General features: G+C 36.2%; 1 protein-coding gene and 1 non-coding gene across 2 annotated transcripts; one reads left to right on the plus strand and one right to left on the minus strand.

Moving 5' to 3' along the window:
• Window positions 1–86,957: 86,957 nt before the first annotated feature.
• On the minus strand, window positions 86,958–446,844 carry LOC150110289 (uncharacterized). The gene is made up of 13 exons (XM_090395274.1): window positions 446,807–446,844; window positions 422,725–422,917; window positions 384,723–385,031; window positions 375,908–376,255; window positions 327,255–327,362; window positions 284,057–284,968; window positions 225,217–225,483; window positions 209,911–210,123; window positions 196,870–197,119; window positions 181,155–181,301; window positions 147,230–147,412; window positions 129,061–129,209; window positions 86,958–87,122 (listed from the first exon to the last, which is right to left on the minus strand). The coding sequence occupies exons 3-13, from the start codon at window positions 385,014–385,016 to the stop codon at window positions 86,958–86,960; spliced, it is 3,036 nt and encodes a 1,011-aa protein (XP_090251400.1). The 5' UTR covers window positions 385,017–385,031; window positions 422,725–422,917; window positions 446,807–446,844.
• A 47,202-nt stretch (window positions 446,845–494,046) lies between these two features.
• On the plus strand, window positions 494,047–494,119 carry TRNAF-GAA (transfer RNA phenylalanine (anticodon GAA)). Its single transcript has one exon. It is a non-coding gene; the product is annotated as a tRNA-Phe (tRNA).
• The last annotated feature ends 52,954 nt before the right edge of the window (window positions 494,120–547,073 follow it).

Here is a 547,073-nt window from a genome sequence, read left to right on the forward strand (position 1 = left end):
CAGCAGTTCTTTACTCTGTGGTAAAGTGCAAAAGCCAGTAACTCATCACGTGAGTGCTAATTCTGCTCTAATCGTAGAACAGCTCTTTATGTCCATGTTGCTCCTGTGGAAATGTTTCGAGAAGCATATGCTGTTGCATTTGACATTTGTAAAACGTTTTTTATGCTATGGCTTAGAGGATTGCTCAGAAAACCACTATCTTATAGACTATCTTTCACTCTTTGTAATTGGATCATAGTTTTCTTCGTTTTGAGTTGTTCATTGAAATGGCAGACAGCGTCATTTCAGTTTTCTCTGATATGTCATTCACCATCTTCCTCATATAGATAAACGACCTTCTCTTGCTAACTACAAACCCTATTCATAGTTTTGCGATTGTCATTCTCCATTCTTGATACTCATGCGACAGTATAAACTCATACATTGCTGTGCTGAATTTCATTTTTTTTCTTTTCATAAAAAAGACCTTACATTTCTTCCCTTTCCTATCATAACATAACACTAAGCACTAGACCAGATCTAGCTTCTTGAACTGAGACAACTCTAATCCTTCCAGGTACAAAGTCATCATTTCTGTGTCATCTTCAGCCTCCAAAAAAAAAAAACTTATTTTTTTTGGAGGCTGTAAGAGTGTAATCCACTCTTACAGATTTCCTCCAGCTGCTATTTTACAGTCCTTCACTTTCTGCATTGCACCTTTTCTACAGATACTTCCATGAGCGCTGTTCAACAGAAATGGCTCCATCATTCCTGAGATTTCTGCTAAACCTACAACAACAACAGAAGCATGCGCTGCTTAAAATATCCTTTTACAATTATTCAAATTAAGTGGATATTGAATCCAACATTATTTCAAAGCCGAATAGAGAAACCAAGAGTTTCGTGCCGAATATAGAAGCTATAAAAGTTTCGGCGGATCCAGCGTAAGCAAACCTTTCATGACAGGGGCAACTCGTAGTAAAGGCGAGGCAAGCTCCGATCACTATCCTTAGTATTTCTCATAATGTAAAACACATCTCCTAGCGGACATGTATGGTGTTATATATTATGGGGGGGCACTACCCAGACCGGTTTCGACCTTTTTTGAGATCTCGTCAGTGGGAGCCAGACCAAGATGCATGTAAATACTCAGGTTGCAGCGATTCAGAGCTTACACTTTACATACTATCCTACCCCAATGACTTTAACAGGTCTTTCAGGCCCACAGTCTTCCAAGCATGCTTGGATTTCGTAACCGAAATACGAGGATATGATGGTCACCCCTATGCTTCTAAGTATTCATGACTGTATCCCTGTGTGTTCACGGGGCCAGTTTTGTCTGCTTGCGGGATGAACCTCCCCCCCCCCCCAGATAAACTGGCGGAAAAACCCTGCTGTCCACGCTTAAGACCGGCAAACTGACTGTGGATGAGGAAGAGCCTTAAGCTCCTCACGTCGTCGACAGGAATCGAACCTAGGACACTCTTTCCCCAGGCATATAGTTGCGAAGCGCAAAGCCACTAGGCTAACCGCGCGGACATACTTTACATACGAGTTGCCAAAAAAGGTGTCACGTCACAAAAGGCACCAAAAATCACTGAAAAAGAGAGCCAAAAGGCTTCACTTCGGCGACACAAAATTCAAATTAAGTGAATATTGAATCCAACATTATTTCAAAGCTGAATAGTAGGATAGTGATCGGAGCTTGCTCCGCCTTTACTACGAGTTTCCCTTGTCATGAAGCGTTTGCTTACGCTTGTATCCGCCGAAACTTTTATAGTTTCTATATTCGGCACGAAACTCTTGTAGTTTCTCTATTCGGCTTTGAAATAATGTTGGATTCAATATTCCCTTAATTTGAATATAATTGTGCATTGCCGAAGGGAAGCCTTTTGGCTCTTTATTTCAGTATCCATTTACAGTTCAACAGCTTACCCAGTAACCTGTTACTTCAGTTAATTTTTTCCATCTACATCTGTTCCTTTAGAACAGCCTTTTTCATGAAGTTCCCCAAAGAATACAACGTTCAACCACTTAAAAACGACATTAACAAGTTCTTTCTTTCTTTACTGTAGCGCACACCTGGCATCAACCTTCTACAGGTCGGCAACCCCTCTTGTTTGGGAGTAATATTAAACATAGCAGGTAACAAACATGCAGCTGCATTTTTCATTATAAATGCCATCTAAGAGTGGGTAGCCGATCCCACCACTAGTCCTCCGAAGAAAAGCACCTACCTAGTAGACGCTTGATATCACGGGTTGTCTGTCTGCTTTCTTGTCAGTCTTCCGGATGAAAGTGACTGCTAAATCTGAACCCTAGTGTGTTTAGATTAGGAAAAGAAATAAGCGAATTATTCGAAGATGTTGTCACATTAGTTTGTGTTTTATTCAAGCTTATTTTCAACTTTCTTGAACACCTTCTTTAGTATATCGTTCATACTTTAAATGAGAAATGAATGTTACAAATATCAGAGTAGACTATTATCTCTGAATAAATCCGTTTTCAGATAATTCTAGCTTTCTCTTCTTAATAAATGGCCATCATCACAAACTAACAAATTTGACTTGCAAATAGAGCAAGCTGTCACGAAGAACTGTTTGATTCACTGGTGGAAAGGATTTCATCCAGCATTATTAAGTCACTCTCTGAAAGAATAAATTGTGTACTGGTTTAAATTTTCAAAAGGTAATTCGTCAAATAAAGTATGAGATGCTGATTTGGAAATGCTGCTTCAACATCGCAGAAACCTGTTGTGGTAATTTTATAATTAAATAGGAAATGGCTGTTTTAATAGGTGTCGGATATAAGCTTAAACTTGGTTTAGCATTAACATTTCCTCCTATATTGTTGTTGTTTTACTAACCTAATGGCACAAAGAACTGTGTTCAATTCAAACTAAAGGTGGACAGTTTTTTCTTTAATTACCTGGTTCTAACTTATAAAGAACGAGTTGTTCCAGTCTTGCACTATAAAGATAATTCTCAAAATCTATCTTTCTCAAAAACTTTGAACTCGTGAACTAATCTTGATGAAACTTTGTAAAACATTACGAGAGGTCATCTCAGAAGAATTTTATAAATCTCGAACATGCAAGGGATGTTGTACATATGCTCTTTCCATTCTTAGCATTGAGAGTGCGACTGAGATCAGAATTCACAATGCACCATACTTCGTTTATTCAAGTTACAGCATGTTTCATGATGTCATGGGATTTTTCTTGAGGTACTTCCGAAGTGCAGTTGAAACGATAAGTGCTGTTCGGTTTTGAAAAGACTTGGGTTAGAGTTCCGTCAGGAACTATCATCTGATAGTGAGTTCTCAAAGCGTTTTTCTTACAGGAACTTCAGTTGTTGTTTTTTTTTAACTCACAAACCAACTGATCAAAGAATATACTCCGCTAACAGACACAATACACCATTGGAGCACCCAGGGAGGAGGTCAAGGGGCCCTGGCTCCCCAAACGAAAAAGGAGAAAAAGTCTAGAAAATTTTCCAAACATCTTTTTCTAATTAAAATTATTTTTTAATTTTTTTTTTATTTATGTTGTGTCGTGTCTTCTATTCTATACTACTTATGAATTAGCGGTCACTTAAGGTGGGAATACCCTCTGGCTCTCGTGAATCACGGCCGTTGTGAATGCAAGGCGAACGAAGTAGTGCTCGGGCGATACTTTGTTTGCCCGAGTCGGGCCAGAGATCACGGGTATCATCTATTGACGGTCACTGCAAATGCTCAGTCATAGGTCGTATGCAATGCGTAGTGTGCGTTCTTAAATCGTCTACTCAACTCGTGCCCCCAAGACTAAATCATGAGTGCTCGTCCCCCCCCCCCCCCCCAAAGTAAATTACATTAAGAAACAATCGCTAACATGTGCACATTTGTTATTTATTTTACTGAAATAAATCAATGAATACAATATAAAATATTCATTTAAAAAATTTTAAAAAATAAACTCTTAAAAGCTTTAGAATTTCGTTTACGAAGTACACTTTGCTTTCTTGTTTGTAATAATTATGAAACTGTTTTGAATAGAATGTAATAATCATCTAAGATAAAAACGAGTTTTCGAAATATTAAAAAAAAAAAGGAAAGAAAAAAACACATTTCCAGTTATCCATCGCTGACAAAGCCTGACTTTACTCTATGAAGGGGGCTCTGTGGGAGGTGTTCGATAAACATTCTACGGTGTAGTATGCAGGAAATACGTGCGAACGTCACTAAGGAAGTTAGTCTTTTATAAAAGGTATTTAGGTGGGCCCACAGCCAAGAGATAAGAATTCCGTTGTGCTTGCTCGTTATTATAAAATCGTTAAGCCGCAAGGAGACCTATATTTGCACTCACGCCAGGTAAGTAGATAACAGGCGAAAGACAGGAAAGAAAAGAAGCAGCGTCGACAATTACTGCACCATCCTCTTTCATTCCATTTGCCGCCTACGGGGGTCACCAATATGGGTGAAACGTTATCTCCATTATTTACTCAGTTTTAACAAGATTCCATTTCCCGTATCATCATTATTTAATATTTTTCTAAGGAAGCTACGAAGTTTAATTTTTTTATTTATTTTTTTTAATTTTTTTTTTAAGGGAATAAATTTATAGAGATAATGATGAAATTAGAGAAGTTAGTTTTGTTTTTATTTTAAATTCGGAAAGTAATACGTGAATTTCGAATTCAATTTTGCAAAAAGTAATTTTTAAATTTCCTCAATGTCTATCAAACGAATTCAGTTAAGAATACATGAAGCGAATTTTAATTCGTTAAACATCCCTTTCATTAAAGTTACATTGATTCTTCATTCATAAGAGCATTCTAGTTTCGATGTTCTTTCGGCATTCGAAGTAGAAATAATAAATGGAATTCTCCATTTTTTTTTCTTCTTATGACCCAACATACATCTCACACATACATCTTTGCAAAGAGAGTTCAAGGCTTTTGCTAACTTTTCTTTCTTTTCTAAAATAAAATCTGCGCCTTCAGCTAAACTTGGAGGTATCTAGTAGCTTTAGCAACCAGCAGGTGTCTTCACGTGTGCGTGACAGGAATTGCTTTTAGTTGAACGGTAAAGGAATACAAATAGTTGAAGTCTTTGCATTCGGAATTTTAAGTAATAAATATTTCGGACAAGAAGATTTTTTTTTCGTCTGCGTGAATCTTTATAAGAGAATCAAGTGAACTGCTACACATTTGGATATAATGAAGGATAATTTCGATGCAATGAAATATAAAATCTCTCCCTTCAAAGAATATATTATATGGATTCCAAAAATAACGTTCGGTAAAGAATAAAGGGCAAAATATAGGTTTTCTGAACAGTAGCCTACTCTTATTCAATTTTTAAAAAAAATATTAAAAAAAAGTAGATAATGGCGCAAATTTTTATAGGAGACTAAAAAAGAAAACAGGTTACCCTGAAATGTAGAAAAAAATATTATAAAACTTCTCAGAATCTTCAGAATTCTCAAGTAGGTGTTTTTCCATTTATAGATATTTCATGGATAACACATATGACGTATAGAATACATTTAAGCAATGTCATAAAAAAAACTGAAACGCTTCAAAACCACCAGGAATTTTTAAACGGTTTGAGACTTGGCTGCGATAACGTGAAAGGGAAAAAAGCATACGTATTCTCTCTCTCTCTCTCTCTCTCTCCTTCCCTTTCCTAAAAGCTTTGGTATACTGATAGTTTGAGCTCACTATCAGTTGAAGCAGAAGGCTGAAACATGGAGATTGGCTGCCAACCTATCTTCAAAAAGTTAGTTAGTGCTAGAGGAGCTTCATCGACTTCCTTTGGGAAATAAAAAACGTTTATTTTAATAGATATACGCCACGATCACTTAAGAATGAACAAAGTCATAAAAGTCGACTGTTCCTGTAAAATTAATGCGCGGTGTCGCCAATGTTTACAACAATCACACACACACATATGAAGAGTAGATAAAGATGAAATCCACAAATAAGTAGATACAAAAAGAAACCCTAAAGTTTCTTTTTGTATCTACTTATTTGTACAGCACTTGCAGCCATGTAGAGATATTAAAAGATTCCTAAACAACTTTGCAAAGCGAGTCGCTCGAATTTTTCTATCCGCCAAGATCTTTGATACAGTATTCATTGTTCACTGCGTCTTACTATCTTCTCCTCAAGGCAGGGGAATCGCAGATCATTTATCTTTCGGTCATCTAGACGGCTGTGTTCTTAAAAGGTTTAGTACATCTCGAGAAACTAATTCTCTTAATTCATTCTCTCAACAAACCTTTCATTCTCTTAGAGCGAACACGAGTTTCTTCCCTCCTTAATAATCTTGCACTAATACTTCTCACCGGTACCATCCTCTAGAGTAATGAATCTCCTTTCTCAGTCTGGAGATAATTATTTTCTCTCTAAAAGAAACCATTAACTATTAATTTAATGTACACTTCATCATTAACTTCATTGTCTTCTTTCTTTCCTTTTACTGTCATTTCCAAGGCTTCAATTTACAATTTTAATTACACTCCCTTAATTAATTATATCTTCTAATTTACCATTACATAGAAACAAAGATAAAAACAAGTTAATTCTCCGCCGAAGATAACACGTGAAAAGTGGTTGGAAATAATAATTGCAAAGAAATGAATGATTGATAGTTAAAAGTCCCAAGATTAAATTCTAGCACACGTATCCCGAAATGTTCGAATCATTGAATATTTGAACAACTCATCTCTTTATTTTAGACACTAATTAAAGCAGTTAAAGAAATCAAGGGCGAAGAGGTTGATTCTAGTTAATAAGTAACAAATAAATATTAAGAATAAATAAACATCGTTGGTTTGTTGTGTGAGGGAGGACAGTTGATTTTTTTTTTTTTTTTTTATGAAGTCAGGGATAGTATGACCGTGTAATAAACAGATCCATGTCTTAGAAAACATAATTTTGAAGTTTCAAACAGTAACAATAACAAACGAAAAGTGGTTCACTGGATTTTTTTGTACTAATTTGCAGTTATTTAGGTTCTTTTTTTAATATTTTTTAAATTGCCGTTTTTGGCTCATAAATATAAAAACTTTAGTCACTAAAATACTAAAAAAGTACGTCAAACATGAAATGTGAATTTGTCACAAAACGATCCAAAGCCAATTTTTGAAATAGCGAAATATTATTTCGACTTCGATTCAAAACTTATTATTATCAATGTAGGAAATTGAAAAAGATATGCTAGTATGAATAACACTACCAGAATAACAAAATAAATTAAAAAAAAAAGCAACGAGAAGTTCGAAATCACTTTAATTTCTCAAGTGCTCACAAATACAGTTTCATACTCAGAAATATGTGTTTTTTTTATTATATTTATCCAAGAAATATAATATCAGAGATTTCTATATAAAATTACAACAATCGACCAAATACTTCACTAATTCTCTGTTTAATAGACCTGATTGATCTGCTATTATCACAGCGGTTAATCCCGGAAGCTCGAGTTTTTAATCCCACAAATGAATAAAAAACGACGGTAAGACCTCATACGATTTCAAACAATAATGTATAGTTCCAGGATTACAGACGACCAAGAGATGGCAGCAATTGTCTGCCATACTCTCCTCCTCGGACGCCTATTAAAAATCCATTATAGCCTTTGGCCAGTTATCTGTAATTGGCTTCCATTCCAATCTTCATAGAGTAATGTCTAAATTTCCTCACTACTTTTCTTTGGGGATTGAGTGATTAGGATTTTAAACAAAAGAGCAACAAAATAACCTCGGGAATATAATTGAGAATATCCCAATCCAAAAGAACCGCACATTTTTGATAGAGATACCGTGCAGAAGTCTTAAGTCTCACGTTATTTGCATTTAAGCAGTTATAAATATCAGTCATAATTGAACTAAAAAATTACAGTTAAATTTGTAATTAACTTCATAATCCCAGTTTTTATTGTTATCTGGTTGGTACAACCAACAACAAGCTGTGAAACCGAATCCCGTGTCGTAGAATGTTTGTGGATGTTTATGATGCTCGCGGATGATTTTCGTTGTCTGAGTGCGTCTACAACAATCGTTAATTAATAAATTAATGAACTATTTTCGACCGGTGTAAGACCAATAGTCGATTAGAAGCTAGTAAGCTTGAAAAAATAAGTAATGTATTTAAATCTCTAGAGCAGGATTTCAGGACCGAACACGTTTGCAATCTCTTAAAGTTCAGAATACCTTTAGAATACAATCTTTCGAAGTATACAGCCTTCATTGGATGGAATTTACATAAAAATGCATAATTTCTGTTAACATAATTTGTTTTGAATTTACTCTGGAAATAAATGACGAACTTTGTCTTCATATTTCAGAATGTTTCGTATGAAGCTGATAATGAGATCTAACATGTTGAAACGTTTAAACATATTACATCTCATCATCGAGGCATATGACGCACGCTAATGTCGCTCTTTATCACAGTCAGTAAACTCGTGAAACAGAACGATAAATATCTTTCAAATTAATTTCACTTTTTCGAGAAAAAAAAATTCAAAACCAATACAAAAATTTTGCGTACCAACCTCAAGTGCGGTACATTGAAATGAAACCTTATTGCCAGATTTTTAAACGGATGACCATTCTTCAGTATCGTCCTTTTATTCCTTCAATGTTCAGCAACTGTAATAGATTGGTTAACTTTCTCATAGCATTTGGACTTAAATCTAACAAGCTGCATAGTTGTATTAGAAAATTAAATGCTGTTAGAAATTAGGCACACCAATATTGGGTGGAAAAGATGGGTGTCTAGTTTAGATTTTTTCAACATCTCTTCGGTATTGTCATTCATAGACATTTATGGAAATTCTGAGCTCTTCTAACTAAAGATTTGTCACTGATGCTGATCGCCTCGACTGAAATTTCTTTCATCTGCTTTAGAGCAATGTGATAAGTAGAATCTTCTAAAAAACTTCATAAAATTGGAAAAAAAATACGGTGACAGATATATGGAAAATAAGATAATCCGACCTGTCGTGTCCAAAACGCAAGAAATCTATTCTACATACAGTCGATTAAATGGTCATTGAGATTATCTAGGGGGTGGATAAATTCAATGAAGAAATTGGACATTTTCTCTTCAAAGTTAAGACCAATGCCTGTGAGAAAAACTGGAGAAATCCTCATATATTCACGGATACCAGTCAGCATTCGCAGTGTCTCCAAGGAAAATAGTATTGCGGACAAAGACTTTAGAAGAAAGAACAAAGACTCTCTCTCTCTCACTGTGTGCGTGAATGTCTACCTGTATGCGTGCGTTATGCACACCATCTTGCTGAATAGTGATCTCATGAAGTTACTAAGAACAGCATGATCGTCTGACGTCTCCTCGTCCATTTACAAGGCCCTTCAAATTTTTGACTGAAAAGTTCTGTCTAAGGGATTATTTAATAGTTTTTGCAATCTCATCACAGCTTTCTTGCGTGCTAAATCGCAAAAAATATCGTATAGTAATCTATAATTAGTTATTTATTTACTTATATTCAACTTTTTAGCTATCAACTGTTTATATATTAAAAGGACAAAATAGTTCTTTAATAGATATTTTAATACCTTGATAAACTGCGTCATGTTACTGAAATTTAATATCTGGAAAAAAGTTCGTTTTTCCTTGGAAAATTACTAAATGCACGACAGTAAATTACTTTTCCAAACAAGGCTAATATCCGCTGATGAGTGGATATTAACTTTATTTTTTATTTAACCAAAGTTAAATAAATGGAAGGAAATTAGATTTATAAACATTATACCTAATCTTTTCGAGTGACACTTTTTTGCGCCCTTAATAATACATTAAGAAAAGGGGGAAAAATTACACAACACTTGTTTTGATATTAATAAAAATCCACTTTTAACCACCAATTATTTCCTCGAAAATCGATTAATTAACTATTAATTACACCCGTGAAATGGCTTTAAAAGTTCCGAGATGAATTCTAGGATTATCTCATCCCCAGAACACATTAATGTATTATATGGTTGGCATTCACATTAAAAATGACTCAAGTATTATCTTATCTCGAAAAATATTATAAATATTAAACTGAATAGAAAAAAGTTCCGGGTTTTGAAAGGAAGACACAAGAAACGAATGCCATGTATATATTTGATAAAAAGACCAGCGAGCTAAGTAAGCTCGAATGTGTGATTCTTCAATATTGCAGACGTTGATAAAATGCACGTGCACTGCATTTTTAACACTTGTGTGCAAGCACCACACATACGAAAACATGGAATTATCACGTGGTATTTGCTTAATCGTTTTGTTTGTTTGTTTTTTACACTTAAATAACTAACGTTATTTTAAACAAACAATTTCAGCAACGTTTCAAACCATCAAAGGATTTTATATTTTACCACGATTCAGTTGAAAGGATTAGAAAATCAACGTAAATTGTAAATTTACTGAAAGAATTGTGTTCGAAAGGAATTATTTCCAGTCTTTTTGCTAAAAGAGAATATAATCGACAATGTACAGGGATGTAGCGGGGGATGGAATATAACATGATCGGAATACAGTTGAACTCCTGATTCCTGAAACAGTTCGAAAGATGCACCATGAAATTTAATGAAGTTTTCATCCAAGTCCATCGCATCCCACTTCTTCTTCAGAAGAAGAAGTGGGATGCGATGGACTTCTTACAATCCGAATAAACAAGTTCATGAAATACCAGTTCAGTTAACAAGCATTTCGCGTTAATTACAATTAAGTAACAAATAAATAACAAATAGTAATATCATTTCTGAGTAAATACAGGGTGATCAAAATTAAAGTATGTTTAAGGCCTTGTAGAGCGCCATCCAGAGACCCAAATGTTGCAAAACTTTGCATGAATACATTTTGCATCATGCGAAAGCGATATCGGAGAGGGGGGGGGGGGGAAGTAGTTCCAAATTCACCATCAGGCGCTATAAACACCAAATACATGGAACCTGCATATCACGCAACTCGGCAGGTGCCAGGAGAGTTTAAAAAGAGGGAAACATGATTTTCCCCTTCATTCTGGTTGTTAATTCCGTCCGCAGTTATGGCACTAACCTTGTCCCAAATATTTTACTCGTGAAGCGTTGCTGCACTCCGCGAATTTCGTCCCCTGAACAAATGTCGACGAGGTCCACTATCTCCACGTGCTCTGAGACGAGTGATTAGTCTGTTTGAAGAAACAGGATGGTTGGGAGATAGACCTGGCAGACGTCGCAAACCAATCAGTTCACAACAAGTGAATAAAGTTGTTACTGCCGTTGTGGAGCAGTGTACGTGCTGTATCAAGACACACAGACGTGCCTTACACAACTGTCTGCAAAATTCTACTGAAGATTCTGCATTCCTACCCATTCTAGATAACCCTGACACAGGAGTTGCGCCCGCAGGACTTTGAAATTCAACTGACATTCTCTTTGACATTTCTTGCTCGGGTGGAGTTGGTACGCAGCGTGATCGTGGGTGATTTTATGTTTATCATGAGGGATGAGGCTCACTTTCGCCTGAACGAAACAGTGAATACCCACAACTGCCGTGTATGGGTTATGCAAAACCTGCATGCCATCCAACAAATTCCTTTGCATTCACCCGAATTTACTGTCTGGTGCAGGATTATAACTTCGTTTATCATTGGACCATTCTTCTTCTTCTTTGAGGACATTCGCCAGTCGGGTCTTGTGACCTTTTCAGTTACTGTCAAGGAGGCATCGCGATATGATAAACAATTTTGTTGTGCACACCTTAGCGGCCTGTGAATGGATTCAGCATGGATTTTGATCCATGCAGGAGGCTCTTTGAGAACATTTTACAGAAGCCAGAATGATCAACTGTGTGTTTCTCACTGAATGGCTGCCTTGTTAACCTTATCTGAGCCCTTGTGACTTCTGGTTGTCGACAGGATTTATCGGGATCATCCCGATAACTTGCTAGAGCTGAAAGACGGCATAACACAGCATGTGCGCAACTGATGTTGCGCACATGCTGTTGTTGAACACACTGTGCAATGGATGAAATTTGTGACATATCGGGAAGGGCAACACATTGAACAGAACAGCCAGTGATTGCATAACGGAAGTGAATAAAAATGTGTTATTTATGCTTATGTCGCTTTTCTCTTTACGTAAGCAGAAAAATTACATCTACATTCGTACACCATAACAGCTCCATCTGGTGGTGAATTTTGGAACTACATTTTTTTCTCAGATATCGCTTCCGTATGACGCACAGTGTATTCCTACAAAAGTTCGCAGCATTTGGATTATTGGGTGGCGCTCCACAAGGCCTTGAACAGGAATACTTTAATTTTGATCACTCTGCATATGCAAAAACTCTGTTACCTTACATACTAAATAAATATAAAAAATTTACATTAGAATTAATTATATATTTTCTTATTTGCAATATTTTATCGCTTTACATTTCTGTTTGTCGTTCGATATTAAGGAATATTTTTGTGAACCCCTGTTTTTGTCTGTTTTCTGTATGTCGGTCACTACACGAAATGCATTTAACCAGAAATCAACAACAAAATCCAACAAGTAAACACAGCAATATCTAGTAACGTTTATTTAAACTGTGTGATTTTCCTCCTTTTTACATATTACCAAAGCATTAGACATCAGATATCCCGACTCTTGACCATAGCCTTCATTATAGCCTCTTGCTGATTAAAAAAGTCAGCCCATATCATATAATATGCAAATAGTATCTCTTACAGCACTCCTTAAGAACCACTAATTTTTTTCATAATTAGTTTCGTATATGTATCAAATGTCGACTGCACGATATTCTCTCTATAGGAACTTTAACCTTAAGGTGTGCTGCGTATAAATTGAACCTTTACTCCGTATAAACTTGTTTATTCTGTAATTTGAATGCAATTTGTCTTTAAAAATAGAAAACTTGCATGTATTTAGAAATTACATACGTATTTCGATTGTTATTTAAAAGCAAATTTAAGTGGGATTCATGTGAATCTCACCGCCATGATAGTTCCTTATCTAGATGGGATTTATGATAAAAGTAATTAGTAGTATGAAAAGTAACTGAAACATTATTTTTAAAAAAAAATGGAGTAATATAAATAAATGGGTTCCATTTAACTATTATCACGCAGAACGATGTTATTCCAGTAATTCCATTACAAAGACTTCGTAAACAAAAAATTTTCGACCTTAAATTCTCAACCCATTTTGAAAAGAGAAATGGAAGAACGTTTTGAGTGTAATATAGCCGCCCTGTTAAAATCCTCTGCTTAAACTCTGCAGGAAAAGGGGAGAAACCACTTTATCTTCCTGCTGGGTTTTATAAAAGCTCTGTCAAGAAAATTTTCTCCATATAAGACTCTCGAAACCGTAGATCCATCAGATTCATGAAAGGTATTTGGAGCATCTTAGTGATAGCATACTTTCTCCAGCCTACAGGATTGCAGCTTTGGCACGAGACCAACTTATCCGTTGCATCTCGTCCCCCTCCCTCCCTTCTATCTTCCCCCTTGCCCAAGTGTTTAGATTCACTCAAGGACAAAGACCCTGACCTCTTCTTTAAATAATGTCCGAACACGACCTTTCATACTACATTATTCTCGGGTTCTTTGGAGCATTGCGAACTTAAAGATGTCGACCAAGAAAATTACTTCTCGAACTTCCCCCCTCTTGAGTTATTGATGCGAAAGTTTCAAAAGTGTTTCCTTTGAAAACTAAGTACAAGGCGAGCAATGAAGATAAATGGAAGTTACTCCCCTCGTGCAGGAAAGAAACATTTATTTTAATTTTTTTTTTCCTGCTTTGTTTTGTTCATGAGCTATTGTAAAGGCCTTTTACTGCTTCTTAAGAGTAAACAAAGTCATTTTATATTTACTTTAGTCATTTTATAGAAATGGAAAATGCATTAGTAAGTGGGTGGGCAGATGCTAATAGTTGTAACTCTTCTACTTCTTTTTTTAAGTTGCATTATAAAGAATTCGAGACTAATGTAGCTGAACCGATTTAATTCTCTTTTTCACGACGAAATATTCCCCTCCTTCAATATCTGAAACTAACTAAACTCCAGTATTGGATCAGTTGGTCTCGAGTAAGGATAACTGAGCATGCTCACAAGTCATAATCGTTTCTCATTCCATCGAACAGCAAAAGTGATTTTGGGAGAAAACTATGAGGCTCATCTGCTTTTGTGCTAAAAATAATCAATTAAGGAAACATCGCTTTTAATTCTATTTGCAAAATAATGTTGGATTGGGTTGTTTTGAATAACGAGGCCAGTGTACTATGTTTATTTATTTGCATGTGCCTTTGGATGGAAACCCAGTCTTCAGAAGAAAGAGTTTACAGGCAAACTCGTCCTCAAAGTGTCGTATTCTTACGTGACACACACACACACACACACACACACACACACACACACACACACACACACACACACACACACACACACACACACACACACACACACACACACACACACACACACACACACACACACACACACACACACACACACACACACACACACACACCTTAACATCTCTAAGGGCAATACACATAGAGTGAAGAGCCAGAGATCCTTATAAATCATATACAACCAATCAAAGATTGATTTAATTATTCTGATTTTGAATATTATTTTTTTTCCTACTAAGTTGCCTTGACAATAACGTTCACTATATTTCTTATTTCACTGAGAACTAAAATAAAAAAAAATATTGCAATCACATCATGGAATTTTAAAATTTCTTCAAATCAAATATTTAATTTAATGTATAGACCTGTGGAAATGGCATTTGCTTCCGGTGCGCTCACTTGAAGAAACTAGAGGCCTTAAAAGTTAGCGCTAGTTCAGTTAATCGATCTTGGCACAGAGCAGTTCTCCGGGAAACTCATTTTTAATCCCATAACTCAAAAAAATCAAGTGTAGAACTTACCTTTTTTTAAACATTAATATAAGATGTTAGAGTTAGGGACAACGAGATGGAGGCAGTTGGCTACCGTACTCCCCTCTCCCAAATGCCTATAAAATTATTGATAGTCTTCGGTTAGCTGTCCACGCCAAGAGATTTTGATCCCTTATCTGAAAGACCATCGTCTTTTTGGAATTCTGGGAAGAAAAGTTAACAACTGGGAAAATAGATTAAAGCATTTTTTGTGGAAGAAATTAGATCTACAATACAGATTTTATTATTTGTTTCATTTTGTATTAAATATGACACGAAATGAAATCCTTAGAGTCAACTAGAAAGCAAACTTATTCTGTTTCCCCTTCATTCATCTCATCCTGACTCAAACAGATGTTGCCAAACGCATGACTGGAATTCGTCAATTATTAAATGATCTCTGATTAATCATCCATCGTGATTAGGGGTAAAATGAAACGAATAAAAAAGGATAGAAATAAGTAAAATGGAAAATAAAACCATAGTAAGCATTTGTTGGTTGGAAAAATTATATAGAAGCATGCATTTGAGTTTCTTAAAGAGCTAGTGCATAAAATGTATCGATGTAGCCACATATAAATATACTTTGCTTATATCCAGTGGTTCACTGTGATGTAGAGTCGCCATTTAACAAGCTATCTTTGGGCCATGAATGCTTTCATTCGATTTTCCTCTAAACATTCATGCACCCAAAGAAAGATTTCTCAAATGGAGCTAATTCATCAGAATCATTATGATGTGATCTCCCCCATTTGGCACAACATCATGGACTCGAAGCTACAACTTAACTTAGGCGCAAGTTTGTCACTGAGTGAAATTATTCTACAGCGAAATCTAGAATAATGAGAGTGTTTTTCATTACAATAAAGGAGAGGTAAATAAAACAAATCTACAAATAAGGGCATTTTTGTTGGAATATGATAGATCACTATCGCTAATACTGCTTATAATTCATTCTGAAGGTGTGCATCCTATTGGTCGGAGCTGAAAAACCGGTGCTTCTACGTCAGTCTGCTTTTCGAACCTGCCAGTGATTCACTGCATAAATCTCTGTTTAACTTGGCATTTGTATAGCAATGCTAGTTAAGTTGCGATGGCTGTTTTGAATTCTGATCGAAGTAATCATGACTGTAAGATCAAAACATTATGACTGCTAATTGCGTCTGTTCTTCGGGCCAGTTTGTCTTTCGAGATGAAAAACCTTGCTACTATAGAACTTATGAAATTAGCTAGACAGGATTAAAATAGAGTAAATAGAATTATTTACTTCTTCTTTATTGTAATTAAAAACACTCTTATTATTCTAGATTTCTCTGTAGAATAATTTCACTCAGTGACAAACTTGCGCCTAAGTTAAGTTGCAGCTTCGAGTCCATAAAAATAGGGAGACCACATCATAATGACTATATGTATTGGATTCATTCGACAAATCTTTCTTTGGGTGCATATTTTTTTTAATGGACAGAATCTACAGAACATATTTTTAATTTTTCGGTCCTCTTAAACTTGACAATGCTTAGATCCTCTAATTGCTTCAAACTAAAGAACCATATATCAATCGCATGATATGTACTCTCTCCTATTCTTTCTTATTTCCTATTAGTACACTTAAAATTTCACATTTACACAGTTAAGTTGAATGAAAATCAATTTTTAAACCAATCGGAGTTTTAATTAGTTACGAAACAACGGCTTACATTTCACTTCACCAAACATATATAATGAATCTAAACACGAGAAACTTCGGGTTTATAAATGAAAATGGAAAATCAGAACACTAAAATGCACCAATTTTCCTCACTCTGTTCGTCAGAGTGAGTCAAAAAAAGAAAATAGTCTAATGCAGCAATTGAAATAAATTACATGATCATGGGGCTATTTAACACTTATTCTTACTTATGCACAAAGATGTAAGCATGACGTCATTGCGCGTCACTTTTGCGTCAACAACGAAATGTAGAATTGAAGGGCTGCAGATTCTTAAATACCTATCAAGGTCGTTTAGCCTGAATTTGTAACATAGTTATCCTAACCGTTTTCATTTTGATAAAACTTAGCATTTAAGTGCATATAGCATTTAAATTTCGGTGTAAAAAATTCAAGTTTTATGCACTTCGAAAAATTAAGCCTAATGGCAAAATGACGGGCGGGGAAAAATTATAAATTTCATGTACAATCCTGGAAATGGATTCGAATGGCTTGTGGCATGCATGGTTGTGATATCGTTGGAAATATTTAGTGGTAAACGACTTATTTTTGTCGTCCGGTGCAAGTCTTCCGACTTGCTTAGTGAAGATTGGAAGTGGCTTGAAAAAGTAAAACTATATGCGTCGTCTCCAAAACAGGGAAAACGGTTAATGTAACAGTTGTCAGTCCATTAATAATGTGCGATAAGCTTTGCAGCCATTCAGCAGCTGGTGGACTTAATATAAAAATTGTTATTATTATTATTATTGTTATTATTATCGTCATCATCATCAGGCCTCCATGGAGTCAAGTGACTCATCTCAGGAAGTCCCATTATTACACACACACACACACACACACACACACACACACACACACACACACACACACACACACACACAGTTCATCATACCGTGCCTTAAATACATGGAGAATATGTAAGTGGATAATCGGAAGCGTTTTACGAAAGTTTCCAACGCAGAAAAGAATGAAGAAAGGTCGAGGTCCTGTCACTCCTGACAGAATGCAGTCCTGTCTCTAATACGACGTTGCGAGAAAACTGGAAATTTATCAGATCGCCCTCGAACATGCAGACCAGTGTTATCCAAAGCCCGTACCAGCATTGTGGTGTCGCAAATGAATGCCCTAGCGGCACAATCAACAAGCGGTGTAAGCAGTGCACGGGAAGCTGCAAGAATCACAGACATAGCGTAAATGTCACTATTCCGCATTCATCATGATACGTAATCATCAGACTTACTTTGGGGGTCTGATGAGTACGCATCATAAGAGATAGGGAATAGAACAAAGTTTTCTTTTCACAAAAACAATTCTGTTCACCTCTAATGACTGGGAATTTGCAAGCACCCATTACGAGCTGTCAACAGTACACCCTGCTGTTGTACTGTTATAGAACTTTTATAGAACTCTCATTTACACATATTTACAGATCATACATGTGGTACTCCGCCCTCTTTCGGTGAAAATTTGAAGTAATTTTTTTCTCCCCACCAAAAAAAAAAAAAATTCCCCCCTTCTTGCGATTCACTTTTTCGTGCAAACCGCACTCTAATCGTATCTCATTTTTTCTAATTTTTATGAATTATTGAAATATCTAGGAACTTATGAGACACCCTGTATATTCATCGTCTCCGTTTTCACAACACTCTTGGACAATGCATTCCAATCACAACCACTCTCTATTCAAAAAATCTGCTCCTCATCCCTTGCTCACGCTCTCCTTGTACAACCTCACGAATGACACGTTCTTCCATATTCTATATAAAACATCATTCACATTAATCTTGTAATCCCCCCTTAATAACATTTATGTCTCAATCATATTTCCCCTCATCTTCCTATCCACTAGACTCTTCAGTGTCTAAGGTGGTCTCTTCAGAAACCACCTAAGTCAATCGTCTCTTGACCTTTTCCAATATCTCCTCATCCTTTTGAAAGACAGATGACCAATCTGTGTACAATAGTCCATATGTGATCTAATGAAATCCTTGTATATATGGAACCATAACATCCTAAATTCCCCATGCCATTGTCCTACACATCGTAGCCATAATCCGTTCTACTGTCTCTTCACGATTCTAGCAATGTATCTCCGAAATTTTAGGTCATTATCCACACTCAATCCAAGATACCGCATTCTACCACTTCCTCTAAGATATTGCCACCAATTTAGCCATATATATTTCAAAAATTTAATTTTCATTTTTTCGTTTTCTTTTACTTGTTTTTACGAGGGTGGTCTAATAAGTTTTCGGCCATAGATGACAACAATATTGGCAAGATTTTTTTTCTAAGTTCGTACATCTGTCATAAGCATCCATGTGAAACTGCAAGTCATTCCATAAAGTAGTTTGTTTTATACAGCTGTCAGAAGCCAAAGTGTTGTCTGTATCCCTTGAAATGGATGAAATTGAGTATCGTGCGGTTATAAAATGCTTTGCAAAAGAAGGTTTAACGCCAAAAGAAATTCATTCGAAGTTCAATAAAAGTTTACGGGCATTCTTCTCCTTCGTTTTCGACAATTAAGAAATGGGCTGCCGAGTTTAACCGCTTCCGGACCAGCCTCTAAGATGATCCATATGAAGGACATCCAAAAAGTATAACAACACCCCAAATCATTGATCAAGTGCACGATATGGTATTGGATGACCGGCGAGTCAATATACGCATTTCAAAAGAATGTGTAGAATATATTTTTCATGAAGAATTGCAAATGAAAAAGCTTTGCGCGAGATGGGTGCAGCGCTTGCTCATAGCAGATCAAAAACGCACTCGAATGAAAAAGCTCTGAACAGTGGGAGCATTTTAACAAGAATAAAACAGATTTTATGCGTCGATTTATTACTATGGATGAGACTTGGATTCACGTTACACACCAGAATCCAAACGGCAGTCGAAACAGTGGACAGAAGCCGATTGTTCAACGCCAAAGAAGACAAAGTCGGTTCTATCAGCAGGAAAGGTCATGACATCGGTGTTTTGGGATGCTAAAGGCATTTTGTTTATTAATTATCTTGAAAAGAGTAAAACAATAACCGGGGAATATTATTTTGATCTTTTAACCAGGCTAGACGAAAAAATTCGTGAGGAAAGACCCGGTTTGCAGAAGAAAAAAAATCATCTTTCATCTGGACAATGCACCTGCCCACAAAGGTGTTTTGGCAATGGGAAAATTAAGGGATCTGCAATATGAATTGCTGGAACATGCATCTTATTCCCCAGATTTGGCTCCCTCTGACTTCTATCTCTTCCCAAAACTAAAACTCTTCCTCGCTGTCAGCGTTTTTCTTCGAATCAAGAGGTGATTGCAACTGTAGAGGAGTATTTTGCAGATCTTACTGAGAACCACTAGAAGGGCGGTATAATGACGCATCATACATTTATTCGTGGAGCATCGCTGGAATAAATGTATTAGTCTTAAGGAAGATTATGTTGAAAAATAGAAATAATTTTGAAATTATAAATTCGGTTTTTCATTTTTAAGCATTGCAGAAAATACACAAAATGAGTTTTGTTTTGTTATATATATAGGATTGCATCACGAACGCTATTTGACCATTGGTATCGTTTTTTTTTTAATCTTTAACTCCCAATTTCTTTGTCCTCTATTAAATATAGTAATACTCTGTTGAAATCGAATCAATGTAATGATTTTCGATTGTGTGTAACTTCTATACTTATTATTATTGTACCGCTGAAAGGAAAAAAAAAATCAAAATTCTGTTGTTTCATTCCAAACAGCGGACTTTTTCAAGATTTGTTCCGCAGCAATATTGGAATGTTTATCTCCGTCACGAGTTGTCAAAAATGAGCTATACTATTGCAAGAGCTATTAATCACAGCTACAAGTATGATGTGAAGAAGTTTTTCTGCTTGGATCATGAAAGGTAGTGCCATTAGAGCGGTTCTTACATCCGATGGAGACCAGTGGAGTGTGGGGGGAAAGGATTTCGTGTAATTCTTCCGTCTCTCAAGATCCCCCCACACAACTATTTGTTTTTAAATCGGTGGCCGATATTTTTTCATGTCCGAAATGATCAATAAATCAGTTGAAGATATTTTTGAAGACTGACTACAGCTAAGATATGAGGTCCTTTTGCTCTACAAGAACTCTTTTCATTTTCTCGACAATGTTGCAAAACCACAAGTACAGCGAGCGAACTCGACTTGAAACTCATCACATTACTGACAGACGGATATGAGATCACTTGATACCTTTAACCATGATCTCCCTTCGATAGATTACCGAGACTATATTCACCGTAATTTTGGATCACACTTCGTACTATTGAGTCGGATACCTCCGTCGATTGATAGGGTCGCCTTTTAACAGCACTGAGTGTCACTCAATTTACTAACAAATGCTAATATGAAAGTGGAGTGACTTTCATAAATAGTTTAAAATATAATATTTGAAATTTAAACGTGTCGTTTTTGGTATTTTTATACGAGTACAATCGATGTGGCAGATAAATAAATAACTAATTTTTTTCACTCAAAATTTACTAAATACATAATGAGGATTTATGGCTGTCTCAATGCAATAAAAAATGTTTCCCATTCACTGGTTGGTAATACAACACGAAAAAAATAAACGAATGAAATAAAATTTTGACAACACATACAATATATAGTACATTTTGCTTCTACGTGCTTACATTTAATAATATACAAGCATCTAATTCGAGTAGAATTTCTAATAACTTTGAATCATTCCAGTAAGCAGCGGGTTCCAAAGTTAGTTTAAGCATTCAAGTGCTGAATCAGTAAGAAAGTTCGCAGGGTAAGAAAGTTGCGTAATGTGACAATAAACACTCTTATGGTGAGATTATTCTGCTACTGACGCAGTCAAAATTGTATTTTGATCTTTCCATAAAGTGGTAGTTATTATTGTATGATTTTATCAAAAATTAAAACGGCCTGAGAATTTTTTACTCGAAGTCTTAAATATTCAGTTTTATTAAAATCAAAATAAAAATGACTTGGCAAAGCTATTCACGGATGCCGCTGACTTGTGAACGGGAGCTTAAAAAATCCACAACTGGATTAAAAAATAACTATAATATATATATTGCACTGTATTGCTGATCAATATAAGCCACACTTCTTCGTCTGTTTCACACCTTCAAGGAATGCAAGGAGGGCTATACTACTCCACTGCACACACGACTCACGGTCTCCGCTATTTACTTAATCCTCGAATTACACAAAGCGCCATCTATTGTACACCATGAATAGCAATTTTTTGTCTGTAAGCTGCGTATGTTCTCCTGGCCGATTTGCTTGCATGTGGGATGGAAACACACGAGTTTCCGAGGGAGAGAGAGAGAGAAAGAGAGAGACAGAGAGAGAGAGAGAGAGAGAGAAAACACCTAAACTTCGTATGAAATCAGCTAACTTCAATTGAAAAAAAGGCTAATATAAAGATTCTTCACGGAAAGAATCGAAATCAAGTCTTTTCCAGTCGAAAGATGCAAAATACATCTGTTCTTCCAATTACTGAGGAGTCACTATTTCAATATATGAAATAAATATATATATATATATATATATATATATATATCCGGTGGGGAGACTTCGTATGCCTCGGGCCGATACGGTAGCCGTGAAGGCTTACAGAGAACTTTGAGAAACATTTTCGCCAGAGACCCTTCACTAAAACGGCTCTGGCGAAGATGTTAGGACTACAATGACACCTGTCTCATCATTGGCGGAAGAACCTGAATACAGATCAACGGCTAGCAGTTTGAGCCAAGTTAGCTGTCTATTGCAGACGTGGAAGAGATCGGGGTCTCACCACGTTACCATCCTGTAGTCGACCATGGAGAAACGGAAATATCTTACAAGCATTTTCCAGAGCAGCAAAAGAAAGAAAAAAAGTTCGGGTTCCGTGACATGACTGCCAACCTCCTTCTAGGCGATGACACTTGAAGAAGAAGAAGAAGAAGATCAGCAGAGAAAGCAATACGAAATCTTAGAGAATTCTACAGTTATGTGATTGATTAGTAGTACGAATATTGAAGACTGACTTTAATTGCTAGAGATTGCAAACGGCTCACATCACTGAAATTATAGTGGAGATATTCAATAAACACCTTTTCGCAGCCTTATTAACATCAAGTGAGTTTGATATTGAGCCTCCGTAGCTCAGTCGGTATCGACGAAGCCCTTCGATCGGAAAGACCTGGTTCGATTCCCATCGATGACGTGAGGAACCTTTATCTAGTCTCTTTCGACGAAAGGTGAGTTAGCCGATCTCATACAGAGGTAAGGGGAGTGTTTTCAACCGGAAACTCGGGTTTTTCGTCCCCCAGAACAGGCAAACCGGTCCGTTAACATACTCATCTACAGACATAGGACACATCGGGAGGCATAGGGCTAACCAACTTATCCCCGAAGCGGTCGCGGTTTCAAATCGTAATAGGCCATGCCTAATACGAACGTAATGAGCCACTAGGCCTAAATACGGGAAAATACAATACAATACAAGCTTGGTATTAATAAGACTGAGGGAAGACATTAATATGACTTGGGACTAGATGTGATACTAAAGAGATATGCAAAGGAGCTGAGAATGTCCCAGTTTTACCAGTTGTTCAGCTAACTGACTGCAGGAATAGAAGTTGGAAAAATAGTGTCACGGTATAATCCATGACAGTAGTATCAAACTGTAGGCATCACCCTTCGTAGACATGCATTTTGTGTGTGTCTGGTGAAAATGACAGAGAAGCTGGTTTGAAGCGAATACCAACAAAAACAGGCATACTTTTAGAGAGCAACATTGGTTTGTAAAGGGCGGGTTCTTGTATCAGTAACTTAATTATATTTTATAATATGCTGACAAAGTGATTGAACAAGGAAACTAACTTATACGGTAATTTTTCTAGATTTTGAAAAGATGTTAGATGGAATATCAAACCTACTGTGTAAGCTGAATATGATGGGAATGGGTAGTTCAGTTGATGGTTTGGTGATTAATATGAGCTAGCTAGCTTGTGTGGGATGCACTCTCTCAAAATGGAAACGTGACTTAGGGGGTACCACAGCGTTCTGTTCTAGAATTGCTGTTGTTTAATCTATATATATCAATGATATGGTTAAGGGTTTGAGAGAAGATCATTCTTTTGGAAGAGCGATAACAGAAAGCTGTGATGCAGTGTTGCTACAAGAAATTTAAATAAGTTGGTAATTTGGTTGGATGAATTGGAATACTAGATGTATATTGCTAAGTCATGTACTTTGGGTACAGAAGCTGGAACGAGATATACTGTATTGGAACTTCGCTTCAGAATTTGCAAAAGGTGACTAATCTGAGAGTGTTGATGGATAGAGAGGTTAAGTTCAGGAGTGGCATTACTAAAAGTGTAAATATTACTTACAGAATTGCCTCCATAATGAGCAGGACATTGAGAAGAAGGGATGAGGAGATAATAATTCCACTTTGTAAGGTACTAATCTGGCCACATCCGAATTTCTATGCTCTCTTCCCATGGAGATCTGTGTGATAAGGAAATGTTACAGAGAAAGAGAGAGAGAGTGTGTGTGCAGACTCCAGATTAAGGGAATGTGTTTCGCATAGATTTGCAGACAGGAAGAGAAGAGGTGATATGATTGAGTTATAATGAGTAGGAACCTATCAGATAAATATAGGAGAGGTATTGCGTAGAGCAGAGTTCTCAAACTTTTCTTACGACGGAACACTTCACAAATCCAAAAATGTTCACGGAACACCTTGGTTATTTTGTAATGTATTAATTAATAATTAATTGTTAATTTAGCTAATTTTATTATTAATTAATAATCGATCATTGATGTTTAATTAATTAATAATTAATTAAACATCAATTAAACATAAACATCATTAAATTAATTTGTGTTGATTTTCATTGACATCCCATTCTGATCACCAAAAATTTATAATATTATTATAAGTACTCACGAATGAATACACAGACTTTTTTTCTCCTGTGTGCTGGTAGTTTTCCCCTCCTTTTGTACATCCTGAAGATCGCTTTGTAGGCTGGTGGTGGATGACTCATTATCTGTTGCGTCACAAACACCTTCAATATGAGATTTCTTAATACCAAAATTAAACAAAGTCCCTTGTCCCTTATTCATATTAAAATTTAAATCTGTAGGCCTATTACTTTTAAAAAATCACGGTACTACGGTTTCGAAACTTTCACCCTACAATACGAACTTGTGAAGAAAGTATTCAGTATTACTAGATTTGAGAACCGGATACAGACTACCCTTGATCTTCAATTTTAGTGGAAAAATTATTTTCTTTATACTTCCTTGATGATTGGTCACTAACATTTGCAACACAGGTGTTATTTCTTTCAGTTTTGAGAACAGAGGATACGCTGCCCGTTGTTGTATTCGACTTGCAGGCAATTTTTTAATCGGTCATAAACAGCGGTATTTTCTTTCCCGATTGTTGAAAGGTTTCGATGTATGAAAATTAACGATACACAGATGTTATTAGGCGTTCTGGGTCTAAGCTTTTCAACATATTCACGAATATTATTATCCTCAGAATATTTCCACAATAAAATATTTATTCATGAAAAATGCTTAGAAAATAAAAATGAAAAATTCCAGGAGAACTTCTCGCGGGACACGTATTCATCTTCCGCGGAACACAGTTTGGGAAACCCTGGCGTCGAGTAATAGATGGTGGAAGAATGAGAGGCATTTCTGGAAACTTCATAAGTCATATCAGTAAGAAAATGGAGAAAGGTGTTTTTGTTTTGTTTTGTTTTGTTTTTTTCGTGAAAAATGGTGAATACCAGGGTGAGCATTTAGTGCTCTTATTCCGAATGAGTCCAAAATGGAGAAAAATCGCTTGTGCCATGAACAAACGTTTCACTAGTAATTTATGACACGGATTTCAATAATAAAATAAATTACGATTATAGAATTTATTTAGATTTCTATCTTAGAATATTCTTGAATATATCAAAACAATATTATTGCTTTTAAATGCTCGGATTTGAAAAACATAAATCATATAATGCTTCACTCCGTACAACTTTCTCTAGTAAAAGCAACATTTCCAATCTTCAGGCTTTTACTTTAAACAGATACTCTTCAGATTACAAACAAAATATATATATAAATAAATAAATGTTTCAAAAAAAAAAAAGAAAAAAAAGCAGAATGTTCGAGAATTCTATGTGTGCGTGCTACAAATACAGCCCATTTCATTTCAGCAGATGCCATCTGGCGCAACTGTACCACTTTGCATAATGGAAGTCCAGCTACCAAGAGCTAGCCTTAGAAATATTACTGAAGAATTCGAGCGCAATTGTACTAGTAATAGTTTAAATGAAATACTTAAAATCGCAGAAAGTTATCTTTTTTTTTTAAATAATAATACTGTAGTTTTTTTTTTTTTTTGACTCTAAATCGTGGCTCTTGACAGTGAACAAGGTGATAATAATCAAAGTTTATCTAAAAGCTACATAAAATATTTCTTTCAAAGTAGGTCAAGGGAGAATTATAGTTGGCAGGATTTCAACATTGATCGATGAGCACAGATGTGTACGATGGTGCAGTTCATCACTTGAGACAAGAAGCTGACTTCTTTTTTTTTTTTTTTTTTTTGACGCCAAACGAAAGTAGCCAACTTTGCATTTGTATTTGTTATGCAGAAAGACGAAATGTGAAACATCATGCAATAGCAAAACAATTTTATTCTGGGGTTCTTTTAAAAAATGTATAAAACTTGACTTTTTTTTCAGAATTGGTTGATATCCTTCACTGTTATTTTTTAAAACATTTCAGCCAAAGGAATACTTCTGTATCCATGAGTAGAGTAAACAATTTTTAATAAAAAGAAGTAGGTGTTTTACAAGTTCTCTTGTAAAAGAGAAGACGGGTTGAGTCTTCTCTTGAGCAAGATCTTCCAGTCTTCTCTATTCCTTGATGTTCGAAAAAGGTCCTTACATGTTCTGCATCCCGAGATGTTCTTTAGAAATTTCAGCCAGGTAATTCTTGGTCTTCCGGGTCTTCTTTTTTCAGTTTGAAAAGTATTGATTAGGACGTTAGAAAGTCTCTCTGCATCCATGCGTACAGTGTGGCCAAACCATCTCAGTTGTTGTTTTCTAATTTTTTTTTCTATTATTGTCTTTTTATACAATAGTTCTTGTCTGACTGTGATGTTTGTTTTCTTTTCTATCCAACTTGTTCTATTTATTTTTCTTAAGCATTTCATTTCAAATGCCAGCAGTTTTTTCTCCTCTCTTTTTTAACTGTCCACGCTTCTGCTCCATAGATGACTGTTGGTATAATTATTGCTTCATATAATTTGATTTTGGCTTGCTTAGATATCTTGTTTGTTTTCCAGATTTTCTGTCATTTTCCCATGGTGGTCCATCCTATCGCTATTCTGTGTTTGATTGTTTTAGTTCATCTATTGTTTCTGTTAGTTTTGATCCACGATATATGAAGTTGTATACTTGTTCTATTTTTCTCCATTTAGGATGGCTGAGATGGTAGTTCCATTCCTCCCTATTTTCATCACTTTTGTCTTTTGTATATTTATTGTCATGTCATATGTTTTACAGGTTTCGTTTCTTGTTTATCAACCTTTGTAGTTCATTTGGGGTTCTTGCAATAAGGACGAGATCATGCGCATATTTGATATTATTTATGTTTAAACCTTTGAAATTGATTTCAGGCTCATTGTCTATTGCCTTCTTTACAACTTCGTCTAGATATATGTTGAATAGGCATGGGAATAATGGGCATCCTTGCATTCTCCTTTTTGGATCTCTATGGGTTTGGTTGTGAGTGTGTGTCCTTTTTAATTATTGCATTTGTCTTAGAGTAATATTTTATCATACACTGTGTTATATATTTGTCTATTGCTTTTTCTAGTAGAACTTTAAGAAGGATTTCTCTGTTGATGCTATCGAAAGCTTGTTTAAAGTCCACAAAACAACAATATAGTTCTTTATGGTCTTCCCAGCTGAGCTCTGCTAGTTGGTGCAATGTGAAAATTTGGTCTATTGTTGAATAGTTTCCTCGGAAACTAGCTTGTTCTATGCCTATCATTTCTTCATAGGCGTTTTTTTAATCTATTTTGTATAATTCTTATGAATATTTTATAGGATGTGGGAGAGTAAATTGATTGGTCTGTAATTTCTGCAGTCTCTTTTGTCTCCTTTCTTGTATATTGGGATGATCTTTCCAGTTCTCCAATCATCTGGGATCTCTCCTGTTTGTAGTATTTTATTGAATAGGGTTGTTAAATATTCTATTGATGTGCTGCCTCCATATGACCACAGTTCAGTAGGGATAGTATCAATGCCTGGTGCTTTATTGTTTTTCATCTGTTTTATTGTGTATCTAACTTCTTCTTGTAAAATTTTTGGGTGGTCGTTATTTTCTTCTGTTGTTGGAATTGTAATTTTGTTTCCTTGGTGAAAGACAGTCTTAAAATGGTTTGACCAGCTTTTTCTTATATCTTAAATATTCCCGGTTTCAGTCATCTTGTTGGTTATCATTGTTACTGCTTTTGCTGAGAATTCCTTTGTAATTTCTCTTATAGTATCATGGAAGACTTTTAGGTTGTTTTGTTGGAATGTTTCTTGGCATTTCTTAGCTTTTTCTTCTAACCATTTTTGTTTGACTTTTTTGCAGAGGTTATCAACTTTATTTTTCAGTACTCTGTATTTTTCTCTATTCTCTTCATTGTTTTGTTGGTTGACAAGTATCTTGGCCTCTCTTTTCTCATCTATTGTAGTTACGATTTCTTGGGTTATCTACTGTTTGTTTATTTTGGGTTTCGTACCTAGAGTGTCTTTTGGAATTGATAACACTGTTTCTTTTCTTTCTTCCCAGTATTTTCCGCTATTCTGAAAGATAGAGGGTTTTAATTTCAAGCACATCTGTTCTAAAAATCGACTTCTGCTTGAGTTGTCTTTTAGTTTTGATAGGTTGATGTTTTCTTCTTTTCTGATATTGTTTTCCTGTTGAATTTTAACCTCACTTTGACAGTTAATATTTCGTGGTCCGTGTCGAAATCAAAGCTTCTTAATGTTCGTACATTATTTACTGATCTTTTCCATTGTTTGTTTATGATGATATAGTCTATGCAGTTCTTTATATCACCATCTGAGGATGTCCATGAATATTTATTATTAGGGCGTTGCTAGAACAATGAGTTTGTAATCATTAGATCGTTTGCTTTACAGAAGTGGAGTAATTGTTCTCCTCTGTCATTAAGCTCTCCGTATCCAAATTTCCCCATCACATATTTTTTGTCTGCTGTGAACTATCCTATTTTAGCGTTAAAATCTCCCATCACTATCATGAGTTCTCTGATTTTGGAATTATCTATTTCCTGTTGTAGTTCTTCATAGAAATTTTCTATTTCTTCCACTGAATGGTTACTGTCTGGTGCATATATTTGGATTATTTTATTATTTGACCTTTTTCTTTTGCTTGAAGTTTGACTGTGATTAATCTAGGAGACATTGGTTTTATTTCATTTACTGAGTGTGTAAGTTTCTTCTCAATTAATAATGCAACTCCATCTCTGTGTATGTTATCTTTTCTTGCTGAGAAGTATTGTCTTCCTTCTGGTAAATCCATAAATCTATCTCCGTACCAATGTGTCTCTGATAAACCTAAAATACTCCATTTCAATCTTTTTAAATTTTCCTGGACTAATTGCAATTTCCCAGGTCGGTATAATGATCTTATGTTGAGGGTGGCTACATGTTTCACGTCCTTGGCTGACCACATTGCTGATTTCTCACCCTCTATGTGGTCTTCGACTAGACACATCGGCTGTCCCGTACGCAGTAGCACTATCTCGGTTTGTAGACTTTCTACGGCTTATGGAAGTTACTGGCATAATAATGTAGCCAGCTTGCCATGCCTCTGCTACATCCTTTGGTCCACGGCGCTTTATTCTTTATTCAGAGCAACCCATTTGGGTTCCCCATATCCTCCACCAGGGGAACGCGCCTGGTGAGTATGGTCTCCCCCAAGGTTTTACAAGTACGAAAACATTTTATGAAATGTATATATAAGCCATTTTATAATATACACTGAGTAGTCACTTTATTAGGAACACGTCCCCAATTTCTTAAATTGGCGACGTGTTCCTAATAATTTCTTAAATGTGACCGAAATTTTGTCTTAAATTTAGATCTAGCAGGATTGATTACAGTTTTTCAGATAAAATGACATTCTGCGTTTGTTGTTGGGTGTTAATGGAATCAGAAAACCTGATGCACATCATAGAATATATAGAATAATTAGAATTCTGAAATGTACTTTTCAAGAAAATTCAAAAAAAATTTGGACGCGATACGTGACTTGTGAATATCATCTTATAATGATGCTCTAGAATTCCATCAACAGGAATTTGCAAACGTTTATTATATGTTTTAATAACGAATAAATATGTATTACTCTAACTAACAATAATTTATAGGAATGTTATGCGACAATTCATTCGCTCTTCAAAACTGCAGTAATTATAATTATTATTATAATAATGCGTGTTGTTGCCTTGGCCTCAACTTTAATAAAGTCACTGTATTTAGTGTTTAATCCTGGGAAGCTAATAGAGGGAAAAAAGAACAAAGAAAAGAGACTATTATATCAAAGATGATGGATGATAACCCTAATAATGAAGAAAATGTGACTATTGATGTTGGATAACAAAAGAAACAGATAAAACGACTTGAGGTGAATGTTACCTTATTCTGAATGATAGATTCCTTGATATTTTTGCTGTCTTGAATTAGTGATATCTCCTGTATAAATAGCAAATTGGAGAGCTATGTTTTCACGGAATAACTGCTGCGATTATTTCCGAAAGGTCAGCTCTCAAAGGAACTCTTCCCTTTGCTTCTGAATACCAACGGAGAAGACTCTATAAACACTCGAGCGAATGTCATTAAAGTTTCCAATAGAGTTTAAAGTTTGTCGAGGAAAGAGTGAAATTTAATTTAATTTTAATTCAACTCCAAGCTGTCTCCTTTAATTGTGAATTTCAGTTAGATAAGGCATCATCTACGTTCGTGTGTTGCATTAATTTATCTCCCAGATGATTATGTAAATAACGTTATAACGCTCGAGGGGAATTAGAAGTCTTTTATTCTGTAGTTGCTTTGTTGAATTTGTTCATTTAACCTATCTTGTCGCTGCAAGAAATGAACATAAACTGGGTTGTATATTGGCAGAAGGATTTTAATAATTGATACTAAGTAAAAAAAAAAAAAAAAAAAACACCAACAAATTTCACCAACTTAGCTGTCTGGCTAAGTCAGGGTGTATAAAAGAAATACAAAACAACTTAAACTGTACGTGAAGGAATGAACCGAATACATTTGTATTTTGTTACAAATACAGAAGAACGCGCACATCAAGATCATTAAGCACGCCAGAGTTAAATTTCGCTGCTAATTACAGAACGTTCCTGCATAACAACGGTTGATATCATACACACTCCATGCGTTTGATGTACGTTCTTCTGTATTTGTAACAAAACACAATTGTATTCGTTCATTCCTTCACGAACAGTTTAAGTTTTGTATCTCTTTTATACACCCTGACTTAGCCAGACAGTTAAGTTGGCGAAACTTGTTGGTGTTTTTTTTTTTTTTTTTACTTTGTATAAATTATTAAAATCCTTCGGCCAATATACAACCCAGTTTATGTTCACTTCTTGCATTCATCAGATGATCGAAAATAATATAGAATCGCTATTTTGTCACTATTTTGTTGAACTGTCTACTGTATTTCACTTTTATCCCAAGTATTTAGAGAACGCCGAGTGTAACAGCCACACAGTAAAGCACAACGTGTCATCTTACATCTGCGTTATTGCCTTTCGTTTGGGTTTGCATGAAAAATGATGCAATCCCTTCCCCCCTCTCTCCACACACACACACACACACACACACACACACACACACACACACACACACACACACACACACACACACACACACACACACACACACACACACACACACACACACACACACACACACACACACACAGAAAAACGATTAGGTTTCGTGTAGAACCGAAACTTCATCGCTTTGTGTGTGTGTGTGTGTGTGTGTGTGTGTGTGTGTGTGTGTGTGTGTGTGTGTGTGTGTGTGTGTGTGTGTGTGTGTGTGTGTGTGTGTGTGTGAAGAAACTGCTAATAAATCAAGTGGTCAAGATCGCTGTATGCCACTGATCGCCTACAGCTAAAAATGAAACCTGCTTTGTTTTTCATGAGCGTGACGATGTATTAATGGAACTAACATTTTTTGTTTTGTTGCATGTTTGTTAATCGTATATTTTCTGGCCGCTTTGCCTATTTTCAGCTAGGGATAAAAACCGAGAGTTTCTAGGAGGAAATCCTTACTCCCATATGAGATCAGTTAACTCACTTTGAGTTGAAAAAAAAAAAAAAAGAAGTCAAGATTCGAACTTTATCATTTCCAACTGAAGGGAAACTGTCGAGATAATCTCGCTACTGTGCCATAAAGCTCTCACTAGTGAATAGCAGGCAATTATTGACTGAGATATTCACACAACTACAACCAAAAAATCAAACCCATACCAGAAGGAACGAACTCTAATAACTCCACCATCAAGCGTCAACGTTAAGATGCTGCAACTAGGTATAAATGTCCTTTCCAAATTTGTCAACAACGCTGATTGTGGTTCAGTGGCTGTGGTGTATCGGCACTTCCTATAAACATATTCTACAGTTCATTATGTAATGAATATTACTACCTAACCTGGATCCCCGTAAACTCTTGGAATTTCTGGTTTATGGGTTCCATATCGAACTACAAAGATTTACGTACCGCTCGTTGTTTCCTTAGTGTTAGTTTCCTGATTATTAAAATTTTATTTTATTATTATTTTTTATCAGTTTTTGCTGAGATGGCACTCTTATATTTCTATAGACTTGTAAATGGCGCTTACAACAGTTGCAGCGCAGCCTATTGCCAGTGTCACGAATGGGTAAGCCACTGGTCCTGCCTTCTCCATGTACCATTAGTAGTATGCTCGGCTCGAAGGCTCTGTTTGTTGCCTTTAGAATGCTACAGTCCACTTCTGTTGACAGGAATATTCATACGACCATAAGAATATTCATATGTTTCAATAAGGATCTGTTTCGATTATCAAGGCATCATTACACACACAAACACAGACTTGTTTCATTATTAATAGGACAGTCTAGGTTTGTGTAGTAAACTACAACGCACTAATCGACTGGGTTGTCTAATGAATCATGTATCGTTCACACTAGCGTTACAGCCAATTCTTAGGTGAGTTGCAAACCACCATGAATGTCGTGCAGCCTAAACATGTTGGAAATTCATTATTCAAAAATTATTTAGGACTCAATTATTATGCAGTATTTCATAATCATACTTGCATAATCATTTATTATGCAAGTATGATTTGACTGAAATTTTTTAATACGTTTGACTCGAATTGAGCATTTTAAGATTACAGTGCACAGGAGAAGAAACCGGAATGAAGAGAGTTTCTGAACTGGAAAAAAAAAAGTTTCTTTTATGTTTTTCTCATTTAAATCTTTCCGCACTCATTAAATCAAATACAAAACAGCATCTCTTCGTCAATGAATGCATTTTGAAATAAGATTGGTTTAGGTAAACATTTTTCAATACGTACATTTGAGATATAATTATTATGCTAATTGTATGACCACAATGAATACTGTTTGTAAATAATGGTTTTATTTATGCATCATTATCAACACTATTCTATTTCCGCATAGTCTCAGTTTAATTAAGAGAATACTCACACACACACACACACACACACACACACACACACACACACACACACACACACACACACACACACACACACATGTGTGTGTGTGTTCTCTGGCCAATTTGCTTATACATGGGATGAAAAACTTGACTTTTATGGGAGTAAAAACACTGCTATCCCCATATGAAAATGGTAAATTCTCCTTCAGTTTAAAAAGCCCAAGAAAGCATTCCTTTCGTTATGACAAGAATCGAACTCAGGTCTCCCATGTGAAGCATTTCATCATTCTATAGTTTCTATATTCTATAGTTTCTGTATTCGGCTTTGAAATAATGCTGGATTTAATATTCACTTAATTTCAATAAATTTGCATCGCCAAAGTGAAGCCTTTTGGCTTTTTATTTTAGTAAATACCCTTAAACACCGACCGAGAGTTCGCTTACGAAAAATACACCTCTCCGAGGTTTCAAGTTCCTTAGTACGGAATTGAGTGGAAGGCGAATTGGGAGGGATGAGAACGGACGTGTTACTTTAGACTGAGCCTGATTACATTGCATACAAGGTTTCTCAGTAATCTCACATTGAACTGGTGCTAGCACAGTGTGATTCCTACTGTCTCTCCCTCTGCACGAAAAGTGCAAGAGGTCAAATGGCCAGCAGGCCCCACCCGCAATGAGGACCAGTGGTGGTTTTATAGGGAGGTAGGTTTATAACTGTGGCCAAGTGAGATATTGATACTCCTTTTCCCAAACTAGTAGGTTCTAAGAAGACTTTGCTAGTAGACTAACTCAGTCTACAGGACATTTGCTGGCTGGCTTCAAGCCCTGAGGGATCATATATTGCTAGTAGTCCGTCTAGGTCTACAAGATACTTTGCTGGCAGGTCCCCGGCCCTGTGGGATTATTATACTGCTTTTAACTGATCTCTGCTGGCAGGAAATCGCCACTTTGAGATGGACAACATCAAAGATCACAACCAGTTCCTTAACAAGGAGCAGTCTCTAGAAGTGCTCAAACTTATAATAAGCAAATTAGAAACTGACTGGCCAGGATTCATAAAAGAGTACATTCACTCTAATGATGGAGAGGAGGAGGAGAATGAGATCTCACAAGAGGATCTCATTGCTGCTCTGTCACCAAAATCCCCCTGTCAAAACATCTCTCAAGGGGAGCACTCATACAAAAGAAGAAGAATCATAGAAGACCAGATGGATGAAGACACATGTACATTAGAAGTCCCAAAGAATACCGAAAAGGTTCCACCAGTAATACTAAGGGACAAGGACAAATGGACCACTGTCACAACAGCCCTTAGGGAACACAAAATTGCATATTCCTGGGCAACAAATCAAGATGAAGGAGTCAAAATCCAACCAGCCTCAGTCACTGACTACAGACAGCTGACAAGACTAATGGATAACAAAAGGCTCCCATATCATACTTTTGCTTTACCTAGTGAGAAAAATCTCAAGGTTGTGCTTCTCAGAGTGACCGAGGGTGTCACCTGTGAAGAAGTCACCACTGACCTTATGAGTCAGAACCTAACACCAGTGAAAGTGAGCAGGATGCTCAGGGCAGATAAAAGACCAACGCCACTGATACTCGTAGAAATTGATAAGACACAGAAAGAGATTTATGAATTAACAACGATATGTGGCCTCAAAATTTCTACTGAACCACTAAGGAAGAAGTTGATAGTTGGGCAGTGCCATAGGTGCCAAAGGTTTGGCCATGCCCAAAAACTCTGCAAGGCAAATTACAGATGTTTAAAATGTGGCGAGGGCCACCAGACAGTCATGTGTACAAAACCAAGATCCCCTCCAGCTAAATGCACAAATTGTGGAGGACCTCACCCTGCAAACTACAAGGGATGCATTACACACCCAAATAATCGAGGGTTACAAAAAACTACCCCTCCAACACAATTCAGCGATGCTCAAGTCAGCCGTGCTAATCACACCCCAGCCCAAACTATCAGTAGCCCAACAACTCAAGAAAGGAAACAAATGTCTAAAACTTATGCAGAGGCAGTACGAACAAAGGCTACTCCATCTCATGACCATATAGGCGCAAATCTAACATCAGTACTAACTGCCTCACTAGCTACCATGTTACAAGAATTCAGTATGACGAATCCTTCACCGTCCTCCACGAAAAGATTCCTACAAGGTACCCACTCAATTCTGACAGCCCTCAACAATGAATAGAAGAAAATTCCATCCCAACTCTCTCATGATCACGGCATGGAATGCCAACGGACTCAGCAATAAAACCCTAGAACTACAAGAGTTCTCTCACAGGCATAATCCTGACATAATACTGGTAAACGAAACACATCTCAGGCCAGCAAATAATCCCAAATTACGGAACTATACTATGTATAAAACAGATAGACTAGCCGGAAGTGGAGGAGGAACAGCTATATACATTAAAAACTATCTAAGCCACAATGTTCTGACCAATCCCCAAACCAAGAACCTAGAGATAACAGGCATTGAAGTTAATACCAACAACGCTGGCAATATCAAAATCAACACTGTATATAATCCACCCAGCATTCCATTGCTGGTATCCGATTTGGACCCCATTCTCGGCTTCTCCGACTCCATCATCGTGGGTGGTGACTTTAATGCCAAACATACAGCCTGGCATAGCTTCACAATCAATGACAAAGGTCGAATTCTAAACCATTACGCAACGCAAAATTCTATTGTTCTAACCGGACCCACAAAGCCCACCCATCATAGCTCAACTGGAATTTCAGATGTACTTGACATAGTTGTCCTCAAAAACATCAGATACCAATACCAGCTGGAAGCAATAAATGAACTTTCATCAGATCACAACCCTATTCTGCTTAAACTTGGTACACAAGAACAATTCTCCCCTCCCCACTCTTTCATATCTTGGGACAAACTCACCAGAATCTTACCTGATCACATTGGCCCAGTCCATACTATTCACACTAAAGAGGAGATAGAAATGGCTGCAAACAACTTTACCAATCAAATCAAAAATGCAATAAAGGCAGTTACCCAAACCACAGTTTTTCACCCTAGTGGACGGATCCCCGAGGAAATTATGGATTTAATTAGACTGAAAAACAAAGCCAGAAAGCGGTATCATAACACAAGAGCCCCTCGAGATAAAGTAAATTTGAACAAATTAAACAGACAAGTACGTGAAGCCCTCCAGACATCGAAACCAAGAGTGGGAATCTAAGCTAACAAAATTAAACCCTGAGGACAACTCCATATGGAAGTTTCTGAGAACCTTCGGCACCAAAAGGCAACTTTTACCCCCAATTCAAACCTCAAAAGGAATAGCTCACAATGATGGGGAAAAAGCAGAGGCTCTAGCCGACAGCTTGGAAAGTCATTGCAACCCCTCATATGAAAATTTGAAAATCAATCTTATCTACAAGATTCACCGCCGAGTTAGGCAGGCCATAACAGAACAAAAAGATGATCTAGAATCTCTCACACCCACTTCTCCAACAGAAGTTATAAACATTATAACCCACCTGAACAACAATAAAGCTCCAGGCCCAGATGGAATTACAAACAGAATAATTAAACTACTCCCCAGAAAAGCCATTGTACATCTAGTCAACATAATTAATGCCATCCTCAGATTCCAGTATTTCCCTTTAACATGGAAAATAGCAGATGTCACACCAATCAAAAAGACGGGAAAAAAACGCTCAACTCCCTGGAAACTACAGACCTATCAGTCTTCTGTCTAACCTTGGAAAGATTGCAGAAAAAGTAGTCCTTACTAGATTTCAATCACAAACGGACCAACTACATATAATCCCAAATGAGCAATTTGGATTCAGTAAAAACCACTCCACCGATCAGCAGATCCACAGGCTGATCGAATACATTTCCGAAGGCTTCAACCGGAATCTTTATACAGCTGCAGTCTTTTTAGATGCTGCAAAGGCTTTTGATAAGGTGTGGCATCAAGGTCTTCTCTACAAGCTCACTGCATTCAATATACCTATTAATCTAGTTAAAATAATTCACTCTTACCTCAGAGACAGATACATGCAAGTCAAAATAAATGAAATTGTATCAACCAGACGCAAGGTTCTGGAGGGAGTACCACAGGGCTCACTCTTGTCCCCCTTGCTGTTTTCTATCTATATTGCTGATATCCCTCAAAACCCAAGCTCAACAATCACTGCATTATATGCTGATGACATTGCATTATTAGCAAGCTCTCTCAGCCCGAAACTGGCTATTAAGAGACTCCAAAGCAGCATTCACACGCTGGAAAGATGGTTTATGGACTGGAGAATTCAAACCAATCCACAGAAGAGCTCAGCCATACTGTTCACTAGAAAAAAGCCTTAAATCAAGGAAGATATACATTTACTAGGTGTTAAAGTCCTATGGCAGAATACAGTCAAATATCTTGGAGTAATTCTGGATAAAAAACTACAATTCACCAACCATATAGAACACATAAGTTCCAAGACGTCTAAAGCAATAGCGCAGCTCTACCCCATGATCAACAGAAAAAGTAAATTAGATACTCAGAACAAACTGCTCATATACAAGATGGTAATACTCTCAGTCATAACTTATGCATCTCCTGCGTGGAGTCACACTTCGAAGACAAATATTCAGAAGCTGCAGAGAATAGAAAACAAATGTCTGAGAATGAGTTTAGATGCTCCATGGTTTATCAGAAACTCCCAAATTCACAGAGACGTCAGCATTCCCTACATCACAGCTCTTCTTCATGACCTAGCTGTAAAGTTCTTCAATAAGACAATTAATCATCCGAACCCACTGATTAAACAAGCTTCAGACTATAATGAAGCAGATTTCTGCAAATACAAGAGACCCAAGTCAATTCTATGCTCAGCTGAACAGAGTTAATCTCACTGCCCTTTCAGGGCGAGCTTAAAGCTCAATAATTCTCCACCCAAAGAACTTTCCTTTTCAGATGGAGGGGAATATGAAAAGCATTTATGCTTCACCCATCAAGTCAGTACCGTTATGCGTTATGCGTTCCTTAGTACTGAGTTTTGAACTGTTCATTCTGTATTGAAGACATGAAAAAAACGGCGCCTCGCATTGTAGTCTCGCATGATGGTTGTTGTTGCGAAGAATGTTTTTTGATTTAAGTGGTGATTAGTGAGTTTTAGATATTATGAATCTGCTTTGTTTGCGGAATACGAGGTAAGACTTTGACTTTTGATACAATTTTCTGGCCCTAGCCTGTTCTCTTCGCCATTGTAAATATTTTATACCTATTCAAGAATGGAGAATGTAAACGATATCAAAGACGCCATTCAACAGTTAAACAAAGATATGTCACTTGACATTCTCAAATTCCTCCTAAAGAAATTTGAAATAGATTATCCTGGTTGCTTGAATCTCTTCACTCAAGTAAATGACACTGAAGATGATGATTTGGACATTGAAGAGGACATTACACCTGTTCCACCTTCAAAGACTCCCCGACAGTTCGACTGTTCTCATGAAGAACATTCTAATAAAAGACGCAGAACATCGGAAGGTGGATTGGAAGTCGATGTAATAACTCGACAAAATCAGACCACCCAAGATAGAAAAGAAAAGGTCCCTTCAGTCATCCTTCGAGATAAAGACAAATGGACCTCAGTCTCAAGATCCCTAGGAGAACAAAATATCAATTTTTCCTGGACAAGAAATACTGAAGAGGGTGTAAAGATTCACCCTACCATTGTCACTGATTATCGCTTGATGATGAAAATGCTTGACAACTCTAAATTACCCTTCCACACATTTGCGCTAGCTAGCGAGAAGAACTTAAAAGTAGTTCTAAGAGGAGTGGCTGAGGGTATTACAACTGATGAGATCACAGCTGACCTCATCAATCAAGGATTGACTCCAACCAAAGTGAGTAGAATGTTGAGGTCAGATAAAACACCAATGCCACTGGTGTTGGTCGAAATCTCCAACACACACACAAAAAAGCATCTATGAAGTTACGGACATTTGTAATCTTAAAATTACAACCGAACCTCTCTAAGGAAGAAGGCATCGGCAGGGCAGTGCCACAGATGCCAGCAGTTCGGGCATGCCCAAAAATTGTGCAGAGCTGCATATAGATGCCTAAAATGTGGTGAGGGTCACCAAACTAACTCCTGCACCAAACCCAGATCCACACCTGCTTGTTGTGCCAACTGTAGAGGGCCACATCCCTCTAATTACAAGGGTTGTCTTTTCCATCCAAAAAACCGTTGATCAACAAGAACTAACCACGTTCCTACAAGCAATGACACAACACACAACCAAGCAGTTCGCCCTCCAGATCATAATACCTCACATTCGACAACACAGGAAGGCACTCGACCCTCATCCATGTCCAAATCATATGCGGAAGCGGTAAGAACCCAGACTTTTTCATCACAAGAGCGAACAAGCTCTAATCTCACATCAGCTTTAACCTCGTCACTTGCAACAATGCTGCATGAATTCAGCAAAGCAAGTACCTCACCATCCTCCAGAAAAAGATTCTACCTAGAAACCCAATCCATATTAACAGCTCTCTATAATGTTTAAAAAATTTAAACCAAATTCTCTCATGATAACAGCATGGAATGCCAATGGCTTAACACTAAAATTCTCGAGCTGCAAGAATTTGCAAAAAGATACAATCCAGACATAATCTTGATCAGTGAATCCCACTTCAGACCATCAAACAATCCAAAACTAAGAGGCTATATTTTATACAGGACAGACAGACTTAACTCTAGTGCAGGAGGCACAGCTATTTTTATCAAAAATTATTTAAGCCACAACGCACTGACTAACTCCCATACTCTAAACCTTGAGGTGGCGGGTGTGGAGGTGCACACTAATAACGCAAGCAAACTCAAAATCTATGCAGCGTACAACCCTCCTAGTATTCTCCTTTGACAGCAGACTTAGACTCCATCCTCGGCTCCAGGGATTCCATAGTTATAGCAGGAGACCTAAACTCCAAACACACAGCCTGGTTCAGTTCGTCAATCAACTCCAAAGGCCGTACCTTATTCAACTATACGTTACTCAACTCATCAATAGTAGCTGGACCCACTGAGCCCACACACTACAGCCCATCAGGAAGTTCTGATGTATTAGACATAGTTATCCTCAGAAACATCAAATATCAATACCAGCTGGAGACAGTAGAAGAGCTTAACTCAGATCATAATCCCATCCTACTCAGGTTAGGACTTCAAGATCAGCTCTCTCCCCATCCTTCTTTCATACCATGGGACAAGCTCTCTAATGTTCTCCTGGTCCACGTCGGTCCGCCCCCTGTCATTCATAAAAAAGAAGAAATAGATCAAGCTGTAAACAATTTAACTAGGCAAATCAACTCAGCAATAACATCGGTCACTCAAACCACTGTCTCCCATGCTCCTAACTGGATCCCAGAAGAGATAATGGACCTGATCAGGGCCAAAAATAAGGCCAGAAAGCGATATCACAATACTAGAGCCCCGCAGGACAAAGCAACCTTAAACACTTTGAACAGACAGGTGCGAGAAGCCCTCCAGATCCACAGGAACTCCAAATGAGAAACCAAACTCAAAGAAATCAACCCAGAAGATAACTCCATGTGGAAGTTTGTAAAATCTCTTCGTACCAAAAGACAACCACTTCCCCCTTTAAAGACCAATCTTGGAATTGCACACACAGATGAAGAAAAAGTAGAAACCCTAATTGACAATCTGGAAAATCAATGCAGCCCATCTTATGCAAATTTAAATGTCAATCTTATTCACAAAGTTCATCGTAAAGTTAGAAATGCACTAAGTCAGCCTAAGGATGATTCAGAAACCATTACCCCCACATCACCAACAGAAATAATAAATATCATTTCCCATCTGGAGAATAAAAAGGCCCCCGGCCCTGACGGCATTACCAATAGAATAATAAAGCTACTCCCACGGAAAGCCATAATTCATCTAGTTAATATTACCAGTTCCATTTTAAGATTCCAGTACTTTCCCACAGATTGGAAAATCGTGGACATTATACCTCTGAAAAAGCCTGGCAATAACCCACAACTTCCCCAAAGCTACAGGCCCATCAGTCTTCTTTCCTGTCTTGGCAAAGTAACAGAAAAGGTCATCCTATCAAGACTACAATCAGCAGTGGACCAACAGAAAATAATCCCAAATGAGCAATTTGGGTTTCGCAAAGCTCACAACACGGTGCAACAAATTCACCGACTAACAGAACATATTACTCATGGTTTTAACTAGCACCTTCACACTGCTGCTGTGTTTTTGGATGTTGCCAAGGCCTTTGATAAGGTCTGGCATCAAGGCCTTATCTTCAAACTAATTGAAAACAATATCCCAATTAAACTAGTGAAACTCATATATTCATATATCAATGAAAGATACATGCAAGTAAAACTCAACGGAATTGTTTCTTTAAAGTGCAAAATTCTGGCGGGAGTACCTCAAGGTTCTCTTCTGGCCCCAATACTTTTCACAACTTACATGGCAGATATTCCTCTCAATCCAAGAACAACTACTACGGTCCTTTATGCCGACGACACTGCTATTCTAGCTAGATCACTCAGCCCTCGCCTAGCAATCACTAGACTCCAAGGAAGTATCAGTGAGCTAGCAAACTGGTTCACCAACTGGAGGATTCAAGTGAATCCCCTCAAAAGCTCAGCCATAATGTTTTCAAGAAGAAAAATCTGCAACAAAGAAGACATCCTGCTCTCTGGTCAAATGATCCCATGGCAATCAGAGACCAAATATCTTGGGGTATTAATGGATAACAAACTCCTTTTCAACAAACACATCAATCTCATTTGCTCCAAATCTTCCAAAGTCATAGCTCAGCTCTACCCATTGATCAACCGTAAGAACAAATTGAACCTATATAATAAATTGCTTCTTTACCGGATGGTAATACGTCCAGTCATTACCTACGCCTCACCAGCATGGAGTCACACTTCAAGATCAAACATTTCAAAATTACAGAGAATCCAAAATAAATGCCTTAGGATGATCCTGGATGCACCACGGTTCGTCAGAAATTCACAGATTCACCGAGAAACCGGCACTCCATACATCTCCTTCCTTCTTCGTGATCTTGCAGAAAAATTCTTCGTGAAGTCAAGTTCACATTCAAACCCACTAATAGTACAAGGTGTCAATTACAACGAGACTGATTACTACAAACACAAAAGACCGAAGGCTATTCTTCTCTGAACCGATCACAGCTAACACAACTGCCCTCAGAGGGCGAGCTTAATTGCTCACAAATCTACCATTCCCAAACAACTCTCATTACAGATAAAGGGGAATGTGAAAAGCACTTGTGCTTCACCCATCCTGTCAGTAATGTTATTGGTATTGGTGGTTCCTGAGTACTAGATTTCGTTAATGGCGGCTCGCGTATTAGTGGCGCGTTTTAATCAGTGCGATAGTTTTGAATGATATGTATATATAGAGGTAAGCGTTCTTCATTTTCTGAAGTTCATATGCTATTGCTTTGCGCATTTAGCTAATCGCTCGATATTGCTGGCAATCCTTTTCATCTGCAATATCCTCTACAAAATTTCTACTGGCAGGTCTCAAGACCTGGGATTTCTAATTGCGATCATAAGCAATTCCCCAATCACCACCTACTAGATATAACAACGAATAAAACAGACATGAATAACATTAATGATCTTCTAGAGCATCTAAACATCAAGCACTAAAACTTTAAATTATTGCTTAAAAAATTCGATACGGAATGGCCAGGTTTCCTAAACCTGTACACACAACCAGAAGAATCCGAAGATATAGAGGACGAAGTAGAAGAAATCAACAACACGACCATCTCCCTACCCGAGAACCACAGTCAGACAGCCTTCACAGAAGAACAAACGAATAAAAGACGCAGAATCGAGGATGATTATATAGAAAACGAAACACCCTCACAAACAGTGCCGGAAAAAAAGGGAAAAGGTCCCCCTGTAATTCTCCGTGAAAAGGAAAAATGGACCACAGTTGCAAGAAATCTGAAAGAACATAAAATTGAATACTCCTTGACCAGAAACACCGACGAAGGAGTAAAAATTCAACCAACAACAGCCACAGAGACTACAGAGGGATAACAAAAATGATGGATAACAACAAACTACAGTACCACACCTTCGCACTAAGCAGCGAAAGAACTCTAAAGGTTGTACTGCGAGGTGTCACCGAAGGCATTACCTCTGAGGAGATCGCGGCAGACCTTACCCAGCAGGGCCTAACACCAATCAAAGTCAGCCGGATGTTCAGGTCCGATAAACAACCGATGCCATTAGTATTGATTGAGATCCAGAACACACAAAGACGAATTTGTGACATAACTGCGGTCTGTGGACTTAAGATAACAACAGAACCACTCAGGAAAAGGGCATCAGCAGGGCAATGCCATCGTTGCCAAAAGTTTGGCCATTCCCAAAGACTGTGTATAGCCGAGTTCAGATGCCTGAAGTGCTGTGAGAAACATCAAACCATTACATGCACAAAACCAAGAATTACACCAGCCAAATGTGCCAACTGTGGAGGTCCCCACTCAAAGCATCTCTGCTGCACGGTCATCAAACCAACAAAACCCTATCCATAAAAGTCAGGAAAGGGCTCAACCTTCCACCAAGACCTATGCAGAAGCAGCCTGCCCAAAGGACACGATGCAAAGCAATCAAATAGGCTCCAACATCACAGCAATACTGACTGCCTCGCTAGCCACTATGCTGCAGGAATTCAGCAGAACAAACCCAACTCCATCCTCCACAAAGAGATTCCTGCAAGGAACCCATTCCATACTGACAGCACTCAACTATGAATAAAACAAAAGTAAAACCCAATTCGCTTCTAATTGCAGCCTGGAATGACAATGGCCTCACCAACAAGACACTAGAACTACAGGAATTCGCACAAAGACAAAACCCGGACATAATGCTGATCAACGAGACCCACCTGAGACCTGCCAACAACCCAAAAGTGAGAGGATACACAATATACCGGACGGATAAACTCAGCACCAGAGGGGGAGGCACTGCCATCTACATCAAACCGTACCTCCACCACAATGCCATATCCAACCCACAGGTCCACACAAACAGTGCTGGAAGCCTCAAGATATTTGCTGCCTACAACTCACCAAGCAACCCTCTACTGACAGCAGACCTGGATGCAGTCCTTGGCACCACAGACCCCACCATCATAGTAGGAGACTTGAACGCCAAACACACAGCATGGTTCAGCACCACCAACAACAGAAGTGGACGCATGCTATTCAACACTTAACTCAGTTGTGGTAGCAGGACCCACTGAGCACACACATTACAGCCCTCATGGCAGATCAGATGTACTTGACATAGCTATCCTCAGAAACATCAGTTATCAATACAAACTAGAGATGATCAATGAACTATCATCTGACCACAACCCAATCCCGATCAAACTTGGCACGCAAGACTAGTTGGTCTTGCGTGCCAAGAGCACAGCTTCATATCAAGAGCCACCAGCACACCTTCATATCATGGGATAGGCTAGCTAAAATCATACCAGAATACATTGGTCCTGTACCCATCATCCATAAAAAAGAAGAAATAGATGAAGCAGTAAGCAATCTAACAAACCAAATTAAAAAAGCACTAGAAGCAGTCACCAAAACCACAACCAACCACCCAACCAGTCGGCTCCCAGAAAACATTATGAATCTCATCAGAACAAAAAACAAAGCCAGGAAAAGATACCACAACACAAGAGCCCCACAGGACAAGAAAACACTAAACAACTTGAACAACCAACTCAGAAAAGCACTTCAAATCCACAGAAATCAGGATTGGGACAATAAACTATCATCACTCAACCCAGAAGATCACACAATATGGAAATTTCTGAAGATACTGCGCACCAAACACGACCCCCTACCCCCCATGCAAACTGCTCATGGAATGGCGCGCACTGATAAAGAAAAAGCTAAAGCAATAGCAGAAAACCTAGAAAAACAATACAGCCCATCATATGACAATATACACATCACCAACATATATAAAGTCCACCAGCAGGTCAAACGTACCTTAAGACAGTCCAAAGACAAACCAGACAGCATCACCCCCACTACTCCAGTTGAAATAAAAACATCATAAAACATCTAAACAACAAAAAAGCTCCAGGTCCAGATGGAATTACTAACAGAATCATCAAATTACTTCCTAGAAAGGCTATTATACACCTGGTTAACATAACCAATGCAATACTGAGGATACAACACTTCCCCCACTGCATGGAAAACAGCTGACATCACACCAATAAAAAAGCCAGGAAACAATCCACAACTCCCGCAAAGCTACCGTCCAATAAGCCTGCTTTCCAACCTAGGAAAGATTGTTGAAAAAAGTATCCTTTCAAGACTACAAGAAAAATCAGACCAATTAGGAATAATTCCAAACGAACAATTTGGCTTCCGCCGTATGCACAGCACAGTGCAATAAATACACTGACTAGTGGAGCATATCACTCAAGGATACAACTGGAACCAGCTGCAGTTTTTCTGGATATTGCCAAGGCCTTTTATAAGGTATGGCATCAAGGATTACTGTACAAACTCATTCAGGCCAACATTCCAACAAACCTTACCCACCTAATAAAATCATACCTTACTGACAGATCCATGCAGATAAAAATAAATGCACCATCTCAACTAGGCACCAAATCCTGGCAGGCATACCACAGGGATCTCTATTGGCTCCTTTACTTTTCACAATCTACGTGGCTGACATGCCACAGAACCTGAGGACTACCATCACAGCCCTATATGCTGACGACACAGCCATAATGACAAGATTTCTCCGCCCATACCTGGCGATCAGTCGTCTCCAGGATACCATCACAAAGCTAGAGAAATGATTCTCCGACTGGAGGATACAAGTAAACCCCGTCAAAAGCTCAGCTATACTATTCACCAAATGCAAAGCCTTCATCCAAGATGATATTCAACTCCTCGGAAAAAAGATACCATGACAGACAGAAACTAAATACCTTGGAGTACAGCTAGACAAAAAGCTAAATTTCAACAGCCATATCAAGCTCATAGGCAGAAAGACATCCAGAACCATAGCCCAACTCCTCCCCTGATCAATCGCAACAGCAAATTGGATACACGCAACAAGCTGCTACTATTCAGATGGCAATACGACCAGTAATCACATATGCATCTCCGGCATGGAGTCACACATCCAAATCTAACATCCGGAAACTACAGAGGATACAAAACAAATGCCTGCGGATGATTTTGGACGCCCCATGGTTCGTCAGAAACACGCAGAATCACAGAGAAATCGGAACCCGTGACATCCATTCTCTCCTTTATGACCACGCGGAAAAGTTCTTCAGCAAGGCACACTCTCATCCCAACCCACTAATCAGACAAGCTTCCAGTTATAGTGAACATGACTATTGCAAACATAAAAGACCCAAGGCAATCCTGCTTTCAGCAGAACAGAGCTAACTCCATAGTACACAAAGTGCGAGCATAAGACTCACAACCCCCCCCCCCCCCATCAAGCTTCTCGACACAGATAAAGGGGAAAATAAAAAGCATTTTATATTCACCCAGCAAGCCAGTAACGTTGTTGTTGTTCCTAAGTACTCAATTGAAAAAATGGCGACAGTGAAGTACTCAGTGAATTCGAGATGCGATTTGATTGAATATAGAGGTAAGACTTTGATTTAGTTGCAATTTAGGAATTGTAGTGATTTCTGAAAAAGAAAATACGTCATTGGATTTTAACGGTAGCTATCGCAGAAAAGCTAACTTGTGGAAAACTTTTCCAGTTGCATTCGACATTCGATACAGAGGAGTGCATTTTGATTGAGATTGACTCAGCGAAAAGTAAGGTTTCGCTATTAATTCTCAGTTTTAGTAATTGACCAACCCCGAATCAAAACCTACTAGACGTAATTATGACTGACATAGACACCGACGCCCTGGTAGAAACACTAGACAAAGGTCTGGCGCTAAGCCTACTCAAAAAATTGCTAAAAAAATTTGAAGTGGAATAGCCAGGATACTTGAACCTGTACTCCACAACGAGAGATGATGAAGAAAGCGAGGATACTGCTAATATAGAGGAAAAATTGGATTTGGTGGTCTCAATCCCCCCCCCCCCCCCAGGATCAAGGAGAGATTCACGCGCGGAAAAAACACAAAACACAGACGACAGAACCACCCACAGATGAAGGTGTGGAGGAAGACGGACACAACTCTGACCCTCCTGCCTCCACTAAAGAGAAATTGCCTCCAATTATCTTAAGAGAAAAGAATAGGTGGACAGACCTAAGGGCCACAATGACTAGTCTACAGATAGCATACACTACAGCAAAGAATTTAGACGACGGTATCAAAATCCAACCTGCCACTTTAATGGACTACTGCAGACTCACAAAGGAGCTAGACAATGAAGGTGTGCAATACCACACCTTTACCCTTGACTCCGAGAGGAGCCTGAAGGTGGTTCTCCATGGAGTATCAGAGCACATACATACAGAAGATATAGCCGCCGATCTCTGCTACCAAGACCTACCACCCATCAAGGTCAGCAGAATGACCAGAGCAGACAAAAGTCCAATGCCACTCGTCTTAGTAGAGGTCCACCAGACATAAAAACATATATGACCTAACTTCAATTTGTGGGCTAAAAATCAGTGCAGAACCACTAAGAAAAAGAACCTCATCAGGACAGTGCCACAGGTGCCAAAAATATGGTCATGCCCAGAGATTATGTAAAGTAGAATACAAGTGCTTAAAATGCGGGGAAAGCCGCCACCCCACATATACCTGCACCAAGCCAAAATCCACCCCGGCTAAATGTGGGGACCCGCATCCAGAAAACTACAAAAGATGTATACAACACCCAAAAAACAGACTATCTGCTCACTCTACTAATCTACAAAAACCAGTAGCTGCAACTCCTCAACCCTCCAGAGGTCGACAAAACACGATACAAAACCAACTGCCGCAACCAGAAGCCCCGATCGAAGCAAACCACAATCAGCAGACAAAGTCCTATGCAGATGTAGTCCGCTCAACAAAGACCACTGAGGAGCAATACAACCCAAATTTAGCAGCCGTCATTACAAACTCTCTTGCAAATATGCTGCAAGACTTCAGCAAATCAAACCCCACATCGGACTCCAGAAAAAGATTTCTACAAGAAACCCAATCCATCCTTGCAGCTCTCATAAATGCATAAAAATAAAAGCACTCCAGTTTCCCTACAGATCATCGCTTGGAACGCAAACGGACTTAGAAACAAGGTTTGGAACTCTAAGAGTTTGCACAAAGATACAACCCAGACATCATCTTAATAAACGAATCCCACTTAAGACCAGCAGACAACCCCAAAGTTAGAGGATACCTCCTCCAAAGAAGTGACAGAATAAACTACAGAGGAGGAGGCACCGCCATTTTCATAAAAAACCACATCGATCACCACTCTGTAACCAGCCCCTCAACCAAAAATCTAGAGCTCACAGGAACAGTAGTACCCACTACCTCAGCTGGGAAACTAACACTTTATGCAGCTTACAAGCCTCCATCAAAGAATCTACTATATTCAGATCTAGATACCGTCCTAGGCAATAAAGATCAAGTCATCATTGCCAGTGATCTAAACGCGAAACACCCGACAGGAAACAGTAAAACCACAAACAAAAACGGCTACACACTCTTCCGCTACTCCAGTTCAAATTATGCAGTGGTGGCAAGCCCTGCAGAACCAACACATCATAGTACGTATGGCACAGCCAACATACTTGACATTGCTATATTACAAAATATTAAGTTACAGTATAGCCTAGTCTCTTTAAACGAGCTGACATCTGATCACAACCCAATCCTGCTCCAGCTGGGAAAGCAAGAACAACTGCTGCCTCCTCCCCACTCCTTTATCTCATGGAAAAAACTAACAGAAGTACTATCAGAACACATTGGACCTGTCCCTCACATCAGATCCATAAAAGAAATTGAAAATGCTGTCAAAATCAGATCACATCAGATCCATAAAAGAAATTGAAAATGCTGTCAAAAGCCTGACACAGAAAATCAACACAGCCATAAAGGTTGTCACCTCTACCAAAACCACTCTTAAGCCAAACCGACTACCAAAAGACATCATGGATTTAATTAGGAACATAAACAAAGCAAGGAAAAGGTACCACAACACCTGTGCACCTCAGGACAAAAAGATCCTCAATAAACTTAACAATGAAGTAAGAGAAGCACTTAAGGCTCACAGGAACGAAACATGGGAAGCCAAACTAGCCTCTGTATCACCCGGCGAACACTCCATCTGGAACATATTAAGAAGTCTCAGAAACAAAAACAAATCTCTTCCTCCACTCAAGTCAGACATGGGACCAGTACACACGGACGCAGAAAAAGCTGAAGAAATAGCAAAGAACCTAGAAAAACAGTGTAGCCCTACATACGACAACTTGGACTTCAAGCATGTCTATAAAATCCACCTCCATGTCAGACATGCACTGAAAGTCACCGATACCTGCAACAACATACCTCCAAACACCTCACCAGCAGAAATCTATGAAGTTCTAAAGAAGCTAATGAATAAAAAAAGCCCCTGGCCCAGATGGCATATCAAATAGAATAATTAAACTGCTGCCCCGAAGAGCTGTCGTATATCTCACCACCGTAATCAACGCCATGTTCCGATTTAACTATTTCCCCAGCTATTGAAAAGTCGCAGATGTGGTCCTAGTGCATAAACCAGGTAAAGATCCACACCTGCCTGAAAGCTATCGACCCATCAACCTAATCTCAAACTTAGACAAAATTGCAAAGAATCATTCTCTCTAAACTCCAAGCCTCAGTAAATGAGTTAAATATATTCTTAAGGAACAATTTGGCTTTAGACAACATCACAGTACTACTAAACAAATTCATAGGATAATTGAGTACATCACCACCGGTTACAATTGGCACCAGCACACTGGAGCAGTCTTCCTTGACATAGCGAAAGCTTTTGACAAGATATGGCACTTGGGATTACTACACAAACTCAATTCAACAGGCATACCATCAAGTATCGTCCACCTAATTAAATCTTACCTCCAGGACAGACACATACAAGTCAAAATAAATGGTACAGTTTCAAGTCAGCGACGGATCTCTGCGGGAGTTCCTCAAGGTTCCCTACTGGCACCGATCTTATTCTCGATATATATGGCAGCCATCCCACACAACCCAATGTCATCCATCTTAGCACTTTATGCGGATGACACAGCAGTACTTGCCAGATCTCTACGACCACATCTTGTCACTAAAAAACTGCAAGAAAACCTGCTACAACTAGAACAATGGTTCTCCAAATGAAGATTACAAGTGAATCCCCAAAAGAGTGTAGCGATACTTTTCACCAGAAGAATGGTAACTCCCATGGGGGACCTTTATCTCTTCAACACCAAAATCCCCTGGAAAACAGAAACAAAATATCTTGGAGTAATTCTGGACAAAAGATTAACGTTCAACCTACACATCAAACGAAGGCATCTAAAACCATTGCACACCTTTACCCTCTAATAAATAGAAAAAGCAAACTAAATACCAGAATCAAAGTGCTCCTCTACCTGCTGACAATCCGCCCCATGGTGAAATATGCATCTCCAGCCTGGAGCCACACATCCAACACCAACATCCTCAGGCTACAGAGAGTGCAAAATAGGTGTTTGCGCATGATATTGGATGCACCGTGGTTTGTAAGGAACGTACAACTGCATAGATATACAAACATCCCTTACATCTACTCCTTCCTAACTACAGCAGAAAAATTCTTCTCAAAGATCTCTACACACCCCAACGATCTAGTTACACAGGCAGCAAACTATAAACTGACCTCTTCAAATACAGAAGGCCAAAAGCCATCCTAAATACTTGCAACAATGACTAATCTCCGTGCCCCCCCCCCTCAGGGAGAGCTCTCAGCTCATAAATTTTTCCTTCAATTCATCCTCCCTATCAGACAATGGGAAATAAAAGCATCTTGCTTCACCCTTCTGGCCAATGATGTTATGTTATGTTCCTTAGTACTGAGAATTTTTGCTCTCTTAAGTTTCTTCTGAATCTGGTTCCCGGTGCGGGGGAGGGCGAGGTTGCCTGGAGACAACATTTTGAGTCTCCGAGGAGAGTGTTTTCAGCTGTGACCCGTGAGGGGTTTTGTCGGTGGATGCTTTTCCCTGGAATATGAGCTGTTCTACTCAGTGGTTGGGTGACCCTATCACTAAGTGGAACCAAACCAGAGTTGGACGATCTCTCGGTCACTCGTAGGGAGTGGGATATCGTCCTAATTTTTAGACAGGGACTTTACTAAAAAATTCGCTCCCAGTGAAGGGGGGAGGATTTGCCTGGGAAAGCAATTTGAGTCTCAGGAAAGAGTGCTTTCTTTCCGTCCGTGTCGGTGGGTAATTTTCCCTGGAATATGAGTGGTTCTGCTCAGTGGTGGGGTGAGCCTGTCACTTGGCAGAACCAATACTGAGTTGGACGGTCACTCGTAGGAAGTGGTCCGGGGGATCGCCCTAATTTTTAGAGAGGGGCTTTACTTAAAAATTAGCTTGGATTTTGGGGAAGTTTTGCCTTGAGAGAGAGCATTTTGAGTCTCTGAGGGAAGCGTTTTCCTGTGCAGCCCTTATGGAGCCGTGTCGGTGGGTGCTTTTCTCTGGAATGTGAGCAATTCTGTTCAGTGGTCGGGTGAGCCTGTAACTGGGTGGAACCAACACTGAGTTGGACGATCTTTCGGTCACTCGTAGAAAGTGGTCTGGGGTAACGCCCTAATTTTTAGAGAGGGGTTTTACTTAAAAATTAGCTCCCGGTGAAGGGGGAGGGGTTGGATTTTGGGGCTGTTTGCCTGGGAGAGAAATTTGAGAAGGAAAGAGAGTGCTTTCTTTCCACACTGGAAAGAGAGTGCTTTCTTTCCAGCGTGGTCCGTGTGAGGCCTTGTCGATGGGTGCTTTTCCCTGGAATATGAGCAGTTCTTCTCAGTGGTAGGGTGAGCCTGTCACTGAGTGGAACCAACGCTGAGTTGGACTATCCTTTGGTCACTCATTTTGAGTGGTCTGGGGATCTTGGATTATCGCCTAATTTTTTGAGAGGCCTTTACTTATACAGTGTCTTTCCCCACCGAGGGGGGCTTAACATTTCGGAGGATTTTGCCTTGAGAGAGCATTTTGAGTTTTTCCAGCATGGTCCTTGTTGATGGATGCTTTTCCCTGGAATATGAGTGGTTCTGCTCAGTGGTAGGGCGAGCCTGTCACTGAGTGGAACCAACGCTGAGTTGGACGATCTTTCGGTCACATGTAGGGAGAGATCTGTTGGATCGCCTAATTTTTAGAGAGGCCTTTACTTACACAGTGTCTCTGACGATAGCCAACCAGCTTGAATCAGCTGTCAGGCCAGTGAAACCTTTTAAAAATGGACCAATAGGAGAGGAGTATATGGACGTTTGGGCATAGCGGTCATCTCTCCTATAAGGTCCAGCTAGGGAAACTCGTAAATATCGGCGAGTATTCTCGTAAGCTCTCTAGTTCATATTTCATACGAAACGTTTATAGTTTCTATATTCGGCTTTGAAATAATGCTAGATTTAATATCCACTTAATTTTTATAAATTTGCATTGCCGAAGTGAAGCCCTTTTGGCTCTTTATTTTAGTAAATTCCATCATTTTTCTAATTGTGCTACAGAGAACATTCGAAGTTTATTACAATCTATCCACTGTTGGTCTTCTATCTCTGCAATATATACTTTCGTTTGTTTTGTTGCTACTTGATTGCTTAGATATTAGATTGTAGTTTATACATTTCTTTCTATAATTTGTGATTTTTTTATTCTTGTGTTTTTCCCTGTGGTTTTCTTTTTCTTTTCTTTTTTTTTTTTTTTTGGTACTGCTTTTTTATCTCTTATATTCTTTTTCATATTCTAATGTTCTAGAAGTCTTTGGACGCCTACAGAAAATTATTCTACATAATTTATTTCATATTTTCCAAAAATAAATAATTAGCTAATGCCTTTTCTTCCCTACAAGAAGTTGGCTGGGTTGTTTCAGCCCTATCTCACTTTTGGAGAGTGAGGGGAAAAGTTCAATCTCTATTGGGCAAACTATCTCTGGTAGCCAGAGATAGTTCGCCCAAGACTATTACTAATTATAAATAGCATCCGGTGAAGAGAAGCGGCTGACAAGGTTCGCTATTTCGCGTTCTCTAATCCGAACACTATGTTTACTCTTTGAAAATAGTGTGGGTTTTACTGTAGATTTTCTTGAGTTTACGAGACGAAAAACCAGAGCTTCTGGGAGAAAAAAAAAAAAAAAACACTTGCCCATGCCAGAGATTGATTAACTCGGGAACAGCTCATAAAAAGGCTTAATAAAAGTTCCTCTAATCAGCAACTACAATAAAACCTACGACGCTCTTTCTTCGGGCGGTTTAGCGCCATAGACAGTACACGCCACTTCCACTGAGCTACATAGATTTTCCATTCCTCTTTTGTTTATTTCCCTTCTACATTTACCGGCCAGTAAATTAGAAACCTTTATGCAAATGTACGTAAACGTCACTTATGCACGAGACCAGGTATGCAAAATACTTGGTCACTTGTGTCACTATATGTTCTAAGCAACCATTGAAGAATGCTGCTGGTCAGTAATCATCAACAGCGTTGATCACAATGGGAATAACGAAGGATCTTTCAGAGTTCAATAAAGGGCTTATTGAGTGCACGTCTGGCTGGAGCCACGATTTTGAAAACAGCAGAGTTGACTGGTTTCTCAAAAAGTGAGATATCCCAAATGTTTAATCAGTGGAAAAATAACGCCATTGCTCATCTAAGAGAAATAATTGTGGTCCTAGGAATCTGTCAGAAAAGTGATCGCTATCGTATGAAGCGGCTTGTACAGACAATCAGAACTTCCTGTGTGCGTGTGGCAATTGACCAAAGCATTTAATGGAGACTGTTCATGATCCACATCTCACCAAATTATGAGCAGGTAATTGAAGAGGATCGCTATTAGTCCATGCCTATACGTAAAATAAGTTTCTAATTTAGTGGCCGATATGTGTATTTCTTCTAAGTACTTATTTATGTTTTCTTGATATAAATTGGCTGTGTAGTTCAACATATATAAAGGTACCTGTGTAGCTCAGTTGAAGTGGCTTGCACTGTCTATGGCCTAGACCATCCAAAGAAAGAGCATTTTAAGTTCAATTCTAGTCTCCAACTAGAGGAACTTTTAGAAAGCCTTTTTTCGGCCGGTTTCTGAGGTAATCGATCTCTAGAACAGGCAAGTGGATTTTTTTCTCCCCGAAACTCTAGTTTTTTTTTGTCCCATCAACTCAAGAAAATTAACCATAGAACCCACACTATTTTCAGAGAGTAAACATAGTGTTAGGATTAGGAACTACACGATGGCAGTTCTTGTCAGCCACCTCTCTTCACCAGATGTCATGTACCAATTAGTGATAGTCTTGGGCCGGCTATCTCTGACTGGTTACCAGCAGAAATTAAACTTTCCCTTCAGTCTCCAAAGGTTAGATGGGGCTAAAACATCCTTGCCTAAAGGGAAACAAAAGGCTAACTGAATTTATTTCAGCAGATTTGTTTTAAGCAAATACTCATTGTCATTTTATAATTGACTCTCTTATCATAGTAAATTCATAGGGACCACAAAAATAGTTTGTTATTGTGGACAGCTTACTGTAGTGAACTTTCTTTATAATGTTCTGCCTATAGAACTCTTCAGTCACATTTCAGCAGTTCGTTATTGTGAAGGAATATGTTATAATGGTATTTGCTGTAGTAGTGAAAAATTGATAATGCATATCACAATCTGTTTTCCCTTGTCCGGCAGATAAGGCTTTTATTTTAGTGAATATTAGTACTGATTTTTGGTTCTGACTTATTTTAATACAAGATATCATTTATTATTATTATGTGACACCTCCAGGGAGTCCACAGACTCATCGAGGGAGTGTGCCAACAGCATCAAACGATTTATCCCTTCCAACTACTAACCATGCTCAAACTTGCTTAACATTTAGCTGAGCCATTAGTAGCAGAAGCTCTACCAATCGACCAACAGAGAGAGTTTTTATTCACTGCACTGTGCCTAAGAAAGGCAGCCAAGGCTTCCTTTGCTAACTAAGTCTATCATGAAGGATTTTGTACAACGTGTTGTATGTTCTATGTATTCATGTCAAAAGTGAATGGGTTACGGTACAAACGGGAGAATGGAGAGAGAGTTTGTCATAAATGTTTCGTATGCAGGTGCAAGAAATGCGAGTCATGTAGAAAGCAGGAAAATGAAATGATGAATATTAACGATGTAAGGAAAGATAGCATAGGGGTTATGGCGAATGTGGAAGTAGTGAATGATGTGTGGAATGACACCATTAAAGAAGTGACTGAAAGTATTGTATGTGATGAAGTGACAATGAGGAGTGAAATAATGCACTTACATGACATCCTTCACAGGACAAAATGGGAGCTAGACTGGAGAAATGATTGCCATGTAGTACAGTAAGCAGGAGAATGAAAGATAAAGTGAGGGGAGATGATTCATTTGATGCAGTCTGAGGTGATATAGAAGCCAACAGGACAAAATGTATCGTTGGTTGTTGCTATAGACCAGGGGGGGTCCACAGGACGATGTCTTCCTGTGGACCCCCCTCCACAGGAAGATATATATGTCATGCATCAGCAGATTAGCAAAATGAGTGCAAGCCAAGCAATTATTATGGAAGATTTTAACTATGGAGATATAGATGGAGGGAGGAAAGAGGGCATGGAAAGATGAAAATGAAACTTATAGTTCTATGAAATAATTACCTGAAACAACATATTATAAAGAGGACCAGGGGTCTGAGAGTGATGAATCTGATAATAGCATCAGAAGATATATCCATTAAAAAAAAAAAAAAGTATTCATTCTGCCTCCAGTTGGGGAAAGTGACCCCACCTCAAGTCATATCTATTTCTGGAAAATTGCAAACATTTGGAATTCTTTGTCAAGAAAGGGTTTATGTTGAACTATAAAGCTGGTATCCATACTAAAGCTTAATGGTATAATTAACACCAAGAGGAAAATATACATTTATTAAACTCACTAATATTTTGCTAATTTTCTACCCAGCATCATCAGAGCACAATGAAACTGTGACAGGTAACAGAACTAAACCAAGTAATGGTAGAAACAATTTAAATTGCAATTGTCACCTAATGTCCTTGCATGGTGCCTTCTATGGGTCAAATAACTACAAAGTTAATTTAGAGAAGTCTGGCTATAATGTCTTAAAATGATAATCTCCCAGATATTTGGTAAATTAATGCAAACCATACTTGTTGAGGTTGGGAGAGTGCTTCATAGCTGATTCTGATTCTAAGAATAGTCTCTCAGATAATGACTTCTACATAATAAAGATGTTTTAATCCATTTGATTCTATGTGAAGGAGTATCCTGGTCTGCCAATTCCAACTTGCCATACAGATGATCTCAGATGTAATTTATATGTTCTTCAAGGCATATGTTAACTGATCTACCAGTCTGTCCAAAGTAGACTAATTTGCAAGCACAAGGATTTATACACTCCCAGATGTTCAAGAGGATGTAGTCGATCCTTAGGAGAACGTATAAAATAAAAGTAACTGGTTGAATAAAAGGTTTGAAAGTGGTATGGAGATTATATTTGCAAAGAACTTTGGCTATTTTTTCTGATGTACCCTTAACAAATGGAATGGGAATGGTTTTGATGTGATCTTGAGTGACTAAGCTGGCAACAGGTCTGTCAGAGGGGGACATGACAGATCTGTCATGTCCCCTTTTTTCCTGCTTATAAAAACCCATAAAGGGGTTTTATAAAATTGATTTCAGTGACAAATCCATAGAAAGAACTGAAGAAATATTGATGAAGGATATGTCAGCCTTATGGCAGTGGAGATTAACACCAAATCCTGGTGAAATGGAGATTAACACCAAATCCTGATAAAAACTGAATGGTCTTGTTTTCACCTTAATAATAGCATTGCAAATCAAAAACTAGAGATATATGGTGATGGGACATTAATCTCGTTTTATCTGACACCTAAATACTTGGGGATGGATAGAACTCTGTCATATAAACAACATATGATTAATATTGCTGCTAAATCACGTACTAGAAATAATATAGTCCAGAAGCTGTGCAGTACTACATGGGGCCCAGGCACCACAACCCTACGGTGCACCGCTTTGGGACTGGTTTACAGTGCAGCAGAGTATGATGCCCCTTTTGGCTTAATAGCCACCATGTCAACAAATTAGATGTTCAACTTAATTTCACTATGTGCTTAATAATGGGCTGTATCAGATGCACACCCTTACAATGGCTCCCCATTCTGAGCCATATTTCTTCTCCAGAATTGCGACGAAAGAAAGCTTTTGCTTCGTGAATATAAAAAAATCTTAAATAACCGAAACCTCCCAATACATGAGTTTATTCCAGATGTTTTATCTGATAGATTAAAATCCAGAAGACCTGCCATTAGGGCTGCCTGTAATCTTCTCAAAATGTCAGTTGATGAATAAGTGGGATGCACTGTGGAGTTAAGCATTATCACCTGAGGTCTGTAGCTACATAAATATTCTTCAAAAACTATCTGGATTTGACCTGTCCAGGAATATATGGAAAACTGCTAATAGGATCTATACAGGTCACGGTGTATGCGGAGACATTGTCAAAGTGGGGGAGGATATCAGATCCCACTGCCCGTGTGGAGCCGAGACCCAAACCATCCATCATATAGCTCAGGAATGTGAGTTAACGGCATATCCAGGAGAACTAAAGGACATTTTTGAACCTATCCCCAGAGGCGATCAATTGGATTAAAAATCTATATGTAAAAATATGACTAAATTTTTGTTTGAAGCTTGTCATATATTTAATGCCTGGATTTTATTTGTTTGTCTATGTTTTACTTTATATCTATAATTTTATATATTTGTATCTTATCCATATTCATATGTATTTTATTTTATTTCTTTTTAACCATGTGTATAGCCATATGATAAATAAATAAAATTGATTTTATAAAATTTGTCTTATATTGAAATTTTTCAATATAAGACAAATAGTTAAAGAACTAGGGGTCATTCATGGAAGTTATGTGTGTGTGCAGACTAGATTTAATTCACTCTCCTAGTTTTTTTTGGAACTCTCATCTGTGGCCTCTAGTCTTTGACCAGAATTAGTTGAGTTCCCTGACAGTGAATGGATTTAAGGAGAGGTATGATAGGTTTTATGCGTAAAATATTTAGTTTGAGTTTCCCACAATGAGTCTCTGGACTTCATGGAGATATTGTCAGATCTTATATTTTCCTCTTCTGAGGCACTTCTAAATTCATCACTCCATCTAAATTGATTGGTGAGATGGATAGGAGGGTGGTTGACGGAGAGATATCAGAGAGTGGTTTATTCAGGAGTAGAGTCCAAAAGACGGCCTGTGACTAGTGGTGTGCCACAAGAATCTGTTCTTGGACCACTGTTGTTTAATTTGTTCATTAATGATATAGGAAAGGATCTGAGAGGAACAGTTCATTTGTTCGCAGATGATGCAAAGTTGGTTAGGGCAATAGTGAATGCAGATGATGTCAAAATTTTGTAGGATGATTTGGATAGATTGGAGGTCTGGGCTAAGGAGAATGGATGTCAATTTAATGTGGCAAAATGCAAGGTTATACATTTTGGGGTGAAAAGATTAGCAGCAGTTTACTACATTGGTGGAACTGTACTCCAGGAAATTGATTAGGCAAGAGATTTAGAAGTGTTGGTGGATAAGGAGTTGAAGTTTAGGGGGTACATTGCAAAAGTGGCCAAATCAGCTCATCAAATCACTTGGTTGCTGAGGAACACTTTGATGAGCAGAGACAAGTATCGAGCCTTGATAAGACCCCATCTCAACTACTGTGCCCAATGAACCTTATGAGAACAGGTTGAGGATTTGTGGATTGAAGAAATTGGTTGATAGGCAGAGGAGGGGAGATATGATTGAGACATTCAAACTACTGGAGGGTTTCTATAAGAATAATTCAGAAGATATTTTGAGAACAGGGCTGGTGGTGGGAGGACTAGGGGACATCCAAGGAAGCTGGGTAAGAGTGTGGTTAGTAAGGGTGTTATAGCTGGGTTCTTTACTTTTAGAGTGCTGAATGAGTGGAATAAGCTGCCAGAGTCTGTAGTGGGTGCTGTGACAGTGAATGAGTTTAAGGCGAGGTATGATAGATACTGTGTGAATGTCGAATAGTTATGATGAACAATTATTATTATTATGGGCAACTCCAGGGAATTAAGGACTCCCTGGAGTTGCCCATAATAATAATAATAATAATAATAATAAATCTAGGTCTTTTCTTGTCATCCATACATAAAACAACTGTTTTGCAAACCTTTCCCTTCATATTCTGTTTAAGTGGCCATGTTACTAGAGATTAGCTCTGCTCACACTCACACAGATTCTGAATGCTAACAGTATAAAGTTCCTTCTTAATACAGTCACTTTTAATATGATTCTGCCATTAATGTCATCAGTTCACTCTCCTAGTTTTTCTTGGAACTCTCATTTGTGGCCTTTCATCTTTGATTAACTATTTTATTTTATTATTATTATTACGTACACCTCCAAGGACTCATTGCAGGAGGGCACTCTACTCCACTCTGCAACACACGCACACATCTAATTGCCTCCCCTACTAAATTCTACTATGCACAACTACCATCAATGCCATCTACTACCCATCACCACTATCTGTAAATTAATTGTGTGTGTGCGTGCGTGTGTGTGTGTTCTGAAGGCTGATTTGCATGTATGTAGGATGAAAAACTCAAGTTTCCAGAAAGGAAAACACTGCTACCTCTGTATGAGATTTCTAACCAACTTTAAGCTCCATAAGATAAAACTGGACACAATTCTTGTTTAGGGTTTGAGTAATTTCTCCCTTATCCTAAATAAATTTATTCCATTGACTCCAACCATACCAGCTCTGCTTATTATAAATTAAAGATACCAAGAAATTATATAATTGGTTTAATCATTTTTTTTATCCAAGTGTAAGCAAACTTTGTTTGCTTACACTTGTGCCTGAAATATTTCCAGGACCTGGATAACTTGTATAATAAAGCTAAGACTTCACATCACTTGCCTTAGTATCCCACAATACAAAGTACATCTCCTTGCAGACAATTATAATGCTATGCATTGTGGGAAGGGTCACTACCCAGACTAGTACCTGGGCCACTACCAGACTCCTAAGGCAAGTGATGTGAAGTCTTAGCTTGCTTATATGAGTTGTCCCAGTCCTGAAAATACTTTAGGTGCAACCTTTATTTGCTTATACTTGGATAAAGGATTAAACCAAATGTATAATTTCTTAATATCTTTAATTTATAGTATAACCAAGTGAATAAAACTTCCAACAATCTTCTTATTATGTTGTCTATTTCCATATTTAATTTGCCATCATCACAAAAAATTGTGATTAATTAGTGAAATATTTCACTTTTTCTATCAGTTCTCTACTCAGGATGCAGTTGAAGTTTTCAATGTTACTGTCTATTTTCATAATCTTTTATCTTTTTTTATTGCCAATTTTCATGCCAAATTTGTTACAGCAGCAATTCAATTTATTTAAGAAATTCTGTAGACTTATACTAGATTTATTTAACAGTATAACATCATTTGCATAAAGTAAAGAGCTGAGTTGAATATCTCCAGTTTTGAAATTTGAGTGAATGCCATTTTCCTTCATAATTTGATCTATAGAGATGATGAATAACAGTGGAGATGATGTGCATCCTTTTCTTGCACCTGCTTTCACATCAAACCAGTACTTCCTTCAATTTCAACTGGTGACATACAAATGAAATATAGACTATAAACACCATATAATTACAGCATTTTGAACACCTTTTTTCTCTTGGCACCTTGCCATATTCATTCCCATGTTTTCTCAACTCTTTTTTAAAAAAAAAGAAAATCTGATCCTAACAACACCTATTTATCTGAATTCAGCTTGTTCTTCAAGTTTTTCTTCCACAATTTTTCTTAGTCTCTTCTCAAGTATTTTTGCATACATTTTGGATAACACTCAGTCTAGGGAAATTCAATTTCCCTAGACTGACAGCCTATTTAAATATTCAGCTGTTTGTTGATGATGCAGAATTAGGTAGAGTAATAGTAGTTAATCAAGGTGATGTGGAAAGCTTGCAGGATGATTTAAATAGACTGTCAGTATGAGCAAAAGATAACAGGTATCAATTTTAATCTGAAGAAATGTAAGGTATGTATTTTGGGATAAATAGATTACAAGTTGTATATCACATTGATGGCACTGTACTGCAGGAAAATTGCTGTAATTCTCACATTGTTTCTCTCTTTTTATATATAGGTGCTATGAGGGTCTACTCCAATCATCTGGAACTTGACTTACAGACAATGCCTTCCGAATTATGCAGTGCAGCGACGTGAAACTTTTATACTTTCATATTTGAACATTTCTGGCTCCAGGACAGAAGTTTCCAATTATAAACCGGTCTATATCTGCAGTTGTGGTCAAAATATTGAAGAGGCTGGTTAGGAGTAGAATTGGAGTAATGGACATAGGATTTTTTATGACAGTCAGGCATGGGTTTGTTCAAGATAAATCTTGTTTAAGCAATCTATTTCCAATTTATGATAATGTGATGAATATCTTCGATAAGTGGAACGTCATATACAGTGACACTCTTAAACTTTGCAAAGGAATAGACAATAGGCTGGTTAGATGGATTGGCCCTCTAAATGATACCAGCAAGTTGTACATGAAGAAGCAATGTCTCAAAAAAGGTAAATTAGAACAAATGGAGATGGATATGACACTGGTTATGTGGATAAGAGGGTGGCTACTGGACAGATATCAAAAACTGGTATATGGAGGGGCAGAATCAAGGCAAAAACAGATGACTAGTGGTGTGCCACAAGGTTCAGTGCTTGACCATTGCTGTTTAATTTGTACATAAATGATATAGGAAATAACCTGAAAGGAAATATTCAGCTGTTTGTTGATGATGCAGAATTAGGTAGAGTAATAGTAGTTAATCAAGGTGATGTAGAAAGCTTGCAGGATGATTTAAATAGGTTGTCAGTATGAGCAAAAGATAACAGGTATCAATTTTAATGTGAAGAAATGTAAAATTATGTATTTTGAGATAAATAGATTACAAGTCGTATATCACATTGATGGCACTGTACTGCAGGAAACAGATGAAGCTAGAGATTTAGAGAGTAGTGTTAGACAGAGAGTTAAAGTTTAGATGATATATTGCTAAGTTAGCCCATAAGATTACTTGGCTATTGATGAACACATTAACAAGTAGAGATAAGGAAGTTGTTATTCCTCTTTATAAGGCCTTGATAACATCTGGATTAATGTGCTCAAATCTGGTTCCCTGGGTTTCTTGGGGTTGAGGAAGTGGTGGAAAGGATTCAGAGGCAAGCGACCAATGTGGAATGTTCTCTGTAAAGATAGATTGAAGGTGTGCAGATGCAGAAGCTGGTTGATAGAAGAAAAAGAGGGGATATGATAGACATATTTAAGTTGCTTAAAGGGTTTTATAGGATAGATGCAGGGGAAATGTTTCAGCACTTGGCTAGAGGGACCAGAACAAGAGGTCATCCCTGGAAGTTGAATAAGGGTGTGGTTAGTAGGAGGGGGGGAGACTAGATTTTGTTTTTGCTTGGAGAGTTGTGAATGAGTGGAATGGGTTGCCAGAGTCAGTTGAGTGTTTTGTCTGTTAATGGGTTCAAGGAAAGGTATGATAGATTGTGTGGATAGATTGGGTCTCCAACGATGAGTCTTCCAGCTCCATGGAGGTGTCCATATAATAATAATAATAATAATAATAATAATAACACTTCGTGACACCAACTACAGCAAGAATGCATAGTGGTGAATCTTTCATCACGGCACTCTCAGAAGACGCTGTCAACACACTGAGTTTAGGACATACTTTCACCATCACTCCCACAAAAGCACCATATTTGCAAATAATGACTAGCATGGAATGCATCTATGATCTCTCACCTACACTGGCTAATAACATTCCTCTTGATGTGGCCAGTATTCTAACTCCAAACCTCTGAAGAATAACATTTCATCTAAAGAAATATCAGCACTTAAAAAGTTATACAGGAGAAGAAAAAAAAAAATATTATTATAGCTGTTATATAACTATTGATATTATAGCCCAAAGCTGACAAAGGCAATACTACTGATATCATTGACCAAACTTACATTACATAATAGAAAAATGAATCCTTAAGGACTTCTCTATTTATCAGAATATAGACTGGGATGCTAGCAAATCTCAAAAGAAAAAAAGTATCATCTTGGCTCAAAGAGATTGCCAACAAAAAAAAAAAAATAAATAAACAAACCTTTTCATGTCAAACCACCCAGGATATATGGGGTCCCTAAAATAAACCTAATAATCCACTTCATCCAATAGTTGACAGCATAGACAACTCCATCTACAAATTGGCCAAACATTTATCCAAATCATCCCCCCCCCACACACACCCCAACAGGCAACTCTCTTTTATAAAGAAATTCATTGCACTTTAAAACTGTAATAAAAAAATTTAACCTTGACAGATTCTGACATCGTGGTGAATCTTGACATTATTTTGATATTCATCAACGTACTTTTGACAGATATTATTGTCCTTATTAAGCCATACTTTCCCTCTGATATAACTGAATTATTCAAATTCACCATTTATTCTGATTACTTCATATGGAAAAAAAATATATATAAACAGCTGGATGGGTTTCCTCCTTTCTCCCCATTAGCCAACTTCTACATGGAATATTTTGAAAACCAGACACTCAATCAATTGTTTCTAATGTTTTAGAGTAATGCTTATTTGCTTGTCACAGTTATGATTTGTGCTCTGATGATGCTGAATAGAAAACCAGCAAAATATTAGTAAGTTCAAAAAATTAATTAACTTTTTCATCTCTTGATGTTGTTTATACTGTGAAGCATTAATATGAATGCTCAACAATACTAAGCCTTTTGATATGCAAATACTAATCAGTATGTCAGGAGTGGTGGTAAAAGTATTGGAAAATATGACTGAAGACAGAATTCAGCCACTGCTCCCAGTAGTGCCATTCCTAAACATACAAGTCACATGTCTTCCAAATGTTAATAATCTTCTTTATCTATAGAAAGCAATTGCATACTAGAAGATATCTGCACAATCACATCATCATCCAGTCCAGCAATGTGGTATATATACTAAAAACACTAACATGTAGAGCCAGGGCTATCCCTTCCAATGATACTGTTCTCACCACTGAACTCATATACCTTTGCCAAACCTTTTTAGATGAAAATAGAGAAACTGAGAAATCAGCTACATTCTAATTATTCTGCCAATTCTGCTTATTTTCATTAATACTATTTACACTGTCGGTGCCTATCTTGAATTCTGCTAATTTTGAGTTTTCCAGTAGCTAATTTTTATTTTAGCTACTGGAAAATGGTAAGGTTGTGTATAAAATTTGACAAATAAAAGTAGCTTTAATGAATGAATTTGTTAAAAGTGCATTTTCCTGAAACCAAATAAATTTGTTTTAGGAACTGGCCATATTTTATCATATGGTGCAAAAACACTTGAAAAGTGGTATTTATTTCTACTTTGTAATGAATGTTTTAGATAATCAGCTAGTGGATTAGATTGACAACTGGCTACCTGGCAGATATTAAGTAGTTGTGTAGGGAGGGAAAAAAACAAGATGAGTGACAAGCTGCATTTCAGAACACACTGGGAACCATTACTATTCAACTTTATATTAGTGACACTGTGAAGTGATCGTAGGGAGGTATGCAGTTGTTCATATGCAGATGATGTGAAGCCAATGAGTTTATTATTATTATATTTATCCCACTCATGAGAGGTACAAGAACCTATAGCACATCAGTTTCATGTGTGAGGTACAGATGAGGGTTGAGAAAGAAGAAACCTATTGACATTCTCCTTAAATAGCTGCAGGATGAAATTGTTGGGAAACACATCACGAGGAAGGCTGTTCCAGAGGTATGTGTAATAAATGAGGAAGTGGAGAAGCAGGTTTGATGAGTTTGCAGTTGTACTTTGGACAGCAGCTGCTTTTGTTTTAACAGGCCTAACAGCAATAAATTATATATTTAGTTTAATCCTTCATCCAAGTGTAAGCAAACAAACTTTGTGCTGGAGTATCTTCAGGATTGGAGCAACTTGTGGCAAAGGTGGACTAAATTCTCCTCACTTTCCTTAGTATCCCATAATGCAAAGCACATCTCCTTGCAGACATGGATAATGCTATGCATTATAGGAAGGGTCACTATCCAGACCGATTTCGCCCTTTATTGAGGTCTCTTCAGTGGATAATGCTATGCATCATGGGAAGGGTCACTATCCACACCGATTTCACCCTTTATTGAGGTCTCTTCAGTGGGAGCCATGGCCCAAAGGTGACACCTACGTTGAAGCAATGCTGAACTCATATTTCCATATGCCAGTTGTCAAAAGGTGTCCCCACCTTATTATTAAATTACTCTGGATTAGAGAAAGATGTTGGAAGTTTTTTCCCCACTTGGTTAGACTATAAATTATATATTTAGTTTAATCCTTTATCCAAGTGTAAGCAAACAAAGTTTGTGCCTGAAGTATCTTCAGGACTGGGACAACTCGTGGCAAGATGGACTAAGTTCTCATCACTTTCCTTTGTCTAACCAAGTGGGAACTTCCAACATCTTTCTCTAATCCAGAGTAATTTAATAATAAGGTGTAACACCTTTTGGCAACTGGCATATGAAAATATGAGTTCTGCATTGCTTCAACCTTGGTATCACCTCTGGGTATGGCTCCCACTGAAGAGACCTCAATAAAGGGCGAAACCGGTCTGGGTAGTGATTCCCATAATGCATAGCATTATACATGTCTGCAAGGAGATGTGCTCTGCATTATGGGATAATAAGGAAAGTGATGAGAACTTAGTCCACCTTTGCCATGAGTTGCTCTAACAGCAAGTAGAGGAATGGTGTTTGCCAATTCACAGAAAATTGTGATGATGGAAGTAACTGTAGAAGAGACACAGAGCTGAAACACTTCATCTGTGAGATAGAGGTTGAAATAAGTCTGTGAGAGAAGGATCATCTATGTGCCAAACTGCTCTCCTCTGGACAGCATGAAGAATTTTTAAGGTTTTAGTTGGTGTGATGCAGGTGCAATATTCTAAATTGGTCTATAAGAGGCAAGGGGTACAATTTGCATGTCCTGAAGTTAATGTTTATTGTTTCAAGTCAAATCATTGATACTTCACATTCTGTGAAAATGGACAAACCAAATCTTCAGTGTTTTTTCCATGGTGCATTAATGTTTCCATATCATGGACAAACTACTACGTTTTTGCTGACTCATGGTAAGTCTAAAGTGACATGAGAGTGCCAGTTGGCTAAACCTTCAGAAAATAGAGTGGATATGTCAAAACGTTTCCAGGAACAAGAAACTTCAGTCACTAAACAAAGAATTCCTTTAGTCATGAAAAACACTACCACTGAGTGCTCACTGCTGACAAACAAAATCAGTGGTTGTAATGAAAACCATTATTTCAGTTGGAAGATAGATAATTTATTGATACAATCATGTGTGCCACAGTAGAGAAATATATTTATTTTTACAAATATTTAGTCTTACATATCATAAGACATCAGTGCGATCAAAAAACAAAGTAAGGAATTTGAACAATAGAGTGCATGCACCAAATTTGAATCCTCCTATACGTGCTGTGCGTTAAAAACTGTTTGACTAAAATGATAATCAAGTTAAATTATTTATAATACAGGATGATTCTAAATTATTGTCAGGGTTTCTCCTGACCTATAATTTTCGAACCGGAAACAAAAAAATAAAACTGCTTATAGAATATGAAAGTGTAATTCAAAAAGTTGTATTACCTATAGAATCAATAATGCAGAATGCTAAACAACTTCAACATTTGTGCCATTTGCGCCTTGGACATCTTGCGCAGTAAGATGTCCAAGCAATAATCAATTTCCCTCCAAGTGTTATCCATCATTTGCAATGTAACTATTTCTATTGTAGCAACAATTCTGGTCTTCAGTTCATCGAGGGGATCTGGTAAACAATGTCCTTCATGTATCCCCCATAGGAAGCAATCAAGTGATGTAATATTGGGTGAACATGGAGGCCATGGAATTGATCCACCACACCTAACCCAATGCCCAAGAAAATGCATGTCAAGAAACTCTTGGACAATAAGAGCCCAATTTGGCGGTGCTCCATCTTGTTGGAACACCACATTTGGCTGATGATCTTCCAACTTGGGTAACAGATACAGCTGTAGCATGTCCAGATAGTTCAATGCTGTCACTGTTTTTTCTGCAAAGATAAAGGGCACCAAACTTCCAAACATGACAAACACACACCAGAGATTCACCTTTGGACTATCTCTTCTGAATACTCAAATGGTGTGAGGGCTTTCTGATCCCCATATTCTGCAGTTATGACGATTTACCCTTCTCCCATACTCAAAACATTGCTTCATCATTAAATATCCATCTCCTAAGGTAATTTTCACCAGCTTCACCTTTTGACAAAATGTTTTGGGCAGACTGGAAACAGCGGGGTTTATCATCTGTGTGTAAAGCCTGCACAATCTTCAGTATGTATGCACGGAGTTTAAGGCAGTTATGAACAATCCTCCAAACAGTCGTTTGTAGTATTTCTAACTGCAAAGAATCTCGTCTAGTTGATTTTTATGGGCTTTGATAAAATGCATCCCAGATTCTAGCAATATCTTCCTGCGAAGTGCTAAGTCTTTCCACTCATTTCTAGTGCTAACTACTACCAGTCTCTTGAAATTGCTTAAACCAATGTTGGATAGCATTATCTGAAGGTGGATGTTTTCCATACTGAGTTCTGTAATGACATTGCATTGTGATAATGGACTTTATTTTGAAAAATCAAAGTATGCACATTGCTTTCACTTTAACAGTTGCCATTTTGAAATATGTCGTACTATTTCCCAGACATCAGTACAGTGAGTAGCATTGCCAAATAAAACTTTTTGAGTTACATTCTCATATTCTTAAGCAGTTTTATTTTGTTGTTTCCGGTTTGAAAATTATAGGCCACGAAAACCTTGACAATAATTTAGAATCACCGTGTAAAACCTATTTAACATGAATGAGCTTAATAATTTTCCAAACTTTTGGGATAGTAAGGCAGTCATTATGATCAAAGCTTGGTTGAAGTAAGGCTGTAATACTTTCTTTGAATAGCCATTCACATCTGTACATAGATCTGTCCAATAATTTATGTTTTACCATTGGATCCTATAGTTTGTGTTTTCGATTCCATGCTGTGCCATGCCAGATTTGTGTGATTTGATACTGGATGTGGTCTTGATGTTCAGAAACAGGTTATTAATTGATCTTCCTGTTTACCTGTAGTGTGATAGCTTGCGTAAACATAGTACTTGGTATACTCCAAGTAGCATGAATGTTGAGAGTTTGTCTTTGCACCAACCCAAATGTGGAAACAGCATTCTAAGACTGGATGGATTTGAGTTTTGTAAAGTGTCAAGAGCTGAACAAAAAAGTACTAGTGGCTGAAGGGATAGAACTGATACTTATGCCAGGATAGACCAGATGTGAGAGTTAACCCAAGAAGAGAAAACTAATCCTTGTTGCAAGAAGAATATTGTTGAGAGAGATAGGCATGAACTTTCATTTTGGAAATGAGACAGGATTTTTTGGGTGGCATTAATTAAAATCCACCAGGCTGTCCTAACCATGCTTGAGAATTACAAGGAGAGCATAGGAGATACCACTGAGGCACTGATTCAAGATCTTAAAGCATAAATTACCAGTGCACTACAAGGTTTTGAAAATGAAAAGGAGTGGAGGGTACTGTCATCAACAAAGCTATCAATTGCTTGCAAAAATTCTTTCTGAATATATTGTCATTAGCAACTGGTGGACAAATAAATAAACAGTTGTTCTAATGCTCAAGAGTTTTCATATTATAATGATTCCTTTGTTAAAGCAATCTAAATGTTCAAAATAAGAAATAAAACATAAAATAATAAAGGAAAATATATCAAATTATTAATTTTTGAAGGTTTTTCTTTTTTTTTTTTTTGCTGCCCCTCCAAGCTTGCAGCCCCTTTGCCTTAGTTACTTAGTGGGTTACAGTGGCTTTGAATGTTTAGGAGGAAGAGTATAAGTAACAGCACTGAGCCTGGGGTGCACCAGCATTAGCTGAAAAACCGATGAAAGGAAACTATCTGCCATGATCTGCAATGAATGACCAGAGAAGAAGATGATGGCAATCCATTCACAAAAGGAAGGAAGAATAGCATAAGATGGTAACTTGGTAAGAAGGCCATGATGCCAGACTCAATCAAATGCCTTGGAAATATCAACAGCGACCACTTGAGTTTCTCCAAATTTTTCCATGGCCTGCATCAAAAGGTGGGTTGGCTAGGAGATTTACTGTGGAAAGAGCATGGTGGAATCCATATTGGTGATCACTAAGTAACTAATGAATCTTCAAGCAGTGAAGCAGTTGGCTGTTGATGATTTTTTCATTATTTTTGAGAGTAATGAAAGTTAGACCAATAGGGCAGTGGTTTTGATGGCTGACTTTTATCTCCCTTTCTAGGAACAGACTGGATAAAAGCATGCTTCTAAACAGTTGGATAGATGCCAGTTGAGTATGACAGCATGAAGAAATGCAAGATAGTGTAACTTCTAGAGTACAAGCTTTTAATATAACTTGAAGAATACTATCAGGACCAGGAGAGCTATTGGTATCAAGGCTACTGAATATTTTTCTCATGTCTTTCTGACAAAATTTCAGAGGAGGCATACTGTGGATAATTTGCAGAATGGTGAGAAAAGATCTGCCTTAGATATCTATATAAAAGTTGGAGGAAAAAAAAAACTAAAGTCTGAGGAAAAAAAAGTATCCTAAAAGTCTGCCTTATCTTTAGGAGATAATTAATACCATCAGGATGCAAGACAGGTGGAAATATGGAAGGACAGAAGTTGCATCTCACAGCCTTGGTTAGGGACCAGAAGGGACTTGATTGCCATCTTGACAGAAGAAAAACTAAGTGCACTTGGCCCTTTTAAAAAGATTGCTTTGGATTTTTTTTTTTTTTTCAGTTGTTAGTTAGTAGCTATAGCATAAGTTGGGCAGGAGGCTAGGGTTTCTGATTGCTGAGCTATTGAGCATATGCTGAATTTTTGGCTTGGACAGCTTTGGCCCAGTTACTGGAGAAACAGGATTTGAATAAGAGTTGATGATTTTATGTGGAGTGCAAAATAAAAAAAAAGACCCTCATCTTAGTGACAGTAATTTTTTATTAGATCAGAACAGGTGCTACGATCAGAATAGCAGAAGCAATAATCAGAACCATGAAAACCAATGTAATTCCTGTAAAATCATGTACTAGTTGTAGCCAGTATAAAAAATTCTCAGAAAGCCACTGATGTATCATCATCATCATCATCATCATCAGTTGCATCAGTCTTGGGACTGGTAGCTCAGCAGCAATTTCCTCCATTCCACTCTGTCGTTGGCTTTCTTCTTAACCTCCTGATAACTCCTCAAACCCGTGTTGTCTTTGACTTGGTCAAGAAAGCTTTTCCTTGGTCTGCCTCTTCTTCTTTTCCCCTCTATTTTGCCTTCAGTTATTCTTTTCACAAGTCCATCATGTCGAAGTATATGTCCAAACCACCTATCCCTTCTAATTTTGATCGATTTTATTAGAGTTCTTGTTTCGTTTATCTCTCTCAGGACTTGTTGGTTTGATTTTTTTCTGTCCATTTTATTTTGTTCATGTGTCACCAGCACCACATTTCAAAAACCTCCAATCTACTTACATCTTCTGTGCCTAGAATCTAGGTTTCACATTCATACAGTGCAATGCTCCATATCAATGTCGTTACTAATTTTTTTTCCAATTGTAGGTTGAGGTTTCCTGTTAAAATGCTCATGTATAACTACTGGGAAATGTGATCTGATATTAAATCAAATGTAAAGAATGGTAATACATTACCACCATTTTATAAGCTAAACACACCATCTTATTAAAGAAAGTGGTATCGGATGATATATTAAAGGGGACATTCAGTTCTTTATGCAGCAGTGTCATTATCTTAATCAACAAATTCTGCAAGCATCTAACGGCTGTGGGATTTGATAATATATCGCCACATATTCTGAAGGAATGTGCCAGGGAGTTGACGCTGGCCTTGACATATTTTTTTAATGAGTCTTGCACCTGGTCAAGTTCTTTTATGCAGTGGGCAAGATTGTGCCACTGCATAAAGGAGGTGATAGAACTCAAGCATCAAACTATAGGCCTATCTGTGTGTTGTAGTTAAGTTGTTGGAGAAGCTTGTGAGAACTAGGATCCAGAATTGGGTTGACAACAATAGTATTATCTTTGATGGACAGCATGGATTTGCTAAAGGGAGGTCATGTTTTAGTAATCTACTTATTAGAATAAGGTGACTGATTCCATGGACAGAGGAGAAGGATACAGTAATATACTTAGATTTTGCAAAAGCTTTTGATAGATTGCCGCATGATAAGTTGATAGTCAAACTGGATTGGATGGGGTTGGATATTAGATTGGTGCATTGGATTGGAGACTGGCTATCTGATAGGTACCAACAAGTTGTGTATGGGGAAGCGATATCCAGGAAAAGGAAAGTTACTAGTGGTGTGCCTTAAGGGTCTGTTTTAGGGCCATTGCTGTTTAACTTGTATATTAATGATATTGTGAAGATTTGGATGGAGATACTCAGTTGTTTGCAGATGATGCAAAGTTGGGATGAACCATGAAGAGTAGAGAGGATGTTGTGGCCTTACAAGAAGACTTGAAAAAAATTGAGTGACTGGACATGGGAATGGGGATGTGAATTCAATGTTGCAAAATGTAAAGTTTTAAAATTTGGAAAACAAAGATGGGATGCAGAATTTATGCTTGGTGAGGATATATTGTCAGAGGTGGAGGAAATAAGAGATCTGGGGGTGATATTTATCTGAAATTTAGGGGACACATAGCCAAAATTGTGAAGACAACACAAAGTTTTCTGGGAATGATGCATAGGACACTGACATGTAGAAGTAGGGAGATTCTTGTTCCATTGTATAAGGCTTTGATTAGGCCACACATGGACTATTGTGCCCAGATTTGGTCATCTGGTATTCAGAAGGATGAAGAGATGTTGGAGATGATCCTGAGGTGACTGACTAAGGTAGTTTCTGACCTCTGGAATGTCGAGCATGAGGAAAGATTGAGAAGATGCAACTTGCAGAGTCTGTTGGACAGGAGGAGGAAGGGAGATATGATAGAGACCTACAAGTTATTAAGGGATTGTTATAGGATCAATGCTGGAAAGGTTTTACAGAAAATAGTGGGGGATCAGGGGAGAACCAGAGGTCATCTCTGGAAGTTGTATAAGGAGGGTGTGAGTAGGGGAGTGAGAAGCAGGTTTTTTCATGCAGAGTTGTGAATGATTGGAATGCCATGCCTGAGAGTGTGGTGTCTGCAGAGAATTTGAATGTGTTCAAAGCATGGTATGATGAGCTGTGTGTTTGATAAAAGGATTTCCTAGATGAGTCTTTGACTCCATGGGGCCTTGGATAGTGATAATAATAATAATAATAATAATATTTGGTTTATAAAAGCAAGTTACTTGGCTATGAAAATGCTTCTAAGCTTAATACATTATGGAAAATAACTTATTGTTTTTTTATCAAATAAAAGAACTATGAACAGCTATGCTATCTTTTGTAAGTTGATGTTGGGCTTCTATTTTATTGATATTTAAGATTTCTTTAAATATGATTTTATACTATAAGAAAATATAAGATTTTGATAGTGATGAAACTTGCATTAAATTTGCACTTTTCTTGTACTTATCTTTCATAAGATCTTCAAAATTTTTATGACAGTTTTAGATGCAGCTTGCTGATGTATGACTATATGTAATTACAAGACAACTAAACAAGACTTGAAAACCGCATTCTGCACATTTATTATTTCTTGTGTAACAAGAAATGACACAACATAAAGTTTCTGAACTAAATATCTATAGGTTTAAATATCTACAATCAAATTAAAAAAAAAAGAGGATGTATGAAAACAAACAGTATTGCAAGTTTTACAATGTGCGTAACAAAATCATGACTATCAGAGCAAAACCACAATATGAACATCTGAAATAGCCACATCCAACATCAGCTATTAAATCACAGGGTCAGTAAACACAAAATATAATTCAATACAATTATTCAAGGCATAGTTATAAAAGTAAATATTCTGTTCAACTTTTATAAATGTTGAAACTTACAAGTGTCTATATATCTGTAGGTGGTGAATGTGTATTTATGCAATGAAGTGAAAGAGTTATGTGGCAAATAGTGGACATTGTTAAATAAAAAATTATTCATAAATAAATGAAAAATCCATCATCCATATAAACTATTCTGTAATGTAAAATATTCTGTATTTATTTAAATAAAGCAAAAGACTGACAAAAAATGTTACATCACTAGCAACTTAATTTATGATGTTACAATGATCACAGTTCACTATTACCAGAAGGTGAACATAAAATATTATAGCAATACCTTTATTAAACATTATATACATAATATGAAAAAAAAAAAAAGAAAAAAAGAGAGAAGTCCTTTAATACTGTAATTAAAGTGCAATTTTATTTTATATTATCATCATTCTAGAACCAAGATGACTAATCTTTAATAATAAATAACTAATATTCTCATTTCAGCAAATTTAATCATTTCTAACTGCAAGACAGATCACTCACTCACTCACTCACTCACACTCACACACACACACACACACCACTTCTTTTAAATATAAATTAATATAATGAAATTTAAAAAAATATTTACAATACACTACACACAATAAAGAAACTCAATCTATCTTCAAAAGACATTCTATAAATTCTAAGTACTCCCTTTTATTATAATTAGGCAATATATAAGGTTTATTTATAAAATCTTGAAGATACAATTAGAATAAATAACAATCACTAGCAAAATTATACAGTAATCATTTAGTAATGTAATTATCCAATTAAATCACATCGTATCACATGCATGTGTGTATATGTATAATTACAACATAATTTTAAAATATAGTAATATTTTTTTCAAAATTATGTTTTAAAATATACTAATATTTTAAAATTATAATTTAAAATCATTAATTTTTAATAAAGAAGTGTGCTTTTCATGTTACTCGTAAACTTGTCTTAGACAACTGGACGGGCTCTACATCTCACATGGAAAGATTCTATTTACATGAATTCTGCATAATATACATTTTATTGGAATATGACAACAGTGTTACTGAAGTGCTGCCAAAAATCACAATCCTAAAAGAAAAGTGCCTGTGTGCACATGTGCATATTTTCTAAAATTCTAGAAACATAGTATATGAGGCAGGATGTGGCTTTAAAAAGGTGCATGTTTAGTCTCTAGAACAGTATTTCTGGATTATAGTGATAGAATCTAACCAAAATATTAAATGTTTATAAAAAGCTATTTGAATATAACAGGCCATGGAGATAATAAATAAAGGAAGATTGGGTCTCCTGCAATGAGACTTCGGACTCCATGGAGGTGCCTGTATAATAATAATACAATAGGGTGGTTAATCCAGTTTACACAATCTGCATGTCTGTGAATTATCTGTTCTTTTGGCTGGTTTGTCTGTCTTGCCAGATGAAAAAACATGAGCTTCCAGGAGTGAAAAACCCTGCCACCTCCATATGATACTAACTAAGGGCATGGCCTTGCTATAAAATGAATGTAAGACTTATCAAAGCATCAGGTATATGAATAATGTTAATATATGTTTAATTTTTACTACTATCCACCCTGCTCATAACTAATACAATTATGCTTTTTATCAGATGAAAGCTAATTGCTGGAATATATATAATTTTGTTTTCTGTTTATAGTTATGGGACAGAGGAACAGCTACTGTAACACCCTACTTTTAAGCAGACCACTTACAAAGGTTGAACAGAAAGGCAATTATGGTTTGAAAACATTTTAAGACTCATTCAGTATGTTTTACTGATTCCAAATATAGAATCTGAAAGTTCTCTAATTAAAGGCAACTAAAGATAACTGTGTATGTTTTAGTATGTCTTAGTATGATAGTGACTGCGATGGTTTGGCCATGTGACCAGAATGGGAACAGAAAGATTACCATCTAAAGCCCTGAATACAACGATGGAAGGTAAAAGATCCAAAGGACGGCCCAGAATTAGATGGATAGACAAAATAAAAGAGGACCTGAAAACCAAATCACAACAAGCGACACCAAACTGGACAAAATTGTTCAGACTCTCCGTTCAGACTTTCCATTTCTGTCTGTTCGGGACAGACAGAAGTGGAAAGAGTTCATTTGGCCTCATCATCATCCACATAGATGACAGAAGAGAGAAGAAGAAGTATGATAGTGGGGAGGCGAAGAAGCAATGGTGATTATGAACAATATATGCTTACTAGAATCTGTATGAAAAGAGGGGTGGAAGTTGTGGGTAATTGAGGAGGGGGATTTGAAGGAAAAGGAAACTGTATGATAGAGATTTTTCTTGGATGAGAGAGAGAGAGAGAGAACATCATGAGTCAGGGAAATGGGAATCTGTAAATCAGTGCAAGCAGCTAGAATCTCAAGTAGGGAAATGAAGCATTTTGTTAAAGAAAAAAAGGGAAAGGAGGAGTTGATCTCAAAAGAACCAAAATCAGGAGACTAAATCAACATTGCTAATACTTCTGACATATAAATCTAGAGAAAAAGGGTTATTCATTTATTCATATTTTTATGAATACCAGAAGATTATGAATAATAGAGACAAGTTTGTGACATTGATAGAGCTGGATAGACCCAAGACTGTAGGCATAAATAAGATGTGGCTGGCAGAGGAGAAGAATGAGTTGACATGAATAGAATATGAAGGTTTAGCAATTTCAGGACATATAAAGGAGTAAAATAAATAAAAATAAAAAAAAACAGAGGGGAGATATTCTTAATGATAGTATATGAATTGTATCCTGTCAGAGTCATGATCCAAGAAGACAGCACTAACAATGGATTGAGGCTGTATGGTGTGAAATGAACAGGATACTGTATTAGATGGGTTGCTATTATAGGACAGTGGTGACATGGCTACTACAGTGACTGGAAAGAGCATATGGAATGTCTTCAACTTGCTTTATATAAGATGGTGTGTGTAATAGAGGCAACATGAGTTCTAGGCTTGGTAAGAATATATCATGATTTTAAATAAATGAAGTTTCCATGCTGTCTCCAATAGGTGACAGTGATCATGCAGTTTTGACATGGGAAATGATCAGGAAAGTGACTTCTTTAGTGAGGAGTGAGGATTTGTGGAATGCCAAAGCAGGTTATGACATATGAAAGCAATAAATCAAGGTAATTTAAAAGCAGCTATGCCAGACTTGTGCAATTTCTACAAGTACATGAATTTATTAAAAGGGCAGTCTTGTTTCAGTAATCTCTAACAAGGCCACCAGTTTCTGCACCTGCTTGACTTAGAATTTTGCAAAGACATTTGACAGAATACCAAAAATGACAAAACTGCATTCCTAAAGTTAGAAGATTTATAGTTACATGAAAAGTATAAAGAAAAGGTATGCTAAGTGACAGGTGTGGTAAGAAAAAGAAAAAAAAGAGAGAGAGAGAGAGAGAGAGAGAGAAAAGGGAATGTGAAAAGAAGAGAGTTGGTTGATTTGTTTTAATTATGGCCAAAGCAATTAAGACTATGACGCTGTTGTGTATTTTCTGTTGAATTGTCTGTATTGCAAAATGAAAATCCCTTCCACCTTGATATGAAAAAGACAAATGAGCATAAGTCAATTACAATTCATCCTAAGGAGTTCTTTTTTTTTTTTTTGTGACCCATGGTTACTAAATATGATGACACTAGCATCTGATGTGGAAATGTCCAATAAATGAATGAACGTATTTCAAGTTAGGATAAATGAAAAGCATTAAATATAATAGCAGGATAATAGTGAAGACATTGGAGAAGCTGGTTTGGATAAGAATACAGTTGACCTTGAACTACGTAGGGAGTTAGTGGCGCTGATCCACTACATTGTTCAAAAAACGTTTGACTCCCCAGAAACTACTACTAATAGCTTGCTGTTGACTGGAAGCCTTACCGATAACATAAATAGTTAATTAACACATATTTTGTATGGTATGTATGTATGTATTGTATACTATATTCTTACAATAAAGTAAGTTAGGGAAAAGAAAATGTTATAAGGAAGTGAAAATACATTTACAGTAAGGTACTGCATTGATATCGTAAGTTTATGTCTTCTGTTTACAAGATGAATCGAATGTCTGAAAGTACCTACATCAATATTGTCTTATATGATACTAAAACTGTAGATGTTATGCATATCTAACAGCAGCCATCAAAAATGAAAAGATAATGTGAAAAAGAAATTATTCCTATTATATATAGCTATAATGATTCATGCATTGATAATGAAGAAGCAGCAATATGATTGCTTTATGGTAGCCTAGCGCAATCGGTATGATTGCTTTGTGGTAGCCTGGCCTAGCCTATACACTAATGAATGAATTGTTATAAAATTTTTATTTTATGCTAATTAATTAACTAATTAATAACAGTTAATTTTATATGGTTATGATTTAATACTGTATCTTCATGTTTGTTTACATTTCTGTTGACTGCAAATGGCCATGTACGGTCTGTGAGTGTTTGTATGTGTAAGTTTTGATAAATTTTAACTTTTTATAATAGATTTGTGTAAATGATAAAACAGACTAACTAGTATCTGCATAAATTTTATGCATTCATGACATATGTAACTTTTTCTTAATTTTTCAATATTTCCAAGCTACGCAGTTTCGTCTGTGAGTTTTTTTTAATTGTCACAAATCTTCAAAAATTTTCCAATATATTTATTAAAAAAAAAAAAAAAGACGAGTATAAGTGGATCTGCAAAATTCAAACCTGTATTCTTCACAGGTCAAACTGTATAAGGCTGGACTGCAAGTGCAAGAAAAAGAAATCTCTACAGATACATGAATTTCTACAGAAACAGAAATTTCTACAAGTACATGAATTTATTAAAAGGGCAGTCTTGTTTCAGTAATCTCTAACAAGGCCACCAGTTTCTGCACCTGCTTGACTTAGAATTTTGCAAAGACATTTGACAGAATACCAAAAATGACAAACTGGTGTTGAAACTAGGTGAATGGATAGCAGAATGATGACTTGGATGAACAAATACCTGGCTGGCAGACATCAGCAAGTTGTGTATGGAGGAATGGTAGGTGTCTCAGAAGAGAAGGGTGACATGTAGTGTGCTACAAGGTTCGATTATATTCTATACAAGGTTCTATGGGTTTGCTTGTTGCTTCATTTGCATGTTGACAGTATAGTTGAAGATATGAAGGGAGATATTCAACTGTTTGCAGATGACACAAAGCTAAGGAGGTTCACAGATGAGAATTCTGATATCACTCCAGGAGGATTTCAACAGGCTGATTCAGAAGTCAGATGAGAAGTATCAATGTTATCAATATTACACTCCAGAGGAAATGGGATATAATGTATGATGCTATTGGAACTATACTTCAGGGGATAGAGGAGAGAGAGATTATGTTTGGGGAACACATTGCAACAGTCATGAACAACTCAGATGATTTCTGCCATATTGACTACTTACAGGGATCTGATTTCTTGCAAATGGAGGATAAAGAAATACTGGAGAGAATCCAGAAGTGAATAATTAAGAATCTAGTGACTATGGAATCATTAGGATAAGGGGAGAGTGAGGAAATGAGGTTTGCAGATCTTGGCAAAAAGGAGGAAGAGGGGAATATGAGTGAGATGCATAAGTTAGTAAGAGAAGCACAACAGATAGATCTGGAGTAGTTATTGCAGAAAACAGTGAGTAATTTGCAAACAAGCAATCACTATACTGAGTTTACTAGAACATTTTGAGGAATGAAGTAAAGAAGTAGATTCTTGGCAACAAGGATGGTGATAAGTAAAATGCACAGGCAACATGCACTATTAAGAAAATTCAAGGCAAGGTATGTCAGATATTGTGAATAGAATGAAAGGACTCCACAGGGACTTAGAAATAACAATAATAATGGAAGAAAGAGTACTGTAAAAAGAATCAGAGATGATAAAGGTGACATGAAAACTGAAGATAAGGATATCCTAGATGTCTGGAATAATTACTTTGAAAGACTGTTAAATGAGCCAAGCAGTGACAGAACTATACTAAAAAATTTTCAAGAGGAATGCAAAGAGGAGTATATCAATACTTGAGGTATTATATATATTTATATATCAATACTTGAAGTATCGATATATAAAAGCCACAAAAACTTGAAATGTGGAAAGGCAGCTGATGAATGGAGTAGATGATATTTGATCAGAAATGCTTAAGTATGGGGGTATAAAAGCAGTGGCGGCGGCCCGTGAAGCTTTAAGTGGGGGTACTGCCTATACAAAATAATTTTTAAAAAATTAATTTTTTTCTAATCAGTAACCAATTTATTAATAAATAAATCTACAGATTTATTTATTAATAAATTCGTTACTAATTAGGAAAAAAAGAATTTTTTAAAAATTATTTTGTATAGGCAGCACTCCCACTTAAAGCCTCATGGGCCACCACTGTATAAAAGCCTTCCCAAAGGAAATTTTATTCCCTTTTTCTTGGGAAGGCCAACATTCCCAAGAAAAAGGGAATAAAACTGAATATGAGAATTACAGAGGAATTTCTCTACTAAGTATTCCCAGGTAAGATTTATGCAAGCATACTTGAAAAGAGGTTGAGAAGGATTGTGGAAGAGAAACTTGGAAAAAATCTGATCTTGAGGTTGTCAAGATCAGATTTTCACTTTAAGACAAATAATTGAGAAATCATGGGAATATGACAAGAATCTGTATTTAAGATCTTAAGGTTTGGGGATCTGGAAAAGGCATATGACAAGGTGCCCAGAGAAAAGCTTTTCAAAACACTACAATTATATGGGGTGAATGGAATATTAAACAGGAAGATGGTTTGACATAAAATCAAGGGTAAGACAAGGTTATGCAATATCACCACTCTTATTCATCACCTATATCAGTGGTTCTTAACCAGTGTTCTGCGAGAAGTTCTGGAATTTGTAATTTTTAAATTAATTTGTCAGCACAAATTAATTTAATGATGGTTTAATTTATGTTTAATTAATTATTAATTTATACATTACAAAATAACCAAGGTGTTCCATGAAAATTTTCAGGATTTGTGAAGTGTTCCGTAACCGATTTATGAAAGAAAGTGGAATCAAGCCTGATATTCTAGAGATGTCAAACTTAGCTCTTTGCTTTATGCAAATGATGTCATACTCCTAAACACATGTAATGCAAATGTCAGCTGTAACAAATTTGCCATGAAAATCAGCAATAAAAAAGACCAAAACTATGAAAATAGGTAAGAGCATAGAAAATGTCAGCTGCAGTGTGAATGGAAATCCTACAGAACAAGTAAAATAATTCAGCTATTTAGGCATGGTTTTCAGTGAAGATGGCAGGTTAAATCTGGAAATAGACAACAGAATAAGCAAAGCTGGTATGGTGGATAGCCAGCTGAATAAATTTATATGGAATAAGAGAGAAATTAGCCAAAACACCAACTAGCAGTATACAAGACAGTGTTCAAACCAGTTTTAAGTTATGGATCTGAGACATGGGCTAGGAATAAAGCACTTGATCAAAGGCTAGTGACCACAGATATGAGGGTTTCGTCATTAGCATTCAAGAATGTGTAAGCAGAGCTAATCTAAGGTGGTATGGCCACTTAAATAGAATGGGTTAGGAGAGGTTAGCAAAATAGGTGATTAATTCCAAGATGGCAGAAAAGAGACCCAGATGAAGACCAAGGTCTAGGTGGATTGATTCGGTCAGAAGTGCCTTAGAAGCAGGAAATGTTAGATATGACAATATTGGATTATACTGGAATATTGTATATTGGAATTATATACAATATTCCAATTATATTGGAATATTGGATATGACAAGTAAGAATTTGATTTGGAGGAAAACTGTTGATAGGAAATTAATAATAATAATAATAAACTTAATCAAGTAGTGCTGTTATAGTAACCTGAACACCCCTTGGGAATACATATCAGGAAATTGATGATGACAATATTTGGTTAGAATATCCAATGTTATGGAAACCATTCAGTAATTATTCCTAATAATTTAATGTTTGCACAAAGAAAGGAGCTATGCAGGAAGAAAAGGCCAGAGAAAGAAATTATAATAGAGAGAAATTTTATTAATAACTCAGCTGCAATTCATGTGACTCGTATTTGTTTAGTCTATATTCCCACATTTTAAAAGTACGATTCTAAGTGAGAAAGTGATAATAATTTCACAGGCATTACATTATCCTAAATAAACTGTGGAAGAGAAATTTGGGAAGAAGAGGTGAGGCTGAGTTCAGGACATGAGGATTGTCAGGATCACATTTTTACTTTAAGACAAATATGCAAAAAATCATGCAACTATAACAAGAATCAGCAGTTGAGTTCTGAAGATCAGGAAAATGCATATTACTATTATTATGGGCAACTCCAAGGAGTCTTAAGACTCATCAAGGGAGGCCCTAAACATCAAGAACTATCCAACATTTTGCACAGTGCTTTAAACTTTATACTATGTTTTAAACTCACTCACGGTCATGGCAACCTATTCTACTCATTCACTACTTTCAATAAATAATGTTCAAAAAAAAAAACTGTTAATTACAATGCTGTAAATGGGACAGTATATAGAGTACTATATAGTCTATACTTAAGTTGTAAACAAAGCATTAATTGGAACTGAAGGAAGATGATTTTAAATAAAATCAGATGCAGGACAAGGGTTCATGTTATCTCCACTGGTATTCATCATTTGTATTAATCATAATGCAAAGGAAAATGGCAATAACATTGCAGATATTCAACTCAGCTCTTTTCTTTATGAAGAGGATGTTATTCTCTTTAACTAAATTGTATAACTGATATAATACCAATTCAATATGAAAATCAGCTGTAGAAGATGAAAGTATGAAAATAAGCTGGAACATGGAAAACATCAGTGCATCTCAATGGAGAACTACAGAACAAGTAAAACATTTCAGTTATTTAGGCACAATTTTTAGTGAAGATGGTAAATTAAATTTGGAAATAGATACTGCAATAGAATAAGCAATGCTGGTATGGTAGGGAACCAGATGAATAAATTAACATGGAATAAATTAGCCAAGACTAGCAGTATACAAGATAGTGTTCAAAACAAGTTTAACTTATGGGTTGGAAAGTTGGTTTAGAAATAAAACAAATAAGAAAGTTCTGAAGAAAAAAAACAAAAAAAAAAAAACGGGAGTACAAAAACTGCATCAATGTTAGAATCATATTAAAAATGAAGATATCAGAAAAGAACTTCATGCTGTTAACATTCAAGAATGTGAACAAAGGTGATTTAAGGTATGTGGTCATTTAAATACATTAGGAGAGGAAAGATTAGTGACACAATTGATAACAGGAAAAAGACCCAGATGAAGACTAACATCTAAGTATTCATTTCTACTTTTTATATACAATAAACAATAAATAATGGTAAAAGACATTTATTAACTTCTTTATGTTTTGCTGGATTTCAAACCAGTGAAACATAAGTAAAATAGTACCCTCTAATGAATAGAAGTTTTTTTTTTACAGTTGTTGGAGTTATCTTAAGATGACTGTCTTATAATTATGGAAAAATAATGCAGCCATACTTATTGGGATTAGCTGAGTGTTTCAGAGCTGTCACTAACTCTAAAAATAGTCTCTCTCTCTCTGACTTGTGATGATTTCTAATATAGCATACTGGTTTTCTTTCATATAATCCTATGTAAAAGGTGTTCAGAGCATAGTATGCCAGACCTGACTCGCCATAATGATTGTGGCAAGTATATTTCTCTGATGTACACATGTAATTTGGGTAATTTAGAAAGTTCTAAATTTGTGAGAATTGGCAGCACCCATGAAAAAGTGCAATATAATGGACTTTTCACATACAGTGAAACTCTGAATTGCAGAGATTTGAAATGCAGAATCCATGTATAATTGCACTATGGTTAATACATAATGCCATACTATATGCATTATACTAACTTAATAATGTGACTTACCATAAAAGTTTCCTAAGTTTGATGAACACTATGCTAAAGCAAGTTCTATATATAATGAAAAACACACTTAACATAATGTCTGAATTTAATTCATTTATAAAATAGTATCATTTAAATATATATATATATATTTGCTCAGCATTGAATTTATCGATAATATCAATACTACAACTTTAAAATATTTTTAAAATTTAGTGGCAGTATTTTAAGCAATTAACTGAATTGGTTCAACATTATTTCTTGTATTAGTTATGACCATATATCAGATAATACAAATGCATGTATTCTAATGATCTTTTTAATTATTACTGTATAAAACTGGATGTTAAAAAAAAAAGCTTTACAACAAGTTCAGCAAAACATTATATACCATAAAAACTCGAAAGAATTTTAATTAAGAAGACATGTAATTAAGATGTGCAATTATTCTAATGATTATTAGTAATAAGTATTGCAATTTCACTAGGAGTAAATCTAGAAGCAAAGTGAGATACCTAAAGAGGAGAAAAAATTATTCAAAAATTACAAATAAAATACTGATTTAAATAATTTAATTGCTCTAAATAATTTTTCTAGATTATAACTTCAGATTACAACTTCTTATTCAAAAAAAATAATTTGAATATCAAAGTTATATATCACATATTAAGTAAAGGGTATTATCTTATCATACACAAAATTATCATATTAGTATACATCTTAATGACCACAGGGAAGTAGGAAATTGCGTTCTTCAGCAATTAGACAAATAACCAATATTTTGGGGTGAGCCTCTCATGAAAAGTCTTTTGACTCCATGGAGATATCTTGTAATAATAATAATAATAATAGTACTACTACTAATAATAATCATTATTATTATTATTCCCTTGTCCCAGTTGAAGCTTATTGGTAAATGTATTAATACTAATACGAATAACAGTAATTAATTTAATGAAATGACTAGTTTTAACTCCAGCATGGAGTGAATTTAAGGTATCACATTTACTCATAGTATACTTCTGTTGAGCATGTGTAATATTAATAATCAGGTTCAAATCAAAGCAAACTTAACAAAGCATAACATTTGAAACAAAAACAATCATTTCCACACTTTTTTTTTTCGGAATCAAAATGTAAAATCATATTTTGTTTAAACATTTCTCATCAGTCAAGTAACAAAAACAAATAAAAATATTTTTAAAATTTAATATCCATGTGGATAATTAAAACTGAAATATATTGATTTTTAATTGACCAGTGTTTTTTAAACATACAATGCCAACAAGTTTCGCCAACGAAGCTGTTCGGCTTCTTCAGGGCTTATAACAGTAAGAGAAAATTCAAAGTGGCTGGTACAGAGAAAATGGAGTAACACTATTGTATAAATTAAAAAATTTAAACAGATGCATAACACTACATGCATGGAGCGGGTTGTATTAGTCACTGTTGTGAAAGCACATTCTGTAGTCATGAGCAAAATGAACAAACTGAGCGATCTTATTAAGGTTTTCCATATGTCAGCTATTATTATTCCCTGATTTCTGTTAAGATTTTCTCCAGAATGGAGGACTACTACGGCTTCCTTGAAGTTTCTACAACGGAAGTCTTCTTCTAGATAAGGCATGGAGCTCCTATCCCACTCAATGGTGTGGTTTGCCATCGCGAAATGATGGGCTAGACCTGAATTGTCTGTTCTGTTTGTAATCGTAACTGTTTGTTATTAACATCACCTATATGTTCTTTTTTTCGGATTTTAAGGCTTCTCAACATCTGTCATACATAGTTTAGGCATCAAGAGCATGAGATGTTGTACACTCCAGCATGTTTGAAGAAAGCATTGATGTCTTTTGGTGATCTTAAAACATGGCAGACAGTCTTTACAGGTTTGAACACAACTCTGATATTGCAAGGCCTAGGAAGGTTTGCGATCTTTTTTGACACTGTACCTGCATAAGGAATAACTATGGAAGATCTGTATTGAGTGGTGGTAGGTTGTTGTTGTTGTGGATTGCTATGAAGAATCCTATTGATTAAATTCTTTGGATAGCCATTGTTTATTAATGTCTCTGATATTTGAGTAAATTTGTCATAGAGTTCTTTTTCTTCTGAGATGATGTTGGTGGCTCTATTTTTGAGCATATGTATTATTCTTAGCTTCTGGGAAATATGGAGAGTTGATTTGAAATGAAGGTAGCATCCCGTGTGTGTTAGTTTGCGGTAGACTGTTAGTTTGATTTGTCCATCTGCTAGTTTCTTGATTAGGGTGTCCAGAAATGGTAGTTGATTATCTTTTACCAGTTCCAAAGTTAATTGTATTTTTTGATGGAAAGCATTAATTTTTGTTAAAAAGTTCAAAAGAACTGTTTTTGTGTTCTTCCAAATTATGAAGACATCATCTACATACCTCCACCATACTAAAGGTTTTGGGTCTAATTTTGAAAGGATGTCTGTTTCTAGCTTTTCCATGAACAGATCTGCATAGGGCAGTGAGAGAGGACTGATTTTCCAGTTCCAAAGTGAATTGTATTTTTTAATGGAAAGCATTGGTCAATTAAAAATCAATATATTTCAGTTTTAACTATCTAATTGAGTGACCAAATACAGTTTAACAATCCATGTGGATAACAAATCCAGTAAAATGAATATTGGTGATATGCACTACTTATGTAATGAGATAAAAGTCATCAGATGCATTTGAAGTAATATTCTGTTGGGAACTAGTTTTTCTGCATAAGGAAGAAATTTGAATCAGTTAATATACAGGAAGTACTAATGCAAAAATAAAGTACTGGAGAAAATTGGTATGAAATTTTCATTATCTATGTCTATTTTCCCACAACCCCAAAATTTACAGATATAAGAGAAAACTTTCTCACTGTCACACATGCCCTTCTCAGAGAAGTTAAGTACAGTAGTATATTGGTTACAGGATATGCAGTGATTACAATGATGAATACAAGATTAGGACAAGCAAGTGTATGAAAGACAGTGGTTACTAATATATATATATATATATATATATACACACATCGCTACTTTCTCAGTAGACAAATAATGATGCTATCTGTTAATCTTGGTTCTTTAAAGATATTAGAATATACAGTGACTGTAATTCTTCTGTAAGTACACATAGGCCATGGTCCAACTTATGTTAACTGCTGGGTATGAATACCACCATTCTGAATTGCCAAAAGGAGGGTTCCTGCTTTATGGAGATTATCATCATTGTTCACATCCAATGTTCCATGTACTACAGGATGAACTCCAGGTGCAGCTGGCATTGCCAAGATAGTCTCATCTTCTTCTTCATCCTTAAAGAGAAAATCATGAAATAAAAACTTTCAAAATTTATTAAATAAAAGTACTTTTAATAGATATGTACCTAAATAATTTTTGTAAAAATATGAAAAAAAAGGATAAAATTCAATGATCTAATAATACACCTCATAATATGATCTTGTATCTAGTAATAACCATTGTCTGATAGCTATTGATTGACGTTATCTAAAAAGAAAGGAACAATTAAAAGTTACATGCTATTCTTAAATATTTTATTAAATAACTGAACAGTTTATAAGAGTACCTTATTTTTAGTACAGTATAACAAATTTTCAGGGCGTCAACAGACTCATAATGGGAGATCTCAATCATCAAGATATCTATCGTATTGAACCTTAAATTCACTCGAACTCGAAGCATCCACAGCACTTTCCAATAATGCATTCCACTCACCAATCCACTACACTCCATGCAAAAAATTTATTGATCTCTTTCCTCTTCACTATACCTTTACACAACTTCCAGAAATAACCTCGTTCTCTTCCTCCTTTCACCTTCCATTTCATGTATGATTCCTTCTATCACTCCAGTAAAATCTTCTCGCTAATGTCTCTAGCATATTACTCTTTTCTGCCTTCCTGCTAAATTGTGATTTACAATACCTCAACCTCTCCCTATGACTAACATTCTGAAGTCTTGACATTGTCTTAGTTACTCATGTTCTTGGGTTTCCATCCTGCAGTGGTAGGTGACCAAATTTGAGCACAGTAGTCCATGTCAGATTTGGCCAATGCTTTATAGAGTAGTACGACTACCTCTTTATCCGGACTTGTCAATATATACTTCATATCATAGCAGCAATGAAAGGTGTAGTCTTCTACATTTGCAATATGTCCTCTGAGCTTTAGGTCCGTGTCAACCATCAACCTCAGATTTCAAACCTCATCCACCTCCTGAAACACTACCAATACAGTACATAACCTTAAACATTTGCACTCCAAATTTCAACATCTTGCACTTATTAACATTAAAACTGCAATCCCACTCATTCATCCTAGCTAACAATCTATTAAATTTTCTGAAGGGAGTTAACAGCAGCAAATGCAAACAACTGAAGATTTCCACTCACTCCATACAAAATAGCATTAATAAATAAGTTAAGTAGGGTACCCATACATATTCCAGTAGCACACCACAGGCTATTTTTCTTTTCTGGAGTACTGTTGCACTACACACAACTTATAGCATAGTTCAGAGAGCCAATCTTCAATCCATGCAACAAATCTATTATCCATTCCCATCTTGTACAACAACTAATCATCTCACTGATTGCTAAAGCAAGACCCTTCACAAATCCATGTTGACCATCATAGGGAATCCTATGCCCATCAATTGTGTAAATGTATTCTGTAATTACAACTGCATATATTTTTATAAATGAAACAATCTAGAGTCTTCACCAGAAGACTCCAGTGAGAAAAACTGATGCTTTTTTCTTATAAATTTACTTATTTTAAATTACAAAATTATATAATATTAACAGTAACTGGTAATTAGTTTACGGAATTAACAACGCATATAAAGTATATTAATTAAAGGTAACTTTAATAAATAACTTCTATATTTCGGCAACGTCACGTTGCCATCTTCAGGAACATAAAGATATGGTATGAGCACGCAGGCACTAACAAAAGCAAATGAGGAAGAAAGCAAGAAACTAATATTGTTCCTAAAGTCCTAATGGTGCCCTCTGGTGGGCTAATTTGGTTGACTTGGCAGTTGGGCTGAAGTTCTCAAAATGTAAGTCTCCCAAATTTGGGGTAGTTTCATGCACCCAAATTTGTTGAGGTTAGGAACGTTTTTTAGAGCTCCTGAAGATTCCTTGAATAATCTTTTGTATTTAAACTTGCTGCAGTGTATTATTTTTGTTTTCTTGCAACAAATTCTATGGTGGGTATCTAAGACATGGTCTGTCAGCCCAGAGCGGCTGTACTGGTGAAACCGGATGTAGTCTTTGTGTTCTGAAATCCTGATATTTGTTGTTCTGCCTGTTTGGCCAAAGTAGGACAGTTTGCAGCTGCAAGGGACCTGGTATACACCAGGTAGGTCTAGGGGAAGTGGTTGGTCTTTGGTAGAGCGGATAAGGGATGCCAACTTTTTATATGGTCTGTAACAAGAAGTAAGGTCATATTTACTGAGGATATTGGTTATTTTCTCAGAGGTGCCCTGGATGTAGGGGATGGTGATAGATTTGGTGTAATCTTTATTGTGGAGGGGGGGGGGTTGTGGTTTACTGGTTTGAGTATTTTTTGGATTTTTTTGGGGTTATAGCCATTGGCTAAGAAAGTGTTGTGGATGTGGTTTAGTTCAGTAGTTAGGGCCTTGTCATCTGAGCAGATTAATTTTGTCCTGTTATATAGTGTTTTTATAACCCCATATTGTTGTGAGGGGGGGGGGGAAATTGCTGGTGAATGTATCTGCCAGTATGAGTGGGTTTTCTGTAAACAGAAAAAACCAAAGATCCATCAAGCTGGCAGGTGATTAAAGTGTCTAGGAAGGGGAGGGTGTTGTTTTCCTCTTTTTCTAAGGTGAACTGGACTCTGGGGTGTTGGTTGTTTAAGTGTGTTAAGAAGGAGTGCAGTGAGTCTGAGCCATTTGGCCAAATAGCGAACACATCATCCACGTAACGAAGCCAAATAGTGGATTTTTGTGGGGCAGAGTTTAAGGCTTTCTCTTCAAAGGTCTCCATAAAGAAATTGGCCAAGGGTGGGGAAAGTGGTGAACCCATGGCCGTCCTCTCTATCTGTTTGTAGAACTTTTCTTGCCAAACGAAATAGCCTGAGTTCATTGTGAACTGAAATAGGGCTGAGATATCGGGAAGAAACTTGGCTTGGATGAGCTCTAGGGTTTCTTTGAGTGGGACATTAATGAATAGGGAGGAGACGTCAAAACTGACCATTATGTCAGTGTGTTAAAGAGAGAGGTTTTCTCTACTGGCCTTAAAGTGGGCTGAGTTTTTTATGTGTGATGGTGTGTTGCCAGTATAGTGTGTGAGCGTTTTGAAAAAATACGAAAACCTGATAAAGAATTCTAGTTCCTTACCACAGCCACCACTCAACACAGTAGTCAACCTCTCGTCTGTAATTTTAAAGCCTGAGGCACTCACCGCACTTGCACGTGGTCACAATTTCGCCCTAGCTCTTAAAAGAATACCTGCCGAAGAAATCATGGTCCAAATAGAACGTGGGATTCGCAACCTTCCTAACCATATCGCCAACAATGTCAGACTGAATGTAGTTGGTGTTCTCACTAAAGCCAAACCTCCAAAAACCAATTTATCCAAAGACGAATATGCAGCCCTACAAGAAATGAAGAATAACAAAAAAATAGTAATCACCAAAGCGGATAAGGGAAACGCCACTGTGGTGCTAAATCAAAAGGACTACAAAGGTAAGCTTAATGCTTTAGTACTAGACCGTACTACTTACCTCCCTATTGAATATAATCCTACCAGCTCTCATATTAGAACTCTCCACAGACTCCTTACGAAAGTCACTTCTTGGCTTGTGGAAGTCACTAACAAACTAAAACCTTATAACTCTAGACCTCCCCGATTATATGGACTCCCAAAAATACATAAACAAAATGTGCCATTACGTCCCATAGTGGATGGCATTGATTCCCCCACATATAAATTAGCCAAACATTTAGCCAAAACACTCGCACACTATACTGGCAACACACTATCACACATAAAAAACTCAGCCCACTTTAAAGCCAGTATAGAAAACCTCTCACTCCAACACACTGACATAATGGTCAGTTTTGACATCTCCTCCCTATTCACTAATGTCTCACTCAAAGAAACCCTAAAGCTCATCCAAGCCAAGTTTCCTCCCGATATCTCAGCCCTATTTCAGTTCACAATGAACTCAGGCTATTTCATTTGGCAAGGAAAGTTCTACAAACAGATAGAGGGGACAGCCATGGGTTCACCACTTTCCCCACCCTTGGCCAATTTCTCTATGGAGACCTTTGAAGAGAAAGCCTTAAGCTCCGCCCCACAAAAACCCACTATTTGGCTTCGATACGTGGATGATGTGTTTGCTATTTGGCCACATGGCTCAGACTCACTCTGCTCCTTCCTAACACACTTAAACAACCAACACCCCAGAGTCCAGTTCACCTTAGAAAAAGAGGAAAACAACACCCTCCCCTTCCTAGACACTTTAATCACCCACCAGCTTGATGGATCTTTGGTTTTCTCTGTTTACAGAAAACCCACCAATACTGCCAGATACATTCATCAGCAATTCCCCCCCCCCCTCACAACAATATGGGGTTATAAAAACACTATATAACAGGGCAAAATTAATCTGCTCAGATGACAAGGCCCTAACTACTGAACTAAACCACATCGACAACACTTTCTTAGCCAATGGCTATAACCCCCAAAAAATCCAAAAAATACTCAAACCAGTAAACCACAACCCCCCCCTCCACAATAAAGATTACACCAAATCTATCACCATCCCCTACATCCAGGGCACCTCTGAGAAAATAACCAATATCCTCAGAAAAACCTTACTTCTTGTTACAGACCATATAAAAAGTTGGCATCCCTTATCCACTCTACCAAAGACCAACCACTTCTCCTAGACCACCCTGGTGTATACCAGGTCCCTTGCAGCTGCAAACTGTCCTACTTTGGCCAAACAGGCAGAACAACAAATATCAGGATTTCAGAACACAAAGACTACATCCGGTTTCACTAGTACAGCCGCTCTAGGCTGGCAGACCATGCCTTAGATACCCACCATAGAATTTGTTGGAAGAAAACAAAAATAATACACCGCAGCAAGTTTAAATATGAAAGATTATTCAAGAAATCTTCAGCGGCTCTAAAAAATGTTCCTAACCTCAACAAATTAGGGTGCATGAAACTACCCCAAATTTGGGAGACTTACATTTTGAGAACTTCAGCCCAACTGCCAAGTTCAACCAAATTAGCCCACCAGAGGGCACCATTAGGACTTTAGGGACAATATTATTTTCATGCTTTCTTCTTCATTTGCTTTTGTTAGTGCCTGCGTGCACATACAATATCTTTATATTCCTGAAGATGGCAACGTGATGTTGCCGAAATATAGAAGTTATTTATTAAAGTTACCTTTAATTAATATACTTTATATGCGTTGTTAATTCCGTAAACTAATTACCAGTTATGTATGATCAACATATAAGCCTTGCTACTAGAAATATTAACAGTAATGGCTAAATTAAAGTGTATACCAAAGTGTGAATATCTAATACTGTAATGTAATGTTGCACTACATCAGAAAGAAATGTAGAAATTATTATTATTATTACCCCAAGATCTCATGGAGTCAAAGACTCATCTGGGAGGTCCTTTTATCACACACACAGCTCATCATACCATGCCTTGAACACATTCAAACTCCTTGCAAATGCTACACTCTCAGGCAAGGCATTCCAATCATTTACAACTCTGCATGAAAAAAAACCTGCCTCTCACTCCACTACTCACACCCTCTTTATACAGTTTCCAGGGATGACCTCTGGTTCTTCCCTGATCTCACACTATTTTCTGTAGAACTTCTCTAGCATTGATCCTATAACAACCCCTTAATAACTTGTAGGTCTCTATCATATCTCCCCTCTTCCTCCTGTCCACTAGACTCTGCAAATTACATCTTCTCAATCTTTCCTCATACTCGACATTCCTGAGGTCAGAAACTACCTTAGTCAGTCGCCTTTGGACCCTTTCCAACATCTCTTCATCCTTCTGAAAACTAGGTGAGCAAATCTGGGCACAATAGTCCATGTGTGGCCTAATCATAGCCTTATACAACGGAACAAGAATCTCCCTACTTCTGCATGTCAGTGTCCTAAGCATCATTCCCAGAAGCCTTTGTGTTGTCTTCATAATTTTGGCTATGTGTCCCCTAAATTTCAGATCCTTATCCACTATCATCCCCAGATCTCTTATTTTTTCCACCTCCAACAATATATCCTCACCAAGCATAAATTCTGCATCCCATCTTTGCTTTCCAAATTTTAAAACCTTACATTTTGCAACATTGAACTCACATCCCTATTTCCGTGCCCAATCACTTAATTTATTCAAGTCTTCTTGTAAGGCCACAATATCTTCACTACTCTTCATGGTTCAACTTTGCATCATCTGCAAACAACTGAATATCTCCATCCAAATCTTCACCAATATCATTAATATACAAGTTAAACAGTAATGGACCTAAAACAGACCCCTGAGGCACTCTACTAGCAACTTTCCTTTTCCTGGATATCGCTCCCCCCATACACAACTTGATACCTATCAGATACCCAGTCTCCAATCCAATGCACTAATCTAATATCCAACTCCATCTACTCTAGTTTGACTATCAATTTATCATGAGGTACTCTATCAAAAGCCTTTACGAAATCTAAGTATATTACTGTGTATCCTTCTCCTCTATCCAAGGAAGCAGTCACTTTATTGTAATAAGTAAGTAGATTACTAAAACATGACCTCCCCTTAGCAAATCCATGCTGTCCATCTAAGATAATACCATTGTTGTCAACCCAACTCTGGATCCGAGTTCTCACAAGCTTTTCCAACAACTTAACCACAACACCTGACACACAGATAGGCCTATAGTTTGAAGTTTGAGTTCGATCACCTCCTTTATGAAGTGGCACAATCTTGCCCTCCTTCGACTCCTTAGGAACTTGACTGAGTGCAAGACTCGTATTAAAAAAATATGTCAAGGCAGGTGTCAAGTCCCTGGCATATTCCTTCAGAATACGTGGTGATATATTATCAAGTCCCACAGCCTTATTTATTAACATCTAGTTTACTCAACTCCCCATGCGCCTCTTGCTCACTTACAGTCAGTCTCTCCTCCCCATCATCTACTGCTTTCAATCTCTCCATGAAGTCACATTCACAAGATTGAAATACCTTTATGAACCGCTCATTAAGTATCTCTACCACACATTCTGCAGCAGCTGTCTTTATACCATTTTCTCCTATCTATGTCATCCTTCCATTATCATTCTTTCTTTTGTTGGCTACATATCGAAATAACTCCTTAGGATTCTTTTTGGCTTCATTAGCTAACTGCTGTTCATACCTCTCTTTACCTACCCTCACCAACCAAGTCACCCTCCTTGCCTGGTCTTTGTAGACCTTATGGAATTGGTTATTTCCACTTCTCTTATGCTGCCTCCACAATGGCCTCTTTCTCTGTATCACATGCTTAATCTCTTTATTTATCCATCTCACACCTACCTTATTTAACCTTCTCACCCTTGGAATACATTTAGACATTGCATCTACTACATAGTTTTTGAAAATCCCCCAAGCTGCATTGATCTCTTTTCCAGTTAACTCCTCATTCCATGCTACACCCTCAAGCTGTCTCCTGAGCTCTTCATACCCCCCACCCCTTGTAGTTCCACATATACCCTTTTCTCACAGAGGTCCTCACAATGCTGGCAACCACCCAGGTAATCACCTCATGGTCACTCTCACCAATTGGTGGATGATTTGACACCTCATTTATAATTACATCCTCTGTAATTATAAATGAGGATATACTTCCAGTTGCTATCTCATCATTCCAGAAATGCAAATATCAACCATGAGAAGAGTTCAACTAGCATAAAGTTTCAAAGATCAAATAGATCTGAGGATGTCATACAAAGATATATTCTATACTAAACAATTTAAATGGTCAGGTTTAAACCTCTGCTGGACAAAATAGAACAAATATATCATTTCCAGTATGGTTTTACAAGGATAAATACACAAGCAATTTCTTGACTTTTTTTTGTTCAATCCAATCTCCAATCCAACACACTAATATATTATCCAACTCCATCTGTTCCAATTTAACTACTAGTTTGTTATGTTGCAATCTACCAAAAGGCTTTGCAAAATCTAAACATATATTACTGCATATACATCCCCTTGTCCAATATATTTGTCACCTGGTTATAATAATAAGTAAGCAGATTGCAAAAACATGATCTTCCCTTAGAAAACTCATGCTGTTCATTAAAGAGAATTCTGCTGCGATGAACCTGGTTCTGTATCCTTGTCCTCATTAGCTTCTCTAACACCTTGACCACAACTCTAGACAAGCTGATTGGACTATAATTTTTAAACCTTAGTCTTATCACCTCTTTATGAAGTGGAATAATTTTGCCATCTTTCCACTCCTTTGGAACTTAGGTTAATCTAAGACTCATGTTAAAAATGCAAGTTAAAGCAGTTGTCTCCCTGGAACATTCCTCAAGACATGGTGATATACAATCAAGTCCCATGGTCTTGTTGACCAAGTTCATCATATACCTCCTGCTCACTCACCATCATTGGTTCCTTCCCCATTCCCACTGCTCTTAAGTTATGTTATGATCTCATTATGTTACAATCACAAGGATGGAATACTTTAATGAACTGCTCACTAAACATCTCTACTATATCTTCCTCATTGTTTATCATTCTCCCATTATCACTGATCAACATCATCCTTTCATAATCATTTTTCCTTCTGCTGGTCACATATCGAAAAACCTCCTTAGGATTTCTTTTGCCTCATTTGCTAACTGCTACCCATACTGCACTTTTGCTACCCTTACCAAGCAAGCTACCTTCCCTGCTCTTTGTACTCCTCATGTAACTGATTATCGCCACTCATCTTGTGTCACCTTCACAAGGCTTTTTTCTTTCAGATTGTATGCTTCACCTCTTCAGTCATCCATTCTACACCTACCTTATTTCATCTCCTGATCTTTGGAATACTCTCAGTCACTGCCTCTGCCAGATACTTTCCTGAGTAGAGACCAAGCAGCACTGATTTCCTTCTCATCCAATTCCTTATTCCATGATATTGGTGCAAGCCACCTTCTGAGTTTGTCACAATCACTTGCCTTATAGTTCCACATATAACCCTTTCTCACAAATGTCCTGATATGGCTGGCCATCACCCAAGTGACCAATCCATGGTCACTTTCACCAACTGGAGGAAGATGTGACATTTCATTTAATGCAATATCTTCTGATGAGATAATAAAATCCAAGACCCTCGAACAACATGACCCACGATGAGTCTCTTTACTCCAGGGAGGTCTGAATAATAATAATCATAATAATAATAACAAGTGACCTCTGTTACATACTGCTTAAGGTAGTTGTCCTTCAACAACTCAAGAAATTAATTCTCTGTGGTTACTGATACTGTCTCTTCATTCCAATCTACTGTATATTACCATAATTGAAATACCATATTGTATATTGCCATTATGGGTGACCGTAATGATCACCCTTTTCTTATTAGCCAGACTAATATGTCTAAACATTTCCTTCCTTTTTGTTCCACATTACCAAGTCTATAGTAACACCTTACTAAACATTTCATCCTGTCAACTTCCACTTTATTTACATTATTTACAAGGAGCAAATAAATTAATATTAATTTATTTGCTCCTTGCATCTCACCCTAGATGGGTATAACTCCTCTGTCATTATCAATAGCACTCCACCTCTCTTTTTGCTTTGCTTTGTTTGTTTTCACAAAAGACTACATATCCCTCCATCTCTATTCCTGTCAGAATGTCAACCTCATTCAACCATATCTTACTTATACCAATAATATTTGGGTAAATGAACTCTATCAATGCTACAATTTCATTCCCCTTGTTTTGAATGCTTCTATCATTTGTAAACATAAATGCGTAAACATTTTTGTTTCTATAACAAGTCCCACTGACTCCATTTCTCTCGGATATGACTCAACCAAATTCCCCCTCCCATCAGTTCTTGTCTGTCAACAATGAAACTGCACCTCCCAGACCTAAATGTCACCCCACATCTTTGATAATCTTTATCCTTTCTTGCACACTCACACATCTACTCCTGAAACTGTCATCTACACTTCTCACATAGTGTCTCTCTGTCCACTCTGTGTTCCTTCTCTCTCTCATACTCTTCACTTGTGCCACTCACCTCTCCATTCGCATACTCACCTACCTCTCCTACTCTTCCACAACTCCTCTTGCTTCCTCCGGTTTTATATTCACTTCAGTCATTTTCTCTTGCAGCAACAGTTTCTCCAATTGACTCACACCAAATTATTCAAATATAGCCCATCTCTTTCATACAGCTTTATCTGCCCCTCCAATTTATCCTGCACATTCACAAAACGAACTTCTTTCTCCTCACACAACTCTTTTCTGGACCATTATCATGACCTTGCTATGCAAGACACTTTTCTATAAAAATTATGCTTTTTAATGAATTTTATCAAACAAAATTCACTAAAAAATATTATTTGAAAAATTACTTTCTCTCCCTCTCTCTCTCCCCGCCCCTCTCTCTCTTTCTTTTTGTGCAGAATTACAGTACATAGATAAATGTTTGCCATGATGCTTACAGTTTTAAATATGCTGCCATCCTGCTTTTAGGAACCACAGATTTTAGAAACTGCAAACAATTCAATGTGTAGGCTGTGCAGAAAGAATGTGGGAAGTGAGTTGGAGGAAAGAATGGGTATGTATTAGAGATAGCCTACACCAGAATGCATTTGGTATCAGGAGTCTGGAAAAATTATTAATTGGTATGAGACCTATCACAGAGAGTCAGAGAAAGAAGATTATAATGGGAGGAATGGTAAGAATCTGTGCAAAAGAGTGACAATGTTACCATGCTAATGACAGGAAAGATTGTGAGTTCATCTGGTTCAGGCTAATTAAGCAAGTGCAAGGATATCAGCATCAACAAGACATTAGATAAGAATACAGATCTGCAAGTTGTCCAACTACATCATATAGACTACAGAAATGAGTATATAAAAAAAAATATGCAGGTACCATATTATATCTGTACACAAATGCCAGAAGTAACACAAAAAAAGAAAGGAGTAGAGTTTGTTGCCTAGGTGAACATGTTGGAGCCTCAGACTGCAAGCATTAGTTTCTTCAAAGGGTACAGTACTTTCAGGCAGGATATGAGAGAATAGTGTGCTGCTAATGATACTGGATGATTTGAATCTACTAAGAGTATAGATCTATGACTGCAACACTAGTAACAGTTTTCCATGTGGGTAGAGAGTTTGAAGTCATCTGGTGAGAGATGGAGTCTAACAAGGTCAAATACATTGCGGTGTTGTTACAGATCTAGTGATCAAATTCTAGTGACAACAGAATGCATTACCAAATAATAAACATGATCAGTGTGAAATACGGAATCATCATTGGTGACTTTAATTATTCAAATATTGATTTTGTAGTAGTGAAATCTCATGAGAAGAATGAAATTGAATTTATCGAATTTTAAGACAACTTTCTCAAGCAGAATGTGACAGAAGGAACTTGAGGTTAAAGACCGTTAGATCAGATTATAGTATTAGAAAGGGTTTTAGTTAAAGATACGATTGTACTGTCTCCAGTTGGTAACAGTGATCATGCTGTACTGAATTGAGAAGTGACTAAGTTTATGGATGTTCCATTCATAAAAAGGTTACATGCTGAACTACAAAGCAGGAAATTATGACCACCTGAAGAATTATAGTAGGTTCTGTCCCATAGTATCATTTGCTATATGGAAAGGATATCGGCAGTGCATAGGAAGCATTTAAAAAAAATACTTCAATGATGCAATACTGGAATGTGTCCCTAAAGTTTGGAGAATAAATAGAGTAGGAGTGAAATGGGTGTGTAAAATCTTATTAGTCAAGAGATTTGTAATAAAAAGATGCTGTTGAAGTAATTCCATGTGCATAAAAATTATGTCAGTTATGAAAATAATAAGGATCAAGCCAGAAGATGTTGAAAGTTTATTTTTCACTTGGTTAGAATATAATAAATTTAGTTTAATCCTTGATCCAAGCGTGAGCAAACAAAGTTTGCACCTGAAAGTATCTTCAGGACTGGGGGTAAGGTGGTACAACACCAGAACAACTCCTTGCAAAGGTGGAGCAAGCTACCAAAATTCCTGTCTCAGTATCTCTCAAAATGCAAAACACATCTCCTTGCAGATATGTCTAATGTTATGCATTAAGGGAAGGGCCACTATCCAGATTAGTTTCGACCTTTATTGAGGTCTCTTCAGTGGGAGCCAGGCCCAAGTGGAGATACCAGCCAGAAGCATTAGCAGGTCATCTCTACCTATAGGAGTTGCCAATTGGTGTGCCACCTTTTTAATAAATTACTCTGGATTTAGAGAAATCCAGAGTAGCTTGTTCCACCTTTGCAAGGAGTCGTCCTGGTGTTGTACTACCTTACCCCCAGTCCTGAAGATACTTTCAGGCGCAAACTTTGTTTGCTCACACTTGGATCAGGGATTAAACTAAATTTATTATATTCTAACCAAGTGAAAAATAAACTTTCAACATCTTTCTCTAAATCCAGAGTAATTTATTAAAAAGGTGGCACACCAATTGGCAACTCCTATAGGTAGAGATGACCTGCTAATGCTTCTGGCTGGTATCTCCACTTGGGCCTGGCTCCCACTGAAGAGACCTCAATAAAGGTCGAAACTAGTCTGGGTAGTGGCCCTTCTCTTAATGCATAACATTAGACATCTGCAAGGAGATGTGTTTTGCATTTTGAGAGATACTGAGACAAGAGTGTTGGTAGCTTGCTCCACCTTTGCAAGGAGTTGTTCTGGTGTTGTACCACCTTACCCCCAGTCCTGAAGATACTTTCAGGCACAAACTTTGTTTGCTCACACTTGGATCAAGGATTAAACTAAATTTATTACAAGCGAGAAGAGTTACAACTGATGCACAGAAAGCTAACCCTGAATATGAAAAGAAATTAGCTCTGTGAGCTAAAGACAACTCAAAAGAATAACTATTGAATGTACATGGTATGTGTGTGACAGATGGAAAAGAGATTGTTCACAAACTTCTATGTGCTTTGAGCACATAGAGAACTGACTGAGAGGTTTTGACATTTTATCTCTATTCTAAGTCCACTTAAAGATATCTTGGAGCTTATCTAAACTGAGTTTCCTCCCAATATTTCAGCCTTCTTTAAGTTCATTCAGTATAAATTCAAGCTATTTTTCATCTGGCAAGGCAAATTCTACAAACAAATATAGGGAACAGCCATGGGATCTCTGCTTCCTCCCTCTCCTGGCTAACTACTTCAAGGAGACAATTGAAGAGAAAGCCCTACACTTCATCCCACATAGACCTACTGTTTGGCTATGCTATGTACATAATGTGTTCTCCATTTGGCCATACGACTTGGATGTGCTTAACACATCAATTCATTAACATCCCAGGATACAATTCATCATAAAAAAAGAAAACAATAGCAGTCTAGATACCTTGATCACACCGCCAACCTGATGGAATCTTGTCAGTTTACAGAATTCACAGTTCATTTTTAAAACCAAAATTGATTTTAAAAATATTAAAACCTCAAAACCACATTGCCCCATCCTTCCAAAACAGATTAAACTAAGACTATCATCATTTGATATATATCAAGAGCACATTTCAAAAAAAATAGCCAAAATCTTAAAAAAATACACTTACAGATCATATAAAAAATTGGCATCCCTTCTTCGCTCTCCCAAGTCTTTTCCCTGCAGTTGTAAGCTGTAAACTCAGAACTTGTGAAACATGCTTTGGAAACTCACCATGAAAAGTCTCATATAATACAAGTCATAGAATCTCCCACATCATTTAAATCTTAACAAATTTGGGTGCATTAAACTGCCTCTAATTTGAAAAGTGTTCATTCTCAGAACACTAGCCTAACAGCCAAAAACATCCCAGCACTAGGAGGCACTTTTTAGGAATTTAGGTCCAAAATGTTGTTTCCCTGCTCATTGTCACTGTCCTTATTGTTGTTGCCTTGCTTCACTACAAAATGTAGTGCCTGCATGTACATATCAGTTTGTACAATGTTCCCTGATGAGACAATCTGACTTTGCTAAAATATCCAAGTATTAATTAAATTATTCTAATTAATATATATGTAAACTGAATGTGAGAATTACAGAGGTATTTCCCTACTGAGTGTTCCTGGCAAGATCTATGCAAGTATACTTGAGAAACGGTTGAGAAGAATTGTGGAAGAAAAGCTTGGTGAAGAACAAGCTGGATTCAGGCCAAATAGAGGCTGTCAGGATCAGATCTTCACTTTACGACAAATAGTCGAGAAAGCATGGGAATATAACAAAGATCTGTATTTAAGTTTTGTCAATCTGGAAAAGGCATATGACAAGGTGCCAAGAGAGAAGCTATTCAATACGCTGCAGTTATATGGTGTCAATGGGGCATTATATCAAGCAATACTTAGTCTTTATTTGAGTTGTAAGTCAGCAGTTAGAATTGAAGGAAGTACAGGAAGATGGTTTAATGTTAAATCTGGTGTGAGACAAGGATGTACATTATCCCCTCTGTTATTCATTACCTATATGGATCACATTATGAAGGAAAGTGGTATTAAACATGATATCAAAATTGGAGATGTTAATTTCAGCTCTTTGCTTTATGCAGATGATGTTATACTTCTAAATAAATCCGCTACAAGTCTGCAAGATTCTCTGACTAAATTGAATAGCTGTTGTAATAGATATGGTATGAAGGTCAGCAATAAAAAGACAAAGACAATGAAAATAGGCAGAATCATTGAAAATGTCAACTGTGTTGTGAATGGAGAACCTGTGGAACAAGTAAAACATTTCAGCTATTTAGGCACGATTTTTAGTGAAGATGGTAAATTAAATATAGAAATAGACAACAGAATCAGCAAAGCTGGTATGGTGGGAAGTCAATTGAATAAATTCATATGGAATAACAGAGAAATTAGTCGGAACACTAAATTAGCTGTATACAAGTCAGTGTTCAAACCAGTTTTAACTTATGGATCTGAGAGCTGGGTCAGAAGTAAAACACTTGACCAAAGACTAGAGACCACAGATATGAGAGTCCTGAGAAAGATTATAGGCGTGAACAGATGCGATCAATGGCAGTATCATATTAAAAACGAGGATATTAGGAAAGAACTTGGCATTGTCAGCATCCAGGAATGCGTTAGCAGAGCTAATCTCAGGTGGTATGGTCACTTAAACAGAATGGGCGAGGAAAGATTAGCAAAACAAGTCTTCTCTGCCGGGTTGGCAGCAAAACGACCCAGAGGAAGACCAAGATATAGGTGGATTGATACGGTACAAAGTGCTTTAGACGATAGAAATATAAGATCTGATAATGTTGGAGTGTTGACAAGTAACAGGCTGATTTGGAGGAAAATTGTAGATAGGAAATTAATAATGATGTAATTTTTTTCATGTAGTACTATCATATCCTGTACACCCCTTGAGGGTACATGGCAGGAATTTGATGATGATGATGATGATATATATGTTAAAATATCCTAATTAGTATGTCTCATTAGTGTAGATTCAAATATAATTCATTACACATTTAGTAATTGTAATATAGCACTCAGATATAGAATTTCTCTCAATTATCAGTTACAGTAATCTAGTGTTTATCTGATCCTTCATTAATCAGACCAGCAAGTTTTGATAATTGAAGTTTTGATTGTACTTCAATTATCAAAGTTTCGAAGGCTGGATAAATGGTAAATTATTGTATTTATATAGTCTGAAACCAAAATGTTTTCCCCTTCTACATAGCTTTGGTTTCTCTAGAAAGCATCTGTAACAATTTGCCACATGATGTTCACTTGATATACAAACAGAAAGCATGAAATGACTTGTCCACAGTTGCCCACTCTAAAGGCAACTGTGACATGGTGCAATGCATTTAGTGCTCTGTGTGTTGTGAATGTGTTAAAATAAATGGTGATATAGCATCAAGTCTTAAAACCTTATTACGAGGGTGGTCTGAAAAGTTCTTGGCCTAACTATGAAAAAACAAATTTATAATTTCAAAATTATTTTTATTTTTCAACATAATCTCCCTTAAGACTAATACATTTATTCCAGTGGTTCTCAATAGGATCTGCAAAATACCCCTCTACAGCTGCAATCACCTCTTGATTCGAAGAAAAACGGTGACCAGCGAGGAAGAGTTTTAGTTTTGGGAAGAGATAGAAGTCAGAGAGAGCCAAATCTGGGGAATAGGGTGGATGTTCTAACAATTCATAGTGCAGATCCCTTAATTTTTCCATTGCCAAAACACCTTTGTGGGCAGGTGCATTGTCCTGATGAAAGATAATTTTTTTTCTTCTCCAAACCAGGTCTTTTCTCACGAATTTTTTCGTCTAGTCTGGCTAAAAGATCGGAATAATATTCCCCAGTTATTGTTTTACCCTTTTCAAGATAATTAATAAATAAAATGCCTTTAGCATCCCAAAACACCGATGTCATGACCTTTCCTGCTGATAGAACTGACTCTGTCTTCTTTGGCACTGAACACCCGGCTTCTGTCCACTGTTTCGGCTGCTGTTTGGATTCTGGTGTGTAATGGTGAATCCAAGTCTCATCCATAGTAATAAATCGATGCACAAAATCAGTTTTATTCTTGTTAAAACGTTCCAAGCACGGTTCAGAAATTTTCATGTGAGTGTGTTTTTGATCTGCTGTGAGCAAGTGTGGCACCCATCTTACGCAAAGCTTTTTCATTTGCAATTCTTCATGCAAAATATATTATTATTATTATTATTATTATGTGACACCTCCAATGAGTCCAGAGACTCATCGAGGGAGAGTGTACCAACAGCATCGAACGATTGATCCCTTCCAACACTACTAACCACGCTCAAACGTGCTTAACTTTTTTGCGAGCCATTAGTAGCAGAGACTCTACCAATTGACCAACCTATATCCTACACATTCTTTTGAAATGCCTATAGTCTCAGCAATTTCACACACTTTGACTAGCTGATCATCCAATACCATGCACTTGATGAATGATTTCTGGTGTTGTTACACTTTTTGGACGTCCTTCATGTGGATCATCTTCAAGGCTGGTATGGCTACGTTTAAACTCAGCAGACCATTTCTTAATTGTCGATAATGAAGGAGAAGAGTGCCCATAAACTTTTATGAACTTCGAATGAATTTCTTTTGGTATTATACCTTCTTTTACAAAGAATTTTATAACCACATGATACTCGATTTTATCCATTTCAAGAGATACAGACAACACTTTTGCTTCAGACAGCTGTATGAAACAAACTACTTGATAGAATGACTTGCAATTTCACATCGGTGCTTATGACAGATGTACCAACTTGGAAAAAAAAAATCTTGCTGACAGTGTTACCATCTATGGTTGAGACTGAGAACTTTTCAGACTACCCCTCATAATATCATATATACTTAATTCTGTATATACCGTCAGTTCCTCCTTCTCTATTCTCTCTTAATTGAAGCTCTGGATGATATCACACATACAAGAATGAAATATAGGTTGAAAAAATGTATTATATTATAACGCATTTAATGAATTGTTCATTACATGAATTGAATCAAAAAAGGGGAAGGAACAGAGAGAGAGAGAGAGAGAGATAGAGAGAAAGATGTGGAAAGCAGTGCATTTGAGACAATCTGCTGTGAGGCAGAAGCAAACAATAAAATATACAATCAGTTGCGAGTACAGGCCAGGAGTACAAGAAAGATGTAGACAATATGCTTTGATAAATTAGTACAATGAATGGCCGAAGTAGCTATTATGGAGGACTTCAGCTATGGAGATGCAGATTGGAAAGAGGAAATATAACGCTGCAAGAAAGAAATGCAATTTATACACAACTAAGAGAAAATTAATTAAAACAGCATGTAATTAATGTGGTCTATGGCATCACAAGATGTGTGAATAATGAAGTTAGCTAAATTGCCTCCAAATGGGGAGAAAAATCATGTAGTTTTGACTTAGGAGGCAGTCATGCATGTGAAATTTTCAGTTATGAAAGGATATATGCAGAAATATAAAGTGAAAATTATGACTAGGTAATACAAAGAAGTGCCATTGTGTAAAATCTGAAAGGAAAGGATGCTAGCAACACAGATAAATAATCAAAATAAAAAATCAAAAACAATATCAGACTGTATGCACAAGATCAGGAGGATAAATAGGATAGGAAAGGACAAGGATAAAATAGGATAGGATAAAATAGGACAAGGTGGAGGATAAGGAATTTTGCTTTCTTTTTTAAAGAAAGCAAAATCAGATTATGAGAAAAAAACAGCAAAGTCCAAAGTAAATCCCAAAGAGTACTTTTTACTATTTGTTAAGTAAAAGAAAGAATGACTGTGAAAGAATAACCTTAATTATTATTATTATTATTATGTGACATCCCAGGGAGTCCAAAGACTCATCGAGGGAGGGCACCTGCTCTACAACTCTCTGTCTCCATCACTCAATCCACCAACCACAATGAGCCGTAACTACCATCATCATCTACACCAATGCCATCTACTGCCCACCACCACCACTAGTATTTTTCACAAACAATCACAAACATCCATGCCCACGGCAGGCTTTGAATCCACAGCCTTTTGGCTGGAGAGCAGATAACCACTCAGCCAACCAGGCCTTAAACAAGTGTTGATGTCTGAGCAAGGTACTGATTATTTTGATAAGAAAAAAGATAGATGCCATTCTGCTTGGCTGAATGGTTAATGTACCTACTCACCAACCAAACCAACCAACAGGCTGCAGGTTTGAATCACGACACAAGCAAGGTTGTTTACGATTATCACTGAGTAGGCTTCTATGAAAAGAAGACATACTAGAAATGTTTCTATTTTATTTTATTTTATTTATTTATTTTTGCAGGTGTGATGATTGTTTTTAGGTAAGAAATAAATTTCTTTGCCCAGTATTTAGCCTGCTGACTGCCATGCTATTGGAAGCATGTAAAAGTTCCATATTTGGTCTCTAGAGCAGAATTTCTGGACTATGTAAAAAATAAATAAAAGGTAAATACAAATAAAATGATAAAAAAAAAAAAAACACCTTAGCCTGCCCATGATACTGATGAACAATAATGGTTTACCTTTCATGGATAGGAAATGCATAAGAGAAGAAATGAACTGAAGGTAGTTCAAAAGGATATCTTACTCCAACCAGATTCACTAGGCAGCAGATTACCTTCCTCCCCCATTGAAACACCACCCTGCTTATTGGAGATTATTGAACTCTCCATTATGGTTATGGAATTCCATTTTATGGAATATTATGGAATTATGGTTCTGACTACCTTGTTTAGCTCCTAAAGAAGGGGATCCAATTTCTGTTTCCCCCTCTTCACCATGCAGTGTAGATGATAACCTTCAAGGACTTGCCACACATGCTTAGAGACACAAATCTCCATATGAGGGTACAAATGTAAAAATTAACCACGTGCTGACTGCCAGATAGTATACAGGTCCAAAACTGTCAGTTATAAGGCAAGAGGCTTTCTGTTCAGTTAGCATATAATCCCAATGCTTCATTCTCTACTAGTTCATGCCAGAAAGGCGGGAGACAATATGGCAAGGAGATTATGTTATGGCCAAGAGTTATCATCTCACACTGCATTTCCTACTCTATAGTTTCATCAAGCCTGAATCATAAATGAACCATACAACAGTGTCACTGCAACATGAATATAACTCTATGCCAAAAACCAATATACTAAACTAAATATGTCAAAATGTTTCACTTTCACATCCACTTTACCAACATCTGTGGCATAAATACCAACAAATTGCAGCTACTCAACCACAATCCACCTTCATTGTCCAAATTACACACTTCAACGATTCATTTCACCTCAGGGGTGGCACCTATTTCTTTGTGAGCTTGTCTGCCAGAGAATGCCTAATTTAGAATCACTGGCTTTTGACCTCCTCTGGCTCAAAGTTTCCATGCCACATTCAGTGACATTCATTTGCTGTATTTATCACTCTCCAAATTCTAAAAACGACTCTTGATCGCTTGACATTCTTATCCATGAAACTCAATCATCTTCAATCCAGTTATCCAAATAGTGAAATCATCTTCCTAGGTGACTTTAATGTTCACAACTCCAAATGACCCTTTTCCAACACCACAGATCAAGCTGGACATGATATAGAAGTTTAAACCATACTTAATGAACTAATGCAAATCATACATTTACCTACTCAAATTCCAGATCACCTGCTCTACTCTCTCATACCTTTGAAGTTATTTTTTTAAACCAGTTCTTCTTGCTACACTGTAGAGGTTACCTCTCCTCTCAATAACTCAGATTACAATCTTGTGAAAGTCCACTTTTAAACAGAATGAGCTCCCTCTCTCCAATCAATTACTCTTGAACCTTGTGTCCTTTGGCATTACATTTACAAATGCACAAAGTAGAATAACCTCTGCAATGTCTGATCTTCCTATGGTCTGACTCAAACACCTGCTCTGAGAAAGTTACAGAAATTATCAAACAATGTCTTGATGGCCTTCATTCCCTATTCTACCTACAACTGCCATTCACTTTACAGCCATGTTTCAACAGAAGATGTGAAGATGTATGAAAGCAGTTGTAGAAAAAAAACTGCTCACTATGGGAGGCTTGCAGCAATAACCCCCCCTCCCCAATTTTATACTCAGCCTATGCTGAAGTACATAATACAAACAGCCATCAGCAAATCCAAATCTGACAAGACCACAAAAAACTCACCTTGTGTCCTCATGGAAGCTGTGCCATTTGGTCTCTTGCAAAATGCCATCAGATGCAACTTTTGCTCATCTCCAGAAGTTGCATCTGATGACTTTCTCTCTTTCATTCAGGTCCCACGATTGCTATAGCACCTAAAGATAAAGCTGACCACTAGCATCAATCATTTCCTCAAACTTCTACAAAGATAACTACAGCAAACTGGCTCTTACCATACCAGATACTGCATGCCATAGAGCCTGTGATCTTTTGGAAAAAAATATATCACAGGAATACTAAACTTGGACACTAAAAAGTCAGTTCAGAAGATGTTTCCACAATTGTACTCAAGTTCTGTGCTGCAGAGATAACGCACACACTTGTCCTTCATCATCTCTATGAACTTTTATATAGCAAACATTTACCTACTCAAATTCCAGATCACCTGCTCCACTCTCTCAATATCTTTGAAGTCTTTTTTTTTTAAACCAGTTCTTCTATTGTCCTACTTTGGCCAAACAGGCAGGACAGCAAATATCAGCATTTCAGAACACAAAGACTACATCCGGTTTCACCAGTACAGACACTCTGGGCTGGCAGACCATGCCTTAAATACCCGCCATAGAATTCGTTGGAAGAAAACTAAAATAATACACCGCAGCAAGTTTTCAAGTACGAAAGATTATTCAAGGAATCATCAACAGCTCTAAAAACGGTAAGTCTCCCAAATTTGGGTGCAATGAAATACCCCAAATTTGGGAGACTTACATTATGAGAACTTCAGCCCAACGGCCAAGACGACCCAATTAGCCTGCCAGAGGGCACCATTGGGACTTTAGGAACAATATTAGTTTCTTGCCTTCTTCCTCATTTGTTTTTGTTAGTGCCTGCATGCACATACCATATTTTTATGTTCCTGAAGATGGCAATGTGACGTTGCCGAAATATTGAAGTCCTTTAATTAATATCCTTTATATATGTTGTTAATTCCGTAAGCTAATTACCAGTTATGTATGACCAACGTATCAGCCTTGCTACTAGAATTACGATCATCCACGAAGATTCCATTGCACGAAAGGCCCGTCAATACAGCAAAATGAGGGTGAAGATATCGAGACAACTAAATCGTCTGACCTTCCTAAAACGCTGCCGGGATAACAAGGTAATCTCAAATTGTGTTAAATTTAAGCACTGTTTTACTTCACAGAAAGCTCTCCGTATTTATAATCGCACTAGCTTCGCCTTATTAAGAGAACAAATTGCTGTGACGCATGTTCTCCTTGCCGACGAAAACAAAACCTTACCAGTGCTAGAGGAAGAACTTTCAGATATGCTCGGCCACGATCTTTGGACGATTCTTTATGACGTCTCATGCGCTTCGGCAACAAAAGAATTCGAAAAAATACGTAGTCAGCACTTAAAAAAATACGAAAACTTGATAAAGAATTCTACTTCCTTACCACAGCCACCACTCAACACGGTAGTCAACCTACCTCTCGTCCGTAGTTTTAAAGCCTGAAGCACTCATCGCACTTTCATGTGGCCACAATTTCGCCCCAGCTCCTAAAACAATACCAGCCGAAGAAATCATGATCTAAATAGAACATGGGATTCGCAACCTTCCTAACCACATCGCCAACAATGTCAGACTGGATGTAGCCAGTGTTCTCACCAAAGCAAAACCTCAAAAAACCAACTTATCCAAAGATGAATATGCAGCTCTACTAGAAATGAAGAAAAACAAAAAAATAGTAATCACCAAAGCAGATAAGGGAAACGGCACTGTGGTGCTCAATCAAAAGGACTACAAAGGTAAGCTTTAGTATTAGACCATACGACCTACCTCCCTATTGAATATAATCTAACCAGCTCTCAGATTAGAACTCTCCACAGACTCCTTAAGAAAGTCACTTCTTGGCCTGTGGAAGTCACTAACAAACTAAAAACCTTATAACTCTAGATCCCCCCCCAATTATATGGACTCCCAAAAATACATTAAAAAAATGTATTTTTGGGAGTCCATTACATCCCATAGTGGATGGCATTGATTCCCCCACATATAAATTAGCCAAACATTTAGCCAAAACACTCACACACTATACTGGCAACACATCATCACACATAAAAAACTCAGCCCACTTTAAAGCCAGTATAGAAAACCTCTCACTCCAACACACTGACATAATGGTCAGTTTTGACGTCTCCTCCCTATTCACTAATGTCTCACTCAAAGAAATCCTAAAGCTCATCCAAGCCAAGTTTCCTCCCGATATCTCAGCCCTATTTCAGTTCACAATGAACTTAGGCTATTTCGTTTGGCAAGGAAAATTCTACAAAAAGATAGAAGACATCCATGGGTTCACCACTTTCCCACAATCTTGGCCAACTTCTTTATGGAGACCTTTTGAAGAGAAAGCCCTTAAACTCTGCCCCACAAAAACCCACTATCTGGCTTCGATACGTGGATGATGTGTTCGCTATTTGGCCACATGGCTCAGATACACTCCACTGCTTCCTAACACACTTAAACAACCAACACCCCAGAGTCCAGTTCACCTTAGAAAAAGAGGAAAACAACACCCTCCCCTTCCTAGACACTTTAATCACTCGCCAGCCTGATGTATCTTTGGTTTTCTCTGTTTACAGAAAACCCACCCATACAGGCAGATACATTCACCAGCAATTCCCTCCCCTCCCTCACAACAATATGGGGTTATAAAAACACTATATAACAGGGCAAAATTAATCTGCTCAGATGATGATGCCCTAACCACTGAACTAAACCACATCCACAACACTTTCTTAGCCAATGGCTATAACCCTAAAAAAATCCAAAAAATACTAAAACCATTAAACCACAACCCCCCCCCCTCCCCAGTAAAGATTACACTAAATCTATCACCATCACCTACATCCGGGGCACCTCTGAGAAAATAACCAATATCCTCAAAAAATATGACTTGACTTCTTGTTATAGACCATATAAAAAGTTGGCATCCCTTATCTGCTCTACCAAAGACCAACCACTTCCTCTAGACCTACCTGGTGTATACCAGGTCCCTTGCAGCTGTAAATTGTCCTACTTTGGCCAAACAGGCAGAACAACAAATATCAGGATTTCAGAACACAAAGCCTACATCCGGTTTCACCAGTACAGCCGCTCTGGGCTGGCAGACCATGTCTTAGATACCCGCCATAGAATTCATTATAAGAAAACTAAAATAATACACCGCAGCAAGTTCAAGTACGAAAGATTATTTAAGGCATCATCAGCAGCTCTAAAAAAAGTTCCGAACCTCAACAAATTAGGGTCCATGACAAATTTGGGAGACTTACATTATGAGAACTTCAGCCCAATGGCTAAGACAACCCAATTAGCTTGTCAGAGGGCACCATTAGGACTTTAGGAACAATATTAGTTTCTTGCCTTCTTCCTCATTTGCTTTTGTTAGTGCCTGCATGCACATACCATATTTTTATGTTCTTGAAGATGGCAACATGATGTTGCCAAAATATTGAAGTTATTCATTAAAGTTGCCTTTAATTAATATCCTTTATATATGTTGTTAATTCCGTAAGCTAATTTCCAGTTATGAACTTTTATATACTCAGTTGGCACTTATCCAAAGGACAGCAGCAGCAGCAAGCATTTATCCAACCTATACCAAAAATGGGAGATAAAAGTGCTGTCTAATCACTGACCCATTGCTATCACCTCAATCCATGCCAAAATAATGGAGAATGTTATCAGTCAACTTCTCCACTGCCCAAAGGCCCACCAATTACTGGTACGTATTTTACCAATCGAGATCCATGGCTGACCTATTAGCCTACATTGCCCACCACTGGACACATACTATGGAAAGGTTAGGGAGAAACATGCTATTGCTCTTGACATATCTAGGGCTTTTGATCATGTTTGGCATCAGGGCCTGCTAAGCAAACTGAATTCCTTCTGTCTACTTGTCATCTGTAATTAGGCAGTGAGCATATCTCTGATCATTCACTGCATTCATGTTGAGTGGCACCCTCTCTTCAAGCTTTGCCACCAATGTAAAAGTACCTCAAGGCTCTGTTCTTTACCTATCCTCTTTCTTCTATACATAAATGACTTACTGTCAATCACCAAGGAGGACAAAGTAGTTCTGTTATATAAAGAAGGCTCCAAGATTGAAGTAGCAAATTACACATCAATTAGTACCTCCACTACCTAGAGGCACTGTTTAATTACTGAAGAAGTTGGTCAAAGACAATATTCAGGAATGAATGAATAAGAATATGATACTCTATGGGGGTACAGCACTTTGCGAAGTGCTGTACCCCTATAGAGTTTTGTGAAGGTTAGATCTTGCCTTAGTAACTTACTCACTATTTATACAGAGTGACAGTTGAATCAGATAAAGGGAATGGCTGCATGATGATATTGCTGGATGTTGCAAAGGCATTTGATAAGAAAACACATGTAACTCAGTACATTAATCAGAATAAATGGAGATGGATACAAAGCAAGTGATATGGATATAAGTGTGGCAGATGGATATCAAGAGTATTATAAAGAATGAATAATTCAGGAGAAAAGGTGAAAAACAGTGTGCCACATGATTCTGTGCTATTTAATTTGCATACCAACAATAAAGGGAATTATTTGACAAAAATTATTCAGTTGTTTGCTGATGATGCAACATTGAGTGGTGTATTAATCAAGGTGATGTAGGGAGCTTGCAGAATGATTTAAATAGGCTGACAGTATGGGGAAAGGGATAATCGATTGCAGTTTAAGTGAAGGATTACAAGCTATGTTCTACATTGATGGAAATGAACTGCAGGAAATTAATGAAGCTAAGGATTTGGGAGTGTTGGTAGATATAGAGTTGAAATTCAGAGAGCATACTTCAAAAAGTGGCTAAAATAGCTCACAGGATTACTTGGTTATTGAAGAATACACTAAAAAGCTATCATTAATCTTTATAAAGCTTTTGATATGTCCACATTTGGATTACTGTGAACAGATTTGGTAATAACCTGGCTTTCTTGGGGGAATGAAGAAGTGGTGGAAAGTATCCAGAGCCCAGAATAACTGAGATTATGAGTGGATTGTGGAATGCTTCTTATGAGAACAGCAAGGACATCAGAAGTAAATTTTTTACTTGGAGAGTAGTGAATGAATAGAATGGGTTGCCAAAGTCTTTTCTGAGTGCTTTGTTGGCAAAGGTGAAAGTAATGGCATGATAAGTATTGTATGGATAGAGTTAGTGGGCTTCCCAAAATTAGTCTTCAGACTCCATGGAGATTCCCATGCAATAATAATAATAAATATTTTGACTATATCCTCTGCAGTGGTTAGCAATCTACTATTTTCATCAATTAATATAATTCTCCCAATAGGATTTCCAACAGATAAGATTGACTGTCCTATTGTAGCATTAATTTGGTTTCTGTGAAGCCAAATTACTTGATTGTGACAGGCTGGCAAGTCTTAAATATGCTGAAGAAGATTAAATTTAAACATCGGCATTCCATAATCATTCTTTCTTCTACATGTCCAGATACTAAAATTTCTGCTTTATTTGGATTCAGTTTTGGACTGCAATTTTGCTGTCCTTATCAAATGAGTCCCTTTCCTAGCTTGTACTTTGTACTTCTCCAGGCAATGTTGCCTCCATAATGCCTTCTTCAAGACTGAACCTTCTGACTACATTTGAACATTGCTACTATCAAATATTTCTTGATTAGGATCACTGATCGCCTTTCTTCCCAACCTCTCATCCCATACTACTGTTTCAAGCTGCCTCCTGAGCCTTTCATAATTAACAGGCCCACCATATTTCAGCATTTCAGGTTAAATATCATCTACTTAGCTGCCTTTTAATCTTCAGTTTATGGTGGCTTTTTATTATTATCATTCAGGCCTCCATGGAGTCAAAAGACTCATCATGGGAGGTCCTTTCTAAAAAACACAGTCTATCATACCACTCCTTAAATGCATTGACCATTCTCGCTCTCACCACTCCATCAGGTAATGCATTCCATGGTTCAACCACCCTCCATGCAAAGAAGCCACTCCTCACCCTTTTTCTCACAGTTTCCTTTCGTAATAGGGATGGCCCCTGGAAGTTATCTTTAGTATTGGTAAGTACACCTGAATACATTCTTCCTAATATTTTCTATTATCAACTTTGTGATCAATGATTCATTCTGTGATAATCTTTCCTCAATTTCTAAGCTTTCTGATTTAAGCTCTGAGGTTAAATATCATCTACTTAGATGCCTTTTAACCCACTTTGGGTTTATGGTGGCTTTTTATACCTTTAGTATTGATAAGTAATTCTCGTCGTTCTACCAATAGTGCCTCCATAGCACAATTGGAAGAACGACGGTACGTTGCACCCTTCAATTGGAAAAGGCCTAAGTTCGGCTCTCGTCATGACGGGAGGTATCTTTATATGGACCTTTTCAATTGATGGTGAGTTAGCCGATCTCATGCGGAGGTAGCAGGGTATTTTCTCCCTGGAAACTCGAGTTTTTCATCCTGCATACAGACAAATCGACCCTTCGGAACACACGCAATTTACAGGCAAAAAATACTAGCAGTGGTGATGGTGGTTGTGGGCAGTAGATGGCATTGATGTAGATGATTGGTAGCAGAGGTTCTGTGTGGTGGTGGAGTTAGGAGAGTTGTATAGTAGGTGTCCACCCGCGATGAGTATTCAGACTCCTTGGAGGTGTCATGAATAATAATAATAATATGTACTCCTGAATGCATTCTTCCTAATATTTTCTATGATCAACTTTGTGATCATTGATTCATCCTGTGATAATCTTTCCTTCATTTCTAAACTTTCTGAGTAACTTCCCAAATATTTTGAAAATTTCATGATGTTCCACTTTTATATTTTCCCCAAAAATCTTTCTATAACTTTTGTTTAGTTACTTTTACATAAGCTTTCCTACATTTTTCTCTATTCTTTATGAAAATAATGCTACCTTTTTTTAGCATAGAACTTTTCATATGATTTCTTCTTTTTATGGATTGCTTCTTAAACTTCCCATGGATTTCTTATCTTTCTATCTTTACAAACAAACTTCATTATATACTTCCTTGACTGAGTTAATCAATGTTTTCTTCCAATTTTACTACTGTCTTTCTAAAGCTTCTTGGTTTGAAACTTCAACAGTCCTCATCTGAGAGTTGATATATTTTTTTAATATATATTCTTTCTAAAACTTTAGTACACTTTGAAATGTGATACTCATTTTTATCATGCTGAATACAACACTAGGTGATGGTTACTTCTTACTTCAAATCCCCTATACACACTTTGTATCTTGGACCAAGCTGACAATATCAATATCAACAACAACTTACCAGACTTTTCTTATTTTCTGTCTGTGCTTTCTCCAAGTATGGATGTCAGTTTAAGGTAAGTTCTGTGCACCCTCTTAGTGGAGCTATACTAGCAATAGCAAAGGTTCTTCTTCTTCTTCTTCTTCTTATTATTATTATTATTTGACACCTCCAGGGAGTCCAAAGACTCATCGAGGGAGAGTATACCAACAGCATCGAATGACTGGACCCCTTCCAACTACTAACCGCGCTCAAACTTACTTAACTGAGCCATTAGTAGCAGAGGCTCTACCATTTGGTGTGATAGTGGATAGAAATTTGAAGTTCAGAGGATACTGCAAAGTAATGAAGTCAATCCACGGGAATTATGCAATACTGAAGAAGACATTGATTAGCAGAGATAAGAAGGTAGTAGCTCAATTGTGCAAGGAACTGATCAGATCAAAGGTGGATAACAGAAATGATAGATATAAGGGTGGTAGCTCCATTGTTTAAGGCACTGATCAGATCACACCAGACGTGGAACAGAAATGATAGCAAATGTTTGTTATAAAAAAAATACTGGTGCATGTAATCTTCAGGTGGTAGATTGAAGATGAAGAGGTGTTATGACAGACATTTCAGCTGTTAAGATGTATTTAGCAGACTGAAACTGGAGAGATTTTTCATATGGTAGAACAAGGAAAAGCAAAAAGGACAAGAGGCCTTTCTCCCTGGGAGTTGTGAAAGGAAATAATGAATATGAAGTAAATTTTTATTTTATTTTATTTATTTATTTATTATTATTATTATTTTTTTTTTGCATGAAGAGTGGTGGAAGCATGAATGTATTGCATAAAAAGATAACAAGAGTGTAGACAGTGAAAGAGTTGAAGGAGTGGTATGATAAAACTGTGTATTGTCTGAGGTGGTTTGTCCACAACAAATCTTATAATCTAGAGGTCCTGGATAATGATAATAATAATAATAAATCTAGTACTACCATTATTATAGGCTTTGCCGTTTACTCCATATTTTCACCACATCTGTATGTTCCACCTTCCTTTTTTGTGTTAGGCTCGATGGCTTGTCATAGTCCAGTAACTTGGCTTCTTTGGAACCTGATTACTGCTTATGATAGGGCAGTTAATTCTATCTGCATTGTCTTCTATTACTGTAAATTGCATCTGTTCTTCTGGTCAGTTTGCCAGTTTGAAAAACCTAAGTTCTTGATAAAAAACCTTGTCACTTCTGTATGAGACCAGCTAACTCACCTTCACATGAAACACCCTGATGAAGGTTCTTCATGTCCTAGGTAAGATTTGAAGCTGGTGTTTTCAACCTAAGGTCTTCTCTGATATCAAATGAACTAAGGAGATTCTATTTGTGTATGAATGGATGTTTTTTTTTTTTTCTAATTCTGTTTAATTCTTCAACAAGAAGCTTCCCCCTTTTTTAATATATATATATATATATATATATATATATTATCATTCATATTTACTCGGTAGATAATGTTATAAAAAATTAGTTTGAATGACTATACACCGAGAATGAAAAAGAATAAAGGTTTAGTGTTAAGATACTACTAGTTTCGTTGATTAAATCAAATTCTTCAGGTATCACAGGCAAAGAATTATATAAAATAACAGAGACATGATAAAATTACATCAACAGATCTAGTATAAAATGCAACAGTACATTTTAAAACAGGAATGAGTGCTGGAGTTCCAATTGAAATTGACTACGTGCATGAGCTTTCACGAGTGCGCCAATACTGAACAGTGGCAATGTGTGCGTCAGAACAATTGTAGCTAAGGCTGTTGTTAATATGGGATGAATCGAGGGAAATTTCTCTAGATTCGATAATCTTTCTTTCAAGTTCATCATAACACACATGGATATTAGAAGTTTGTGGCCAGTCTACGAGGTGTTGGCGGTCTTCATCCGAGTTGATAGAGAAGAGAACGTGGCTAGAGAGAGCGCTGGCCCTGGCACATTGTAAGATATGTCTCTTTGGTGTTCTTCCATACATAAAAGGATGGATTTAGCTGTCTGGCCGTAATATGGTTTGCCACATTCACACAAAATCTTGTAGACTCCTGGATACTGAATAGGAAGATGTCTCACTTTAGGTCTACTTAGCATGAAGCGAAGTTTTGGAAATGTAGTGAAGCAAGTTCTAATGTTGAATTTCTTAAGAATTTTTGCCAGTTTTGGGGTTGATAGAGAAGAGAACGTGGCTAGAGAGAGCGCTGGCCCTGGCACATTGTAGGATATGTCTCTTTGGTGTTCTTCCATACATAAAAGGATGGATTTAGCTGTCTGGCCGTAATATGGTTTGCCACATTCACACAAAATCTTGTAGACTCCTGGATACTGAATAGGAAGATGTCTCACTTTAGGTCTACTTAGCATGAAGCGAAGTTTTGGAAATGTAGTGAAGCAAGTTCTAATGTTGAATTTCTTAAGAATTTTTGCCAGTTTTGGGGAGAGAGAGCTGATGTATGGCAACGATATAAAAGCTCTTGGGGGAGAAAAATCTTCAATAGCAGTTGAGCGATGGAAAGAGAAAATTTTATCAATCTTTTTAAGAGAAGAAACCATTGTTGACATGCACAGAGTCAATTTTAATTGGAATTCCAGCATGCATTCCTGTTTTAAAATGTACTATTGTGTTTTATACTAGATCTGTTGATGTAATTGTATCATGTCTCTGTTATTTTATATAATTCTTTGCCTGTGATACACGAAGAAGTTGATTTATTCAACGAAACTAGTAGTATCTTAACATTAAACCTTTATTCTTTTTCATTCTCAGTGTATAGTCATTCAAACTAATTACATATATATATATATATATATGTATATATATTTATTTATATTTATATATTGATTACTTTCTCTAACAACTCAAAAAATGTATTTGCTTTTTCCCTACTAGAACATTCCACAGAAAAACAGGCAAAGATAATCTGATTATCCAATTTCCTTTCATGAAGTTGTCAGTTTCATTCTATTTGAAATTATTTGAAGAGCACCACAAAAGAGTGTAAAAATTCGATGCAGCCAGAAAAGAATTTTGCATAACAAGTACTTCAAGCTTTTACAGATAGGCAAAACCCAGAATACCTGTAAATAATCTTTTGCTTTAGTATTCAGTATTGTATGTAGCATGTGTACAGTCCAACGGGAATTAGCTATCTCTTTGAAAAACAAAAGATGTAAAATTGTCAAGGCTAAAGGAAACGCCCTACAGTCGGAAAGCCGTTTGAAATTTTGTTTACAAGTTCGACTCTAAGTAACCTCAAGGTCAATGCAGAAAGGGGGCAGCAAGATTCAAACGAATGTTCCGCTAGCTGACATAATTTGATTATAACATGAAGATGGAGAATGAAAGGGATCGGCAAAAGTTTCAGAACCAGGAATCACATGATAACTTAAGGGGTTCACATAAGTGCATGCAAGGAATGCACAGGATTGAAAAAAACTGAACCCAGGGTTTCGGAACCGAGACGGATATAAGAGGGTGAAAAGAAAGGAGCGAAGAAAAGAGAGGACATAGTATGAATCTAGAGTGAAGCCCTGACATGCCGAGGAGAAAGCCGAAGGTCTAAAGGGAGAAATGCCACATGCTATCATAGCCCAGAAGCGAACATGACCAGGGGATGTACAGCCAAGGAGCAGCCTAACTTGTCCGTGAAGGCCCCGACAAATCGTGACCCTTTGCTAGTGTGTTTAGTATGCCGATGAATAGTCACCCAAATCCCACGAGCTGACATGATGAGCTGCCGGTAATCCAAGGACCTAAGAGAAAAGAGTAAAGGGAAAAAGGAATCGTAGGAAGTCGCAGCCAGCGGAAATTGAAGGATGCGCCCTTATAGAAGACAGCCCACATGAGTTTGAATATTATCTTGTTAAGACTGAGCGACAATTCAATTAAGTGGGACATTAATAGCCTGAGTATACTTAAAGACTCGTTCTGTCGGAAACTTGTTGACGCATCAATGAATGAGTTTAGCTCATTCCTAGGGAAAGATTTATGTTATGGCTTAATCTAATGATTGTATATATTAATCTAATGATTGTATATATTCTTGTGTGGCTTCTCTTAGCTTATGATTGTGTTATGTTTTCAATACTGTTTTTCCACATATTGAGAAATTTTGTTAAAGATAATTCCTTGAGTTAAACAATTAACGTAATGTGTACTTTATTGAAGCAAGATACAGTCGATTCCGTTTAATTGGGCCACCGGTTAATTGGAGCAGCCGCTTTTTTGGGCCAAATCTCAAAGAACAGAAACCAAACCAACATATTAATATATAATTTAAATGCTTAACTGGAACAGTAGCGGAAAAGGAATTTGGCAATTTTTGATATATTTTATGGATTTTTCGAAAATATGGCAACACTACGTACACTAATATTTGGCAACACTAGCGTGATGTGAATCAGTTATCTTTCATCGTGCGTCTGGAAAGTAAGCGTATGCTTAAGAATCTACCCTTACTATATACTGTACCTAGCGATATCGATTTATTGTGTCAATTTTATTTAAAATTTTTAAATCTTTGCCAAGATGCCAAGAAATGATTTTACACTTTCAAGTAAAATTGCTTTGCTGGATAAAATTAAAAGCCAGCCATTAAATACAAGCCATCATAGACTTGCTGATATAACTGGTGTACCAAAATCTACCATAGCGCATCTCCTACAACAAGAAAATCAACTGCGTGAGGAGTGGACATTACAGAAAGAAATTCCAGGAACATCCAAAAGAAAGCGTGATGGAAAGGATCCAGAAGTCGAAGAAGCATTAGATCAATGGTTTTCTATAGTTAGCAAGTGAGGCGTGAATATCAGCAGCCCAGTGTTGAAGGTGCAGAGGAGATCGCTAAAAAGCTGGACCACAACAATTTTAAAGCAACTGCTGGTTAGTTGTGTCGATGGAAAGCGAGACACAATATCAAATTTAAAAAAGCGCATGGTGAAAAGGGCAGCGCCGACAATGTAAGCACTGAACAATGGCAAAATGCTAAAATCCTTACTTTTTTTGAGAATTTCTGTTCAGATGATATTTACAACGTTGATGAAACCGGCCTCTATTATCGAGCTATGCCAGATGTCTCCCTGTGTTATAAGCACATTGCACCGTCAGGGTATAAAAGGGCAATGGACTGCATTACTGTGTTATGCTGTGCAAATATGTTGGGTACGGACAAACGAAAACTACTAATCGTAGGAAAAAATGCTAAGCCTCGATGCTTTAAGGGGTTAAGAATAGAGAGTTTACCAGTAGAGTACCATGCCAATATTAATGCGTGGATGACTTCTGAAAATTTTCGGAATTGGCTTACAAGTTGGGAGGTAGAATTACAACGTAAGAAGAGGAAAATTTTGTTGCTTCTCGATAATTGTGCTGCACACCCTCATTTAGATAATCTAAAAAATATAAGGCTCGAATTTCTTCCTCCTAATACAACATCCTTAGTGCAACCAATGGACATGGGGATAATAAAAAATTTAAAGACGTTGTATCAAGGAAAATTGGTTAATTACATACTGGAATCCATTGATGAAAACCTATTAACAAGTTCATCAACAGCCAGAGAGAGAGAGATCAGTGCAAAAATTTCCATTTTGCAAGCAATACAGTTTGTCTCTGACAGTTGGTGAGCTATAAAAAGCAGCACAATACAAAACTGCTTTGCTGTTTGCGGTTTAAAACCTTTGGAGGTTCTTGAAATTTTGAATAGTGATGAAAATGAAGACATACTGCAAGCTCCTATCATGAATAATGAAGAATTTTCAACAATAGATGACAATTTACCATGTTACGATGAAAATGAAAACTTTGAAGATGCAATTGTTGAAGTCATTAAATCCAAACGTCAAAAATTCGATGAAGAATGTGATGATGAGGATGATGACCCACCTGTGCTTGTAACTAATTGTGAGGCCAAAAAATTTATAGTCGGGTTACAGCGTTATTTTATGCAGGAAGGTAATGAAGGAAGCCCTACATCTGCACTGAATATCTGTGCTGATTTTGTAGAACTGCAAAATTTCAAAAGCAAAAGACAGACTACACTTGATGCATTTTTGGAGAATTAAACTTTGAAATTGTAAAAGTTATCATGTATGCATTATTTTTTCTGCACAATTCATAGTACAAATATTTTCTGTATTTTGGTTTAATAAACCATTAAAATAGGTACCTAATTATTAATTTTTTTTACCTACTTATTCATTTACCTGCATATTACATATTTTATTTTAGAATTTATTATTAGTTCATTTAACTGGGGCAGCCGCTTAATTGGGCCAAAATGGATTAGTCCCAATTTCCCAATTCTGCTGAAAGATAAATCAGTTTCTTAAATTTAGTTAATAATAATAAATTAATTCACAGTTCTTAAATTAAAAAGCAAATGACACAAACAAATTAAAATTCATCAACTATAAAATAGAAGAAATTAAGGATTTTACATACTTGGGAGCAAATGTAAATACCGAAGGTGGAACTAACAGAAATATAATGCAAAGACTTACAAAAGCAAATACTGCTTAAAAAAATTACATAATATAAGAAAATCATCCAAATATCATAATAAAACTAAATAAAGATCGTTAAATAGCAATGTTAAGTCAGTATTATTAAGCACCTCCATAGCGCAATTGGAAGAATGATGGTACATTGTGCCCTTCGATTGGTTCCCTAAGTTGTGCTTGAAGTTTGATTCTCGTCATGAAGAGAGGATCTTTATATGGTAATTTTGCAACTAAAGGTTTGTTAGCTGATCATATATGGAAGTAGCAGGTTTGTTTTCTCCCAGAAACTAAGGTTTTTCATCTCACATATAGACAAAACACACACAATTTAGCCAAAAAATAAATAGTAAATAAATAAATATATATATACAGGTATCCCTTGTTAACATGGTTTTTCTTAACACAGCAAAATTAATTGCGGCAATCCCTTGATATACACGGCAAGAGTTTTGATTAATGCACCTTTAACCATGCAGAGCTTGCAGCTGATCTGAGAGATACATGCAAACTGTTTAATATAAATATCCTTACACAATTCAGTGTATAGTTGGAGGTCATGAGTAGCTGTGCATTCATATGTTACAAGTGATATTCTGCACTGTTTTTTGCTGTCAGTTTGGTTTAACATGTTATGTAAAGGTTTGTGACATTTGACAATAAATTGTATCTGAGAGATACCGCGACCTCCAATGTTAGTATAGTATGGCTTAGTTGTTGTTGTTGTGTTTTTTTTTCTTTGTTCAATAATTTCTAGATTGTAACTGAAAATAAATAAACCATCATGTATTACTGAAATAGAGAGCCAAAGGCTTATTTATCATACATGTCCTCTAGAAGATGTGTTTTACATTATGGAAAATACTAAGGAATATGATCTGGAGCTTACTCCACCTTTACTACAAGTTGCCCATAAGGTTGATTATGCTTGCATCTGCCGAAACTTTTAGTTTCTATATCTACGCTAACCACTCGACCAGCCAGCATGGCTGGTCGAGTGGTAAGCGTATCCGCTCTCTCCCGCTAAAAGGCTGTGGGTTCGAATCCTGCCGTGGGCATGGAAGATTGTGATTGTCTGTGGAAATACTAGTGGTGGTGATCGGCGGTAGATAGCTTTGGTGTAGTTGCAGTCGGTTGGTGGAGATAGAGTTGTAGAGCAGGTGCCCTCCCCTCAATGAGTCTATAGACTCTCTGGAGGTGTCAAATAATAATAATAATAATAAAATATATTCGGCACGAAACTCTTGTAGTTTCTATATTCGGCTATGAAATAATATTGGATTCAATATCCACTTAATTTGTACCATCATGTACTATATTTGCAGTGTTTTTTCTTTATGATTTATTGCATTTTAGCACATACTAGTAATGATGTATCTCTCAGATATGCATTGACCTACGCTGCAATTTTTACCGCCGCGAGCTCTGCAGGGTTACATTTACCACGCAAAAACATGCAAGCCTCGTGACGTGAGCATGATGACGTCATTCCTCCTAAGAATTATTAATACAGTAATCGATCATGGACGAATTGTAATTTTTACCATTGATTATTAGATTTGATTAATGTGATTTTGATGTACATGGTAACATCAGGAGATTAATTAACCACGTTAATCAAGGGATACCTGTATATATATATATATATATATATATACACACTAGTGGTGGTGGTAATCAGTAGATGGCTTTAGTGTAAATGATGATGGTGGTTCAGTATAGTTGGTGGATTAAGTGGAGGAAACGGAGAGTTGTTGAGTAGGTGCCCTTCCTTGATGAGCCTTTGGAATCATTGGAGGTGTCATGAAATAATAATAATAATATGGATCACAGAAGGAAATTGACCAAAAAAAAATCCACTAAATTAAACAGTTTACAAAACAAACTGCATAAAATATTAAAAATATTTTGGCCTCAACATATAACAAATGATGACTTATATAAACTGACTAAGCAAAAAAGCACTGCCAATGAAATTAAAAAAAAACACAGATAGAAATGGATTGGACATATACTAAAAATGGATGTTGGGAATGGCTTCTGTATAGATTTCAAAAGGAAAAACCTAAATGAACTTTGCAGAGAATAACATGAAGGAAAGAAAGAAAAATGGCTAGTTGAAAGAGTTGTATAGAAGCTGAATTAGTGGCACAAAGAAGATAATAAATAAGCAAGCAAGCAAGTAAAACTGGTCACAACATCTTTGTTAAAATACCTTGTACACTGCATGCTAAATATTTCTAAAAGCAACTTAAATGCTTATTCTTTCATTTACTAAACTGTCGGAAGTTTATTTTGTACTTGGTTAGACTATAATAAATTTAGTTTAATCCTTTATCCAAGTGTAAGCAAACAAAGTTTGTGCCTGAAAATATCTTCAGGACTGAGGTAAGGTGGTATATCCTTAGGCAACTCGCAGCAAAGGTGGAACAAGCTCTCATCACTCCTTGTCTCAGTATTTGCCATAATGCAAAGCACATCTCCTTGCAGACATGTATACTGCTATGCATTAAGGGAAGGGCCACTACCCAGACCAGTTTCGACCTTTATTGAGGTCTCATCAGCGGGAGCCAGGCCCAGAGTGGTGATACTAAGCCAGAAGCAAAGGAGAGGTCATATTTACCTATAGAAGTTGCCAACTGATGTACCACCTTATTATTAAATTACTCTAGAGTTAGAGAAAGATGTTGGAAGTTTATTTTGCACTTGGCTAGACTATAATAAATTTAGTTTAATCCTTTATCCAAGTGTAAGCAAACAAAGTTTGCGCTTGAAAATATCTTCAGGACTGAGGTAAGGTGGTGCAACTCGCAGCAAAGGTGGACCAAGCTCTCATCACTCCTTGTCTCAGTATCTCCCATAATGCAAAGCACATCTCCTTGCAAACATGTATACTGCTATGCATTAAGGGAATATATAATAAGGGATTCCCTTAATGCATAGCAGTATACATGTCTGCAAGGAGATGTGCTTTGCATTATGGGAGATACTGAGACAAGGAGTGATGAGAGCTTGGTCCACCTTTGCTGAAGTTGCCTAGGGATGTACCACCTTACCTCAATCCTGAAGATCTTTTCAGGCGCAAACTTCGTTTGCTTACACTTGGATAAAGGATTAAACTAAATGTATTATATTTACTAAACTGTATTTATATGCAGTTTATAAACAAATTGTCACAACTGTCCTACCACTCAAATTTAAACAAATTTGCAGTTCTTTTCTGCCTTAATTTAGACAGTGACATTTTGAGGATTTAATGCACTAAAACTGATAATGCAATATTTCTCATATTAGTGTTATTCTTTTCCTTTTTTGGCTAGCTATAACTTGTAAAATTTATGATTACTAAATCAATTCACTTAAATCTGTGTAGCTACAAAAATTCATTGCTATTTGCATGAGTTCAAGTGACTTTATTGTTTAGACAGTAGATACTCTATATCCATACTATTAATATAATCCAATATGACAACAAAATAGAAAACTGCATTCTGAATGGAGAGCCTATAGAACAAGTAAAATATTTCAGCTATTGAGGTGCAGTTTAGTTTCATGTAAAGATGGCAAGTTAAATCTGGAAACAGACAAGAGAATAAGCAAAGCTGGTATGGTGGGTAGCCAGCTGAATAAGTTTATATGGAATAATGGAGAAATTAGCCAAAACACTAAACTAGCAGTATACAATTTTTTAAAACAGTTTAAAAACTGATTTGAACTAGCAGTGTTCAAAGCAGTTTTTAGTTATGGATCTGAGCGTTAGGTTAGAAATAAAGCACTTGATCAAAGATTAGAGACCACAGATATAAGAGTTCTTAGAAAAAGGGCCTGAACACATGGCATCAATAGCTTCTAATCTAAGGACTAATCAGGACTAATCTAAGGTGGTATGGTCACTTAAATAGAATGGAAGAGGAAAGGTAAGCAAAACTGGTGTTTGATGCCAAGATGGCAGGAAAAAGACAAAGAGGAAGACCAAGGTCTATCTGGATCGATTCAGTTCAGAGGTGCCCTAGAAGAACAAAATGTTAGATACAACAATATCAGAGCTGAGAAGTAATAGACTAATTTGGAGGAAAATTGTTGATAGGAGGTTAATAATAATGTAAAGTTAATCATATAGTGCTGTCAGTAGGAATGTCATAGGAAACTGATGATGATGATGATGATGATGAGAATGACTAAGAGAAATTAATTTTTTTTTCAACTAGTTTCCTATGTGAATACAGCAGCACATTTCTTCAAGAATATGAAGTTAACAAAATCAATTATATATAAAAGCAAAATAAATCTTATCAAAAATATTAATAGAATCAATAAAAAAAAGCAATGCAATGGGCATCTGCTTACTGCAATTAATTAACACCAAAAAATAATGAATAGTAAAAACAAACGACTGTTCCATTTTCAAAGAAAAATGTGTATGTTAAAATAAACAGTTGACAATAAACCAGTCAAATTAGAATTTGATTAGAATTGGCAATCTGTTGTAAAACAAAACACGATCCCATCTATGAAATCAGAATTCATTAATTCAATGAAAAATAACAAGTGTGTGTGTGTGGGGGGGGTCAGTTTTAATGGATGAAATTCTTTGGTTATTTTTATTGTAGATGCTTAAGGATCAGAGTTTCCACTTATGTCTGGAAGAAGACTGCCAGGAATTCTCACTCTCCTGATGTTGTTACCAGTGTGTGTGACAAGCAGCAAAAAAATTTAGATGTCTGATGTGAACAGGTTCTTAACATTCTTCTAAATCAACAGGACTATAAGCCAAATGGGCTGATTGGGCCCTGCACTATGTGATGAAGCAAGAAATTGAAATCGATAAAATTTGGAAGTTTTTTACTGAACACACAACAAAAAAATTTCTTTAAAATTAGTTGTTGTTTTTTTTTTTTTTGTAAAAGTACAATCAGTGAATAAATATGTTAATTATTATTTGATATTTAATGTTGTTTAACAGCATATATTACTGATTCCTAAATATCCTAAATTAGGGGGCCCACCAAAATGATTCCAATTCTGTCCAGCATTTGATACAGCCAGGAATGTCAGTGAGAAGTGAATCACATTCTTCGAAAAAGAAAATAATAAATTTTCACCTATTTCAGTTTCAACATCCGACTTAGGATAAATGCATATGACTCAATATGAGAATCAATTCCTAAAAAATGCATTGTCATGGTCAGGATCATTTGATATGTGCCTCACCAACAATTTCCTTCAGATTTTGCATCAAGAGTACTTTTGTAGCCTCCATAATTAAGTTCTGACGTAGCTTCTTGATTGAAGTTAAGGATTTTTTCTTTACAGTGTCACCAGGATGAGAATGATCAAGTTCCTTCACATCTTCCAACAGTATCTTAAGGCTGAGATTTGCTCCAATATGTGCCACTTCGCTTTTTTTTTTTTTTTTTTTTTTTTTGTGATTTAGTCCAATGGCTTCAGAATTAAGCACAATTTGAGACTACAAATTTTTCATGCTGCTGACAAAGATGTTGGTTCATATTCTCACAGACTTTGCTGATATTACCTGTAGCATTTCTGATGTAACTCTTCCAGGATCCTTTTATTGACAGCCTGCATTTTCTATTGGTAACCATGAAGCACTGCTAAAATATGAGCTTATGGTATTTTCCTAAAGCTTGCGAAGACGTGCTGATCCATTGGATGTATCAGTGAGATGGTATTTGAGGGGAAATTTCACTTTTATGAATCTTTGGAAATACTCAAATGAACTAAGACATTATCAACAAATATGAGGGCCTTCTTTGCCAAGTTCATAGTCATTTTTATCTGAAGAGATCAGATAAAAATCATTGAGGTCAAGACTTAAACATATTTTTCAATGTTATCAAGTTCTTGGAATGATAGATAAGGAGTGGCACGATTTTGAAATCTGAGGCATTCATTCCTAACATTAATATTATATTATACAATCTTTCAAAGCCTTGTGTTATAATGGATATTCCTCCTGGCATTGTTTTTTAGAGGTGGCCAGTTTTGTCAAATTTGAACATTTATGAAGATGAATAACCTTGGACAAGTTCTGTAAAATTTCCCACAAATCTGTTAGCTGCAACAGTTTTATCTGCTGATGTTGGCACCTCATGCTTCATAGTGATTTGGTCTCAGTTCTGTGGGCTGCCAGCTAGTGTTGTGGACAATGAAGTCCCCCAGGAAGATGACTTCAATATTTGGAGAGTAGGATTGAAGAAGATTTAACATCTAAGAAAAGGTGACTGAAGAGTTCAGGCTGGTTGTTGGCATTAAGGGAGTGTTAGTTGGTTTGTTCACTGTCTTGCATAGTTAGTTTAGTATATTGACTGTTTACTCTCTTATTCCATATAATTTTTATAGTTAACTTCCTCTGTTTTGCTTATTCCATGTCTATTTCTGTATTTAATTTGCCATCTTCCCTAAAAATTGGGTCTAAATAGCTGAAATATTTAGCTTGTTCTATAGGTTACACACTCAGGATGCAGTTCTTGTTTTCAATGTTCTCATTTATTTTCATAGTTGCCTTTTTTATTGCTGTGCTTTAACAGATTACATATGAAGATCAGCAATAAAAAAGGCAACTATGAAAATAAATGAGAACATTGAAAACAAGAACTGCATCCTGAGTGTGTAACCTATAGATTTAGATTTATTAGATTTAGTTAAAGAATTCTGCAGATGTACTGGTTTTATTTAAGAGTATAACATCACCTGAATAAAGTAAAGTGGCAAGTTCATTATCTCCAGTTTTGGTACTGGGTTTAATGCTATTTTCTTTCAAAATTTCATCCATATAGGATGAATAATATCAGAGATAGTGTCAAACCCTGCTTTGAAAGTTCTGTGTCTGTAGTCATTCTCGATGTAAGGCATAGAACTGTTTTTCCAATCTACAACGTGATTTGATGTTGAGAAATGATGAGCTAAACCAGATGTGATAATTCTATTGTGATTGACATCCCCCACATGTTCCTTCTGTCTTATTTCAAAACTTCTAGAGGTCTGTCCAATGTAAGAAAGGCCACACGTGCATGGAATTTCATATACTCCAGGAAATTTGAAGAAAGGTACCTCATCTTTGGGTGATCTTAAAACTTGTTTGATCGTGGTAGTTGCAACTACCACGATCAACTATCTCTACTTCCTTTAAAGTTGTCCCACCAAGTGTATACTTTGCATCCCATTGTTGCTTACCAAATCTTAAAACCTTACACTTTGCAACATTGAACTGACAGTTCCACTTACCTGCCCATTCATGCAATCTATTCAAGTCCTCCTTTAAGGGCATAATATCTGCTTGACTTTGCATTGCTCTCCTCAATTTTGCATCATCTGCATATCACGATATTACTAATAAATATACTTTTATATACTTAATACTTTTCTACTATTTTGTACTTTTTTTTTCATCCATTTTTTCTTTCAAAACCAAACAATTAACTCATACTATACATTCTGAATCTTACATCATTGAACCCAAAGCACTCAGCCATATCTTTCTCTTTTTGTTCTAGCCTCCTTCGGACCATCTCTGCTTCCCTACGTGCAAGTTCTGCTGGATCCATCATTGGCATCTCTGGGTTTTCAGATGTATCTTCTTTACCATCTTCATCTACTAAACAAATAAGAACATATTATTCATCAGTGGTATATTTAACTTACAATTAAACACATAAATAAACAGTAAACAGATGAAGAGATATTGCATATAAGGAAGAAACAAAATTAGGATAAAAATCTACACATGGAACAACACATAGAGTCATTTGAGAAATGGTAAAAAAGTTGCATATGTAGCTTTAGAGCCTATAATTTAGTGTACAAAATTATACATTGCATCCATATTCTATATGGACACAGGATTGGAACTCTTTTTTTTTTTTTAAATGCAATGACTGGTATGATTGTGAAGTGGAAGCTATTGCATTTAAAAAAAAAAAAAGAAGAGTTCCAATCCTGTGTTGTCTTGAATTGTTTATAACCCATTAGGTTGAAAAACCAATATATTATTATTATTATGTGACACCTCCAGGGAGTTCAAAGACTCATCGAAGGAGGACACCTACTTTTCATCTCTCTGTCTCTATCACTCAATCTGCCAACTGCTACCAACCGCAACTTCACCAATGCAGTGGTGTAGCTTTTGCCGCCCGGGGCGGTCCCTGAGTTTGCTACCCCTCTCAATACACATCAAAAATACTACAAAAAGTCAAAACCACGTATAGGGAAATAAATTAAAACACAATGTTTATTTTTGAAGTAAAACTTTAATTTCAACATTCTAAAATGTTATTTTTCTTGCTTTTCTGTTAGCAAAATCGTCGATGACATTGGCAAAGTCTATTTCATAGTAATGCAAGTAATTCTTATTCAGTTTTATTTAGAAAAACTCCTCTCACAACTAGCAACGCTTACAGCAATTGTGAGGAAAATTTGCAGTAGTATTACAATATTTGGAACTGAGTTCTAGAGACTGTATTTTAGAATTAACTGTAAAAGTTCAAAAAGGTTCAAAGTGCCACCTGGGGTGGACCCCCCCCCCCAGCTACGCCACTGCACCAATGGCATCCACTGCCCACCACTTATACTTCCACACACAATCATTCTCACGGTAGGATTCAAACCCGCAGCCTTTTGGCTGGAGAGTGGATATGCTAACTGCTCGGCCAACCAGGCCGGCGATTCAAATATGAACGATATTCTGTATTCAGAAGACTTCCATGTGCTCTACTACTATGTAGAACAGTATTATAAGTAATAAAATCACACTTAGAAATAAAATAAACAAATAACTTTCATACATGCTCTTAAAATCATTCACACTGGATGTACTCACTACTTCAACAGGCAAACTGTTCCACTCACTCACTGCCCTGTGAGAGAAAATTCTAACTCTTGCCCTTTTCTTAACTACACACAAATTTAACTTCCATGGATGTCCCCCCCCTTGTCCTCTCCCCACCCTCCATATAACAAAAAAAATTACCAGTTGATAAACTATAATGCAGTTTCAGAAGTTTATAGATCCATATCATATCACATCACCCCTTTTTCCTCCTGTTAACTAGTTTCTATAGTCCACATACTCTCAATCAGTTCCCATAATGTGCATTCCATAATCTCAATATCATCTTTGTTACTCTTCTTCTTCTTCGGACCCTTTCCACAGCCTCTTTATTCTCTTCAAACCCAGGAGACCAAATCTGCACAAAATAATGCAGTTGCAGCTGTATCAAGGCCTTGTAAAGCGACAAAAATGACTTCCTTATTATTATTATTATTTGATAACCTCAATGAACTCAACAGACTCATCATGGTGGGCCCACTCAACCAGCAACATGTCTATCATAATGAGCTTTGAAGTTATTTACACTACCTGCATTCACAATGCACTCAGGCAATGCATTCCACTCACTAACAATTCTCCACATAAAAAATCTACTTCTCAAATCCTTCTTCACCACGTCTTTATACAACTTTCAGGGATGACCTCACATTCTTCCTATCTTAACATCCACTCTTTTTATAATTTCTTCTGTATTAATCTGATAAAATCCCTTAACTAACTTGAAGGTCTCTATCATATCCCCTCTTTTCCTCCTATCTACATTCTCTCAAACTAATAACCAAAGTGATATCAGGTTATTAGTTTTTGGACCTCTCTAGTGTTTCCACATACTTTTCACCTATGACAACTAGATGATCAAATCTGGGCAATAATTCATATATGGTCTAACCAATGCCTTATACAGAGAGACACGATCTCCTTATCCCTACATGTCAATGTACTTTTTATCATAGCAGCAACACATTGTGCACTCTTTGCAACACGTGTGATGTGCCTCCGGAACTTCAGAACACTGTCTGCCATCACTCCAAGATCCCGAATCTCATCCGCTTCATGAAGTACAGCTCCACTGATACAGTACATAGCCTTATATCTCTGTATTCCAAAGTGTAACACCTTTAATTTATTAATATTAAAACTGCAATCCCACTCACATGTCAAAGCTAAAAGCCTATTCAAATCCTGTTGAGAATTAACATCAGCACAACTCCTGATACTTTTACCTAACTTTGCACCATCAGCAAACATTTAAAGATCCCCAGTCAATACACATGAAATATCATTAATAAGTAACTTAAACAGTAGGGTCCAAGAACAGAATCCTGAGGTACACCACTGGTCACCTTCCTTTTCTGAGAAACTACTCCATCATACACAACTTGCTGGTATCATTCAGAGAGCCAATCTCCAATCCATCTAACCAATATACTATTTATTCCTACCCTCTGCAGCTTGTACATCAACTTATCATGTGGTAATCTATCAAATGCTTTTGCAAAGTCCAAGAATATCACATATATGATTCTCTCTTATCCAACACATTCATCACCTTATCATAAAACATAAGGAGATTTCTAAAACAAGACCTGATTGACATAGAGAATCTTATGTCAATCAGCCCAATTTTGTATTCTATTTCTAACCAATTTTTCCAAGACTTTGATCACAACTGCAGATATACAGACTGGTCTATAATTGGAAAAGTCTGTTCTCAAACCATGCTCATGGAGAGATATCATTTTGCTTTCTTTCTACTCCTTAGGAATATTCCCCATTACAAGACTTTCATTAAATAACCAGGACAAGGGCACGGCTAACTCTTTTGCACATTCATTAAAAATAAATGGTGATACGTCATCCTTTCCCACAGTCTTATTAACATCTGACTCGAGCAACACTTGGTACACCTCTGATTCTTTCACCTTCAATTTTCCTAATTCTTGCCTTCCTTTCTACATGTTGCACAGCATAAACCTGCCATGATTATTTTTCCTCACACTTTCCACATAGCAGAAAAATTTCCTTGGATTAGCTTTGACCTGACTGGCCAATCTCCACTCATATTCTACTTTTTCTTTTTTAACCATGCTTGTCACTTTTCTGGTCTGCACTTTATATTCTTCATGCATCTGTTCACTGCAAACTTTCTTGTACTTCCTCCAAAGCAACTTATTTTGTAACACTGCTTGTTTGATTTCACTGCTCATCCATCTCACTCCTACTGTATATATTCATTTAACTCTTGGATGCAGTTATGCATGGCTTGTGTTAGTACTGCCTTATCATTTCCCATTCACTGTCAACATTCTTTCTACACAACTCATCAACCCAGTGCACTGATGCTAGTTGATTAGGAAGCTTGTCATAATCACCCATCTTATGGTTCCACACATATTGATAACAAACTTCTTGATAACAACTATTTTCCTGTTTGACTACCTTCCAAACCAATACCTCATGCTCACTTCCATCAATAGGTGGCAGTGCTCATAGCTCATTCACAACCACATCCTGTGAGGATATCACAAAATCTAACACTAATAAACCTTGTGTTGCTTCCATCACATAATGCTTTAGATAGTCCTGCAGAAACTCAACAAATTTAATCTCCTTCTTAATGAACACCATCTCTTCTTTCCAATCTGCATTTCTAAGATTAAAATCTCTCATTAGGATCATCTTCCTTTTATTTTCCCAACTAATTTGTCTAACCATTTCACTATCAATACTCTCCACATTCCCTGGCCTATAACAGCATCCTATTAGACATACTATTCTACTGATCTCAACTTGACACCAAACAGCATCAAAATCTTCACACGTACTACTATTTTCCACTTCGACTCTTGAAGGACATGATTCCTCTGCTACCATTAAAAATACTCCTCATCCTCCTATCCTTTCAGAAAATTCTATATCCTACCATTTCAAGTCCAGACAGTATATCATCCTCAGTCAACCAAGTTTCACTTATACTGATTATAAATACTGATTCAATCAATGCTGCAAACTCTGCCCCCTTTTTGACAATCCATACATTGGTATACAAGCATAATAATTCTCCACTCTTTGAGGCCATCCCATCAACAATCACTTTTTACTCTCTCTCTCTCTCTCTGCTATAGTGCACTTCTTCCTTCATTCTGACCATCCCTGCTTCCCTGATCCTGACTCTGATTTTGTATATTCTTATTATCCCCATCATTTTGTACTGCATCACTTTGCTCTACTAAGTTCCTCACCTTCGTATCTATCCTTTTCCCATCCTTCCATAACCAGCTTCTCAACCTCTCTATGACTCTTAGTGGTACTAATTTCATATGAACCCCTGTGCACTCTTATTAAATAACAATCGCTCCAAATGACCAACACCAAACCCATTCAAATGCATCCCATCAGCTTTGAACCATTCTAACTTCCCTTTGAATTCATCCAATACATTCTCAAATTGAACACTCTCCACCTGACACAATTCAGCCATCTTATTATTCAGAATCATTGCTCTCCTCAGTTCACTACTGTCTTATCTGGGCAACAAACTAATCACTTTCCCAAGGACACTATTTTCCTTCACTTCCTGCAACAACTTCTTCAAATCCCTTTCCACATTCTTTGTCTCACTATTCAAGTCATTTGTGCCCACCACTAGTTCTGATATCCATTCCTTCCTTATATCAATGTTCATTTCAACATCACAATTGTCCTCTGAGTTGTATTTTTTGCAATGTGACATAAACCTACTAATATAATATGTCATTGGAAACTTGATCACACCAAAATTGCATAACATTACACTTACTAACATTGAATCAATAGCCATTATTATTTGCCAGGTGATCCAGATTATTTAAGTAATTCTGTAAGTGCTGTATATCAGTAGCATCCTTAACAGCCTGCCTATTTCAACATCATCAGCAAGCAATTGAACATCTCCTGTCAGGTTCTTCCCAATATAATTAATTTATAGACTGATAAACAATTGTCCAGGCCTGATCCCTAGGGTACATCACTGGTCATGTTAAATCTTGTCGAATCAAACCCACCATATACTACTTTCTTATAGCTGTCTGTCAACTATCCACTTATCCAAGTCAATACTTTATATTCCAGTCCCATGTTCTCCAGTTTATGCAACAGCCTTTCATATGGTATCCTTTCAAATGTCTTAGCAAAGGCTAACAGTATCAGAGTGTATCCATTTCCTTTATCCAACTTAGCTATAACATTCTTATAAAATATAAGCAAATTGCTAAAACATAAACTCCTTTTAGTAAACTCATGCTGTTCTTTGCAAAGTATAGTTTGTTTGTCTGTCAACCCATTTAGAGAAGTATGTAAGTTCTTACATACTTCTCTAAAATCTTCACCCCTCACCACCCCATAGTTAGGCACACTATCATACATTCTTTTCCTTCCTATGAGATTTTTATGAGCTGAGACTCAAGTTATGCAAACATGTCAAGGGTCAGGCCATTTCAGCTGAACATTACTTTAGCACACACACATACTAATATTTCATTTGGCTCTATTGATAAATTGATATCCAAGTTATGCAACAGCTCTTAAACCCTCATTCTTATGCACTCTAATCTCTTCATCCATGAAGAGATTAGAGTGGTAGCATTCTGCAACATGCTACATACACCTGTGCTTGTCCTAGTTGACAGATCATCTTAGCAAAGCAAGCATTCATTATTTGAACAATCTCATCTACTTTTGACACAATGGTAACATCTGCATTCACTACAGTTATTCTGTTGAATTTTTCTTGGTCCACACAGTTAGCTGAGTGGCTATACACTTTGCAACCATATGCCTGGGAAAGGAGAGTCCTGAGTTCAATTCCCGTCACCAATATGAGGAGCTTAAGAATCTTTCTCAGATATAGCCAAGTTAGCCGGTCTTGGACGTGGATAGCAGGGTTTTTCTCCCCAGTTTATCTGGGATTTTTCTGCCCACAAGCAGGCAAACTGGCCCCGTGAACACCCGCATCTACAGACATAGGACACTGGGAGGCATAGGGCTAGCCATCTTATCCTCAGGATGGATACGGCTTAGAAGAACTATTTGTTCTTCGAACTCTAGAGACTCATCTGTCTCATTTAAGCACCTTTTCAAATCTTCCCTTGCAATGCTGATATCCTTGCCATTTAGTAATTGACACCATTGGACTAAAGATAGTAATCTCCTGAGTTTGTCATAATTTTAGGCTTTGTAGTTCAGCATATAACCTAATTGGAATATCCATATAGTTAGCTACTTCCCAAGACAGCATGATCACAACTGCCAACTGGTGGCAAAACATTCATATTCTTAACTGAGATCCCTTTTGACACTGTGATCAAATCTAACACTCTTTGACCTCAAAGAACCTTTTCAAAGCTTTCCATGCAATGCTGATATCCTTGCCATTCAGTAACTGATACCATTGGACTAAAGGAACGAAGGAACTTCTTTCACAAGTTACTTGAGAAGGTTGTCTTGCAAGAGAACCATAAATTCTCCTTCATTTCTAACACGAGATTTCTCTTCTACCCAATCAATGTCTGAATAATTTATAAGTCACCCATAATGATTATTCACTTGATACCCATCAAGGTAATTTGCAATTCATTTCATCATCCCCAGCTGCTGAACCACTAGCAACACTCCACCATAGATTTCATCCTGTTAGCCTTGACTTTATGCCAGATAGCTTCACATCACTGCTGCATGCATGGGACATTATTACTATTATTGCTTGCAAGAGTTACTATTCTAAATGAACACAATTCACCTGATACAATACTTCCTCACTCCTTTTCTATCTCTACTGTCTTTCCTAAAAATTCTATATCCTTTTTCAGTTCCAGTTACAGCATCTAACTCTGATAGCCAGGCTTCACCAATGCCAATAATCTTAGGACAAAATATATTACCAAGGCAATGAACTCTACCCCTTTGTTTCTGATGCTCATGGCATATCTGTATAGATATAACAGATTACCTCCTGGCATTTTTGCATACTTACGTCTACATTCTGCTTGGTCCAGTTGGGCAACTCAACAGACATGCACAAAAAATCTGAACCCAAAGCAGAAATTTCAACCCCCTTCACCAGATTCATAACAATGCTTAATGACATTCATATCATTATCGTAGTTGAATAACACAGCTGAACGTATACACACACACATATTCTGTGACTCTCTGCACTAGATCACAACCCAATTAATAATTTCTCTAGGCTCCTGGTTTCAAGTTCTCTCATACAAATCTTTCTACCATCATACTCACTTCTACATCCAAAAACTTACATCCGTTTCTTCTACAATGCCTGCGCACTGAATCATTTTCTATCATATTGAAAGATTTTTTATCTTGGTTATAGTATAAATTAAAGATGCCAAGAAATTATATTCCTGGTTTCATCCTTTATCCAAGTGTAAGCAAACAAAGTTTGCACGTGAAGTAACTTCATAAATGGGCTACTTGTGCATAGAGGCTAATGACTTCATATCAGTTACATTAGTATCCATTAATACTAATGTTGGCCGAGTGGCTAGCGTATCCGCTCTCCAGCCAAAAGGCTGCGGGTTCGAATCCTGCTGTGGGCATGGATGTTTGTTTGTGAAAATACCAGTGGTAATAGTTGGCGGTAGATGGCGTTGGTGTAGATGGTGAAGTTAGTTGCGGCTGGTGGAGTTGTGGAGATGGAGAGTTGTAGAGTAGGTACCCTCCCTCGGTGAGTCTTTGGACTCCCTGGAGGTGTTTGGTAATAATAATAATAATAATAATAATAATAATAAAATACAACGCACATATCCATATGGACATGTATAATGCTATGCATTATGGAAAGGGACCCAGACCAGTTTTGACCTTTATTGAGGTCTCATCAGTGGGAGCAGGACCCAGAAGTGATACTAAGGTTGAAGTGATTTGACTACTTGTATATGAAAATATGACTTCTGCATTACTTCAATCTTGATATCACTCCTGGGTCTGGCTCCCATTGATGAGACCTCAATAAAGATCGAAACCACTTTGGGTCAAATTGACCCGAAAAATCACCCAGAACTGATCTTATCTTTGGACACATGATTAAAAACATGGGAAAAACAGTCAAAAACTGCCTTCTGAAGATACTTAACACCTCCTGGAATAAAGGTAAACTACCAAAATTCTGGAAAACATCAGTCATTATACCCTTACTAAAACCTAACAAAACCCTTGTGACTATAAAAGCTACAAACCAATAGCTTTGACTAGCACTCTCTGCAAACTAAATGAAAGGATAATACCTACCAGACTTATGAATTGGCTCTTAGAAAATAACGAGATCAACTTCTACCAAACTGCATACAGGTCTCGACACAGCACAAAAGATCAATTATTTTATCTTTGCCAATCCAGCATAAATGGCTTTCAAGAAAAACCACCAAAGAAGACAACAGCAATATTCTTGGATCTCACAGCTGCCTACGGCCACATCTAGAGACAAAAGTTAATAAAAATTGCATACGATACTGGAATAAAGGGGAATGCATTAATTTGGATTTCAGATTTCAGGAAAAGAAGAAAAATGAAAGTAAAAGTTAGTGGAATTTATTCCAACATGCATCAAACTTGGGCTGGAATCCCACAAGGTTCTGTTTTATGCCCACTCCTATTTCTCATCTATATGAACAATATCTATCCTCACATAATAAATTACACAAAAATAGCATGCTATGCAGATGATATAGAAATCTGGCACACAAGCAGTAATCCTCAACAATCTGAAAAAGTCCTAAATAATTCAATAAAAGGCTTAGAAAAATGGGCAAAGGAACTTAAACTACAGATAAACCCAGAAAAAACAAAACTGAGCATCTTCTCTACTGATACAAAAAATAGACACACTTACAACCCTCAAATCAAAATACCAAAATAGAAAAAACTTAGTCTCCAAAATACTTAGGCCTAATCCTAGATACTGAACTCAGATTTACAACTCATATTACAAATCTATCTAATAAAGCTCTTAAAAAGTTTAATATCATCAAAAGGCTTTGTGGAACAAAGTGGGGTGCAAAACCGAAGACACTCAAAACTACATATACAGCACTCAAACGACCCACTATGGAATATGCGTCATCAATCAGGGCTCTAGCTTCTACTAGCTCAAAAGAAAAACTTGACAGAGTACGATCAAGAGCAGCAAAAATTATCATAGGTGCAGTCTCATCCACAAATAATTTAAAAGCTCAACAAGAGTGTGGGCTTCACATACTAGAAGACAGAAGAAAACTCTCCACAGTTAAATTCACTAACATAATCAGGAGCTACCAACAGGATCACATCTCACTCAGGACTTTCGATGCCTGGACAAGAAAATCTAGACTAAAGAAATTATCTACATTATAATATGATCATGAAATTAGAAAACAGATTGACTTAGAGCACCTATCTATTGGAATAAGCAAAGAGCCATTCTTTTCCACTATTCTTCCAAAAAACACAATGATAAACTTAAACGGACTTGACACTATACATCACTTAAATAATTCAAACCATGTCATTGCCTACACTGATGGATCATCTGAGGAAGCACTTAACTTTCAGGAGGTTCAGGGGTTTTTCTAACTCTACCTGGAGGCGAGGAAATGCAAATCAAAACCACAGCTGGCAAAATAGCTTCAAACTTCACTTGTGAATTAACAGCCATACAAACAGCTCTCAAATCTAGTAATAAACATTACAGAAGGAATAACCATCTACTGACTCAAAATCTGCACGTGAGGCAATAAAAGAAAAAATAATAAAAAAATGGAAAAAGAAAACTAACACAGGAAATTCATGAACTATTAACAACTTTAAATTTGAAAAATAAGAACGACACACTGCAGTGGATATCAGCTGATGTAAATATTGAAGGCAATGAAAGAGCAGACAGACTAGCCAAAGAAGCAAGATACTTACTCAAAAATTACACACACTATCACTAACTGATGCTAACTCTGTCGCCAAAATAAGATTGGTAAAACAAACTATCAAGAAGAAGAACAAAATCAGTATAATTAATAAAAATAGAGAAATAACCATAATCATCACCAGACTAAGGATGGAACATTTTAAAGACATGAAAATTCATCTGGACAGTAGTAGGAGCTGTGAAACATGCAAAACCTGCCCAGGAGTTGAAATAACAGATGTCCATATTTATTCCTGTCCAGCAATTGCTGCTGCTCTACAGAAAATTGACAATAACCCTAGAGAAAAGCTCTACTCCATCAAAGTTCAACAGAGTGCCAAAGCAGTTCTACAGATCCAAGGTCATATCTAGAAGCTCTTCAATACTCGACGACAACCGCTCTGGGTAGTGGCCCTTCCCATAATGCATAGCATTATACATGTTCGTAAGAATATGTGCACCGTATTATGGAATACTAAGGCAATTGATACGAAGTCATTAACCTTTATACACAAGTAGCTCAGTTGTGAAGTTACTTCATGCACAAACTTTGTTTCCTTACATTTTGCTTACATTTGGATAAAGGATGAAACCAAGAATATAATTTCTTCCTTCTTAACTCAGTTATATATCATAATAAACTAACGATTTTTACTCTCTCACTTTTCTTTCTCACTTCTTCCAACAATCCTTGCATATCCTCTCTGATTCTACATTTATCCCTACTTCAATCATTAGTTCCATCTCCATTCCTTTTCTATTTCTCTCGTGATTGCTAACAGAGTAATTACTCCATCAGCAAGTGAAAATTTCATTATTAAATCACCAGTAACATGTTACTTCTTTTTTCTTATATTCTAACTGACTTACCTTAGTGTTATTATAATTATTCATTGTTACCTTACCTGCCTCAACATTTTCTTGCTTCAAGTTTTCTGTCTCCAGTAGCTTCATTAAATTGTGTCCTTATTGGGTTTTTTTTTTGCCATTTTTAAAACAACCTAAATTTAAAACTACATGTACAGTTATACAAGGGTGTGCTGAAAGTTGTGATATAATCACCATGAAGGAATTGAGGTGCTGTCATTAAAAATGTATTTATTTAATGAGTTATCTGTTTCTTTTATTTCTAGCACTATACTCACTTACACAATACACAAGTAAAGTAACTGAATAAAATTTATATTCATGAATCACACTGTTCATTTTTGGAAATTCGTTTTGTATGCCACTGGAAAATTAACAATACATGTTTAGTAGGTTTTTTTTTTTTTAAACGAATCCCACCCATGAAAGATTACAAATCCAAATCTATCACATGTTAGTACAGCGGACCAAGGATTAGAATATGTGTTTCACTGGAGGCAATGTCGAACTTTTTTGAGACATTTCAGACCTTTAATAAAAGGTGGTGCACTCACAACAAAGAATGAAATTCATCTACTCTAATGACATTCACAAAATTCATGCTCACAATGGAATTTTAACCCACAGCCTGTTGATTGAATTGTGAGCAGAAGAATTATCCACATGGCCAACATGCTAGCACATGTGATGATGTGCCTTTTTTACTTCCTGATGAATAATAAGAGATGATTAGCCCATATTCAACTCATTCCTAAGAAGGACAACAAATCCTCTCTCTCTCTCTCTCTCTCTCTCTTCAATTCCTTCTAAGTAATGGAGAAACCATTAACAATCAACTATTATAATACTCAAAAGTCACTAACAAGGAATCCTTGCATTGCTTAGGACACTGTGCCTGAGCGAGGGCACTGCTTGCTCAACCTATGCTATGATGCTGCTGCTGCTCCAATATGGTCAGTCTTCTGATTTCTGTAATTTGGTTGACAGTTCTCTTTCTTCTCTCTCTCTCTCTCTCTCTCTCTGGTCACACCCTATGTGAGATGGCAGGTGAAGCTTTGTCCTCACATTTTGCAAGTAAAGCTGGGTTTCTGCAAGGCTTCATTCTTTCATCTACTCTCTTCTTTCTGGATACTACTGAGCTTTTCCTATTAACTGCAAATCCTATTCACTGTTATCAACAAAACTTCCAGATAACAACATCTAAAACTTCAAACTGTGATCTCTAACCTATTCTTCAATGAAGTTCTGATAGTTTTGTTAAGAATATTATAAATATTGCCTCCTTGCCAAATCTAAGAAATTAGGCTTCCTCTTTTGCTCAAGGATTTATTTTACCTCTGAATAATCACCAATTCTATAGAAATCACAAATTCATCTAGATATTGAATATTGTACTCAAATTTCAGGTGATCTCCCTAACAGCCCCCTCAAAATACTTGACTTTGTACAGAAGAGAGTAATTAACTCGATTAATGACCCATCTCTCACTAATTCACTGCACTATCTTACACACAAATTTAGTTTCTCATGCATACATTTTTCACAAATATTTCAATAGTCAGTGTCTATCAGTATCACAGTGATGGACATTTCAATGTTAGAATGTTAAAATGTCATCAACATTGTTAGAATTAATAATGTCAGAACTTACATTGTTAATTCTACTGCTCTCCTCTAAATCTGTTAAAAAAAAGTGCAGCTGTTATTCATTACTCCTTCATAATTCAACTCCAAACTCACAGAACAAATTTTTCTTCTGTGAGTTTGGAGTTGAATTTGTTCATTCCTTCTGCTGCTACCTTTTGGAACAACCCTCCATCCTTTATGCATTTTCTAAAGCATATAATCTGCAAGCCTTCAAATTCCATGCTAACAAATTTTTTTTTCTTTCTTCTCATCTTTCTACTATACTAGTGTCCAAAAGCTAAGGACGAACTACATTTTACCTGTTTATGAAAAAATCATAACTATAGCCAAATGTGGACATAAATTTATTGCCAGCATACTAATAAATTATATTCCACAAAAATGTGTTATAAAAATTTCATACAAATTAAATTGCAATACAGCAAAAGCTACCAATTTCCTAAAATTAATGTACAGTGTTTACAGAAAATGATGTAGAAACATTTCAATATGGAATATGTCCATCCTGAACTGTGATACAGCTCTCACAATGTCATATCATGCTTAGCACCAAGTGATTCAGGAGTTTTTGAGGCAAAATGGCCTACTCCTCCTTCAGAGCAAGGATAAGGCCTTGTTTGTTTTCTGAAGAGGAATTTCAAGCAGCAATGCATCTCCCTATTGAATCCAAAACATGTTCTATGGGTTGAGATCTGGGAGCATGCTGGCCACTCGGCTTAATTAATATCCTTGATCTCCAGAAGTATCTCCACTGCTTGTGTACAATGTGGTGTAGCATTGTCATCCATAAAAATGAATTCTTCAACTACAGCACTACAAAACAATCAAACATGATGTCGAAGAATTTCATTGCAGCATCGTTCACCAGTCACAGTAACTTTTCCACCACTTGTAGCTTGATGCATCCATTAAGCATAATGCCACCCTCACACCATGATCACAATACCACCATATCTATCCCTTTCAAGAACATTCTCACGATAGTAATACTTTCATGCAAGATCAAGTGTTGTCTAAAATTGGAGGAAAGACTAAAATGACTCTCATCTGTAAGGAGTACATTAGCCTATTGGTGTTTTATCAAATTTTTATGGATACAATGCCACTGAAAATATGAGCTGTTTACAACTCTATAATGAGCTGTTTATAAAGTGATGCAGACTACAGGCGTTTGAGCATATGGGCTTACTTTTGCTTGATGTTTTGCCATAATTTGTCTGCATCCCTGTGCTTTAATGGAGCCAAATTTAAGCTGACCTGACATGGTGCATCAATTATGTTTTACTGCTATATAAACAAAAATCTGTCTTCATGCTCTGTAGTAGAGTAAGGGCGACCTTTTAGCAAAAACCTCTGGAACACATTCCATTGGTTTGAAACTCTTCCTAGAGCCTGGATACAATGCTATGTGAGATTCCAAACTCTCTGGCAATATCAGAACAACTTTATTCTTCCATGAAAAGAGCTTCCTTCAAAAACAATTTGCTTAGTTATACAAATTTCCACAAGCTGATTCATCTGAATTTGCAGTTGTAATCTTCAGAAATAGTGTTTGTACTTAGGTTTTGAACACTACTGTAGTTCCAATGTACTATACTTTAAACAACTAAGGTAAAAGAAGGGGAAAGTTTCATCAAGAGAAGTCTTAAAATTTGATAATGACTTTTAATTTTAAATCATGATTAGTATCAGTTTAATCATATGGCAGCAATTTTTACACTTTCTGTTCAAAAACTCACTATTTGGATTTGCACATAAAACTACAAATATTCTAAAAACTAAGAAGGAAATACACTTACACAGATGAATTCTTTATATTATGTCCAGGGTAAAAATGTCATTTACATAACATTTATATAAGTGTTACATGGAATAAATGTAATTGTAACACTAGCTTCATTTAAGACCACAGCAAAAAACCAGTTCCACATGCTGGCTGCTGAGAGCAGATGTGACTGAACTTGATAGTAATGTATCAGAAGGCTCTCGGAACAGCTACTGAATAATTCAGCCACCACCTACTCTGCAAGGTCATGCCTAAAGGTTATACATACAATGAACTAGAGACCGGGCACTTTCTCAGAGTGGGAGGCATAAACTGTGTAGCTTTTATCTGCAACTGCATGATGCTGTTCTTTAATTAACTCCTCAAAACAAATCAACTATGCAAGTCATCATAAATAATTTCAATAACATGACAATGAAAAAATCTCCCTCAAAAAATAATACCAAAAAAAATCAAATAAACAACAACAAAACTGTAATAAAAAAATCTAAATAAAACAATCCTACATATCCACACTTCATTATGATTTGTGGTGATGTAACTCTAGCACAAACAATGTGCACCACTCTTTTCTTCACTGTTACATGGCAATCAGCATTCACTGTGGCAAAAATTATGGTGTTCCTATCATATTGAAGCTAGAACTTTAATTTAAAATAAAATAATCAAATAACATTTTCCTGTGATTATTGCAGATGTGCATATAGAGTGGTATGCCAAAATTTGTATGGGGTTACACAATCAGTTCTATTGCAGTTTACTGGGTTCTATAAAACATGAAATACACATAGTAAGCTTTCTTCCACCTGATGAAATGGTCTTTTTTCCAAGGCATGTTGTGCTAGTCTGCTTTTAGGTTGCCATACTGATATGGATTCCACTATTCTTGATATTGCAGAAGATCTACTTAGTAACCTTGTCCTGTCCACCTTTGAACTCAGGACATGGAAAACTTTGGAGAAGCTCATGATCACTTGATATTTCCATGGTATTTGTTTGAGACTGGTATTGCAGCCTTTTTATCAAGCTGCCATCTTATGATCTCTCTCTCTCTCTCTCTCCTACACTTAGTAAGCAGATTGCCAGCTTCCACTCTGGTTGTTTATTATTATTATTATTCAGGTCTCCATGGAGTCAAGAGACTCATCGTGGGAGATCTTTCTTAGGAAACACAAAGTCCATTATACCACTTCTTGAACTCATTGACCGTTGTTGCTGTCACCACTCTCTCAGGCAATGCATTCTATGGTTCAACCAACCTCCACGCAAAGAAAACACTCCTCACCCTCTTGCTCGCAGCTTCCTTTCATAACTTCCAGGGATGGCCTCTTGTCATTGCTCCTTTCCGCTGTTCCACCAAGCAAAAGAACTCCCCAATGTTCACCCTGTAACTGTCTCTCAACAGTTTAAAAGTTTTGATCATATCGCCTCTCCTTCTCTATCCACCAAACTCTGCAGTCCACATTCCCTCAGCCGATCCTCATAACTGATATTGTACAGTCCTGAAACCATCTTTGTTATCTGCCTCTGTATCCTTTCCACAGTTAATTTATCCCCTTCAAATCCTGGGGATGAAATTTGAGAACAATAGTCCACTTGTGGTCTGATCAGGGTCTTATACAACGGAATGATAATTCTTTTATCTCGACAGGTCAGTGTCCTTCTCAGTATTGCAGCAATCCTCTGGGTTACCTTCACCACCTTTGCAATATGCTCCCTGAATTTCAGTTTTCTATCAATCATCACCCCCAGATCTCTTGTCTCTCTCTCTCTCTCTCTCTTACTTCCTCCAGTACAGCTCCTCCAATCAAGTATGCAGCCTCCCATCGATGGATCCCAAACTTCAAGACTACATTTTGCTGCATCAAACCGACACCCCCCATTCGTTTTCCCATCTGTCTAATTTATTCAAATCCTCTTGCAGGGCTGTCAAAATTGTATCGTGGTGGATGGTTTCCTCTCATCTGATTTTTCCATCAATGCTGGAGTATGTTAAGGCTGTACTTTCACCTAGACTCTTCCTCCTATATGTTAATGACCTACCCTCACGAGTGTTCATCCCCAATCATGGCATTGCTAATGACAGTACACGCCATTCCTTTTCTTCATTTACAAAGACTTGTAGCAATTAGATAACTCAGGCTTCAAGATCTTCCAATGCCTTAAACACTGATCTTCTTGCCATTCTCGAGTGGGGTAAAATTAATTTAGTGAATTTTACTATTACAAAACATAATCCTGCCATTTCCTAGAAGAAAGGCCATGCTCCTCCATCACTTCTGATAACATTCCACTTGCTAATCAAGATTAGTTTTATTCTTCTCAGGGTGACTTTCACATCTAAGCTTATTCTGGCATAAACATCATGTCTAAAGCCCATTCAGCCTCCAAAAAAGCTTAGTATTCTTTTTCATTTTGAACTATACTTCTCTTTTTCTCAACTCCTAACACTTTATAATTCCCAAGTCTTCCCAACTTTAGAATTCAGTCCTCGAATTTGGGGTGGCACACCAGAAACCTTCCTCAGAATGCTTGACTGTATCCAGAAGAGAGCTATTTGCTTAATAGGTGATGGTTCTTTCATTGACTCCTTCTAATTGCTTTTCCATGAGATGTTCTTATTCTGCATTATGTCTTTTCTATTGGTATTTCTATAGATGTTACTCCACTTTCCTCTAATTGTGCATGAGCATGAGCAGCTGCTGGTCAGAATCCATATATGCTTCAGCTCCAAACTCACTAAACCAATTTCTCATCCTTCCTTTATTCCATATCTCTCTGTCCTTTTGAAACAGTTATCCCCACACCATTTTTCCAAATGAATAGATTCCCCAACTCTTCAAGAAATATATTAAAAGGTTCCTTTCTTCTCTTTGATCACTTGCATACTTTCTTCTCTCTGATCACTTGCACACACATGGCACTGTCATGTTATAGGTTTTAAGACCTCTTACGTATGGAGTTGATTTAAAAAAAAAAAAAAACAGAATGGAATGCGAGATGGAGGATAGTAAGAGACCATTCCTGAGAGTTGCATAGATTGCCAAAAAAAAGGAGTGCAACACAGATATTCCAGGAATTTTGTATAAGAATGACACCGACAAGTAAAGATAAGGGTTTTGTTGTACCACCCCTGTAGAATAACCATGATTTCAGAACTAGACAAATTGTTCACAAATATAGCTAGCCCTCTCTAAGCTTTCCTCATCACAATGAAAACTGAGGACCATATTTGAGCACTAGGTGTGGTCTGATCTTATCTTTACTCGCCAGTGTCTTTCTTCTACAACTTCTAGTGAAGAATGCAATTATTATATACAGAGTGGCTGATGAGCAGAATATGTTGTGAATATGATGTGTGTACATGAATCGAAGACACAGTATGATGCTGATTGAATATGTTGCTAAATGAGTAGAACCTACCACATGAATGTATTCACTTCAAGGAGGTCTATTAATAATGATAAACTTAGTAATATATATTATTATTGGATGTTTAAAATCTAAAAAAACTACATGGAATGCTTAAGTTCAGTGAATAAGTTCATCTACCTTCATTTGACCTCTTTAACCGGCAGGATCTAAGAGGCCGTCCCTTTCTTGGTGCACCAACAGATGATTCAAGCATATTCTCTTCAACTGTCTCTTCTAAGTCTCGGCCTCTTCTCCTTCTTGAGTAACGACCTTCATGCACAACAGTCTGCTCATCAGTTTGTTTTACTGAATTTTCAGTTCCTGGAGAAATATTTATAGAATATATAATATATTTCTTCATTTAATTGTATCTTCTAATATTACTATGTGTTCTGATAAATATCAAAATATGTAATAAAAATGACATAACTTATAAAACAAAAAAAAAAAAGGAGTGCAACACAGATATTCCAGGAATTTACTATTCAACCTTTGATTTTAACCATAAAGTAATCAGTACTTTCAGAATAAATTATTCTCATGGATGATTTTTGCATGACTTTAATTACAATCAAAATATATGAACTTTGATGTCTCCACATTGTGACTCTATGATAATAATGATGATAATAATAATAATTATTATTAATGATTGAGTACAACATCCATAATAATAATAATAATAACAGTAATAATCATCATCATAGAGTTACAATGTGGAGTCAGAGACTCATCGAGGGAGACCACACACACTACATACACCAGCTGTCATATTTGTTCTTGAATTCATTAACACTGATTGCACACACAACATTCAATGGAAACCCATTTCAATCACGCACCACTCTATGACAGAAAAATCTAGATCTCCCACTTCTTGACAGCATTCATTCTCAGCTTCCAAGGATGCCCTCTTGTCCTTTTCCCCACCCTTCATAAAATGAAAAATTTCATCAACTGAAATCCTGTGTGACCCTTTCAGCAGTTTGTAACTCTCAATCATATCACTCCTCTTTCTCCTGTTTGCTAGTGTCTGCAGTCTACAAATTCTTAATCTGTCATCATAATTGGTATTACACAATCATGATATCATTTTTAACACACTCTCTCTCTCTACTGTATCAGAATCACCATGAAAACAGGGAGACCAGACCTACACACAATAGTCCAAGTGAGGTCTTATCAAGGCCTTGTAAAGAGGAAAAATGACATCCTTATCTTTACATATCAAAGTTAGTTTCCTCATTGCAATTATCTTTTGAGTTGTATATGCAATCTTTGCTATATGGCCCCTGAACTTCAACTTCCTATCTACTAACATTCCAGCATGATAAATTTGTTCTAGCATAATCCTACTAATATAATATGATGTTGTGGATATCTAATAATGCCAAAGTGCATAACTTTACATTTACTGACATCCATTTTTCCAGACATAATATAATAATGATATTAATATATTATATTAATAATATAATATAATATAATATAATATAATATAATATAATATAATATAATAATGATAATTTACTAATAATATAAACTTTTTATGGAGTGCTATTATAGTATTCTCAAACTCTTAATCAAAGTCGTCATCATCAAATTCCTGATATGAACTCCTTGAGGACACAAACCGAAAATCTCATTATGAAGAAAGATATGAGAGCTGAATTTTAACTGATCTTATATGCTTCTTATATTTTTGTCAGAAGACTATGGGTGACATGAAGGGAGCCATTCTTGGTGGACCGGAGGGAACTTTGCTCAGGTCATCATTGCAGGAATTCGAAGAAAAGACTGATGCCAGTAAGTTGACCCTGTTTTTAGGTAAAGTAACTATAGTACAATCCAGATGTGAGAGTAGTGGAAACCTGGGTGGACATTAGTTGCACCCAATAGTGCACATGTTTGTGAACAACTCTTTCTGCTTTTATGAACATGACATTATGTTAACTTGCATTACATTCTTATTTCAAGGTTAATATTAAAACACTCAATTAAATTCAGTAGCATTTCGAATGAACTCACATTTGAAAAACCAAGCCGATTATTCATTATAACTAATTAATAACTGAATCACTTACATTAATTTAAATATTTTTATTTATACTGTCTTCTTTTTTCCTTCACAGGCAGTGAAGGAAACTTCATGGAGTTTTAATTTTTCTATTCCTTGCAGACAATCTCACCACATACCTATCTGGCTAAATCAACCAATGTTTTCTTCAGGGCTTACCAGTGAATGTCCAAGGTTTGGTTCCTGTTCTCAAACTCTTTCATTTTTTTCTTGAACATTGTTTGTGTATTTTAGTCTACAATTTACATCTGAGAGCTTCTCAACTTTTATTTGCTTTAAAACTTTCTTACATGTTCTTCTTTTCAATATGAAGTTCAATTTTATCCTGCTCAAGACTAAATAGTGATCACTTCCAATTTCAAATCTGCTGTACACTGTAGTGTCCTGTACCAGTAAGAAAACATGACTATCAACAATAATATAGTCAATAAGACTTTTCTTATTCCTTGCCTCTTCTCTCTGTGTGAATTTGTGCACATTTTTATGTTGGAACCTTGTATTAGTAATAAGTAGTCCATATTCCTAGCAGAAATCCATAAGGTATTTGCCATTATTATTAGCTTTGCTCTTTTTTCCAAATTTTCCCAAAATATTTCTGTATGTCTGACAATCATTTCCTACTCTGCTATTTAGATCCCCAACAAGGACCAACTTTTCCTTTTTCATTGTGTCAGTTGCTTTTTCTAAAGTCTTAAAAAATTCCTCCACTTCTACCTTAGTAGAACCTTCTGTGGGACCATAGGCACAAATAAGTCTCATTGTCCAGTTCCCCATTCTGATATTTGCCCACATCACTCTACTTGATATTGCCTGCCATTCAAGAAGATTAGCATTGTATTTAGTTTTTTTTTTACCTTGGGTATAATGTACGTTAAAGATACCAAGCTATTTTAAATATAAACCTGGTTTTTAATCCAATTCCCAAGTAAGCAAACAGACAAGTAAGTCAAGTTTGTGCCTGCAAATAGTGCAAGTCTTAGGCAACTTGTGGTAAAGGTGGAAAAAGCTCTGATCACTATTCTTCGTATTTACCCTTAATGCAAAGCACATCTCCTTGAGGAGTCAAGCACCTTATGGTAACTTGTTTTGGTAAAATACTTATAAGCTCTGTATTACTAAAACCTTGGTATTTCTAAGCCTGGTTCCAACTGATGAGACCTCAATAAAGATCGAAACCGGTATGAGTAGTGGCCCATTGCCTTTAATGCATAGCATCATACATCTCCTCAAGGAGATGCTTTGCATTAAGGGTAAATACGAAGAATAGTGATCAGAGCTTATTCCACCTTTACCACGAGTTGCCTAAGACTTGCACTGCGTGCGGGGTCATCCAGACTTGCATTACTTGCAGACGCAAACTTGACTTACTTGTCTGTTTGCTAACTTGGGAAATGGATTAAAACCAGGTTTATATTTAAAACAGCTTGGTATCTTTAATGTTGTATTTAGTGTTGAATACTATAGTTACTCCTACTTTTCTCTGATTGTTATTGCCTAAATATAACACTTTGTATTTATTGATTAGAAAGATCTAACCAGTTTTGGTCTTTTTTGTTTCACTTATCCCTATTATGTAGATCTGGTACTTATCAAATTCTTCTTCTAGTTCCATTTCTTTGTCATTCAGGCTTTTTATGTTGATAGCATTGATTTTGAACACAATGAGTTGGGATGTTTCAGAATTTGATCCAGTAACTGACTTTTCATTGTTCACCCTGGTTCCCCAGCAAAAACAATGGGGTCCTTGTTTAACAGAGAGATGCCCCAGTCAGCGTGAAATTCTGTCATATTGTAGATTTTACATTGTAGTTTAAGCCAATAAGAATACAATTTGGTCCGCTAAATCCAAAGTTGCCAGCCCTTGTTCGTTCAGTATCCAGGTGGATACTTAACAGGGTGCATCGTAAGAAGGTGAGGATTGGACATTAGATCAGAAGCCCTGGTCAGTTCTCCACATTCTTTTAAAGACTATGTGGAGGTCTCCTTTCAGTCATACAGCTTTGACCCTTAAGCACCCCCTTTCTTTTCTAAACCCCTTATTTTTTAAATACCTTTCTTATCTCTCCTAAAGACAAATATCCCCCTCTTTCTTATCCTAGAATTTACATAATCCCTCTGCGCTCATATGGCTTATGTTATTATGGACTAGTTGTTCTGCACAAATTCGTCATGAAGAACATCTAGAATATATTTCACTTAAAGAACTGAATAAATCTTTTCAAGGCTAATTAATAATGCATGGTTTAGCAAACCACACATTATCTACAAATCACAGGATTCAGTGAAACAAAGCCAAAGTGTTACATAAAAGTTATTTTCTTCTGGAAATACAATATAAAGAAAGCTGTGAATCACATATTCACAATCTAAACCTTAACAAATGTGATTGCCTTAAACTTTCTCAATTTTGGGAAGTTATACTGACTTATACCTGCCATTCATGTGGTGCGTAAATTGTAATTAATTAACTTTTAACATTTAAAAATATTTTATTAACTAATTTATTTTATTGTAATTATTTTTAAATATCTATTAGTGCACATGGAGCCATTCTCCTGCAGCTGATAGTGTGCATATAATATCATATGCTTGCAACTGAATTGATGTTCTCTTTTTTTGAGAGTGTTTTCCTATAATCATATTGAAAATGGCAATGGAACAGCCAAAAATTCTACAAATAAAAATATTTAAATTAACATAAGTTCTTCCATTATTGACCCGATGTTAGTAAGATGGGGTGTCACAGTTATTTCTTTCTATATCTTTGGGGTCTTTGACACCCCACCTTACGAAAGCCGGGTTAATTAGTTATAATGAGTTCTTCCATTTATGTCTCGATTTTCAGATTAAAAGAGTTATTGTTATTACTATTGTTGTTATTTGTGAAATGTTCATTTCAATAATAATAATCCTGTTTCTTAACCATTATGAAGCAACCTTTCATGGGTGGGAGCAACATAAAAAAAAACAAATACATGATGAAATTATTTGAGACATGTCCTATACGGAATTGATTTAAATTTTATGTTCATTTTTAAAGTATTCCAATCATTCCCTCCCACTTCTGCTACAACTGTTCATAGTAACTGAATTATAAATATCTACTTTTTATAATTTCATATTTCATACTTTTCAGATGTATTTCACATTTCTGTATCCGAAATCTATAACTTCATTTTACCAGTTGGGAAATGAAATAATTATTCTCCTATCTATACCTATACCATTTCTTTGCACGTTGATTATTCCAATCATTACTTTCTATTCTTTCTTTCTGAGTCCCAGTATTCAATTGTTTAACTCTGCCTGAAGTTGGTTACTCTGAGTTGTGATCGCTTTAGCCAGTCCCAAGCCGGGATAAAGGAGGAGGTTTGTGCATTGGGCTAGTAACCCAATCACATAAAAAATTTTTATGCTACTTTTATGTTACTGATACAAACGAAACATTGGAATAGTACTCAATGGCAATTGACCTGTAACGGAAAAATGGATATGATTGGATTACAAAATAAGCAGAAAAATAAGAATAAAATAATAAGAAGAGATATCAAAATGGCAACATGGAATGTAAGGACAATGAAATAAATAGGAAAGATGAATGAAGTTGCTAATGAAATGCCAAAATATAAAACAGATCTAAACAAGAAGAAATTGATAAAGGTAAATTTTATGAGCAACTTGATTAAGTTTGCTGTAAGACACAAAGGTATGATATTCTATTAGTCATGGGAGACTTTAACGCTAAGGTTGGGAAAGATGAAAATCAAAAGCAAGTGGCAGGAATATTTACGTTACATGACAAAAATAATAAAAATGGTGATTTACTGATGCAATTTGCAATCAGAAACAAATTGTTCATAAGAAGCATATCGTTCGCACATAAAGCAATTCACCTGGGAACTTGTAGGGTACCAGGCATGAACAACGTAAACCAGATTGATCATGTTTTAGTCTCGAGATGTCACTTCTCCTCTGCCATTGATGTCAAGAACTGCAGAGGCCCTAATTGTGACAGTGATCATTATTTAGTGAAAACGATTATAAGAGAAAGATGATCAAATATGATAAAAACAACAAAAAAAAGAAGGCTGGATTATGGGACATAGATAAACTTAGTAATGATGTAAAGAAAGCTAAAAAATACCAAGATAACTTGAAAACCAAATTAACTGAAACTGAAAATAACATAGCTAATAGATTTAATAGTAATGATGGAAAATGGAATAGAGTAGAAAATATGATTAAAGAAGTGGCTGCCAAAATGATAAGTGAAAAGAAAAGAACTTGTAATGAAGAATGGTTTGATGAAGAATGTGATGCAGCTATAAAAGAGAAGAATAGAGCCAGAGCACAAATGATGCAGCTAAATACTAGAAGTAATTGGGAGAGATATAATGAACTTAGAAGAAAAGCAAATAATATACTAAAAAAAAGAAAGAAAATTACTAAAATAAAGAGCCAAAAGGCTTCAGTTTGGAGATGTAAAATTATATAAGTCAAGTGGATATTATCATGGAAAAGAAAATGATTATGAAACAAATAAAAGAAATAGAACAACTTAATAGTCAAAATGAAAGCAGAAAATTTTATGCTGCTGTTCAAAAAATGAAAAACGGATTTCAACCAAGAACTAGGGAATGTAAAGATAAGAAAGAAAATTTTTTAGGAGAGGAAAAGAAAATAGTAGAGAGATGGGCAGAATATTTTAAGGATTTATTAAATAGAGAGAAAAATGGGGAAAATATTCAATTAGAAACAAGAAAGGACATTGATGTAGAAGAGAATACCCCTATTAAACCACTAACAACTAGTGAAATTGAAGCTAAAATGCAAAAAAATGAGAAATAATAAAGCACTGGGAGAAGATAATATAGTTACAGAATTAGTGAAATGTTTAAGAGGAGATTCAATATGTTTAGTGCTACAGGATATATTTTCAACAGTCTGGTCCAAGGAAGAAATGACAGACTACTGGAATGTTGGCATAATCTGTCTTATTTATAAAAAAGGAGATAAATTTGAATGTAGTAACTATAGGGGTATTACGTTACTTAATGTAGTTTGTAAAATTTTTACATCCATAATAAATGACAGACTTAAAGAAATTACCAAAAAGAAAATAGGAGAATATCAATGTGGATTTAGATCAAACAGAAGTACCATTGATCAACTTTTCATTATCAGATAGATGATGGAAAAATGTTTTGAACAAGCAATAGATCTACATATGTTATTTATAGACTTTAAGAAACCATTTGATAGTCTAAACAGAGATAGTCTACAAAAGACTATGAAAGAATTAGAGATACCACCGAAATTAATCAGATTAATAATAATGACAATGAAAAAAACAAAAGCTAAAATAGATAATAAATTTAATGACACCTTCGAATTTAATAAAGATGTAAAATAAGGAAACGCACTATCAGCAACATTATTTATCATAGCATTATTGCATCATGCGATTAAAGATTTAGATCAAAGAAGGGACAATTTTTAATAAATAAAGTCAATTATGTGCTTATGCTGATGATATAATCATCATGTCAAGGACTAAGAAATGGTTAATTGAGGTGTCTAATGAACTGGAAAGAAAAACTAATGATATTAGATTAGAGATCAATGTAAATAAAACTAAATATATGGTGATGTCAACTTCAGAAATAAGGAGAAAATCACAGAATCTACAATCTATATTGTAGATTCTGTGAAACAGTTACTGAAAAGAAAATAGGAGAATATCAATGTGGATTTAGATCAAACAGAAGTACCATTGATCAACTTTGATGTGAGCTGGTGATAATGTCAGTGAGAATGACATTGAGCAATGGCTAGGCATCGACTACTAAATACTCAACCAGGAAGAAATTGCTGAAGATGTTCTATGGGCAATCAGGAGGTTGACAACGAGGAAGAAGAAGCGGTTCCAGCTGGTCCGAAACCATCAGTGGTTAGAGAACACATGGACAACATCATCTCGTTCATAGGTGCATCTTCAGATCCAGAGGTGATCGCTTATTATGAACATTTTCGAAAATTTCGATCAATAATTATTAAGAAACAGTATAAAAGTGGAAAGCAACTGAAACTTGATGTTTTTTACAAGCCCAATCCTCAGTAAAATGGTATTTACATAAAAATGTTCTCATTAAAATATATTAATACTGTACCACTGAAAGTGTTTTATTTTTCAATACTATACCTAAGATTCGTGATTTAACAGACTTTCGATTTTACGGACAACCCTTAGCCCCTTATTGGGTTCTTATTCTCCCTTTACCAGGTCTTTCCTCCATCATTCCTAGATCAAATTTTTAGTCCAGTCTGAGTCTTAATAGGTGTCCTGTTCTTTCTCCTAATGTATGTAGCATGTCTCTTTTTTCTTCTGCCTTTCTTAATACTACTTCATTTGTAACTCTTTCTGTCATGCAATCTTCAGCATTCAGCACCAAAACCATATTTCAAATGCTGAAAGTTTGGAGAGTCCATGATTTTGATCCATAGAGGGCCAAACTCCAGACAAAGCTTTTAATTAAGTGCTTCTCTGATCTCAGTGAAATATTCTTTGATGTTAATTTTTGTGCTATTCTTGTTCTAACATCTCTTCTACTTCTCCCATCTGATGCTATTGGGCTTGCAATAATCTTGTCCCATTTATTGTGGCATTTATTACTTACTCTCTATCCCTGGTACATATCATTACTCTAGTTTTTTTTTTTTTTTTTTTTTTTTTTTTGTTTTGTTTAGGAGTTTATTCATCTCTGCAACTGATTCTTGTAGTATTTTTCACTTGCTGCTAAGTCTTCTGCAAATCTTATTTATTATAAAGCCTGCCATTGATCTTTATTCTACTACTGTTTTTTCTTTAAATTCTTTCAGCACCAATGATGCAAATATTAAAAAAGTAGTGGCAAGGGTCCACACCCTTGTCTAATGCCCATTTTTAGTGCTTTGTAGTGTCTGAAAATTGCATATTCTAATAGTAATTGTTTAGAATTTTTCTTTCTTTTCAATTGGAAATGAAATCTGATAATAACAGTAATAGTTTAATCTTACTTTTATTTGTTCTTCTGGAGGGAATAATAATAGAATATTATATTATAAAGTATAATATAATAAGAATATTATATTATAAACTATTGTTTATAGAATGCAATTTACATTATGATAACACAATAAGTTTTCTGATATAAATTGATATGTACATGAAAAGAGTCCTTTTATCCCATTTTTAGTAAAATATTGCTATTACTACTACTTCTACTACTATTAATAACAACAACAACAATAATGCTATTTTCTGTATTATGTATTCTGAAGGTGGCCATATTTCTTGATTTTCTTTTCAAGTAATGTAAAACTTGTAATTTGGTGTGTGCTTCTAGAATGAGCAGTGGGAACTCTTCCAAGTATTACTTTTACATTTCCTAGTTGTGAAAACTTAGGATTTCACAACTTTTTCAAAAAACTTTGCTCTGTAAGCAACTGTGACCATGAGGTTTTTTTTATAAATACCATTTCTAGAAGAAGAGAAGAATTATTCCAATTTCATTTCTTTTTAGAAATTAGAGCTAATCCCCATGCAAAACAAACAAATCAGCTGGCAATGTTTCACATATATAAGATATGTGGTTAACAGTGTATGTTTCTAAAGCAGATGTGAGGAGAACGCAATGGTTTTCTCTGGTTAGAAAAATTTTGGTTCAAATCCTATCTAGTACTATCAGAACATTCATCAGGGCCTTTCAACTGAAAATAAGTTAGCCAGTCTAATACTGAGACAATAGTTTTTCCCTACCAGGAAGTCGCATATTTCATCAAACAAGCAAAGAAACTGGAAAATATCAGGCACACAATGCACTTGCTTCATAGCAGCTTCTGGAATAATTCCAATCAAAGCTAAATCATGGCCTTAGCCATCTCAATCATTGTCCTGAATGAGACAACTAAGCTTGGGTAGCCAACTGAATCACTACTATTTTACTAAGTGGCTGCAAATTAAACTCCCCATCCTAGCACAAATGCTTATGAAAATAGTTAGGTGGTAGATGAATTTGTTTCTGCAATAAAGCACAGTGCAAGGCCATCACTCAGTTTATTGGAGGCTTGAAAAAACATGTTTAGTCTTATTATTATTGTTAATTACTTTGCACATAGTATTAATGTATCATAGAGATCCAAACTAATGTATTTGTTGATATAAAAAAAAAAGAAAGACAAAGAAAAAAAAAGTGCTTGCACCTAGAAGGCATAAGCGTCCTGATGGTTCTCCCTATTTTTATTTTATTTTATAAGGGTCAAAGCTATATAACTGAGAGGAGACCTCCACATAGCCTTTAAAGGAATGCGGAGAACCGACCAGGGCTTCTGACCTAATGTCCAATCCTCACCTTCTCATGGTGCACCCTGTTGGGTATCTAGCTGGATACTGAATGAACGAGGATGGGCTGGCAATTTGGGATTTAGCCGACCAAATTGGCTTAAACCAATATAGAAAATGATGGTACAACATGACAAAATTTCAAGCCAGCAGGGGACATCGCCCAGTTAAACAAAGCCCCTGTTGTACCAGATCAACATAATAGGGGTAACTGAAACAAAAAAGACAAAAACTGGTGAGATCTTTCTGAACAATAAATACAAAATGTTATAATCAGGAAATGACAATCAAGGAAAAGAAGGGGTAGCCATAGTATTCAACACAAAATACAAGGCTAATCTTCTTGAATGGCAGTCAGTCTCAAGTAGAGTAATGTGGGCAAATATAAGAATGGGGAATTGGACAATGTGACTTATTTGTGCCTATGGTCCCACAGAAGGTTCTACTAAGGTAGAAGTAGAGGAATTTTTTAAGACTTTAGAAAAAGCAACTGACACAATGAAAAAGGAAAAGTTGGTCCTTGTTGGGGATCTAAATAGCAGAGTAGGAAATAATTGTGAGACATACAAAAATATTTTGGGAAAATTTGGAGAAAAGAGCAAAGCTAATAATAATGGCAAATGCCTGTTGGATTTCTGCTCAGGACATGGCCTGGTTATTACTAACACCATGTTCCAACATAAAAATGTGCACAAATTCACATGGAGAGAAGAGGCAATAAATAAGAAAAGTCTCATTGACTATGTTATTGTTGATAATGATGTTTTCTCCCTGGTGCAGGACACCAGAGTGTACAGAGGATTTGAAATTGGAAGTGATCACTATTCAGTCTTCAGCAGGATAAAATTGAACTTCATATTGAAAAGAATCACATGTAAGAAAGTTTTAAAGTGAATAAAAGTTGAGCAGCTCTCAGATGTGAACTGTAAACTAAAATACGCAAAGATGATTGAAGAAAAAAGGAAAGAGTTTGAGAACAGGAATCAAACCTTGGAGATTCAGTGGCAAGCCTTGAAGAAAACTCTGATTGGTTCAGCCAGAGAGGCATGTGATCAGGTTGTCTGCAAGGATAGAAAAATCAGAACTCCATGGTGGACACAGGAAGTTAAAGAGGCAGTGAAGGAAAAGAAGAAAGCATATGAAAAGTTCCTGGCAAATAAGTCAGCTTTTGCTCTTAGAGAATACAGAGACAAATGTAAGAAAGCTAAACATGTGTAAAACTAGCTAAACAAAAGTCATGGGAAGATTTTGGCAAGAACATAGAAAATAAATATCAAGAAGGTGGTAAGATATTCTGGAGGTTATTGAAGAAGCTTAGAAATGGAGGAAAGAGTGCTGTAGAGATGATAAAGGTGACATGAAAACAGGAGAAAAAGATATCCTTGAAGTATGGAGTAATTACTTCGAAAAATTGGTAAATGAAACAAGCAGCGATAGCACAGTGGTAAAAATACTCAACAGGCATACAGTCAGGAATACATATCCAATGTGTGGAATGAGTTTGATGGGCGAAAGCATTTATACAAGATGGATGGCCTGCATTTGAATGGATTTGGTGTGCGGAGACTGGAAAAAGTGTTGCTGAATGAAGTGAAAATGAACGTACAGAACCAGGGAAACTAGAACTACCAAGGAGGTGGGGGGGGGGAGTGGATATGCGGACATCAGTGAGACAGTAGTTAGAATAACGCATCAAGATAGGGGTGGGACAAAGGAACCACTGCATTTCATGTATACTAATGCCAGGAGTATTAGGAACAAGAAGGAAGAATTTATGGCCTTGATTGGCTCTTCCTGGCCACAGGTTATTGGCATTAATGAAACATGGCTGACGGAAGATGATATAATTAGTGGTATAGAATGTGTAGGTTATAGTGTGTTTAGGAGGGACACAGAGAATAAAATGGGGGGGGGGAAGAGTGTTATTGATGATAGCTCATGAACTGCAGCCAAGGAGAACTGAAGTTGTATCGCAGGATAGTGAAAAGAGCTCATTTGAGGCTATTTGGTGTGAGATTGAGACTGGCAGAACAAAATATACAGTTGGGTGCTGCTATAGACCAGGTGATGGAATAGATGGTGGAGATAGTATTCATAAACAAATTGATGAAATGAGTGGAAGGAGGGTAATTATTATGGGGGATTTCAACTATGGTAACATTGACTGGAAGGAGGAGAGGACACATGTGAGGAAGGAAATGGATTTTATTCAATTATTAAGGGATAACTATCTGAGACAGCAAGTAATTGAAAATACTAGGGGTGTGACAGTGCTTGACCTGGTAATAGCATCTGAGAATTTGACTGTAATGAATATGACCATGTTGTCACCTATTGGAGAGAGTGATCATAAGGTCACTCCTCTCCAAACCTGAGAGGAGGCTAAAGGTGTAGAATTTTTGATTAAGACAGGGTATATGTGGAATTACTGTGCTGGCAAGTATGACAAGCTTATGAGATTGCTTGCATCAGTGCCATGGCATGTACAACTGCAAGGGCTGGATGTCAATAGAGCATGGGAAGTGGTCAAGGAGCATTTACAGGAGCTTATGGCTGATTGTATACCTAGGGTCCGAATAGTAAAACAAGTAGGGGTTAAATGGATGAATAACACCATTAAGCTTGAGCTGCAAAAAAAAGAAACAACTGTGGAGGGAATTTAAAGAAAGGGGTGACCTGCAGGCACATGAACGGTATAAAGTGCAGGCCAGAAGGGTAACGATTGTGGTAAAAAAAGCTAAAGCGGATTATGAAAGGAAACTAGCTATGCAAGCTAAAGAGAATCCCAAACATTTCTTTCAATATGCTGCAAGCAAAAAAAAACTGTACACGGCAAAATGATTTTAAGGAATGATGATGGTAAGGAGGTCACTGAATCAGTCGATATAGTGGAATTACTGAGCGAGCACTTTGCAAGAGTATATCATCCAGGTGGTGACATTGAAAAAATGAAGGAACCATTAGTTTATATGGGTATTGTGATGAATGAAGTGGAGGTGAATAGTCTATTACAGAACCTTAATGTGGATACATCTGTGGGATTGGATGGTATACCGGCCCGGGTCTTACGTGAAGCGGCTAAAGAATTATCAGTGCCCTTGACCATGTTGTTTAATCTGAGTCTCGGGTCTGGTTTAGTCCCGAAGGTGTGGAAAGAGTGGAAAATAGTTCCACTGCATAAAGGAGGATCCAAGACTACGGTTGCAAATTACCGACTGATCAGGAGTCGTTGTCAAGGTCTTGGAGAAAGTAGTCAAGGGGAAAATACAGGAATGGATTGATGAAAATGAGATACTGTACAGGGGACAGCATGGCTTTGTGAAGGGTAGTTCATGCCTCAGTAACTTGCTCAAGTTTTATAACAACACAGTGACAGCTGAACTGGATAAGGGTAATGGGTTTACAGTGATACTGCTGGACCTGGCTAAGGCATTTGACAGGATACCACATGGAATTCTAATCTGTAAACTACAACATATGGGAATGGATATAAGGTTGGTGAGATGGATAGGTGGGTGGTTGATCGAGAGATATCAAAGAGAAGTTTATTCAGGAGTAGAGTCCAAAAGACGGCCTGTGACTAGTGGTGTGCCGCAGGGTTCTGTTCTGGGACCACTTCTGTTTAATTTGTTCATTAACGATATAAGGAAGGATCTAAGAGGAACAGTTCATTTGTTTGCTGATAATGCAAAGTTGGGCAGGGCAATAGTGAATGTAAAAGATGTCAAAATCTTGCAGGACGACTTGGATAGATTGGAGTTCTGGGCTAAGGAAAATGGATGTCAATTTAATGTGACAAAATGTAAGGTTATGCATTTGGGGTGAAAAGATTAGCAGCAGTATACCACATTGGTGGAACTGTACTCCAGGAGATTGATGAGGCCAGGGATTTGGGAGAGTTGGTGGATAGGAAGATGAAGTTTAAGGGGTACACTGCAAAAGTAGCTAAATCAGCTCATCAACTCACTTGGTTGTTGAAAAATACCTTGACGAGCAGAGACAAGCAAGTTATTGTACCTCTGTACTGAGCCTTGATAAGACCTCATCTCAACTACTGTCCCAGATTTGGTCACCTAGGTTCCTTCTTGATGGGGAGGAGGTGGAGAGGATCCAGAGGCGAGTGACTAAGATGATAACAGGTCTATGGAATGAACCATATGAGAGCAGGTTGAAGATTTGTGGGTTGCAGAAATTAGTTGATAGGTGGAAAAGGGGAGATATGATTGAGACATTCAAATTGCTAAAGGGTTTCTATAGGATTAATTCAGAGGATATTTTTGAGAACAGGACTGGTGGTGGGAGAACTAGTGGACACTTATGGAAGCTGGGCAAGAGTGTGGTTAGCAGTGGTGTTAGAGCTGGGTTCTTTACTTTTAGAGTGGTAAATGAGTGGAATAAGCTGCCAGAGTCTGTTGTGGGTGCTATGACAGTGAGTGAGTTCAAGGCAAGGTATGATAGATACTGTGAGAATGTCGTATAGTTGTGTGGACATGATGTTTAGGGCCTCCCTCAATGAGTCTAAGGATTCCCTGAATTCGCCCGTAATACTTGAAGTAGAAAAAGCCCACCAAAGGCTTGAAATGTGGAAAGGCAGCAGGAGTAGATGATATTCGACCAGAAATGCTGAAGTATGGTGGTATAAGTCTTACAGTGGCTGCACTGCATAGTTCAGAAAGCTTGGACAGAGGAACAAATTCCCGATGATTGGAGTAGAGCTCTAATAGTATTCATATATAAAAAGGGAAATAAAACTGAATGTGACAATTACAGAGGTATTTCCCTACTGAGTGTTCCTGGTAAGATATATGCAATTATACTTGAGAAACAGTTGAGAAGAATTGTGGAAGAAAAGCTTGGTGAAGTACAAGCTGGATTCAGGCCAAATAGAGGCTGTCAGGGTCAGATCTTCACTTTACCACAAATAGTTGAGAAAGCATGGGAATATAACAAAGATCTGTATTTAAGTTTTGTCGATCTGGAAAAGGCATATGACAAGGTGCCAAGAGAGAAGCTATTCGATACACTACAGGTATATGGTGTCAATGGGGCATTATATCAAGCAATACTTAATCTGTATTTGAGTTGGAAGTCAGCAGTTAGAATTGAAGGAAGTACAGGAAGATGGTTTGATGTTAAATCTGGTGTGAGACAAGGATGTACATTATTCCCACTGTTATTCATTATCTATATGGATCACATTATGAAGAAAAGTGGTATTAAACATGATATCAGAATTGGAGATGTTAATGTCAGCTCTTTGCTTTATGCAGACGATGTTATACTTCTAAATAAATCCACTACAAGTTTGCAAGATTCCCTGACTAAACTGAATAACTGTTGTAATAGATATGGTATGAAGGTCAGCATTAAAAAGACAAAGACAATGAAAATAGGTAGAATTGTTGAAAATGTGAACTGCATTGTGAACAGGGAACCTGTGGAACAAGTAAAACATTTCAGCTACTTAGGCATGATTTTTACTGAAGATGGTAAATTAAATATGGAAATAGACAACAGAATCAAACAAAGCTGGTATGGTAGGAAGTCAATTGAATAAATTCATATGGAATAAGAGAGAAATTAGCCAAAACACTAAATTAACTGTATACAAGATAGTGTTCACACCAGTTTTTAACTTATGGATCTGAGAGCTGGGTCAGAAGTAAAACTCTTGACCAAAGACTAGAGACCGCAAATATGAGAGTCCTGAGAAAGATTAGAAGCGTGAACAGATGGCATCAATGGCAATATCATATTAAAAATGAGGATATTAGGAAAGAACTTGACATTGTCGGCATCCAGGAATGCGTTAGCAGAGCTAAACTCAGGTGGTATGGTCACTTAAACAGAATGGGCGAGGAAAGATTAGCAAAATAAGTGTTCTCTGCCAGGCTGGCAGGAAAATGACCCAGAGGAAGACCAAGATATAGGTGGATTGATATGATACAATGTGCCTTAGACGATAGATATATAAGATCTGATAATGATAATATTGGAGTCTTGACAAGTAACAGACTGATTTGGAGGAAAATTGTACATAGGAAGTTAGTAATGATGTAAATTTTTCATGTAGTGCTATCACATCCTGTACACATTTTGAGGGTACATGTCAGGAATTTGATGATGATGATGATGATTATTCCCTCAAAAATGTACTATTAGCCACTTTGATCAGAACACATGCAATTTATAGACATAAAGTACTATTGGTGGTGGTGGTGGGCAGTAGCTCGTGTTGGTGTAGTTGATGGATGGAGTGGTAGAAACGGAGAATTGTAGAGTAGGTGTCCTCCCTTGATGAGTCTTCGAACTCCTTGGAGGTGTTGCAAAATAATAATAAATAATAATAATAATAACAACTTTAAAAAAATCCTCTTCAAGAGGAAATGGAATCAGTACAGTCAGGCATATCTCTCTCTCTATCACTATTTGTAGTCCTGAAAAGGATTGTTTTGATTGCTATCTCCTTTAAGATTTTTATTTTTTATTTTTTATTAGCTGTCTTTTCTGCTTGCTGAAGAAGGAGCATAAGATATGTTATGGTCGACATACACTTTTTCTTGTACAGGAGGAAACTGTTCCAAATAATAAAATCTAATGTATGTCCAAACACTTTTTTTGCAGTATTATTTATGTTATTTCCTCATTACAGAATGCTGCTTGCACTTGTCAACTTCACCCATAGTGTTGTTGTATGCACATATAGCAAAGAATTTGTGTTTCTTGAAACAATACTTGATGAATTCCATTGCTGGATTGTGCAGGAATGATAGCAGAAAAACATCTTTTTTTGTCCTTTCAATGTAGTGCAAAGACTTTCCCTTGCTGATAAGCTCACATTTCTCCCTTTGATAGCTTTCCTGATGTCAGATCTTTAGGCTCGTCTCGCATTTTTGCATTTACGATACTATAACTATCTGTATGATATGTAAAAGCAAATCCGCAAGTTAAGGACAAATAGTAGTTATCCATTGTAATACAGTAACCTTTCCCCAATAAAGGGTCTAGAAACTGAATCACTACATACATTAACAAGGGGAGATATGAATATTTATCATGCTCGACTACAGTCTTCTTTCCCATATAAAGTTTGAAATCCCAAAGATATCCACTTTGTGCTTCACAAAGCATAAAACATACTTCGCTTTCTTTTGGGGAATATAGAGCTTACATTTTATTTTGCTTTGGAATGGCATAAGGCTTTCATCGATACTCAAGTTGCTCTCAGGAATGTACAGTGATCTAAATTTCTGACATATTTTTATCATAAAATTATAAATTTTGTTCAGGATTGTGCAAGCATGTGTTGTCTGATCACATTCTTCATTATTCTGAAAATGCAAATACTTCACGATGAGACTAAATTGTTTTTACGTCATAACATCACGAAACATTGGTGTGTTCAGAATTCATTCTGCAAACCAATTCATGATATCTTGCTCAATCAAGAGTACTATAAATGTAAGTAGCATATTGATATATATTGGGCTCCATAGTTTACTGAAAGAATGCAAACTGTACTTAATTGGCTGATGTCTGTTCCACTATGAAGGAAAGAATATCATCATCTAGAAATAGACAGAAAAAGTCTAAAATGTTGCAGGAGTCAAAGTCTTCATTAATTTCTGGATTATCCATGAATGGAAACCATGGACAAGCTGATGTGTGTTCAGTGGCCATCTTCTGCATGAAGACATGTCTAAACTACAGGCAGAATTGATATCTTCAGAGCTAGAAAAATTTACCTCATCATCAGTAAAGCAAGAGTTACTTGAAAGGTGAAAGCTCCAACTTTTCTGCATCTCCCGACATTTTCTTTTTTTACCTTGCTACTGTCACTGTTATTTGCATCTCAAAAATAAGGTGTGTCTTGGATATACTAGCTAATATTTCTTTCTGCCTGAGTAACAGGCTGTAAGCTAAGGGAGATTACCGACCTCCAATTGAGAAACAGAAGAAAGAACATGTCCCAACAGGCAGCACATTAAAAAGTCCCAAGCAGTAGCTGAGTATCTTAAGTGCAACAATATCTTGTTTTGTTTTTCATCTTTCTGACTGATTAGCAGACATTCAAAACATTTTATTCTGCTATTGCTTTTGCAGGATGACACTGTTTTTTTTAAACGTTAATTTCTCTATATCACATAATTTTTTGATTTATCCATGGCATAATAATAATCATGAAATAATATAAATCAGAAAATATGCATAATTTGCTAATTTATAATAATCATAACTTGGTTTCTGGATCAAAAAATTAAAAGATATCTAGAACAATTACTTTGGAAAAATAACAAATTTTAAAAAAAGTGCAGCTATGTTACATAGCAGTGTGTATGTGTGTGTGTGTGTGTGTGTGAGAGAGAGAGAGAGAGAGAGATGTTGCAGGAGGGGGTGAAGGGAGTTTAACCTAAAGATGAAATAGAATTATAGCTCTATGGATGGTGAAAAATCTGGCCTGGTTGGTTGAGTGGCTAGCATATCCTCTCTCCAGTCAAAAGGCTGCAGGTTCGAATCCTGCTGTGGGCATGGATATTTGTGATTATCTTTCACTTTGATACATTCATTTATATAAGTGTATAAACACTCTCCCAAGATGGAATGGATCACCATAGGAGAAGTAGATCCAATGCTCCTGCAATGGGAGAGGCCTTTACCCAACAGTGGGAAATATATAGGCTGAGAAAATAAAAACAAAAGTGAAACATTTGGAAATGAAATTTCACTTTTCAACACACACACCTATATATATTTGGAATGATAAACTATAGCAAAAGTATTGCTTACTTTAAAATTGCTGCATAATATGTAGACTAATAGAAAATACATTATTATTATTACTATTGTACAGGTATCTCCATGGCATCCTAAGACTCATTATAGGAGACCAAAACTATCAGCATAATATTTGTTGTACCTCTCCTTAAAACCATTTTCAGACAAAGCAATCACAAGTGACTCAGGCAACCCATTCCATTCATCCACCACTCATCCATATGCAAAAAATCTAATCCTCATGCCCTTGGTAACCACACTCTTACCCAAATTCCAGAGCTGACCTCCTGTTCTGTCCCCACTAGCCAAGTGCAAAACCATTTCCCCTGCATCAATCCTATAAAATCCTTTTAATAACTTAAATGTTAACATATCATTCCCCCTTTTTTGCCTATCAACCATCTTTTGCAATCCATAAATAACTCCTCAATCTATCCTCATAGGGAGCATTCCACAAACCATTCACCATCTTGGTCACTTGTCTTTGGATCCTCTCCACAACTTTCTCATCTCCAAGAAACCTAGGTGACCAGACATGAACACAGTAATCCAGATATCTCCATATTAAAGCTTTATAAAGAGGAATAACAACTACCTTATTTCTGCTTGTTAGTGCGTGTTCTTCAATAACCAAGTAATCCTGTGAGTCACCCTGCCTACTTTAGCAATATACCCTCTAAACGCTACTACTACTACCCCCAAATTACTTGGCTTTGTCAGTTTTCTGAAGTACAGTTCCCTCAATGTGGCACACAGCTTGTAATCCATTTATCTCAAAATGCATAACTTTACCCTTTTCCACATTAAATCGACATCTACTATGTTTTGCCCGTATTCAGCCTATTCAAATCATCCTGCAAGCTCTGTACATCAACTTGATTAACCTATTCCCCTACCTAACTTTTGCTTGATATCATCATGTACTATGCAACATAGCATCATGGTAATGTGCTATGGAACTGACTGTGCTGTTAACTTGGCTGTTTAATAAAAGTCTTGCAATAGGTTCCTAGAAAGTGGAAGGAGGGTAGTGCTACTGCATAAGGATGGTGGTAGAATGGAGGTATCAAACTATAGGCCTGTTTGTATTTCCTCTGTAGTTGTTAAGGTTTGGGAGAAATTGGTAAGAATTTATATACAGCATTGGGCAGATAAGGTAATATTATTTATGCAGGCCAGCATAGATTTGTTAAAGGGTGCTCATATTTTAGTAATCTGATTAACTTTTACAACAGAGTAACAAGAGAAGTGAATGAAGGCAAGGCATACACTGTCATTTTTTTTTTTTTTTTTTAATTTTCCAAGGCATTTGACAGGGTGCCACATGACAAGTTGATTTTCAAGTTGCCTCATATGGGTTATCAAGTTAGCAAATCAGATTAGTAATTGGCTCTCTGATAGATATCAGAGAGTTCTACATGGAGGAGCAGTATTGAACAGCAGTGGGACCATTGCTATTCAATCCTTATGTCAATGATAATGTCACAAGACTACAGGAAGATGTTCAATTGCCTGCAGATGATGGGAAGTTTGGGAGGGTTATTAGTAATAACAGTGCTGATGTTTTGGCTCTTTAAGAGGAATGCAACTAAATGTAAGGTTTTAAAATTTGGGATCCACAGAAGAGATTACTTCATACTCACTTGGTGGAGTTATACTGGAAGAAGTAAGGAACCTTGAGGTGATTGTGGATAGAGATTTAAAGTTCTAGGACATATTGCAAAGGCTGTGAAAACATCTCAGAGAATTGGAGCAATGTTGTGGAGAACATTGACCAAGAGAGGTAAAAGTGTGCTGGCCCCATTATATAAAGCTTTGATAAGACCACATCTGTATTTCTATGTTCAAATCTGATCAATGGAATTTGATTTATATCATCTGTGTGCAGAGACGGATGCCAAAAATGATATCAGGACTGTACAATGTTCATTATGAGGATAGACTGAGAGCATGCGGATTGCTGGCAAATAAAATGCAAGGGGGAGGGTATGATCGAGACATTTAAGCCATTGAAGGATTATTATTATTGTATTAACACAGAGGAGATTTTTCATATGGTAGAATGAGAGAAAGGAACAAGGACAAGAGGTCATCATTGGAAGCTGCAAAAGGGGATGGTGAGTAAAAGGGTAAGTTTTTTGCATGGAAAGTGGTAGATGGAATGCATTGCCTGAGAGATATCCATGGTGAATCTATAGACTGTGGATGATTTTAAGTAGTGTTATGATAGAGTTCACTAGTGTTGACCTGCTGCAATGAGTCTTGTGATTCCACAGAGATCAGGAAAATAATAATAATAATAAACAGCAAACAACTGAATATCTGCCTTCAAATTATTTCCTATATCATTTGTGTACAAATTAAACAGCAGCAGTTCAAGCACAGAGTCCTGCAGCACCTCACTAGTCACTTGCCTTCTCCTGGATTCATCTTTTTGGTAATCTATCTATCAGTTACCCTTTTATCCATATCACCAGTTTCATATTCATCCCCATTTGTTCTAATTTGAGAAATAAATTCCAAAAAATTGCAAAATCCAGCAATATCATCATGTAGCCATTCACTTTATCTAACTCAACTGTCATCCTATTATAAAATGTTAATTGATTACTATGGCATGGCCTACCTTTCACAAAGCCATGCTGCCCCTCAAAGAGTATCATATTCTTATCCACCCATTCCTGAATTCCCTTTTTGATAAACTTTTCCAGTACTTTTACCACCACCACTCAAATATCGACTGGTCTATAATTTGCTACCACAGACTTAGATCCTTCTTTATGCAAAGGAATTATTTTTTCCTCCTTTCACTCTCTTGGGACTTTGTCAGAGCTGAGATTTAAATTAAACAGTCCGGCCAAAGGCATCACCAGTTCCCTGCACATTCTCTTTAAGTGTGAGCCAATGTCCCATCTAATCCCACAGCTGTATTTACATTCTGATTCTGCAATAGACTAAGTACCTCCAATTCATCAACCTTTGTTTTCACATCAGTCCCTGTCACCTCTGTCATAACAATATTTTCAGTTGGAAGATATAGCCTTGCAAATGATCACTCAATAACACAACAATTCCATTTGCACTCATCAAAACTTATCCTTCATAGTCATTTTTCCTCCTGCTTGCAATATAACAAAAAACTCGTTAGGATTTACTTTCGTCTGTTCAGCTAATTTCTTCTCATAATCTGATTTTGCCTTTCTTACCATGCTGATGACCTTTTTTACCTGATCCTTGTACTGTTCATGAGTTAGCCATGTTTTCCTTATATATCCTCCACAACATTTTCGTTTTTAGCAGTTCATGCTTAATAATACTACTTATCCACCTAACTCTATTCAATTTATCTTCCTGACCTTTGGTATACAGTATGATATTGCTTCCTCCATGCACTGTGAACATCTTTCCCTTGCAAATCTTTATGCCATGGTACTGCTTCAAGGTACCTCCTAAATGCATCATAATCACCTGCCTTATAGTTCCACATACACCCCATCTCAACTGGAATTTCCACATATTTTGCTACCTCCCAAGTCAAGACCACATGATCACTTAGTTATGGACAGTCTTCTGACTCTATAACAAGATCCAACACTCTCATATCCATTTATTTCAATTTGTAATGAGTGTTATGCTGGTAAACAAAATAGTTGAATTGCAAAGAACTGAAGATTACAATATAAAGAATATAAATTTAGTGATATTATTAAAGATTTTCATATTGTTCTATAAAACAAAATGCAAAATCATCATGTGAACCTTCACAAAATCTATGTAGTAATCTTCAAAATACAATTATGAATAGAAAAATAAACAAAACTTAACTTATTATTAAATGCTTAACTTAGCATTTAATAATAAGGTGTGACACCTTTTGGCAACTCATATATGAAAATATGACTTCGGAATTACTTCAACATTAGTATCACCTCTGGGTCTGGCTCCCACTGACAAGACCTCAATAAAGGTTGAAACCATAGTTACACAAGTCCTGATTATATTTCAGGCACAAACTTTGTTTGCTTACACTTGGATAAAGGATTAAACCAAGTATATAATTTCTTAGTCTCTTCAATTTATAGTATAACCAAGTGGAAAAACTTCCAATATTGCTTACACTTGGATAAAGGATTAAACCAAGTATATAATTTCTTGGTCTCTTTAATTTATAGTATAACCAAGTGGAAAAACTTCCAATATGGGGACCCTTTTTTTTTTTTTTTTTAATATTTCGATTTTCATTAATTTATAAAATAATTGTTTGATAAAATGATTATCTTGAATCAAGTTCTTCAAGAATAAATCAATGTCAACTAAGTGATTTACACAAAATTAGCACAAAAAAATTGATAATGACAGATTTTCCAAGGTGATAAATTTTTAAGTGAAGAAATTATGCAAGGATCTCTTATTTTCTTCTGGCATTTAAAAATTATATGATAAAAGAATCAGAAGAAAAAAAAATCTATATATATTTAGTCTATCCAATATAACTAAGATTCCAGTTAACCAGCACAGAGCAAGGAACTGCATTTCTTGCTTAATTGTAGCTATAACACAAAGACTAAAGTCCTAATTAGTCTTTGTGTTATAGTTACAATTGTTCTAACTAGTCCCATTGTTATACCAGATTATTGTTGTCTTGCACACCGTGACAAACTGTTTTTTTGTGTTCTGAAGACGCTGGTTAGAATACCAGCAAAATATCAGCAATAAGTCAATAAATTAATTATTTACTTATCAGTCTGTGTTCTAATATATACCATCAAAATTAATCAACATGTATGACGAACACATAAGCCTTTCTACATGCATGAATTAATCTGGTTAAGTGTCCTCTTCAGTGTGAAGGATTATCGCATCTTGTAATGGAGATGATGGTGGAGTTGCACTTCTTATCCATATTCTTTCAACAGATAACATGCATCATATCCATATTTTGCTGGATGTATTATATATATATATATATATCCTGACTTGTAGGGAGGTTTCAAGGTCTAAGAATGAAAAAGTTTGCAGGTCGATATGCAGGTTTTTCCCTATAAAACAGGAAACTTGCCAGAGAATGCAGACACATTACAGACAAAAATATGCTTGGAGTTAGGTGGATTACATACAGAGTAATAGAAGTAAAATGGCTTCCATGAGAGTCTTAACTCTCTAGAAGTGCAACGTAATAATAATAATAATATATATATATATATAAATATTTTGGTATTCCAATTTTGGAGTAGTCTTTTATGATGATAGCAGATTACATTAAAGAAAAAATCTTCTGAATTTGAATGCAGATACTCCTATATTGCTGGTGTGCAAGATATAACCAGCTGAAGTGATAAAACTGAATGTAATCCTTATTTTCAGCAATTCTGATATTGGCTATTCTGTTAGTCTGACCACAGTAAAAAATAATAAATAATAATAAAAAATTTTACAAAAGCATTTGGTAAACACATGAACAATTAAAAGTTGGAATTAAATGTTTAGGAAGGAGCAGTTATATAAGGGATACTAATTTTGTGTGTTGTCTAAAGGTGCAGTCAAATTTGCCTATAATAAACAAAATTAGAACAGTTACTTTGTGTAACAATCTATGGAATAAAGTTCCACCAAACTCTATAGGCAAAATGTACTACACTAATGGAAATTCACTATAGTAAACTGCTGTCGACACTCTTTCTTATAGTAAACTTATAGAAACTACAGGAACAGTTTATTATAATAGAGAGAGTTTGCTATAGTGAATTAATTTTAGTATAGCATTAATCTATGAAGCATTTGATCAGGACTTTTTTAGGAGTCTATCACAGAGTGAATTTGTATAACAGCATTTGCGATTATTGTAAAAGTCAACACTGTGGTAATGATAGGATTTTTTTTAGAACTTTTCACAAATTACATGGAAGTATGGAATGGTTATGGACTTCCTATACTAGCAGAGTATGAAGGATTATGCATGTCAGTTTGTTAATATTCTGTTGATCTCGTGGAAGATATAGCCACTGGCTAAGAGTATGACATGATTCAGATCAGTAATGAGGATATTAGTACCTGAGCAAATATTTGCTTTAATGCCATACTGTCATAAGGGATGGTGGTGTGACTATTGATGAATGTATCTGTAGATAGTAAAATCTAAGGATCAATTAGGATGACCTGTGATTAAGGTGTCTAAAAAGAGCTCATTGTTTTCTTTTTCTAATATAAAGTGAATCCCATGGAGAGTGACCATTGAGATGTGATACAAAAGGAGGGTTATCCACTCAGCTAATCAGGCGTTTGAATTTTCTGTACATGGTATATGATAATTTTAGAATACAATGCTATTTCCTTTTACTCCCTAAGAGTAGGGAGCAAAAGGAAAAATCAGTGATTTGAATAGTATAAAACACATCAGGATACTACAGAATAGCAGCATTTAAAAAAAAAAAATGAAAAAATACAACACTGGAATTTAAAAATAATAATAATAAATAAATAAGACCTAATACTCCTGGATATGTAGCTTTATTTATTACCTCCAGTGGCAGGACATTTCTTGATTATTCCAATCTCAACAGATTAAGTCAGACTGGACATGTTATATACAAGCTGGAAGAAGTTTCTGAAAGAAGGCCAGAAGGAAAAAGGAAAATTGGAAGATGAAATTGAGATGGGAGGATGGAGTGATCTAGGATAAGGCTTTGGTATTGAAAAACTGGAGATATTTAGAAATGAATAAAGAAGGCCAGAAGAGGTTTCTGAAAAAGAAAGGAACCATGCAGAGCTGTAGAGCCACTAATGAAGATGATGATGATCCCAGTTGGCATAACAAAAACAATATATCATAAACCATTTTTAAATTAGCATAATAGAAAGGATATTTTGCCGATTCATGTGTCAATTCCATGCTGTACTAAACCAGATTTCTCAGATGTTTTACTGCTGATATAAAATAGGTGTTCTTGTAATGTTTTTTCAACAGAGTACCCAGTTTGTCCACAGTAAAAGAGGTGGCAAATATAGGGAACTTGGTACACATGCCAGGAAGAGAAAGAGGAGATCATTTATCATTATAAGAAGCAGCCAGGAGAGGAGAGTTTACTGATACAAAAACACAGGTACTAAGTTGTATTTCTTCAGGATTTTTAAAATTAGTTTGAAGATACCTGAAATATAAGGAATGAGAACCCTCCATAATGGCTCTGAGTTGCAAGGTGTAGGCTTGTAGATGTCAAAAATTTGTATTTTTTATTGGAGGGGGGGGTGTTTTTGCATGACATGCTGAAGTTCTAGTTTGGGATCTCGGGGGGGGGGAGATTAGACCAGTTAACAAGCGTGATTTAGTAAAGTTTTTATGATGCTTATTTTTTTAGATATACAAAATCCTTCTATATGTAGAAGCTAGTGAAGGTTTGCAGTAAATGGAAGTAGTTGGTTCACCACCAGAAGGAAAAGAAGAGCAAGAAGTCTAACATGGACAATTTACAGTCATCTCTTCTTCTGTGGTGAAGTTCATAAAAACCTGTAGGATATTTCTATTCAAGAAATATCCTACAGCCAAATAGTGGAGACAAATAGTGAAGACACCATCCATGTAGCATACCCAAAATGATAGTTGTGATTGTAAGGAGGAAAGAGAGTTTCCTCTAAATGATCAGAGTAAAAGTTGTTAATGCTAGTGATAATGGGCTTCCCACTAAAGTACCTCTGATTTATTTGTAGAGTTTATTTTGACTAATAAAGGAGCCAGAGTGGGTGATGAAGTCAAATAATTACCAAAGTTGACAAAGGAAGATCCACTATTGTCATACCTCTGATTACAATAGAAAAATAGTCCTTCTTCTGTGTAACAGAACTACAAATCATGAAATTGACTACAATCCCACTAACAGCCAGATCAACAACCTAAACCCATTTGTTGATGAAATTATCAGCCTGAATAAAGATATTATCAAAAAACTAAAGACCATTTTGTTTAAACTCCATGTTTTCATGGCCTTCCAAAGATACACAAATAAGGCATTCTCCTTTATCCTATCATGACCTGCAATGATTCTCCTACTTACTGAATAGTAGAATTCTTATCACTCTTACAAATTTGGGATTTCTGTTCATTCATTAAAAACTCTTCAGATTTTCTGGCTAAAGTGAAAAATTTATTCCTTTACCTATCGATATCATTGATGTCAAATCCTTGTTTATTTATAAATGTATATCTTGATTATACTCTTTATTTGCAATTACAAGCCTTTCTGTCTGACAGTTAAATTATTCAACTCTATTATCAACTCCTGCTACTTTATCTGCCAAAATAAACTCTATGAATGAACAAATCAAATGAGAAACCCAGTTGTTGTGACGTTCTATTTTCATGTTATGTTCTAAATCCGCCATCTTGGTCCAAGTCACTCTTATCAATATAACAACTAATTGCAAATTGATCACCGATCCAAAAGTAGAGAAATTTATAATTATACTGCGCCACCCTATTTTTAGATTAGTCTATACAAAATAGTAGGATCAATTTTTAATTAAGTTAGCAGTCTCCTCATTTATTTAGGCCGAATTATTTACTATTCCACTTGGGGTTCCTGCAAGATTCGAATATTTATGAACGGTGCAATAAAAGGGAATTCAGGCAAACACAATATTTAGATTAACAAAGTAAAACATTTAATATATGATATATATAACAAATACAAGAATTCTGCTTTAAAATGAAACAATACAATCAACTTAATACATCTTGCTAAGTCACTCATTCCCATTCAATGTTCTAAACTTTCACATACAATTTACAGCTTCAAAATCACAAGCTTTCTTAACTCAAGTTAATAAAACGAAACTTCTTATTTAATCAGACTCCAAATATCTATCAGCTGTACTTAATGTTTAAATTCACAGGAAGCACTAATCAAGGTACACAATATTCCAAGCAATTTTATTTCGGACTTTGAACTTCGAAGATATGTTAATGTTAGAATAAACAAACAAGTATGACTACTCTTACCAGATACAATCTTCAATACATCAATTAATTGTGAGCACACTTATGAATTAACTTATTCACGTTAGCGGAACACATTAGTAAAACTTCTCCATCGATTTAACTGAACTACTGTTAATTGCGCTTCACTACTCTAAAAAAAAAGCACATCAATAAGGCATTGATAATTCTCCTTGTTTACTTTTCTCAAACTAGTTAATTTCAATATAATTCTTCTCAGGGCAACATAGAATCAAGACGTAATCCTAGACTAACTGGAACTAATCAGAATTTTCCATTGAATGTCCAATTCTTTATTTATCTGGTTACAGCATTAATTTTCCTTTACAACACAGCTGACTTCACTTGCAGCTAAGTATATGATTCATTATGTTTTGGCTCACTTCTAAACACTATTCTGATGAATTTCTGCCCTAGAGAACTTATAATTTTCTTCCACTTCCTTTGCTTGTGTCCTACCTTCCTTTCCGCTCCGCAAAAACTTCCTCTCTCCTCTAATTAAAAATTTTATCTTATATCTTTTTTCTCCTTTCAGTCCGAAGGTCACGCTCTCTTCGACTCGTGCTTGTTTATTTCATGCGTCTCCATGACAACAAACGAACGCAAACATTTCGCTAATGTAATAGAATGCTCTACTACTACATGAGTGATTACATAACGTTAAATTTTCACAAATAAGAATAAACAGAATATTTGAGCTACTTAATCAGTTTTTTCATTACGTATAGAATTAATTATAATAATACTTTTCGTTACATCTTATATATTTTAGTTATTATAAATTCTGCACATATTATTGCTTAATAAATTAATAGTAGGTTAAGTTTAGAATAAATATTTAAATAGTAATCCTAAATTAAGGAATAATAAATAATTTTTATACAAATCATGATTAATACATAATTAGCAACGTTAAATGTGAATGAAAAAAATAAATTACACAACGTAGTTTCATTCACAATTTAACACAGTATCATTGGCACTAGCTGATTTTTACCTTGAACATTTAAAGGAACTCTATTCTCTTCCACACACACCCCCAAACCATCATTTTGGATGCAGTATATAGATGATGTCTTTGAAATCTAGTCCAATCCCAAAGATACTCTACCAGCCTTTTCTAAAAAAATTAATAGTCCACACATCAACTTCACCATAGAAACAGAAAAGGACCATAAATTGGACTTCCTAGACATATGCCTCTCCTGCTCTCCTTCTGAGTGAACTAACTTCTTCCATTTACTATATTATTCCATTTCACTAGCCATTAGAGTCAATTAGGATTCTGCATATCCAGTGCCTCCTTATCCATTGAGCTATAGCCCACAGATGCCATTGATCCAAGGGCACTTAAGAACCAAGTATGTTGAAATGTTTTTAAAAGAAATAGAATTTTTTAAGCTTTTTTCTATTGTGTGTATTTTTATAAATTCAAATAAATTACCTTTATTATTTAAGTTAAGGGATATTACATCCCATATTGTTTCTTAGCCGAATAAGAAACTCAAAGAGTTTCATGCCGAATATAGAAACTATATAAAGTTCGGCGATTCCAAGCGTAAGCAAATACCTGGATAGTGCAGCACCTGACCCATTTGGTAGTGCAAACTGAGGCAACTCATAGTAAGAGTGGAAAAGCTCCAATCACTATTCTTGGTATTTACCCATAATGTGAACTTAGCTCCTAGGAACTGTATTACTGTTCTACATTATGAGAGAAGGTCACTACCCAGACTGGTTTCAACCTTTATTGAGGTCTCATCAGTGAGTAGGTAAACCTAGTTAATACCAAGTTTGTAGCGAACAGAATTTACATCCCTTCTATGAGAATTGCCAAGAAGGTGTCCTAATAAATTATTAATTATATTAAGAGCCAAAGGCTTCAATTCGGCAACAGGAACTTATTTAAGTTAAAGGATATTACATCCCATATTGTTTCTTAGCCGAATAAGAAACTGAAAGAGTTTCATGCCAAATATAGAAACTATATAAAGTTCGGCGATTCCAAGCATAAGCAAATACCTGGAGTTGCTCATAATTTATTAGGACACATTCCTTTGGCAATTCTCATAGAAGGGATGTAAGTTCTGTTCGCTACAAACTTGGTATTAACTAGGTCTACCTACTCACTGATGAGACCTCAATAAAGGCTGAAACCAGTCTGGGTAGTGACCTTCTCTCATAATGTAGAACAGTAATACAGCTCCAAGGAGCTAAGTTCACATTATGGGTAAATACCAAGAATAGTGATCAGAGCTTTCTCCACCCTTACTGTGAGTTGCCTCAGTTTGCACTACCAAATGGGTCAGGTGCTGCACTATCCAGGTATTTGCTTAAGCTTGGAATCGCTGAACTTTATATAGTTTCTATATTCAGCATGAAACTCTTTGAGTTTCTTATTCAGCTAAGAAATAATATGGAATGTAATATCTCTTAACTTAAATAAGTTCATGTCGCCGAATTGAAGCCTTTGGCTCTTCATATAATTAATAATTTATTAGGACACCTTCTTGGCAATTCTCATAGAAGGGATGTAAGTTCTGTTTGCTACAAACTTGGTATTAACTAGGTCTACCTACTCGTTGATGAGACCTAAATAAAGGTTGAAACCGGTCTGGGTAGTGACCTTCTCTCATAATGTAGAACAGTAATACAGTTCCAAGGAGCTAAGTTCACATTATAGGTAAATACCAAGAATAGTGGTTGGAGCTTTCTCCACCCTTACTACGAGTTGCCTCAGTTTGCACTACCAAATGGGTCAGGTGCTGCACTATACAGGTATTTGCTTATGCTTGGAATCGCCGAACTTTATATAGTTTCTATATTTGGCATGAAACTCTTCGAGTTTCTTATTCGGCTAAGAAACAATATGGGATGTAATATCCCTTAACTTAAATAAGTTCATGTCGCCGAATTGAAGCCTTTGACTCTTCATATAATTAATACCTTTATTATATTATAAACATGTTGAATTAAATAAAAATGTGCAATGTCAATATATTTTAAAATAAAATTTTTTGCAATGAAAGTTATTTGATTAATTATTATTATTATTCGTGACACCTCTAAGGAGTCCGAAGACTCATCGCGGGAGGACACCTACAACTGTCTCAACTACTATTATATTATAATAGTATATAATAATAATATAGTATATACTATAGTATATAGTATAGTATCTACTATATTATATATATATTATTAATTATATATATATATTTACTGCCTCAATCCAATGTAATTAAGGCACTAAATTTTTTAGCCCAGGGTGCTCAAACTTGTTAAGACAGTCCTGTGCATATCACTGATCTCAAAAAAAGAGGCATCATAAAAAACTTTAGTAAACTGAGCTCAGGATGTCTGCTCTAATCATCTCCCACTGAAAAATACAACAAATCTTTGATTCCAACAATCCTGCTCTTAGCAATCCAGAGCTTATTATAGGTTCCAATTTCTAATATTTCAGGATCCCCAAGCCAATTTCAAAAATATTCACAAAATACAATCTAGTACTTTCTTTTTTTCCTATAAATAAACCCTCCTCTTAGCTGCCTTCCTCTAAGGATAAACAATCTCTTCTTTCCCTTCTAGGTGTGTACCAAGTTTTCTGTGATGACTGCATCTTCTTAGGACAAATTGGATGCTCTCTGGAATAAAGATTACCAATCTTATATCACCTATAAGAATCTTAGCAATCTGGTTTAGCACAGTGTGGAATTGACAGTAAAACAGAATCTTCTGGTTGAGAACTTACCAACATCACCGATTCCACCTGAAATTCAAGCATTTGTTCAAGGCTTACTACATCATGTAGCCTTACAACATCACCCAAATTTAAATCAGAATGACTACCTCTACACTTTCCAAAAATATCAGACAGTGTCATCTTATTAGTCATCAATATTTTTTTTTGGTCAACCACAGATCATTTAACTATATCTTATTGCCTTTTATACCCCATTATGCTAGCACATGGCTCATGGAATTTTTAAAACCCATTGTTATTGTTGTTTTAATTGCCTTAACATTGAGTGTAATTTGTTAGTCTTAGATCGAATATCTCATTTTCTCTTTCGGGTTAGGCTAAATAGCCTTCTACAGCTAAGTACCTTGGTTTCTTAGCAACCTGATTCTGCTCATAATAGACAGCTAACCTTCTCTGCATTAAGCACTATGACTGCAAAAATTATGTGTCTAGCTAGCTAGCCTGTTTTGCAGAATGAAAAACCCAAGTTTCCCAGAGAAAAAACCCTGTCACCTTTGTAGAAAAGGCTAACTCACCTTCATCTGAAAAGTCCTGATAAAGATTCTTCATGTCCTTAGACAGGATTCAAATCCAGTTCTTTCCAACTAAAGGGCTCTGTCTGTACTGACTGAGCTACAGAGCTCCATGATCAAAATATTTGTCAAATAAGGATTTGTTAATTTTATACAGTTGACCCTTGAACAACGCAGAGTTAGGGGTGCCGATCCCCCATATTGTTCGAAAATTTGCATATAACTTTTGACTCCCCCAAAACTTAACTACTAATAGCATACTGTTGGCTGGAAGCCTTACCGATAACATAAACAATCGATTAACACATATTTTGTTTGTTATATGTATTATATACTGTATTCTTACAATAAAGTAAGCTAGAGAAAAGAAAATGTTATTACAGAAAATCATAAGGAAGTGAACATACATTTACAATGTACTGTATTTATTGATACCATAAGTTTACGTCGTCTATTTACAAGATGAATCATAGCTCTGTCAGTAACTACATTAACATTGTCTTATATGATACAAAACGCTGTAGATACTATAAGCATTACTAACACTAGACATCAAAAATGAAAAGATAATGTGAAAAAGAAATTATTCATATTTATTTAGGTATAATGAGGTATTTAAGGTAGCTTAGTGCAATCGATATGATTGCTTCACAGTAGCCTAGCCTATACATTAATAAAGGAATCGTTATAAAATTTTTATTTTATGCTAATTAATTAACTAATTAATAACAGCTAATTTTATGCAATTATGATCTAATATCGCATCTTTACTTTTGTTTGCATTTCTCTCGACTGCAAATGGCCATGTATGGTCTTTAAGCGTTTATATGCATAATATATTGATAAAATATTGATATTAACTTTTAACAACAGATTTGTGCATATTTTATGGTAGTAAATGATAAAATAGACTAGTATCTACATATATTCATTCATGACACACCTAACGTTTTCTTAATTTTTTCGATATTTCTAAGATATGCAGTTCGCCTGCGAGTTTTTTCAAATTGTCGCAAATCTCCAAAATATTTATTTAAAAAAAAACTGTGTATAAGTGGATCTGTACAGTTCATGCCCACATTGAAGTCAATTGTACATATTTTTGTGTCTGTATGTGTATTGTACGTCTGCACTTGGCAATGTGCCAAGAATAGTCAATTCATGCTGAAGGGGAGAAAGAAATAAAGGATATATGAATTGGTCACAACGAAATCACATGCTTTACATATAAAATTTCCAACTGTTGTACAAGCAAAATAGTTACCACTTTAAGAACTAGAATGTTCATAAAAGAAAAGCTAATTTTCTGACGTATAATAATAAATGTTCACCCTACGAAACACATTGATTACCCTAATATCGGAATGGATTCTCCTTCTTCTGACATGCACAGAAGTGTCAAGGGTGTCACATCTGTGGGTGTATAGTATTTACAGCCATGTGTGTGTGTCAACAGTATTCTCTGATACATTGAGGAATCTGAACATACAGACATTCTTGAACATTCTGTTTATTATGTTCTGAAACACATAATTCACTCAGGTAATCATAAAAGATATACTACCTGGTGTTAAGCCAGCTGGTGTTGGTGCTTCATTAGGAAGAGGATACTTTCTTGGTCTTCCTCTGCGACGTGGCGTTGGTGGTGGAGGTGGCGGCAGTGGAGGTGCTGGTTGTTGTGAAATAATAGCAGAAGTGTTGTGGGATATATCTATTACATAAACAAGCTCCAATATATTAAACTTGCAGATGATAAGGAAGAAATTTTTATACTGTTATTCAAACAGATAGCTCAATTCATTATTCATTCATTATAAATTCATATTTAATATATAAACGAACTTCACTGAGGAACCACTTTATACCACTAACCTTCATGTCATAGACCCACATTGGTAGCAATCACAATGTTCTAATTCAGAATGTGTTATGAAACTACAAGAGTAAAACAAAAATGGATTTGAATTTTCGATAGAAATTAAAGGACACCCTAAGGAAATGCAGGAAAATTAACTGGATGACAATGTTCCATGGATTAAATACAAATAATATCAGGAATGGGGTTTAAAGATGTTATATTTCACATTGTCATCAGCTTTATACTAGTTCAAAGTTATAATACTAGAAACAAGCCCAAAAGAATAATCTTAGTCAAAACTTAGGAGAAAAGTCCATTATTTTAGAAAAAATGAATTTAATTATTCAAAACCTATGTACCAAGGTTGAACCTATGATGACTGCACTAATTTAGGTAATGAGTGTTAAACAATATTAGATAAAAATATTTACTCTAAAGAAAAATACAAAAAATTATGACTGCACTTATAAAAACAAGAATAGTAATAATAACAGATTATGCTATGCCATACTCAAGAGAATATTTACACTATATATAATAGATAAATCACTGCAAATACATATTATGTAATCTATGTCAAGCCTTACATTGTCTAGCATCTAGGATAAAAAAAAAAAACATCAGCCGCCAACCAGCCATAGTGGATAAAATATATCAATACTTTTCAACTTTGTGCCCATTTTATTTCAATGGTATTTCAATCTCAGCATATGTTTTGCTAAGTAGAAAAATGTGTCATGGTAAGGGTAGTTAAATTTCTTAATAATGGAAACCAAAACTCAGCATAAATATAATAAAAGGGGAAAAAAGATGCCCCACATCATGTGTGATAAAGACAGAAAATTCAACTCTTTATATATTATATTAAGGCAAAATATCCAAATCGTCATTCCACAAAATTCTTATGATGGTTATATGATGACTGCACTAATTTAGGTGATGAGTGTTAAACAATATTAGATAAAAATATTTACTCTATAGAAAAATACAAAAAATTATGATGGCACTTGAAAAAACAAGAATAGTAATAGTGGATTATGCTATGTTGGAGTAATTACTGGGACACCATCTATTTTAGATGGAAACACACACACACACACACACACACACACACACACACACACACACACACACACACACACACACACACACACACACACACACAGGTAGATATAGATATATTTTCCTGCTGTGTCACATTACCTACGTTGCTATATTAGGCATATAAAGCATACAAAAATGCCTCAAGCAAGTGTACATCTCTACAATGTCAATGGCATTCAGAGAACTTATGGATTTCAAAAAGGTGTTATCACAGGATGCCAAATCAGTGACTTATCTGTTTGTGACGTTGGTAAAAGAATACAGCATCCACTTATTTGTAAGAAATTATCAAATAATGGAAATGTGAGAGTGCCACTTCAGAAAAGAAATGAAAACAGAATGCTAATGCTAAGCGATCTAAGGTGCTTGAAACAGTGAGACAAAAATCTTGACAGTCCAATGTGAAAACAAAGAGTACAAAGGTCTACAGGATTCAATTTGGTTGTAGCAGTTGCAGTAATGGCTAAAAGAGCTGCAATCTTGTTTCTGCAGAAGGTTTTTCTAAACATTAACTATGGAAATCAACAACAGAGATCATACCGGACTAAAGAATACCAAATATTGCAAGTGGTCTATAAAGTGTTTGAAGGACATGATATAGAATGAGTCCGTGCAGTTAGCCTAGTGGCTGTGCGCTTTGCAACCATATGCCTGGAGAAGGAGTGTCATAGGTTCGATTCTTGTCAGTGACATGAGGAACTGAAGGATCTTCCTCAGCCATAGCCAAGTTAGCTGGTCCCAGGCGTGGAGAGTAGGGTTTTTTCCCCAAGTTTATCCTGGGGTTTTTCATCCTGCAAAGCAGGCAAACTGGACTTGAGAACTCAACACTACAGACATAGGATACACTGGAGTGTAGGGCTGACCACCTTATCCTGTGAACGGCTTGAGGTCTGATGATTAATAAAAAAAAAAACCTCGACACCTCAAGGTAAATGAGAGAAAAAGGAAGATGAGATGAGATATAGAATGATAAATCATGCTAGATCCTTTCTGATTAGATGAGCAAGTGAGAGTGTAGTATAGTGAAATGCCTGTGAACACCATATAAGGATAAAGAAAGTAGCTGGAGAAAAAAAGAACAGACTTCAAGGAGATTTCCTTTAGCATGATTATCATAAAACAAATGTATAATGAAATTACCAAACATTAAACACTTGCTGGCAAAAACAGAATATGAAAAAATTTTAGTGAGGAGTGCCAAGGGGGAAAAAATAGGGAACTATGAATATATTTAATATCCAAAAGAAAGTTGTAACTCAGATGTCTCTTTCAGAGGACAAAAGAGGGAAGATTAATAACAAAGCAGGCAAAATGCCAAATGCATAAAAATAAATTTTTGAATATACAATGGCATGCTGAAAAGTTGTGATAATCACCATGAAGGAATTGAGGTAGAACTATGCAACTTACACGTTATTCTACATATTCCCCCACGAAGTATTATACACTTGTTACAAAACTGCTACATCATTTGCAATCCTCTGAGAAAAAAAAAAAAGTCTTTCTCTTGTTGCAAAACAAGTCCTCAGCTGCAGATATGATTTCATCATCTGTGGTAAATTTTGTCCCTTTCAAGAGTTTCTTAAAATTTGGGAACAGGAAAATAGTCATATGTGGGGCCAGGTCTGGTGAATAAGGGTAGGTGAGGCAGACAATGAAAGCCAAAGTGGTGTATTGTCTGTTGAGTGTCATGAGCAGTGTGAGCAGGTGTGTTGTCATGTAAAAGCAAAATGCCTCTGCTCAGTTTCCCACAGTGTTGTTCCTTCAAAACCTACTTCCTTTCCTTCAGAGTTGTTGAATTAACTACTGTTATGAGAGTTTCACCTTTTTTTTTGAGATACTTGGTAAGGATTAACCATCTATATCCCAAAAGATAACGGCAGGAACTTCCCTGCAGACTTTTGAGTTTGGATCTTGTTTAGCAGTAGACAACCTTTGTGTCTTCACTCTACTGATTGTTGTTTGGTTTCTGGGTCATAGTGATGAAGCCATATTTCATCAGCAGTGACAATATGAGCAAAAGATTTGCACCTAATTTCTACTAATTTCTTGAGATGACAGCACACATTCTCTCCTTTGGTCAGCATTCAAACATTTGGGGACCAACTTCTCTGAGCACTTCTGCATGTCCAGATGTGGCAGATAATGACCCCAACTCATTCCCAGAGTTTTTGCAATGTTTTTGGCTGGTATTTGTCTATCATCAAGGATCATGGCATGCACTGATTCAATGATTTCAGGTGTGATCGCAGTGGATGATCTTCCTGACCTGGGGGACATCTGTCGTCTCAGGATGCCCAGTTTTAAACTTGGCCATTTATCTGGCAACTGTTGGATATGCTGGAAAACAGTCCCCTAAAGTCTCTCACAAACTTTGGTGAATCTTAGTTGCAGGCTTTTCTTGCAGCATAAAAAATTTGATGATGGCCCATACCTCTGTATCTTCAAATTTCTTCAAAACCTCTGACATGTCTTCTTATATATCCTAAAAGAAAGAGAACAAATTATTACAATTTGATGAAACATACTGGTTAAAGGGTTTTAAGATATGTTCATTCTTGTGGTTATATCAGTTGCTTTAATATAGTTTTTTTTGTTCTATGTATTTATCAGAACTTTTCAGCCCCCTCCCCCACTTTGTAATATGTCCATGCAAGAATAAATGCTGGTTTTAAGTAAAGCTGGTAGTCTGCTTGACATAGTAGGTAAACTTCAAAGATATTTTAACTAGAAATAATCTTAACAAATACTTTGCCTTTATGAAATTTAATCCTACATTCAGGCAATGACAATCAAGGAAAAGAAGGAGTAGCTATAGTATTCAACACTAAATATGAGGCTAATCTTCTTGAATGGCAGGCAATATCAATGAAAAAACAGAATGGGGAATTGGACAATGAGACATTTGTGCATATGAAGAATTTTTTGATGCTTTAGAGAAAGGAACTGGCACAATGAAAAGTGAAAAGTTGTTCCTTGTTGAAGATCTAAATAGCAAAGAAGGAAATAATTGGGAGACGTACAAAAATATTTTGGGAAAATTTGGAGAAAAGAGCAAAGCTAATAATAATGGCAAATACCTGTTGATTTCTGCTCAGGACATGGACTGGTTATTACTAACATAATGTTCCAACATAAAAATGTGCACAAATTCACATGGAGAGAAGAGGCTAGGAATAAGAAAAGTCTCATTGACTATGTTATTGTTGATAGTGATGTTTTCTTCCTGGTACAGGACACCAGAGTGTATATAGAAGATTTGAAATTGGAAGTGGTCACCATTTAGTCTTGAGCAGAATAAATTGAATTTCATATTGAAAAGAAGAACATGTAAGAAAGTTATGCATGCAAGTGAATAAAAGTTGAGCATCTGTCAGATATGAACTGTAAGACAAACATTATTCAAGAAAAAATGAAAGAGTTTGAGAACAGGAACCAAACCTTGGAGATTCAGTGGCAAGCCCTGAAGTTGTCTGCAAGGATAGAAAAATCAGAACTCCATGGTGGACACAGGAAGTTAAAGAGGCAGTGAAGGAAAAGAAGAAAGCATATCGAAAGTTCCTAGCAAATAAGTCAGCTTGTGCTCTTAGAGAATACAGAGACAAATGTAAGAAAGCTAAACATTGCAAAACTAGCTAAATAAAAGTCATGGGAAGACTTTTGTAAGAACATAGAAAATAAATATCAAGAAGATGGCAAGATATTCTGGTGGTTGTTGAAGAAGCTCAGAAATGGAGGAAAGAGTGCTGTAAAAGAAAAAAAGAAATAAGAGATGATAAAAGTGACATGAAAACTGGAGAAAAAGATATCCTTGAAGTATGGACTTCAAAAAATTGCTAAATGAAACAATCAGTGACAGTACAGTATTAAAAAAACACTCAACAGGAATGCAGTCAGGATACATATCCATACTTGAAATAGAAAAAGCCATCAAAGGCCTGAAATGTGGAAAGGTAGCAGGAGTAGATGATATTCGACCAGAAATGCTCAAGTATAGAGGTATAAATCTCATAGTACCCATATATAAAAAGGGAAATAAAACTGAATGTGAGAATTCCAGGAGTATTTCTCTACTGAGTGTTCCTGGCAAGATTTACGCAAGTATACTTGAGAAACGGTTGAGAAAGACTGTGGATGTGTCAGGATTAGATCTTCACTTTACGACAAATAGTTGAGAAATCATGGGAATATAACAAAGATCTGTATTTAAGTTTTGTCGATCAGGAAAAGGCATATGACAAGGTGCCAAGAGAGAAGCTATTCAAAACGCTATACTTATATGGTGTCAATGGGGCATTATATCAAGCAATACTTAGTCTTTATTTGAGTTGAAAGTCAGCAGTTAGAATTGAAGGAAGTACAGGAAGATGGTTTAAGGTTAAAACTGGTGTCACACAAGGATGTAGGTTATCCATATTCATTATCTATATGGATTACATTATGAAGGAAAGTGGTATTAAACCTGATATCAAAATTGGAGATGTTAATCTCAGCTCTTTGCTTTATGTGGACAATGTTATACTTCTAAATAAATCCACTACAAGTCTGCAAGATTCCCTGACTAAATGGGATAACTGTTGTAATACGTATGGTATGAAGGTCAGCAATAACAAGACAAAGACAATGAAAATAGGAGAAACATTGAAAATATCAACTGCATTATGAATGGAGAACCTATAGAACAAGTGAAACATTTCAGCTACTTTTTAGTGCAGATGGTAAATTAAATATGGAAATAGACAACAGAATGGTATGATAGGAAGTCAACTGAATAAATGTATATAGAATAAGAGAGAAATTAGTCAAAACACTAAATTAGCTGTATACAAGACAGTGTTCAAACCAATTTTCACTTATGGATCTGAGAGCTGGGTCAGAAGTAAAACACTTGACCAAAGACTAGAGACCGCAGATATGAGAGTCCTGAGAAAGATTAGGGGCGTGAAGAGATGGCATCAATGGCAATATCATATTAAAAACAAGGATATTAGGATATAACTTGACATTGTCAGCACCCAGGAATGCATTAGAAAAGCTAATCTCAGGTGGTATGGTCACTTAAACAGAATGGGAGAGGAAAGATTAGCAAAACAAGTGTTCTCTGCCAGGTTGGCAGGAAAAAGGAAGACCAAGAATTGCATTGATATGGTAAAAAGTGCCTAAGAAGATAGAAATATAAGATCTGATAATGTTGGAGTCTTGACAGGTAACAGACTGATTTGGAGGAAAATTGTAGATAGGAAGTTAGTAATGATGTAAATTTTTCATGTAGTACTATCATGTACAATACAACTGGGACAAACTAAATAACTCACAAATTGCAGCATCTTTCCACAGCACATTAGAAGTCAATATGGAAAACATTCTTAAAGATCCAGTTAATGAAAGTATAAGGGTATCATTGAAACAATAAACATAACAACCAACAAAATTCTTGGAAACAGCAACAAAAAAGACTTGGAAAAATGGATTACCCCAAACTGAAAAATATATAGATGAAAGAAATAAAGCAAATAAAACTCTATCGCTTAAACAGGAATGAAATAAATAAAGATAAACTAAACATTTGAAATAACAAGGTCAATGAACTAATGATCAGAGACAAAGAAAATTAAATAAATAAATACTGTGAGGAACTTGAAAATTATAATAAAACTGGAGATACTAGAAACACTTTTCAAATGATAAATTATATCTGTCACCATAAAACAAAAAGAAGTAGGATTATTGTCACACATGACAAAAACGGTGGACAACTATCAGTAAATTTGAACTTGATGAAAGAATGGAGAAACTACTTTCAAGAATTACTGAATGTTGATAATCCCCAACATTCAAGTCAGCTAGCAGACCTGCATCTAATCACTGCTCTACCAATAAATTGTGAAGACTTCACTGAAAAGGAACTAAAAATAGCAATATATCAAACCAAAGCAGGAAAGTCCCAGGAATTGAAAGAATTAGAGCAGAAGCTTTCAAAAATGCTGCGTGTAATACATATTCCAATCTCCTTGCCATAATGAATCAAGCTTTAAACAGTACCTCAACAATGGAAACAAGGCCTTATTGTCCCTATACCCAAAAAAGGGCAGTCTTAATAGAATGGATAACTACAGAGGTATTGCTTTGCTCTATCAACCACATTTAAAATCTACAGGAGAATGATACTCAGTAGAATAGAACTTTACTTGACATCACTTTTAAAAAAAAACCAAGCTGGATTTCTAAAAAACAATATAGAATAAAACAGATACATTGCATCAGAAGAATCATAGAAGGTTCACTTGATAAAAACTTCCCACTCATTTTAACCTTTACAGATTTCAAAAAAGTCTTTGACTCCATTATTAGAAAAGCAATGTTTAAAATACTCAACTTCCATGGTCTACCCTCAAAACTCATACAAGCAATCTCAGCACCTAAAAGATTACAATGCTACAGTAATCTTTAAAACAGAAACATCTGAATCCTTTCCAGTGACAACAGGAGTCCTGCAAAGTGATGTACTAATACCTTATTTGTTTTTAGTATGCTTGGACTACATCTTCCAGATCATCAATGCAGAAGATCTTGGTTTTAACATTAAAACTTACACCCACACCATTCAAATAACTGATTTTAGCTTCACTGATGATGTTGTGCTTATTGATACAGAACCAACAAATGCACAAAAACATCTCAGTCTACTAGAGGCACAGGCTAAACTTACTGGTCTGCAGATCAACATCCAAAAGTCCAAAGTATTCTCAAAAGGTTGTGAAAATTTTATACTTGATGGTGGACAGTAGATGCCGTTGGTGTAGATGAGGCGGTTTGTGGATGAGGTTGAGTGGTAGAGATGGAGAGTTGTAGAGTAGGTGCCCTCCCTCGATGAGTCTTAGGACTCCCTGGAGGCATCAAATAATAATAATAATAATAAAAAACTTTATACTTCGTATCAACAATAAACTCTTAGAAAGAGTAAAGGCCTTTCAATACCTTGGATCATACATTAGCAATACAGAAAATTATATTAGGAAACATAAACAGCTGACTCTAGTCTTCCATAACAAACTCCGCCCCATCTGGAAATCATCATTAATATCATTAAAGACAAAATTAAAACTATACTATGCAGCTGGTAGAACCATCTTCTTGTATGGTTCTCACACCTGGACAATAAGCACCAAAAAAACCACAGATCTAATTAATTCCTTTGGAACTACATGTCTCAGACTGATCCTTGGAAACACCTGGATGGACCATGTCACTAACTCTGATGTGCTAAATCTGGCTAAGCAAGAACCACTTGTCAATATAGTCAAAAAACTACAACTCAGATAGGTTGGTTATCAACTCAGGCATCCTGAAGTCTTGCCCTTTTTGGAATCCCTCATCCTGTACAAATCAGAAGATGGCAAATGCAGTAGAGGAAGACCATGCAAACAATTTTGGCAATAAATATGTGAAACCATCAGTAGGCTGAACTGCAAAACTCCATCTGACATCTACCAGTTAGCTCAAGATAGAGAGACTTGGAAGACCATAATTTATAATATTTAATTTTTAATATAAATCTATAATAAATTTAGTTTAATCCTTTATCCAAGTGTGTGCAAACAAAGTTTGCACCTGAAAGTATCTTCAGGACTGGGGTAAAGTGGTACAACACCGGGCAACTCCTTGCAAAGGTGGAGCAAGCTACCAACACTGCTATCTCAGTATCTCCCATAATGCAAAACACATCTCCTTGGTGATATGTATAATGTTATGCATTAAGGGAAGGGCCACTACCCAGACTAGTTGCAACCTTTATTGAGGTCTCTTCAGTGGGAGCCAGGCCCAAGTGGAGATACCAGGCAAAAGAAGCATTAGCAAGGTCATCTCCTCCTATAGGAGATGCCAAACGGTGTGCCACCTTTTTATTAAATTACTCTGGATTTAGAGAAAGATGTTGTAAGTTTATTTTTCACTTGGTCAGACTATAATAAATTTAGTTTAATCCTTTATCCAAGTGTGTGCAAACAAAGTTTGCGCCTGAAAGTATCTTCAGGACTGGGGTAAAGTGGTACAACACCGGGCAACTCCCAGTCCTGAAGATACTTTCAGGCACAAACTTTGTTTGCACACACTTGGATAAAGGATTAAACTAAATTTATTATAGTCTGACCAAGTGAAAAATAAACTTACAACATCTTTCTCTAAATCCAGAGTAATTTAATAAAAAGGTGGCACACCGTTTGGCAGCTCCTATAGGAGGAGATGACCTTGCTAATGCTTCTGCCTGGTATCTCCACTTGGGCCTGGCTCCCACAGAAGAGACATCAATAAAGGTCGAAACTAGTCTGGGTAGTGGCCCTTCCCTTAATGCATAACATTATACATATCTGCAAGGAGATGTGTTTTGCATTATGGGAGATATTGAGATAGGAGTGTTGGTAGCTTGCTCCACCTTTGCAAGGAGTTGCCCAGTGTTGTACCACTTTACCCCAGTCCTGAAGATACTTTCAGGTGCAAACTTTGTTTGCACACACTTGGATAAAGGATTAAACTAAATTTATTATAGTCTGACCAAGTGAAAAATAAACTTACAACATAATATAAATCTCTTTTTCCTTTTCACATTGTAAAATATTGTGAATAAACTATGTGTGTATATACTATCATAACATGTATGTACACCCCTTGAGGGTACATAAAAAGAAGGTTGAAATCTTTAGTTTAAGGTTTAAGATTCCAACAGAAGTTTAATTGCGCAAAAGCTAAATGTATTTATATGCAGATAAGTGTATCACTAATTGATGAACTGATCAGTGGCACTCATGTCCAGTTGACAAAAATCAATATGTCATTACCACATTACAAGAAGAACTTTCAGAAATACTCAATCCAGAACTGTGGTCTATTCTAATCTCCAACTCAGAAATAGCTGCTAGTAAAGAATTCTAAAAAGTTAAGAATCATCATTACTGCTTTAGCATATGTGACAGACACTAATGTAGGAAAAGAGGTGGATGAGCTGGAGGTTCTTAGGATACTGCAGAATCTCGGTGTAAGTACAGCTGTGGGATTAAATGGGATAGCAACTTGGGTTGATGATAGGATTGATGCAGGGGAAATGATCCTTTGTTCTGGCCTCTCCAGCCAAGTGCTGAATACTTGGCTGGAGGGGGCCAGAACAAGGAGTCATCCTTGGAAGTTGAATAAAGGTGTGGTTAGTAGAAGTGTGAGGACTTGATTTTTTGCTTGGAGAGTTGAATGAGTGAAATCAGTTGCCAGAGTCAGTTGTGAGTGATTTGTCTGTTAATGGGTTCAAGGAGAGGTATTATAGATTGTGTGGATAGTTTGGGTCTGCCATGATGAGTCTTCAGACTCCATGGAGGTGCCTGTACAATAATAATAATAATAATGTGAAGAAATTTGCTACACTTCAACAGTGGAGCTGTTCCCGACTGCAGTGACAAGAACACATAGTTGTAAATCTATCTTCACAAACATTCTTAGAGGACACAATCGATGCACTTCGTCAATGGTCTAATTTTGCCATCGCAAACAAAAAAAGGTATCATTTTTGAAAATTATGAACCTATGTAGAACATGGTATCTATGAATTTGTACCAACTGTGGCTTGCCAGAATGGGTTGGATGTGGCTAGTATTCTAAGTAAATTCAAACCTTTCAAGAATAACATTCCACCAAAAGAAATATCAGTACTCAGAAAGCTATATAGGAATAAACACATTATTGTAACTAAAGTCGATATGAATGATGCCATTGTTGTTATGAACCAAGAAGAGTACAACAGAAATGAGTCAACTTCTTAAAGTCTCCTCCACTTATCAGATCATACACTGGAATCCTACAAAAATTCCAAAAGAAAAAAAGTGTACAAATTACTAAAAAAAGTTACAGGCTGGCCTAAAGAAATTACCAAGAAACTTTATGTTTTCAACCATCCCCAGATACATGGGGTCCCTAAAATTCACAAACCCAATACCCTCCTTCGTCTAAAAGTAAACAACATGGAGAGTCCCACCTACCAACTGGCTAAACATTTATCCAAATCACTTTTTAAGCACCTCACTTCCAAATCACTTTTCCTAGATGAGTCTTTGACTCCATGGGGTCTTAGGATAAAAATAGTACTTGCCTTTCTTACAGGTAACTCAGTAATGTACCTTTGATAGAAACCCTGGACATCATCAAGCCCCCCCCCCCCTCCGACATGCCTGAATTATTCAGAATCACCATACATGCAGGTTATTTCCTGTGAAAAAATATACAAGTAGCTCCCCCCCCCTTCCATCAACAAACTTCTATATGGAGTATTTTGAAAACCAAACTCTCAACACAACCACACAAAAACCAACAGTCTGGCTATGCTATATTAATGATGTGTTTGCTGTTTGGTCTCAGGGTCCAGACACATTAGATACATTTTTGGTACATCTTAACAACCAACATAAATAACCTAAAATAAACTAAAAACCTATAATAAACTTCACCATAGAAAAAGAAATAATAGACTCCTCGTTTTAGATACACTAGTGACACAACTTCCTAATGGCTCGTCATCCTTCTGTATCTATAGAACACCGCCGCCACCTTTCCAAGCAGTATGGCACCCTCAAAACTCCTACTCACTGAGCCAGGGCTATTTGTACAAATGACATAGTCATTGAATTTACAACACCTTTTTAGTCAATGGCTAAAGTTCATATCAAAAGATAAAATATTACATGCACCCCCCCCCCACCCCACACACATCCAACACACAGAATCACAACAAAACTATTCCCAGTCCATATGTAAAGGATACATCAGGAAAAAATAACCAGAGTTCTTTGCAAATATGATCTCCATACCACTTTCAAAACTTTTATTCAGCTAGCTACTTTTAGATATTCTGTTGAACCACATCCTGTTGAACATCCAGGAGCATTAAAATTCCTTGTGCCTGCAAGTTAGTCTACTTTATACAGACTGGTAGATCAGTTAACATGCACCTTGAAGAACATAAAAATTATAGATCATCTGTATGGAAATTTGGGACTGGCAGACTATGCTCTAGATACTCCTTCACATAGGATCAGATGGAGAAAAACACTTTTATTACAAAGAAGTCATTACAGGTCTAAGAGGCTATTCTTTGAATCAGTATGAGCCATGAAGCACTTCCCCAACTTCAACAAGTATGGTCAAATTAACTTTGTATTTATCTGACCCATTGAGAGCATCACATAAGACCATTATGTGGTGCCATCATTTGTTAACTTTTTTTTTGTTAACATTTGTTAACAAATGAGCTAACTCATTTGTTAGCTACAATTTAAATTGTTTGTACAATTACTTGGTTTAGTGCTTTATGCCTGTTCCAGTTTCATTGTGCTCTGATGATGATGCTGGGTAGAAAACCAGTAAAATATTAGTGAGTTTAATAAGTATATTTTTTTTAACTCTCTTGGTGGTAGTTATACCATCAAGCTTTATTATGGATAATGAGGGCAACTAAAGGAATGCCTGAGGAGTCTGTACTATGGCTACTACTCTTTAATTTGTATATTAATGATATAGGGAAAGATTTAAGGTGAGGATATTCATTTGTTTGCAGATTATGTAAAAATAATCTGATAGAGAAATAGTTGATAAAATTGATGTAGATATCTAGCAGGATGGTTTATATAAAATGCCATTATGGGCAATAAATAATAGTTGTTAATTTAATGTTGCAGAATGTAAGGTTACGCATGGGTTGAAACTGTTACATGTATCACACTGATGGTACTGGATTGCAAGAAATTTATGAGGCCAGGGAGATGGGGTTAATGGTGGACAGAGTGTTGAAGTTCAGAGAGTATATTACAAAAGTTAGTAAAATAGCTTAAAGGATTATTTGGATATTCAAAAACATGCTAACAAGTAAAGAACAGGAAGATTATTGCTCCTCTTTATAAGGCTATGATTCAGCTACATGTTTGCTATCATGCACAGATCTGGTCACCTGGGTTTCTTGAGCATCAGGAGGAAGATGGTAAAAGAGGATTAAGAGATGAGTGACCAAGCTGGTGGAATGTCGCCTATGAAGATAGCTGGAAAAGAGGGGACATGATAGAAACTTATAAGTTATTAAAGAGAGATTCTATAAGATTGACACAAAGGAAATTTTTATACATGACAAATAGAGAGAGAGAGAAAAAAAATTAAAGTTTTTTTCTCCTGGAAATTGTGTAAGAGTGTGGTCAGTAAGGGTGAGTGCCCTGACAGTGAATGAGTTTAAAGAGAGGTATGATAGGTTTTGTGTGCATAAAAGTTAGTGTGGGTTTCCCAGGATGAGTCTCTGAACACAATGGATATACCAGTAATAATAATAATAATAATAATAATAATAATTTGTTCCATTAAATTAATATCTTCAATTTGAATCTAGTTATTGGGTGAAATAGTCTTTTTCTTTTTTTTTTTTTTTTTACCCAAGTAAGCAAGATTGGACTGGATTTAGCCCCATAAAAAACATGAGTTTCTGGGAAGAAAAAATGCAACTATCATTCTTACTGATATTTATCAGCCCTTGAGAAATTTTGCAAATTGGCAAATGCATTAATATTCCTTTTAGATAGCTGAATGAAAATAACATATGAGGGCATGATGAAAAGTTGTGATAATCCCCATGAAGAAATTGAAATAGAACATCTCAATATCTAATCTACCTCATAGAGCTTTTCACTCTAGATTTGCAATCTAGAGTGAACTGTGTGAATGAATTGAGTTCATACCTAGAAGCACTACAGTCAACTCTGAATATTATAAAGGAGAACTGGAATGGTTGCAGAACAATGTATGTTGAAAAAAAACTGCAGAAATGGGTGAATAGTTTTCAAGTTCCATCATGACAATGCTCTGTGCCACATGTTATCTTATTCAACAGTTCTTCTTGAACATAAAAATTACTATATGCCCACATCTGTGATATTGTTCTGATTTAGCATCCTGGCTCTTTCCAAAGTTGAAATTGATGATGAAAGGAAAGCATTTTGTATTAATATAAGAAACTGAAGTGGCTAAGATGACTTAAAGAAAAATGGCTGGAACACTGGCACAAGTGCAAGGCAAGCCAAGGCAAGCCTAGGAGACTGCTTTGAAAGAGATTAATTTATATTTGTATTTAGATTAATAAACTTTCTTGAATTCTAACATTTGCCGTGCTTTTTGATCACACCTCCAGAGCCTTAATCACTGCTACCCTAATTACAGATCTCCAAAACACAACATTCATTAGTGAGGTTTGGATAAGTTTGTCTATTTCAATGGTAGAAAACTGCAGCTCTGTCGTATTTCTCACAAAAAATAATCCATCTCTTCCATTCTTACTTTTGACAACACCCAAATCCCTATGCATAATGAGATCTATCTTCTTGGGATAACACTAATCTTAAACTCTTGGCACAAACATATTACAAATATTGCTTCCTTTGCTTCCAAAAAATTAAGTTCTTTTTCACTTGAGACTGTACTTTAACTCCAGACAGTTTCTAACTTTAATCACAAATCCAGCTAACCAATGAATATTGTTCTCACATCTGGGGTGGGTCCCCTAAGAGTTTGCTAAAGATACAGGACTCTGTACAGAAAAGAGAAGTCAGACCAATTAATGACCCCTCTCTCACTAATACACTTCATTTACTTTCACAGAGGCATTCAGTTTCCACTGCTTACATCCTCTGCAAATACTTCTGAATCTACTTCATCTGAATTAGCCTCAATAATATCCGCACTCTTTGTCAAATCCGTTCAAATGCATGTAGCAACTAATCAACACTTCCTTAAAGTGCATCTCCAAAATCACAGAACAACTTTCTTCTCCTCTTTGTTAATCCCTTCCACAGCTGCCCTTTGGAATATTGTGCCATTTTATGTTTCCCAAGGAATACAATCCACAGCTATTTAAGGTAAATGTGAACAACTTCATTTTATTTTTAAAAAAAATTTTTTTCATAATTTGAAATGTTCATATTTTATCACTGAATAACTGCTACTTGTCATCAACCTAAAATTTACTGTCAGTTTTATACGTATTCCTCTTAACAAAATTACTAATTATTTTTCTATGATTCCTGTAACCTCATATGTCTGACAATTATGTTGCTCAAATCTGGATATGCTATAAATACACATACTGATATTTTTCTGTTCTTTATGCAACTCTTCTATCTACTCTAACTGATTACTTCTTAGTAAGATGTTACACAGTATTACATAACATGATAACAGCTTAAGAATGAATTAATTTGTAAGTCTTAAAAAATTATTTTCTTTCATGATAGTAAGAAAGATGTTTTACCTTCAAACCTACTAACATGAATGTCATCACCCAAAACATCAGGATCATCACCGTGCACTTGAGCAACTGCAGCTGCAACCACATCAGCTAAACTTTCTTCTATTACTGGTTGAAGAATTGTCAACCCAGATTCTCCATTTGCTGTTGTCACTGTCATTGTACTGTTACCATCTGCCATGGTTGCTATAGCTTGTTGTTGATCTGTAGATCCATCTGGAGCCTGTAACTGAATTACTTCAAATACTACAACCTGCAATAAAAGAAACAGGTAAAGTAGCAGTATTATAAAATAATTAATAAATAATAAAAATAAACAACAGAATAATATCATTTAAAGATGCCAGAAAATTATATTCTTGGTGTAATTCTTCATTTAAGTGTAAGCAAACAAAGATTGTGCATGAAGCATCTTCATGACTGGGATACTTGTATGTATAAGCTAATGACTTCAGATTAATTGCCTTAGTATTTCATAATGCAAAAGTACATCTCCCTTCAGACATGTATAATGCAATGCATTATGAGAAGGGCCACTACATAGACTGTTTCAATGTTTATTGAGGTACATTAATACAAGAATACCTCTCCAAAAAATCTTAGAGACCTACAAGATCGATCTGAATCAAGTTTAGTAGTGACCCTAAAGGTTCACTACTAAACTCATAACTCCAGAACAGGAAACTCGGCAGTGGCTCCATTCAGAGACAGGCAAAAACTTATATGGACAATTCATCGCAGGAAAATTAATCGCATGAAAATTCATCAGATATATGTGAAAAAAAAAAAATTCCCATACAAGAAATATTTTTTTAAAAATTTAAGAAATATTTTATATATTATTTAATATTTCGATTATATTTAGCATTTTTGAAAATTTTTATTCAGAATAAAGTTATTCATCACAGATATATGCAAAAAAAATTACTTTTTTTTTTTTAAATATTTAAAAAAAAATTTAAGAAATATTTTTTTAAAAATTTCAGACATATTTTAAAAAAATTTAAGAAATAGCCGGCCTGGTTGGCCAAGTGGATAGCATATCCGCTCTCCAGCCAAAAGGCTGCTGGTTCGAATCCTGCCATGGACATGGATGTTTGTGATTGTTTGTGGAAATATGAGTGGTGGTCAGTGGTAGATGGTGTAGCTGTTGTCAGATGGTGATTGAATGGTGAAGACAGAGTTGTAGAGCAGGTGCCCTCCCTCAATGAGTACTTGGACTCCCTGTAGGTGTCAAATAATAATAATAATAATATTTTGATTATATTTAGTTTACTTAAAAATTTTATTCCATATAAAATTATTCATATTCTTTCTTACTACAGGCTCTGTAGATGGAATATTAATTGTTAGAGAACTGGGATTGGATGGTTAGAGAGAAAGAACACCATATTTAAGAATATTTAGGGAGAACAGTTATATCGAACTAATATTTATGGTTAACTATTTATGTATTCCTATTAACTATTCTATTAATAGTTAGAATAATTATTAGGGAGAATACAATATTTAAGAATAGTTAAGGAGAAATGGCACAATATTGAAGAATGTTTATTCTTCTAACTGTTCACTATTTTTTTTGTTCTGTGCATTTAGATATCCATCCAGGTGTGATATATTTTTTATCTGAACTAATTCAGAGGGTGACTTTTTTTTTTCAGTAAAGAAGACTAAATATGAAATTTAAAATTTCTTGGTGTTATAAAATATGGAAGGAAAAAGTAATGACTAGTATTGAAGCCGCAGATGGCAATTTAAATTATGCTGATTTACATAATGATGATGCAATTTATGTAATTTTATTATTTCTTTCTTTAATATAATTACTCAAAAGTGCATCTATGATCTTAAACTAGCCCTGTAAATAACAAGAGCGTACAACATATCTTTCATATGCAGGAATAGTTGAGTCATTTTCAAAATACATGTATATTCAATAATTGAAACACCTCATCTTCTGAATTAGTTCAGATAATATATATATATATATCACATCTGGATGGATGTCTAAGTGTGCAGATATATAATGAACAGTTTGCAGAATAAATATTCTTAAATACGATGCCCTTTCTCCCTATACCTATTCCAGTTTTGTAAGTATTAATATTCCAACAGCAGAACCTGTAGTATTTAAGTAATAAAAAATATTTAAAACTTTTTAAGATGGAACAGAAATTAGGGAACTCACCGATCAATAAAATATTACTTTCATTGTATAAGAATAAAAATATTATGAAAATCTAATGAAAATCATCTAAACCACATATGGGCAACCCTCGGCCCGCGGGCTGGATTCGGCCCTCTACTTCTTTTGATCCAGCCCTAATCTATTTCAGCGAAGTTTGTCTGATTTAGTGGGAGAAAACATGGTGTTCTACTAACTCACATTAAGCTGACATTATATGACTTGCACAAAACACTATGTTTTCTCCAACCAAGGTCTCTTTCTCACTTTGACTAGTGGTGTGTGTGAACGTGTTACAACGTGTCAGTTCGGTACTTGCATTGATGTTATGTTCTGTTCGGTGCCTGCATTGATGTTGTGTTCTGTTCAGTGCCTGCGGTGTAGACAGTTTTATTTGATATTTCTGAATATTGCTTATAAATTTGGGACAATGTCAGCGGTTATTGCAAAAAAAAAAAAGTAGATGCAGAGAATCGTCAATTTCAACACAACTGGACGGAGGATTATTATTTTATTCTGAATAGGGTTTTGCCTGTATGTCTGCTGTGCAACGAATCGATATCCGTCAACAAAGAATACAACTTGAAGAGACACTTTACTTCGAGACATGCGGATCATCCAAAAATTGATGGACAACTGCGAAAAGATGAAATACAGAAGTTGAAGAAGAACTTGGATACCCAGCAGCAAATGTTCAACAAGAAAAGAACGCAGCACCACAGCATTGTCAAAGCAAGCTTTGTGGTAAGCGAAAAAATCGCTAAGCATTCTAAGTCATTTGGTGAAGGAGAATTTATCAAAGAATGTCTGCTGGATGTTGCAAGTATAATATGTCCTGAAAAGAAAAAAGACTTTGAGAATATTCGTTTGTCGAGACGTACTGTTGTCTGACGGATAGAAATTATGGCTGATGATATCAAAAAAAGTTTAAAAGAGAACACTGCTAGATTGGAAGCATTTTCAGTTGCTTTGGATGACAGTACCGATGCCTCCGATACAGCACAACAAGCAATATTTAACTGAGGAGTTGATGCGGATTTCAACATCACAGAAGAATTATTGGCGCTTCGGCCATTAAAAGGAACAACTACTGGTGAAGATATATTTGAAACAGTCAACACAGTCTTCAAGAGATTTGGACTTAAAATGGAGTTCACTATCTGGCATATGCACTGATGGAGCCCCTGCAATGGTTGGTGCACAGAAGGGATTTATTGGAATAGTTCATGAAAGAGCAATAGAACTACAGATCCATCTGGAAAATTTAACAAATTTTCACTGCATTATCCACCAACAAAATCTGTGTGCAAAATCGATTAAATTCACAAATGTTATGGAAGTTCTAGTAGCCAGTATTAACTTTATTAAGTCATGTGCTCTTAATCACAGCCAATTTAAGGAGTATTTGGTAGACCTATTTTCAGATTATGAAGATGTGTCTTATTATTGTGAAGTGAGGTGGTTGAGTAAAGGTAAAATGTTAAAACGATTTTATGATCTGAGACAAGACATTGCAGATTTTATGGACATAAAAGGAAACACAATTAACCAAGTAAAAGATGATTAGTGGGTGTGTGATTTAGCATTCCTTGAGGATGTCACCAGATACCTAAACGAACTGAATCTTAAATTGCAAAAACAAGGACAATTGGTTCATGAACTGCATGGACATGTCAAAGCTTTTTGTAATAAACTAAGACTGTTGGAAAGTCAGATAAGAGCTAAAAATTGTTATCATTTTCTTACTCTAGCAACTGATAAAAATATCCCTTATAATTGTTATGGAGATGAACTGAAGGCACTAATAGAGCAATTTGATACAAGATTTGCCGACTTCAAAAACAAAGACTCCACATTCGCTATATCTGCTCGTCCGATGGATGCTGATGTAAATAATGTGCCAGAAAACTTACAGATGGACTTATTGAGCTTCAGGCAAATTTAGTGCTAAAATCAGAATTTAACAACACTGCTTTGACGGATTTTTATAAATTTTATTTGGTGGAAGAAAAATATACAAATTTACACGCCTTTTCAAGAAAAATCATTTGTCTTTTCGGCAGCACATATATGTGTGAACAGTTTTTTTCGGGGATGAAATACAATAAATCAAAAATTCAGACAAGAATAATGTACGAAAACCTTGAGAATTCTATGCGATTATCCTTAAGTAATATTAACATCAATATTGATAGTCTCGTAGTTGAAGTAAAAGGCCAATCTTCACATTAAATTGTTATGTCGTTCATTATATTATAAAATTTATGTAGAGCTTTATACCAAAGCATTATATTATAAATAAATGAAATATGAAGTAGCAACTTGTTTTAATTCATTTAATATTAATTTATTTTATTTAATAATTTGGTCCAGCCCTTGACTCGGAGACAGAATGATAATTTGGCCCCCGAACTAGGAAAGGTTGCCCATGCCTGATCTAAACAAATAATACATAAATACATAAAAAAAACTATATTTTGTGAAATTTATCTTGCACTGCATTTACTTTTCATATATAGGTATCAATGCAATATCATTTCAATTTTCTAGCAAATAACGCTTTCAGAATTGTTTTCCACGATGAATTTTCCTGCCCGATGAATTCTCCTCTCAATAAATTTTCTTCTCGATGAATTTTCCCACAATGAATTGTCAGCGATGAACCAGCAAAAATCTACAACTGAGCAGAACGGTTTTATGACCACATTTTTATTAAAAAAGACTATTTTTTAAAACTAAACAAGTACTAAAAAACAAACCCGACAATTTTTTCTATTATTGAGTTTTTTAACGAACTTTTTTGATGTTCATAATACCAACAAATTAACTTGTTTTTTTTTGTAATTTCTTATAGTTTGTGCTTTAAACTGTTAGTTATCTTGACCCCTGAAGATGCTAGTCTGACGACTAACGAAACTTGGCGGGTTTGTTTTATAGTACTTGTTTAGTTTTAAAAAAAAAAACAGTATTTTTTAATAAAAACGTGGTCACAAAACCGAAATAATTCGACTGAACTTCTTAACCACAGAAACCTCTGCATGATTATAGAAACTCACTTTAGACCAATTAAACTCACCGTGAGTTTAATTGATCTAAAGTTTCACATTTTGAGAAATTACGCATTAAAAAGCAGAACTTTATAAACCGTTTGATATTTTTAATACGTTGCAGAGACAATGAAATTGTTCCCAAGTTCATAAAAATCAAAAGCGCATTCAAATCCAATAAGGCTAACAGAATATACAAAAGAACGGAATTAGCTATATTGAGAGAAAGAATTGCAGCTATTAGAGCAGAATTGTCCAAGATTAACCAGGATAAGTGTAATATACATAAGGAACTTGCCCCGTCACTTCCGTCTGAACTATGGAATAACATAGACACTATCACATACAATAAAGCTAAATGGTGTTCGAAAAGAAAAAACGCAGCCTAATTAAAAAATTCAATTCCCTTCTAAAAGAAAAAGAAAAGCAAAGGAAACATCTAGATTATAGCTTCCCAAAGTGGGTGGTACTGCCCCCAGTGGGTGCTGAAGCCTTCTAGGGGGGGAGGGGGGGGGGCTATAGTGGGATCAGAAGCATTTGGGGGCATTCAAGTGGTCTAGGGGTCGGTGGCTCTTTATCGAAGAAATTAATAATATATAGGTTTTAGTCTATCCAAGCAGCAGACGAGTCTTAACTAGTAGTATGTCAGTCAACTATTACGTAGGTAATTCACTCGATTCAACTTGTTTTGACAGGAATATGGGTGCTTGCAGTGACTAGTTCAAAGCACGAGTACAATGGTATCGCCAACAAGTCAATGCATGCAAGTCGATTCGGGCTAGATTTCAAATCTATAAATACCAGTGGTTTAGGAATAAGTTTCATTTTTTGTGTGCTTTGCCAACAATCATCAGTCGAAAGTGTGATAGATAAGTGGAGTCATAAAGTGTAAATTAAATCTTTTATTTTGTGAATATTTTTGCAAATTTTATTACTTCATTATGTCTGAATATAAGAAGAAATGTCAACAGTACAGTATTGAGTATTTGAAATATGGTTTTATTCAGTCTCCTATGAACCAATTATTACCCATGTGCTTGATTTGCCAAAAAGTGTTATCTTCAACCTGTTTCTCATGAACCTTATGAGATCAGGTTGAAGATTTGTGGGTTGCAGAAATTAATTGATAGGTAGAAAAGGGGAGATATGATTGAGACATTCAAATTGCTAAAGGGTTTCTATAGGATTAATTCAGAGGATATTTTTGAGATCAGGACTGGTGGTGGGAGAACTAGGGGACACCTATGGAAGCTGGGCAAGAGTGTGGTTAGCAGGGGTGTTAGAGCTGGGTTCTTTACTTTTAGAGTGGTAAATGAGTGGAATAAGCTGCCAGAGTCTGTTGTGGGTGCTATGATGGTGAGTGAGTTCAAGGCATGGTATGATAGATTCTGTGAGAATGTCGTATAGTTGTGTGGACATGATGTTTAGGGCCTCCCTCGATGAGTCTAAGGACTCCCTGGAGTCGCCCGTAATAATAATAATAATTATGTGACATCTCCACACAATTCACTGTCTATATACTACCCGAATCTTCCATCTACACATAATACCACTATCTATGCTCTACACCAGGGGTGGGGAAACCTTTCTTCTGCCAAGGGCCATTTGGATATTTATAACATCATTCGTGGGCTATACAAAATTATCAACTTAAAAATTAGCTTGCTATATTTGGTCAAACATTTAATTAACTCACCTCTAATGCGATGACTGGAACTGCTTCTCTTTGGTGAGGCGTGTGATGTTAGCTGGTATTGATGATGTTGCTACTCGCAACTGCTTTTCCAGGTTTGAGTCGGTCAGTCTGGAGCACAGTTGACTCTTTGCAATGATAAGTTTTGAAAAGAACTGCTCGCAGCAGTAAGTTGTTCTGAACTCAGATGCACATTTCAATGCATGTCTCCTCAAAGTGGGAAATTCATCATTGCTTATGTAATGTTTATAGAACTCAAGGAGTGGGAGATTGTTGTACCTAGCTTTCAGCTCATCATCACTTTGCAGCCGAATGATTTTGTGTTGTAGGTTATCAGGCACATCAGTTGGTTCCACATTGAACGGTGTAGCAAAGATGTTCAATTCCATATGTTTACTTTTCACATCCTCGAATCTTTCATTAAATGCCTCAATTAATTTCACACATTCACCAGCATATTCAAGTGTCATAGAAGGCTTTTGTCTTTCCAGAGTGGGGAAATGCACTGTGTTATTCCTTTCGAGTTGCACTTTCCACAGCCTTAATTTAGCTTCAAATGATTTCACATTTCAAAGCAGGGAGCTGAGAAGCTGGTTGGGGCCCTGCAGCTTGACGTTCAGCTCTGAGAGGTACTTGGTAATGTCCATCATGAACGCTAGATCACACAGCCACTTGCTATCATTGAGTTCCCTGAGAGGTTTTTTCTTCATCTCTATGAACTGGTTGGCTTCATCTTGCAGTTCGTGAAATCTCATGAGCATGTTCCTGCAACTCAGTCACCGCATTTCACAGTGATAAACAAGATCACTGTACTCAGACTCAAGATCATTCAGTAAATCCTTAAACTGGCGGCTATTAAATCCTCTGCTTATAACAAACTTTAGCCGCAACAACTGTGCACAGAGACTTTCTTGGTGTATGATGCAGTGGCATATAATTAAATCACTTGGATCAAGACTGAGATGATTCAGTTCTTTCTTGACAAATGCAATTAACCCTTTTTGCAAGCCAATCATGGCTGGAGCTCTATCTGTAGTAAGGCCAATTAACTTTTCAAATGTTAGCTCAAGTTTTTTCATTGATAAAACAAGTCTCTCAAACAATCCTCACCTCATGTAGTGCCATGCATGGCTTCCAGTGACAGAAGTTCCTCTTGTGTGTCAAACTCTGCAGTTATCCCACGAACAAAAATGGCCAGGTGAGCAGTATTTGTTATGTCCATTGCCTTGTCACAAGCCAGAGAGAGAAAAATTGGAAATCTCCTTCAGAATCCTTTGATGTTTTTTCAATATCTTGTGCTAAGTCAGTAATCCAATCTGAGATGGTTCTCCGAGACAAACTAACACTCTGAAACAATTTTACTTTGTCTGATGCTAACAACTCCGCAGCAGCCACCATGCACTCTTTCACAGACTCTCCCTTTACACGAGGCCTCAGCTTCTTTGTGATTAGCTCGCTCACTACATAACTCGTCTGAATAACATTGTCTCTGTCACAACAAGGCCTAGTGAAAGCAGCTTGTTATGATTCCAAACTCCACTGAAGAGCATTGATTTTATCCAAATGCATTTGGCCTCCCAATTTTCATTGAGTTTAGCATGCTTTGAGCTGTAATGACGTTCCAGATTGGCTTTTTTCATTACTGCTAATTCATCGTCACAAACTAGGCACACAGGTTTGCCTTTGACTTCAACAAAAAAATAATCATTTGTCCATTTCTCTTGGAAATCATGACACTCTGCATCAATTTTTTTTTCTTTGTAGTCGCCATTTGTAGGATGTCACACCACTTAAGTTTTAATAACTATCCAGTGTGTGTGTGTGTCGCCAGCGATGCGATTATTTTACTTTGATCGCTGTTCTAATCCTGTGTCTTGGTTTGGAACATATCCAATGTTTGTACCATCAACTTTCGAGGTCTTCTCGTTAGCTGCCGTGGCAGCTGACGAGAAGCATATGTGTCTGTCCTGTCATGTACTCGTATGTGTCCTGTCTATACCGTAATGGACGTTCCTTGCTTGTCCTTCAAAATTTATGTCATTATTATGATTCACTTAACATAGATTTATGTTGTTATGATAAAAGCTCCTAGATTTATTGAATTTCGAGTCCCGCCTGCAGTTGCCTTGGCAGTGCCAGACCAAATGATTTCATGGGCCTTATATGGCCCATGGGCTGGACGTTCCTCACCCCTGCTCTACACCATAATCCATCAACTACAATACAATGCCATCTACCATCACAAATAGTAGATTTTGCCTGTAAACTACGTGAACTATGGTTGATCTGCTTGTATGCATGATGAAAAAACCCACATTTTCAAGGGGGAAAAAAAACTACTACCTCTGTACAAAATTGACTAACTCACCTTCAACAGAAAAAGTCCATATAAACAATCCTGTCATGATGACAAGAATCAAATGAGGTCTTTTCCAATCAAGGAGCAATATTCCATTATTACGAAATGCATTACAGATGCACTTAAGCAATTAATATGAGAATAATAATAATAAACTGTCAATATGCTATCATCAATTCTTTTCTTCTTCTTCATCTTCTGCAGCTTCTCCCACTTAAGTGGGATCACTGTTGATAATGAGTCTCCTCCACACCTTCCTGTCTTGGGCTGTCACCACATCCAAGTTCTTCATCCTCCAGTCCTCTTCTACCAGATCCCTCCATCTCTTCTTTGGCCACCCATGCTTCCGCCTCCTTGCACATCCATCTGCATGACCCTTCTTCCCACATATTCGTCCTCCCTCCTTATCACATGACCAAACCATCTCAACCTTGCCTCCTGTTTTTTCGCTCTTTTTTTTACGAACAGTGAAAGTTCGTAACTTTCACTGTTCCCCTGATATAGTCATTTCTCAGACGATCCTTTCTGGTCACACCGCACATCCACCTAAGCATTCTCATCTCTGCTACTTCCATCCTGCTGATGTTATTTTTCCTCAGGGCCACAGTTTCTATAGCATGTCATAGCTGGCCTTACTACTGTCCTATAGATTTTGCCTTTCAGATTGATCGGCACCCTCTTATCGCATAACACTCCAGCCATCTCCCTCCAGTTCCTCCAACCCGCTTGTATCCTGCATCCCACTTCCTTCTCAGCTCCTCCATCTTCTTCCACTGTTGAACCTAAGTATCTAAAGTCTCTCACCTTCCTGATGACATTTCCTTCCAGATCTGACTCCTGTCCGTCGCCCACTGTGCAACACATATACTCTGTCTTACTTCTGCTCAGTCTCATACCTCTCTCTTCCAGTACTTTTCTCCATCTTTCCAGTTTAGTTCCCGCTTCTTCTCTTGAATCTGCACACAGCAAGATGTCATCTGCATACAACATTGTCCAAGGCGCATCTTCTCTCACCTCCATCACAATATTAAACAGAAACGGACTTAATGCTGACCCTTGATGCAAGCTAACTGTTACTTGAAAACTTTCTGTCTGTCCCAGACAGGTCCGAACACTTGTCTTCACATTTCTGTACATTTCCTGCACCAACCTGACATATTTCTCCAGAACCTTCTTCTCCCTCAGACACCTCCAGACTTCTTGCCTTGGCACTCTATCGTATGCTTTCTCCAGATCAATAAATGTCAGATGTAGCTCCTGTTGTTTCTCTCAAAACTTTTCCATCATCTGCCGTAACCCAAAGATAGCATCAGTTGTTGATCTACCGGGCATGAAGCCAAATTGTTCCTTTGCAATCTCCACCTTCTTCCTCAATCTACCATCAAGAAACCTTTCTAGGATTTTCATTGTGTGGGACATCAACTTTATTCCTCTGTAATTTTTACAATCTCGATGCATCCCCTTTACCCTTGTAGATGGGGACAAGAGTACTCTCCCTCCATTCCTTGGGTATATTTTCCTGTTGGCAAACTTTCATGAACAGGTCCCACAGCAGGTCAATTCCCTCTTCCCCCAGTGCCTTCCATGTCTCCACTGGAATTCTGTCGAGGTCCACCGATTTTCAATTCCTCATCCTCTTCATGGCCTCCATCACTTCCACTCTACTGATGTTCTGCACCATCCCCTCAGAAGGCTGCCCATTTTCCTCATTCAAAAGTCCCTCAAAGTATATTTTCCATCTGTTTCTTATGTCCACATCCCTCCATAATACTCTTCCTTCAGCATCTTTGATATGCTTCACATGTAAGATGTCATTTGCTGCTTTATTTCTACATTTTGCTAGTTGGTAAATTTTTCTCTGTCCTTCTTTTGCTTCTAATTGATCATACAGATCTTGATATGCCATGGCCTTCGCCTGTGTCACAACTCTCTTGGCTTCTTGCTTTCTCTCTGTACACCTCTCTGTTCTCTTCCACTCTTGACTCATCCCACTTCTGCTTTGCCTTCCTCTTAGCTGTCACTGCCACTTGTACATTATTATTCCACCACCAACCCTCCTTCTGCTCTCTAATCTTTCCAGATGTCTCATCAAGCACCTCAATTGCACAGCTCAGGATTACTTTTGAATTATGTTTCCACCAATCTTGTACACTTTCCAGTCCATCCGAAATCCTCTCTAACACCCTCTCCCTAAAATGATTCCTCACACTCTCCTCTTTTAAGCGAAATCACTTAATTGTCTTCATCCCATGGCATCCAGAGGTTCTTATCTTTGATCTTATTTTAAAGTCTGCGCACATCAGTCGGTGTTGCTGTGCTACTTGATCTGTTGGAATTACTTTACAATTTGTCACAACCTTAAGATGTTTTCTTCTAGTCAATTTGTGAACTGTTGTTACCACTCCTAAATGTTATCAAATGTTCTTCCCTCTTGTAGAAAAACGAGTTCACAATTGCCAGATCAAACGCTACTGCAAAGTCCACAACCCTCTCTCCTTCCTGGTTCATCATTTCCACTCCGTGGCCACCATGCACCCTTTCACAGTCTCTATTCTGTCTCCCTATGTGTCCGTTCAAGTCTCCTCCGACAATCACCATCTCATTTTCTTCCAGTTCCCCCATTTCTTCATCTAACACCTTCCAGAACTCATCTTTCTCCTCTGCTGCGCAACCAACTTGAGGGGCATATACACATAATACGACCACCTGCTCTTCTCCAAGACCCAATTTCATTCGCATGATCCTGTCGTTCCTTCTACCCACTTCCAGTACTATCATCAATTAGTAACAAAAATTTAATATAACTGAGAACACCAAATTGACAATGATATATGAATGAACTATTCATCATTTTAATCCAATGAATCTCCTACTGCATATACCACTTATACATCACTCTGTTTTTTTAAGTTAAACAGATATTGAAATACAAATTTTAGTCAGAAAATAAAGTGTTTCTATAGGTATTATTTCTGGGAAAATTCCCATGTTACTCCTCTTAAAAAACTATTATTTATATGGCTATTTTAGCCTGTTTCCGTTTAGGAGTGTCCCTTATTTTAAATACACTGGCTTTTTACTCAAGAATTTTTTAGGGCATTATAAGTGTATTTTAGAGGTAAATATATGCAGACTAACAGAGGAAGAAATTTTGCACATACCTTGTTTGGATGTTAGGATGTCTTCGTTCTCCATGCTTCTGCTGTTAGACTGTTAAAGGTGGGTGGAGGGTGTTTGAGGCAAAATGGGAAGATTAAATTAGAAAACCCGTTTTTTTTTAAAAATAATATATATACATATATATATATATTATTATATTTAAGGGCGCTTCTTTGGGAAAAAAGGAAGGGATTTATGGGAAACAGGGCTGGGGGGAGAGCATTAACAGGGTGCAAGCCATTTCGATCGTGTATCATCATCGGAACATTTCAGGAAAAGTGTAGGGCTATGTCATGTCGGCTTGGTGTATGGGACACTCCTAAATGGAAACAGGCTAAAATAGCTGTATAAATAATAGTGTTTCTATATTTTAATATCACTTAATATTCTATTTATGGCAAAAATCAGAAAAAAGTATGAATTTCTTGAAATTAAAACTATGTTAAAATCTAAAAACATATGGTTAGCTAACACACCTAAGACCCTTGATTACTTAACAGATCTAAAAACATCTGGTTATCAAATACTAAGAAACTGATGAACATTACTTATATAAATAAATACATTATGTTCCAAAATAAAGAGAGATTTCATATTTTACCTGCTGGCCATCATGAGTCTCTTGAACTGTTCCTTGTGTTGCAACCTGAAGTTCTTCCATTGTTTCCTGATCATCACCATCATCATCATAATAATCTTCTTCTCCATCAGACTGCTCTCCTGGTCCTTTAGGTTGACCAATACGCATTGCTTCTGCCCTCTCAGCAGCTGTTGCATCTGGGTCATGTATAGCCATATGTCTAATAAGGTTTCCCTATTCAATAATTTAAAAATAAATAAATAAATAAAAATTAAAATGAAATTTCACTCCCAGAAAATAGCATAAATGTCATAATATCCAAATATATATATATATATATGTTAAAGATACCAAGTTATTTTAAATATAAACCTGGTTTTATTTACTCAATTTCTCAAGTAAGCAAACAGACAAGTCAGTCAAGTTTGCGCCTGCAAGTGTTGCAAGTCTAGCTGATCTTGTACGTAGTGCAAGACCAAGGCAACTCGTAGTAAAGGTAGAATAAGCTCTGATCACTATTCTTAATATTTACCCTTAATGCAAAGCACATCTCCTGGAGAAGATGTATGATGCTATGTATTAAAGGCAGGGGGCCACTACCCAGACTGGTTTTGACCTTTATTGAGGTCTCATCAGTGTGAGCCAGGCTAAGAAATACTAAGTTTTAAGTAATACAGAGTTTATAAATATTTTACCAACACAAGGTGCTTTCTTTAACATATATTATACCCAAGGTAAAAAACTTTCTACATATATATATATATATATATATATATATTATAAAGAATTGAATGACTAGAACCGAGATTTAAGTAAAAAGGTTTTAATATAAAAACACGACTAGTATTGGCTTAACAGCCTTCATCAAGTGAGATTATAAAAGAAAGAAAAAACACTAAAACACTGAAGCTTAAATAAACTATGAACATCATAGAGAGTCTCTATACATAATTGACACTAAATCGTTGCAGTTGTATTTAAAGCTGTTCTTTCGTTAATTGTATTGTTGGGAAAGTGCGTGCTAGTAGCATCTCGTGAACGCCAGTACATGATTACAGCTGAATGACAATCTGGGAGGTTGTAGCTCAAGTTATTATTAGATGAACAGGATTGAAGATGATTTCTCCAGATTCCACTATTTTTCTCTCTAGTTCATCATTGCAACGGAAGATGTTAGTAGATTTTTCCCAGCAGACTTTGTGACTTTGGTTTTCATCATTAGGATTAGCCGAGAAAAGGATATGACTAGATAATGCACTGGCTCACTGTCTCTTGTAAGTAATGTACCTCATGTGTTCTTCCATACGCAATTCGACAGATTTGTCTGTCTGCCCAAAATAAGGAAATATCACAATCACACAATATTTTATATACACCAGGGTATTTGAGTTGATGATGACAAGGTTTTGGGTGGCTTATTAAGAAACAGATCTTTGGAAGTGGAGTGAACAAGGTTCTGATATTGTATTTTCTTAGAACTTTTGCTAATTTATGTGAAACTGTACTCATGCAAGGAATAGATATATTGCCTTTGAATCTATTTGTTTCTTCTGAGTGATGTCTAGGAGGATTAAGAAGGAATTTTTCAATGATTCTCTTGGAATATCCATTAACTTCGAAAGAAGTTTTCAGATGGTTTATTTCTGTAAGAAGTTCATTTGGGTCATCCAGAAGAGAACGGGCTCTATGTCATCATCAACTCAAATACCCTGGTGTTTATGTTCCTGAAGATGGCAATGTGACGTTGCCGAAATATAGAAGTTATTCATTAAAGTTACCTTTAATTAATATACTTTATATGCGTTGTTAATTCCGTAAACTAATTACCAGTGGTATCTTTGTAGTGCCAAAGGACATGAGGCTGGTCATGGTCAGGGAAGGAGCGTTCTGTGAGACCAGAAACTTGAACAAGATTGTGATCTGAACTGCAGAGAGCAAAGGTGACCTCCATGGTATAATTGGAAGGAGATTTCTTTAAAAAAATCAAAGGTATTGGGAAAGTGGAAGGGATTATCAGCAATGATCTAACACAAGTCATACATGTACCAGATCATTGCTTCATCATGTTCAGCATTATAGGCAGTGCTGGATAAGGGGAGCCAGCTATAGTTGTGGACAATAAGGTCACCTAGGAAGATGACTTCACTATTTGAATAGCTGGACTGAGCTTCATGAAGAGGAAGGTGAAGAGGTCTAAATGTCATTCAGAGTTAAGATACCAGTAAATTTAGCAGATGAATGTTAATAAATGGGACAAGGGATCCTTGAACCAGATAAGGTCAAAAAGCAAGGAATTCTATATTTGGCATTCTCTGACAAACAATGTCCGATCATACAAGGACACAAGTTCCACTATTGTGGCAAAATGAATCATGATGAGTATACATTAGTGCATTCGGGAGATTGGCTGTCTGATAGGTATCAGCAGGATGTGTATGGGGGTGTGATGTCCCAGAAGAGGAAAGTAACTAGTGGTGTGCCCCAGGAGTCTATTTTGGGATCATTGTTGTATGTTTAATTTGTACGTAAATAACATTGAAAAGAGCTTAAATGGTGATATATAGCTATATGCAGATGATGCAAAGTTGGGGAGAGTTTTATGAGAAGTAGAGCAAATGTAGCTTTGCATGAGGACCTAAAATGACTGTGTGAATGGGTGAGTGTGTGTGTGTGTGTGTCTGTGGGAATGTCAGTTTACTGTAACAAAGTGTAAGGTTTTAAAATCTGGGGAAGCAAATATGCAGAGTATGGGATTGGTAGGGATATTTTAGAGGAGGTGGAAGAGATGAAAAATCGGGGGGGGGGGGTGGATAGAAACTTGAAATTTTGTGGAGATCTTACTAAAACTGTAAGGAGACAACAGAAGATTATAGGAGTGATGCAGAGAATGCTGACATGTAAAAGTAAAGATGTTATGATTTCACTGTACAAGGCTTTGGTCAGGCAGCATATGGATTACTGTGAACAGATTTGGTCACCTGGTTTTCAAAAGGATGATGAGTTGCTGAAGAGGGTTTAGAGATGATTGACTTAAGTTAGTTTCTGGTCTCTGGAATGTGGAATAGGAAGACAGATTGAGAGAATGCAAATTACAGATCCTAGTGGATAGAAGGAAGAGGGGGAGATATGACTGGGACATATCAGTTGGTAAGGGATAATTACCAGATTAACATGGATGAGTTTTTTCGTAGAATATCTGGAGATGGGGTGGGAGGGAAACGAGAGGCCATCCTGTATAAAGCAGATATGAACAAGGGGGAGGAGTAGATTTTTGGATGGAGAGTGCTTTCACATGTATCAGTGATGATACATGTGAAATTCCATCATGTGTATCATCATTTTATTTTGGTTTAATCCAATAAGAATACAGCTGGTTGGTTAAATTTCAAATTGTCAATCCATCTACATTTGTTCAGCATCCAGGTAGATTCTACTAACTGAGTGCATCGAAAGAAGGTAAAGATTAGGTCAGAATCCTCCAATCGATTCTCCATATTCCTTAAAAGGCTACATTACGTGGAGGTCTTTTCCCAGTTACCAGCTTTGACTTTTAATCCACATTCATACCTTTATATCAGCATAAATATGTTAAAACATACTCATAAGATCTGTTACCCTCTAGTAATATCAGGTCAAGCTAATTGTAATGGAAAATTACTATTATTACAATGGTTAAGACTTACAAAGTATACTAAAGTAATATATCAATGTGTTAATTCATGTTTGCATGAAGTTTGAGTTCAAGTTATAACTTTTATTTTCAACTAATTCAACACAAGATAGTTTGCAAAAGTCAATCATGTCAGTGCTGGATGTAGATAAGTGATTAATTGAAAAAAATGAATCTATTGATGTATTTCTTGAACAACTGGAGGTTGTGGTTCATGGAAGGGAAGCGGGAGGATGACAGTTCCAGAGGACAAAGGTAAGGAAGAAAATAATGATAAGTTGATTTGAAAAGTTTGAAACCGGATTGTAAAAATTTGGAAAACTGCTGACAGTCTTTCATTTGATTTAAAAGTAAATGGAAACATTTACTTTTATTTATTTATTAGCATTTATTATTATTATAAAAACAAACAAAATAAGGTCATGTGAATTAATTTTATTTTAAATGTTTTTTAATCCTTTGCACTAGGTGCCCATGTGCAACTCTACAAGTCTAATGTCTGTAAGATGAAAGATTGGTACTGGCTGCTAGCTCGGCTGCATCTACATCGTGGCCTAGAGATTGAATGGCATCTCACAGCTGATGCATGCAAATTGCTCTGTAACACATAGACCATCGGTTCCCAACCGGTGATATGCATACCCCTGGTGGGTACGTGCTGGGCCATTCAGAAGTACACGAAAAATAATCAGAAATGGCAGAAAAACAAGTAAAGTAAACAAAATGTGAACAGAATGCAAAGTGAACAAAAGTATCAGTATTTAAAAACAGCTATTTTAAAAACAAGAGGGTACAATTTATAGAAATGGGTTTAAAAGGGGGTACACAAGTGGAAAAAGGTTGGGAACCACTGACATAGACCATCGGAGAAATGATGTTTCTTTTACAGTGGCACTAACTATTCAAGAGAGAATGATTCATACATCTGATACAAAAGAAAATGTTAAAAAAATATACAAAGACAGTTTTCCTTCTCTGAACAGTGGCCGAACCGATGGATATGCATAGTGGAGTGGCAAACCTGAGCTAAGCCACCATTGTCATCCCAGAGATTGAAATCCAGCTGTAGGACATGCCATTGTTCATAGACATGCGATCTTAGAGTATGCTTTGGATTGTCATTCCTACAATGCTGAATAAGCGCAAAGGGTTAAACAAAAATCTATATTTTTTTAAAAATAAGCTCACATAAATGAAAAAATAATGGAAAAAAACATATGTGATAGTTTAATTAAAACTTCACAAAAGTTGCTGGTCCGGTTGGCCAAGAAATAAAAAATAATTTAAATAAAACCATTATTTTTTCCATGTTTTTTTTATTTTATTTTGTAAAATATTAATCAAATGCATGAGTGACTGCACACTGCAAAGCCAAAAATGCAGCAGTGTTGTGGGGATAAGGGAGGGGGATAAGGAAAAAGAAGGAATCTGTCAATGTGTTTCTTGAATCTTAAGGTTGAAATATTTAGTTAAATGGCATAGGAAGGCTGTTCCAAAGAAACAAGGCAGTGATGGCAAAAAGGCAATGATGTAATCTAATTCAGTTTGAAATACTTATAGAAAAGCACAAGGTAGAAACAGAACATCCAATTATAATCCAATTAATTGTAATAAATATTTAATAATAATAATAATAAATTATAATCAATTAATTGGATTACAAATGAATATCCTGGATAGGCTAAAGAATTTTAAAGAAATTTTAATGACCACTCCACAATTTTTTTTTAAATTTATTCTTGTAAGTGAATCCCACCCATGAAAGGTTATAAATCTATCATACAGTAAGCTGAAAAAAAGTTAAGTTTGTTTATGGTCAAGAAAGGAGTAAAAGCTAGGTTTTTCTCTCACAGAGTAGTGAGTGAGTGGAATAGTTTACCTTTAAAGGCAGTGAGTGCATCTAGTGTAAATGAGTTTAAGGGAAGGTATGACAGCTGATTTGAGTGATGTATAGCTTCCCTTGATGAGTTGCTGATTTCCTGGAGGTCTCAGATAATAATAATAATAATAATAATAATAAGTATATGTTTTTTTGTTTTGTTATTTTCAGATTGGATATGAAATGAATATTATAACTAAAATCACATATTTGAAATTGTTATAATTCTTGACCACCAAAATTAATGAATGACTAACACTTAGAGGTATTGGTCAAGTGTTAATAAACTAATTAATAACCAACTAGTTTCACCGGCTACTGCTGTCGGCTTCTTCAGGATACAATAAGGTAGGCAAAGTAAATTACAAGCTAGACGTTCACTGACAATTCTAATTCAATAACAAAATAGTACTGAGCGTGAAACAATACACATGTCGCAGATACATGATTTACTTGTTGAGAAACATTTTGTAGTTGGCAATGAAGCTCATTTCATGTGTGTTTAGTGATCTAATTAAGGTCTTCTATATATATATATCAGGTAGGATTAAACCTTGGTTCCTGTTGAAGTTTTTTGTGGAACGGGCGACTGTAGCTGCTTCTTTGAAGATTCTGGAACAGTAGTTTTCTTCTATATAAGGCATATAACTTTTATTCCATTCAATAATGTGGTTGGTTGTAGAGAAGTGGGAAGAAAGACCAGATATATCATGTCTGTTGTTTCTTACATAACCGATGTGTTCCTTTTGTCTCATTTCGAAGCTTCTAGATGTCTGACCAATGTAACTAAGACCACAGGTACAAGGGATGTTGTAAACTCCAGCATGCTTGTAGAAAGGATGGAAGTCTTTCGGTGATCTTAGAAATTTCTGAATAGTTTCAACTGGCTTGAAGGTCACTCTAATATTGTGTGGTTCTAGGAGGAGAGCCAATTTTTTGGAAATGGTACCAACGAATGGAACAGTTATAGTGGTGATATCATGTTGTCTTTGTGGTATGTCAGAGAAGAGAATCTTGTTGATGAGTCTTCTAGGGTAGCCATTTAAGGAGAGGTGGTTGGACATTGTAGTCAGTTCTTCTTGTAGATCATTTTGGTCCGTAGTAAACTGTATAGCTCTTTTCTTTAGCATATGAATAATGCTAAGTTTTTGGGAGATGTGGTGTGATGAGCTGAAGTGTAGATAATAGGTTTTCTACAAACAACTACCATTCCTGGACATCATAATAAAGAAACAAGAAAATAACAGTGTTAACTTATCTGTTTATAGAAAACCTACAAATACTGGACGTTATCTACACTTCAGCTCATCACACCACATCTCCCAAAAACTTAGCATTATTCATATGCTAAAGAAAAGAGCTATACAGTTTACTATATAGCTTTACTATATATATTCCAACTGTTATACAAGTAAAATAGTTACACTTTAAAAACTACAATGTTTGTAAAAGAAAAGCTAAATTTTCTGACGTGTAATAATAAACAAACACATCCCAGAAGACAGATTGATTACCCTATTATTGGAATGGATTCTCCTTTTTCTGACATGCGCAGAAGTGTCGAAGGACCTCTAATCGGTGGGTGAAACTATACAAGCTATTTATCACATTGATGACACTGTGCTCCAGGAAATAGATGAAGTTAGAGATTTATGGGTGGTGGTAGACAGAGAGTTAAAGTTTAGAGGACATATTACTAAGGTAGCACATAAGATTACTTGGTTAGTGAAGAACACATTAACAAGTAGAGATAAGGAAGTTATAATTCCTCTTTATAATGCCTTTATACACCCACATCTGGATTACTGTGCTCGAGTTTGGTCCTCTGGGTTTCTTGGAGATGTGGAAGTGGTGGGAAGGATTCATAGGCGAGTGACCAAGATGATGAGTGGCCTGTGGAATGTGACCTATGAGGATAGTTTGAAGGTATGTGGATTGTAGAAGTTAGATGATAGGAGAAAAAGAGGGGATATGATAGAAACATCTAAGTTGCTTAAAGGATTTTATAGGAAAGATTAGGGGGAAATGTTTCAGCATTTGGATAGAGGGACCAGAACAAGGGATCATTCCTGGAAGTTGAATAAAGGTGTGGTCAGTAGGGGTGTGAAGACTAGATTTTTTTCTTGTAGAGTGGTGAATGAGTGGAATGGGAATGAGAGTCAGTTGTGAGTACTTTTTCTGTTAATGGGTTCAATGATAGATTGTGTGGATAGATTGGGTCTCCCACAATGAGTCTTCAGACTCCACAGAGATGCCCGTATAATAATAATAATAATTATTATTATTATTGATTAGGTGACCATTACTGCTGTATAATGTTGAATTAAAAGATGTTTTCTGACCATGTTTATACAATATAAGATATACCGTTGAAGTAGAGTTTTTTTTTTTTTTTTTTCACAAGAGGTCAGGCATAGAATAATGGTTGATAAATTATTGTCACATTGGCATACTGTCTGAACTATAATGTAGCTCTTTTTTTTGGGTTTTTTTTTTTTTTTTGTAAGAGTGCTTGCAAAATTTCAATCTTTGTTAATCTTATTGTGATAATGAGTTCTAAATGTAAGTGTTAGAATTAAAAACTAGCAAAGAAGCATGCAAGTAAAAAAAAAAAAAAAAAAAAAAAAAAAAAAAAAAAAAAAAAAGAAACCTGAATTATATTAATTGAATAAAATTACTCCAAATATTGATATCAGAAATGCCCCTGGTAATAGTACTATTACACAGGCCTGCAATGGAAAAGTTGTCTGAGAAGTAATAATTGATTCTTATAGATTTTTAGGTGCTGAGTTCAAAAATTCCATCACCCACCAATTTTAACCAATTTCTAATTTTATCATTTTTATTAGCAGTATTTGGATTTAAATTCAGTGCATTGGTATTTATTTGCATTCTCCTTTATTTACAGCTATTGTATAAGTGCTTTTTTTTTTTGAAGTGCCTTTTTATGGTAAATAAAGAAATTTCCACGAAACTTCTCATTCTTAAGATAGGAGAGGGAGGGAAGAATGCAGATAAAAGTGCAGGTGGCTACTCTGAATCTGATTCGCTAAGATAATGGGTGAATTTCCTGTTGTCACAGACACATTTTCTTGTATGATTCTTTAGTTGAACTTTAGTTGTTAACTACTACGGTTATCATAAAGGTGGCATATTTTCTAAGTTAGTGGGGAGATTTAATTTAATGTGTTTATGGTTTTTTCTGTTTTTAGCCTTCATTTTCAGCAAACTTAAGTACAATGATCATGGACGGACAGTTTGCGGTGATCTTAAAGTCATATCTATGATTTTGGAACAACAAAGAGGATACACCAAATACCAGTGCTTTTAGTGTAAGTTGGGACAGCCAAGATCAAGAGCAACATTGGATCAAGAAGGAATGGCCAGAAAGAGTCAAATTAGAACCTGGAAGTAAAAATGTGTTAACAAAACTTTGGTTGCTCAGGAAAAAATCCTTTTAACTCCACTTCACATAAAGCTGGGATTGATGAAACAATTTGTCAAGGCTTTGTCGAAAGAACAAGTGTGTTTTAAATATATCTGTGCAAAATTCCTGGGATTATCTATAGCAAAATTGAAAGAAGGTATTTTTATTGGTCCAGACATCAGGAAACTTATGAAGGATAAACTGTTTGAAGAAAAAATGGCAACTGTTGAAATAGAAGCATGAAAAGCTTTGAAAGAGGTGGTGACCAAATTTTTAGGAAATCACAAGGACCCCAACTATAAAATGATTGTGGAAGACATGCAATAGAAATTCAAGGATTTGGGATGTTCCATGAGCTTAAAAGTGCACTTTCTCAACTCTCATTTAGACCATTTTCCTGAGAATCTGGGAACTGGCAGCGAAGAGCAAGGAGAGTGATTCCACCAAGACATCAAGGAGACAGAAAGAAGGTATCAGGGCAGGTGGAATGTCAACATAATGGCAGACTATTGCTGGATGTTGCACAGAGACGACCTGGGAAAAGAATTTCACAGAAAAAGTTCAAAAGGAAGCTTTGAAGGGGGAAAAAAAAAAAGACACCACAACGAAATATAGCGTATGCACTAAAGATTAATCTTTAATTACTTTAATTTAAAAAAAAATTTTCCCCAATACTTTCATTCCAAAAATGTTTATGGAAAATTTTAAATACTTATTTTACTTAATATAATGTGTTTTAAAGCTATTTTACTGTAATATTAATATTGAGATCCATTTTGTGAAAAATCCTTATGTGATAGAGAAAAATCGAAGAGATATTTGAAATCAGCAGTCAAAAACAAATCAGAAACAGTTAATAGTTTCCAGACAACTTTTCATGACTCGAATTTTGCAGGCCTGTGTTATTATTATCATCATCACACTGCCAATACAGTCAAAAGATTTATAATGGGAAGCCCTCATTTATCATACACACTTTGAACTTATTAAATGCTTCTGCACTCACCATACTCTCAAGCAATGCAATCCACTCACTACAACCCACCAAGCAAAAAAAAACCTTTTCCTCACTCCTTTGCTCATGTACATTTTCTTCAATTTCCAGGGGGGGGGGGGGGAGTAGCTTCTTGATGAGCCCTGATTCTCCTCCACACTATGAAAAATCTCTTCTGCATTAATCTAGTATACCAATTTAAACATCTTATGAGGGTTGTTTGAAAAGTTTGGTAAATTTCCAATAGACGGCGACACAATTCATTCATTCATAACAGTGTCAGCATATATCATCTTTTTCATGACCCCTGGCAAAATTTTAGCCAAGGGGTCATGAAATGCATAGTTCTCGTTTGGCAAACATTTAAAATGTTTGTGTTCATATTTTTCATAAAAATGGAGAAAAACGAGTTTTATGCAGTGATAAAACACTTTTATTTGAAGAAGTGGACGGCCGCACAGATCAAAACCGAGTTAGATGCAGTTCATGGGCACTCTGCACCAGCATTAAAGACTATTTATTTTTGGATAAATGAGTTTAAATGTGGTCATAAGTCCATCGAAAATGAAGCATGCTCCAGATGCCCAACTGAGGTTACTATGAAGGAAATGATTTACAAAATTCATGGTATTGTTATGGAAGACCACCGAGTGAAAGTGCGTAAGATTGCTGAGATTGTAGGCACCTCAACTGAATGGGTGTATAATATCCTGCACGAAAATTTGAACATGAAAAAGCTGTGTGCACAATGGATGCCATGATTGTTGACTGTTGATCCAAAATATGTGAAAAGACATTTCAACACAGTGAATTTTAATTTAAACTTTGGTGATGTTTAATTACAATTCACAGGATTTTTTGCATTAATTTGTGACTGTAGTCAAAACTTGGATCCACCACTACATGCCTGAGTCCAAGCAGCAGTCAAAACAGTGGACAATGCCCAGTGAAAGAGCACCGAAAAAAAAGTGAAGACCGTTTTGTCAGCTGGGATGGTGATGGCCACTGTTTTTTTGGGATTCCCAAAGAATTATCATGATAGACTATTTGGAAAAGGGTAAGACAATAACAGGAGTCTATTATACGTCATTGTTAGACTGTTTAAAAGAAGAACTGAAGAAAACACGGCCAAGATTGGCGCTCTTTCATTGAGACAATGCACCGTCCCACACATCGGCCGGCACAATGCCAAAATTGCATGAATTGAGGTTCGAATTGGTTCCACATTCACCATATGCTAAGAACTTGGCCCCATGTAACTTCTTCTTGTTCCCAAACTTAAAAATTTTGATCGGCGGGAAAAACTTTTCTTCAAATAAGGATGTCATCAAGGCCATCAATGACTATTTTGCACAATTTGACAAATCCTACTTTATAGATGGGATGAAAAAAATTGGAAACTCGCTGGACCAAATGACTAGACCACGATGGAGACTATGTTGAGAAATAAAGGTGATTTTTTCCAAAAAAATGTGTAACTTATTTTTTTATCAAACTTTTCAAACAACCCTCGTACTTATATCACCCCATTTCTTCTTATTCACCAAGCTCAGCAAATGATATTCCCACCAAATGTTCTTTGTAACCAATGTTTCAAAGATCTGATGCTCTTTTCTCTGGTTGCAAAGTCATTTAGTTACACTTGCCTTCCAAACTCTCTTTACCTTCTCATAAACCATGTAACCAAATTTACTCACAGCAGTCCAAGTACAACTTCATCATGGTCTTATAGAGTGCAACAATAAACACTGTATCTGTACATGCTAATGTTGAAATAACGTTTATCTGTATGCACATCAATGTCAAAATCCACTGTGTGTCCTCATAAACTCCTAAAATGTAGCCCAAAAATGTTTGTCCTAGTCTACCATTACACTCAAGTCCCTTATTCTTCCACCTTCAATCAGTCAAAGAGCTTTACAAAATATATATGCATCTTTCCTTTTCCACACTTGTCCAATACATCAGCTGTTACCTGCCTGAAATATGTAAAACTGCTCAAACATAGCCATCCTTTAAGAAACCATGGTGAAGAGAATCCTAATATCCATTCAATCCTGCATCCTAACCAACACCAATCTCTTAAATATCTTCATGTCTATATATATATAGACAGGCCTGTAATTTAAAGCCTTAGTTTTGTTATCTCCTCAGATAGTGGAAAAATTTTGTCTCATCCACTTTTTTGAGAATATCCCTTTAGCAAGGACTTTAAACAAGCATTCAGAAAGTAAATAAACGAATCTTTAAATGAATGCTTTAAGCAAGAATTCATTTAAGGATGCTGTTAACTCTGTGGAAATGGCATTAATTTCCTTAAAATATGCATTGATATACAGTTAATCAGTTAGCGCAAATGAATGAAATGATACTATTTCTCGCTTTAAGTGAGTGATTAATCAGTTAACATGTTTTTTTACGTTATGCAAAATTTTTGTCACCAAGCTGCAGCGAGTGAAAAAGCTGGAAGTTGTTAAGAGATATGAAAGTGGTGCTAGTAATATAATGATTGTGTGAGACCTGGGATACAGCGAGTCTACAGTTTGGATTATATTAAATAAGTGCAAAGAATACAAAGAATAAGGAAAAGCTGCCGCTGCTTCTTTAAGCATGCAGATTACCCAAAATAGAAGCCATTTAATGATCAAGATGGTTTCTATCACTCTGGATTGAGGATTATGACCAAGAAAGAATACCTCTTAGTATAGGAAATATTCAGGCAAAAGTTCTCAATATTTATACCTCATTGAAAGAGACCAAATTTCAAGAGGAATGTGAAAGCTTTACTTAAAGTTTAGGATGGTTTGACCAATTTAAAAATCAAACTGGAATGATTAACGTAAGAATAACTGGGGAATCTGCTAGTGTTGATAAATATTCTGCAGCCAAGTTTCCTGAAGAATTGCAAAGGATAATTCAGGAGGGTGATTATGACAATTGCAAATATTCAATGTCGAGAAATTGGTCTCTTTTGGAAGCATATGACAACAAAAACTTTCCTAGCTAAAACTGAAGCATCTCAACCAAGTTACAAAGTATCCAAAGATCATTTTACGCTTTTATTAGGAGGCAATGCAGAAGGCGACTTTAAACTCAAGCCTATGTTAGTTTATTGTGTGCAAAATCCAAGATCTACCATTATTGAAGAAATCAGCACAATTGGAAAAGAACTTGGATTTAATGAACTGGATAAGAAGAAGTGAGAAACTTGTTCAATTCCCATTCAGAACAGTTAAGCGAGAATGATCTCCTTCAACTAGAAGAACAGTGTGCATATGAAAGAAGATAAGGAGTGCGAACAAGAAGAGAATGTTACGACTAAAGAATATGGAACGAAGCTTCAAAGCCTGCCAAAATCTTGATAAAGCGACTGCCAGCTATCGCAAATTGCATGACAAGATGAAAAAGTCGAGTACGATTCAAATATCTTTACTTAATTTTTTTGTAAAAAAGTAGTTCAATGTTTAGACATTAAATAAAAATTTAAGCAATTGATTTTTTATCCTCTAATATAACTTATACTGTAATTTTTTTCCAAATTTACAATAACTGATGGATGAATTATAATTATTCCTATTGTTTACTGTATTCGCTTAGCACGCATTAATTGATTGATGAATTAATCACTTTCAGTGTGGTATTATCATCTCCTGACTTATTAAATCAAGTTTATTTAGTTCCCAGTATACTTCCTGACAATCACAGTTCTCATCTCTCACCTCTTCCATTGTCACTCCCTCACCTGCATGAGATAACTCAATGAACTGTTAACATGTTCAATGCCACTCAATTATGACAGAATATCCACTGGCCATTCAGAATGACCTTCTAAATGACATTCAGAATGGCCTATACATGATTTGACTTCCCAAGACAGACTGAGTCATGGGAACAGAGAAAAACACGTGCAAGTCTTACAACACTTAGTAGAAGTGGCAGTAGCAGATATATGTAAATATCGGTTGAACTCTTTAAAGTGTCAGTGGCAATGAATGTTTTAATTCTCCTCTCCCCTTTAATTTTCTATTTTCTTACCTTCTTAGATAGCTGTTTATGCTGCAAATGATTATTATTGTCCACTTCACCAAATGCTTCCATCATGTCTTCTTCTTCTATTTCTTCTTCATCCAGACTGCCTGCTTATTTTTCACTATTCATCTAAGTACGTATTTCAAACAACTATTCTTATACTTGGCAATTTCATTAGAAACAATAGTAATTTTGGTCATTCATTTCATGTCATGATGGATTTCATTTCCTTTCATCAGATTTCTTTATCAATGTTGGAAAATGCCCCAGGGTTCTGTATTCTCATACATGCTCTTTCTCCTATACATCAATGACTTTCTGTCTAACTTAGACCCTATCCATCCATAGTTTTGCAGCTCCTCTTCATCATTTGAAAACTGAAATGAAGTAGTAGAAATGAAATGATTTAAGCATTAAAATCTTAAATAATTATTCAATGTCAAACTGATCTCACCACTGTAGGGTTCAGATTAATCTAGTGAATTTCCATGCTGTCAAAACATAGTCCTCTCTTATTATCCAGAAGAAAGAATCTATTTCATTCCCTCTAACTGTTGATAATGTTGTCATTTCCAGTAAAGATCAGATTTTCTCTTTTTGGGATGAAATTCACATCTAGCTTATTGCATAAACATATCACATCCATAGCCTCTTCAACCTCCAAAAAATTTTTTTCATTCAAAGCACTACTTTTCTCCTGCTCAAATCCTAACAGTATAAATTGCAAATCTGACCAGCCTTAGAATACTGTTCTCACATTTGGGATGGTGTGAACCCAAAACATCACCAAGTATTCTAACAAGTGATCACTCTCACACAGACTCCCTCCAGCTGCTTTGTCATATGTGATCTGTTTCTGTATTATGACTTTATTATAGGTACTTTCATGAGTGAAAGTACTGCACCAATACCATTCTTCTACTTTCCTCTAGTCATGTAACATGAGTAGCCAATGGTCAACATCCATACACAGTTTTGTTCCAAATCATATTGAGCCAACTTCTCATTCTCTTCCTTCATCCCATTTACCAGTGTTCTTTAGAACAGCCCTTCCCATACGTCTCAGTGAATACAGTCCCCAAGAAACTTATTAATAGACACTTTCTTTCTCTTTAACTACTTACCCATGCATCCATTATTGTGTTGTAATGGGTTATAGGTTTTTGTGACCGCTCGTGTGTGGAATCAATAGAAAAATAAATAAATAAATAAAATACATATAAAAATGCACAAACATGTTTTGATACTATGAATACAAAATGAAAGAAACTGATGGGAATTTTTTTTCTAATCAAAAAGAATAGGTAAAAAGTGCAAAAACTACTCACTTTGTGTCTGAAAGCTCTACCACACTCTGGACACTCATGGGTTTTTTCTCTTGGAAGAGGTGGTACATAATTTGGATCATGATAAAGATTTTTATGTCTCTTAAGAAGCTGTTTTTGACGAAAGGATTGATCACACTCATCACAGTGATATGGTTTCTGATCCGTGTGAATAAGCATATGAGATTCTAAGTGCCGTGAAGAAATAGATGCATAGGGACAAAGATCACACTTGAAACATTTTTCGCCTTCATGAGTTTTTGCATGCACCTATCAAGAAAGAAAGAAAGAAAGAATAAAGTCATACAAATAGGTTACTGTTTACTAGGCCCAAAGAAAGGAGGCTGGTTGAAATAGAAAGACTTAATATCCTTACAATAATATATATCTATACTTTGATAGCACACTTAAAATAAACTTTTTCTTTTTTAATTATTATTATTAATGACCATCATGGAATCAACAAATGTCTCACTCACAAACTGCATAGCTATCATACTGAACCTTAAACTCATTTACATTATTAGAATTTGTTACACATCCCAGCAAAACCTTCCACTTATCTGCTACTCTCTTCATAAAAAATCTATTCCTCTCTCCTTCCTTCACCATGCCTTTATTAGAAATGGCCTTTCATTCTTCTCTTCTTACCCTCCACTCTATGTATAATTCTTTCTATATTATCTTTAAGTCCCCTCACCAACTAAAATGCCTCTATCATATTGTCTCTTTTCTACCTATTCCACTAAACTCTGAAATTTACATTTCCTCAGACACTCTTCATTGGATCCTCTCAGGAGTTTTCACATCACAACTGAAACCAGGTGATCAAATTTGCACATGATAATCCAGGTGTGGACTGATGCATGCCTTATATAGTGGAATAACCACCTTTTTATTTGTGGTCATTGTGCTCCTTATTGTAGCAGTAATGCATTACTGCTATGATAAGGCACACACTGACCATAGCAGTAATGCATTATGAAGCCTTTGCAATACCTTGCAGCATGTTCCTGAACTTCAGCTTCTGTTGACCGTTATCCCCATATCCCAAATCTCATCCACTTCCTAGAGCTGTATGGGTCCCCCCAATATGGTACACAGCCCTACCTCTACACTCAAAAGTGCAACACCTTGCACTTATATTAACATCAAGATGACAACTCCACTCATTCATTCATTCATTCAAGCTAAAAGTCTACTGAAATCTTTCTGAAGGAAGTTAATATCTGCATTGCACCTCTTATAATTTTATCCAACTTTACATAATCAGCAAACAATTGAATATGCCCTATAAATATATAAATAATACATGATTCAGATTTCATGAATTACAAAATGAATAATGATAACAGTCAGTTAAGTACAACAAAAGTGCAAATTTAGCAAATTAGCAAATCAGAAATTAGCAAATTAGCATGAAAAAGCCTTGTGAGTATTTTTTTTTATTATTTTTTTTTAAATATGTGGCAGGTAGAAGGATAAATGATTATAATAAGATGCTGTTAATGGATGAACATGGTTGATTGATGACTGCAGACTAGGTGAGCAGCAGTTTTTCGACAGCCGAGTATGCTAGCCCTGTTTGGGAAAGATCACTGAGAAAAATTACTGAGAAGGTTCTTAATGAAACATGTTGACACATTACCGGCTCAACTAAACCATCTAAACTCACTGTCTGGTATTGCACCTCCTCACATCAGAAGGACTACACAGAGTAGATATGAGCGGAAACAACAACTAAATGATGAACAGCATCCTTTGTATGGACATGTTGCAGTACATAAGAGGCTAAGATCAAGGAACTCAGTGGAACTGTTGGTTGATTCCATAAAAGCTACAAGGTTAACAATAACAATATAGCAAGAACAATCTCCAGAGGCTCTAAACTTAAACGAATCACTTCCTTCCAGCTTACATCTTGACTGGCAAAGATGGAATATACTGAATAGACTTCGTTCCGGAATGCACAGATCAAAGCAGAATATGGCCAGGTGGGGCTACACAGACAATGACAGCTGCTCATGTGGCGAAACACAAACCATAGATAATCTTCTGCAATGCTGCTTAATAGACATTAATAATATATGTACCCGAGAAGATTTAATGCAGTGTAATGAAACAGCTTTAAAGTATATTAGTCACTGGATGACTGAAATTTGACATTTTATGTTTTTGCTTAATATTTCATGCAAGTGGCATTTTTGCTTTTAATGTATGATTTTAATCCCTATTCTTATAATTTCTATTTCTTTAAATGTATGATTTTAATCATTTATATGAATGCTCTTACATTTTCTACAGTTCACATATGATATAAATAAATAAATCCTCAGTGTGAAATTAGATGTTCAAGAGTACAGGATGAAATGAGAGTAGATTTAATGGTGTGATTAAAAACAGGTGGTACATGAGTAGTTAAACAAGCTAGATGTCAATAAGGCAATAGCACTTGATGGCATATCACTATGCGATTAAGGGAATTATTATTAACATTTAACCTCCATGGAGTCAGAGACTCATTGTGGGAGATACACACTATTGCATACAATGCTCATCCAACCAGTTCTTAAACTGATTCAATGTGTCTACATCCACAACACACTCAGACATTGCCACTCACCAACCACCCTCCATGCAAAGAACCTGCTCCTCACTTATGTTCTGAACCTGTTCACATTCATAGAATGGAAGAGGGAGAGCAGAACAAGATAACAACCCCTACCCAGCTTATATGTCTCAATCATATCCTCCCCCCCCCCTCTTCCTCCTATTCACAAGGCTCTGCAACTTACATTCTCTCAATCTGTCCTCATACTCCACATTCCAAAGACCACTGACTACCTTTGTGAATCTTCTCTGGATCCTTTCCAACATATCCTCATCACCATGAAAACCTGGTGACCAAATCTGCGCACAATAATCCATATGAGGCCTGATCAAGGCCTTATACAATGGAATCATAACCTCTCTATTTCTGCATGCCAGAGTCCTCTACAATGATGTGGAGGACTCTGCATGCCAGAGTCCTCCACATCATTGTCATTATCCGATGTGATGTCTTCACAACTTGTACAATGTGGCACCTGAATTTCAGGTTCTTGTCCACTATAACTCCTAGATCTCTCATCTCCTCTACTTCCGTTAAAGTTTTTCCCACCAAGTGTATACTTTGCATCCCATCGTTACTTACCAAATCTCAAAACCTTATACTTGGCAACACTGAACTGACAGTTCCACTTACCTGCCCATTCATGCAATCTATTCAAGTCCTCTTGTAAGGCATTAACATCCACTTGACCAGTAGCGCACTCAGGATTTAATCTTGGAGGGGGCCGAGCACTCAAGATTTAATGGGGGGGGCACTCATGATTTAATCTTGGGGGGGGGGGGTGCCGAGTTGAGTAGACGATTTGAGAATGCACACTGCATTGCATATGACCTATGACTGAGCATCTGCAGTGATTGCCAATACATGATACCCGTGATCCTCTGGCCTGACTTGGGCAAATGAAGTAGCGCTCCATCCGCAAGAGCACTACTTCGTTCGCCTTGCATTCACAGTGGCCAGGATTCCCGTGAGCTATAGGGTATTCCCATTTTATGTGACCACTAATTCATAAATAGTATAGAAATATAAGACATAATATAAATTAAAAAAAAAGAATTTTAATTAGGAAAAGATTTTTGGAAAATTTTCTAGTGTTTTTTTTTTCCTTTTTCTTTTTGGGGGAAGAGCCCCCCCCCCCCCCCCTGGGTGCATGGTGCACTTGACTGTGTGTTACTTTCCCCAGTTTTGCATCATCTGCAAACTGCTGGATATCACTAGTTATACCCAACCCAATATCATTAACATACAAATTGAACTTTCTTTTAAGGTTACACAGTGATCAGCATTCATATTTATAAATTTAGGGACACAAAAACACACGTGTTGAAAAGATTATTTTATTAATTATTAATAAAATACTATTTGACGTTTCGATCCCTGTATCGAGGTCATCATCAGAAGGATACATGAGTATAGGGAACAAGCTACATGCTATAGCCCTGTATACCGGTGAGCTAAATTTACACAGTTAATTAATCCTTTTTCCTAGCCTGACCTCTAGCAATAAAAAAAAAATAAAAATAATAAAAATAATAAAATAAAATAAAATAAAATAAAAAAGTAAAACACACACACACACACATATATATATAAAATAAATAAATTAATTAATTAAAAAAAATACAACTACAATAAACTGCTAAAGCCCTACTGTATTAATATTCTTCTGGATTTGTACCGTTCTGATTGTTATAATATGATTTCCTTCAGCATCTGTTGAATGTTACAAACACTTCACCAGGTTGTCTTCTTGTAGTGGATTTTTCTTTTTCTTCGGCTTGTTTAGGTTGTTAAACAGGTTGTAGATGGGTCCTCCACATTCTTGGAATGGTTAGGCCATCATTTTTGTTGAGATTTGGGTTATGTTTGAGCATTTCACATGACTTTCACATTTCACATCACAAAACTCAAACCAGGTTTTGGTGCAGTGTATGGACTTGGTATTTTTCCAGTCAATTCTATGGTATGTTTGGAGTGCGTAGTCAGAAAGCCCGGTTTTCCAAAATGGAGATATTTAATGTGTTGTTTATGTTCGTCTTGTCTAATTGGGATAATTCGCCCTGTTTCCCCTATGTATGGTATGTTACATGTGAATTGTATTTTGTATACCCCTGGGTGGGCTAGGTGTGGAAGAGGATCTTTAGAAGAACTGAGTAGGTGTCTTAATTTATTTGGGGGCTTAAAGGTGGTTTTAATGCTGTATTTGCATAGTGTTCTGTCTATTTTTTCAGAAATGCCTCTAACATAAGGAATGGTAATAGCATTCCTGAAATCTTTTTTGTTCTTACTGGTATCTTTGTGGAGGATCTTGTGAATACTTTTTTTACTGTATCCATTTTTTATAAATGTTTGGTTGATGATCTTGTATTCCTGGTTTAGAGCTTGTTCATTAGAACAAATAGTTTAAGCTCTGTGTTTAAGGGTGCTTATGACACCTAGTTTTTGTGTTGGGCGGTGGTAAGAATTTTGTGTTGTATTGGCCTGTGTGTATATAGGTTTGCGGTAGACTGAGAAGGAGAGACAGCCAGAGGGAAGATGTGTGATAAGTGTGTCTAGGAACGGAAGAGAGTTATTTTTTCCATTTCAATGGTGAATTGGATATGTTTGTGTTGTTTGTTTAGGTGGCTCAGGGATGTATTTAGTGCTTCGTGGCGTGGGGTTAAATCGCAAAAATATCGTCGACGTATCTGAGCCAAATTTTGGGCTTTAGACTTGCTGTCTCTAAAGCACGTTGCTCAAATTCTTCCATATAAAAGTTGGGGGGGGGGGGAGTGGTGAGCCCATGGCTGTACCTTCTTTTTGAAGGTAAAAATTGTTTTGCCACACAAAATATCCGGAGCGGAGTACATGGGCAAAGAGGGCCGTGATGTCTTGTGGAAATATGTTCTGTAAGAGCAAAGTAGTGTCATTGATTGGGACATTGGTGAAAAGAGAAGTTATGTCAAAGCTGACTAATAAATCTTGGTCATTGAGTGTAATGTTTTTAATTTTATTTAGGAAATGTTGTGTATTTTTTATGTAGGAAGGGGACTGACCTACCAATTCTTTGAGTGTGGTCGCTAATTTTTTGGCTAAGAGATAACTTGGGCTGCCAATTCCTTCAACAATCGGACATAATGGTGTGTCTGCTTTGTGTATTTTTGGCAGGCCAAAAAATTCTGGGCACGAGGGCATAATGAGGTATTAATTTTTTGTTGTTTCTTCTTGCCATGTGTGGATGGATTTGATTAATTCAGTTGTTTTCTTTTTGTTATGTTTTGTGGGGTTGTAGTTTAGTATTTGGTAGGTATTGTAGTCTGATATCAAATGGTTCATTCTTTCAATATATGTTGTATGGTCTAAAAGGAGAGTGGCATTATCTTTATCTGCTTTCGTAATTATAATGTCTTGGTTATTTTTTAAGGATTAAAGGGCTAGATTTTTGGTTTTGTTTAAGCTGCTGTTTAGTTTTTTGTTTGAATTCAGTATACACGATGTTTCCATGTGTATTTTATCAGCTAGATCTTTTATCATGTCGAGAGAGAGGTTTAAGATCCCTCCCCACCAATCTAGCTGACAAAATACGCATGGAGGCATCGTGTATACTGAATTCAAACAAAAAAACTAAGCAGCAACTTAAACCAAACTGAAAATCTAGCCCTTAAATCCTTAAAAAATAACCAAGACATTATAATCACGAAAGCAGATAAAGGAAACGCCACTCTTCTTTTAGACCGTACAACATATATTGAAAAAATGAACCATTTGATATCGGACCACAATACCTACCAAATGGTAAACTACAACCCCACAAGACATAACAAAAAGAAAACAACTGAATTAATCAAATCCATCCACACATGGTCAGAAGAAACAACAAAAAAATTAATACTTCATTATGCCCGCATGCATAGAATTTATGGCCTGCCAAAAATACACAAAGCAGACACACCAGTACATCCGATTGTTGAAGGAATTGACAGCCCAAATTATCTCTTAGCCAAAAAATTAGCGGCCATACTCAAGGAATTGGTAGGTCAATCCCCTTCCTACATAAAAAATACACATTTCACAAATGAAATTAAAAACATTACACTCAATGACCAAGATTTATTAGTCAGCTTTGACATAACTTCTCTTTTCACCAATGTCCCAATCAATGACACTACTTTGCTCTTACAGAACATATTTCCACAAGACATCACGGCCCTCTTTGCCCATGTACTCCGCTCCGGATATTTTGTGTGGCAAAACAATTTTTACCTTCAAAAAGAAGGTACAGCCATGGGCTCACCACTTCCCCCCCCCCAACTTTTATATGGAAGAATTTGAGCAACGTGCTTTAGAGACAGCAAGTCTAAAGCCCAAAATTTGGCTCAGATAGGTCAACGATATTTTTGTGATTTAGCCCCACGGCCACGAAGCACTAAATACATTCCTTAGCCACCTAAACAAACAACACAAACGTATCCAATTCACCACTGAAATGGAAAAAAACAACTCTCTTCCGTTCCTAGACACACTTATCACACATCTTCCCTCTGGCTGTCTCTCCTTCTCAGTCTACCACAAACCTACACACACAGGCCAATACAACACAAAAATTCTTACCACCGCCCAACACAAAAACTAGGTGTCATAAGCACCCTTAAACACAGAGCTCAAACTATTTGTTCTAATGAACAAGCTCTAAACCAGGAATACAAGATCATCAACCAAACATTTATAAAAAATGGATACAGTAAAAAAAGTATTCACAAGATCCTCCACAAAGATACCAGTAAGAACAAAAAAGATTTCAGGAATGCTATTACCATTCCTTATGTTAGAGGCATTTCTGAAAAAATAGACAGAACACTATGCAAATACAGCATTAAAACCACCTTTAAACCCCCAAATAAATTAAGACACCTACTCAGTTCTTCTAAAGATCCTCTTCCACACCTAGCCCACCCAGGGGTATACAAAATACAATGCACATGTAACATACCATACATAGGGGAAACAGGGCGAATTATCCCAATTAGACAAGACGAACACAAACAACACATTAAATATCTCCATTTTGGAAAACCGGGCTTTCTGACTACGCACTCCAAACATACCATAGAATTGACTGAAAAAATACCAAGTCCGTACACCGCACCAAAACCTGGTTTGAATTTTGTGATGTGAAATGTGAAAGTCATGTGAAATGCTCAAACATAACCCAAATCTCAACAAAAATGATGGCCTAACCATTCCAAGAATGTGGAGGACCCATCTACAACCTGTTTAACAACCTAAACAAGCCAAAGAAAAAGAAAAAATCCCACTACAAGAAGACAACCTGGTGAAGTGTTTGTAACATTCAACAGAAGCTGAAGGAAATCATATTATAACAATCAGAACTGTACGAATCCAGAAGAATATTAATACAGCAGGACTTTAGCAGTTTATTGTAGTTGTATTTTTTTTTATTTATATATATATATATATATATATATATATATATATATATTTTTTTTTTTTTTTTTTTTTTTTTATCGCTAGAGGTCAGGCTAGGAAAAAGGATTAATTAACTATGTAAATTTAGTTCACCAGTATACAGGGCTATAGCATGTAGCTTGTTCCTATACACATGTATCCTTCTGATGATGACATCGATACAAGGGTCAAAACGTCAAATAGTATTTTATTAATAATTAATAAAATAATCTTTACAACACATGTTTTTTGTGTCCCTAAATTTATAAATATGAATACAAATTGAACAACAATGGTTCCAAAATTGACCTCAGTCAATGCCACTGCTGATATCAGAAAGTCACACTGCTGGTGACTTTCTGATATCTATCCGACAACCAGTCACTGATCCAACACAGAAGTCTGTTATCCAATCCTATCTGTTTCAATTTCTTTAAGAGCTTGTGATGTAGCAGTCTATCAAAAGCTTTTGAAAAATCTAAGTACACCACTATATATGCATCTCCCCTGTCCAAGGTATTTGTCACCTTGTTATAGTACATAAATAAGTTAGTGAAACATGATCTCACCTTAACAAACCCATGCTGATAACCACAGAGAATACAGCTGTTATCAACCCATTTCTGTATCCCCACCAATCTCTCCAGGACCTTCACCGCAACTCCAGATACACAGACTGGCCTATAATTTGAAGCTATAGTCTTATCACCACCTTTATGCAGTGGAACAATTTTATCCTCATTCCACTCCCTTGGAACCTGTGCTATTGTAAGGCTTATTAAACAGGCATGCCAATGCTACTGCCAAATCCCTGGAACATTACCTTAAGATACGTGGTGATATGTTATCAAATCCTATCACCTTATTAACATCAAGGTTATTATTTCCTCAAATACCTCCTATTCACTCAAAATTAATCCATCCCCTCCTATATCCTCTACACTTCGGTTCCTCATGATTCCACCCTGATCAGGATGAAATCACTTATAAATTGATCACTGAATACCTCAACAATGTCTTCTGCAGCAGTTACATCCCTTAACTTCATCTTTCCATGCTCATTCTTCCTTCTACTTGCCACATATCTAAAAAACTCTCTAGGATTTTTCTTAGCCTGATTTGCCAATTTCTACTCATACTCTACTTTTGTTTTCCTTACTAACTGAGTCACTCTCCTGGCTTGTTCTTTATATTCTTCATGTGACTGATTACCATTATTCATCTTGTACTTCCTCCAAAGGACTTTCTTTTTCCAGATATCATGCTTAAGCTCCACATTCATCGATTTTACACCAACCTTATTCAGTCTTTTGGCCTTCGGAAAATATTTGTATATTGATGCTGTTATATATTTCTTTGTGAGTTCCCATGCAGCATTTATTTCCTTACCGCTCAACTCCTCGTTCCATGTTATAGCTCCAAGATGTCTCCTAAGCTTGTCATAATCACCAGCCTTATAATTCCACATATATCCTTTCCTCACAAAAGTCTGCATATGACTAGCCACAACACAGATGATTACTTCATGATCACTTTCACCAAATAGATGAAAATGTGAAACCCCTCTAACAATTGCATTTTCTGATGAAATGATGAGATCTAGAACTCTTGATCCTCATGTTCCCTTCTTTATGAATGTTCCAAAGTTCGTATCAGTCTTGGCCTATCTGTTTAACAAGATTCTTGCAACATCACAAGTTCCAAAGGAATGGAAGGAAGGCAAAATTGTTCCACTTCACAAAGGTGGTAATAAGGCTAAGGCATCAAATTATAGGCCTATCTGTATATCTGGAGTTGTAGTTAAGGTATTGGAGAGGTTCATGAGAGATAGGATACAAAAGTGGGTTGATAACAGTGGTACTGTTTGTGCTTATCAGCATAGGTTTGTTAAAGAGAAGTCATGTTTTACAAACTTGCTTATGTACTATAACGGTGAAAAATGTATTGGAGGGGGTGGGGGGAACCCAATCTATCCAGACAACCTATCGTACCTCTCCTTGAACCCATTAACAGACAAAACACACACAACTGACTTTGGCAACCCATTCCACTCATTCAAACCCTCCAAAAAAATAATCTAGTCCTCACACCCCTACTAACATTCAACTTCCAGGGATAGCATCTTGTTCTGGTCCCTCTAGCCAAGTGCTGAAACATTTCACCTGCATCTATCCTATAAAATTCCTTTAAGCAACTTAAATGTTTCTATCACATATCCCCTTTTTCTCCTATTAATCAACTTCTACAATCCTTCAATCTATCCTTATAGGGAACATCTCACAGGCTACTCACCATCTTGGTCACTCGCCTCTGAATTCTCTCCAATGCTTCCTCATCCCCAAGATATCCAGGGGACCAGACTTGACCACAATAAGCCAGATGTTTACATATCAAGGCCTTATGAAGAGGAATAACAACTTGCTTATCTCTACTTGTTAATGTGTTCTTCAATAGCAAGTAATCTTATGAACTAGCAACCTTAGCAATATGTCCTTTAAACTTTAACTCTCTCTCTCTACCAATCAACAACAACAATAACAACCATGGGTTCAATGCCTGTAGGTGTCAGATGTCTGATGAACGGACAATTCATCATGCGAAAATTCATCAAAAGGAAAAATCATCGTGGGGGAAAATTCATCGAGAAGAAAATTTATTGCAGGAAAAATCATCACATAAAACATTCACTGAAAGCGTTATTCACTAGAAAATTGAAGTCAGTTTGGTTTAACACGTGATATTTGATAATAAATTGTATCTGAGAGATACATCGAACTCCGATCAGTATAGTATTGGTTTAGTTTTTTTTTATTTGTTTCTTTTTTTTTCAATAATTTCTAGATTGTATCTGAAAATAAATAAACCATCATGTATTATATTTGTAGTGTTTTTTTTTTTTTTTTTAAGTTTTATCGCATTTCAGCACATACTAGTAATGAATATATCTCTCGGATACATGAGACCTAAGCTGCAATTTTCTCGATCACGACTTCCGCAGGGTTAAAGAAGGTACCAATGTACTTATCCTTAGTTGAAATACCATACTTACTCGAATATAACTCACCCTCGCATATAACTTGCACCACGCCTGATTTTACTTTCGAAAAAAGAAATTAAAAAGTTTCGCATATACCTCACACATGAAAAAAGGTTTAAACACGTGCACGTTGGAGCGATAGTAACTGCTCCCGCGGTAATCAACATGCCCTCCCCAATAGCCACTATATTGCAGAGTCAAGAAAAACAATTACTTTTATTATGTCAGTGAATAACGTATGAGCAGTCTGTGTAATATATTTCTCAACAAATAGTGTAATCAGAGACAATTGGATAAAAACGACACTAATGAATGAATCACATGTCCCCCTCATACAGAAACTATGCTGTATAGACTCAAGCAAAAATATATGCAAACACAATATCTAACTAAAAACTATTGTCATTAATTAGATGTGTGAGTTTGCAAAGCAGCAATGAAATTCAACCAAACATGTTAAAATTTGTAAACGTGTTAAAACTTAGAAATATATATATATAGTGAATGTTGTTATGGCAGTTTCACATATGGAATTCGGTTGAAGAGAGTTAGCATTTCAACTCAACTGGTGGCTTACTTTTATCTTTCGATCTTTTGTTAATACTGCACCAATCATATGCACTTCTTAATAACCTGTCATTGCTGTCTGTTCCGCGTTAGGCTTAATTACTGTAAAGGGAGAAAAGTCACAAAACAGAAAAATATTCCAGTTCAGGTGCATAAAAAAGTTCCGGGGCCGGAACCCGGAGAGCGCCAGCTGAATTTAACCACTGGTTCCCAGAGTATAAAAGCTGCTGTTTCACTACTATGTTGGAGCTGCTATTGTGAATTTGAAAGTGAAGTTCTGCACTGGAAATTTCAAATTAAACAGTTTTACGTCATGTGTTCTCAGAAGTCCGATCCCCGACATTTTTTTCTTTTGGTAAGTGTTCAAAAGTTCGAAGTTTAAGAACCAATTTATAAATTAATTACAATTATTGCATGATGCCTCTGGAATTTATTTTAAGCAAGAAGATGAAGCATAAATTGAGTGATAATGGTCATTCATTTATAAAAGACAAAGAAAATGAAGAAAAGATTTTTTGGAAATGTAATCAGTTTCAAAAAATGCATTTCCATGCACGTATTCATACAGCTGGTGACAACATTATCAAACGAATTAACCAACATAATCATGCTGGTAACATGGCATGGGTTAAAGCAGCAAAGCTACTTAATGAGATTAAAGATCGAGCCCGCACAACTAACAACAGGACTCATCAAATTATCACGAAAGCATACACAAAAATATCTCCTGCCGTCATCGGCCAAATGCCGAACAATGCCTCTGTAAAGAAGTCCATTCGAAGAACCCGAAATCAAGCAGTATAGGTACCACCAAGTCCAAATTTGTTAAGTAATTTAATTATTCCGCCTATATATAAAATCACCTAAGGAAATGAAGAGTTCCTTTTGCATGACAGCAAAGATGACTGCAACATGTTGTTTATTTTTTTACGGTATATACAGGGTGTTTGGGATAAATTTGACATATTTATAATTAATTATATTTTTCCGTAAGTTACATGTATTAACACACACTTCTCTTCATTTAAAAGTTTGGACCCTTCTTCATTCATATACAAGATGTCAGAAAGGATGGATAGCTGGAACCCACCTGAATCATGGAAGAGAATAACTTGTATCATGATGATTCGTGCCCGCCATCAAAATAAGGATATTACGACTGCTGCCCAATGCTCCCTGAATACAGTAAAAACAATCAGGCATGAACTAGAGACTTGCAATGGTGACTACGAGGATGTAGCAAGAAGAAAGATCCCTAGCAGACGATCTGATTGCGTTCGTACAGCAGAATTCCTCGCAAATCTGCAGGAACAGGTGTTGAAGAACCCTGGCATTGGAATTCGGGCTTTGTTCGTGGAGTTGCTAACTGTAGTCAAGCCCTGGATAACAAGGGTAGCCAATGGTAGGCCGTATGTATGGCAGCAGGATTCGGCCCCTTGCCACACCTCTGGGAAAAGTCAAAAATGGTTGTCTGAAAATTTCTACGACTTCACCAGTCCAAATGTTTGGCCTCCAAACTCCCCAGACCTTAACCCCATGGATTATTTTGTATGGGGCGCAGTTGAAAAAGACACCAATCGCACTTCCAGTAATACAAAAGCCCAGTTAATGGATAAAATTAAAACAGTTTTTGCGGCCCTTCCCAGGGAGACTGTAGCATCAGCTTGTTCGAGGTTCCGAAGCAGAATTGAAGCTGTGATCGATGCTAATGGTGGTTATTTTGAGTAAATCTTGTTGATAGTATTGTAATTAACTCTGCCTGTAATGTTTTTTTGTCAATTCATTAAATTTAATAGATACAAAGAAGATTTTCTTTTTCCTTACGAAACTGTCAAATTTATCCCGAACACCCTGTATATTAGAACACAGAAACTAAGTAAATAATTAATTTATTAACTTATTGCTGATATTTCGCTGGTGTTATAACCAGCATCTTCAGAGCACAAAAAACACAGTTTGTTACAATACGCGAGACTATGACAACATGATGTAATCAGCAGACTGGTTAAACAAACAGTAACAAACTGTGTTTTTGTGCTCTGAAGATGCTGGTTATAACACCAGCGAAATATCAGCAATAAGTTAATAAATTAATTATTTACTTAGTTTCTGTGTTCTAATATATACTGTAAAAAAATAAACAACATGTTCGACGAACACATAAGTCTGTCCACACGTTTAATGACTGCAACAGATTGCTGATATTTTCTACCAAACGAAATCTACAGTTATTGTTGCAATCGATGGTATGCAGATGGCACTTTTAAAACTACTCCATCTCTTTTTGAGCAGCTGTACACAATTCATGGCATTATAAACGATAATGTGATTCCTGCTGATTCCGAATTTGCAATAAAAATGAGCATGATATCGGCAATTGGTTTTCTGCCATCTACAAATGTCGTACGTGCTTTTGAAGTGTTATGTGAAAATAATGACTATCCTGCTGAAGCTCAGTCTGTTTTGCGCTACGTAGAAGACACCTGGATTGGCAAACCTGATCGTCGATCACTTCGTCGTCCACCTCATTTTCCCCATGCCTTATGGAATTTTTACCATGCTGCTCTGGAAGGGTTACCAAAGACAAACAACTCATGCGAAGGGTGGCATCGTGCATTCAGCGAACTAATTGGTGCTTCTTATCCGACAATATGGAAGTTTCTAAAATCTTTGAAGGATGAGCAACATTTCAATGACAATACATAGCTGGCGCCCAACCTCCTCCTGGTAAGAAATGCTATCAAGATACTGCAAAAAGACTTTAGCTCATCATTAGTGATTATGAAAATCATGAAACTCTTGATTACTTAAGAGGAGTTGCCCATAATTTTTTATTTTGAAAATTTTGTGGCTGTGCAATCACCTTTTTTGTTTCATATTTTTTCATACTGCTCAATTTTGAATAGTATGAAATAAAAAGTGTTCCTTTTCATGATCATCAAAACAGCCCTTTTCAGGACTACAAATATTGATAGAGAGATGCATGATTGTACTAATTCCAGTTCCTCTTGAAGATAAATTTTTAAGTTGTTTTAATAACAACAGAATAATAATTGCTCCTTCGAAGTGGCTAACAGTACAATTTTGAAGGAATAAAATAAAAACAGAACATCACGACATTCATGCCTTCTAGGTGCACAACACTTGTTTTAATGTGTTTTAGCGGATAACAAACAGTTCAAATAATTTTAATTTTCACTAATAGATTTCATGTTATCTTTTCATGTATAACATCATTTACGGTGTTCTTTTACCCTCTAAAAATAAGTCTCAATTATTACAACTGCTAATTGTTGTCAGATATCTGACAACAATCAGCAGTTAGTTGGATATAACTATTCTACCTAAATATTCTTAAATATGGTGCTCTTTCTCCCTATCCCAGTTCTGTAACAATTAATATTCCATCTACAGAGCCTGTAGTAAGAAAGAATATGAATAACTTCATACATAAATTTTTTTTTTTAAATATTTTTTTCCACATATATCTGCGATGAACTGTCCGGACATGGTCTGATGCCATCTTGATATGATTCTTCCATTGAATTTTATTTTGTGCAAGATGACTCAGTTTGTGTACAGAGTTTTCGCACCATTTGATGATGTGATCACCCCATTATCTGTTTGATCTTCCTCTTTTGTTCTTTCCTTCAATCATCCCAAAAAGCAGTGTTTTTAATTTCCTCTCATTGTTCATATATGGCAAAATAGATGTACGAGGATGGGCTGAAAGGTTCTCCGCCTAACAAAGAAAAAACGAATTTATAATTTCAAAATTATTTTTATTTTTCAACATAATCTCCCTTAAGACTAATACATTTATTCCAGCGATGCTCCAGCGCCATTATCCCGTTCCTGTAGCGGTTCTCAGTAAGATCTGCAAAATACCCCTCTACAGCTGCAATCACTTCTTGATTCAAAGAAAAACACTGACCAGCAAGGAAGAGTTTTAGTTTTGGGAAGAGATTAGAAATCAGAGGGAGCCAAATCTGGGGAGCACCATATTTAAGAATATTTAGGTAGAATAGTTATATCCAACTAACTGCTGATTGTTTTCAGATATCTGACAACAATTAGCAGTTGTAATAATCGAGACTTATTTTTAGAGGGTAAAAGAACACCGTAAATGATGTTATACATGAAAAGATAACATGAAATCTATTAGTGAAAATTAAAATTATTTGAACTGTTTGTTATCCGCTAAAACACATTAAAACGAGTGTTGTGCACCTAGAAGGCATGAATAGGGTGGATGTTCCAACAATTCATAGTGCAGATCCCTTAATTTTCACATTGCCAAAATACCTTTGTGGGCTGATGAAAGATGGTTTTTTTTTTCTTCTGCAAACCTAGTCTTATCTCATGAAAATTTTCGTCTAGTCTGGTTAAAAGATTGGAATAATATTCCCCGGTTATTGTTCTACACTTTTCAAGATAATTAATAAACAAAATGCCTTCAGCATCCCAAAACACAGATGCCATGACCTTTCCTGCTGATGGAACCGACTTTGTCTTCTTTGGTGCTGAACAACCAGCTTCTGTCCACTGTTTTGACTGCTGTTTGGATTCTGGTGTGTAATGGTGAATCTAAGTTTCATCCATAGTAATAAATCGACGCACAAAATCAGTTTTATTCTTGTTAAAAATGCTCCAAGCACTGTTCAGAGATTTTCATGCAAGTGCATTTTGATCTGCTGTGAACAAGTGCAGCACCCATCTTGCGCAAAGCTTTTTCATTTGCAATTCTTTATGCAAAATATATCCTACACATTCTTTTGAAATGCCTATAGTCTCAGCAATTTCATGCACTTTGACTGCCGGTCATCCAATATCATATTATTGAGCACTTGATCAATGATTTCTGGTGTTGTTACACTTTCATGTGGATCATCTTCAAGGCTGGTACAGCCATGTTTAAAGTCGGCAACCCATTTCTTAATTGTCAAAAATGAAGGAGAGTGCCCATAAACTTTTATGAACTTTAAATGAATTTTTTTTGACGTTAAACCTTCTTTTACAAAGAATTTTATAACCGCACAATACTCAAAGTTTATCCATTTTAAGAGATACAGACAACACTTTTGCTTCAGACAGCTGTATAAAACAAACTACTTGATAGAATGACTTGCAATTTCACATGGATGCTTATGACAGATGTACCAACTTAGAAAAAAAAAAAAAAACAATCTCGCTGATAGTATTGCAAACTATGGTCGAGGCCGAGAACTTTTCAGACCACCCTTGTAGTTTCCTTTTGATTATTTTCTGAATCAGATTTTCTTTTCATTGTATTTGCCTATTTATATTTCTGCATTGTTCACTTTCTGGATCCAGTCTTATTCTCAAGATATTTCCATAGCACTTTCTCTCCAATGCCAATATCCTCCTTTCAGATTCTCTGAGGCCTCACATCCATAAAGCATGCTGCTGAAGATACAGGTTTCCACAATACACAGTTTAGCTTGGCTCTTCATTGTCCATGGCTTTTAACATAGCTGTTGCTGTGGCTATTCTAATTTTCACCTCTTTTGTTGAATCCAAGTCATGCAACATGTGGCATCCAAGATATGTGAAGTGTTCCACATTTTCCAGTTGAATGCCTTCTACGATCACCGATCACTCTGTTCAGTAACTCTTGTTACTGAACAGAGTGATCGGTGTTATCATTGTTTTAGTTTTTTCAAATATCATTGTTTTAGTTTTTTAAAAATTGACATTTAGTCCATATCTTTTCCTTCTGTGAATAATCTTTGCAGTGTCCGTTCCAGCCTTGCTGGAACGGACACTGCAAACTCCATTTATTGAAATACCTCCACCTTCTTTAATCTTATCCAGTGTTCTTCCTAGATTTGTGATGGAGATGATTGGTCATATTGGATCCCCTCGTCTTGTGCCTTGACTAGTGGCAAACCAATCTCCAGTCACACCTGCAATCCTGACTGTTGCTTGTGCTTAGCTGTTTATATCTTTCCACAGGTGCATCAATATATTGTCCACACCACAGGATTCCAAGACTGCCAATGCTATATTTTGGTCAATATTATCAGAGGCTTTTTGGAAGTCCACAAAACAGCGGTATATCTTTTTGTTCTTTTTTCAAGCTCTGCAATTAGTCTTAGTGTGAGTATTGGTTGCACTCTACTTCGATCGTTTTGAAATCTGGCTTGCTCATCAGGAAGATGTGCCTCTATATGCCCTTTCAGATATTCTGTATTTTCATCAGCACTCTGCCAAATGACTCATTTGTGCAATAGCTCTGTAATTGATGCATTCTAAAGCACTGCCTTTCTTATGAAGAACAACCAAGACTGATTTTTTCCACTCTTCGGAGGCATACCTTGATCTCCATATTTCATTACATAGTTTATGCATTTCTTTTATAACGATTCTGTCCCATATTTTAGCATCTTGCCTATTATGTTATCATTTCCAGGACTGTTGTTGTTCTTTAGATGTTTTATAGCCTTACTCACCCAAGATGTCATTTTCAAAGATCTCTGCTGGTGGAGAGATTGCTTTTAGTTCTTTGACTCCTTCTGTTGCAGTATTATTTAGTTGATTTTTATACAGTTTGATGCAATATCTTGTTCAACTGTGTATGATTTTGGTCTTGTCTATCAGTACTTTAACATCTTCATTTTTGACTGCTACTGATCTTGTTTGCCACTTCCTACTGACATTTCTTATAAGTTTATAGACTTCTCTAGTTTTGTGTACTCCATAGTACTGTTCAATGTCTTTGCATTGGTCCTCCAGCCATTTGGCTTTATCAGATATTGCTGCTTCCCATACTTCATTGTATTTTTGATGGTATAACTCATCTGCTGTCTCTGAATTATCTCTTTTAAGTTTCAGTTCTCTTTTCTCTTGTACCAATTTCAGGGTTTCCTGAGTTATCCATTTCTTGTTGATCTTCTCTCTTTCAAGAATTACTTCGTCTACTGCTCTTTTTTAGTACTGTAGTCAGTCGTTCTGCTCTTGTATTTATATTTTGTTTTTCACTTGTGATCTTAAGCTTTGTTTCCAGTATGTTCTGCTATGCTATTCTTAACCTGTCTTTATTTAGTCTCTTGATATGTCTGTTTTTGGAACTTTCCTTTGTACTTCTGTTTCAGGTTTAGTCTTATATTAGTAATCATTAAGCTGTGGTCCAAACCAATATCAGCTCCCTGGAATCATCTGCGCTGTTGAACTGATGTTCTTCATTTCTGGTCTATTAATATCAGGTCAATCATATTCCTATGCCTGCCATGTCTATTTACGACAATCTTTTTAGTATAATTTGGTATTGCAAATCATCAGGTCATAACCTGATGATTTGCAATCAAATTCCAGAAGCATCTCTCCATATTCATTTCTTTCTCCATATCCAAAATTTCCCATAATCTTTTGCCATCGTGTGTTATTTCTGCCAATCTTTGCATTCCAGTCTCCTCCAATGATGAGTATATCCTGCTTCGGCATCTCATCCATTTCTAGTTGTAGATCTCTGTAAAATCTCTCAATGTCTTCATCTGCACTCTCTGCAGTGGGTGCACACACTTGAATGGTCGTGATATTAAATGGTTGGATACTGAATCTTGCAACGATTATCCTTTCACTAACTGGTTTGTATAATCTCGTTGCCTGACAAACTTGTTACTTAGCAGGAAGCCTATGCCTGCTTCATGCTTACTTTCATTTCCTGAACAGAGAACTCTTCCACCATTTGTTTCTCCTGACAGTATCCATCTCATTTCTGAAATACCCAAGAAGTCGCATCTGTATTTCTTCATTTCTTCTTGAAGCAACTGCAATTTTCCAGTTACCCATAGCTTGTAGACATTCCATACCTATTGATATTCCATCTATCACAGGCTTCAGTTCGATTTCTTTGTCTTTGTTTTCAGTAGCTGATTTTTCGATACAACCCTGATTGCACGTTTGGGGACGCGGAACTTGTTTGACCGGGCAATGTCCGAGCCGGCACGAGTCTTTTCTCTTGTTTTTTGGCATCAGATTTCAATCGTATTTTCTCTTTACTGTCAGCATATTGTCACCTATTTGACAAACCCTCAGTCTTCCTTGAAGAGCTTGGGAGAGAGAGAGATGTAACAAGAAGCATATAGGTTATGGTTAGGCTTAAGACAGCATAAGCTTGCCTTGATGCAGTACCATCATTGGACTTCTGTGGCATTTTATAGAGTTACTGGAGTAGTCCACTAATCCACCACCTCCTATTAGTATGCCGGTTCTTGTCTGGGACTGCTTATTGGTTATACACAGCTAGCCACCATCGGACATTGCCCGGTCAAACAAGTGGCCATTCCCCGATCCGCAACCTGGGGACCTATCCAGTGGCATGCAGCTTTGCCTCTGGGTTAAAGACCCCTGACTGGAGTCTCTCTGTTTCTGTCTACCACCACCCCTAAAACTCTAGCTGCATCTATTTCCTGTATTACAGTGCCATCAATGTGATAATCTTGCTTGTAATCTATTTATCTCAAAATGCATAACTTTACATTAAACTAATTTTCTGATTAAAAAACAGAATAAAACATATAAAATCGTGAATGCTAAATTACACGACCACTTGCAATATAACTGCAAACCAATGACTAGTGAATGGATAGGTGACTGGCTATCAGACAGGTAGCAGAAAGAGGAACCATTGGTCTATTTGTATATTAATGACATTGGTATATGTTTAACTGGTGATATACAAATGTTTGCAGATGATGGAAAACTGGGGAGAGCGATTAGGAATCAAGCAGATGTTGTGGCCTTGTAGGAGGACTTGAAAAGATTGTATGAGCGGGCAACAGTATGGGACTCTCAATTCAATATTGGCAAGTGTAAGGTTCTGAAATCTGAGAGTCAACAACAGGATGCAAAGTACACACGGCAGGAAAATTTTGGAAGAAGTTGAAGGGATGAGAGACCTTGACTGGTGGTGGTGGACAAGGATCTGAAGTTCAAAGGTGACATTACACAAGTTGTGAAGACATCACATCAGATTATGGCAATGATTTGGAGGATCTTAACTCATAGAAATAAAGAATCCTTTCTTTTAGTGTTGCATGGTGATCAGTATTCATTTTAAAAATTATGGACTTTACAACCATGTTATAAATAACTCTTTTAATTTCCCAACATTCGATCTTCATATTAACATCATCATCTGGAGTATATACAAATATACAAGGACAAGCTGAGTTACATTACACACAGTAAGTAAAGAAACAATGATTTGATCACCAGTTATTCTACTGGCATGCCCTCTAGTGAAAAAAAAAATTAGAAATTAATTAATTATTTATACACTACATCAACGCTAAATTCTATTTAAGATAACATGAGAAAAATATTCTTTCTTATAGATAGTCTTCTTTCAGTAACAATGATGTTCTATTTTTAACATTACAATTGTTATTTTAGATTTAGGATTCTGGATTATCTACAGTCCTGTTTATAGTTAACTCTTAGAGAGAAAGGTTGGGTAGAATATACGCCTTCCATATGCTTGGGAATTTTAGACCATCATTATTGTTCAGATTAGGGTGGTTGATAAGAATCTCACAGGCTTCCTTAAATTTGCGTTCATACCATGTTTTGGTGATGTTCAGAGCATGATCAGAAAGGCCAGCTTCACCATAGTTATTATATTTAATGTGTCATTTATGTTCCTTTTGTCTGATATGAATTGTGAGTCCTGTTTCCCCTATATATGCTATATTACAGGTGCAATGAATACGGTATACTCCAGGGTGGGCCAGCGGAGGGAGTGAGTCTTTGGATGAGTTGAGTAAGTTTTTTTACTTTGCAGGAGGTTTAAAGGTGGCTTTGAGGTTGTATTCTGTTTATTTTATCTGATGTCCCTTTAATGTAAGGAATGGGTTAATAGTAGACTTACCATAAATTTTTTTTTATCAAACCGGGACATTTTTGAGAGTTTGCTCAAAACAGAAAGTAATGCTTTCTACGCTAAGTACTTATGATTCAAAAGGCTAAATAACGGAGTGGTTAACAAAAAACAACATTTCATAGTAATAATTTTAAATTACTCTTAATTGAATATAACTTATTATTAAAAAGTTATTAATATTTATCACTAGCGTGAACTTCCTTTAAAAATTCTTCGTTATTTTTAATCGCGTCGAAAAATTCACTACAATTTACTTCACTATTAAGTTTGCAGCACAATACAGCTTTTACTTTTGATTCAGCCATTCTACCTCTTTCTTCAGACCATATGTTATTCATTATTGAGAATATCCTTTCAACAGGTGAAGATGTGCCTGGCAGATTGAAAATATATTCTATAATTGGCACAAGATTGGGCAATGAAATGTTCTTTTCTTTGAAATGACTGAATAGTTGTATTCATTTTTCTTCGCAACTTGTATTTTTCAAAATGTCATAGTCTGCCAACCAAAAAGCTTTTGCAATCACCACTTCATCAAACAGTTCATCCATGTTTATTGCATTATTTGCAAGAGTTTCATTAATTTTTTCACCTGAAGCTTCAATTTCCAACCAAGTTAATTCATTGTTGTTTATCCAAGTAAAAGATTCTGCTCCACCAAAACTGTTTACCCAAAGCTCAATGTAAGAAAGACATCAGTCATAAAATTTTGTAAACTCTTGTAGTATTGTATTAATATTAATACTTCCATTATTTTCCAGTATTCTAAAAAGCTTTTTTGCTTCTTGAGGTATAAATTTATTATCACGCCTTTCCTCTAGATTTCTTTTTAATTTTATAAGTTCAATGACAATATCTGTTGCACTCGCTTTTGTACTTTCCATAATCAAGATAGATTTGTTAAACAATTTGAGCTGCCCGTGCACAAACCACAAATACATTTCATCACAATCATTATCAAAGAACTGTTTTATTATCACCCGACAATGTTCTTGTGAAATAAAATATGATTTCAGTCCCTCATAAATTTCAAGTATTCTGTCAATAGCTGGAAGTAGCGAAATAAAACAGGTGTTGCCATGTTGAAGAACCTTTTTATACTCTACATCTACAAATTCACAGAACGCATTTAGTTGAGTGACTCGAACCATATAAATGTGGAAATATTTATAAATTTTGACTACTAAAGCTTCTATTTCAATAGGTAGAACATCAACTGCAGTTTGAAGACAGTGGTGAACAATGTGAGCACCGCAACTAATGCCCACAATATTTCTTCCTAGTTCCTTCTTCAATCGACTTTAAATAATGTTTTCTCCTCTCTGTTTTACACCCCCAAAATTGGTATTGCAGTTATCTCCACAAAATCCAATAATTTTTTGTTATATTATGAGTTTTCATAACTGACATTAAATGGTTTGTCAGTATTTCTGCAGTTTCACCAGGAACTGATTGAAAGGGCTAAAAGTTGAACTTTTACTCCACAATCTGGTGCAAAATATCGCACAACACATGGCACAGTTTTAATTTCTTTCCTGTTGGAAGAATCAATTGATATCGTCACAAAATTTGTTTTGTTTAAATCTTCACAAAGTTGCTGAAACAACAGTGGCTCAATCACATTAACAATGACAGCTTCACATTTTGTTCTACCCAGTCTAAACTTTGTTTCAAAAAGCTTTGATATCAGTTTCAAAAAGCTTTGATATCAATTTAGATGAACAATCGGCAGACTTAAAGATGAGATTGTGAATAGCAACAAGAAATGCAAAAGTTGCTTCCTTAGCAGCTATTAAAAATTCTTTGTCATTTGGATCGGCACCTTTAAAATATGACAATATCTTTGAGAAAGTTCCTGCCACTGCTAAACTACCCTTATATTTCGCACATGTCAAGTGATTTTTTATGTCCGAACGCCCGCCATGAGGCACAGAAAATTCTGAAGAGCACTGTTCACATTTCACTTTGTCAATATGACCACAAACTTTTTTTAAAAATGGATAATCCTTTTTTAATTCATCCATAAACACAGTTTCTTTTTAGCATTTTGAGGTTAAATTAATTTAATGAAGTAAAAAAATCACAAACAACATGCCGAAAAGAAACACTGACTCGCAATCTAAACTCAACTAAGATTGTGCATGCTCAACAATGACTTGCGATGCAGCGTACAGGCCAGAGTCAAAGTGGGATATTCATGCTGCCTAATCGCCATTTTCCGAGGCTGCATTTTTTGTACTGCGTGTATATTCTGCACTTTTAAATTTTTACCAAATAACCGGGACAAAATGACAAATTGGCCGGGACCATACCTTCAAACCGGGGACAGTCCTGGTCAAACCAGGATGTATGGTAAGCCTAGTTAATAGTGTTTTGGCTGTAACCATTTTTCAGAAAAGTATTGCTGATAACTTTAAATTTGTATTTCAGTGCATGTTCATTGGAGCAGATCTTTAAAACCCTGTTTTTTAGAGTATTAATGACACCTAGTTTTTGTGTTTGTAGTGGTAGGAATTTATGTGTATATATTGGCCAGTATGTGTTGGTTTCAGGTAAACAGTAAAGGAAAGACTGCCAGAAGGAAGACATGTGACAAGTGTATCTAGAAACAAAAGTATGTTCTGTTTTTCAATCTCAATTGTGAACTGTTTGCATTTGTGTTGTTTGTTTAGGTGCCTAAGGAAAGTGTCTAGTGGCCATGGGAACAGATCGTGAAAAACATCGTCAACATATCTAAGCCAGACTTTGGGTTTTAAAGGAGAGGAATCTAGAGCATGTTGCTCAAAATGTTCCATATAAAAGTTAGCAATGGGGGGTAGGGGGGGAATAATGGCGAGCCGATCGCTGCGCCTTCTTTTTGTAGGTAGAAAGCATTTTGCCATACAAAATAACCAGAACGTAATACATGCGCAAAGAGCGCTGTGATATCTGGAGGGAATTTGTTCTGTAAAAGGATTGTGTCATTGATTGGGACATTCGTAAAGTGGGCAGAGACATCAAAACTGACTATTAAATCATCTTTTTCTAATGTAATATCTTTGATTATGCTTATGAAGTATTGTGTGTGTTTCTGATATAGGAGAGGGAATGACCTATCAACTCCTTGAGTGTCCGCTATTTTCTTGGCTAGGTGATAATTCAGACTATCTATACCTTCGACTATCGGCTAGAGTGGTGTGTTTTGTTTGTGTATCTTTGGTTGGACATCATTGTTATTGAAAGAAGACTATCTATAAGAAAGAATGTTTTTCTCATTTTATCTTTGATATAGTTTCTAAATAATTAATTAATTCGTAATTTTTTTTTCTTTCACTAGAGGTCATGCCAGCAGAATAACCGGTGATCAAATCATTGTTTCTTTAGCTTGCTGCGTGTAATGTAACTCAGCTTGTCCTTGTATAATTGTATGCATTCCAGATGATGATCTTAATATGAAGATCGAAACGTCGGGAAATTAAAAGAGTTATTTATAACACGAAATAAAGAGTTTCTGGTTCTCTTGTATAAGAACTCGATCAGACCTCAAATGGATTATTGTGTATTGGTCCCCTGGTTTTCAGGGTGATGGGAATATGTTGGAAACAGTCTAGAGAAGACTGACTAAGGTTGTAGCTGGTCTTTGGAATGTGGGATAAGAGGACAGATTGACGGAATGCGGTTTGCAAAGCCTTATGAATACGAGACAGAGAGGGAATGTGATCGATACATTTTAGTTGGTAAAGGGGTTGTTACGAGGTTAATGTAGAAGACATTTTTTATAGAATGAGGGAAGGGGTAAAACAAGGGGACATGCCTGGAAGTTGTATAAGGAAGGTGTGAGTAGGGGTATAAGGAGTGGTTTCTTTGCATGGAGAGTGGTTGGACATAGATACATTTGAATATTTGAATACAGATACACTGAATGACTTTAAAGTATGGTTTGATGGGCTTTGTGTGTAACAGTGTTTGTCTCCAGGCCTCTATGGAGTCAAAAGACTCCATAGAGGTCTGGTGTTAATAATAATAATAATAATAATAATAATAATAATAATAAATAAATGAGGGGTGCTTAAGGGTCAAAGCTGTATAACTGAGAGGAGACCTCCACATAGCCTTTAAAGGAATGCGGAGAACCGACCAGGGCTTCTGACCTAATGTCCAATCCTCACCTTCTCGTGGTGCACCCTGTTGGGTATCTACTTTGATACTGAACGAACGAGGATGGGCTGGCAATTTGGGATTTAGCCGACCAAATTGTATTCTTATTAGTTAAACCAAAATAAAAAATGATGGTACAACATGACAAAATTTCATGCCGGCTGGGGCGTCGCCCGGTTAAACAAGGCCCCCGTTGTTTTCGCCAGGGAACCAGGGCGAACAGCGAAAAGTCAGCTACTGGAACAAATCTGAAAACAAACCCCAACTCAACATCACCAGAGTTAAAGATCGGTACTATCAATGTAAGAAGCCTGAATGGCAAAGAAATGGAGCTAGCTGAGGAATTAGATAAGTACCAGATCGACATAATAGGGGTGACTGAAACAAAAAAGACCAAAACTGGTGAGATCTTTCTGAGCAATAAATACAAAATGTTATATTCAGGCAATGACAATCAAGGAAAAGAAGGAGTAGCCATAGTATTCAACACAAAATACGAGGCTAATCTTCTTGAATGGCAGTCAGTCTCAAGTAGAGTAATGTGGGCAAATATGAGAATGGGGAACTGGACAATGAGACTTATTTGTGCCTATGGTCCCACAGAAGGTTCTACTAAGGTAGAAGTGGAGGAATTTTTTGAGGCTTTAGAAAAAGCAACTGACACAATGAAAAAGGAAAAGTTGGTCCTTGTTGGGGATCTAAATAGTAGAGTAGGAAATAATTGTGAGACATACAAAAATATTTTGGGAAAATTTGGAGAAAAGAGCAAAGCTAATAATAATGGCAAATATCTGTTGGATTTCTGCTCAGGACATGGACTGGTTATTACTAACACCATGTTCCAACATAAAAATGTGCACAAATTCACATGGAGAGAAGAGGCTAGGAATAAGAAAAGTCTCATTGACTATGTTATTGTTGATAATGATGTTTTCTCGCTGGTGCAGGACACCAGAGTGTACAGAGGATTTGAAATTGGAAGTGATCACTATTTAGTCTTGAGCAGGATAAAATTGAATTTCATATTGAAAAGAATAACATGTAAGAAAGTTTTAAAGCGAATAAAAGTTGAGCAGCTCTCAGATGTGAACTGTAGACTAAAATACAGAAATATTATTGAAAAGAAAATGAAAGAGTTTGAGAACAGGAATCAAACCTTGGAGATTCAGTGGCAAACTCTGAAGGAAACATTGATTGATTCTGCCAGAGAGGCATGTGGTGAGGTTGTGTGCAAGGATAAAAAAATCAGAACTCCCTGGTGGACACAGGAAGTTAAAGAGGCAGTGAAGGAAAAGAAGAAAGCATATCAAAAGTTCCTGGCAAATAAGTCAGCTTTTACTCTTACAGAATACAGAGACAAATGTAAGAAAGCTAAACAGTGTGTAAAACTAGCTAAACAAAAGTCATGGGAGGACTTTGGCAAGAATATACAAAATAAATATCAAGAAGGTGGCAAAATATTCTGGAGGTTGTTGAAGAAGCTTAGGAATGGAGGAAAGAGTGCTGTAAAAGGAATTAGAGATGATAAAGGTGAAATGAAAACAGGAGAAAAAGATATCCTTGAAGTATGGAGTAATTACTTTGAAAAACTGCTAAATGAAACAAGCAGTGATGACAGCACAGTGATAAAAAACACTGACCAGGCATGCAGTCAGGAATACATATCCATACTTGAAGTAGAAAAAGCCATCAAAGGCTTGAAATGTGGAAAGGCAGCAGGAGTAGATGATATTCGACCAGAAATGCTGAAGTATGGTGGTATAAGAGTCTTACAGTGGCTGCACTGCATAGTTCAGAAAGCCTGGACAGAGGGACGAATTCCCGATGATTGGAGTAGAGCTCTCATAGTACCCATATATAAAAAGGGAAATAAAACTGAATGTGAGAATTACAGAGGTATTTCCCTACTGAGTGTTCCTGGCAAGATCTATGCAAGTATACTTGAGAAACGGTTGAGAAGAATTGTGGAAGAAAAGCTTGGTGAAGAACAAGCTGGATTCAGGCCAAATAGAGGCTGTCAGGATCAGATCTTCACTTTACGACAAATAGTCGAGAAAGCATGGGAATATAACAAAGATCTGTATTTAAGTTTTGTCGATTTGGAAAAGGCATATGACAAGGTGCCAAGAGAGAAGCTATTCAATACGCTGCAGTTATATGGTGTCAATGGGGCATTATATCAAGCAATACTTAGTCTTTATTTGAGTTGTGAGTCAGCAGTTAGAATTGAAGGAAGTACAGGAAGATGGTTTAATGTTAAATCTGGTGTGAGACAAGGATGTACATTATCCCCTCTGTTATTCATTATCTATATGGATCACATTATGAAGGAATGTGGTATTAAACCTGATATCAAAATTGGAGATGTTAATGTCAGCTCTTTGCTTTATGCGGATGATGTTATACTTCTAAATAAATCCGCTACAAGTCTGCAAGATTCTCTGACTAAATTGAATAGCTGTTGTAATAGATATGGTATGAAGGTCAGCAATAAAAAGACAAAGACAATGAAAATAGGCAGAATCATTGAAAATGTCAACTGTGTTGTGAATGGAGAACCTGTGGAACAAGTAAAACATTTCAGCTACTTAGGCACAATTTTTACTGAAGATGGTAAACTAAATATAGAAATAGACAACAGAATCAGCAAAGCTGGTATCGTGGGAAGTCAATTGAATAAATTCATATGGAATAAGAAAGAAATTAGTCGGAACACTAAATTAGCTGTATACAAGACTGTGTTCAAACCAATTTTAACTTATGGATCTGAGAGCTGGGTCAGAAGTAAAACACTTGACCAAAGACTAGAGACTTCAGATATGAGAGTCCTGAGAAAGATTATAGGCGTGAACAGGTGGCATCAATGGCAGTATCATATTTAAAACGAGGATATTAGGAAAGAACTTGACATTGTCAGCATCCAGGAATGCGTTAGCAGAGCTAATCTCAGATGGTATGGTCACTTAAATAGAATGGGAGAGGAAAGATTAGCAAAACAAGTGTTCTCTGCCAGGTTGGCAGGAAAACGACCCAGAGGAAGACCAAGATATAGGTGGATTGATACGGTACAAAGTGCCTTAGAAGATAGAAATATAAGTTCTGATAATGTTGGAGTCTTGACAAGTAACAGACTGATTTGGAGGAAAATTGTAGATAGGAAGTTAGTAATGATGTAATATTTTCATGTAGTACTGTCATATCCTATACACCCCTTGAGGGTACATGGCAGGAATTTGATGATGATGATGATGATGATGATGATAAATGACATCTGCGCTACAATGTGGAAGCAGGGCCTTTTATGTTCAGGCCCTTCAAAAAAGGGATAATAAAAGCTAGCCCTCAAAATATCATTCCAAACCTTATATTTCAGTTACATAAAAATCATGGAGAACATCATAAACTCCTTCACTACCTGGAAATCGATAACTCACCACCCATCTCTGAACACAAGCCACAGATATGGAAAGGTTTAGAGAAACTTGTGGTAGCTTTGGAAATTTCCAGGGCACTTAACTTTATGTAGCATAAAGTCCTGCTTACCAAACTATCATCTTATGATCTGCCTTCTGATGTTTGATATTAGGTTAATAGACTGTTGACTATGAGTCTGTTTGTTCACTGGATATTATGATATTGTCCTCTCCTTGGATTTCCTCACCAATATTGGTGTGTCAGGAGATGTGCGCTTTCATCTACTCTCTTCCTCCATAAACAATGAACTTTCTCTTGCTGACTATAAATCTTATCCATAGCTTTGCTGATGAAGTACAATCCATTCCTCATTTTCTCATTTCACAAACTATGTAGTGCACTTTACTTGGCAAAGAATCATTAATAATTCTTTGCCAAGTAAAGACACAGCATTAGGAACCAGAAAAGATCGTATACACAATTTTGAATGATGGGAAGAAAATATAAAGTTGACATCTGAGAACACCACATAGTTATGAACATAAGGAACAATAAAACAATACTTACAAAAATTAATTTAGGAAATTACAGAAAAGTTAGGAAACCTTTTTCACATCATATTCTTTAGAATATGTGTGAAAAGGTAACGGAAATGTAGATAACACAAGGTGAAAAATCAAAGATATGTATTCAGAACAGAACATAAAATTTTACTTTGGTATCCAAAAACATACAAGCATGAAATAAAAGAAGGTAAAACAGAACTAGAAATAGAAGAACAGAAAACAGGAAAATGGAAAGCAGAAATATTACAAACAAATTAAGAAATGCTGATATGAAACTACTACTGTCTATGAAAGTAGATGGGTACAACTAAAAGCTAGAAAATTAGATCCAGCCACTGTAAAATCTCCACCTCCATATACCGCCAAAGAAAAATCAACAATTTTCCTCCAAATTAATCAAATAAATGCAAAGGAGAGGGGGGGAAAGCATCATCATCATCATCATCACATTCCTGATATATACATCCTCAGAGTGTGTACAGAATAATTATGATAATACTAAATGAAAAAGTTACACCATTACTAACTTCCGATCAACAATTTTCCTCCAAATTAATCTGTTATCTGTCAAGACTCCAACATTATTGGATGTTATATTTTTGTCTTTTAAGTCACCTTTTGTTGTATCAATCCACCTACAGTTTTCCTATGGGTCTTTTGCCTGCCAAGGTTATGACAAAGAACGCTTGTTATGCTAATTATTCCTTTCTATTAAGTGACCATCGGTACACAATAAATAACGGAAAAAACTCACGTAGAAAGATTATTTATTAGTATAATTTTCGCCTGTGTGTCACAGGCATCTTCAGTACATTAAGCTCAAAATTAAACACTAACTGACAATTCCAAAAAGTGCCACCTAAGTAGCTGGTGTAAGATAACTAAAAAGGTCAATAACTTTCCTAAAAAAAAAAAAAAAAATTAATACAATAAAAAGTTGGGAAAGATTAGCTGATTTGTAAAGTACTATCTCCCATAAAGGGGATAGACGTAAGCCGTCGGATCTGTTTAAGTTAGGAGAATGAAGCAGAGTTTCACATGTTTCTTTATAAAGGCATTCCATGAGAAACTGACTTTTGTGAAGAACTCTGTCTTTCTCCAATGAACTCTGTGTCTAGTGAAGATGGCATGTTCAGAAAGTCCAGACTTTTCAGGTTTAAAGTATTCAATATAAGATTGGTGTTCTTCTAGCCGAATAGAGGCAGATCTTCCCGTTTGTCCGAAATAAGATAATCCACAAGAGCACGGAATCTGGTAGACACCTGGATGATCCTTTCTATCTAATGGTTATAAGAATTGCTTCATTAAAAGAACTTTGAGTAGTTTTAATATATCTTCCTCTTCAAACACAGAGGAAATAACGCGCATTACTATCCCTTATGTACAAGGCATCAGTGAACGTATAGCAAAAGTTTTAAAACCACTGAATATTTTTGTTGCCTTTCGACCGTTTAGAAAAATCTCCACCTTTCTCACTTCTCCTAAGGACAAGCTTCCACATCTTAATCATCCAGGTGTCTACCAGATTCCGTGCTCTTGCAGATTATCTTATTTCAGACAAACAGGAAGATCTGCCTCTATTCGGCTAAAAGAACACCAATCTTATATTGAATACTTTAAACCTGAAAAGTCTGGACTTTCTGAACATGCCATCTTCACTAGACACAGAGTTCATTGGTGAAAGACAAGAGTTCTTCACAAAAGCCAGTTTCTCATGGAACGCCTTTATAAAGAAACATGTGAAACTCTACTTCATTCTCCTAACTTAAACAGATCCGACGGCTTACATCTATCCCATTTATGGGAGAGAGTACTTTACAAATCAGCTAATCTTTCCTAACTTTTTATTATTTTTTTATTTTTTTATTTATTTTTTTTTTTTAGGAAAGTTATTGACCTTTTTAGTTATCTTACACCATCTACTTAGGTGGCACTTTTTGGAATTGTCAGTTAGTGTTTAATTTTGAGCTTAATGTACTGAAGATGCCTGTGACACACAGGCGAAAATTATACTAATAAATAATCTTTCTATGTGAGTTTTTTCCATTATTTATTGTGTACCGATATGTCTACTCACGGTTTACCTCTTTTAAAACTTATTAAGTGACCATGTCACCTGAGATTAGTTCTACTAACACATTCCTGAATACAAAAAATGGCAATTTCTTTGCTAATATCAAATATCCTCATTATTAATATGATTCTGCCATTGATAACATCTGCTCACTCCACTAATCTTTCTCAGCCCTCTCATATCAGAGGTCTCTTGTCCTGGTTTTGATTTCTAACCCAACTATAAGATCCATAACTTAAAATTGGTCGAATGCTGTCTTGTATTACAGCTAATTTAATGTTTTGATTAATTTCTTTCTTATTCCACATAAATTTATTCAGCTAACTTCATATCATAAAGTTGTCTATTTCCATATTTAATTTACCATCTTCACTAAAAATTGTACCTAAATAGCTGAAATGTTTTACTTGTTGCATAGGTTTGCAATTCAGGATACAAGTTGATGTTTTCAATCATGCTATATATTTTTATTGTCTTTGTGTTTTTGTTGCTGATTTTCATACCAAATTTATTACAACAGTTATTCAATTTAGTCAGGGAATCTTGCAGACTTGTACTGGATTTATTCAGAAGTATATCATCTGCATAAAGTAAAGAGCAAAGATTAACATCGTCAATTTGAATATCAGATTTAATATCACTTTCCTTCATAATATGATCCATATAAATAATGAATAACAGTGTAGATAACATGCACCTCTGTTAGACACCTGATTTAACATCAAACCATCTAATGATTCAATTCTAACTGCTGACTTACAGCTTAAACAGAGACTATGTATTGCTCAATATAATGTCCCATTTACACCATATAACTGTAGCATTTTGAAGAGCATTCCTCCTGGCACCTTGTCATATTCCTTTCACAGACTACAAAACTTACAAATCCTTGTTATATTCCAAAGATTACTCAACTATTTGTCTTAAAGTGAAAATCTCATCCTGACTACCTCTGAACAGGCTTTCTAAATTATGCAGTGCAGCCACTGTAAAACATTTATACCTCCATATTTGACAATTTCGGATCGAATATCATCTACTCAGCTGCATTTCCACATTTCAGGTTTTTGAAAACTTTTTATACGTCAAGTATGGATATGTATTCCTCACTGCTGTTGTGAGTCTTCTAGCACCATGATGATACTGCTTGCTTTATTTAGCAATCTTTCAAAGTAATTACAATAGACATCTAGAATAGCTTTATCTTCAGTTTTCATGTCATCTTTATGCTCTGATTCCTTTTACAGTACTTTTTCCTCCATTTCTAAACTTTTTCAATAGCCTCCAGAATATTTTGCCATCTTCCATATTTATTTTCTATCATCTTACCAAAGTCTTCCTATGACTTTTGTTTAACTAGTTTTACACAGTACTTTGCTTTCTTACATTTTTCTCTGCATTCTCTAAGAGCACAAGCTGACTTACTTCTTGTGAGGTTTCAATGCACTTTCTTCTGATCTTTCACTGCCTCTTTAACTTCCTGAGTCCACCATAGAATTCTGATTTTTTTTATCCTTATAGAGAACCTCATCTCTCTGGCTCAATCAATCAATATCTTTTTCTGGGTTTGCCATTGAATTTCCATGATTTGGTTCTTGTTTTCAAACTCTTTCATTTTTTTTATTCAATGATGTTTGTGTATCTGAATCTAGAGTTCATCTCTGAAAACTGCTCAACTTTGATTCACTTTAAAACTTTCTCATACACTCTTCTTTTCAATATGAAATTCAATTTTACCCTGCTCAAAAGTAAATAGTGATCACTTCTATTTCAAATCCTTCATACTCTTGTGTCCTGAACAAGTGGAAAAATATCACTATCAACTATAAGATAGTCAATATGACTTTTCTTATTTCTTGCATCTTCTCTCCATGTGAATTTGTGCACATGTTTATGTTGGAACTTGAAGTTAGTAATAACTAATCCATGTCCTGAACAGAAATCCAGCAGGCACTTACCATTATTATTAGCTTTGCACTTTTCTCCAAATTTTCCCAAAACATTTCTATATTTACTAAAATAAAGAGTCAAAAGGTTTCAGTTCAGTGATGCAAAATTATATAGGTAAAGTGGATATTAGATCCAGCACTATTTCAAAGCTGAATGTAGAAACTATGAAAGTTTCGTAAACATAAGTTAACCAGAGAGCTTACGGGAATACACTCACCAGCATTCATGAGTTGCCTTAGCACAGACTACTCAGAAACATAAACGCTGCCAAGCAACTATATATTGGGTGGCGCTAGTGTCCTTGGTAAATGTGGCAGTCGTGTTTAGCTAGTCTAGAAAACGTGTTTTTAAATTTAAATATAGTGTGCCATTTTGTCTCAAATTGTGCTGCAGTTGTGCATCAGTTAGATACAAGTATCCTTCAGTGGTGTTATTGTTTGGAACTTTGTTGTATATATTGTGTTTTCACTGCCGTTTGTTTCACTATTTCAATGTGTAAAGATGGTGTCCAACAAGAAACGTACGTCAGAGGCACGCAGGACTTCTACACGAAAGGCTGGCTCAGCGTTAGATTTTTCACAATGGATGCATTGCAGAAACTGCTACATGTATGCGCCGAAGAATGTGAAGGATCTGTGGTCGGTCTGGCTAAATGAGAAGAATGAAAATGTCGACGTATGTGAAAAGTGTCGGGATAGGCTGGAGCGTTTAGGAATGGAAGCTGACATTGGGACCATAGCAGAAGAACTTCGGCGGGAGTTCATGAAAATGAAAAATGACCTTCATCTTCTTCATGAGGAAGTGGAAGTGCTCAATAAGGAGATACTGGAAGTTAAAGCTGAGTTTAATGTGTTAAACAGAGAAATTAGGACTATAGAGATTACTTTAGCTGAAGTTACTAGAACAGGATTACATATGGGTAAGTCTTTGGTGAATGATGCAGTAATAAATAGTATGGGAGTGATTGGGAGTCAACAAAATAAAACCACAAGTGGCCTAGAAGAAACGAGATGTCGTGAGAGTGGGGGGGGGGGTAAGTAATAGAGCGTTGAGTAATGAAGCTGGGAGAATCATGCTGAATGGCGTAGAGAATGAGTCCATGAGTGACGCTTGTGTGGACTTGAATGAAGTTAAGAGTGGTAAGATATATGGTGATTCCATGATTAAGGGTCTGGAGAGTGGTATGCATGAGGAGTGCTTGGCTGGTGGGACAATAGAAAGAGTGGCTTTAGCAATAAAGAGAGGGCATGAAGCAGACAAGATGATAGTTATGGTGGGTACGAATGACCTGAGAGGTGGTATAAATCAGGTAGGAAAAGATTTAAGAACATTGCTAGATATTGTGAAGAGGAAAAGTGTCAATGGGAGGATAGTGTGTGTGCTGCCTCGTTTTGACAATTACGAGTTAAGTAGACGAGTGATGATAATAAATGATATGATTGCAAGAATGTGCAAAAAAAGAGATCTGGAATTTTTTGATGTTTGGAGTGTGTTTGAAGGAAAAAGGCAGTTGTATGCTAGAGATGGACTGCATCTTAACATGGAAGGACATAAGCGATTGAAGAAGTTACTGTTTTCTGAACAAGTTGAAGTTATTGGGCAGGGAAACTAATATTGAAAAGGTTGAGTGTAAGAGAGAGAAACTTTAGCACTGATTGTATATTTATTGATCCTTATACACAGAATAAATTGCAGAAGAGAGGGGATAAAAATCGGCATGGGATTACGGAAGTTAGTGACTTATATATCAGTTCTAAAGCCGGTACAAGATCTAGAGGGAATCTGCAATTTTTGTATACCAACAAGAAGCATTTGAAATAAGAGAGAAGAATTTTTGGCATTAGTCAGTGCAATCTCACCAAAAGTTGTAGGCATTAGTGAAACTTGGCTGTCAGCAGAAGACGTGGTTACTGGAATTGAATGTGATGGGTACAGTATTTTCGGGGAGGATAGAGAAGATAGAACAGGGGGAGGAGTACTGCTGATGATAGCTGATGTGTTGCAGCCAAAGAAAGTAGTATATCAAGATGATAGACATGTGAATGAGAGTTCATTTCAGGTGGTCTGGTGCGAAATAGTGACCAATGCAACCAAATATACAGTTGGATGCTGCTACAGGCCAGGGAGTACAGGGGAAGATATTGAATTCATGCATCAGCAAATTAGTGCAATGAGTGTAGGCTTAGTGATTATTATGGGGGATTTTAATTACAGTGATATCAATTGGAAGGAGGAAATATCACATAGCAAAAAGGAAATGGAGTTCATACATCTTCTACGAGATAATTACTTGAAACAGCACATAACTGAAGGGACACGTGGTGTGAGAGTGTTGGATCTGGTTATTGGTTCAGAGGTTATATGCAAGTAAGGTGTCCTCGTTACCTCCAATTGGTGAAAGCAATCATGTGGTATTGACTTGGGAGGTTGCAAAATCTGTGGATTTTTCTGTTAAGAAGGGGTATATACGGAACTACAGGTTAGGCAATTATAACAAGCTTCGGAGTGAGCTTGCAGCCATCCCATGGTAGAACATATTGCAGGGGAAAGATGTTAGCAGTGCATGGGATAAAATCAGTGGGTATCTGAGGAAAGCAATATCAGATTGTGTCCCCATGGTCAGGAGGTCAAACAAGGCAGGCGTTAGATGGAGCAGTAGTATCAAGCTTGATCTGCAAAAAAAGAAAATGTTATGGAGAATTTACAAGGAGAAAGGCGATTAGTACACCCATGAGCAGTACAAGGCTCAAGCTAGGAAGGTTACCAGCATAGTAAGAAAAGCTAAATCAGATTATGAGAAGACCTTAGCCAAAGAGATCAAGGGTAATCCCAAAGAGTTCTTCCACTATGTAGCAAGTAAGAGGAAGAATGACTTTGGAAGGATAACTTTAGTGGGTGCTGATGGTATTGAGGTGACAAAATCAGATGTAATAGTCGAGTTACTGAGTGATCACTTTTCAAAAGTCTCTCACCCAAGTGAGGATATCTCTATACCTGTAGCAATACCTAATGTGAGAATTGAAGCTGCAAAATTTAAATGCAAACACTGCTGTAGGCTTACATGGAATATCAGCTCGGGTGTTGCGTGAATGTGCAAATGAATTGTCAACCCCTCTTACTTGGATATTTAATTTAAGTTTGAACTCTGGTATGGTCCCTAGGGAGTGGAAATTAGGCAAAGTGGTTCCTTTGCATAAGGGTGGCTCTAAAACTGCGATAGTTAATTACAGACCAATCACCATCTCAGGAGTAGTGGTAAAAGTATTGGAAAAGTTGGTTAAAGACAAAATTCAAGAATGGGTGGATCAGGATATGATACTCTATAGAGGCCAACATGGTTTTGTTAAAGGTAGATCCTGCCTTAGCAATCTATTAACTTTTCATAATAGAATGACATCTGAGTTGGACAAAGGAACTGGCTACACAGTGGTACTTCTGGATTTTGCTAAGGCTTTTGACAGGATACCCCATAGAACACTGTTACACAAATTGGAGCAGATGGGAATGGATACTAAATTGGTGATATGGATAGGAGAATGGCTCAGGGAGAGATACAATAAGGTGGTGTGTGGAGGAGCCAAGTCCAGAATGAGGCAGGTGACCAGTGGTGTGCCTCAGGGCTCTGTGCTTGGGCCAATGTTGTTTAATTTGTATATAAATGATATAGGAAATGGCTTAAAGGGAGATATTCAGTTGTTTGCTGATGATGGAAAGTTGGGTAGCACAATAAAAAATCAAGCTGATGTTGAAAGTTTGCAGGATGATTTAAATAAGCTGGTAAAATGGGCAAAAGATAATGGATATCAGTTCAATGTGGAAAAGTGTAAAATCATGCATTTTGGGATTAAAAGATTACCAGCTGTGTACTACATTGATGGAAAGGTACTCCTAAGTCCCTAGCCTCATCAATCTCTTGGAGTACCTTTCCATCAATGTAGTACACAGCTGGTAATCTTTTAATCCCAAAATGCATGATTTTACACTTTTCCACATTGAACTGACATCCATTATCTTTTGCCCATTTTACCAGCTTATTTAAATCATCCTGCAAACTTTCAACATCAGCTTGATTTTTTATTGTGCTACTCAACTTTCCATCATCAGCAAATAACTGAATATCTCCCTTTAAGCCATTTCCTATATCATTTATATACAAATTAAACAACAATGGCCCAAGCACAGAGCCACACCACTGGTCACCTGCCTCATTCTGGACTTGGCTCCTCATAGGATTACTTGGTTGTTGAGGAACACACTGACATCCAGAGATAAAGAGGTTATTATTCCCCTTTATAAAGCATTCATACTTCCACATTTGGATTACTGTGCTCAGGTCTGGTCACCTGGATTCCTTGGAGATGAGGAGGCTGTGGAGAGGGTTCAGAGAAGAGTGACCAAGTTGGTGAGTGATGTAAAAAATGCTCCCTACATTGATAGATTGTGAGCTTGTAGATTGCAGAGATTGGTTGCTAGGCAAAGAAGAGGGGATATGATAGAAACATTTAAATTACTGAAAGGTTTTTATAGGATTGATGCAGGGGAAATGTTTCAGCTGTGTGATAGTAATGGAAGAACAAGAGGTCATCCCTGGAAATTAAAGAAGAGTGTGGTTAACAAATGTGTCAGAACAAGGTTTTTTGCCTGGAGGGTGGTGAATGAGTGGAATTCATTGCCTGACTTGGTTGTGAGCTCTTCGTCTGTAGAATTCAAGAAGAGATATGACAGATATTGTTTTGCTAGTTTGGGTCTCCTGCGATGAGTTTATTGACTCCATGGAGATACCCGTAATAATAATAATAATAATAATAATAATAATTTGCTTTGATCCATTTTGATAAGGTTTCACTGGCCTGACAGCTGTTTCAAATATGTCTGGTAATCATTTCCTACTATGCTGTTTATATCTTTAACAAGGGACAACTTTTCCTTTTTCATTGTGCCATCTGCCTTCTCTAATGCCTCCACTTCTTCCTGGTAGAACATTCTGTGGAATCATAAGCACAAATATGTCTCATTGTCCAGTTCCCCATTCTGTTATTGGCCCATGTCACTCTACTTGATATTGCCTGTCATTCAAGAAGATTATCCTCATATTTAGTGATGAATACTATAGCTACTGCCTCTTTTCCCCAATTGTTATTGTCGGAATATAACATTTTGTATTTGATGCTTAGAAAGATCACACTTATTTGTGTCTTCTTTGTTTCAGTCATGCCTAATATGACAAGTTGGTGCTTATCTAATTGTTCTGCTAGTTCCATCTCTTTTTCACTGATGTTTCTTGCATAGATAGTATCAATTTTCAACTTTGCTGATTTTGAGTTGGAATATGCTCTTTGATTTGTTCTGGTAGCTGACAACAATGAGGGGGGGGGGGGGTCTTGTTTAACTGGGCGACGTCCCAGTTGGCATTCTGTCATGTTGTACCATCATTTTACATTGCAATTTAAGCCAATAAGAATACAATTTAGTCGCTAAATCCCAAATTGCAGGCCAATCTTCATTCGTTCAGTATCCAGATAGATATCTAACAGGGTGCACCACAAGAAGGTGAGATTGGACATTTGGTGAGAAGCTCTGGTCAGCTATCTGCATTGCTGAAAAGGTTACATATAGGTCTCCTCCCAGTTATATTGGTTATACACCCTTAAGCATACCCATAAGCAAAAAAACGTAGCTTTTAAATACAACCATATGGAGCTATCAAAGAAAGCCAAAAGATGCTTGGTAATTGAGAGAAACACTTAAATCAACTCAGAGACTCATTTAACAATAGTGTAAAATTCAAATACTGTAGCTATGTATCAAGATTCTGTGAATTGAAGCCATCTAACTGGAACCACTGAAGCCATACTTTTTAATTAATGTATTCCCTACTAGATTGCCAATAACAGAAAAGTAAGCAAAAAATACCAAACCCAACACTATGTCAGATAATTATACCTTTAAAATAATCAACTAACCAAACAAACAAACAAACAAACAAAAAAAAAATTAAGGCTAAGAACCTGTAGAAAGTATTTTACCTTGGGTATAATAAATGTTAAAGATACCAAGCTATTTTAAACCTGGTTTTACTCCATTTCCCAAGTAAAACACCTTATGGTAACTTGTTCTAGTAAAATACTTATAAGCTCTGTATTACTAAAATCTTGATATTTCTAGTCTGGCTCCCACTGATGAGACCTCAATAAAGGTCGAAACCGGTCTGGGTAGTGGTCCCTTGCCTTTAATACAAAGCATCATACATTTCCTCCAGGAGATGTGCTTTGCATTATGGGTAAATATTAAGATTAGTGATCAGAGCTTAATTCTACTTATACCATGAGTTATCTTGGTCTTGCACTACCTGCAGGGTCAGCTAGACTTGCATTACGTGCAGGTGCAAACTTGACTTATTTGTCTGTTTGCTTACTTGGGAAATGGAGTAAAACCAGGTTTAAAATAGCTGAGAACCTGTTTAATTACAGAGAGCATAAGTCACATTTAGAAATTAAGGAAGAAAGAAAAATTTTGAGAGATTAATAGCATCCTTCCCACACTTGACTAATTAATACAAGGATTTTATAAATTTGGAATTTAAAGGTTAAGTGAAAGAAACTTTTCAGAAAAGTAATACAACTCAAGTGAATCTATACCCTAAGAATCAGCCAATAATTCAGATAACAGTTTTGTTTCATATAAGCTAACATAAAAGTGACCAAAACTGAACATAGTAGGCCAACTCCGAGTCATGGTCCATGCATTCTTCTATCTCTCATAACAGTTCCACCCTACCTCAACCAACTCCATTCTCTCAGAGAAGACAAGTTATCAAAGAAAGAGGAATAGGGCAAAAGGAAGACACACAGAGAGAGAGAGAGAGAGAGAGAGAGAGAGAGAGAGTGAAAATTGATAAATCATCAGAGATTTAACAGTGGGTTTCCAGTTTCCTCTCTTCAGCTGTTATGGGTAACCCTGTCCCAGTTTAGAGAACCTGTGAAATTATCTCCCTGTGTCTCCAGGTGTCTTGACACCTTCCTGCTTATGAAACACTAAAAAAAAAAAAAAAAAAAGTGCTGAAACCAGTTCATTGTTAGACCTAAAGGCACTCTTACAAGAAGCATAAAGATATATGCATGATTGATGGTAAATTAGCCTATCCATGGTTCCATACAAATGCTTAATCTGTAGTTTTGCAGTTTAATTTACAATACTGTGTTAACAATATATCATCATCATCATTATCAGCCATTTTCGATCCACTGCTGGATGAAGGCCTTTCCAAGATTACTCCAGAACTGTCTGTCCATAGCTCTCCTTTTCCATGTCACTCTGGAAAATCTGATGACATCTTCAATCCACTGTGATTTAGGTCAGTGTCGTGGTTGTTTTTCCTCTCGTGGAATCCAATCCAGCTTCTTTTGTCCATCGTTGATCTTGTCTTCGAGCAATATGCCCAGCTCATTGCTGCATTAGATGTTTCACTCTTCCTATGATGTCAGTGACTTTGGTTTGGTTTCTTATTACGTATTCCTTTTGTGATCAAGTCTTGTGATACCAAGCATACTTCTTTCCATACTAAATTGTGTTCATCTTAATTTCTGAATTTCCTTTGCATTTAGTATGCATGTTTCACAGCCATATGTCAATATAGAAAGAATACTTGAAATTGTTATAATTCTTGACCACCAAGATTAATGAATAACTAACTCTTATTTAGGAGTATTGGTCAAGTGTTAATAAACTATTTAATAACCAACTAGTTTTGCCAGCTATTGCTGTCGGCTTCTTCAGGGTACAATAAGGTAGGCAAAGTATATTACAAGCTAGACGTTAACTGACAATTCTAATTCAATAACAAAATAGTACTGAGCGTGAAACAATACACATGTCGCGGATACATGATTTACTTGTTGAGAAACATTTTGTAGTTGTCACTGAAGTTCATTTCATGTGTGTTTAGCGATCTGATTAAGGTCTTCCATATATCAGGTAGGATTAAATCTTGGTTTCTGTTGAGGTTTTTTGTGGAACGGGCGACTGTAGCTGCTTCTTTGAAGATTCTGTAATGGTAGTTTTCTTCTATATAAGGCACATAACTTTTATTCCATTCAATAACGTGGTTGGTTGTAGAGAAGTGGGAAGAAAGGCCAGATATATCTTGTATGTTGTTTCTTACATAATCGATGTGTTCCCTTTGTCTCATTTCAAAACTTCTAGACATCTGACCAATGTAACTAAGACCACAGGAACAAGAGATGTTGTAAACTCCAGCATACTTGTAGAAAGGATGAAGTCTTTCGGTGATCTTAGAAATTTCTGAATAGTTTCAACTGGCTTGAAGGTCACTCTGATATTTTGTGGTTTTAGGAGGAGAGCCAGTTTTTTGGAAATGGTACCTACCTATGGAATATCTTGTATTGGTACCTACCTATGGAATATTTGGTATCGGACCACAACACCTACCAAATGGTAAATTACAACCCACGCAACGTAACAAAAAGAAACTACTGAACTACTTAAATCAGTCAACACGTGGCTGGAAGAAACAATCAAAAAATTAATACCGCAGTATGCCCGCGCACCCAGAATTTATGGCCTACCAAAAGTACACAAAACAAACACGCCATTACGTCCTATTGTGGAAGGAATTGACAGTCCGAATTACTACTTAGCCAAAAAATTAGCTGCCACACTGAAGGAATTGGTTGGTCATTCCCCTTCCTACATAAAAAATACACAACAATTCATAAACAAAATTAAAAATATTACACTCAACGACCAAGATCTATTAGTCAGCTTTGACATAACTTCCCTTTTCACCAATGTCCCAATCAATGATACTATCCTACTCTTACAGAACATATTTCCACACGACATCACGGCCCTCTTTGCCCACGTACTCCGCTCCGGATATTTCGTGTGGCAAAACAATTTTTACCTTCAAAAAGAAGGTACCGCCATGGGCTCTCCACTCTCCCCTCCACCAATAGCGAACTTTTATATGGAAGATTTTGAGCAACGAGCTCTAGAATCGGCATGCCTAAAGCACAAAATTTGGCTCAGATACATCGCCGATATTTTCGCCATTTGGCCCCACGGCCGCCAAGCCCTATATACATTCCTTAGCCACCTGAACAAACAACACAACGCATCCAATTCACCATTGAAATAGAAAAAAACAACTCTCTTCCGTTCCTAGACACACTTGTCATACATCTTCCTTCAGGCTGTCTCTCCTTCTCAGTTTACCGCAAACCTACACACACAGGCCAATACATACACAAAACTTCCTATCACCACCCAACACAAAAACTAGGGGTTATAAGCACCCTTAAACACAGAGCTCAAACCATTTGTTCAACTGAACAAGCTCTTAACCATGAATATGAGACCATCAAACATACCTGTATAAAAAATGGATACAGTATAAAAACCATTCACAAGATCTTCCACAAAGATACCACTAATAATAAAAAAGATTTCAAGAATGCTATTGCTATACCCTATGTTAGAGGCATTTCAGAAAAAATAGACAGAACACTACACAAATATAACATCAAAACCACCTTCAAACCCCAGACAAAATTAAGGCACCTACACAATTCTTCCAAGGATCCCCTGCCACACTTAGCCCACCCAGGGGTCTACAAAATAGATTGCACTTGTAACATACCGTACATAGGGGAAACAGGACGAACCATCCCAATCAGAAAGGATGAACACAAACATCACATAAAATACCTCCATTTTGGAAAAACCGGCCTTTCTGACCATGCACTCCAAACATACCACAGAATTGACTGGAAAGGTACCAAGTCCCTACACCACACCAAAACCTGGTTTGAGCGTAAATTCAAGGAAGCATGTGAAATGCTCAAATATGATCCGAATCTGAATAAAAATGATGGTCTAACAATCCCAAGAATGTGGAGGACCCATCTACAACCTTCATAGCAACCACAAAGAAAAATCTCAATACAAGACCCAGTGAAGTGTTTTTTTTTTTTTTTTTTTTTTTTTTTTCCCTTGAACATTCAATAGCAACCTGGACAAATCCAGAAGATAATCGTAATATAACTGTATAATTCCAGAAGAAGCCTAGTACATGAGGACTTTAGCAGAGTTTATTGTAGTTTTTTTTTTTTTTTTATTTTATTTCATTTTATTTTTTTTTTTTCCACTAGAGGGCAGGCTAAGAAAAAAGATTAGTTAACGTAGATGTAATTTACTTGTGTAGTGTGCAACAGCATGTAGCTTGTTCTTATACTTCTGAATGTATACTTCTGAAGATGACCTCAATACAGGGGTCGAAACGTAAAGTTATTATTTTATTTGTAATCAGTAAAATAATCTTTTTAACACATGTGTTTTGTTTCCCTAATTTAATTAATATGAATACCTATGGAATAGTTATAATGGTGATATATTGGGTGACATCACATTGTCTTTGTGGTATGTCAGAGAAGAGAATCTTGTTGACGAGTCTTCTAGGGTAGCCATTTAAGGATAGGTTGTTGGATATTGTAGTCAATTCTTCTTGTAGATCATTTTGGTCTATAGTAAACTGTATAGCTCTTTTCTTTAGCATATGAATAATGCTAAGTTTTTGGGAGATATGGTGTGATGAGCTGAAGTGTAGATAACGTCCAGTATTTGTAGGTTTTCAATAAACAGATAAGTTGACACTGTTATTTTCTTGTTTCTTTATTTTAATGTCCAGGAATGGTAGTTGTTTGTCTTTTCAAGTTCTACTGTGAATTTGATAGTATGGTGGAATGAATTCATTCTGTTTAGGTAATCCAATAGTTCTTTCTTTTTGTGGTTCCATATGATAAAGATGTCATCTACATATCCAAACCATGCTGTAGGTTTTGAGTTAATCTGAGATAAGATTTTAGTTTCAAGATCTTCCATAAATAAGTCAGCACAAGAGGGTGAGAGGGGATTACCCATGGCCAATCCGGTTAATTGTTTGTAAATGGTTTTCTTCCATACAAAATAGTTAGAAGTTAAACAGTGACTAAACAATGAAGTGATGTCTTGTGGGAACAAACTGTCTAAGATGTTGATGACTTCAACTACTGAAATGTTGGTAAACAGGGAAGTAACATCAAGGCTAGCAAGTATATCATCTTCAGAGATACAGGCGTTATTTTAATTTATCAATAAAATGTTGAGAGTTTTTAATAGTATCTGAGTTATGGAAGTGTTGTTATAGAATTTTGGCTAGATGTTTAGACAGTAAATAAGTTAGAGAGTTGATTCCATCTACAATGGGGCATAATGGGGAGTCATCCTTGTGCACTTTTGGAACGCCATACAGTCTAGTAGTTAGAGGATGCATAGATTTTAACTTTTTAATTAAATCTGTAGGCCAGTTTGTCACCCAACGTAATAATTCATTATTATGATTCTTTAACGTTGGATCTGTATTAAGGACATCATAGACGGACGTATCTGATAACAGATTGTTAAGTTTATCTTCATAGTCTTTTGTGTTTAAGATGACAGTACTATTTCCTTTATCTGCTTTAAGTATGATGATGTCTTTGTTATTCTTTAAGTTGAGCAGGGTTCTTTTTTCCATGGGGATGAAATTTGTGAGTGGAGATCTGGAAAGAGACGAGAGGATTATGCTGCTTTTCAATCTAAGGTTAGTTTGCTGTAAGTTGTGGCAGTAATGAGATAGCTTTCTCTAAATTGCAGATTAAATCTACTTTGGGTATTAAAATAGGTGTTAAGGCAAAATTAAAGAAAGCCATCTCATTACTACCACAACTTACAGCTAATGACCTTAGATTGAAAAGCAGCATAATCCTCTCGTCTCTTTCCAGATCTCTACACACAAATTTCATCCCCATGGAAAAAAGAACCCTGCTCAACTTAAAGAATTATTATTATTATTACGGGTATCTCCATGGAGTCAGTAGACTCATTGCGGGAGACCCAAACTAGCAAAACAATATCTGTCATATCTCTTCTTGAATTCATTTACAGACGAAGAGCTCACAACTAAGTCAGGCAATGAATTCCACTCATTCACCACCCTCCAGGCAAAAAACCTTGTTCTGACACCTTTGTTAACCACACTCTTCTTTAATTTCCAGAGATGACCTCTTGTTCTTCCATCACTTTCACACAGCTGAAACATTTCCCCTGCATCAATCCTATAAAAACCTTTTAGTAATTTGAATGTTTCTATCATATCCCCTCTTCTTCGCCTATCAACCAATCTCTGCAATCCACAAGCTCTCAATCTATCAATGTAGGGAGCATTTTTTATATCACTCACCAACTTGGTCACTCTTCTCTGAACCCTCTCCACAGCCTCCTCATCTCCAGGGAATCCAGGTGACCAGACCTGAGCACAGTAATCCAAATGTGGAAGTATCAATGCTTTATAAAGGGGAATAATAACCTCTTTATCTCTGGATGTCAGTGTGTTCCTCAACAACCAAGTAATCCTATGTGCAATCTTGGACACCTTAGCAATGTGTCCTCTGAACTTCATCTCCCTATCTACCAATACCCCTAAGTCCCTAGCCTCATCAATCTCTTGGAGTACCTTTCCATCGATGTAGTACACAGCTGGTAATCTTTTAATCCCAAAATGCATGACTTTACACTTTTCCACATTGAACTGACATCCATTTTCTTTTGCCCATTTTACCAGCTTATTTAAATCCTCCTGCAAACTTTCAACATCAGCTTGATTTTTTATTGCACTACACAACTTTGCATCATCAGCAAACAACTGAATATCTCCCTTTAAGCCGTTTCCTATATCATTTATATACAAATTAAACAACATTGGCCCAAGCACAGAGCCCTGAGGCACACCACTGGTCACCTGCCTCATTCTGGACTCGGCTCCTCCATACACCACCTTATGGTATCTCTCCCTGAGCCATTCTCCTATCCATATCACCAATTTAATATCCATTCCCATCTGCTCCAATTTGCGTAACAGTGTTCTATGGGGTATCCTGTCAAAAGCCTTAGCAAAATCCAGAAGTACCACTGTGTAGCCAGTTCCTTTGTCCAACTCAGATGTTATTCTATTATGAATAGTTAATAGATTGCTAAGGCAGGATCTACCTTTAACAAAACCATGTTGGCCTCTATAGAGTATCATATCCTGATCCACCCATTCTTGAATTTTGTCTTTAACCAACTTTTCCAATACTTTTACCACTACTCCTGAGATGGTGATTGGTCTGTAATTCAATACCGCAGTTTTAGAGCCACCCTTATGCAAAGGAACCACTTTGCCTAACTTCCACTCCCTAGGGACCATACCAGAGTTCAAACTTAAGTTAAATATCCAGGTGAGAGGGGTTGACAATTCATTTGCACATTCATGCAACACCCGAGCTGATATTCCATCTAAGCCTACCGCAGTGTTTGCATTTAAGTTTTGCAATATATTTAATACCTCTGATTCTTTAGCTTCAATTCTCACATTAGGTATTGCTGTAGGTATAGAGATATCCTCACTTGGGTGATAGACTTTTGAAAAGTGATCACTCAGTAACTCGACTATTACATCTGATTTTGTCACCTCAATACCATCAGCACCCACTAAGGTTATCCTTCCGAAGTCATTCTTCCTCTTACTTGCCACATAGCGGAAGAACTCTTTGGGATTACCCTTGATCTCTTTGGCTAAGGTCTTCTCATAATCTGATTTAGCTTTTCTTACTATGCTGGTAACTTTCCTAGCTTGAGCCTTGTACTGCTCATGGGTGTCCTGATCGCCTTTCTCCTTGTAAATTCTCCATAACATTTTCTTTTTTTGCAGTTCAAGCTTGATACTACTGCTCATCCATCTAATGCCTGCCTTGTTTGACCTCCTAACCATGGGGACACAATCTGATATTGCTTTCCTCAGATACCCGCTGATTTTATCCCAAGCACTGCTAACATCTTTCCCTTGCAATATGTTCTGCCATGGGATGGCTGCAAGCTCACTCCGAAGCTTGTTATAATTGCCTAACCTGTAGTTCCGTACATACCCCTTCTTAATAGAAAAATCCACAGATTTTGCAACCTCCCAAGTCAATACCACATGATCGCTTTCACCAACTGGAGGTAACGAGGACACCTTACTTATGCATATAACCTCTGAACCAATAACCAGGTCCAACACTCTCACACCACGTGTCCCTTCAGTTACGTGCTGTTTCAAGTAATTATCTCGTAGAAGATGTATGAATTCCATTTCCTTTTTGCTACGTGATATTTCCTCCTTCCAATTGATATCACCGTAATTAAAATCCCCCATAATAATCACCAAGCCTTCACTCATTGCACTAAGTTGCTGATGCATGAATTCAATATCTCCCCCTGTACTCCCTGGCCTATAGCAGCATCCAACTGTATATTTGGTTGCGTTGGTCACTATTTCGCACCAGACTGCCTCAAATGAACTCTTATTCACATGTCTATCATCATGATATACTACTTTCTTTGGCTGCAACACATCAGCTATCATCAACAGTACTCCTCCCCCTGTTCTATCTTCTCTATCCTCCCTGAAAATAGTGTACCCATCACATTCAATTCCAGTGACCACATCTTCTGCTGACAGCCAAGTTTCACTAATGCCTACAACTTTTGGTGAGATTTCACTGACTAATGCCAAAAATTCTTCTCTCTTATTTCGAATGCTTCTAGCATTGGTATACAAAAATTGCAGATTCCCTCTAGATCTTGTACCGGCTTTAGAACTGATATATAAGTCATTAACTACCGTAGTCCTATGCCGATTTTTATCCCCTCTCTTCTGCAATTTATTCAGCCTATAAGGATCAATAAATACACAATCAGTGCTAAAGTTTCTCTCTCTTACACTCAACCTTTTCAATATTAGTTTCCCTGCCCAATAACTTCAACCTGTTCAGAAAACAATAACTTCTTCAATCGCTTATGTCCTTCCATGTTAAGATGCAGTCCATCTCTAGCATACAACTGCCTTTTTCCTTCAAACACACTCCAAACATCAACAAACTCCAGACCTCTTTTTCTGCACATTCTTGCAATCATATCATTCATTATCATTGCTCGTCTACTTAACTCGTAATTGTCAAAACGAGGCAGCACACACACTATTCTCCCATTGACACTTTTCCTCTTCACAATATCTAATAATGTTCTTAAATCTTTTCCTACCCGATTTATACTACCTCTCAGGTCATTCGTACCCACCATAACTATCATCTTGTCTGCTTCATGCCCTCTCTTTATTGCTAAAGCCACTCTTTCTATTGTCCCATCAGCCAAGCACTCCTCATGCATACCACTCTCCATACCCTTAATCATAGAATCACCATATATTTTACTACTCTTAACTTCATTCAAGTCCACACTCATGGACTCATTCTCTACACTATTCAGCATGACTCTCCCAGCTTCATTACTCAACTCTCTATTACTTACCCCCCCACTCTCACTACATCTCATTTCTTCTAGGCCACTTGTGGTTTTATTATATTGACTCACAATCACTCCCATACTATTTATTACTGGATAACAATAACAATAAAGAATAACAAAGACATCATCATACTTAAAGCAGACAAAGAAAATAGTACTGTCATCTTAAACACAAAAGACTATGCAGATAAACTTAACAACCTGTTATCAGATACGTCCGTCTATGATGTCCTTAATACAGATCCAACGTTAAAAAATCATAATAACGAATTATTACGTCGGGTGACAAACTGGCCTACAGATTTAATTAAAAAGTTAAAATCTATGCATCCTCTAACTACTAGACTATACGGTGTTCCAAAAGTGCACAAGGATGGCTCCCCATTACGCCCAATTGTAGATGGAATCAATTCTCCAACTTATTTACTGTCTAAACATCTAGCCAAAATTCTACAACAAGATATCCATAACTCAGATACTTATATTAAAAACTCTCAACATTTTATTGATAATTAAAAACTTGCTAGCCTCAATATTACTTCCCTGTTTACCAACATTCCAGTAGTTGAAGTCATCAACATCTTAGACAATTTGTTACCACAAGACATCACTTCATTGTTTAGTCACTGTTTAACTTCTAACTATTTCGTATGGAAGAAAACCATTTACAAACAATTAACCAGATTGGCAATGGGTAGTCCCCACTCACCCTCTTGTGCTGACTTATTTATGAAAGTTCTTGAAACTAAAATCTTATCTCAGATTAACCCAAAACCTACAGCATGGTTTAGATATGTAGATGACAACTTTATCATATGGAACCACAAAAAGGAAGAAGTATTGGATTACCTAAACAAAATCAATTCGTTCCACCATACTATCAAATTCACATTAGAACTTGAAAAGGACAACAAACTACCATTCCTGGACATCATAATAAAGAAACAAGAAAATAACAGTGTCAACTTATCTGTTTATAGAAAACCTACAAATACTGGATGTTATCTACACTTCAGCTCATCACACCACATCTCCCAAAAACTTAGCATTATTCATATGCTAAAGAAAAGAGCTATACAGTTTACTATAGACCAAAATGATCTACAAGAAGAATTGACTACGATATCCAACGACCTATCCTTAAATGGCCACCCTAGAAGACTCGTCAACAAGATTCTCTTCTCTGACATACCACAAAGACAATGTGATGTCACCCAATATATCACCACTATAACTATTCCATAGGTAGGTACCATTTCCAAAAAAGTGGCTCTCCTCCTAAAACCACAAAATATCAGAGTGACCTTCAAGCCAGTTGAAACTATTCAGAAATTTCTAAGATCACTGAAAGACTTCCATCCTTTCTACAAGTATGCTGGAGTTTACAACATCCCTTGTTCCTGTGGTCTTAGTTACATTGGTCAGACGTCTAGAAGTTTTGAAATGAGACAAAGGGAACACATCGATTATGTAAGAAACAACATACAAGATATATCTGGCCTTTCTTCCCACTTCTCTACAACCAACCACGTTATTGAATGGAATAAAAGTTATGTGCCTTATATAGAAGAAAACTACCATTACAGAATCTTCAAAGAAGCAGCTACAGTCGCCCGTTCCACAAAAAACCTCAACAGAAACCAAGATTTAATCCTACCTGATATATGGAAGACCTTAATCAGATCGCTAAACACACATGAAATGAACTTCAGTGACAACTACAAAATGTTTCTCAACAAGTGAATCATGTATCCGCGACACGTGTATTGTTTCACGCTCAGTACTATTTTGTTATTGAATTAGAATTGTCAGTTAACATCTAGCTTGTAATTTACTTTGCCTACCTTACTGTACCCTGAAGAAGCCGACAGCAATAGCCGGCAAAACTAGTTGGTTATTAAATAGTTTATTAACACTTGACCAATACTCCTAAATAAGAGTTAGTTATTTAGAGAAAGAATACATTGGTTAAAAACCTTTTTCTTCAGGCATAACGGCAGTTGGCTTTTGAATATTGAATGTAATTTTCTAAATACTTTCCACCCAAGCATCATGCATCTTTTAATTTCTCTATAATATTTTGTTCTAATTGATATCTGTTGTCCTAAGTACATATAATGGTCTACTTTTGTTTTATTTCCTAATTATTGATTTTTATTATTTCTGGTTGGACATAGCTATTGAACTTAACTTGGGTCTTCTTTTGGTTTATCTTTAGGCCAGCTGTTTTACTAGTAATTTGGAGTTCATGGATACGAGTCTGTAATTCATGCGCACTTGAAGTAAAGAAAACTATATCATCTGTAAAGTGTAAATGGCTTAAATATCTTCCATTTATCTTCAGACCTTTCCCTTCCCAATCAAGAAGTTCAAATATTTCTTCTAGGCACACTGTGAATAATTTTGGAGAGATTGTGTCACTCAGTCTTATACCTCTCTGTATTTCCACAGTAGAGATGCTTCCATTGAAATGAATTGCTGCTCTGGCATTGGCATATGCTGATTTGATGGTTCTGATGTATGGCTCCTCCACTTGTTGGTTTTGTAACACTTTAAGTATTGCTGCTCTGGCATTGGCATATGCTGATTTGATGGTTCTGATGTATGGCTCCTCCACTTGTTGGTTTTGTAACACTTTAAGTATTGCATAAGTTTTTAGTGAATCAAAGGCGTTCTCATAATCAGACACTATATATATATATATGTAATTATTGACTTCTACTCGGTTTTTTTGATACATTTTTAAAAAAGATTTAATGACTTAAACCGAGATAACTTATAAAGTTTTAATGAGAATAATACAACTAGTTTCGGCTTATAACAGTCTTCATCAGGTATTCATTAAAGGAAGAGTATAGTAATAAACATTGAAGTATCTAAAAGACTGGGAATTACAGGTAAAAATTGCCACACATAACTGAAACAAAAACGTATTTTTAAGTTGTTCTAACTGGCGCGCTATTGTTTATTGTGTGTAAGCATGCAGGCTCTTGTGAACGCCAATATTGAATAACTGCAGTATGGCTATCTGGGATGTTATAACTCAAATTGCTGTTTAAATGTTCAGGATTCAGGATGATTTCCCTTGATTCTATGATGTTTCTCTCGAACTCATCACCACAGCGAAAAATATTTTCTGATTTATCCCAGCAAACGGAGTGACTTTGGAGATCATCATTAGGAATGTTTGAAAAAAGAACATGACTGGACAACGCAGTTGCACGTGATCTTTTATAGGAGATGTCTCTCTTATGTTCCTCTATACACTGTTCAATAGATTTGTTGGTTTGTCCAAAATAAGGGATATTGCAATCGCACCATAATTTATATACATCTGGATATTTTAGGTTGTGATGAATAGGTTTTGGATGGCTGATAAGAGAACGGATTTTTGTATGTATATATATATATATATATATATATATATATATATATTATACATACACAGTAAAATCCCATTTTATGTTCCCACAATTTACGTTTTCCTGCCATTTACGTCATTTTCCGTTGGTCCTGTCTTGAGGCCTATTCTTATGATATATTGTTTTCCCACCATTAACAATTTGATGTGGACGTTATTTCCTGTGATTTACGTTTTTTTCTCGGGTGGCAACACTAATTTTCGAATCGATTTCCTTTCATTCAAATCGATTTCTGGGAAATCTGTGCATTTCTGTTCCCAGATGGCATTGCTTTCGGCTGTAGTTTCGTTTCTGCCATCACAGTGACTTGCATGCTTGCAGCAGTGATGTAATGATGATACTTTCTCTAACTCTCTGTGTTAGATCTCATACGAATTACTCACTAGTAATATTTTCTCCAGATTCCTGATACCAAAGGCATTCAAGTGCCGGCTCTCCCTCTTATATAAATCCAATCTTTCCTCAGACTCACTCCACACATCCAAATACTCGCAGCTATTCTTTGTAATACAGCCTATGCAGCAATACCGTGATTTTTTAATCACAGTATGAATCAATATCGTGAAGTTTTCATATCAGTAATTTTAAACTGTCAGTAGCTCGTGGCACCCGTAACATGTTTTGATGTGATTTCACATTCACAGTGCTGTATTGAAATCATGAACAAGGATCATACACAATTTGTGAAATCACATTCATCCTTCTACCAAGTAATAGCTGTTACTCATGAATATTAGATATCAGTAATGGATTGATCGTTTCAAGACTTGTCACAATATTGTGTATAATCAAGTGTGTGACCAGTGGAAACATGAACTAAAGACTATTATTCAGGACTACGAACCAAAAAATATTTTCAATGTTGATGAAACTGGGCTCTTTTATAACATGATGCCAAGTAAAACATTGTGTTTTAAAGGAGAGAAGTGTCACGGTGGAAAACTCAGCAAGCAGAGAGTAACTGTTTTGCTCATGGTAAATCCTGATGGATCAGAAAAATTACCTCCACTGGTAATTGGTAAATTTAAAAAGCCAAGGTGTTTTAAGAACGTGAAAAATCTGCCTATTAAGTATGATGCCAACAGCACAGCATGGATGACCAGCAGCATCTTCACATCTGCCATGCATGCTCTGGATGCTAAAATGGGGCAAATCACTGCAAAATACCTACTGCTAGAAAAATGTCCTCCACACCCTGAAGATCTGCAACTCAGAAACATTAGATTAGTGTTCTTTCCCCCCTAATTGTACAAGTGAGCTTCAGCCATTAGATCTGGGCATCATCCATGCATTTAAATGGAAATATAGAAAAATGCTTGTTGAAAAGCTGTGTTTATGCATGATAATGGCATGGACCCAAAACAAATTACCATATCAATCCTTGATGCCATGGATTATGTGGCCAAAGCATGGTTGCATGTTATTCCTGAAATCATATCCAACTATTTCCGGAAGGCAGGAGTTACGTTTGTGGAAGAGGAAGAACAACTACAGGAGGAGGAAGAAGAAGATATGTCAGAGCCCAACAACTGGTATGTGATGGATGAGTCTTCCTCATTTCAAGACTATGTTGATGTTGATGCTGGTGTGATCACATCAATGGCACCAAGTGTGGAAGACATCCTTTCCAACCACCTTGGTGAAGAAGAAGAGGAAGACTGTGATCAAGAATCTACTGTCCCTACTAGTAGAGAAACAATGGAAGCTATCTCTGTTTTGAGGCGGTATACTGCAAGTGCATCAGGAGACGATGTGGCATTTAATACCTTATACACTGTGGAGAGGAAGGTGGAACTAATAAGAGCACAGAAAAGGCAAAAGCAATCAACAATTAAAGCTTTTTTTTAAATAGATAAATGTAAGTAATTGTAACTTCATTTATTTTCAGTTATTAAACTTTATAATCTAGTATGTAGAGTCACATACTAGCGGTTGGAAGGAACTTTGTAGGCAACAGGAAGAACCAGATTTTGATTTTCATTTGATTTTTATGGCAAAGACATCAAAGGTTATACTGTACCAGGACACTGGCTACAGCAATATATATGGTAAACAGTTAGTAGGACAATCACAAATATCCATGCCCTTGGCAGGATTTGAACCTGCAGCCTCTTGGCTGGAGAGCAGATATGCTAACCACTCAGTCAATCAGGCCAGAGGATGAGCCAGAAGTAAAACATTTATCTTTGGTAAGTCATCTTTTAGCCTTTTTTTAATGTTTTCTACATTTCCTGCTATTCACTTTTTTCCATCAGTCCCCCTGGAAAGTGCAAAAAATGGGTTTTATGTAGTTAACAATATATATAAGATATTTATTTATTTAACTGATTTCACTGGTTTTATATATGGAGCAGAAACCTGGAGCATAACAGACCAAGAATACTAGATAGAAAAATATATATATACCTAAATTGATCAATATAATGACACACACACAAAAAAAAGAGAGCATCTCTTGAAATGTGACATTAATGAGAGCAGCAGATAGTTATACAGACTGTTTGTTTAATAATAGGAAAAATTAAAATAAAATTAATGGCTGTAAACAAACTAAAAAATGTGGAAACTAAAAGAAAATATGCAAAAGAGATTAAAAATAAATATGAAATTATTACTCAGAAGAGCATGAAGATCTGATAATATTGGAGTCTTGACAACTACAAACTTGTCAAGTATTGCACATACTTGACAAAATTGTGGATAGGAAGTTAGTAATGATGTAAATTTTTCATGTAGTACTATTATATCCTGTACACACCCCCTTGAGGGTACATGACAGGAATTTGATGATGAGAGCATGAAGAATCTAGAAGCATTAAAGAAATGCGGACAGATATTAAAACATATACCACAAAGCTGCAAAGAGAAAAAAAATACTAGAAGTGCATAGAAGAAAAGACAACGAATGGATATTTTCACACACAAAATTCAAAACTGAAGAAAGAAAAGAAATAAAGAAAAAATAATACAAGATAAGAATAACATCAGATTACAAAAGAAATATAAAGAAATACATAACAAGATTAAGAAAAATGCAAGAAAAGATAAGAGAATTTATAGAAAACCTAATAAACAAGGCAGAAACAGCAGTTAATACAGGTGATACTAAAACATTGCATAATATGCATAATATGCATATTATGCATAATATTGCATAAGTGTCTAATTATAGGCCAGTTTGTGTGTCATCAGTAGTTGTTAAGATCTTGGAGAAAGTAGTGAGGGACCATATACATCATTGGGCAGATGAGGATAATGTTATCTGTGAGAGTCAACATGGATTTGTGAAAGGGCGCTCTTGTTTTAGCAATATGCTAGCCTTTTATAATAAAGTTACAAGAACATTAGATGAGGGAAAGGCATATACTGCAATTTTCTTACTTAGCGAAGGCATTTGATAGGATGCCACATGATAAGCTGATATTTATGTTGCAGCACGTGGGTCTGGATGTCAGATTGGTCAACTGGATTCAGGATTGGCTGTCTGATAGGTATCAGAGAGTTGTGTTTGGTGGAGCAGTTTCAAGGAGGCAGAGGTTTACAAGTGGGGTCTCACAGGGCTCAGTACTAGGACCTATATTGTTTAACCTTTATATCAATGACATTGCCAGTGATTGCAAGGGGATATTCAGTTGTTTGTGGATGATACGAAGCTGGGAAGGATTATTAGTAATAGTGCAGATGTGGTAGCCCTGCAAGAGGATTTGAATAAGCTAGATAAATGGGCAAATGAATGGGGGATTTCAGTTTAATGCAGCAAAATGTAAGGTCTTGAAGTTTGGGAAACATCGATGGGATGCTGCATACTCTATGGGAGGAGTTATACTGGAGGAGTAGGGGAGATAAGATATCTAGGGTTGATGACTGATAGAAACCTGAAATTTAGGGGACATATTGCAAAGGTGGTGAAGGTAACAGAGGATTGCTGCAATTATGAGAAGGACATTGACCTGCAGAGATAAAAGGGTTATCATTCTGTTGTATAAGTCTCTGATCAGACCACACTTAGACAATTATTCTCAGATTTGGTCCCCAGGATTTGAAGGGGATAAATTAACTGTGGAAAGGGTACAAAGATGGATGACAAAGATGGTTTCAGGACTGTACAATTTTGGTTATGAGGATCGGCTGAGGGAATGTGGACTGCAGAGTTTGGTGTACAGAAGAAGTGATATGATTGAGACTTTTAAACTGTTGAGAGGTGGTTACAGGGTTGACACTGGGGAGTTCTTTCGCTTGGTTGAACAGCGGGAAGGAGTGATGACAAGTGGCCATCCCTGGAAGTTACGAAAGGAAACCGTGAGCAAGAGGGTGAGGATTGGATTCTTTGCATGGAGGGTGGTTGAACCGTGGAATGCATTGCCTGATGGAGTGGTGAGAGCGAGAACGGTCAATGAGTTTAAGGAGTGGTATGATAGACTTTGTGTTTCTTAGGGGGGACCTCCCCTCGATGAGTCTTGTCAGACTTTATGTTCTTAGGAAGGATCTCCAACGATGAGTCTTTTGACTCAATGGAGGCCTGAATAATAATAATAATAATAATAATAATATGAAAAGAAGGAGTAGAGAAAATGTTATTAAAGATAAACTATAATGGAAAGTTGTATTATGGCACAACATGTAAAATTATCAATATAATTAAGAAAATTTATGAAAAATATAGAATAGTTTTATATTTTTATAGGCAATCCCACAATAAAAAAAATGGAAATATTTCCATATTTTAAATATGAAAATAAAAGGAAATAGGTTTAAAAAAACAAAATCAGATTATTTAATGCAAATATTAAATCAACTTAACTCTAAGAGATACTTGTGCCAAGAGGTTTCTTTAATTCACATCAAAAACACAATAAAATAAGTAAATAATATTTATTAAAGCCATATATTTCAGCCTCAATATTATATTATGAGTGGCAACAATAATTAAAAATGAGGTAGAACATAAACAATAGATTGATTTGATGTTATACATAAAACAACAAAGGTAGAACTGAGGAAACAATGTATTATTAATTATTCATTAACTGTATTAACAAAAAAAAAAAAAAATCTTTAGTGATTTGTGATTAGAATAAGACTCTTCCAGTTTAAACAAACATTCAAATTTATAGTGACACAGATGAAGTAAGTGTGTTTCAGACCATAGGATAGTGTGCTCCGTATCTATTCTATGCTGTGCCAAGCCAGATTCTTAGATTTTCTGTTACTAATGTAAGATTTATATGCGCTTGTATTCTTATTTTCTATTGAGAATCCAGTTTGCATGATGATATAAAAACATTTCAAAGTTTTTAAGTTGGAAGGAACTTTGTAGGCAACAGGAAGAGCCAGATTTTGATTTTCATTTGATTTTTATGGTGCAAAGACATCAAACGTTATACTACACCAGGACACTGGCTACAGCAATACATATGGTAAACAGTTAGTAGGACAATCACAAATATCCATGCCCTTGGCAAGATTTGAACCTGCAGCCTCTTGGCTAGAAAGCAGATATGCTAACCACTCAGTCAATCAGGCTAGAGGATGAGCCAGAAGTTAAACATTTATCTTTGGAAGATGGAAACGATGATGATAATCTGTTGACAGGAAGAATATTAGCCACTGAATTGTATTTCTTAAGAATTCTGGAAATTTGTTCTTAGATGCCAGAAATGTAATTTAATTGGGACTCAGTGTACTGTGTACTGTGTCTTTGTTATATGATGTAGGATTATAGGATTAAAAAGTTGTTGTGTGGTCCTTTCTGAGTAGCCATTGAATTTCATATATCATTTGATATTTAAAAGTTCTTGCTGTAATTGTTGAGCCATTATACCATTGGATGGTACATGTACATTGCACATTAGATAGAAGACCAATGTGCTAATCAGAAGCTATTACCAGTCAGAGGACTAATTTTAGAGTTAGCAATGGTTATGAAGCACTCTCCTAACCTCAATTAGTATAGCTGCATTTATCTGCAAAAATTTGGGAGACAGTGATCTTAAGATTAACTTCAACCTAACAGCTATAAACTCTTCTGCTGGTTGGAAATCTAGTGAAATATAAGTCAATTAATAAATACCTTTATATAATTTATTGTTTTTTTTTTGTGTTTTAATGCCATGAAAATGAGATGAAAAAGATCAGCTGATATGATATGCTTATAATTTTATATGCTGTATTAAGATTATTTATATTTATTAGAATTGCAAAATAACCATCTAGAGAATACTATTTAAAAAAATTGTTAGAAAGAAGACTGAAGAATTATTAACGTGAAACATAATGTAAAAACACAGTAAGCTTACCTTGTAAGTATACCGATCTGGAAAAGACTTGCCACACCGTTTACACTTCAATGGTTTGTCACTTGTATGCAATTTTTGTACATGTATTCTTAAGTCTGTTTTTCTTCCACATGTGGTAGGACAATATTCACAATGAAACACAGGCTTATTACCTGAGTGAATAAGCTTATGTGCTTTCAAACTATTAGACTGTGTAAACCTAGCTTGACAGACATCACATTCGTATGGTTTTTCTCCTGTATGGATTCTCAAGTGCCGCTTTAGTTTATACGTATCAGGGCTAGCATAAGTACAGTGAGGACATTGATATGGTCGCTCTCCTGTATGACATCTCATGTGGCGCTTTAGTTTACTAAGTTCTACACTTGCATAATCACATTCTGTACATCTATGGGGTTTCTCATGTGTGTGCTTATACCTGACATGACGCACAAGTTCACCAGATGTTGTAAATGCTGCTTCACACTCTTTACACTGATGAGGTCTTGTTCCAGTATGTGTATTAACATGATTTTGCAATGAAGCAAGTGTCTTGAAACCTCTTTCACAAACACTGCATTTGTGTGGTCTCTCTTCAGAATGAGATTTCATGTGACGTGAAAGCAGATACCGTTTAGGACTAGTGTAATTGCAATAGTTACACATATGAGCTTGGGTTATGACTTGGCTTTTTCTTGGAGAAAGCCTAATGGTACGCATTTTGGTACCATCAGGTCTTACTTCTTCAGAAACTACCTCACCATGCTTTTCGCCTTCATTGAAATCATACACAGACATATCAACATCCATACCTTTCTGATCTTTATCATCATCAGGCTGAGACACTATTAACACATAGCTCACTTCTCCGGGATTTGTATCTGAGGGTACAATAGTTACTGTCTGATAGGAATTTCCTGTATTCAAAAAAACCTACAGAAAGAAAAATAAATTTATAAACCAAAAAAACTACTTTAGCTTCATTATATATATATGGAGTATTATTTATAAATTCAAGATACAATGCACATAATGCATTTTAATGTTTACAAAATATCAAAAACAAGTAAAATTAATTGCTTTGTAAATGTTTACTCTAAAAGCAATAAATAAACCTATCAACTTCTTTTTCTTTCTTTTTGCAGGTTTTTGAAATTTTCACAAATTAACTACTTTGAATGAAATAATCATAATGAAATACTGTACTTGGAAAATGGAAGAAAGCCACAAAATTATATTATAATGAATAGTGCATTTACAACGAGAATCTCATGGAGTTCAAAGACTTATCAAAGAGACACTAAACTTGAACATAGATATTTAAATGAATATGTCATCCTCTAGCATTTTCATATTGCAGTTGGAAGAACAATATTACAATGAGTGCCCTTTCATTGAAAAAGACTTGGGTTCAGATCTTGCAAAAGGAAGATAAGTTAAAGTACACCCACACTTTGTAGAGCTTCACTTGGTTTGGTGCCAAGAATAGCCGATTCATGCTGAAAGGGAGAAAGAAATGAAGGACGTACGAATTGGTCGCTAACACGCGAAATCACATGCATTATAGATAAAATTTCCCAACTGTTATACAAGCAAAATAGTTATCACTTTAAAAACTACAATGATCATAAAAGAGACGTTAATTTTTTTTCAGATGTGTAATAATAAACAACTCATCCCAGAAGACAGATTGACTACCCTATTATCAGAAGGGATTCCCCTTTTTGTGACATGTGCAGAAGTGTCGAAGGGCCTCAAATCTGTGGGCGCACTATAGGTAGTCTCATAGAAAGTTGAAGGGTTTCCTCCTGGAAAATCTAGATTATCCTTGCACAAAGCACACAAATCAGTCTGTGCAGTCATGCAAACCCACCCACCCACACACACATGATGTGCAATACTTATTACTGTCTACTTTGAGTTGGCCAGGGGGTAGTTAGGAATTTGAGCTAAAATCAAAATAAGACAACCTCAAAGTTATGAAAAAACAAAAAACAAAAAAACTCAAAGCTAGGATCATTTCAAAGTCCTTTGAAATGATCCTAGCTCTCCTAACCTGATCACTCACAACTCTGCACGAAAAAAACCTGCCTCTCACTTCCCTACTCACACCCTCCTTATACAGTTTCCAGGGATGACCTCTGGTTCTCCCCTGATCTCCCACTATTCTCTGTAGAACTTCTCCACCATTGATCCTATAACAACCCCTTACCAACTTGTAGGTCTCTATCATATCTCCCCTCTTCCTTCTCTCCACTAGACTCTGCAAATTACATCTTTTCAATCTTTCCTCATACTCAACATTCCAGAGGCCAGAAACTACCTTAGTCAGTCGCTTTTGGACCCTTTCCAACATCTCTTCATCCTTCTGAAAACCAGGTGACCAAATCTGGGCACAATAGTCCATGTGTGGCCTAATCAAAGCCTTATACAATGGAACAAGAATCTCCCTACTTCTACACGTCAGTGTCCTCTGCATCATTCCCAGAAGTCTTTGTGTTGTCTTCACAATTTTGGCGATGTGTCCCCTAAATTTTAGATCCTTATCCGCTATCACCCCCAGATCTCTTATTTCCTCTACTTCCAACAATACATTCTCACCAAGCATAAATTCTGCATCCTATCTTTGTTTTCCAAATTTTAAAACCTTACATTTTGCAACATTGAACTCACATCCCCATTTGCTTGCCCAATCACTCAATTTATTCAAGTCTTCTTGCAAGGCCACAACATCTTCACTACTCTTTATGGTTCGTCCCAACTTTGCATCATCTGCAAACAACTGAATATCTCCATCCAAATCTTCGCCAATATCATTAATATACAAGTTAAATAGTAATGGCCCTAAAACAGACCCCTGAGGCACTCCACTAGTGACTTTCCTTTTCCTGGATATTGCACCCTCATACACAACTTGTTGATATCTATCAGATAGCCAGTCTCCAATCCAATGCACTAATCTAATATCCAACCCCATCTGCTCTAGTTTGACTGTCAACTTATCATGAGGTACTCTATCAAAAGCTTTTGCGAAATCCAAGATGATCTCTGGATCACTCTTAGAACAAAAGAAAACAAAGCAGAAAAACAAAGTAATATCAACTGTGATAGCACACTGAGATGGATTCCATAATAGTGAAATAAGTGAGCAAGCATCCTTCTTAAGAAAGGAAAAATAAAGAAGGAAGAGGTATCACTGAAAATTCCCTAATATGGCAGATAGTCTTGAAAAGTAGCAATAACATAAACTTAACAGGAGTCAAAATATGAATATTATTATTATTATTATTATTATTATTATTATTATTATTACACCCTCCATGAAGTCGACAGACTCATTGTGGGAGGTTCATTCAACTGACAACATATTTATCATATAGAATCTTGAAGTCCTTAAACACATTCTGGCAATGCATTTCATTCACTGACAATTCTCCATGTAAAAAATCTACTCCTCACATCCTTCTTCACCACACTTTTATATAATTTCCAGAGATGATCTCTGGCTCTTCCCCTCTCACCTTCTACTCTTTTTTATAATACTCTCTGGCTTAATCGGATAAAATCCTCTCACTAACTTAAATGTCTCTATCATATCACCTCTCTTCCTCCTACCCACCAAACCTTGCAATCCACATCTCTTCAAACTTTTTCCATAGTCAGAATTCCAAACTCCTGATATTTTTTAGTCACTTGTCTCTGGACCTTCTCCAATGTCTCCACATCACATTGAAAACCAGGTGACCAGATCTGAGCACAACAATCCAAATGTGGTCTGACCAGTGCCTTATACAGAGGCACAATCACTTCCTTATCCTATGTTAGAGTACTTCTTGTCGTAGCAGCACTACGATGTGCAATCTTTGTAGCACTAGCAATATGCTCTCTAAACTTCAGTCTCCTGTCAACCATCACTCCTAAAGCTCTAATCGCATCCACTTCCTGCAGTATGGCACCATTGATATAGTATACAGCCTTATATTTCTGCACTCCAAAATGCAGCACCTTGCACTTATTGATATTAAAACAACAACCCCCCACTCTTTTGTTCAAGTGAAAAGTCTATTCAAATCTTCCTGAAGGGATTTAGCATCAGCAGCACTACTTATAATGCTTCCCAACTTTGCATCATCAGCAAATAACTGAAGATCCCCAATCAGTCTTCATGATATGAAGACTGATTGGGGATTGAAGCCGGCCTGGTTGGCCGAGTGGTTAGCGTATCCGCTCTCCAGCCAAAAGGCTGCGAGTTCAAATCCCGCCGTGGACATGGATGTTTGTGATTGTCTGTGAAAGTACTAGTGGTGGTAGTCAGCGATAGATGGTGTTGATGTTAGATGATGAAGGTTGGTGGAGTAGTGAGACGAAGAGTTGTAGAGTTGTAGATGCCCTCCCTCGATGAGTCTTTGGACTCCCTGGATAATAATAATAATAATAATATATCATTTAAAAACAAGTTAAACACCAGGGGCCCAAGAACAGAACCTCTGCAGCTTGTACACCAACTTATCATGTGGTAATCTATCAAACATGTATGTAAATAACTGAAAGAGGACCCTACCCTTTATAAATCCCATGCTGACTATTATAAAGAATGCCATGTCCATCAACCCAATTCTGTATTCTATTCCTTACCAATCTCTCCAACACCTTGACCACAACTGCAGACAGAGTGGCGTATAGTTGGAGACTTCTGTCTTAAACCATGCTCGTGGAGTGGTACTATTTTGCCTTCTTTCCACTCCTTAGGAACCCTACCCACTGCAAGACTTTCATTAAATAACCAGGTCAAGGGCACAGTCAAATGTGGTGCACATGCCTTAAGAATACATAGTGATATGTCATCCATTCCCACAGTCTTATTCACATCTAACCCAATGAATATCTGATACACCTCTGTTTCTTTCACTTCCAATTCTCCTAGTACTTGCCTCTCTTCTATACATTGCACAGGATCATTTACACCAGTATGATATAAGCTGATAAAGTGCTGGTTCAATAATTCCACTATAGTCTTTGCAGCTGTTAGTCTGCTGCCATAACTATCCACCAGTGTTAGTCTGCCATAATTATTCTTCCTCTTGCTTGCCATGTAGCAGAAAAATTCCCTTGAGTTAACCTTGGCCTCACCAGCCAATCTCCTCTCATACTGCACCTTTTCTTTCTTTACCATGCTCGGCATCTTTCTAGCCCGCGTCCTATATTCTTCATGGATCTGATCACCACATACTGTCTTGTATCTCCTCCATAACATTTTCTTTTCCAGCACAGCTTGCTTGATTTGGCTGTTCATCCATTTCACTCCCATCTATTTACTCACTTAACCCTTGGTATGCAGTCATACATTGCTTTTATCATATACTGTCTTATGTGACAAAAGTCACATAAGACAGTATATGATAAAAGCAATGATATGATATGATAAAATGATATGATATAATATGATATGATAAAAGCATGTCGTATACTGTCTTATGTGACTTTTGTCACATAAGACAGTATACGACATGCCTTTTCAACATCTTTTCTGCTCAGCTCACCTACCCAACATACTGATGCTAACTGACTACAGACCTTCCTATAATCACCTGATTTATACTTCCACATGTATCCATTTTCGGCAGTGATCTTTTCTTGTTTCATCACTTCCTAAACAAGTACCTCATGATCACTCTCACCAACTGGCAGCAGTATCAACACCTCAACAACTACATCTTCTGAAGTTATCACCAAATCCAAAACATTCAAATCTCTAGTTGCCTCAATCACGTGCTGCTTAAGATACTTATCTCTCAGAAATTCCACAAACTTGCTCTCCTTGTTCCCATACATTATCTCCTCCTGCCAATCTATATTCCTGTAATTAAAGTCTCCCATCTTCTTTTTACATGCCCAATTAATTTGCCTAAACATTTCACAATCAGTAGTCTCTGCATTCCTTGGCCTATAACAGCATCCTATCAGATATATAAACCTGTTTATTCCAACTTCGCACCACATAAATTTAAAATCTGTGCATGAACCACCATGAACCTGTTGAAAGGTATATATAATGGTCCAGAAACTTACATTCGGTTTAAAAAAAAAAATGCATGAAGGTTTTTATAAAACAGATCAAGGTGGTAAAGAAAAATAAAATAAATCTTTTTGATTTGACAGTAAACATCCAAAATCATTTGATTGGGCCAAATGAAAGTAGAAAGTTCAGATAACAAACATAATTTTTGGAAATATGCACTCCAATTATAGAAATACACAATGCATGAAATGTACATGACAGCAAAACATTTTAAAATAAATGATTGCATCTGAAGAGGAATATTATCAATAAAAACATGGCTAAGTTTTTGATGCTCTTGTAAAATTTGTAGACATATGCAACACTTTTTTTTTTGTATAAAAATTTCAATACTTAGTAAAATCATAAATAAAAAGAAAATTCTGATCAGTGCTTTATTAAGAAAAAACATAAATGATATATAATTGGTTTTAATATTCTTCTTCTTCAACATGGATTAGTCCAATGCTGGACAAAGGTTTCCATTTTTCTCCATTCCATTCTAGTGTTAGCTTTTCTCAGTGACGGACCGTTAACTTTGGGAGCCTTGGACTAACACTCTTTGGGGACCTATCCAATTAACCAAAATTAACTCAAGTTTGGGTTAGTTGTGGTGACTCATTTGCCATTTTGTCGAACAACTGTTTTTTTTAACCTTTTTTAATATAAAAAATTATAGGCAACAGACATTGAAGAACTTTTTTATTTTATTTGATGCACTTGGATATACAAACTTTTATATACGGTTATAATGAAAAAAGGTTTTGTATATATAACAAACATCAAACATAAATAAAAAATAAAATATATTAGGTATTACTTTTAGTAACAAACAAAAAATGAAACAAATTCTCACGTCAAGAATAAAGACTAAGAAAAAAAAAGAATAATAATACTTATTCTTAAAAATAAAATAAATAAAACATTCTAGGAGTTATATAATGTAAGTTTTTTTGTAAATCACAGTTTATGGAGAGAACTGATAAATAATTTAATCTTTCATTCATCATTGTCGTCCTATATTTGTTTTCTATATATAGGACATCCTGGAGAAGAATCGTCCCGCCTCACAACTGGTGATTGGCAAGGTCGAAAAAAATTTTAAGATTGTATAGCAATTCGGAAAAACATCGACAAGTTTCTTTTCATAAATTAGCTTGAATATATTACCGCATGAGTCATATGAGTCTGGCTTAGTCTGTAAGTGGGATTTTAATTGAATGCATTCATTGACTAAATGTTCGTCTATATCATCCGAATAACAATCAATAACATTACGTGCACTTTCCAAGTCAATATTTTCGATATTAATGTCTTGCAAATCCATTAAAAATTTGAATCTTTTGCTAAATTCCCTGTAGACATGGCCTCTTCAGTTTAAATCCATAATCAACTTATCTAATGCAACGTATAGCGTATCCCATTTAAATTTTTCAGCTTCATTTAGCAAAATTTTCTCTGTAGATTTTTCCGAAAATGTTGAAGTAATACGTCTCGTTTTTAAATCACTGTATTCTTTTTCCACACTAGTACTTAATTTTTTGGCTGTCTCCTCGTATTCGTTTAGTTTCTGATCTGATTGTTCTCATAAGTTGCTCACGAATACTTCTGACGTAATCGATTTCTCACCTTCATATATGTCTAAGCCTGGGGGTCTGAACTTTTTTGTTAACTAAATTGAATCTCTCTAAAATTTCTTCCCAAAAAAATCGCAGTCTCAAGTTTCGCCAAATCATTATATAATTTCTGTGCCTCTCTTCAAAAATCAAGTTTCTTATCTATATTGTCACTAAACGTTTTTAATATGTTCATGATATCACCGTAACTATTTTTTAAAGCTCTAACAGCATCATAGTGACAAGACCATGTAGTCTGGCTTAAACCTTTTGTTGAAAATTTTAGTTTTGTTTCACGATTTAGAAACTCCCACCAATAGGTAGATGCAGAAAATAAAACATATATTTGTTGCACTATTCCAAAAAAGTTCACAATTTCAGTTGCAACTTTAATCGCTTCTCCTCCAACTAGATTTAGGGAATGCGCAGCACACGGCACGTAAAAATATTTATTTTTTTTTATTTGAGATGTGCTTGCACACCATTGTATTGGCCGGACATATTTGCCGCATTGTCAAAAGACTGTCCTCTACAATTATCCAATGGCAGTCCATTTTTTTCTAGAAATTCTTGTAAGGAATTGAATAAAGATAGGCCAATGTGACTACAAATTTTGATGAAAGATACACATCTTTCATCAAAGAGTTTATGAACAAATAATAGAGATTATATGAAAACAAGTAATGAAAAGAATTATAGCTGAAATAAATTGTGGGACAAATCTTGTGTCGAGTCATCACAATTGAGTAGTACTTTGCATCGTCACTATTTATTTCAGCTATAATTCTTTTCATTACTTGTTTTCCCATAATCTCTATTATTTGTTCATAAACTCTTTTTGATAAGCAAGAAGTGAAAGGCTTTGGTCGCAGTTCTTGTTGTTGGATATGTTTGCGCATGAATGGATCGAACTCTGCTAGTAATTCCAGAGCCCCATAAAATTCCCATTGTGCGGAGAGCCAAATATTTCCTCGTGACCTCTGAATGCTAAGCCTCTTACACTTAAATATATCACAACTGCAATAACACATTTTAGGACATTGTTGTAATATTCCGTATCTTTTCTTAGTTACTCCTGCAGCTGTGTGTCAATAACAGACTTATTTTCTTTACATGTTAACCATACTAACAATGATTTCCTATGTTCGTTAGAATTTTCGTGACTTTCTAAACATGGTCCTATATGTTTCCAGTCATGAAAATTCTTTTTTCAGATTTCAGTGAAAAGTTTGCACACTAGACAAAAAAACACTTCCCATACTGGTAGAATAGCACAACCAAGACCTTTCCGGTAATTGACCATTTTTAATTTTTTTTGCAAAGAACTTATTTGAAAATTATCTGTTTTGTTCTTTGTAATACCTTGTTGAAACTGGATATATATTTTTTGGATCTTTATTTTGGAAATAAGTCATTTCATGTGAGAGACAGTGATTAATAAAATTATCATTTAGCTATGTAGGCCACACACCTATGTCAACATATTTAGCAAGCAACTCTGCATTTTTTAAAGCCTCTTCTGCCTCTTTATCACTATCTTCTTGCAAAACAGCAACAGAGACTTCAGAGAGCAGGTCACCGTCTAGGTCTTGTATATTTTTATCTAATACTGAATGTCTGTCATCAACATTGTTTTTAGAGGTTCTTGCTTGCGATTTTAGTCCTAGTAATTCTTCGTTATTATTATATACATTTTGTTGTTTTTTCTGTTTCTCTTCGGTTAAGTTATTCTCTCTTTCGCTTATTACTGAATCTATATCGTTTAGATTTTCATTTTTATTTTCCAATACAAAAAAATTTGAAATTTTGGTACATTTACTTCTTTCTTTTTTTCTATTTAATTGTATTTTTCGTTTTTCAGCTCCGCTTTTATATTTTCTACCAGACATTTTTTAGTTATTTATTTAATCTGAAAAGAAAAAAAAAAAAAACCTAAAAAAAAATCCACCACCATATTAGGTTGTTTAACGTTTAATGTATATTTATTTAGTATTTAGTAAACTTAGCTGATACTTACCAGTGAAGAAATGAAACACCTGAACATACACTTCACCGAACAAATGACTATTTAATATTCAACTATACTGTACTATACATAACTTCAAATGTCAAATGGTGAGAACAGAAAGTATATATGTGAAAGCTACGCTAAGCTAACAAGCTTTAGATGAGCTAGACTTGCACTCCCATTCCGACGTTGTTATATTATTTGCATAATTGACAAATGACAAAGTATATTTTGATTTTACCGACTACTGACAGAGGCGATAGAAGAAAGAGCCGTATTTACTATCATTTAAAACATTGATATTTGATATTTAATTCAAATCCAATAATGTTGCAAATTAACGATTTTAACGTTACCTAGGTACGAAAAAATTTTCTATAATTTATTTTTTCTTAAATTTGTAATTTAAATTGTTTTTATTTTTATTTTTTTGACTGCAAAGGGGGCCCTTTGATTGAACGGGGCCCCGGGCTGAAGCCCATAATGCCCATGTCTGTCCAGCCCTGGCTTTTCTCATACATTGCATTCTAGTGGTCCTAACAATTTCATCTTGCCAACACTTACTTGGTCCTCCCCTTTGTCTAGTGCCATCTGTAGATCTCTAATCTGTCAATGATTTAGGTCATCTTATATTGTTATAGCTTGCAACGTGTCAAGCACATCTCCATTTTGGAATGCATAATGTAACTGGTGATATCCTGTACACCTATTCTTGGTCTTATCAAATGGGAGGGTATCCTGACTTTAAGAATCACATCAAGCATATTCTTTTCTATTCTTCTCTGGATAACTTTAAATTTGTGAATAATGTTTTGAGTTCAGTTCAGTTAAAGGTTTCACTGCCAGATGTAGTTACAAGTAAAAGACACTGATCAAAAGCTTTCCTCTTCAAACTATGGATATCACCTGTGAAGATATCTTCCATCCTCCTAAAAGCCATCCAATTTTCATTTCTTCTATTTCCCCATCTTTAATTTTATGATTTGTCCCAGATTAACATATGAATCTACTACCCTTTCAACTTCCTTATCTTCTAGTATAATTCTTATTGGTGTTAAATTATCATTCATCATTACTTTAATTTTGTTTATATTAATCTTCAACCCAATTTCACTAGAATTTAAGTTAATTCTCTTAATTTTATTTAATTTATTGAAAAATTTTCACTTTCCTTATGCAGTTTAATAACAGAGGTGGCGTGACTATACAGGAATACCTTGTATAGCATGGTTAATTGGTTCCAAGAAGCGTCCGCGCTATGCAAAACCACACTGTCCAAGTCTATTTATAAAGGTTTTCAATTTAATTTGTTTATTACAAAAATTTAGGATAATAAAAATGTTTAAAAATGAAAAAAAATTGTTATTTTTATTAATTAAATAACAAATAAAATCCTTTTAAACTGATATAAAAGTTGCAGAAAGCAAAACAAATATTGCTTCAATTTTAGCATACAGTAATTTACTTTTTACTAAAGTAGTCGTTTACTGTTCGTTGAACCATCCTTGTCTTCTTTGTCTCTTCAAGTACTAGATCTCTGTAGCATTTGATGGCATTATTGAGACTTTGATGCTTCTTTACAAATTTGGGTTGGCATTTATGAGAACGTCGGAAGTTTCGTCGATTTTTCTCACAAAAGTTGAAAGGTCAGAAAAGGAAAATTCTTCAACCATGACATCAGTGGGGGTCATCTTCGTCTTCTTCTGCTTCATAGGCTCGTTGTTGTTGTTCCAACTCCAAAAGGGTTTCATCATCCAGATCATTTGAATGAGAATCAATACATTTGTTCACATTGTTACAATCTAAACTTGTAAAACCAAGATCTTTGCCCATCTGCACAATTTCTGTTGAGATTTCCTCTTTCTGTGTTGCAAAGGCAACAAATTCCTTTGAACAAGGCGGCAAGATATTATGCCATACAGCTCTCATGTTGCTTTGAGTCACCTCTTGCCAAGATTCATAAATATTTTGAATGGCATCTTTTATGTTAAATTTCTTCCAAAATTCACTCAAAGTCCAAGAATCTTCTTCTGCTACAGCTTTAATAGCTTGAGCAAAAGTTCGTCTTAAATAGTAAGCCTTGAAAGTGGAGATAACGCCTTGATCCATCGGCTGCAGAATTGATGTTGTGTTTGGAGGAGAAAAAAATGAATCTTTACATTTTCATCTAAGTCGGTCAATAGAGTTGGATGGCCTGATGCATTGTCTAATAAAAGCAAAATTTTGAAAGGAATATCATTCTTTTTACAATAGCTTTTAACTTCAGGGCAAAAACAAGTTTTAAACCAGTCTTCGAAAATTGAACGCGTCACCTACGCTTTTTTATTTGAATGCCAATGAACAGGTAAATTATTCTTTGTAAAGCCCTTAAGAGCTCTTGGGTTTTCAGCTCTGTATACACTAACAGTGGCTTCAATTTTAAATCACCTGATGCATTACCTCCTAGTAAAAGTGTCAATTGGTCTTTTGACACTTTATACTCAGCTTGTGTTTTTTACTTCTCTGCTAGAAATGTGCGCGATGGCATTCTTTTCCAGAACAAGCCAGTCTCGTCAGCATTAAAAATTTGATCATCTGTGTAGCCTTCCTTCTCAATAAGCTCTTTCAATTCATTGGGAAATAATTCTGCAGTTTTAGTGTCAGCACTTGCGCTTTCACCTTGGATTCTTACGTTATAGAGTCCCATATGCTTTTTGAAATTGTAGAGCCACCCACGACTTGCTATAAAAGTTTCACTGGTTGTACTGTCTTCATTTTCGCCATTTTCTTCTATTTTGTCATATAGACTTGTTGCTTTTGCCTGGATTATCATATGACTCAAAGGAATTTTTTTCTGATTACAATCTTCAATCCAGATCATTAGAAGGCGTTCCATATTTTCCGTTGTAGAAGATCAATTTCTCGTGATCACTTTTGACATATAAGAAGCGGTGCTCATTCCATGTTGTTTAATCTTTTCTTTGCTCTGAATAATTGTTCGTACAGATGACTCATTCATTGAATTCTCACGTGCTATTTTAGCAAACGAAGCGCCATTCTCGTGACATTTTATAATTTCAAGTTTCTTTTCTAATGTCAACCACTTGCATTTTTTTGTTACTCCAACAGTCTTCTTTGTTTTGTCTCTTTTCACTCATACTTAAATAATAAAAAAATATTAAATATTAATATTAACGTAAATAATAAAATGCCGTGGGGAAAGAAAGTGTCTACGTGAGAGCCAATCGAATAACTACTGCATAAACGTGGCTCTCGACTGTCACTTGCGCCGCCCAGAGTCGCCAGTCAGTGTCGACAATGTTAATGTAATAATGATAAGTGTAATAATAAAAACCGCGTTAGACCAAAACCGCGCTATACAAGGTATTCCTGTATATGTATTTCAAAGTTTCTATGTGTTTCTTCTATTCCCTATTTTAACATTGATTCCAGGAAAAATGAAGTTTTGATGGAATCAAATGCTTTTACGAAGTCTACAAAGGCCAAACAGAGAGGATAACTATATTTGTTTGTCTTTTTCTATAATCTGCCTAAGACTATGAATATGATCACCTGGTACTGGAATTGTGTGCCAAAACCCTGCCTATTCCTCTAATTATATATACTCAAGTTGTTGCATTATTTTGTAATTTATCAGCATTATCATTCAAATTCCTGATATATATCCACAGTGAGTATACAAGATATTATAATACTACATGAAAAAGTTACACCATTACTTACTTACAATCGCCAATTTTCCTCCAAATTAATTTGTTATCTTTCTATCTTCTAAAGCAGGGGTCAGCAACCAGCGGCCCAAACGTGCATTTTTAGCAGCCGATAAAAGGTTGACCATACTTACATGCCATGTGGCCCATATGTTGAATTATGTAAATAATACATTTTATAATATGAATAATAAATGAAAAATAATTATATACCTATACTTCTTGATATCACCATGCAACTTGGTGTGAGTCAACCTTGTGAGTCATTATGAGTGGGGATAACAAAGGCGACTTCATCAGACAACAACCGAGATTTTGGCGCACATTAAAGAACACATTTTAATTAGAAAATAGCCAAAAATTTTATTGATGCTTGTCATAAAAGCAGGGAGATACACATATTGTGATGCTTAATCTATATTACTTTGTTTTTACGTAATAATAATTTTTCATTAAGTTTCATTTCCATGCTTGTTTCATATCTCGTACTTTAAATATTTCTGTGTTTTTTTAAGACTTATATAACAAAAATTGATAACTCAAATATTTTTTTTACTTACTATTTTCACTTAATTAAACGCTTGCGGCCTGATTATTAAAAATAAAGTTGAACATGGCCCACGAGTCTGAAAAGGTTGCTGACCGCTGTTTACTTTTTACTTTATCAATCCACCCACATCTTAGTTTTCCTCTTGAGTCTTTTTCCTTGACCATACCAACTGAGATTAACTCTGCTAACACATTTCTGAATGCTAACAATGGCAAGTTCTTTCCTAATATCCTCATTTTTAATATGATACTGCTATTCATGTCATCTGTTCACTCCCCTAATTTTTCTCAGAACTCTCATATCTGTGGTCTCCAGTCTTTGAACAAGAGTTTTATTTCTAGTCCAGTTCTCAGATCCATAAGTTAAAATTGTTAACACTCTCTTGTATAAAACTATTTAGTAATTTATATTTGACTAATTTTTTTCTACTTCTATATAAATTTATTCAGCTGAATTCCTACCATAGCAGCTTTACTAACTCTGTGTTGTCTATTTCCATATTTAATTTGTTATCTTCAGTAAAAATTGTGCCAAAATAGTTAAAATGTTTTTCTTGTTCTATAGGTTTACCATTCAGGACATAGCTGGTGGTTTCCATGTTTCTGCCTATTTTCACTGTCTTTGTCTTTTCACTGCTAATTTTCATACTAGTCAGGTAATCTTGCAGACTTTTGCTGGATTTATTCATCGAGTATAAAATCATCTGCATAAAGTAAAACATCATCAATCTAAGATTAACATCATCAATTTCGATATCAGATTGAATACAACTGTCTTTCATAATGTGATCCATATAGATAATGAATAACAGTGGAGATAATGCGAACCCTTGTCACACACCTGATATAACATCAAATAATCATCCTATACCTCCTTCAATTCGAACTGGTGATTTACAGCTTTAATAGAGACTATATATCACTTGATATAACATCCCATTTAAACCATAACTGTAGCATTTTGAGTTTTGAAAAGCTTTCCTCTTGGCACTGTGTCATATGTCTTTTCCAGATTGATGAAACTTAAATATAAATCCTTGTTATATTTTGAAGATTTCTCAGTTATTTGTCTTAAAGTGAAAATCTCATCCTGATAACCACCATTTTTATCAGTTATTTTTTAAGTATACTTGTACACAAATCTTACAAGGATTCTTTTTATAAATTATTTTTTACAATGATCCATTTTCATAAATGGATACCATAAAAGCTCTACTCCAATCATCCAGAATTTGACCCTCTGACCAGGCTTTCTAAATTATACAGGGCAGCCACTAAAACATTTATACTACCATATTTGACCATTTCAGATCAAATATCATCTACTCTAGCTGCCTTTCCACATTTCACGTTTCTCATGTTTTTTTTTTTTACTTCAAATATGGATATTCCTGATTGCATTCCTATCAGGAGTTTTCTCCACCATGCTGACACTGTTTCCTCATTTAGCAATCTTTCAAAGTAATTACAATATACATCTAGATATCTTTATTTTCATACGTATTATTGCTGGAAAATTTCCATGTTACTCCTCTAAATAAATATTAATTTTTTATGGCTATTTTGCCTATACTCCCAAACAAAAATAGGCAAAACAGCCATAAAAATTAATCTTTATTCTCAGTTTTCATGTGACCTTTATCATCTCTGAATCCTTTTACAGTACTCATTCCTCCATTTCTAAGCTTTCTCAATAACCTCCAGAATATTTTGTTACCTTCCTGCTATTTATTTTCTATGTTCTTATAAAAGTCTTCCCATTACTTTTGTTTAGGTAGTTTTACACATTGCTTCACTTTCTTACATTTTTTCTCTGCATTCTCTAGGAACACAAGCTGGCTCATTTGTCAGGAGCTTTTGATACACTTTCTTCTTCTTATCTTTCATGCCACTTTAACTCCCTTAGTCCACCATGGAGTTCTAATTTTTCAGTCACTACATGCATCTCTGAGTGAATCAATCAATCAATGTTTTCTTCAGAATTTGCCACTGAATCTCCAAGGTTCTTGTTTCCAAACTCTTTCATTTTTCCTTGCATGATATTATTATTATTATTATTATTATTAGAACGGGCGAGTCCAAGGAGTCCTTAGACTGATGAGGGAGGCCCTAATATCATGACAAGAACAACTATTCAACATTCACACAGTATCTATCATACTTCGCCATGAACTCATTCATAGTCATGACACCCACAACAGACTCTGGCAGCTTATTACACTCATTCACCACTCTCCAAGTAAAAAAACTTAACTCTAACACCCTTGCTAACCACACTCTTGCCCAGCTTCCATGGATGGCCCCCTAGTCCTCCCACCACCAGTCCTATTCTCAAAAATATCTTCTGAATTAATCTTATAGACACCCTTCAGTAATTTGAATGTCTCAATCATATCACCCCTTTTCTGCCTATCAGCCAATTTCTGCAATCCACAAATCTTCAACCTGTTCTCATAAGGTTCATTCCATAGACCTGCTATCATCTTGGTCACTCGTCTCTGGATCCTCTCCACCTCCTCCCCATCAAGAAGAAACCCTGGCACCCAAATCTGGGCATAGTAGTCTAGATAGGGTCTTATCAAGGCTGATACAGAGGAACAATAACTTGCTTGTCTCTGATCATCAAAGTATTTTTCAGCAAACAAGTGATTGGATGAGCTGATTTAGTCACTTTTGCGATGTTCCCCCTAAACTTCAACTCCCTACCCACCAACACTCCCAAATCCCTGGCCTCGTCAATCTCCTGGAGTACAGTTCCACCAATGTGGTATACTGCTGCTAATCTTTTCACCCCAAATTGCATAACCTTACATTCTGCCACATTAAATTGACATCCATTCTCCTTAGCCCAGCCCTCCAAACTATCCAAATCATCCTGCAAAATTTTGATATCCTGTGCATTCACTATTGCTCTACCCAACTTTGCATCATCAGCAAACAAATGAACACTTCCTCTCAGATCCTTTCCTATATCGTTAATGAACAAATTAAACAACAGTGGTCCAAGAATAGAACCCTGCGGCACACCACTATTCACAGGCCGTCTTTTGGATTCTACTCCTGAATAAACCGCTCTCTGATATCTCTCCATCAACCACCCTCCTATCCATCTCACTAACCCTATATGCATCTCCATATGCTGCAGTTTAACTAATTAGAATTCCATGTGGTATTCATGTAGATGAATGTAGAGTTCACCTCTGAAAGGTGCTCAACTTTGATTCATTTTAAAACTTTTTTATACACTATTCTATTTGATATGAAATTCAATTTTACCCTACTCAAAACTAATTAGTGATCACTATATTTCAAATCCTCTGTATACTCTTGTGTCCTGAAAAAATGAGAAAATATCATTATCAACTAAAAGATAGTCAATGAGACTTTTCTTATTTCTTGCATCTTCTCTCCATGTGAATTTGTACATATTTTTTATGTAGGGCATGGTATCAGTAATAACTAGTCCGTGTCCATTATTAGCTTTGCTCTTTTCTCCAAATTTTCCCAAAACATTTTTATATGTCTGACAATCATTTCCTATTCTGCTGTTAGATCTCAAACCAGGGCCAACTTTTCCTTTTGTTGTGTCAGCTGCTTTCTCTAATGCCTTGAAAAATTCCTCTATTTCTTCTTTAGTAGAACCTTTTGTGGGACAATAGTCACATATAAGTCTCATTGTCCAGTTTCCCATTCTGATATTTGCTCATATCACTCTACTAGATACTACCTGCCAATCAAGAAGATTATCCTTGGATTTAGTGTTGAATATTACAGCTACTCCTTGTTTTCCCCGATTGTTATTGCTTTGAATATAACATTTTGTATTTGTTGCTTAGATCGATCTCACTGTTTTGTGTTCTATGTTTCAGTCACATCTATTCTACTGATCTGGTATTTATCCAATTCTTCTGCTAGTCCCCTTTCTTTTCAATTGATGTTCCTTACATTGATAGTACCAATCTTGAAATGCTGCTGATATTGAGTTGAGATGTGATCTGGGATTTATTCCAGTAGCTGACTTTGCACTGTTTTCCTTGGTTACCTCACGAAAACAATGGGGACCTTGTTTAATCAGGCGATGCCCCAGCAAGCACAAATTTCTGTCAGCTAAATCCTAAACTGCTAGCCCATCCTCATTCATTCAGTATCAGGTATCTGGTTATTGCTTTGAATAGATACCTAACAGGGTGCACCACAACAAGAAAGTGAGAATTGGACATTAAATCAGAAGCCCTGGTTGTTTCTCCACATTCCTTAGATTTAAGGCTACAAGGAGGTCTCTTTCCAGTTATACAGCTTTGATCCTTAAGCACCCCACTATTATTATCATTATTATTTATTTATATTTATTATTATTATTAAGAGATACCCCCAGAGAGTCAGACTCATTAAGAGAGGACATACTATTTGCACCAGCTTGAATTCATTCATACTTGCACACACACACAACATCCAATAGTAATCCAGACCAATCAAGCACCACTCTATGAGAGAAAAATCTAGCCCTCACTCCCTTCTTGACAGCATTCATTCTCAACTTCCAGGATGCCCTCACATCCTTTCTCCATCCTCCATAAAATGAAAAATTTCATTTACTGACATTCTGTATAACTTTCAGAAGTTTGTAACTCTCAATCATATCACCCTCTTTCTCCTGTTTGCTAGCATCTGTAGTCTACAAATTCTCAATCTGTCATAATCAGTATTTTCCACAATCCTGATATCGTTTTTGACTCTACTTTACATTCTCTCTCTCTCTCTCTCTCTCTATGTTTGAGAATCACCATGGAAACTAGAAGACTAGACCTCTACACAATAGTCAAAGTGAGGTCTTAGTCTTATCAAGGACTTGAACTTCAACCCTTGAACCCTTGAACTTCAACTTCCTGTCTACTAAAACTCCAAGATCCCTAGCCTGATCAGTTTCTTCTAGCATAATCACACCAATGTAAGACACCATTGGGTATCTAATCACACCAAAATGCATGACCTTACATTTATTAACATTGAAATCACAGCCATTTTCACATGCCTATAATTCCAGCCTATGCAAATCATTCTGCAAGTACTACATATCAGCAGCACTCCTGATTACTCCCATCTTTGCATCATCATCAGCAAATAATTGTACAGATTGAATAACAATGGACCAAGGACTGATTCTTGAGGCACACCAGTGGTTACCTTGAATCTTAAAGATTCACCCCCCCCCATACATTAGTTTTTGATATGTCAGTCAGCCATCCTCTTATCCATGCCAATGGCTCATAATCCAATCCCATACTCTCCAATTTATGCAACAATCTTCCATGCTATATTGTGTCAAAAGCCTTAACAAAGTCCAAAAGTATCATGATGTACCATCCCCCTTGTCTAACTCAGCGGAAACATTATTATTGAATGTGATCAAGTTGCTAAAACATGACCTTCCCTTAGTAAACCCATGCTGTTCATTGCAAAGTAGAGATGCTCTGTCAACCCATTTCTGAATGCAAGCCCTAACCACTTTTCCAAAATCTTCACCACCTCCTGTCTTTACTTGTTCTGAGACTCAAATTATTAGCATGGTCAAAGGAATAATCAGTTCAGCTGAACACTCTTTTAGCATCTTTGCTGATATCCCATCAGTTCCTATTGCAGAATTCTTATTGAGTTTGTGCAACAGATCTAGTACTTCCTCCTCATACACATGAGTTTCCTCATACAGTGAAGAGGTGAGGTGAGTCCAATGTTGCATATTACAGGTTGATAGATTTTAGCAAAATGGCTGCTCATTAGGTGAACAATCACTTCTGCATCAGTCACCCCAATACCATCTGCACTCAGTAGAAGTATTCTTTCAAATTCATTCTTTCTTTTACTTGCAGCAAAATGATAGAATTCTTTTGGGTTGTCGTTAACTTGCAGAGCCAGTTTCTTTTCATACTCAGACTTAGTTTTCCGTAGAACACTTGTGACACTTCTGGCTTGCTGTTTATGATTATCATAACTGACATCATCCTTATGCACATGATGCTCCTTCTACACCATATTTTTTCTTATGAATCTCTTGCTTAATTAGATTACAAATCCATTTCACTATAACTCTATTTATTCTTCAAACTCTAGGGATACATTCTGATATTGCATCATTTAAGTATTTTTTAAACACTTCCCATGAACTGTCGATATCCTTCCCATCCAAGAACTGATTACCATGGCACAGAACCCAGCATACTCCTCGCGTGGTCATAATTTCCTGCTTTGTAGCTCAGCATGTAAACTTTTCTGAATAAAACATTCATAAACTTAGCTACTTCCTAAGTGAGTACCACATGATTACTGTTTGACCACAAGTTCCTTCTGTCACATGCTGCTTCAGGAAGTTGTCTCACAACAGTTCAATAAATTCAATTTCATTCTTTTCATGTGATTTCATAGCTACCCAATAAATGTTCAGATAATTAAAGTTCCCCATTATGATTACTCTTTTTGCACCATATTTATTTGGTGATTCATTTCTACGTCACTAACAATCAATCCACCAGGTCTGTAACAACACTCCACTATGTATTTAATTTTGCTAGACTCCACCTCACACCAGATGGCTTCAACTCACTGCCATATAAAAAACTGGTACTAGTATTGCAGTCATAGGTCTAAACTCTAACTAGATTCACGTCATCTGATATCATTAACAGCACACTTCCTCCTCTCCTATCCTGTCTAGAAAAGATGGGATAGGACTGCTGAGAAAAGGCCTCTCCCAATTTTCTCCACTCTTTTCTCTCACTGGCTGTCCTACATCACCAGCCCACTCTAATTGTCTGGCTTGAGAATAGCATCAACAATTTTATGATGGCCTGTTTTTTTTTTTTATTTATTTCTTCTTCTTCTTTTGTGCACTTATACTTTCTAAAATAATTCATTTTCTCCAATTTTGCCATTTTTTTCCAATTTCCCCAAATTTTTCACTCTTTTTCTCTCACTGGCTGTCCTACATAGCCTACTGTAAACATCTGACTCATGAATAACATAACTTTTATGATTGACTGTCTTTTTTTTTTCCCCTGTACACTTTTACTTTCTAAAATAATTCTTTCCATTGCTCTTTGGCATAATCTAAGTTTCTGTTCAGTTCTCTCTCTTTCTCTCTCTCTGATTTTCCCCCCAAGGAGGACAGTTTAGACTCACTTGTATATCAGAGCACAATATAATGCAATCTATTGACTTCCTTATAAAAAGAGATGGAAAAAACAGGTCAATCTTCATCAACTGGCCAGACTGCCAGTAACTATTCCAAGCTTTCCCTGGAGTGCATTCTATGTCTTGTCTCTTGTCAAAGAATGCATATATTCAATGTATACACCACCAAGAAGAGAAATTCTGATATATTAATCAGATTTTTGTTTTTGTAAAATTCATTTTAAATTCCAGTTTGCTTGTGTTGTTCAGTACATTTATTCCATCAATTCAATGAGTTTTTTCCAAAAGATGACAATATCATCAACAAATCAAGATTACATAGTTTCTTTACTAAGATGATGGCATACTTATTGGTCTAATCAGTTTTTCAGAACATGTGTTCAAACGTAGCAGTAAGTATATCAAAGAATGCATAGTTTCTTTCCTAAAAATTTTGGCACCTTTGTTGGACCAATCACGTGTCTTGAACAAATGTAGCTATAAAAAAAAAATAAATAAAAATACAAAAAAAAAAATTCTAGGAGTTATTGGGTCAGCTTGTTTAACTACCTTTATTAACTGGAAATCACTCTTCCTCTTTTTCTCTGCAAACAGCCACATAATTTTTCTTAAAAAAACAGTTTCAGTTATTCTGGTATATTTAATGTTTACACCATCCTTCAGTAAAGCATATCAAAGTAAAGATGACCATGGCAAACTGCCTCCTACTATACAGAAACTGAGTGCCATATGCCTCCTATAGTTTTTTTTTCAGCAAAAAGACATCAGAAGAGTATACTAAACAACTTAAACAACTTAGACACCATAAAGTCTTCTGGTCATGATGAGATCTCTCCTGTTGTACTCAAACATTGCCTTCCTGAGCTAATACCTGTCTTATATATTGTCTATACCTTTTAAACTTAGCAGCACTTATCCCAATGCATGGAAGCAAGCCCATATTCCACCTATTCCAAAAAAAAGGGAGATGAAAGTCTGCCATTAGCATACTATCCTGCTGCCATCACCTCAATATTCTCTAAAATAATGAAGATATCATTGACAGTCAACTTCCTCACTACCTAGAGACCAGCCAGTATCGATTCTGCCGATCTAGATCCATGGTAACCTCTTAGTCTATGTCACCTACCACTGGACAAGTGCAATGGAAATGTTTGGAAAAACAATATTCCCAGAGCATTTCATTGTATCTAGCACCGAGGCCTGCAAATGAGCAGCAAGCTTTCTCTCTGGTCATTCGCTGCGTGTCATAGTGGATGGCTTCCCCTTTATAAGCTTCACCACCAATGCAAGAGTCTTGGGGCTTTGTGTTATCACTTACACTCCTTCTTCTATACATAAATGACTTACCATTACTCGTATTCACAACTTTGCTATAGTACATTCACTTTACTCATTTGGCAAAACATGCAGTGCTTAGACATCTCATTTTTTGAAATCAATGCCTCAAATACTAATCTCCATACCACCCTCTAACAGAGCTAGGATAACCTGGTTATCTTCAATGTTACCAAAATGAAGTCTAGCCTTTTCGCTTGCAAAAGGGAACCCAGCTCACCTACCCGTATCCTAAGTAATATACAAATCAACAGACAGGATCAGATCTCTCCTTGGAATATTTACCTTCAGCCTCTCCTAGTACAAATGCATCATATAATAACTACTTCAAGCATTCTTTTCTGCTAAAAATAACTAGGCATTCTTTTCTGCTCTAGATGCTACTTTTCACCTGTCCAGTTACTAAGTCTATGCAATTACACATCTGCCCATCCTTAAAATACTGTTCACATGTTTGGAGTTGTGTGCCTAAAACCTCTTTAAAAATTTTCAATGCACAGAGGAGAGTGATTCAATTCAGCTGAAAGACGATCCCCCCCCCTCCTACCATTTGCTTCAACTGCTATCTCATAAATGTACTGTTTCAGCTCTGTTGACTTTTCTACAGTTACTTCCATGGACATTACTCCACTGAGCAAGCAACCATCATTCCTCCACTTTCTGCTGAATCTGTTAAAACAAGAGCAGCAATAGCTGCCCAACATCTCTTTTCAATATGACTGCAAACACACTGAATCTCTTTCTCTTCTTCCTTTTTTTTATTCCATTTACCTCCATCTCTGGAACCACATTCTTCATGCAGTGTTCCCCAACAGTTACCACTTCAAGAAAAATGTCAACAGACTTCTTTCTCAGCTCTTACCTGCATACCTACACACAGAAGTGATGTGCTATAGGTTTTTCTATCTCTTGTGCATGGGATCGATTATATATAAGTGTTTAAAAGAGTGCTATGAAGTCAAAAGCTTAGTTAAAGTTGATAAAAGCAATATACAGAGATTTCATAATGTTATACTTATATTTTTCACTAATTTCATTTACAATGTGCAAGTAGTCTGTGGTAGAAAACTTTATTCCAAATCTTTCTTGCTCATATTCAGTTTACTTCTAGTTGGTCTAAGATCCTGTTTTGACAATTCTAATGAAAAACTTGTAGTTATGAGAAATAACACTGAGTGGTCTATAGCAATTTATATCTGATTTACAAATTTTCTTATATAAAAAGATTATCTTTGATTTTTGCCACTGATTTGGGATGAAATCATTAATAACAACGTTATTAAGTTAAGGGGATAATTATCTCCTTAACTTAATAATTTATGTCGCCAAAAAAAATAGCCTCTTGGCTCTTTATTGTAATAATAACATTGTTATTGCTGCTAAGAGTTTCACCAGAGCAGACAGCAATTCTGCAAGTCTAAATTTTAACACTGCAACAATTATCTCATTTTTATCAGGAATGTTTATTTTATTTATTTTTATTTTTTTTTATGGAACAGCCATGTATGCCATTCGGAATTTCAGTTCTATTCTCCAGAATAGCTTCTGAATTATTCAGTAACAGGTCTGTAGTGAAAGAAACTGGCTGGAGTTAGAATAGTATCTGATAGAAATAATTTGCTATTTTTAAGATTCTGTCTATACTGTTTGTGGATTCTCCTTTTTCATTTTTTAGTTGACCGATCCAGCTCTTGCAGTAGGCAATTTCATCTTTTGCTATTTTTAAGCTAGCATTATATTTTGCAGTATTCTTCATTAAAGAGATGTTATCATCAACGTGTCCCTTGTGATCTCCCTCTTTATGAGTTTGTTGAGTTCAGAACATTTTGATTTTATTTCTTGGTGAGTCATTCCAATTCTTGAACAATACTTCTATTTTTTTTTATTAATCAAGGCTTAATTACTGTTTCCATTTGCTACAGAGAAGATAAGTGTTGTTAGTTCCTTGATTGACATAATTTTTGTATGTATTTATATTATTGTGAATTACTTTGGGATATATTTTTTTCTTAAGCCATTTATTTCTGTTTGCTCTAAGGCAGATTGGAATAATGCTTGTAATCTATTCTGTTGAGCTGTGTAGAGAGCACCACGGCCATGCTTTTTTTAGGATTCCTTTTGAAGAAGGATGTGCTACTGGCAGAGATTTATTTAGCCCAAAATGAACTATCGAACCTTTCTTCTCTGAGAACATAGAAATCAGAATGGAAGCCTATTGCTTAATAAGGTGTTGAAGTTCCCCATAGCCACTAACTGAGTGTGATTGTTATTATTTATTCCAGAATCCGCTAGGTTATAGAAATCAACTTCAGTGCCACTATAATAGTTTGTTGGCACAAAGACCTCGTCATTCCTGTACCTCTGGATGTTTTAATTTTCAAAGAGGCTACATGCTCAGAGTATCCCTTTCTGCCCAATTCCATATACATTTAATGTATTTTGATTTGTTAACTGTTTGTGTTTTCTAATTTCCAGTTTGTAATTTTCTGAGGAAGGAAGATCCTGTGAAAAAATCTTGCAACCTCTGAATGAAATCAGCTAACCCGCCTTCAATTTGAACAGTTTAATCAGTTTTCTCAGATAATTTTTGACAGCAGATAACCACTTCATGAGGAAAAAAAATTTGTTAACAAGAGAGTAGTTAATTTTTTTTTACTTTGTTAAGTAGATTATCCCAAGTTAATTCTATCTCTATAGAATTAACTTGGGGTAGAGTGGAGGAGAACCTGAGTTTCTTGATGGAGGACAATGCCATCTTCACAAGATTACTTATAAGGTGTTTTCACTTTCAGTAGAAAACACCTTATAAATGTTTCTTGCACTCTAGACAAGATTTGAATCTGGATCTTTTCAACTAAAGGACATCCCCCCCTCTCCTCCTATTTTGTGCACTACAGAGGTGGCAATATGCGTCCAAAGTGAAGATTATTTTCCTCTTTGGTGAATGAACAAAGTATAAAAAATAATAAACAGAAAGAAAAAATTAAAACAATGGAAAAGTTAAAACAAGATTAGTCAAGCAACCTTGAACATGATATCTCTGTGGCATTTAATCCAGTAATTTATTCTTCTATTTAAGGAATTACAATCTTTAATAGGAATTAAAATCTTTAATCTCTAAAATAATAAAGTACACCTTCAAGGTCAGGAAATTCAAGTAATTCACTTTTGTGCTTTATCCATGTTAGGATTTGTATACCTAGCTTTCCTGCTGGATATAACATATACAAAAAATGTAGTTTAACCTGGTACTGTAGTTAACATATAACATCAAATGAGTTATATGAAAAGCATATATGTAATAACATTCATAATGTATAGCAACATTTTTGCCATTTTTATTTTAATTTAAAAAAAAACAACACACATTTAATTTTCTTTGGAATGCTTTTTCTTAATTGAAGATGTTAAAATTTTAAATACTTGATTACTGCCATCTCCTGCAGCAGCTTGCTCTGCCAAATTGGCCATCATCTGCAAAGTTCCCTCCCCACTGACATGAATTTCTTGTCCATCACTAGTAACTAATGTGGGACCATGGGGACCAGACACAGGAATAGTCTGTTCTGTTTCAGTTCCATCTGGTTGCCGAACAACCATGCGAATTGTATGTGGATGAGCTCCACTGCTGCCATTACCATCACCATCTTGAGAATGATAATCATCAGCATGAGCAATCAAAGTGGACAGCCCCTAAAACATAAATAAACAAGTACAATAAAAAAATGTTTTTTTTTTCAAAACTAATATCAGAAGTTCAACTTTTGGGTTAATAAATACATAGTAATATCAAAGAAATGGTTATACAGTGTTGTGTTTTGCTTGGCTGTATTCAAGTTACAGAAATTCTTCTATAAAACTTGTAGAGTAATATTTGAAGGAGCAACATAAGAATCTCAGCATACACAAACTGACAAAACTGATGGCTGCCAGGGTGGCCAAGTAAATATAATCTTTGCTTTGGTACCTATAGGTTGCTGATTTGAATTCTACTATGACATGGATATCACCGAATCTCTTCAGGCAGCAGATGAATTTCATCACCATCCTGCTCATTAAAGGCCTGAAATGGCATGGAAAAAAGAAAAAAAAAGTCCTACTGGTTTCCAGAGCATAGGCTTTCCAAGCTTATATAACTTTGACCTCATTCATATTTTATGATGGAAACTAACTTAAAAAAAAAAAAAATTGTAGCAGGCCTTTAATTTCTGGGGTGAAAAAATGAATAAAGTCACCCAGTAAAGGCTCTTGGCTGATATGGTAAGAATGAAAAATAATAAATTTTAACTCTGATTATATAAATGCTACTGTATAATCAGTGAATCAATGCACTGTTATGAAACAGTACCAACTTTTCTGTGAGAAAATTTTACTGGACAAGAAATTATATTTGTGTTTTTATCCTTTATCCAAGCATGAACAAACAGTGTATGTGAAATCAACTACCTCTATATACAGGAAGCCTAGTCTTCAAGTTAGACCTTCCATAGTTCAGTTGGCATAGACAAGCCCTTCGGTTGGAAAGACCTTGGCTCAGATCTTGTTATAATGTGAGGCATCTTTATCAGGTCTTTTCAATGAAATGGTGAGTAAGCTAGACTCATATGAAGATGATGGGGGGATTCCTCCTGGAAATTCTGTTTTTTTTTTTTTTTTTTTTTTTTTGTCCCTCAAAACAGATCTACAGGCATAAATACTTGCCCTTAGTGGATGCAGCAAAGAAATAGCATGCTAACTGCATTAAATCACCATGAACCCTAATCAAAGGATTGAAGAATCCTTTGATTAGGGTTCTAATCAAAGGAATGAATGGACTGAAGAAGAAGAAGTTGTGAAGCTACTTCACATGCTCAGACTTGGATAAAAGGATAAAAACAAGAATATCCTTTATTTGACAAGTATAATTTACTTTCTGATCAACCAAAATAACTTATTACAACTCTCTTTCATCTAAAGCATTTTAATAATATGATGATATTCGACCAGAAAAGCTGAAGTATGGTGGTATAAAAGTCTTACAGTGGCTGCACTGCATAGTTCCGAAAGCCTGGACAGAGGGACAAATTCCCGATGATTGGAGTAGAGCTCTAATAGTACCCATATATAAAAAGGGAAATAAAACTGAATGTGAGAATTACAGAGGTATTTCCCTACTGAGCGTTCCTGGCAAGATCTATGCAAGTATACTTGAGAAGAATTGTAGAAGAAAAGCTTGGTGAAGAACAAGCTGGATTCAGGCCAAATGGAGGCTGTCAGGATCAGATCTTCACTTTACAACAAATAGTTGAGAAAGCACGGGAATATAACAAAGATCTGTATTTAAGTTTTGTTGATCTGGAAAAGGCACATGACAAGGTGCCAAGAGAGAAGCTATTCAATACAGTACAATTATATGGTATCAATGGGGCATTATATCAAGCAATACTTAGTCTTTATTTGAGTTGTAAGTCAGCAGTTAGAATTGAATGAAGTACAGGAAGATGGTTTAATGTTAAATTTGGTGTGAGACAAGGATGTACATTATCCCCTCTGTTATTCAGTATCTATATGGATCAGATTATGAAGGAATGTGGTATTAAACATGATATCAGAATTAGAGATGTTGATGTCAGCTCTTTGCTTTATGCGGACGATGTTATACTTCTAAATAAATCTGCTACAAGTTTGAAAGATTCCCTGACTAAATTGAATAACTGTTGTAATAGATATGGTATGAAGGCCAGCATTAAAAAGACAAAGACAATGAAAATAGGTAGCGAAAGAAAAGAGTGACAGAGTTAGGATGGTGAGTCTGTTGCCACGGTATGACAGAGAGGAGTTTAGAAGGAGGGCCATAATCACAAATGACTTTATGCACAGGTTATGCAGGCAGTGTGGTGTGGAATTCTCGGATGTGTGGAATGAGTTTGATGGGCGAAAGGTTATATACAAGATGAATGGCCTGCATTTGAATGGATTTGGTGTGCGGAGACTGGAAAAAGTGTTGCTGAATGAAGTGAAAATGGATGTGCAGAACCAGGGAAACTAGAACTACCAAGGAAGGGGGGAAGTGGATATGCAGACATCAGTGAGACAGTTGAGTGTAAGAATGTATATAATGTACCTGAGCCAGTACTAAGGACAAGAAATCAGAATGGGATAGTTAGAATAACGCATTAAGATAGGGGTGGGACAAAGGAACCTCTGCATTTCATTTATACTAATGCTAGGAGTATTAGGAACAAGAAGGAAGAATTTTTGCCTTGATTGGTTCTTCCTGGCCACAGGTTATTGGCATTAGTGAAACATGGCTGACGGAAGATGATATAGTTAGTCATTTGGTGTGAGATTGAGACTGGCAGAACAAAATATTCAGTTGGGTGACAAATTGATGAAATGAGTGGAAGGAGGGTAATTATTATGGGGGATTTCAACTATGGTAACATTGCTTGGAAGGAGGAGAGGACGTATGTGAGGAAGGAATTGGATTTTATTTAATTATTAAAGGATAACTATCTGAGACAGCATGTAATTGAAAATACTAGGGGTGTGAGAGTGCTTGACCTGGTAATAGCATCTGAGAATTTGACTGTAATGAATATGACCATGTTGCCACCTATTGGTGAGAGTAATCATAAGGTCTTGACCTGGGAGGTGGCTAAAGGTGTGGACTTTTTGATTAAGACAAGGTATATGTTGAATTACCATGCTGGCAAGTATGACAAGCTTAGGAGATTGCTTGGATCAGTGCCATGGCATGTACAACTGCAAGGGCTGGATGTCAATAGAGTATAGGAAGTGGTCAAGGAGCATTTACAGGAGGTTATGGCTGATTGTATACCTAGGGTCCGAATAGTAAAACAAGTAGGGGTTAAATGGATGAATAACACCATTAAGCTTGAGCTGCAAAAAAAGAAACAACTGTGGAGGGAATTTAAAGAAAGAGGTGACCTGCAGGCACACGAATGGTATAAAGTGCAGGCCAGAAGGGTAATGAGTGTGGTAAAAAAAGCAAAAGAGGATTATGAAAGGAAACTAGCTATGCAAGCTAAAGAGAATCCCAAACAGTTCTTTCAATATACTGCAAGCAAAAAAAAAAAAAAAAAAAACTGCAGGCACACGAATGGTATAAAGTGCAGGCCAGAAGGGTAACGAGTGTGGTAAAAAAAGCAAAAGAGGATTATGAAAGGAAACTAGCTATGCAAGCTAAAGAGAATCCCAAACAGTTCTTTCAATATACTGCAAGCAAAAAAAAAAAAAAAAAAAACTGTACACAGCAAAATGATTTTAAGGACTGACGATGGTAAGGAGGTCACTGAATCAGTCGATATAGTGGAGTTACTGAGCGAGCACTTTGCAAAAGTATATCATCCAGGTGGTGACGTTGAAAAAATGAAGGAACCATTAGTTTATATGGGAATTGTGATGAATGAAGTGGAGGTGAATAGTCTATTACAGAACCTTAATGTGGATACATCTATGGGATTGGATGGTATACCGGGCCGGGTCTTACGTGAAGCGGCTAAAGAATTATCAGTGCCCTTGACCATGTTGTTTAATCTGAGTCTCGGGTCTGGTTTACTCCCGAAGGTGTGGAAAGAGAGGAAAATAGTTCACTGCATAAAGGCGGATCCAAGACTATGGTTGCAAATTACCGACCGATCAGCATATCAGGAGTCGTTGTCGAGGTCTTGGAGAAAGTAGTCAAGGGAAAAATACAGGAATGGATTGATGAAAATGAGATACTGTATGGGGGACAGCATGGCTTTGTGAAGGGTAGATCATGCCTCAGTAACTTACTCAAGTTTTATAACACAGTGATGGCTGAACTGGATAAGGGTAATGGGTTTACAGTGATACTGCTGGACCTGGCTAAGGCATTTGACAGGATACCACATGGAATTCTAATCCGTAAACTACAATATATGGGAATGGATATAGGGTTGGTGAGATGGATAGGTGGGTGGTTGATGGAGAGATATCAGAGAGTAGTTTATTCAGGAGTAGAGTCCAAAAGATGGCCTGTGACTAGTGGTGTGCTGCAGGGTTCTGTACTTGGACCACTTCTGTTTAATTTGTTCATTAATGATATAGGGAAGGATCTAAGAGGAACAGTTCATTTGTTCGCTGATGATGATGCAAAGTTGGGTAGGGAAATAGTGAATGCAGAAGATGTCAAAATCTTGCAGGACGACTTGGATAGTTTGGAGTTCTGGGCTAAGGAGAATGGATGTCAATTTAATGTGACAAAATGTAAGGTTATGCATTTTGGGGTGAAATGATTGGCAGCAGTATACCACATTGGTGGAACTGTACTCCAGGAGATTGATGAGGCCAGGGACTTGGGAGTGTTTGTGGATTAGGTGGCACATTGCAAAAGTGGCTAAATCAGCTCATCAACTCACTTGATTGTTGAAAAATACTTTGACGAGCAGAGACAAGCAAGTTATTGTACCTCTGTACTGAGCCTTGATAAGACCTCATCTCGACTACTGTGCCCAGATTTAGTCACCTAGGAGAGGAGGTGGAGAGGATCCAGAGGCAAGTGACCAAGATGATAGCAGCTTTATGAAATGAACCTCATGAGAAAAGGTTGAAGATTTGTGGGTTGTAGAAATTGGTTGATAGGAGAAAAGGGGAGATATGATTGAGACATTCAAATTGCTAAAGGGTTTCTATAGGATTAATTCAGAGGATATTTTTGAGAAGAGGACTTGACCTGGTGGTATGGTCACTTAAACAGGTGGGAGAACTAGGGGACACCTATGGAAGCTGGGCAAGAGTGTGGTTAGCAAGGGTATTAGAGATGGGTGAGTGGTAAATGAGTAGAATAAGCTGCCAGAGTCAGTTATGGGTGCTATGACAGTGAGTGAGTTTAAGGCAAGGTATGATAGATGCTGTGAGAATGTCGTATAGTTGTGTGGACATGATGTTTAGGGCCTCCCTCGATGAGTCTAAGGACTTCCTGGAGTTGCCCATAATAATAATAAAATAGGTAGAATTGTTGAAAATGTCAACTGTGTTGTGAACGAGGAACCTGTGGAACAAGTAAAACATTTCAGCTACTTAGGCATGATTTTTAGTGAAGATGGTGAATTAAATATGTAAATAGACAACAGAATCAACAATGCTGGTATGGTAGGAAGTCAATTGAATAAATTCATATGGAATGAGAGAGAAATTAGTCGGAAGACTAAATTAGCTGTACAAACCAGTTTTAACTTATGTATCTGAGAGCTGGGTCAGAAGTAAAACTCTTGACCAAAGACTAGAGACCGCAGATATGAGAGTCCTGAGAAAGATTAGAGGTGTGAACAGATGACATCAATGGCAATATCATATTAAAAATGAGGATATTAGGAAAGAACTTGACATTGTCGGCATCCAGGAATGCATTAGCAGAACTAATCTCAGGTGGTATGGTCACTTAAACAGAATGGGCGAGGAAAGATTAGCAAAACAGGTGTTCTCTGCCAGGTTGGCAGGAAAACGACCCCTGAGGAAGACCAAGATATAGGTGGATCGATACGGTACAAAGTGCCTTGGACGATAGAAATATAAGATCTGATAAAGTTGGAGTCTGGACAAGTAACAGACTGATTTGGAGTAAAATTGTAGATAGGAAGTTAGTAATGATGTAAATTTTTCATGTAGTACTATCATATCCTGTATACCTCCTTGAGGGTACATGTCAGGAATTTGATGATGATGATGATGATACATGATACAGCATTTTGCTACTTATATATGGAAATATGACTTTTACTAATGACTCGACTCCAAAGGTGTGGTTCCCATTAATGAGACTTCGATAAAGATTATAACTGTTCTGGATGTGCAAATGCTCTTATATACCTAGTTGTAAAGTTTTATATAGCCTAGTACTATATAAAACTAAATAAAACTAAAGTTACTGATGTGAAACTTGTTTTCTCATGCTTGGTTCAAGGATAAAAACAATATCAATATAATTTTTGACTCTCTAACTCAGCAAAAAATAAAATACTTGCATAAGTCTTGCTGATAAACAAAAATTACAAGAGTACACATGTCCAACTCTTCTGATGTTTGCATATAAGTTACTGTGTTTTGAAAACAAATGCTCACTATGCATGAAGCAGGCCATTACTATATTATACTATATTGCCTGGACAAGGGTTAGGTTATATACATGTATTAAAGATGTAACATCACTCCAGAACTTTTTTCTTCCCTTATAACAGTTTCTACTAAGGCTATAAATCTGTGTGTGTGTGTGTGTGTGTGTGTGTGTGTGCGCGCGCGTGCGCACACATGCACATTTGGTTTGTCTCTTTCTCTTTGTTCGAGGGAAAGAACTGTTAACAGAGGGGGAAAAAAAAAAACAGCTATTTTGCATTTTATACTGGATATGTGTTTCCTGTTGGAATTTCAAAAAAGTGTCCGTGTGGTTAGCCGAGTGGCTATGCACTTTGCAACCAACCATATGCCTGGGATTGGAGTGTCTTGGGTTCGATTCCCGTCACTGACATGAGGAGCTTAAGGATCTTTCTCAGACATAGCCAAGTTAGTTGGTCGAGGGATTTTTATTAATAATAATAATAGAATAGGAATAATAACAATAATAATAATAATAATAATAGAGTAGGAAAGTAAAGTCCCAGACACAAAGAAATGTTTTTGGAAAATTTAGAAAAAAGAACAAAACTGATAATAACATTAAGTATTTGTAGATTAATTTTCAGGACATAGACTAGTCATTAGTAACATAAAGATATTATCCATAGTGATACCTTCAGATGGGTTCAGGATAAGAGTACACCTGGAATTTGCAAAAAAATTGATCACCATTTAGTTCTCAGCAGGATTAAAATGAATATCATACCAAAAAGAAAGATTACCAAAGTTTTAAAAAAAAAAGATCAAAGTTAGGTAGCATTCAGAGGTGAACCGTAGACTTAAATATAGGAATGTTCAGAATATTTGGTTTTGCTTCAGCATTCATCTGAAAAACACACTGAAGTGGTGTGTTTTTCAGATATTCAGCTTTAGCTGAATTAGTAAAAAGGTTTGGTATTCAGCTAACCAAAGCAGAAAAATTTCTGTTGCATGCATCATTATAAATGCAACAAATCAGGAAAAGCCTCCCCTTATCTTGTTCCACTTCATACAAAGACTTGTTACATTTGCTATAGGCACTTTCTTTGGTGTTTTTATTTCAATTTATATGATGCGGTCTTAAAGGTTATTTGTATTAAGAAATATTAAAATTTGTCTTAAAACACTGAATAAAGAGTATAGTTTTGACCATAAATAATATAAAAGCAATATTTGGAAGTTCACAATTTATGTGAAGATTTAAAATTAGCAAATTTGAAAAACAAAATGAAACTGAAAAACTAAAACACAATGCAAAAACAAGTAAGCAGTCAGGATTTAAAGTAAATGTATGAAAACAAGAAATGACATTCGACATGAATGAATAAAATAAGACAGATGAAATTTGGAATTTCTTGCTGAAATTATTACACTGGATAACAGGCCATACTCAATTGTTCAAAACAGAGAAGAATTTCCATGGCTAAATGAATAAACTTATTCCACAGGAAAATTTCTCAGAGAAAATTTCTTTTGCCATCAGCTATCAGTATATTCACGATATTAGCCTGGAATCATCATTATCATCAAATTCCTGACATTTACCCTCAAAGGGTGTACAGGATATAATAGTACTACATGAAAAATTTACATCATTATTAATTTCCTATCTATAATTTTCCTCCAAATCAATCTATTACCTGTCAAGGCTCCAACATGAAGCAACATGTCAGATCTTATATTGCTATCTTCTAAGGCACTTTTTATCAATCCACCTATATCTTAGTCTTCCTCTAGGTCTTTAACCCGGCAACCTGGCAGAGAAAACACTTGTTTTGCTAATCTTTCCTCTCCCATTCTGCTTAAGTGACCATACCACCTGAAATTAGCTCTGCCAAGACATTCCAGGATGCTAAGAATGTCAAGTTATATATCCTAATATCCTCATTTTTAATATGATATTGCCATTGATGCCATTTGTTCACGCCTAATCTTTCTTGGGACTGTCATATCTGCGGTCTCTAGTCTTTGGTCAAGTGTTTTACTTCTGACCCAGCTCTCAGATCCATAAGTTAAAACTGGTTTGAACACTGTTTTGTATACAGCTAATTTAGTGTTTTGACTAACTTCTCTCTTATTCTATATACATTTATTCAGTTGACTTCCTACCATACCACTTTGCTGATCCTGTTGTCTATTTCCATATTTAATTTACCATCTTCACCACAAATCGTGCCTAAGTAGCTGAAATGTTTTACTTGTTCTATAGGTTCTCCATTCACAATGCAGTTGATATTTTCAATGCTTCTGCCTATTTTCACTGTCTTTGTCTTGTTATTGTTGACCTTCACACTATATCTATTACAACAGTTAATCAATTTAGTCAGGGAATCTTGCAGACTTGTAATGGATTTATTTAGAAGTATAACATCATCTGCATAAAGCAAAGAGCTGACATTAACATCTCCAATTTTGATATCAGATTTAATACCACTTTCCTTCATAATGTTATCCATATAGGTAATGAATAACAGAGGGGGATAATGTACATCCTTGTCCCACACCACATTTAACATTAAACCATCTTCCTGTACTTCCTTCAATTCTAACTGCTGACTTACAACTCAAATAAAGACTAAGTATTGATTGATATAATGCTCCACAGATACCATACAACTGTAGCGTTTTGAATAGCTTCTTTCTTCGCATCTTGTCATATATGCTTTTACCAGATCTACAAAACTTAAATACAGATCTTTGTTATATTCCTATGTTTTCTCAACTATTTGTCATAAAGTGAAAATCTGATCCTAATATCCTCTATTTGGCCTGAATCCAGCTCATTCTTCACGAAGCTTCTCTTCCACAATTCTTCTCAACTGTTTCTCAAGTATACTGGCATAAATCTTACCAGGAACACTCAGTAGAGAAATACTTCTGTAATTCTCACATTCAGTTTTATTTCCCTTTTTATATATGGGTACTATGAGAGCTCTACTCCAATCATCTGGAATTCGTCCCTCTGTCCATTCCCTCTGAACTATGCAGTGAAGCCACTGTAAGACTTTTGTACCTTCATACTTTAAATTTCCACATTTCAGACTTTTGATGCCTTTTTCTACTTCAAGTATGGATTTGTATTCCTGATTGCATGCCTGGTCAGCATTTTTTATCACTGTGCTGTCATCACTGCTAGTTTCATTTAGCAATTTTTCAAAGTAATTACTCCATACTTCAAGGATATCTTTTTCTCCAGATTTCATATCACCTTTATCATCTCTAATTCCTTTTACAGCACTCCTTCCTCCATTCCTGAGCTTCTTCAATAATCTCCAGAATATTTTGCCACTTCTTTATATTTATTTTCTATGTTCTTACCAAAGTCTTCCCATGACTTTTGTTTAGCTAGTTTTACACGGCGTTTAGCTTTCTTACATTTGTCTCTATATTCTCTAAGAGCACAAGCTGACTTATTTTCCAGGAACCTTTGATACGCTTTCTTCTTTTCCTTCACTACCTCTTTCTGTGTCCACCATGGAGTTCTGATTTTTCTATCCTTGCAGACAACCTCACCGCATGCCTCTCTGGCTGAATACATCAATGTTTGCTTCAGAGCTTGCCACTGAATCTCCAAGGTTTGGTTCCTGTTCTCAAACTCTTTCATTTTTTCTTCAATAATGTTTGTATATTTCAGTCTACAGTTCATATCTGAGAGATGCTCAACTTTTATTCACTTTAAAACTTTCTTACATGTTCTTCTTTTCAATATGAAATTCAATTTTATCCTGCACAAGACTAAATGGTGATCACTTCCAATTTCAAATCCTCTGTACAATCTAGTGTCCTGCACCAGAGAGAAAACATCACTATCAACAATAACATAGTCAATGAGACTCTTTGTATTCCTTGAAGGAATCCAGAGGAATTCCTCAAATTCCTCTGGATTCCATTAGCCATGGAATCCAGATGCAAAAGGGTAAGTCAAAGGAAATAATTGTCTTGGTTGACACAAATGATTTGAGAGGCAAGAAGTATTCTATGAGAGAGGATGTAAAGAAGTTGTTAGAAGAAGCAAAACTGAAGAGCTAGAAGGTGAAGACTTTAAGTCTCCTACCATGCTATGATAGAGGCAAACTGAGGAGGAGGGAATTGATAGCCAATTAGTCTATATGTGGATTGTGCAAAAGTAATGATGTAGAATTTGTGAATCTGTGGTGTCTGTTTGATGGAAAGAAGGATTTGTACAATGCAGACGGACTACACGACTGCATCTGAATGGTTTTGGTGTTAGGTGTCTGGAGAGCTTTGTTCACTAAGCATGCTCCAGTTTGAATTCAGCGAAACTTAATCAATTAGGGTGGAAGCAAATGAGAGTGTGTGAAGGCACCCATGAAGTGAGTGAGTGAGTGTGAAAATGACCAAGTGAGGAATCTAGTCTCTCAAGAAAAAATATTGAATAGGGTAGTCAATTCAGAAAGTAAAGGTGGGTAGGGGACTAAAGGGATGTTGCAGTTCCTATATACTAATGCCAGAAGTATCAGGAACAAGAAGGAAGAGTTTTTGGCATTGGTTAGTGCAACCTTGCCAAACGTTATAGGTAGTGAGACTAAGCTAACAGCAGATGATGTAGTTACAGGGATTGAATGTGAAGGATTTAGTGTTTTCAGGGTAAATAGAGACGATAGGATGGGAGGGAGGAGTACTGCTGATGATAGCAGATGAATTGCAACCAAAAAGAATAGGAGACAGGTGGAAGGGCAGCTGTTCATTTGAATCAATCTGGCTAAATAATGATCTCTCTCTCTCACAAACCCACTTCAATTCCTCTCTCACAGTGTTAAATTCTGAATGAAAGTAATTATAATATAATAGTGTTTCATTCAGGATTTAACATGGTCTGCCATTCCCTGAACCAAATTTGCTCATCAGACAATAGCAAATTATATACTTACTGATGTATATTCCATAATTATAAAATAATTCTATGTTCTAATAGTTGTTAGTTATTTATCCTGTACTAATTTTTTGTAGAGTATATATATCCTATGTGAACTGTGCACGGAAACTCGGAACTTAATCCATTTGTGTAAACCATTGCCAAAGACATAGCCAGTATAACAGAAATTAAGTGCTGTATGAAATGAAGTTATCTGCCAGCAAAAATTTTGGCGCTAGTTACTATGCTGTGCTTACGAAGTCATCCACGAGGCAGATTTTGGCGCGAAGAAGAGAGAAGAGACATGCGCTGTTGATATAGAAGGAAGGAGAGAAGAACGAGGTGCAAACAGTATAACCAGGTTGAAAAGACAAGGGAGTTCTCTGTATTTCTCTTACTCTTTCACAGCCTCTTGTTCGTATCCTGATTCTTATTCCCTTGTCTTGTAATTGTGAAAGACGAGAGGCATGACAGGGATTGCCAAGGAAACCTGAAGGGTAGACATTTTAGAGCGAAGCAGGCATGTATTCCCGAGTCAACAAGATCGTTATGGTGAATCTGGATCCTATCGAACTAAAGTGACATAAGAGAGAAAGCTATTGAGAAGCAAGGAAGTGTTTTCCAGAACATGTGATAATAGGCAAAGTATATCAACCGACTCGGTAAGGAAATCCTTTCTATATCTTTTGTGAATGTAATTACAATAAGCAGGAAGTGTACTGCCTTAATGACAGTTCAAGTTTGAATGTGTGAATATCTTGAAGCTTGTTCCAAGAGAACATGATATAAGTTAGAAACTGATTTACTAAGAATTACTGTAATAGATTGATAGGACTTTAGAATTCCTTGGTGTGTATTTAGCGATATGTGCTTTGTATAACCAGAATGGCTAAGCAGAGTCGACAATTGAAATATATTGAATAGATAACCTTTGTCTAAAAGTTGTGCTTAGAAGCTTATAACTCTAAGAAGGTCAGAAATCTATATGTTAAGAATTTAAACGTGCTGAGTATGCTCTACTGTGAAGTTACTATTGTCTTAATAAGAACTTCTTTATTTCATGATCATTTTAGTTATGTTGAGATCTTCTTTGGTTAATGTAAATTCATGTGATAGTGTATTAAATGTTTTTGTTTAATTTGAATCTTGTGCTTGCCTGAGTTCATTTCATTGCACTGTCATTTAACAGTTCAGATCTAAGGGAACTCTATTTAATGTGAAAGTAAGAAAAGATTAGAGAACCACAACTGCTATTTAACTTAAAGGTAATTAGTCTAAGGAAGGTTCTGTCTTATTTAGATTACTGTAGCATTGTACTTGCTGATGATTAATTCCTTAACATTGTTCTTACAACCATGGACACAGTGGCACAGTTAAATATAAATTTTCTTTGTGTTCTAAAAAGGAATCAATCAGCAGAAAGAACTAGGGAATATCGACCTCATCGATAACCTCACCTATTGTCTTAACTCTTGTACAGTGTTACCCATATAGAGATTAGGCCTAGACTGTCTCGTGACTGAATACTGCATTCAGACGAAAATAGAACACACAACAAAGAAGAAAGACGTCACAACAACAGACATTCAGTTTCTGCCTTGTGCCTCTTCTACAGATACTTTCATGGACATTGCTCTGCCGAATTGGCAAGTTCTATTCTTTGAAACAGTCCCCCCCTCACTCTGCCTTCCCCAAAGATTAAACCCTCAACTGTTCAATCAAAATAATAGAACACAGAAACTAAGTAAATAATTAATTTATTAACTTGATGCCGATATTTCGCTGGTGTTATAACCAGCATCTTCAGAGCACAAAAACACTGTTTGTCACAATACGCGAGACTAAAACAACATGGTGTACTTAAACAAAATTGTAGCAGCAACACAAAGACTAGAGTCCTGATTTTGGTGCCCTCTATCTGAAAAAAAAAAAAAAAAAGGCTATCATATATTACTAGAGTCCTAGAAGTGCTAGTTTTTCTTAATATGACTGTCTCCCAGATCTTCGGCAAGTTAATACAGCCAGTCAGTCATATTAAGAAAAAACTAGCACTTCTAGGACTCTAGTAATATATGATAGCCTTTTTTTTTTTTTTTTTTCAGATAGAGGGCGCCAAAATCAGGACTCTAGTCTTTGTGTTGCTGCTACAATTTTGTTTAAGTACACCATGTTGTTTTAGTCTAGCGTATTGTGACAAACAGTGTTTCTGTGCTCTGAAGATGCTGGTTATAACACCAGCGAAATATCAGCATCAAGTTAATAAATTAATTATTTACTTAGTTTCTGTGTTCTATTATACTGTTAAAATAATAAACAACATGTTCGACGAACACATAAGTCTGTCCACATGTTCAATCAAAATGTGAACAGATTCCTTCTTTCTTCTATACCTCTTGCCCACATGTGGCACTAATGTGCTATAGGTCTTGTGACCTTTCATGTGTGGGTCAGATATATATATATATATATATATATATATATATAAAGAATGATATTCACATCCAAAGTTATCTTCTTTTTCTACTCTCTCACTCTCTTTTTTTTTTTTTTTATATAGATATTTATCAAGCAATAGCAGCATGCTCAAGAGTTTTAAATCAGATAATATATAAATTTTAAATTAACCTAGTCTACAGTTTTATCTAATCCTTTCTTAAACCAAAATAAATTTCCTGTTTCTATAACTAAGGATTGAAAGCCATTCTTCACATTTCAACACTAAAACAATGAACTTCGTATATTTGTTTTAACACTATTATTCACTAACATTGAATTATTAATAATGATTATGTTTGTTAATTTATTATTAATTATGACAATTTTGTTATCATCAAAAAATCAGATACATTAATGGAAATTCTAGTGAAGTCTAAACCTAGAGATATGCTGATCATTCAAATACATGAATGCAAAATTTGGTTACTGGAATGCAAAAGTTGGATCAGAGAGAGAACATCTACACTCGTGGGTCCATTTGGACTTGGAATTTGGAATGAGAGAGGACAAAAACTGATTGATTTCTGTAACAAGCAGTCTCATCGTAACTAACACTTATTTTGAGCAAAAACCAACAGCAAGATACACATGGGAAAGTCCAGATGGAAGATAAAAAAATCAATTAGACTATATTGTGGTCAGTAAATGTTACTTCAATGAAATATGGAACTCAAAGGTGATGCCAAATGCTGACCGTGGATCTGATCATAGACTGGGCTTAATGAACATGAATATTAGCCTGAAAACAATAAAAATTAAAAGAAGTCAACCCCTAAAATGGGATCTGAAAATGGTATAAAATCCAATAGTAAAATCAAAATTTAATGAAAATGTTTCAGCAGTGCTGAAACATTTTCTACACAGTTGCAAAACGAAAATAAACTCTCTCAGTGGAATAGACTACAAGCAGCTATCATAACATCTGCTAAAAGCAATATCAATAAACAAGAAGAAAGAAAGAAAAAAACCATTGATAACACAAGAAGTAATCAACTTTATCGATGAAAGAAGAACATGGAAAAGAGGAGCAAATGAAGAAGAAAGATTAAAATATAAAACATTGGATAAAAGAATCAAACAGTAATGCAGAACATTAAAAGAAAACTGGATAAAGAGGCAGTGCATTGAGATAGAAGAATTACAAAATAGGAACAAAACCAGGGAAGCATTCCTGAAAGTGAAAGAACTTAATGGAAAAGCAAAATGTACACAGTCTAATAACATCAAGGACAAAGATGGAAATATAATCATTTATAAGGAAAAGATAAATGGAAGATGGGTTTAGTACTTATCAGATCTCTATGATGATGATAATGATAATGTGATAGATGATTTACGACACCTTAAGTTAAATATAACAACAGATACCACCCTACCGACAAGAAAGGAGATAGAACATGTAATTAAGAAACTTCCTAATAATAAATCCCCTGGGTGCGATAATATCCTGGCTGAGCTGCTGAAAGCTTTGACTGATAATAATAACAACTATTCAGTGGAATTCATTCAGGACATCTATAAAATAATAGAATTACCTGAAGTTTTTACATCTATCTGCATACCAATTCCAAAGAAAAACAATGCACAAAATTGCGAGGATTACAGAACAGTCAGCCTAATATCCCATGCATCTAAAATTATTTTAACCATTGATAACAAACAAATTGAAATAGCTTTAATCAGTGAATTGAGTGACCAACAGAAAGGCTTCAGAAGAGGAATGGAAACCATTAATGCTATCCTGGAACATTAAGAATCTAATTAGATTCTAAAAATACTAATAGAAAGAAATAGGAACATTTACATATGCTTCATAGACTTTCAGAAGGCTTTTGACCAGATAAAACATAATAAAATGTTCAATATACTAGATAAATTAGACATAGAAGATCATGTACTTAAGATTAAAAAAATGATTTACACCAAACAGAAAATGTAGCTGTTCAACTCTGAGGCTTCTGCAGTGAAAATAAAAAGAGGAGCTATACGAGGTTTTCATCAAATCTATTTAATATCTATAGTGAGACAGTGATTGAAAAGATTGAAAAACAAAAAATAGGAATTAGTATCAATGGTATAAAATACAACAATCTTAGATATGCTGAATGATAACTGAAATAAATTAATCAAATTACTGCAGCTACTAATTGAAGAAGGTAAAGAATTTGGATTAGATATAAATGCAAAAAAGACCAAATTTATGAAAATCTCAAAAGAAAACAGATCTGAGCCAGATATATTCATAAACAATATGAAAGTTGAACATACAACAGAATACAAATATTTAGGCACCTACTTGCCTGCAGATGGAAAGCAAGATAAAGAAATAAAAATAAGAACAACCATAGCTAAAGATGCCTTCTGGAAAAATAAAGATCTGCTCAGAAGTTCTGTGGGTATCGAGACAAAGAAAAAGAATGATAAGAACATTAGTGTGGTCAGTTTTCCCATATGGAAGTGAGACCTGGATATTCAAGAAGAGAGTAAGACAACAGATAATGGCCTTTGAAATGTGGTGCTACAGGAGCTCTGAAAATCTCATGGACAGAAAATGTGACAAATACAGATGTCCTACAGAGAATGAGAACACAGATCTTTATTACAGGAAATGATCCGGAGAAAGATGAGATTGGTGGGACATGTACTGAGAGGTTTAGCAGGATCAAGGATACTAACAGTTTTAAAAGGCAAAATTATGGGAAAAGGATCAAGAGGCAAAAAATGAAGGACATGGCTTGAAGATATAAGATCATCGACAGGATCACATGGGTATGCAAAACCAAAAGGAAAGCCACCAACAGAGAGAACTGGAAGGACATGGTGCTGCACCCTCTTACTGGGGAAGCTACATGAAGAAGAAGAAATTAATTAATTGATGATTAATATTTAATCTTTTTCCTTTGGAGTGAATTATCATAAAATACAAACTTTAAAACTTCAACTGCAGAAAAGAAATTACATTTTAGGTGATTTTATCAAAAAATCATACACCTCAATTAAGCATGAAAATCAATCACTCATTTGTATACTCATCAACATAAGATGATTATTAAATTTCAAAAACATAATAAAATGTAAGCAATAATGTCTGGCTCTCATCAGTGCAATTCTGGTTATAAATCATTTCAAGACCTATACCTGAGTCTGAAGGAATACTTATCCATAGCAAAAACTGCACTCTGTCTCTCTCTCTCTCTCTCTCTCTCATATATATATATATATATATATATGGTAAAATGTGATTACCTGTTGATCGTGTTCAGCTACTTCAGTATCAATCTGACCATCATGAGCTGAACCAGGCTGCATTGCAACAAATGTCGGCTGTTCAGACCCATCTGCTACCTCTGTTGGATGACCTTGGTTTCCCACAGCCTATACGCAATTGAAAAGAATATAGAAATAACCACAGCAGCATCAATATTTATAATACACAAATATACACATATGAGATGTGAGCAAAATGTGTCAAGACTGACTTTGTTCATCCAGAAAAACCATACAACCCAGTGGCATATCTGAAGAAGCCATGCTTATGTACCTATGCTGCTTCAGTCATTTATAGTCAGATGTATAAGTCAGTGTACTGGTAATATTTTGCAAAACCAAACTATTAATCAGCCTTTGTATTTGAAAAATTTAAAGTGCTGTGATAAAGCATGATGGAAATTACCACAAAAGTACATATCTGGCAAATGAAAATTTCACAGAATTAATAATTCTCCTACACACATTCATAGAATCTTAACCAATCAGAATATCAACAAGATGAGACTGAGTAAAGACAAAAAACACTAATGATAGCATTTTACTCCTCCATGAAACAATGGCGCAATTCATTAACAATCAATTTAAGAACTACCCATATATATATATCTTAACCTAACTATGGAGACCAATTCTCTTCATGGTAACACAAAGTTCATCTTGCTCATGCTTCCTTTATTACAAATGCACTTCTTCAAGTCACTCATATCTATAATAAATTTAGCTTAATATTTTATCCAAATGTAAGCAAACAAAGTTTGCGCCTGAAAATATCTTCAGATCTGAGGTAAGGTGGTGCAACACCAGGAAACTCCGAGCAAAGATGACCAAGCTCTCATCACTCCTTGTCTCAGTATCTTGTCTCACTACCCAGACCGGTTTCGACCTTTATTGAGGTCTCATCAGTAGGAGGCAGCCTAGTGTTGCACCACCTTACCTCAGACCTAAAGATATTTTCAGGCACAAACTTTGTTTGCTTACACTTGGATAAAGGATTAAACTAAATTTATTATAGTCTAACCAAGTGCAAAATAAACTTCAAAATTATCATATCTCTTGGCATCATACTGATACCAAGTAGGAAGACCTTTATAATTTCTAAAATACCCATCCACTTGTCACTTGTTATAACAGATCACAGAAATAACTCTTGTTGGATGACCAACATCATCCTCCATTTGACCAAAATCACGGCCCACTATCCCAGATTTCGCATCTTAGAAGTGTGTAATCTGCAATAAAAGTTGCAAAATATAAAGTCAATTTTTTTTTCCAAATCTGACCACTAAAAAACTCACCTCTTACTCATATGAGTAAGAGGTGAGTTTTTCAGTGTTTTCTTCCCTCCCACTTTGTAACATAATCCAAAGACAAAGCCAACTGAACTAATCATTTATTTCTTCCAACTCCATCACAGATAACTTAAGTAACACTCCTAATACATGAACAAACCATATACTGCACTCCCTTTGGGTATTTACTAGAAAACTGGTTGAATGGTTCAGAGTTTATAGGCACAAGGGAAAATGAGGCTCTATTCACCAGAATGAAAGAAAGACATCAGATGAATCATACACCCTCTGTCCAAAAAGAAACCAAACTTTTCAAAAATAGAAGAACCTAGTGATGCCATCTGTTGCATATTTTTATTGTTGAAAGTGGCAACCTTCATTAGTATTGTGTGTGTCAACTGTTTATGACATTTGTTTCATTAGAAGCCGAGTTATAGTGCCAAGAGTGACAGTGTGTTTTGACGAATGGTCGGAAAATGAGTTTCAAACAGAGAACTGCGATTAACTTTTGTGTTAAACTTGGTAAATGTTTTACCAAAACACATCAAATGCTTCAAAAAGCATATGGCGATGAATGCTTATCCCATACTCAAGTTTACGAGTGGTTTAAGCGATTTCAAAGTGGTCGAGAGCCGCTTGAGGACGACAAAAAGCCGGGCCATCCAGAAACTGGACTGAACAAAGTTAACATCCAAAAAGAGTGTGATTTCATCAAAGAAAACCTGAAATCATCTGTGAGATTGATTGAAGATGAATTGGGGATTCCAAAATCAACTATGCACATATTTTGACCAAGAATTTGGGCCTTTGTAAATTGAATTCACGATCTGTTCCTCACACATTGACCGACGACCAAAAAATGTATCGAATTGAACACTGCAAGGACCTCATTAAAACCACTCATAAGGACTCAAACTTCCTTGAAACGATCGTTACTGGTGACGAAATGTGGTGTTTTGAGTATGGGCCCGAAACAAAGTACTGAGTGGAGACCATCAGAAGAGGGGGAATCTGAAAACAAATGCTGATTTGTTTCTACAATTCCAAGGGCATTATCCACAAAGAATTCATTCCACCTGGACAAACGGTCAATGGTGAGTTTTATCTCGAAGTTTTGAAGCGATTGATAGCGAGAACTCCTCGTGTACGGCATGAATATTGTGATGCAGGCAGCTGATCACTTTTACACGATAATGCCCCATCTCATCATTCGAAAACTGTGAGACAGATTTTGAGCAAAAACCAAGTTTGTGTGTTGGATCACTCGCCATATTCACCTGATTTAGCACCCTGTGACGTCTTTCTCTCCACCCGACTTCATTTGCCAATGAAAGGAAAGTGATATGACACCGTTAAAAACATTCAAGTGGAAGTAACAACGACCCTCAACAGTATCCCAAAAACCGATATAAAAAACTCATTTAACGAATTAATTGACTGTGCCAAATGCTGTATCGAAGCTGAGGGAGAGTATATTGATTGAAATAAATTATTTGAATATTTATAATTGGCCTGTGTTTTATTTTCTATCAAAAGTTCGGTTTCTTTTTTGGACAGAGGGTGTAAATAGTATGGATAACAATAATTGTTCTTGCTCTTATAATATCTCTCACTTTTGTTCAAAACTTGTTTCCAATGACAAAACTTAATAATATTAGTGAAGCTGTTAGGATGCAAAAAATAAGGTGAAAGAATTGAAAGGTGAAAAATAATATACGACAGAAGATATGAAAGAGTTATTGGAAGAGGCAAAGAAGAAGAGTATGAGGGATGAAAATTCTAACACTGCTAACATGCAATGATAGAAGCAAACCGAGAAGGAGGAGAGCACTCTTCAAATGAATCAATGTGTAGGATGTGCAGAAGAATTGTAGTGGAGTTTGTAGACCAACAGATTGAATATGATGGGCAGAAGGACTCACATAATACTGATGAACTGTACTTAACTGGATTTAGTCCTTTCTTTTAGTAATATTGAAAGAGGTTTAAGATTCATCCCAAATAACATAGCAGACAAAATACGTTTTGAAACAGCCAACATTTTAAATATAAATCATAAGAAAACAATAACTAGTAACTTAACGAAACACAAATTAAAAACGGTGAAATCATTAAAATCAAATCTGAACATCGTAATAACTAGGGCCGATAAAGGAAGTGCCACCGTTATTCTAAACCGAACCACTTATTTAGGAAAAAATGAATCTGCTAGTCTCAGACAATAGTACATACCAACGTGTTGACTACGACACAACCAATAGAATAAAAAAGAAAACAGAGAAACTACTTAAATCTCTTGCAACATGGCCTGAAGATACAGTCAAAAAACTACTTCCGCACTATGCTCTTTCCCTGGGAATTTACAGTCTACCAAAGATACACAAACAAAACACAACACTCCGGCTGATAGTTGAAGGTATTGAGAGCCCAAATTATCACCTAGCCAAGAAATTAGCGGCAACGCTCAGGGAGTTGGTAGGTCATTCCCCCTCCTATATCAGAAACATAATCAAAGACATTACATTAGAAAAAGATGATTTTAATAGTCAGTTTTGACATATCTGCCCTCTTCACGAATGTCCCACTCAATGACACAATCCTTTTACAAAACAAATTCCCTCCAGATATCACAGCGCTCTTTGTGCATGTATTATTGTATGAAGTATTGGAGTTCTGGGCTAAGGAGAATGGATGTCGATTTAATGTGACAAAATGTAAGGTTATGCATTTTGGGGTGAAAAGATTAGCAGCAGTATACCACATTGGTGGAACTGTACTCCAAGAGATTGATGAGGCCAGGGACTTGGGAGTGTTGGTGGATAGGGAGATGAAGTTTAGGGGGGCACATTGCAAAAGTATCTAAATCAGCTCATCAACTCACTTGGTTGTTGAAAAATACCTTGACGAGCAGAGACAAGCAAGTTATTGTACCTCTGTACCGAGCCTTGATAAGACCTCATCTCGACTACTGTGCCCAGATTTGGTCACCTCGGTTCCTTCTTGATGGGGAGGAGGTGGAGAGGATCCAGAGGTGAGTGACTAAGATGATAACAGGTCTATGGAATGAACCATATGAGAACAGGTTGAAGATTTGTGGGTTGCAGAAACTAGTTGATAGGCGGAAAAGGGGAGATATGATTGAGACATTCAAATTGCTAAAGGGATTCAATAGGATAAATTCAGAGGATATTTTTGAGATCAGGACTGGTGGTGGTGGGAGAACTAGGGGACACCTATGGAAGCTGGGCAAGAGTGTGGTTAGTAGGGGTGTTAGAGCTGGGTTCTTTACTTTTAGAGTGGTAAATGAGTGGAATAAGCTGCCAAAGTCTGTTGTGGGTGCTATGATGGTGAACGAGTTCAAGGCAAGGTATGATAGATACTGTGAGAATGTAATCACATAGTTGTGTGGACATGATGTTTAGGGCCTCCCTCGATGAGTCTAAGGACTCCTGGAGTCGCCCGAAATAATAATAATAATAATTATTATGTTCTGGTTATTTTGTATGGCAAAATGCTTTCTACCTACAAAAAGAAGGCACAGAGATCGGCTTGCCATTATCCCCCCCCATTGCTAACTTTTATATGGAACATTTTGAGCAACATGCTCCAGATTCCTCTCCTTTAAAACCCAAAGTCTGGCTTAGATACATTGACGATGTTTTCACGATCTGGTCCCATGGCCGCCAGACACTAGACACTTTCCTTAGACACCTAAATAAACAACACAAACACATACAGTTCACAATTGAGATTGAAAAACAGAACACACTTCCGTTTCTAGATACACTTGTCACACGTTTTCCTTCTGGCAGTCTTTCCTTCACTGTTTATCGTAAATCGACACATACTGGCCAATATATACACATAAACTCCTACCACCACCACCACCACCACCACCACCCAACATAAAAACTAGGTGTCATTAATACTCTAAAAAACAGGGCTTTGAAGATCTGCTCCAATGAACATGCACTGAAAGATGAATTTAAAGTTATCAGCAATACTTTTCTGAAAATTAGTTACAGCCAAAACTCTATTAACAAAATTCTCTACAAGACCTCAATAAAAAACAAAGATAAACTAGACTACAATAAAACTGTAACCATTCCTTACATTAAAGGGACATCTGATAAAATAAACAGAATACTACAAAAATACAACCTCAAAGCCACCTTTAAACCTCTGCAAAATTAAAAAGCTTACTCAACTCATCCAAAGACCCACTCCTTCTGCTGGCCCACCCTGGAGTATACCGTATTCATTGCACCTGTAATATACCATATATAGGGGAAACAGAACGCACAATTCCTATCAGACAAAAGGAACATAAACGACACGTTAAATATAATAACTATGGTGAAGCTGGCCTTTCTGATCATGCCCTGAACACTTTACATAGAATTGACTGGAAATGCACCAGTTGTTTACATCACACCAAAACATGGTATGAACGCAAATTTAAGGAAGCCTGTGAGATTCTTATCAATCACCCCAATCTGAACAATAATGATGGTCTAAAAATCCCAAGCATATGGAAGGCACATATTCTACTCACGGAACCTTTCTCTCTAAGAGTTAACTATAAACAGGACTGTAGATAATCCAAAATCCCAAATCTAAAAAAAAATTGTATTGTTAAAAATAGGACATCATTGCTACTGAAAGAAGACTATCTATAAGAAAGAATGTTTTTTTCATCTTATCTTAAATAGAATTTAGCTTTGATGTAGTTTCTAAATAATTAATTAATTTGTGATTTTTTTTTTTCACTAGAGGTCATGCCAGTAGAATAACCGGTGATCAAATCATTGTTTCTTTAGCTTACTGCGTGTAATGTAACTCAGCTTGTCCTCGTATATTTGTATATACTCCAGATGATGATCTTAATATGAAGATCGAAACATCAAGAAATTAAAAGAGTTATTTATAACACGGTTGTAAAGTCCATAATTTCTAAAATGGATAACTGGATTTAGAGTTGTGTCTAGAGAGCTTTGTTCACTGTAAGTGGAAGTGCAAAGTCAAGAAAACGAAAGCTATAGGATACATGCAGGTGTGTGTGTGTGCATGCAAATGCACGCACACAGGCACCCCGAAAGTGAGCAAGAGAGTGAGAAAGATTAAAAATCACAGAATCGAATCTCTCAAGTAACAATATTGAATGAGGGTAGTCGATACAAGGTGAAAAGGTGGTTGTGGGACTGAAGAGGATTCTACAGTTTATATATACTAATACTAGAAGTAGGAATAAGGAGAATTTTTAGCACTGGTTAGAGCTACCTCATCAAAAGTTATAACTATTAGTGAGACTTGGCTAAAAGCAGATGATGTAGTTACAGAGCTAGAATGTGATGGATTTAGTATTTTAAGGGAGGATAGATAAGATAAGATGTGGGAGAGGTACTACTAATGATAGCAGATGAATTGCAGCCAAAAAAGAGTAGAAGACAGGCATGTAGATAAAATTCATTTATTATTAGTAGTAGTAGTAGACCTCCATGTTGTCAAGGGCACATCGCAGGAGGTTCTCCATCACACTGTGACTGGAATGCATGTGTTGTCTCCACACTCACCACACTTCCAGGCAATTCATTCCAACAACCCACAACTTTCCATGTAAAAAACCTAAACCTCATCTTCCTTGCTTGCTCACATCCTCCTTAAACAGCTTCCAGGGATGGCCTCTTATTCTTCCCCTGTCTCCACCCATTCTATGAAAAATCTGATTACCCTAAAATCAGGCAACCTGGTGTGAAATTGAGGTGAATAGGATAAAAATACAGCAACAGTTGGCTGCCAATATATGCCAAGTGGCGTAAAGGATGATGTGTAAGACATGGATCAGAAAATTAACACAAGGAATGCAAACTAAATATTTATTATGGGAGACTTCAAGTACACAGACACAGATTAGGAAGAAAGATCACATGGAGGAAGGAAATGGAATATGTATACCTACTAAGAGATAATTACTTGAAGCAATATGTAATGAAGGGGACTCAGAGTATGAGAGCGTCACAGGATCAGAAGATCGGTCCATAATCAGCCATGTTGCCCCCAGCTGGGGAGAGTGATCATGATCTGGCTGGGAAGGTCATGAAATGTGGAATTTTCAGTTTCATGTAGCATTTACAGGACAAGTGATTAAGACAAGCTTAGGCAGCTTGAAAAAGTGCCATGGCATAAGAAACTCCAAGAAAAGGATGTTAACACAGAAAATGGTCAAGGGATACTGAAAAAAATAACATCAAACTGTAGATCCAAGGTCAGGATGATGGGGCATAATTAAGCAGGAGCTAAAAAAAAAAAAAATTTTTAAATATAAATATATATATATATATATATATATATATATAAATGGTAGTATATAGGGAGAAAAATTATAAGCAATCTCATGAGCAGTACAAGGCTGGCAAGAAAAGTCAACAACATGATAAGGAAAGCAAAATCAGAAGATTATGAGAAGAAATTAGCTAAGCAGATCAAAGGAAATTTCAAAGAGTTCTTTTGCTATACAAGAAAGAATGAATGTGGCGAGATAATTTTAATGAGTACTGATGGCAGTTTTGTGACAGAAGCAGATGAAATAGCTCAGTTACTGAGTGACCACTTTACAAAGATATATCATCCAAGTTGCAACAGTGCTGAGAGAGATATGGAAGGAAGTAATTTGGACTAGAGGTTGATTAATTGGAAGTACTACTTAGAATATTACAGTATCTCAATGGAAACATGGCCATAGAATTAGATGGGATATCAATTCATGTATTATAAGAATGTGCAAGGAACTAGCATTACCTTTCACTCACTGATTCGGTCTTGGTAAAGTGACAAGAGACTGGAAGGAGGGTAAAATAGTCCCGTTGCTTAAAAGAGGCTTCCTGACTACAGTAGCATATTATAGACCAGTGGTGTTCAACCTTTTTTACTAAGTGAGCTACTTTTCTATAAAAAGTTATTCGCCGATCTACTCTCCTTTATAAGTTATTCGGCGATCTACTCTCTTATATAGATCACGTTACCCCAACCTGATATCTGATTATGCACAAATAAACAACTAAAAAAAAATACACAACTAAAAACTTTATTTGTGTATTTAAAAATTTATTTATCACTTTTAATTATTTTAATACAACAAAAAAAAACAAATATATTGGAATAAAATATTTATTTCTCTATTTTGGAAAACCAAAGTTAGAAAAAACAACAGATTGATTACAAACTCACAAGTTACAGAAAATGCTGGTTGATTAAAAAAAAAAAAAAGTTAATGTGAAATTCGGCATTGTTTGGACCTCGCAATATTTTCATAGTCAAGTTGATATGAAGAAGTGGCCAATCGCAGACAATCATTCAAATGATCATTTGTAATTTGGTTTCTTAATTGATTTTTTATGACGGTCATATTTGAAAAAGCGAAATCTGACAAGTATGTCGATCCGAAACACGACAGAATTTTTTGCACAATATCAGTTAATATTGGGAATTTTTCATGTGCATACTTCCAAATGACTTCATTGTTTATTGATTTTAAATGTAAACTATTCTGAATGTTTATTATCTAAAGTTCTACTTCAGCGTGGTTTATATCAAACAGCCCACTAATTTTATTTGAAATTTCTGTGATGTTCAAGTTTTCTTGAACTAGATTATTGATAAAAGATACAATCATTTTAATTTTATTAAAATCTTTAAATCTTGAATTTATTTCTGAACTAAATCATAGCTTCAATAAAAGTAAGTATTGTTGGAAAGTTTTTAGTGAATTTAACATGTCAATTAAATTTTTATCTCTACCTTGTAACTGTAAATTTAAATTGCTTAATTTCGTACAGAAATCTACTAAAAATGATAAGTGTAACAACCATCTTTTATCATTGTGGATAAATATCTCCTTTTTCATCAAGAAAATTTTTTATATCTTTAATTAATACAAGAAATCTTTCTAAAAATTGACTTCTGCTGAGCCAGAGAACATTATTGCACAACAGAAGTTCCCTATCATCATCTGTCTGTAATTTAAATAACCACTGTTGCAGGGCTTTTCCTAGAACAGAATTTACAATTTTAAATGTAATAGCCAAACATCTTTTGTGTTTAATCTTTTACTACACAGTACTTGTTGGTGAATAATACAATGGTACGTTAAAAAATCAGGATATTCATCATCGTTTTTACATAATGAAATGAAGCCTGATTTATTACTTATCATTGCAGGAGCACCATCAGTAGTAATAGACACAAGTTTAAAAAGCAGAAGTTTGTGCTGTTTCACAAATTCATCAAATGCCAAAAAATTGTCTTCTCCCCTAGTCCTTCCCAATAATGGTATAATTTTCAAAAGTTCTTCTTTACTTGAATAATCTTGAAATACTATGTGAATAAATACCATTAACTGAGCAATATCAGTGAAATCATTTGATTCATCAAATTGTAATGAAAACGCAACACACTGGTGAATGTCTGACATTAACCTGGCCTGGAAACTTTTCTCTGGCAAATGGAACTCTTCCTTTCAGCAATTTGAAACCTTGTCTGCGGCCTAGAAGTACTCTCTCTCTAGTGACATCTCGAACTGAGAAGCTCCTTTCTGGAAGCGGGAAACTCCTCTCTCAAGCAAGGTGGATCTGGGCAGTCTCTCTGACGGTGACTCTGGACCGGGCAGCCTCCTCTCTGACAGCAATTTTGGAACTGGGACCCCCCCCCCCTTCTGCTTGCTTCAGTCCCTTTTTATTAGGCTTCCTCTGAGACCTTGTATGAAGTTTGGCAACCCCCAAAGAATTGGTATGAGTCTTTCATCTTAAGTTTCAAGTTCGGCACGCCTTTTGTTATCCTCCGCTTTCTTTTGATTGTAAGTTGCCGGCCATTGGAAAGTTGTTTGAACTCTTTCTGATTGACTTCGGAGATGTTTACACTTAGAGCCTGCAAGCCTTTCTCATACATACAAGTTTCAATAACAATCTTTCTAATGCTGCCATGTACAGCTTTGGCGAAAAAAACATTGCCCTTGTTTTTAACACTCTAACATATTCTAATTAAAGCAGTATATACAGTTAGCTTCAAAAGAGTTATTTACAAAAATATCTAATACAAACTATACCGAGACAAACAAAGTTTATTTTTTTACAATATTCACATGGGACTTATCCTAAGTAAAAAATTGATGTAATGTGCTTTGGAATATTTAATATTTCAGCTACAATCGAGTTTTTACACTTTGCTTATAACTGTATTCACTCGGCTCGCTGTTTGACTTCCACTGATCCAAATTAATTCATTTACCGAGACTTATAAGAAAATTACTGATTTGACAATTTTAACGAAAAATAAATAAACAATAGCAATACACTTAAAGAGAATTAAAAATAATACAAAATAATGATAAATAAAATGTTATGTTTTCGGTTTTAATTAAATTTGTAATTAAGGAGGAATACACAAGAGATCGACCAAAAATCGCTCTGCAATCGACGGGTTGAACACCCCTGTTATAGACCAATCAGCATCTTAGAAGTAGTGGTAACAGATATTGGAAAAATTAATCCAAAACAGAATTCAGGAATGGATGGATGGATAACAATATGGCACTCTATGAGGGCAGCACAGCTTTGTAAAGGGTAAGTCATGCCTTAGTAATTTACTAATTTTTAACAATAGAGTGACAGCTGAGTTGGATATAGGGAATGGTGTCTTGATGATACTGCTGAATTTTGCGAAGGTGTTTGATAGGATGTGACATGGAACTCCTGAACAAATGGGGAAGGATAAGAAATTGGTGATATCGATACAAGGGTAACTGAGGAACAGATACCAATAAGTAGGGTTTTTTTTTTTTTTTTAATGTTGTGCCCATACACAAGAAGTTGGTTGATCAATCTATAGTACATTAGTACCATGAGTGGTGGGTTGGGGAAAGGAGGAACGTGTTTACATTTGATTTAAATTACTGTAAATTGTATTCCTTGGGAAACAGAGCAGGTGGGAGACTGTTCCACAGTGCAGTAGTTGCAGGGATGAAGGAGGTGAAAAGAAACTTGTTCTGTTTGTTTCTAGGTGTACAGTGAAGGGATGTTGATCAGCAGCTGCACATGTTCCAATGAGTTTAGCACTGAGTGGAGGAATTATTGATGTTATTTCAGATGAGCATTTCCCATGGGAATATTTGTAGAATATACATACTGCAGAAACCATACATCTGCACGAAAGTGGGGGGAGAGAGTTGGTAAGAGATGAGTCGTTAATAAGTCTAATTGCTCTCCTCTGTATTGAGTCAAGCATTTTGAGAGAGCTTTTAGGGGCCCCACCCTATATGTGGGAGCAGTATTCAATAGCTGAGCAGATTTGTGATTTGTATAATGTTAACAGCTGTTCAGAGGTGAAGTAACATCTTGAGCGAAAGAGAAACCCTAGCTTTTTTTTAAGCTGAGGATGCAATGTTTGTGATGTGTTTATGCCAGAAGAGGTTTGATCTGAGGGTAATTTCAAGAAGAGAGATCTTAAACTGTCTGGAAATTTGGGTATCGTCAAAAAGGATACTGGGAAAAAATTGGTCTTTTTTATGGGAAATAGGACAGAACTGGGTTTTATTAGCAATGAAATTAATGAGGCTATCTGAACCCACATTGTAGGATGGCTTGGAGATCAGAATTGAGGGTGGTGATGGTGGTGGATGTTCTGTAGGTTGAAGTGAGTTGTGTAGGGTAAGGTTTATCAAATGCAAGCGAGGAGTGTAGTGTGCTGTCGTCTATAAAATTGTGAATTGGGTTGGAGGTCAACTGAAGTAGGTCATTGATATATAGCAGGAAGAGGATTGGTGAGAGGACAGAACCTTGTGGAAACCCAGCATTAATTGAATGGTGAGAGGATAGGGAGCCATCCACCATCACACACACAGTGTGCATCCAGACAGAAAGCTGGCAATCCAACTACAGAAGTCCTGGGTCAGACCAAATGATGGTAGCTTGCTTATTAGATGGCATTTGTCCAGAGATGGGTGACATATGTGAGCAGATCTCCTGTTGATTGGCAGCGACGGAATCCATACTGGCGGCCATTCATTAGGTGGGTGTCTTCAAGGTAGTGTAGGAGTTGGGAATTGATGATTTTTTCCATTACTTTTGACAGGACTGAGGTAAGCAAGATAGGATGGTAGTTGGATGGCAGTGACTTGTCACCCTTCTTGGGAATGGGCTGAATATAGGCCAATTTCCAGTTTGTGGGATAGATTCCAATGGAGTTGGAGAGTATATATTATTATTATTATTCATGACACCTCCAAGGAGTCCAAAGACTCATCGCGGGAGGACACCTACTATACAACTGTCTCCACCACTACATCGAACCTCTACTACCAATCATCTCATCAATGACATCTACCACCACCACCACAACTAGTATTTTTTGTATGTAAATTGTTTGTGTTCTGAAGGGCCAATTTGTCTGTATGCTGGATAAAAAACCCGAGTTTATGGGAGAAAAAACCCTGCTACCTCCATATGAGATCGGCTAACTCACCTTTGATTGAATCCACAGGCAAGTGACCAAGATAATGAGTGGTGCAGAACGCTACCTATGATGGTAGATTGAGAGTTTGTGATTTTCAAAATTGGTTGATAGGCAGAAGAGAGGGAATATGAAAGAAATATTTAAGTTACTAAAATGGTTTTATGGGATTGATGCAGAGGAAACATTTCTGCAATTGGTTTGAGGGTGCAAAACAAGAGATCAATCCCAGAAAGTGAGTAAGAGTGTGGTGGTTAGCAAGGGTATAAGGACTACATTTTTCACTTGGAGAGTGATGACTGGCTGCCAGAGTTAGATATGAGTACACTGTCTGTTAAGGAGTTCAAAGAGAGATACAATAGCCACTGCACTGATAGATAGTTTGGGTCACCCACAATGAGTCTTCAACTCTGTGGAGGTGCCTGTTTTCAGTAATAATAATAACTTTTAATCCAGAACTTAAACCAATCCCATATTGTCCCTATGCTATTTCATACTAATCCCTATAGCACTGAAGCAAGACTATATACAGTTCATTCTAAGAAATATATTTTTTATTTAATGTTTGATGTACAGGTCTCAGAATAAAACATACAAATTAAATAAACAGCATTTATACAATTAATGTATGAATTAATTATAAAATTAATTCATACATTAATTGTATGAATTATAAAAATCATATTAAAAGGGGTATGCTAGGTTGAAATGATTAAATATCAAAATTAAGAATCAGGAGTCAAAGCTTAATCCTTAAATCCCAGATCCACTCCAGGGATTCTGGGATCAGTTTAAAAAAAAGTCCTCTTTAGAACCCGAGAATGAGTAGAGAGGGCACTCAAGCACAATGTGATTGATAGTCTGGATCCCTCTTCCGCATTCACAGTTTGGAGTATCGAACCAGTTCCATTTATGCAAGAGATGCTTACATCTCCCATGTCCTGTTCTGGTCCGATTTAAGTGGTCCATAGATGTATAGGGAGATTGAAGCCCTCCAGACGAGATGTCGGATTTGAGATGGGTATTTGAAGATTGGAGGTATGTTGAAACCAATACTCTCCCCATGACTCGCATAGGTCAAAGTTCTGGTTGTTTATTTGTATTGCACTCCTCCAGCAGGGTGCCTAGATTTCAGTCTTTGTGAAGTATGGAAGGAAATGTCTTGGTGGATAGGCAAGGAACTGTTTCCAATTATTTTTGTCCATAGTTTGCTTAAGGCTTGGATCCTGCAGAGCGAGGGAGGGGCTATATTACTGAGAGTTGGGAGCCAGTAGCCAGGAGTAGATATTAAAGCTCCAGAGATTACCCTCGTAGTTTGATTCAGCTGGACATTGACCAAAGAAGCGTGTGCGCTGTTCAGCCACACAGGAGCGCAATACTCTGCTGTGGAATAGACCAAAGACAGTGTGGTAGTATGCAGTGTGTTGGCATCAGCACCCTAAGAAGTACCAGCAAGTTTATGCATTATATTACTATGAGTTTTTAATTTCCCAGCAAGATTTTCTAGATGATATTTAAATGTCAAATTTCTGTCTAGGGTAACTCCTAGGTATTTTGGATGATTGTTAAATTTCACCTGTTTATTTCTGAAGTAAACTTTTGGGATATAGTTGGCCTGAATATTACTTAAATGAAAGGATGCTACTTCAGTTTTGTTCAGGTTAGGTTGTAATCGTGATCATCTAAAGTATTTATCAAGTACAGCTAGATCTTTTAAGGTATTCTCAGCTTTTAGGGATGTTGAATGTTGAGTTGCAATGGCAATATTGTCAGCATACATGAATCTCTGTGATGCTGTCTCTGGGATATCACTAATATATAAGTTAAACAACAATGGGGCAAGAACTGACCCCTGAGGTAGGCCATTTTTAATCTTAAAAAATTTACTTTGGGATTCGTTGAGAAATACCTGTATCCATCTGTCTGCTAGTATTTGATTAATTAGGTTAGCTAGTTTTGGTGATGGGATAGTTTCTAGGAATTTTAAGATAAGATCCTCTCTCCACACTGTGTCATAGGCAGCAAAGAGGTCCACGAATACCGCTATTGTTTTCAATTGTTTTTCATAACCGTTCTCTATAAAGGTTGTCAAGGCCAGTACTCGATCGCAACAACTTCTGTCGGGTTTGAAGCCAGCCTGTTCCTGTGGAGTTCTGTTATGTATATTTGAAGAAATTCTGTTGTATAGCATTCTTTCGAGACATTTCAGGCAGATACTTAACATGGCAATAGGACAGTAGTTGGAAGCAATTGTAGGGTCTTTGCCAGGTTTTAAGACAGCAATGATTTTAGATCTTTTAAAAATTATAATAAATTTAGTTTAATCCTTTATCCAAGTGTGAGCAAACAACGTTTGCGCCTGAAAGTATCTTCAGGACTGGGGTAAGATGGTACAACACCAGGGCAATCCTTGCAAAGGTGGAGCAAGCTACAAACACTCCTATCTCATTGTTAAAGATACCAAGCAATTTAAAACCTGGTTTTACTCCATTTTTCCCAAGTGAGCAAACAGACAAAAATGGAGTAAAACCAGGTTTTAAATTGCTTGGTATCTTTAACATAATTATACCCAAGTTAAAAATACTTTCTACTTTCTACTCCTATCTCAGTATCTCCCATAATGCAAAACACATCTCCTTGCGGATATGTCTAATGTTATGCATTAAGGGAAGGGCCACAACCCAGACTAGTTTCGACCTTTATTGAGGTCTCTTCAGTGGGAGCCAGGCCCAAGTGGAGATACCAGGCAGAAGCATTAGCAGGTCATCTCTACCCACAGGAGTTGCCAAATGGTGTGCCACCCTTTTTTAATAAATTACTCTGGATTTAGAGAAAGATGTTGAAAGTTTATTTTTCACTTGGTTAGAGTATAATAAATTTAGTTTAATCCTTTATCCAAGTGTGAGCAAACAAAGTTTGCACCTGAAAGTATCTTCAGGACTCGGGTAAGGTGGTACAGCACCAGGGCACTCCTTGCAAAGGTGGAGCAAGCTACAACAAGTGTTGGTAGCTTGCTCCACCAAATATTTCCAAATTGATGGAAATATGCCAGAGTCCAGGATATTATTGTACATAGCAGTAAGCCATTGAATAGTTTTTGGTCCACAGTTCTTAATGAATTCAGGGTAGATGTTATCGAGTCCAGCTGCCTTCCCAGTCCTCAATGAGTTAACTGCCTGGGTAAGTTCCTGGGAAGTGAAAGCCTGAGATAGAGACGATAGTGGAAGATCTGTTTTGAGATTTTTTTAGTTTTTGTTTCACCTCTCTCGTAGTTACTTTATCTTGAGGATATTTAGTCATTGAGACTATATGCTTTGCAATGTGTTTTGGATCTATGGCAGGCAGTTTACCAGAAGTCCTTGTATTATGGTTAAGCTTCCTAATCAGTCTCCAAGCCTTTCGACTGGAATGAGTAAAATTAAATTGTTCACTGTTTTAATCCATTTGTCTTTTCTAGCATTGTCAAGAAACTTCAGTAGCTCACCGGCTACTGTACAGTTATTATTAGTAGAGAATTCTTTATACAGTTTTTCACTGTCACTATTCAGCCTAGGATATATTCTCTCCTAAAACCTCTTGGAATGGTTCGTTTGGCAGCACCAATAACAATGCCAACAAATCTATTGTAATTGTTTACAGTGGGCTTTATGAATCTTATTACAGTGTCAACCTGTTTCTTAAAAGAATCCCAGTCAGCTTTGAGAAAGTTCCACCCAGGTTTTAATATTGTTCTTATGATTGGAATATTTAGGCCTACTTTATAAATTATAGGTCGATGTTGACTATTTGGAAAACTATCTAATACTTTCCTAGAGATGGGAATTTAGCTGCCATAATCGTCTGCAGTACAGAAGCACAAATCAGGGTTATACCCTCTTTCCCATCTAGAGGAGAGAAAGCTCAGTTTATCTTTGGCATCAAAGATCAGATAGAGGTTTTGATTTTCCATCCAGTTCACTAGTAGGGTACCATTTAGGTCATCCTTTCTATAGCCCCAAAGGGAGTGATGACTATTAAAATCTCCCAGGATTATGCTTGGGTGTTGTTACTGGGACAGTACTTGATCAGGTGATTTAGCTAAGGGAGGTTTATACACGTTGGTTATAGTATAACCAGATATTATAATAGATACAATATATATGTCCTTGCTGGTACTTGGTTCACAGATATTATAATTAGAAATGTCATTTTTTATATATGTTGCAACACCATATTTGGGATGGTTTATGCAGTTAATCATCTTGTAACCATATATTTTCCCTCTCATTAGTAGATCTAGATCGTCCTTAGTGTGAGTTTACTGTACTACAACTATTTGATGGTAATTCAGGATTTTAGTAAGAACTTTGCATTTAGCCCTACTTATGCCTTCTATGTTTAGTTCTGAGAGAAAATCATCAACAGCCGACTTCTTCACCTCAGAGTTCATTCCATCACTCAACCCACATTTTCTAGCCGATATTGTCCACTGCCGAAAAGGAGCCATGAGTGCTGTTCTACTAAACTCTATATTCTCTGTACTCTACTAATCTATCATTCTGTAATCTTCAAGTTTTGGAGAAACTTGTGCAATCACTGTTGACATTTCTATGGGTTTTGTATGGAAAACTTGGAAAACTATCGTTTTACTGTCTGCCTTCCATTCTTTGCAGTTGGATTATCAGTTTCCTTCTACTAAATGTGTTATGGTGAATACCTCTCAGATTTCCCAAAAAATGCTAGAGAATACCAAGGTTCTGTGCTTTACCCACCCCTTTGTCCTATACACAGAATGACCATCTATAGCCAACCACAAATTCTATCAGTATACTCCATTTTTCTAGAGCTTCAGTAGCTCAGCTCACATTCACAATGCTCTCTGTCTGGAAAGATCTGAACTTCAAATCCTCTCTAGAGAAGGTTCTTTATACTGACTCTTCAGGAGAAGAGTCAGTATAAAAAACCTTTATACTGACTCTTCTCCTGAAGTTGGCTTACTAGTCTCATAAGGAAGTAGGAGGGTTTTTTATCCTAGAAACTCAGGTTATTCACCCTGCACAAAACAGGGTAAAACAGCCAGAAGAACACATACAATTTACAGACATAATAAACTGGCCTCTAAACCTTAGCAGTTTGACTATATTGTCAAATAACAACACCATCCATTCTCTTCTTTATTTGATTAACTGTACAATCACTTTGAGCTTTAAGGTCTTCCATAGTAAATCACCTAAACACTGATCTCCTAGCTACTCTTCAGTGGAATAGGAAAATACTCAATTTCATCATCATCAAATGCATGATAGATACACTCAAGGCATGAACAGAATACTATAATAGCACTATATGTAGAGTTTATATTATAACTTTTCCTTTTGACATTTTTTCCCCCTTCAAATCAGTCTATTATCAATCAGAATTCCAATATTGTCATATCTTACACTAGCTTCCAAAAAACTTGTAAAAAGTGACACTGAGTCTAGTTATCATATACAAATGAGTGGCACTATAAGTGATATATATACAAATGAGCCAGAATAAAAGCGGTTGTTTTGAAGTAGTATTCCTGTGAGAATAAAACATTCCGTGCCTATGATGACTGCAAGACATTACTAGATGGTTGCATATGAATGGTTTCGTGGTTCACACATATGGAACGAATTCCAAAAGTCACAAACAGTATCATAGAGGAAGTCCATAGGTGAAGGAAGAAGTCCATAGGATACAACCACAGTGGGTGAAATTTTGTGATGGTACAACATGACAAAATTTCATGCCAGCTGGGGCGTCATCTGGTTAGACAAGGCCCCCGTTGTTTTCGCCAGGGAACCAGGGCGAACAGCGAAAAAGTCAGCCACTGGAACAAATCTGAAAACACACCCCAACTCAACATCACCAGAGTTAAAGATCGGTACTATCAACAAAAGAATCCTGAATGGCAAAGAAATGGAGCTAGCTGAGGAATTAGATAAGTACCAGATCGACATAAAAGGGCTGACTGAAACAAAAAAGACAAAAACTGGTGAGATCTTTCTGAGCAATAAATACAAAATGTTATATTCAGGCAATGACAATCAAGGTAAAGAAGAAGTAGCGATAGTATTCAACACAAAATACAAGGCTAATCTTCTTGAATAGCAGTCAATCTCAAGTAGAGTAATGTGGGCAAATATGAGAATTGGAAACTGGACAATTAGACTTATTTGTGCCTATGGTCCCACAGAAGGTTCTACTAAGGTAGAAGTGGAGGAATTTTTTGATGCTTTAGAAAAAGCAACTGACACAATGAAAAAGGAAAAGTTGGTCCTTGTTGGGGACCTAATATCAGAGTAGGAAATGATTGTGAGACATACAAAAATATTTTGGGAAAATTTGGAGAAAAGAGCAAAGCTAATAATAATGGCAAATACTTGTTGGATTTCTGCTCAGGACATGGACTGGTTATTACTAACACAATGTTCCAACATAAAAATGTGCACAAATTCACATGGAGAGAAGAAGCAAGGAATAAGAAAAGTCTCATTGACTATGTTATTGTTGATAGTGATGTTTTCTCCCTGGTGCAGGACACCAGAGTGTACAGAGGATTTGAAATTGGAAGAAATCACTATTTACTCTTCAGCAGGATAAAACTGAATTTCATATTGAAAAGAATAACATGTAAGAAAGTTTTAAAGTGAATAAAAGTTGAGCAGCTCTCAGATGTGAACTGTAGACTAAAATACACAAAGATTATTGAAGAAAAAATGAAAGAGTTTGAGAACAAGAATCAAACCTCGGAGATTCAGTGGCAAACCTTGAAGAAAGGCCTGATTGATTGCTAGAGAGGCATGTGGTGAAGTTGTCTGCAAGGATAGAAAAATAAGAACTCCATGGTGGACACAGGAAGTTAAAGAGGCAGTGAAGGAAAAGAAGAAAGCATATCAAAAGATTCCTGGCAAATAAGTCAGCTTGTGCTTTTAGAGAATACAGAGACAAATGCAAGAATGCTAAACACTTTTTTAAAACAATCTAAACAAAAGTCATGGGAGGTCTTTGGCAAGAATGTAGAAAATAAATATCAAGAAGGTGGCAAAATATTCCAGAGGTTGTTGAAGAAGCTTAGGAATGGAAGAAAGAGTGCTGTAAAAGGAGTTAGAGATGATAAAGGTGACATGAAAACGGAAGAAATAGATATCCATGAAGTATGGAGTAATTACTTTGAAAAACTGCTAAATGAAACAAGCAGTGATGACAGCACAGTGGTAAAAAACACTGACCAGGCATGCAGTCAGGAATACATATCCAGACTTGAAGTAGAAAAAGCCATCAAAGGCTTAAAATGTGGAAAGGCAGGAGGAGTAGATGATATTCGACCAGAAATGCTGAAGTATGGTGGTATAAAAGTCTTACAGTGGCTGCACTGCATGGTTCAGAAAGCCTGGACAGAGGGACGAATTCCCGATGATTGGAGTAGAGCTCTCATAGTACCCATATATAAAAAGGGAAATAAAACTGAATGTGAGAATTACAGAGGTATTTCCTTACTGAGTGTTCCTGGCAAGATCTATGCAAGTATACTTGAGAAACGATTGAGAAGAATTGTGGAAGAAAAGCTGGGTGAAGAACAAGCTGGATTCAGGTCAAATAGAGACTCAGATCTTCACTTTACGACAAATAGTCGAGAAAGCATCGGAATATAACACAGATCTGTATTTAAGTTTTGTCAATTTGGAAAAGGCATATGACACGGTACCAAGAGAGAAGCTATTTTCAATATGCTACAGTTATATGGTGTCAATGGGGCATTATATCAAGCAATACTTAGTCTTTATTTGAGGTCGTAAGTCAGCAGTTAGAATTGAAGGAAGTACAGGAAAATGGTTTAATGTTAAATCTGGTGTGAGAGAAGGATGTACATCATCCCCTCAGTTATTCATTGTCTATATGGATCACATTATGAAGGAAAGTGGTATTAAGCATGATATCAAAAATGGAGATGTTAATGTCAGCTCTTTACTTTATACGAACGATGTTATACTTCTAAATAAATCTGCTACTGGTCTGCAAGATTCTCTGACTAAATTGAATTGCTGTTGTAATAGATATGGTATAGAGGTCAGCAATAAAAAGACAAAAACAATGAAAATAGGCAGAATCATTGAAAATGTCAACTGTGGAGAACCTGTGGAACAAGTAAAACATTTCAGCTACTTAGGCACGATTTTTAGTGAAGATGGTAAATTCAATATAGAAATAGACAACAGAATCAGCAAAGCTGGTATGGTAGGAAGTCAATTGAATAAATTCATATGGAATAAGAGAGAAATTAGTCGGAACACTAAATTAGCTGTATACAAGACAGTGTTCAAACCAGTTTTAACTTATGGATCTGAGAGCTGGGTCAGAAGTAAAACACCTGACCAAAGATTAGAGGCGTAAACAGATGGCATCAATGGCAATATCATATTAAAAACGAGGATATTAGGAAAGAACTTGATATTGTCAGCATTCAGGAATGCGTTAGCAGAACTAATCTCAGGTGGTATGGTCACTTAAACAGAATGGGAGAGGAAAGATTAGCAAAAAAGTGTTCTCTGCCAGGTTGGCAGCAAAACGACCCAGAGGAAGACCAAGATATAGGTGGATTGATACAGCACAAAGTGCCTTAGACGATAGAAATATAAGATCTGATAATGTTGGAGTCTTGACAAGTAACAGACTGATTTGGAAGAAAATTGTAGATAGGAAGTTAGTAATGATGTAATTTTTTCATGTAGTACTATCATGTCCTGTACATCCCTTGAGGGTACATGGCAGGAATTTGATGATGATGATGATGATGATGGAGTGATTGAGTAAGAGCTGCAATAAAAGTTGTGCGTTACTGGTATTATTAGTGTTGGGTATATTTTGCTTAAACTTAAGTACAAATTTGTTTTTATTAGACTTTAGAGTAGTAACCGGCAGAGGAAAGATGGCGGTGGCTTTGTTAGTGCATGACTTTAACTTAGACTTCAGTCATTTCGTGAAGCGCGAGGTGTGCTACATGTATGAACTATGAAATCTTTGATTACATAGATGATTTGTAGACATTTAGAGCTGATGGAAGGAGGGTATGTCCGAAGTATGAGCTGAATGAGGATTTGATGAGTGCTTATATGAAATTGATGACTGAAAGTGTTAGTAGCGAGAATGTCGTAGGAAGAATGAGTGCTTGTTCGAAAGAGAAGGATGGTGTGAAAGAAAGGCGAAAAATTATTACAAAAATCATTGAAAAAAAAAACGAGTGATTTGAAAACCATAATGGATCGTAAAAAGAACAAAAACGAGGTGAATGTGGTGGAAGTCGGCAAAATTGAGAGAAAGAAAGAAACCGAAAATAGCATGACAAAAGGTTAGAAAGTTGGAAAAATCGAAAGAATGAATGAATCCGTAAATAGTGTGATGCAAAGTTCGAAAGTGGGAAAAATGGAAAGAATGAATGAAAACAAAAGTTGGACGCATGGACCGAAAGTACAGAAACTCAAAAGGATGAATGAGAGTGAAAGTGTGAAGAGGAAGTCGAGAGTTTAAAAATTAGAAAGATTGAATGATAGAGAGAATGTGATGCAAGATTAAAAAGTTGAATTGGGTTGGATGAGGCAAGAGATGAATGGATGCAGAGTGAAATTAAGAAAATTTGGGTGAAAACGATTAAAACAAATCAAGGAGGTACGAAAGAGTTACCAAAAGACAAGTGAGTGGCATTCTATGGCGACTCCATTATTAAAAGTGTGCTGGATTAGAGGATGCACAAGGTATGTTTTCCAGGCAGTAAAATGAGTAGAGTGATTGAGGCATTGGATATGAGGAGAGAGAGCGAGCAAAGGAGTTGATGGTTTTAATAGGTACGAACGACTTGACAGAGGACAAAGAGCACATCAGAATGGATATCAGGAGGCTGCTTAGACGAATAAAAAATAATAGGGTGACAGGAAAGGTAGTAAACGTGTTGCCTAGCTATGACTACGGTGAGATGATGCAGACAGAGCAAGGATTATGAATGATATGTTGGCTGAAATGTGTGAGGAAAGGGAAGTACAGTTTATTATATTGTGGAATGAGTTTGAAGGATGAAGTGAACTGTATGGGTGCAATGGACTGCATTTGGGTGGTTATGGTGTGAGTCGCTTGGAGAGACTGCTGCTGGAAGGTAGAGAAGCGAGTAAAGAGAATGAATCAGATCAAGTGGGAAGTGATGTATAAGAGCAGGAGAGTACGCCAGGAGAAATTGAAGAGGTACTTATGAATGAGGAAGTGAGTGGCATGAGTATGGAAAATGAGGGTGCAAGATGAACAGGGAAACAGGGAGGCTCAGGGTGGACAAGGGTACACAGCATGAGAAAGGTGGATGCTCCAAGAGGATGTGAGAGCATGTGTAGACAGGAAAGGAATGGGATGACCTGGGAGCAAGAGGAAACAGTTGGAATTGAAGAGGGTTCTAAAATGAATAAACACAAAGAGAAATGGCCCCAGTCAAGCATGGAGAGATCACATCAAATGAGTGGTATCAGTGAAACTAGCTGTAGATCCAAGAATGAGCTGTTGTGTTTGAATACAAATGCTAGAAGTGTAAGAAACAAGGCAGATGAAATGGTTGCACTAATTGAGTCTGTTCACCCAAATATTGTTGGAATAAGTGAGACATGATTTGATAAGGATGACATCCTGCCAGGAATAGAGATGGAAGGGTATAATGTGTTTCATGAGGATAGAAGGGGTAAAAAGGGAGGGGAGTGCTATTGATGATAGAGAAATAGTTATGTCCATACAAAGTAGAGAATCAAGAGGGAAATAGTGCCATTGGTTTTGAGGTAGTATGGTGTGAGATAGAGGTGAATTGAATGAAATACTTGGTTGGATGTTGTTATAGACCAGGTAATGTGGATGGTAGTGACTATGAAATTATACATTTCATAGTCACTACCAAATAAGAAAAGAGTGATCATTATGGGCGATTTTAATTATCACAATATAGACTGGAATGATGAGATAGCAACTGGAAGTAAGGAAAATGAGTTTCTTGAGTTTTTGAGGGATAACTACCTCAGACAGTATGTAACAGAGGGCACGCAAGGATTGAGGGTCTTGGATTTGGTCATCTCATCAGAGGATGTAATTATAAATGAAGTGTCAAATCACTCACCAATTGATGAGTGATTTGACCATGAGGTGATTACCCAGGTGGTTTCCAGCAGTGTGATGGCCTCTGTAAGAAAAGGATATATGTGGAACTACAAGCAGGGTGATTATGAAGAGCTCAGGAGGCAGCTTGCAGGTGTAGCATGGTATGAGGAGTTAGCTGGAAAAGAGATCAATGCAGCTAGGGGGATTGTCAAAAACTATCTAGTAGATGCAATGTCTAAATGTATTCCAAGCGTGGCAAGGTTAAATAAGGTAGGTGTGAAATGGATGAATAAAGAGATTAAGCATGTGATACAGAGAAAGAGGGCATTGTGGAGGTAGCATAAGAAAAGTGGAAATAACCAATTCCATTAGGACTACAAAGACCAGGCAAGGCAGGTAACTTGGTTGGTGAAGGTAGCTAAAGAGAGGTATGAACAGCAGTTAGCTAATGAAGCTAAAAAGAATCCTAAGGCATTCTTTCGATATGTGTAGCCAGCAAAAGAAAGAATGATAATGGAAGGATGACACTGATTTGAGAAAATGGTATAAAGACAGTTGTTGCAGAAGGTGTGATGGAGATACTTAATAAGCAGTTCAATCTTGTGAATGTGACTTCATGGAGAGATTGAAAGCAGTTGATGATGGGGAAGAGAGACTGACTATAAGTGAGCAAGAGGTGTATGGGAGGTTGAGCAAACTAGATGTAAATAAGGCTGTGGGACTTGATAATATATATCACCACATATTCTGAAGGAATGTGCCAGGGACTTGACACCTGCCTTGACATATTTTTTAATACGAGTCTTGCACTTGGTCAAGTTCCTAAGGAGTCGAAGGAGGGCAAGATTGTGCTACTTCATAAAGGAGGTGATTGAACTCAAACTTCAAACTATAGGCCTATCTGTGTGTCAGGTGTTGTAGTTAAGTTGTTGGAGAAGCTTGTGAGAACTAGTTTCCAGAACTGGGTTGACAACAATGGTATTATCTTTGATGGACAGAATGGATTTGCTAAAGGGAGGTCATGTTTTAGTAATCTACTTACTTATTACAATACGGTGACTGCTTCCATGGACAGAGGAGAAGGATACACAGTAATGTACTTAGATTTCGCAAAGGCTTTTGGTAGATTACCACATGATAAGTTGATAGTTAAACTAGAGTGGATGGGGTTGGATATTAGATTGGTGCATTGGATTGGAGACTAGCAATCTGATAGGTATCAACAAGTTGTGTATGGGGGAGTGATATCCAGGAAAAGGAAAGTTACTAGTGGTGTGCCTCAGAGGTCTGTTTTAGGGCCACTGCTGTTTAACTTGTAAATTAATGATACTGCTGAAGATTTGGATGGAGATATTCAGTTGTTTGCAGATGATGCAAAGTTGGGACAAACCATGAAGAGTAGAGAGGATGTTGTGGCCTTACAAGAAGACTTGAATAAATTGAGTGATTGGGCACGGGAATGGAGATGTGAGTTCAACGTTGCAAGTAAGGTTTTAAAATTTGGAAAACAAAAATTGGATACAGAATTTATGCTTGTTGAGGATATATTGTTGGAGGTGGAGGAAATAAGAGATCTGGGGGTGATAGTGGATAAGGATCTGAAATTTAGGGGACACATAGTCAAAATTGTGAAGACAACACAAAGGCTTCTGGGAATGATGCGGAGGACACTGACTCGTAGAAGTAGGGAGATTCTTGTTCCGTTGTATAAAGCTTTGATTAGGCCACAATCTGGACTGTTGTGTCCAGATTTGGTTACCTGGTTTTCAGAAGGACGAAGAGATGTTGGAAACGGTCCAGAAGCGACTGACTAAGGTAGTTTCTAACCTCTGGAATGTCGAGTATGAGGAAAGATTGAAAAGATGTAATTTGCAGAGTCTAGTGGAGAGAAGGAAGAGGTGAGATATGAGAGAGACCTATAAGTTAGTAAGGGGTTGTTATAAGATCAATGCTGAAGAGGTTCTACAGAAAATAGTGTGAGATCAGGGGAGAACCAGAGGTCATCCCTGGAAACTGCATAAAGAGGGTGTGAGTAGGGGAGTGAGAAGCACATTTTTTTCATGCAGAGTTGTGAATGATTGGAATGACTTGCCTGAGAGTGTGGTGTCTGCAGAGAATTTGAGTGAGTTTAAAGCATGTTATAATGAGCTGTGTGTATGATAAAAGGACCTCCTAAATGAGTCTTTGACTCCATGGGGTCTTGGGTAATGATGATAATAATAATAATAAGACAGCAGACATACAAGATAGTGAAAATGTGATTGGCATAAATGACAGCAAGAAAGTAATTGAAGAAATGATAGTGGAGTTGGTAAAGATGAAGCAAGAGATCAAGTGCATGAGGAATGAACTGCATGAAATGATCACATTTGCATGGAAACATGAAGAACGGGATGAAAGATGGCCTTTTGAAAAATATATTGAATGATTCAAGAGTAGCCTTGTATGAGGATTCAAGGATTAAAGGTGCACAAAGTTTGTTTTCTAAGACATAAAATGAGCACGGTGATTGAAGAAATGGATAAGATGAGTAACAGAGCAAAAGCATTGGTAGTGGTAATTGGCACAGATGATTTAGTTGGTAATAAGGGGAATGTCAGTGAAGATTATGAATGGTATACCAGCAGAGCTGTGTAAGAAGAAAGGAGTTCATTTTGTGAATGTATAGGATGAATTTGAGAGAAAGATGGAGCTATACAAAAAAGATGAGCGAAATTTGGTGTAATGACTGAAGTGAATAGTAAACCTGAAGAAACAAGATGTGTTGGAGAAAAACAGGAGAGTGAAGTAGGAGAACAGAAAAGTTTGCAAATGGAGAGGTGAATGGCATAAATGAAGAAAATGAGAGAGAAGGAACACAAAATAGACAGGAATACAGGAGAGAACATGGATAGGAAGATATTGTGTGAGAAGTGTGAATAATAGTTTCAGGAGTGATGTGTGAGTGTAAAAGAAAGGATTAAGATAGCCAAGGATGTGGAGGTCTGGGGAGAGGTGTATTATCAGTGATAATAAAGATGAATAGTTGGGGGGGGGGGAGAAGTATGGAGGAGTCATATCCAAGAAGTGGTGTCAATGAGACTTGTTATAGAAACAGAAATGAGCTAGTGTGTAAGTTTACAGATGCTAGAAGTATTCAAAATAAGGGAAATGCAATACAGCATTGATAGAATTCATTTGGCCAAAAATTGTTGGAATAAGTGAGATGTGATTGAACAAGGATGACATTATGACAAGAATAGGGAAGGAGAGATGTGCAGTCTTTCATGAAGGCAGACAAGGTAAAAAGGGAGGAGGAGTGCTATTGTTGGTAGCAGGTAACAGTGGTTTTGAAGCAGTACAGTGTGAAGTGGAGGTGGACAGGATGAAATGTTTAGTAGGGTGATGCTATAGATCTGGTAATGTGGAGGGCAATGAGAAGGGAATGTTAAAGCAAATTGGTGTCTATATTAAGAAAGGGTGATCATTATGGGCAATTTCAATTATGGTAATATAGATTGGAATGAAGAGAAGACAGCATCCAGAACCAAAAAAAAGAATAAATTTCTTCACTTTTTGAGGGACAATATCTTAGGCAGTACATAACAAAGGCTACATGAGGAAAGATGATGTTGGATTTGATTATTTCATCAGAGGAGATTATCATAAATGAAGTATCAAATCTTTCTCCAGTTGGTGAATGCGACTATGAAGAAATGATCATTTAGATGGTGGCCAGCCATATCAGAACTTGTAAGAAAGAGTTATATGTGGAACTATAAAGCAGGTGATTATAACAAACTCAGGAGGCAACTTGCAGGTATATCATGGAATGAGGAACTGGATGGTAAGGAAACAATGCTGATTGATTCATACTAAGAAACTATCTGGCAGAGGCAACGACTGAATGTATTCCAAATGTCAGGAGATTAAATAAAGCAGGTGTAAAAGGGGTGAATAAACTATGCAATCTGGAAGAAAAAGGCATTGTGAGGGCAGCACAAGATGAGTGGCAGTAATCAGTTACATGAGAGCACAAAGAACAAGCAAGTAAGATGACTCACTTAGTAAGGATAACAAAAGTGCAGTATGAGCAGCAGTTAGCAAATGAAGCTAAAAGAAATCCAAGGGAGTTTTTTTTTCAATATGTGGCTAATAGAAGGAAGAATGATTAGGACAGAATGAAGTTGGTCAGTGATGTGAGGAGGATGCAGTAGAGGTATTAAACAAGCAGTTCATCAAAGTATTCCATCCTTGTGAATGTAACATAATGCAGAATTTGAGAGCAGTGGGAAGGAAGAAAGAACAGAACTATTGATGTTGAATGAGCAGGAAGTATATGAGAAATTGAGTAAACTTTATGGCAATGAAGCCATTGGTCTTGACAATATATCACTGTGTATCTTGAGGGAATGTATCAGGGAATTAGAGATAATTACAACTGCTTTAATCTATATTATTATTATTATTATCAACATTTGACCTCCATCGGGCCAAGAGACTCGTCGTGGGAGGTACTCACTATTGCATACAATGCTCATCCAACCGTGTCTTAAACTGATTCAATGTGTTCACATCCACAACACACTCAGGAAATGCATTCCACTCCTCCATGCAAAGAACCTGCTTCTCATAGTTTCCAGCAATGGCCTCTTGTTCTACTTTCCTCTCCCATTCTATGAAAAATCTCTTCCATGTCTACCTGATAACAACCCCTGACCAGCTTATATGTCTCAATCATATCTCCCCCCTCTTCCTCCTATTCACGAGGCTCTGCAACTTACATTTTCTCAATATGTCCTCGTACTCCACATTCCAAAGACTACTGGCCACTTTTGTGAATCTTCTCTGTACCCTTTCCAACATATCCTTGTCACCATGAAAACCTGGTGACCAAATCTGTGCATAATAATCCATATGAGGCCTGATCAAGGCCTTATAATGGAATCATAACCTCTCTATTTCTGCATGTCAGGGTTCTCTGCATCATTGCCATTATTCGATGTGATGTCTTCACAACTTGTGCAATGTGGCCCCTGAATTTCAGATCCTTGTCCACCATCACTCCTAGATCTCTCATCTCTTCTACTTCTGTTAAAGTTTCCCCACCAAGTGTATACTTTGCATCCCATCGTTGCTTACCAAATCTCAAAACCTTACACTTGGCAACATTGAACTGACAGTTCCACTTACCTTCCCATCCATGCAATCTATTCAAGTCTTCTTGTAAGGCATAACATCAGCCTGACTCTGCTCTCCCCAGTTTTGCATCATCTGCAAACAGCTGGATATCGCTAGTTAAACCCAACCCAATATCATTAACATACAAATTGAACAACAATGGCCCCAAAACTGATCCCTGCAGCACACCACTGATGACCTTTCTCTTTCGAGATACTGCACCCCCATATACAACTTTCTGATACCTATCTGACAGCCAGTCATTGATCCAACACAGAAGTCTGTTATCCAATCCCATCTGTTTCAATTTATTTAAGAGCTTGTCATGTAGCAGTCTGTCAAAAGCCTTTGCAAAATCCAAGTACACCACTGTATATGCATCTCCTCTGTCCAAGGTATTTGTCACCTTGTTATAATACATAAGTAAGTTAGTGAAACATGATCTGCCCTTAACAAACCTATGCTGATAACCACAGAGAATACTGCTGTTATCAATCCATTTCTGTATCCTACTTCTCACTAATCTCTCCAGGACCTTCACCACAACTCTAGATATACAGACCGGCCTATAATTTGAATCTACAGCCTTATCACCACTTTTATGCAGTGGAACAATTTTACCCTCCTTCCACTTCCTTGGAACCTGTGCTGTTGCAAAACTCTTATTAAACAGGCATGCCAATGCTACTGCCAGTTCCCTGGAACATTCCCTTAAGATGCGTGGTGATATGTCATCAAATCCTATCGCCTTATTAACATTAAGGTTATTTCCTCAAATATCTCCTGCTCACTCACAATTAAGCTATCCTCTCCTATGTCCTCTACTCTTAAGTTCCTCATGATTCCACCCTGATCAGGATGAAACACACTTATAAATTGATCACTGAATACCTCAACAATGTCTTCTATAGCAGTTACCATTCTACCACTTTCATCCCTTAACTTTATCTTTCCATGATCATTCTCCCTTCTACTTGCCATATATCTAAAAAACTCTCTAGGGTTTTTCTTTTAACATGAGTCTTAAATTGGCCCAAGTTCAAAAGTTGTAAAAAGAGAGCAAAACTGTTTCACTTCATAAAGGGGGGGAGGTGATAAGATTGCTTCAAATTATAGGCCAATCTGCTTGTCTGGTATCAGAGAAGCTAGTGAAGACCAAGATTCATAACTTGGTTGAGAGCAGCAGAATTCTCTTTGATGGAGGACAATATGGGTTTTCTAAAGGAAGATCATGCTTTAGCAATCTGCTTACTTATTATAACAAGGTGATAAATGCACTGGGCAAAGGGAATGCATACACAGTAGTATATTTAGATTTTGCAAAAGCTTTCAATAGATTGACACATGATAAACTGAAAACAGGTGGGGTTGGATGGTAGTGCACTGAATAGGAGATTGGCTCTCTGAGAGGTATCAGCAGGTTGTATACAGAGAAGCAATATCCTATAAAAGTAAAGTCACTAGTGGTTTGCTCCATGGATCTGTTTTGCAGCTAATTTGTTTAATTTGTGTGTAAATGACATGACAATGGTGATATACAATTGTAGCCTTGCAAGAGGACTTGAATAGACTGTGTGAATGGGTGAGGATATCAGTTCAATATAGCAAAGGGTAAGGTTTTAAAATTTGGGAAGCAAAGATAGGATGAAGAATATAAGATCAATGGGAATATCAGGGATATCTAAGAAGTGAAGGAAATTAAAGATTTGGGGGATGATGGTGGATAAGGACCTGAAATTTTGGGGACATTTAGATTATAGCAATAGACACAGTAGATTATAGCAATGATACAGAAAACAATGCATGTAGAAGTAAGGATGTTACAATTCCACTGTACAAAGCTCTAATCAGACCACATATGGAGTACTGTGTACAGATTTGATTGCCTGGTTTTCTAAAAGATGATGAGTTGTTGTTGGAGAGGATTCAGAGATGACTGATTCGTCAGTTTTGGGTCTCTGGAATGAGGAGTATAAAAAGATATTGAGAGAATGAAATTGCAGAACCTAGTGGATAGACAGGGGGAGGAAATGATTAAGACATATAAGTTGGTAAGGGATAATTACTACATTAATATGGATGAGGGTTTTTCATAGAATGGCTGGAGATGGGAGGAAGAGACAAGATGCCATCCCTGGAAGCTGTATAAGGTGACATTCCTTATACAGCTTCCAAGTTCATTCCATGACATCGTTCCTTCAGACCTTACAATGGATTCCTGCTGATGTAGACATTGATTACAATGAAGCAGTTGATAAATTAGCAAAAGAGGCCAGGGAACTCAACCAAGAAACTGACATGATAACTCTTGCTGATGCTAACACACTAGCAAAATCTAAACTAATTCCATTAAAATCAAGGATACAACACCAAATTCCCGAAATTAATGTTGACAGAAAGATCTCCAACCACGATAGCAAGACTCTGAACAGGACATCTTAGAGGAATGAAGATCAATACAGATGGTACAAGAACATGTATAAACTGCAATAACTGCCCTAATACTGAACTGACACCCACTCACATTTTTACCTGTCCAGCAATTACAGCAGTTTTGCAAGCAATAGACCCTAATCCTGAACAACAACTCAATAAGAACAAATCATCAACATAGCCAAAGAAGTTCAAAGAGCACATGGAAATATCTAAAACTCCTCAAAGGACAAGACAACAACAACAGCATTCCTTTAGACCTATGAAAATGCCTTTTTTAATGCAAGAAATGAACATAAACTGGGTTGTATATTAGCGAAGAATTTTAATAACAGAAATAGAGTAAAAAACACTGACAAGTTTCGCCAACTTGGCTGTTTGGCTTCGTCAGGGCATATAAAAGTGATAAAAAAACAACTTAAACAGTTTGTGAAGGAATATACCAAATACAAATGTATTTTTTTACAAATTCAGAAGAACACATACATCAAATGCATGGAGGGTGTATGATATCAACTATTGTTATGCAGGTACGTTCTGTAAATTAGCAGCAAAATTAAACTCTGCTGTACTTAGTGATCTTATGAGGGTCTTCCAAATATAGAATTAATCCTTGATTTCTATTAAGGTTGTGTTTAGAACAGATGACTACTATAGCTTCTTTGATGTTTCGGGAGTGGAAGTCTTCCTCTAGATAGGGCATGGAGCTTTTGTCCCATTCAATGGTATGGTTCATACTCAAGAAATGAAGGGCTAACCCAGAGTTAATTTGTTTTGTATCACTTTTATACACCCTGACAAAGCCAAACAGTCAAGTTGGCAAAACTTGTTGGTGTTTTTTACTTTATTTATATTATTAAAATTCTTCGGCCAATATACAACCCAGTTTATGTTCATTTCTTGCATTCAATTGATGGTTGAAAATAATATAGAATCACTAACCTCTTTTAAATATTCATGTATAGTTCAACTTCAAATCCAATGAACTAACTTCCCCCCCCCCTCCCTCCATCTTTCATTCTGTCTAACTCTATCTACATTGCCTAGAGTAGGCTTCATATAGTGTTCCCTAAAGACTACTACTTTTGGTTGTAAAAAACATACCATAATCTGATAATAGGCTCTTGTGTAGGGGGGGGGGATTAAAGACTGGATCAAAGATTGGCACTCTGAACGATAACAGCAAGTTATGTATGATGGAGCAGTGTCTCAAAAAAAGAGGGTAACCAGTGGAATGCCCAGGGTTCTGATCTTGGGTACTACTGTTTACCTTGTTTGTAAATGATATATCATGTGGACTGACTGGGGAATGATGCAAAGTTGGGAGGAATTATAAGTAGCACTGCTGATGTTAATTTCCTTCAGGAAGATCTGAATAGACTTTTGACTTGGACAAAGGAAAGGGGGGGGGTAATATCAATAAGCAAGAGGTGTTGCATTTTGGAGCCCAGAAATATGAGGCTGTATACTATATCAACAGTGCAATACTGCAGGAAGTGGATGAGATTAGAGATTTGGGAGTGATGGTTTACAGTAGAATGAAGTTTAGAGGGTATATTGCTAGTGTTGCAAAGGCTGCACATTGTAGTGTCCTCAAACATGTAGAAAGGCTTATGTGCTCATCATACATGTTGATTAATTTTAATGGTATAGATGAGAAAACAGACTGATAAGAAAATAACTATTTATTAACTTATTGCTGATATTTCGCTGGTGTTCTATCCTATTCTATTACTAAGTCACAAATGTACTGCTAATTGAAACCCTTGATGGAAACTCCCCAGAAATCTTCCTCCCCCCCTGCACTGTCTACTACAGAAAAACTGCCACCATCCCAAACATTCAAGGCACTTATGAAAGATATCTAGGGTGCTTAAGAAACATCAGCTATGGACTGTATTTAAGCCATATGTCAAATTGGCAACTCTCATCTGTTCACCCAAGGACAGAATCTCTTCTTTATCACATCCAGGAGTCTGTGAAGCACCCTGTTCATGTGATCGAGCCTACTATGGATAGACAGGAATAACTGTGGATATCTGCCTCAGTGAACATAAAAAATACATTCAGCACCATCGCTATGGCAAGTCGGATCTAGCAGACCAAGCCAGCATGCCTCCAAGTATGACATCACCAGACGTCAGTAATCAAAATGACATTCTCACAGCAAAATGACTGACAAGAGTCCAAGACTTGAAATAGTATACAACACTGCACATGAAAAATCTAAAAATTCTCCACATTTCTTGAAAGAGACATGATTCAATAAAAATAATTTAGCAGTTCCTTTGTCACTCATAATATTAATATTTACTGCTCTCATGCCAGTCATTTGGTGCCAAGCATTTACAAATACAGTCATATTTATGAATCCATATGTATAAATGGTATGCCTGCGATAATAATAATAACATTTGCTTCCATAATCATAATATTATCATGGAAGCAAATATTATTATTAAAGCAAATGCCATTTCTTTGGGGGAATGATGACATTTGTTTCAATAGTGTTAAACTGTGCTGAAAAAAGGCCACTATAGGTCTCAATTCTAGTTGCTAACCAGTGTAACTTTTTCTAGGACTTTTTTCAGCTAGTTCATGAGTCAGTCAACCACTGGCATAGACAAGTAGGGTTTACCCTCATGGAAACTCAAAACCCTACTGCTCAAAACATCAACCACAGAACTCACAATAATTCAGACATAATATATACCTGTTGGGAATTAGGGCCATGAGATAGCAGCACTTGGCTGATGTAATCTCTTTCCCCAAGTCCTTGATTCATTAATAGCTTCAAGTCCACTATCAGTGATGGCTGATGGATGGAGACCAGTTGCACACTGATTCTTCCATAGTTAGAGCTAAGGGAGATCTATCTACTCCCTTTGGGAATAAAAGGCATTAGAGGATTCATTTTTTTAATATTTAATATGTATAAATGCATTTATAAATATGTATCAATAAGTGCTTATATTCTAAAATGTTCAAACATTACAAATAAAAAGAAATTAACAAAGCAAAAGTTTACAATAGCTTTCTCTTATAATTCAGATATCTTGATTTATTAATAATATGTCAAGTATGCAATAAGGTATTTCGACATTTTTGAAAAATAAAAAAATAATAATAATAATAAATAACAAGAATAAATTACATGTAAATTTTAGTAATAATTTATAACATTATTATTATTCTGCCTTCTCCATGACTCACTAAGGAAAGGCCTTTTCTGGATCACAATGCCTAAATACTTATCATATCTTTCTTTGGAAATATTCACCAGAGATGTACTTACAGAATTCACTGGCAGCTTACTCAACAAACTCACAACATCCTATGAAAAAAACATTGACCTCACAGCTTTCCTAACTACACTCTTACTCAATCACCAGGAATGACCCTGAGTTCTCTCCCTACTACCATGAGATGTAAATTCTCATGGGTGTCAACAAATACAATTCCCTAAATAACTCATATATATACAGGGATAAATTTGACAGTTTCGTAAGGAAAAAGAAAATCTTCTTTGTATCTATTAAATTTAATGAATTGACAAAAAAACATTACAGGCAGAGTTAATTACAATACTATCAACAAAATTTACTCAAAATAACCACCATTAGCATCGATCACAGCTTCAATTCTGCTTCGGAACCTCGAACAAGCTGATGCTACAGTCTCCCTGGGAAGGGCCGCAAAAACTGTTTTAATTTTATCCATTAACTGGGCTTTTGTATTACTGGAAGTGCGATTGGTGTCTTTTTCAACTGCGCCCCATACAAAATAATCCATGGGGTTAAGGTCTGGGGAGTTTGGAGGCCAAACATTTGGACTGGTGAAGTCGTAGAAATTTTCAGACAACCATTTTTGACTTTTCCCAGAGGTGTGGCAAGGGGCCGAATCCTGCTGCCATACATACAGCCTACCATTGGCTACCCTTGTTATCCAGGGCTTGACTACAGTTAGCAACTCCACGAACAAAGCCCGAATTCCAATGCCAGGGTTCTTCAACACCTGTTCCTGCAGATTTGCGAGGAATTCTGCTGTACGAACGCAATCAGATCGTCTGCTAGGGATCTTTCTTCTTGCTACATCCTCGTAGTCACCATTGCAAGTCTCTAGTTCATGCCTGATTGTTTTTACTGTATTCAGGGAGCATTGGGCAGCAGTCGTAATATCCTTATTTTGATGGCGGGCACGAATCATCATGATACAAGTTATTCTCTTCCATGATTCAGGTGGGTTCCAGCTATCCATCCTTTCTGACATCTTGTATATGAATGAAGAAGGGTCCAAACTTTTAAATGAAGAGAAGTGTGTGTTAATACATGTAACTTACGGAAAAATATAATTAATTATAAATATGTCAAATTTATCCCGAACACCCTGTATATCATATCTTCTCTCATCAGTCTATTACTCAAACTTGAAGACTACACTTCCTCAACCTATCCTCATATGCCCAATTCCAAAGACCAAATATCATCTTGGTTACCCAATGCTGGATCTCTTCAGCTATCATCTCTGAACCCAAATGACAACGTCCTGCACAGTAGACAAGATGTGGTCTTATCAAAAGTTTGAATAGCAGAAGAATAATTTCCTTAATCCTACAAGTTAATGTCCTCTTATCTATGTGATAACTTCTGCCTTAGCAATATAGCTACTAAATTTTAACTCGTTGTCTACATTTAACTTCAGGTCTCTTAGCTTTACAAATTACAATTAATAAAATATTCTGACTGCAATGTCCTCAATCCAAAATGCATAATCTTGAAATTAATAACAATGAAAGGACATTAAATGTATAGTGTGATTTTCTTTCTTGACTGCTTGCATAAGAAACTATAACACATTTTAGGAATGTTAATCAAGTGGGTAATATTTATTATCCTACTAGTTTCACCGATTTTTGCTATCGGCATCTTCAGGGATACAACTGGTAAGCAATATGAAGGTAAGAGACTAAGTTTTAACTGACAGTTCTAATTCATACAAAATTAGTACAGTGCGAGACAATGCACGTATCTAGGGAACATGAATTATTTGTTACGAGACATAATGTAATTGGCGTGACAGTTCATTTCTTTGATGTTTAGTGATCTAATTAAAGTTTTCCAAATTTCTGGTATAGAAAACTTATGAATACTGGACCTTTACCTCCATTTCAACTCATCACATCATATATCCCAGAAACTTGGCATTATCCATATGCTTAAGAAAAGAGCTATACAGTACACCACAGACCAAGATGACTTACAAGAAGAATTAACTAGAATATCCAGAGAGCTATCTTTAAATGGTTATCCTAAAAGACTCTGCAACAAGATTCTCTTTTTGGATATACCACAAAGACAACGTGATGACACCCAATAAATCAGTACTATAACTATTCCATTTGTCAGCAGCATTTCCAAAAAATTGGCTATCCATCTAAAATCACACAATATTAGAGTAGCATTCAAGCCGGTCAATACTATTCGGAAATTTTTAAGATCACCAAAAGACCCTCATCCATTCTACAAGTACTCTGGAGTATATAATATACCTTGTTCCATCATCATCATCAAATTCCTGCCATGTACCCTCAAGGGGTGTACAGGATATGATAGTACTACATGAAAAGAAATTACATCATTATTAATTTCCTATCTACAATTTTCCTCCAAATCAGTCTGTTACTTATCAACACTCCTACATTATCAGATCTTATATTTCTATCGTCTAAAGCACTTTGCACTGTATCAATCCACCTATATCTTGGTCTTCCTCTGGGTCGTTTTGCTGCCAACCTGGCAGAGAACACTTGTTTTGCTAATCTTTCCTTGCCCATTCTGTTTAAGTGACCATACCACCTGAGATTAGCTCTGCTAACGCATTCCTGAATGCTGACAATGTCGAGTTCTTTCCTAATATCCTCGTTTTTAATATGATACTGCCATTGATGCCATCTGTTCACGCCTATAATCTTTCTCATGACTCTCATATCTGTGGTCTCTAGTCTTTGGTCAAGTGTTTTACTTCTGACCCAGCTCTCAGATCCATAAGTTAGAACTGGTTTGAACACTGTCTTGTATACAGCTAATTTAGTGTTCCGACTAATTTCTCTCTTATTCCATATGAATTTATTCAATTGACTTCCCACCATACCAGCTTTGCTGATTCTGTTGTCGATTTCTATATTTAATTTACCATCTTCACTAAAAATCGTGCATAAATAGCTGAAATCTTTTACTTGTTCCACAGGTTCTCCATTCACAACACAGTTGACATTTTCAATGATTCTGTCTATTTTCATTGTCTTTGTCTTTTTATTGCTGACCTTCATACCATATCTATTACAACAGCTATTCAATTTAGTCAGAGAATCTTGCAGACTTGTAGCAGATTTATTTAGAAGTATAACATCATCCGGATAAAGCAAAGAGCTGACATTAACATCTCCAATTTTGACATCATGTTTAATACCACTTTCCTTCATAATGTGATCCATATAGATAATGAATAACAGAGGGGATAATGTACATCCTTGTCTCACACCAGATTTAACATTAAACCATCTTCCTGTACTTCCTTCAATTCTAACTGCTGACTTACAACTCAAATAAAGACTAAGTATTGCTTGATATAATGCCCCATTGACACCATATAACTGCAGCGTATTGAATAGCTTCTCTCTTGGCACCTTGTCGTAAGCCTTTTCCAAATCGACAAAACTTAAATACAGATCTTTGTTATATTCCCATGATTTCTCAACTATTTGTCGTAAAGTGAAGATCTGATCCTGACAGCCTCTGTTTGGCCTGAATCCAGCTTGTTCTTCACCAAGCTTTCCTTCCACAATTCTTCTCAACCGTTTCTCAAGTATACTTGCATAGATCTTGCCAGGAACACTCAGTAGGGAATTACCTCTGTAATTCTCACATGCAGTTTTATTTCCCTTTTTATATATGGGTACTATGAGAGCTCTACTCCAATCATCGGGAATTCGTCCCACTGTCCAGGCTTTCTGAACTATGCAGTGCAGCCACTGTAAGACTCTTATACCACCATACTTCAGCATTTCTGGTCGAATATCATCTACTCCTGCTGCCTTTCCACATTTCAAGCCTTTGATGGCTTTTTCTACTTCAAGTATGGATATGTATTCCTGACTGCATGCCTGGTCAGTGTTTTTTACCACTGTGCTGTCATCACTGCTTGTTTCATTTAGCAGTTTTTCAAAGTAATTACTCCATACTTCAAGGATATCTTTTTCTCCAGTTTTCATTTCACCTTTATCATCTCTAACTCCTTTTACAGCACTCTTTCCTCCATTCCTAAGCTTCTTCAACAACCTCCAGAATATTTTGCCACCTTCTTGATATTTATTTTCTATATTCTTGCCAAAGTCCTCCCATGACTTTTGTTTAGCTAATTTTACACAGTGTTTAGCATTCTTGCATTTGTCTCTATATTCTCTAAGAGCACAAGCTGACTTATTTGAGAGGAACTTTTGGTATGCTTTCTTCTTTTCCTTCACTGCCTCTTTAACTTCCTGTGTCCACCATAGAGTTCTGATTTTTCTATCCTTGCTGACAACCTCCCCACATGCCTCTCTGGCAGAATCAATCAATGTTTTCTTCAGAGTTTGCCACTGAATCTCCAAGGTTTGATTCCTGTTCTCAAACTCTTTCATTTTTTCTTCAATAATCTTTGTGTATTTTAGTCTACAGCTCACATCTGAGAGCTGCTCAACTTTTATTCGCTTTAAAACTTTCTTACATGTTATTCTTTTCAATATGAAATTCAATTTTATCCTGCTCAAGACTAAATAGTGATCACTTCCAATTTCAAATCCTCTGTACACTCTGGTGTCCTGCACCAGGGAGAAAACATCATTATCAACAATAACATAGTCAATGAGACTTTTCTTATTCCTCTTCTCTCCATGTGAATTTGTGCACATTTTTATGTTGGAACATGGTGTTAGTAATAACCAGTCCATGTCCTGAGCAGAAATTCAACAGATATTTGCCATTATTATTAGCTTTGCTCTTTTCTCCAAATTTTCCCAAAATATTTTTGTATGTCTCACAATCATTTCCAACTCTGCTATTTAGATCCCCAACAAGGACCAACTTTTCATTTTTCATTGTGTCAGTTGCTTTTTCTAAAGCATCAAAAAATTCCTCCACTTCTACCTTAGTAGAACCTTCTGTGGGACCATAGGCACAAATAAGTCTTATTGTCCAGTTCCCCATTCTCATATTTGCCCACATTACTCTACTTGAGACTGACTGCCATTCAAGAAGATTAGCCTCATATTTTGTGTTGAATACCATGGCTACTCCTTCTTTTCCTTGATTGTCATTGCCTGAATATAACATTTTGTATTTATTGCTCAGAAAGATCACACCAGTTTTTGTCTTTTTTGTTTCAGTCAATCCTATTATATCGATCTGGTACTTATCTAATTCCTCAGCTAGCTCCATTTCTTTGCCATTCATGCTTCTTACATTGATAGTACCGATCTTTAACTCTGGTGATGTTGAGTTGGGGTTTATTTTCAGATTTGTTCCAGTAGCTGACTTTTCGCTGTTCGCCCTGGTTCCCTGACGAAAACAACGGGGGCCTTGTTTAACCGGGCGATGCCCCAGCCGGCATGAATTTTGTCATGTTGTACCATCATTCTATATTTTGGTTTAACCAATAAGAATACAATTTATTCAGCTAAATCCCAAATTGCCAGCTCATCCTTGTCCGTTCAGTATCCAAGTAGATACCCAACAGGGTGCACCACGAGAAGGTGAGGATTGGACATTAGGTCAGAAGCCCTGGTCGGTTCTCCACATTCCTTTAAAGGCTATGTGGAGGTCTCCTCTTAGTTATACAGCTTTGACCCTTAAGCACCCCTATACCTTGTTCCTGTGGTGTTAATTACATTGGTCAGACCTCTAGAAGCTTCGAAACGAGGAAGGAGCACATAGGCTATGTTAGAAACAAGCAAAGTGGGAAGAAAGGCCTTTCTCAGGCCTTTCTTCCTACTTTGCCTCTATCAACCATCTTATTGAGTGGGATAAGAGTCATATGCCCTATATAGAAGAGAACTACCATTCCAGAACCTTCAAGGAGGCTGTTATGGTCGCGCGTTCAACAGGAAACCTAAATAAGAATCAAGGTTTAATCTTAACGGAAATATGGAAAACTTTAATTAGATCACTAAACATCAAAGAAATGAACTTTCACGCCAATTACATTAGTCTCGTAACAAATAAATCATGTTCCCGAGACACGCGCATTGTCTCGCACTGTACTAATTTTGTATGAATTAGAACTGTCAGTTAAAACCTAGTCTGTTACCTTCATATCGTTTACCAATTGTATCTCTGAAGATGCTGATAGCAAAAAGCGGTGAGACTAGTAGGATAATAAACACTACCCACTTGACTAACATTCCTAAAATGTGTTATAGTTTCTGACATTAAATGTAATTTGCTCATAGAACAAGTTTGTTCAGACCATCCTGCAAGGATTCCATATTGGCTATATCCCTCATCACTCTTCCTAACTTTGCATTACTAGCAAATAATTGTATATTACTATCACTGGTGATAGCCACAAGTTGGTGCAGTATATATGCTGTATCATTATTAACACTGTGAAAGATAAGTCAGAGCCTCTGTAGCAAAGCCAATACAGACAAAGCCCTTTGATTGGAAAGACCTAGGTTCAATTCCCATCCACGACATGAGGAACCTTTATCTGGTCTCTTTTGACTAAAGATGAGCTAGCCAGTCTTGGAGGTAGGGGGTTTTTCATCCCCGAGGACAGGCAAACCGGTCCCATGAACACACACACACACACACACACACACACACACACACACACACACACACACACACACACAATTTATACCATGAATATTTACGACAATATGTGGAAGAGAGATAGAGTCTTCATCAAATGTCGTAATGCCCGTAGTTACCATGAGTCAAATCATGGAAGTCAACCTCCTAGATAGGAGATGGCACTTGAATAGGATAGGAAAGATAAGTCATTTTTTCATAATTTCCATCCATCCATCAGTGGTTCTAACAGGCAATTAAGTGGCCATGACCTTCCAACTATTATTGGACCTCTCAACTGTAACTCAAGGATAAGGTGGTTAGCCCTATGCCTCCCATAGTGTCCTATGTCTGTAGATGCGTGTGTGTTCACAGGGCTAGTTTGCATGTTCTGGGGGACGAAAAATCCCCTACCTCCATATGAGACTGGCTAACTCACCTATTGTCGAAAGAGAACAGATAAAGGTTCCTCACATCATTGACAGGAATCAAACCCAGGTCTTTCCGACCAAAGGGCTTTGTCAATATCGACTGAGCTATGGAGGCTCATCATCATCATCATCAAATTCCTGCCATGTACCCTCAAGGGGTGTACAGGATATGATAGTACTACATGAAAAAAATTACATCATTACTAACTTCCTATCTACAATTTTCCTCCAAATCAGTCTGTTACTTGTCAAGACTCCAACATTATCAGATCTTATATTTCTATCGTCTAAGGCACTTTGTACCGTATCAATCCACCTATATCTTAGTCTTCCTCTGGGTCATTTTCCTGCCAACCTGGCGGAGAACACTTGTTTTACTAATCTTTCCTAGCCCATTCTGTTTAACTGCCCATACCACTTGAGATTAGCTCTTTTTCATAATATAGTTAATAATATTAGGTTAACTCATTCTAGTTAAGTTTAACTTACAGAAGAAACAGTAATTGAAAATGAACTTCTTTTTCTTAAAAAAACTTTTATTAATAATGGTTTCTCTCCTAAGAAAATTGACAAATTTCTTTCCCCAGTCACTCAACTACTTCTGAAGATCCCTCTTCCCCCAGAGCCTTCATCTCTTTGCCTTACATCAGCTCTCTTTCACCAAACTGGCAAAAAATTCTCAAGAAGTTTAACATCAGAACTTGCTTCACTACGCTCCCAAAACTTCGTTCAATACTTAGTAAACCTAAAGAGAAACATCTTCCAACTCAGTTTCCAGGAGTGTACAAGATTTTATGTGATTGTGGAAAGCCATACTATGGCCAGACTGCTAAATCCATCCTTCTACGTTTGGAAGAACACGGTAGAGATATCTCCTATAACAGGACTAGAGCCAGCGCTCTCTCTCTCTAGCCACGTTCTCTTTTCAGTTAACTCAGACGAAGGCCGCCAACACATTGTGAACTGGACTCAAACTTCTAACATCCAGGTGTGCTATGATGAACTCGAGAGAAAGATTGTTGAATCTAGAGAAATTTCTCTAGATTCTTCTCATATCAATAACAGCCTAAGTTTCAATCTCTCTGACACACACGTTGCCTCTGTTCAGTATTGGCGCACTCGCGACAGCATGTAGTATACGTTTGTTTGGAACTCAAGCTAGCATTTTGTTTTTAAACATGCTACTGTCTGTTTGTACTTGTTCTGTTATTACAATTTTAAGTCTCTGTAATCAAAGAAATATATGAAGATTTCTTTGATTGTGATACCTGAAGATGTTGATCAATTCAACTAAACTAGTAGTATTTTTTCAAATATACCATGTCATCTTTTTTTCTCTCAGTATCAGTCATTAAAGCTTTTTCATATATATATATATATATATATATATATATATATATATATATATATATATATATATATATATATACAGAAAAAGATTGATGAAAAACGGATGATAGAAAAGAGAGTTTGTACTTTAGTAAAGTGATATTAAATCTGATATTAAAAAAGCAGGTATAGCAGGTCAAATAAATATAATATTTCAGTTACAAAATAAAGTTATTTAACAAAGTTTTTCCAATCAAATATAAAAAGCTTTGTCACATATTTGATAAATATCTACATAATATGAAAAATATTAGATGTTTGTGAACAGGTAAAAAAGTGGTACAAATTACAATAACCAAAAATAAACATTACTTCAAATGAAATGAAACGTTGTTTCAAGAAACTGGGATAACATCAAAATCTCCATCTTCAATTTCAATTAGTGGTAGGTATTGGCAATGCATAGTGTTTGAAGAGACAGGTTTTTTAGGAGCATTCCTTTTTCTTTGCAAAATATTTAATGTAGACTGCAGAGCATGTCATTTTATTCCTGTTATAAATTTCTTTGTAAAACACAAAAGAGCTTCCTGGAGCATTCTCTCAACTTCAGTAAATCTTGTCATATTTGCATTACCATTTTCTATCATCTGCTATCCTTCACTGATTTTGTTAATGCTAAGGTACCCAATTTGAAGTGTAGTTCAAATTGAAATTTTCATGACAATTTTATAATACAGTAATTTGAAAAGAAATTTTCTTTTATTTTAGTTTTGTAGTTACACATAATTGTGAGATTGTTTCAACCTATATGTAAGTGCCCTGAAGATGCCAACAGTTAAAGTTTGATGAAACTAGTTGGTTAAGTTAATAAAATTGATCAACACTTTATCTATAAACCAAAAATATTATTACTAATTCTCAGGATCAAGAAAATAAACCTTCATTACATGTATTATTATTATTAATAATAATACTAGACCTCAACGGAGTTTAAAGAATCATCACAGGAGGCAAACACTGCTAAATAAATTATCTACACATAAACACAAGAAGTATTATTTATTAAATATGCTGCCAAATATTTCAGTTTGAAACTAATAAACTATCATCAGTGGCCTGAAGAACATTTATAACAAGATAGAATGCGAACAATTGAATTATTCGAAATAAGAGGGTGGTCTGAAAAGTTCTCGGCCTCGACCATAGATAGCACACCACAATCAGCAAGATTTTTTTTTTTTTCTAAGTTGGTACATCTGTCATAAGCATCCGTGTGAAATTGCAAGTCATTCTATCAAGTAGTCTTAAGCAAAAGTGTTGTCTGTATCCCTTGAAATGGATAAAATTGAGTAAAGTGCAGTTATAAAATTCTTTGTAAAAAAAGTTTAATGCCAAAAGAAAATCATTCGAAGTTCATAAAAGTTTATGGGCACCCTTCTCCTTCGTTTTTGACAATTAAGAAATGGATTGCCGACTTTAAATGTGGCAGTACCACCTTGAAGATGATCCACGTGAAGGACGTCCAAAAAGTGTAACAACACCAGAAATCATTGATCAAGCGAACAATATGGTATTGATGACCAGCAAGTCAAAGTGCGTGAAATTGCTGACTAGGCATTTCAAAAGAATGTGTAGGATATATTCTGCATGAAGGATTGCAAATGAAAAAGCTTTGTGCAAGATGGGTGCCACACTTGCTCACAGCAGATCAAAAATGCACTCCCATGAAAATCTCTGAACAGTGATTGGAGCATTTTAACAAGAATAAAACTGATTTTGTGTGTCGATTTATTACTATAGATGAGACTTGGATTCACCATTATACACCAGAATCCAAACAGCAGTCAAAACAGTGGACAGAAACAAGTTATTCAGCGCCAAAGAAGACAAAGTTGGTTTCATCAGCAGGAAAGGTCATGGCATCAGTGTTTTGAGAAGCTAAAGGCATTTTGTATGTTAATTATCTTGAAATGGGTAAAACAATAACTGGAGAATATTATTCTGATCTTTTAACCAGACTAGACAAAAAAAAAAATTGTGAGAAAAGACCCATTTTGCAGAAGAAAAAAAATCACCTTTCATCAGGACAATGCACATGCCCACAAAGGTATTTTGGTAATGGGAAAATTAAAGGATCTGTACTATGAATTGTTGGAACATTCATCCTATTCCCCAGATTTGGCTGCCTCTGACTTCTATCTCTTCCCAAAACTAAAACTCTTCTTCTTCGCTGGTCAGCATTTTTCTTCGAATCAAGAGGTGATTACAGCTGTAGAGGGGTATTTTGCAGATCTTACTGAGAACCGCTACAGGGACGGGATAATGGCGCTGGAGCATTGCTGGAATAAATGTATGAGTCTTAAGGGAAATAATGTTGAAAAATAAAAATAATTTTGAAATTATAAATTCGTTTTTTCATTGTTAGGCCGAGAACTTTTCAGACCACCCTCGTAGTACTGCTACTTTTCTAACGTTTCCTCATCACCATGAAAACCAGGGGCCCAAATCTGTGCACAATAATCCATATGAGGCCTGATCAAGGCCTTTTACGATGGAACAAGAACTCCTTTATTTCTACACGTTAAGGTCCTCCACATCATTGCCATAATCTGATGTGATGTCTTCACAACTTGTGCAATGTGACCTCTGAACTTCAAATCCTTATCTACCACCACTCCAAGGTCTCTATCTTCCCAACTTGTTCAATTCCCCGCCAAGCATATACTGTGCATCCCATTGCTGCCTACCAAATTTCAGAACCTTAAACTTAGCAACATTCGTTTGATAGTTCCATATTGTTGCCCATTCATACAATCTATTCAAGTCCTCCTGTAAGGCCACAACATCTGCTTGATTCCTCATCATTCTCCCCAGTTTTGCATTATCTTCAAACAACTGTATATCACCAATTAAACCTATTCCATGATTATTTCAGAAAAATAATAATGAGTGGTTTGTTGTGTATTTTTACAGAATGTTTTACTGTATTTTTGATGACTATAGCAATTTGCATTAAACTTTAAAAAAAAAAAAAAATTTTTCAGTTGTATAAAATAAAAGTGGTCACACCAGTTCAAAACACACTGATAGATAAGGGTTGGGCTAATGATTACCATGGTTTTCTTTGCAGTTTCTATAGAAAATGTAGGATGACAATCACAAAACTGAAATATTCTTTACTAGGTGCAGAAACCACTAATTTATGTAATGTAACATTGTAAAATTAATTTGCATGTGTATGTGACTTGAAATAAGACAGCATTACATTTGAGATTTTCTCTACCTTAGGCAGTTCATAAATATTAGTTTTATTATAATTATTATTATTATTACGGGCGACTCCAGGGAGTCCTTAGACTCATCGAGGGAGGCCCTAAACATCATGTCCACACACAACTATACAACATTCTCACAGTATCTATCATACCTTGCCTTGAACTGACTCACCATCATAGCACCCACAACAGAATCTGGCAGCTTATTTCACTAATTTACCACTCTAAAAGTAAAGAACCCAGCTCTAACACCCCTGCTAACCACACTCTTGCCCAGCTTCCATAGGTGCCCCCTAGTTCTCCCACCACCAGTCCTGATCTCAAAAATATCCTCTAAATTAATCATATAGAAACCCTTTAGCAATTTGAATGTCTCAATCATATCTCCCCTTTTCCACCTATCAACTAATTTCTGCAACCCACAAATCTTCAACCTGTTCTCATATGGTTCATTCCATATGAGACAAACAGTCCCAAGTCCCTGGCCTCACCAATGTCCTGGAGCACAGTTCCACCAATGTGGTATACTGCTGCTAATTTTTTCACCCCAAAATGCATAACCTTACATTTTGTCCCATTAAATTGACATCCATTCTCCTTAGCCCAGAACTCCCCTCCCCCTCCTTGGTAGTTCTAGTTTCCTTGGTTCTGCACATCCATTTTCACTTCATTCAGCAACACTTTTTCCAGTATCCGCACACCACCAAATCCATTCAAATGCAGGCCATCCATCTTGTATAAATCCTTTCGCCCATCAAACTCATTCCACACATCCACGAATTCCACACCACACCGTCTACATAGCCTGCGCATAATGTCGTTTGCGATTATGGCCCTCCTTCTAAACTCCTCTCTGTCGTACCGTGGCAACAGACTCACCATCCTAACTCTGTCACTCTTTTCTTTCGCTACCTTTAACAATACTTTCAAGTCCTCTCTCATAAATAATTTATCTCCTTTCAATTCATTCGTACCCGCCACAACTATCAATTCTTTCACCCTCTGTTTTTGCGCTCTAATACTCTCACTTACATCCTTAAATTTCGCACCCGGTAAGTACGATTTAGTTAAACTCCCATCTATCACTCCTCTTAATATCGAGTCACCATACAACACTCTTTCCTTCATTTCTGAAACTCTCCCACTCTTATGCTTATTTTTCCTTTCAAACACTTGTTTATTTCCATTAGCAGAGGCACTCTAGAAAGTTTTGCAGGTGCTCCAAATGCCGCTGTGCACTTTGTATCACTCAGCGCAACCTAGCGATCTCACTTCCTACAAATAATTCCTCCTTTTTTTTATCATTTAAACCATTTTCTCTCTCTGTATAGTTGCTTTCACTCTTTCTTTGATCACCGTTCTCATTGCCATCTTGTACATTGCAATTCTCTATCAAGCCACTATTTTCACTCACATTCTGGCTTTCTTCAACCATAACTGTCTCACAACCTGACCCATACTTCAACTCCTCACTTTGCTTACACTTTCTGCACATTCTCTCACCACTATCACTTTCAATCCAAACTCCAGCCTCATTCGGGAATGCACACATCCCACACACATCACATTGGACAAACTCTCTCTCTCACAGTACAATTTTTGAACAATAGCGTTGTATGTTTGGACGCCATTATCTTACATCGCATTGCCGCCAAATGTATGAAACGTATTGTTAAATACTAAATTAAATAACGGAATTCACACCAAAATCACACAGACACAACAAGCTACCAAAATTAGACAATATTACGTTATGATTTAAACGTTATATTCTAATTTTCACTCAAAATTATACTTAGCTTTCAGGAACTCTCTGAAAACACTTCCGACCGCAAACATTTTCCTGAAAAAACTGAAATTGGCATGCCATACATATTCACAAGTGATGTGTCAAGTGAGTTCCCATTTGATCTGTAACACAGGAGTGTTGCAGATCAGATGGCTAATCAGAACAGGTTATTGATTAGCAAAATAATTGCATCTAAATGATAGAGAAATAGGCTCGAAATAAGATCAAGATTGAGAAGGACTGCAGTTAAGGTATGTCTTAGAAAAGAGGGGGAAGTTTAGAAGTTTTTTGCTCTTTAATCAAATTAAAGACCAAACAACAGACAACAAAAAGTAAAATGCTGCTAGGAAACTGGTAATGTAACTGATGCATGTTAAACTCTCCTATTATTATGAATGTCACTTGAGGATATATTCAAGAAGACAATATAAATTTAAATTATAAATGCAAACATTTAATTAGTTATATTAAAATAAATATCTTCTTACTTGTCCTGTTAGAGATGCAGGAATAGTAACTGAAATTTCTCTGGGTTCACCCTCTACACCACCACCACTAGCTTCACTAACTGCTAATACTATTTGCTGCAAGCCTCTGTGATTAGTTGCAGCTACAATTTGTTGTGCTGCATTTGCCACAGGTTGAAAGGCTGAATGCTGTGGTTGTGCCATGGGTACAACTGAAGCAGTAAGGCTTGAACTGGTTCCTCGAGATGCATATGAAGGAATAGTTTCATAATGATTCTGGGCTTCTTCATCTTGTTGTGAATGTGGATCTGATGTAGTGTAGTATGTACCATCTGAAGAGGTATAATATGTAGTACCATCATAATGTGCCTATGTAATTTAAAAAAAATATGTTATTGATGTTTTTTGCTTAAAATAAGGCAATATCTACAGAAGACATTATATAATCATTATAAAATTACATTATATAATCTTAAAGAAACTTCTATGGTGAGTTACATGGCATTTGACACCTCCTCAGTTCTGGGGAAGTTGGAATAATCAAATGTTAGGATGAGCAATGGCAATCTAATAATCATATATTAGCAAAACTGAAAATAAGAGACATAAGAACAATAAATTTTTTAAGTTACAGAAATACATCAGCGGAGATAGAAATGATTAAATTTGAAGAAAATATGCAAAACATAAATCAAAAAAATAGAAAAATCTACTAGATTAGATGGTATAAATAAGACCTTTGGAAATATGGTGAAATATATTTGCAATAAAGATTCTTAAATTTAATAAATAACTGTTGTGAAGTTATATCAGACTAGTTAAAAGATCAAGTTATATCTATATTTAAGAAATAAAAACAGAGATCATTGTTAAAATTATAAAGTAATAAGCTTATTAAATACAGGTTACAAAATATATGTCTTGTCAGATGTCATCTCCTTCCAGGAGGTTGACTACCATGAACATCCACCATGTATGGTTTTTTCTTCTCTTTTGCATTCTTCATACAACATAAAGGTCCAGTCCTTAATATTTTCCATCCAATCTGTTCTTTGTCTTCCTCTTCTATTTTTCCTTATATCATTCCTTCAGAAGTGTTTTTTGTAAGGATTCATGCCTTAGTATGTGACCAAGGTAGGTGGTTTTCCTTTTCTTAATGGTTTTCAACAGATTCCTATCTTCTCCAATCATCTCTAATATTTCTAAATTAGTTTTTTTGGCAGTCCATGGGACTCTAAGAATTCTTCTGAGGATCCACATCTCAGATGCTTTTAGTTTATTTTCACAATAGTTTGATATTGTCCAGGTTTCTGCTCCATATAACAGTGTTGCCCATACGTAGCATTGAACAGCCTAATTCTGGTTTTTGTGTGAATTTCCCTTGAGGTCAGAATGTTTTTCGTGCTAATGAAGGTTGATCTAGCAATTTCTATTCTTCTTAATATTTCCTTATCACACTTTCCATTCTCTGTAATTAGTTCACCCAAATATATATAACTCTCTACTTGAGCTAAAGTATTTCCTCTGATCTTAATATTTATATCAGGTATCTTCTCTTTTTCTCTTGTTACCAGCATGGTTTTGGTTTTTTTGAAGTTGAAATTAAGTCCATATTTTTCACTTAGCTTCAGCATCTCTTCTAGTAGGTTTTGAAGATCTTTTTTATTTTCAGCTAGCAGTACTGTATCATCTGCATATCTTAAGTTGTTTATATTCCTGCCTCCTATGCTGACTCCTTTAAATTCTTCTAATTGCTGGAAGATATTTTCAGTATAGAGGTTAAACAATATAGGAGAAAGAACACAGCCTTGTCTGACACCATTCTTTACTGGGAATTCCTTCGCGATTTCTCCTGATATTTTTATTGAGCCAGTTTGCTCCCAATATAGATTTATCAGTAATCTGGTATCTTTACCATCTACTCCTAAATTTCTCATGCATTTGATTAGTTGTTCATGTTGTATATTGTCAATGGCCTTTGTTTAATCAATAAAACATAAGTAGACTTCTTTCTGCTTCTCCAGATATCGTTCTATAATAGTTCTAATGTTGAAGAGTCCTCTAGTTGCTTAATTTTCCTGGAAACCAGATTGTGTTTGATTAATTTCCATTTTGATTTTATGTTTATTTCTTTCTAGGATGATATATAACATAACTTTTGCTATCTGACTGATTGTTCTGTATTCTTCGCATTTGATTGTCTTCGATTTTTTAGGTATTGATAGTAACGTTGGGTGCTTAAAATCTTTTGGCAGGTGGCCAGTTTCGTATATTTTGTTATATATGTCAGTCAGTGTCAGATCTTATAGCCTTATCATCTAATGCCTTTAGATATTATACCATAATTCCATCCATTCCTGGTTTCAGTTTCCTAATGGCATTTGTTACTTCCCAGGTAAGAATAATAGGCCCCTCAAAATCTTCTCGCATTGGCTTATCTATTCTATCATGATTGTAGAGTTCCTTTGAATACTCTACCCATCTATCCCTTATTTTGTCTTTCTCCATTAGGATGTTTCCACTGGTATCGTCAATGCAATGAGAGCCTACCTTTTTGCAAGATTTGTTAGTTAGTTCCCTAACTTTTTTCATGAAGTTCTCTGGTTTTGTGCTTTTTGTCCAGAAGTTCAATTTCCCTGCATTTGTTGTCGAGCCATAGTTCTTTTGCAATCCTACATTCTTTCCTGATCTCCTTGTTTAAGTGCTTGTATTCAGGATGATTTTTGTGTTTCTTTCTTTCCACCATCATTTTTCAGTATCTTGTCATTCATCCAGGGTTTACTCATTTTCTTCTCAAATTTGGGAATTGTTTGTTTTACTGCCTTTTTTATGCCTTCTTTAAATTTCTGCCATCTATTCTATCCTCAATGTTATCTTTAGGGTAAGGATACTTGGTGGGATTGGGAACATTAACAGCAGTGGATTGTGCCAGTTCCTTTAAAAATTTATCTTATATTTCTTGATTTTTAAGGGAGCCAAGATCAAATTTTTCTATATTTATAGCTTTCATTGTTTTCTTTAATTTTATTGCTGCTTTAATGACCACGGGGTTGTGGTCTGATCCAATATCAGCCACTGGGTATGTTTTGGCTTGTAAGATGTTATTCCAGAATCTTTTTTTAATCATTATATAGTCAATCTGGTTCCTACAGCTGTCTCTGGGACTTTTCCATGTGTAAAGTCTTCTAGGAGGGTGGCTAAATCAAGTATTTGCTATTACTAGATTGTTTTCTTCACAGAACTATATTAATCTTTCTCCTCTTGGATTTCTATGTCCCATGCCCTGGTTTCCCATGCAGGAAGAGATCTTGTCAGAGCCTACTTTAGCATTTAGATCTCCCATAATGATAACTATGTCATCTGTAGCATTGTTTAGTGCATCCTGAATGTCTTCATAGAAACATTCTACATCTTCATTTGGGCAATCAGAAGTGGGTGCATATATTTGGACAATAAAAATATTAAAAGGTTGAGCTGCAATTTTTAATGCAATTATCCTGTCACTTTATGGGCCAAAATCAAATAAGGATTGCATAATCTTATTTTTTTAGTACAAATGCTACTCCATTCCTATGACTTGTCTCCACATGAGTATATAATTGAATGACTCTTTCTGTTTATTTTTCCACTATTAGTACATTTGACTTCACTTATACCAGCAATGTCAATTTTCAAAATATATAGTAACTTTTGAATAAAATACTTAGAGACATTGTAAACAATCTACTTTCAGAAGAGCACAGTAGATTTATACAAGGCCTTTCCTATCCCCCCCCCTCCTAGGGCCGCATTTATACTTTTGGAGGCCCAAGGTGCAACATCATTATGAGGCCCTCAAAAATAAGCATTTTTTTAGTTTAATGAAAATAAAAGTCAACATTTCCATAATAACTCATTTTAATAACACAATACAACATTGGTATACATATATTTGCATTTTAAAAAAAGTATAAAGATAAATCAGTTCAAATTTAAATAAAAAAATTAATAACTAAAAGTTTTTTTTTCTGGCTTTGGTTTTAGCAAATATATCTATAATGTCATCATAATTGATCAAGTCCATTACATCTGATTCAATGCATAATAACGACAGGTCACTTGTTTTATTTTGGTGCAAGTTGCTTCTTAAATAATTCGTTTCAACACTGAAAATGAGCGTTCAGCACTTGCATTTGAAACAGACATCGTCAAAAATATTTTTAAAATTGTTTTTACATTCGGAAAACTAGACCTTAACCCATCATTTATAAATTTGTACATATTTTTAATTGAAGAATTTTCTTCCTTTATCATTATTAAAAATTGCTTCACTTCATTAGTAAATTTTTCTGGATCAATATCAGTCCCATAAATTTTATCAATACTAGTCTTGTACTTGTCTTCATCTATATCTTCCTTCAAAAAAATGTCAAACATATCTAATATGTCGAAATAGCTTTTTGTTCTTTCATTAATTTCCAAAATTAGCTTATCGCAAATGACATTAAAAGTGTTCACAGCGAAATTTTCTTTCCCATGTAATATAATCTCATTGTTAGATTGTAAAACTTCGTCACTCATTTTTTTTCGTTTTTTCCTTTTCATCTTTAAATTTTGTCTCATCTGTTAATAAATTTGCTTCTTAATTTACAGCAGCAAAACTATTTCTTATATCTAAAATAAAACCAACTAAAGAGTGTAACAAATTATTAGCTAAAAACAAATCCATATCGGGATCTTGTAGAGATTTACTAGTAGCATTTATTCATTGTAAAATTTTGTCCCACATAACTGTTAAAATTGCTGTTTCAGGTTTGTCAAAATGTTCAGCCAATGATGAGCTCTCTAATTTAGAAATAGGTTTTTCATGAGGAAAAATGGATAGTTCAAGTAATGTGTCTTTAATTTGTTTATATCCATGTTTCAAAGCCAATATAGCACCAGCTCTTGTGGACCACCTCGTTTCACTTAGTCTTTTAACTGTTAAAGATTTTTTTTTCTAAATGTTTAAGGAGTATACCCCATCTTCTTGTTGATGATGAAAAGTAATTATATACATTTTGAATAAAACAAAAATACTGCACTGCTTCCGGACAAGATTCCGCGGCATAGTTGCCAATTATATTTAAGGAATGACTAGAGCATGGTATATAATGTGCAGAGGGACTACATTTTTTCAGCCTAGCTTGTAAACATGTATAGATATCTTTCATATTGGCAGCGTTATCATAGCTTTGCCCTCTGCACATTTTTATATCCGGAGATAATTCTTCTAATTTTTTTAATACTACCTCTTCTAAATATAAGAAATTATGTTGTGTAATTCTGATGAACCCGATAAATGTTTCTCTAATGTCAGAATTTGCGGCAACATAACTAAATATCATAGCTAGTTGGTCATTATGGGCAATGTCTGGCGTTGAATCGAGTATTATTGCAAAATAAGCAGCTTCCTTAATTAATATTTCTCTTGTTTTTTTTAGCTATTAACGCTATGAATTCATCACAAGTATGGTAAGAAAGATAATTTGATCTGCCAGAACCACAGTTGGTATATACTTTCATGTGATGTTTTAAAAAATCATCAAATTCACTTAAATAATGTAAACATGATAAATAATTTCTGCAAGAATCAGAAAAAATATCATTTGTATTTCCTCTAAATGCTAGCACTAGTTTACTCAGTAACTTAATGGTAGCTATTATTCTTTTTAAAACCTCTCTCCAATAATTTTCTTCAGAATTTATTTGTTTGATCAATTCAGAATCAATTCGACTATTTACAGAACTTGATTTTCTTTTGCGATATGTGCACATCGCTCGTATATGCTCAGTAGAATGCTCGTGATGACACAAGGTTCGTGCTATATTTTCCCATCATTAAAACCCTTCATTAAGCTATTATTTGACTTAGAAAAAAATTTACAAACAAAACAGTAAATTGCTTTACTGGTTTCTGAAAAAAATTAGCCACTCTCGTTTCTCCTTTGTTCCATTCTCCTTTTTATAGTAAAAATGTGATATATTTACATTTCTGACATATATTCTATTGCATTCTGTGTATTCTTTTTTTAAATTTTCGATTTTACCAACAATCTGGGGCATATTTATTAAAATATGGTCGATAAACTGTTCATTAATAGTAAGTGGCCACACTGCTATATCAGTAAGATAAGAGATAGCTTGCTTGCTGGTAAGTACAGACTCCGATTAAAAGTTTTCTTCAGAATCCTCTTGATTTGTTTCATTTACTTCTTTCTCTCCTTCTATGTTTTCTACATCATTTTGATGTTCTTCTTTTTCACTTTCATCTCCTAATGATAATGATATCAATGTGTCATTTTCATTCCAAGAACTGTGAAATACAACCTCAGTTCTACAAAATTCTTCATTTTCGGAATGCAAGAAAGACAAAATTGTCCCCTTTTGACTATTTAGCTGTTTTTTTTTTCATTTTCTCTAAGTGGTTTTCTTTTACTAGCTCCAGATTCAAATTTTCTTGGCATCATTATGTGAATTAATCTATCAAAAGCGAAATAAATATTTATTAAATCCAAAATAAACATATAAATAAAATAAACAATTATGTTAAAAGCTTAAAAAATACAAAAATAGAAACAGTAGTATCTTGGTTTTGTTAAAATAAATGAGTAACAGTAAAATAAGAATAACAATTATTTGAATAATATATTCTTACCGACTGCGACAACTACTTTAACCATATAATTAGGTATATACACTTGTATACAGTATACTGCTTTACAAGAACTAGCCAAATAACAGTAACTAAACTCAGTTTAATTACCGTTTCTTTGGAATTTCCTTTACTGTTCTACGATATTTGACCCTTTTTGGTGCACAATTTATTTATTGTGTCTCTTCCCAAGAATATAAAGGAATTTCACATGTATACAATAAATATTAATATTCAAAATATCTTGGTAATATTAAACTAGCAACCTTGTAAGTCATTTTATATAAATAAATGACTAACTTATATTGATGGATTATAAATAATTATGCAACTTCTACGATACTTTATATTTAATATTAAATTTTCTAAATAGTTTAAAATCTTTTAATGTAATTCTAAATATATATATTATTTACACTTTTAAATATTCCATGTAATTGAATCATAATTAATTTAAAGAAAGATGTAATTAAAATCTTTCTGTGAAAGATTTCAATTGCAGTGTTGATTATTGATTTTGAGAACGTTGATTTTGTTTGACAAGCTTCGTTGACAAGCATCATAGTTGCTACAAAAATTCTGAATACCGAAAAAATATTAAAAGTAATAATTTAGTATAAGGATAAAAGTTTTTTTTTTTTTTTAAAGAATTTAAATGCAATCAAATTAAGCATACAAATCAAGGTAAAAATCGGAACTTCATGAACTGTAAAGTTCAGACATTCTCACTAAAAATAAAAATTTTGAATTTACGATAATAAAAATTATAGCAAAAATCATATTTATGGAATTACAACATTTATTTATTACAAGATTTATTCAACTCCAGCCTTGATTTTTTTAAGTTGCAGCAATAAGCATAATAATTCCAGCTTTAGCTAAAATGTAGAGGCAATAAATAGTAACGATAACTTGCTATGCTCGCTAACATCCACTTTTTTACTCGACATTTTACCCTAAAATGACTAGAATCTTGATGCACAAAAAATGAACTGAAAAATCAATTTAATTTATAAATAATAATAAACTTGAAATTCAAATGCTCTATTTATGTGATATAGAAACTGCTCTTACCCAACTAATTAATACAAATAGCAGCAGCACACAAAAAAAACCTCTGTTGTCTCTGGAACGTGTTTCAAAATGATCGTAAAAACTTTCTTTAACTCAAAAACTTATTTACTTTGTTTACAATATCCACTTATTAAACTTCTAGTATACTTGCAAAGAGGTTAGCTAACTCTCTATTAAGTTACTTTTACAAACTGTATATCAACTTCAAATATGCCAATAGATTCTCTTAATGGCACTTCTTGTTACTGTTAATCTAAATCTTAATTGTCCAACTAAAACACATTATAAGACGAATTGTACAAAGGTATATAATTTGCAAAAGCTCTGTATCGCACATTCAGTCAAAGGTCTTGCTCAAAAAGTTCTAAGGCAATTCTCTCATCTCAGATCTTGAGCTTCCTTGAGGAAATCTGGCTTTAGAAATATCTCATCGGGAAAATAGTGGACTGTGAACTGTGCCCTGCGGTACTCATATACAGCTCTGGCAAAAAGTTATTCTCCTATGGCAAAAAGAAAAACTTCCAAGCAAAGATGTTTCAGGTAATTTGTCTCGCCTTTTCTCCTCTGCTTGGGCTCACCAAAAATGCCTGGATGACTTCCTCCTTTTTCTGCCTCCTCCACTAACTCGAATTGCCGCCAACTGTCAACCGGGATTCCACTCTGGCCTGGAAGCTTTTCTCCAGCGACTGGAACATCTCCTTTTGGCAACTCGAAGCCTTCCCTTAAGACTGGAACTGGGAAGCTCCTCTCTGACTTTTCAGTTTGAATTTCAGTTTGGTCTCAGCTTAAAAGTTTAATAGCTATGATTTGATGCAGGCAACAAGTACCATTACCAAAGTTTAATTTATAGTTATTATCAGCATTAAATCTCCAAGAACTGCCAACATGCCTGTTTTGTTTTTTCAGTTATGTATATGGCCACTTCTCTGCTTAGATTTCATTAATATGAATAAGCAATTTGTTATAATCACTCAAATCAATACATTTAAGGCCTACTGAAGGATTTTTTGTTTAACAACACAAAAAAAAAAAAAAATTATACATATCAGTTTAGGATTAAAAGATAAAAAAAGACCACTAGTTACTAACCTGACTCTGTTCAGCATACTGATATTCTTCAACATGTGGTCCATTTGCTGCTGGTGTCACATAATAAGTTGTAGTACCTTCGGCTGCACCCTGTTGACCTACAGCTTGTCCCTCAGCCTCACCATTTTCATCCACAATTTCCGATCCTTCTACATTTGGTAAGATGGCTGTAGTTGCAGTACTGTTACCACTAGAACCATCTTGAATCTCTTTATTAAATGATGCCAAATAATTCTGAATATCTGAGATTGTCTCTGCTTCAGCCGGAACACCACCTCTTTCATGGTCATCCATTACAGTTTATACAGACTGCAAATAAAATCATCAGTTTACATTACATAACATAATTTAGTCAATAATGCATGTTAATTAGATTCTGGTTAAATATCCAAATTTAACTGCAATTACATATAATAACAGCAGAAGAACTATTCCAATTTAAATAGCTTTGAAGTTTTGGGTGAAGATGACTTACACAAAATAAAATACTGAGAGCTGTTATAGACCTGGGAGTGCTGACAATGAAGATCACATTAAAGTTTATTTAATCAAATTAAGAGGATATTGAATCCAACACTATTTCTTAGCCGAATAAGAAACTCGTAGATAGAAAATCGAATCTAAGAGTTTCATGCCGAGTATAGAAAACTATAAGAGTTCAGCGAGTCCAAGCATAAGCCAACAAGTGGTACATGCTGGGGCAACTCGTAGTAAAGGTGGAGTAAGCCCTGATAAATTTACTTCGCTGAAGTGAAGCCTATTGGCTCTTTATCTCAGTAGTTTATTTAATGGTATTAATTCACAACACAGAATATAAGAATATAATTATTTATTTAACTTATTTGGTAATATTTTGCTGGCATTATATCCAGCATCTTCAGAGCACAAATGCAGTTTGTAACAGTAGTACACAAAACTGCAACAATTTGGTATAAGATTGGGACTAGTTTAAAAAAAAATTGTAATGGACAATGCAAGAACTAAAGTCCTAACTGGAACCATCTGTTGTTGGATGAAGAGAGAGAGAGAAAACAAGTATTAATTTGATTTTAAAATGACTGTCTCCCAGATCTTTCGTAAATTAATGCAGTCATGCTTGTTGAAGTTTGGAGAATGTCTTAAAGCTGTTGCTGATTCCAAAAACAATCTTTCTGATGTATAATGACTTATGTGTAGCACTTTTGTTTACTTCCATCTGATCCTGTGTGAAGGGGGTATGATCTGCCATATCTAAGGCATGGTCTGCCAGTCCCGACTTGTCATAACAATAGTGGGGAATGTATTTTTTACTCCAAGGCAGATGTCAATAGTTTTTGGCTGTCCATAGTAAGCCAGGGAATGTGATAAAGGAGAGAGTTTGTCCTTAGATGAATGGATGAGAGTTGCCAATTAGACATATGGTTTAAATGTGGTGGAGAGCTGTCATTTTATGATCAAATTAATACTTTCTCTCTCTCTCTCTCTCTCTCTCTCTTTATCCAATAATAGATAGCACCAACCATTCCTTGCATTTTCCATTACATATTGTTAAACTAGTCCCAGTGTTATACCAAATTATTGCAGTTTCATGTACTGTGACAAACTGTGTTTGTGTTCTGAAGATGCTGGCTATAATACCAGCAAAATATTAGCAAATAAATTAAATAAATAATTATTTAATTATATTCTGCATTGTGAATTAATATTGTTAAATAAACTGCCATGTACTAGCAACACAAAAGCCATTTTACTCATTTAATGAAGATCACAGCTATTAGTCATATAATTCAGAGGATAAAAATTTAAAGAGACTGAATTCTCCATTGTGGAAAATTTCAATCAGAGGAGACTTTATTGATGTTTATAAGTTAGTTCAAGGTAAATAACGTATATGTATATATATATATATATAGGATAGATAGCAGGAGTATGTTGCACTTGTCTGACAATGCTCTACCATATATAATAAAAAGTTAGTGTAAAAAGAAAAACCAGTATAAGGAATTTTTTTTTTATATTAGGGTAAAGAATAAGTAGAAGAGTAATGCCCTTTGACAATGGTTTATTGAAGCAGAGAACTTATCAAAGATGAAGGAATCATAATTATAAGGGAAGTTATAAACCTATAGTACATTAGTAATGCGATGGACTTCGGTTGTTAATTTTTTATTTATTTTTTAATATTGATTATGTTTTTACATAATCTAGAAACTTAGAGCCCCAATATGAGAACTGTTTGCTACTTCAGGCATCCAGTAAGCAAGATGGTAGCCTAAAAGAAGCAATGAAATTCATCCCACCTAAAGATAATCACAAACATTCATGCATACTCAGCCTCCAACCAAAGACATATTCATGTCTTTGGTTGGAGACTGAGTATGCTAATCACCTCAACTAATCAGGGTAAAAAAAACAAGTATTGTAATTAATATAAAATCAATCAAGTTAACTGATGTATAATGATCACACATTCTAATAAAAATCATAGGATACTGTTTCTGATTGTAGGAAAATTAACTGCACAACGGTCTTCATAAGCCAATCATTTATTATAGAATTGATATTCTATAATAAATGACAAGGTAAAAGCTACATGGAAAAAAGCTAGTAGCACCTGAAAGAAGGATAAGAGTTGGAAGTTATTTGGAGAAAACATCTATATGTCCAAAGCACGGAAATTTGATATACGTAAGTTGATAGTTGGCAACATGAGGAAATGAAAATCCATTGTGTCAATGATCTGACAAGCAGGCTTAAAATAGAATGATAGGAACCATTGCTTCTTGAGATGGTTAGTTACTTTATCATGACATTAGACCACAGAAACTCTATACTCAAAGATACCGAAAGACACAAGCAACTGAATAAATATGTTGTCAATTAGTCAAAGCACAAACAAGACAGACCAAGGAGCATTTAACTATATGAAGCAATCTCACCATATCCTTTCAATTTGATGGATGCATTTGGGTATGGAAATTATTATGATACAGGGAGTCTAAGGACTTATCAAGGGAGAGCCCACTCAATGCCTAACCAACAATAAGCTGCAAAATGGCACTTGTATCTATAGTGGAAGATCCCCCATACCAACTTGTTTATATCATAACTCTTCTCATTTGTCTGCTTCTCAAGTAGGAGCATTTATTTTTAAATTTTCCTCATATGCAAAATTTTATAAGTTAGATATCACCTTGGTCATGTTTTTTGGTTTTCAACTGTCTCTCTCTCTCTCTCTCTCTCTCTCTCACCATGGAAACAAGGTAACCATATCTGAGCACAACAGTCTGGAAAGTGAGAGAATAACTTCAATTTTCTTACCAGTTAGTGTTCTCATCAACAGTGCCACATCCAATGTGATGACTTAACCACCTTAGCAATGTGGCTTCTAAACTCTTAACTCTCTGTCCATGATAACATCCTAAACACCCACTGAGCCTTCTTGACCTACTCCACTTATCACTCTCCTTCTTTAGACCCAGCACCTTATTATATTATTCTCTGATACCAGTCATTCAGCTACTATGCTATCCATGTTAAAGATACCAAGCAATTTTAAACCTTGTTTTACTCCATTTTTTTCCAAGTGAGCAAACAGACAAAATGTCAAGTTTGCGCCTGCAATTTATGCAAGACTAGCTGATCCCACAGGTAGTGCAAGACCAAGGTAACTCATGGTAAAGGTGGAGCAAGCTCTGATCACTAATCTTAATATTTACCCTTATTTACCCTTAATGCCAAAACACATCTCCAAGAAGGGGATGTATGATGTTTTGTATTAAAGGCAAGGGGCCACTACCCAGACCGGTTTCGACCTTTACTGAGGTCTCATGAGTGGGAGCCAGGCTAGAAATACCAAGATTTTGTAATGCAGAGCTTGTAAGTATTTTACCAAAACAAGTTACCATAAGGTGTTATAACCTTATTAAATAAAAATCTCAGGAGGAGATATAGATGTAGAAAGTATTTTTAACTTGGGTGTAGTTATGTTAAAGATACCAAGCAATTTTAAACCTGGTTTTACTCCATTTTTTTCAAGTGAGCAAACAGACAAAATGTCAAGTTTGCGCCTGCAATTTATGCAAGACTAGCTGATCCCACAGGTAGTGCAAGACCAAGGCAACTCATGGTAAAGGTGGAGCAAGCTCTGAGCACTAATCTTAATATTTACCCACCTTTACCACGAGTTGCCTTGGTCTTGCACTACCTGTGGGATCAGCTAGTCTTGCATAAATTGCAGGCGCAAACTTGACATTTTGTCTGTTTGCTCACTTGAAAAAAATGGAGTAAAACCAGGTTTAAAATTGCTTGGTATCTTTAACATAACTACACCCAAGTTAAAAATACTTTCTACATCTATATCTCCTCCTGAGATTTTTATTTAATAAGGTTATAACACCTTATGGTAACTTGTTTTGGTAAAATACTTACAAGCTCTGCATTACTAAATCTTGGTTTGTCTAGCCTAGCTCCCACTGATGAGACCTGTTTTCAGTGGCCCCGAGAGAAAGTTCCATGTTCCAGTCTTCTTTTGGATTCCAGTTGCCAGTTACCAGATCCCGAGAGAGAGCTCCTACTCCAGTATTGTTTGGTAAGAACCCTTCTAGTTTTTTCTTTTGTTGGTTTTTATTTTTTGCGGCCTCGTTCCAATCGGTGCAGGTCCGTTTTAGGGTATTTCCTTTCGGGGACTGAAATTTGCTTTTAAACAATGTCGAAATTCTTGCCAAGAGTTCGTACTCTCGGGATCGAAATTGACCCGAACATCGACAAAGCGACGTTTGTGAGAGCTCTTCTCAAAGTCGTCAAAGCAGAAAGTATTTACGGGCTTACCCCTTACGGGGGGGGGGGGTAGATTCCAAATAGTAACAAACAACATAGAAACAAGAGAAACGTTCCTAAAAGGCGTAGAATGTGAAGGGAAAAAATATCTACCCTTCCTAGTCGGGAGTATTTTAAAATCCGTAAAAATTGACAGGTTTCCACTCGAATATCTAGAGAAAGGGGAGGAAATCATTAAAACCATTTTCTCCAAGTGGGGGACTATCCGAAACGTAACAATCGGACAAGACGCGGATATCCCAGAGTGGAAATCAGGGGAAGTGAGCATTTCAATCGAGATGAAAACCGAGGTCCCCAACTTGATTTTTTTAGGCTCAGTAAGAGTAATAGTCAATTATCCAGGCGTAAGAAAACAATGTTTTCGGTGAACCGCTTTGGGTCACCTTAGCGCTCACTGCCCGAAAAACAACACATGCCGCAACTGCTTATCGACAGAACACACATTCAATCAATGTGAGTCACCATGCCGTAAATGTGGGAACACATCCCATAAAATAGACATTTGTCCTAATAGGACCCTTGCAGAAAGAGCAGGAGGCGCCATAACACCTGCGGCAGTAGCCATTCCTAAGCTCACAACACAGGACTCTCGAGCTACCGGCCAAACAGTAAACGAACCACAAACAACTGAACCAGAAGAGTTTCCAGCCCTCCAACCGCCAGCTACCGCAATGACTACATTAGGAAATCGGGCAATAACTGGGAGGAACGCAGAAGGGAGAATTAGGAAGAAAAAGAAACAGAACACTAAGAAATCGGAAGGCAACAATGACAGCACAGAAACAGAGGAAATGGAAATCAACACCAGTACAACTAAACGACCCATCACGCTGGAAGAAGAAGGAGAAATGAAACGAAATAAACAGGACACTGAAAGCCAATTAGAAGCCTCAAGTTCAGATGAGGATGAGGAAGGAAATGAGTTAATATTGCGAAACAACACAGAAAATGAGGAAGAAACCTCTTCAGAAGAAGAAGACAGAGAGCTAGGAAATCCAGAAACTAAGGAAGGAACAGACTTTGTTAAAACAATACTCCAAACGGCTCTGTCATTTTGAAAAACTTTAAGGGATCTCCAAAAACGGCAGGAAAACTATTTCAGATAATGACCACAAAAGGAGAGCCAACTTTCTTGCTCTTTAAAAGGAGCAATAGACTCATATGGGGAGAACTCTATGTAAAGGATATAACCAAGGTCGAGCCCCAGCAACTGGATGGTCACCTGGACTTAACAGAGGAGGAAAAACAACACTTATGCGACACATTGAAGTCGCTGACACGAGTAGATCTGGAAAAGAGATACCCAGGGATAATGAAGGAATTTGAAAAAAGAACTTTACCAGTAGATACAAACACCGGTTCTTCTCGCGCCATTACAAAACCAGTAAAAAGAAAAGAACCCCGATATGAATATTCGAATGTAACAAAACGAATCCTATTCTATCTTAGGAATAAACCCGAGATAAAAAACAAAGTCCACACAGCTGTACAGGAAAAGGGAGACGTGGCTTTGCGATGTGAAGGTGAGCTAGAGAGTCTTAGAATATGGCTCAAGTTTGGGAAAGTCACTTACGACCAAGCGGAATGGAATGAATGCTTGAAGAGAATATGGCAACTTAATGATGAAGAGTCAGTACACGTACTCACAGTGTTTTTATCCTAACCATAATATTCTTTCGTTTATATATTTATATTCCTCTATACAGCAATCCCTTGATTAATGCACCTAATGCGTTCTTTAAAACAGATGCATTAATCGAAAATGCACTAATCGAATACAATAACCTATGGGAAAATGTATAAAATGTATAATTCGTTCCTCAGATTTCTTTTTTGACTTAATTTTTTTTTATAAAAGAATTAGGGTATGTCTCAGGGCTTAGTTAAAGGAAAACCATGAAGCTGAAAGACAATAAAACATATTCAGAATATAAATTTATTATTCTGCTTCTTAACAGAGAATTGAGCTAACATAGTTTGGCAGGCATTCTGTTTTTTTTTCCCATACAACTGGCCCCATTGCCTCTTCTGCAAATTTTACTGCTTCTCTCTTCACCAAGGTCAGCCTCTAAGCATTGCTGATTAAAAACTTCGATTGTACGAAAACTATTTTCAAATTGTTTCTCTGAGACCTCTTTGGGCTTGTCAATGATTAAATTTTCTTCATATTCTTCAGGATCTTCCTGCTGTGCATCTAAATTTAGCAGGTCGGAATCACTCAACTTCTCAGAATGAGATTTAATTAACTTAGATTCATTTGAAAAGCCTCTAAAATCATTTGCACAATGTGGAAGAATGTTCTTCCAAATGGCTCGCATATTGCTGGCAGTAATTTCATTCGACTTTGCGACTTTATAACCAGGCTGAGATCTCTCTAATTTGGCTAGAAAATTTTTGGAATACATTCACTTCCAAATAAAAGGCCAGTTTCATCGACATTAAATATTTGTTGATCAAAATAATCTTCTTCTTTCACAATTTTCTTCAAAATCTCTGGATATCTCCTTATCTGCACTTGCAGCTTCGCCTGTGATTAGAACATTATGTAGGCTATTTCTCTTTTTGAAACGCTCAAATCACCCAGCACTAACGTGGAATTCTTCTTCTTTTTCATTGATAGCCCTTTCTTTCCAGGTTACAAAGAGACATTGCTTTTGATTTAATAAGGCCAGTGTTTAGCGGGATCCGTTTTTGGTTAGAATCTTCGATCCATGTAAAAAGAAGTCTCTCTAATTCAGTCATTATAATACTTTGATTTTCAGTGCATGCATGATGAACTTGAAGCAGCCTTACCTTTCATCTTTATATTCAACAGTTGATTCACCCATTTTTGTGTTCTTGTCCTTTCTTTGCTCTGGACTCACCTTGTTAATTTTTCTTTATTATTTCAAGTTTTTCTTCCAATCAGATTACTTTTCGAATAATTTTCACACTTCTATTTTTTGCTCACTAATTCTTTTACTCATGATTAAAGGTTAGGAAAATAATTTAAAATAAAAAAGTAAGGAAAACAATTGCACGAGATATGATCAGCAAAATACTATGTAAAGCAGATGACATAAATTTTGGTGGTAAATTTGGAACATAGTATACATGGAAATAGTGTAGTATGCCATAAAAAAATAACTTTATAAAATGTTTCAAATCAGTAACTAAATTATTTCATCCTAGTGAGTGGTTTTTTTTAAATAGTTAGCCATAAAAAATGTATAGATTGAAAATTTTTAAAATCTGTAACATTTATTTTTAAGATGTATATAGGCGCACTAATTGAATTTGGGTATCGAAAAAAAATGACACACTAATCGAAAATGCACTAATCGGGGGTGCATTAATCGAGGAATTGCTGTATTTTCATTTAACTCTTTATATATTACTATTCCTACTCCAGCTTCAGCTCTATTTTGTTTTTTTACTCCACTGTATATAAATATATAGTCTTGTATATTCATTGTTCCATTTCCCCCCCCCTCCCCGTTATGCTGCATATTTTAATGTTTCTTTTGGCTATTTCTTGTAGTACTTAAAAAGAAAACGATATGATGTATCGTTTTCTTTTTAAGGAAAAGAAAACGATACATCATATCGTTTTCTTTTCCTTTTCTGTTTCCGATCAATATCCAATTTTTCCATCCGATTCATGGTTGTATTGGTTTATCGAGCAGTATTGTTTTACGTCCAATGATGGGTTACTAGCCCAATCACCAGATGCCTCCCATGTTAGCCAGGAATATTGATGTAGCATTCATGCCTAGGGTGGCCCTTGTAGAAGATCAAGCTTCCAACATACTTCACCTACATCTCCTGTTCACCTCTCCACCACGATGAGGTGTGGGTAGGATTTAGAGAGGGCTAGAGTTACTGATTAGTCTATATGGCTTTGTTAAAGGTAGGACTTTTAGCAATCTGATTATGTTCTGTTACTCTCTATCATAGAATATCATCTATTGGATAGAGGGTATGGACATACGTTGATACTTCCTGTTGCCAATGCATTGACAGGATCCCACGTGGATGTTTGTGTAGTATGCCCACAAATGTGAGACCTTTCGACATTTCTGTGCATGTCAAAAGAAGGAGAATCCATTCCGATAATAGGGTAATCAATCCGTATTGTGGGATGAGTGTTTATTATTACACAATGGAAAATTAACTTCTCTTTTATGATCATTGTAGTTTTTAAAGTGGTAACTATTTTGCTTGTATAACAGTTGGAAAATTTTACGTATGAAGCACATGATTTCGTGTGTTGGTGACCAATTCGTACAGTGCCTTATTTCTTTCTCCCCTTCAACATGAATTGACTCTTCTTGGCAGTCTGCCAACAATAGCTCTCGCTTATGTGGTCAGACTATAATACAAAGGGATGAGTTTGCAAAATAGGCTTGTGACATGGATAGCATAGAAGAAAGTATTTTTAACTTGGGTATAGTTATGTTAAAGATACCAAGCAATTTTAAACCTGGTTTTACTCCATTTTTTCCAAGTGAGCAAACAGACAAAATGTCAAGTTTGCACCTGCAATTTATGCAAGACTAGCTGATCCCACAGGTAGTGCAAGACCAAGGCAACTCGTGGTAAAGGTGGAGCAAGCTCTGATCACTAATCTTAATATTTACCCTTAATGCCAAAACACATCTCCAAGAAGGGGATGTATGATGTTTTGTATTAAAGGCAAGGGGCCACTACCCAGACCGGTTTCGACCTTTATTGAGGTAGAATGGGAGTTCATGCCTTTCATCACTGGCCTCTTTAGATTGAAAAAAAAAGTTGTGCTGAGAGTCAGCTTGATAGTGAGAGAGGAGAAGAAAGATAGAGTGGATAGTAGTAGGTAGTTAAAAGAGGCCTCAGTCGATCCACCTGGCCTGACTTAAATGCCAGCACCAAGCAGATCTCCGACATTATCTCCCTCCATCCGTTCTCCTCCGCGTTCTCCGGCCAGCCACCTCTTCAGATGTCTGGCCGATGAAAGAAGTGAAAAAAACAAATGCAGGAAGACACACATAAATTGAAAATCAAAAGAACTAGGACACACATAAACAGAAACAACAAAGGAGCTAGAACACGCATAAATAGAACAACAAAAGTTGGTGAATTAACAGAAAAGTACTGCAAGAACGGGGGAAGAGCCTTGCCCAAGTGATGCAGCCCGCAAGGAGCTGCACCGCCTCGCTGTAAGCCTTCGCCGCTCAGGTTCTCAGGTCTGCCCCCTCCTATGTGGATTAAGCGTGAACATACAGAAACAGAACCAAGAAACTTAGAAGGGGCTTTTTTTTTTTTTTTATGTCATATTTGCCCTGCTATCTCTTACTGCTTCCTCATAGTCTTTTACCACGTTTTCCACGTTTTATCACAACAAATAATACAAGAAATAAAACCAAATGAAAAATTAATTATAATAGAGACTAAAAGGCAAAGAATAGTAAATATATAGTAAATATATACCAATGCATGGAATTATGCAAAGATTTAATGAACAATAAACAATAATGGAGAAACATTGATACAATTCTGTGCAAATAATAAGTTAAAAATAATGAATACATTTTACCAGCATAAAAAACAGCATAAAATAACTTTTGGAAACACAAGAGGACAGAAATCAATAATATATTATATTATATGTAACAAAGTAATACATCCATCAGAAATAGAAGATGTTAGAGTGTTAACATCAGCAGAAATTGGAAGTGATAATAATCTGTTAATATGTAAACTAAGACTTTACAAGAAATTGGTGAAAATAAAATCTAAAGAAAATCAACACAATTCTGAAATAAAAGTTAAAGTGGGATTATTAAAAGAAGAAAGTATAAAAACATTATACTACAATAGATTAAAACAAAAGTTCCAAGATAACCGATTAAGCAGTGAACAACATGTAGAAGATAACTGGAAGATTTTTAAAACAAATTTAACTGAAATAGCAACAGAAGTATTAGGGGTAAAAAAAAAGAATAACAAAATCAAGAAGATGGACTCCATGGTTTAACGAAGAAATAAAAATATTAACAAGAGAAAAGAAAGAAAAATATTAACAAAAGAAAAGAAAGAAAAATATAAAAAATATCTACAAATGAAAAAAACAACAGATAATTGGAACAAATATAAAGAAATAAGAAATAAAGTTGATCAAAAGAAAACAGAAAGCAAAAATCAATTTTGGGAATCATATACAAAAAAAGAACTTAAACATGATTTCTACGGTATACAGAAACAAATGTGGAGATTTATTAATACATAAAAGAAGGAAGAAGCAGAATATATCCCAATATTAAAAATAGAAATAGAGGAATTAGAAAATTATTTTAAAAACCTTTATAACCAAACAATTGAAAAAAAAGTAGAACTAGGTAAACAAACAAATCAAGAAGAAGAAATAAATACAACAGAAATGAAAATTGAAATAACAGAAATGGAAAATGCAATTAAAAATTTGAAAAATAGGAAATCACCAGGTCTAGATAATAAAAATGGTAAAGAAATTATAATTCAGAGTTTAAATATACTATACAATCAAATAATAAATACAAAAAAGATTCCAGTAGAATGGAAAAAAAAAGTATAACAATACCTATATTTAAAAAAGGAGATTAAAAAAAATGGAAAATTATTATTATTATTATTATTATTTGACACCTCCAGGGAGTCCTAAGACTCATCGAGGGAGGGCACCTGCTCTACAACTCTCCGTCTCCACCACTCAACCTCATCCACAAACCGCCTCATCTACACCAATGCCATCTACTGTCCACCATCACCACTATTATTTTCACAGACAATCGCAAACATCCATGCCCACAGTGGGATTTGAACCCACAGCCTTTTGGCTGGAGAGCAGATATGCTAACCACTCAGCCAACCAGGCCAGGTTGGCCAATTAATTGGTTATTAATTATTAATTACTCTATAACCAATTAATTGGTTATAATTAATTTTAATAGTTATAATAAAGAGACAATTACAAACATGGATGTCTGTGATTGTCTGTGAAAATAATAGTGGTGATGGTGGACAGTAGATGGCATTGGTGTAGATGAGGCGGTTTGTGGATGAGGTTGAGTGGTGGAGACGGAGAGTTGTAGAGTAGGTGCCCCTCCCTCAATTATAGAGGGATAAATTTATTAAATACCTCATTAAAAGTACTAACAAGAATCCTAAATAATAAAATAACAGGAAATTAATCTCTCAGATGAACAACAAAGTTTCAGAGAAGACAGATCATGTAGAGATGCAATATTCATATTCAGACAACTGATAGAGAAAACAATAGAATACAATAAGAAACTATTTATATGCTTTACAGATCTGGAAAAAGCATTTGCCAGAATATTAATTCAAGATGTAATAGAAATATTGCAGAGATGAAAAGTATCAGAAAACATAAAACAATTCTATAGTTGGAAACCAAAGAATAAGAGAAGAACAGGAAGACCAAGGAAAAGACTAAAAGATACCATTAAAGAAGATGAAGTCTTGGTCGCAACAGATATCACATCTAATGTTCGAAGAAGAAGTAACTCTAGCATTACTCATATTCCTAATGAGGGGAAAGAGGACAAGATAATGGAATTATCTTGTCCTCTTTCCCCTCATTAGGAATATGCTCACATTGAGACTCATCAAAATTAGAGGCATTATTAATTCTCTTGTACATTTCTTCACCACCCTTGCCAATATCCCATTCAATCTCCTGCTATAACAGCTTTAATACCTTTAACTCATTTACCTCGATTTATTTATCCAGTTTTTTTCTCCATATCCAGAGGCAATGGATCTGTTTTGGATCTAGTACTGGAAAAAAAAGTTGATGACTCAGCTCAGCCAATGATTATTCTTCCTTGTACTTGCCACATAGCAAAAAAATTCTCTCTGATTTCATAGGGACTGTTTGACTAATTTCTTTTCATAGTTCAATTTTGCCTCCTCACATCTGTCACTCTTACTGGCTGAGCTGAGTCATCAACTTTTTTTTCCAGTACTAGATCCAAAACACTTCTTTTTTTATGCAGCTCTTGCATTAAAGTTTTATTCATTCAGTAACCTGTCATGTGATTTACTCTCCAAACTCTAAGAATGCAAATGGATATAACTTCCTTCAGACATGCACTGTTGACATGCACTGCTGATTCCTTTATTATGTCATGTCTTATACCAAGGCACGGATTCACACTGCTCTCAATTTATCGTAATCAAGTAATCAATTGGCTTATCATTCCACACATATACTCCTTAAAACTCTTCCGCAATCTGTCACCTCCCAAATCAAAATGAATGATCATTCTCACCATATGGAGACATAACAGGCACTGCATTTATAATGGAATTTTTGGATGCTGTTACTAGATCCAATATTCTTCCACTGCATGACTCTTCCTTCATACATGGCTTATTCCTCAAAAACTATAAATTTCTTTCATTTTGCATGTTTTCTCTTCTGATCTATATTCCCATAGTTTAAATCATTCATAATGCTAACCCTCCTTGTATCAATAAAGTTTATCTGCCTGTGAAGCTCACAGTCCTCTTCAGATAAACCAGGTTAGTATCAGCACCCAACTACATAATATGTCCTGTTAATTGTCTTTCTCACACAAAGGAAGCTTTTAGCCCATCGCCAGTATTATTACTCATATTACCATCACTGTTTGAGAATTCCATACTGATCAGACTAAATTCATTTGAAATAATTAGCAATACTCCTAACCCCACACCCTTCATATATATTTTTGTCCTCACAGAATACATTGTACCTATCATTGTAAGGATATCCATTTCTCTTTACCAGGTCTCACTAATGACAAAAAATTATATAATATAATAAAAATATACCAAAAAAAAACTAAAAAATAACATCAAAATTTTTTCCAATAAAAAACACTTCCATATCCATTTCACCAACATCCGAAGCATTGATACAAACATTAATTAATGATATACACTATCACTAACAGACATCAAATCCTGACTGATATTCTGAAATGAAATCCAATTGGCATCCTCCATGACTACAGTCCACCTCAGTTATCCCACCTACATCTTATATGATGTGTTCTGCAAAAAAAAGAGAGGAACATGTGCTTTTGTCAAATCAGATATCCCTTGCCAAAGGCTATCCAAAATGAAATCTCCACGTTTTGATCTGCTCAAGATTTCCTTACCTTACTTTGTGAGAGTTTCTTCCTAGGAAACTTAACACAAATTGGCTCTCCTTCTCTAATTTCAGAGAACAAGCTGGTAAGAAATCCAAATCATTTGCCATCAGTCATGATCTATCACAAATAATTAACCTACCAACTAGAATACCAGACAATCCTCATCATTCTTCCAACACTTTGGACCATTTCTAAACTAGCTCTCTCCTCCAAAAAAAACACTGTGGATATCTGCTGGCCTCTCAGCAACTCTAACCATAATCTTATCATTCTCCTCTACATTCATTCTCCTCCCAGTAAATTTCACCCTCATACCCTAAAGCACTACAATATTACCAAATGGAATAATGATATCAGTGCAAGAAGTACTACAAATAAAGGAGCTAAGTATGTGTCATTGACAAAGCAATGTGTCCAAGAATAATAGGTACAAGCAAAACTTAATTGATCGTCACCCTCCTTTTACTTGATTAGTCAGTAAAAGGAGGGATATCCTAACAGGAGATTTCAATCATGGAAATATAGACTTGAAGGAGGAGGAGATAGTGTACAGAAACAGAGAGAGTAAATTTTTAGAGTTTCAGAGGGAACTGCATTAGGTAGCATGTAATGAAAGCAACACAAGACAAGGTTTAAGAGTTACTGCTAACAATCAATGGAAATCATCATGAGACTAGGGAGGTAGTCGAGCAGGAAAGTTACAGTCAAGAAGGGATATATGTGGAACTGTTAAAGACATGATTATTAGAAGCTCTATAGTCAGCACTATGAGATAATGATAAGGTGTGGAAAAGAGGTTTCCAGCATGGGAATTTTTGGGATACATCTGCTACAAGCAATGTATAACTGTATAGAAATAGTTAGGAGAATAAAGTGGAGTGAAATGGATGTTCACTGAACTAAGGTGAGCAGTTCACGAAAAGTTATGGTGATGATGAAAGATATCTGATAATGATCAGACACATGAGGAATATAAACTGCAGGCTAGAAAAGTTACAAGTATAATAAAGAAAGTTCAATATGAAAAGAGAGTCATCACGGCCCTCTTTGCCCATGTACTCCGCTCTGGGTGAGGGGAAAGCATGGTGGTGAAGTACTGCTTATGATAAGTGACAACCTATGTCCCCTAAGAGTGGAGACTTTGGAAGGCAGTGACACTAATGATTTTGAAAGCATATGGTGTGAGGTAGAGGTGGGCAAGACAGGATATTTAGTGGGCTGTTGCTACAGACCTAGGAGCACAGAGGGATGGGGACCAGGAAATGTTTAGACAGTTCAGTTTGGCAAGTGCAAGAAGAATGATTGTTATGGGAGATTTTAACTACAGTAGTATAAATTGGAGAGAGGAACATGCATGTAGCAATAAGGGAATGGAATTTCTAGAATTCTTGAGGGACAAATGTCTTAGGCAACATGTTATAGAGGGAACAAGAGGTTCAAGAGTTTTGGATTTGGTTATAGCATCAGAAGAGATGATAATAACTGAGATGACATCTCTCCCACCAGTTGGAGAGAGAGTGACCATATGGTTTTGACTTGGAAAATGAATAGACATGCAGGAGTATCAAAGAGATGGGAACGTATGTGCTATTATAAAATAAATGATATTGTGGGATAAAAATGGGAATAGAGTGACTGATGCAGAGGATATAGTGGAATTGTTCAATGAACACTTTATTGGAGTATTTCATCCTGGAGGAGTCAGTTTTAATGCTAGAGGGATAGAGCAGGTTCGAGGTTTAGAGGTACAGGAGGAGAGTGTGTTTCAAATACTGAGTACTCTGGATGTTAGTAAAGCTGTGGGACTAGATGGTATTTCACCACACGTTTTGAGAGAATGTGTTAAGGAACTGACAGTGCCCTTGACCTGGCTTTTCAATGAAAGTCTGGTTGCAGGAAAGGTGCCCAGGGAATGGAAGGAAGGTAAGATAGTGCCATAGCATAAGGGTGGTAACAGACTGGAAGTGTCTAATTATAGGCCAGTTTGTGTGACATCAGTAGTTGTTAAGATCTTGGAGAAAGGTGAGGGACCGTATACAGCATTGGGCAGATGAGGGTAATGTTAGGTTAGGTTAGGTTAGGTTAGTGTTCACTCAATCATGGCTGAACATTTGGGACTGAAACGTGTTTGCGCCAATAGATTCCTAAACTCTTGACACCGGACCAAATGCAGCATCGAGTGGATGTGTGCACAGAATGGAAAGAAAGACTGGAACAAGAAGGCGACAACTTCTTAAAATGCATCATTACAGCAGATGAAGCTTGGTTGTATCACTATGACCCTACAATGAAACAACAAAGCAGTGAATGGAAGTATCCGTCTTCGCCTACCCCCAAGAAAGCAAAAACTAAAATCAACTGGTAAAGTTATGACCATAATGTTTTTTGACTACGAAGGCACTGTTTACCAACATGCTGTAGAACCCGGGAATACTGCAAATGGCTCATACTATGCGGATGTTTTACAGACAATGGTACAGCACATCAAAAAGAAGCATCCATTGCTGAAGAATGGCTTCTTATTGCACCGCGATAATGCAAGGCCACATATTGCTGGTTGTGTAGTGAACGTTTTGCAGAAGAACAACATAGATATCCTACCACACCCTCCATACAGTCCTGATCTCGCACTGTGTGATTTCTGGCTGTTTCCTCAGCTCAAGAAACCACTAAGAGGATGCCATTTCGAAAGCAACAAAGTATGTGTAAAAAATGTGGAGGCGGTTTTGAAAGAACTCTCAAAAAAAGGACTTTCACATGTGTTTAAGAAGTGGACGCAACGTTGGGATAAATGCATCGCATCTCACGGTAGTTACTTCGAAAAAGACCATGTAAATGATGACGATTAAAGGTAATCTGTTTTCTGTATAAATATAGTCTTATTACTTATTGAACAGCCTACGTATATTGGTCTATAATTGAAAAGAAATGTTTATACAACTGAATTATTTTGCCTTCTTTCCACTCCTTAGGTATTATTAGTGTTATTATTATTATTATTATTAGACACCTCCAGGGAGTCCAAAGACTCATCGAGGGAGGGCACCTGCTCTACAACTTGGTCTCTGCCACTCAATCCACCAACTGACTGCAACTACACCAATGCCATCTGCGGCCAACACCACTACTAATATTTCCACAGACAACACAAGCATCCATGCCCATGGCAGGATTCGAGCCTGCAGCCTTTTGGCTGGAGAGCAGATACTCTAACCACTTGGCCTGCCAGACTGGGATTCACTTCACTTTTGCAAGACTTTTATTAAACAACCCAGTTAAGAGCATAGGCAACTCATCACATACCCTAAAAGTGTATAGTAATATTATCATCCATTTCCATTGCTTTATTAACATCTAGTTCTCTCACCTCTAGTCTATGTATGTATTTCATGCCTTCCTTCCAGGAGTTGCACACTGGTGTAATATACATTGGTGTGAATGATACCACTACCATAACCATCTACCATTGTCATCCTTCCATAATTATTATTCTTCTTGCTTGCCTTGGAGGGTGGGGGGGGGGTAATAATTACTCTCTCTCTTCATTCTTTCTTTTAAGGTTACACGGTGGTCAGCATTCATAGTTAAGAATTTATGGAGACACAACACATGTGTTAATATAATTACTTTACTTAATATTAGAAAAGTAATATTCAATGTTTTGACCTCTGTATTGAGCTCATCATAACACAATCTCTTCAGTGGGGGCCTATTTATATGCATCAAAATCATTTATATGCTCCCACTGAAGAGGCCTCAATAAAGGTCTAAACTAGTCTGGGTAGTGGCCCTTCCCTTAATGCATAACATTATACACATCCGCAAGGAGATGTGTTTTGCATTATGGGAGATACTGAGATAGGAGTGCTGTTAGCTTGCTCCACCTTTGCAACGAGTTTCCCAGTGCTGTACTACCTTACCCCAGTCCTGAAGATACTTTCACGTGCAAACTTTGTTTGCTCACACTTGGATAAAGGATTAAACTAAATTTATTATTGAAATTGTAGATCGTCATAAAATTTATTTTCATTGCAGAATGCCTTAACACACTTATGGGAAAACCAAGGCTGAAATAATGGGCAACAGTTCAAAGTAAAGTGATAGAGAGATTAAAGTACTCATGCCAGTAAAAATAATTTCTGTAATATATTCTGAGTATGCATTAGGATCTGAAAAACCAAAAGCAACCTGCCCTTTCATATGCTCTCTCTATTGCTCTCCAAACTCCATCAACCATGAGCTTGACTTTCTGCAGTCGAAATATCCCAATAGTGAGGTCATCCATCTTGGGGAATTCAATGTCTGCAGCTCACATTGTCTCCCCTTCTCCAATTTCACTGATCAAGTATGCAGGTATATTGAGGTGTTTGCCATCAGCAATGATCTATCTCAGATCATCAAACTTCCTATCAGATTACCTGACAACCCCCTCCAATTTGCCAACACACTTGACCTCTTCCTAACAAGTTCCCCTTCCAGGTATACTGTGGTTGTCACTTCTCCTCTTGGTAACTCGGACCACAACCTCATACAAATCTCTTTTGTCACAGAACAACTTTCACCCACCAGTTCACAGTCTCATATCCTTTGCCACTATAAGGATACCAACTGGAAGGCCCATGTGACTTCTACTCCTTCCCATGGTCAAACTACTGTTTCAATTCTTCTGATCCAAACACATGCATAGACCAAATAACAGAAATCATCCCAACAGAAATGAAGGCTTTCATTCCTTATTCCACCCCAAATTTTTAGCCACCATCCACGTCTTGGTTTTCAAAAAAGTGCACCAATGCTCTAAAAGAAAAAATCTCTGCTTACCACAAATAGCTCAAAACCAAAACTTCAGTGGCTCACTCTGCCTATGCTTTAGCTTGCAACATTGTAAAAGAATCATCACCAAGTCCAAGTCAGACTTTGAAAGGGCCAAATGCCACAAACATGCCTCCTGCCCAAATATCAGTCAATCCTTCTGATCCCTTGCCAAGGACAATGGATGCAACATCTGCACACCCAGGTTTCCACAACTCTCACATCCGGATGGTGATAGTCACCTCACCTAAGGACAAGGCCAACTTGCTGGCATCACTCTTCTCTTCCAATTCCTATATTAATGACCTGGGTAAAGTTCACTCAACTCTACCAAGAACAGCCCACTTCATGTCCCACTTCATGACAAAGAGAAATCAGAAGAAATCCTTAAAAGCTGGAAACAAACAAGGCATCTGAACCTGATAGTATCCCACCTACCGAGTTGTGCCCCAGAACTAAGACCTATCCTGTATCGCCTCTTCAAACTATCCTATTCAACTAGCATCTCCCCTATAATATGGAAACAAGTCCACATCCAACCCATTGCAAAGAAAGGTGATAAAAATCAACCAATGAACTACCATCAAACTGCTCTCACTTTTGTTCTCTCTAAAATTATGGAGAAGGCCATCAACAATGACCAGCAATATGGATTCCACCACTTGCGATCTACAGCTGAGTTTCTTGTTTTCACCACCTACCACCCACCTTGAGTCCACCTCTGGACTCAAGCCATGGAGAAATTTGTATAAACTCGTGCAGTTGCCCACAAAATTTCAAAGTCGTTTGATCAGATTTGGCACAGAGGCCTTACTTTACAAACTGCCATCCAATGGTCTGCCTTCCTCACTCTGCAACTGGATCAACTTCCTCACTGGTCGCTCACTACGTGTCATGGCAGATTTCTCTTCTTGGAATGACCTGCACCTCTAATTTTTCCTGGCACAACCTCATTTCAACTATAGCTTCTGCAGGTGCCAAAAAACTTGGTGTACTTTTTGGCACAAGATATTACTTCACACCTTCACAGCTGCTAACTCTATACGAAGCCCAAATCTGCCTGGCCATGGAATATTGCTCCCATATTTGAGGTGGTGCAGCAAAATCCTCCCAAAGATTGCTTGATTCTATCCAGAAGATGGCAACTGGCTAATTGATGATCCCTCTTTCTCTCTCACATATCCACTTCAATCCCACTTTCACAGATATTCAGTTTCTATCTTGTGCCTCTTCTACAGATACTATTATTCTCCCACTCTCCTCCAAAATCACAAAAACCACTGCTATCCAACACCCTTTTATAATCCATCTTGAAACTTACCGAGCCAACCTCACTGCCTCCTCTTTCATCTCATTTACTTCTGTTCTTTTTAGTAGTCTCTCCCACACTGCCTTCCCCAAAGATCACACCCTCAACTGTTCAAGCAAAATGTGAACAGATTCCTCCTTTCTTCTATTCCTCTTGCCACAAATGTGCTATAGGCTTTAAGGCCTTTCATGTGTGGATCAGATATTTAAAAATAAATAAATAAATAAATAAGGAATAGAGAAATAGAAATTGCAGAGAAAATCACATTTGGCACTTTTGCAGTGCCAAATAACCCAAAACTGAGAAATAATTGTGGATACAGAAGAATAGATCTGTATCAAACTGTGATCAGAAGTGACTACTGGTGAGATGACTTGAACTGTACAGTTGGAAGAGTTGTTAATGATAAAAAAAAAAAAGCCAGAATTGTTGGCACACGTGGCAGGATAATCAGGAATTCTGATCAGTTACCATTCGTTCATATTCAATGCTGAGAGTAAAGCATTGTTTTCTCCCAACTGAATCTAGTGAAAGTGAATAAGGCAGCACGTTCCTGCAATGTATGTTAAGGTCTCCAAGGAGAATGCACATGCTGTTCCACATTTATTTCACAATCAAAAAAAGTTCAATGGTTCAGAGGAGCAATTGAGATCCCCAATGAATTATGCATAATGAGTTGAGGATATCTTGAGCCAGAGAAAATCAAAAAGGAGAATCTCCAACATATAATGCCAGAGTGTCAGGAAGAGCAGGTGTGATTTTGTGAAACCAGAGAATATAATGGGCTTCACTGAGATTACCATTCAGGTTGCATGTGCCGATGGAATGTACTAGAGAGTTTTTATGAGTTTTCTTTGTTTCTATATACAGAAAATATATTTATATTGGTTTTATTTGCATATTTCATGAAAAATTTTAACTCAATGTAGAACATGAAGTATTTTACATGTTTCCCAGTGCTGTTGATTTTTTTGTCCATTTCTATATATTTTTTGTATTTTATATTTATTTTTGACATAACTGGAAACTCTGCTCTAGAGAGAGCAGAGTTTCCAGTTATGTCAGGCAAGGATTTTCATGCCACTTCAAGGCTTTCAATAAGTAGAACAGTGGTCTCACACTTTACTTTGTGTCAGAAGCAACATAGTTCAAATACACATAAATTTACAAAAAAAAAAAAAAAAAAAGAATTGATTATATATTGGAATTAAAAAGAGAAGGAAAGAAAAACAACACAATTTACATCATAAATACACTAAGTACATTATAAGGTCCATCAAATTTTTGCTGCCCAGAATTTGGCCAGATCACAAGCATTATGTGTCTCATTAATCAAATCATCCATTGTACAACTGAAGGGTATACCCTACAGTTCAAGAGGTGAGCCATAGTTTGCTCGTCTCCACATTCACATAGGGATGATTCACATGAGAATCCCCACTTTTTTTTTTTTACATTATCCTTGGATCTTCTGATGCTGCATCACAACCTATTTAAAGCTTTCTAGATAGTTCAGTTTTCTTTGTGGCCTGGTAGAAGACTCAGATGGTACAACCCAATCTGTAAGGTGATTGTTTCTTGTCTTCCATGAAGCTAGTCTTGATTTTTGGAGTGGTTCAGTAAGGCTTTTTCAGTGGTATGAAGAAAACTTTTCCTGGATTTTAACCGTTGATGGGCAGATTGATATTCAAATAGAGGATGGTCTGTAGACATGGACACCTTCGGCCTCTCATTTCTAGCCACCATTTCGCATTTAATATCTGGAGGTGCTATGCCAGCCAAACAATAGATTTTTTTCACGAGGTGTCAGTCTCAAACAACCAGTAATGAGTCTGCATGTCTCATTTAAGGCAATATCCACCTGCTTAGTGTGGCAGGATCTATACCATACAGGGCACACGTATTCTGCAGCTGAGTAACACAGAGCCAAGGCAATGATTCTTATTGATTGAGCTTGTGTTCCCCAGGTAGTGCTGGATAGTTTCTGGGGAATACTATTCCTTGTAGTTACTTTATGTTTTGTACAATGTCTTTCATAAGTGAGAGCATGGTCTAAAGTTATCCCTAAATATTTAGGTGTTGGACAGTGATCTGAGTGAGTGCTCTCCCAAGTTATTTATAGTTTCCTTGTTGCCTGTTTATTCTTTAAATGGAAAGCACAGAATTGGGTTTTCAGGCGATTAGGGGTTTCAACTGGTTTTCACTATAGTAAGGGCTGAGTTCAATCAGTGCTTCAGAGAGCTTTTGTTCTACGCTCTCAAAATGATCCACCTGAGTGGCAATGGCACGATCATTGGCAGAGATAAAACATTTTGCATCTTTGGGGATAGGTTGGTCATTTGTATGGATGTTAAAAAGCATCTGGGACAGAACAATGCCTTGAGGAAGGCTGTTCTTCTAAATCCTGCAACGACTACGTTGTCCTTGAAATTCAACAAAAAATCTTCGATTCTGAAAAAGGCATCTAACTCATTGAGTTACCTTATAATCTTTTGTCATTTTGTACAGTTTACTTAACAAGATGCAGTGGTTAACCATATCGTAAGCAGCAGTTAGGTCTATGAAAACTACCCTTGTTATTTTCTGGTTCTCAAAACCATTCTCAATATATTGTGTTAGTTGAAGTACTCATGATGTACAACTTTTTCCAGCTCGAAAACCAGTTTGTTCAGGAATTAAGAGTAGATCAATTATCCTTGTAAGTCTTTCAAGGATCATTTGCCTCAGAATCTTATATAGATAACACAATAGAGAAATAGGTCCATAATTTTTGGGATACTTGCATCTTTCCCCGGTTTGAGAACTGCAATAACTCTAGCTCTTCTCTAAACTTTGGATATTTTGCAAGTATTAATGCAATTGTTGAAAAAATTCAGCACCAGTCTTTGGTCCAAATTCAGGGCCAAATTCCTTGATTTGCTCAATACAGACCTCATACAGACCTGCTGCTTTTCCTTTCTTACAAATTTTAATTGCCTTATTAAGTTCTTCCATTGTAAAAGGTTTGGAGAAAATATTTGTTTCTTTTCCATATTCCCTCTGAAGTCCTGTCTTTTGTATTCAAACCAGATTTATAGGTTTTCCACTTCTAAGAAGTTGGTGTGCTATTTGATTTGCTGAGACATTAGAATGTGCCAAAGTTTTGTTTGGGTCATTGCTGAGGCATCTAAGTAGCATCCAAGCTTTTTTTTTGGCTACTCCTTCCCATGTCTATTTCATTCATTAACTTTATCCATTGTTTGCATTTTGCTTCAGATATTGATGTAACAACCTATTGTCTGCTTGCTATAGTTTCATCACTAAAAGGATCTCTTTCAAATAAGTTGCAGCATTCTATCAGTTGAGCAGTTATCTTGGGAGTTAATCCCCAGAAATAGTTAATTCTACATCCTCCTGAGATGGCTTCTCAGGAGCATATCTGAACAGCTTCAATGAATTGGTCATAGGACTCTGGAACTGGGTTAAATAATCTTGATTTTCTCATCTAACAGGTTGAATAGTTTTTCCCAGTTTGCCTTTTTTAAAATTATATCTTCGTCTAAAGCGAACAATTTGTGGTCAAATTGCTGCTAGTAGTTGACACATTATAGGTCGATGATGTGAATTTGGAATAGGCATACAAACAGCTTTTGTGCACTGGTGGGCTACCCTCTCACTTACAAAGATGAAATCTGAGTTATAGCCCCACTTCTATCTTCTGCTGTAAAAGGAAGGAGGATGTTTACTATCATGGATAAGGGATAGTTGCTATGATTCAGCTCATTCCAACACAGCCCCTCTGTTTGAATTATCTTGCAGGTAACCCCAGACACTACTGTGGTATTAAAGTCACCAATAAAGAAAGACACTTTCTGCCTGTTAAGATTGCCAAGAGGTTTATAGGAGAAAACTACATTTGGGGGTTTGTAGATGGAATAGATGACAGAATTATTCAATTCTATAGCGATTATCTCTATGTCATTCTCCTCTGTAATATATGTTGTGAGAATCTGAAGGTCTGGTCTAATAAAAATGGCATTACCATATTTGCTATGGGGACGTTCCACTGCCAATTTCATTCCTTAAATTATCAGACGTCGTTGATTTATATCTCTGTGTGTTCCCTGTATACACAGTATATCAAAATTTAGTTCTTGACAATGTTTATACAAGAGTTCTTCTTTATGTATTGATAGACCCTCTATATTCACAGAAATGATTGTCATTTTAAACTCTGATAAAAAGCTCTAGGCACAATAAATGCATAAAGTTCCTTCTGGAGCAAAAGGATCAGCCATTCTACTAGGAGGCACCTTCTATGTCCTATTGCCAATAAAATTCATCTCCCTCCTAAACACAACGACAGTCATCCATGCCCATCATCAGCCATTCAGACTAGCATGGGTAAAATAACCTGTTAATTCTGTAGAAGTGGTGGAAAGCTTAGTGTACCTGGAAATTATATAGCAGTGAGTTTATTTACCACATGACCAAGAGCTTCTTCAGGAACATATTAGGTTCATTCTGATAGGCCTGGAGATATATAGTGAGTTTTTTCTCCCAGAAACTCGGGTTTTTCATATATATATATATATATATATATATATATATATATATATATATAGCAGGGTTTTTTCTCCGGGAAACTTGGGCTTTTTATCCCATACAGACAAATCGGCCCTTTAGAACACACGCAATTTACAGACAAAAATACTAGCTGTGGTAGGCAGTAGATGGCATTGATGTAGGTGATTGGTAGTAGAGGTTTGGCGTAGTAGTGGAGACGGAGTGTTGTATAGTAGGTGTCCTCCTGCAATGAGTCATCGGACTGCTTGGAGGTGTCATGAATAATAAGAATATTATTATTATTATTATTCATGACACTTCCAAGCAGTCCGACCTCCAAGCAGTGTCAGCCTGTACAAACTCTACTGATGCATCTTCATAAGAGAGAGAGAAAATGAGATCCCAAGATGTTGTCATATCCTCAGAGTGCATGATTCGTGCTCTATGGAAGAATAATGAAAAACAAAAGTAAGAAGAAAAAAAAAGAAAAATGCCAAGCATTCCACTCTGGAATGCAAATATGGTTTTGCTCATTGAGGCCTCCAATAAGAAGAATAGTGGCATTGCATTCAACAATGATTAATTTACCACCTAAAAAGTCCTGTTATTCAGGGGTCTAAAGGCATCTGAAGAAAAACCATTCTAAGTTCAGTTCTAGTCACCAATTATGCTCCCAACTAACTTGGGAGCATTCTTCGATCAGCTCCCAAGTTAGCTGATCCCTGGCATGAGCAAGCAAGTTTTTTTTTCTCCTGGAAACTCAAAAAAGCAACCAGAATATCCACACTGTTTCAGACAATAATATATTGCATTGGGATTAGAGATTGTCTGGCAGTGACAGGTGTCTGGCATACTTTCTTCACCAGATGCTGTTTAATATCATTGATAGCTTGGACCAGCCATCTCTGATTAACACATTCAGGTTAGAGCAATCATAGCTCGCTTGCAGTGAACCCAACCATCTGTCAAAGCGAGTGAATTTACAGGCAATTTGGCTCCTGCATGTCATCAGACTTTTTATAATGGTTTCTTTGATTCTAACTAATCCCACATTGAGGAGAAGGATAGGTGAAAAAAAAAATGTCCCCTTCAGAATTAAAAACAATAATTATAGAGAATGATATACTTGATTTACTAAAAGATATAAAGAATAGCAAATATAAGGAAGAGAAAGAATAGGTTGAATAAAAATACTTCATCATCATCATCATCAAATTCCTGCCATGTACCCTCAAGGGGTGTACAGGATATGATAGTACTACATGAAAAAATTACATCATTACTAACTTCCTATCTACAATTTTCCTCCAAATCAGTCTGTTACTTGTCAAGACTCCAACATTATCAGATCTTATATTTCTATCGTCTAAGGCACTTTGTACCATATCAATCCACCTATATCTTGGTCTTCCTCTGGGTCGTTTTCCTGCCAACCTGGTAGACACTTGTTTTGCTAATCTTTCCTCTCCCATTCTATTTAAGTGACCATACCACCTGAGATTAGCTCTGCTAACGCATTCCTGGATGCTGACAATGTCAAGTTCTTTCCTAATATCCTCATTTTTAATATGATATTGCCATTGATGCCATCTGTTCACGCCTCTAATCTTTCTCAGGACTCTCATATCTGCGGTCTCTAGTGTTTGGTCAAGTGTTTTACTTTTGACCCAGCTCTCAGATCCATAAGTTAAAACTGGTTTGAACACTGTCTTGTATACAGCTAATTTAGTGTTCCGACTAATTTCTATAAAAATACTTTCAGTACTGTAAAATGGAGTATGAATAATTTACATCTATGATATTATATGTGCACTTCTGTTATAAGTATCTTGGGGTGGAGTGAAGAATAAGTGATTCTATAAACTGTCGACTTTCATATTTGCATTTATGATGGGCATAATTAAAAAAAAAAAAAAAAAACTTATGAATAGATAGAAAGGGATTTGTTTGCAAAATTGATGTCAGTTCAATGTGGAAAAGTGTAAAGTCGCGCATTTTGGGATTAAAAGATTACCAGCTGTGTACTACATTGATGGAACAGTACTCCAAGAGATTGATGAGGCTAGGGACTTAGGGGTGTTGGTAGATAGATAAAGAGATGAAGTTCTAGGGACACATTGCTAAGGTGTCCAAGATTGCACATTGGATTACTTGGAGAGATAAAGAAGTTATTATTCCCCTTTATAATGCGTTGATACTTCCACATTTGGATTACTGTGCTCAGGTCTGGTCACGTGGATTCCTTGGGGATGAGGAGGCTGTGGAGAGGGGTCAGGGAAGAGTGACTAGGTTGGTGAGTGATGTAAAAAATGCTCCTTACATTGATAGACCGAGAGCTTGTGAATTCCAGAGGTTGGTTGATAGTCTGAGAAGAGGGGATATGATAAAAACATTTAAATTACTGAAAGGTTTTTATAGGATTGATGCAGGGGAAATGTTTCAGCTATGTGATAGTGATGGAAGAACAAGAGGTCATCCCTGGAAATTAAAGAAGAGTGTGGTCAAAAAGGGTGTGAGAACAAGGTTTTTTGCCTGGAGGGTGGTGAATGAGTGGAATTCATTGCCTGACTCAGTTGTGAATTCTTTGTCTGTAAATGAATTCAAGAAGAGATATGACAGATATTGTTTTGCTAGTTTGAGTCTCCCACGATGAGTCTACTGACTCCATGGAGATACCCATAATAATAATAATAATAATAATAAATATAAATCACTAATAACCACTATACTGCAGACGCAAGAATAAGGAGTAATTTTATTGAATCACTGAATAAAGTACAGTCTGTGTGATATATTTGTCAACAAATAGTGCAAATTAGAAACAACTGGGATAAAACCGGCACTATCTAAAGAAACATGTCTCCTCTCACAGAAATTATGCTACACAGATTCAAGCAAAACCGTTTGTTGTACTGCCAAACACAGCATCTAACTAAAAACAATTGTCTTAACATTTGTCCAAATTTTCAATTACATGAAATAAGTGTTTGTTCAATTGCATTTGAAATTTTCAATGTCATTAAGACAGATCACAAATGCCAACTTCAAATAAAATTCTACCAGAAGAGTTGCAACAAACATGCTGCATAAACTTTCTGTTACTGAGGCCAACCGTTAGTCCAATGCGGGAGCAGCACACAAGAAAGCAGTAATAAAATTCTATCGAAAGGATTGCAATTAACATGCATTGAAAACTTTGTGTCAGATCAGCCCGCCTGCATGACAGGGAAGCAGCACACAGAAGACAATGGAAAGTCCCATCTGGAAGATAAATGTGAGACTTGACCTTCTCGACTTGAACGTGTTAAGTGTGAAATAACTTCACGACTAGTCTAATACTTATAATAAGCATAATAGCTGTCAACTTTGTGCATATACAAGTAGACTAGTCACGAAATTAGTTCACACATTAAAACAAGAACAAAATGTCTTGTCAAGTATAATATGCATTGTAACAAAGCAGAAAGAAAAAATTTCCATGACTATCTCTCATTCAAAGTATTTAATAAAAACTTGGTACTCTGTGTATTCTACCTGTATACAGAAAATATACATCTCCTAAAGTGATGTAACTTAGGTATCTTCTTGGACCTCACTCCTACTGATGATATTTTTATGATATTCATCTGGAGCTTCCCTGGAGGGCTCCTCCTGGTCTCTGGCAGAGTCATAGGTCTATGAGTGCTGGTGGGCTTTGTCTCATGTTGGATCCACCCACGAGAGGATATTGTAAACCTGCGGTATATTTTGTACCATGAGTGAGCTAAGGATTTTTCCATTTTTATCAATTTATATATTTTTTATAATTTTTTATTTATATTTTTACATAGTCCAGAAACCCCTGCTCTAGAGCCCAAACATGGAACTTTTTCAAGCCACTTTAGGCCTCCAATAAGCAGGGTGGTACTCACACCAAGCAATGAAATTCATCTCCCACCTACAGACAATCACAAACACCCATGCCCACGGCAGGATTCAAACCCACAACTTGTTGGTTGGAGAGTGGATATGCTACCCACTCAGCCAACCAGGCTGCTATTGTCTCTGCTACCATGTGGAGCTAATGCTTGTGCATAGTGGTTTTTGCCTGCTGTGGTTTAGCACAGTGTTTTGTCAAGAGATACCACTGAGATTTTTTTGAGAGTTTTTTTTGTTTTGATCTATGTGAGAGGATGTTTTTTTTTTTTTTTTAGGTCACTCATGATTTTTTGGAATCCTAAGGATAATGAACCAATGAAATCCCCAATAAAGATCAAAACTGGTCTGGATAGCAGCCCTTCCCATAATATTTCTGCATTATGGGATATTAAAGCAACTGATGGGTATATGATTAAAACAAAATATAATTTCTTGCCAAATATAATATACACTGTAATCAAGGGAAAAAATCTTTCCACACACACACACACACACACACACACACATCAGCCACACAGCTTAATAAAGAAGGCCTGACTTGATCAGACAAACAAATTCCAGATGGTTGGAGTACTACTCAAAAGAGAGTAAAAAAAAGCTGCTGAAGAGAAACTTGGGTACAAACAAGCTGAGTTCAGTGCATTAGGATCAGAATTTTTACTTTAAGACAGCTAGTTGAGTAATAATGAGAATAAATGAATTTCTATTTAAATTTTGCAGATCTGGAAAAAGCATATGAAGAGAAAAGCCATTGAACAACACTATTACAATTATATTACATTTATTTATTTATTTTTCATATTCATGCCTATTTTTATATTATATATATATATATATATATATATATATATATATATATATATAAAATATAAAAATAGGTATGAATATGGAAAACATCCACCACTTTCTCAATGGAAAACCTTATAGAATAAGTAAAATATTTCTGCTATTTAGGCACAACTTATAGAGAAGATGGTAAATTATATATGGAAATAGACAACAGATTAAGCAAAGCTAGTATGGTGAACAGTCCAGTAATTAAATTTATATGGAAGAGAGAAATTAGTCAAAGCAGTAAATTAGTTGTATACAAGACAACATTCAAACCAATTTAACTAACTGATCTCAAAGATGGATATGAAATAAAACAGTTGATCAAAGACTAAATACTACAGATATGGGAATTCTGATAAAAATTCATTTTACACATATTATGGAGTTTACAACAGTGTTATAAATAATTATTTTAATTTCACAACATTTCGACCTTCTTATTGGAGTATACACACAAACACACACACACACACACATATATATATATACAGAGACAAGCTAAATTACATTTCACATAGTATGCTGAAGAGACAATGATTTGATCAACGGTTATTCTACTGACCTGACCTCTAGTAAAAATAAAATAAAATTACAATAAATAAATGAAATGAAATAAAATAAATTAACTACATCAAAGTTATATTCTACATTTAAGACAACATCAGAGAAATATTCTTTCATATAGATAGTTTTGTTACAGTGAAAACGATGTCCTAATTTAACATGACAATTGTTATATTAGATTTAGGATCCTGGATTACCTATGGTTCTATTTAAAATTAACTCTTAAGGAGAAAGGCTAAGTGTGTAAAATATGTGTCTTCCATATGCTTGGGATTTTTAGACCATCATTATTGTTAAGATTAGGGGTGAGCGATAATAATCTCACAGGCCTCCTTAAATTTACGTTCATACCATGTTTTGGTGTGATGTAAACAACAGGCGTTTTTCCAGTCAATTCTATGTAAAGTGTTCAGAGTATGATCAGAAAGACCAGAATGACCATAGCTACTATATTTAATGTGTTGTTTATGTTCCTTTTTTCTGATAGGAATTGTGCATCCTGTTTCCCCTATATAGGGCATATTACAGGTGCAATGAATACAGTATACTCCAGGGCGGGCCAATGGAGGGAGTGGATCCTTGGATGAGTTGAGTAAGTTCTTTAATTTTGCAGGAGGTTTAAAGGTGGCTTTAAGGATGTATTTTTGTAGTATTCTGTTTATTTTGCCTGATATCCCTTTAATGTATGGAATGGTCACAGTTTTATTGTATTGTTTTTTTGTTTTTCAGTGAAGTATTGTACAGAATTTTGTTGATAGTATTTTGGCTGTAACCATTTTTAGGAAGGTATTGTTGATGACTTTTAATTCATCTTTAAGTGCTTGTTCACTGGAGCAAATCTTCAAAGCCCTGTTTTTAGTGTTCTAATGACACCTAGTTTTTGTGATGGGTGGTGGTAGGAGTTTATGTGTATATATTGACTAGTATGTGTCAGTTTCTGGTAAACAGTGAAGGAAGAACTGAAAGAAGGAAGACATGTGACAAGTGCATCATCTAGAAACGGAAGTGTGTTCTGCTTTTCAATCTCGATTGTGAATTAATTGTACACGTTTGTGTTGTTTGTTTAGGTGGCTGAGGAAAGGGTCTAGTGTCTTGCGGCCATGGGGCCAGATGACGAAAACATTGTCAACATATCTAAGCCAGACTTTGGGTTTTAAAGGAGAGGAATCTAAGCACGTTGCTCAAAATGTTGCATGTAAAAATTAGCAGGGGGGGGGGATAATAATAATAATTATTATTATTATGGGTATCTCCATGGAGTCAGTAAACTCATCGCGGGAGACCCAAACTATCAAAACAATATCTATCATATCTCTTCTTGAATTCATTTACAGACAAAGAATTCACAACTGAGTCAGGCAATGCATTCCATTCATTCACCACCCTCCAGACGAAAAACCTCGTTCTCACACCCTTGTTAACCACACTTTTCATTAATTTCCAGGAATAACATCTTGTTCTTCCATCACTTTCACACAGCTGAAATATTTCCCCTGCATCAATCTCATAAAAACCTTTTAGTAATTTAAATGTTTCTAACATATCTCCTCTTCTCAGACTATCAACCAATCTCTGCAATCCACAAGCTCTCACTCTATCAATGTAGGGAGCATTTTAACATCACTCACCAACTTAGTCACTCTCCTCTGAACCCTATCCACAACCTCCTCATCTCCAAGGAATCCAGGTGATCAGACCTGAGCACAGTAATCCAAATGTGGAAGTATCAATGCTTTATAAAGGGGAATAACCTCTTTCTGGATGTTAGTGTATTCCTCAATAACCAAGTAATCCTATGTGCAATCTTAGACACTTTAGCAATGTGTCCCCTGAACTTCATCTCCCTATCCACCAACACCTCTAAGTCTCTAGCCTCATCAATCTCTTGGAGTACATTTCATCAATGTAGTACACAGCTGATAATCTTTCAGCTTCAAACATTAGGTTAGCTACCTAACTTTGCATCATCAGCAAACAACTGAATATCTCCTTTTAAGACATTTCCTATATCATTTATGTGCAAATTAAACAACAATGGCCCAAGCACAGAGACCTGAGGCACACGCCACTGGTCACCTGCCTCATCCTAGACACTCTGTTCCTCTATACACCACCTTCTGGAATCTCTCCCTGAGCCATTCTCCTATTCATATCACCAGTTTAGTATCCATCCCCCATCTGCTCCAATTTGCACAACAGTATTCCATGGGGTATCCTGTCAAAAGCCTTAGCAAAATCCAGAAGTACCACTGTGTATAGCCATTTCCTTTGTCCAACTTGGATGTCATTCTATTATACAAAGTTAATAAATTGCTAAGGCAGGATTGACCTTTAACAAAACCATGCTGGCCCCTATAGAGTATCATATCCTGATCCACCATTCTTGAATTTTGTCTTTAACAAACTTTTCTAATACTTTTACCACTGTTCCCAAGATGGTGATTTGCCTGTAATTAACTACCACAGTTTTAGAGCCATCGTAATTGCTAACTTTTACATGGAACATTTTGGTGACGCTCGTCTTTCTGATCATGCCCTGGACACTTTATATAGAATTGACTGGAAAAGCACCTGTTGTTTACATCACACTAAAACATGGTATGAAAGTAAATTTAAGGAGGCCTGTGAGATTCTTATTACTCACCCCTAATCTTAACAATAATGATGGTCTAAATATCCCAAGCATATGGAAGGCACATATTCTACCCACTTAACCTTTCTCCCTAAGAGTTAATTTTAAATAGAACCATAGGTAATCCAGGATCTAATATAACAATTGTCATGTTAAATTAGGACATCATTTTCACTGTAACAAAACTATTTATATGAAAGAATGTTTCTCTGATGTTGTCTTAAACGTAGAATATAACTTTGATGTAGTTAATTTATTTCATTTCATTTATTTATTGTAATTTTATTTTATTTTCACTAGAGGTCAGGCCAGTAGAATAACTGTTGATCAAATCATTATCTCTTCAGCATACTATGTGAAATGTAATTTAGCTTGTCTCTGTATATATATACATACACAGTTGGGTCTCTTTTTATGCGGTACATACGTTCCAAAGAAAACCGCATATAAAAAATCGCACAAAAAGGCCTAACTTACGTTGAAAAATTAGGGATACGTTCCATGATTTTCTAAAACTGAAGTAATGAATTAAAATAAACCTAAAATCGCATAAAAAAAGTTTAGAAAAATTCAGGAAAATAAGAATGCCTAAGTTTGATTTAAAGCTTTATTCATTTAATTTTATTGAAAAGTAACAATTTTTTTTTTTTTTTTTTTACATTTTGTCATCAAAATTATCATCGCTATTAGACAATATTTGGCAACATTTGCAAACTGGTACAAAATCACTTTCATCACCAGAAGAGATAGTCAGCGCATCAGATCTCTATGGTAAAGGCAATGGTTCTTCACAAACAAAATTAGCTTCACCCTTGTTCTGTGTTGATTTTTTTCTTCTGACAATGTAATCAGTGATTATACTTTGAGATGATGATTTCACTAATTTTTTATACAGCTCGCGATATCCAGACATACAGTTCTTCAGCTCTTGTTGGAATTTAAAGGCTCGTTCAGAATTTGTGTCATTAACAAGAAAATGATTTTCCAATTTATTGCACAGTTCAAGACCTTCTCGAATTATATTTGCAGTGAGGGGGAGGGGCAGGTTTTTCTTCCACTTCACTATTGTTTTCTGAATCTTCGACGATATCTAAAGTTAATTGATATCCAATAATATCATTGTCACTTAAGGCATTATCCACAAGCAATTTGTCTACATCATTCTGGCTAAATGTATCAAATTCTTCTGCACCCATTTCATGTGCCAAAGTAATGATTTCAGCTGATGTAGATGTTTGCACGGTTGCACTGTTTGCAACACATCCCAGCCAAGCTGCTTTCCAGCAAGCATTTAAAGTTTGTGTTCTTATTTCAGCGATAGCAGATGCAACATGATTTAAGCAGTCCAAAATAAAAAATTTTTTCAAAACGTTAGTTACTGTTAATGATTCATTTTCTAGTTTATTCAATATAAATTGAAAAGTGCGCTTAACGTAATTTTTTTAAAAGTAGCAATTATGCCTTGATCTAATGGCTTAATAATGCTTGTTATATTGGGTGGAAAAAACACTAGCTGCACAATTGGATGTTCTAAATGTGGATGACTTGGTGCATTGTCAACAATTAATAAAACTTTAAAATTGAGAGCTTTCTGCTTCATATATGTTTCCACTTCTGGTACAAAGCAATTATTGAACCATTCAGTAAATACAGCAGTTGTTACCTAGGCCTTATTGGCCATCCAATGTACCGGCAGCTGTTTTAGATCTTTGTCTTTTAAAGCACGTGGTCTTAGAAATCGATTTACTAGGAGGGGTTTCAACATTCGATCTCCTGATGCATTGCTACAAAGTAACAACATTACTCGATCTTTGCTTGCTTTAAACCCACTTGCTTTTTTCTCAGATTTTGTGATGTAAGTTCGATTAGGCATTTTCTTACAAAACAATCCTGTTTCGTCAGTGATAAATACTTGATTGGGACAATATCCACCATCTTCAATAATTCTGGCTAACTTCTCTTGAAAATTTTTGGTGTCTGCTTCATCTGCTGCTGCAACCTCGCCTGTAATCTTCACGTTATGAAGTGCATTCTTTTTTTTAAAAACCTGGTTAACTATCCTTTGCTATAGTCGAAAATTCTTTATCAGCCTGGGAAGCGGAAGTAGACGGCTCCAATTGCTTCATCTGTTCATAAAACCGAAGAGCTTTCTGTTTAATCAAATAACCACTTATAGGAATTCTTCTTGGAGTTAATTCTTCAATCCAAGTTATGAGCGCTCGTTCCGTATTTTCTAATAAAGCATCTCTTCAGTACGATAATAATTTGGCACTTAGTTTTGTGCCAGAAATGACAGATTTTCTTATTGCGACTTCATTCTTTTTAATTGCTCTTAGAGTAGATTCGCCTAAATTAGAATGTTTACCAATCGCTATAGATCCCTCTTCTTTTGCTAAGCGATCTAAAATTGCAATTTTCATTTCCAAAGAAATTGCTTTTCTTTGGTGCTTTTTTTTCTCCATTGGGCCAAATTAAATCTTTAAAATAACAATTAGCAAAATTTAGACTTTCGATAATAAAAAGTAATAATAACACTTACTCACATGCAAAATAGGTAAAATTTTCCAACTGTTATACAAGTAAAATAATTACCACTTTAAAAACTACAATGATCATAAAAGAGAAGTTAATTTTTCACCGTGTGATAATAAAAAACTCATCCCACAATACGGATTAATTACCCCAGGGTTTCCCAAACTGTGTTCTGCAGAAGGTGAATAAGTGTTCTGCGAGAAGTTCTGGAATTTGTCATTTTAGTTTTCTAAGCATTTTTCATGAATAAATATAATTAAAAGAAACATACATGTGTTTCTTTTAATTAACCACAGTGAAAATTATTTACTTGTAAATATTTCATCCTAAGTATCTTAGGACATCATACATGTGTTTCTTTTAATTAACTACTGTACTGATGATGTCCTAAGATACTTAGGATGAAATATTTACAAGTAAATAATTTTCACTGTGGTTAATACATGTGTTTCTTTTAATTATGATCTCACCACAGGTTTTGTTATTTAAAAAAAAAAAAAAAATTAATAAATATGTTATATTGGAAATATTCTGAGGAGAATGACATTCCTGAATATGTCAAAAAGCTCAGACCCAGAACGTCTAAATAACATCTGTGTAGCAAATGTTAGTGAGCAAGCCATGTATTTTTAAACATGGAAGTATTCATGAATTATCGTTAATTTTCACACATTGAAACCTTTCACCATTGGGGAAAGGGAATACCGCTGTTTATGACGGGTCATAAAAATTGCCTGCAAGCCGATTACAATAATGTGCAGTGTATTCTCTGTTCCCAAAACTGAACGAAATAACATCTGTGTTGCAAATGTTTGTGACCAATCAGCAAGGAAGTATAACGAAAATTTTTCCACTGAAATTGAAGATCAAGATAGTCTGTATCCAGTTTTTAGATCTAGTAATACTGAATACTTTCTTCACAAGTTTGTATTGTAGGGTGAAAGTGCTTGTTTCGAAACCGTAGTGCTGTGATTTTTTAAAAGTAATAGGCCTATAGATTTAAATTTTAATATGAATAAAAGACAAGGGACTTTGTTTAATTTTTGTGTTAAGAAATCTCTTATTGAAAGTTTTTCTGACGCAACAGACAGTGATTTATCCACCTCCAGCCTACAAAGCAATCTGCAAGATGTACAAAAGGAGGGGAAAACTATCAGCACACAGGAGAAAAAGTCTGCATTCACTAGTAAGTACTTATAATAATATTATAAATTTTTGGTGATCAGAATGGGTTATGTCAATGAAAATCAGCACAAATTAATTTAATGATGTTTATGTTTAATTAATTATTAATTAATACTTAATGATCAATTATTAATTATTAATAAAAATCAGCTAAATTGACAATTAACTATTAATTAATACATTACAAAATAACCAAGGTGTTCCATGAAAATGTCAGGATTTGTGAAGTGTTCTGTCGTAGGAAAAGTTTGGGAAATGCTGGATTACCCTATTATCAGAATGGATTCTCCTTCTGTTGACATGTGCAGAAGTGTCGAAAGGTCTCGTATCTGTGGGCATACTATCTAGTATCTAGCAACTCATATCTAGTGCATAACTTCAATACTATACATAAGTTTTGAAGTTATGCACTGCATAACTTCGAATCCGCATAAAAAAGATTCGCATAAAAAGAGACCCGAGTGTATGTGTATACTCCAGATATGACCTTAATAAGAAAGTTCAAACATCGGGAAATTAAAATAATTATTTATAACACAGTTGTAGAGTCCATAATTTGTGTAAAATGAATGCTGATCACCGTGTAACACTAAAGGAAAAGATTCTGATAAAAATTAGAGGAGTGAATAGATGAATTAATGGCCGAGTCATATTTAAAATTAAGATATCAGGAGGGAATTTGACATTGTAGCATTCAGGGATGTGCAAGCAAAACAGAATGGGGCAAGAAAGTTTATAAAACAGGTATTCGATGCAAGGATATCAGTAAAAAAAAAAAAAAACAATAAAGACCAATGTGTAGTGGATCGATACAGCTACCAGCTGTATCGATCTAAATAAATAATTAATAAATTAATTATTTATTTAGTTTCTGTGTTCTATTATACCGTTAAAATAATAAACAACATGTTCGACGAACACATAAGTCTGTCCACACATTTACAGCTGGTAGCATTCCAAAAAACTGAAGTGTAAGATCAGACAGTATTGGAGTCCATCAAACAAATTAATTGAAGGAGAATTGTTGATAAGAAGCTAGTAATATTGCAAACTTATAGTACATATAGTACTAGAATAGTATCCTATAAACATCTTAGGGTATACAGCAAACTATGATGGTATATCAAAAATCAGGATGAAAATGAAAAACTAGCCTCTATAGCACATAGCCTCTGCATCCTGACTCACCTAGTTGGTTAGTTATGGTGCATAACTAACTAACTAGACGAGTCAGGTTATCCCACCAATGGTGACTATCAACCAACAAGAATGAAACTATCATAATGCTTACTCAGTAGGCATCATGCTTTCATCCCTCAACCTAAAACATAAGCCATACTGTATTAATATGGAAGGTACACAGAAGACACAAAATGTGACACAAAGCAAGTAATCCTTCATTAGACTTTGGGTAATCTCATCAATTTATTCTCACAGGAGTTAAATTCTAAGTTCCAGTAAAGTAAAACTCTAATACAGCATCCTGGTTAATAAACAACACTAAGTAATAATTCCTTGGGATGTTACTATTTATTGTGTAATTATTATCATTAAAAATAGATAAACATTCAGAAATTAGGTTATTTTCCTATTGTTTCACTTAAAAAATATAATTATAATTAATACCATTTCTTCATATATCAAAGAAAGACCAATGTATTATGAAGTTCACTGCCTGCCAACAGATTTTTGACCTACCTGTATATGTAGCACTCAATCTGATCAGTCTGTGTTATATCCTAATAACATCATTGATATAGATGATGAAACATCTAGTGAAGAAAATCATTAATTCATTTAGTTGACTAGCATTGTTTTAACTCCATATGTTCTTCATAATATCTTCATCACAAGGCATCCTAATTCAACAAAAATGCCTGTCAACTGGTATCTGCATGAATAAAGAAAATTATTAGAAATTTCTCTTTCATACAGTAAATGCATGAAGTTTCCGTTTATTCATTAGATTAAAGAAATTTATTATTCTTCCTCTAACAAATAAGAAGATACATGTAGTAAATGATTATGCAACTGCATATAGATTTTAGCAATCAAAAGTTAATAATATAATGCAGAATGGTATAATATAAATAGATGTAGTAAAGAATGCTATTCTAGTGTCCAAGTCACTAGTGTTTATCATAACTTTTATTATTATTGTCATTAGCAGTAGATCACCATGGAATGAAGACTAATTGTGGAATGCCACCACTATCACATACAAAGTTCATCAGACTATGCCTTAAACATTTAAGCAATCACAACACTGGAAGCAGCAACGGTGTGTGCGTGCGTGCATGTGTGTGTGTGTGTGTGAAGCATAGATTGGCAAGATATGCACTGAGATGTTGGTACAAGTTTTAAAATGAGAAAGATGAGGTTAATAAGCAAATGTATAGTTGAAATTAGTTAACTCTAATTAGTTTACAAATAAGCAAAGAGTGATAATTATGAGCAATGTTTAATTATGGAAATACACATTAAAATGAAGAGATGAATCTAGGGATGGGAAAAAAGTAAATTTCTTAAGTTTCTGTGATACACATAACTTAGGCAGTATCTAGCAGATGGAATATGAGGATTGGAATTGATAAAATTTAATCACTACATCAGTGGATGTTATTGTGGATGTAGTGTCAAATCTACCAGTTGCTGAAAAGGATCATGAAGTATGGTGTAGCTATGTGAGGACATCTGTAATGAAAAGATATATTCAAAATTATGACATAAATGATTATGGAAAACCCAGGAGAGAGAGTGTGGACAATAGCACTCACAGAACAAAATAAGGAATTACCGTATATGTCGGCATATAAGACGACCGGCGTATAAGACGAGGCCTAAATTTTAGACTATTTTTAGGTTTTAAGCTTATGTTGGTTGTATAAGACAACCCCCCCCCAATTTCTTCTTTCTTGTATTAATGCAACGTTAGGTATTGTTGTTATATCTGTTATTTTTATATCTATGCATATCCGTTATTTTTTTGCATAGCATAGATTTAGTATTTATGCAAATTATCCTAATTAAAAGTGATTAGCCCCAATTTTAATTAATTATTAATTTTGTATTTTTTAAAAAATTTTAGGATTATTAAAATTGTTATCATTTAAAATCATGGAACCAGCAACAAAACGAAGAAAGTATGAAATTCGATTTAAAATTTAAAAAAAATTTTAAAAATCAACTAACCTTTTAATTCCCGTATAGGGAGTAGGTGAGGCCGTTTAGCCTTATGTAACTTTTGGAGACTGAGTGGGCAGTTCGATCTCCACTGGCAGCCAAATAAGAGATAGCTGGCCCAAGGCTATCACTAATTAAGGGGCACGCAGTGAAGAGAGAGACGGCTCAACAAGTGCTGCCATCCCATGGTCCCTAACCCTAACACAATATATTTAATGTCTGAAATAATGTGGGTTCTATGGCCAATTTTTTGAGTTTACGGGACGAAAAACCCGCTTGCCCATGCCAGAGATCGACTAAATCGGGAACTGGTCGAAAAAAGACTTAGAAAAATTTCCTCTAGTCGACAACTAGATTCGAAACAAAGTCTTCCTTCATGAGGTCAAGCACCGTGATGTGCAAATGCCACATCCACTGAGCTACACAGGCTAAGGGTAACTGAAATGGCAAAGCAAACTAATAACTATGCTGATGCAAGAAAGGTTGACATAACCGAGAAGACGGTAAGAGACTGGAGGAAGAAAGAAGATATTTTAAAAAAATTGCCAAAGAAAAAATGTGCGTTGAGAACAGGGATCACCTGATGGCTGCAACTGGAAAATCACGTTGCAGAATGGGTATTCAAACAAAGGCAGAATGGTTATCTTGTTACAAGAAATATGATTAGAGAATATACACTAAAATGGTCAAGATTGAATCCGGATGAAAGTATAGAAATACATGCGACCAGGTGATATAATGAAGAAATGCAGTTTATTAGTATGGGATGTGTTTCGTAGTCATTTAACTGAGAATACTAAAAGTCTTCTAGAAAAAAATGACACAAAAATTGCTGTTATACCAGGTGGTTTAACTTCTATATTGCAACCACTAGACGTCTGCTTGAACAAACCATTTAAAGATCACATGCAAGAAGAGTGGAATAATTGGAATAAGTGGATCTATGCACGCTGCATCACTTGATATGTTATTATAATTATTATTATTATGTGACACCTCCAGGGAGTCCAAAGACTCATCGAGGGAGAGTATACCAACAGCATCGAACAATTGATTCCCCTCCAACTACCAATCGACCAACCTATGTTGTGCAATTTTGTGATCAAAGCATGGAATAAAGTAAAAGTAGAGACTGTAATAAAGTCATTTAAAAAGTATGGTATCTCTAATCTTCTGGATAGAATGGAAGATAATCTGTTTTGGGACATTGATGATGATGAAAACAAAATCAATTCACCAGATTCGAACTGAGATCCATATGACTATCATTTAAACAATAAATCTGAAGAACTATTTTCAACAGATGATGAAGAAAATTAACATGAAAATTGAGGTTAATATTATGTAACAAAAAATTAGTCTGATTTGTTTATAAACACTGCCTATTTTCTTATATAACTATGTATTGTAATTACCTAAATGTTCATCCAAGAAATTAAGCTTCCCTTTTTATACTCGCCGTATAAGATAACCCATGTTTTCAAGGGATTTTTTGTGGTATTTGAGAGTCATCTTATATGCCGACATATAGAGTAACTGGAAAGGATATCATTGCTTATGCATTGGAACAAGGAATATTTAACTACTGTAATGTTAGTGTATTCTAAAAGTTAGTGGGTTAAACAAAATAGGTGTAAAATGGATGAAGCAAGATTAAGCAGGCAATCTGAAAGAATGAGATACTGGAGACCATAAATATAAAGAGCAAGACAGGAAGATGACACATATGGCAAGGAAAGAGAATATACAGTATGGAAAAAAAATCCTGTAGAGTTTTTATGTCACCAGTAGAAGAAAAAAAATGAATGAATGACATGGAAATGGTAGAGAGATTACCATTATTATTATTATTATTTATAAATATTATTATTCAGGCCTCCATGGAGTCAAAAGACTCATCGTGGGAGGTCCTTCCTAAGAAACACAAAGTCTATCATATGACTCCTTAAACTCATTGACCGTTCTCGTTCTCACCACTCCATCAGGCAATGCATTCCACGGTTCAACCACCCTCCATGCAAAGAAACCACTCCTCACCCTCTTGCTCACAGTTTCCTTTCGTAACTTCCAGGGATGGCCTCTTGTCATCACTCCTTCCCGCTGTTCAACCAAGCAAAAGAACTCCCCAGTGTCAACCCTGTAACCACCTCCCGACAGTTTAAAAGTCGCAATCATATCACCTCTCCTTCTTCTATCCACCAAACTCTGTAGTCCACATTCCCTCAGCTGGTCCTCATAACCAAAATTGTACAGTCCTGAAACCATCTTTGTCATCCGTCTCTGTACCCTTTTCACAGTTAATTTATCCCCTTCAAATCCTAGGGACCAAATCTGAGAACAATAGTCTACATATGGTCTGATCAGAGACTTATACAACGGAATGATAACCCTTTTGTCTCTGCAGGTCAGTGTCCTTCTCATAATTGAAGGTAACACAGAAACAATCCTCTGTGTTACCTTCACCACCTTTGCAATATGTCCCCTAAATTTCAGGTTTCTATCAATCATCAACCCCAGATCTCTTGTCTCCCCTACTTCCTCTAGTATAACTCCTCCCATAGAGTATGCAGCATCCCATCGATGTTTCCCAAACCTCAAGACCTTACATTTTGCTGCATTAAACTGACACCCCCATTCATTTGCCCATCTATCTAGCTTATTCAAATCCTCTTGCAGGGCTACCACATCTGCACTATTACTAATAATCCTTCCCAACTTCGCATCATCTGTAAACAACTGAATATCCCCTTGCAATCCACTGACAATGTCATTGATATAAAGGTTAAACAATATAGGTCCTAGTACCTGAGCCCTGTGGGACCCCACTTGTAACCCTCTGCCTCCTTGAAACTGCTCCACCATACACAACTCCCTGATACCTATCAGACAGCCAATCCTGAATCCAGTTGACCAATCTGACATCCAGACCCATGTGCTGCAACTTAAATATCAGCTTATCATGTGGTACCCTGTCAAATGCCTTTGCTACGTCTAAGAAAATTGCAGTATATGCCTTTCCCTCATCTAATGTTCTTGTAACTTTATTATAAAAGGCTAGCATATTGCTAAAACAAGAGCGCCCTTTCACAAATCCATGTTGACTCTCACAGATAACATTACCCTCATCTGCCCAATGATGTATACGGTCCCGCACTACTTTCTCCAAGATCTTAACAACTACTGATGACACACAAACTGGCCTATAATTAGACACTTCCAGTCTGTTACCACCCTTATGCTATGGCACTATCTTACCTTCCTTCCATTCCCTGGGCACCTTTCCTGCAGCCAGACTTTCATTGAAAAGCCAGGTTAAAGGCACTGTAAGTTCCCTAGCACATTCTCTCAAAACTCGTGGTGAAATACCATCCAGTCCCAAAACTTTACTGACATCCAGAGTACTCAGTATCTGAAACACCCTCTCCTCCTGCACCTCTAAACCTCGAACCTGCCCTATCCCTCTAGCATTAAAACTGACTCCTCTAGGATGAAATACACCAATAAAGTGTTCACTGAACAATTCCACTATGTCCTCTGCATCAGTCACTCTATTCCCATTTTTATCCCACAATATCATTCTTCCACAGTCATTTCTCCTCTTACGGGCCACATAGCTAAAAAATTCTCTAGGATTTTCTTTGGATCTTAGGACCAATCTCCTCTCATATTCCAGTTTCGCTTTCCTTACCACACTAGTCACTCTTCTGGCCTGTGTCTTATATTCTTCATGCATCTTCTCTTTACCTGTCTCCTTATATCTCTTCCATAGCCTCTTTTTCGCATGCAATTCCTGTTTAATATTCTTTGTCATCCACTTTACTCCAAATTGTGTCCTCTTCTTCACTCGTGGTATACAACTTACCATTGCTGCTAACAAATATTCTTTCACAATTTTCCACGCACTAATGATATCCCAGCCTTCCAATTCCTCCCTCCATGAAACTTCCCGAAGTTGACGTCTAAGACTATTATAATCACCTGCTTTATAATTCCACATAAGTCCCCATCTCTTTGATACTCCTGCATGTCTATTCATTTTCCAAGTCAAAACCATATGGTCACTCTCTCCAACTGGTGGGAGAGATGTCATCTCAGTTATTATCAACTCCTCTGATGCTATAACCAAATCCAAAACTCTTGAACCTCTTGTTACCTCTGTTACATGTTGCCTAAGACATTTGTCCCTCAAGAATTCTAGAAATTCCATTCCCGTATTGCTACATGCATGTTCCTCTCTCCAATTTATACTACCGTAGTTAAAATCTCCCATAACAATCATTCTTTTTGCACTTGCCAAACTTAACTGTCTAAACATCTCCTGGTCCCAATCCTCTGTGCTCCTGGGTGCAACAACAGGTGAGATATATTATGAGCAATTAATCAATTATTCACAAAACACAAAATATTCCATGCTAGTGAATGTGAAAGTGTACACATCTTAAGTGAAGATGGAAAAAGAGATTTAGTAGTTAGTGGGCAGGAGGTATACCAGGAATTAACTCAACATCAACAAAGTAACAGGATGTGAGGATATATCCTACATGTTTTAAAGGAATGTTACAGTGAGTTAACGACACTTTTGACTTGACTGTATAATGAGCATAGCTAAGATTCAGAATCGAGTTGACAATTGTACAGTTTGTTGATCAGAATGGATCTGTTAAGGAAAAATTGTGTTTTAGTAATTTACTTAATATTACAAAATAGTGTATTGAACAAGGGAAATACACAAATGAAGTTACACATATTTCAGACCACAGAATATAGCCCCATTATGTAGAAACATTACCTACTTTTTTATTTAATATAAACAATAGATTCATGAATTAAATTTACTATGGAAACAGAAAAAGACAATGAATTATCCTTCTTAGATATCCTACTCCTTCACTCATCATCAGATGAAATAATTACTTCTGTTTATCAGTGTATGTTACATTCAACAACAAACTGCTCATCATCACTCATAGAAGACCGGAATTATCAAAACTTTAGTACAATGTGTTCACACCATATGTTCTACATCTCAACTATTACAGCATGAACTTTTAAATATCAAATGATACATGAAACTCAATGGCTTCATCCCCATCCCATACATTTCTGGCATCTCAGAACCAATTTCCAGAATTCTTAAGAAATCCAATTTAGTGGTTACTTTTCTTCCTATCAACGGATTATCATCATGGTTTTCATCTTAAAAAGATAAATGCACTCTTCTAGCTCTTTTGGTGTCTACCAAGTTCCTTGTGACTGCCACTGTTCCTTTGGACAAAATGGACACTCAGTGGAAAAGAGAATACAAGAACACCAATCTTAAATCAGCAACAGGCTCGGTACAGCATGAAATAGATATGGACTAGACTATCCTATGGTCTGAAACACGCTTACTTCATCCATGTCACTATAAGTTTGAACATTTGTTTAAAGAAAGCGCCAAGGCCTTCCTTCTTTGTCCAAACTTAAACCAGAATGACTGTCTCTGACTATTTAAGATATGGAAGAGTCTTATTGTAATTACATATTATTCAAGTTTTTTTTTTAATGCAGTTAATTAATAATACATGTTTCCTGCATTATACCTTTGCATTGTTTGATGTATAACATCACACAATTCTGTTTCAAGTCAACCCATTGTTTGCATTCTACCTTGTAATTAACTAATGTTGCTACTGATGATGGCCTGTAATATTAAGGTGAAATATATGGCTTTAAATAAATACTATTTACTTATTTCCTTGTGTTTTTGTGGGAATTAAAGAAACCTCATGGCACAAGTATCTCTTAAAGAACATCATGATGCTTGACAGGTTTATAAACTGTTGGGATTCTCCTTCTTCTTCTTCACCCATGGTCAACGTAGACCGATGGGGAACTATAAAGGTGACAGTGCTAACATACTCTCTCCGGATGTTTCTGTCTTGGGATCTCCTTAACAAAGTGGAGAACAAAGAATTAGTTCACTTTTTAATATTATCCAGGTAATTCTAGGTATTTCTTGATGTCTTTTACCAGGTCAAGTCAGAGGCATAGCTGGGGGGGGGGGGGGGGGGCAGTCTGCCCCAGGCACCACTTTGAACCTTTTTGAACTTTTGCAGTTAATTCTAAAATACAGTCTCGAGAACTCGTTTCCAAATATTGTAATACTACTACGAATTTTCCTCACAATTGCTGTAAGTGTTGCTAGTTGTGAGAGGAGTTTTTCTAAATAAAACTGATTAAGAATTACCTACATTACTATAAAATAGACTTTACCAATGCCATTGACAATTTTGCTAACAGAAAAGCAAAAAAATAACATTTTAGAATGTTGAAATTAAAGTTTTACTTCAAAAATAAACATAGTTTTAATTTATTTCCCTATACATCGTTTTGACTTTTTGTAGTATTTTTGATGTGTATTGAGAGGGGTGGCAAATTCAGGGACTGCCCTGGGTAGCAAAAGCTCTAGCTACACCACTGAGTCAAGTCCTCAAGTGCTAATTTAGGTAAACTATCTAATCTAGCTATGAAACCCAGTCAACGGAGCTGTTTCCAATGTATTTTAATGATATTTTCTTGTGTTCTAGCAATGGAGAGGATTTTCCTTTTAACCTCGTTCATTTGTTATGTGTGCCATATGTGGTATCTTCAAAAGTTTTCTGTAGCACTTCATCTTGAAAGTCAATAACCTTTTCTTCAGCAATGTCCAGCTCTCACATCTGTATAGTAAGACAGAGCTAACAAGGGTGTTAATGAGGTAGAGTCTTGTAGTTGGCTGTATTTTATTGTACTTCCAAAGTGGCTGTAACATCTGAAGGGCAATAGTTTCTTTAGCAATGTGTGCTTTAATATCATGTCACCATCTCTGTGCTGTATGCTTTCCCAAGTAAGTGAATCTTTCTACTTCTTCTAATTAATCAATTAATCAATCATCAACTAAAATTTTCATAGGGTATTGCCTGAAGACATCATTTTTGATTTGTGAATGTTGATCTTTAATCCAAAATCACTAAGTGCCTTAGAAACTCTGTCTATTAAAGAAAAGATGTAAGATACTCCAATTATTCTGAACATTGATTTTTTTTAAAAATCCAATCCAATTTTCCTAAGAGCAAAATTATCTTACTGTGAGATTTTAATTTGCATAGTGAGGTCTAAGTTGGTTTTATAGCTACACTGATCCAGCAGGAAGATATACAGAAGCAGTTGATATAATCAATCATGTGAGTATGCAAATTGTTCACATCACTACCAGAATACTAGCCAATCTCCAAACAATGATGTTCTCTTTTTTTGCTAATTATCCTTCTAAGTGTAATGTCAATGATGTTGGTCTTCTAGACCAGCGCTTCCCAAACTGTGGGCTGTGGCCCCCTTGGGGTGGCAAGTTTTGTTGAAGAGGGGGGGGACATGAAATAATGAAAACAAATTTAAAATATTTTAAGACTAAGTAGTTCTTTTTTTAATCTTAAAAGAAACATCTTTAATTTCTATTATTTATTATTTATTTTTGTTATTTTTTATATTTTAATGGAAAAAATCACACATTGGTGTTGGTTCACAAATTTTGCTTCCTGCGTATTTCGGTGCTTAATGAATATTAGTAAATATATGCTTATTGATATAAGTTTCATTTCAAAGGCACTTCTTATCAGTACCACAAAAAACACAAAAAAAAGCTTACAAATGCAAAATGTTGAATATAAATTGTATTCAATATAAATACAATAAATATCATAATAAGATATGTCTGTGTTATGATTTTTTTTTCCAATCGGGGAGCCGTGAAATATTTAAATTTTTCCAAAGGAGGGCCTTTACATCCATAAGTTTGGGAAGTACTGTTCTAGACCAGTGATTCTTAAATGGTGGGTCGCAGCCCCTAGAGGGGTTGCAAAAAAAACAAAACAAAAAAAAAAACAATCAGGGTTGCAGCAATAACATTGATAATTATGAATATTATAGAACTATTGAAATTAATATACACTACAACCTTTTATTCTACCTTTTCTAATTGTGTTATTTCTATCTGCATATGTAAAGTTTGTAAACTATAAAAATTTAATTATATAATATTAAATATAACTGTAGGTGTGCATTTTTTTGCAATAAATATACTGGTTTCCAGAAATTAAGGAACACATTCCAGAGAAAAATTGTGATAACTCAAAAACTGTATGATGAATTTTTATGCAATTTGGCAAAAAAGCGACATAATATGAGATGTAAAAGAAACATCCCTCAAAAACTGTAAATAAACAGGTTAATTCAGTAACAAATGGATTAAAAATAAGAGCTCAAAAATGAGACTGATAAAGTATCTCAATAAGGAATGTGGTCACCCTGCAGAGCAATACATGTTCCTATAACTGAAGCAAGGTCAAATCATAGCTGATTCAGAGTAGAATTCCTGTTTTGGTGAGCACATAATAGGAATCACTCACTGCAGTTGTAGCCAGGACCGGCGCATAGTATTTTTCTTTGTGTGCAATTAATGTTCGGCGCCTTTCCAAAAAAGTTTTTTTTTTAATAAAGTGTGAATAAAATGAACAGGAAATGAAAAACAAATGAAAACCGCTTTACAGTATAATGTTACCTATGGATTAGTCCCTTATACAAATTTTTCCAAGTTATATAAATTTTCAAAATAATATAAAATAGTAATATAAAGTTAAGAGATTCATTCAAATATTCTTTACATTAATTTTGCTAAAAGGGACTCATCTGGCTTTCATTTTAGCGAAATCCTGTCGCAGTACATTAATGTTGATAGACTGAGCAATATTATTTTCTAATGAAATTAGTGCCAAACCATTTAATTTTTCTTGACTCATGCTTGATCACAGGTAGTTCTTTATTCATTTTAATTTCAATGTCCATCATATTGTGTTTTATCAACGCAACTCTATAGTAGAAAGCACATGGAGGCTGTTTTTTTGTCTAGTATCCGGATTTTAATCGGATCGGATGCATATGGTCCAGCCCTTACACGGAACTCAACAATTAATCATAAGTTGATTTATGATACATCAAAAAATAAAGAAGAACTATTTTAGGTATATTTTCATAAATTTTAATCAAAAAATTACAGTGATATAATCGGGTCCAGGATACAATTTCAGAATTTATTTGTTTGTTTTGGAAGATCTGAAGGGCCCCGAATGGAAGACGACATTTCATAATTATATGTACCATTCTGTACCATTCACTGTTCATTAAACTCTTATCTCATATTTTTTGACATCTTTTAGGTGCCTTTTCTTCTGCGGCGCATGTGTATATTGCACACTTCACACACGCCACCAGCCGGGCCTGCCTGTAGCCATCCTTCACTGTTTCTGGAATGCTGCTTGTAACTCGTGGAATTGGTTCCACAGTCTGTGAACCACAGAACAACTCTCATTCAACCATCTGGCTACCTCTGCCTGACTTTTGCTGGCCTCTAATCTTACAATTGCTCACCACAATATAAAATTCATTCATTGGTTAAATGATGTCTTGCAGCCATATCCAAAAATTTTGCTATCACAAAATGTCTTGTTCTCACTCCAGACATGAAACAGAAAACCACTCAAAGACACTTGCTTTTATGTCATGACTCATCTGCATATACTCTTGACAGTGCCACTCATTTGTATACGATAACCAGACTCAGCATTATTTTTTACTTAATATACCTTATTTTCATATGTTTTTTCCCTTCCTCTGACCCAGAGTTTTTCTCTTTGTTCTTTAATTTAGAAACCAGTGTACACTGAGTGTTGAGTTTATTAGGAATACTTCCCCATTTAGGAAAACATTGTTCCTGAAGATGTTGAATCAAGTGGCTGCAGTTTGCTATATAAATCAGGCAGACAACAGCTCTGTTTTTTTATGTCTGATGCATCAGACATAAACTTGTCTTAATTGACTGAGCATGGTGTGATTGTTATGCCAGTGCCAGTACCTCACAAACTTCTACTTTTCTGAGATTTTCATGCATCTACAGCATTTAGGGCGTACCAGGAGTGGCATGATAACCAGACAACTTCAAGCAAATAGCAGTTCTCTGGATGGAAACAGCTCAATGATGCATGAGGTCAGAGAAAAATGGCAAGGATTGTGAAACATGACAGGAAAGCCACAACTGGTCAAATCACAGCTTAGTACAAATGATGGTCAGAACAATATCTCTGAGTGCACAGTTTCTCACATGATGTCACCAATGGGGGTACAGGAAGAGATGTCGATTCTTGATCCTAATGCTATCAGCTAAGAATAGGAAGATGCAGTTTCAGCAGGCCATGATTACTAACTAACACTGGACAGCTGATGACTGGAAAAAAAAAAAAAAAGTCGTCTGGTCTGATGAGTCCCAGTTTGTATAGCAGAACCAGAATATTGTGACAACAACATGAGGTCATATAGCTTTCCTGCCAAGTAGCAACAGCTCAGGCTGATCACAGGGAAAGGGAATAATAGTGTGGGAAATGTTTTCTTGGCACACATTTATTTCCCTGATACCAGTTGAGCAACACTTGAATGCCACAGCCTATTTTAACATCATAGTTCATCATGTTTACCCATTCATGGCTGCAGTTTATCCATTGTCAAATGGGTATTTCCAGCAAGACAGTGACCATGCCACAAAGCAAGTAGCATTATGAAGTGGTTCAAGGAACACAACATCAAGTTTCCTTTACTTCAGTGGGCAGATCACTCCCCAAACCTCAATCCAATAATCTCTGGATGAGATGGAAAACGCAGTTCACAGCAGCAATGTGCCACCATCTAATCTGCACTCTAATTTCTAATCTGCAATCTAATCTGCACTCTAACCATCTAAACTAGGCAATTTCAATTTGAGAGCATAAACAAGAAACCAAGAGGAATGTTTTAGACACAGTTGAATTCGTAGAGAATACAGGCCATTCATCAGCAAAAAGAGGGGGGGGGTCCAACTTGTTATTAGATGCAGTTCCTATAAAGTGGATATTTAGAGTATGTTCATTATTTCTATTTCTCATTTTATTTAAAACTGCTCAAAAACTGACACTAAAGTATAAAAAACATAACTTAATCAGTACTGCTAGTGATCACTAATAACTTCATTTTATAAAAAAGAAGTGTAAGAACCTGAGTTTGAGACCAGTCTTCTTCAAACTTTTTTTTGACCATTACCCACATAAAAAATACATTTTACACCATAACCCAATACACATAAACACACACAAATGTGTGTGTGTGTGCATGTACATAAAGTTTCATGAAACTACATGTGCCCTTACTACATATAATAAAGTAAAAAGAAAAATGCTATGCATTACAGGAAGGATGCATTTCAACATCTTTCTCTGATCCAGAGTATTTTAATAATAAGGTGATACACTTTTTCACTACTTGCATATGAGAAATATATGACTTCTGAATTACTACAACCTTGGCATTACTTCTGGATTTAGTTCTTACTGATGGTAGCTTGCATCCAAGGGAGTAGAGAGGTTTTACACAGTGGCTGGTTTTTGCCTGTCACTGAGTGGAGTCACCATGAGTTTCCTGTCCTGGGTGATTCAGGTTAGGAGTGATGAATTTAGTAGTAATCCTTTAGGATCACTCAGTGATATTTAGAGTGATCTTGTAGATCACTCAAGAGTTTTAGACAGGTAACCCAGCACTTTAGCACTTTAACATACCTCAGTAATGGTTGAAACCAATCTGGGTAGTGGCCCTTCTGTTAATGCATAACATTATACATGTCTGAAAGAGAGTGTGCTTTGCATTATGGGATGCTAAGGCAACTGATGTGAAGTCACCAGTCTCTATATACAAGTAGCTCAGTCGTGAAGATACTTCATATGCAAACTTTGTTTGCTTGAATAAAGGATTGAACCAAGAATATAATTTCTTGGCATCTTTAATTTATAGTATAACCAAGTGCAAAAAACTTTTAACATTATGTGTTTTAAAGCTATGAGATTCACCGTGATATTTTCTATTCTGCTTCATTAAAAAAAAAAATGCTGATCATGACTCACTAAATTGATTTAATGACCCGTCAACTAAAGGGTTACATTAAATTTCTCCCATTAAGAAATACTTATACAGAACACTTTCTTTCTTTGAGTGCCATCTCCTATCGGAGGTCGGCGACCACCTTGGCAAATTTTGAGCGATTCTCAACTATTCTGAGCAATCTCTCAGAGTTCATACCAGTCCACTGTCTGATATCTGCCAGCCAAGACTTTCTTCATCTTCCTTGTCCTCTTCTTCCATTTATCTTCCCTTTTATAATCAATTGAAGTATCTTATTTTTCATTACGAAGTAGGTGACCAAGATATGCAGTTTTCCTTCTTTTTATGGTATCTAAAAGTTCACGTGATTTCCCCATTTGTTCCAGTACTTCCCGATTGGACGTTTTTGCTGTCCATGGGATTTTTAACATTCATCTGTATAACCACATCTCAAAGGCTTCAAGTCTTTTTATTGATGTTGTCTTCAAGGTCCAAGTTTCTGCACCGTACAGCAGTACAGACCATACATAGCATTTAGCCATGCGTACTCTAAGCTCTAAGTTTAAACTGCAGTTACACAGTGTTGATTTCATCAAGAGAAAATTTTTTCTTGCCATTTCAATTCTAACTTTTATTTCCATTTCTGGATTGCAATCTTCATTTAACCAGCATCCGAGATATTTAAACTTTGCCACTCTTTCTATTTGTTTCCTATTTAAAGAAAGTGCTAAATTAAGAATTGGTTTCTTACTTATGACCATGAATTTAGTTTTGGTGATATTTATTTTTAATCCCATTTTTTCACTCTCTTCATTTATTAGTTCCAAAAGATTTTGAAGATCCTGAATATTGTCAGCCAGAAGAGCTGTATCATCGGCATATCGGATGTTACTGATGATTTCACCATTTACACTAATCCCTTCCTTTCTTCCTTCCAAGACTTTTTGAAATATGGCTTCTGAGTAGATGTTAAAAAGAAGAGGTGACAGCACACATCCTTGCCTTACTCCTCGTTTGATGTTAATGGAGTCTGTAATAATGTCATCAACTTGAACAGATGCCTTTTGGTTCCAATATAAGTTTTCAATGATCCTGATGTCTTTACCATCTAATCCATTCTTTTTAATAGTACAATCATTTTAGCATGTTGGACTTTGTCAAATGCTTTCTCGAAGTCGATGAAGCAAATGAATATTACCTTGTTTTGGTCAATACATTTTTGAAATAAGATCTGAGAACAGAAAAGGGCCTCTCTTGTTCCCAAGCCGTTTCTAAAGCCGAATTGGGTATCACTGATGGTGTCTTCACATTTTCTGTATATTCTTTTTTGAATTATTTTCAGAAACATTTTGAGAACGTGACTCATTAAGCTGATCATTCTATAGTCATTACAAGTTTTTGCATTTACTTTTTTAGGTAGCATGATAAAGGTCGACTGTAACCAGTCTTGAGGGATTATGCCTGTATTGTAGATCTTATTAAATAGCTTTACTAATATGTTAATGTTGTCACCTTCTAATAACTTTACTATTTTTGCTGGTATTCTATCTGGTCCTAGGGCTTTACCATTTTTAGCTGAGTTTAATGCACATTCTACCTCTGATTTTAGAATGCATGGACCTTCCATATGTTCATAAGTATTTTCTGGGTTCTGTCTGTTATCAGTAAAGAGTTCTTCTATATATTTCACCCGTTCTTGTATTTTGTCATCCTTTTTGGATATAATTTCTCCCTTTTTGATTCGAAGGATACAGAATTGTTTTTTCTTACATATACCTGAGGTCGCTTTCATCTTTTTGTGTAGATTAAAATTGTCATGTTTTTCCTGTAGAATTTCTATTTCTTTACATTTTTCATTCATCCAGATTTCTTTTGCTTTTTTGATCTTGTGTTTAATAATTTTCTGAACCTCTGTATATTTTGTTGGATTATGATTTTTATATGATCTGCATTGATCCATGAGAGAAAGAATTTCATCAGTCATCCAATCTTTCTTTTTTACTGCTCTATTAGGACATAAGGTATTGGTACATTTCTCTATGAAGACAGATTTCAATTTGTCCCACGATTCATCAACCCTCATGATGTCATCATTATTGATAAGTGCTAGCTCTTGATTCAGATCTTGACTCAATTTGCTTCTTATCTCTGTGTTTTTTAATTTTCCCAAGTCAAACTTTTTTTGTTGATGTTTCTTAAGCATAGCTTTCAGTCTAAGTTGTAACTCTGCCACCAGTAGGTTATGATCAGAAGCAATATCTGCACTAGGATAGGTTTTTGTACTCTTTATAGAACTTCGAAATCGTTGATTAATTAGCAAGTAATCAATTTGGTTTCTGACTATATTCCTATTATTATCCTGTGGTGATCGCCAAGTTCTTATGCCCAGTCCATGTTCGCCAACTACATCTCCACTTCTACCTTTCCCAACTTTAGCACTGAAATCACCCATGACTATGTTAATATCATGCTTTTTTGTGTTTTTCATTAGTTCTTTTAGTTGATCATAAAATTCTTCAATCTTGGTATCACTCTTGTCAGCAGTAGGGGCATAGACTTGTATAAGATTAACATCTAGTGGTTGTCCTTTCCGTTTTAATAACATCATCCTATCTGAGTAAGGGATGAAGCTCAACAGTGACTTATTGATATCTTTGTTTATTATTATTCCAACTCCGTTTTGATGGTTGTTTTCACAACTTCCAGAGTGATACATTGTCATGTCATTGACTTGAGTTTTGCCTGATCCTGGCCACCTAACTTCACTCATTCCTAAAATTCCAATTTCAAGTCTTTTCATTTCTTGGATAACATTTCTTAGCTTATCTGCTTCATACAGTCTAAGCTTTCAGTCTAAGTTGTAACTCTGCCACCAGTAGGTTATGATCAGAAGCAATATCTGCACTAGGATAGGTTTTTGTACTCTTTATAGAACTTCGAAATCGTTGATTAATTAGCAAGTAATCAATTTGGTTTCTGACTATATTCCTATTATTATCCTGTGGTGATCGCCAAGTATACAATCTTCGAGGTGGTAGCTTAAACCATGTGTTTGTGATTATTAGCTCCCCTTCCTGGCAGAATTGAAAAAGAAGGTCACCTCTCTCATTTCTTATGCCCAGTCCATGTTCGCCAACTACATCTCCACTTCTACCTTTCCCAACTTTAGCACTGAAATCACCCATGACTATGTTAATATCATGCTTTTTTGTGTTTTTCATTAGTTCTTTTAGTTGATCATAAAATTCTTCAATCTTGGTATCACTCTTGTCAGCAGTAGGGGCATAGACTTGTATAAGATTAACATCTAGTGGTTGTCCTTTCCGTTTTAATAACATCATCCTATCTGAGTAAGGGATGAAGCTCAACAGTGACTTATTGATATCTTTGTTTATTATTATTCCAACTCCGTTTTGATGGTTGTTTTCACAACTTCCAGAGTGATACATTGTCATGTCATTGACTTGAGTTTTGCCTGATCCTGGCCACCTAACTTCACTCATTCCTAAAATTCCAATTTCAAGTCTTTTCATTTCTTGGATAACATTTCTTAGCTTATCTGCTTCATACAAGGTTCTGACATTCCAGGTTCCTAGTTTTACTGAGCGCACCATGTTGAGCCCAGGGATTCTTCGCACCCCTGTCCCATTTAAGGGACGCCAGTAACTCGGGGCCATTTGTGTAGATTTGCTCGCCATGGTGGTTAGTCTGGAGAGAGAATAGAGCAGTAGTTTCTCCATTTGCTTTCTGCTCTGCAGTATTACAGACATACAAAATAAACTGTATTGCCATCTGCAATTTTCTAATCACAAGCTTTACCGTCATCATGAGACTTCAACCTTGTGTCAGTACAGACAAAGCTGCTTCCCTTTGTCAGAGGATTGAATCCTTTATTTTTCCTTGTAACCCTAGGTAGGGGCCCTAACCAAGTACTGACAGCCGGAGCCAGCTGAGCCCAGGTTGTTTATAGAGGTCTGCTCCTCTGAAGATTCTTCCGCACATTTCACTGTTGGGATACAAATCCTCTTCCACTGATTTGTCTGTTGTTCAGAACACTATTGACCTTCAGTTGTCCAACATTATAATGCCAAGGAATGATCTATAATATATCTATTCATTATTACTTTAATTGGATTACTGTTTTCAGTCTTCTGATCTAAACATTTGCAGTGAACATATCATTGAAACAATTCTTAGAGGTATGAAAAAATTATGTCCCTCCTATTCTAACCTTCTCATGAAATGTACTAAAACTGACCAAAATAAATCTCATTTCATTTTCCGTTTACCCTCTTTTACCTTGCGGTGTCAAGGGTTTATTAATCATCGGACCTCAAACCATACACAGGATAAAGTAGTCAGCCCTATACCCCAGTGTATCCTATGTTCTGTAGTGTTGAGGTCTCAAGGCCAGTTTGCCTGCTTTGCAAGATGAAAAACCCCAGGATAAACTGGGGGAAAAAACCTACTGTCCACACCCAAGACTAGCTAACTTGGCTATGGCTGAAGATTCTTCAGCTCCTCACGTCACCAACGGGAATCGAACCTAGGACACTCCTTCCCCAGGCATATAGTTGCAAAGCACACAGTCACCAAAATAAATATCAAGTATATTACAACTGACTTTTAGCAAAAATCAGCAGTTGTCTATACAAAATACAATCAATACATGAAGTGATTTTAAGCAGACAAAAGAGCAAGGAAATGACCGATATAAACAAGATCTTTTCATTTCTTATTGTTATTACAGTAACCTTCGTGACATCAATAGACTCGCTGTGGGAGGCCCACTCAACCAACAATATATATCATACCTAACCTTCAAATCATATTTATTCTCACTACATTCACACACTCCAGCAATGCATTCCACTCATCAACCTCTCTCTCTCTCTATGTAAAAAAATCTACTCAAATACCATCCTCACCACCTCCTTATACGACTTCCAGGAATGGCCTCTCTTTCTTTGCTGTTTTCATTATGTTTTTTCACCAATTCATTATTGTCATTAACCAAAAACTGACAACCATAAACACATTATTTATGAGAATTATGAGACATCTTCAATATTAAACACAATGTCTTAAGTAACACTTGTTTACTATTTTTAGACTTACTATGCTCTCAGACAATGCATTTTACTCATCCACCACTTTCCAAGAACTGACTTTTGACTTCTCTGCTCACACATACCTCATACAACTTCCAAGGAAGTCCTCTCATTCTGCCTGCCTCCTTCCACTCTGTGAAAAATTTCTTCTGCATTAATCAAGCACAAAACCTTCACCAACTTACATACATCTCAATCTACTTCTTCCTATCCAGGTTCTAGGCCAAGTGGCCTGTTCCAGACTCAGTCCATCTTCTTCTTGGTCATCCCCTATTCCTTGTTCCTCTAGGATTATATGTTAAGATATTTTTTTGGTTATCTTTCTCTCTGCATTCTTGTAATATGGGCTAGTCAGTTTTTCCTATATTTAATCATTGAGTCTGTTATGGAATTAATTTTAAGATTTTTAATTATTTCACTATTTATTTTTTATTTAATAGGCTGAGATTTTCTGTTTTTCTAAGGAATTTCATTTCTGCTGCTTGAATTCTCTGTATATCTCTTTCTCTGAAGGTACAGATCTCACTTCTATATAATAGTGTAGGTTTGGTTATAGTTTTCTAGGCTCTAAGTATTGTGTGTTTCTGTATGTAGTTAGGTTTGAAGATTGTTAGTTACTCCAGTGATTTTTATGAAGTTTATCATCTTAAAATCATTTATGTAAGATAGTTAACAGCCTAAGTATTTAAAATTATTAACTTGTTCAATTATTTTATTATTTCTTACTATTTTACTTCTGACAGGGTTATTTCCGTGAAAAGCCATGATTTTAGTTTTCTCTGTTGACATTTCTAGATTTAAGTTATAGATTGCTTTCTGCAGTTAGTCTTCAGTCTTTCAAAAGAGATCTGATCATCAGCAAAGAGTAGTGTGTCTATTTTTGTATGTTGATTAATTTGGAAGCCACATGTATTTACTTCTCCCCATTTTTTGATAATATTGTCCATATATATATATATATATATATATGTATGTATGTGTGTGTGTGTTAAATAATATGGGTGATAAAGGACAGCCTTGACGGACTCCTCTATTAGTTGGTTTCCAAGTAGATATGGTATCATTTTGCTTTATTGCTATTTCATTATTATGGTATATGTTCAATAGAGCATTGTATTGGTTTGGAATGTGATATTCCTTTAGAGTTTCCCATAGTTTAATACTTAGAATTTTGTCAAATGCTTTTATATAATTATTTTTAAAATAAAAACTGAGTCTTTACATGATCTTCCCTTACGGAATCAGTTCTGTTCTTCTCCCAGCTATGATTTTATATAGAATGTTAATTTGTTTATTAACATCTTTGCATAAATTTTATAGAGTATTGAGGAGGTTGATGCCACGATAGTTATTGCAATCTGTTTTTTGTCCTTTTTTGTAAATTGAGATCACTAGAGCTTTACCCCAACTTTTTGGGGATTTTTCCTCTTTGTATATTTGGTTTATAAATTTTAGAAATCTGGTATTAAATTCTTTTCCTACAAATTTAATAAGTTCTGTGTTTATATTATCTTCTCCTGGTGACTTCCCTGTTCTACTTTGAGTGAGGGTGTTTTGTAGTTCTTCGTATGTAAACTCACTCATCTATATTATTGATGTTATATTTCAGGGAGGATTCTTGTATCAAGGAGTTATCATACCATAGCATCTGGAAATACTCCTGCCAGGTTTCTGATTTGATTGTATTGATTTTTGTTTTTTCTTTTAAATCGTTATTCATTTGTTTGAGGACTCTATATGTTTTAGGTCTTTTTAATATACAGTCCCATTCTAATTTTGCTATAAAATTATCATACACTTCTCTATTTTTTTTCTACATGATTTCTTTGCTATTGCTCTTTTCCTTTTATATTCAATGAATGATTCATCTGTCTTTAAATTTAGCCATTGCTTATATGCTACCTTTTTTTCTTCAATTATCTGTTTGATCGCTTCGTCCCATTGTCTTAGACCTCTGCGTCTTATCCATTTTCGTTTTGTTCCCAAACTCTCTCTCTTGCAGCATTTTCTAATATATATTTGATGTTTGAGCATTCTTCTTCCACTACCTACTTTCCTTGATTTTACTAACTAACTAATCCCTAATTCTATTCTGATATAAGCCTCTGATATTCCCATCGTCTAAGAGTTTAATTTTATATAGTTCTGTGTTTCTATTTTCTTTTGGTTTTTTCCTTCCCTCCCATCTTGGATACTGTTTAATTTTCCCTACCAGTAAGTAGTGGTCTGACTATCTCTGCTCCTCTGTATCCATCTCAATCTACTAGTATATCAATATACAGTATATTGGTCTTCCATCAGCTAGGCTCAACAGATGGAATTCACACAATGTGCTTTCATACCTAAAATTTCAGAGACCTAACATTACCTTAGTCACTTGCTTCTGAAATCTTTTCCAAAATCTCTTCATTTACTCAAAAAACAAATGATCAAATCTGAAAACAGTAACCTGAATATGGCCTGATCAATGCCCTGTAAAACATAATGATAACTTCTTTATTTTTACATGACAAACTTCCTCATCATTAAAATAATTTGAAAATGCTGCAATGAAATTTCATGCAGGCATCTGAATTTCAGTTCTTTATCTGCAATCACCTCCAAGCCCCTTATCTGTAATGACTCCTTCAGTACTCTCCACTAACTGAATACACAGAATTCATCCCCTCATTTCCTTCTAAATTGTGACCTTGCAAACTTTGCAGCAATGGACTTATAATCCAACTTATCTGCCCACTCAGCCAGTCTGTTGAAATCCTGGAGAGCCACATCACTTTGGCTCCTCATAGTATCCTCAAATTTGCAATATATATACAGACTACATATCATCATTAAAATTTTTCCCAGTATCATTAACATACACGTTAAGAAATAATGATTGAAGCAGACCTCTCAGAAATACATGTGAGTTTCATCTTCTGGGATACTGCTTTTCCATACACAACATGGCCATCAAAGCCAATTACATATGCAACTCAAAAATATGTTATTATTATTATTAAACTCTCCATGGAGTCGACAGGCTCATCGTAGGAGGTTCATTCGACTGACAACATTTATCGTATAGAATCTTAAAATCCTTAACACTCCTTGCATTAACAACACATTCTGGTAATGCATTCCATTCATTCTTCATGTAAAAAAATTTACTCTTCATCCCCCATCTTCACCACACATTTACATAACTTCCAGGAATGACCTCTGGTTCTTTACCTCTCACCTTCTACTCTTTTTATAATCCCCTCTGGATTAATCTGATAAAATTCTCTCATTAACATAAATGCCTCTATCATATCACCTCTCTTCCTTCTATCCACCAAATTCTGCAATCCACAATTCTTCAACCTCTCTATAGCCAGCATTCCAAACTCCTGATATTGTCATATTCACTCATCTCTGGACTCTCTCCAATGTCTCCATCACATTGAAGACCAGGTGACCAGATCTGAGCAAGTGTGGTCTAACCAGTACCTTATACTGTGGCACAACCACTTCCTTATCCTTACATGTTAGAGTACTTCTTATCATAGCATCACTACGATGTGCATCCTTTGCAGCACTAGCAATATACCCTCTAAACTGCAGTCAACTGTCAACCATCACTCCCAAATCTCTAATCTCATCCACTTCCTGCAGTATGCCACCAACGATATAGTACACAACCTTATATTTCTGCACTCCAAAATGCAACACCTTGCACTTATTGATATTAAAACTATAACCCCACTCTTTTGTCCAAATAAAAAGTCCATTCAAATCTTCCCGAAGTGAATTAACATTAGCAGTGCTACTTATAATTCTTCCCAACTTTGCATCATCAGCAAACAACTGAAGATCCCCAGTAAATCCACATGATATATCATTTACAAACAAGTTAAACTGAAGGAGACCAAAAACAGAACCCAGGGGAATGCCACTGGTTACTCTTCTTTTTTGAGATATTGCTCCATAATACACAACCTGCTGGTATCGTTCAGGAAGCCAATCTCTGATCCATCTAATCAATATACTATCTATTCCCATCTTCTGCAGCATATACACCAATTTATCATGTGCATTTGCAAAGTCATAAGAATATCATTGTATATGATTCGCCCTTATCTAACAAGCTTGTCACCTTATCATAAAATGCAAGTAAATTGCTAAAACAGGACTTATCCTTTACAAATCCATGCTAACCATCATAAAGAATGCCATGTCCATCAACCCAATTCTGTATTCTATTCCTTACCAATCCCTCCAACACCTTGACCACAACTGCAGTTATACAGACTGGCCTATAGTTGAAGACTTCTGTCTTAGAACCATGCTTGTGGAGTGGTACTATTTTGTCTTCTTTCCACTCCTTAGGAATCCTACCCACTGCAAGACTTTCATTAAATAACCAGGTCAAGGGCACAGTCAACTGTGGTGCACATTCCTCAAGAATACATAGTGATATGTCATCCATTCCTACAGCCTTATTCACATCTAACCCAATATCTGATACACCTCTGTTTCTTTCACTTCCAATTCTCCTAGTATTTGCCTCTCTTCTATATATTGCACCAGATCATTTACACCAGTATGATATACACTGATAAAAGTGCTCGTTCAATAATTCCACTATATCCTTTGCAGCTGTTAGTCTGCTGCCATGACTATCCAGCAATGTTAATCTGCCATAATTATTCTTCCTCTTGCTTGTCATGTAGCAGAAAAATTCCCTTGAGTTAACTTTGGCCTGACCAGCCAATCTTCTCTCATACTGCACCTTTTCTTTCTTTCACCATGCTCGTCAGTTATCCAACTCTATCTGTCCAAATTTAAATACCAACCTGTCCTATGGCAAAAATCAAAACTGTTAAAACACCTAAAATCCATAAAGAATCCTGCTATTATCAATCCAATCTTGAATTCTCTTTCCTCACTTAGATATATAGACTACTCCATAATTTGAAGTATTAGTCTTGTCAAATTCATGTATGTATATATATATATATATATTTTACACTTTTACTACACTTTTGCAATGCTCGTGCTAAAAAGTCATGTCAAGGGATGCTAATTTTCTGGAATATTCCCTTAAAAACTCAGTGATATGTCATGAAGACCTGCTGCCATATTACCAAAGAATTTACTTAATTCCTTTAATACTACCTGCTCACTCACTACTAACATCTCCTCCACCATTCTGTCCTCACTCAAGTTTTGTAAGATATCACATTCACTACATGCATTACTTTGATAAACAGCTTGTTATAAATTTCAACTATATTGTCTGGAGTGGTTACTTGTCTATCATTTCTAACAGGTAATGTCATGTGCTCATAATCATTCTTTCTTCTAAAAAGGACTCTGTCGGATTTTTCTTGATCAGCTTAGTGCTGTTCATATAGTGCTTTCTATTTCCTTGCTCTTTGTACTGTAATAACACTTTTAATCACATAAATGATTATTGTAATTATTATAATAATTAATGCCTTCTTCCAGATTGCATAACTAATCTCATCATTTATCAATTTTACACTTACCCAACCTTGAAATTATCATCAGATATTTCTTACTATAAAATACTTCTTGGCCTGTGCAAGAAGCATTAATCTCTGTTCCACATAATTCCTGATCCAATTTTAATGTTTTTAGTCCAAGCTGTCTCCTGAGAGTCCATATTTTGAAGTCAATAGATAATACTTATGTGGTTGTTTACAAAGGCTGCATAAAACATACAAATAGGTCTAATGCAAATTACTTGTTTTTATATGAACACCCAAAATAAAATTAATACATATTGTGAATTTGAACTACAGATCAACAGCACAAATATAATTTCACAGGTCTAACAGAGATATGGAGTTATCTGGATATTCAGATTCTGAATTTGAATATTAGAATAAAAAAATATTCCTGCTATTTTTGTCAGGAAATTAGGATGAATGGTGAAAAGACAGTTACTTGAACAAATGCCAATTCAACATTAGAAGAATTCATTATAGGTACCATCAAAGTAAGAAATATCAACAAAAAAGAAGTAGAAATGGTAAAAGAATGAGAGAGGTACCACACTGACATAATGGGTATTAATGAATCAAAGAAGGGCAAAACAGATGAGATTCTTCTAAATAACAACTGTGGGATGTTATATTCTGAGAATAATGATCAAGAAAAGGAAGCAGTTAGCTCTAGTATTCAAATCTAAATATGAAGAAAAATCTTCTTGCACGGCAAGTAATATCAAGGAGAGTCGAGTCATGTGGACAAACATAATAATGATATTATTGCTTGTCCTTAAATAAATAGTGATCATTATAATGATCACCATTTATTTATGAGTAAGGTCCCACAGAAGGTTCTCCTCCTCCTAAGCTAAAGAAGAGGTGGAGGAATTTTCTGAGTCGTTGGAGAAGGAAGCTGTCATAAAAAGAAAAAGGAAGGTCCTTGTTAGAAATCTAAACCACAGAGTAAACTGCAATAGTTCCATTGCATAAAGGAGGTTCCAAGACTGATATAGCAAATTACAGACCTATCAACATATCACAAGTCAAAGTATTGGAAAAATTGGATCAAAAGCATAATACAGGAAAGGATAGACAGAAATAGGATACTATATGGGGGGGGGAGCAACATGGTTTTGACAGGATACTGCATGGAATTCTAATTAATAAATTGCAGCACATGAGGATGGATATACAGTTGGTGAAGTGAATAAGACATGGGTTGATGGAAAAATACTAGATAATAGTTTATTCAAGAGTAGAGTCCAGTAGAAGGCCTGTGATTAGTGCCGTGACGCAGGGTTCTGTTCTTGGGCAGATACTATTTAATTTGTACAATAACGATACAGGAAAGGATCTGAAAAGAACTATTCAGTTGGTTGCTGATGATATAAAATTGGGTAGAGCAATAGTTAATAAAGATGTTACAATTTTGCAGGATGATTTAGACAGACTGGCAATATGGACGAAAGAGAATGGATGTCAGTTTAATGTGGCAGAGTATAAGGTTATGCATTTTGGGGAGAAATGCATAAACTTATACTTATAACCAGCTGTGTACCACATTGATGGAACTGTACTCCAGGAAACTGATGAAGCCAGGGATTTTGGGGTGTTAGTGGATAGAGAGTTAGAGAGTATAATGTAAAAGTGACTAAATCAGCTCATTAGATTACTTTGGCTACTGAAGAATACTCTGATGAGCAAAGACAAGCAGGTTATTATACATCTTTATAGAGCCATGGTAAGACTCCATCTTGATTACTGTACACAGATCTGATTACCTTGGTTTCTTGTGGATGAGGAGGGGGATCGAGAGGATCCAGAGGCAGGTGACCAAGATGGTAGCAGGTCTATGGATAGTTGAAGATTTGTGGGTTACAGAGATTGATTGACAAACAGAAAAGGGGTGATATGATTGAGACATACAAATTACTGATGAGTGTTTACAAGATTAATACAGAGGAAATTTTTAATAACAGGTCTGGTGGTTGGAGAACTAGGGGGCCATCCTTGGGAATTAAGTAAAAGTGCAGTTAGTAGGAGTGCGAGCACTACATTTTTTGTGGTTGTTGTTGTTGTTGTTTGGAGAGTGGTGCATGACTATGAATGAGTTCAAAGCAAAGTATAATAAATACTGCACAAATGTTGGATAGTGCAAAGAGTTGCCCCAGTCCTGAAAATAGTTCAGGCACAAACTTGTTTGCTTACACTTGGATAAAGGATTAAACCAAGTATATACAATAATTTCTTCGTATCTTTAATTTATTGGATCATGCATGTTGTTTGGCATGATGTTTAGGGTTTCTGATAAGTCTAAGGACTTTATGGAGTTGCCCATATAATAATATAGATATATTTTGGGAAAATTTGGAGAAAAGAGAAAAGCTAATAATAATAATAATAATAATAATAATTATTATTATTATTATTATTATTATTATTATTCAGGCCTCCATGGAGTCAAAAGACTCATCATGGGAGGTCCTTCCTAAGAAACACAAAGTCTATCAAGACTCATTCATCAAGGGGAGGTCCCTCCTAAGAAACACAAAGTTTATCATACCACTCCTTAAACTCATTGACTGTTCTTGCTCTCACCACTCCATCAGGCAATGCATTCCATGGTTCAACCACCCTCCATGCAAAGAAACCACTCCTCACCCTCTTGCTCACAGATTCCTTTTGTAACTTCCAGGGATGGCCTCTTGTCATCACTCCTTCCCGCTGTTCAACCAAGTGGAAGAACTCCCCAGTGTCAACCCAGTAACCACCTCTTAACAGTTTTAAAGTCTCAATCATATCACCTCTCCTTCTTCTACCCACCAAACTCTGCAGTCCACATTCCCTCAGCCGATCCTCATAGCTATCATTGTACAGTCCTGAAACCATCTTTGGTTTTGATTTTGGTTTTGTTTTGAAACCATAATAATAATAATAATAATAATAATAATAATAATAATGATAGGTACCTGCCAGATGTATGGTCAGGACATGGACTAGTCATTTCAAATACCCTGTTACAACAGCATAAAGATGTGCACAAATTTATATGGAGAGAAGGCAAAAGAAGAGTCTCGTTGACTATGTTGTTTGTTGTTGATAGCGATATCCTCACACTGGCTCAGGACACGAGAGTATTCTGGGATTTTGAAACAGGAAGTGATCACAACTTAGTTTTGACCAGAATTAAAAATGATATTCATATTGAAAAGAAAAATATGCGCAAAAGCTAAAGACAAGATTCCAGCAGTTTCAGGGATGAATTGTAGACTCAAATAAAGAAATATTATTCAATTAAAATTAAAGAGCCTAAAGACAATAATCATGCTGTGTCGGGACTCAATCACTCCAAAGAAAACATTAATTCAGCCAGAGAGGCATGATGTGGTCTATATGGATAGAAAACTCAGACCCCTATGGTAGACTCAAGAAGTTAAAGAGGCAGTCATGGAAAAGAAAAAGTGTATTGAGAGTACCCAATAAGTAAGTCTGTATGTGCTCTGATCTGACAGATACCAAGAAAAATTTAAGAAAGTGAAACAATGTGTAAAAGCAGATTAACAGAAGTCATGGGAAAACCTTTGGTAAGAATACAGAAGATAATTATAAGGAAGGTAGCAAAATGTGTATGGAAAGAATAAACAAGAGAAGCAAGAGGTTATAGATCTGTAGAAAGCGTAATATAAATCTTCCAGGTGGAGTCAGTAAAGGGCTATCATAAAAGTGCACAAGTCAAGATTAAGTTTATTTCTTGTAATATCTCTATAACAGATCAAATTACATTTCTTGTAATTTGATCTGTTATAGAGATCAAATGAGGAACTTTTCAAGTCACTTCAGACCAATAAGTGGGGAGTTATTGGTCTTGCACAGGGCAATGGAATTCATCTCCCACCTAAAGACAATCACATACATCAATGTCCATGGTGGGATTATAACACACGGCCTGTTGGTTGGAGAGCAGGTACACTAACCCCTCAGCCAATCAGGCCAGCTTGATGTGCTGACTAGATATGACAATGATGAGTTGAGAGATAGCAAGAAAAAAATCATGAATAGTATGACAACAGAACTAAGAGAAGAAAGGGATACAGTTTTTTTATGTGTGGAATGCATTTGAGGGATCAATGGAATTGTATGAAAGTGATGGACTGAATTTAAATGGATTTTCTGAGATTCAGCTGGAAAGACTGTTGAAAGACTAGAAGAGAGTGTAATAAATGACGTGAACAAGGGATCTGAAGAAGTCAGAGGTAATGAACAACAGCAGGAGAAAGAACAAGTGAAACTGATGTTTATGAATGGACAGGAGAACAATGTGAGAGATGGGAATGTGAGAACAGGAATGCAAATAGGACAGGTAAGGGGGGGGGGGAGTTAGGGTGGACATGAAGACTGTAAAGAGAGTGGATTCTGGAAGCAGTAATGAATGCATGTGAATAGTCAGCAGGGGAAAGGGATGGCTTGGGAAGCATGGGGAACAGTTGAGTCTGGGAAGATATATGGGTAAAAAGTCATAAAGGTGATGACCATGAAATTAATTACTATGCTTATTTACAAATGTGAAGTATCATAAATAAGGAAGATGAAACTGTTGCATTGATTGGATCGAGTTAATTCATCTGAAAACAGTTAGAATAAGTGATGCGAATGATATCCCAACAGGAATAGAAATGGGAAGGTATGATGTGTTTGTGAGGATAGAAAGGGAAAGAAGGGAGGGGGAATTGTTACTGGTGATAGCAGGAATTATATCAGCACAATATTGAGATACAAGGAGAAAATAGTGACAGTTGTTTTTTTAGCAGTATGATAAGTGGATGTTGACTGGGGAATGTGCAGAGTAGAAGCAACACAATATACAGAGAAATTTATTTGGCAAGCAAGAGAAGTGTGATTGTCATGGGTGATTTCATTTAGAGTAATACTGATTTGAATGAAGAAAATGCATTGAGTACTTGATGGGACAACTATCTCAGGCAATATGTAATAGAGGGGTAAGAGTTAAGGTCACATGACGGTAAAAAGTCTTAGATTTTATCATATCATCAGAGAATGTGATTGTGAATGGAGTTTAATCTTCCTCCAGTTGGTGAGTGACCATGAGGTTGTACTGTGAAGAAAGGATATGGCCTTGCAGAATAACAAGGCCAGTGATTATGAAAAACTGGAAGCTACAGCATGGAAAGAGGAACTGGATGAAAATGAGACAGGTACTACTTGGTCACTAATGAAGTGCTATTTAATAGTGGCAATGTCTGAGGGTATTCCAAAAGTAAAACAGCTAAATAAGGTAGGAGTAAAATGGATCATGAAATCTGGAAGAAGAAAGCACTGTGCAGGCAACACAAGATGAATATTGGCAATAATCATTTGCATTAAGATATTCAGATGGATGTTGTTATAGGCTGGGAAATGTGGAGAGTCGAAACAATACAACATACAGACAAATTTGCTTGGCAAACAAGAGGAGAGTAATTATTGTGGGTGATTTTAATCAGAGTAATACTGATTCAAATGAAGAGATTGCATCTCGGAATATACACACAGTACATATATGAGTATCCGTGCAGTTAGCCTAGTGGCTATGTGCTTCGCAACCATATGCCTGGGGAAGGAGTGTCCTAGGTTTGATTCCCGTTGACGACGTGAGGAGCTCAAGGATCTTCCTCAGCCATAGCCAAGTTACCTGGTCTTGGGTGTGGGCAGCAGATTTTTTTCCTCCCTAGTTTATCTAAAGTTTTTCATCCTGCAAGTAGGCAAACCAGTCCCATGCACACACAGGCTACACTCATAGGATACCTCCAGGAATAAGGAGTAACCAACCTATTCCATAGGATTTCAGTTCCAAATGCCTACATGGTAAAAAGTGTAGATTTACACGTGAGCGTAAATTAGGATAGGATAGACATATACGAGTACATACAGTAAGCCAAGGAAGTGACTTGGCTGGTAAAAACAATAAAGCTGCAGTATGAGCATGAAATTAGTCAATCAAGCCAAGAAAAATCCTAGTATGTGTCAAGTATGAAAATAGTAGACTGGAAGCTTCTGCAGAGGATATAGTTGAGGTATCTAACAAGCAATTTACCAGCGTATTTTTATACTCGTGAACGTGCCATTGTGACATCATAAGTATAGAGAATATAGTAGAGGAAGGACTGATAGTGGGTATGGAGGAGATATATAAGAAGAATGAAATAACTTTAAGAAGTCACTAAGGCTTAACAACAAATCACTTGTTGTTAAGCCTTAGTTTTTCATCATATGATAAGACCATTACCTCCAAGGAGGTAATGGTCTTATCATACCTGTTTAACATGAATCTTGCAACAGGGAAAAGCCCAAAGGAGTGGAAAGAGGGTAAAATTGTTCCAGTTCACAAAAGGAGAGATAAGACCAAGGCTATGAATTATAGATCAATCTGAGTATCTGTGATTGAGGTTAAAGTGCTGAAGAGGTTAGTGAAGAATCAAAATTGGGTTGATAATATCAGTACCTTGAGGCATGGGTCCCATGCTACCAAGCGCATCCCCAGGTTGCGGAAAGGGGAATGGCCTCTGGATACAGAGGTTAGCTTCGAGTAAACAGGGAAACCTGTGAATAAGCAGTAGTGGACAATGGGCCAACATCTACCAACAGGAAGTGGTGAGATAGACAGTGGCATGGTTATCTCTATAAAAAGCCACATTTCCACTGATGGGGATGCGACATGGCGAGATGTAACTGCCATTAAATAAGTTACAGCCCGCTGGAAGTTGGGGCAGCAACAACTTTCATCCTGATCAGTGGAAGATCACCATAAGTGACAATAGTGTAAAGGATACTGTGGTAGGCAGATAATCATGAAGAATGAGAAATGGCTAGCACACTGAGCCTCTTTAGAAGGCTATTGCTGGACAAGGAAGGCAATGGGATACTTGCTTCTTCCCCTGCCGTGCACAAGCTCAATACTTGTGCATGGCAGGGGAAGAAGCAAGGCTTCCCAGGTCATAAACCAGCGAAATCCTTGTACATTCATTAGGACGTGGAATGTGAGAACCCTCCTACAAACTGGAAAAGTATAAAATTTGAAGAGAGAAATGGATAGATTAAAAATAGCCATATTGGGAATTAGTGAAATGAGATGGAATGGAACTGGAGACTTTTGGAGTGGTGATTACAGAATCATTTATTCAGGTGATGAGACAGCAAAAAATGGAGTCGCGGTAGTTCTCAATAAGGAATGGGGAAGAAGAGTAATCAACTCAGTAAAATGTAGTAGCAGATTGATAATGGTAAAACTAGAAGCAAAACCAACAAATATTATAATAATACAAGCTTACATGCCTACTAGCGACCATGATGAAGTTGAGAGAGTATATGTATATATTGAGAATCTAATCAAACTGACCAAGAATAAAGATAATCTTATTGTCATGGGGAATTGGAATGCAGTCATTGATGAAGGCAAAGAGTGTAGAGAGGTGGGAAAGTATGGACTTGGATGCGAAAATGAAAGAGGAGATAGACTTTTGGAGTTCTGCCACCAATTCAATCTGATCAGTACTAATACCTGGCATGAGGTACCAAAAAGAAGAAGTATGCTTGGAAAATGCCAGGGATATAGGAAGGTACCAAATAGATTATATTATGACAAGAAATAGATTTAAAAATCAAGTAAAATCATGCAAAAGTTACTCATGATGTTGATAGTGACCACAATTTGGTTTTATTGAAATGTAATCTGAAATTTAAAAAGCTGTCACGACCAAGGAAAAGGCCCAAATGGAACATAAGTAATCTGAAAACAGAGGAAATCCATAGAAAACTATAAACAGCAAACTGATGAAAGCATTAAAATGGGAGAGAGGGAAAAGAAAAACATAGAGGAAAAATTGACTCATTTGAAAGATACAATCATCAAGGCTGTCAATGACTGCATAGGATTAAGGAAGAAGCAAATAAAAAAACCATGGATCACCCAGGACATTCTAGATCTAATAGATGAAAGAAGAAAATACAAAACCTCCCTAAAGGAAGAAAGCAAAAACAAATATAAACATATAAAAAATATGATAAATAGAAAGTGTAAAGAAGCAAAAGAACAATGGTATACAGAGAAATGTAAAGAAATAGAAGATCTAACAAAGACTGGAAGAATCAATAAAGCTTATAACATTATAAAAGGAATAATTCTCCAAATCAAGAAAGACTATCAGAGTATTTTGATTCTTCTCCAATCTTCTTTCAATAACTGTTCTTAGAGCTAGGATTGCTTCTCATGTCCCCTGCTGTTTCCTGAATCCAAACTGGTCATTGCCAACATATTCTTCAACCTTCTTTGTTGGTCTTTTTTGTATAATTTTGAGTACAATTTTCAAAGCATGTAATATTAAGCTTACTGTTTGATGATTTTCACACTTGTTTGCATTATTTACTTTAGGAATGGGTATGATATGATATGATATGATATGACTGGAGTACAGCTTTCTCATTGTACCCATCTTTAAAAAAGGGAGATAAAACTGAATGTAAGAGTTAAAGAGGAATTTCCCTACTCTGTGGAAATTTCTAGGTAATATTTAAGCAAGCATACTTGAGAAGAGGCAAAGAAAAAAGTATGAAAAAGGAGCTTGGAGAAGAACAAGCCGAGTTCATGACAAAACCGAGTTTGTCAGGATCAGATTTTCATTTTATGACACCAGTTGAGATGTCATGAAAATATAATGAAGATCTATATTTAAGTTTTGTAGATCTGGAAAAGGCATACGACAAGGTACCAAGAGAAAAGAATGCCATATGTGTGTGTATATATATATATATAAATGGATATAATACAAGAGCAATATATACAGTCTATATTTAGTAGTAGTAGTAGTAAGAGTTAGAATTGCAGGAGCTACAGGAGGAGGTTTGATGTAAAAGCAGGTATGAGATCAGGAGGCATGCACTATCTCCACTGTTATTCATTACATTATATCACATTACAAAATAAAGCAGCATTAAATCCTGATATCAAACTGAGAAATATTCAACTCTGTTTTTCCTTCATATAGACCAGGGGTGAGGAACCCTTGACATGCATGCCAAACATGGCACGCCAATGACTTTTTTCCAGCACGCAACCCAGGGCTCACATGAAAAATAATTAAATAAATAAATACATATCCAATATCTTCTGATAGGTTTTCATTGTATCATACATGAGGAGACTTTATGTGCAAAATCTAGCCTAAAGGAACTTCAAGAAGTAATGCAAACAGTAACCAAGGTTGTTAATTACATTTCTGCACATGCTTTGAATAAAAGATAATTTTACAATCTATTGAATGAGGTGGATTCGCTGTTCAAAAGACTAATAATATACAACAATGTTCGTTGGCTTAGTCGGGGTCTTGTTCTGAAACGATCTGTTGAATGCCTTGATGAAATAAATCTCTTTTTGACTAATCAAGAAATGTATGGCATCGTGTGGGTTTGTAAACTGATGTTTTTTTGTGGATTTTTGCGAACATTTAAATGACTTATAGCGCTCTGGTAAGACTCTGGATGTTATGTTTTGATGACATAAAGGCATTTGAAATGAAACTAGGAGTTTTAAAGAGAAATGCAAATAGTGAGTGATTTAGATATTTTCCAAACCTAAAGAAAGACATCAATGATCTCCAAAAGGATGACAAAACAGACTGCCAAAGTCTCAAAAGCTATTTTTAAACGTCCTTTTGTCAACTGTTGGGCAGTTCTCTCTAAGATTTGTTGAGTTTAGAGAATTAGAAGAGACTGCAAAATTCATTAAGTTTCCAGATGCTATAAAACTGGATGAATTAAACTTGCAGATGTTTTCATGGATAAACATGGATGATTTTGAAATGCAGTTAATTGATTTTCAAAGTAGCTCAATTTGGAGACCAAAATTTGTTGACCTCACAGTTGACATGGAAAATATTGAAAAGGAGCGATTAGAGATGTGCATAACAGACAGAAGTGTGAAAAACAAGGTACTAAGGATTGGAATACTATTCCTGAAACTTTTGTATGTTTAAAAACCCTTGTAATAGCATTATATCCATTTTTGCATCTATATATTCTTGTGAATCATTGTTCTCAGTGATGAACTTTGTTAAGTCTCATAATAGGCCTTATAGATGAAACTAGTAGCACATGCATATCTCTAAAGGTTACAAAATATAAACCTAATAAAAATTATGTGTCATCAGTGATGCAGCAGCAGAAGTCTCATTGATGCTAAATAAATAAAATGTCCACTATTTTTCTTTCTCTAGTTTTTATTGATGTTTTCTGTTAAAAAATGGTAAAGATTAACTTCTGTTTAACATATTATGTAGCTAAAATAACATTTTATTTTATCTGTAAGTTTTATGTATTACTCATAAGGGATTAAAAATTAATAAAAGAATATCTTTAACTTTATTTTCTTTTATTGTGCTTTAGTCAAGTAAAATGATTATGAGATTGTGCATTCTAATATATTGAAAAAAACTTATGTCTGATTGATCTTTATAAAAAAACAAAAATTATTGTTTACTCTTTTGCTGATGTTAAAAATTGTGTCTTTAAATCGTGTGGCTGTATATGGCGGCTAGAATTACACTTAAAGGCAAATAAAAAATATCCATGCTATCAACAGCGTAGAAGCACTTTAAGTAAAAATTCCATAAAAAAAAAATAATTTTCACATTCATTCAATCTTACAACTTACAATAATCACTCATACAATATTCTTTGATTTTACAGCTCTAGTGTGATTTTTGATTGTTTGAAAAGGTTCTCCCAATATGGAAAAGACACCAAATAATAATATCTTCCCAAAAATTTCGCAGTTGGCAAGTGAGAAAATTTTGCATCAAAGATTTTGCAATTTTGGCACACACAGTTAAAAAAATATTGAAAAGGAGCGATTAGAGATGCGTGTAACAGACAGAAGTGTGAAAAACAAGATACTAAGGACTTGGAACACCCCGATATAGACAATGTTATATTCCTAAATAAATCCAATATAAGTATTCAGGACTATTTAGATGCATTGAATAATTTAATATAACAAATTTGTCAGTCCAGATGGCCAACTGGGTAGCATATCCACTCCACAACTAAGATGCTGCAGATTAAAAATTTTACCGTTATTATTATTATTATTATGTAACACCTCCAGGGAGTCCAAAGACTCATCGAGGAAGGGAACTTACTCTACAACTCTCTGTCTCCACACTCAATCCAACAATGAACTGCATCATGTTGGAGGCTTAATGGATTTTTTACAACACTCAAAAAGAATTACATTAGAATTTAATACTTCCTATATTTCGTCCTAGTCACTAGGACATCTACGGGGATTACAAAAACAATTAATGTAACATATACACAAATAACAAACAATACTAAGCCCAACCACGTGGGTGACACTAAAGTCCTATCTAGGTAGAGAGCCCTCTAAGGGCAGTAGTAGGTGGCCTGGAATGTAAGGAGGAACTCTGGTGATGAGTGTTTCCCAAATCTTCGGAAGCTTAATGCAACCATATTTATTGAGATTTGGTTGGTTTTTGAGAGCTGCTGCTGCTTCTAAGAAAAGTCTCTCTTTCTTGAATTTGCTGTGGTGGAGCATGGTGGTTTTCTTCCATGATACCCTGTGGGTGGTGTCCAAAACATGGTCAGCCAAGCCTGAATGGCCATAGTTGTGTTTGAAGATGTAAGACTTGTGTTCCTCTAGACGGATGGATGCTGATCTGCCTGTCTGTCCAAAGTATGCCAGCTTACAGGAACAGGGTACTTTGTAAACTCCAGGCAGAGAGAGAGGAGGGAGCTGATCTTTCGTAGAACGGATAAGGGTAGCCAGTTTGCGGTGGGGCTTATATGCTGTGTGTAGGTTATACTGTTTTAGTATCTTGGCTATTTTTTCGGATGTGCCACGGATGTAGGGTATGGTGATGGCATTTTTAAAATCTTGTTGACGAGAAGGACGGGGAATGGGGGAGGAGTTGATTATTTTTTTGATACTGTGCTCGCTGTAGCCATTGGAGAGGAAAGTGCTGTGTATGTGGTTAAGCTCAGTAGTGAGCGTGGTTCCATTCCACTGGAACAAAGATTGTGGGCTCTCTTGGTAAGAGTTTTAATAATGCCATATTGTTGAGAGGGGTGGTGGTGGGAGAGTTTGTGAATGTATCTGCCTGTGTGTGTGGGTTTTCTGTATACGGTGAAGGTAAGTGTATCATTAGGCAGGCGTGTGACTAAGGTGTCTAGGAAGGGTAAACAATTGTTCTTTTCCTTTTCCATAGTGAACTGGATTCTTGGATGTAGACTATTGAGATGACTGAGGAAGGAGTCTAACATGTCTGGGCCATGAGGCCAAATAGAGAACACATCATCTACATATCTTAGCCAGATAGAAGGTTTGAGTGGGGCTGAGTCTATGGCTCATTTTTCGAAATCTTCCATATAGAAATTGGCAAGGGGAGTTGAGAGGGGGGAACCCATGGCAGTTCCCTCTATCTGCTTGTAGATTTTGTTGTTCCAAGAGAAATACCCAGAGTTAATGGCAAAGGAAAAGAGATCTAAGATGTCAGAGGGAAAAACGTTTTCTAAGAGAGATAAGGTGTCAATTAAGGGAATATTGGTAAACAACGAGGAGATATCAAAGCTTACCAATATGTCTGTCTTATTCAAGGTTAAATTTTCTGTGAGGGCTTTAAAGTGGGTCTAGTTTTTTATATAGGAAGGGGACCTTTCGGTGAGGGGGATCAGAGAGTTGGCCAGCTGTTTAGATAGTCTACAGCAAGGTGCATTGGTGGCATCTACTATAGGCCTGAGTGGGGAATTGGGTTTGTGGATTTTTGGTAAACCGTATATTCGGGGGGGACGGGAGCGGAAAGGTTTAAGTTTTTTCGTGACATCAGGGGGCCAGGAAGATACTTTTTTGAGTAAAATTTTTAGTTTCTTAACTTGTGTTTTTGTGGGGTCGTGTTCTAGCGGGATGTAGGTAGCGCGATCGCGGAGGATAATGTTCATTTTACGATTATATTCACTGGTATTAAGAACGACTGTGGCATTACCCTTATCCGCTCTGGTGATGACGATACTTTTTCTTTACGTAGTTTCAAGAGAGCCGTGCGTTGGGCATATGATAAATTACTTTTCGGCGGCGAAGAATGTGCGATGATGTTGGCTACGTCAAGTCTGATGTTGTTAGCTATCTCCGACGGTAAGCGACCGATTCCACGTTCGAAGTTCACCATTACGTCAAGCACCGGCACTTCCTTCGGAGCAACGGCAAAATTACGGCCGAGGCAAAGGGCGCTGACGGCATCGTCGTTGAATATAATCGTAAAATGAACATTATCCTCCGCGATCGTGCTACCTACATCCCGCTAGAACACGACCCCACAAAAACACAAGTTAAGAAACTAAAAATTTTACTCAAAAAAGTATCTTCCTGGCCCCCTGATGTCTCGAAAAAACTTAAACCTTTCCGCTCCCGTCCCCCCAGAATATACGGTTTACCAAAAATCCACAAACCCAATTCCCCACTCAGGCCTATAGTAGATGCCACCAATGCACCTTGCTATAGACTATCTAAACAGCTGGCCAACTCTCTGATCCCCCTCACCGAAAGGTCCCCTTCCTATATAAAAAACTAGACCCACTTTAAAGCCCTCACAGAAAATTTAACCTTGAATAAGACAGACATATTGGTAAGCTTTGATATCTCCTCTTTGTTTACCAATATTCCCTTAATTGACACCTTATCTCTCTTAGAAAACGTTTTTCCCTCTGACATCTTAGATCTCTTTTCCTTTGCCATTAACTCTGGGTATTTCTCTTGGAACAACAAAATCTACAAGCAGATAGAGGGAACTGCCATGGGTTCCCCCCTCTCACCCCCTCTTGCCAATTTCTATATGGAAGATTTCGAAAAATGAGCCATAGACTCAGCCCCAATCAAACCTTCTATCTGGCTAAGATATGTAGATGATGTGTTCTCTATTTGGCCTCATGGCCCAGACATGTTAGACTCCTTCCTCAGTCATCTCAATAGTCTACATCCAAGAATCCAGTTCACTATGGAAAAGGAAAAGAACAATTGTTTACCCTTCCTAGACACCTTAGTCACATGCCTGCCTAATGATACACTTACCTTCACCGTATACAGAAAACCCACACACACAGGCAGATACATTCACAAACTCTCCCACCACCACCCCTCTCAACAATATGGCATTATTAAAACTCTTACCAAGAGAACCCACAATCTTTGTTACAGTGGAACTGTGCTCACTACTGAGCTTAACCACATACACAGCACTTTCCTCTCCAATGGCTACAGCGAGCACAGTATCAAAAAAATAATCAACTCCTCCCCCATTTCCCATCCTTCTCGTCAACAAGATTTTAAAAATGCCATCACCATACCCTACATCCGTGGCACATCCGAAAAAATAGCCAAGATACTAAAACAGTACAACCTACACACAGCATATAAGCCCCACCGCAAACTGGCTACCCTTATCCGTTCTACGAAAGATCAGCTCCCTCTTCTCTCTCTGCCTGGAGTTTACAAAGTACCCTGTTCCTGTAAGCTGGCGTACTTTGGACAGACAGGCAGATCAGCATCCATCCGTCTAGAGGAACACAAGTCTTACATCTTCAAACACAACTACGGCCATTCAGGCTTGGCTGACCATGTTTTGGACACCACCCACAGGGTATCATGGAAGAAAACCACCATGCTCCACCACAGCAAATTCAAGAAAGAGAGACTTTTCTTAGAAGCAGCAGCAGCTCTCAAAAACTAACCAAATCTCAATAAATATGGTTGCATTAAGCTTCCGAAGATTTGGGAAACACTCATCACCAGAGTTCCCACCTTACATTCCAGGCCACCTACTACTGCCCTTAGAGGGCGCTCTACCTAGATAGGACTTTAGTGTCACCCACGTGGTTGGGCTTAGTATTGTTTGTTATTTGTGTATATGTTACATTAATTGTTTTTGTAATCCCCGTAGATGTCCTAGTGACTAGGACAAAATATAGGAAGTATTAAATTCTAATTTAATTCTTTTTGAGTGTTGTAAAAAATCCATTAAGCTTCCAACATGATGTCCTCACAGCACTTAAGCCTCTACACACGTACAATGAACTGCAACTACCACCATCATCTACAACAAATGCCATCTACCACCCATCATCACCACTATTATTTTCACAGACAATCACAAACATCCATGCCCACGGAGGGATTCGAAGCCTTCTGGCTGGAGAGCAGATATGCTGACCACTCGGCCAACCAGGCCAGCAAATACCATAGGCATGAATGTTTATAACTGTCATTAAGTGGGAGATGAATTTCATCACCCAGTGTGAGACCACCACCCTGCTTATTGGAGATTATTTTTATTTTTCTAACTTCGCACTGAAACAGTGCTACATTTAAACCCAGAAGAGGCCTAGACCCCAACAATATCCTGTGCTATCCAACTCCAGACCTGGGGATTTGAGAAGTCATTCTCTAGTAAGTCACCCATGCTGCCAGTTTGCCCTGCAAGGCATGCAAAGAAAGTATCTTGAAATCAGCCCGAGAGAGTCCAAAGATTAGTAAGTCCATACAGCTCTGCTGACACCATACACCTTTAAAAGAAGTACATTTTTGGTATGAAGTGATGTTCTTTCTGAAGTAGCTGAATCAAGTCCTGGTTTTCAGGAAGAACACCACTTCATACCAAAAATTTACCTCTTTTAAAGGTGTATGCTTTCTCATGATCGAGAGTAGTGAGTTGTCACACAGTACCCACAATCTGTACATCAATAATGATTAACTCATTTCCTCTTTTTACTACAAGGTCAGGCTTCCTGGATCCAATGTTAGTCCTATAGTGGAGTTCTTCAACTTATTCTCTATAACTCTCACTATTGCACGGTCTTCTGACACATACTCCACATGTGCAATAACAACATTCAGCAACATGAGCAAAGTTTCTATACTCTGCAGCCTGACAGCCTTCTCTGCAGTTCTTGTCATCATTTCTTCCTGGAGTTTAACGAGCTCAAGCCAGCAGAGAAATGATTCTTGTCCTAATTAAATCTATATATTCAAAACCAGGCAGGAAGCAACCTCCATCCTTGATCCATCGATGCCAAGAAGGAACGGGCTTAGATTCTTGTAATGCAGCTCCACTGACTGAATGGTGCAAACGTTAAAGCCCATCTCCATTGTTCAGCCGAGGCAGTCATAATCAGTATCCTTCCATCAAGCACCCATCCAGAGGTATGTTGATAATCATCTTTAATACATAAAGTCCTAGAGGCAGCAAGACATACTTCTGAAGAGGAGATGGAAAATTTTGTAATCTGGATAGACGTAATCTAGGCAGTAACCACAGAAATTAGAGAACCCCAAGACTTCCATGGTTTACAGTAGCATAGAAAAATGCTAGTGGCACATCATGAGGAAGATGCAACTGCAAATGGACTGCTACATCCATCAGGGATAGTACTGAGAGACTTTATCTAGGCCTAACCTATGATAGAATCTAGGAAGAAGGAAATAATTCAGAATGAAGAGCTTTTGTTAAGGTTTAAGTGGAGCTTTGCAGAGAAAAGAGAAAAAAAGATTCTAGAGTGAATGGGAAAGATTAACGGCCTGTCAGAAAGAAGAGAACTAAGGTATCTCCACTCCTCCAGAACCAAGATAGAATGCAAGAATATACAGCAGAGAAAACTCAAAGTTTGCAATCTTCAATTTCTTGTCTCAACCTGAGGAGATATCAATGAGACTTCATCACACTGATGTTTAAATCTCAAACTTGAAAGAAGTCGACTGCTTGATTTAGGAGTTCCTGTAAACCTTCTCTAGTAGAGGCCATGAGTATAAGGTCATCAGTGAATGCCACAGCATTAACAGCGGTTGTGTAAAGAAAGTAGCCAATATGGCTTGGAAGAGAGCGAAAAAACTCATCAATGACACAATTGGAGAAAACAAGAGGGGGGGCCTCCTTGGCATACACCCCCCCCCTAAGTGGTGGGATGGCCATTAAATGATCAATTAAATCTTGCAAGATAGGCAGAGGAACCAGCTGAAGCTGTGCAGCAGTAAAATCATCTGGTCATGCAGCTGATGAACTAGTTGGAAGTGAAAACTTTATTTCATCAAGAGATAATAGATAGAAAAGTTCTGAAAAGATGGATAGAAAAGATAAAAAAGACATCCTTCTGAAAATGGAACAACTCATGCATCTCACTTGGAGAAGGAGGAGATGCTCCATCCAGTATTGTTCTAGCACAAACGCTTCTGTTCCTGTTCTTCTTATATAATGTATCTCCACTCCTCCAGAACCAAGATAGAATGCAAGAATATGCAACAGAGAAAACTCCAAGTTTGTAATCTTCAATTTCTTGTCTCAACCTGAGGAGACATCAATGAGACTTCATCACACTGAGGTTTAAATCTCAAACTTGAAAGAAGTCAACTGCTTGGTCAAGCATTTGGGCATAAATATTTTTTCTTTCTATCTGCTTGGATTGAACAGATGACACAGGACGATACTCTACTAACTGGGAAGGAGAATGTTGCCTGGAAATTCTGTCTCCAAATAATGATTCAATTTTGCTGTAATATATACTTCACTGAGTGACAAGCTAATAATATTTTTGAAAACTCTGTGACTATACTGAGAGAAAGAGGATGCTGATCACAAGATTTTGTAAGGCATACTTGAAGAAGAGATGGAATTGAAGAAAGACACACTGTCAAAGTCCTTTTGGAGGACTTTGTCGCTACTACCCTCTTGAGATGATAACGATGGAACAGGAAGTCCGGGAGTGTTTCGTGCTCCTGTGGGATCTTCTAACATATATGTTCACAATCGCATCACTAGTTCTCTACAGGATGATAATTTATAATGCAATCTGATTGCAGCTATTGTCCACCTAGGCAGAACCTCTGCCAAAACCTCATTTATATAAGCTAATCTTCTATAGCTAATGAGGCTTCACAGAAGGTAAGGTGATGTTCCTCTTAAACAGTCCGCCGTGTCTTTGCATGTTCAGTACAGATTTCAGCATTAACAGCAATGGAATGTTTTGCATAGTAGTGGACACCAAGACTGATACAGATAGTAAAGTCCCACTGACATTCTGGGCAGACAAAGTGTCTTTGAGATGATGTTCCTAGATGAATGAAGATATTTTAATAGTTAGATGTTGTAGGAACACTGGAACTTGCAGAATGTTCCTCTTCAGTAGTCTACAGTGCTTTAGTTTGTTCAGTATAAACTTCAGTACTAAAAGCATTGGGATGTTTCACATGGTAGTGAATGCCAAAACCAATAGTGGTGAAAAGGCGCTCTGACAATCAGAGCAGACAAAGTGTCTGAGATAATGGTCCTGGTTGAACCAATGTGAATGTTATAGGAAAATTTAAAGTTGCAGGAAAGTTCACAGGGGGGTAATGGAATGTTTGGCTTGCTGATGCATACCCAGGCCTACTGGAGTAGTAAAGGTCTTCCTGCAAGTGGGATAAATATACTGTGTCTGTGTTGATAATGGTGACAGAGTCATATTCATTCTGGAATTTAGTGCTGATCTAATGGCTGGTCTTCTCATGGAGTGGAAGTTACTTCCACTCCATGAGAAGGCATTGATAGAAAAGGTGACAGATACATCATAATCCAAGTCAAGTAGAAGATCAATCACAGGATTGGAGTTGCATGGTCCTAAACTGCCTACTATGCTATTTTCTCTCTTCTGAGAAGAAAATAGCATAGAAAATGTAAAAAATAAATAAAAAATACAAAACAAATATAAAAATTAATAAAAATAGAAAGAAAAAAAAAAAACCTTAGCCCCACCACAGTACTAACGTACGTATAGGTTTACACAAAAACCTTTTATTGGCAGAGCTACATAAAAAAAAATAAACAAATAAATAAAAATCAATGATAAAATAAATCAACAGCACAGGCAAATTGGCCAGAGAACACATAAAAGTTACAAGTGAAAACACTATTAGAGAGGCAGTAGAGGGCATTGTGAGCAGATGATGAATAGTGGCAATGTGTGCAGATAGGTGCATTGTGTGTGGAGTGATTTGCCCTCTGACGATGAGCCCTTGGACTCCTTGGAGGTATCATGTACTAATAACAATAACATTAGTAATAAAATGACAAAAACTATGAAAACAGATAAGAACAACGTGAAAACATCAGCTACATCCTGAATGGTAAACCCTTAGAACAAGTATTTAAGCATCATTTTTAACAAAGATGTCAAATTAAATGGAAATAGACAACAGAACTCCCTACCATACTAGAGATACTTATTCATTAAGTAACACTGGTATGGTAAAGAGTTAAATTAATACATTTATATGGAATAAGAGAAAAAAATTAGCCAAACACTGAACTGTCAAGAGAATGTTCAAATAAATTTTAATTTATGGATCTGAGACTGGATTAGAAGCAAAACAGTTCATCAAAGACCAAAGAAGATTAGAGAACAAACACTGAAATATGAAGTTCTATGAAAAATTATGGGAGTGAAGAGATGGCATCAATAGTAGAATCACGTTAAAATTAAAATATTAGAAAGGAACATGACACCATTATCATTTAAAAATGTGTAAGCATCTCTAACCTCAGGATGAATGAGCAAGGAAAGATCAACAAAACAAGTGTTTGAAGCCAGGAAAAAATTCCCAGAAGAAGACCAAAGTCTAGTGTATAAGTGCTTTAGAAAGACTGAAACATATCCAACAATATTGGAATCAGATTAAGTATTGGAATTCAGATTGCAAACAGATAAGTATATTGTGTAGCTCAGTAGAAGTGGTGTTTGCACTCTACAGCACTTGACCGGAAAAAGAAAGGATTTGGTGGTTCAAATCTAGTCGCCGACTAGAGGAACTTTTTCTAAGCCTTTTTTTCGGCCGGTTCCCGAGTTAGTCGATCTCTGGCACAGGCTAGCGGGTTTTTTCTCCCAGAAACTCAGGTTTTTCGTCCTGTAAACTCAAGAAAATCGACCATAGAACCCACACTATTTTCAGACATTAAAAATAATGTGTTAGGGTTAGAAACCACGAGATGGCGGCACTAGCTTGCTGCCTTCTTCACTTGCGTACCGATGAATCAGTGATAGCCTTGGGCCAGCTATCTCTCTGATTGGCTACCAGTGGAGATTGAACTGCCCACTCAGTCTCCAAAAGTTAGATAGGGTAAACGGCCCCGCCTACTCCCTATACGGGAACAACACAGGCGTTAGCTGATTTTTTTTTTAATATTACTTTCAAGCCATGGAGTCCAAAGACCATCACAGAAGTTGAACACTCACAGATCACAAGAACTATCATACCTTGCCTTGAATACGTTCAATGTTGAAACACTCACAATCCACTCTGGCAATGCATTCCACTCATTACATCCCCAAGCAAAAAATCCTCTTTTCACACGACCTTTGTACAGTTTCCAGAGATAACCTCTCGTTCTCACATCACGCATTATCCTATGCAATAATTCTCCTGTATCTATTTGATAGGCTCCTCTCACCAACTTAATATGTCTCAGTAATATCTGCCAGACTCTGAAGACCATATTCCTTCAATCAGTCCTCATACTCAGTATTCCAAAGTCCCAAGACAGTCTTAGTTATTCACCTCTGCACTCTCACAATGTTTCCTTATCACCAATATAGCGAGGTGACCAAATCCGAACAGAAATCCAAATGAGGCCAAATTAGTGCTTTATACAGTGGAACTATCTACATCCTTATCCATACATGTCAGTATTCTTTGCATTATAGCAACAATTTTCAGGGTAACCCTTACAACTTTTGCAATGGGTCCCCTGAACTTCACTTTCTTATTCATCAAGATTTTCAGATCACTTGCCTCCTCCACCTCCTGAATCAAAGTTCCTCTGATATGATAAACCTCATATCATCTTCTCAGGCCAAACTGCATAATTTTACACTTTGAAATTACATCCCCATTATTAAATTACTCGGGATTAACAAGGAGATGTGCTTTGCATTATGGGATACTAAGGAAAGTGATGAGAACTTAGTCCACCTTTGCCACGAGTTGCCAAAGTCCTCAAGATACTTCAGGTGCAAACTTTGTTTGCTTACACTTGGATAAAATCACATCGAATAATGGCAATGATGTGGAGAGCCCTGACATGCAGAAATAGAGAGGTCATGATTCCATTGTATAAGGCATTGATCAGGCCTCATATGGATTATTGTGCACAGATTTGGTCGCTGGGTTTTCATGGTGATGAGGATATGTTGAAAAGGGTACAGAGAAGATTCACAAAGGTAGTCAGTGGTCTTTGGAATGTGGAATATGAGGACAGATTGAGGGAATGTAAGTTGCAGAGCCACGTGAATAGGAGGAAGAGGGGAGATATGATTGAGACATATAAACTGGTCAGGGGTTGTTATCAGGTAGATATGGAAGAGATTTTTCATAGAATTGGAGAAGAAAGTAGAACAAGAGGCCATAGGGAGGGTGTGGGCAGAGGAGTGAGAAGAAGATTTTTTGCATGGAGGGTGGTTGGTGAGTGGAATGCATTGCCTGAGTGTGTTGTGGATGTGGACACATTGAATCAGTTTAAGACAAGGTTGGATGAGCATTCTATGCAATAGCGAGTACCTCTCACGATGAGTCTCTGACTCCATGGAGGTCGGGTGTTGATAATAATAATAATAATAATAATAATAATAAAGAATTAAACTAAATACAGTGGTGCCTTGGTTAATGACGGTAATCCTGGAACGGATTACCATCGTTATCCAAGGCACAATTCCCCATAAGATTTAATTGAAAATCGATTAATTTGTTCCGGCTCCTCCACACAACCATAGTACATATTAAAAATGCAGATAAAACTCATTTAAAATATCATAAAAATATGGTAAATATCATTTATTTATTAGACAGTATATGTATTTGCTACAAAAAAATTAACATTAATAAAATGAATTGTTCATGAAAAGAGTTTTTAATTATCAATCTTCACCAGAAGGACAATTGGGCTCACTTCGGAGTTTTTTGACAAATGGATCTGTAAAAAACATGCCTAGGGTTGTTTGCTTCTGCCTCTTTTTTAAAATGTTTCTGAAAACCTGCATGGACTTTTCATTAAATAGATCTGTAGTTCTGATAACCTCAGATTTGTTTGGATTCCATTTCATAGCAACATTTTGAACTTCCTCCCACTTTGCCAAAACATTTTTGATTTCAGCAGTCGTAATTTGTTCTTTCTCTCCATCTTCATAAGATGAAATTTCCATTTCCTTTTCTTCATATTGCTGCTTGAAAAGTTCTTTTAGCTCGTCAGTAGTCAGTTCTTGGTCATGCATCTCCAATAATTCTTCAACTTCTTCTTCCTCTACTTCCAAGTTAAGATCATGAGCAGTTGGCACAAGATCCTTTACCAATTTGTGTACTTCATCTGAAGTTTCTTCATTACCAAAGGAAGGACACAGTTTCCTGCATGCTGCTTTGAGACATTTCATTGTTACTTCTTGCCAAGCCTTTACAATTAGCCTAATTGCTATGACAACGTTGAATTCATCATTCCAAAATTTTCTTAGGATTATGTTGGTAGCCTCACACATTTCAAAGCACCTGGTAAAAAGTGCCCTTGTGTACAGTTTTTTAAAATTTGCAATTATCAGCTGATCCATAGGGTTGAATGAGAGATGTAGTCTTGGGAGGAAGAAAAATTACATTGATAAAATCTAATTCCTCTGGTAGCTCTTCTTGTATGCCCATTGGATGGCCAGGTGCATTATCCAAGGTTAAAATGGCTTTTAGAGGCAGATTGTTTTGCTCAAGATAGTCTTTGACAGTTGGTCCAAACACTTCGTGAATCCAGTCTCTAAATTCTATTCTTGTGACCCAGGCTTTGCTGTTAGACTTCCACAAAACACCGAGATTGGATTTAGAGACATTGAACTTTTTTTTGAATGCTCGGGGATTCTCTGAGTGGTAGATTAACATTGGCTTTACCTTGCAGTCTCCACTTGCATTTGCTGATAAAAGCAATATTAACCTATCATTCATTGGTTTATGCCCAGGAAGTGTTTTTTCTTAGCTCAAGTTCTTTTGCAGTTAGCTTCTTAGTCATAACATTCTCTACTTGTTCGCACTCCTTATTTTCTTCTTCATATGCATACTGTTCTTCCAGTTGAAGGAGATCATTCTTGCTTAACTGTTCTGAATGGGAATCGAGCAAGTTTCTCACTTCTTCTTATCCAGTTCATTAAATCGATGAATTTAAAGCTTGAATTTAAAGTCACCATTTACATTGCCTCCTAATAAAAGCGTAAGATGATCTTTAGATAATTTGTATCCTGGTTGAGATGCTTCAGTTTTAGCTAGCAAAGTTTCTGTTGGCATATGCTTCCAAATGAGACCATCGTGGACGTTGAATATTTGTTGATCATCATAATCACCCTCCTGAATTATCTTTTGCAATTCTGCACGAAACTTGGCTGCAGAATCTTTATCAGCACTAGCAGATTCCTCAGTTATTCTTACGTTACAGTCCAGTTCGATTTTTAAATTGGTCAAACAGCCCTAAACTCGAAGTAAAGCTTTCACATTCCTCTTGAAATCTGGTCTCTTTCAATAAAAATATTCAGAACTTTTGCCTGAATATTTCTTGTACTAAGAGGTATTCTTTTTTGGTCATAATCCTCAATCCAGAGTGATAGAAGACGCTCCATCTCAATCATTAAATGGCTTCTATTTTGGGTGATCTGTATGCTTAAAGAAGCAGTAGCAACTTTTCCTTGTTCTTCGTATTCTTTGCTCTTATTTAATACAGTCCAAACTGTAGACGCGCTGTATCCCGGGTCTCACATAATCATTGTATTACTAGTGGCACTTTCATATCTCTTAATGACTTTTTCGCTAGTTGCAGACTGGCGGCAAAAATTTCACGTAATGTAAAATTTCGCATAACGTAAAAACATTGCATTAACTGATTAATCACTTGCTTAAAGTGGGAAATAATATCATTTCACTCAATTGCATTAACTGATTATTGCACATAACGAATGCGCATTAAGCAAAATTTTTCTATACAGCTGAGCTACGAACTCACTGAACCAACTTTTCATCGTTCTCCTTTATTGTATACGCCTCTGTCCTTTGTAACGGTCTTTGTCTTCTCCATAAATAAATACCTAATCTCTTTAAGAAACACATTAATACAGTCCTTTCTTCTGTCTAATCATCTGACACACACACATACATTGTCATAATATAGGTCTTGAGAACTTGCATGTGGAGAAGACAGGATGGGATGGAGAACAAGCACAAGGAGGAAGGATTATGTTATTGATTAATAAAAAAGTTAGATTCCACACATAAATTTCCACTTAATGATAATCCTGATCCTATTATTGAATCTGTTTGGTGTGATATCAAACTTAACATGCCTGAACTTCAAACGTGGGGTTTATTATAAAATAGGTGACAATTCTAATTACAGTAAGGGACTTTTCAAACAAATCAAATAAAACGAAAAAAAGGAATGTCTAATAATAGGAGACTTCAATTTCTTTGATGCCAACTGAGAATTGCAAGATGGGTATTCAGCTTGTAGTATGCTTTTCTGGATCTGTTACACAACTTGTTGGAATTAATGTCTAACAGTCTGCACATGACAAATGTACCAGAGATTAATTTAACATCTTCCATCCAAAGAAGTCTCTGAAATACTGTTAGACTACTTTTTCACTACCACATAATGCATACCACAAGAGGAAGGAATATACCAGATCCAGTATTTACTAAGGAACTTTCTGAAGTAATTAACTTCAGGTTACTGAACCACTTGCATACATGATATTAACATTCTGCTCTTGGATATGCATTATGAATTTACAACTGTGAAAGGTGAAGATTATTATTATTATTATTATTATTATTATTATTATTATTACGTGACACTTCCAGGAAGTCCAAAGACTCATCGAGGGAGGGCATCTTACTCTATCTACAACTCTCTATCCCCACTACTCACAATCCACCAATGCCATCTACCACCACTAGTATTTTCACAAATAATCACAAACATCCATGCTCACGGTGGGATTAGAACCCGCAGCTTTTTGGCTGGAGAGTGGATATGCTAACCACTCAGCCAACCAGGCCGGTCTTTTAGGGATTTAAGTTTCTCAAGAGAAATTATGAGGATCTCGGGGAACACTTAAGGAACTAAACTGGGTAAAGGTACTGAGTAAGATTAAATGTTAATGATAAATGGGAGGTGTTCAGGAAATAATCCTATCAACAACTTTATAACACTCAAAAGTATTTTGTTAGTTTATTCATGTTGGAAAGTTGAGAGCAGTAGTGAATAACAATAAAGAGAAGGAACAGAAGACTGACAATTCAGGAATTTTACACATTTAGAATTGGATGAGATATAACTGTGTATATATTAAAGGAATGTGCAAAGAAGCTGGCAATGCCCTTGACAGGAACAGTCACAGAAAAATGGAAAGAGCAGAAAATAGTGTTTACAGCACAAAAAAGAATCTAAGTCAATGCTATCCAACTAATGGCCAGTGCGTATGTCAATTTTTTAGTGTACTAGTGCTAGAGTATTAGTGTCCAGTTAGAGAAAAATAGAAACCTGATTTCATGGGAATGGAAATCTTGCGAGAGAACAGCATATTCATTAAGGGAAGATCTTGTTTCATTAACCTGGTTGAGTTTTATAACAGGGAGACAAGTGTTGAACAGAAGAGATACTTATGTGGTGATTTTTTCTGGATTTTGCTAAAGCATTCAACACAATACTACATGACATATTACTACTGAAACCGATCAGGACTGTGATGGATAGCCAGTTATAGCTTGGTTATGGAGATGATTGGCTGACAGGAGTCAGTAAGTTGTATATGGAGAGCAGAGGGTGAGTATCCTAAAAGAGAAAGATGACAAGTGGGCACCACAGAGTTTTGTTCTAGGTCCACTGTTGTTTAATTTATAGTAATATTTTATTTGTTTATAGTGATATTTTGAGTTTTGAGAGAAGATATTTAGTTGTTTGCTGATGACGCTAAATTAGGAAGAGCAATACCAAGCTCTGATGGATGTTGTTACGAGATGATTTTAGTAAGCACTTTTGGCTAAAGAATACAGATGTCACTTCAACACTACATAATAATAATAATAATAATAAAAGTTATAAAGGTCACCATAAAATTACTATTATAATTCAAAGGACCCTAACAAGTGTGGATTATTATATATATTTTTGACCCACACACAAAAGGTCACAAGAGCTATAGCAGATCAACGCTATGTGTGGGCAATTCAAAGTATTTCCACTGTATAAGTGAAAATCCTTTGAATTTCCAAAAGGAAATTCAAAGGGATTTTCTTTTATATATACCTGACCCCACACATGAAAGTTCACACAGGACCTATAGCAGATCAGTGCTATGTGCGGGCAATTCGTATAGGGCACTAATCAGGCCACTTTTGGAATTTGGTCACGTGGTTATATAATCAACAAGAAAACATTAGAGAGAGAGAGAGAGAGAGAGAGAGGGAGAGAGATTAGAAAAATTATAAATAAATCAGGAGACTCTGGAATGTTGAGTTTGAGAATAGATTAAGAGAATGTGGTATGCACAGCTGGCAGATAGGAGGAGGAGAAGAGATGATATGATTGAGACATAAGTTGGTGAGTGGAGCCTATCAGACAGATAGATGTATAGTGGAAGGTGGTGGGAAAATGAGAGGTCATTCTTGGAAAGTGTATACAGGTCATGTGAGTAAAGAAGTGAAAAGGAGATTTTTTTTTTTTTTTTGCATGGATGAATGGAATGCATCACCAGTGAGTAATAAATGTTTCAATGCTAAAAGTTTTTAAAAGAAATAAAGAAACATGTGAAACTTTACTTCATTGTCCTAACTGAAATAAATCCAATGGTCTATGTCTATCGCCTTTGCATGAGATAGTACTTTTTAAATCTGCTAATCTTTCCTAACTTTATGTATATATCTTTTTTTTTTCTTTTTTAAGTTAGAAAATTATTGACTGTATTTAGTTATCTTACATTAGCTACTCAGGTGGTGCTCTTTAGAATTGTCTGTTATTGTTAAATTGCTGTTCTATAATCCTATACTGAAGATGCCTAAGACACTTAGGCAAAATGCATTAAATAAGTTTTTTTACATGAGATTTCCTTCATGTTTATATTTCTTTTGATTATGCCAACTCATGGTAATCCATTATTAAAACACAGCTAAAAGTTTTCAAGGCAATGTATGGCAGGTATTGTGATCTGTGAGTGGCTTTCCATGATGAATTTTTTCTTCATGGTAGCCTGAAAAAATGTAATAATACTAATACTAAAATATACAATTCTAAAACAATTCAAAATAGAGAATTGAATTGATCATTGGGATAAGGAAAAGGATAGTGTCTTGGAAAAACTATAAACTTCAGGAAATGAGTTTAGTTAAGATAATAATTATTAAATGTATAAGATGTACTAAAGAATATTATTATGTGGCACCTCCAAGGAGTCCAAGGACTCATCATGAGATGGCACTCTACTCCACTCAGCTAAAAACATCTCAATTATTTAATTCTCCCACTACACACAACCGCTAGAGTCACCGTAGCACGTGGTGGGGAATTTGAGCTGTGCTGAAGAAAGTGCTTATTAATTGGTGAATAGTCCGTTTTTTCTACATTTTTGTAGTGCTAAGTTATTTTCTGGAATACAAGCATTTACAAGTTTACAACTTACAAGTTAGTTGTTGTCACAATATTGTGTATTTTGGTTACCGAGAAGACGGGGTCGGAATCGAATGCATAACGGTGGAAGACAAGACGAAGATTAAGTTTTAATTATTTAGTTATTTCATTTTATTTATTTATTTAAATTTATATCTAGTGTACTTAAATGTTCTGTTTGAAATTGTTTGTACTTTTTCTTATAGTTATACTCCCTGATACTTATTTAGCGTTTATTTTTTGACACTAATTAGCGACACTATTTTAAATAATGGCGGCAGCGACAGTTAAAATTACAAATGGCGTATCGCCAAGTCCCCCCCCCCCATTTAAGGACTCCATTTTGTGCGATATCATACAGGATTTTGCAGCATGAGGGACTTGCAGAATATATGCGTCCTGGCGATTGTATATGTGGCAGGAGAAAGAAGGGGGGAAAACGTATATGCGCAAAATGCAGGCAATGGGAGGAACTTGGTAATTTAGAAATGACCATAACTGACCTCGTTGAGACTATAACTGACCTCGTTGAGTCAGAGACAGCAGATTCTCCACGTAGAGAGATGACGGGTATGATAGAGGGTGAGAGAAGTATGAATAAAATAATAAGAGTGGAGAGTATGGAAAGGTTGAATGATTCTGAAGTTTTAGAAGACAGTCTCAACTGGGAGGATGAATGGCAAGTAAGAATGGCTGACTTACAGACAGAGATAGATGAGCTGAAAGAGCAGGTGGAATGTCTGGGGAATGAGATGAGAAGTGCGAAAGATGAAATTAAGCGAATGGAAGAGACGAATGCAAGGCGAATCAGAGGAGGAGTGAGAGAGAGTTATGGGAATGAGAGAAGAAGAGAGAATAGGAACAATAGTAGAGGAGTGGGATTGAGAGAGAGTTATGGGAATGGCAGAAGAAGAGAGAATAGGAACAGTATAAGAGAGGAAATGAGAGAGAGTTGTATGAATGATAGAAGAGGTGAGAATAGGATAAGTGGAAGAGAGGGAATGAGTGCCAGATATAGGAATGACAGAAGAGGAAAGAATGGAAACAGCAGGAGAGAAGGAATGAGAGGAATGCAAGGGAGCACAGGGACTAGAGATAGAGTGATGTCAGGAAGGCAGGTAAGTAGGGGAGCACAGAGAGAAACTGTTACAAGCGAGAGAGTGAGGGATACATGTGAGCAATCGAAGAATATGGTGCTAAGAGGTGTAATGTATGGGGACTCAATGATCCGTGGTGTTCAACATAGGATGAGTGAGGAACGATATGATAGAAAGTGTGGCTATGGCAGTTAAGAGAGGTGAAAGGGTGGATGAGATGATTGTGAAGGTGGGAACAAATGACTTGAGTGGTGGTGTAAATAGGGCAGCGAGAGATATGAGATACTTGCTTGAGGCTGTACGAAAGAAGACACAGAGAGGAAAGATAGTGTGTGTTACCTAGGTATGATAATGTCGAGCTGAGCAGAAGAGCAGTGATATTGAATGGCATAATAGCGAGAATGTGTCAGAAGGGAGGATTCGAATATGTGGATGCTTGGAGTGCGTTTGAGAGCAGAGAGGAATTGTATGCGAGAGACCACCTGCATTTGAATGAAGAAGGATGTAGGCATCTGGAAAAATTGCTGTTCTGAACGAGACAGTGTGTCCCAGTGTGGATGGTAGCAGGGTTGGCCTCTTGTGGGAATGGGTACTTGGGAGAAGGGGGGGGGGGGGGAACGACATCGGGTAACACTGAGCCCAGTGGAGTCTAGAGGGGATAATGCTGGATATAGAAACAATTGGATTTTTATGCTTTATACCAATGCCAGGAGTATTCGGAATAAGGGAGAGGAATTGGTGGCACTGATAGCATCAGCCTGGCCAAAGATTATTGGGATCACAGAGACGTGGTTGACAGAAGAGGATATAATAACAGGAATAGAAGTTAATGGGTATAGCATTTTTCCGCAGGATAGGAAGGGAAAGCGTGGTGGTGGAGTACTGCTTATGATAAGTGACGACCTATGTCCTCTAAGAGTGGAGACTTTGGAAGGCTGTGACACTAATGATTTTGAAAGCATATGGTGTGAGGTGGAGGTGGGAAAGAGACAGGATATTTAATGGGGTGTTGCTACAGACCAAGAAGCACACAAGGTGGGGATTAGGAGATGTTGAGACATTTGAGCGTGGCAAGTGCAGGAAGAATGATTGTTATGGGAGATTTTAACTACAGCAGTATAGATTGGGGAAAGGAAGATGCATGTAGCAATAAGGGAATGGAATTTCTAGAATTCTTGAGGGACAAATGTCTTAGGCAACATGTAACAGAAGGAACAAGAGGTTCAAGAGTTTTGGATTTGGTTATAGCATCAGAAGAGCTGATAATAACTGAGATGACATCTCTCCCACCAGTTGGAGAGAGTGACCATATGATTTTGACTTGAAAAATGAATAGATATGCAGGAGTATCGTACGTGGAATTATAAAGCAGGTGATTATAATAGTCTTAGACGTCGACTTGGGGAAGTTTCGTGGGGGGAGGAATTGGAAGGCCGGGATATCATTAGTGCTTGGGAAATTGTGAAGGAATATTTGTTAGCAGCAATGGTAAGCTGTATTCCATGAGTGAAGAAGAGGACACAATTTGGAGTAAAGTGGATGACAAAAACAATATTAAACAGGAGCTACATGCGAAAAAGAGGCTATGGAAGAGATATAAGGAGACAGGTGAAGAGAAGATGCATGAAGAATATAAGACACAGGCCAGAAGAGTGACTAGTATGGTAAGGAAGGCGAAACTGGAATATGAGAAAAGAATATGAGAAAAGATCCAACGAAAATCCCAGGGAATGTTTTAGCTATGTGGCCAGTAGGAAGAGAAATGATTGTGGAAGAATGACATTGTGGGATAAAAATGGGAATAGAGTGACTGATGCAGAGGACATAGTGGAATTGTTCAATGAACACTTAATTGGAGTATTTCATCCTGGAGGAGTCAAACTGAGTACTAGAGGGATAGAGCAGGTTTGAGGTTTAGAGGTGCAGGAGGAGAGTGTGTTCCAGATACTGAGTACTCTGGATGTTAGTAAAGCTGTGGGACCACCACAAGTTTTGAGAGAATGTGCTAAGGAACTCACCCTTGACCTGATTTTTCAATGAAAGTCTGGTTGCAGGAAAGGTGCCTATGGAATGGAAGGAAGGTAAGATAGTGCCATTACATAAGGGCGGTAGCAGACTGGAAGTGTCTAATTATAGGCCAGTTTGTGTGTCATCAGTAGTTAGTAAGATCTTGGAGAAAGTAGTGAGGGACCATATACAGCATTGGGCAGATGAGGGTAATGTTATCAGTGAGAGTCAACATGGATTTGTGAAGGGGAGCTCTTGTTTTAGCAATATGCTAGCCTTTTATGATAAAGTTACAAGGCATTAGATGAGGGAAACGCATATACTGCCATTTTCCTAGACTTAGCAAACGCAGTTGACAGGGTGCCACATGATAAGCTGATATTTAAGTTGCAAAACATGGGTCTGGATGTCAGATTGGCAACTGGATTCAGGATGCATTGGCTGTCTGATAGGTATCAGAGAGTTGTGTATGGTGGGGCAATATCAAAGAGGTAGAAGGTTACACGTGGGGTTCCACAGGGTTCAGTACTGGGACCTATATTGTTTAACTTTTATATCAATGACATTGTCCATGGATTGCACGGGGATATTCGGTTGTTTGCAGATGATGCGAAGCTGGGAAGGGTTATTAGTAATAGTGCAGATGTGGTAGCCCTGCAAGAGGATTTGAATAAGCTAGATAGATGGGCAAATGAATGGGGGTGTCAGTTTAATGCAGCAAAATGTAAGGTCTTGAGGTTTGGGACACATCGATGGGACGCTGCATACTCTATGGGAGGAGTTAAACTGGAGGAAGTGAGAGAGACCAGAGATCTGGGTTTCATGATTGATAGAAACCTGAAATTTAGGGGACATATTGCAAAGGTAGTGAAGGTAACAGAGGATTGCTGCAATAATGAGAAGGATGCTGATCTGCAGAGATAAAACAGTTATCATTCCGTTGTATAAGACTCTGATCAGACCACACTTAGACTATTGTTCTCAGATCTGGTCACCAGGATTTGAAGGGGATAAATTAACTATGGAAAGGGTACAAAGGCGGATAACAAAGATGGTGTCGGGCCGGTACAATGTTAGTTATGAGGATCGGCTGAGGGTGTGTGGACTGGCAGAGTTTAGTGGATAGAAGGAGGGGTGATATGATTGAGACTTTTAAACTATTGAGAGGTGGTTACAGAGTTGACACTGGGGAGTTCTTTCACTTAGTTGAACAGCGGGAAGTAGTCATGACAAGGGGCCATCCCTGGAAGTTACGAAAGGAAACTGTGAGAAAGCGGGTGAGGAGTGGTTTCTTTGCATGGAGGGCAGTTGAACCATGGAATGCATTGCCTGATGGAGTGGTGAGAGTGAGAACGGTCAATGCGCTTAAGAAGTGGTATGATAGACTTTGTGTTTCCTAGGAGGGACCTCCCTCGATGAGTCTTGATAGACTTGTGTTTCTTAGAAAGGACCTCCCATGATGAGTCTTTTGACTCCATGGAGGCCTGAATAATAATAATACCATCAATGCCACCTACAACTCATCACAGTATTTTTTGTTTGTAAATTGCATTTGTCCTCATGGCTTATAAAAAAAAGTTTTGATAAGGAGGAATAAAGAAGGAAGGTAAGAATTACATTCATAATATGATTGATAAACCACATAAGATGACTAATGTTTTAAATCAAGTTTTTGAATTTACATCTGTGCAAGAAAGGATGCCAATTATAAATGAATTTATTATCTACTTTATATAGTTATCAAACTTAGAAAGATTCTGGTAACTGAACATCAAAGAATGAAACTTAATAATGTACCAAGGGTAGTCAGAATATATTCCACCATGTTATATCAAGCAAAGAAAAAGATAGTCAAACCATTAATAATGAAAGTTTTGCTGAATTTAGCGGAAGTTTCCAGTTGATTGGAGAAGAGCATATGTTACATGTCTCCAATCAACTGGAAACTTCCGCTAAATTCAGCAAAACTTTCATTATTAATGGTTTAACAAGGTCAAACCATTAATAATAAAATGTTTATGTTAAACCATTAAATAATAAATTACTCTGGATTTAGAGAAAGATGTTGAAAGTTTATTTTTTACTTGGTTAGAGTATAATAAATTTAGTTTAATCCTTTATCCAAGTGTGAGTAAACAAAGTTTGCGCCTGAAAGTATCTTCAGGACTGGGGTAAGGTGGTTCAACACCAGGGCACTCCTTGCAAAGGTGGAGCAAGCTACCAACACTCCTATCTCAGTATCTCCCATAATGCAAAACACATCTCCTTGCGGATATGTCTAATGTTATGCATTAAGGGAAGAGCCACAACCCAGACTAGTTTCGACCTTTATTGAGGTCTCTTCAGTGGGAGCCAGGCCCAAGTGGAGATACCAGGCAGAAGCATTAGCAGGTCATCTCTACCTATAGGAGTTGCCAAATGGTGTGCCACCCTTTTTTAATAAATTACTCTGGATTTAGAGAAAGATGTTGAAAGTTTATTTTTCACTTGGTTAGAGTATAATAAATTTAGTTTAATCTTTTATCCAAGTGTGAGCAAACAAAGTTTGCGCCTGAAAGTATCTTCAGGACTGGGGTAAGGTGGTACAACACCAGGACACTTCTTGCCCTGGTGTTGTACCAGCGGGAGCCCTGGTGGTACAACACCAGGGCTCCCACTGAAGAGACCTCAATAAAGGTCAAAACGAGTCTGGGTTGTGGCCCTTCCCTTAATGCATAACATTAAACATATCCGCAAGGAGATGTGTTTTGCATTATAGGAGATACTGAGATAGGAGTGTTGGTATCTTGCTCCACCTTTGCATGGAGTGCCCTGGTGTTGTGCCACCTTACCCCAGTCCTGAAGATACTTTCAGGCACTAAATTTATTATACATTAAATAATAAAACCATTATTTAATTTAACATAAACAAGGGTCATAAAATGATAATGGGGACTACAGGCCTGTTAGGTTTACCACTGGAGTCTGCTGCTAAGAGCAGCTTGCTAGGATATTTAGATGTCAATAAAATTATAACTGAATAGCAGTGAACTTTTAAATTAAAGATACCAAGAAATTATATACTTGGTTTAATTCTTTATCTAAGTGTAAGCAAACAAGTTTACGCCTGAACTATTTTCAGGACTGGGGCAAACTCGTATATAGAAGTAGAAGTTTATGACTTCACTTGTCTTAGTATCCCATAATGCAAAGCACATATCCTTACAGATATGTATAATGCTATGCATTACAGGAATGGTCACTACCCAGACCGATTTCAACATTTATTGAAAATAAATATCATCATTGGGAGCCAGACCCCGAGGTGATACCAAGGTTGAAATAATGCAGAAGTCATATTTTCATATACGAGTTGCCAAAAGTTTTTTTTTCCAGTTAGTTATACTATAAATTAGATACCAAGAAATTATATGCTTGGTTTAATCCTTTATCCAAATGTAAGCAAACAAGTTTGCATCTTTAATTTATAGTATAACCAAGTGGAAAATCTTCCAACAACTATCTCTAATCCAGAATATTTTAATAATAAGATGTGACACCTGTTGGCAACTCTTATATGAAAATATGACTTCTGCATTACTTCAACCTTGGTATCACCTCTGGGTTAGGCTCCCACTGATGAGACCTCAATAAAGGTTGAAACTGGTCTCAGTAGTGACCCTTCCCATAATGCATAGCATTATACATACCTGTAAGGATATGTGCTTTGCATTATGGAATATTAGGACAAGTGATGTGAAGTCATAAGCTTCTATATACAAGTTGCCCCAGTCCTGAAAATAGTTCAGGTGCAAACTTGTTTGCGTACACTTGGATAAAGGATTAAACCAAGTATATAATTTCTTGGTATCTTTAATTTATAGTATAACCAAGTAGAAAAACTTCCAGCAGCAATGAACTTTTGTTAAGAGTAAGTCCTTTTATCAAATTTAGTTAGTTACTACAATAGTCAATAAGAGAATCAGATGCAGGAAGTAGTTTCAACATATGGATTATTTACTAGTAAGGCATGACAATGTACAGTGCATAAATTGGAGAGATAGCCTTAACAGTAATGCATTGAAGTGGTTAGAATTATGGCTAAGGGAGAGTGGTGATATTGAATGCCTATGCCTCCAAGTGAGCTAAGGTAGCTAGTGGATTCCAAAAGGAACAGAACTTTTAATTCCTCTATCAAAGATAGTGGAATTAAAAGCTTAATGAAAAAATTTGCAGATGACATCAAAATGGGAAGGGTAAATAACAAAGAGAAATGCAAATTGGTTCATGCAGAACTTAAATAGCATATGCTGTTTATCTGAGAAATGGCAATTAATATTTCATAGCTAAAAATGTCAAGTGTCCCACCTGGGCAGCAAAACTCCAAGGGTATCCTACCAGCACACATCAAAGGTTGCAAACCTATAACACATAATTGTGATGTGTAGGCAAGATATTAAGAACAAAGAAAGCTGTTGAAATGTTCCAGAACTGTTGAAGGTAAACAGAACAACATCATATCATATCAGTATTCTGTTGGGCAAGAGATTAAGGCAAAAGAAGGAACCTGTTGAAAAGTTTCTTGAGCTGCTAAAGCAAATGGATATGGATGCCTTCACTCTGATTTCCCTTTTTGGAGAAATCAGAGTGAAGACATCTATTCCAAAGACCAGATATAGATGGAATGCAAGAGGAGAAAAGAGGGAAACCGAGACTTGGTTCTCCAACAAATTTGAAAATGGAGAATAAAGATTCAATTCTAACCAGAATGAAGCTGTTATTCATTTGGAGCAAGTGTTTGGATCAGGAGAACAGAAACAGTAATTAGATAATGGAAAGGCATAGAAGTTACAAAAGCCATCCCACTTGGCACTACTATAATGTCAAAAAGGCATAACAATGTGAATAGTTGGGTTAAGAAGTTCCATAGTGAAGGAAACTTGGATGAGGTTATAGCCTTTATCAAAAATAGAACTGACAACTATAATAATTTGTAAAAAGAGATTAAGAAAAGGTCACAGATGTTTGCAAACATGGGTAAGAATAAACCCAAAAGAGGAAGATGAAAAGGAGCTATCAATAAGTCTAGTTCAGACTTATTTACGTGCAAGGATGTATATGAAGCATTAGATATAAACAGAAATAATGCTTCACATATACAGCCATCCTTTCCCATAATTAGTCCAAACCAAAGGAACACATAATCATCCTTTCATCACAATCACCTCCAGCAAAGTCATAACATTAACATGGCTGCATAATTTAGTTGCTCATAGATTCTCACCATTCCTCCTAAAATAATCTAGTTTTCCATACTCTCCATATTAGGTCTCATACCAAAATATGAGAAGGTAACAAAAATAGCACATCAGATTAAGTCGTTGTTGAAGAACACACTAACAAGCAGGGAAAGAGAAGTTCATAAGGCCACATATGAACTACTCTGCACAGATCAGGACTCTTGATTCTGTGGGGAAGAAGTTGTGAAGAGGATCCAGAGGCAAGTGACAAAGGTTATGGTAGGTCTGTGGAATGCTCCCTATGAGAATAGACAAACAGTCTGTAGGCTTCAAAAATTAGCTGATAGGTGAAAAGAGGAGACATAATAGAAGCATTTAAGTTATTAAAGTGGTTAGGATTGACACTGAAGACATTTTTGAGTAAATGGCAAGAAGGGAGAACAAAAGGTCACCAGTAGATGTAAGAATGTAGTTAGCAAGGGTTTTTGGACTAGATTTTTTGCTTAGAGGGTGGTGGATTGGTGAATTGGGTTGCCAGAGGTGGTTGTGAGTGTTTCATCAGTGAATAAGTTTAAGAAGAGGTATAGTGTGAATGATGACCTAGTGTGTAAATAATAGATCTCCCATGATGATTCTTCTGACTCTCATGGAAATAATTAATTAATTATATTAATTATTAATAATAATAATAATAATAATAATTATTATTATTATTATTATTATTATTATTATTAATAATTAATATAATTATTAATATTAATAACTGTATTATTATTGATTACTATTACTATTATTATTAATATCAATTACTAATAATTATTATTATATAAATAATAATATCAATAAATAATTTCTCCAGACTCTGACATCAAAAGCATTCAAGTACAGACCATCCATCTTATGTAAATTGATTCTTCCCTCAAATTCACTCCACACATTCAAAAATTTGCAATCATTCCTTCTACACAACCCATGCATTGAATTATTTGCAATCATAGCTGTTTCTCTTATTTCCGTACTATCATATCTTGGTAACAGATTAATGATTTTCACTTTGCTCTTGCTTCTTCCAACAATCCTTTCATTTTCTCTCACACCATATTTATTGCTATTTAAATCATTTGTACAGACAAGAACTACAATCTCTTTTAATTTCCTTTTCTGTATTTCATGTGTTCAACTTGTCTTCATGTCCAACTTGGTCATGACACTACAGAGGCGATTACACAAAACAGCATGTGGGTAACTTATTATGTTTATATACAAATTTCAGGAGTGTCAGTTGAGTTTGTTGCCTTGATGAATCTAGCCGCAGATTGTGGCATTAGTAAGGCCTGGCTCTCAGTGGCAGATATATTAACTAGCATCAAGCCAAAAGGGTATAGTATTTTTAAGAAGGATAGACAAGATATAAGAGGAGGGAATGTGATACTAATATTACACTAGTGTCCAAAGTTGCAAACTTGGATGTCTTATAATCTTCAAAACCTAAGGACAAACACTATTTCTGAAGATTACAACTACAAATTCAGATGAATCAGCTTGTAGCAATTTTTATTAGTAATGATTTCAAGTAGAAAGCAGGTACACAATCATATTTTTGAATTGGGCACAAAAGAGGTTATGTGGTAACAGTCAGCAGAATAAAAGACACATTTCAAACCAATGAAATGTGTTCCAAATACTTGCTAAGAAGTTGCCCTTGCTCTCTACCATAGCACACGAAGACAAATTTTTGGTTATAACAGCAAAATGTAATTGATACATGACAGCAGGTCAGTTTGAAAGTTGGCTTCATTCATGCACAGGTACATGGATATCTCAACAAACTGTGGCAAGACATTTGCAACAAGTAGGTCCATACACCTAAAAGACTGTAGTCTGCATCCCTTTATCCACAGCTCATTGTAGAGCACGGCTTTCAGTAGTGCTGTATTCATAAAAATTGGACAAGACACCAATGGGTTAATGTACTCTTTACAGATGAGAGTCATTTTAGTCTTTCTTTCGATTCTAGGTGGCATTTGATCTGGCATGAAAGTGGTACTGCTTACCATTGTGAGAATGTCTTGAAAGGGACAGATACATGGTGCTGGGATCATGGTGTGGGGAGGCATTATGCTTAATAGACACACCAAGCTGCAAGTGCTGGAAAAAAGGGACTATGACTAGTGAACGATACTGCAACAAAGTTCTTCAACATCACGTTCGATTGTTCCATGGTGCTGTAGGTGAAGAATTCATTTTTATGGATGACCATGCCACCCCACATTGTACACGAGGAGTGGAGATACTTCTGGAGACAGAGGGTATTAATCAAATCGAGTGATCAGTACACTCCCCAGATCTCAATCCCACAGAACATGTTTGGGATGCAATAGGGAGACACACTGCTGCACTGCTTGAAATTCTCTTCCAGAATACAAACAAGACCCACTCCTTACTCTGAAGAAGTCGGCAAGTGTGCCTCGAGAACTCCTGAATCACTTGATGCTAAGCATGGTACAATGTGGCGAGAGCTACATTGCAATCTGGAGTGGACATATTCCATACTGAAATGTCTCTTTTAACTACATCCTTGGGAAATTTGTAACTTTTGCCAAAAACATACTGCAATTTAATTTGTTCAAAATTTATAACACATTTTTTGTGTACTATAATTTTTTGCTAAATGCTAAATTTTTTCATTTACAAGTAAAAATGTAGTTCATCCTTAGCTTTTGGACACAGTGCAAATAGAAGGAGGATTTGAATCCTCCTCCTATTTGCACTGTGTTTAGCATTTAGGGTAGAAAGCTATGACAGAAATATGTAACAATTTTCCATACAGCAGTGAGTTTCAAGCAATCTGGTGTGAGGTAGTCTAATAAAATCAAGTTCACAGTGGAGTGTTATTACAGACCTAGCAGATCAGCTGCTGGTGACAACAAAATGTGTCATCAAATAAACTAAATGGCTACTAAATAATTAATCATCATGTATAACTTTACTTATCCAAACACTGACTGCAGCAGTGAAATCTCATGAGGGGGGAATGAAGCTAACTTTATTGAGCTGTTGTGAGACAACTTCCTTAAGTAGCATGTGACAAAGAGACTTGAAATCAAATAGTGTTAGACCTGATTATAGTGTCAGAGTGGTTTCAGTTAAAGATGTGACTATTCTGCCTCCAGTTGGTGATAGTGATCATACAGTGCTATTGATTTAGCAGGTGGCTAAACATATGGATTGGATGCTTCATTCAAAAAAGGATACATGCTGAACTACAAAACAGGAAATTACAACCAACTGAGGAGAATACTATATTTGATTGCATGATATTGGTTGCTGGATGCAAAGGATATTGGCAGTTCATGTTAAAAAAATACATCAGTAGTGCAATATCGGAATGTGTCACAAGAGGTTAAAGAATAAATAAGGTAGGATGGAAATGAATGTGCAATTTCATTAACCACCCAAACAGCCACACAAGTAAAATATATCAAAAACATAAGCTTCTTCTCCACTTTATTTCATTAGCATTCAATGTGATATTAATTCAATGGACACTTTTCATCCATGCAATTACCGACAGCAGGACCAACTTGGTCGAGAACAGTCCAAAATCTAGCCGAATGGAATAACATGGGGGGAGGCCTTTTCCCAGCAGTGGGATGCTACAGGCTGATAACAACACTACTACTACTACTACTAACAACAACAACAACAACAACAACAACGACGTTAAGGCCAGTTCAATGATTAAGCAAGAGATATAAATAAATAAATCCACTAATGCTTTTAATTCCCCTATAGGAAGTAGGCGATACCTTTTTAGCTCTATCTAACTTTTGGAGACTGAGGGCTAAGACTATTTTTAATTATAAATAGCATGTGGTGAAGAGGAATCAGTTAAGTGCCATCAGTTTACTGTCTGAAATAGTGTGGTTTTCTTGTGGTTTTCCAGTCAATTTTCTTGAGTTTATAAGATCAAAAACATGAGTTTCTGGGAGAAAAAACCCACTTGCTATGCCAGAGATAGACTAACTTGGGAACCAGTTAAAGAAAGGGTTAGTAAAAGTTCTAGTCAGCAACTAGATTCAGACCAAGAATAGCGCTATGAATGCAAACACCACTAGTTAAACTGGCCTTTTTTAAGCAAAAAATGATGTACATGGAATACTATGTGCATAAGGATGTCAGTTAGAAAATTATAAGGTACAGACCAGAAGAGTGTGAGTATGAAAATCAAACTGACTCTGCAAACTAAAGACAATCCAAAACACTTCTATCACTATGTTTCAAGAAAAAGAAAGAATGACTATGAAAGAATAATTATGTGGAAAGAAGATGGTATGCAGGTGACAGATGCAGAAGAGAGTGTTCAACTAATGAGTGCTAATTCTGCTAAAAGCTATCAGCCTGATACGTGCAACATGGAGCTCAATGCTATTTAACAGCTGTTGCATAAGCTGAATAAAAATTCAGCAATAGAGGCTGAGGGGATATCAGTACAGATGCTAAAAAGAGTGTTCAGCAACTGGCTCTGCCTTTGACCTGGCTATACAATTTGAGTCTCGGCACAGGGAAGATTCCACAGGAGTAAATCCCATTGCACAAGGGTGGTGCAAAGGTAGATTTGCCTTAACTATTTGCCCTATTATTATTATCTCTGGTGAAATGGTAAAGATTTTGGAAAAGTTGGTGATTGGGAAACCTTCTAATGTGTTACCACTGGGTTCAATCCCATGTACTATCTAGCAGCCAACCAGTGGAACCATTTTTACTGTTATACCCTTGAATGGGAGAGGTTTGGGATCTCTTCAGTATGCAAAGAATATACTGAAGGAACTCATGTGTAAGAAGAAGGGAGAGGACAAAACTAAATACTCTGCTGTGGAAACCAAACATGGCAACAGTCACTTCAAACACCCAATAAGTGAAGTGGTAGTATTTCAGCGAGCAATAAAAGTTATCTACTACCTAGGGTTTAGCTGGCATTTTCTTCAACTAAGAAGGTATGTATTTATGGTAGCTTCCATAACACTTGCACAGGTGATGTTGAGCAGAATCAGCAACCATCTTTCCTGCATTTCTACCAAACCTATAATAAAAGAGCAGAGAAGTAGCCATTTACTTCAACTGCTTCCATAAGCCTGCTATTCCATCTACCCCTGTCCTTGAAGGACTACTTAACGACCACTTTCAACTCTTCAAAAAAGAACATCAGCAGATTCCAATTTTCTTAATCACTCCCCACACGAAACCTCAATTTCCAATTAGTTCAGAAACCTCTTATGGGGGGGGGGGGGAATATTTAAAAAGAGATGAACTAAAAGTGTTTAGGATATTACAAAATCTCAGTGTGAATAAATCCATGGAATTAGATCGGATATCAACCCATATATTGCAAAAAAAGTGCAAAGAGACCAGTGGTGCCTCTAACCAGGCTGTTTCAGCATAGTGAAATGGGGATAAGCCCGTTTATTGCATATGAAAGGATTTAAGATGGAAGTTGTTGCAAATTATCTCAGGAGTTAAAGTTCTGAGAAAAAGTCGGTTCACACCAGAATCCAGGAAAAAGGTAGAGGAATATGATATTCTATAGGAAGCAGCACAGCTTATTTTGAAACGAAGATCCTGCCTTAATAATCTGATCCTTCCTATAATAACACAAGAAATGAGATAGATAAAGGAAATAACTACTCTATGATACTGTTGGACTTTACAAAGTCATCTGACAGGACACCAGATGGAAATTTGTTGAGCAAACTACAGTAATGAGCAGTGGTGCACCCAGAGGGGGGGGCAAGGCACCCCCCCCCAAAGAAAAGGAAAAAACACTAGAAAAATTTCCAAAAATCTTTTCCTAATTAAATTTCATTTTTTTTTATTTATGTTGTGTGCTACTTATGAATTAGCGATCACTGCAGATGCTCAGTTATAGGTCGTATGCGATGTGTAGTGTGTATTCGCAAAACATCTACTTAACTTGGCCCCCCTAAAGGTTAAATCCTGAGTGCTTGGCCCCCTCCAAGATTAAATCCTGAGTGCGCCACTGGTAATGAGGATGAATAGGAAGCTGGTTACTCAGCTGATAAACAGACAAACATCAAAGAATAATGTGAAATGGATCAAATACAAGTGGGTAGCTGACCTCTAGTTTTCTGCAGAACTCTGTATTTGATCCACTGCTGTTTTAATTTACTCAATAATGGTACTGGAGATATGCATTATCCAGCTTTTTGCTGATAATGCTAAACAACAATAAATAAAAGTGGCACAGATATCCTGTAGATTGATTTAAATAGACTGACATTGTTAATAAATGCTAATGTTTTCACATTTCAACATGGCAAAGTGAAAGTTATGCACTTTCGAATGAAAAAACCAGGAGTATTAGGGAATCACTTCAAGAAATGGATAAGGTCAGAGATGTAATGGTGAATGAAGAAAGAGATTCAAAGGTCAAGGGACAGTGTAAAAGCAGGCAAAATCACAAAAAAAAAAAGGATGAGTTGGATGTTAAGAAACACATTGACAAGAAGAATGAGGGAGAAAGAAGTTATTAACTTTATATGGTTTTGATACAACTACATTTGATTCACTGTGCTTAAATTTGGTCACCTATGTGTTCTTGGAGAGTGTGGAAAGTATACAGAGGTAGAGGACTAAGACAGTATCAGGACTGTGGAATACTTCTTATGAGGATATATTAAAGGTTTATGGAATGTAATTTGGTTGAGATGTCGAAGAGAGGGAATATTATATAAACATTCATCATAAAATATTAATACCAGAATCATTTAAGTTTAATATTTTTATTTGTAAAATTTTTGGCTGTTTCATAGCCAGTGTCAATACAGTTATAGGAAAACTCTAAAAAGAACAACAATTTAATTGAAAGCACGTGATATTATGTAGGTTATAGGCTGCAGGAGAATAGCTCCATCTGCATTCACAGATATTCAAAATAAATTAAAATTAAAATAAATTAATTTATTATTTTTAGGTCCTTACTAGGAAACACAAAGTCTATCATACACTTCTTGAACTCATTAACCATTCTTGCTCTCACCCATCTATCAGGCAATGCATTCCATGGTTCAACCACCCTGCATGAAAAGAAACCACTCCTCACCCTCTTGCTCACAGCATACTTTCGTAACTTCCAGGGATGGCTCCGTGTCATCGCTCTGTCTCGCTGTTCCACCAAGCAAAAGAACTCCCCAGTGTCAACCCTGTAACTACCTCTCAACAGTTTAAAAGTCTCAATCATGTTGCCTCTCCTTATTCTATCTACCAAACTCTTCAGTCCACATTCCCTCAGCAAATCCTCATAACAACATTGTACAGTCCTGAAACCATCTTTGTTATCCACATCTGTACCCTTCGACAGTTAATTTATCCCCTTCGAATCTTGGAGACCAAATTTGAGAACAATAGTCTAAGTGTGGTCTGATCAGGGTCTTATACAATTGAATGATAACTGTTATCTCTGCAGTCAGTGTCCTCAGTATTGCGGCAATCCTCTGGGTTACCTTTACTATCTTTGCAATATGTACCCTGAATTTCAGGTTTCTACAAATCATCACCCCCAGATCTCTTGCCCCCCCCACTTCCTCCAGTACAGCTCCTCCAATCAAGTGCAGCCTTCCTTCGATGTATCCCAAACTTCAAGACTTTACATTTTGCTGTATTAAACTGGTATCCCCATTCATTTGCCCATCTGTCTAGTTTATTCAAATCTTCTTGCAGCGCTGCCACATATGCACTATTACTAATAACCCTTCCCAGCTTCACATCATCTGTAAACAACTGAATATAATCCTGCAAAACCACTAAAATGTCATTGATATAAAGATTAAACAATACAGGTCCGAGTACTAAGTGCTGTGGGACCCACTTGCAACTTTCTGCCTCCTTGATATTGCCCACCATACACAACTCTCTGATACTATCAAACCAATCCTGAATCCAGTTGACTAACCCGACATCTAAACCCATGTGCTGCAACTTAAATGTCAGCTCATCATGTGGTATCCTGTCCTAATTGATTATTTTTAAATATAAGTAAAATTTAATTAAAATTAAGGAACACATGAATGGTGAGTATTAGTTAATATAACTTCCCAAAATTGAGAAAATTTTAAGCAATTGCTTTTGTTCAGATATGGGTTGTAAATATGTACTTTGCAGCTTTCTCTGTGGAGTCTTTCCAAAAGAAAGTAACTTTTGTGTAACATTTTGATTTTGTTCCACTGAATTCTGTGTTTTGTAAATAAAGCATGGTTTGCTAAACCAGATTTGTTGGGTTCTTTAAGAGAAATGTATTCTTGATGTTCTTCAAGACAAATTTATGCATATCAACCAGTCCAGGATTTGATTACACCATAATAATAATATAAGCCACAAAAGCAGGGGATTGCATAAACTCCAAGATAAGATAGAGGAGGATATTTGTTTTTTGATGAGATAAAGAATATATTAAGTTTGCAAAGTGGATGGAAAGCAACTTGTACATTAATCTGTCGAAGTAATCGTGCTATTTTTTCTGAAAGCGCATGGTTTTCTGAAGGGAAGATCATTGTTTTGTGAAGGGTAGATCATGCCTCAGTAACTTGCTCACGTTTTATAACACAGTGACGGCTGAACTGGATAAGGGTAATGGGTTTACAGTGATTCTACTGGACCTTGCCAAGGCCTTTGACAGGATACCACATGGAACCCTAATCAGTAAACTGGAGCAGATGGGGATGGATATAGGGTTGGTGAGATGGATAGGAGGGTGGTTGATGGAGAGATACCAGAGAGTAGTTTATTCAGGAGTTGAGTCTAAAAGATGGCTTGTGACTAGTGGTCTATAGCAGGGCTCTGTTCTTGGACCACTACTTTTCAATTTGTTCATCAATGATATAGGAAAGGATCTGAGAGGAAGTGTTCACTAGTTTGCTGATGATGCAAAGTTGGGTAGAGCAATTGTGAGTGCACAGGATGTCAAAATTTTAGAGGATGATTTGGATAGTTTGGAGGACTGGGCTAGGAAAAATGGATGTCAATTTAATGTGGCAAAGTGTAAGGTTATGCATTTTGGGGTGAAAAGAATAGCAGCTGTATATCACATTGGTGGAACCGTACTCCAGGAGATTGATGAGGCCAGGGATTTGGGAGTGTTGGTGGATAGGGAATTGAAGTTTAGGGGGCACATTGAAAAAGTGGCTAAATCAGCTCATCAAATCACTTGGCTTCTGAAAAATACTTTAACATGCAGAGACAAACAAGTTATTGTTCCTCTGTATCGAGCCTTGATAAGACCACCCATCTGGACTACTGTGCCCAGTTATGGGCACCAGGGTTTCTTCGTGATGGGGAGGAAGTGGAGAGGATCCAGAGACGAATGATCAAGATGATAGCAGGTCTGTGGAATGAACCTTATGAGAATAGGTTGAAGATTTGTGGGTTGCAAAAATTGGTCGATAGGTGGAAAAGGAGTGATAAGATTGAGACATTCAAATTACTGAAGGGTTACTATAAGATTAATCCAGAAGATATTTTTGAAAATAGGACTGGTGGTAGGAGGACAAGGGGCCATGCATGGAAGCTGGGCAAGAATGTGGTTAACAAGGGTGTTAGAGTTAGGTATTTTACTTGGAGAGTGGTGAATGAGTGGAATAAGCTGCCAGAGTGTGTGGTGGGTGCTACGACCGTGAATGAGTTCAAGGCAAGGTATGATAGATACTGTGTGAATGTTGAATAGTTGTTCTTGACATGATGTTAGGGCTTCCCTCGATGAGTCTGTCGACTCCTTGGAGTTGCCCAGAATAATAATAATAATAATAAAGTCCTTTTATAACATGGAATACAAATTCTGGTCATTTCTTCTTGAGGAGGGTTAGGATGATGGCCACAATCATTGATTTTTTTTTTGACAGTTTTTTTCATTATAGCCATTAGCAATAAAGGTAGTTCTGATAATAAAGAGTTATTTGTTTAGAAGAGAACAAATTTTATGAGCTCTGTCAACTAAGCAATTTGATTACACCATATTTCTGACAAGGGTGATGATGATGAGACTTAGGATCAATGTATTTACCAGTATGAGTCTATATACTGAGAACTGCAAACTACCATCTGGTTGATAGAATGAGAACCAGAAAAGGAAGACAATTGTTGTTTCCTACTTCCAGGGTAAATTTGATTCTTGGGTTTACTGAATTAATATTTTCAAGGAATTCATGAACATCGGACAAGGAGGGGCTCCATACAGCAAACATATCATCAATGGATCCATACCAAACTGAAGGCTAAAAGTTCATCATACTTTTGTTCCTAGACTATATGGCCTTCCTAAATTGCATAAAGAAGATGTTCCATTAAAGCCTATTGTGAAGTGCATAGGATGTCCTACGTATAAAGTCTCAAAATACTTAGCTATTCTTCTTTCTACATTTACTGGAAATTCTGCCTCCTTCATAAAAAATTCAATAGATTTTAATAATAAAATTTCAGGATTATCCTTACAATCCAAAGATCTTCTAGTAAGTTTTGATGTATTCTCACTCTTTACAAATATCTCTCTGACAGATACAATTGAATTGCTTTATAGACTTTCCTCCTGATATCGTAAAATGATTCAACTTTGTTATTAATGCAGGATACTTTAGATGCCAGAACAAACTGTATAAACAGATAAAGAGAACAGCAATGGGATCTCCCCTTTTCCCAACTCTAGCCAATTATTTTATGGAACATTTTGAACAACATATTTTGAAGAGTTTTTTTACCCAAACCATCAGTTTGGTACAGATACATTGATGATTTGTTTGCTGTATGGAATTATTCCTTGTCCAATCTGCATATTGCATAGAAAATTTTTAGACAATTGTTTTCTATGCAATTGCATAGAAAACAATTGTTGTTTTCTACTTCCAAGAATAAAATTTACTCTGGAAGTAGAAAACAACAATTGTTTTCCTTTTCTGGATGTTTTCATTCTACATCAACCAAATGGTAGTTTACAGTTCTCAGTATATAGAAAACCAACTCATACTGATAAATACATTGATTCTAACTCTCATCATCACCCTTGTCAGAAATATGGTGTAATCAAATCTTTAGCTCATAAAATTTGTTCTACAGATTCTCTTCTAAACAAAGAACTGTTTATTATCAAAACTACTATTATCTACTATTATCAAAACTTACTCTTACACGTTGCCAAAATAGCTCAGTTAGGAGAGTGTTAGACTGAAGATTTAAAGGTCCCTGGTTCGATCCTGGGTTTCGGCAGAGTTTTTAGGGAACCTGGTTGGCCGAGTGGTTAGCGTATCCTCTCTCCAGCCAAAAGGCAGCGGGTTCGAATCCCACCGTGGGCATGGATGTTTGTTTGTGAAAATACTAGTGGTGGTGGTCAGCAGTAGATGGCATTGGTGTAGATCAGGGTTTCCCAAACTGTGTTCCACAGAACACCAGTGTTCCGCAAGAAGTTCTCCTGGAATTTGTCATTTTAGTTTTCTAAGCATTTTTCATGATTCTCGTAGACAAGCTTATGCACTGGTTATGCATTACTAAATCACTTAAGGAATCGACAACGTATAAGAAGAATATAAATTAAATTATACTTTAATAAATATTTCCGATATTTCGGCAACGTCACGTTGCCATCTTCAAAAGGAACTTACACAAAAAAGGCACGTGCACGTAGGCACTACAACACAGTAACTGAGAATGAAGTGATGAAGCTATTGTTCTCCTAAAAGTCCTGACTGTGCCCCCTAGCAGGCTATGTAGGTGTTCTTGGCTGTTGGGCTGAAGGTCTGCTGATATAAGCCTCCCAAATTTGGGGCAGTCTCATGCAACCAAATTTGTTGAGGTTTGGAGAGTTTCTTAAAGCTGAGGTTGATTCCATAAATAATCTTTCGAATTTAAATTGCTATGGTGTATTATTGTAGCTTTCTTCCACTGTATTCTGTGGCGTGTATCCAGAGCATGGTCTGCAAGACCAGAGTAGCTGTACTTGTGAAACCCTTCATAACAAAGATTACTCTAAATCCATTACCATTCCCTACATTCGAGGCACCTTGGAAAAAATTACCAAAATCTTAAAAAAACATGACTTGACCTCCTGTTACAGACCATATAGAAAATTGGCATCCCTTATCTGCTCCACTAAAGACCAACCACTTCCCCTAGACCTACCTGGTGTATAACAGGTCCCTTGCAGCTGTAAACTGTCTTACTTTGGCCAAACAGGCAGGACAGCAAATATCAGAATTTCTGAACAAAAGGACTACATCTGGTTTCACAAGTACAGCCACTCTGGTTTTGCAGACCATGCTCTGGATACACGCCACAGAATACAGTGGAAGAAAGCTACAACAATACACTGTAGCAAGTTCAAATTCGAAAGACTATTTATGGAATCAGCCTCAGCCTTAAGAAACTCTCTAAACCTCAACAAATTTGGTTGCATGAGACTTCCCCAAATTTGGGAGGCTTACATCAGCAGACCTTCAGCCCAATGGCCAAGAACTCCTACATAGCCTGCTAAGGGGCACAATCAGGACTTTTAGGAGAACAATAGCTTCATCACTTCATTCTCAGTTACTGTGTTGTAGTGCCTACCTGCACATGCCTATTTTGTGTAAGTTCCTTTTGAAGATGGCAACATGACATTGCCGAAATATCGGAAATATTTATTAAAGTATAATTTGATTTATATTCTTATCTACATTTTTCATGAATAAATATTTTATAGTGGAAATATTCTGAGGAGAATAATATTTGTGAGTATGTCGAAAAGCTCAGACCCAGAACGCTTAATAACATCTGTGTAGCAAATGTTTGACCAAGCCATGTATTTTTAAATGTGGAAATATTCATGATTTATCGTTAATTTTCACCCATCGAAATCTTTCAACAATCAGGAAAGAGAATACTGCTGTTTATGACCGATCATAAAAATTGCCTGCAAGCCAATTACAACAATGGATGGCATATCCTCTGTTCCCAAAACTGAACGAAATAATATTTGTGTTGCAAATGTTAGTGACCAATCAGCAAGGAAGTATAAAGAAAATTATTCCACTAAAATTGAAGATCAAGGTAGTCTGTATCCGGTTCTCAAATCTAGTAATACTGAATACTTTCTTCGCAAGTTCGTATTGTAGGATGAAAATTTTTTCAAAACCGTAGTGCCGTGATTTTTGAAAAGTAATAGGCCTGCAGATTTAAATTTTAATCTGAATAAGAGACAAGGGACTTTGGTTAATTTTGGCATTAAGAAATCTCTTATTGAAGATGTTTATGATACAACAGATAGTGATTCATCCACTTCCAGCCTACAAAGCGATCTCCAGGATGTACAAAAAGGAGGGGAAAACTACCATCACACAGGAGAAAAAGCCTGCATTTACTCGTAAGTACTTATAATAATGTTATAAATTTTTGGTGATCAGAATGGGATATGTCAATGAAAATCAGCACAAATTTATTTAATGATGTTTAATTATTAATTAATTATAAATTATTAATTAATATTAAAAAATCAGCTAAATTAACAATTAATTATTAAGTAATACATTACTAAATAACCAAGGTGTTCCATGAAAATTTCAGGATTTGTGAAGTGTTCCGTCGTCGGAAAAGTTTGGGGAAACGCTAGTGTAGATGATGAAGGTAGTTGCGGCTGGTGGAGATGGAGAGCTGTAAAGTAGGTACCCTCCCTACATAAGTCTTTGGACTCCCTGGAGGTGTAACGTAATAATATTAATAACTATCTTTATTGCTAATAGCTACAATGGAAAAACTATTAAAAAAACAATCAATAATTATTTTTGATTATTGATCAATAATCAATAGCTAGCCTTTGGCTGAGTGGTTAGCGTATCCACTCTCCAGCCAAAGGGCTGCGGGTTCAAATTCCGCCATGGACATGGATGTTTATGATTGTCTGTGGAAATAGTAGTGGTGGTGGTCGGCAATAGATGGCATTGGTGTAGTTGCAGTCAGTTGGTGGATTGAGTGTTGGAGACAGAGTTGTAGAGCAGGTGCCCTCCCTCAATGAGTCTTTGGACTCCCTGGAGGTGTCAAATAATAATAATAATAATTATGGCCATCGTCCTAACTCTCTTCAAGAAGAAATTACCAGAATTTGTATTCCATATGTTAAGGGACTTACAGAAAAAATAGCATGATTACTGTTCAAAAGATTAACGTACAAGTCGCTTTCCATCCAGTTCACAAACTTAATACATTCCTTATCTCACCAAAAGACAAATAACCTCTTCTATCTTATCCTGGAGGTTACAGAATCCCCTGCTCTTGTGGCTTATGTTATTATGAACAAAATGATCGATCTGCACAAATTTGTCTTGAAGAACATCAAGAAAACATTTCTCTTAAAGAACCCAACAAATCCGGTTTAGCAAGCCATGCTTTATCTACAAAACACAGGATTCAGTAGGACAAAACCAAAATGTTACACAAAAGTTACTTTCTTCTGGAAAGATTCCACAAAGAAAGCTGTAAAAGCACACATTCACAACCCGAACCTGAACAAAAGCAATTGCTTAAAACGTTCTCAATTTTGGGAAATTTTATTAATTGTAATTAAATGTAATTAATTGTAATTGTAAGTGTTCCTTAATTGTAATTAAATTTTGCATATATTTAAAAATAATTAACTAAATTTATTGTAATTTATTTTGAATATCTATTAATGTAGATGGAACTATTCTCCTGCATCCTATAATGCACATAATATCATGTGCTTTCAAGTAAATTATTGTTCTTTTTTAGACTTTTCCTATGACTGTATTGACAATGGTTATGACAATTTTACTGAATAAAAGCTGAAAATTTTACAAATAAAAATATTATATGTAAGTGATTGTGGTATTAATATTTTATGATGAATTATTCCACTTATGTCTTGATTTTTAGATGAATTATATAAACGTGTAAGTTGCTAATGAGTGTTTTATAGAATAAATGCAAAGGAAAAATTTCCATACATGGAAAGAGAGGTAAGAATAAGTCATTCCTTGAAAGATGAAGAATAGAGTTTGGTTGCTAGTGATACAAGGACTAGACTGATGAATAAGCAATTGCCAAAGGTTGATAAAAATTATACGAACAATAAGTAATAGGCTAATTTGGAGGAAAACTGTCGATATATGATTATTAATAATCTAAACTTAATCATGTGGTGCTGTCACCCCTTGAGGGTACATATAAGGAAACTGATATTGACTAGTGTAGGATTCATATAATAAGTTTAAAATGCATTTATATAATGTCAGTTAATAATAAATAATCATATAGCACTCCATGTGAACACAATGAAAACTCTTTTTCTGATGTTAAATTTTCAAAAACCTTTCTAGTGTTATAGGTATTTTTATAACCTAATGGAAAAAAATTTTTACCTCACAATTCATAACTGTTAAAATAGGGGGTTGAAATAAATAGAAATAAATTAATTATTACCAGTTTCTTGTTTCTTTAAATGTTAAATAGTATGTGGCCTTTGAAGCAGAAACAACCAAAAATAAACAACCTTTTATGGAATAAATAATTCTTCCTTGATGTTTCCCAAATTTTGACCACTGCAATAACTAAATCCCAATCTAATGGGAAAATGTAACTGGTTTAATTTTTTTTTTTAAATCTGGAAAAAGGTCTACAATCTTGTCTGCTATAGAGAAGAGAACTCCTATATCATTTTTGTGTAATGTTATTCAAGTGTTTAACCAGACAACATTACAAAATCACAACATCAAGGCCATGTCACCTTTATCAAGTAATATTGTTTTCATTTTTGTACAGTACTTAAAAACTATGTCTTCATAGTGCAATATCATAAACATTGATTTTCTATATAAGTTACTGAAGTTCAAAAACCATTTCCACACAGCAAAAGAGCTTATTAACAAGTATTACAGTTTTCATTTGTGTATTATGTCTTTACAGTGCAATATCATAAACATTGATTTCATATCTAAATCACTGATTTTAAATGTAAATGAGGTTCAAAAACCATTTCCACATAGGAAAAGAGCTTATTTATCAAAACACCTCTATGGCTTTTCTCAGTCAACATGAATTAGATTAAATGCTTTACTAGAGACCATTATTAACGGGCTACAATATCCTTTATTATCACCAGTCTCCCACATAATCAAAAACCTTAATCTTGAGAGATCTTCAATAACAAACAAAATATTCATCAAACCTATGTTAAACTTGTTAACTATTTCCACACCAATCACACTTAGGCAATTCATTATGCTCATGCACCATTTATCAAGCAAAATCCTAATAATGCTCATGCACCATTTATCAAGCAAAATCCTAATAATGCTCATGCCACTAATTTTATAACTTTCAAGGATGGCCTTCTATTCTATTTTACCTCCCTCTCTCTCTCTCCCCACTCCATTATTACAAAAAAAAACATCTATAATAATCTGGGACAAAGCCCTCTCCAACTTATATATATATTGATCATATCACTAATCCTGCTGTTGTCCACTACACTCTACAGATGGCATTTCCTGAATCTGTCTAACACCTAACATTCCAAAAAATTGCACTATCTCAGTGGCTCATTTGCCACTATCCAAAACTACTTCATCAGCTCAGAAGCTGGACTGGACTGGACTGGTTGGCTGAGTGGTTAGTGTATTCCCTCTCCAACCAACAAGCTGCACTGAATTACACTGTGGGCATAGATATTTATGACTGTCTTTAAGTGGGACACAAAATTTCACAACACAGTGTGAGACCACTATCCTACTTACTGCAGGCCTTAGTGGTTTAAGAAAGTTCCATGTTTAGTATCTGGAGCAGCATTTCAGGGACTATGTAAAAAAGAAATAAAAATATATATTTTTTTTTAAATTACTAAAAAATAGGGAAAAAAATCCTTAGCCCACCACAGTACTTGTTATAGACCACAGACTTATATTACATTAGTACTTATATAATAATTCTAATGTACTATAAGTCTGCAATCTTTCGTGGGTGGGAGTTACATAAAAAATATATAATAATAATGATGATGATGATAACAGATGACCAAATATGTATATAGCAATCCAAATGTGGCCTGTTCAAGGTCTTGTATAACAGTCCTATAATTACTATACCATTTCTAGATGTCAATGTCTTTTTCTTCATTGCCATAAACTGCTGTAATGTTCTCACAATTCAAGCAATGTGGTTCCTAAATATGTATATCCTCCTTTATCTCCTCCATATCTTTTGATATATCCCATAACTCAATGCAAAGCATCTCATGCTTCTCTTTCAAAATCATATACTTTGCAACACTGGACTGGAAGTTCCAATCACTTGCCCCTGCAAACAGTCAATTCAAATCCTACCAGAGAGCCACATCAACTTCACTCAATCAACAGTCCTTTTTGCATCATATACAAACAACTACTTATATTATATAAGAGGGGCACTTGATGACAGCATGATAAAATCATGTTTCCTAGAAAGAGATGATTTTGGCACACACATGAATATGATATGCCAGATAACAAGTGTGGTGATAGAGGCAAGTTGAAAAAAGGGCACTGTCTGCAGATGAGTAAATGTTGTGCAGAAGCTACGATGATTATGTGTGGAGTGAATTTCATGGATATAAAAACTTATATATGAATGATGGATTTTATTTTGAATGCATTTAGAGTTAGGTATCCAGAAAATGTGTTTATGCAGAGTCAAGAGCATTTAAGGGCTACACAGGGGTATGCAGTCAATATGATATTGTAATTTATGTACACTAATACTAGAAGCAATTAGAATAAGGAGGAAATTTTTGGCATTGATTAGTTCAACTTGGCCTAAACTTATAAGTTAGTGAGACCTGGTTGACAGAGGATGATAAACAGATGGAATAAGAGGAATATGGTATTTTTAGAGAGGACAGTGAGAACAAGATGGAGGAGGGATTACAGAAGTAGAGAAACTGCACATCTGAAGCTAGATGATTTGATATAAGGACTAACAGGACAAAATGTATATTCCTTTTCTACTGTAGGCCATGACATATCAGTACCTTGCATTTGTACAAGTATAAAGAATAAAGATTTAGTGCAAAATAATTAGAGAGGTTTAATATTCTTTAACCAATTCAATTTGTGAAATTCATAATATAAGGAATAGGTTAAATAAATTTCTAAAAAAAATATTAAATAATACTATTCAGTGAAATGTTAAAATTATACATGTAAAAGCATTAAAGAAATATAAAAAAATTTAATGAAGATTCTGTAATACTGTTCCTTGTGGGTTGTTTTGAATAAAATATTATCCCAGAAAAAAAAAAAAATGTCTTTGTAATATTATATATATAACTTCCAGAATACACAGTCTCCCTCTCCCCTTTTTTAATGAGTTAATGTTAAAATTATAAATTTAAGAGCATTAAAATAAATTACTTTATAACGGAGATTTAGTAATGTTTTCGCTTGTGGAGGGAAGGGGAGTGTTTCGAATAAAATATTATTCGGTCTTTTATAAGTTTTTTTTTTCGTGGTTTTTATTTCATACATAACTTTTGGTATACAAGTCCTTTTCCCTCTCCTTTTTTTAATAATCATGTGCTATAAAACGGTAGAAGTAGAAACAATGTTTTCCTCTTATGACTCCTAAGTTGTGCACTGATAAGTTTATTATATGTAGTCCGTTACATAAAATTACTTATATATATATATATATATATTGTATATATTGTACACAACAGTGTAACGTTCAAAATTTCAAATATCACATGAATTGCCTATTAAAGTTCCCTAACGTGTTAGAAAAAGTTAGAGCAAAGCGAAAACGTCTGTACAACCCAAAATGACATTCTTCACTAAGTAATTGTAATGTAGTGATACATTTCAGATGGATCTGTATATACATCCTTTTCATGGTAACTCAATACTGTCATTACGCAAAGCCCTTAGGCAGAAATTGCATACATAACAAAACTGCTTATAAATTTAATAGGGCAGCCTGAAAAGATGAATGCGAAAACTTTTAATATATAATGTCCACACCATTTTAGCGCCATCTGCATTAATTATCAGCGCCATCTGGTCCAACATCAGCTACAACATCCACTGTAACGTGTGATGTACGCCATATTTTCCTTTAATGTTCGATTATCACTTTCGCTGGAAACTTAACGTAGCCGCCATGATCAGCAGCAGTAATGCAGTGACGCTTTAAATAACGAAATCGTAGGTGCAAATATTGTCAATTTACTTGTACACTTCACGTGCTTTTCACGAGATACTGTTAATATGAAACGTTAATGCTTTGCTTTTACGAAGATAATACTCACAATGATAGTAAATTTCTTTGAACCGGCACGGCGGCGCTGCAGTTTATTCCGACATGGTGGATGAGAACAGTACTATCATGGAGTAATCGACCTCCGCAGTTCCCTGAGCCTTTATATGGATGCATTCAATCATGTAATTGTATTTTAAAATACACAGATGTAACGGCTATACGATTTATGGAGGAAATAATCTGATCTTTGTTTCTTCTCGGAAAAAATATGAAATATGTCACTTCTTACCTAAAATTTACCAGATTTAACACTTGAGGGCGTTGCATCTGTAGTTGTATATACCATCCATGATGGCAGCCAAAAACAAGTGACGAACCAAAATCGTTGCGCATGTCGCTGACGATATCGAAGATATTAACAGTAAAAGAATAATGCTGCAGATTACATGGTTTCACTAAAGATGAAGATAAAATACTTCAAGATCAAAAATTCTATATTCTTAACAGGAAAACCAAGATAATCCATCTGCAATAGTAAAAGCTTAAAGTAAATCATTAGTTAGAAAAAAAGAAGAAAAAAAAAACACTAAATAAAGAAAGAAAAGCATTAGTAACGTTTAAAATCGAATCTTTTTATTTATTTTAGTTTTTTATTTGTTCCGACATGTGGAAACGATTTTGTTTAAATAAACGTAACATCCGTAATTAGCGTATGATGATGATAATAATATATTAACAACAACAAAAAAAAAATACTTTTCGAGTTGGGGGGGGGGTAGAAACGGAAAGAAACGAAATAAAAAGAGACAGATTTTCCATCCTGTTTTCAGAAATGGTTTTGTTTAGATACTCGGTCTACACTTTTAAAAAAAAATTGCACCTAAAGCAGGAGCCCACTCCAGATTTAATCTTGGGGGGTGGGGGTGAGTAGACGATTTGAGAATACACATTACGCATTCCAAACGACCTATGACTGAGCATCTGCAATGATCGCTAATTCATAAGTAGTATAGAAATAGAAGGCACGACACAATATATTTTTTTTAAAAAAATGAATTTTATTTATGAAAAGATTTTTGGAAAATTTTCTAGTGTTTTTTTCTTTGGGAAAGCCACCCCCCCCCCTTCTGGGTGCACCACTGAACTAAAGTATAAAACATTCCAGTAGTTAAAGATCTTACACAGATCGCAAGTAAATAAAAGTGTCCAATTCTGTCTGCATGTTAGAACAACGTCTGTATTGTCGAAAATTCAAAGCACTTGACAAATAATTTATTAACCGTCATTCTTATATTTATTTCTGCAGAATTACTTTGTGATACTCTTAAGTATGTTAATCCATCTGAGTGCGTAGGCCAAACTTCTACTCTCCAAATTATATTAAAAAAAAAAAAAAAACTAAAGCTGTTTATTCCCCTGAGTCCCTGAAGCGAGCAGTTGAGATTTAGCCATCATTTTTTCGAAAACTGGTAGAGAGCCAGTCTCCGCAACAACAACAATAATAAAGGCTTTATTTATACAGTTAAAACACAGCCAAAGCAAGATATCATTCAAACAACAAGTCCAATGGTAATATAGAGAATTTCGGATTTTACCCAATAGTCTAAGTATAGTATCTCTGGTAGTGTCATAAAATATGGACTGTTGCAGGTAATGCAATAGTCCATAATAGATTTTTAATAGATCATATGTGGTTAATTCGTTCATGTTTAATTCTTGTAAATCGTTGAAGAGATTCTTTGAATTTGCACCAAATCACTGATAACAGTTGAGATGACTTTAGTGTTTATTTAAATTAAGGGGTTATTAAAGCCCACATTATTTCAAAGCCCAATAAGAAACTCAAAGATCGGAATCAAAGCGTTTCATGCCGAATATAGTAAACTATAAAAATTTCAGCAGATTGGAGCATAAGCTAGAGCACATAGTTCAACACTAGAGCAACTCGTTGCAAACGTTGGTAAAGTTCTGATCACTATTCCTAGCAGTGGTGCACTCAGAATTTAATCTTGGAGGGGGCCCAATACTCAAGATTTAATCTTGGGGGGGGGGGCGAGTTGAGTAGACATTTGAGAATACACACTATGCATTGTATACGAGCTATGACGGAGCATCTGCAGTGATTGCCAATACATGATACACGTGATCTACTCTGGCTCTGCTTGGGCAAACGAAGTAGCGCCCGATTACTATTTAGTTTGCCTTGCGTTCACAGAGGCCTGGATTCATGATACCTATAGGATATTCCGACCTTATGTGACCGATAATTCATAAGTAGCATAGAAATAGAAGACACGACACAACATAAATTTAAAATGAATTTTAATTAGGAAAATATTTTTGGAAATTTTTCTAGCGTTTTTCCTTTTTCTTTTGAGGAGCCAGGGCTCTTTGTCCCCCTCCCTGGGTGTGCCAATGATTCCTAGTATTACACAATGTAAAACCCATAGGAGATGTATGATGTTATACATTATGGTGGAAGGTCACTACCCAGACCGGTTTCGACCTTTATTGAGGTTTCATCAGTGAGTAGGTAGACAAGATAATACTTCGGTTATAGCGAAAAGAACTTATATACTTTGGTATGCCAGTTGTCAAAAAAGGTACACCAATAAATTACTTAAATAAAAGAGCCAATAGGCTTCACTTCGGCGATGTAACTTTATTTAAATTAAGGGGATATTAAATCCCACATTACTTCAAAGCCGAATAAGAAACTCAAAGATCGGAATCAAAGAGTTTCATGCCGAATATAGTAAACTATAAAAATTTCGGCGGATTGTGGTGTAAGCTAGAGCACATAGTTCAACACTAGGGCAACTCGTTGCAAATATAGTTTGCAATATTATTATTATTATTATTATTATTATTATTCCTGATACCTCCAAGGAGTCCGAAGACTCATCGTGGGAGGACATCTACAATTCTCTCTACACCTAACCTCTACTACGAATCATCTCCATCAACGCCATCTACCGCCCACTTCCAACACCACCACAACTAGTAATTTTTGTCTGTAAATTGCGTGTGTTCTGATGGGCCGATTTGTATGTATGCGGGATGAAAAACCCGAGTTTCCGGGAGAAAAAACCCTGCTACCTCCATATGAGATCGGCTAACTCACCTTCGATTGAAATCAACCAGATAAAGATTCCTCCCGTCGCGACGAGAATCGAACTTAGGCCTATTCCAATCGAAGGGCGCAATGTACCGTCGTTCTTCCAATTGCGCTACGGAGGCGCTATATAGTTTATAGTTTACTATATTCGGCATGAAACTCTTTGATTCCGATCTTTGAGTTTCTTATTCGGCTTTTAAATAATGTGGGATTTAATATCCCCTTAATTTAAATAATGTTACATCGCCGAAGTGAAGCCTATTGGCTCTTTTATTTAAGTGACTTTAGTGTGTTTAAGCCTCAACCTGTCAACTTCCATGCAACATCTCGAAATTTATTAATTTTTTCCATTTCTTCGTTATTGATGTTCTTATCAATGAACATCAATAACAAATTAATGATCATTGATGAGTGCTGAGATGTCAAAAATCGAAACCTAACTTCGACACGTTTAGATTATTTGCAATAGTAACATCAGATCTCTTCCAAATAGATCTAAAAAAATATATATTCCCTTATAAGGAGTAGACGAAGCCGTTTTATCTCAATCTAACTTTTGGAGAATGAGTGGACAGTTCAATCTCCACTGGTAGTCAATCAGAGATAGCTCGCCCAAGGCTATTACTAAATAAGCTGCCCACAGTAAAGATACGGCTCAACAAATGCCCCATCTCGTGTCCCTAACTCAATATTCTAAATGTCTGAAATAGTGTTCTACTGATGCTGTTCTTGAATTTATGTGGCGAAAAAAACCAGCTTGCCCATGACAGAGATCGCCGCACTTGGGATCCGGCCGAAAAAGCTTAGAGAATATTCCTCTAGTCAGCGAATAGATTTGAACCCAAGTTTACCTTCGTGCGGTCAGGCTACATGGAGTGTAAACGCCACTGCCACTGAGCTACACATACTCATATATCAATTTGAACAACGAAGTCCTACATCCATCATTTGCCAGACTCAGGGTCGTCTGAAAGATTCAAATATATTTAACGTATGGTCTGCGAATTACTTTAGTTCAAAGAAATTCGCATGATATTCTTTCACTTCCCTTTCATATGCGTATTCTTGTTGGGTCTTACTCATCATCATCATCATCATCATCATATGTATCAAGGATTTAGGCCTAGTATGGCCTGTTCCGGCCTTAGAAGTCATCGTTGAATCGTTTAAGAGGACGTCCTAGTTTTCTTTTTCCTAATGGCTTGGGTCTTACTAATTACAAAAATCTCTACAACGAAAAAATTGTCTCCACAATTATTTTTGGCCTTAATTCATGTTTTCTCCTTAATGATCTTCAAATTCTGATAATAACCCAATTGGATTAGAAGTAGCAAAATCATGAAAATGAAGAAAAGCTTACTGGACATTTATTTAACATATTTAACATTTATTGAATATATATATATATATATATATATATATATATATATATATATATATATATATATATATATATATTCAAAAGAGAAAAAACTTTAAAAATAGTGTGCCAACCAACACAGAGAGCGGGCTGCAGCTACTGATTACACCTAGCGGGGGGGGGGGGGGGATTTAACAACAAATTGCCATTTGTCCCGTTCTGCTATCAGCATTAGTCGTCGATTTACATCTGTTGAAGTGAGCACATGCACAAACTGTTTGTCGGATTAGTGACAGAGTGATAATGTCAAGAGATATCACATGAGTCATTCTATAGATATTTAGAATTTCTTTGTACTAAAATGCATTTTTCAGCTACAAAGATGTCCAAGTATTATCTATCTCTTCTTCTTCTTCGTGTTATTTTATTGATTTATTTCTAATTTAGAAATTGTAGAAAACGGGAATTAAGTCTTCTACTTCTAATCGTAGGGCATTCAGCATTAATTGAGGCCAAGGCGTAAATAAACTACATATATAAGCTCCTCCGTTGCGCAATTGGAAGAACGATGGTACATTGCACACTTCGATTGGAATAGGCCTAAGTTCGATTCTGGTAGCGACAGGTGGAATCTTTATCTGGACGATTTCAATCGAAGCTGAGTTAGCCGATCTCATACGGAGGTGGAAGCAGGGTTTTTTCTTTCGAAAACTAGGGTTTTTCATCCCGCATACAGAAAAATCGGCCCTTCAGAACACACACAATTTACAGACAAAAAATACTAGTTGTTGTGGTGGAGGAGGTGGGCAGTAGATGGTGTTGATGGAGATGATTCGTAGTAGAGCTTTGGTGTAGTAGTTGAGACAGTTGTAGGTGTCCTCCCGTGATGAGTCTTTGGACATCTTGGAGGTGTCAGAATAATAATAATAATAATATAAATATAAAATTACAAGTATGCATGTAATTATAGTTAATATCTGATGAGTAACACATCTTTTCTTAATGTTGAACACTGATTAATCGGATTTTTAAAGTGGTATCTCCAGTAGGCCATAATCTACGAATGGATAAATTTCTCTGAGAAAAGGGGTGAATGTCATTTTTCACATTAAGGATTCCAATTCAATAACATTTAAGCTATACGAGTTCTTCGCTCTTTATTTAATTCTTCAAATATCATTAATTGCCTATTCTTTTATGTTGCATTCAAACTCGATGTAAATTTCTTTTTCTGAAACAAATATTTCGTCATATTCAACTTTCTCGTCATTAAATGATTCAGATTAAAGAAAGGCTGAATTCAAATACCGCGCCCGTTTTTTTATTAAACCATTGAAATCCGCTGTCTGCAATAACAGCTAATAGCAAATACTTCGTGAATTCGAAAGGGGTGTATTAAAAAGTGGCCATCGCTTATTCTGTTGGCTCACCATTCAGACTTTTGATTGTCACACCTAAAAGAACACGAAAATCATATAGTGGAGTGGCGGCTCGTACATAAGCACTGCGACACTACAGCACACCGAGGAAAAAATGAAAAAAATAAAATTTCGTTTGTGTTTGAAAATAATAACAATGCATAAAACATTATATAAATGCAATACAACATGTTAAAGGTTGCAGCTTATGTTTTGACATTGATTGAATAGTTAATAATTGGAATTGTTCGATTAACGCTTTACTTTAGATTACGACACAAATGAACTGCGATCTAACGCAGTATCGGAATTATCATATTCGGCCAATTGCAGCTAGACTCGCCGATATTCGTTTGTGCTTCTCATTGCACATTACAAGTGATTCCGACAATGCTCGTTTGGGCAGTGTATCGTATGCTTGCGCGCATTATTCCTGTGAGATACAAAACTTTTATTATTGGTGTGTGTTCGTGGTAAGGGTGACTATTTTGGGTAAATCTTATTTTATTTTGTTAAAATAACATATAATTATTTATTTATTATATGTACAAGGCTGAATTATGACCAGTGTCACTGTTGAAAATATGAAAAGAATTATGTTTTTTCAATTATCGTTACACAAAACAAATGCACTGCGATCTAACTCAGTAGTAGGGTAGCCACTAGTGACAAGATCAAGATCAAGATAAGATAAGGAATCGTGACGTCATTGGTTGATAAGAAGATGACGTCATTGTGGGTGTGACGTCATTAGATTGGAATGTTAGGAATTTCCGTGGGGCATGTGTGTGTGTGACGTCGCGTTGTTTGTTTTGTTCGCGTATGGAATTATGGGTGATAGTAGAGATAAAGATTGTTGTGATTGCTGGTGCACTAGTGACAAGATGAAGATCAAGATAAGATAAAGAATCGTGACCTCAATGTTTGTTGTTATCAGATGTAGATAAGTGACGTCATTTGTAAATAAGTAACGTTATTGTTTTGAATGGAAAGGAAGATATATTAGAGATAAGGATTCATGTCGTGATTGGTGGTGCACTAGTGACAAGATCAAGATCAAGATAAGATAAGATAAGGAATCGTGACGTGAATGTTTGTTGTTATCAGATGTAGATAAGCGACGTCATTTGATATTTGTAAATAAGTGACGTTTTTGTTTTGAATGGAATAGGGAGATATATTAGTGGATAAGGAATCGTGTCGTGATTGGTGGGACACTAGTGACAAGATCAAGATAAGATAAGGAATCGTGACGTGGATGTGTGTTGTTATAGTGTTTGGAATTTCGTTGGGGCTCTCGTCTGTCAGGGATATCACGTGTTGGGTTTAGTTCGGTTACAGCATTGTGGGTGTTATTTAGAGATAAGAATCGTGACGTTATGTGTTTGGAAATTTCTGGGAAACATATGTCTCTCTGTAATATCACATGGTGTTTTGGTTTGGCTATGGAATTGTGGGCGATATTTTTGAGATAAGATATCTTGGAATTTTCCCAGGATGACGCATATCCGTCATTGTCATCATGATTGGTTGTCTATAGATGGCTGTACTAATTTTCCAATAAATTTGGAATATTTCTTTCCTGTTAAAGGGTGGGAATTCTAAGAGTAAGTCGCAATGGCGGCAGTGTTTCGAGGGTTTTCTGAATAATTTAATTGTATGTTACTGTCACTCAAACATACATTTTTTTTCTTCTATAGATGGTGGTACTAATTTTCCAATATATTTGGGGTATTTCTTTCCTGTTAAAGGGTGGGAATTCTTAGACTCTACTCCACTAGAGTAGAGTCTAGTGGCGGCTGTGTTTCCAGCTTTTCTGAATAAAAAAAAAAAAAAAAAAAAATTAGCTAACGCCTTTTTATTCCCGTATACGGGAGTAGGCGAGGCCATATAGCCCTATCTAACTTTTGGAGACTGAGTGGGCAGTTCAATCTCCATTGTACCAATCAGAGATAGATGGCCCAAGGCTATCACTAATTAAGCGGTACACAGTGAAGAGAGACGGCTCAAAATGTGCCGCCATCTCGTGGTCCCTAACCATAACACAATATATTTAATGTCTGAAATAATGTGGGTTCTACGGTCAATTTTCTTGAGTTTACGGGACGAAAAACCCGAGTTTCCGGGAGGAAAAACCTGCTTGCCCGTGCAAGAGATCGACTAACTTGGGAGCCGGTCGAAAAAAGACTTAGAAAAATTTCCTCTAGTCGTCGACTAGACTCGAAACCAAGTCTTCCTTCGTGCAGCCAAGCAAGCGCGGTGGTATGTAAACGCCACATCCACTGAGCTACACAGGCTCCCTGCTTTTTTGTTGTTGTATGAAGGGAGTGCGAAAGTTGCAATACTTTTCGCACTTCCTTCATACAGCTCACCCAGATTGATCCCTTTCTCCATGACATTACAATTGCAGGAGTAAGTTTGAGAGTATTTCTCCAAACCTTTTTGAAAACTAACACATTGGCCATACCTCCTGCTCAGGGTTAGATAGGGGGAAACGTGCAAAGTCGAAAGACTTTGTCTTGGCTCAAATGGTAAGAACAACATAACCATACAACATGCACGTTCTGTGGGGGGGAGAAGTACATATCGGACCTTAATTTGTCGATGGGAAATGTGGAAGCTTAATTTTTGAATATTACGGTCGCTCCTTCCATGGTTGTCAAATGTGCTACAGACCAAGTACATTCCAACCATACAGAAACACAAAACACAGACATGATTTCTCTTTTTGAGCAAACGAAGGATCGCGAAAACTATTTTCGTAGCAAAGGATTTCACGTTTTCTCAATTTGGGAATGTCAGTTTAATGCACAATTTCTGAAAACACAGCCTTGAAAACCTTTATTGCTGCTCTTAATATTCCAGATCCCATCTTACCTCGTAGTGTTCGGCATTGTGGCAGAACCGACTGCTACAAAATGTATCACAAAATTCAGTCAGAAGGGGAAGTTGTTCGCTATTTGGACTTCAATAGCCTTTATCGATGGGTAATGAAATACCAGGTATTTCCTATGGGGTATCCCGAAGTTATTATCAATAATTTCGACTATTCTCCTGGGGTATACTTTGGTATTTGCCATGCAAAAGTGGAAGCACCTACTGATCTCTTTTTACCGGTTATGCCCATCACATTTAAAGAAAAAAGTAATCTTCCCCCTGTGTGGAAAGTGTGCTTCCGAAATGGCCCCATTATGCTCTCATACGGACCGATCATTAACAGGTTATTGGTGCACTCCAGAATTAGATTTAGCATGTCTCGCAGTTATAAAGATAGAATTTTGTGAGGTGTGGCATTTTTCTCAAAAATTTGAAGGGGAAGAAAACTTCTTTGCACACTATATTGATACCTTTCTGAAGCTGAAACAGGAAGCATCTGAATGGCCTGAAGGTCAAAACCGACAAGCTTATCTGGATGAGTTTTTGCTAAGGGAAGGTGTTATGTTAAATAGTGAACACATTGGTAAAAACCCTGGTAAACGTTTTCTTGCTAAGCTTTGTTTGAATTATCTATGGGGAAGGCTTGGCATGAGAATGTTAAGAACTCAAACCCAGGTGATTTCCTCTTATGAAGACCTCGTAGAAGTTTTTTAGATAACAGTAAAGTTATCCAAGATGCCAGGTTAGTTTCAGAAGTGCAGATGATGGTTGCCTACTCTCCTATTGAAGGCACTGAGCCTGAAAATAGGAAAGGGAATGCTGTCATCTTCTCATTTGTAGCTGCCTACGGTAGGATAAAGTTATATGAGGTCACGGATCCTTTGCAAAGATGGCTTTTATACACAGATACTGATTCTGTCATTTTCAGTGAAAAACCAGGCGATTACTCACCTTGGGGAGCTAGGCGACGAACTCGACGGTGACTTTATTGTTGAGTTTGTTACCACAGGCCCCAAATCTTATTCCTACAGAACACTGGGGGGGCGGGGTAAGATTGTGACCAAATGCAAAGGCATTACTTTAAATTCTCGCTTGGCTGCTGGGATTAATCTGGAATCTATGATGGCAGCAATAAGGGGTGACCAACAAAATATCCAAATTCCTGTACCATTTTCTGTCCATAGAGACAAATGGAGCTGTCAACTCAAATTTAATATTAAATCAATATTAAAAAATATGCACAATGCAAACCACATGCGACAGATTCCTTAGCTTGTACAGGTATAGAATTATAATGCCATTTATTAGTGTTGATATTCAGAAAGTTAACAATATCGTTTTCTGGTGGACGACCGACGCTATCGAAAAAATCACCATGTTTGTCTTTAATATAGATAGCTTGCCAATATTGTCCTGGCAACCAGGTCGGATCTGTGTTCACGACGAACATCGACTGTTGTTTTCTGATCGGATATTGTGGCAATTCATCACGAGCACAAACTCCTCAACCCACTTTTCTTGTGGTGGGTTCTAACTCTAGTATGATTACTAATTGTTTAGTGTTCATAGTTCAGTAACACAGAACGATCCTTTATTACGGATAACGTACACTCAAATTCTGCATAAAGAACCACTGTGATGTTTTCAGGAAGAGGTTGAGCAAATTTAACTTCGAGTCGCACACTTCCTCTTCTTAACAGGCTGACATGGGGGGCAACTGCATTTTGATCTGACGATAAGTCAAATCCATAGAGAACGTTTCCCTTTATGTATTCTTCATAAGAAATGTTATTACCACAGTAATAACATTTCTCTGTTCCATTTACCTAGTGATGTGAACAGTGACATATAACATCTGCTGTAATGCCTTTCTTTGAGGTTCGGAGTCAAAGGTTGTGAGGGATACTCTATACCGTCAGCTGTCACTACAAGAAAATTCAGATTGAAATGATGAAAATTAAATGGATTTCTGTTGAAAGTGCCATTAAATCCATCACTAGCGCCCAGTCCAATAATTAATCTAGATGGTATTTCACCTAGATACAGGTTGTCTTCTGTGGCATCTGACATACCCTTGGGAATCGAAAAATAAGACACCTGCACATGATTGATGGGATATGCCTTGTTTGACTTGTCTAACACAGAAAGGTGAGCCAGTTGAATCTTTGAATTTATTTTGACTTTGTGGACAAAAAGTGTAGCCTCTTCAATTTGCACTTTAGCCTTAGAATCAGCATTTGCAGTCTTCTTCTTCTTCTACTACGCGTTATTCCCGCTTCCCATGCAGGGTCCGCTTGCTCCTTTAGATGCGACGTCTTGTTAGTACTACCCCCAACCAACCCGTCGCCAGGTCTGCCGCTGGGGGGATATATTTTTGACTGTAGAGCGAATGTTCATGGGGCCGGTTTGCCTGTTTGCGGGATGAAAAACGCCAGATAAACTGACGGAAAAAACCCTACTGACCACGCCCAAGACCGGCTAACTTGGCTATGCCTGAAGAAGATCCTCAAATTCCCAGGTTCGATTCCCTACAACGGGAATCGAACCTGGGACACTCCTTCCCCAGGCATATGGTTGCGAAGCGCAAAGCCACTAGGCTAACCGCGCGGTCCAGAATCAGCATTTGCGGTCAGTAAACAAAATTCGGGAGAACTGCGAACCATACGAACAAGAACAGTAACGTTGTTGGTCAAGTACCGGCCTTGATGCATGATGTCAGTGTGTATTAGCCCAAGCATCTCGACACTTTTGGATTGGTTAATTCGAGCTCGTCGTCTACGCATACCACATTCACTTTTGGTAAACATATCATTAACATCAGCCACATCATCTTTAACAAATAGTTCATTTGTCAGCTGACTGTTTTTAGCATCTCTCATAATTTAGTAGGTTTTCAATATCAGCCCTATAAGGAGAGGTGTCTGATGCTACATTCACTAGTTTATCTTGGAGAAAAAAGTCAACTTGACGGAACAGGGAATGGAAAAAATTATTCACAACACCAACAGAAGAATCTTCGATAGGTTTATTATCATTGTCAGTGATGCGCACACGAACGCGTAGGTATGATTATCCCAAATCCAAGTATTCTTCAAATGTACCTGGTATGCAAAATTACACAGGACCTCCACTGTCAGTACTGGATATTTGTTGGTATGTGACATAAGAACTCCTTTCCACACACATGTTGACATGAGGGTGGGAAACAAGATCTAACTCTGACATCATATCCTCAGCAAAAGATGTCATCTCGCTTGCGCTTTTTAGTATTAGTTTTTTTCTTCTTGCTTCCTTGACCTCTCTGAAGTAATCGACTCTGAGGCTTTTCAGCAATGGTTTTCCCTGTTTCTGATGCTCTGTTTATAAAGGCTTGACGTACAGGTACCCATTCTAATACATCTCTTATCATATGCTGACCGGCTTTTAAGGCTTGAAGACCGACATATTGAGCTGCAGGTTTTAAAAGTGGACAGAAAGGAGAAGGCACTTCTGAAAATGCTACCTAATCCGTACCCACGTTGGATTGGGGCCCCGTAAACATTTGAGCCCCACCTGCCTGCAATGTGTAATATCTGAGATAATCAGTCATCCTTCACTTGTCGGAACTGTAATTTAACTATTGTCTTGCCGCCACGAAAGTGGAACAACTCTCCACTGTCAGAACGAATTTCAATGCTAATTGACTGAAATGTTTGTTTTCGTAACGGATAATAATCAGGTTGAGCAAAAACGAAGGAACACTTGGTGCTGCACTGAATAACTCGTAACAATGGTGCACATGTATCACCAACTATCTGTTCTTGGATTATATCAGAATAAACAAAATATGCGGCTACACCCTTCTTTATATAAATTGGATATTTCCCTGTGTTTGTACCTTTCAGTTTAACACCAGTCTGATTAAAACCCAGTAGAAGGCCCAAACCCGAGGCCTCCTTAGCAAACAACAGGTTGTAATCTTTTGGGACTGTCAGAGAAATAGTGTTGTTTGGGTTCTTTATTCCAGTAATCACAGAACTCACATCAAACACTGCTTGAAGAAGTTCAAAGAGTGAATTGTAACTGCCATGAGGAACCTTGTACATTTGTAAAATGCTTCTTTAGACTTTTCGAAAACTTTATTTCCTGTGATGTTGTTGTTGTCGATATTGTTGACTCCTCCTCCAATTGGACGTATCATATGAAACTCATCGTAACCGGAATCTATGTTATTAAATTCTCCCGGAAGATGAATTTCGGCAAGAGAACTTCCCATTTACCTTTTAGTCTGATCTCTTGTGGTAATTCGACTTGAAATTTCTTTTGCGTGTTTGTAGGAAACATTTTCATACTGACATTACTGGGAAGGGTTAAGTAAAACATCTTCGCTACGAACCCAAGAATTATACGATGAGGGATAACCAAGCCACTTAACAAAATACTGAAGCTTTCCTTTCTGTTTGCGGTGCTTAAGTACTTGTTCGATTAGATACACGTCTTCGGGAAGTTCATTGGGTATAGTAGCCTTTTGCAGCTGATGTTCATAGAAAGTTCCCTCCACTATCTCTCCGTCCCGACTGCGAACTCTATATACTACAGGGTTTCTATTAATAACCTGAGCAATAGTGAACAATTCTCGTGTCCAGTTACCCCAATACCCTTTTCTAAATTTGTGAGTATCATCACTTAAAACCACACTATCACATACTTGAAATTTTGGTTTGGTAGTCTCCTCTTGGGTTCCGTACAAATATTTCCAAACACGATCCTCGTTGTGAAGGTTAACTTGCGAAGAAGCCATACCGATAGTGCGGTGTGATGTGAGGTTATAAGTATGTACAAGGGTCGGCAAAACATTCGTATAACTTTTACTTTTAGTATATGTCATCCATTTATAGATCTTTGTTTTCAATGTTCTGATAAATCTTTCTGCAATGGGTGCTTTTATTTCGCTCCTGGTCGTGTAGAAATGACTATTATGGTTTTTAAACAATGCACGAACTTTCTTGTTACAAAACTCTTTTCCTTGATCAGTGTTTATGTAACATGGCACTTCCTCTTTAAAAATAGACTCGAAAGCATTAACAACAGGGTCTGCTGATTTCTTCTTCAGTGTTCGAACCCACGCAAATCGGGAAAAACAATCAATGCATACAAGAAGGAAACATACACTCCCATTCTCTTTTGCATGGGATGATATATCTGCCAAATCACATTGAAAAGTGTGTAAACGTGTCGGGACTTTGATTTGATTGCGTTTAACCTTTCTTCTAATGGGTTTATGTCTCACATAAATAGGTTATTATTATTATTATTATTATTATTATTATTCCTGATACCTCCAAGGAGTCCGAAGACTCATCGCGGGAGGACATCTTCAACTGTCTCTACACCTTACCTCTACTACGAATCAACGCCATCTACCGCCCACCTCCAACACCACCACAACTTAGTAATTTTTGTCTGTAAATGTTATGTTGCTAACCAACTTTTCACGGTTTCATGTGGCAAATTTGTATGTTTCTGTAAAGCTTTGATACTTCCAAAACTAACTACTGTATTAGGATTATAGTACTCTGCTAACGTTTCCATTACTATCAATGATTTTTTTTCTTTGCTGGTGAAAATCAAGAACCATCGCAAAAGTGGCAGATACTTGCTTTTATAGCAGTACTGCTAATATTAGTGACCGCAGAAATTGCCATAATCATCTGGGAAGCAGTATCAAAATCAGGCAATCAAACTTGCCTCATCAAAGAAATGTCACGACAAGAAAAACAGCATCTGCATTGGTGATATCTGTAAATTTCTATTTCTGCATATTGCATTGTAAATAATATCTGAAATATGTAAACTTAAAAGAACAGTGTCGTTGATATGTTTATAAATGTTTAAGTAACATCTTTTGAAATCACCGTGAATTCACACACGATTTGTTTATTTATTTATTGAACTTTAAGATCTTAATTTTAAACAAATCAAAATATTCGAATGAATTATGAATAAAATATGAATTAGAATTGGAATATGAATATAGAAGAAAATACGGATGAGCTATGGTAAAAAAAGTATGTGATTAAGGGACACCAGCTTATAATTAAATTATTCAGAAAAGCTGGAAACACAGTCTAGTCACTTATCAGATCACTTATCACTTATCAGATGTAGATAAGTGACGTCACTTATTTACAAATGACGTCACGATTCCTTATCTTATCTTGATCTTCATCTTGTCACTAGTGCACCACTAATCACAACACGAATCCTTATCTCTACCATCACCCATAATTCCATATGCGAACAAAACAAACAACGTGACGTCAAACGCACATATGCCCCAGGGAAATTACTAACATTCCAATCTCATGGCGTCACGCCCACAATGACGTCATCTTCTTATCAACCAATGACGTCACGATTCCTTATCTTATCTTGATCTTGATCTTGTCACTAGTGGCTACCCTACTACTGAGTTAGATCGCAGTGCATTTGTTTTGTGTAACGATAATTGAAAAAACATAATTCTTTTCATATTTTCAACAGTGACACTAGTCATAATTCAGCCTTGTACATATAATAAATAAATAATTATATGTTATTTTAACAAAATAAAATAAGATTTACCCAAAATAGTCACCCTTACCACGAACACACACCAATAATAAAAGTTTTGTATCTCACAGGAATAATGCGCGCAAGCATACGATACACTGCCCAAACTGCTACCCTACTACTAAACTCAGTGGCAGAATTATCGCACCAATTGCAGCTACACTCGCCGATATTCGTTTATGCTTGCCATTGCACATTACAAGTGAATCTGATACTGCTAGTTTGGGCATTGTCGCTTACAGATAAATTGTATGCATACGCGCGTTATTTCTGTGAGATACGAAACTTTTATTATTGGTGTTGGTTCGTGGTGAGGGTCAAATATTTTTAATAAAGCAATTTTTTAATATTTAAATTTATTTATTAATAAATTGATTACTGATTAGAAAAAAATAATTTTTATTATTTTGTATATTTAGCACCCCACTTGAACTTTTCACTGGCCACCACTGATATGGAATGCATGGAAGCTTGCTATGAATCATTCCATAAGTATTAATATTACGTATTAATAATTACGAAATTATTTTCCCACCATATCTAATTATTTCTCGCCATTTCTCAAATAGTGACGATTGTTTAGAGTAATCATTTCCCACCGAATAGGAAAAAAGAGTTACGTGAAGATTTCCACAACGTTTCTAGAAATTATTTTAGTACTCTCTCTCTCTCTCTCTCTCTTTCTTTGTATGTGTGTGTGTGTGGGGGGGGTTCTGTTTTCAGGATGCACATAGTCTAGTACTAAAAATCTTATAACAATTTTTCTTGTTCATATTAAAGAATTCATTTAACAATCTTGAATTTTACAAATATTTCTTTTATTATGCACAGTCTATTGCTCCAAAGTTTTCTTTTTGAAGAGCTTTTTTTTATTTTTAAAACTAACAAAAACAAGCTCTGCATATCTGACGCGATGGTATAGGAAACGACACTAACATTAATTGCAAGAAAATTGACCGATTCGAATTTTATTGCTGCAATCAGCCCAAAAACATGAGAAATGAAATAAATGGGATATTTACAAATATTTTTCTTAACATTTTCATAAAACCTTAGAAATTGATTTATATTATTAAAATATAAAGAAATACTCAGTAAATATCTTTAAACTATTATATAAAACAATTAAAATTCAAAACTTAACACTTTCATTTTCACATACAAGAGCCTGTGTAGTTCAAAAAAAGAAAACGACAAAACAGAAACACAAAACTTTCTAAGAAGCTTATCAAGATTAACTAAGACAGAAGCTGAAAGTATAGATTTACCCATTACGCGAACTGAATGCAAAAATAATGTAAAATCCCTGCCAATGCACAAATTTCCAGGACCCGACGGTCTCATTGCTGAATTTTATAAAGCGTACTACCCCCTCTTTGAGACACTATTTGTGAAAATGCTGACCGAAATACAGAAATCGGAAAGCATCCCAGAATATTTCGACCTCAGCTACATAACACTCATTCCAAAAAATAAAGACACCACAAAGAAAGAAAACACGCATTGGAGAAGAATTACACTCAATACAGACCTTAAAATCTTATACAAAATAATGTCCCAATGCATTCAAAAACACATAGACAAAATAATATAAGAATCCCAAACCTGCAGAAGAAATGGTAGAAAACTGGACGACAATATTCTACAAGTTCGATGTATATACGAGCATTATCATGCAGCTCAACAACCATGCCTGTTGATAAGTCTCGACATCGAACCGGCCTTCGATTCAGTTAGTCACCACTACCTGAACGAATTCATCAAAGCCGCAGGTTTTTCGGAAAAAAATTCCAAAATCTCATTTCAAACACAGAACAATCACGACTAATAATAAATAAGAAACTGTCTGCACCAGTATAAATTGATTGTTCGGTCAGACAGGGAGACAGCTTATCAATGATCCTTTTTGGTCTTACCTTAGAACCAGTAATATGAACAATATCAGAACATCCCGGCATTGCTGGTACTCTTATAGGAGGCGAGGGAAAAACAAATGTACTAGCCTATGCTGATGATGTTACATTAACTGTAACGACAGCTGAGTCCTTCACGCTTGCTTGCAATATCTTTAAAGGTTTTGAAAAGGCATCTACACTAAAACTAAACCTTCATAAATGTCATGCGATGTTCGTCGGCAGGTGGGTAAATAACCCAAACATGCCGAACGAAATTAAAATCAATGAACAATCAATCAAACCCAACCTAACAAACAATGGGACATAACAAAATAACGAAAAAAATTACACAAATAAAAGAGAAACAACTATCAATTAGAAGCAAAGCAAAAATATGCAACCAGTTTTTATTAGCAAAACTATGGTACCTCGTTAACAACATGATAATTATTATGGCAACGAAGTGGACAAAATTCACATAGAATATGAGAAATTTATTTGGGGTTCGAAATACGAACCCATAAAAAGAGCAGCAATATTTCACTGTATAGAAGCTGTACTAATAAACGTACTAATAGACTTGTACTAATAAACGTACACCTAAAAACTTTAATTGCAAGAGCAAAACTTATTGAGAGAGCTTACTCCGAACAAAAAAACATGCGGTGCAAATGCCATACACTACACGCACAGACTAATGTAAGACAAAATAATTTGTTCCCTTCCGCAATCGAATAGCAAAACACCAAAAATATTCCATGAAATTGCGGAGGGGTACAACTTCATTAACAACCGTATAGCAATAAAAGATTTCCTAAACGTGAAACCCAATCAAGCGCATATCAATATCACGCGAGCAGTTATACCACCACCACAACACCGAGAGATTGAAAGAGGTAAATTAAAATTATCCAATGTACTTAAAAAGGCATTCAGACTACATATAAACCTCAAATTAAAAACATTCTTCTACAAAGTACGCCACGCTTGTCTACTTACCAAAATATGGTGCACAGCAAAAGGTATTCCCCTTCAAGGCTCAGCCAAATGCTACTTCTGCCCGCAACCAGAAACACTTTACCACATAATGCTATTCTGTCCCCATATCTCTCCAATATGGAACACTGTTCAGAAATTCATAAAACACAAAGAACCAATACATACTGTTCTGGTTAAAGGAAAGAAACATAAAAAACACGCAAGCAATTATAATTATAACAACCATGTATTCCGTCTGGACATACAGATAAAATTTATGGAAGATCAACAGGCCCAGATATACTTAAAAAACAACTAAATGAAATCATTACAAACAAAATACCAATGGCGGCAATAAATAAATAAATAAATAAATATATATATATATATGATATCCATATGTAAATAGGGAAGCAGACATTGTATATATCAATAGGAACTTATCCTCTTAAGATAATTTATTTATCCAACATGTGTCGTATGATACACTGCCAAGAAATGTATATGTATATATGAAAAACAGCCATTGTAAATATGTCAACACTAATTTATCCTTTAAGATAAATTACTAATATAAGACTAAACCAATATGTGACGTATGATATTCTGCCAAAAATATATGTACATCTAAGTTCGATTCTCGTCGTGACGGGAGGAATCTTTATCTGGACGATTTCAGTCGAAGGTGAGTTTGCAGATCTCATACGGAGGTGGTAGCAGGATTTTTTTTATCCCGGAAACTAGGCGTTTTCATCCCGCATACAGACAAAAAATACTAGTTGTTGTGGTGGTGGAGGTGGGCGGTAAATGGCGTTGATGGAGATGATTCATAGTAGTGGTTCGGTGTAGTGGTTGAGACAGTTGTAGGTGTCCTCCCACGATGAGTCATCGGACTCCTTGAAGGTATCAGGAATAATAATAATAATAATCTAATATTATATAAGTAACCAGCAAATTATATCTTACAATAAGGTAATAACATTGTATCAATTCAATATGTAACTTATGGTATATGACCTAAAAGATCTGCTCAAATTGTAAAGGACTCTAGGTGGAAATAGATATTGAGCATGTTATCTAGTTTTAAATGAAAATGAAATGTCAATGAAAATGTTAACTTAAATAAGCATGCTATTTACATATTGTATATATCTGTAAATAGTTCGTCCTAATGTACACAAATTCTATTGCGAAAATAAAATATAAGTTCAGTGGATATGGTGTTTACACTCCTCAGCGCTAAATCACCAGAAGTAAAAGTGTTTCGAGTTCGAATCTAATGACGATTAGATGAACTTTTATTAAACCTTTTTTCGACCGCTCCCGAGTTAGTCGATCTCTAGCACAAGCAAGCGAGTTTTTCTTCCGGAAATTCGAGTTTTTCGTCCCGTATACTGAATAAAATTGACCGTAGAACCCACACTCTTTTCAGATATTTAAAAAAAATATATATTGAGTAAGGGTTAGGAACCACGAGATGGCGGCATTTGTTGAGCTGTCTCTTCACTGCGTGCCACTTAATTAGTGATAACCTTGGGGAAGCTATCCCTGATTATCTACCAGTAGACATTGAACTGCTCACTCAGTCTCCAAAAGGTAGATAGGGCTAAAATAGCCTCGCCTACTCCCTATACTGGAATAAAAGGCGTTAGCTGATTTTTTTTCTTAAAAACGCAGAAGAAGGAGGAATGAATATTTACCTGGCGATTTATTAAAACAAACAGCTGCCTTCTTGCATAAAGCAGCATCGTAATGCAGCAAAATATTTCCTGGCTACCAGGTTAGTGAATCACTCATATTTAGGTGAGTCATCCTCATTACTTTCCTTGTCTTCCGAGGTCTTAGGTATTTTGTTGAAATTTGTTTAACAATTGCATCCTCTCAATCTTCATATTCAGTGTAATATTGAAGACTATTTTCAATACATAAAATTCTCCACAGTTTCTGACGTGTTTGCAGTTCCAAAGCGATTTCATTTTCTTTCTCAGTCACATCTGGCATTTAATTTCTGAATTCCTAAAAACTACAACGAGAAAAGTTTTAAATTGTTTTGCTGCTTATTTCTCGCCAACTATCTGGAACAAATGGTACTGCCTGTAAAATAACATAAACCTTTCCGCTGATTTCTTTGGCCATCGAAGATGACGTCAGTAAATTTCCTTCAATTTTTTTCAAGGATGTAGCTTAAAAACCTTATGCGATTTAATCATTTTTGTATGATTCCCATGTCCTGTGGCTGTACCAAGGACATGGTGTTTGCAGAAAGAAATTCAAGTTGAATGTTTTTAAAACAATCTAATTGAGATAGTGGGTGAACCGTTGTTCAAAAGCAAAAGTATTTTCCTTGAAATTCGTTGCAATTCTATTCTGCATTCCAACTCATTAGCCATTCCTGAAAAATAACAGAAGTCATCATCATGCATTTTTGTTGGTATAATACAGAACTGCAAACTATCCATTTTAAAGCATTGAGGCTTGGCACTTTTTCCTATAACCGGCAGCTTCCATTTGTTACTTCCTGACATGTTACAGCAGTACAACACGGTAACGCAGTCCATTGCGTTCTTTGAACCTGACAGCGCTGCAGGTTATTGTAGCTCAGGGAACAGTTTGCTGTGGCACGGCAAAACAGACCTGCATAGGCAGCATCATAGATTTCATCAGGATTAAACTTCTACAGAAATTCCGTTAGTTTATTTGAGTTCAGGCACGCAGTATCAGCACTGTCCTTCTCAAAGGGTGCTTTCTTAGATTTTATTTCATATCTGGTTTTCCATCTCGATAATCAACCATCTGTAACTTTAAAGCTCACATTACCCAGCTTTCTAGCTATACTTTCCGATTTGGTTTTTAACATATGACTGTTACCATGCACGCCTCGTCCAGGTTCAATAGAGAACCATTAATTGAGAGCCTCCTCAACGTCTGGATCCTTGACATATCACTTCTGCTTTTGATATTTCCCCTGTTGTCAATCGACAATCCCCATTCTTCTCGTAATTTGTCTTGCTGGCCTAACAAACCGACTGTAGATTTTTGAACACCGATTATCTCTGCCAGGTGACGATGACTGGTGTTAGACTGTTGGCTTTTTATTTTGTCAAGTAAGGCGATTTTATCTGCTAACGTTAGATCTTTCTATAGGATCTTCACAGGTGCCTTATAAAAACAAAAAACTTACATCGCTAAATTTTAGTTAGACTTTTTACTAAAAAAAAAGTTAACAGTTAACGCCCGATTTAATCAAAACTACACTATCAAACAGTCACTATAAGTAGAATCGTTACACCTCTACTCTGTATCCCAGCGCTCACTGACATCAAAACTCTCCACGCAACTCACTACCCGTGCATCATTTACAACCACTGTCCCGATAAGCGTCAAGTCGCCCCAAATAAGCGAAACAACTTTACATTACATTCTTGATTTGCTACCGTTCTTCAATATTTGCGAAAAATAAATGGCTTCCCGATTAACCGATGCCCTCATGAACCGGAATATAACATTGTTTTGCTTCCGTAGGTAAAGGATTCAAATCAAGTATATAATTTTTTGGCATCCTGAATACACACACACACACACACACACACACACACACACACACACACACACACACACACACACACACACACACACACACACACACACACACACACACACACACACACACACACACACGCACGCACGCACGCACGCACATATATATATATATTTTTTTTTTTTTTTTTTTCTTGATACCAAATTAAACTCAGAAAATATTCCATTCCACTGAGTCCAACTAGCACTGGGTGGGAAATGGAAATTGCAGAAATCAAAATCTTTAATGTTTTACATTTTGTTAACTGTTAGATAAAAGAAATAACATCAAAGCACTCCACTTTTAATGTACATATTTATTTTATCTTAAAAAATTATTTATATTATTAAAATTAAAAAAAATTGCAAATTTCTTTAAACTGTTATATAAAACAAATAATATTCAAAACTTACCACTTTTATTTTTAAAAGTGGTAAGTTTTGAATATTATATAATATTCAAAACTTTTTTATATTTTATTAAAATAGCAGAAGAAGGAGGAATGAATATTCGTGGTATTCGTGGTAGAAAAAGGGAGTTTTGATTAGGACCATTGACAAGGACGGACGAGTTCATTTCTTTCTGCTAGATAACTGCATTCTATTAGGTTTTATTATTCCTTTATCGGAGGTGTTTCGTGATTCTTGCATTGCATTGGCTCCAACCCAGTTTGAATTCCTACTGTCTCCACTATGTACGAAATCTATACAAGCTCAATGGACGCGTTGGCCCCACACGCTAAGAGAACTGGTGGGGGGTATTTGGTTTCTATGGAGGTGGGTAATTTGTGTTGAGCCAAGTAAGAACACGACATCACCACCCCCACCAACACTACCACACACAGTGCAGTCGAGAGGGTGTAGCATAGATGCAGCTTGCCTCGCGGCGCTACTTAATAAGGGTGCTTGTTCAGCCATATTACGATTTTTCCAAGCTTAAACAAATTAAATTTTTTTTGCGAATAGCAACGACCCAAGATAGATTGGTTGGTCAAGCAACTATATCGGCGGGCATAACTTATAATTTAAATTTAAAGAGCTTATAAACATTTTTACTGAGCGATATCCCCATAGAGAAAACATATAATTAATGTTATTATGTAATCGTTTTGCATTAATGTTTCTCCTGTAATAAAAACAAAATAGCAATTGAAGATTTTCTTATATTTTTTCTTATAATCCATGAGAGAATTATTTAGTCGTTTGCCTCAGGGCGCGATCTAATCTGGCCACGACCCTGATCACACATCTCTTGATTTCTGTTAGTAGACTTCCTTACTCTACAAGATTGTGCGGACAGGTTCCCAGACCTGAGGGAATTCACTTGCGACTAATCGCGCTGTCATCATGAGCGAGGTTGATCCAGATACCTTCATAGAGTCACTCGACAAAGATTAAACAAAGATGGAAAACTTAAAGGTCCACCCTGACTAAAGTTCAAATACAATACACTTCTGCAAAGAATGTGGACGATTGCATTAAGATCCATTTAAAAAGCTTCTAAAAAAGTTTAAGCTCAAATGGGCCGGCTTCTTCATTTTATATGCTTTGTCCGAAGACGAGGGTGAAGACATTGCTCAAAAGGAGGAGAAATTATATTCGGTGGTGTCCATTCCCTCTGACAGAGGAGAGGACCACACGCCCAAAAAGCGCAAAACTACAGATACAGAGCCACCCAAAGACATTGGGATGGAAGAAGCCGGTCCCATTTCCGATTCCTCTGCTTTCCTCAAAGAAAAGGTTCCTCCTGTCGTTCTCTGAGAAACAAAGATGGAAAACTTAAAAGTTCACCCTGACTAAAGTTCAAATACAATACAATACACTTCTGCAAAGAATGTGGACGATTGCATTAAGATCCAGCCAACGCTATGGATTACAGAAAGCTGACAAAACATTAGCCTCCAGTGATGTGCAATACCACACCTTCTCCCTCTGCTTGGAGAAGAATCTGAAAGTAGTCCTCCGAGATGTATCAGAGGATTTAACTACTGATGAAATAACTGCTGATTGCTACCAGGACCTGTCACCTGGAGATCCATAATGCTTATAAAAGCATTTATGAGTTAAAATCAATCTGTTGGCTCTGGATTACCCCAAAACCTTTGAGAAAAAGGGCGTCAACTCGGAAATTCTCCAGGTGCCCGGGGTTTGGTCATGCTCATAAATTAAAATGTAAAGTGAAGTACAAATGCCTAAAATGCGATGAGAGCCACCTCGCTAACACCTGCACCAATCCAAAAACCACCCCAGCTTAACTGCGATGGTTTCTCACCCTGCCAACTATAGAGGACGCACTCATTACCCCAAAGAATAGACGGGGTTGAGCCAAACAAATAATCTACCCCTTTATCTATAACGAAATCTCTGACTCCACAGCCCTCCATTAGACAGCACAGAGCTACCACAGTCTGAGACTTCCAACACATTAAATTCTCATCAGTAGACAAGGACATATGCTGACGTGGCCCTGCTCAAAAGACATCACAGGAGCAGAATCACTCAGCAGCTCATTCAAATCTTACATCTGTCATCACAGCCTCTCTGGCAAATATGTTACAAGACTTCAGCAAATCCAACACTTCACTGTCCTCAAAAAAATATTCCTACAAGAAACTCAATCCATTCTCACTGCACTCATCGATGAACAAATCACTCCAGAATTAAATTCACTCCAGATTCTCTGCAGATCATCGCGTGGAATGCTAATGTCTTCAAAAACAAAATATTAGAACTTCAAGAATTCACTCAGAGATACAATCTAGATATCCTATTGATAAATGAATACCACTTGAGACCGACGGACAACACCACACTCAGAGGATATCAGCTATATAGAAATGACAAGCTAAATTACAGAGGTGGCCACACTGCCATCAGCATTAAAAATTACATCAACCATTATACATTAACCAACCTATCAACCGCCAATTGAGATTACAAGATTAGAAGTTCTCACCAACACTGCTGGTAAACTAAATATGTATCCAGTCTACAGCTCACCATTAATAACCTTGCTACACTCAGATCTAAATGCTGACCTCGGTACTGTGAACTAATCATTATTACTGAGGACTTAAATTCAAAGCATCCTGCATGGAACATTAGAACTATCAACAAGAACGGATGCATCCTTTTCAACTACTCAGAATCTACTTACGCTGTTCTGGCAGGCCCTACTGAACCCAACTCATCACAGTCCGACTGGCACTGACATCTTCGACATAGTAATTCTGCAAAATATTAAATTTCAGTATGCTGTAGTCTTAAATCATTAAAAGAATTTCCTCCGATCATAACCCAATTCGGCTCCAGCTGGAAAAACAAGAACAACTGTCTCCTTCCCCTCACTCCATATCTTCGAAAAAATGATCAAAAGTACTCCCAGAATACATTGGCCCTGTTCCTCATATAAGATCAAAAAAGATGTCGAAACAGATTCAAAAGTTTCACCCAACAAATTAATTTCACCCAATAAATTCAGCTATAACGGCAGTCACCTTATCTAGAAGTTTACAACTATCCCCAAGCCTGGTCGTCTGCCAGAAAACTTTATGATCTTGATTAGAGAAGAAAAACAAAGCAAGAAAAAGATACCACAACACTCGCGCACCAAAAGAAAAAATAATTCTTAACAGAGTTAAGTTAACTGAATGGTGCAGAGAGCACCATTTAGTTAACTTAAAGCTAACACCATTTAGTTAACAAAGTGGTTTAATGTGGGGGAAAAGGTTAGCCTCTATCTCACCTGCTGAGTACTACTCTATCTGGAAACTACTTAGGAATATCAGAAACAAAAGCAAAACTCTTCCCCAATACAATCATACCTGGGCCTTGCACATACAGATGCAGCTGGTTGAACAAATAGATTCGTTGAAGGAGACTTTTTTGTATCTTCTTCAACGAATGTATTTGCTCAACCTGTTCAGGATGGCCACAAATGTAGTTGATTGTATCAAAACATAAAGTTGACCAAACTATCGTACATCGTCCTCTGTGAATAGTTGAAATATATGGTATGTCTGATATGGGAATGAGAGTAAGGCCCTTATTCTAGTGTCCGTAATATAAATTCTGAACGTATGAGTTACTGATGTACCATATGTTTACACTCTTTTGCGAGTATGAAGGCAGTCCCAGATACATTCGTAATGCATGATATTCCAAAACAAGATTGAACAGCTCCAATTACAGTAGAGAAATATAAAAAATGAGCATTTTCTAGGGTGTTTTCAATCAAGGAAATCATAGCGAGTGATGAATAGTCGTTTGTCAGGATTTTTGTTTCTGCCTGAGAAAGGACAAACTGGTCTTTGTACATACCTGACAGATGTACATAAACAGTGTGTATTTCTATTTTTGCATTATTTTCCGATAATTTAAAAAAGTATTGAAGAAACTAGCAACCTCGTTTCGTTTCACCCTAACGTTTTATTCATGAATTATCTCATTCAAATGGTTTACTGTTCCATGATCAACAAATCTGATGGGGCTATATTTTCTGCCCTCTTTTATAATAAGTTTCCTTTCACTACTAGATTTTCGTTTCTTAACAAACTTCTGTAGCTGATTATGGATACCCCAAATGCATTCTAAAATTCCATGTACTTCTTGATAAGCATGATCACACTCAGCATAAGATAAGAATTCACTGGGAGTTGTTTAACAGACTGTGTCCTGTATCATTAACAACTGAATGGTTTGACGTAGTATATAAAACAGGCAATTCTTAGGTGAAAGCCGTCTCTAATGGTACTACAGGATTGTCAGGAAATTTTAGTTGAAACCAATGAAACACCAACCCATTTCCCTTAATGATAACATTATCTCGTTGTGTCTTTCTGGTTTCAGCATCCTAATACTCGTACAACTCATATTACATCGGTGAAAGAAGATGATCTGAAGTAGTAGGAACAACAAGGGAATATTCAGAATTTAAAAAGAAATAAATCGGTTTTGCCTCAACGTGATTGTGGTACAAGTCATTCCGTTCTCGTGATATCAGCCGAATCCCGATCCCAGTGGTGGACTTCCTTTTTCCAAAAAAACAAATAAATAATTATTCTAACAACATTGTTTTTACCCAAAGAGAAAAGGTGGCACTGATTGGTTTTTCAAAAGTTAGGAATAAATAATCTCAGCCTCAGCATAAAAAAAAATAAATAATAAAAATAAATAAATAAATAAATAAATAATAATAAATAAATAAATATAAGTTTTTCAATCAAGGTATATCTGCAAGAGTGTGGCCCAATCTAAGTGATTTTAAACCAAAACGCTAGTATTGATATCGTGTCTGAAATACTGTGATTACTACTTTCGATTTTATAAGGTGTGAAACTGAAAACCAGAGTTTTGAGAAAAATGCTGACTGGTTCTTTTATTTAGAGTTGAGACCTATGACAGCAATATTAGTAACAATTTTTCATGTGGCAGTGAGTTTGAAGCCATCTGGTGTAAGGTGGAGTCTAACAAGATTAAATACATAGTGGGGTGTTGTTACAGACCTGGTGGATCGGTTGCTAGTGATGAAGAAATGCATCACCAATTAAAAACGATAGTCGCGAAAAGATTGATTATAAGGGGGGGGACCTTAATTATCCGAACATTGATTGGGTAGCTGTAAACTCGCATGAGAAGAGTGAAACTGAATTTATTGAGCTGGTGTGGGACATCTTTCTCAGAGAGCATGGGACAGAAGGAACTGGAGCTCAAAGAGTATTAGATTTTACTATAGTGAACGAGGCGGTTTCAGTTAACGTCCGAACTATTCTGCCTCCGGTTTGTGACAGAAATCATTTGGAACTCACTTGGGAAATGAGAAATCAATGTTCCGTTCAGAAAAGGTTAAATACTGAAGTACAAAGAAGGAACTTATTACGAACTAAGGTGTACACTGGGTTCACACAATGGTATCGCTTGGTGGATGGGAAGGATATCGACAGAGCATGGAAAGCGTTTAAAAATACTTATATGTTGGAATATCAGAATTTTTCCTAGAGTTCAAAGAATAAATAGGCAAGCAGTGAAATGGGTGTGTAATTTTATAAAGCAAGAGATTCGTAAGAAAAGGCCAATGTAGAAGGAATAGCCGTGCATGTGGTTGATTTCCGCTATGAAAATTATAAGCATCAGTCCAGTCCATAAGGATGACAAATGATGTGCAGAAAGCTAAGTCTGTGTATGAAAAGAACTGACTCTGCAAGCCATAGACAATTCAAAAGAATTCTATCCTTATGCTGCAAGTAAAAGAAAAAATGTAAATAAAAGAATAACTCTGATGAATGCAGACGCTGTGAGGGTGAGAGACGCAGAAGTGATTGTTCAACTAATGAGTGACAATTTTGATGAAAGCAATCAACCTGGGTATGCAACATTGTTTTTGCTGCTACCTCTATATTGGATGCTTATTATTATTTTTTTTTGTCCATAGACGTTGTATATTCACTTCTACCTCGCGGAGTATTTGGGGGGGGGGGTTGAAGTTTTCTGCCAAAATGAGTGATAGGGTCCCAGATTCCACCAATAGTTAGTAGGACAATAACAAACATCCATGTCCATGTGGGGATTCCAACCCGCAGCCTCTTGGCCAGAGAGTGGAACGGCTAACCACTCGGCCAGCCAGGCCAGCTATATTGCATCAATATTATGTGTATTATCTTGTTTGTGTATAACGGAGTTTGGATTAGATGAGTAATGCCGGTCAGAGTTATCATTAGCTGCTGTAATAATTTTGCCATATGAATCAGAAAGCTAGGAATGGTGGGTAGAATTTGCATTTAATGCCTTTTGTGGAAGAACTGGTATTGGACTTTTGGCAGATACATTTGGAGCTGGTGATCGTGCTTTTGCATTTATTGTACACTTCTACAAGCGCTAAATATGATGCTGGGCTTCATATCGCAAGAAAACTATTGTATACTTGGAACATGTGGCTTGGAAAGTGGAAGAAATTTTCGGGTAAAGTTAAGTGGTGTAGTCTCGTTTCTAGTGTGCACATCTCTAATTGAAATATAATTGAAAAAATTATATTTTAAGGCTGTGTATTTCTCAGTTAGGTGCTTCTTTGACGTCAGCCGTGTTTATTTTGTGTCGAGTATTTTTGCATTTGACATAATTTGTTTGTATTTGGTATCAGATTGTATGATTATGCATCATTGTAGCTAAACCAAATCTCGCTAATGTGACAGCTTGCGGCTGATAAATCTTCTTTGAAGCTACGTATATAAATCTTTGTGTTAGATATTTTTGGGTTATTCATGTAATGATGTGTTTGATTAAATATTTTGAGAATAATATGCTATAGTGATCGCGTTCTTGTTGTTAAGCCTAATACTGCCATTCTCTGAGCATATATACTGGATGTTAAATGAAAATTATTGCATATAAGTGTATAATACTGAGATGATTATTTCAAGCAACGTATGTAAATTTTTTTAGGTATTTTTATTCTTTAATGTTTTCTGTGTAATGATTTGTTTGATGAATTTGAGCATTTTCTCAAATCCTGCAGTTATTTTTTAAGTAGTTAGAGGCATGGTACTTTAAAGAATCCTAATATGAGTATTTTATTTTAATCCTAGTTCAGAACTCAATATGATAACAAGATCACAGATAATTTGTTTGAAAGGGTACAATCACACACCTAATATATTCTCTGCTTTTAATAAATTACTTGCTAGTGAAAGTTTGGTGGATGTAACATTATCATATGAAGGAATGACCCTTAAAGCTCACAAAATAGTACTATCTGCAAGCTGTACTCTTCTATACAGCTTATGTTTAGAGAACCCAAGTAGTCATCCTGTTGTGACATTAAATGATATGAAGTTCAACGACTTATGGTTGATGATCCAATATATGTACCATGGTGAAATTAATATTTATTGCTTCCATCATTGTTAAAATCTGTGGAGTTCCTAAAAATGAAATATTTTTTGGAAGTTGCTAATAAGTACTATGATTCTGTGGAAGGCATATACAGGGAGATTTAGGTTATGATCGTCATGAAGCAGGGAAAGCGATCATTGTTCACCTGGTTACTGAAGGCAAACTGTCAGGTGAATGTGTACATACAAGTGTATTGTCTCATTCAGTATCTGATACTACAATTAATTCTCACCTACAAGTCACAATCTTGGGTAGTGATGACAGTCCTTTCATCAATTCAGGTAAATGCGTGCATAATAGTTTATTGTCTTGTTTCCGATGCTACAGTTAATTCTCACCTGCCAGCAATGTTCTCACTAATTCTTTGCTCTGAGTGTTTGCAGAAATTTGTGTGTGTGCAAAATTTTCCTTCTTTCGAAAAGTATGTGCACACCCATACGAGTCACCATACTGATCATTTAAACAAAAAAATTAAAAGATTTTAGTTCACTCTTTACCTTCTGGTGTTAATGTTACGTCAGCCAGGTCACCTCAACTCCCCCACTGTGTTCCCACACATGGCAATAGCCTCCCCAGTAAACAGTCGGAAATCACGATTCACAAGCCCTGGGCAGGACTCGATCTGGGGACTTCACGCATGCGAGGCCAACACAATACCGACTGTACTAGATGGGATTCTAAGTGTGTGTATTATTACCATCACCAAGTAAGTTGTGTGACATCAATCACAGAGCTAGCATAAATATTTCATATGTATTTAATATTGATATGATTAGAAGTAAGAAAAAAGTAAAAAAAAAAGATAACACTAGTGACTGATTGCCTTTAATTAAATTTTCTAACTTTGCATATAACTCTAAACATACATAATAAAATATTCCCATTACTAATTCTCACCTTGTTAAACATTCATAATAAGTCCATTACTAATTCTCATCTTGTTTAGTTGTAGCTTCTATATCTTTATTTTTTTTTTCTCTCTCTCTCTTCTGACTTTGGCATTCACCCACTCTTTATACACACTATCTAAATTAATTGAATTTCCATATAATTAGTAACTTTTCACTCTCATTAGCATATCCAAATGACATTCTCCTAAACGGTTTATAATTTGGTTTTTTATTTGATTCATTAGACTAAAACCTCGCTCACAGTCTGCACTAGATGCAAGGAAGGTTCCTCCAATAACCATTAACTTTGCCAAATCACAAAACTGCTCATTTTGAAGAGGAAATACAACCATTTGTGTAAAATTTGATATCAATTTGCATTTAATTTTTTCTTGTACAGAAAATTTGAAATCATTAAACTGACTAATTATTTCTGTAGCATCATCCAGAAAATTACAATATTTAAGACAAAGGGCATTAACATGTTCACTACCAAATGAGAAATCACAATGTGAAATAGTGCAGATATCAAACACTGACCATTCTTGTATCTCATTCTCAGGGAATCTGTCCTCCAAATGTGCACATAAACAATTTTTAAAATTTAACAGGGGCCTAGTATCTACTGGTTCAGTCTCTTCTTGTTTAAGTCTCTTCTTCTTCTTCAGTCTCTTCTTCTTTGAGTGACAGAGTAAATGCTTACTTTGTCACTCCAGCAAGTGTCACCTTCTAAATACTGATTCCTGATTTTGTTAATTTTCTCTCTGTCAAAATGATGACTGTCTAGCGGTTTAAGGTTACTCCTTTGTACGATTTTGCACAGGGAAGCCATTTCTCCAAAAAACATCACTTAAAACATTAACAGCTACTTTGAATGTCACGTTTGTTAATTTATCGTGACAGTAAATAACCATGGGATCATTTGTAAACAAACAGATGTAAACAAATCGCGCACCATTCTATATGCTACTTAAAAATTACACATTTAGGCCACACCCCTTTCACTTTGGCATCAAATTTCTTGCCTCAAATAGGATTACTGTTAATAATTTATACGTTTTGTGCAACTTCGAGAATATAGTAAAAAATGCGAGGTTATAGGCTTGAGCATTGCCGAGTTACCGTATTTTTTAAAGAATTCATAGGTTAATGTTTAGGTGAAACTTCTTTAATTATTAAACTTTAATTTCATCTTTAAAATCTAGTGTGTGGATACTTTTTTGCTTTGTGCGCTAGTTGTATGTGTGTGCATGCACATGCGCACAGCTCAGAGGAAACATTGCCTGCCAGTCACAATCTTCAATAGTGATGACAGTCCTTTCATCAATTCAGGTGAATGTGTGCATAACAGTGTATTGTCAGTTTCTGATGCTACAGTTAATTCTCACCTGCCAGTCACAATCTTGGGTAGTGATGACATCAATCCTTTATTTTCTAGTTTTGTTATGTCATCTGAGTCAACCATTTCTTCTGTACTTGCTAGGAATGTCAATCCAGATTACTTAACATCTTTATCATCTTGTGTTTCTATGGTATCACCTCTTGAATCTGATGTCAAGGTAGAAAAGAAATATTGCGCAGTCCATTTCACATCTTCTAATATATCAATTGTTTTGCCTGTATTAATTGTCTCGTATAATCACAGAAGTTTCAGTGTAATATATGATGATACATCTGGTTTGTCTAATATCCCAAGTTTAAGTGATCAGCAAGACTTCGCAGTTAGGTGCCATCAGTCTCATAGGGAATATATATGTTTTATACAGTCATATCCCAATGCATCTGGTAGAAGCATGTGGAGTATACTATTGTGCAAGTTCTCTTGAAACAAAGGAATGGACATTTTTAAATGACTGTAATATTTTTTATAATTGTGATCGGACCAAATTTTACAGTCTATCTTTTAGAATTCCAATATGTTCTAATGTTTTTTATGGAATAGAAAGTATGGGGGGATAAAGAATGACAAGGTATGAGAATGACAGAAGTAAATATGTGCATGGAATAAATAGTGCAGAAATAGATACGCAGAGATTGCTGAGTGATGTACTAAAGAATGTGAGAGAAGATCAGGGACAAAAACAAGGATCAGTGGGAGTAAACGATGTCAAGTTAAGAAGAAGCAAAAAAGATGTTGTGCTGTATGGGAATTCTATAATTAAGGGTGTGAAGGATGGTAGAGTAATTAAAGCGTGTTATCCAGGTTCAAAGATTAGGATATAACTGGGGCTGTGAAATTGCAGAAAGATAGAGTGAGTGAGATTATTGCAGTTATAGGGACGAATGATCTAGGTAGCGAAAGATTTTCTATAAGACAGGATTTGAAGGATTTAATGATAGCAATGAATGCAAAGAGTGAGAGTGGAAAGATCATGAGAGTGCTACCACGATTTGATAGTGATGAATCGAACAGAAGATAAATTATAGTAAATGGAATGGAATGGTGCCAAGATTGTGTAAAAGGTTTTGCAAAGAAATGAAACTGAATATTAATTTTATGAATGCATGCGATGAGTTTGATAAAAGGAAGGAGTAATTTAAGAGAGGTGGTTTGTACTTAAATGAATTAGGAGCTTGGCATTTAGAAAATTTATTGATAAAGGATAGAGTAAAGGGTCAAAAACAGGGAAATGAGATTTGCTAGGGAGTCAGGTGATAGAGTCAGCTGTAAATATTACTAAGGTCATTAATCGCTGTGAATTTGGAATTAATTGTTCGCAGAATATTAACAGTATACTGAGCGGGTTAATTCGCACACAGGGAGATTATGGAAGGAAGGAAATATTGCAGTTTATGTATACTAATGCTCAAAGTATTAGGAATAAATGTAAAGAATTTTTGTCATTACTTAGTACAACATGGCCGAAAATTATAGGAATTAGCGAAACTTGGTTAACTAAGAATGATATAGTTATTGGGATTGAATGTAAGGGGTACATTATTTTAAGGCAGGACAGAGATGACAGAATGGAGGAGGGGTTTTATTAATTATAGACGAAGCATTAAAGTCAAAAAAGATAGAAGTACCTCACTGTGACAGGTATGTAGAGGGCAGTTCATTCGATGCTGTTTGATCTGAGATAGAGATTAACAAGGCGAAATATGTAATTGGTTGTTATATTCCAAGGGAAATAAGGGATAATGTAGATAGCATGTATTGGCAAATTAGCACGATTAGTAAAGGTCAAGTAATTATTATGGGGGATTTTAACTTTGGGGACATAGATTGCGGGGGGAAGGAATGGTCACAAGGAACAAAGGAAATGGAGTTTATACAGTTGTTAAGAGATAATTACCTGAGACAGCATGTGATGGAAAGGACAAGATATTCTAGAGTGTTAGATCTGGTCATAACATCGGAGAGCATATCAGTAAGTAACTTAGTTACAATGTCTCCACTTGGGGAATGCGATCTTGTGGTCTTGACCTGGGAGATTGTAAGATGTGCTGAATATTCTATTAAGAATGGGTATATGTGGAATTACAAGGCTTATCAAGGCTTATGATAATCTTAATCTTTTGTCGTAAGATTATGACAAGATGAGAAGTCAGCTTTCAGCTGTACTATGGCAGGAGATTTTCAAGGGGAGAGATGTTGATGGTGCATGGTAGATTCTCAAGCAGTATATGAAGAAAGCTGTATCCCCAGAGTCAGAAGGAGAAATCAAGTAGGAGTAAAATGGATAAATAATAGTATTAAACAGGAGTTGCAGATAAAGAAAAGGTTGTGAAGGACATATAAAGAAAAAGGTGATGAGCTTTCCAATGAGCAATACAACGTACCGGCAAAGAGAGTAACCTGTATGGTAAGGAAAGTCAAAGCTAATTATCAGAGGAAGCTAGCCGATAATTCCAAAAGAAACCCTAAAGAGTTCTTTTGCTATGTGGCTAGTAAAAGGAAGAATATCCATGGAAAGATTAGTTTAAAAAGTGTTGATGGTAGGGAAATTACAGAAGCTAATCAAATAGTTGAGTTGCTTAGTGATCATTTCACAAAAGTGTACCATCTTAGTAGTGATAGTGCAGTGTCAAATGTGAAATTAACTGATGAGAGTCTAGAGATAGACGAAATTGAGGTGCTTAATATATTACAGAACCTTAATGCTAACATTGCCATTCCGTTAGATGGCATATCGGCCCATGTGTTACGAGAATGTGCAAGAGAATTAGCAACTCATTTAACCAGGATGTTTAATTTAAGCCTCAGTTCTGGTAAAGTGCCAATAGAGTGGAAAGAAGGGAAAATAGCTCCATTGCACAATGGAGGCTCTAAGACTGACGTTGCAAATTACAGACCAATGAATATATCTGGAGTGGTGGTTTAGATTTTGGAGAAATTGGTAAAAATTAGAATTCAGGACTCGATGGACAGCAATATGATACTTTATAAGGGCAACATGATTATTGTGAAGGGTTGGTCTTGCCTAAGTAATTTGCTTACTTTCTATAACAAAGTTACAGTGGAGTTGGATAAAGGAAATCCTTACTCAGTCATATTTCTTGACCTTTCAAAGAATTTTTATAGGATTCCACATAGAACTCTGTTATATAAATTAGAGCAAATGGGTATGTATCCGAAGACGATGATAGTGGTGTAGCTTAGGGCTCAGTGCTTGGTCCTGTATTGTTTAATTTGTGCATCGATGATATTGGAAATGCCTTGAATGGAAATATCCACTTGTTTGCTGATGATGCAAAATTGGAAAGAGCGATAATCAATTCAAATGATGTAAATATCTTACAGGAAGACTTCAATAGGCTGACGGTATGGACTAAGGTAAATGGCTGTCAGTTCAACGTGGCTAAGTGTAAGGTGATGCACGTCGGGGGATGACATCGCATGCTGTTTACTATATTAACGAAACTGAACTGCAAGAAGTTGATGAGACAAGAGATTTGGAGTTATTGTGGACAGAGAACTTAAGTTTAAAGGGCATATTGCAAAGATTGCCAAAACACCACATCAAATTACATGGTTGTTGAGGAATACACTAACAAGCAGGGAGATAGAGAGGATATTGTTCCACTCTATAAGGCATTAATAAGACCTCATTTGGATTATTGTGCACAGATCTGGTCGCCAGGATTTCTTGGTGATGCGGAAGTGGTGGAGAGGATTCAGAAGTGGGTTACGAAGATTGTTGCAGGTCTGTTGGATGTTCTCTGTGAGGATAGATTGATGATCTGTGGGCTCCAAAAACTAGGTGATAGATTTAGGAGAGGAGAGGAGATATGATTGAGGTATTTAAATTGTTAAAGGGATTTTACAGGATTGACACTGATGATATTTGAAAGACCAGTGCAGGAAGTGAGAGAACGAGGGGCCATCCATGGAGATTGTGTACGAGTGTGGTTAACAAGGGTGTTAGGACTAGATTTTTTACTTGGAGGGTTGCGAATGGGTGAATACTTTGCCAGAGGTGGTTGTGAATGCTTCAACTGTGAATGAATTTAAAGAAAGGTATGACAGTAATTTGTGTAAATAATGGTTAGTGTGTCAATGTCGGGTCTCCCGCGATGAATCTTTTGACTCCATGGAGACACCGTTAAAATAAAAATGATAATAAAATTCTGAATAATAGTCCTCATGCTGGTAGAGGATAATCTTCCTGACTCAACAAGAGAGGATTTCCATGGTCTGACTACTGCTGCTGTGCTTCTGAAGCAAACTCATTCTCTGGAATGCAGAAGTTCTGGAAATCATACCCAAATTAGATGAAGGAACACTGAGAGAGAGGAACTTTTAAAGCCTGCAATCTAAGTTTCCGAGATGAAAAGTGACCTCTACTTTGTGTATAAATGGGGAAGTAATTAAAAGAATCAACGGCATTTGGAGTTTTGAGATAGTTATCAAGAATTCCGATAGGTAGATGTTGACTGGAAGAGGTCATTGCTTCTTGCAAAAACAACCACAAATAGTTCGTCCTTAGTCAATGGTGGTGGGAAAGGCGACCGAGTTGTAGTTTAAGACATTAAGGTCATTTAGCAAATTACTGCACTGTTTGGATAGGTGGATTTCAAATAATGTAATTTAAAGGATAAGAAAATGTCTACTAGGTTCTTAGAGTTCCGACGGAATACAGGAATGAAATCACTGAATAGGAAAAGGAGACATTGATGCAGATGAAGACAAAGCTTAGGATTTTATGAGGATCTAACATTCTCTGGCGTTCATTTTCTGTCATATGGAAGAAATTATGCTGGCTTTAATTTGAACCTTTAAGGTTGTCTTTAAATTATAATCTGGCAATTTGGGTTTCTATACCAAAAGGTATTACAGCTGTTGATGATAACGAATGGCCTGCCTTGATGAGTCCTTCACACAACCTGGAGGTATAGATTAAAAAAAATAGGCTAACGCTTTTTTATTCCCTTATAGGGAGTAGGCGAGATCGTTTAGCCCCCTATCTAACTTTTAGAGAGTGAGTGGGCAGTTTAATTTCCACTGGCAGCCAATCAGTGATAGCTGGCTCAAGGCTATCACTGATTAAGCGGCACACAGTGAAGAGAGACGGCTCAACAAGTGCCGCCATTTCGTGGTCCATAACCCTAACACAAAATATTTAATGTCTGAAATAATGTGGGTTCTACGATCGATTTTCTTGAGTTTACTGGACGAAAAACCCGAGTTTCCGGGAGAAAAAACCCGCTTGCCCATGCCAGAGATTGACTAACTCGGGAACCGGTCGAAAAAAGGCTTAGAAAAATTTCCTCTAGTCGACGACTAGATTCGAAACAAAGTCTTCCTTCATGTGGTCAAGCGCCGTGGTATGCAAACGTCACATCCACTGAGCAACACAGGCTCTTTGAGCTACACAGGCTCTTCTCAGATTATTATTAATAATAATAATAATAATAATAATAATAATAATAATAATAATAATAATAATAATAATAATAATAATAATCTGATTATTCTGATTAAGGAACTGGGGTGGCTGATGCATAGGAACTGCAGAACTGCAGCACCCACATTTCAATTTTCTCGATATATAAATATTTATTAATTTATTTATATTTACTTGTAATATTTAATTTCATCATCAACAATCCTATAAAATGCTTTTATTTTGTATAAAAATAATAAAAATCCATCTTGCAGCACTTAGGAGGGCGAAGGACACTAGCAGCACTGTGTTTACCACGGTGTCATATTGCTACGAGCGCATATGCACATCGTAGTGAGATGCAAGCTATTAGCCTAATAGCGAGATGCAATCTATTAGCGTAATAGCGAGATGCAATCTATTAGCGTAATTGACACTGTCTATCGCTCAGTGCCACTGCTGTTGTTTATATGCAGTTTGTTCCAGTTGTAGAGCGTTCGTAGTGCTTATCGTGTTTACTCCATCTCTTTAAATATTTGGACATTACAATTAAAGACATAACTTTTGTTATAGTTAATTAATTGACTTATAAGATTTTGAATTATACCGAACTTTTTACTTTATCGAGAATAAACAATATTTTTTCAGGTTTGATTTCTTTTTTAAATTTTTACCATAATTTGGATATTTTATCCAAACACATATACACTGTACTTTCAGTGTGTATGTATATTTCTAAAGTTGCAGCACACTCCTACGATTTCAAGCCACGAGCCGCCACTGAACAGGAAACCACGACTACTACTTCTACTGCTACTACTACTACTACTACTACTACTACTACTACTACTACTACTACTACTAATAATAATAATAATAATAATAATAATAATAATAATAATAATAATAATAATAAAATAAATCGCGAGGCTGTTTTAGGCAATCTAACTTTAGAAGAGTCAGCATGCAATTCAATCTCCACTGGTAGTCAATCAGAAAGAGTATCACTAATTATACACGGCAATAGGTGAACAGAAGCTGCTAACTTTTGGTCCGAAATCCTAAATTTAGTTGTTGCCTTCTGAAATCGATCGATTTTCTGAGTTTATCGCACGAGGAAACAAACGTTTTCCATCCGCTTTCCCATGACAGAGATCGATTAACTCCGAACTCTCTGAAAACAGACATAGAAGTTCATCGTGACCAGTTTAGAACTTAGGCTGCGCTTTCTTCAGGCGGCGGTAGGGGATGGACGCACATGCCATTTCCACCGAGCAACATACGCTCCTTTAAAATACTTTAAATAAATGTTTTAAAAAATCAGCTAATGCCTTTTTATTCCTATATACAGGGAGTAGGCGAGGCCTTTTTAGTCTATCTAACTTTTGGAGACTGAGTGGGGCAGTTCAATCTCTACTGATACGCATCTCAGAGATAGCCGGCCCAAGGCTATCATTAATTAAGCAGCACACAGTGAAGAGAGACAGCTCAAAAAGTGCTGCCATCTCGTGGTCCCTAACCCTAACAGTCGTATTTAATGTCTGAAATAATGTGCGTTCTACAGTTGATTTTCTTGAGTTTACGGGACGAAAAATCCGAGTTTCCGAAAGGAAAAACCCGCTTGCCTGTGCCAATGATCGACTAACTCGGGAAACCGGTCGAAAAAAGGCTTAGAAAAATTTCTTCTAGTCGCTGACTAGATTCGAAACCAAGAAATCTTCCTTCATGCAGTCAAGCGCCGTAATAATAATAATAATAATAATAATAAATCCCCCAATGCCTTTTATTCTTTTATAGGGCATTGGCAAGGCCGTTTTAAACATATCTAAATTTTAGAGACTTTATTATTATTATTATTATTATTCCTGACACCTCCAAGGAGTCCGAGGGTTCATCGCGGAAGCACTTACAACTGTCTCAACCACTACACCGAACCTCTACTACGAATCATCTCCATCAACGCCATCTACGGCCGACTACAACAAGTGTCTTTTGTCTATAAATTGCGTGTGTTCTGAAGAACCGATATGTCTGTATGCGGGATGAAAAGTCCGAGTTTCCGGGAGAAAAAACCCTGCTACCTCCGTATGAGATCGGCTAACTCACCTTCGATTGAAATCGTCCAGATAAAGATCCTTCCGTCGCGACGAGAATCGAACTTAGGCCTACTCCAATCGAAGGGCGCAATGTACCGTCGTTCTTCCAATTGCGCTACGGAGGCGCTTAAGCATTGCCATCCATTACCCTCCAAGGGTATTAATCACCGCATCTCACGGTCGATTACTTCCTAAGCATTGTCATTCATTACCCTCCAAGGGTATTAATGACCGCATCTCACGGTCGATTATCACCGGTCTATCCCGAAGTTTATCTCACAAAGATTATCATCTTTGTGAGCAATTGAATCGCCACTATTGGCCAATTAGAGATAACTGATAAAAGATTATCATTCATTTTAAGCGGCATCCAATGAAGAGACGTCACACAAACACCGTCATATCGTGAACCTAACAATAAATAATGTTGACTGAAATAGTATGAATTCCACAATCATTCTTGAGTTTATGGGACAAAAAAAACTGCCGTGTCTGCAACAAAAAACAACTTTCTCTTACCAGCGATTGACTGATTCTGTTGACAGTCCAAGGATGGTGTAGAAAGAGTTCCATAGTATTCATATATCCTTAAGATTGACAGATTGCCCAGATTGTTTATCGTAACAGTAATTTTAAATAATGCGGTGAGCATTATGACTAAATATATATTATTCTGTGTAAACTCTGCATATGTTTCTGTCTGTTTGTGAAAGTTGTGAGATGATAAAAGGGAATTTTCAGAAGGCACGCTCTTCTACCTCAGATTGATACTTTGATACTCTACATTAGCAGAAATTCCTACTGGATGTGTAGAGTATCATGTATGCACAATATATGTACCTGCATGATGTGCTTCCATTATTACTAATCCATCAAGCTATCAACAGTTTTCCTCTAAATTAGTCTTGGGTCCTGCTCGTTCGAACGGGTTGTTAAAATTTATCAAATTTAGCGAGCCGGTTGTTAACGTTTTTAAGTCTGGCGAGCCGGTAATAAAAATTCTTCATGAAAGGATAGATGATGAATGATAGTATAAACTTTTTCTCGTAAATATTTTGAACTTGTATAATATACACTTACATATATTATTATTATTATTATTATTATTATTATTATTATTATTATTATTATTATTATTATTATTATTATTATTATTATTATCATCATCATCAAAAATAAGATAGATAAAAAGCTAGATAAAGGCCTCGCCTACTCCCTATAAGGGAATAAATGGCGTTAACTGATTTATTATTTATTATCCTCAAAAATAAATGCATAAAGGAGAATTCACAAAACAAACTCAATTTACAAACGGGAATTTCGAAACGATTTTATTTACTAAACAATGTCTGTATTCCTTAAAACACAAACATGTTGTCAAAACTCACGTACTGGGCATTTGTATAAACAATAATACCTTTTTGTTCGTTGTAGGATAGGCAATTTACCAATCCTACAACGATATAATAATAATCGTTGTAAGATAGGTAAGTTGTAGGTAATATAGGAAAATTTTCTTTATGTTTTTATTTCGTTTTTTGTTTGTTTGTTTGTTTATAATTAAAATAATTTTAATCAGGGTTATAGTTGTGCGGTCGAAAAAGCGGATAGCCATTAGTTGAAAAAATAAAATAGAAATAGGCAACAATAAATATTCTTCTGTTTTTTTTTTAATAAATGTATGTAAGAACATACGTACATACATACATACATCTTCAAGGCCCACTCTTCCTAATTGGGTTGAGGGGGCAACAGCTGCAAGAGGAACTTCCAATGGTGATGAACCTCTGCCACCAAGCTCAGGTGTTCTGGTGGAATTCCCAACCGTGTCCAACCAAGGTTTTTGGATATAATCTATCCAGCGAGTCCTTGGCCTTCACCGTGGCCTCCCACCCTCTGGCTTGGCAAAGAGGGCCTGCTGAGGGAGTCTCTCTTGTGGCATTCTGACCAGGTTCCCACAACAGCGTAACTGTGATCTCTCAACACGGAAAGCAGCGGTTGAGTATTGAGAGTTTCCCGAATTGCAGAGGAGCTTCTGACTCTGTCGAGTTTTGTCAGCCCCGCAACCCCTCGAAGGAACCTCATTTCAGCCGCTTGGATTCGTGTCCGCATTCCTTCATTACCCAACTCTCATGACCATAGGTGAGGATGGGGACATAGACTGTATTGAAGACAGCCAACTTTGCCTTCTGGCTTAACTCCCGCTTCAATACTACCGAACGGCCAAGCTCCCACAATATTGAGCTTGCTAAGCCAATTCGAGTATCTAGCTCTACATCCCATTTTCCATCATCCGTGAATATGGACCCAAGCTATTTAAACTTCTCCACCTGTCTCATTGGGACTCCACTTACATTTAGAGTGCACTGGGATGGTTGTCTTGAGACCACAAATGTTTCAGTTTTGGCCACTGATCTTCATTCCGGCGTCTGCACAAACAGCTACAAACCTATCCAGGGTCCGCTAGAGGTCATCTGTGGAAGAACTAAGTAGAACTAGGTCATCTGCAAAAAGTAGATGTCCAATGCTACATCTTCCAATTCTGACACACCCACTGCCTCGGCTGTGCCTATCGATCCAGTCCATAAATATTATGAAAAGGAGGGGTGACAGAACACACCCTTGGCAGAGGCCAACGGAAACTGTCAAAGGTTCAGACTTTGTGCTGTTTACCCTCACACAAAGCTCTGGGCATTCATACAGGGACTTGATGGCAGCTAATAGTTGACCATCCACTCCATACTCCTGTACTACTTGCCAAAGCTTATCCCGAGGAACCCAGTCATATGCCTTCTCCAAGTCCACAAAACATGTGTAGACATTCTTGGCATATTCCCAAGATTTCTCAAAGACTAGCCTTAAAGTGAAGATTTGGTCAGTTGTGCTTCTAACAGGACGAAAGCCACATTGTTCTTCCTGGAACTTTGACTCAACTATGCTCCTGCACCGTCTTTCCAAGCACTTAGCATACACTTTCCCACGCAGGCTGAGCAGAGAGATGCCACGATAGTTACTGCAATCCTTCTTAAAGACTGGTATTATTATGCTTGTCTACCATTGCTTTGGTGCTCGTCCAGATATCCAAGCATCCTGACACACTCGAGTCAGCCAGAGAACACCGTCTCGATTTAAGGCGTTTAGCATTTCGGGCCGAATTTCATCATCGCCAGCAGCCTTGCCCGATTTTAGCGATTTTATTGCTTAATGGACCTCTTCTGCTGTGAGAGTAGTCATTGCCCCGATCTGCACCTCTTGGATGTCCACAACTGCTGGGCCACCCGGGTTAAGAAGGCTCTCAAAGTATTCTTTCCATCTGTGGAGGATATCCTTCTCGGTTGTTAAAAGTGCACCATCAGAGGCCTTAATTTCCCTTGCTGTGCACGATTTCCTCCCTCGAAGGCGGCGGATGGTCAGCCAGAATATTTTGTTTGCATTTGCATAGGATGAGTCTAATCTTTCTCCAAAGGATTCCCAAGCCTTCTGCTTTGCTGTGTTTACTGCCTTACCAGCAGATTTTCGTGCCTTAGCATACCACAAACGCATCTCTGGTGACCTGACTCTAAGCCATGTTAGGTAGGACTCCTTTTTTTGCCCGGACAGTATGTAAGAACAACATAACAAAAAAATGTTAAGAAAATTTTTTTCCCGAGCCCTTACTATTTTATTGAAAATCAAAATGTCGCAGAGGGAAAGCGATTTACCAAACTTCTTAAACATTAAAAGGACAAATTTTGAAGAAGCAGAAACAAAGACATCTGAAGATACAACAGAACTTTGTGAGGAATCAAATTCTTCAAATATTGAAGATTCGATCTGTGAAGATAATGAAAATTCCTTATTACGAGAAAAATCGAATCATTCTCTTCCGGATTGATGGTGTGAAAAACTAATAACTTCTTTTAGAACAGTATAAATGGCTTGATATAAAGGAAGGAAAACATATTTTTGATTTCATGACGATTAATTTACTAGGCAAAGAATTAAAAGAATGGGCCACTCCACCTTTCGTAAATTCGAGGATAGATAAAAATCACAGATTGGCCACAGATACAAGGATACGACAAAAAAAAAAAAAAAGAGAAAAATTTAGTGAAAATCAAATTTCTCTTTGGAAATTATATAAAAATTTTGGAAAAATATTTTTCAATAAAAATAAATATTGAATTATTGTTTAGTTTTGTTATTATCACAATTTGTTTCATGAAATGATTTGAGAACATTGAGTATGTATCCTTCCACAGACCTACGCGAAATATTCGTTAATGAAATACCTTTAAATTTCATTGTAATTTGCCGTCATAGTGTAATTTCTCGTGAATATTGCCCCGGTCTATAAGAGGCTCACAGATAAGTATGTGAAAAAACCTAAAAACATGATGGCATAATATTCTATGCTGGCTTGTCCCTGTTTACCCACCCTTTTTTACTGGTCACATCAACCCCGGTTCTATACTTTGTGGGGCCCTTTGCGAAATAGAATAACGATTCCCCTCAAAGATAAAAAAATAACTAGTTTAGGGCACTTGCTTTGCCAGTGAGGGGCCCTCTACATCCGCACAGTTCGCACCGGCCCTGAGTCACATAAAGCGAGCCGTTGTTAAAAATTTACCAACACACCACTGATTATAAGGTATAAATATGACATTATATTCCGCAATAGACACTCTCTATTAAAGCAAGAAGTCAGCGGTTAGAATTGAAGGAGTACAGGAAGATGGTTTGATGTTAAATCAGGTGTGAGACAAGGGTGCATATTATATCTACGTTATTCAATATCTATATGGATGACATTATGAAAGAAAGTGGTATTAAATCTGGTATCATAATTGGTGTTGTTAAAACTTAGCTCTTTACTTTACGCAGATGAAGAAACATTGAAAACTTCAGATGTATCCATGTGAACCTATAGAGAATTTAAAACATTTCATCTATTCAGGCACAATTTTTAGTGAACATGGCAAATTAAATGGGGAAATAGACAACAGAATTTGTTAAGCTGGTATGTTAGGAAGTCAGTTGAATAAATTTATATGGAATAAGAAAGAAATTATTCAAAACAATAAATTAGCTATATATAAGACATTTTCAAACCAATTTTAACTTATGGATCTTAGAGCTTGGTTAGAAATCAAAGACTTGATCAAAGACTGGTGATCTCTGATATAAGAGTTCTCAGAACTCTCATATTAAAAACGAGGATATTAGGAAAGTGTTCCCCATTGTTAGCATTAAGAATGTGCTAGCAGAACTAATCTCAGATGTTATGACTACTGAAACACAATGGAAGAGTAAAGATTAGCTAAATGAGTTCTTTGCTATGATGGCAGGAAAACGATACAGAGGAAGAGCAAGATGTAGATGAATTGATTCAGTAAAAAGTGCCTTAACACGTTCATTGCCGAGCTGAAAATTGGAATTTCGTGTGGTGGCCAAT

Source organism: Typopeltis vanoorti, chromosome 1 (assembly GCF_054136105.1).
Source record: "Typopeltis vanoorti isolate ZY-2024b chromosome 1, IOZ_Tvanoo_1.0, whole genome shotgun sequence".
Classification (NCBI taxonomy): Eukaryota; Metazoa; Arthropoda; class Arachnida; order Uropygi; family Thelyphonidae; genus Typopeltis; species Typopeltis vanoorti.

Coding starts and splice junctions, on each gene's coding strand:
- LOC150110289 (XM_090395274.1), bottom strand. CDS start 385,016: ATGGATGACCATGAAAGAGGTGGTGTTCCGGCTGAAGCAGAGACAATC. Junction 197,120..209,910: donor AGACTCATGATGGCCAGCAG/GTAAAATATGAA, acceptor CTTTTATTGCAG/GTTGTAGTATTTGAAGTAAT. Junction 181,302..196,869: donor TCATGTTAGTAGGTTTGAAG/GTAAAACATCTT, acceptor TTTATGTAATAG/ATATATCCCACAACACTTCT.